Raw genomic sequence first — 576,716 nt, forward strand, 5'->3', positions numbered from 1 at the left:
CCTGAACTACATGACATACATGAAGTTCACTTAGATAATCAGAGCGCTTAATCTCTGCTCTTCTAATCAGCCTGTCAGTACATTTGGGCACAATGTTGTAGAGGTCCTGATTGTCCCCAGAATGTTTCCAATTTTGTGGGCAGAACCTCTATGCAGCACATGGAGAGGAATGATGGAGAGGCAGAACCTCTATGCAGCACATGGGGAGGAATGATGTAGAATCATGTTCTGATTCCAGGCTGCTTTGGCTGTGCAGTCTTAACTGGTTTTAGGTTACAAGGGCATGTAGTGATTGGACAAGGGGTGATGGCTTTGAACTGAAAGACGGTAGATTTAGATTGGACGTAAGGAAGAAATTCTTCACTATGAAGGTGGTGAGGCACTGGAACAGCCTGCCCAAGGAAGTTGTGGATGCCTCATCCCCAGAAGTGTTCAAGGCCAGGCCGGATGGGGCTTTGAGCAACCTGGTCTAGTGGAAGACGTCCCTGCCCATGGCAGGGGGTTGGAACTAGAGGATCTTTATGGTCCCTTCCAACCCAAACCATTCTGTGATTCTATGATAACTCAGCAACTACAAGGCCACATTTTCTGCACCACTAGATGTGACCTGCATAGCCAGCTAGAGTTAAATTGGTTCGAATTGGCATTTGTGCTGCCCTTGTCCAAGGCTGCTGTGAGGAAAAGGAAGAACAGCAGGTATAGCAGGAGAGGTGTTTCATTCTGCTTGTCAGTCTCCTTGAATTAGGCTGGTTTTCTTTCTTTTGTGTTTTTTTTTTTTTTCTTAGTACTTAGAAAAAGGAGCAGAAAGGCACAAAGATAGTTTAATTTCATTCTCCAGTATTTATCATGCCATGCTTCTGTTGCACATGCAAAAGAAGTGACTACAGTGTAGTGTATTGATTTCCAATATTGCTTTAATCTAGTTAACAAGGGCAGTCCTAGCACTTGGCCATAGCAGCATGGAGCTTCATTCATTTAAATTGTGGAGGACATATATTCTGTATCTACCCTTATTTCCCAGTTTGAAGCATGGGGAAAATTTTTCTATGCTAGATTTCAACTTTCAGCATATTACAATATCATTTTATCTTTATCCTTATTTCTTTTTTAGAGAAGCAGCAGGGAAAACATGCTTGTCTGCCAGAGAATTTTAACTCTGAGGTACTGCTGCAGGTCACACTAAAAAACCACTCTGGCTTCCCAGGGAGTCTGCGTTTGGCTCAGAGCAATTGTCCTGCTGTCCTCTGCAGGAAATGTTCCAGAGCAATCGTCTAACATAGCAAGTGTGTTGCGGACCTTATTCATCCTTGCCTTGTATTTTGCTGGCACTTTCATCTATGTAAAATGATGTAAAATGTGCCACGTGTTGAAAATCCTGATCTGAAAACCCTCTGCACCAATGAAAGTTTAATTTTTCCCAAATGATTTCACAATGTAAGACCCAACTCAGAGGCAAAACAAACCTCATGCAAAACAGGAATGGAAAGAAACCAGGAAGTCTATTTAAGTATGTTCCTATTTGCATTATCACGTAACTATCTATGGTCAGATAAGATGTCTGAATAACAGACCATTCAACATTTTTTTTTCCCATTCTACATTCTTGCATGAATATTTTTATCTTTTCAGCATTTATGTGAAAACTGGAAACCTCAACACTTCAAGTGTTGTAAGACACTACAGGTTTGTCAAATATTGTTTCTGTCTCCAGTTATATTTCTAAAAACCTGCCCAGATCTGTCCTAATTCCATTGCTACTTTTTCATCTGTTTTCAGGAAGGAAGGGAGTCAGGATATAATACAAATGAACAGTTCTGGGTAGGTGATAAAATGGTCATTATGTGAGCTCTCTCCTTTCAAAACCACTCAACTGAACATGCAGGTAGCATTTCCTTTGTACATATAATCAGACTATACTCAGGCTTATGCTCAGTAAGAGCACATTGGGGAATAAGATGCTTTTGTCAAACTACAGTGGAATTTGTTCTTCTAATTATTTCAGTAATTCTTGAAAAATTCAGTATTTTTATTTCAAAAGATACTGACTTCACACCATTACTTGTCAGTCACCTACACTTTAGCCCTGAAAAGTTTTGTTTGGACGTATGTTACCTGCGAAACAGAGTATTTATCTTGTTCACCTGTATCAATCATCAGCATCTTGTAACATAGTATTACTTAATGATCATACCTTGGATTTAGACTGAATGTCATTGTTTCATACATCTCTGAAAAGAAGTTCTACTCCTGGAATCTTTACTCAGGGGTTTGGGGACAACAGCTTTTTGAAAATGAAACTGTGGGGTGTTGAGGACCTACACGCTGGTCAGAAATATGGGGCAGTGAAAAGTAATAGGCAGTTTTGGTTCAAAATCCTTCATTAGAAAATGATCAAGAGCATGCTAGAAGTATAATATAATGGCATTGTAATTTAATAGCCTTGCAGGTTATATTTGTAACATTTATATTGCTAATAACTGCAAAGGGGCATAGTTATTTTTTGTTGACATGTTCATGATACAACCTTTTTGTGACAGTGGCCTTTTGCGGTATGAGGATTGCCAGATCAGGCCTTTGTTTCAGGTGAATGCAACCTGAAGTGTAAGTCTTGAGAAGCTGGTAAGTGCTTATTTGAATTCTTAACACCCAAGGTGATTGTAAATGCACTTTAATGCCTAACACAGATAGTAACAACCACCCCCATAGTTTCAGAACTGCTCTTAATTTCCATTTGTTATTTCATTCCACATAGATAAATTGTAGAAGGACCAGAAAAGTGATTCTTAGCCATCTGACTGGTTTCTGCAGAGCCCAAGCAGCTGGAGCGCTATTACTACATAACTCATCTGCAGGGCCCATTACCATTAGTCACACTAATGTCCTATCGCACCATTAGCTTAAGCAAACTCTTGGTCAACATCAATTTAATTTTTCTGTCATGAATAATTGTTTCTGTGAAGGACAGGTGGCTGGCTCTCCTTGACACAAGTCTGAGGGGGATGCTCCATCTCCATTTAAGCTTCTAGTAAAAGGATTAAAGATGTTTTGCGTATTCTGGTCTGTGGTAGGGACAGGTTGTACAAAAGCGGGGCAAAATTAGTATATTAAATAAAAGCTTGAAAATTCCAAGTAATCAATATTAAGTTATTGTGGGCTAAACTGTGGACAGTCCTTTCACAGGTCCATCATATGTAGAGATTGTCTCTGCTACGGCTGTTGCATGACCCCTGAAAGCTCAAAAATTACTTATTCATTCTTGCCTCAAAGAAAGAAGCTGTAGAAGAGATGCAGAGGACAAAGTGCTGCAAAGCACTGATTGACAGGCCATGCAGCAAAGGTTGGATGGCATTTTGGTGAGCAAAGCAAAGACTGCTTCCTATAGAGTAGTGCAGATGCGTCAGGTACACTGTCCTGCAATGAATACTGGAGCAGGACAGCTCTGGCTGAATCCTCACCCAGATCAAGAATTGGCATCTACATCTAAGTGGATTTTTTTAACGTAGCTTGTTCCAGGCTGCAGAACCCAAGTGTTAACCAGCAAGCCAGATGGGTAGTTTCTCGTCTGTCCTGGGGGAATGTAATTGTTGGGTGATATCATTGTTTCAACCGCATTAAAAGAAACAGCATTGGGCTCATCCAGCAGGGATAGACTAAAATCATATTACTAATGAACTATGATATTAACCCTGATGTACTGGAGCACCCAGCAACAAGGACCCATATATGAAATGCAACAGTTGGAAGTCCTTTGAGGTTTTCCTCTTGAAGTGTTGTTCAATTATCTGTGGGACAGTGACAGGCAGTGTAACTCCATGTGTTTGAGAAAGCCAGAAATTAAAGAATGCTAATATTCTTGCCCATTTCCATTTAAGCTGATCCTTCTAGTCTTGGGGCTTCACAGAGTTGCTAGAAAAGGATTTTTCTAAGATTGAGGAAGAAAGAAGTGGTGCTATCAGAGGAATATTTCACAAACGCAAAATTCCACCCTTTGGAGGGAAAATACGTTGGATCGTGGATGATGACAGTGTCCCAGGATCATAAGTAGGAGGTAAGAACACATCATAGCAGTGCTAAAGTAACTTAAAACTATGAGATCAATGAGATCTTTTTATTGAGAAACACATGAAGAAAATACTTCAGCCTCTGCTAGACTGAGTTCATGAATAAAGGTTTCAATGTGTATCATCGTGTATACTAAGCGGTGTAAATGGTTACTACCAGTGTATGTATGCTTTCTAAGTAACTTCTTCCCTCATGTCACTGACATCGTATTTCTTTGACTGAACCCTCCCTTTGGGAATCCCCTTATTTTCACCGAGAAGAAGTGCTCTTAAGAGAAATATTCTGTGTTAAAATACTATCCTATCTATTGCGAAATAGATTTTGAAGTGAAATTTGAGCTGTTTCTTTGTTTGGGCTCTAGGTTTGCGTCCAAGCATTCAAAAACTGCATCAGCTGTGCTTTCTGTTAGAAGACACCTACAAAAATAGCTAAGAGAGAGGAAACTGTCAAGTCAGCATTCATTTACCTTTCACAATCTTCATAATAAACTTATAGAGAAAATACAAACCCTTTTACGATCTTATTTTTCTTCTCTGTGTTTTCATGAGTAGTCATAGTAGTCTTTCAAATTCATGAGGGTAACAGATGACTGATTCCTCCGTGATGCAGCAGAATAAATCTGTTGTAACCATAATTAAAGAAAAAATGTGTTCCACACTGCCCATGCAGTAGGCATTAAATGTGTTACACAGAGGAAGCAGACACCTTATTGATTACCAGCAGTTCTCTAATAATTGAGATAATTAATTTCTCCTGAGCATCTTGCATACAGATGTAACTTTAAACCTGGTAAAAATATTTTTAGAGTTCATAAGAAATTGTTAGCTTCTATTGTTAACATTTTCAAAGTGCTTTTTGGCTATGGTCTTTTTCAAAGTCGCTTCCAATTAAAATAGCCTTGAAAAAATCCATTTCCACAACTGAATATGTGTATCTCTCTTACAGCTAAATAAAAGGTTTTGCCTGGAATCACAGCCTCCTGAAGTGAGACCCATTGGGAACAACCAGTAAAAAAAAAATCCTCTTTATGTTTGTGCTTTACAGGTTTCCTGACCTGTTTAACACTGAAGTGATGAGGACACTGAAGGAGGCAAAAGTTCTCATGCCCACACCTTGACATAGCGATGGAAAGCTCTGTCAGTATTGAGGGATCAGCATTATTTGTGAGGATACACAGCATTCCTCCCAGCACTTGATGTTCTCTCCAGCCCTTGGATAATAAGACTCCTGGGTCATGCTACCAGCGTGGCTTGCCTGACCCATGCAGTTCCTGCAGCAGGAAAGCACGATTTCATGCCAAGGTATGTTGAAAAGCCATAGATTCTGGTGGACTCCTCACAGGCTGAGAGCAGTAGATGGTGGGGACATTTTTCATCCTGATTTTGATTTGCTCTTCTTAGCTGTAGCAAGCCAGATCCATGAGGAGGATCTGTGTGTTATGTGACATAGGAGGGATCCTGGCAAGAAGCGGACCATGACCACACGTGGTACCTGTTTGTCTTAGTGCAAAAGTTATGAGCTCGATGCAATTCTAGGACATGAGATTTTCTTTTGCTCTCACCATATTTAATATTGTCACCATAAAATATTGGGCAGATAGATTTTATCTCCACAGGCTCTGGGACATTTTAATAACAGCCTTGAATTCTGTGTTTCCTTGAACTTATTCTTCCAGGCTTTTTTGCATCATGAACATAGCCAGCTGTCAGGAAATAATGACCCGAGAAAGAGGCAGCTAAAAACAAAATATCCACTTTCATATATATATATATATATATATATATATATATATGTATTTAGTATATGTAACCTCGAAATTTGACAGTATATTTTGCTTCTTTCCCTATATATAATACTTGTAGCATTTTGCTGCATTCTAACTATATTTGTTCATGAAATGAAATGTTTAGATCAATATAACCACAGCAATGAGCTTGTGTAAAGGTACCTTTATCAATAGAGCTTTTATTAATGGGATTAAGTTTGCTGCTGCAAGAGCTTTCTACACAGTTGCTCAGCAATTGAGCCGCTACGTTTTAAGTACACAGGAACTTGTCATTGCAGTCATTTCTGTGGGAAAGTTTATTCTATAAAAGTGAAAATTTTGGGAAATTTCTTACTTTGGAAGGAAGTTTTGGTTCTGTAAGAGAACTGACATCACATCAGTGATTCCCCTGTGGTTTTAATGCTTTACTAACTCATTGACAGTGCTCCCAATACCTTCAGCATGGGTACTCAGAGGCATTTCCAGGAGATGACAGTCGATGTCACTGTGCCTGCTCAAAACAGAAATCCTCTCTGCGGAAAATGTTAGAAGTTTGCTCCTTAGAATAAATGTTCGCAGTTTGCTAAGTCAAGAAATCCAGCTGTAAGACAACTTCCAGAAGCCTGACTTCCAGATTAGCCTTCAGTTTTCAAAAACTTGGCACACAACTTACACTGCCCTTTGTATTTCATCAGCTTTTACCAAAACTTGGTCATAAGACACCAGCAGTGATGAAGTCCACTTTCAGATAGTGTTATATTCTCAGTTTTAACATCAGTAAAGCTGTGGAACCTAAAGCAGAGAGAGTAGGCTAAAAGAGAGTAGGTTACAGTTACCTGTCAGCATAATTATGGTAACAAATCATATTTATAGTATATACAGGCCTAAAAGTGCCAGACCTTGATTAATAATCAATTGTAATTAATGTTTGGAATGAATGGCTTTCCTGAATTGCTGACTTGAAAAATGATCCCGAGGCATTTTCCCACACCTTTCTTGAAGTGCTGCTAACTTGATTTTGAAGAGAATTGAACAGTTTGGACACCATCTCATAATCCTTGTTTTATCTTTACAACCTTTTTTAATTTGTTTCATGAGGACCTAAACAAATGCAGTAATAGCTGAAGTCAGTGTGTTAACCTCTGAAGTCTGCTTCACTGTAGTGCCCTTTCAAATCAGCAGGAATGGGTTTGCATCCCACAACGACACCTGAAATACTCCATAAAACTGGACTGTCTTATGGTATGTGCTGTATAAGCAGAGTCCTGAGAACTAGATACACTGAGGTGACCAGAGAAATAATAAGGTCACAGTTGGGTTTGAGTAGAGAGGTTGGCCAGTATATATTTTAATTGATTTATTTATAGAAACAAAATCCCTGCCCCCTCCCCCTCGAATTTTATGCATTTTAGATGTTAGCTCATATTTAAAATGCTTTGTTGTAAATTTTGTTATTTGAATTTTCAGTACGGTTAACTTAGTTGTTAACTGTTCTTCGGACCGACTCTCACACCTTGGTCTGTTGCATTTGATGGGTCTGTAACATTCGTTGCTGACACTAGGTGTCACACTAAGAATGTTTCTGTTTCTGGAAAGGAACAAAAACCTTTGCCAGTGAAGGAGAGTACCCTCTTCCCAGGCTTTCCTTCCCTCAGCCCGAATGCTGGAAGTCAGTAGGAGTTTTTGCATTGATTTTTGTGCAGTTGAGTTTGTGCTCTTCATGCTCACCTTGATTCACTCCTTGTAGAATTGCAGGATATGGACACAAACTGCCAGTTTGGCAGCTACTTGGATTCAGACCTTTTGGAGAGGGTCCAGAGGAGGCCACAGAAATGATCAGAGGGCTGGAACACCTCTGCTGTGAGGACAGGCTGAGAGAGTTGGGGCTGTTCAGCCTGGAGAAGGCTCCAAGGAGACCTTATTGCAGCCTTTTTGTACTTAAAAGGGGCCTATGAGAAAGATGGGGACAGACTTTTTAGCAGGGCCTGTTATTACAGGACAAGGGGTAACTGTTTTAAAATAAAAGAGGGGAGATTCAGGCCAGACACGAGGAAGAAATGTTTTACAGTGAGGGTGGCAAAATGCTGGCCCAGGTTGCCCAGAGAGGTGGTAGATGCCCCATGCCTGGAGACATTCAAGGCCAGGCTGGATGGGGCTCTGAGCGACCTGGTCTAGTTGAAGATGTCCCTGCTCATTGCAGGGAGGTTGGACTAGATGAGCTTTGAAGGTCCCTTCCAACCCAAACTATTCTATGATTCTGTGAACTGGTTCTTGGACTTTGGCCGGAGAGCACACATTATTCCATACCTCATGCTGAGCCCTTAACCCGCCTGTGAACCTACAGTTGCTGTCTCTTTCCTTTGCAATGAGTTCCATGGGGACACATCTTTGGCACATACGTGCATAAGAGGGCAGTGAGAGAGGTGGAAGAACTAGCCCAGTGGTAGCAGAAAGGATTATTGTGCAACAATTGTACAAAGTTTGGAAAATCAAAGCTTCCAACTATTTTGCCAGGAGCTTCTCTGTATGTAGCTATTTATATAAGGTCTAATCTAAAGCTTGTTGAAGTACAGAAGCCTGTGCATTGATGGTGGTGTACTTTGGATTAGGCACTTAGCACAGATGTGAAGAGATGGGTCTGTGCCTGAAGTGTTTGCAATTATGAACGCAGGATGTAGATGGAAAGATGGATGCAACAGAGAGCTTTAAAACTCTGTATTTTTCATTTGAGGTTTTCTCATTTGAGTGAGCAATTTGTTCACCAAGTGTCTTGTGCCAGCTTGTACTGATAAGTGCAAGAACTTTGTTTTGGAAGGTTCTGAAAGCTTTTAGAGATAAAGCCTTTATTTGTTCTTCCAGCCTGATGTTCTGAGAAAAGGGTTTAAATCCTAAACACTTGCAATTCTCCAGCAACATGCGATATACTCAAGTTGAAAGCACTGTAAAACTTGTTTACAAGGACTTACAGAGTGAAAAATTGTTTCATTTAAAATTCTGCAGAGGAAGTAGGATCTGACAGCTCTAGAGCCTGATTTTTTTCCTGTCTCACAGCAGGGATAATGGACCGGTGTCGACATTCCTGTCACCTCAGAAAACCCTTACACCAGCTGTACACATGTGAGCCAGGTAGCACAAGAGGGATACAAGGCAATGGACAATACTATTTCCATTCCATTCAACTGCTTCTTCCTGAGCTTTGTGGCTTAAACATCGCAAAGGAAGGTCTGCTCTTGTTTTTATCCCATCACTGTCTGTCTCGATGGTAAGAACAATGGTGAGACAGACAGAGATATATCCCATGTTCCTCCTCCTGAGGTAAGACAGGTAGCAAAGACAGGGAGACGGATCTCATACGTCTATTAATATCGTGGGGCCCTGCTACCAATTTCTTTATCTTGTACCACTCTGATACATGGAAAACCTGAAAGAGCTGTTGATGTTAAAAAATGCTCCAAGGCAGGTTAAAGACATCTGAAATTCCTGATGCTTGTCTTGCCCTCCTGTCAGTTGACATGAATTTGGTCTGTGAATTCTGTTTATAGTAGCACAGATTAGATAAACAGATTCTGTGGAGCAAAGCCTTCCTGTTAACAAGTACAACATGGTGGCACATCTCATGTTCTGGGATCAAGCCTCACTGTTATGCCTATTGGACCAAACTTTGGTTGTATGTATAATAAAAAGATAAAGTTGTGGAGAAAGAGTCAGGCTAGTGTTCTGGACCCTGGCTCTGCCTGCATGTATTAGTTATTCTGCCACTTGCTGACACTGAATTAGTCTTAGAAGATTGGTTTGCAGTGCTCTGCATCCTAAACATTGAAATATAATGCTTAAGAGTGAGAATCTCACAAATATTAAAGCAATAAGAAAACTTTCACTGTCCAGTTTTGTCCTTCTCCATGTAAGACATATGAATCTATACAACAGGCTTCTTTGCATGCTTGCAGTTAATGTGGATATCATAAATTGCTGCATGTTCAACATTCTGCTTCAGATTATGTAGGAGAAATGCAGGAATCTGCATAAAATGTAACTGGAGCCTGAAGTGAGGGAGAGGATGGTCCAAGGAGAGCCAGAGGGCAGCCTTAGTACTGATACTTCTGCTGTTACTGGCTGTTGGTGTCACCACACAGGCTGCTCGGTGCCTTTGGGTTGGGGATGGAGGTTGCTTTTTTTTTTCCCCCAGTGCAGACCCATCAACCATGAGATGGGAAACAGGAAACGTGTTTTTTCTCCTCAGCAGATCACACCACCCTTGGCAGGTGAGGACAGCAATTCTGCAGGACATCTGTGTGTTTGAGACCATGGTTCAGCTGGAGGAAATTGTGATGGAGTTGCCAGGGCAGGATATGAGCTGGGATATCTGATGCCTGCTTCTTCTCCTGCCTTATGCTATTTTCTAGTCTGAATGAAGAACTGAAAATAAAAAATATACACAATTGTATTGTTCATCTGTTTCCATTTCAGCTCTGTAGTTTCAATAACTGTACAGGCCATAATGTGCTTTAGGAGATGTCAGATGTGTTCTCATCTCTCCTATACCTGTTGTGCACTTACTGGGACTTTACTGACCATCACAGTTATTCATACCAAATTTCAAATCTTCTGAAATCCACTCAAGCCCTGTTGTGATGGAGTGGGAGATCATTATTACACACCTGATCATCTGCCTTTGGAAAAAGAAGAGTCTCATTAAAGGAAACAATGTTTTGTGTATGTCCAAGAACTTGCTTCCTGATTCAGTCTGTTTCTTTCATGTGTGTGAGCACTGTCTACCCCTGGGCAGCTGCACCAAATTCATCACAGATCGGTTTCTTCTTGATGATTTTGTTTCCTTCTAGTAGCCATCTAGGGGCAAATGCTTCTCAAACCACTGAGTCTGAACAAAAAGTCTACAACATTTGGAGCAATTTGGATTCAAAATGTTTGGCTTGGATCCATTTCTGTATTTCACTCTAGAGCCCTTCTTCATTAGTAGTGCATTAGCTGTAATATTTTCCTTGTGCCACTTCTGGTACCTACTCTCTCCTGGACAAAAGCCCTAAGAAAATGTTTGATACTTGTTGCATCATTACCAGTGCTGAATGGAAACCCAAGCTAAGCTGGTCAGCTTCTTTCTGCTGATCCATTCTGACAGCATTTAGACTGTTTTCCGAGGTGTTAAATTCTCCTTATGTTAGAAAGGCAGCAAAATTAGATGTTATCTAAGGAGTAGTGCCTGGGAGCTGCTCTGAGTTCTGAAAACAACGTTTACCAACAATTTAAATCAGCGGTGCAGCAGGCGATGAAGGCTAAACATGGTCTGCTCTCATGTGGTTCTCAGCAGAGCTGACTCTCAACTTGGTTTCTCTGTGCGTTTCTTCATCTATCGGCACCGTTGTTCCAGTGTCAGTTATGTTTTTGGTGGCTGACATTGCAGGTCCTTAGGACTGGTTTCGCTTTGCTCATTTTGGAACTCAACATTCGCATTGTGAAACCATTCAAACTCATGAATTAAAGTGTCTCTGCAGAACACTCAGGAGCAATGCAAATGTGCTCCATGGCTCTTATATAGGAGATTGAGTCAATCAGGCTTCTGTCTTTTATCACACTTCCAGACTATTTCTATTATATGAACAGAATAATCCGATAATAAATACAATCCTATCATGTCTGTTTCCCTGGGTGGCTGCACAGGACAGACCTATAAATATTACCTCACATAATACTGTATTATTTCACTACAGGCTGATCTGCACGCAGATTCCAGGAAGGGGAGGACTCCAAAAGGGCATCTGTATGTACAGGAGGCTGGATACTGTTGTGGCACCATAACTTACAGCTTTATAATGGAAATGAAAGCTAGAGAAAGGAGAGGTAAAAGAACCTTCTCAGAACACATTAAATTTTAATTCACCACTAACTATGAAACCAACTGTTGTCTCCCTAAGAAAACATGTGGGTGAGATTCCCCTCAGTGCAGAGCACAGCAAGCAGTATGTGAAAGACAGACCAGGCACAGAATTCCAAATACAAGAAAATTTGATAGTTAGCAGGTTTGCAATCCTGGATTAAAATTAAACATTCAAATTAATTTGGGGCTCAATTTTCTAATTAGAACACAAGGGCAAAAAGCAGGGCAAATTTTCCATATGTAAACATCCTTTCCCAAATATTGATTAATTCTATCTGCAGATACCTTACAATGCCTTGAGTTTAAAAGAACAGCAAAAATTATATCTTGCAGGTTGCTATTTAATCCTCCCTAGATGGTTTTTGTTTGTTTGTTGTTGCTTTGTTGGTTTTTTGTTTGTTTGTTTGTTTGCTTTTCCTATATAGCTCTGTTTCTTACTATAATTATTCTCTTTTAGCAGAATCCTCTTTCTGCTGCTTACGTATCAGTAATTTCCCCACCTAATATTTCATTCTGTTCTCTGCCCCCCAGAGAACCATTTTTGCTTCTCATTTAGCTGTAGAGTTAATGCTTCAGTTTGATCAACCAGTTTTGTGGTCCCTGACCTACTGCCTGTAATACTGCAAGGAGCATCTTAGAAATGTATTTCTGTTTTCATCACCTGAGAAATGTTTAGAACTATGTATGCTCTGTCTTTAGAAACACTTTGATTTGTGGGTACATGAATATTTTCCCTTCTGGCTTGAAACGTTTCCAGGCTGCCAATTTTTAAAGTACTCAACAAACCAGCTGGAAGAAACAGATGATGTTTTTTGCCATTACCTTTCTTCTGTGATTTGACAGAGTTGCCATCAATGAAAAGGACGTGTAGAAACAGGAGAATAGATTGCATCCATTTTAGAGACTCAGGATTGTGGCTTAAGAAGACATCAACTGTAATCTGCATTTGTTTTTTTTTACTATTTCTCCTCCCCTACTTGAGTGTGCCTAGAAGAGTGTTCCCATTTTGACGTCTTTCACAATCTTTTTTAATTAGGTACATAAGTGTCCATAAAAACCTTGTAGAAAACCCAAAGCACAGAGCAGCACTTTAATGTAACCCCACTGCTGGATGACAAGCTGCCAGCTCCTGCCCCCACTCATCTCCTCTGACTGATCATTTTGGCACTGTCTTACTTGAACATGAGACTTATTGACTTAAAAGATAACATTTTGCTCTTTGGAGTGAAATTTTCTCTGATTATAATTTTTCCACAGATGCTTCCATTAACTTAGCTTAGGATGCTTAGGATGAATGCTGATCATGTCTCTCTGTACCTATTACTTATTGGTTGGCATAATGTTGTTTCTTTGCTGGCACTGTGTGTCTTGTGTAGCTGTTCTGTTGCTTTGACCTTGAAATCTGGCATTTCAGAGGCTTCCAGATGCCACTTCTACACATACTCAGTAGGAATCTGTGGATGCCTCACTACATTTTTGTGTCCAGTTCTGCTGTGGCAAGGCTTCTGCACACCAATCCTATTGCACAGGTAACAGGAACACAGGCATTTCAAAGAAAGACACAACTTTCTATTATGTGTTGTTGTAGTTGTATTCTGACGATATTTCTGAAAGAAAAGAGGAGAAAAATTTTGAAAGTGGCACCTGCTCTGCCCTATAAGCACACCTACTTTGCTGTCTCGAGGCCGCCTTTTCTGATCTTTCTACACACTGATGTATCTGGAAAGCCAGAAGAAAAACAGAGGACAACCTGATCTTCACAGAACCCTCTGCTCTGCCCTGTTGGGCTCTCTGGATGACCCTCCTTTGGGAGTACCCAGAACCTCCCTGGAATGGAGCATGGCAAAGCCAGCACCAGTGCATCTCTTCTTCCACGATATGGGTTGGAGCACATAACTTCCCTCAGTTTTAGGTTGACTGAACAGCCACACAGAAACAGTGTGCCAGGCAGGAGAATTTTTCTCTGTCCCACAGAACAATTCCACCTGCAACTCTTGCTGAAGAGCTGGTTTCATCTCCTTCATAGGCCAGCACTGAACCAATGCTTCTCCAGACCCTTGGCTTTCTAAAGCAATATAAGCACCTTTCTCTACCTGATCCTGTATCTACATCTTTGTTCTCATCTACGCTTTAAAAGTCATTCAGAGATACTCCACACCTGAGCTGGAGCTCACATGTATGAGTTTAGTTACTGGCAGACATGAAGATTGAAATGCTGTTTACTTGGCTAATCGGTAGAACATAAATGCATATTCTTATAATTGTTGAAATGATCTGCAGCTGGAGGGACCATCTCTAGACTCAGTAGGGTAGTTTACTCACAGTGTCTTTGCAATTGCCTGCTAACGGATTGGCACACTGCGGTTTTCTTCTTTTCAGCTGCTTAATTACGTATAGTTCTGTGTCTAGTACAGGGGCAATGGCTGTTGTCACAGGTGAAGCAAAACTGAATGCACATCCAGCTCTTCAGCAGTTGTCTGAGTACGTGTGTTACACGCAATGCACCAGTGTCAGCCTTACTTGTTTTTACTTTGAATGATTCCAGATGCTTAAGTTTCCAATGGAAGTAGTTCTTCCCACTTACATATAATTTTGCACTAACACAGAAGTGTGTTAAAAGCAACTTCAAAACTAAAATTGCCTTATTGAAATTACATTAGTTTCAATTTGGATTTCAACAATTAGGTTGCTGTGCTATCAGTTTATATGCATGGGTGAATACAATAAATTTGTATATGGCTCAAGCTAAAGGTAAATGAAGTTTGTATTTTCTTTTGCATCTTCCAGCTTATGGATCTGATGAACATTGCATTCATTGGTTTTCCATTAGTAACTGATAATCTATTTGTTGTGGATGTGATCTCCCAACCTCCAAAATGGATCATGGGGATTTTCACACTCAGAAGTATCTTTGTGTTTCATGTATTTGTTTTCCTCAAACTACTCAAATCTTTTTGAGACCATGGAAACTTTCGGTATCCTTGATGTCCTACAACAAGAATTTCAGCTACATGTAATGTCCAAAAGTCTCTCCCCTTGGGTTGGGGTGGGGTGTTTGCACCTTCTCAATACCTCTTACGATTTTATAGAACCCTGTCATAGTCCCCTCAGTTATCTTCTTTCCAGTTTGAGGAATCCAGGTTGACTTAATTGTCCTTGCCTGACAGCCGTTGCCTACTTTTCATCATCACTGCTGCCAATGATGCCACTTTTCCAGTTCCATGATGCTCTCTTTGGGTTTGGGATTACTGCCTACCATATTAGCGTGTCACTACATCTTTTTGTTTTCTTTCCTATTTCTTTCCAAAACATTGGTCATTTTTGCTTGTTTCTGTTTTTAACACTGTGGGGCACTGAGCTGACATTTTTATAGAACTATTTACTATATCTCTGAGATTCCGTTTCTGAGTGGTTATAGCTAGGTGAGAGCTTCTCATTCACTTTATAAAGTCAGAATTGTTCATTTTTTCCCTGGCATTACTTCACATTTCTCTTTATTGAATTTCATTATGCATTTTATTCCATAGTATTGTGAAGTCCTTCTGCAACTCCTCTTAACCTTCATTGTCACTTCTGTGAATGATTTAAACTTTGTCACTTTGATATTCATGATCATTTATGAATATGCCAAATCATATAAAGCTTGAGGATACGTCTTCTATGGGGACTGCATTGGTAACTCCTCTTTTGTGAAAATTAACCATTTGCTGTTCCCTTTAGTCAGTCAGCTATATGAAGACTTTTCCTCTTATCCCAAGGCAGCTCTTCAAGGGGATATTTATGAATGGCTTCTGGAGATCTAAGTAGTTACATCCACAAGATTCACATACCTCTGCTTAACAATGTCCTTGACTCCTTCATAGAACTGGCGGGGATACGTGAAACATTATTTCCTCTCATGAAAGTCGTATCAGCTCTTCCCAAATCTGTCATAGAATTGACTCCCAACCATGTGCAGCGAACCAGGTCCTGAGTACCAAAGGACTCCAAAGACAATGTGCTGAAAACAGTGTAATGATGATGTCATGATACTATATACACAATGTAATGTTTTAAAACTTAACAGAAGGGAAGAAATCTTAAAATTAATTTTTTAGCATGTTTTAAAATTTTTAGAAACCCTAACATGTGGTGATTACTAAATATTATTTAAGAGTCGGATGCAAGTTGCAAAGAAACGAGGCTGTCATATCTACAGACAGGCACCTCAGTATGGAGCGGGGCCAGAGGAATGCCGCCTGGGGCATCTAATCACCAGTGTAAGACTAGTGTAATAAAAATTAGGCAAAAAGATGCAACGTCCTGTAGTTAGCTACATTTCTTGCCAGTGCCTGTCTCCTTTGATACTTCTTCCCCTGGCATTTCTATTGTTGCCTATGGATGTTAAACACTTAACTTATAAGCCATAATAGCAGCATTCAGAAATCCAACTGAAAGGTCTACAAAGTCTTTCTGTGCTATTGCATCTCCTTGAGCAGCCTTTATGGACTTTTCCTACATGTTTGGGCTAGGAGCAATCTGCTCTGTGCTTCTGCGGTACTTGGCATAATGGGGTCGTGGTCTCTGAGCAGAGTTCCCAGGTACTACTGAAAGTTTCTTGGGGTTTATCCAGATGCCCACTAATTCTATTCACCATTACAGCATTTTGCATAGTACGGTGTTTTATTCCTCTGATGTTCCCTGGATACCTCCTGGAAGCGTATCACGTTTGCTGACACTGAGGCAATTTTAAGCGAGAGGTTACACCCTGCAATGCTTATTTCAATTGTTTCATAAGTAAGCTCCTTTAGCACCAGTCCCGGAGTTTTGTTGCTATCCATTATGTTGCTTTCACCCAAAACTTTGTCTACTCACGCTTCCACTTGAGACAATACTCCGGTGCTCTTATATTTTACCTCAGGTGCAAACACACTGGGAGAGGGATTTACTTTTACTCTGTGTGTGTGTACAGCATCTGGCATAGTAGTGTACTGATTTGTGGCTGACATTGTTAGGTACTGTTGTAGGCTAAATAATTATATGAAAAATTTATTGTAGCAGGAACTATGGCAGGGAGCATTCACAACAGCTTGTATAATTTCTCCTTCTTGTGATAACTACAAAAAACAGTAAGTTTGCAAGCTCACCTACAGGTTAAGGATAGTAAGTGAGAGTACTCCATGCCCTCTCATCACAGCTGTTTTGCCACTGGCTATAACATTCCCTCTCTCCCATTTCACTTCACTCATCTTTCAATTCACCTTGAAAGGCACCAAGGATTATGTATGGCAAATTCTACTAGCTCTCTAAATTGGCAGTGGTGATACAAATAAACTAGCACCGTTACAGCTCACTGCTGCTACCAGCAACAGAAATCCACGTTCTGGTTTCCTGAAGTCTTCTACATTCCCACAACACTACTGCACACCTAAGTATAGCCTAATTTGATTTTTCTTCTCTGCACCTGCTTATTCTCTTGATAGGTGGCAGGGGACAGGAGTGAAAAATGATCCTCCTTACTATTTGAGAACAGAGTCCCACATCAACAGAATTTTTTGCTAGTGAAATACTAGTACATTTACCTAAATGGGAAGAATTTTCCCATCAGTTGCCAGTTTCAGAGCCAATATGTACTGAAATTCTACCATCAAACATGGAACAATAACTATCATGCAGTTACTGCAGCTTGTCATGATTTTCATTGCTCTCATAATCTATAGAAGGATTTTGTTACCTGCCCAAGAGAAAACGGTGAGTCATTACTCAAGATGCTGCATGTGCAAAAGCGAAAGGAAATTGAATAAGTAAATAACTGGCTTTTAAGGAAGCTGTTGAAAACAGGAGAATGAAGAATTGAGAATGTTGTACAGAAAATCGTTTTCCTGAAACTAAAAATGGTTCGCATGGGGAGAAGATAAGAAACTAACTATACAAATATTAAATTTGTTAATCTGCTAATAAACTACATAAACATGATTTTTCAGGGATCATACAAAAGTTTTGTATTTTTAAGTCATGTGAGTTAGATCACTGCATTAACTTAAATATAGACTTGTTTTCCTATTTCATGTTGAGGAACTGCTTATTTTTATCAGGAAATATTTTTTAATTCTCAGTTGCTCCCTCATACTGACTGAGTTTCTGTCAGAATGTGGCTTGGCAAATTTGAACAGCTGTGAGTGTAAGAATTCCCCCTTGTTTGGCCATACAGGTCTTGACAACTTTTAATTAAATGTGTTTGTGTATCAGCTCTCATAATGGACCTCTGATACATGATTGGGGCCCCTTGGTACTACCATAATAAACTCCAGAATATTTGAGAGTGTTTAGTTTTCAGGAGATACAATAACAATCGCTAGAGCACACCATGGCGTGTCCCCTGCCGTGCCCATGCTCAGCATACTCAGGCTTCAGAGTATGTATGTTAGGAGGTAAATATGGAAATATGCAAAAAAAGGTAATGTGAATTCATTTAATCATTAAAACCAGAAACATATTATTAGAAATTATAGGCTGGGTGCAATTTACAGCCCTTCCTTGCTGCTGCTTGTCTGTTTTGTGTTACCATTCAGTATATTATTATGCTACCACATGATGTTTCTGATGATGTCTTTTTTTTATTTGTCTTTAGAAAAGAAGCAGAGATGTGGAGTAGCTATAGACGTCATGTATTTCCCTTTGAAATCAGATTATCTAGATGGGGTTTTCTGGAATATCCTCCTTTCTTATAAGACACTCTGCTGTATTGAGATGTAATTTTAAGAGACATGTATCACCTATTAGGTTTGGATTTTTTTCGTTTCAAAACGCACTCCCAGAAAACACTTGTACCTGTGTTACAACTGTAATTTAGCCATTGTCTGTTTTTTGCTAGACAGTGTTCAGGTCTAAAGCTTGCTGTAATTTGTCATGCTCGCATCAAAAGACATTAATAATCCAGTTGAGTCATTGCAATTCCTTCCCCAGACCCTTCACTCTTCTCTGTGTGCCTTCTGTTGTATATTTCTTTGGTTTAAAGTCAGTCTCCTCTTTCTCGTTGCAGCATTATCTTTTGCCTCTTTCACATATACTTCTTTCTTTTGTCAAACCTATTTCTTCTATGAATTATTCCTGCCTTGCTCTTCTCGACTGTCATCTTTCTTCATCCATCTGCACCAGATCCAGTCTGTGTATCCTGCAAGGATGTTTGCATCTTAGATTTTGAGCCATTTAGGGATAGAAAGATCTCAGTGTAAAGTTAGTTAAGCTTCCACAGTTAAGGTTCCTCTCACAAAAGCAATTCTACATAAATGAGTAATAATGCTTTATTATTTACTATCTAGTAAATCCACAAATGCAGCACAGAGGTAAACTTGATGGCCAATAGATCTCTTCTATCTCTAACTTTTATTAATGAGCCCTAAAAAATGCATTGCTCATTAAGTCTTAATGCTTAATCATGCTAATGTCACTAAATAGAAAATGTATATGCTCCATTTGGATTATTACAGAATACAAGAGAAAGGCTAAACAATTTCTACATTTAATTCACTCTTTTCTCTAGCACAATAAAGTAAATTAAAAATCAATGATTGATTGTCTTTGGGAACATTATCATCAGGCTGAATACATAAACAATGCACCAAATGAAAAGCTATTTAATCACACATTCCTGTGTGTGTCTTAGTCAGTATATCATGAGCCAATAAATGCCATTTATTCAAAAAAGGAAAAGAAATGTATTCATTCAGTTTGACCATCTCTCCCACTTCAGAGGCACTTGATTTTCTTTGGCGATTCTTTATTTAAGAAAATGTATTAAAATATTTTAAAATGTTTAAAAATGTCTGGGATTGTGTATGAGTTTTAGCAGTATCTTAATTAGGCTTAGTGCCATGCAGGGCATCTGTCTTCATACAGTGACACAGAGAGAGTCCCGGGGAGTTTGAAATGCTCTTCCTCAGTGACCAGGAGCTGCAACTGGTTAGTCCTTCCTGTGGGTGCTTGGGCCTGTTCCTTGTTCTTTTTGGTCGCAACAGGAATTCCTTTTGACTGCTACTTTAAAATGGTATTTGTATTTTTTTAATGCTATATGTTAGTGCCTTTACATTAGCTATGTCAAGGCTCTCTGGTAATGTGTCTTATGCTGTTCTTCAATAAACTGTCCTCAGCTTGCATAGTTTTCCATGCCTGTGCAAGGCTGCTGGTGATGCAGAACAGAGGTGTGAGGGGGAATTACTGAAGTGAAATGCTATTCCATGGGTGATTTTTAGGAAATTTAATATATTGATTTTTGCATGTGCATTTCATATAGTAATTCAAATAAAAATTACTTCTGCATTACAAAAATGCACAGAAAAGACATGATTTATTGTCCTGAAATAAACTGACTTGAAAACGGAGAAATTAATTTCACAGAGGTAAACATGGTTGTGTGGATTTTAACTTGTTGCTTTAGGAAAAGCACTTTTAATTAAGCAGGCATTGACTGGTATGCAGGTCAGAGGTTCAAGCTTTTCTCCTCAGCCAACTAGCACTGAATCTGCAAAAAAGTTTGATAGCAGGATGCAGCCATCAAGGTTCGATTTATTTCTTTCATATCTTGGAAAGAAAGGTAATCGTATGTCAACCCTGAATAGTATGGGAAAGAGCTTCAATGGAGTTTGCAAAGCTGGTAACATCTGATCATTCATCTTTATTGTCCCTCCCAAGACAAAGAGGATGTGGAGTCTCTGAAATTTAGGTTTTGTGCTTTTTTTGTGCATTTGGAATTTCAGTGGTTATTAACTGACCAAATACCTCCTTCCCCCTTTAATCCCATTGCCTCTTGTCTGGGTGAGGAAGTGACAGGAGTCTTCTCTGGTTAAAACTCATTAGGCCATATTGTTATTCTCCACTAGAGACACCTTTTTTTTTTTTTTTTTTATGATGCCTCTAGAAAACTGTCCTCTGGATAACAGGTAAGCTAGCTAAGTTTACAGATATTGGTGCATTTGTAAAATAGAAAAAGTTTTGAGGCAAGAAACTTTTCTAGACATGTGTGATCACTATTTAGCACACTGGGTCTTGAAACTGGGAGCTTTGTAATACACAAGCATGATGCAAATAAAAAATAACAACTTGTTCCCCGGACATCTCTTAAGTGAGACACCGACCGCATGGTCAGGTTGTATATCCAGCAGAGGGTTTGCTCCATTGTGGCTGCAGCTGCAGTTTGGTTTCCAGAAAGAACCTGGTTTTTTTGTAGGTTTGTTGGTTTTTTTTTTCTCCCCCCAGATTTTACAGTCGACCACTTTATGTAGTATCCAATTTACTTCTGGTCGTTCTTTTCTCCCCATGCTTCTTAGTTGACTATAGCCCCCTACCGAGACCACAAATCCAGTGTACTGTCTGTTACCAAAGAGTTCTCTAAGAGTTAGTTATTAGTTTGTATAGTAAGCTGTTGTACCATCAGGTCAGTCAGGTGAAAAGCTTTGGTGGTTAGAAGGTGCAGAGACCAAATTCCTGACATCTCCTGAAGTGTGTATGGTTGAGAATATCCCCCCTCCCGCCTTGCATAAATATGGACCATGTCAGAAGAAGGGGAACTGACTGGTGGGTGTCCTGGCACACAGTGACTTGAAAGGACAAGAAACTAGATGTCTTTCAGTACCAAGTGATCCTAGGAAAAAAAAAAATCAGAAAGATAATGGGGAAGAGGGAATACGGACACTATGAAATCAAAGCTAAATAAAGTTTACATTCGATGACGCGTTTGGGCCTCTATGTAGTGAACTGCTTCTGCTTTTTTTAGTTGCTTATACCTTTTTTGGCTGTATAGAGGACATGCTCTGATATGATTTCTGAGGCTGATCTCGACCTGCAGCTGTCATTAGTGAAGCTGGAGGGCCTGTCTGATTCTTTTCAGTTGGAATATATAGTGGCAAATGAATATACTGTGAAATAGGTCATGTGTAAGGAAAGAAAGGGTAGAAAAGGGAATGGAGTCAGCCATTTGGGCTAGTCAAAGTTTAGCTAATAGCTAGTGTTTCAACCATGTTTTGACTGTCAAATCTTTGAGATGTGCTGGTTTTGTAGAAATTCAATATCCTATATTGCAGCTTCTGTTGCAGAATCTCAAAACATTTTCCACTGTGAAGTTACACGCACACTTGTCATGGTTTTCTTCCCAGTCAGCAACTAGGACCACAGTAGCTGCTCACTCACCCTCCCTCCTCCCCAAGAGGAATGGGGAAAGAATTGAAAGGGAAGGGAGAAACTTGTGGGTTGAGATAAGAACAGTTTGATAAGACAGCAAAAATACTACTACTAATAATATAATTCTACTACTAATAATAACAAAATATATATATAATAAGTGGTACTGAACACAATTGCTCTCACAAACCGGTGACCAGTACCCAGCCCATTTTGTGTTGAACAGCCAGTCCCAGTAAAGAGAACACACTAGTCCTGATCAGACGATCCCAGTAGGAGAGCAAAAAGGCAAAAAAGCCAACTGTGAAACAGCAGAATAGCAAAAGGCTAAACTGATGAGCTGGAAAAACCAAACAGAACTCTTGAGCTGGAAAAGATGGCTCCAGCTGTATACGGAGCATGACACTATTGGTAGGAAATATTTCACTGACCAGCCTGGAAGTCAATCTAGGTGCTGTCCTGTTATTCTCCCTCCCATCTGCTATGTGCACTTGCAGCTGGAGAGTTGAAAAAGTCCTTGGTCTCCTTGGCAACACCAAAATATCAGAGAGTTCTCACATTCTTTTCATACTAACTCCAAAACACTAGCTACCAAAAACATTAACTCTATCCCAGAGAAAAAGCATGTTATCACATTATTCTCACACTAAATCCAAAACAAAAGACTGCACTAACTACTAAAAGAAAATATTCTAACTGCATGAAGAAAATTAACTCTGTTTTAGCTAAACCAGCACATCACTGTTATCCTCAACAGTCCCGTTGTGTAGTGTGCTTCATTTCTTGGCACTTCCTGGAAACTAATGCAAAGTGGATTTTTCAGCTTCATCCGAGAAGTGAGCTCTGAGAAGGTTGAGGCCTTAGAGGCCACAGCTCAAGTAGGGTCCCCTTGTGCCACTGCAACTGTTAAAATTCAATGCAAGTGTGAGCAGGCTAAAATGTTCTCATCTGCTCTGCAGTCAAATCTGACTTCAGCTTTCCCAGGCGAGCGGTGGGAAGGCAGCAGAGAAGCGGTTGAGAATTGCTCCTCCTTTCCTCTTAGCTGTTCATCACGCAGCTGACAATACATTTCCGAGCATGCTGCCTCCTGGTCCTGCGCATATAAAGTTGGGTTCCTGGGATTTCAAACTTCCATAATTATGCACTTAAAATGTATTGTTTCCAGATGGTAATGCAACCAGTTATTTCAAACAATGAAAAATCCAGTGATTTAATTGTTTGTGACAGATGAGTAGGAAAGCTGAAGGACTAGAAACATGTAAAAAGAATGCTATATAAAGCCATTTGTAAATTTGAAATATAAAGGATTTTGGTAGAAATGTGGGTCTATAGCCTTAAAATAGACTTCCTTGCAAATACAGATCTGAGGAAATCAAGAGGTAGAAGTTTGGAATAAGTTCAAACACTTCTCATGTACACAGATATGATTAAAAGTTGTACAAACAAAGGAAACTGCACATTTTTCTTCCTGAGTGCAGAATTTTGTTCTAAGGCTGGAACAGAGGATGAGCAGAACTTTTTCATTTCATTGTTCCCTGCAGCATGTTGATTACAGCAAGAGCACTTTCTGTGTATTTCATGAACCCGGAATCACCATCAGTATGAATAAACTCATACAGAACACATCTCTTCAGCAGTTCTTGTCAGTAAATTCTTTTGGCCAAATGTGGCAGTTCAATAATATGATTGTACAAGTGTGAAAATGTGGCTCAACTCTAGGAATTGCTCACATGCTGCGTCCTTATGATCTACAGGTGACAGTGTTTAGCTGCCTCCAAGAAATATCATCTTAATATCATGCAATGGTAATCAAGACAGCCAGGTCACCTTCCATTATGAAATCTCACTTTTCCCTCGTGCTGGTCACCTGCAGAAGCACAGGGAACAGTTCACCAGCCTCAGGCCTTCTCCCTGTTTTCCCCTCTTCTGAAGCCGCAGTGGTGTGAGCAGGCTGCAGGCCACTGCACCGTCCAGGGAGTCCCTTGGCAAGCCCTCTTGCAGCCCTGTGACTGTCCCCTCATGTCACCCCGGCAGCGTTCCTCTCATCAATGCGGTGGCCTTTCTGCCAGGGCACTGGCTCAGCTGAACTGCCTCTCGTCCCATCACTGACCACACAAGGAACCATCAATTGTGCAATTCCCGTGATCTTGGCCAAAAAGGCAACTGTCACATAATGGGGGTGACTTTCTGATCATGTGAAAGATGCTTTATCTTCCTGAAACATATAGGTAATTATGTGCTATAAATGCCTCCCTAACAAGCTATGTGGCTTGTCCTGCCCAGAGAGCCCTAGGAAGTAACTTCCTATGCATTTTGTCAGATAGGTGTCAAATACTTTGCACATTCCAAGTCACAAAAGATTTCTCATTCCCATCCAATAAATGTTTTAATGCTATAATTTAGCAAGCGTTCCTGTATCCATAAACAATAAAGAGAATAATTTTCTTTTACTGAAAAGTTTTTACTTTTCTTAGTTTCTTTGTTAGCGGGCCTATTTGTGAAACAAGAGCAGTCGCGCCACCGAACAGTGCACAGCTCGCTCAGAGCAGAAGCAGCCTGGAGCTGTATGCATATGTTCCCATTTTGTTCTTACGGCAGTTTTAAATGAGATACACAGACTCAGGATTGCACCAACAAATAAGGGCCCCTGGGACGGTCAAGAGAGTCACAGAGCGGGGATGATGCGACTACATTCTCTTTCCTGGCAAAGAAATTACCAGCTGCCAGGAGAGCACTGGCACAAGACATGCTGTGCTGGTTCTCTGCATTAATTGGCTACCCCAGCTTTAGAGCTGCTTTGTGACAGCAAACCAGCTGCAGCACAAATCTGGATTTGGTCTGCACATCTCCTCACAAAAGCTGCGCTACTGATTGCACCAATATTGGCTTTTAAACTGTCTGTTTACTACTCAAGACCTCATTACCAGTGAACGCTCCAGCCACTATAACAGTGCATTTTTCGATTGCCTTGTCCAAGCCTGCCACTCGGTGTAGCTTTGTCTGCTTGGGTTCTGTTGACATGAGCAGAAATAACCCAGCACAGCCGGGGTGAGATGCTTTAACATGGCAGCTCTGCAAGCAGTAGAGCATTTCTGCCAAAAGGAACAGCCCTGCCCTTGCCCTGTTCCCAAGCTCTTGTTCTTGTCCCTGTGTTGCTCCCTGCCTGCTGCCAGTATAAGTATCTGCCTTGCCAAGCAATGAACTAAATGGAAGAATGCGTCCACTTCAAAGTTAAAGAAAAAGTAGTAATGATTAATTTTAATCCAGATTAATTCAAACTGTTTTGCTGTTCAGCAACGACAATGCCTTTGTCAGCCTAAAGAAAGGGGCAACTGGAAGGGCAGCAGTCTGTATTTAGAGGCAGATGAAGGGCAAAGCTGCTATTCTTGGCTTACACTTTTCACACAAATGTGGTATAAAAGTGATCCTGTTCCCAAATGCCCTAAAAATGACACTTCTGTTCTGATCACTCCTCATCTCTCAACCCTCGCTTGAGGTCTTATTAAAAGCATTCATTAAGGTGTTTTTCTTGGCCCTTGTCATCTGAATTTTGACCTGGAATACAAAGCTCTATTCCTCCTGGTTTGATCACATCGACATTTAACAACTGAAACATGTTAATTGACAACACATAACACAGAAAACATACTTTGCATGAGTCTGTCTTTTCAGAGGAATAAACATAGTGTAAGCTCCTTTTACACATGAACAGAACATTTGTTGCATGTGCAGTAATACTGGTAAGTGCCTACTTAACCAAAAAGGAAGGACCACTCCTCTTTTTTTTGGCTCCCAGAGATGCACTTAGTCAAAAAGAGCATGCTGTTGCTGGAACCAAGAAGAATGTGGATGTGCAGACATGGAAAAAAATCTGCATCTTTCTACCACCCAGATTTGAGGTACTTTGCTTCAAATCCTATTCCAAAAGAAAGACTTAATAAGCATAGTCCCTCAGCCAGAGGAAGGTAACTTGTTGAATGAAAAGATGGCATGCTCCTCTCTTACCACTTTATTAATACTTCTTATTTCTGCCAGTAAAGAGCTGATCAAACCTGGTAGCATGCTTACATAACAGAAAACATTTCATCTTAAATTATAGTTTTATTTCAGATTTCAATATTTACTGTAACGTTTGAACCACAAGAGTTCCCTCACAGCCAAAAAACAGTGGAGCTGCATGTGCTGAGTCCCTGTGTGTCCGCAGCCTGGCTCATATTAGCTTTCTGTTCCTTGGTGCTAACAAAACTCCTCGCAGGCATGGAAAAATGAACCACAGGTAGGTCAAATTCATATCCAGCGGTTCACTGCAGCTTCATTATGATATTGTTAAGTTTCATGTTCTTGCTGAAAAGATGACATTTCCTGTTGAATAGTGACATTTCAAAATATAAAGCTAACATATTACCTTTCTTCTGAAATATTTGATTCAGTGAACAAGTGACAGACACATACTTCTGGTTTCATTTGTTTTTGCAGAAACGTTATACAAATTGTCATTTGCTCTCAAGTTTTAACCCCTTTTTTCCTTTACATAGGCAAGTGGATGAAAAGGCAGAAGTATGAGCTGGTTTTAGTTTTTAGTTTTCAGTTTTTTATGTTCACCATTAAAGCATTCTTTGAGACATTAATTAAGAGCCAAACAGGCACTAGTTAGTGGAACACAGTCTCTGCCTTGAAGTTTTATATGACTGCATCAAGACATATCAGAAAAGTTGCTTAAGGATAAAGAGTAGACTCTGATGCTAGACATGCAAATGCACACATGGCCCTCATTTCAGATTATCCGTTTTGAAATGTTAAATGAAAATCCACCACAAAAGGCAATCTCGGACAAAAGCACTTAAACATTTTAGCATCTATAGCAATCACTGCATCTGTATACAGCTTTGTTAACTATGGTAATAAAAATGAACTGGGACGCCAGTTAACAGTCACAGCACTGTAAATTTGTTGTGGTGCATTAGAGAATCTGGCCCGATGTGTGTCACAGTTGTTTAATTCATCTAAGGTTGGCAGGGTTTCTTTTTCACTTAAATGTATTCACACCCATGCAAGCTGTCAAATTGGAATTACACTTAAGGGCTTAGGCCGAGCTGCAGCTGCAGCAGCAATGGGGGCAGGGAGGTTGGGGTTGCACCCTCCCTCTCCTGCTGCCCCCCTTAGCTGTTGGCCTGGTCCTCTCCTCCCTGAGTGCTGACTGAAGGTCTGCTTGACCCGGCTTTTGTCCAGACTTCACATTTCATATAATCATAAATGACTTAGGGGTACCATTTTCATTTAGCAGTGGGTAAAAATCAGGTACTGAAGAGAATATCTTTGCAGCTTTAAATGACCAAGATATCATCTATCATCACAGCCCTATTCTGTCTGCTGCTAGAGCAAACTCCCTTCATTAGAGCTGGGAAAAGTATTTGCAGTAAAGCATTTATTCAGAGAATTTAGCCTTTTATTTTCTGCTTTTTTCCTATTGAAATTTATCTGCAAACAGTCGAATTTTTATGTGCTGGCCTATTATTCAGAGTTATTCAGTGAATTCTTTAGGCAGCTGTATTAGAGTTTATGCACTGCTCCTCAATTGCTCACTCTGGCCATTTTTCTCAAGTGTGAGCCAGTCATAATTCACTGTTTGTTCAGAGGGACATTGAAATAAGTTTCCTAATGTGTCTGTCATTTTCTGCCAAGCATCCTGGAGGGCTGCCTAACTTGGGGCAGGATCTGTTGCTTAGAGGCATCTGTGCTGTCCAGAGCCTTTGTAACTGGTGACACAATGGCTTTCTGTCTCTGACGCAGCTTCTTCCCTTCACTCCTCATAACGTCTTTGTGTTAGAATTTTAGATGGCTTTCTATAATTCAAAGGGTCTTCCTGGTATCCTATAGGTTCCTGGTATTGCAAGTGTCTACATGTCATCCACTTCCCTTCATTAATTTGTCAACTCCATATCAAAATTAATTGGCTTAATTTGTTTCTCCTAATAACCTTGGGAAAGCTCTTCTAGAATCTCATTCCTTTGTTGGCTGGAGTCCTCCTAATTCCCAGCATAAAGTCATCATCAAAATACTGCCTGCTACATTCATCTTTGAATCCTGGGACTGAGGGTTTGGTGTTTTTTTTGCTTTAAGAGCCCTTTTAAAGCAAGTACAGAGCTTGACGCGGTAGTGAAAATTGCCAACAACATATTTAACTTTAGCATAGCACTATAACTTTCAGGAATGTCAAATGAATGCAAAACTACATGGCAACATTATCTGTATTAAAATAAGTAACTAGTACCAAACCTCTCAGATAGTGTTGGTCATCCAAGCAGAAAATTCCTCAGCACTACCTGCTTGATCAGTATATAGTAGGCATGATCATGTTTAACAGACAGTGTGTGTGCTATCAGATTCTGGAACTGATTGAGCTTTCCTTCAACTGATGTATTACTGTTATCCTTACATGATTAACAGCTCTACTTTGTTATGGAGAAGACTCGATTTATTGTTCTTTATGCAAACTAAACTACCTATGTAATCACTTGGCTCCTGGAGTTGGTCTTACACAACTAACAAGTACTGGCAAACATGATAAAATCATCATACTTGGTGACATGCTTTGCCAGTACATATGGACATTGAACGGTGTGCTTACCTACTGGCAATTCAAAGTCTACAAAGGAATTAGTAGGTTACAGAATATCTGCCATGTGTAGGAAATTGATAGAGAAAACAAAGGAGTGTATTTACCTCACAATGCGTGCATCGCTATCATGCAAACTCATAAACTCTGAATTGCCTGCCAAGAATTGTTAAAATCTCTAAAAAATAACAACATAGGCTAGTGTCAGATAAACAGTGAGTCTGAAGAAGAGGTTTGCTTTGAAGGTTAGGGAGCTACTTACGTTGCAGACTTTAGGTTATTACAAGCATCACATTTCAGCATGATTTAGAGAACCAAGGTTAGAAGCCTAAGTTTCCCACATTAGAAGCGGTAGAAATCTTGATGGGAAAAGGTCTCTTTAGTTGTTTAATAGACTAGAGTGGAGAGGGCTTCCCACCTCCCTCCTTTCCCCCAGCTCCTACAGAAGGATCTTTTCAATGTTACCAAGGTTTACTCGCCCCACAGGTAATTCAGTAAGTAAAACAAAGGAGACCCTGCCTGTAAATTCCATGCAAGTACATATATGACAGTGAAATACTGTCATTTTATTATTAATTCAGATATTCGGAGGCTAAATTATGTTCCAGTGAACTCAGCTATGGAAATTGAAAACTGGAAATGTATTTATTTCAGATTGACACATAATTATATACTTCTAGTTTGCCCTGTCTATTTTAAATTATTTTATGCAAATCTCATTTTCAAGGATTATGTATAGAGTAAAATTATATGAGCCCTCAAATAGCTAATATAATATAATTGTGGAATTATTGTGTGTGTGCATAGTATGCACATAAGATCCAGATGTTAATTAGTAAATCAGGTTGATTTAGCAAGCAGAAATTTGTTCTGATGAAAAACTGAGAGACAATTACTTCCTAGAAAGTTATTGTTTGTACTATGAGCTCACTGAAAGGAAAAAAATTAACATGGCAAAAAATACCTTTATAAAAAACCACCAACTAAGTCATATAAGTAGGAATTTGTTGCTCCCAGAATCTAATCTGATGGCTTTGCATGAAAAGACATGAGATGTTTACCATGTGTATGGGCTGTGTAATGGCAAGGCAGCTTCATGTAGTCAAATCTTCCACTTGCATACATCACTGCATTTCACCTGACAGTGAGGGAGTTAGGGCAGTTTGCATCAGATGCAGATCTCGTTCCCTAACCCTTCTTTTGAAGGATGCAGCTGGCTCCAGAGGGTTAAAAATTCAGTCAGACAGTGTACAGTTTCCCTGAACCAAAATTCCCCCAGTGCATCTCTTTGGCTGGATGCTGTTCACAGGCTTTATCCAAATGGCAACATTGCACTCTCTGGAAAAAGAAAACTCGAGTTCAAATATTTCAGCTTTGTAGACGTAACAAAAGAAGGTTTTTTAAACTGCAAATATAATAACTGTAATTTAAGTAAATTTTGTTATTTGGCCTCAAGTGGCCAAGTCAGTTTTGTCTTTCTTATAAAAAGCTGACATTTAATTCCTGAAAATAGCTGGAAAATGAGTGTGAATTACTCAGAGAAAAATATTGCCTCTACTAAAACCAACAACAGAAACTTTAAAACAATTGTGTGGAGCAACCTGTCATCTCTGCCTACAAGCCCTATTCAGGCCTTAGCAATGTGTTCATTGCTTCCCAAACTCCCGTTGATTTCAGTGAGAGTTCTGAACGTATCCAGAACAGGAGGTGCTGCCTACATTTCCTGCTGTGCCAAAACCTGTGCCGTGATGTGCGATGGTTTATCACCGATCCCCAGATTCAAAAATCTCATTCACCAGGTCACAGAAGCTGAGCAGAGCATGAGTGTAACATGTAACGAGAATATTGCAGAGCATCCTGGCATCTAAACCCCTTTGGTTGTGAATAACACAGCTGGTACCTGTGCCATATTTTAAAAACCTAACAGGAGAGCCTCAACAAGCAAAGGAAAACAATCCATTTTATACTCCACTTCAGATTATATAAGTTCAGCTTTGCATTTTGAAGGACTTTTCTATCTAAACATGTACATGGTGAGAGAGCTGAAACTTCTTTAAACAATTATGAATGGATCTTTGAAAATATTTGTCATCATACATCTGCAGCTGGACACCTGATAAACTGTTCATGGTTTCAGTGGGAAGAAAATGCATATTCTCCTTTGCCTTTATTCTCATCAGGGAAATGTCAGTAAAAACATTCTCAGTGTATCTGAATCCACCTAAAGAAACGCTTTACCAAAAAGTATCTTTTATTACCAAGAAATACTCTGAGGACAGAAAAAGCTTGGTTTCTTGTGTAAACACTCTTTATCCGTCTTTCAACGGATGTTTACAACAAGCTTTGTTGTAAACTCCGTTCTTGTAGACTCCACTGTACCTCCACTCAGGGTTTTCCATATCAAAATTGAGGATTGTAGCAATGTTTATTTACACTGAATGGTTCAAAACGAACCACTTACTGACCTGCAAACAGGAAGAAAGCCTTATTATTTGTCAGTTTTTTGTTTCTGTGGTTAGTGTGAGGGACAGTTGTAAAGATCTTGTGCTTTATTCTAGTCCGGCTGTTCCTGGCTATAGGGACATGGTAGCATGCATTATACCACAAAAAAAAAAAAAAAAAAAAGAGGTAAACACAGAAAAAAACAAACCAGAAGCTGAGCTAGAGTCTACTGCTCACAAACCAGAATGATTTATAGGAAGTCAGTCTGTATGCTTCAAGCACTCATGTTTTCAAGGCTGTTTTAGTATCACCAGGGCCCCAAGGGCACCACCAGCCCTGCCTGTCCCTGCCCACCTCCCCAGGGGTCCCCCCACCCTGCCCACAGCCCAGGACCCCAGTTCAGTGCCCCAAGGGGCAGCACTGGTCTCCAGCTCCCCACAGCCCTGCCTAGCCATGAGCCTGACCCATGGACTCATGTCTTGTCTTGGCGTTGACCCATCCCCGTCCCCATGGACCTGCCTGGCCATGAAGGGGCTGTGCCTGACCCTGGTTCCCCACATTGGGCCTGATGATTTAAAACACTATTTTAAAAATAAAAAACATAATTCACAGTGAACATATATTTCCATTCCATAAAGTACTTGCATTTTAATGAAGAATACAGTTTCCTAGCAGCAGGTGTTAACACTGAAATGAAAAATTAGATCATTATATTGTGTATCTGCCTTCAGAAGGATAAACTGAAAATAAGATTTACCAAAAGCATTGATAATATCTTGAAACCCTCATTTGTCTTTAAAGGCATATTAAATTTCATGGGGTTTCTAGTTTGCTTGAAGTATTTCAAGACTGCTTGGGGAATACACAGTGGAATGTTTTTCTAAGCTATTACAACTGTAAGTCTGCCTAAAGTGTGACCTGTTGATAGCTATATGGAGGTGTATTTTGATCCCTGTATCCTCTCTCATTCTGGGAAAGCTCAGAAAGTAATTACACAGCTTCTGATTCCCAGCCTTTCTGCATTAAATGCCAAAATTAAAGGTGAAAGCTGAGGACGTTGAAATCTGTTCTTAACCTCCGATTCTGCAGACCTTGGATGTACTTGCCTAATCTCTGCACACTATCTAGGGCTACTCTCTGTGTTTAAAATAAAGTAAATACACAAATCTTTCCAGGATTAGGGTTATCCTCTGACACTCTTTTTCATTTTTATCAATAATTTCCTCTGAATAATATTCATGATCAAAGATGGCAAAGTCAGACTATGAAGGGAGTGTTTCTGCTGTCATCTGTGATTATTACTGTAGTTCAATGTGCACAGGTAACAAAATGCACCACCTTAAGCCCAGGTCAGTGACCAGATAAGTTTGATGCAGGTTGAGGAAAACTCCCACACAGGCAGACAAGTAAATGGCTTACTAGGTGAATGGTATACACTATTAAAAGAACTACAAGAACAGACAAATATTATGAATTTCATTTCGTCCTCTTGATATGAGATCTTTTACTGATGGTTTTAGTTCTTAAAAACTAAAATTTTCATATCTTCGATTCTGAAGAATATAACCTACCAAGGAATAAACCTATAGGAAACTGAAGTCTCCACTACACTACATAGTTGTAATATCTCTTATAGATACTTGTGATGCTGTTTTTCTACAAATGTGAACACCCTCCATTTCCTTCTTTGTGAGATTAATAGTGAGATTAAAAGCACAAGCTTTGATGGCCTACAGTTATGGCTTTAGTATAAAGAATCATGTCAGGGTATGGCCACATCTACATGAACATATCATAAAGCTTTTGAGTACATGCTTTCTTTTCAAGTGCACTAAATTTCATCCATACAGCACATGTTGTTAGACATTAAGGTCGTCCACAGGGCTTTTTGGTGCTTACACCATTTTTTTACCTACTTAGCATGAACAGAGCTATATTAAGGCTGTCTTCATGATGAATTTCTATGGTTATTTGACTACCGGCTTCTCTACCCAATTCATGGGTAGAGAAATCTTATACAATACAGTCCATCCTTTTTGCTTTGGACATTAAATTATTCTTATATTGTATTGTCTGATATGTTCTAGAAATCTTATGCCTTCTCATAATTGTACTTCATTTTTAACATCCTCCTGACCCAGGTTCTCTCTCCTGTGTCTGTCCTATGCCCAGCGCTTTCAGCTGTAGGGCAATGGCACTCTAATAGCTTAGTTCCTTGTGTTCCAGTGGAAGTCATGTTCTACAGCATTTTCTTTTTAATTAACATTTTTTCCTGCTTCCCTGACCAGATAACATGTTTTTTTTGTTTGTGGAACCTTAAACTCAGGAATAAATCTGCTTTAGACCACTGTCCTTTTCATTTTGCGATCAGTTTTGGCTAGCTAGAGGACAGAAATAATTGCAAAATACTTCAGGAACATGAGAAACCAAAAATCAAAACGTTAGAGATTCCTAGAGCTCTACAAAACTTCTCCCAGTGAATATGAGAATTTCCATCATTTATAAGCATAGACAAGGATGCAAGTGGTTCGGAATTTTTTTTTTTTTCTTTTTAGAAGTCACTTCTGAGACTTTTATATGCTCTGAAAGTTATCAGCTCTGGAATTCAAGTTCAGTAATACACAGGTTAGAAATTGTGAAGATGGGTGAGTTAAATTGTCTATACAGAAACAACTGTTGGCTTTCTCTCTCTTGTTTTGTTTTGTTTGTTATGTCTTCTTTTGAGGAATTTTCTGCTTCTTATAGTCTGGAAGACAGCTTGAACACTTCTTGTCTCTGAAACAGCAATACCTGCTTGGCTCTGCAGGCTGCTAAAACAATAGCTTGGACAGGTGAAAAGTGCCTTGTGTAGCTTATCCAGGTCTTCAGACAGTTCTGAATTAACAAAGAACATGGGTTAATGTCAGCTCCTATCCCAGTACCGGAAGGTATCTACTTTCTTGCAAGAGGGAAAGGTAAGGATTTAGCTGCTTCTCAGAAGAGCACTACCCCTGGGGAGAGAAAGAGAGGGAAGAGTTATGGACCTCATCCCACTGATGTAAAAGCAGGGGCTGAATACAGTGAGTACAAGTAAAATCTCTTCAGCACTAGATCTTGTCATTTCGTTTATCTAGTTCCTTTCCCACCCTGCAATTCTTATTATTAAACTCTGTAGTACTGAGTTTAACTAAAAAGATCTTGTAGTTTATTAAATACTTCAGTGAAGTCCAGAGAGGTGATGCCTGCTCTAAGCCTTCCATATAGAAAACCAATTATCCATAAAATTTACCAGTTCAGGCTGGCACAATGGGTTTTTGGCAACTATCACCTTTTCAATTCACTTCGTATCTTCAAGTATTCATCCTTCAAAATAAATATGTTCTCAGAACATGTAACTTTAGTAAAGTTTAGCGCCAGGTAGAATTTTATCTTCAAAGCCATACACAGAAATATAAATCTCAGGCTGTTTTATTAGGGTTTTGTATATTGTGCAACATGGGTTATATTTTGCATGCCTCACAGCCATACGTAGCCAAATACATATCCTGGATGAGCAGAATCTGGTTCTTACTTGTCTTTCTTTTGTTCCTTCGGTTTGGTATACAAAACTATCTTAATGTTTTCCTACTTAAAGGGAAGTGGCAGAAAAGCGCCATAATACTGTTTTGTGGTAGTTTTGTAATTATTTGACCATTGTCACTACTATTTAATATATGAAAATTGTATGTAGTTTGGGGATACAATATGGTGTATTTCATAGAAACATTGATCAGATACCTTGCTAAAATGCCTCACAGAAGATTTTTTTTTTCCTCAGGGCAGGCTTCAGTGTTCTTTGGCAGAACTCTGTGTATCATGGAACAGCAGCTGGTAGCAGGCGGCAGGAAAGCACTGTCTGGTGAGCAGAACATGGCACTTCTGCCTTGATGCCTGTAAAAAATAATCTGATTTATCCATACTTTGTTGGAGAGGGAAAAAAAAGGTAGTTGGTGCTTCATCCATGTGTAAAACCATTTTTAAGAAACAGTGTGCACATTTGTATCTGCTTTTCCTTCCTAAAACATTACTTTCTACGACCAAAGTGAACGTATGGATGCAGGGACCGAACTGATCCTGTTTCTCTGAGCTGCCCATGGAGAGGCTCAAGCAGGGCAGTGGTTATTCATCCTCCCCCTTGCACGCAGGAGTTCTTCTTTGCAACTCCTGGAGTCCATTTACCTTTGCCAAGAGGGATTCTTGCCGGGGCCCAGCCCCTCTCTCCGGAGGCCCTTCCCAGTTCACACCGGCGAGGGACAGCAGGACCCGGCGGGAGGGGAACCCTCTCCCCCAGCACCGCCCGTCAGCGGCCCAGGAGGGGATTAAACAACCCGAGCGCCAGCCTCGGACCCCCCGGCCACTCACCGCCCCCGGTGAAGCCCGCTCGCCCTGCCCGCGGAGGCGCCGCGCAGGGGGGCGGGAAGGACACGGGCTCCCCAAGGCGGCCACCCAGCCGCTGCCTCCGGCACTCCTTGGGGAGCAGGGGCCCGGCAGCCTCCCGCGCCGCCTCCTGCCCACCCTGCGCCCCAGCCACAGCGCTGGCCGCGAACAATGGCCCACCGGCCGCCCCCGGGCTTCCCCGGCCGCCGCACGGGCGAGCTGCTCCGGGGCCAACGCTGCTCCGGGACCGGTCCCGTCCCGCCCCGCCGCTCGGCGGCCGTCGCTCCCCCGCCCCTCCCCGCCCAAGTCGCTTGAACTTTCCCCGGGCGCTCGCAACAAGCTGCCAGCGCCCGGCTGCCTCGGCCGCCGCTGCCCGCACGGCCCCGCGCCGCTCCCGGTTAGTCCCCCTCAAGCAGCGCCTGCCCTCGGAGCCTCCAAAATCTCCGCAAACGACCCCTCCGTGCCCCTTCCCCCGGCACGGCGCCCTGAGGAGAGCCCGCCGCCCCCGCTCCTCTCCCCCTCACACCTCCCACAGCCCCCGGCTCGCCCGCCCTCACCAGCACGCCCACCCGCGGCACCCCCCACTCCACCCGCCAGCCCCCCGCCTCCCGCACGCGTTGCCTCTGCCCACCCCCGCCCCGCACACGCCCACTCGCGTCCCCTGCCCCTTCCCCAGAGCCAGACCCGCGCTGTGCCGGGCAGAGCCCCCCGCTGCCGCCGGCTCCTCTCCGCGGGGCCGCGCTCCTTCCCGCCGCCGAGGAGAAACCCCCTCAACAAAGGAGGGGGAGCAGCAGAAGGCGGGACACACGCACACACACACGCACGCACGGGCGCTCCGTCCGCATGCGGTGAGACCCCCGCTTCGCCTCCGGGGCCGCGGCAGCGCGGGAGGGAAGCGGCGGAGGAGCGGCGGCTCTCCGGCGGTGCTGCGCGGGCAGCCGCCACCACCATGGGCTGCTGCACGGGGCGCTGCACGCTGATCTTCCTCTGCTCGCTGCAGCTGGTGAGTGCCCGCCCGAGCGCCCCGGGGCACGCTTCGGCTTCGCGAGGGGTGGGAAGGGACGGGCGCTCTCCCCCCGCGCCCCGGCCGCGGAGCTGTCCCCGCCGTGCGCGAGTGCGGGCGGCCGGCCGCGCTCCCGCCGCCCCGCCGGCCCGTCCGCTCCTCGCCCCCGACCCCCGGCCCGTAAGTTTTGCGGTGGGAGGCGAGGAGGACGCGGCGTGGGCGAGAGCGGCCCCGTGGCCGGGGAGGGGGGAAGCGGCGGATCGGGGCGGGGGCCGCGGCGCCTCAGCCCGGGCGGCTGTCAGCGCTCCCGGCCTGAGGGAGAGACACTCCCCCGCCCCGGCATCGCTCGGAGGCGTCCTCGCTCCCCGCTGGTGCCAGGCAGGGGCTTCCCTCGGCTGCTGCGAGCGGACGCTGAGGAGAAGAAAGGGGAGGACGCCGCCCCCGCCCGGCCGGCAGCCGCTGCCCTGGGGCGGTTCGGGGCCGGGCGCTGCTGGGCGCTGCCGCCGCGGGCCGCCCGCGTCAGCGCGGTGGGGAGGCGTGCGGGAAGGGAACCGTCATCGCCGCCTCTCGCCTTTTTCTGTTCTTCTTAACCTTTGCAAAAGCGGCACCTGCCGTCCCTCTGCTGTGACTTTTCCTGAGGTTCCTTTCCTCCGATTAAATATTCCTCAGCGTGCGACTGAACCCACAGAAGGGTGCATCTTCTCTTTGTTTGCTGAAGTTGGCGTGTTTGTTTCAGAGAAAAGAGTTGTCGAGACAAAACACTGCCAAACAATAATAATCCTTCCTCTCTGGCTCATTAGCTGGATGATAAAATAGTGCTCTTCCTTTAACAGTAGTCCCAGGAGTCCCAAGAGTGTTTTAAAAGATTTTTCTCTTTTCTAGCGACTCAGAGTCATCATTTTGCCACATGATCTTTCTTAAGATGAGTGCTGTTCTTTCCGTGTGTGTCTGTAAAGAAGCGAAGTCGGATGCATTCACTGTTGTGTTTTTATTTTTTTTTTCCTGATCCTTTGCTAATCTTTCTAGTTTTCTGTTTCAGCACTTTGAAATAGCTTCTGTTTCAGGGGTAATACACTTAAATGCAATAAGTACACTTACTGCATTTGAAGAGCCTCATTCATTTTCAAGGCTTTATGCCAGATTCGCAGCCTGTGTAAACTGGTGTATCATCTCCATTGTTCCCTGTGTGAGTCTGGACTTTATTCAGATGTGCTTTAGTGTGATGGAGCTAAGTGTGGTATAAGTATTTCAGTAGCACAACCTTGCCAAAAAGCAGAGAAGACGTGGGATTGGTACTTTTAGTGTGAGGAAAGCTTTGTTTAGACATTTCTGGCCTTTTTTTGCCTTGTTTTGCATCAGTTTTGCAGATACTGTTCTATTGACTGCAGCAGAATCACTCCTGATTTACTTCAGTGCATGTGGGAGGGAAAACAAACCATTTTTCTTCAAATATATCTCTCTGCCAGTTTGAAGGTTATAATAACTCTATTTACTATTCTGTAGAATTACTTGGAGGCTATAAAAGTTGAAGTGAAGTGTGAATAGCCACCATAATCTACAGAGTCTATAAAGTCTTTCAGAGAAAGATTCGTGTTTTATAAAAGACCTATCAAATGATATAACAACTTTCAAAAATGACTTTAATGTGTAGTATTTTTACTGTACCTACCTGTTTTATGATAAAGTTTTACTGTCATATCCATGTCTTTTGGGCACTGATAAATGTCTGTATGGAAAAAATGCTTTCATTTTCATTTAATTTCATTTAAAAATAAAAGTCATGTTTTAGATCTGAGAAGTGATCTAGTAGGCATGAACTTAAAGTTCAGGTACTCTCCATGATCTCAGTGGTAGTTGTGTTCAGTTTATGGCTGGAAAAGTTGTTGCCACAGGTGTTTTTAGATCTTTTCCTAACATTTCAGAGTGCATGAGTATAAGGCATGCACAGCAAAACTGCATCCCTGGACATTACTGTCATCAAGTAAGGTTTATTTTACCTCGCATCCGTTTATGGAGGGTGAAAGAGGTATTAGTGACTGTGGACAAGATTTAGATTAAATGTTACAAACCCCAAAGCACTTGTAGTGCAACTTTGTAGCATTTCAGAAGTGCAGATGATTTATAAGACATGAGGAAAAAACTTTAGAAAAGGAGACAAATGGGCGTGAATTTTATAAAAGGAAGTTGTTCACCTTGGTCATATTCTGGTCATGTCAGAAAAGGGTCTGGGAACAGTTCAGACTTAACCTTTAGATATCACCCGAGAAAGAGATACCTTATAAAACACAGTTGGCAACACCTTTTATAGCATATATGTACTGTGTGGATTCTCTTTGATATAAGATGATGTGAAGTAAAAAAGCAACATTTCTGGAAACATGTACATACCAAAGATTTGGTTCTTGTTCTAAAGAAAGATGCAGTATTTAGTGGCCTCAAAGTGCCATTTATTGATTCCTTAAAACTGTCGTCTTCTCCAACTTTTTCCTAGGCTGCATGTTTATATGTTGCTGGGATGAAGAATTACAAGGTGAAGAGAACAACAGTTATTACATGACAGTTGATAAAATACCCTTTCTCTAATGGTAATACATTAAGTGTGTTAGATTCGAGAAGATTTGTTTGTAATTTTCATTGCTGTTTGACAGTTGGAGGATTTTGACATAAAAATGATAATACCAGTTTTCCATTATGTTTTGATCGATGAAAGTGTGTATTTCTGACAGCTTTTACATTTTATAAGAAACACAGTTTAATGTTGGATTCAGTAGTGCCAAGGACAGTCTGTAGTTAGTGTTCTATCGTTTAGTGAAAACCTCATGCTTTAGCGTGAATTCGTATCATGATGTGTAATACAGAACCCTGAAAAAAATCGCTGAGGCGGGAGGCTAGGTGGCACCAGTTCAGGAAAAGCTGTTAGCAGCGTGGTTTCCTTGTACCTCTACAGGTGGATTCTGCTTCTGAAAGCCAAGGGAATTTTGCATAAGGAGAACTGTATTGTCCCCCCCGCCCCGCAAAGAGCAAAACAGCTCTTCCTGACTGAAGCATTGTCATATGCCATTTCCGAAGCTGTCAAGCTAAGAACTCAGAAGTACATGTGTATCTTTTTCTGCATAAATCTGTCCTTAAGACTATTAGGAACTATGTATACCTGAGGAAAGTGTATCACAAAGATATATGAATCCTTTAGATTATAGCCATAAGTCTTACAGGTGCCACTAAAATTCTCGTCTTGTACTAGAACATTAAAGCAGCTGCCAGAGATGGTGTCTGTGCTACTGTAGCCGCCATGCCATAATGTATTGCAACAAGAAAATGTTTGGAAAATAAAACAAATTAAAAAAAAATTAAATTCTGAAAGGGGTAAATTGACATTGAATTGTGGAGAGATTTAGCTGTGTGAATCCAATTGATATTAATATGTGTCACACAGTGAAAACCTTTGTGCTGCTTTGAAAATGTGTTTCTGAGGAACTACCATTGCGGGATAATTTTGTTTCAAGGTTTACAGTAAGTGGAAGTTTTTGGTACCTAGAAGTATATGGGTATACACACACATAGAACTCTAAATAACAGAGATTGTGAATGAAATTTTCAAAGCGAAGAAGGAAAGATTAATGGAAATCACATGGCTAAGTCCTCTTCATTGCTTTGACAATCTCATTTCATGTGTTTATCCTCTGACTTCCCTGCACTGTGACACTGTGTAGGTCTTGATTCAGAAATGTATAGCTAGTGGAAAATAGGCTGTTCTCTATTTAACCTGTTACTTTCCAAATAATTTAAGTATCAGCAGACCACGCTGGGAAATAGTTTTAGTGGAACACAGCTTCTGTGTTTTAATGCTCTGACTAGTGATTGTTTGAGTATAGTTGGTCATTTTAAAAAACTAATTCTTCTCTTAGCATTTAAAAGATTTCTGTTTGTGATTGCCATTAACATGAATTACACTGATTACACTGATGTATGTAAATCCTTATACTTGGAGATGAGACTATATCCATTATGCTGAATGATGGCATTTCACCATTTATTACTGTACATACTGGAGTTTCAGCAGTTATGTGGGGAAGTGATATATGCTGTGCATAGATTTTCATCGCATTTTAAAATGCTTTATAAAGCTGGAAACTCTAGCTTAGTATTTTGGCACTCTGTGGTTTTATGTTAGAACTGACAGACAACAGTCATTCAGTTAACAGCTCAGGGTTTCAAGGGATTTGATAAATTTGAGAAAGTAAAATCCTTGAACTGGTAAATTGCTGCATCTTTTTATGTTCGTAAAAGAATCACTGGCCCATTGATCTGGAGATGAAGCATCTGTCCACTGATAAAACAGGAGGAAGTATGAGGGGCTGCCTACTGTACTAACAGGGTGGAGGAGATTTGGGATTTTAGCTCCAAACAAGTGCTGGTTGCAGGATGTTTCTCCTTCTGCTGATGTGGGAACAGTGTTTTTCTCCAAAAACTCAAATGACATTCCCCAAGACATGTAACTGCTGCTGGTGGCCGTCTCTAAGAATCTGATATGTTTGTTGCACAGGTGTATAATTGCATTTAACATTAAGATTGGAAGTAGTACACTGTATCAGATAGATCTACTTGAGTTAAATCTTTGCGATCCAAAAAATATATGAGACTATATCATTTTTAGGATCTCTATCGTCAGGGATAAAAGAGTAACAACTATTAATAGCAACAAGTGGTTTTCACTTTATGCTTTTGGTTTATTTTACAAAATTGTTGAGTGGAACCTGTTAGTAGAACACACATTCACAGTGCATCAGCGCCACAGTGTTTCACCATTCTGTGCACCAGAAGTTCAGCCTCAGGAGTGAAATCGCCTCCCACCAAAGTTGCACATAATACTTCTTTCAGTTTGGTGATCGAAAGTTGGATATTCAGAACTTGAGGAACCCTGAACTTGCAGAGCTCTCTGAAATTTCTGAACTGGATGAATTTCTTAAAGAAGCCGTGAAGCTCATGCTTGATGCTAGGTTCTGTTCACCACAGCAGCCTGTTTTTCTACAATTCCTTGCTGCCCCATGACTGACAGTCAGTTGTCATCTGAAACTATAATGAGAATTTTTACAGTGATGAAGTGGAAGAATTAAGAGTTCAACTATAGTAATGGCAATTACTGAAAATTGGGAGTCATATAGCTATCATTCTGTTCATAAGATCAGGAAGTTTTGCAAATAATTATTTAAAGGATATTGGAATATGTTGCTGATCTACTTCTGTTTCAGGGTCCGCTACATTCTGCCAGGACACAATTCTTGGGACCAGGAAACACAGATTGCGTTTTTGGAAATCATTGAAATTCAGACGGATAGCATTGTTGGATCCAAATGGGATTTGGGTTGGACTTGCACCTTGAACATGGAACGGGTTTGTGCTTAGAGATGAAGTGAGATCAACTGCACTGGCAGTTGATTAAGTGGTGTTTAAATTTTACTGATTTTGTGAGATTTGGATCTGAAATAGAAACTTGTAAGACTAGGTATTCTTAGGTCATGTCTTCCAATATGTATATGTCTTACATCTATCTTAGAGGTATAAAGTGGATCCTTTTAGTTTTGGGGTCAGTCTGGTATGTTGTCAAATAAGTAACAAAATAATGATTTTATTTTTCAGGTAAATGCATTGCATTTTGGCTCCTCTATCATGTCCAAATTACTTTGCACATAAATAAATGAATTCAATTGATTAGATGAACAAAGACAGAATCATTTGCCCTGGTATTGCACAGGAAAAGTGAGTGAAGGTTTTGTACTTCACTTAAATAGGACTGGAATCAATTTGTACCTTCAGTACAGATATTGGTAAGATGGTCTCTTTTGGGCTGTGCACAGTGAAAAGAGGAGAGGCAATGGGCCTTGGATACAACAACGGGGAAATTCTGATTAAATATTGGGAAAAAAAAAGTTCACAGTGAGAGCAGTCATACATTGGTTCATGTTTTCCGGAGAAGCTGTGGAAACTTCATCCTTGATTAAATTCAAAACCCAGCTGAACACAGCTCTGAAAAACCTGATCTGACTGAAGTGCATCTGATGTTGAATTTGGCCCTGCTATGAGTAAAGGTTTCACCAGATGAGCTCCAGAGATTCCTTTCAACTTAGTTTATCCCATGATTATGTGATCTTACTAGAGCATAAGGAATAAGACCCTAGTTATTTATTAAAGGATGTCCTGGTTTCAGCTGGGATAGAGTTATTTTTCTTCCCAGTAGCTGGTATATTGTGGTGTTTTGGATTTAGCAGAAGAATGTTGATAAAACACTCATGTTTTTGTTGTTGCCAAGCAATGTTTATACCAAGTCAAGGTAATTTGGGTTGTTTTGAAATAATTAGTTTCTTAATTTGTTGTGGGCATAATACTGTGGAAGTAGGCTTGAAATGGCAAAAACAGTCCAAGTATTCAGTTGTATTGCTTGGTATCAAACTTCAGTGTTAAATTAAAGGAGAAGTACCTGTGATGGCCTTATCACTTATTATTTCACAAATAATAATTCTGTGATACAATATAGTATGTCAGATATTTTGGACTAATTAGTATTGAAGCAAAATATATTTTATTCATTCAGTTCTGTAATTAATTGCTAAGCAAGACTGCAGTCATTTTGGGTCAAAGAGCCTGTTATTTCTATGTGTACAGGAAAATTAACTGCACATTCTTGGTTCTAGATGAGTAACGTAAAGGAGCAGAAATAAGTGACTGTGTGATTCAAGAGACTGATATGACGACACAGAGTTTTTCACCTCAAGGTCACATTTTGAAATGTACTGCAAGTTAGATGAGGGCAAATGTCATTATGGTTTATATGAAAATTTAGTGATCTTGATATAGCATCAATATAAATATATCATCTCCATATTAGTCCTAATTTCCACCTTTTATGTTGTACTAGGAGGGTCAAGGTTGGTGGCCACGCTGTTGTGAAGACCAAAGCGATCTTTTCGCCCATGTTTTCTTCAGGTCTTCTTTTCAGTGGTGCGAGCAGGACAGCGTAATGAAGTTTGTGCTGCCGTTGCTCATGCTGGACGGGTATCTTTGCTGGGGATGTCCGTGTAGGGAGGCGTTTGTTAGCTTTGTGAGTGACATTAAATCACAATGAAAAATAATGCTCATTGTGTTGATTTTGTGTAAATTTAATCTTTTTAATTGCTTGGAAAGAAGAAAATTTCCTACTTCTTTTTATTTAGTGCTTTTTGCCTTGAAAACAGAATGCGGGCAATAACAAATGGAAAACGTCTCACTTTGAATCTTGAAGCAGCTCAGATTTGTCTAAGATGAAACAGTTTTCTCCTCATCTCTCCCGAGCAGTTGGTGCGTACCTTCCCGTAGGGCAGGCCAGCAGGTTTCGGATCATACGCTGCTGCACTTGGCAAGACCCATGATTCCTCGACAGAGCCGTGTCAGCAGCACATGAGAGGTTTTAGTATGTCACAGGCTTTTTTTTTCTTTTTTTTTTTGTCCTCATGTGTGGCCAGTGAAAACTTTGTAATCTCGCCATGGATCTGTGCCTTTGCTAGGTCTGTAAAAGACAGTGATAAGATGGATTTAATCACTGTTCTCTGAGCACAGGAACATACAGAGTGCTTAACACTCTGGTAATAAAAAGGTAGTAGAAGATTTTATTTTAGTCTTTTCACTTTTTACTATACTTCCTTATCATCCTGTCTTCTTCAAACACAGCCATACCTCGCATGTAATCTCAGCTCAAATGGATTTTTTAATGCTGTGGTGATTTGGGACTTGTTCTTACGAGTTGCTGAATGCCCTCCAGCTCTCATTAAAGTTGCTGAAAGTCATTCTTTTACCTATAGGTGCTTTATAATGACAGGTTCAAGCAAAAGAAGCAGTGAACCCCTTCCACCTAATGCATGCAGCATTATAGTAACAGGAAAAAGAAAAGTTTTGTACTTAATTCAACAACCAGTTTCTTCCAGGCAAATATCCCTTACAGAAATTAACATCATGAGGTAGTAAAATTGAAAATTTTATGAAATGGAAAAGTAAGATAATTGTAAGACAATTATTTATGTTGAGAGTGACTCTCTTGAGTAATCACAAATTTTTTCATAGATCTCTCCAAAAAAAGTTGAGAGAAAAGGTTTTGCTATTTCATCAGTACAGAAGTTTTGGCTGAGAGTATGTGTAAATATATATAAAGAGCATATGTTTGACAACGAGCCAAATGGAACTCCCCCAAGGAGGGTTTTGACACATACCAAAGAAGCTACAGATAAAGCAAAGCAAGAAGAATAATTAGGAGATGAACCATGAGCAGAAAGATCCTGAAATGCTTTTATAGTGAGGGAGATTATGTGGGAGCATGGATGAGATGTGTAGAAAGGTGCTTTTAGATGAGCACAAGGAAAATGGGACATGGAAGCCTTCTTCGGCAGACAGAAGAAGGTTAGCTCTGTGTGTGGGAGGAATTCCTGTCCAAGGTTTCACTGAAAACAAGACCTTAAGAAAAAAAACCCAAAACTCTATCTTTTCTAACATGCTGCTACTGCTAAGCCGGTTTCTCACTATTCTATTGTAAAGTTACTGTGTTAGCGTCAGATATTTTGAATAAAAAGAGCCAAGGAAGCAAAAACGTACTATGATGATATTTTCTGGGAAGATTGGAATGAATGGCAGTCTTTCTCATCCAACTTTAGCTTTTGTCTTTGGTGGAGCCTTGAACACACTGTGCTGTTCTGGGAATGCTGCAGCTTCACTGTCCTGTCGGCTGTTCCAGAACCTCATGTGAGCAAAGTGCTTCTGGAGCTTCTGAGCATGCAGCTGAAGCTCAGCACAAGCCACAGTGGAAAGGAGTAGACATGTCTTGGAGAAGACAGGCATCAGTCACTTAAGGGTATTATAAAAGTAAGTGTACTCAAAATGCTGCAACTGACCATCTGTGTACAGGGAAGGGACAATTTTGAGTCAGGAAGGTTTTGTTTTCTTTCTGCTGATAGGTGTAAGCACTGCTTAATTTGCACTGAAAGAGCTGTGAGTTCATGGCATATTACCTTTGTTAACCCAGTTATTCAATTTTTAGTAAATGGAATTGGCTAAGAAATTACAGCAGTTTTACTGAAATAGGAAGAAGAATCCTAATCTCTTGGGAAGCAAACTTTCCTTGTTACATGTACCTTTTTGTCCGAATGACAAAAGCATATCTGACAGTGAATCCCACCTATCTAGGCAGAAGAGTAATTTCCAAGGCAGTCCATTCACACTCAATTCTTTTCCTCTAAAAACAAAGCAGTAAATTATGCTGGTGTTTAAGGTGTAATCTCTGTGGCTTTAAAGAACATAAGCTATCAGAAGCACACTAGTCTGACTGTGCTAAGTGTTGAGCACCTCCTCTACTGGAGTGAGTAACCTCATCTCCCACTGAGAACAGCAGGATTTAGGGACACTCGTGTCCTTCCTTTCAGGCATCACCACCTGGAGGGATGGAGCTGGCACCGAGGCAGCTGTGCCACTGACTGGTAAGTGCTGGCACTATTAGGGGCTGCCATTAGATGAAGTCATTGAACCATTAGGAAGCCTGCAAAAAATGAGTACCCTCTCCTAATCTGAAAAGTGTTGTGGTTGAGAATATACTCATCGGACATCCTCAAGGGAAGATTTCTTTCACACATACTGACTCGGTCAGCGTTACCAGCCAGCATTTCACTGGCATGAGACTTGGCTTTGTAACATTTCACGGATCTCTACATCCATGCTGAGTAGTGCTGGTCATCTATTATTAATATGCTCACATTTTTTTGCTAGGCTAAAAGTATCTTATTATCCATTTTCTTATTGAATCTTCCATTACTTCAAGATGCTTTCAAGGTCTGTTCTGCTCTCATTTTATTAGTTGGGAACAAAGGCTTTTCAAATGTCTGAAGTTAATATATGCTGATTTGTGGATAAGCAAGAAAATACCTCAGATTTTGAGGCCATTTTATTATATAATGATGTGTGAGCCTCATATGCAGTTTTTATAAAATATTTCATTTGTGCTATTTCAGTGCATATCTATACATAATTACAGTTTTGCATTAGAAATACCGGCTGTTTGGCAAGGTGAGACTTTGTCCTGTTGTCATAACCAGTTACTCTTTGGCACATGTACAGAATTCAAACAACTCTTAAGTTAGAGAAGTAATGTAGCGTTTGCTTACACAGATTGATGGAGACAGTCGCATGTTCATGCTGCTTTGAGATGGCCAGAGGCAAGCCAGTTTGCATCTGGGAACCATGGAGTTCGCGTGGTGCTGCACCTTGGTTAATGAGCCTGCGGAGAATATTGTAGCTCAGGCAGTTCTGTGCTTGTGCATCCTTTAGAATCATAGAATGTCCTGAGTTGGAAGGGACCCACAAGGATCATCAAGTCAAACTCCTGTCCCTGCATAGGACAATCCCACAGTTCACACCATGTGTCTGAGGACATTGTCCAGTCTCTTCTTGAACACTGTCAGGCTTGGGGCTGTGACACCTCCCTGGGGAGCCTGTTCCAGTGCTCCACCACCCTCTGGGTGAAGAACCTTTTCCTGATGCCCAAACTAAACCTCCCCTGGCACATCTTCCTGCCATTCCCTTGGGTTCTGTCATCGGTCGCCAAAGAGATCAGAATCTGCCCTTCCTCCTCCCCTTGTGAGGAAGCCGTAGACCATGATGAGGTCTCCCCTCAGTCTCCTCTTCTCCAGGCTGAACAAACCAAGTGACTTTAGCTGCTCCTCATACGGCTTCCTTTCCAAACCCTTCACCAACTCATAGCCCTCTTCTGGACACTCTCCAGTAGCTTAATATCCTTTTTATCCTGTGGCGCCCAGAACTGCACCCAGTGCTCCAGGTGAGGCCGCACCAGTGCAGAGTAGAGCAGGAATCCACAAGGCCTCTGGACAGAAGCTGCTCTGTAATCTGGACAGGCTGGAGTGTAGGCAGAGCAGTCAAACCCGCTCTGGAAAAGACACACACCTCAGGTTAATACTCTTCAATATATACTTATTCTCTAAACAGATGTTATCTGAGTTTCTCAGCTCCTGACATTGAGGTATTTCATGTTAATTGTGATTGAGGAATCACTACCAGAGAGCCAAAGGTGTTGAGATGATGTTGTCACTGAACAACCTTAAAAAAAGTCTGGACTTCAGTGATTTCTGTCTGCTCTAGATCACCCATGAGGATGATTAAACCAACCAAATCAGAGACTGGAAAGTTAATGATTATCATACAGAAGAGGGAAGAAAAAAAAAGAATAAGAGGGAAAAAAAAAGAGTGAGAAAGAAATTCTAAGTGTAGTAGAACTGAAAGGTTATACCAAATATGTTTCTTTGAACTCTAAAACTCTACACAGGAGTTATTGGTGGAATAAACTTTCCCCTTATTATTTAGCTGATGTGGGCCTATTTTTAAGGGTACCACTTTTGCTCTGTTAATTTCTAGTTTCATTCTTAGCTTACCATTCATAAGCATAACAGAGACATTGAATTTTAACAATAACCCTTCCTGCTTAGTTGATCTATTTTTTCTGTCTTCTTTGCAAGTTATTTTTAATCTTTTGGGAACTCTGAACTGTTTCCCACAGCCATGCTCAAGAGTGAATTTGTAGCCTTTTACTGTCATTGCTGCTAGTAGACCTTGCTTGAGGCCGTAGGCAAGTTGGGACAAAGCCAGGCAAAAAGCCAGGCTCATGACTCCCAGGCTCATGTCTTAAGCACAAGATCACCATTCGTCTTGTATAAGCTTTTCTTGTTTGTGGTTTCAAATTCTCAGAAAAGTTGGCCCTGAGATTGAAGCATTCATGCTTTTTGGTAGCACAATGATAGATTTTTCCTTGGGAAAGTTGGGTCACGTCACGCTTGTCCGCTGATGAGCAGCAAGGTGTGTGGTGATACAACTGAGATCATTATCACTTGCTTTTTTTATTATTAGATCATTCAAAACTTACTTTCTGTGACTCTCTAGCCTCTGTAAATCCATTAACATCAATGGAGTTATGGTAATTTATACTGGCTGAGTATCAGTTTTAAGAGATGACTGCTGAATACTTGATAGTAAGTGTCCTTCACATATTTGAAATAATTGTTCTGACAATTAATGTATATTTAAAAATATTTTTTGCCTCCGGATTTTAATAAATTCCTTAATAGGATTTGAGTTTATAATGGTGTCACTGGTTTGAAATACGTATATTTCAGTAGTTTCTCATATAGCTATCTCTGTTAGGGAGTTTGTCACTCTGCCCACTCTGCCTCCTTCATCCTTGCCCTACTTTGGAGAGTGTAAATATCCTTAATGCAGCAGGACCCTCACAGTTTTTAGCAGAAGATTGCTGTTACAAGGAGGAGTCGGAATAGTCCTGTAACTTCTGACCTTTCCAGAAAGTGTTTTTATGTCTCTGGAGAAGCACAGAGAGATGATGGTAAGAGAGTTGAAGGTGTGACCAGCAGAAACAAATACATTCACCATCACTTTCCTTTGTGCGTGTGTGAGAAGCCACCATGGTTAATGATTCTGCTTGTTCAGATGACCATCGCACACCTTTCAAAGCAAGACCTGTCTATGGTACTTTGCTTTAATTATACATAAGATCAAGAGGCATGAATGGACCAGAGTAAGTCAGTCACTCAGTATGTTTTAATATATTTGTCTTTATATAGCATTAAGTATTTATGTACTATTGGGACTGAGTTGTGTTTGAATATGTTTAGGAAAGATTAAGGACAAGCTGCAACACTGGTTTTGTCAAGAGTACAAGTCTGTAATTGTGGATGCTTTGGCCTTTCTGTTGTAATTTTTGTCTTTATTACACATTTTTTAGTATGGGAGAAAAGAAGAAACTATGCAATTTGTGACAGTTTCAGCTTTATAAACATAACCTATTGCTGGCATCCATGGAGACATGATTTAGCTATTTATCAGTTCTTTCTGTCATTTCCACCTATTCGGTGAGAATACCCAACAGTCCTTTCAGGACATGTCAAAGAGGTTTCAGAGACCTCAGTTTGTAACAGTCTCCTTTGATTCATTTCCAGAATTTGTATTCTGTGAGTCCAGATTCTGGTGCAAACCCATGAATTCATAATGGAAACCTATGAGGGGTGGAAGGGAGAAACTGCCATTTCCTCATGTTTCAATGTTTTGCTTTGAATACTAGTACTGAAATAAAAACAACTAAAGCTGTGACCTAAAACTTATTGGAAATCAGTGGAACAGATCTCACTGATTTCAGGTTTTGTTGTCAGCCCTGCGCATAGTTTTCTGCAATATATTTTTCATTTTCTTTTTTTCAGACACTTAAGGCCACTTAATCAGAAATGTTGTGAGAAGCAAAATTTAGGCTACCCTAACTGTGATTTATTGAAAATCTCAACCATAACATTGCATTAACAGAACTCTTTGCATTTAGCACTCTTACTTGAAAAGATAGAAACTTACTTGTGTCAGGAGAGTCACATTATTTGTGTGTTCTTCACAATTCAGGAGAAGGGAAGAGCTGTCAACCAAGCCTGCAGCTCAGGGCTGGAACCAATGCATCCCACAGCATCATGCTAAAGTATTGGTAGAAAGTGAGAAACCATAATAAATGGACACTTTTTCTAAAAATATAATACAAGATTTTTGAAATACACATCATTTCAGCTCTTATCTCAAGGAGTGGTAAGAACTGCAGCAATGGGAATATCAAGAACAAAGGCAAAACCTGAACAGCTTTAATGGTGTTTTCAGATACAGATGCACTTCTCCACTTAAGCAGGTGAAGAAAGCTTTGGCTTGATTATCCTGCTTTTTCTCACTGAATTTCCTGGAAAAAGGATTATGATTCTGGTTTGGACAGTGCACATTTCTCCCTCTCCTGCCTCATTCAGGAATTATTTTTGCTTGCAAACTATAGATATTTTATGGTTAAACACTGTTCCATCTTTACAAATGATGCATTTATTGGGGATTGGGGATTCTGTTACAGGAATGTTTGATCAATAATATATTGTTTATACAGTTAATTCTGTCTTGAGGCAGATGATCCCTTGTGGCCGCTTCTGACTCTGATTTCAGAAATGTCGGAAAGGAAATGTGCACAAGATAAAGAAAAACTCAAAAGGACTTGCAACATTATATTGCATATAAAGATCACGTAATAAAGACCCTGGAACATGCAGATATTGTTGTGGTATACATTGCTGAGGGTTTGTCTAAATTGCAGGCTGCAGTCTTAGCCATATTGGCACAGCTTCATTATAAGGGCTTTTGGCGTAGATGGGACATATGCCAACAGGATTTTTTTGTTGTGGGCTGTTGCACCGCCTCTTTATATATATAAGCTTAGCTAAGATGCCTCTTATCTGCTGAAGCAACCACGTCTGCATCAAGGGCTTTGCCATCCTAGAGCAGTTAGTTGTGGTGTTCAGGTTTTCATGTGAGCTAATAGAAGTACAGACCCGTTGTGGCACAACTTTGTGATGTAAACTGGATAGTACCTGCCTATGCAAAAGTGAGCAACGCATTCAGCTGCCATCAGTTCTAACATTAACGTGAAAGCTGTCTGTGCTACTCCTATTCCACGCAAAGTTATGAGGCAACACTTTTTCCTTTTAAAATAGAGAATTAAATGGTGTTTTGAAGAGTGAGAATCTCACCAACAGCAAGCAGAAAATTGTGCACACCATTTGAACACTGATAATCAGAAAGGTCTTTTGTTAATTACAAATTAGGTCAAATATGTTTGGTTTATGTATGTATTATGTTGCTTTAAAAAGTAATTATCAAGGATTCTAATCATGGCAGAAAATAAACAGCCAAAGGGTGCGAGGGCAAAGGGATGAGTAAAGAATACAGGTCTGCTTTTGCATAGGAGGGTCTTGTTTCCGTTGTATCATCTGATCTCTGATACACATTGATTCCAGGGACTCTCCTTGTTGCTCAGATTCTAAATAAGTGAGTCAGCTAGGGCCAACTTGTCTGCTTCTTTTAGTCTGGAGAGCTCACAGTTTCTCATAAACTTGATGAAAGGCCCATTTCTGCTGAATGTCTGCTGGTGACTTAGAAACCTATTTTCTCAGTCTTGGATTTTATGGTAGTTTTCTTCCGTATACAAGTTGTTCTGTTGCTATTTACTGAATGTACAAGGATGTCCATGACTTAGACTACCCAAAGCCATTTACTAAGTGGATATTTTTCATATTGAATCGTATTTCTTATTAAATCATTCTGGTCAGCATGAGTTTATGAAAGGCAGGTCCTGCTTGACTAACCTGATCTTCTATGACAAAGTGACCTGATTAGTGGATGAAGGAAAGGCAGTGGATGTTGTCTACCTAGACTTTAGTAAAGCCTTTGACACCATTTCCCACAGCGTTCTTCTGGAGAAGCTGGCAGTTCATGGCTTGAACGGGTGTACTTTTCACTGGGTAAACAACTGGCTGGATGGCCAGGCCCAAAGAGTTGTGATGAATGGAGTTAACTCCAGTTGATGGCTGGTCACGAGTGGTGTTCCCTGGGCTCAGTATTTAAGCCAGTTCTGTTTAATCTCTTTGTCAATGATATGGATGAGGGGATTGAGTGCACCCTTAGTAAGTTTGCAGATGACACCAAGTTGGGTGGGAGTCTTGATCTGCTGGAGGGTAGGAAAGTCATACAGAAGGATCTGGACTGTCCGGGTCATTGGGCTGAGGACAATTGCATGAGGTTCAACAAGGCCAAGTGCCGGGTCCTGCACTTGGGTCACAACAACCCCAGGCAGCGCTACAGGCTCAAGGAAGAGTGGCTGGAAAGCTGCCTGGTGGAAAAGGACTTGGGGCTGTTGATTGATAGCCGTCTGAACATGAACCAGCAGTGTGCCCAGGTGGTCAAAAAGGCCAACAGCATCCTGGCTTGTATCAGGAATAGTGTGGCCAGCAGGACCAGGGCAGTGATCGTCCCCCTGTACTTGGCACTGGTGAGGCCCCACCTCAAATCCTGTGTTCAGTTTTGGGCCCCTCACTACAGGAAAGACATTGAGGTGCTGGAGAGAGTGCAGAGAAGGACAATGAAGCTGGTGAGGGGCCTGGAGCACAAGCCTGATGAGGAGCAGCTGAGAGACCTGGGGCTGTTTAGCCTGGAGAAAAGGAGGCTGAGGGGAGACCTCCTCACTCTCTACAACTACCTGAAAGGAGGTTGTAGCATGGAGGGTGTTGGTCTCTTCTCCCAAGTCCAAGTGATAGGACCAGAGGAAATGGCCTCAAGTTGTGCCAGGGGAGGTTTAGATTGGATATTAGGAAAAACTTCTTCACAGAAATGGTTATCAAGCACTGAAACAGTGGCTATGAGACTGTAGAGTTTAAAATCCTGCAAGAAGTGAGTAAGACTTGAAGAATTATAATCATAGATATTAGTACAGCAAATTTTGACTTGCTCATGCATGGAAGGATCACGTGGAAATGTGCTGAGGACCAAATGGAGGCCAGGAGAATTGGTTTATCCTCAAACACAATGAGTGGGGGGAACAGGCTGTTTGGAGACACAGTGGTATCTCCATCCTTGCAGATATTCAGAACTGAATATTACTAAGAGGTTTTAAAGGAAAGAAGTCCTTTAGTAGCTCTGCCTCAGCAGTCCACTGCTAATTTGATATATAAGGAAGTTGGAAGAGATTTAAAAGAACAATGAAGTGATTAATACAGAGATTGCTGGTGGAAAAGCCCACATATTTGGAGAAAAAAAAATTACTCGAGTGGCAATTTAGACTTTAATTAATCTTCAGTGTCATGCATTTATTTTCTTTGTTCTCACCTTAGGCTGCTAAATAAATATTTTTGAAACCTCACAATGAATAATGAATGTCTTCTTGTGGTGGCTTTGCAAATGTCTTCTAAGTAAATCCCCACAGAAGTAAATTCTAAAGTAGTTTTCAGGAGAGATCTTCTCTTTGGTTTGAATTTAGCCAGGAACATTGCTAATAAGATGGCATTGTGATATGGGGTCAAACATGATAAGACTTACAGAACTGCTGGAAGTTCCTAGTGGAAAATCTTGGCACTACTGGACTTAGCGTTTTTGTAGGTGTGATTTTTTGGGGTTGTTGTTTTTTGTTTTTGTTTTTGTTTTTTTTTTCCGTAACTCCTTATCCTTTTTGAGAAATTGAGTCACACTGTTTATTTAGTTTGAAAACCATGTGGTACCTGCAGCATGGTGATCTGCAGGGGCTACAGGTTGGTTTGTTTGTTTTTGGCTCATTGAGCATAGCATTTTGATACTGCCTCCTACTGGTTCGGGTTCTTTGAAGGCTCACAGTGCACTGGAGTTTCAAAATATGTTTGTAGTAGGGGCTTATTTTCAATTATCATCATCATTTCTTCATTTTCAGGATGAACTCTGTTCTTTACAAATAAAAAAGACCAGCATCTTGTTAATGACTTTAATGTCAGCATGTCACCCAGCATTCACTCCCTGGGGACCTACAAAACAAATGATGATGCCCTTTCAAGGACCATTACAAGCACCAGGTTAAATATACTTGGAACTACAAGTTCTTTGGGATCAAAGGTTCATACATGATCCTGTTGCTTTACTGGCTGGTGGAAAAACAACCATAAAGAGAAGTGGCCAAAGGAATAAATGAGTACGTGTGCTCTTTTTTATCATCACAGTAATTTAGATCATTCTGTTCAGTTGGTGGAGTTCAAAAAGCCTGGTTTCAGATAACTGACAATTTACTACTTAAATCTTAATCTCTTAGTTTGTACAACATCTGGCTCCATGGGGCTGGAACACTGAGGTACATCCATAATAAAATTCATAATATTTTCTACCTGTGTAAATTAGAGTCTATGAACTATATAAATGGATGAGGTATGCAATATAATGGTATGTTCTGTATAAGCAAAGGTAAGGTGCAAAGATCAAACTTTATACATTAACTTGTGGAGTGTCTCCATCAATACACTGGTTTAAGAAGAAACTATGCTAGTGGTCACTTATTTCTGGCAGTCAGTAAAATGTGTTCCCTGTGGGAGAGCTTCCAGGTTAATGACAGCTCATTGTTTAGGCAGATGTTTTAACAGCTAGAAGAGCAGCAAGATTTTTGGTAACTACTGATAACAGATCTGTCAATGTTTTTCTTTTAAATCTTTAAATCTCTTGATGCTATTGCCATACAGAGTGAAATATTATGGATTCCTCTATGATGGTATTGTTTTACTTAAAAAAATTAGAACTAGTAAAGAAAAAAGAAAATAAAAGTATCTCATTTAATGGGCAAAAATACCTTCAGTAAGAAATTTCTGGCACAGAACATTCCTTTTATTCAGAAGTTTTATTGTGGTGCCTCTTAAATAGTTGACACATTTTGATGTACCTTCAGTCTTCTCTGTGGATGTCTGGATGACTTCTGCTTTGTGTAAATTGATGTACTTTCCTCTGTTGTCATATGATATGAACCTCTAGTCTTAATGCATCACGAGAGATACAGTACAGGTGAAGAGCACCTAGAAAACAAAGCTGCAGAAAAATTCCTGAGAAGCATTAAAAAGCACTGTCAAATTCAGTTTGTTTGAATTTTACAGAGTATTTTAAACTCAAAAGTCAAATTTACACCTATTGTGAAAATTGCAATTTATTGAAAAGTGCATCTGTAGTCTTAACAGTTATTACAGATAAACTTCAGCCCTCCCTGTAAAAAATATGAGCACATACATTAATGGAACAGGAAAAAACAAGTATTTTAGAAGAATGTCACTAAAGGTAAATAAGTTACTCTGTGTGTGTGTGTGTTCGCATGAAAGCACAGTTTTTGGTTGCTTCCTGCTGCCTACCTCCCCATGTGCTTTGACTCTCGGGAAGAAATTGCTCCTTGAGGAATTGTTCAGTCAATCTGGAAAAGCAACAGCGAGAGGAACTGGGGAGTCTGAGCACGTGGAAAGCCCACCTGTTTTGTTTCTGATAGAATTTTAACAGTTAATGGATTTTCATTGAATAGTTTCATTACTGTTGAATCAATATTTTTGGATAAAAAGTCTACCACTGTAAGACTTTTTTGGTCAGTTCACGTGCAATGTTTAGACTGCATTACTGCAACTTTCTCCAATAATTCCTTAACAATCAGCACATACTTAAGCACAAGCCTGTGAGCAGCATCTCTGATAATAATGAATGCAAAGTTCAAAGGTGAATTTCAGCTGTCACTGGACAGGCTGCTATTTATTCTGGGTAGGTTCAGCATTTGAAATAAATGTATAGGGAAAATTTTCTCGTACTGAAAAACAAACAATATTTGTTATTTTCTGTAGATTGACAAGCACAAAATTCAATAGATTCACATAGCTGAAGTTAAATGGATGCATGAGTGTATCTAAGATTGGGCTTTAAACTATGAATAGTTGTGCCTTCCCAATTTTATCGGGGCTTTTTTTTGGGTATAAAACTGTATTTTCCCTGAAAGGGATTGATAAGCAAATTGTGGATGTGACATAAAGGCTAAATAGTGAAACCGCTTCATACTCAGTGTATCAGTCTTATCATAAATTGTCTGGAGACTCTAGTGTCTGCAGGAAAATTACAGTAGGCACCAAAAAAGCTGGCAACTGCATTTTCAAATTTATAGATGGAAATAAAAAATAAGTAATTGTTGGAATTTTATATTGTGTGATATATACTTGCCTAGTCTTCTTTTTCTTTCTGCAGAGGGATTAATTTATAAGTGTATGAAAAAAGACAGTTTTTGTGCATTTGAGCTCATAAACAATTTTTCATACACCTCTTATTTCTTAACGTTTTCTTTAAGACTTGCAAATATTTATTTTTAAGAGGTTTCATAGATTATTCTCTACTATATGTGGCTCATTCGTTATGTCTGCTATTAAATATACGTGGAAGGTCAAACTCTCAGGCTGCAGCAATAGCAAGGGGATGCGTTTCACTCAGTGTTGGATGGAGTTTCTTTTTGATGTGAATGTGATTTACTAGGTTTCGTATATCCCATAAAATTACTCATGACAGCTCCATACTAAACCAGATAGCTTTTCTTCCTTCCATAAACCTCTGGCTTGGCAGTTCTCTCCACTGTGTTTCACTAAATACAAAATTTGTGCTAACTCTTCCCCAATAGATGTTCAGAAAATATACTTTAAGTGTGGCAGAAACCCGTGAAAATATTTTCAGGGATCAGTTGGCTCCAGGTGATGTTCATACTGACAGAGACGGAGATGATTTATCTGAAGTTTTGTTCCTTCTGGGGGCAGGACCGTAGTTATTTCAGCACAGGTGAAATGTCTGTACTTACTTGTAAGGTGCTGGTTTGAGATACGTGATGACAGTGGCTTCCCCCTTCTCCCCTTAAAATCCTCTTACTCTTTTCTGCAAATATACACTTCCAAATACACATATGCATATATGTGTATGTACTTATTTACTTTTCTGGCTCATGCCATTACTTGCTGTCATGTAGGTATTAGCTGGCATGTTCAGAATTTCCTCTTCATTTGTTCTTGTTAGTTAGTAGTACTGCTGAACTGTTTGGGAAGATGTGGGCAATATAAAAAGTTAATGTATCCCCTGAAAATGTCAGTTTTTGACAGTCAGGTGTATTTTGAAAGTTTATTAATATTTGTGTCTGGATCAAGCTCATAGGCTCAGATCCAGAAGCAGTTTACAGTAATGCTTATTGTCTTCAGGAACACTAATAATGCTAATTGGATAGCTCAGGGCAGTCAGGGTCACACTTAACAGTGAATGTTTCAATTAACAGGTAAATGCTGGAGCTTTTGCTTGGGTTTTGGGTTGGGTATTTTGCGGGTTTTGGTTTGGTTTTAGTACTGTGTGTCCTCTGAAACTCAGGCACTGAGATTCTGTGCAATGACTATCAAGTTCAGAGTGGCAACTCCTTTTATAAAACAAACAAACAAAAATAGCAGACAGAAAAAACCTCCAAAACACCACAACCCCGCCTCTGCAATCGTTTTTTTTTTAATTATTTATTTTATTTTTTATTTTTTATTTTTTTTCAATTTTCTCATGATTACTGCCACATTCCCTTGCTTTCTGTCCTCAGACATACCTACATTTTTCTGTGGTGATGGATCTGCAAGATTTAAAATCTTTGGAAAGTAAGACAAATGCTCTGAACTAGTAAAAATTGCAACACTGTTACTCGATGACATGCTTTACTGACTCACTGTAGTTTTCACATGCCAAGTGTTGGTGAGATACACTTCATTAAGGGGGTTAAATTTTAACCTCCTTACTCTGAAGTGGTATTTGAAGATTTGAGTGCACTAGATATTCATTAAACCACGATGAATATCACCCCTTGTTTTTCTGCACAGATTCCTGCATGGAAGAGTCTCTTCACAATTGATCTCATCCTGTTGTACTAATGGAAAACTGGGCACCTCTCTGGAGCTGATCTCTTCCCTAAAACCTAGTAAGATAGACAGATTTGGATATGGGGATGCAAGGTGAAGATAGGGCAAATACATCCTTCACATTGGTCTACTGGAAAAGTTTTGGAAATTCAATATATTAATGGATTGTAGACTAGTAGGCCAGGCTTGAGGCCATGGAACAGGTATGAGTATTGCTGGACTCACAGGTTGCTGAAGTTAGAAATGTTTTGGGGTGAACATCCAATCAGTGACTAAAACCCCAGAAATACTGATTCTTGGTCAAGAGGATGTCCAAAATGTGGAAAAGAAGATGGGTAAGAGGAATGTCTCTATGGATGAGAACTGTTATTTTTTATGCTAGTGCATGTTTCCATGCCCTGTATCTTCTGTAGTTCTCCAATTACAGTTTTTTATTGCTTCTTAGCAGCTTAGTATTGCTTAAACAGAAAGCAGCTGATGATGCGTGAGAGAAAATTGTATCCACTAGGGGTTTTTTTTTCCCTCTTCACTTTAACACACTGCATATGGATATCTTCAGTGTCCCATTTTATGTATTTTTACTATCAGTGTAGAGAAGTGGAACAAATGTGAGCAAGAATGGATTTCATCTGCTATTCCACTGCCATTATCCTGTTAGTACTTTATTACTCACTGAAAGCCTATCTTGAAGTAATGGCATGGTACTGCTTAAGAGCAAAGTTGTGATTAATGGCAAGGTTTTGATCTTTTTTTCTGTTGTAATGGGAGGATGCTAACTTAAAGCAGAAGTTATGTCATTTACCTTACTGGGAGTTTAATGTAAGTAGCATGGAAGATGCCTCCTGTTTGCAGTAGAGCTGATGACATTACTCATTAGGTGTATTTTCTTCCAGTGGATGGAGGGAAATTCTGCATGTAGGGATCTCAGGTTCTACATATCTATGCAGTATTCCAGATAAGTGATTAAACAATTTATGTAGATGTATTTCAGGCTTTTAGCTGTTTGGAAACCATTCACTGTGGTTGTTCAAGGTATCAGAGCTACACGATCAGTTGCCTAAATCACACAAGATTATCTCTGTTTCCCAGATGGATGATCAAACCTTACTGGGCATGCATCGGTGACAAAGCAACATGGTAAGGACATTGTCCTTTCCTTTTCCTGTCAATCACTATTTGACCTTTCCAGTTTCCTGACACATGCCCCATGGCTGGGGCAGCATTGACAGAAGCCCTTTGGGAGGTTCTTCTTGCACCTGCTGAAGCAGTTGCTTTGCACTGAGGCATTCACTGTGCTGGAGAGATACGAAGAATTGTATGAGAGCACATTATCCCGTCACTAGTGAATGAGGCTGTTAATACTGTAAAGGGTTCTGGATGTGTTTTCAGGCTGTTTATACATTTCAGTAACTGCCCAAAAGATAGCAATCAACATGGGGAAGAGCCTGAATTCCAAATAGTCTGATAAGTTCTAAATATGGATTTATATTCTTTTTTGTCACCAGCAAACTGAATGAAACAGATACCCCTGCATCCCTGTCCTCTTCTAATCCTTCTTTTTTTCTCCATTCATACAAACAGTCACTGTCAGACTAGATGACAACCCAGCATTTAGAGTCATGACTTTGAGTTTTTCCATGCTGAAGAAGAAGGAATTGAGCTTGTCTCCCATATCCCAGGCAAGGGCACTCACTAATCTGGAGGGGAAGCAGGGAACCCCCCAGGATGCTTTTAAAAAAGCTGGTGATGGATGCTGCTCTGAAAAAGTGACTGAAAAGTGTTAAAGCTACAGCGTGAACATCCAACACTGAAGTATCCAAATCAGGATATTTAGTTTCTGGGTTCGCATTGATTTAGGCATGAACTAGATGTCAAACACTTCCTCCTTCTTTAAGAAAACTTGGCATAAAGCAGAAAACTATATTTTAAAGTGCTGAGGGAGATCTAAGGAAGAGGCTGTGGCTGGCACTGAGGTTGGGAATAGCTAATGGCTATGCAGAGTTTATCAGGTTCAGAGTTAGGCATCGAAATCCCCACAGCACTTTCAGTCTGTGATCTTAGAATTGCTGATCCAATTGGTTTCATATTCTTAAGATGTCTCCTTTGAAGGCAGCAGATCTTTAGGACATCATAGGATCACAGGTCCTATATCAGGATTAACACTTAGTTTGTGAAATTAGTTTATTGAAATCAGTTTTGACATTGAGTATTTCCACAGTGCTCACGGAGAAAAACCTTTGTCAACAGAAATGTTGCAGAAGCAATGAAAAATGGTGCAAGCCTGGCTGAAAGGAAATGTAGTTCAGAATCTGGGGGAAGAACTGTGGTGGTTTTGCTTTTCTGTCTGTCCAAACAGATTGTGGATGCTCTCCAGTACTTTGAACTTCTGCCTCTGATATCTTTTTGCTTTTTCCCCATGCTTCTCTTGTCAGTTCTGGAGCGCTCTTTCATAACATCCTTGCATTGTGCCATCAAAAACTCACCTTAAGAAAAGCCAAGATAAGCCATGACTTACTTCCTACCCACCAGGACATATATATGCCTGGTGTGAGAAGCTGGGGAATTCTCTTTCGCTTCTTTTCTTAGCCATGCTTGTACAATGCACCCACTGCTTTCTTCTTGATCTTTGAAATACCATGTAAACTGCTTTACTGAAGTCCCTGATATACTTATTGATGCAATTACTTAGATGCTTCATATACAAAAGCAAATTCCATATCAAGGTTGCTTGTGTACCAGGGTGGTTGCAGAGAGCAAGACCAACATTTCTTTGCTCATTTCCAGCTGTGTTTCCTATAATAAGCTTAAAAAAATTATGAGTTGGATAAAATAAGACCTAAAAATGAAAGCAGAATTAAATAGTCCAAGAGCTGCAGCACAAAACTGGACTATCTTTTTCATCATTCATGGCACCTCTGTGGTCCACACATGTCATCAAGTGAGAATGTACATCTGGGTTAGGCGTAAGAAATTTTCTTCTTTGCTACATGATTTAGCATGTTTACATGTGGATATCTGTATATTTTAGATAATTCAAGAAAGACTGAAGGAAATTAAGAAATATTTCTTTCATGCTTTTTAAATAACTAGTGTATGGACTTGAGCTATCCCAGTGTGTATTATTGTCTGCTTAATTCCTGTGGTTTATCTGAAGTATACTACTGATGTTTTCCAAGACAAAGGTTTATTGATTATTATGGTGCTCTCAGGGAATCATTACTGTCTTTCTAGCACAGGTGCCTGTAACCTTTTGAGAACTGGCTTCTATTTAGATGAATTGTCATCTGTTTGATCTCTGAAGGGCCTCGAGAGGATTAGAGGTAACATGAATGTTGCGCTTTTTTGATAAATAGCTTTTCATTGAGCTGAACTGCATGTTGCTGTGCTTTTAATTATTCAAGGTACACTTAAAAATGCAAAAGCAAAAAGAGAATAAGGAAATCTGAAGAAGCTATTAATGACCCCAAAGCAAAACCAGAACCAGGGCACATAAAGAAGTAGAAACTGTCTCCTGTTTAATAGTTCTAACAAAGGCATCACAGTTAAACAAGACCTGTAAATTGTAACTTTTTTTTTTTTCCTCAGAGAGATATAGGAAGTCAGCAAGACAAGAATCTGAAAACTTGTTATTGGCTGTGGAAACCTGCTCTAGCAGAGTATGCTCAAACAATTTATTTGCCCAATGACATGGATTACAGAAGTGATGCTATTTAGATTTTAGGATGCATTTTAAATCTTTGCAGCAGTTTATAAAGATTAATAAATTAATTCTTGCAGCCTGAGTCAGGTATATGTATTTCTAAGCATAGATAGGCTATGCATACATTTGGTCAAATTCATAGAGTAGTTTAATCCAAAAAAAAAAAAAAATTCAAAATTCAAAAATTGAAACAGGGCATGTAGCACTTAATAAATAAAAAATGTTACATTTTCAGTGACTTAAAGACTGTACATCAGTGTTGGTGGCCCATGAAGACTTCAACATAATGATAAATGATACAGAAGGGATCATTTTGAAAAGACTGTGTATGAAAGCTCCATCTCTGGCCAAGTGAACTTCTCTAGGCAAGTTTTTGTAGGTGCATTTAGAATGCTATTTATTAAGCTGTAGTACATGAGATGTTATTAATTGATGTCCTCCGTGAATGATGTCTAAAGCCACTTAATCCAGTCCCATGTTTCCAAATTGTCTTTGCTTTAGTAACAAAGTTAAAAATGACCAAAGAGGAAACTGGTTTTTTTTTCATTTACCAAAAAACTGGGGAAAATTTGTTTTTATATTGATCTGCAATAATAATGCATGTGTGTATGTATTGGAACTGTCAGCAAGGCAAAGAAAGATTTCCACCCATTTGTCATCACAACTCCTTTCTGAGATATAAATAGAATAATTTCTGCTTTAGAGATAGAGAAAGGGGTGAAAGGAGAAGTACATTTATTAAAGATGAAGTTTGTATTATAAATTTGAATTTATAAAAGTGTGATTAAGACCAGTTTCTTGTTAATTTCAATGAGATCATACATTACTCAAAGCTTTAGTATTATTTATCTCTACATTATATAAAAGTAACGAAGTCAAATAATAGCAGGTGCTTTTTGGTTTTCTGAGGATAAAACACTTTAGAATTATTTGTAAGCATAGTGGATATATAGATCTCAATATTAAACCCAGGAAATATCTAACAAGTTCTTCTGCAATAAAGGCAATACTGTCTCTTGTTTTAAAGTCCACCACTATCACAAGTTAAGTTCCTTCTTGAAGTCTATAGTAAAGAGCTCTTTACTGTAACTACCTTAAAAACATGGAAGATAAGAATATTAACACATTTGCAGCTTTGGGGAACAGAGTAAGAGCTTTGTTTTCCATCTCTGTCTTTTGTTCTCTGGATTTGAAATGCATAGAGAGTAAATATATACAGTATTTTAAGAATAAACCCTGTCACAAAATCTGTTTATCTCCTTTGGATACAACCATTAGGTTAGTATGAGCCCAACTGATTTTCTTAGTTTGCCAAAAGTTTACTTCTTCCTGTTACACGCATACACTGTTTGGAATATGTAAGAAGCCTGTAAATAAAAGAGTTTCGCTTTTCCCATTTTCATTTTTGCAGTTTTGAAACTATTAAATAAGTTCCTTGCATTTTTTTCTAGCTTTGTAGAAAGCTAATAGGCATTTAATGTCCTGAACATTATCTATGAATAGAAATTACATCTTAAATTTACAGTAAATAACATATGGCAAGTTTTAAAATACATTAAGAAAATTAGTGTTTTTTGTTGGAAGAATGTGTTCTATACATAGGATGTCCATTTAACCTTTAGAAAAGACAGTACTTTATTTTTCCGAAGTGTAAAGAAACTATATTTTTATTCCATATTGCAAACCCTAGTTGAAATAAATCAGAATTTGGACATAAAAGATATACAGAGCAATTATATGTTGTTTTAAGTATATGGAATATGTATTTATATATAAACACTCCAAGTAATTTTAAATTAATTCAGTTAAACAGGGACAGAGGCAAAACTGACATTACTGAATGCACAGGATTTGTATTACATGGAAGATATTTTTCAGGGTTATAAGCAGACTGTTTGTTTTTTGCAATACTTTAAAAGCAAACATTTAAACCAGGAACAATATAATGTCCTTGGGGTTCCCTTTGATTCAGCTGCCATTTTCTGACATTAAAACATAGTACAGACAATTATCTTCTGAAAAGATGCTCATGGAGAAGTCTGGGTTGGACTGTAGCCCAAAACAAAACTTACTGTTTTGTTCTCTTACCAAGTCTCTTGATAATCAAGAGAATTTTGATCTTGGTCCTATTTTTAGAGTGTCCAAATAACACAGTGTTATGAACAAAAGCATCCCACTTCGGAGGATCGTTACAGGGGAAGGCTCATAAGAATGAGCAAGATCTGATCTCAGTTTGAGTCACCTGTTGGGTGCTCAACACTTCTGAAAAAAGACAGTTTACAGGTAGCTGAGGATCTGCAAACCTACATCCAGTCATGCATTCGTAAAGACTGTCACTGCAATACAGCATCTAAATAATGAAACTAGGAGTCAACCATAAAACGTCAAGGAGGCTGAAGCATAATGTCTACATGCAATCGGATCAAATGAAGATTGCTTAGGTGACCACAAAACTCACGTTTCCTAATGTTTCAGGGCAGTATTCAACAGCTAAAATTGAATGTATTTGAGCATTACATTTTAAACTCTTTTAAGTAGATTAAATTTATTTTTATTTGGCTTTTAAGAAAAATATAAAAGCAAGTTTAATATTATCTATATTTTAATTATTGTAAATACTTAATTCAACAAGTAAGTTGGAGAATAATCTGCTCAATATGTAACCGAATGGGGAAACTACACATTGGTACTGATAATATGTGGTCACATTAATTTAAAATCTTGGTTCTACAGATAAAGTGGAAATTCTCATTTCAGGTGACCACTCGGTAGTAAAACCTGATCTCTCAAATATTTGTAGAAAATGTGCACAAGAAGGTTGGAGCATCATGTAAAGAATTGATGTATAAAACTGAGAAAACATTTTCAGGATATTTCTTATTCTTATTACTTCCTTTGCTGTGAATTCCCCTAAATTCAAAGTTACCCTCCCTTAATTTACATGAAACCAAATTAAGTATAGCCCTGGTTAATATTTCAAAATATATTATTGAATTTCAGTGGGTTAAGCAATAAATAATTAATCTTTAACATTTACATACATTATATTTTCAAAATATGTTCAAAGTATATTTTGTATTTAATATTTTATAAAATACTCTTGTATATGAATCTTAATGTAACCTAAGGTTGTTTTTTTTTTGCAGTTTACAAGAAAAGGCATTTAATGTCTAAGTATAATTAAGCACAAACTCTTTGGAGCTTTGAAGATGAGAACCTGGCTTGTTTCCTAAGTGATCTAGGAGGGCAATTATCTTAAACAAGCAAAAATATTGGCAATTGCTGCAGTAAGTGGCTGTTGGGAAGCCCTGTAGAAGCGCTGTCGCCTTCTTTGGGACATTTTACATTCCTTTGTTTAGACCTAGTAGAGAACTGTTAGACAAAAAAAACCCCACACATTTCCATTCTTAGCAGCTGTCTCTCTTAACTGACGGGGTATTTCTGTCAAGCGGAGGTTTTTAGCGTGATGGGGCGACGCGGCTGAGGAGCTGTCAAACACTCTGACAGCGAATGGGCTCGTGATGGATGAGCCGTGTGCCTCGTACCGCGGCGCGACAGACCCAGATGGCACCAACTGGGGTGCCCTGCCACCATCAAACGTGTCGGTGTCCCGGGGAGAGTGACTGGGAAGCTGTCGATGTACAGTGCTCTTCAAGGCATTCATTCAGATCTGGAATCCTAATTTCTCGCATAATTGTCCTTTCCAATATACTTCAACACAAATGAACTTTATTTTATCACTAGTCCTCACAGGTAAGTTGCCTTGACCTCAGAACTTTGTTTTGTCTCTAGACAGATAGCGGTATTTCTCTGAACTTGGTTACTGCTGGCAATTCTTAATATCCCAGTCATATTGCTGTCTTTCTTCTGATATGCCTACATATTTTATTCAGGAGAGCTGTTTGGTGCAGCTAATTTGTGGTACATCAACTGTGGCTTCTTTTATTGTAATGTTACTCAGAAGAACAATAACCTTGCAGCATTTTACAGGAACCCAATATCATGTGCTGAAGTGATTTAATTGCAAAGCTCATGTTTTTTCATATGATTTTGTCTTTGTTTGTATTTAAATATGTATAAATGGTACAGTGGTTTATAAGTGATATATGTTTCAAATCAAATAACAAAACCACATCATCTTGTGTATGGGATGCTCTTCTGTGAAGATGAATGCATCGTAACTACTCTGGGCTAGATGTTAGCGTGTCATATATCTAGAAAATCTTGTTTTCCATTGTGGTTTTTTGTTGTTATTTTCTGTATGGCATCCTCAGTAAAGTGTCTCTCAGTGAAGACTTTCAGTCTCTTAACTTGGTTTCATCCTCTCCTATCACCTGTCTCCTTCCTGCATGGAAAGGGAAGCAGCTTCATTTCTAAGCAGACCCTTCATGGACCTTTTTATTCTCAGAAAAAAAAAGTATTGGTTTTGCTTTCAAAGTTGGACTCTCCAGGTACAATTGTCCATAAATTTCCACTGCTGAAACAGAGGGGAGTTTCCCTTCAGGGCAGCAGTTATTTTATTATTCATGGCTCCATGCTGGCCCCTTCCAAGAAGATCCTGTTCCCGGTTGCCAGCTACCTGGATATGATGTGAAGGTTTACCTTTATGTGAAGCCACAATGGTCAATTTTTTTTTTTTGTCCCCACAAGTTATACATAGAAAAATGTCTCCATGGGTTTTGAAATGTGTCAGCTAAACTTATCTAACCAATGTCCAAAGGAAGAGCATCCATGAACACTCACATGCCAGAGCTGACCACCCTGTGAAGGGATCTAAGTGAACTCTTTACTTTCTTGGGAGGAGAAACTCACATCATCTGTGTAAAATCCTGTGTTCTAGCTCAGTGGAAAAAAGTTTTTCAATGCTACCCGTGAGACCTTATCTTCTGATGGTACAAAGGGATAAGTTAGATTTATGCCATGGTCCAGATTTTGTGTCCCTCAAAGAAAACCACTTCTTTGCAGGATGCTAGGACTCTGACTGCGTCTTTATCATGGACATTTTTTCCTTTATCATGTGTTATATTCATACATTTCTACACAATATTTAAATTGATAGGGTTTGTTTGTTTGGTTTTTTCCCTTCATCTGGGATTACTAAAAGATGTTGTGCTTTAGGTGCCCTTTTCATGTAATAGCATTAAAAGCAGTTAGGAGGAAATAGTTACTGTTTGTCTAATCTACAAGATTCAGGATGTAAAAAATTATGTGGCATCTGAGAGACACTTGATAGAGCCAAATGGTAACAAGGATTCCTTCTTTGGGTAGAGGTGCTGCTGAAACTTCTGCCAGTAGGTTGGCAGGAGGGAGAAACTAAGAGTTATTGGCACATTTGTAGACAGCAAGTCATTTAGGCGTCTTAATTCAGGCTTAGGGAAGAATGAATGGAACTCAGTATTGTGAAAGCCTGAGAGATCCGTCATAAATATTATACATGCAAAGCAATATGCACTGGACTGGAGGGAACAATTTGAGATGCTTTGGGTCCAAATTCTTTGCGTCTACACAATCAGATAGTTACTTTCTAGAACTAGTAGTCCCACAGTGCTTAGTAATACTTACTAAGGGTACTAGGACCCTTATAGTTTCTTGCTGAGCTAGCTTCTCTAACGCCTTCTTACGGGAGACACTTCGTCGGCAGGGTTGTTTGGTAGGTCACATTGGAGGCACAGCCCTTCAGGAAGCGTTTTGGAGCCTGGGGTTCTTGCAGAGTACCCCAAGTGTGCAGTTGGCAGCAGCAGCCAGAGGCGAAGGCACGCTGAGCCAGCTACCAGAAACCTAGGAGCTATTGTCAACAAGACTCATCATCTTAACGGTAGGAGCTCAGTTATATGGGTAAGTTACTGCTTTATTAAAACAGACGGGATGGCTGCAGTTCAGCACCATTGGGCTGAATTAGCTGTCAAAATTTAATAGTGAGCTGCTGCACAAAAGAAGCAGAGGGTCACAGGGAAAGCACCAGTGGACAAAGGCTGGAAGTGATGTTTACCCTGGGAGATCTAATCAGTACTCAGGTGGTCAGTAACAGGGATGGCCAGTTTTAATTAGTCCTTGGAGACATGAGAAACATGTGGCAAGCTACTTACTGTTCCTTTTGGATAAACAGACAATAGGAAATGCCCAGCACTATACTTGAGGCTGTAATTAAGGGTTACCATTTTTCATGCTGCTGTTTACTTAGTCATTAATTCGCACAGCCATGTGTTTTGATCATTTACCTAGCTGTTACTGAAGTTTCTGGCTTTCAGTTTAGACAGCAATAAATCAAAACCATGGAAAAAATCAGTCAGTTTACCTTCGTCAGTCAGTTTTGTACTACTGGAAAGTAGTTCAGGGCTGATGACCTGAAGTGCTACATTAGGATTAGTTACACTACATTAGGATTAGTTAAAATTCTGTGTACAAAATGGAGTTTTACAGCCCCACGTTGAGTTGCTTCTTTCCTCCTCTTCATTCTCTTCTCATCAGGAGAATCCCAAGAACTACTTAAAAGAAAAAAGCTAAGATTATAGTAGTGACTTTCTGTTTGATATGTCTCTCCAGGACAAACGAGATTGCTTTTAACTTCATAACCAGCTCCTATCCAAAACAAAGTTTTCCTGTGTAGGTGTGTGTGGTGGGGTTGGTTTGTTTGTTTTTCTGAAAGACGCAGAGACAGTGTACTTGGAACTGAAATCTCATATACTATTTGACATAACCACCGATTCAGTATCATGTCAGCTAAAAGTAGTTTTTCTCACTGTAGGTTGCCTCTTGTTACCTCAGCATGCTCTAGGAAGGGAAAAGCTCATCATTGCTGTCTGAGTTTATTCATGGAAAAATGATAATTGGTGAAATGGGGAATAATCTACTACAGATTTACCGTAGGTTTAATTTTAGAAACCTCTGTATTCCTTCTGCCTGAGGCAATATTTAAACTTCAGTGTTACGATTGTACCTCTAATACTGTATCATTATAATGTATGTAATAACTAAAGCACGGGCTTGTATGGGCTAAATTATATTAATGTTAACAGAAGCACAGCTAGACAAACCACCAGTGTGCTCGGGTATGCTGTCTGAAATCAGTGAAGCAGAAATCCACCACTGTGATTTGTGCAACATGAGATACAGTGTCCTCTCTTTTGATTGCAGCTGATCTTTAGGCATGTCCACTGGGTGCAAAGAAATCCAGACATCTCTTGTTTGTACATTACAAAAAAAGGAGGGATGTGACTCTTTTTAGCGTATCCTGAGGGAAGCGGTACCCTGTGGGTACAGGAAGGAAGGAAGCACAATGCGTTCTCTGTGCCAAAGCTGGTGTGGTTTGTTTTTTGCGTCCTACACATGGAGTAGGTAACACGAAGAGGGATGGCAGCCCTTTGAGGCACAGTTCCTTAGTAAGGCACTCTCCCTGTTTGCTGTTTCCTTGTGACACTGTACTCAAATGCAGTGTGGTACTAAACATATGGATGATGAGGCATTTTCTGGGAAAATATTTCTGGTGAAAAATAGGTTTGCCAGTCCCACCCTCCCCAGCACACCTGTTTGCAGAAAGACTCTGTTTTAGGCAGAATTCCTATACTGGAGGGAAAAAAAAATAAAAAAAAGGAGTTGTGAAAGTGTCCTCTTTTAATACTATGAAAAAATTTCAAATGATCACGTAGCAGAATAGTGTTCGTGAGCCTCAGGCTGAGAAGTCTTGTGCTGTCTGCTGTGGATAAGCCATAGTGTCTCTCTGCTGTGTAGTCTTGAGTGAACACAAGCACACAGACCGTATGTAGAGCATCGCATAAAATATCCCTCCCGGGCTTTTATTTAGTAGTGAGAGTATATAACAAAGGTATATGTAGTAATTCTACATAACTTTTACACTTTCTTGCTCAAGGTCTCCAACTTAAGGCTTTTTCTTAAGGGCTTAGTCTGACAATGGCGTCTTAAAACCTTTGTTTCCATTTTTTCCTTGGGAGAAAGTCCTAAATGGTTCCCTTCCATCCATCTGGCCCGTTGGAGCTTCACTCTTCACTGAGAAGTGTTGCTTTTATCAGCCTGTCAACCTTGTAGTCACCTGCTCTTGCTCTTCTCCATCTCCCAAGCATTGAAGAATATTATACACAGTTTTGGCTCTCTTATGTGCCCAGAAGGCTCCCAAGTTGCTCACAGCAGGAATAACTACTGCAAATGTGCTCTTGATTCCAATATTGCCAAAGAGTGTGTGGAAAAACAGAGGGAGGTAGTAGTTTCTGAAGTATAACCAGTAATTCTAAAAAGCAGAAAAATAACTTGCATGATTTTGCAATGCCTCCACAATTAGGGTATTGCTGGTTTACCTTTATATTCCTATCATATGAAATCTACATAAAAAGGTGTGGCAGAGTCTGTGAGGGCAGGAAAGACGTACATTTTTGCGAGGTTGGAGGCTCAGAGGAAACATGTTTGGGAAAAGTTTATCAAGCACACAGGATGTGCAGAGATGTGGTTCTTTCTGCTCTTTGCTACTTACACTGTGACTGTGTTTGCTGGTTACACTATCACTGTGGCATTTTTCTTTCTAAATTAACAGCAATAAAAATTTTGCACTCCAGCAGTGATATTTCCCTGTAATGTATGTGCCATTGTGGCTTAAATAAGAAAGTAAATTATTTTCCTTCATGACCATGTCAAATCTGCTGGAATTTCTTTGCTGTTGCTTGAAGTTTTTATGCCCTCACAAATGTCCCTATCGCCAAATGCAATAATTAAGAAAATAGACACATTTTCTGATAGAAACTCTGTCTGCTTCTAAAAGTGATGAAAAATACTGTGGAGTACTGGGACACAATTTTTTAAATAAGTTTATTTCCAATTTTAACTTGCATTCTTTTCACAAGGACTAGAAGCTTTTAGAAACTAGAAAAATGACAAAATTTAATTTTAATGAGGTCACAAGGGTCAATTGACAAACTTGAACTGGACCAGCTTCCATTTACAGTTTCTGCTCACCTCGTTATGTATTTATTCCCTTTTCTTGCCTAAGTCTAACATTTTGGAACTCAGCATTGTCCGTGTGGATGCCCGTGTTATTGAAGAGGCTTCGATTGTGCAGCTGATTTCTGTACCACAGTTTCAGATCCAGCCATGCGTCCCACAGTGTGTGCCGGTGGAATGACACAAGAGCACGCGTGGCATGACCACAGCATTTCACTGCCACCTTCTGTGCCTGTCCACTTGCACGGAAGACAGCTGCCTGCAGGGGTTTGAAAGCTTCCAATATTTACCTATGTGTGCCAGCACAAATTGAGGAAACAGATGTAGTAATTTGCTCCATGATAGGAGTTCCCTGTGATTTGCTGGTCCTGGGGTGGTGCCATTCAACAAGGAAGCAGAGATGAGTTGACTCTTTGGGATTTTTTCAAGTTAATGGAGCTTTTCATGTGTACAAGAACAGGGTCAGAGATTATGGCAGCATTTATGGACTCAATTCAGAGGAACAGCATACTCAGCATCTCTCAGGACGGGAACCTATAAAATAAAAGGGTGATGGATATGCCAAGCTGCTTTTGTTCTTCCTGTGTGTTCTGTGTTGTAGCCTAACTTGTCATTGTAGTTTCCATTCTGGTGCTGTGTAATGCTTTACTCTTTGAGAGTACATTGCCATCTGTTAATCTTACGCTGCACTTTGCTTTCTTAAAGAACTGTGAGGATATAAAAAACTTTGAAATCAGATTATTTACAGAAGACCATTACAAAATCTTAGTTACTGTCATGTCTCTGCTTGTGGGTGCTCACCAGGCTGTTGTATTTGGCCTATGACTTTTGAGATGACTGAATCTGAGGACTATTCAGCAACTGTCCTCATGTCTGGACTGTGGGATACTGCACTCCCCTGTGGTGTGGAGCTCTGAGACTGGCTGCCCTGTGGCCAAAGATGAATGATGAGAATTCAGTTCCTCTTTACAGAGGACGCAAATACCCCCTCCAAGCTCTGTGTTAATGGATGTGCTGCATTACTATTTCACCTTGGAAGCATCTTAGGACAGTGTATACTGTATACACTCTATCATGCACACAGCACAAGAAGCCTTGAAAACTGATAGGTGCCTACCCACAAAATCTTTGGAGGTTGTAGCATGGAGGGTCTTGGTTTCTTCTCCCAATCAGCAAGTGATAGGATGAGAGGGAATGGCCTCAAGTTGCACTAGGGAAAGTTCAGACTGGACATTAGGAAACATTTCTTCATGGAAAGGGTTGTCAGGCATTGGAACAGGCTGCCCAGGGAAGTGGTGGAGTCACCATCCCTGGAGGGGCTTAAAAGGCAGGTAGATGAGGCTCTTAAGGACATGCTTTAGTGCTATATTTAGATTATGGTTGGACTCAATGATCTTAAGGGTCTCTTCCAACCAAAATGATTCTATGATTCTATGATTTGGCTTCCTGACAGGCTGCTGAGACTGCTCAGTCTCTTCCACAGACTGTGTTCCCTTCACCAGCACTAGGTTGCAGTAGGAGCCCTTCCATAGCAGTCTCACACTTTCTTCTTCAACCTTTCCCTCCTTCAGTCTTCAGTGAGTTAGAATCACTAGAAAACTAATAGCCCTGGGCTGGTGGTCTTGGTTGTGATACTCAGAACTCGTCGTGCTACGAGGACAGGATCAATCGATTGCTGATGGCTCTTTCAGGGACAGATTAAGGGAAAGACACAGAAAGTAACATCCAGGAAACCCATCCAGCAAGGTTGTAAACTGGAAATCAGGACTTCAAGTAGATTAATTTCTACATAGTCATAGTTTTGATGCATTTTGAGGATGCCACAGGCTAAAGCTTCATAATAAAAGTGAATTAGTATTTGCTGGGAAAATGTATTCAAATACGTTTTTTTCCAGTTGTTGATTTAACATTTCCTTTGAAAGCAGCTGTAGTCTTTGGTGACTAATTATATGACAATTAAAATGAAATGTGTAAAAGTGCTGAATTATCTCTGTCTCAGCACAATAAAGCTGGACATACTTGCTAGCGCGAGTAGATCTTTTTCCTTCTAATTTGCTAAGGTTATCGCAAGAGTCTTGAAATATAGCCTATTTACGCAGGTCTAATTTCCGTCAACTCAACCTCTGCTTCATGTTTTTTTAATATGTTCTATACAAAAAATAAGCTAGGTATTTGGAAGCAACTCACTATATTTCAATATACCCAAGTGAGCCTTTTGCTACAGGGATCGTGCTGTTTAATTGCAGATAAAATTGCTGCAAAACTGTGGCTCTTTTTCAGCATTTGTTCAGCAGGGACAGGTCCCTAACTGAGTAAAACCAAAAGGATGGCTGCAGGTGACTGACCTTTCCTTTTCACGTGTTGCTAATTCTCTCTGGTTGGGATGGGAACTAAACAAATGCAGTGCAGTTTTGCTGTTCTGTATATTCCATATACATGCTAAAGGCAGGTGATTTAAAATCTACACTGTTTTCACTGACTTGCAGCTGTGCTGAGCACTTCATTATTTCCTTTCACATCTTCCCTTTCCCACCTGTTACTTACATAGGTACATGTACATCGTCTCACTAAACTTCTTGAAGCAAGTACTATTAATATGTCATTGCTGGTTGTTTTGGCAATGCCTTCAGTGAGGGAACCCCTGTTTTCTAGGTGCTTCTTCATTAAAATAAATAACTTTATGCCTTAGAATGAGAATAACCTCTACTTACAACAAAGATGAAGAGCAGTGTCTGAAAATAATGTTAATAGCGTAATTTTAATTGTATTCCGATTGGAATATTTGTTAGTTTGAAAAAGATTATAAACTTTATGTCTGGTTTTCAAGACTGAATTCTACTTTGGATTATGTGGATATAATCTGTATATGTACATTATGCTGCTTCAGACTTGGATATTCACAAGGTTGAACAGACGAAAAAGTAATGCAAAACTTACAATATAGGCTGTGGGTTTGGGTGTGTTTTGTTTTGTTTTGGGGGTTTTTTTGGTGTTATCAGAGGGCTACTCTTTCAAAGAATAAGGAAATCATCCTACAATTAAAAAACCCAAAGATTCTGCAAAGGATTTTTTTTTTCATGTAGACCATGGCAATTAGCCTAAGTACTGTGAGTTTATTAGGAGCTAATGAAAGAAGGTGTGGCAGCTTGATTTGCATCTGGAATTGTTGATTCAGAGTGAGGTTACCAGTCTGATGCCTTGAGGAGTGGTTTTGGAGCCAGTTTTAGCATTTGCAGTGATGACCTTGCACAACAAGTAGTGCTTGTGAAATTTGGTGCTGGAGGAAGCCACGAGGCATCGCCAGATCAAAGGTAGAGTGACTGAATGGAGAGAAATGGGTTGAAATTCAAAAGTGCAAAATGCAAGACCATGTATTTCAGGACTGGTATTGGGATTTACTGCCCATAACATAGAGCTACTTTATTGCAAATAACTGAAGAAGAGAAAGGCATTATTTTACCATTTGCGAAAAAAGTGTCCATAAGCTGTTAAGAAAAATGTGCACTAGAAGAGGTTGGATAGGATGACCCATAAAGTCTCTTTCGATGTTCCTGTATCAATTGCTGATGTAACAAATGCACATACTGTTTGAAAACAAAAGCCAATATAGAAACAGTTGTTGAATACCTGATGTCTTTAATTTATTAATGTATATACTTTTACAAGCAGTATTTTGAATAAACTAGCTTGTAGTGCATGATGGAATATTAGCACTTATAATTCATTCTTTATTTCTTCTTGCTTAATTCATTGTTTCAAAATAGAGAATTATCAGGTGATAATATTCAAATGTTTTTTTTTCCCTTCATATACTTGTATGCTAGAAAATGCACATACAACTTTATGGCTGCTTTGGAGAAGACTTTGCAGCTTGTAATTGAGAGACATCAAGCTTCAGTGAAAGTTACACAAAAAAGAATAAAAGCATCCAGCTTTGGAATAATAGATGGAATGTGGTAAGCTACCCTATTGCCTGAAGCTTGTCTATGTTTCTATATTGATTGAAATACTTTAATTCTGCATTCTATCTCAATTATGATTGTGCATCCAGTACTGCAATTCTGAGAAAGAGAATATTCTAATTAAATGATTTTTTTTTGAGGGAAATGTTTACAGATACACATGTTTGTGTGATTACTTGGAACTCTTAACTTATTTTGGAGCTCCAGCAAATGAAACATAAGATAATTTATATAATATAGTGGTGTTCATACAGAGTGTCACAAAATAATTTAGAAGGAAGTGAGTTCTAAACAGAGACAAACCGAGCCATTTAGGGAGACAAGTCTATTGTTCAGTATGTTGCTTTGGAAATGAAGTATTTTTATCATTATCAAAATGTTATTTTGGCATTATACGTTTTAAAGGATGCAGTTGTACATCTGTTTACTTTACATAGTGAACAGCACATTCTGCAGTATCTGTGAAATTATCTATGCAATGGTCATTTTTGTGTTGTCAGCTTTAAGCAATTTGCAGCTCTCTTGAAACTGTCGGTATTTAATGAAGTAGAATCCTCTACTTCTATCTTACTTTATCACAGTTTTTCTTCACACATTCTTGTAATGAAAAAAACAGCACATAAGCATATCCTTTCTGCTGTCTTGTAATGGAATTTGTAATTTGCCTAGGAAACATACACTGTTTTGCTTTTGATATACTTTAAATAGCAATCAAGCATACGTAGAAGATAAACTGTACACCAGTAAATTCTGCCCTTGGTCCAGCCCACTGAATGGCAATTCAAGTTGTATTTCGTTACTCAGAGAAACTAATGCAACTTTAATTTTTTAAGAAGATCCCTTGAATTATGTTCAGTATGTTCTTTGGGCATGTGGGCTATTCATCAGAAAATATTGAGGATCCTTTTGCATGAGCAAGTGCTAAAACTAATGGCAAAAATATCTACTGCATGTATTCATTTTGAAATCTAGAGTACCTCAGCCCTTCAGCAGAAATATAAACAAGTTTACTAAGGTCTACCAATGTCTGTATTGGATGCTGGTGAGAAATTTTCTTTGCAAAATAAGTCATTAGTCAACTTTTGCTTTCTGAACACAAAGTTTTAGATTGTGTGAGTGATATAATAAATCACACTGGATAAGTAACTTTATTGAAGTCAAATTAGAAATTTATAAATACAGAATAGTTTTTAATTGATTCTGAGCTTTACATGCCTTTTGGGAAGTTCAGAACAAAGATTTGTTGTTCAGCTATGTTGCTGTTGAAACACAAAAGGCACTTCAATAGTATTGTGGTGAGTTTATTTATAATTGTGTTGTAAGACAAGAGTTTCTGCTTAGGAAAGTAAATGCCTAAGGATGTATGTATAAGAAATTTCATGAGAATTCTTATTAATTATTAACAGCTCAAGGGTGAAAAATTAGACCTCACCAGTGGGAATATCATAGATATGAAAAGCTGTATCCACTAGAAAAGGAGATGCTTTCTATGTATATTCCTTCAAATAACAAAAAAAACAACAGCTGCTGACAGACTTTCTACAGTGGTATGTGAAATACAGCTTTTTGTCATCTTTGTCAAAAGCTTTTGCCGTTGTGAATGTATTTGACCATGTTATGAGAAAGTACAAAATCATTAGGTACCTTCAGACCTTTTTAAAAACATAGGTTTCCATTCTACTGCTTTCTCAGCTGTTTAAGGCAGTGTAAAAAGGTGCACCATGGTGGAACCTGACTTTTATATGCTGTTTCTGAATGAAAAATTAAGGCAAGTCTGCTCGCTTCATGTGATTTATGTAAAAAGGCTTCTGATACATTGCTGGTCCTAAGTAATGCACAATGAAGTTAAATCCAGTTGGAGGCCGGTCACAAGCAGTGTTCCCCACAGCTAAGTATTGGGGCCATTTCTGTTTAATCTCTTTATCAGTAATCTGGATGAAGGGATCAAGTGCACCCTCAGTAAGTTTGCAGATGACACCAAGTTGGGTGGGAATGTTGATCTGCTGAAGGGTAGGAAGGCCCTACAGAGGGATCTGGACCAGCTGGATCATTGGGCTGAGGCCAATTGCATGAGGTTCAACAAGGCCAAGTGCCGGGTCCTGCACTTGGGTCACAACAACCCCAGGCAGCGCTACAGGCTCGGGGAAAAGTGGCTGGAAGGGTGACCAATGGAAAAGGGTCTGGGGATTGTGAAAGGTCTGGGGCACAAGTCTGATGAGGAGCAGCTGAGGGAACTGGGGCTGTTTAGCCTGGAGAAAAGGAGGCTGAGGGGAAATCTTATTGCTGTCTACAACTACCTGAAAGGAGGTTGTATCATGGAGGGTGCTGGTCTCTTCTATGATGTAACAAGTGATAGGAGGAGAGGAAATGGCCTCAAGTTGTGCCAAGGGAGGTTCAGGTTGGATATTAGGAAAAATTTATTCATGGAAAGGGTTGTAAAGCACTGGAACAGGCTGCTCAGGGAAGTGGTTGAGTCACCGTCCCTGGAGGTGTTTAAAAGATGCATAGATGAGATTCTTAGGGATATGGTTTAGTAGTGGACTTGGCAGAACTAGGTTAACGGTTGGACTTGATGATCTTGAGGGTCTTTTCAACCTAAATGATTCTGTGATTCTATGATTCCAAGTGTGCATATCTGAAGATAAATGTAAATACCTGGCAGAATTCAAAACCAAAGATGAACCTTTGTTTTACAGAGAACCCCCAATATCTAGTGTTAGACTATGAAACTTTGTAAACATTCCCTTTATGCTACATTAGGCTCTTTCTTCTGTAATTCTACCTTATTTTATTGTCAGTTGTTGTCTCTTTGCTCATGCTCTCAGCTGCATTTCTAATGTGACTGTCACATGGGTGGAGTAGCATCCTGTGCCTTACCTGGTATTTACAAGCAGGAGACTTGCTTTATCAGTTGTCAATTGATTTTTCCATTGTTCATTTTCATCCTTCGGCTAGAAGAATGGCAAGGTGGAGCAACATGTTAAAGTGCAGGGATGATGCTTCAAGAGAGGGGTCACGGATCGCTGCAGATCATTAAATGGAGAGTATATTCCAGTCAGACAGAAGATGTTGTGGAAATTGCAATCACAATGCTGAATTATTTTCCATGACTACTGGTAGATGCTGCTTTGCTGCTTTCAGTAATTTTTCTTAAGGAGTTGTCAGAAAAGCTCATAGAAGAAGTAGAGGGGAAGCAGGATTGAAACCTGGTGTCACAGGAGTAGCCATCCTATACCTGGAAGAATTGGGATTCAAGTTAGGCTCTTGGACTAGGCCACTCAGTGAATCTGGTTACATTTTCAAAATAATTACATGCTTCATATGCGAGCTTTTATGGAAGGGGCCACACAGGCAGTGTATATGCCCACCAGTAGAAATGAGAAGCTGAACCTGCTGATGCGCTTACATTGGATAACAGGAGTGAAGCCGTCCATGCATGCTTGCCATTTCCATCTACAGCCACACTCAACTTTCTCTTCCTGTGTTGCAAGGCATGAAGAGAAACACCCAGAAAAAAGTCACAGTGACTGTGTGGATGTCAGAGAGGGGGCACTTCATTTCCCCCTGCCTCAACAAAAGAAAAATCCAGGGAAGCACATTTCCTCAGTTGCCTGTCATTCCGTTCTTTTGTGCCAAATTTGCACGTGGTCCATTTCTTCTGTTTAAAAAGCTGTGGAAGGTCACCCGTATTGCACAAATTTGGTGACCCTGAATAGTAAATTCAGATCACAAATCGTCAAAGCAGTTAATAAAATCACTGCAACAGACCTCCCACTGAATCCTGCCGGGGCTCCTGAGAAAAATAATTAATCTCAAACCTACTTATTTCAACATTGTTCACTCACTGAACAAATGTGTGGAAAAAAAGACTTTCCTGAAATAATTACCTAGTTCACAGATTATGGTTCTGACTGAGAAAAGTACTTAGCCAGAATGGAGATGCCAGGCCACTTTTCTTATTTTCCTAGCGTAGATTCCCCAAAGGGAAGAGTTAAGCACAAAAGCTGATGTTACTGAGAAGATGTATTGTTAGTATTATTTTTATTTTTGTAGTGATATTTAGGAGCTTGTATAAATCAAGTTCTCACTTTGCTAAGCATTTTGTATGCAAATGGTGAAGAGACTAGCTCTTCCTTTGCGGGGTTTACATCATAAATAGTAGGATGATGAGTCCAGCAAATTAATGAGCATCTGAGTTCTCTTTGAAAGAGAAAAAAAAGAAAGAAAAGGGATTAAAATTGCTGTGGTGCTTTGTCTAGATTGTTTTCCTTAATTTTGAAATCTGTAAATTTTTAGTTGCTTTTTCAAATTTTTTGAGAAGCAAAGTTCGGTTGCCTCTTCCAAATTTACAGCAGAATATAAAAAGCATGGCTTGTGAGGAGCTGAAGATATGTGGAAAGGATTTTTCATGGCCTTGGTCATACCTTCACTGAAAATGAAGGCAGCATGATTGGAAAAAGGAATGTAAGCACCAGCCTGTAGCTGGGCAAGTTGTGGGCCAGTTCATGGCCAGGCCTGTCCCTCCCCAGGGAAGGAAGCAGAGTGGCCTCTGCCATGTGGTTGTCTTCCCAGTCTGCACGGGTGGGCATGAGCTGCAAAAACGGTGGGAGACGGGCAGAGCCTTGGCTTTATGGTTGTCACTGTAGCACATAAGAAACCCCTTGCACAACGATTTTCAGAATAGATAACTTAGAGAATCATAGAATAGTTTGAGTTGGAAGGGACCTTCAAAGGTCATCTAGTCCAACCCCCTGCAATAAGCAGGGACATCTTCAACTAGATCAGGTTGCTCAGAGCCCCGTCCAGCCTGGCCTTGAATGTTTCCTGGGATGGGGCATCTACCACCTCTCTGGGCAACCTGGGCCAGTGTTTCACCACCCGCATGGTGAAAAATGTCTTCCTCATGGGTAGCCTGAATCTCCCCTCCTTTAGTTTAAAACCGTTATACCTTCTAACATTGTAACAGGCCCTGCTAAAAAGTCTGTCCCCATCTTTCTCATAGGCCCCTTTTAAGTACTGAAAGGCTACAATAAGGTCTCCGCAGAGCCATCTCTTCTCCAGGCTGAACAACCCCAACTCTCTCAGCCTTTCCTCATAGGAGAGATGTTCCAGCCTTCTGATCATCTTGGTGGCCTCCTCTGGACCCTCTCCAACAGGTCCATGTGTTTCCTGTACTGAGGGCTCCAGAGCTGGACATAGGACTCCAGATGGGGTCTCAGCAGAGCAGAGTCTCCCCTTGTGGGAGATGTAACATCAACACTTTTGCATCATCTATACAAAGAAGGCACTCCTGCCCACTCAGGCGTTCCTCACCAATCTGAGCCTAAGGACTTGGTTCTGGATTACTCTTGTTCACTTCCAGTTTCTTATCATTCTCATCTCTCTTGTTACTGTTTTGTCTTGCAGAAGTAAAGTAGAAATAAATGGACTGGGTTCTCAGCATGTCTGTGTGCCCGTTTGATATCTACCTTTAGTGGAGTATGTGGTTCGCTTTTTCAGTAAGCGCATCTTTCTCCAGTGCTGTGTTTCTGCAGTCAAGAGCTCTGTGACCTGTTCTGATGGAGCCAGCAGGATGTTTTATTTGACTTCCATTAAATTTCTCGAAGGTTTGATTCTACCCTCCTTTAAAGAACGGCAGGTAATTCTTACCGTGCTAGGCAAGTCTGTTAGGAGGCTTAAAATCCCAGACTAGGTGGCGGTGTTGCAGAGCAGGTTTAAAACCATCAAGCAGTGCCTGTTCACCCAGTGTTGCTGCCTGTACCGACTGGCAAAGGAGCTCCAGTGGCTGTGGCTGTGGGTGCGTTGGCCAGTGTTCCTGTGCTGAGTTTGCCTACAGACACCGTGACAGAAGGTAATTCTTCTTTTAACAGGCTTAGCTATTCTGAAAACAAATTGGTCTACACTGCAGAAAACACTTCATTTGGAAATATTTATTTGTAGGCAAGTGAGCTGTGAAAATATAAATCTCTTGATAAACCCTCCCTGCTGTATCAACATCGATGGTACACGAGGCAATTTCTGGCTGTGCTGCGCTCTTTCATGGGAACTAGAAAATCCCAGGGAACATTCAGTTTGTGTTTAAAGCACAGAACTAATGATCTTGTTACAAGTTTACATCTGACACATGAGCTACTTCGTCTGTGTTTGCAAATGTTTTCTTCCTCTTACTAAGTTCTAGCAGTAACTCATTTGAAATTTAACAGGAGGCTTGTGGCAGCATACAGTAAATTAACTATTAATTCAGAGGATCATTTTTTGAATGTTTGCATTTCAAAACAAGTAACTTAATAAAGATTTTTCATATTGGTTCCATCCTCAACACATTAACTGCTGGTTACATCTTTGGATTGTCTATTGATCCATCTATTAAACCAGTTTATTCCATTCTCCTGCTCACCAATTGCACCCATGAGCCTGAATTTATTGGAACAATTAAATGACATTTAATGCACTGTAGCTGGGAAACAGAGCCAGTAGACAAACCTATCATTATACTAATGGAGTTTTTTGGATTACATCTCACTAAGCTCAAGATTATCTTCCACAATGTTCTCAAACTCGGTGGCAGGTGGGATAGTTTAATATCTTCGGAGCTGTGTACACTTCTCGTCTGTTTCCTTAATGAACCTATAGTTTCAGACATTGTTTTTCTTTGTTTCTAAAGAAGCTTGGATGTTTGAAACAGTCATAAACAAAACAAGCAAGCAGCAAAATTTTTCTGGAGTCAAGGTAGTTTTCCTTTCAGAAATCTGAGGAAGCAGCAGTGGATAGTTCCTATTTCTCAATCAGTGTAAAATTAGTTGGAAAAATCCTTCTAGAAACATAAACCAATACTGGTATAAATGAGAGCAACTAAATTTCTGTGGAATTATGCAGTTAAAAAATTGAATTCTGTCTGTGGATCGAAAGTTACGTCATTTTGGAGAGGCAGGAAAAACTCCACCATGGAGGGATCTTCTCATGTCTTTGCTTTGAACCAAGAACAAGTCCTTTAATGTGTAAGCAGAGTAAATAGAAATATTTGATCTCAGATATTCCTGACTTAAACTGCCAATGATTACGTTTGGCTAGGGCTTTGTGTAAGTTTGAAGAAGGTTAAACAAACCCCGGTCCACCAAATCTTTTCCAATTCAGATCATTCCTCTTCTTACGAAATTCAGCTGGCAGACACATTTCACATTTGTGAACTCTGCCTCCTGGAGGGTGCAAGAAAATATTCATGCCTTGGCACCCATTCTCCTGTAAATAAACAAATGCAGAATGACCAACCTCTTTTTGTCCAGTGAGTAAGCAAGAAAAAGCTGCCATTTGGTAGAAAATGAGGAAAACTGGTTCCTCTGCAGTTGGGTAACTGCTTTCATGTTCCATGGGCATGTGAGCAATGAAGCAGTTATGTTTTGGTTTTTAGCTACAGGATGAGATGATGGCCCGCCTTATTGTTGATACCATCAAGAAGAAACCAAATCTTTTGGGGAATATTAGGAATTTTCCTTGCAAATGTAGTGAGTACTGCATTAGTTTAGTTCTTGCTGGTCTGACTGAGGCAGCCACACCATCAGGTTCTCCTGCTGAGGCCTGGCATACTCTGCACTTAGTAAAATCCTTTGCAGAACTGACAACACCCCTCTGGAGTGCGAGCTAGCCACACGATCCTGACTCTCGTCCTTTGGACCAGAGCTTCTCATTCTCTGGCCCCCTGCATTCGTGGACGCTGTTTGAATCCCCCGCCCTGGCACAGGGACAGACCTGTGGCTCCTCACTGCTGCTGGAGCAGGGAGGCTGCTGGACAAAGGAACTCCCAGAACTTTACATTTTCATGATCTGGTTGTACAGAGTTACTCATCTCCCGTTGATGAGCTGGATGAAAGAGGGGTTATCACAACAGCCGCGGCCTGCGTGGTACTGCCTGCTTCCATCCTTTGTCACAGAGCCTGAAAAGAATATATTAGCAGAGTCAAGTTGCCTTGGGTTGTCAGTCAGTCCTACAGCGACGTGTTTGTAGAGACTTGAGGCTGGAGAGTCACCTTGTCCCCATCCCTCCAGCTTTGCTGATGAGGAGTTTGTGTTTTGTTTTGTTTTGTTTTGTTTTGTTTTGTTTTGTTTTGTTTTGTTTTCAGAAGTGTCAGGAGAAGCCATAAGCTGTGTTAGAAAACAGATGGGAGACCTCACTTAGGATTCAGCAGTGAGCTGAATGAGATGACAGAGCTTGATCAGTGCCTTTCTGATAATCAAATAAACATACCCTATGGATCATATGTTATTGTGAAATAAGATACACCTGTCCAAGAGTATTTTGTCTTTCCAAAAAAAGTATCTGTTATTTTTACTTCTGCAATTGTTTCGTTTCTTGTCATGTACTTTTTACTGAAATATCACACCTGCTCTCCCACTAATAATTCCCATGAACGCATTTGACATGCCCTTTAATATCAGAAGTCTTAGCAGGAACTATCTTGGGCCTTTTAAGGAATTTACTCCTATGAGAGGTAGAAATGATCAAAGGAGATTTACAATCATTCTTTGTAAGTATAGAGAAAGCCAGTCTTCGAGTAACCTATCTCAAATTAGCATTGTTGTCAGCTTGGCAGGCATTAATGATGTAATTGCCTTTATTACAATCAGCTATGCTAACTGGAATGTATAAAGCTACTTTCTTCTCCTAAAGGAGACCTAAAGGTCGTCTATGCGGATATGTTTTGTGTTTGCAATCCAGATTCATTCACTGTTACTTTTAGTTGAAATATCAACAAACGAGGTTTTAAGAGCACATATCTTTTATGTGGTCTGTCAAGAGCAGTGTTGCTTAATGTTAAAAGTATTTAGATGCGGTTCTCTCTGCATCATTCTGAGTTTTATGTAAGTAAGAAAATCCCTCTGGAATTTACACAGAATTTCAATGAAGTCCGGTCCTGGAGGTTATCCAAGATCAGAAGATACATCTAGTGAAGTCATTAAATAGCTACCTCAGCCTAGTAAAATGGCAGAACAGATTTTAAAAGAATGAGGATCCTCTCAGTGGCTTTTTGTTTTCCACTTTGAGTTGTTGCAATGTTTGGTCTCTGATATTTTTTCCAACTTTAATTTTTATACTGTTAATGCCACTGGGAACTATTGGTGAGTCAAGAAATTCAGAATGGCTTATAGTTGACATTCAAGGTGACTTTTTAAAAAATGGGTGACAAACTGTCTAGCAGTCACTGTAAATCTGTGTTAGCTGAATTAGAAAATAGTTTTCAATATGAGGAACTTGGCAGGAGTTGACCCGAATTATTTTAGTGCACCTTCGGTGATTAAGAATCAAAAATATATTAATCCAGGAAATGTATGAATTATTTGTTATGAGCAGTGTTATGTAGAGTTTTTCTTTTTAATGAACAGTTCACAGCAGATCAAACACAGTTTATCTATTCTGTTTACTTTCCATAAAAGTAAATATAATAGAAATATAAAAGTATAGACTTCTTATATAAATATAAAAGTATAGACTTCTGCCCTGGATGACAATACATTTCTTTCATTTGCTGTAGGGTACCTGATGTGGTTTCCCTTCCCAGTTTTTAAGACAAATCAGAAGAAATCATCAGTCCTCCATTTCCTTACAGCAATAACTGAAGAACAGACCTGGGGTGTTGGTGATCTTCCCTTGCAGAAGATAGCACTGATCCTACAGTTTGTGAATGTCATCTCAGCTGTGCTGAGGAGACTCAATTTTTACTGACTTCATTATCAACAGTCATTGATTTTTGGTGAAACCTGCTAATGTTTAAGATGCTCAGCACGAGGAGATGCTTGATACCTTTCAGGACTGAGCTATTCCCATAAGCCTAGATTTAAAATGAGTCCTTGGCCATTGGGGAGAATGAGATATATGGCACTTAATGGCTGTTGGGTAGGTGCTATAGTCAGAATTCTTCTCTCACATGAGCACAAAGTATTTATGTTTGTATTTGCATATATAGCGCCATTTGTGAATGGTGAGTATGGTCATTTCTCTTTGTTTTGTGATTAATTGCCTGAGCACCAGGGCTTTTCCCAGGACTTTTCAGGTAACTCTTTTGAATTCCCTGATTGGCACATCTGATAAATTCAGTAATTAAACTGTATGGCGCTATCTGCGCAATCACTTAATTTTATCTGTCCCATTTGCTTATCTGTGTCTCCCCCAAAGCTCTGAGTGTGGATGAGAGAACTGCTGAGCGTTCAATAAGGTGCTGTCTATGTCTCTACCTATGAAGTTCACTACATATCTATCCTTTCGCTGCCACCCTTACTCACCCCAATCACGAACCAGTCCATCGCATTCAAGAAGCAGCAAACGTAATTCACACTCCCAAATGAGACTCTTTCTAGTATAAATGTATCTCCTTCTGCAGCTTACCTTGTTTTCCTTTCTGCCCTCATGCTGAAGTGGTGTTTAGATGTTTTCTTTGAGAAAGCTAGTGATTTTGTCAACTTTTTTGAGCTTTTTATCACCGTCACTTCCAAACATTGATGGGCTAGTCAGTTTAGACTAGACAGGGTTTACTTGAATTACAAATATACGAAAAATCATGTGACTAATTTCTCATCTTTATTCTGCAGTGTTACCCTCCCAAAGCCAAGGGCAGCCTAGAGGATGTTCTAAAATAATAGAAGATCTCTTCATGCAAGCTTCATTAGTTGATTTATTAGAGAAGGATATTCTGTTCCAGTCTTATGGCCAGATGAAATTCACCTAATTTTTCAAAAAAAGGAACTGTCCTATTTTTTATCACTCATTCACATCTGGAAGTGGTCATAGGAATATTTTTTATAATGACTTGCCTGAGGAATAACTACTTAAGAGCAAGGCAGGTTAAATAATTAGGGAGAATAACTGGAAGGTGCAGGGCTGTTGAACATAAATCTTTTATTTATATTTTCTTCTTTAATTTACATTTTTATTTTACATTTATTGAAAAAAATGCTTGAATTTGGAAAAAAATTGTCTGTGAGGCTGATGTAGATACATCCCTTTTTCAGAACTGCTGTCTTGCTTTTGGCAATATTAGCATTTTTTTTATTAACTGCTGTTCTTCAGCTCCAGGCTTACTCATCTGGTTTCACATCTTCTGTATGGTACCTTTTTTGCGGTTCTAGCTTGTGCAGAATCCACGTGCATGACATCATCACATACCAGTTGCAAAATAGCCATTGTTTTAGTTTGTCTTACGCTAGAAAGTCTAGGACTTTCTTCCTATCTTTTGTTCCAGCTGGAGAGAGTTAATGGGATGCCAGAACAGGTAAACAGCTATAACAATAGAATCATAGAACAGGGGTCAGAAGGGCCCTTCAAAGGTCGTCTAGTCCAACCCCCTGCAATGTGCAGGGGCATCTTCAACTAGATCAGGTTGCTCAGAGCCCCGTCCAGCCTGGCCTGGAATGTCTCCAGGGATGGGGCATCTACCACCTCTCTGGGCAACCTGGGCCAGTGTTTTACCACCCGCATTGTGAAAAATTTATTCCTCATGTCCAGGCTGAATCTCCTCTCCTTTAGTTTAAAACCATTACTCCCTGTCCTGTCGTAACAGCTCCTTCTAAAAAGTCTGTTCCCATCTTTCTTATAGGCCCCCTTTAAGTACTGAAAGGCCACAATAAGGTCTCCCCAGAGCCTTCTCTTCTCCAGGCTGAACAACCCCAACTCTCTCAGCCTGTCCTCACAGGAGAGGTGTTCCAGCCCTCTGATCATCTTGGTGGCCTCCTCTGGACCCTCTCCAACAGGTCCATGTCTTTCCTGTACTGAGGGCTCCAGAGGTGGAGGTTACCTTTCCATACTTTTGGCATGGCCCTAGTCTACAAGAAAGGGAAGGAATTTGATGAGAGTTGTGAAAACAGAGGACAGCAGTGGAACTGCCTTCCTGCTGCAGTCCCTGCATGGCACAACCAGTGCTGCCCTGCTACATGCTGAAAGCCACCAGGCTCTGTCACTACTGAGTTGTCTCACTTGTATTAAAGTCCATCAGGAGTAGGGCATTCTATGCTTAGGCCATACTGCTCAACAGCAGTTTAAAAATTATTGTGATGCTGCCTTCTTATATGTAAAGGCATAACAGGAGAGGAGTTATGGCAATCTGATCCAAGTTCTAAAGGCTGAGGGAAGATACACCAAAAACTACCACAATAATAGTAGAAGCTCCATAATATGCAGTTGTGCTAAGGTTTGCTGTCAAAACAGATATTTATTTTGAAAAATCAGAGATTTGTGTGGGTGCAACGGAAGATAAATGCATGAAGCGGCTACAGTAAAACTGTGAGAACGCATGATTTGTAGAATGGCCATTCCCTATTAGTCTAAATGGAAGACTGCAGTGCTTTCAAGTAACTTTCAAGCTTAGACAAACCATACCACATACTCTAATGCTAATATCACTCTGAAATTTCTGAAGTTCATAAAGTGAATTGTTGGAACTAATTAATATGCTGCTTTTTTAATACTCCAAAGACCTGAAGTTAGTAGTTTGATAATTAGACTGTTTCATATTTAGACAAAAATTGGAGATGATTGGAAGTGCTGAGGCACCATGCAGTTCAAGTGTGCATCATTATTTGAGCTATTTAATGCATTTTAATGGTAGCTGATAAGGTGCAAAATGCCCTGTTTTTTTCCATTATACATTAAATCTGTGGGCATAAATAGGTTTACATTTTTCTACTTAGGTTAAAAGAAATGGAAACCTTTCATATATGATGTTACAGTATGTAACTGACTACTGCTGACAGTGGCATCTCCTCGTGACTACGTCTGTTAGGCTTTTCAGGAATGCATTGTCATTTTGTACTTTGTGCTGGGGTGAAAAAGAGGTGATTTTTAATGTTATACCATGTCGAATAGCTTTGCAGAAAGCCCAGTTTCTTAATTTTCATGGGCTTAAGTTGAGCTGCCTTTATCTTCTGCTGCCTGCTTTCTGTTCCATCTTCATCTGCTGCCAAAAGGTATACAGCTCTGCCTGAGGTGTGTGTCAGGAAGAGCTTTGTTACAATCTCCTGACAAATATAAGCTATAGGATGGGCATGCTGTGCAGCAACAATGGCAACGAAGTTACAGAAATTTTAAAATATAGCAAAAAAAATTTCAGAACAATTTGTGTGCTGTCTGTTACAGGCTTGAGTGTTTGAAGTTTTGGACACTCATCCCCTGCAAATCAAACCTTTTCAGTACCTCAAGTAAGGAAAACCCTAGAAATGAAAGTGGTAAGAATAACCTGGAATTTTGGAAAATGTTGAGAAAAGATTTTTCTGCCAACACCTCCAACTACTCCACCTGCCAACTCTTTCTAGTAAATTTTTGTTTGTATTAGCATGTCTCTAGTGCTTAGAACTTGCATATTTTTCTGAAGGGCTACATTGCAAGTCTATGGGAAGGGGGAAAGGATGACAAATTCTCATTTGCTGTGGTGGTGTTTTTGCCATTTTTGAGGAGGAATGAAAACTGATGATAACCTGTTCTGAAAACAGCAGCTGAGGAGAGGGAGACCTCCAGCCCTAGGGATCTCATGATACAGAAGGAAAGAAGGCTTGTTTCCCTTGTCAAATTCTACAATGTTTGGAAGCAGGTCACCTTTGGGTAGCTTTTTAATTTAAGTTGCTACCCAGGAACCTCCACTTGCTAGGGAAATAGGTCATGCATAGACTGTTTTCGAGGAGAACACGTTCCTCCAAGGGTGTTTTTGGTGAATGTCATGAGGAGAAGCTCTTGCAGGCAAGTGGCAAGTATGAGACAAAGGCAATGAAAAAATTCAGGTCTTGGTTTGAGTACCTGTTACACTTGTAGAGCGTACTGAAGATAGAACTTAAGTGCTATTTGGACCTATAGTATAAAACTTGGGTGATTTCTGTATTCAGTGTCAAGTTTCTAGACTGTGCTTTTATCTTCCTACAGGTATGTATTGGTTGGTGTCATGCTTTAAGGATGCTGAGAAGTTTAATGGTTAACTTCCTTAACCAGGTTTATTTAAATGTAAGTGCAGTAAAAAATTCTCACTTGTATCACTGAGAGTTTTGTGCAAGAAACAAGTCGTTCTTCTCTTTCTCTGCACAGGGCAAATGAGATATCTACACATTTAAATCTGCAGCTTTAAAAAAAAAAAATCTCTTTCAGTTTTTTTATCTCTATAGCTTATCTCAGTCCTTCTACAATATTTTTGTGTCCTCAGTGAAGTGTGGAATTCTCTCAAAATCTAATATCATGAAGTGTGTAACTATGTTGGTACAGCAATAAAAGTCAGATCAGGTCATGAAAAGATGTTAGCACTTCTTTCTAAGACAAAGACAGAAAGTTGACCTACGTACTTCATCAGACATTCTGCAGGAGAGTAGCAAGTGACAGAAAGTAATAGTTTCCAAATGGTAGCTCTGGGAATATGAGAGCGACCAACAAGAATGCAAACAGCTGTGAGTTCAATTTATGCTGTTCAGTTTTGAGCCATTAATATGCTTTAGTGTACATGAGTAGGACATACAAGGACGAATATTCTTGTTATTATGGTGTTTATAGGGTAATATTGCATATAAAGGTCCGAGCTAACGTTTTTTTGAAAATGTGTACAAAAAAGTTCCAAGTCTCTGAGTTTTTGCAGGGAACTTTGAATATTCATGACATGGCTGCTTTACTGCTTTTTTGTTCTTAACTTATGGTTTAATGAACTATGATGGAGTCAAACATGGAGTCAGATCCCTACAAGAGCAGAAGAAATGTGTCGGGGACAGAATGCCCCCTGCTTCGGTGCTGTCTGGGTTTTGCAGATGACTTGGGGCCACGGCGGGAGCCACTGCATGGTGCGGGGATGGAGCTCTGACTGACGGGTGCTTCGCCACCTCTCCTGATTCTTTACTACTCACACACACAAAACTAAAGATGATTCCCCTGTCTAAATAGAAAGAAACACGTTCATTGAATCTGTCATCCCTGGTGTATTCAGTCATGTGTTTAATCAGGTTCTTACTTGTATCTTGCTGTTTTTCAGCCCGACTGAAGCAGCAGAAAGCATTCAGGGATGTACATAACAATGTGGAATTGATGCCTGCTGGATTGGTGTCTCGCCTTCATTCTTCTCAGTTTGACAGTTTATTATGTTGCTTTTCTCATTCTCTCCTGCACATATATTCCTTCTATATTTCTCCCTCACCTATACACACCCTTCTTACCTAAAACCAGGTGACAAGCATGAGTTAATGCTTTCTATATATGCTGCATTTTGTTCCCGTTAAGTGAGGGCATTAAAACAAATTAGAACACTACTTAATGTAGTGTAAAATGATTACCATATGAACAGTCAGTTAACAAGATAAAATTTGCAATAATGCCTTAAAGGTGAAATGTGAGAGATTTTAATGAAAAAGAAAAAAAAAAGTCTTTCTTGGTCCTCAAATCATTATCAGAGTATATAGACAAATAACCATGACAAGTACATTTTATTACAGATGCCTTAAAGATCTCTTCCTTTATTACTGCTTTGTCAAGGGCTAATTGGGTGCCCATCCTCACTGCGGCTGATAAAGCTTATTTAGGGAAGGTGGCTTCAGAATGGGAGACTCAAAGAAGTGCACTGTCACTGGGTGCAAAACTTACCTCTCATCTTTGAGCACTAGACATGACCTCCTTTTCCTTATCTTGTGTTAAAGATAAAGACATTTCTGACTCCAGAATGCGACTGAGGGGTCTGAATCCGGAGATGGAGGCAGCGCAGGGGATAAGATGCCAGTTCTCCCAGGAGCCGTGACTGTGACGGGGAGGGACATGCATGCGCCTGCCATTGCTCGCTACGGGGTGTCTGTGAGGTGCCAAAGGTCTGGCAATCCACCCAGCAAGCCTGAAGTCATGCCACCAGCGTTGCCTTCCTTGTTTATGCATTTGTGGTTTCATTTTAAATACAATTCATAGCAAAGTTCCAAAGAAAAATGCTGCCTGGATGCTTGAATTAAATCTAATCTGAACAACCTGGCAGTTTTTATGTAAACAACATATACAAAATACCAAGCATGCCCATGGAATACACTGACATAATTTTAACCCTGTTTTGGATGAGTATAAAGTCTGTTTTCTTACATATCAATGCAGCTTAGTATCTTCTAAAACGTGACCTTAAAATTTCCCATCTTTTATTCTTATTTCTGTATGTGGGCACTGTTGCCTTTGACAGAGGGAGGTGGCAGGTTGCTTGGGTGCATTTACAAAGATGGTCCAAGGTGCAGGCTTAGGCCCTGCGCATGATGTCCTCTCATCCTGGTCATCCCTGGTCGCAGCTGGCGGCCGTGACTGCCAGACCTACGAGAGCATTCGCCAGAATTCCACTTAGGGAAAAGACTAGGAAGGGAATTCATTATTTTCATTTTATCTTGGCCCCTGTAGTATTTAACATGATCTCAGTAGAAACTGCTCCTGAGCCAGCAGTGTTCTTTTTTTCAATAGACTTGACTATTTGTTTTCCCAGAGACTCAGAATTTTTAGTGCTGTTGTGATGTCCTAACCAAAAAATGTGCTGCATACAGAAGCCACGGGATTTCCATGATTCAATTCCTGTTTTTATCTCCACTAGATTTTTCTAAATCACAGTATGTTTCTTAAAATGCATTTGAGGGTCTATAAAAAAAAGAGCTTTGTTCTGTGGTGCTTTGTTCTTGTATATATGGAAAGTCCTTTGTTCAAATATTTGTTCTTTATACTAGCGTGCATGCAAGTTTTTATTCAAACTTCTGTGTTGTTGCTGTTCTAATGCAGGCTTCTGGTGTTCAGCGAAGATTTTGTTCTTTACTGATAAATTCAAGTCCTAAAGACAGCCTGCCTGATTGAGAGTGCATTTAACTTGAAAACAGTAACTTCTTTCCCTTGTACAGCATAATTTTAGCAAATATTTACTTAGTAATGGATGCACAGAGAAGTGGATCAGCCAAAACCTTTGCTAATGTCTTGTCCATTCAGCATTACTGTTTACTGCAAGCACAACTCCAAAATACACTGGAAGTTGTACAGAAAGATAAAGAAACAGTATCTGCTTGAAGAAGCTTAAAATTTAAATAGATCATGTACAAGTGATGCGACACAAAGCCCAACAAATTGAAAGTAAATCAACAGTAAACTTTGTGTCTTATTTGACTTCAAAATGAGAGATGCTTACTGACGCTGCTTCTGTCCAAGCTTCAGTGAAGGGAGGAAGGTAAGGTATAGTGATAGCAAATGTGTGTGTGTGTGTGTGTGTTCAAAGGAGTAACTGTGCAAAGAGTCTGTTACAAAACTGATAGATTTCTTATAATACTAATAATTTCTATAATATCTGGCATGTTGCCTTTCCTTTGCAAGTGAGGTTGCAAATTAAAAATGTATTACCAAGATTGACAAGAGAAGTGCTTCCTGATCATAAGACTTGCAGCCAGTAATGCATGGTTGCTATACCTCTTTGACCTGTACAGGAAATCAACACAATCTACCTGACTAGGAGAAAGGTTTGGACCACAGCGGACTAGCTGTGCATATGTATCTGTTTAATATCTTGTATTTTTTAACGTCTGGCAGCATCAGGCTGCAGAAATGCATCCTTGTAAACCTATTTGCAGACATTACTGTACGTGGTTTGTGGAATGCACTGTTTGATACGGTCTGCTTCTCTTCACAGATGTGTTTGTCTGAAGGATTTGATTGAATGAGTTGTCATATCAGGAAACTCAGTAAGTCAATTTGTTATACTGATATTCCTGTAAAATACATGAGGAGTGAGCCAAGAGCTGCTATCTTCCAAGAGGTTTTTCAACAGTCCTGTCTGATAAATCAGATTGAATTGCATTCAGTAAGTGCTGTAGCTTGAATTTCCTTCCACTCTGACTTTAGCTAAACTATGAAGGCAGGGTTATACAAAATCCCATCACAAACCATATGGCTTGAAGTATGAGAAAGTGGAAAGGAAAAAGACAGAAGAAGAGGAGGATTTGTTTGTATATCTGTGTGGAGTGTATATGGCTGAAGTCTTAAGAAAACTGTTCCTAGAACAGTAGGAATAATTAAATTGTCCCCTGTACAAAATTACCGATGGAGATGGCAGTGCCTATTGAAATATACTGAATTATTGCCAGACACTTGGCAGTTTCATTCTTTTCAACTGTAAAAACTGCAATATCTGAACTGATTACGAGTATGGACTTAATATGTTATTGCAAGTTCAGTATGTACTGTGAGAGACTGGAGTACAGAACAGTACCAAAAGTTGTGGAATTCCTTTATTGTGTCTGATTCAGAATCTGATGGATAAAATCCTGAGCAATGGGTCATTTTAAGGCTCGCCGACCCAAGAGGAAGCCTGTGAGTTTTGGCCCAGAGGCGCGAAGAGAAATAATTTACAAACCATCTGAGGAGTGTGAAACCATTTTCTGTGTCTATGGTTGACCCTTCTGATCCTTACTTGCTCTTTGACATTATTGTCTGAAATAGTTTTGCAAAGAGGATCTAGGCCTGAGTAACCCAGAATCAACTTTTTACATTCCACAGTGCATGGACTTGCTTTAGAACTGAAGTACAGCACAGAAGCGCTTCAGCTTATTCTGTGGTTTATGTACTATAGGTAATCTTGATGATGGGTTTTTTAAGATCAACAAATACTTGAATAAATAACATATTTCTGGCTTCTGTTATTAATCACTTTACGACCTTAGATCTAAAATTACTGTTTATCGTTAGAAGGAATTCTACTCATGACGAATGAAGACTTTGCTGCCTTAGTCATTGTTTAGGTCAGAGTCACTCTCTGCCTGGAAGAATCCACCCTCACTTGGGCCTGATCCAAAAGACCTTAATACAGTTTATATGCAGCTTTTCTTTAATTTTTGTTACTTTGGGTAATAGTTAAATCTGGTTAGGAATTTCACAATATGGATCTTTTGGAATGAGAAGATTGCACTGCTGAAACTATGCTTTTCCAGCAACCACAAACTGCAGTTCCTCTTGCAAGTGACAGACGAATTTGACGGTACACACAGAATTAATCAGGTGCTAAGGTGCTCACTTTGGACGCAGGAGATCCTGTCAGAGCCCTGATTCGAATTAATCAGAACAGAACATTGTACTTTGGTCTTCTCTTATCTTGGGCACGTGAACACAGAACTATTTATTGCCCTTACGGAAGGATGAAGAAGGGGTAGGCAGAATAAATCTTTCCTTTCTTCCCACCCCTTCCCCCCTAATTTAATGGATATTTTTGAAAAGTCTTTTTCCTCACCTTAAATAGATGCAATCTTTGATTGGATTTCAATGGGGTAAGACTTTGCATTTAACTCCATCTTTTCACCAGTTTCCCACACATACGTATCATGCCCTACTGCTCTCTAGAACTAGTATTTATGTTCTTACAGTTTCCTCCTGTTGTGGTCTAAATCCTGCTTATAACTGTATGCCACTGAAGAAGCTGTACGTGTAATTAGTCATAATTGTGTGGGCAAATTTTAGCCCATCAGGCAGGTCTTCCTTTGTTCTGATTTTTGAATGGCTTTCAGAAGAACACTGTTTTCTTAAGTAAGAAAGATACAGTTGAATGTGACTTAACTGTGTTGAAAGTATCTTATCAGAGTGAGACAAAAACAAAGATGTTCTCAGAGGGTGTTGATAAAATGTAGACAGCTAGCTAATGTAAGCTGGCAAAATCCTTTTCCTTTAAATGGAGCTCAGCCAGTTTATGCCAGCTGAACTTCTGGTGTAAACATATTTTCTGTTTATGCAGTTCTCCTGATCGTAAAAGGAATTGGAATAATGAAGCATGAATTTTTGATGCTACATAAGAGGACCTGCACAGTTGTTCTTGGTGCATATATGCTTTCCCTATGCTCCTTACTTCCCAGTGCTGATTGCAGAAATACCATCTTTACGAGGGAAAATACAGTTTTGACCTTCTATATCCATTTAATTTCTTCCCTCTGCAATGGGATTTCCAGCAGGGCTGCCAGGTGTGGGTTAGATTTTCTTTCATTATCAAGAATAAAGCAAACATCGTTACATCAGTTTTAGATCTTCAAACATCTACCAGGTAGAAGATACATTGAGTTTTTATTATCTTCTGTCACTGCACTCTGATGACCCAAAAGCAAAATGGTTTGTTTTGCTATAAAGCCACTCGGCATCTCCTCTTTGCTTTTCAGCTCCGGTGAATGAAATCATGGACCACATTTAAAGCTCGTCTCTACTGACCAGATCATTGTCTCCAGGCAGCTGTTATTTGTAAAACTGCAGTGCGATAAATGGGACCTCAGCGTTAAAGCTGCGGCCTGGGGATGCTGTTTGAGGGGGAGGTCTCCTCATGGCCTGTGCCGCTGCCTGGCCGAGGAGGCTGGCGGGAGCGTGGGGGGTGAATTGCCCTGGTCCCTTGGCCTGGCTACCAAGGTGCCTGAAACAAGGAGGGAGGCTTCCTTAACGATTCTCCCTGAGAAAGGAAGGGCTTCGAAAAATGTTTGTGTGGCAGAATGGTTGCTGGAGAGGCAGGAAAGCAGTGAGGCGTGGGAGTGGGCCCAGAACTGCAAAGTCAAGGTTGTCTCTCCAGTGGATCACTTGAATCACGTCTAAGTCATGGGAGCAGTGGAGCTTTTGATTAAGCCATCCCTGTGGAATTGCTTTCGAGTGAAGTTTAAGGCAGGGGCCTGAGCACAACTAATACCATTTTCAATTTCTTCTGGTAGCTTAGCATCTGAAGGAGATCAGAGAAAAATGTAGCTTCTTGCCCCATGGGTTTTCATTGACATCCCTCACCTACAGAGACACGATATATTGCACTACTCTAGCCTCTGACCCTAGCGTAAACCGTTACTCTTTCCCTTCTCTTTTCTGCTGTATCTTTCTGATTTCTGCTGGGACTAAATAGATGCTGCTTCTAAGGACTGTCAGGTACCCACTGAAATACCATGAATGAAGAGGCTTTGTTGGTGATCATTCCTTTACTTGCAGTGGGCTTTGGAAAGATGCATACTATTTCTCTTGTACTAATTTGTCTTTTCTTCACTGTTTTACATGTGCCTTCTTATGACTTGACTTATCTATCCTTCACTCTTCCTGGTTTCTTTAGTACTTTGCAGATTTTGTTCCTCCTTCTCCTCCCTGTCCTCATCCACAGGCTCCTCTAACGGAGCCCTGTGGTCAAGAAAGAGTTTTAGAAAGAGTAAAGGGAGTTATTTGCCCTTTTTACATTTAGTTTTCTCCTTTTTAACTTATTTCCTCATTTGTGGGTTTAGAATTAATTATTTTTCACTATCATTTTACCTTACTCACTGAACTTATTCATTCGAAAACAGAACTTAGAAAGGCAGAAATATATAGTTTTTGCAAGAGTCAGGTAGTTGCCTGTGTCTTACTTAGCCACATGATAGGTTTGGCTTGGGAAATCCTGACTTGAGGCTGGAGGTATCCTGTCATTAAGAGCAAGTGATAGCAGGATTGGATGCTTCTATTCCTGCATCTCCTCTAGATGTTGTTTACAATGCTACAGAAATGGGGGTCAAAGAGAAACCTTTTATAAAAGAAACATTTGTTTACTTCTGGCTGTCAGGGTTTGAGAAATGAATATATTCCACTTTCTTTCAGCCTTCTTGAACTGGAGCATCCTCTCTTTTCCTTAGTCTGCCCAGCCACTTTGCTTGTTTTAGAGAGACCTTCAAGCTATCTACATATTGAAGATTGTTTCCTTTGTTCTTGACACTGCCTCTGAAATTTTGTTTGCTTCATAGATATCCTCTTATTTTATGTCCTGTTCATTTCTGTTCTGAAATACTAGGAAGGTGTCGAGTTTGTCCTCTCTGCTCCTAGAAGACATTAAGAGGAGATTTTTTTTCCCTTATTGATCTCTTAAATAATGCTTTCCAGTCCATGCAGTTTAGCTGATCAATGGTGTGGCACAACAGCTATAAAATGTGAGTTTGTAAGAAAACCACATGCTAGAAATGGTTCGTCTAGCCTACTTGCCAGATTATTATGTATAACCTCTTCTCAAATAATCCACAAAACACCAACATAGTATTAATGGGAGAAAATCCAATTGACTCTCTTTGTTCTGCATCATTAACAGACTAAGCATGCACAGATATTTATTGAGATCACACAGCAGGTTTTGTAACAAAGCAAAACAGTGATGTCCTCTAAATAGCAATGACAACAGTGCTGCAGAACATATACATCCCCTCATGGTATGCAAGGTGGAATTCAAGTAAGTCACCATGCTCTCATCCTCAGTATCATGAAGGATTTGCTTTCAAAGTATATTTTCAGTGCATTGCTAAGGTATGCATTGTCAATATAGCCCTGTAGGCTTAATCCCTTCTTTAAATTTTGAAAATATAGCTTTCGTTTAACAGTGTATTGATTATCAGCTTTTGAAGAAATGATGCGGTAAGATGAACCCTTTTAAGGCAAATATCACCCCCGAAAATCACCTCTCATACAGTTTTAGGTACCAGGTGAGAGCCTTCCAAAAAACTCAATCAAATTAATTAAGTTGAGCTGTGTAGCACTGCTCTCATTCACTGAACTGACAGCTGAAGTGAAAGGCACACTTGGACCCCACAGCACTGTTACATTATTCTGCACTTCTGGAGGAGTCTTAAGAATCAAAACCAAAGAATATCTCTACTGTCAAAGGAAAAAATGGGCAGAACTTGCTGCTTTCTGAAAGTTCCTAATGTCATTTTGCACTTTGACCCATAAAATGAGGGTTATTGGCAAGTTGTAAAGGTATACAGGCTTAGCTATATTCTGCTGCAGATTTATTGTTTATTATAATAACATTATTGCTGCCCTGATGGAGCTAATAAGCAACATTGTGGGAATTAGGACACTGTTGCGGCAAGAATCTTGCTAAGTGGCTTCTAAAAGATGCTTCCATCAGCTTAAATGCATTGCTGCTGCCTACCCATGGCAGCTTAATTGGTGCAGGCTGCCTTCAGAGCTGGCCTAGCACTGACTACATGGGGAGAAATTTCACCTGCAAATACTACTCCGCTGGTGTGCCTGCTGATACCAAGTTGGAGGTTGAAATGCTTTATCAGTCCCGGCTCTGAATATGGGTTGGAACAGGCAAGGACTGAAGCAGAAGGTACTGGAAGTTCCTAGAAGAATGAGAGTGATGTTGTGGTGGTGTGAGTTTTAGGAGAGGATGTCATTACAGTGATGGGAAGGTCTTTAAACTTCTTAAAACATATGGGAAAAAAATTCCTTTGAGATTGAAAGGAAATAGTTAAGAGTGAAGGATTCAGAACTTCAATAGTTAATGTTTTGTAGAAACAGGGCATCAATCGCAAATGAATTTGCCTAGTTTAAAGCTCTAAAGTGTAGGGGAAAGGGACCTGGGGGTCCTGGTGGACAGCAGGATGACCATGAGCCAGCACTGTGCCCTTGTGACCAAGAAGGCCAATGGCATCCTAGGGTGTATTAGACGGGGGGTGGTTAGTAGGTCGAGAGAGGTTCTCCTTCCCCTCTACTCTGCCCTGGTGAGACCTCATCTGGAATATTGTGTCCAGTTCTGGGCCCCTCAGTTCAAGAAGGACAGGGAACTGCTGGAGAGAGTCCAGCGCAGGGCCACGAAGATGATGAAGGGAGTGGAGCATCTCCCTTATGAGGAAAGGCTGAGGAAGCTGGGTCTCTTTAGCTTGGAGAAGAGGAGACTGAGGGGTGACCTCATCAATGTTCATAAATATATAAAGGGTGGGTGTCACGAGGATGGAGCCAGGCTCTCCTCGGTGACAACCAACAGTAAGACAAGGGGTAATGTGTTCAAGCTGGAACACAAGAGGTTCCACTTAAATATGAGAAGAAACTTCTTCTCAGTCAGGGTGCCAGAACACTGGAACAGGCTGCCCAGGGAGGTTGTGGATTCTCCTTCTCTGGAGACATTCAAAACCCACCTGGACGCCTTCCTGTGTAACCTTATCTAGGTGTTCCTGCTCCGGCAGCGGGATTGGACTAGATGATCTTTCGAGGTCCCTTCCAATCCCTAACATTCTGTGATTCTGTGATTCTGTGATATTTAGATACATAGAGATATTAGAGGTGTATCACTCTGCATGGATATATATAGAGATCATAAAAGTTATAATTTCAAAATTGCTTCATTTCAGGCACCCTAAGCCCAACCTAGACTAGAAAAGCCTTTTCAGCATCCTGCATTGTGTTCCTCTTGATGATGATGGCACCTGTTAACCCCTAGAAATATCTGAGAACCACACAACAATATTCACTATCACAGATTGTGGTTATAGTTCACGTAATAGAATTGTGTCTTTCTCAGAGCCTCTTGATTCTTAACACAAAAATTAGTGACCTCTGAAAAGAACCGTGAAAAGAGAAAGTTGTGAGGTGTAAGTCACTTAAGGTGCAAACAGCCCTGCAGTGCCAGCAAGAAGGAACGAGAGACTGATGCAAAATTACAAGTTAAAGAATTGCTTAGAGTGAACTTTTGAAAGATACACACACATTCTTCACTGTGTTGTGCAAATACCTGAGTACCAATGTATTCAGAATTCATGTGGTATGACTGATCTTTGCCATTACCGAGTCCTAAAAGACAAATAAAGTTTTTCTCTGACATTTGCTTCTGTACTCAGATCTGGCAGAGAATTCATTTTTATAGGCATTTTTCATTTTCTACACTTCCAGAGTGGTTACAACCCAGAACAGAAAAAAAAATGAACTAGAGTAAGTCCAGAATCATGTAACAGTCTCATTTGGGAAGGCACTACATAGTTCTGAGGGAAACCGTTTTGAAGGTGATTATGTGATTTTTGTCACCTTTTATTTTTTTTTAATAAATAAGAACAGAATAGCTCTAGAAGAATCTAATACCCTAAATATTTAAAATTGCTTCATAAAGTACAAAAGCCAAGCAATAGAAACGTACACTGTAAAGTATGGCAAAGGATGGATCGTGAACAGAGGAATCAAAACACAGAGATGGCACAGGGCCTTTTCCTTTGGCCAGCGCAGTTTCTGTGGAGCAGGTGGAGAGAGGCATTTTTACCAAGGCCCATAGTGACAGGACAAAGCACAATGATTTTGAACTGAAAGAGGGTAGATTTAGACTGGACATAGGAAAGAAATTCTTTATGATAAGGGTGGTGAGACACTGGAGCAGGCTGCCCAGAGAAGTTGTGGATGCCCCATCCTTGGCAATATTCAAGGCCGGGCTGGATGGGGCCTTGAGCAACATGGTCTAGTGAAAGATGTCCTTGTCTGTGGCAGGGGGGTTGGACTAGATGACCTTCAAAGGTCCCTTCCAACCGAAACCATTCTGTGATTCTGTGAATACCAGTCCTTGGTTTCAATCAGGGGCACTGAAGGAACAGAGAGGGAGACCTAGCTAGAGAAAAGGACATGGTGCTGGCACAATATCTTGAAAATATTCTCCACAGCACCTCAACGTTGAATGTTAGTAATAATAAAAATATTATGGTATGAATCATAGCCATATAGCAGAAGATCTTAACAAGATTTTCCTCCCCCTTTACCTGAAAAATACTGTGGAATTATTGGACCACTTGCATATGAACTGAGGACTTAATTGTTTTTTTAAGTCAAAAGGAAGAGAACGTTAATGGCAGACTAAAATTAATAGTACTTCTCAAAATTTATTCCAGTTGGACTTGGTTTTGAATAGAACCTAGCAAGCGAACGGTTGCGGTTTTTTTTTTTCTTTTTCTCAAGCATCTTGTCATAATAAAGGCCAGGCTGAAAAAACAAAAGAGATTATGCTCTGCGCACATTCATTGGGCACTCACAAGTTGTTCTGGAACAGGGAGTAGCAGCCCTCTCAATAGACAGATAATTGTTACATTGCTTCTGGAGTCAGTTAAATAATACATAGGTACCTTACTGGCAAACACCTTAAGCCCCATTTGCCAGGAAACCTGTGAAATATCATCAAAAGAAAAGCCTAAAATTCATAGACTTAGTGTAAATGTTGGTTTTGGCACATACAATTTTCACCATGCCCTTCTCCCAGCTGAAGTGGTTGTGTGTTGCAGTCAGTAATTACCTCTCTCCTTTCTCTCTGTCCCACAGGGACAAACAAGCTTTTTATCTGTCTCCTTGCTAGATTTGCTCTGCTTCACAGATGGCAGCCATACTCTTCTTGCAATCAGTTATCTAAATGATTAACATAATTAAGTTGAACTCTGCACAGTTGTTCCCAAATTGTATTTAGCCTGAGGGTTATTTTGGCTTGGAAGTGGAGCTGGTATTTCCAACTCCCATTTTTTTTAGTTTAGGTATAATTGTATCAGCTGTTTTCCTTTGATTTCTTCTTTTTTTTTTTTTTTTAATAGATGAGAACTCTAGATCACTGACATGTAAGAAATTTGTCCAAAACCCTATGTGGAACATTATTTTTGTTAGTGTAGCCATTTCTGTTAGAGGCAGGTGGAACGAACTGAAATGGCTTCATTTATATATGCTTAAACTGTATAGGTAGATGACTCTTTGCACTGATGGAGCAAAGTATCTTAAATTGCAAAATTAACTAGAAGAACAGAGTGTTGCATTTAATCTCATCCTATAACATGGCTGAGAATGAGCAACCTAAAAGGACAATATGGACGAGAAGGGAAAAACTGGGACTTGGAGGAAAAAGTAGTGGCTATTTGAACTTGCTTTCTACTGGTTAGTCACTACGTCCAAATCTGTTGGTCTTTTTTGACATATGAATGATGCTGCTAATTATGCTGGCTGCATGCTCGGTCAGGCTGGGCTTGTCTCCCCAAGTGCTTCTGTTTATTTGGTGTTACTGTGTAGAATTTGCATTCAATTATTTGCAGTAATTTGGGGCACAACTCATCTTCTAGATGATTCTTTATGCCACAGGGTTTGTAGTGGTTTAGCAAAACAAAACTGAATTCTAATGAGAAAGTTAATGTATTGGAAAACGACTCCAAATGGAATAAAATCGCATTTTGCTAACTAATTAAATTTATTTTTCATCCTTTAACATAAAAATATAATCATTTCCAGAACCTGGTATATCTTTGTTTTCAAGGCCTTTGGGGGTTGTATTGGCACTCACTATCTTACTTTCCATTCAAAAGATTGTTTCAAATGCAGACCCGTTTTCTCTGTCTCAAAAATTCCTATACTTCTCTTTCTATTGCCTGGTTTCTTTGTGTTAAGGATTCTTGCTTTCCTTTGCAATCTGTAGTGCTTTTATGATGTAAATATTTTTTCATTACACCATTAGAACATGTAAACTAAGTTAAATCAGTCAGCTGTTGCACATTTCGTTTGAGTTTTCTCTCATTTTTAAGTTCTTACGTTGGTGGGAATCCTGAAGAGTTCAACATATTTGTTGCATTTATTACAGCTTATCATTAGTTTTGCATTCATCTTGCAGGTATTTACTTGGGGTAGTAAGAACACTGGATTGTGGGGGACTACGGTGGGTCCGTGGATTCCCTGATGGAGAGCATGGGAACAGAAATTAGCCTTGAAGATATTAAGGCCTACCCGTGAGAAAGATGGGAGTAAAGGAGTATCCGGAGATATTAAGGTGTACCCGTGAGAGAGAAGGGAGTAGAAGAGTAACATTGATGATAGCAAAATTAGCCAATGAGATATTACCGCTGTAACTTGTAACCAATAGTGAAGAGACACATGAATTGGTAAAACTGTATAAAAATGCACTTGTGGCAATAAATGGCATCTACTACTTTCATCCTGGAAGAACTTGGTCTATGTCATTTGTCCGTCTCAACCGCGACACTAGGTGATCGAGGGAGTCAGAATAGCCTTTAAGAGATGGTTCTATGTCACCTTCTCATCTACGAATGAGTGACTTTTGGCAATGTTTTTGCTGGACCAGAAAGGCAGCTGATAGATCTCGGGAATGTACCTGACTTTTCTTTCTTATATTGTAGAGCAGTCACAAGAAAGGGCCTGAAAAGACTGCAATGCTTTCATCAGCTTAACATGCTGAAATTTGAATGTCTCTTTCGTTATTGGCCTGAAAACTTACCTAGGAGTCCTGTAAACACAGGCTTTCTATACAATGTTCCTTATCCCAGCTTTCTTACCCATATCATGATAAACAAAACCTTTCATTATACTTCATTTTCCAGTAGCTTTCAAATGTATTCAGAAGTTGGAAGATCATTGACAGGTGGTGTTTTTTTAAATAGTAAGCAATTTTAATAAAGGAAAAAAAAAGAGACGTAGTTCAGTGGTGTTTTAAACACAGGCTGATGTCTGGGTTCATGACCTCATCTGTTGTTGAATGCTGGTGACTGGTGTTACAGAGATGTCTGAGTTGAAGAGATCTTTGAATCTTTTACCCAGTCTTTCAGTCCTCCAGTCTTGCTTTTTCCCCTTTTGTGCTCTGGCATGGTGAAGTTAGCGTAAATTACTGTGAGTCACACGCGATGGCAGTTCTGGGCCTCCAGATTTCATGGGACATGTGAGAGGAGATGGGTTCCCAAAGTCTAGGACCTGGCCGAGCTGAAGGCTTTCAGTTCCCATTATGGAAAACCACAGAAGGACTTGGCTCCAGCTGCAGTTCCAAGACCTCAGGATGGTCTGTCCTTGCACAGACTTGTGTCAGGGGGATCTCAGAGAAACCACTGCTCAGCTGTTGGGCTTCAACCTATCGGCTCCATGCAGGAAGACCTAGAAGTCATGAGAACCTCCAGGATAACCATGGTTACCAGTGAAAGCTTATTGATACAGAAATTCCATAAAGCACTTAGGTTTTGGTTAAAGATAATTTTTAATAAAACACGTTTTTATAAGGATATTTCCCACTGGCTCTTGTGTTAGATAGGTGCAATTTTAGTTTTCAATTTAGCAAATAAGGAACAAGTCCAAGGCTTTAATGTACTTTTCAGAGTAAATAGTATACTATGGAAGGTTTAAATGAAAATATGATTGGATTTGGAAGTACTGCAAAACCCTGGCATTTTCCTCTTCTATCATTTGTGTACACTGGCATTGAAAGATTGAGAATGCTGTTCCTTGAGGATATATTTGGTAATCTCAGCTCCATTCAGGGGTATCCAAAATTTAGATTATTCCAAAAGAATAAGGAGAATGAAAAGAGATGTGTGGTATCTTTCACTCTATTCACTTGACTCAACTGTTTTTGAGAAAAACTAATGATATAAATCACCATGGGTATATTCATACATAATTCACCATGTAAAGTAGAAACTCTATTGTATTATATATTAAAACAAGACAGCATCTACAAAGTGCTGAGAACTGACTTTTGTATTAAGAGGTATTCATCCCAAATGAGGTTTTATAACTGACTTTGTAAAAAACCCATTGAAACTTGCTTTGGCTTTGCCTTTGAGTAGCACAAATTTATGAGTGTTTCTTGGAAATGTAGCTTTTTTTGAGCTACTTGCCATGACATTTTAAGGGGTGTCGACTCAAATGAAGTGTTGTGCTCTACAAAACGTCAGTGATTGAATTCTTCCACAACTTTTTTTTCCCTTTCAGCCCTTACAGATCATTTCTGCAATGTTTCTCTGCTTGCTTTTCTAATGTCGGCTGCTGTAGGTATTTGCAATATGGAGTTGGAAGTTGCTGAAATATTCAGGTAACGTTGCTGATGTGCCCTTCTCTCTTGTCTGGCCTGTGTTGTCCCACCAGGGACCCTTCCTGGGGATGCTGGGGATGCTTCACTCCCCACCTTGTTGCTTCGGCTCAGGAACGGGCCAGAGAGGGTTTATTAAGAGCAATCAGCACAAGGCCTTCCCGTACCTTCTTCTGAATTGTCAATCACCTGCACATCCCCAGCCCTTCATGAGGTTCAGCCAGAGCAGTTTTGGTGTGAAAAGCTACAACAAGCCTTCAGGTCGCTCTGCTGTTAAAATTGTTGCTACCGTTGCTATTTCCAATAAGATTATCAAAATGCCTGATGCTTATCTGACCTTTATTCCATTCAATTCTTGAGGTATTCAAGTTTAGAGAGTCTGACAGGGTGAAAAGAAGAGGAGGCTATGTAAGAATTTCACCCCTCTTTCATGAATATGACAGTTAATAAATGTAGCTATGCATGACTTGCTGTTTTAATTAGTGGCCTGTTACAATACATGTAATTAGCCTAGATGGAAAGAGTCCTAACATAGCTATTACCCTGTACAGTGGGCTGAACGTTTATCTGAAATCAGCTTAAGATTTTAGTCTTTTTAATTTTAAAAAATTAATAATGAAATGGAGGACTGGTTAATTAAAGTGGAACAGTGGTGTTAATAGTAGTTTTTCTAATACTCTAACAAGAGGCCTATGCTTTGGTTACATTCCCTGGTATTTAGAAGAGAACCTCCAAACTTTCTTCATTAGCTGTTGTTTTTATTATTTATAGTTTTCTACCAGAAAACAAACCAGGAAAAGATGTTAGCAGATGCAAAATGCCTCTGTTCCTTTCCATAGCTGTAGGTACCACAGACTCAGAGGTGTCTGAAGCTTCAAGCCAACTCTCTTTAACAGGATGAAACACCATCTTTATTGCCATTTAGAGCTTTTTCTAACAGTGGTGAGAATGTGTGAAAGAGCAGTGTCTGATGAGCAGTGCTGTATCAAGGATGATTGCCAACTTATTAGCACCAGCCTGACCACGTCTTCACTGCTAACACGTCTGAGTAGTCACTTGTGTTCAGAAAGTAAAACCAAGGAAGCTCTCATGAGAACAGTGTGGTTTTGTTTTGTGGTTCAGTAGAATCAGGGGGGTTATTTTGTTGACTCCTAATATCCAGTTCTTCCTTTGAGAACAGGGTGACCAAGAGAAGGGTATTTATAATTTTAAAATTGATTTTAGCTGTGCTACCTTACTAAAAGTCCCAGTAAAAATTTAGAATTTGTTCTTCTTAAGCATCCAAATTGTGCTAGACCCTGGATAAGGTATGGCAACAGGCTGTGAATCTTAGTCACTAATTTTTAGTGAACTTTGTGCAGGTGCATTTTTACATCTGACCAGAGACATCAGAGTTAGTTTCTACCTCTGTGTTTCGAACAGAATTAATGTAAAAATATGGGGGGAGGGGGGCAGGGCAGAAGAGCGAAGAGGGTACAGAGCAGAAAAAATTGAGCAGAAATATGTCTGGTAGATGGATTTCAGTAGCAGCAGTTGTGACTGTTGGACCTCTTCAAGGAAGATGGTAGCTGTATGTAGATATGATGCCAAAGATCTCTTGTATTGGAAGAATAAGTCATGAGAGTAATCAAGTCACCAATAATACATGAGCACTCAGCAGCAGTTAGTATCTGTGCAGTAGTCATGTTCTTTTTTATGGCTTTGGCATTTGGAACTGCTGAGTTGCTTTCTAGTCAAACTGGCTTGCTCAACATTTGAGACCCCTTGCAGCTTGTTGGGAAAATGCAGAGATTAAATACTAAGAGTGTAAGACTGTACTCTTTGCTTAACTCCCAGTTGGACCTTTAAAGGTCTCTTCCAACCCCAAGCATTTTATAATGTATAAGTAAAGATATCTATATTTAGACCAGCTGTAGTGTTTGGCACTCTCTGAGAAATGTTTTGAACAGTTAAAGAATGGTCATACACACTTAAATACTGGGAAACAAGGGTGGAAGTGACATGCCCAGGCAGATCATGTCAGTCAGTGGAAGAGCCACAGGTAGAATTGCTGCTCCTGCTTTCTGCCGTGTCTTAGAACACCATTCATAGATTTCAGTAAAAAAAAAAAAAAGAAAAAAAAAGACAAAAGCTACCAAAGAAAAGCCGAATGTGGCTGTCAGTCCTGGTAGAAGTCTGTGGAGGGAGTAGGGAAAGGAGAAAGGGCAATCCCTTACTTAAGCTCCAGGGCTGATAGTGTGAAATAATGTTTATAGGCTGAGATCTGTAGCTTGTTTTAGTTATAATAACATGAGACAGGTATCAATTAGAGAAAATTTCCACAGTATAATTAAGAGATAACACTTTGCTGCATTCATTTTTTTCTTTCTCTTGAAAATTCTCAACTGATTTTAATTAAGCTTGTCTTGGACTCATGACCATAATCAATGGGATTTTTTTCCTCATTTAACAGCTAACGTTGCTCATCAAGGAACTTTTCCCAGGTGTAACATGCTCTAGTTATGAAGCTTCATTCTGTGCTGTTCAACTACTAGTTCCTAGAATGACTTAAAAATGCCTTCAGAATGTAGAGCTAGAGCAAACATAAGTATAATTTTCCTAAATTAGTGCATATTCTCAATTCACTGTGAATGCTTTATCATTCCACAAAAAAATAGATACTTTAAATATTATATGCCCATTGGAAACCACCTGAAAATATAGGGTTTTTTTCGTATACCATCTTCTTAAGAGGAATGTAAAAGGGGTACTTGCTAATCTCTTACTTGTGAATTTGAATAATCATTGCAATTTTTGTCACAGCAATTTGAGCAATCTACTTACTGTTTCTGGAATCGACATAAGTGATTTTAATCTACCACAGTATATACAAATAAGTGCTTTTAATCTACCACAGTATATACAATAATCCTGCCAGAGGAACTATTCTGGATTGTTAGTTAAACCATATTCTGTATGCTTGAATACTGGGGAAAAAATGTTTGCTTTGTAAGGGATTTCTGTGTTCCTGTGAATGTTTTTGCTAAAACTGAGAACCTGATGCCCATTTCCGTACTGTCTTGTTGTCCCTATTGCAGGAAGTCACATTGCCTGCCACCGACTTTCAATAGTTTTCTTCACTTTGTTGCTCGGGGAATTTCAGGCAGTGACCCGTAGGATGGGCTCGTGTTCTTCATGTCTGATTAAATTTATCCAAGAGACAAAGGATGCAGTAGATGCGCAGATAGTCAACAACTTGGTAATGGAGGGCAGCATGCTAATAAAGCCCTTATGCAAGTCTTACTCAGTTCTTTTGAATATGTGGTTATTAATTTCCTTATAGAAATACTCAAGAGCACTTATCTACATAATCAGTGCCTTAACTAATTTATTCTCACAAAACTTTAGTAGGAGTTATTCTTCAAGTAACTCCTTTTTCTCTATTTTTTTTTTCCCCTGGGGTAGATATTTCCTTCCACTGAAAATTTCTTGTTGTTTAAAAAAAAATGGTTCTTGGGAGTCTCTCACCTGAGTACCAAACTTGGAAAGTATAAGAATAAATGGTGACCTTGAAAAATTTAGATGAAGTTGCTTCCAAGAATATCCTTTAATTCAGATACTTTTAAACTTTTGAATATTAATATTTGCTGTAACATTATTTCATAACACATAGTGGTTAGAGATTCCTTATGTTCATGGACTGAGTATTTGAATAATTTTTAATATATATAGTTTAATATCATTGTGAAATCAGGAAGTACAGTTGCTCCCATTTCACAGACTGCAAAGTATCAGACTCTCAACTAATGGATTTCTATTGCTCTGGGATCTGAGCTCCCAGCTCTGCTTGGTGCTCTGCTGAGCCACATCCTAAATTTCATTCAGTCTGCCTTAAGCACCTAGCCAAAGTGCTTCAGCAAAAAAAGCCTAATCCTACCCTTCGGTCATAGGATAATTAGAGACCTCTAGATAGTACAATATATTACATTTAAGGTGTGAAGTGCCTAAATGCAAATTAAATGTGATATAATGTACTTATTGCCATTGATGGCAGAGAGACTATCATCTTCCCTTAGGTCTAGGTAAGCTTAGTACCTGGATTGCCTCAGCAAATAATCCAAAACCAGCAAGGAAGACTGTGAGGAGCGCAAATTGACAGCCAGTCATGGGCTTGAGCTATTAGTATGAGACCTTTGCCCTTGTCTTCTAATACAGCTTTTGTATGGTGTAAATATAAGGAGTTTGTATACCGGTATTGCAAAGCAGATCTGTCTAAATAAACGAGGAAGAAAATAAATCCCTGTGACCCTGATGTACTTCTACAGGCCCCAGAGGCTCTTTGATTAAGTAAAACTGTCACCTACCAGTGTTATCTCTTCACTTTCATTTCGCTCGTTAATCTTGGATACTGCTAACAATCGGACATATTTAATGGATTCCTTAAGTCACTTGTAGCCCTTTATCTGTAGATTGCTGGCTCCTTTCCAGCTGCTGTAAGAGTGATTAAAACATGTTATCATCTCATAGCTGCTCAGTAGCCGAGACAGTCCAAGTACTCTCCTGGTGTATGAATGCCCTCATCAGCTGAGCTCAAAGGAGTCTTCATCATCAGCAGGGCTCAAAGGAGTCTTCATCCAGTTTCTACTGAATTCAGAGTCTGGCTCTGACATATGTGCTAATAAGTTAGTGATGCTGCATCAACTTCCACCCCCATTTCTGTCCTGTATCCACTCTGTGGTTGAGCGGAGCTCTTGGGTCTTCAACGCAACCAGTCAAGGAACTTCTATGGACAGAAGGATGCCTAATAATAATTTTTTTCAAATCAGAAAAGTTTATTACCTTTTAATAATTATGGATATATCTCAAAATGTTAAATTTCACTTTGGTCCTGCAGGTCTGGAGGTTTTGTTCACTGTCCGGGATCCCAAGAGCTGCCTCCTGAAGTTGCCACCAGCATGTGTTCAGTGTGCTGCTGTGAGATCAGAGATTTGAAGCTCCCGAAGGAAGGCTGGGTGTTCATGCATCAGATGGATCTTGGCTCCCAGCTTTTAGCAAAGTTCTGATTGAATCAAAGCTTCACAACAGGGAGGTTGGAGGCACATGGAAGCTGAACCTAAATTGACGTTTTTAGCATTTCCAGATTGCCTACCATGAATTCAAGAGCATGGAAACCTAGGGAGCTTTCAAAGAGGTGTGGTCACCTTACCAAAGAAGAAGGGCTTGATCAGCTAGAGAAGTTAAAATTTCTGATTTGTAGTTTTCCTGATGAGAACCGAGAATCTGGATCCTTTTTCTGGTAGAGGAAAAATTGAAATTTCCCCTTTAAGCTTAACAAGAACGAAATATTCTTTGAAATGTCAGAATTTGCTGTGAGAAGGGAATTTTAACTTTTGAGCAGCTTTACTGTAATTTCCTATTCATCAGCTTCTGAAGTAGTTGTAAAACGGCCAAGGAATGGTCTTTTTTGTCACAGTTTTGATGTTAAAATTCAGTTCGCTTCATTTTACTCTACCTTGGCTCTTTTGTGCAGTAATAGTTTAATTTCTTCTTCGAGTTTTTAAATTTTTCTCTGACTTTCAGCGAAGAGAGTGTATGGGAATATAGCGCAAGATTGGCGAGGAGGTTAGTGAAATGTAAATACGCTCAAAGTGACTTGCACCTGTCTGTAGAAAAAGCACATACATCACACTAATTGTTTTACTGACCTTGTGTGCTTGATGAGTAGAACCTCTGTGTTAGATAACATAGGCCTGTGAGAAACTCTAGGCATCTTATCACTATGTCTGAGATTCCTGGTTTGTTGTGAGCAAGAGCGGGAGGCTGCCTGAAGCCTTGAAATCCAGGCGAGCTCAGCAGGCCCAGTGACCTTCCAGCAGGGCTGAACTTACCAGCGCCTGCATCCCCGCTTGTGTCACCTCTGCCTGGGAGCTCAGGTGCGACTTCGGAGATCCCCCAGTAGAGAGGTAACTAAAATAAAACTTGCTCTTTGCAATGCATTCGTGGCCTCTGGCTCTTCTTGCGACATGCCTGCGTATGTGTACACAGAGAGGATGTGCAGAGGAATCATAGTAGTTCAAGTAGAAGAAAAATGTGTATGAGCTGTCTGAATACAGAAAGCATTAATTAAGAATATGCATTATAAATACACTTTTTTCTTGAAGCACACAAAATTGGTTGGCTGAAACAAATGATTTTTTTTTCTTCGCAGTGCAAGTTATGAAGTGGTGTAGATTTTAGCGCTCATAGTACTGTAGGATTAATTACAGTCTTAAAACCATCAGAGTTTCAGGAAATGGAACCTGATCCTTGAATAGAATGAAAGGCTCCTGAAAAGCGAGAGTGTGATTTGAGTGTGCTGGTAGGAGACTGAAAAAGGGTGGCTTCATCTTCTCTTAAAAAAAGACTATCTCACAGGATTAGGCTCCTTATTCTTATTAAGGATATGCATCTTGAAGAATGAATGTGAATTGAGATATGGTGTGGTCTGAGGCACGTAATATATTCATAGTTCTGTTGAAAGTCATAAAGCTTAGTTTAAAAATAATTTAGATAAAATTTTATTAATAAAGAAAAAGCACACAATTTTTATAACATTTACAGAAACTCTTTGCTATATTAAGTTCAAAAAGTTATTTTGCTTACTGAACCTCTTGATTATGCAAAGAAATCACCAGTGTATTGTATTCATTGAACCATTAAATACAAGTCCAGCAAGTGATTAAAATTAATAGGTCAGCATGAAACTTGGGTGGATGCAGAGGAAAAAGCCCAGGGTGACCAGCTGTCAAAATGTTGCATCTGTTTGTCAAGGTGAATGGTGTGGCCCAATTTTTTTGGGCTTTGGGCTTTATTAGAATCATGTGCACTTGTCATCTTTAAAGATGTGTTAGATTAGAATTAGATGGGAGACGTGTAACTATTCTTTGTAACAATATACTGTGGAATATATTGCTAGTCAACTTCCAAAAAAACCTGATTTCCTATTCAATATTGGTAGTTTCTTGAACTAAAAAGTAAGGTGTAACAGGTAAGTTACGTTTGCATTAAAAACCTACACAGATGTTTGTTGTAGGTTTGCTGTCTTGAAAGCTGTAGCAGAGATTGCAGAGCCAAAGGAAACATACAGAAGAAGCCAAGGAAGCAGCTGGACTGCACTCAGTTGAAATGAAGAAAATGAAATAGTGTGATTGCAGTTCCCAACAGTATCTGAATAGGCTGATGCTTTGACACATGAGAAATATGTAACGTCAGGCAGGAAGATGTGGTGAGTTGCTGCTTGCTTCATTTATATATTTTTTTCTAAGAATGGTGGAGCTCCTGGGTATGAAAAGTTTTTAACCCATCTGCTGCTGAATAAATGACAGGTAGATCTATTAGATTGCACCACATTGCACTACTGAATCCTAGTGGCCACCGCTTTTAGCGAAACACTAATGGAACATCTGCAGCCCAGCAGGGAGCAGGCTGGGCCCACACTGAAACGATTATACTTTGCTGCAGGTTCTAATCCTTATTAGTAAGTATTTTGGAGTTGTAGCTCATTTATTATACCTTTCTCATTTATGACAGTAGGCAGCTTTCCTATTTCTGTTATACCTTGTTGTGGCTAAGCTTTACATACGTGATGTCAGTAATTCTCTGTAGCTCTTCTGCATTCCAGGGACTTCGATTAAACTTTTGATATGAAGAATACATATATTTTGAATTAAAATGAAAGAGCACTGGGTAGATACTGAATATTTTTACATCATGTTCCAAGTCGGCAATCTGAAAGTGGCACTGAATTGTAAAAAGCCTGACATAGTTTAATCCTTTAGTAACAAAAAAAGGTGCACAGCTCCATGTCTGACTTTAACTGAATTCCAATGACAAGGCTGGATTCTTATCATGGTTAAGCAAGTATGAGTCTGAAATAACATTTCTGACAATGTTATTGTGGATTTACACTAGCATAATGGAGAACTGAATATGGATTTTGAACTTAAATCTTTTCACCTCTCACTTAAATTTAAAAGTAATTTACCCAAACCTTTTGCTATACCAGTTCTTAAGTCTGGACAGCTCACGCTAAGTGCATGATCCAGTTGAGTGACAGCAGAAATACTATCTGGAAACTAGGTGAGGATGCCAGGCAAGTTTACAGATGTGGTTAGTACTAACCTCACTCTTGCTGAAGCCTTCTCTGAGCATACCTGCAGTACACCTTGACTCCTTTTGAGTAGCCACAATATTCCTTCCTAGTGCAGTGAGCTGCCTTCCTTTTAAATCATGTGTGCTGCCTAAAATAACTAACCACAGACTATTGGTGTTAACAGTGTAGATGGTGATGCATTGATTATTGGTTTGACCTAATTAACTCCATGATGTTAAACAACAGTCAGTGGTAGAAATAGCTCACAAGTCTGTCTTTATTAAAGAAAGTCATTGGATTCAGATCATGCAAAATGGTATTTTGCTCCTGCTGTGCATTTTCCACTATAATTCTTAGGAATTAATTCAAATTAATCTTTGGACCTGAGATGCCACATAGCAGTGCTGGTAGGAGATGGAGAGACATCTCTTGAGGCACAAGTCCTAAAGTCTTCCCTTTGCCCTAGAGGGATTTTTTAATTGCGGAAATGGTCTCCAAGCACGGAAGAGGAAATACTGTGTGATGCTTTGGGGTGCAGAGCTGTACCTGGCCTTGCCTTTTGCATGGCATGATGTGCATCTTCATGGAGGCCCATCGCAAAACTCTGCAGCCATGCAGGAGAAAGACGATTGAATTCCTTTCAGGAAATTCACCCCTTTTGTTGATCAGAGTATTTAACTTCTGAGGAAATGGGAAGGTCTCAATGTGGCTGTGGAGCTGCCTTAGCTCAGGTAATCCTGACGGGATGATTTTGTAGGCAAAGCAATAAACCTAGCTTTGTTAAAGCACTTGGCGTGGACATTAGTAATGAAGAACGTAGCCCTTTATCAATATTTAATCTTCATTATTCAGTTGCTTCATGCGTGCATATATACATGTATATATGTTTATGTACATACAGTCCTTATGTTAAGAATGCTTATGTTAACGAATGTTAAGGAGCTCAGAAAAGGCTTACCCACAGCTTACCTGCAACCTGTCCAAATGGTTCTGCTGTTTATTTTTGGATATGTTTTTCCTTATCTCCAATTTCTGCTTTCTTCCCCACCTTTGTAAATCCTGTCTTTATAAATCATCTAGGAAGATGCAATACTATCACTTTATCAATTTAGCTCAGCTGAAATCCAACATACTATACATGGGGACAAAAAGCTATTAGAGCTGGTTGTTTCAGGTATGTGTTACCCCCTGAACAGACTTAATGAAGTAAGGGTTCATTAGGAAGAGGTAAGGTAATTAGGAAGAGAATTATCTGTGACATGCAAAGGAAATTTCCAAGCTTCCTTATTTTCTTTTTACAGATTCAAAATTGCTAAAGAAGTAAAACAATTTTCTGATTAGGAACATTATACTTCTCTGAAAAATAATAAACATGTGGATTATATTGCTATACAATCTGTGCTTTATTAAGTGTAAAAATAATACTGTGTAATTGTGTAGTTCATTTTGAATAGAAACCACAAAATTATTTGCAAAAGTGACTGTGTTTTGCAAAACAGAAAATGAAGGACAGAGCGGTTAAGGACCTGAATTTTAGAGGTGTGGAGCATTTAGAGTTCCACTTGAAGTCATGATGAGTTGTAACTGCTCAGCACCTCTGAAACTTGAACTTGTCGAAGTAGTCAGCCAACTCAGAGCAGAATTCAGATCTCTTCACCCTCTTGTCTGTCCTCAATCCCTTAGACAATGTGTATCTTCCAATATATATTTAATTACTAAAATAATAATTACAAATCCTTATGGTGATTGGTTTTAGTTTTCTTTGATGTGGTTTGTGCAGAATTATGGGTAGGTGCCATGTGTCTTGGGAGGTCATGGACGACCTAATGGGGGTGTCACCATGGCAACACTGATGGATACATAATTTCCAAGATATGGGTTTACAAAGGACAGGGAAAAAGAGGACTCTCACGCATTATGCCAGCTGTCAATATCTGTTCAAACACAGGGAATACAGATGGAATGCTTCTTAATAAAGTTATTTTTGTATTGTCTCAGCATAATAACGATGAACTAACAACTATTGATCAGCAGCCGAAAGCTAGAATTAAAGTCAAAGCAGTGGTTATGTAACTCTGCCATATCCTAATTTTGTTTGTATTTGCTATTCTGTCTGTCCTGTGGCTGCTGCAGTGTAGCTGTGCAGCTAAAGAAACTAATATTGGAAAAGTGTTATGTTTGTGATTTTGTTTGTATTTGGATACTGAGCAAGTGTCCAAATATTGAAGTGGCCACTTAGTTCCCACTGTGAAGGTCAACCATGTTTAGAGATGGGCAGGGACTTTTTGACAGTGTCTTGGTCTTCAAAGGCACCGTTTATTGAAGCCCAAATATTTATATGCTTTTATAAACTTTCAGCAAAAATCAAGCCTGAGAACCTTCTGAGCTTTCTAATTTCCAGGAAGATGTGCTGTGCTAGATGCATTGCCTCTGAGTCAGTGATTTCAAGACTTCCAGCCTGCTTCCCGTGAGCTGGGAGGTGGAGATCTGGGAGAGCCTGAGCTCCAGGGAGGGCTCTTGTAGATTCAGCTTTGGATTTGGAGCAGGAAGCTTCAAATTTTCCCCCTCACAGGAGTCTCAGGGCTCCCAGGTTACTGATGATGCAACTCTGGAGCTGGAGGACTTGAGAAGCATCAGGAATCCTGCTTGGGGTCACAGTTCCGAGACAAGCTGGGGTCCTGCTTGTTGGTCCAAGGTGCTGCAAAATCTGGCAGTCTTCCTTGTTATTTAGATACTGTAGTTTGATTAGAGTAAATGGTATTTTTTAATCCTCCCCTGAGGAGTTTCAGAAAGTCTAGTTTCTGTTTTGTGTCAGAATAAATCGTGTCACAGTTCTGCATGCAGATGTCCCATTTTCCTCTAAGCAAGGTTTCTTTGTTCTGCCTTCCGCACTATCTGACTGGGGAGAAAGGGAGAGGGGGAAGAAAACGAGGAGAAAAATAGTTTCATCTTTGTAAGTGGGGAAGTCCCATATCACAGTGAAATGCAGCTCTAAAAAGAAATAAAACAAGGAAATGGGCAAGTAGGGTAGACGTTCCCATCTGCTTGCTTCAGATTTGAAGTTTCCCTGCGCTGAAGAACAAGTTCAAGCCCCCCCATAAAGTGTAAGGAAGAACTGTCACTGCAGAACATGTGCTGACCTTTCCCTTTCCTTAATTTATTTATTCTTCAAGGCTACGCTTGTCAATCTGCAATGCGTAACTTTTGTTACTGTAAATCTAAATGGTGACCATAATGCTTTCTTTGTAGTTCTGCTTCTGCTGCTTTAGATTTCACTCTTTTGTAGTGAGCTCTCTTTATGTCTCCAGAGCCCAGCCAAGAATTGTTTATCTGAGATCCCCTATTATAAAGACGATGTGCTGTTTTAAAGTGCACTGTATTTACAGATACTTGGACCAGTGATTATCTACACATTAAAGTCACAAAAGAGGAAAATTAAGAGATAAACACTGCAGGAGATATATAAATGGATACTTAAAGGCTTTAAAATGGCCCTTCTTGCTTTTGTATTCATATTTCTTAGCACTTTACAACTTACAGCTGGCAAAATAGTCGTGACAGAATGTTTTGCCAAGAGTTAAATCCATCTAACCCTCTGATCAAGCCTCCTAAACTAGTAAACATTAAGTCCTTAGAAAGCATATTTGGCAGGGCAAAGACTTTATTGTTTCTTTTTACTTCTGTGCACAAAGCTGTCACTTCTCTATTTGCCTTTCTATCTGTTGTACGTTCTCTGAAATTTAACTGATGTAAAGCTAATGGTACAGGATTTTTTGAACAGTAAAACCTTGGAGTATCAATATAATCAAATACTTTAATCCTGGATGTAATGTGTGTCCTCCTGTGAACCGGGGTGTGTGTGTGTTGGAGATAATGTCACTGTTACTGTCATCTACTTTGTGGGAAAGCAAACGGTTGGTCTTTGAAATGGCTGATACAGATACTTGCATTCTGAAGAGAACCCCACATGGGTTTGTGTAATCATAAATAGCACAAGAAGGAATTGCAAGGGCTCATCCACTGTGTCTCTTGGGTACGGTACAGGACCAAATAGGCTCCCTGTGTTCTTGACAGATACTTGCCTAGTGTGCTCTGGAAACATCCAAGGGTGGTAATTCTACAATGCTTTCATGCAGTCTGCCTCGTTACCTGGCTGAACTTGCCACTGGAAAGTTGTATTTTCCCCTCAAGTCTTTTCTGCTTGTCCCCTGCTGCTTTTTAAGCCATTACTTCTCTTTCCATTCTCAGACTGCATAGTGAGATTGAAACCTTGCATTTCATTTTACAACTGCCCTTTATATACTGGGAGACTGTTATCCTGCCTGCCCTCAGTCCAAACTGAGTCCTGATTTTTCTCTGTCTTTTGATCAAGTTTTCTAGATCTGATCATTCATGCTGTTTGCTTATTAATACCTTTTGGTAGGTCCACATCTTTCCTGAATTACCAGGAATGCTCTGCAATACTGTAGAGTGGATTTTACCCACGCACAGGTGAGGAGGATATGGTTAACTTTGTGTATGTCACAAATGCTATTCCTTGTTCATACATTGCATGTGGTGTGAAACTGTTGGCAGCAGGAGAAGGGAAAGAGGAGTTCTTAAAGGCCAAATGTCTTTCACCCTTCTTAAACGAACGATCTGTCAGACAGCATTGGGCTAATCACATGAGTAAGACATGGAGGATTCTGACTTCAAGAAATACTATCATTTTATGTCATCTCAACATTTTAAAATACACCGAGGGAGTTTTAATGCATTTTTCTATCTGATTTTAATTTAATATAGTTTCACATCTGGCTAAGTAGAGATAAGTATGCTGGTTATTTCAAAGTTTACAAAGTTGCTAGGTCAGTATTTTGCAGCCAGAGTTTCATAGTAGTCATCATAACACCAGAGCTCTAACAAAGTGGAATATGCAACTGTAATCCATGGAGAATCGTATTAGCATTTCTGCATTGCTAATTCCGACAATGGTAACATACTTCAATTTGATAAGAATTTCATTAATGCAGCATGGGCCTGTGTCCTAGTTTCACATTGCTTTAATATTAATGACAACATGCCTGAGACTAGATCACATTTAAATGTCAGTAGAATTGGTGGGTGGACCAAGATGAGAATAAATTATTCACATACAAACAAGTGCATTAATGATTTTCTGTAAGACTTTTAACTTTTGGGAATGGCACTTGTATACCTGACAAGAAGCACTAAATATGCCTAGCAGGAGAAAACTGCAATATGGCTGAGTTTATTGCCAATCTACAGGAGTAACAGATGTCTATTTAGCTTTCTTATGTAAAGGAATAGTTTAAATATAACCCCAGACTGTAAATATCAGAGATATTTTAAACAAAACAGGCTTTTTTTGTCAATTCAAGGAAAGGTCACCTATAAATATTTCATTAGCCAAATTCATTAATTTCAATTACACATAGATTGAATCTGATCCAATCACTCTTCATCTCAACTACAATTAAAATATAAAATGGACTGAATCCACTCTGGGATAGTCGAAAACAACACTTAATAAAGTGATACTTGAAATGAATTTTACTGTGCTGTTTATATGAAATACATTGAAATTTATAAGAAGAGGTCAGTTTGATTCTTATTCAACCTTACTAGTCTTGTGAAGATATGTTTGGCCTGAATATGAAATTTGGCCCAGTTTTTTTTCCTGGTTCCCTTTGATGTAATGGTACACAGTATGCAAAGAGAAAAGCAAAAGAGAGATACAAAGATTTTCTGTGCTACAAAATATAACAGAGAAGATGAAATACTGAAGGCTTGTGAATGAAAGACATGACAGGCTTCTTTCTTGTTCTCTTCCCACCCTCCTCTAATGGTGTTTTTTGTCTGAATGAATTACTAGTTTCTGCCTGAGTTCCCTTCATCTGAGTGACACACTGCGTGTATAAGATATCAGGAATGTGAAGCAAAAGGTGGAATTAGCCTCTTGAAATTATGCATCTGTGTTCAGGTTTTTTTTCCGTGTTCAGATTTCATGTTTAGGTTTTCTCAGCCTGACTGTCACATGCAGCTGTCACTGAACTGTCGCATACCAATGCCTGGATAAGTGTTTTAATTAACTCTCTGTGCTCAAGAATGTGGAAATTTCATATATTACAGTTTTGAGAGGGCCAGCTGTGGACTAGAGGTGGAGACTGTGCTAGAAGTCATCTGAACTATTTTAAAAAACGAAGAGGTTATTCGTTTTCAAGGATATTAAATGAAATACGTATTTTCTTCATGTATTGCTCAAAACTGTAGCGTACAGTAGGTAGGATTATGAAAAGCATGATGGAAAGTGCACTGCAGTTGGCGGGAGTCTCTCTGTTGTTTTAAGATCAGACCTTTAATAAGAACATTGTTCTGTCACGGAGGAAACTTTGGCCTCAGTCTCTGAAATGCTGGTTATGGTGAAACTGTTGCTCTGGGATCCAGTCCTCAAGTGAATGGAGCTGGTGTGCTGCTGTGTCATAAACTCAGGATCTCCTTGCTCCATGACTATGTTGTGGCACTGATTCCTGAGAGGAATAAGACATAAATAATTACTAATGCCCTGTGTGTGAACAGCATCAGGCTTCCACTTCCAAGGTGACATTAGTGCTGAATTCTGCTTAACGTGCAGATGTACTGTTGAGAGAAGATGCCCCTCGTTTTTCTGTGCCAACACTGGATCTGATGAAGCAAGCACCAGCGGTGGCGTAAAGGGTTCCTGGTCTCTCTGGGAACCATCACGTTACTCCAGACAGCACTAATGGGGACTGGAAATGAAGTGAGTGAGAGGGGCTCACGATGGGCTCTGCACTCAGCCAGTTGGACAGGAACCATCTGGAATTTAGACTTCTCATAGAGTTGTTAGGGAGATCTTCTGTTACTCTTATTTCCACTTTTATGCTGATGTTTCTCTGTTGTTTTTTAAAAAGAAGCTTCCATTGTCTTTTCAGCAATCAGCTTTGATAGAAGTGTTTAAGTTTGCCAGCAACATGGTCTGTAAAGACCTTTTGGGTAGGACTTCTTTTATTCCTGAGCTCTCAGTTGTAAATGTCTTCCTGTACTCAAGGACTCATCTTGCTACATTCAGAAATGTCTGACGAGAATGAAACCAGTTCCAGGGGTCTCTTCTAGCTTAATGTATTTATTAGTTATGCAGACATAACTGTAGCAAGATAGTTGCAAATGTGCATGTTGATTGTGACCATAATTTCTCGTTAGAATGTTGATTTTTCAGTCTTTCTGAATTAGTAAAAGGGCCAGGAGTGATGCAAAGAAGAAAAAGAAAATCATAACAGTCAGTTCAGACACAATAATACCTTAACAACTCTGTACTAGCATTCCATAAATCTCGATTCAGCCAGCAGAGTGTAAAAAGTAAACATGTAGTATGCTACAAAAAGTAAATTAGATTAAATAAAATCAAGTTTAATATTTCAGAATGAGATTAGCACAGGGAAGAAGAGTTTTAAATATGATTATAAGCTAGCTGCTATGGGTTATTTACTTGATTTGGGATGTTAAGAAGAGGAGAATGTGATATTAATCTTTAATATAACTTGTATCTTGGGGAGGGGGTTCAAATAGTTATGGCACTACTGATAGTGCTGAAGAGTAGCAAAAACAGGGCTTTATCCAGTATGGAAGTCTAAAACCATGCTTGGCATAGGTTACAACCTCTGCAATTATTTGTATGAAATACTTACATAAAAGGAAGCTGAGTTGAAAGACTGTCATTAGCCTAATGCTGTAGTAGCTGATATGCTCATAACAATTATTTTACCATGTCTAAAGGTTTTGAGTGTGTATTCTCATCAGTTTATAAAAATCTCTTTTATTTAAATGCTTACTGATATAGTGAAAAGTATTATAAGGTCTTGATTACATGTCAGATCTTGAAGACTGATATCTACATAGTGTGTTTGTCTACAAACATAAACCAACATAATGTTTGCCTTTAGCCTAGAGACATCAACTCTTGAGATAATTAGAACCGTGAACTGTTTCAGTCAGAAGCAGAATTTTAAGACTAATTACTCAAAGCTGAAAGATTATTCAATTGATGACCATGATAAGAAAATTATATTTCCTTCACTGTGTTGATGAGTGTGTTTCTTATGGAATTGAAGACTCCAGCTCCAGAAAAGGAAAAGCTCAGCCCTACCAAAACACAGGTGAATATTTGTTGATAACCTGACTATGATTCATGAACTGACTGAATCTTACTTCAAAGGCCTGGATCAGACCTGAGCTGTCTCAAATTACGGAACTAAGATCTATACAGTTCATCTGCAGTTGTACCTATAGGCTGAGATGCCACATCCAGATCAGTAGATTTCTGAATCTAAGTCATCAAAATCTAATACATTTAGGTTTTAATCTAGGCTACATTTTCAAGTGAACATAGGAAGTTCTAAGCAGCTTATTGATCCTTTGCTAAAATATCAGCATAATAAATAGATATGCCTCCTTCTTCCCCAGCTAAAGGGCCTGATGAAAAGTGTCAAGGTGAGAACAGTGAATCCAAGAATAAACACTGACTGTGAGAAGTTGCTGACACTGTCTGTCTGGGAGATCCACGCCTTTTTAAGATGTTAGTCTTTGTTGTAGAGTGCTTAAGCTTATGCAGTAGAAATACTGGTTAACAGATTAAGTTAGTGATTTCCAAACTACGGTTTCCAGAACAATGTAGAAGAGAGTGCAAAACCAACAAATTTATCTAGTCAGGGCTGCTCGTTTAAATATGTATTGACTTGGGATGGGATGTTCAGCTTGTTCTCGATACTGAATATCACTTTTGCATATAAGAGGCTGTTCTTTTTTCACTGTGGCACAGTCTCCAGCCTGCTGATTAGAGTACTCTTGGGGAAGCAGTCTGTTTAAAGCCCTGTGGGCAGAAAGGGGAGTTGAATGTGCTCCTTATAAATTAAACAGATTTTCCTGTTCTGGATACTGTTTTGAGTCAAATCATGTCCACCAGTATATTTCTGAGAGCAGGACCCAGTGAAGGGTCTCTAGAAGGTGTGGCAAAGCACTATGTGTGTTAAGGAGCTGTATTGTTTTCAGCAGGACTGTGGTGGGTTTATATGTAAGGAAGAACCTTTATGCACAGGTCACTCCAGGCTGTTCAACCCTGACAAAATACTGGGGCACATTTATCCCAGAACAGACATTTAGCCACCTGAGGAATTTTACTAGCAAAAACTTAGATAAGTGGGTGTTCAGAGTGTCTTACACCTGGATTTCAACACCCAAGCTTTGTAAAATAACAGAAAAATTTTGTTTGCCTTATTTATTCATCAGGTTTCTGTTCTTGGTTTTGATCAAGCAGTGTTGGGTGGTGTCCAAAGTAGAAATATGTGTGAGATACAGATCCTAGCGGGCTGAGGAGGTTTCAATCACATTTCAGACGAGTAACCAGTACAGGTCCTATGGTGTTGTTTAGACAGATGAGAGCCCTTCTGGTAATGGTCTTTTGAAGGGGTACAGGAGGCAGACTGAGGAATACCCTTCTTCTGCTTAAGCTGCATAGCTGTGCAGTGAGTAATGTGTCATGGGATCTGAAATGAATCTGTGATGCATGCTTGGGCGGAGGGAAGTTTGGGGTTGTAGTCCCTGAGTAGGTGTGTACTGAGGCTGAAAGCAGGAATAGCCTGGAAAGAGGGATGATGTTTTTGTAGCCTCAGTCAGCAGTTTGGTCCGCACTACAGAATATTGCTGGCCTAAGGAGATGCAAGGTTAGATCATTGTTTGTAGAGTCTTGTGGTTGATATTCCAGGCTGCTGTTCATGAAAAAGCATTTACATTCTAGAGGCAGTAAAAGGCAGCTCCTTATTTGAAGTCCTGGTAAAGCAAGAACATACTTCATTTCCACTGTTCCACTGTTAGTTAAAATGTTTTGTTCTGTGCTTTCTCAATGGGAAAACTAAGCATTTTTCTGTGAGTTCATCTGAGTGGTCAGCACTCTGTGTAACTTTTGCTCATCACCAACACCAGAGCTCTCTTCAGTAGCCAACATGGCTAAAGTTTGTCATATATTTTCTCAGCCTTCTCTTTATGGTCACCCCATGAAGCAAGGGTTCAGCATTATCTTTCAGTCATTTCACTGTCTGTGGTGATTGAAACTTGCTAAAGCTTTTAGTTTTTGTTATGTTCCTTAAAAGGTTCACATTGTATATGTGCCAGACAAGGGGATGTTAAAGCAGTATCCTCTGCTCTAGGAAAAGAAAGTATTAACACCTGTGACTTTTCATAACTATTCAGAGAGTTAGTGCCCAAATTCCCAGTCACATTCCCACTCTAAATGAGTTTTGTCTCTTCAACCTTCTGTTGTGCCACAGCAGAGACTGTCATCAAACACAGTTGCCATCTTGCAGTGCTACAAGTTCTGAAACTTGAAGGGACAAGGGTCTTGTATCTGATTTGAAATTTAATGGAAATCAGTAACAGTCAACAAGAAAAGGGCTTGATTAGCTCATGGTAACGTATTCTGCAGAGGAGATGTGTTGTGGTGATCTTCACTAGTTGGCAATTCCTAAGCACTGAGCGCTGCATGTCCATCTGTGTCCCATTACCATGGCCCAGCCAAGATACGATGAAAGCATGAGCAACAGGAGTCGTGCCAAGAGTCATCCGTGTTACAGTGGCAAATCCTGCATTTCTAAGGAAGATGAAAAACATTGTTTGCTGCTATAGGGGAAGTTAATTTCAGGCAAGAAACCAGGAGTGACTAAATGAAGGGCTAGGTATACAAAAGGGCGACCAAAAGACATGGTATTGTGTCTTCTCTTTCTCATGATCACAGCAGTCTCATTTGGAGCAGTCTGAGCAAGGAAATTTTAGAACTTTTCTTTCTCTGCTTTCAGATCCTTTATCACTTCAGAGATGTTCTTTACTTTTATTCCTCTTGTGAAGAAACTGGTACTAAAATGAAGAGCAATGCTCTCCAAGTTATGTTTCTGAAAGCAGTATCTAAAATACTCCACAGAATTTGAATAAAGCCACTATTGTCTGTGTTAAGGTTGTTACAAAAGAAAAGCAGAAACTCATGGTACTATTATTGGAAGCCTACTTCTGAAATCATGTTAGTAATTTTTAAATAACTATGTGAATAATGCTTAATTTTTCATATAAGATTGAATACCTGAAAATAAATAGATATTTCTGATTTTTATATATATCTGTAAATACATTGGACAGTGTTTGTTGGAGAACATTGTATATTATACTTAATATCATTCTCCACTCTTATCAGTAAGAAAATGAATGCAGGTTCCATGAGATTTAGTGTCTGGTGAGTATTACTTTGGGAAAGGGATTCAGACGTCATGTTCTGAGCTGACTGTGCTAAGTCATTGCAATTTTTTCTATCGTATTTAATAAGTGGAAGAATAAAACCAGGTGGTACCACCTACAGTGAGAGCAGCAGTCCCTTAATTATACTTGTATCAGCCCTGGAATTTGTGTTGGAGTGAGAATAAGGAAAGTAAATTCATAGGAATTTGTATATGATACAAAATAAGCAGCAATATGAAAATCAACAAAATGAAATTCATTTCTTTTACTAGACTGACATTAATTCAGGATAAATATAAACTTCTCTACTGGTGACTAAGGTTGTTATTAGGTGATGGTAAAAACATGTGCTGACCAGTCTGAGAAAATCATCATCAGCAGCAACAGCAGCAGTGATCTCCATGGTGACAGAAAAGCCAACAACAAACTAGCTATTTAAAAGGGAGAATAATGCTTTTTATTGCTTTTAAAAATAAGGTATGTCTCTATGGCAGTTTGAACACTTTTGAATCCCTTATTATTCACCTATGGACAACTAAGCATGTGGGACAACAGTACTCTTACTTCTTTTTTTTCCTCTTCTTTCCTACATCCCCTTCTTCCCCACATTTTTTTTTCAAGACCCTGTCTGGCAGCCTGCTTTGTACACTTGTAGAGCACAATTCACTGTTAGGTTTCAGATCATCAATTAAAAGACTTGCAATGGTTTCTAATTGGGGGAGGAATTTCACTAGAAAAAATATTTTAGCTGTAATCATACATTTGTGGAAAAAATGAGAGATCTTAGCTAGAGCTGTCAAATTTGGGAACCTAGAAAAATCCTACTTAAATCCATCTTGAAGCATGTTAAATATTTGAAAGTATTTATGTTGTGACCTAATACAGCAGACTTTCTGCCTTTCCAAGGGTGTTTTGCCAGAAGCAAGGAAGTGGAAAACCGGTGTGCACAGCTGTTTATCGTGACACCAGTAGTTTCACCTACTGGTATTTGTCCCACTTGATCTTCTCATTCCAGTTCTGGAGAGGATTAGAGACGTTTTTAGTGGACGTTTCTTAGCCTCACCTAGAAAAACCTCTTGGAAACCATTTGCAAACACCTCAAGCACAAGAAAATGATTTGGAGTAGTCAGCATGGTTAGCCAACATATTATCTTTCTACAACTGGGTGACTGGCTTGGTGGACCAGCAGAGAGCAGTTGATATTTACCTCAACTTGAGAAAGGGTTTTGACACTTTCTCCTGTAATATTCTCATAGACAATCTGATGAAATACAGGTTGGAAAAATAAATAATGATCTACTCCTGAAAACTGGTTAAATGTCTGGGCCCAGAGAGTTGTGATTGGTGCCACAAAATCCATTTGGAGGCAAGTCACTAGTGGTGACTGGACTATTGACAGTGGTCAATACTGGGGCCAACGCTCTTTAAAATCTTCATTAATGACCTGGATGCTGGGACATCATGTACCCTCAGGAAGTTCACAGATGATGGAAAACTGGGAGGAGTGGCTGATACAGGACAGGGAATGTCCTGCCATTCAGAGGGACCTGGACAGGCTGGAGAGACGGGCAGAGAAGAATCTGATGAAGTTGAACAAGGAAAATACCAAGTCCTGCATCTGGGGAGGAGTAACCCTTGGCACTAATATATGCTGGGGGCTGTCTGAGAAGCAGCTTTGCGAAGAAAGTCCTGGTGGACAATAAGCTGACCAGGAGGCTGCAATGCACCCTTGTGGCAAAAAAGGACAACAGTTTTCTGGGCTGCATGAGGAAGATAATTGCCAGAAGGCTGAGAGAGATGATTCTTCCCCTCTATACAGAACTGGTGAGTCCACATCTCAACTGCTGAATCCAGCTCTGGGCTCCTCAGTAAAAGAGAGATGTGGATTTACTGGAGCATGTCCTGGCTTTAGTAGGATGATGAAGGGACTGGAGCTTCTGCTATAAGAGGAAAGGCTGACAGACCTGGGACTGTTCAACCTGGAGAAGAGAAGGGTTAGGAGGGATCTCATCAATGTGAAGAAATGCGTGATGTGAAGGAACGAAGATGCGGGAGCAAACCCTTTCTCATTAGATCACACTGACAGGATAATATGTAATGGACACAGATTTAAAAAATAGGAAATTTCATTTGAACTCAAGCAAAAAACTTTTTTTTTATTGTGAAGGTGGTCAAATTCTAGCACAGATTGTGCAGAGAAGTTGTGGAGTCCTCATCTATGGAGACAGGGGTTTTCTATTGCTTTTGTTTCAACCTTCCCTTACTCTGCATACATAAAATACATTTTGATGGAGCATTTAAATCTGTATGAAGTACTTTCAACTCTTGTCACTAGTGAACTGCCCCGAACTTATCTGATAGCATTTGCAGTGCACAAAGTAATACTGGGGTTATTATTTCACTGCAAAGTGCATGACTGGACCTCATGGTGCTAATAGGACTGCTTAATGACACAGCTTCATCCTGTTCCCACATATTTGCACAAATTGCATTTGAAGTAGAGCATCACTTCTGGTTGGTGGATTCATAGCCTCTGCCATATGACAGCAGTGCAATCCTGGAAATCAGATGATAAAGGATAGGCCTGGCTCTAAATAGAGGCAAAATAGGCACAGTGCTTATGGTGTAAAAAAAGCTGACAGACCACTTTATCTAATCAGGATCCCTGAAAAGTCAGATTGTCAGCTAGCGCTACCATTGCTTTCAAGTGATGGATGAATGAGAAGTTCTGCTGAAGTAGGGAGAGACATCCTCACAGAGGTTGCTTCAGTTATCATTTATATTCCTGCCTGTACTTCTCTTCTCTTTTCCCTACAACCATTTACCTAAAAGGAGCAGCCCTGTCCTTGCCCAGGTCGTGAAGGATCTTCTTTCATGGCAAAGCTCATGTTTTGTATCTTAAAAGCCTTGAGCTTGCTCTTGGTAAAAAGAAAGTAGCACTCTCTTGTATCCCAATCTTACTGTCTATGACAGTGTCACTATTTGTCATGTTAAAAGCAAGGACAAATCATTCTAGCTTCAAAATAATTTTATCTTTCTTACTCTAACCTTGTTGGAAATATCAGTTAGATTATGAAGACCAGATTTAGAGATGCTGGCCTCAAATACTTTAAGCAGAAATCATTACGAATGTGGTTTTCACAACTTTAGTTACTATCTCTTCTCCTAGGCATAAAAGAGCATCGAAGCAGGAATTTATATGTATGCAGAGACATACTGCAGCATAACTAGCACAACCAATTTCTAACACAAGTTCATACTCACGTATTTTCATTCATGTTTTTACAGAAGCTCAATTCATTTCCTGATTTTTTCCCCTACAGGTTTCTGTTCCCCCAGATCCACTATTGTAGCAAAAGTCTTTTATCTGTGCATTACTTATCCTAGGATCATTATTACCTCAAATTTTGGGTATTGCTGTAGCTAAGATTATCTCTCCACAGCTAGTAATGAATGACTTAGATGTTTCTTCCTGTTAACTTGTATGCTGGTATGGGAATATTCTCACTATGTAAGAGTTACGTGCTGTGATCTGAACACTGCCCTGCCAGTCAGTCGGGTAAATGCTTTGTTTATTAGTTGAGTTAAGCACTGGTGAAATCATTAGCATGTTCTCTTGATGATCTAGCCAGGAGATGGCTCTACCCAACCATGCCCAAGGGATATTTTTGTTTCTAGATTGAGGTAGGGGTCAACTAAAGAGAAGAATATGAAAATTTTATATTGCAATTAATTATCACATTCATGAATCATGGGTAGTCTTCAGGAAAGTGTGAATACAAAAAGAAATTCCTAGGAGAAAATGGGATATGCTTATAAATCCGTTTGGAGATGGTCCTCACACACTGAAAGTGATTGATGAGATCAGGATCACAGCTGAGAATTGAATCCAGCTGTGCAAGCATCCCAGCAGCTTTTTAATTGGATGGAACAGAAAGGAGGGAGGTAAACTGAAAAATAAACAGCTTTAAAAAGTACATTTTTACATCTCTATAAAACAGAAAACATCCATACATTTCTGTTTCAGATCTGACTGTAGTTAAATTTGTTAATAAACTGTTTATAAGATAATTTTCTTATTTATTTTTATTTGTTCTCATTTTAAAAAGGTGATTTAAGGTGGCAGGTTATGCAGTAGTGTTGCATGAAGACTGCAATATCCTGCAATAGTATCCGGCAATATGCAGGAGATTATTCTGCTCTCTAGTAACTTGTGTTGTACAAGCTCAGAAATACTGAGAAGTAGTAGTGTTCTCTCTGAAGTTGTGTGGACTGTTCCAGCATCTGCTAAAACAGATTTCTTTCTTAGGAGACAGAAGGACAAGCATTAGCCAGAGAAGAGCTGTGAAGAATGCAGGAAAATGCCTCAACCCTTGGGATCTCCTGCATATCACTGTTAAGGTGATGTGTTACTAATATGCTGTGCATATCCTCCAGTTTATCATCAGCAAAATTCATGAGTCCTATCTAGGCGAATGCTAGACTATCCTATCGACTTAGCTGCGCAGGCATCAGCTATGGGAAGATCAAGGAAACTGGTCAAACAAAAGCACTGCAAGTGCCTGTGGCTTAATCATAAGAATAATGTGAGTAATATTTGTCAAAGGACAAAAAAGGACCTGGAGAAGTACTTAGCTGGAGTGCTCACATAAAATGAAGTGCATATGCAAACATTCATATTATCAGGATTATTCTTAGGAACAGAGTTGTCAAAGAGAGCAGCAACAGAAACAAGTGCAAGAAGAATGGTCAACGTCTCTCTTGCCACAAGTCTCTGAGTTTGAAGGCATTGGCAAAACAGCTTGAACCAACTTAATTCCTTTTTGTGGAATAGCTGTGTCCTTCAGATACAATGTCAACCTCTCTCTCAAAGAATGGATAATAAAGGCAATTTAATTTTTCTATTTTGAGTAAGCAGTGCTAGTTTCTGATGTGCCTACAGTCTGTTTCACATTTTAAATATATCCAAAGTTAAAATGCCATGGATGCGTCTATAGGCTAATATATTTATTTGGTCAGTTTTCCACTTTAAGGACAAACAAAGAATGTAGAGAAGTAAAACAGAATGGCAAAACCACCATGACTTTGGTACAAAATGACTGATTTTCTCAGAACAGTATCATAGTTAAATAAACATTTTAATAACATTGGTTTTTTTCCTGTCATCACTTTATTATTTTTGATGTACCAGGCATATTAAGAGCAAATGTCTGTACAAAATCCGGTTAACACAAGTGTTCTCACCGTGATGCACACACTGTAGTGGAGTTTACATTTGCTACCATGCAAGTGGCAAGAATCCAACAGCTGACTGTGCAAGTACACATTCTTCTTTCAGGTACATTGAAGATTTTGGAAGGTATCTGATGTCTGTCTGTGTTCATCCTCTCTGTAGTCTTGTATTTGAAACCATTGTTTGTTATATTGATTCATTTTTCTCTGTTTTTCATCAGCTATAATATTTTATGTTGTCAGGTAACTTGACATTAGAATCTCATTTTCTGCTAACTGTTATTGGTGATTACTGTGAAGATTGACAGTGACAGTTGCTTAGAGCACAATTTATCTCATTTTTAGAGATTTTAAAATATATTTGAAACAACTTTAATAAAAAAAGAATTAACTTTTTCTGCAAAATATAACCTTTCCAATTACACTTGACAAGTAATTTGATTAGATAATACAAGAAACTCCAATATGTTGTGTAGCTGTAGTAATGAATAGAAGGAGATCAATTAAATACTCAATAAAGTACAAATAGCTTTCTTAATGACAAACACCATGTGATGATAGATTTAATTCAACTCTTTGACTGTATCTTGGCTTGACAGGCAATTCATCAAAACTGGCACTTGCAATATAACACTGTTTGGAGGGAAAATGTATTCATTCTTGAAAGACCACAAACATTGTTCTCACGATAAATCAGAGGTACAGTAGGTTCAGAAGCCCATCGAAAAGCGAGCATTTATTGTCTGTACAGGATATATCAGGAACTTACACATTCACAAAGAGTGTACTTTGCCTCTCTGAGAACAAAGTCCAGCTGAGAACTTTCATCTACTTTGTCTTTTCTTCCCAGAAGACGTTTCTCTGTGAGTCTCTACTCAAGCTGGCAGGACTTGAAGAAGAATTTTCAAAGCATATGTCTGACCAAGATTACTTTCCTATATCTCTACAAATATTTTAATGAACTGTTTCTGTGTCAAAAGAGGATGATGCTATGCCTTTTAATTTGATGACCCAGAAAACTCTGTGATGTTGACGTGACCCAAGGGCTTGTGCATTAAAATTAATCTATGACAGACACTGCATATTAACATGATACGTGATGCCTTGTCATACTAGCTTTAGACTTTATATTTTTCATGCTGTCTCTGATCCTTTCTGGAGGGCAGAGTGCGTGGCTGGAAATAGCACCCTTAAAGGAAATGCAGGTCTGCAGCAGGTTTGTTGCAAACCTACACAAAATTGCTTTTATTTCTGTAAAAGCATATACTTACTGTTACTGGAATTACAGAATGGCTAAATGTAAACATGGATGAGTGTCAGCTCCAGACGATTGACCTGTTCCTGAAGTTTAAAGTGTTTAATGACACACAGATAACCAGAATTCTGGTTGCTTCCAAGTTATACTTTTAGAAGCATTTATTGCATTGTTCCAAAATGAGACTTTCAAGTATCATCCACTTAAACTGGCCTTCAACTCAATTGACAATTGCTGGGTTTAGTTTCCAGCCTCTGCCCGCCTCAACATCTGCATTTAGGATTAGGTGCCTTTCCACTTCTGTACTGTAGATTTACAAGATAGATGAGGTAAACAAAGGTGAACAGAATCTACACATTCCTCGTAGGAGCAACACAGAATTTTACTTCTTATCTGACAGCCTGTGCTAACTTAATGTGCATGAGCCAGTTTCTTTTTCTTTTTTTTTTTTTTCTCCTTATGCTGGAAGTTCTCTCATCCGGTAGTAAACCAGTTTAGCTCACGGAGAAGGTGTAAAATTAACACTGTGTAGTCAAAAAACCTTTAGTTTGATGCCATCTTACTGGACTAAATGGACTCACAATATGTCAGACCAGCAACTGCTCGTACACAAGAAAAGGACTTGGTGTGATGTAGATATTTGCACATTTACCTCCTAAAGCTACTCCTGCATGATCACCCCATCTTCATAGTCATGATGATTGTGGCATTAGTTGTGAGCCAGCAGCTGGGTGAGTATTGGCTCGGTTATTCAAGTGGCAGGAAGATTTATGGTGATATCTTTACATGAAGAAGGTTGAAACGGTAGTGGAGAACATCTTGGTACTGACCCTTTGGGACTGCAAATGTTATAAAACTATGTGCTGGCTGTCTATTGTATTGATTTGCTCTGCACAGACAAGTAGTGAGACTGGCATGCTGTGTGACCAAGGGTGATGAGTTATTGTTGCACCAGGTCCCATGTGCAGGGGCCAAGTTCCCTGATGCTGTAAAGACAACATGGATGCTGGTCTCTGAGCTTTCCTAATGCCTTAGGCTTTGGGAACTCAAGGTGTAGTAGGATTTATGGTGGCTGTGTGAAAAGACAAAGCAGGTGGCATACAGTTGGGCTATCGTGTGGTATGTTGTTCCTTATGACATTAGAGTTTAGCCGTTACATATATTGGCATAATGAAAGTCAACCCCTATATTGCTTGTTATTTCTGTTGTTATTAAAAGACATGTAACAAAGCCACTATGTTAACTAATAATAGCAAGTTAGAGATTTTATTTTGGGAGTCTTAGCTTTATTTATTTCATCAGCAATTGCCTTTTATACTCTAAAAAAAAAATCTTATGAAAGAATTTAAGGATTTTTTTTTTTTTTACCATCACAGAGGATGTCTGAAGGAGTGGTTTTAAGGTGAAAATTCATAATGGCCCCAGTTTTGGTAAAGTCAAAATACAGCTGAGTCACTGAATTTTTACTCAATTGTCACATATAAAGTCCTGACAAATGCTGGTTTGGGATATGTAGAATATTTTAAAAAAATTGTGGTGTCTTAACTGTGTGTTATTTGTGTGTAGAAAGGACTGGTCACTCAGAATGATAGAAAGAGCATTCTAATTACTTAGATTACATAGGTCTTCTGATTTGAAGCATAAGCTGTATTGTAACATCATCGGCCTTCACAACAAGAAATTCTTAGTGAACACAGTTACAGTGTGGATTACTACTGAGAAACCAGAGTGTGCAGTACAAACTGGCAACATGATTTAGTAACAGAAAACAAAAATGGTCAGAGAACCCATGGGCTGGGCGTGGGGGTGAAGGATGGAGTGGTTGCAGCTCCTCTTGTGCCCATAGCCCAGGATCCATATGTGCAGCTGAGGTGGGTGAGATAAAGTCTTCATCACTCCCACCTTGGATGTAAATTTGGTCTGCAGCTGGATGGATGCACACTGGGAGAGCGATATGTGGCCATCTCATCATCAGATGTTGTTTCTTAGTGTTCTGTGAACTTGTGAGAGATGTGGCTCAGGTGCCTTATAGGTGCCTTTTGATTATTATCTTTGTGCAGTAATGATTCATATTCTCTTATGTGGCACTATCGCTTGTTTCCTTTTTATGCAAGTGAAATATATTTTCATAATTTAACCTTTCATGTCATTGTTTCCATGATCCATTAACATTGTGAACTGTAAATCCATAATACATAAAGATGACATTGTTTTTTAAATGAGAAAAACAGCTTGTTTTTGGAATGGAGTAGCTAATAACTTAGAGAATTAAGTGAACAAATCAGGCACTGGAAAGCTGAGATGTCAACATCAAACAATTTAATGAACAGAACAATCATTCTAGGAACAACAGAAAAGCAGATAAGAGTGAAGTTTTTCTTTGCCCTGAGGGAAGCACTGTGAAACAAAATACAGGATTGCCTGTTATCATTAGTGAGTCAAAAAAAACCCCACCTTACCAGTTATGGGAAATAAAATTTGGTTTGCTTTTTTTATTAAATTTCCCGAGGCCAGAAAAATATATAATGTATATTAAAGTTAGTACTCAGTGGATTTTTTTGTGCACGGTCTTCATTTACTTCTGTTAAAATAGTGAGACTGTAACACTGAGCTTTGATCAGTAGATTCTACTTCTGTTTGCTATATCTCCACAGTTGTACATCAGAAGAAACTTCGAGGATGAAAGGCTCTAGTACTGGGTAAATCAGTTAGATGGATTGATGGATTTTATGTTGAAATCTCTGAGAATCTTCAGAATCACTTGCAGTTGTGATTTAATGTAAAAGAATGTATAAAGATGAGATTTTACAAAATTTCGCTAGTGCCCAGATCTCAGACTTAAATCACACTTTCTTGCATCCAAACTAAGGGAACAGTTTATACAAACCTCTACAAAATAAGATGTATTCATTCATGTATTGGTATCTTGCACTTTTGTCTTCCTCATTATTAACAGGTAAGCTCATTTACCTGATGTCAAGCAAGCTACAGCAGGTATCTCAGTAGTTGACCATGTCTAAACATCATAATTAAATCAGCATTAAACAGCCAAGCAGGCTCCTGAAAGTGCTCCTCTGGCTATGTTTCAACAATCATAATTCAGGAGAGTGGTTGTGTTTGATCTAATTTACTTTTATTAATTATTATACAAGTAGTACATGAAGAAATGCTGAGTTCTTGCCTCAAGGCCTGATCTGTTCTTATTCAAATTAATGGAAAGGCTACCACTGGTTTTGATTAAATTTATTTTGAATTTTAAGACACTTTTTCTGGGATTATTGGAATGAGGAGATGGTAAAATGGAGAGCTGGCGGTCTTCTCAGGTTTCTTAAGAGGTGAGAGGATGGGAGTGCCAAGAGCAAACAAATGGTGTGGGTGAGACACAGTTCTTCAGTGCCAAGTTGGGTGAGGCCTGTCATTTTTAGCAGTAAGTTTCCTGACACTGATCACAGGGCTAATATTGTTTTCCTTCTTGAGTTCTGAAACGTGCCCAGACTGATATTAGATAACTTCATCTTCTGTCTTCGTACAAGATAACAACAATATTCATTCTATGCCTGCACATAATTAGTTGCAAGAAAAGCACATTAAATTCACTAGAATAAGTCTCGTGATTCTCCTGGTTTTTAAGTTTTCCCTTCTTTTGTCTGTAGTTATTACCTGGGGCTGTAAACTCTTTGGTGCTGAGATCCTCTCTTGCTTTATGCCTGTAAGTGCTACCATTCCCGTAGATGGAAATGAAGCCTGACTTTCATCTGCACCTGTGGGTGTTGCAATAAGAGCATGCTTTCTCAAATCCTACCTTTACCCAGCAAGAGCTGCAGATGGTAAGTATATCCAGCACATTATCCATTAATATTTTTATAAATAGAAACAGAGAAATCCATTCAATGAGTTTCCGAATCTCACACTCAGTCAATGTTCATAAATTTTTGAATGGATGAGAGTAATTTGAATTTATTAAAATATTAATGAACATTGGCTAAATTAACATGAAAGGATGGGGAACCTTTCATAAATGAAGAGGCACTAATTTATATGTGAATTATAATTTGCATGTCCAGTAATGTGTCCCTGCTGGAACACGTAAGAAGTACAGTTACTCATCATGTCAGGAGACACAATACTATTGCTTTAATGAGTAATACAAAAGCACAAATAGAAAACATGAAGAACTTAGTGAGGAGTAAGATGTAAATGTAATAGTATGATATAAACATCTGTAATATTTTCACGTAAAAGGTATGCTGAACTATTTAGGAAATAATTTGTGAATATATATATCCTTTAGAAACAGGAAAAAAAACCAACAGCTGAATTTAGTGAATAAATTTTATCTTTTACTAAACTTCTTTACTATTCAAAAATTTGAAAAATATTGAAGAAAAAAAAAGTAATGGAGCATTACCAGGATTATGGGGTTAAGTGGATCAAATGAGGGAAAAGTTTAGTGAGATATGATTGTTAAAAACTCACACTTTTAGAAGTTACTGTCTTCATACTAAAAATTAGGACTAGTGACAAACTGCTACACAGAATGTTGCTCAATACCATCTGACATGTTTACGGTAGTCCTGATTCTCCAATTGTTATTCTTCTGTTGCAGTGAAAGACTCAAATGATATCGTTGCCTCCAGATTTTATACTTGCTTCTGAATACTGTAAACAAAAAAATTATTTTTCACTTTTCATTGACATTTATGTTCCTCTGCTCATATAAATGCAAAGTCCTTTTGCCAACTTTATATGTTCTTTAGTAGAATCTTGCCGTGCCCCTGTTGTATCTTCCTGATTGAATACTTTGTTAGATTTCTAGGCTGTAGAAAAACAGCAAGCAGGCTGGGAAACTCCTTTTCTGAAAGGTGTGTGAGATCTTAAGCATTTGCAACTCCGAGCTTTTCTTCTTTTGGGAAAACTTATTTATGCTTTTATTGATTGATTGGAGCATTTTTGTGTACCTCCTTTACTGGTCACAAACAAGACTCAGAAGATTAATAAATTAAAATTTTACATTTCGTGACTTTTTTTAGCTGATTAAAAGTACTTAATATTCTTCAAGTAACTATTAAAATAATAACAAAACCAACCAGCCTCCTACCTGCCCCCCAAACCAGGCAGAGCAAAGCTGAGCTTTATACTTTTCTGCCCCTGGAAGAAAATCTAAAAACCTAAAGTGCAGTAACCTCATCTTCATTTCACTTCGTACTGATATGGGTGGGAGATGACACTGCTGAACACTTCTGATGATTAGGCCAACGTTGTTAGTACCAACACTGGAGTTGAAGAGACACTTTTAATATGTTAACTATTGTCTGAGAAATCAAGCTGCTTTTTTGCCCCCTTTTTTTTGTTTGTTTGTTTTGGTTTAGTGTTTCTTCTACCTTGCATGCTCTCAAAGAAACGAGCAGTGTAGCTGCAAAAGCACTTACTGGAGATACGGGGCTCAAATCCTGTTCAGGAGCAAGTTTGAAGTATGTTCTTCAGTTTCTGCCACACAGAGTTCTCTATTTTTGTAGCAATAATTAAAGATGGACTAAAGCAAGAAACCAGGACAGGGATCTCCAACATCCCATAGACAGTAGGACCTCGCTTTCTCACTGTCTTTAGCTGGCACATTGTCATTTTACTCATGTGAGACAGGCAACATGGTCTAGTGGGCACCACATATAACAGGCATGTGAGTACATCAGGCTCACATTCCCACCCCAGTGAATGGTTCATTAGTTATACAAGGTGAAACATGTCATCCCACCCACAATAGCCGATAACTTGATGGTAAACACATGACCTTGGGCCTTCAAAACTGGTTGAACAGTTTGTAGCCTGTGCTAGGCAAATTTTCATGTTCAGCGGAAGTAATTTTAATGTTGATCATAATGGCTCCATGGGGTAATTTGTCTCTAACCTAAAGTACTACTGTGGACAAGGCTGGAAAAAAACTCTTAAGAAAACTGAGTTCATGTTTTTCTAAAGACTTTAATTTTCATGAGATTGATTCTTTCTGGAAAAATGTCTTCCTGAAAATATTTTGGAAAGCAAGCACTGGATACTTATGGATGTGAAGCCTGCAGGAACTGTAATGGACCTGTGAAGTAGGCTGAGTCTTATACTAGCCTCCCCAGGCAAAGGAGAGAGAGTTATCTCTCCAGTGGAGTTTGTGGATAACTTAATAATAATAGGTGGATTTTTGACTGAGGAGCACTCTGCAAAGGTTTAGCAGGCAGTGAAATGTGACCCCAGCCAGTGACACAAACTATAATTGCTTCTCATTCACCTTGCACTGCCCTGCAGGTTTTTGGAGACCTCCAGCTGTACTCCCCACATTACAGGTGCATTGTCATCTCCTTGGAGCAGTGATTACCTTTTTACAATACTTATGCAGTATTTTATGCCAAAGGGCTAAGCAAGCCCCAATGGTGGCATTTACATGCATCTGCAAAATAAATAATTTAGCCCCAACAGTAAGAAGTATTTTCTGCTGGGATTTTTAGCTGGTGATACAAGAAACCTGGTTACAGAAATGCTGCGGCGGCTGCTCTGTTGTGCCTCCGCCCACGCATCTCTCCAGGGTGTTAGGAGTCTCATCTCAGATGTGCAGGGTGACTCAGTGAATTGCTGATATTAGTACAATGGGGCAGGAAGAAAACAAGAGAAGTAAAAAGGGGGTTTCTCTGTTCCCAAGGCATTGCCTTTACAATGCATCTCTCTCCTCATCACTTCTCTCCTTTTTCTTCCATTAGATACTCTTTCCCTCATGTGGCTTAGCTTAGCTGACCTTTTTTCTCTCCTATTTCATGGGGATATGGCATCTATTAAAACTGAAAAGGAGGCACAGAAATATCTGAACTCCTTCTGTTTTGATATCTTGTTTCTGGTCATGGGATTTTTAGAAGTGAATAGAGTCTTCTTTTTCCGTACAAAAGGTACAGTAATTTCCTACTTTCAAGTGTGTCTCCCGTTGTAGATTCAGGATAGCTTACTATTTTGAGTGGTTTCTGATTTACACTTTGCAATTTTCTTTCCCTGCTTCCTTCTTTATGTTTTGCTTTAAGTTTTTCTTCAAACCCTAACTCTATTTTGTTATTTCTTCAGGTTCCACTGTCACGTAAAATTAATAAGAATATTCATCCCTCTGTACCTTAGTTACTGTTGAGGCTTTCAGGTGGGTTTGGTGAAGAAGTCAACACAGTCTGTGTTTGTTTAACATATCTGTAACTGAATAAAATGATCAAAAAAGACGAGCCTACACTTTACAGATATTATCTTCAGTAAACATGCTCATGACTAAAACCCAACTCTGCTCTAAAATTGACTTTGATCAAGGCAGTGACCAAATTCTCTACTGATTTGCTATGGCATCCTTCCCTCAAAACTGCATCTCAAAACAGGCACAGGATTTCACACTGCTCTGATGCTAGGAGGGACAGCTTGTAAGGCTGCATGCAACTGTATTGTGCAAATTTTCACCTAAATGTTAGCTTCAGAATTTTAATTAAAACCCTTTTAACGTTCTCTAAGGTTGCTCCTTCTTTTCCAGACTAGCTAAACGTGACTGCTGTCCTCCTAACAGCTGGCTTCAAGGTGCTTTGTTCATAGCAAATTGTTATGATAAGTCAAATACATTATTTGATATTTGACCTCAAATTTTCCATGTTGTCAGTCTTTGCCATGCGTTACTCACAGTGTTTGTATCACAGAAGCGTTTTTCAGTATTCAGTCAGCACAATAGACAAAGATAAAAAGTGATGTAGTACAGACCTGTATCAAATGATAATCTATTTCTGCAATGATTTGGTATTTTATTTTACTAGCCATATGCAAAGTCAGATACTGTGGTGACAGTACAGTCAAGATATCTAACCCTGTACTATTCTGGGAAACCCATCTACAAGAAGGGCCAGAAGGAGGATCCAGGAAATTACAGGCCTGTCAGTCTGACCTCAGTGCCAGGGGAGGCCATGGAACAGTTCATCCTGAGTGACATCACGTGGCACATACAAGACAACCACGTCATCAGGCCCAGTGAACATGGGTTCTTGAAAGGCAGATCCTGCTTGATCAGCCTGATGTCCCTCCATGGCAAGGTGACCTGCTTAGTGGATGAGGGAAGGGCTCTGGATGTTGTCTACCTAGACTTTAGTAAAGCCTTTGACACTGTTTCCCACAGCATTCTCCTGGAGAAGCTGACTGCTGATGGCTTGGACAGGTGTACTCTTCACTGAGTGAAAAACTGTCTGGATGGCCGGGCTGAAACAGTTGTGGTGAATGGAATCAAATCCAGTAGGTGGCCGGTTGTGAGTGATGTTCCCCAGGGCTCAGTATTTGGGCCAGTTCTGTTTAATCTCTTTATCAATGATATGGATGAGGGGATCAAGTGCACCGTCAGTAAGTTTGCAGATGACACCAAATTGGTGGGAGTGTTGATCTGCTCGAGAGTAGGAAGTCTCTACAGAGGGATCTGGACTGGCTGGATCATTGGGCTGAGGACAATTGTATGAGGTTCAACAAGGCCAAGTGCCGGGTCCTGCACTTGGGTCACAACAACACCAGGCAGCGCTACAGGCTCAAGGAAGAGTGGCTGGAAAGCTGCCTGGTGGAAAAGGACCTGGGGGTGTTGGATGACAGCCGGCTGAACATGAGCCAGCAGTGTGCCCAGGTGGCCAAGAAGGCCAACAGCATCCTGGCTTGTATGAGGAATAGTGTGGCCAGCAGAACTAGGGAAGTGATCGTCCCCCTGTACTCAGTGCTGGTGAGGCCCCACCTCAAATCCTGTGTTCAGTTTTGGGCCCCTCACTACAGGAAAGACATTGAGGTGCTGGAGAGAGTTCAGAGAAGGGCAATGAGGCTGGTGAGGGGCCTGGAGCACAAGCCTGATGAGGAGCAGCTGAGGGAACTGGGGCTGTTCAGCCTGGAGAAAAGGAGGCTGAGGGGAGACATTGCTGTCTACAACTACCTGAAAGGAGGTTGTAGCATGGAGGGGGTTGGTCTTTTCTTCCACATAGCAGGTGATAGGAAAAATTTCTTTATGGCAAGGGTTGTCAGGCATTGAAACAGGCTGGCCAGGGAAGTTCTTAGGGACATGGTTTAGTGCCAGTGTTAGGTTAATGGCTGGACTTGATGATCTTGAGGGAATCTTCCAGCCTAAGTGATTCTATGATTCTATGATTTTATTACAGGTTTATTTTTGTTCTATCATTATGAATGACAGATGTAAATTGGATGCAGTCTGATGTTTTGATTCTTCTTTTTACATTAAAAGGAAAATTAATTTTTTAATATAATTTGCACCATGAGTAATAAAGTGACAGTGGAAGCAGAGACTAAAGAACTGCCATATCAAAGAAAATCTTATTTAGTCAGGTTATGATCTAATTTTGCATCTAATCAATAATGACAAAAATGCCTGAGGACAGGCCAAAAGTTAGAGTAAAAAAGGGATTTCTTATACACAAAAATCTCTTTTAACAAGGAGGCAGTTGGAATAATGCCAAATCATGTATTCATATGATCAAAATCCATGTTTTGCATTTGTTCAAGGTATGATGTATGTGTTCAAAATCAAAACAGATGTATTTTAACTCTGTAAGGATTTTGGTATAAGTGGTTAAACATGAACAAGGCTGTTGGTGCTACAGATTGTGCCACACTGGGCTGGAGGTCACGGGTACATTCTGCCTGTGATGACGTCACAGAATGGGTATCTATAGAAGTAATGAGGAGATGCACAGATAGAGCATAACAGATAGTTTTCTGGCTTCATGATCCATTCAGTGTGTCGAGTGAGTAGGGAAGGTAGAGGGGAAAATGATGAATTCCATGTGTCTGTCCCCTTGGCCATCCAAGCCTCCTGTAGCAAGTGGTGCTCTCTCTCCCTGGCCCTGCTCTCTTCTGCCTTTTTCCCTTCACTGTCATGAGAATGATGTTTGCAAGTGTCTGGCCAAAAGCAGAGGAGAGGAAGGCGACCCGTGCAGTAACCTGGGCTTTGTCCAGGCACAGGACCAGCCTCCTGCTGCCCCAGCTGTGCCCCAGCTGCCCTGCACCTGCTTGGCCACAGCAGAGACTTGGTATCTGCTCTGTAGTGCCTAGCACCCGCCTTGGCTTTTCACTGTGTAAAGTCTTTGAGACTGGCGTTGTCTTCTGATAAGTCTATATGTGGATTCTCTGTATGAGCTTATGGATATTGTACAGTACACTGTGACCGCAGCAATAGCCTCTGGATGCTGACTCAAGGAGCTGATTATTGTGATGACTGACTCTTTCTTAAATGTCACTGCACGTGTTTGCTCTGTACAAGCAGACAAATGAAATCCCTGACCTGAGCTATCAAATTCTAAATGGAGACGCAGAAAGGCAGCATGTACTGCAAAGATTGAGGAAGTGTTTGTCTCGGAATTTAATATATGCTGTCTGTTTGCTTCTTTGGGGCACCATGGAAAAATTAGTCTTCAGGAAAGACTGGGATATAAAGAGACCAGTAAATCAGGATGACATGTAAGGTAGAATGAACAAGAGGAACTGACAAAGAAGGAGAAAAACTTGTTGAGACTTATTTCATTGGCAGAGTTTATTAGTGAAGGAGAGGTAGAGGATGAAATATGATGGGCTCTGATATTTATCCTGTAATTTAGTGTGTGTATGTGCACTAGTGTGTTTTCTTCTTCCCCACATTATGCATAATTCAGATATTCCATTCCATGCTGATAAGGATTCAGATTTATAACAGTTTTAATTTCTAATCTATTTCTGGTGTCTACTATGTCTATATATTATATCCATATATTATGCCTATTATGAAAAGCCCATTCTCTTGAGCTTGCATATATGCTGTTCATGGTGTGTATGCAGAAAATCTGTTGATATGATTAGGAAATCGAGTTTCCAGCTCCTGACTAAAAACATCTGGAACATTCTCACACTTAATGCTTTAAAGATCAGCGCTGAGACTGATTGCAGCAAATGACCTTGAAAGCTTTAAATGACCTAGTAAGTGTTTACTGCAACACCATCAGGTAATGGGTGGAAATTGGCTGAATGGCCTTTTTCAGCATTTGCTAGTATAATTAGCTCTATTTAACACTGGGAGCAAGAGTAAAACAATATTCTACTACTGATATTCAGATCATCAAACATTACTGTACAATTTTGATCCCTCTTCTCTCTGCAGTCCTAACCTTTGGAGCCACAGGGTCCCGTTGTTCTTATTTATTTGGGCAGTAGGGAGTCTCTCCTATGGCTTTATTGAAGGCACTATCTAAATGGCATGATGTACATAAACTTAAGAGGGAATCCTGGGAGTGCAGTGGGACCTAGGGAGGTTAATGGAAGACCTTTGGATGGCTGGACAATTTTTTAAGTACATGCGTTGCAGCCCTTTCTGAAAGACTACCTTCAAATATTAATAGAAAAATAAATTTTTTCTTGATCTCATGGGATAATGATGACAATTTGTTCTGTAGTTGGTTTAAAAGGATAAGAAAACAGACTTTTTAACATAACCATTGTAAATTAAATGATGTATGTATGAAGTTCAAAAACTCAAATATATCATTACTCTGACAGACTCAGGAATTCTAATGGCATTCAATACAACTATATGCAATTTAAGGAATTTAAAATATTGAATGTAAAACTACAAAGACATAAAGGAATAATTTGTATAAGCTGTCAGTCAGAGTAGAAATACATATTCTACAATTTTTTCCATTTGTCATAACTGAAGGAAAGGAGAAGAGACATCAAAGCAAACTTGTGGAAATGTGCTTTATGTTAAGGGCAGGACAAATGAGTTACGACTCACGTGGTTGGTAATGCACAAGCAAATCTTTCAACTCAAAGTACTTCGTTTAAATCCCAGTCCAGGTTGCTGTAGGTGCTGTCACCTGAAGAGTGCTGGAAACTTTTTAATCTTGATGATAAAAACCAGCATGAGGTACTTAAAAGAGGAAGATAAGCAAGTGGGTAGATGTAGAGACTTGGTTGCTTTCTGATGTCCTGCAGTAAGTGAAAATTCTTTGAGTATCACAGTGCTTCCTCTCATACATATTCTGTTTGTCCAGCCTTTTTTATGTCTAGATTTCTAGATCATAATCTTTATCATAGTCTCTGTGAGACCAGGGGTCATGCATAAATGTGAATTATTAGTGCCATGAGGGAGAGCGTATATCCAGTACTTACTGCAGGTCATTTAGAGCCAAACATTTTGTTATACAGACTTGCTTCTTTTTCTTACACAGGCATGTTTAAAGGAGATTGTCACGAGTAAAAATCATGTTTCTTTTCTGCCATCTATGGTTTGAATTCATGGGCTTGAAGGTTCCCAAAAACTTCAGCTGAATGTAGGCAAACCAAAGCTCTGTTCATTTAATTCACAATTAAAACTTTGCAAAGAATGTTTCTGTCCTTATAAACTGCTGTTTTAGTGAACTTGCTGTATTCTGATTTCTTTCCATGTTAGACTGGAAACACTAACAAATGGTGAAAGCATAAAATATTTACAGCATATAAGGCACTACAAACATCAAAATGATCTATTCCACACGTGTGGCATTACGCTGAGCATTTTAGAGCAGCATTTGCAGCTTGTTAGCTGTACCCAGGGTTCAGTTTTGTTATATTTCACTGAAGTCCATCACGGAAGTACATTAAACTTTGAAATATACTTTACAATCCCAATCTTCCTTTCTCACTTGCTTTTGGGTCATGCATGTTGGATTCCAGAAGAGAGAATAAGAGATTTACTGCATTGCCTAATGAGTGACTGAAAATGATTGAACTGGAAGTAAACCTTGGAAAAGCTCTAAATCCCTCCACTCATTTGGCTCTTGCTGTTTCTGTATCTTGCTGAGCCATTTGCATGAGCTGAAATATTTTTATTTAACTGAAGAGGAGAGTAAGTCAACCTAAGGTTATAAAACTTCCATTTGGGCCTGAAGGAAACTCATTAATGTCCACAGCATGTGGTCCTCTTGTGTTAGGACTGCCACCTGTCATCGGCTTAGCCTGAAACCTTTGACTAAAAGAAACATGTGGGAGGATACGTATATAAATTGCCGCATAAAAAGAGTATCGCTGTCCCTAGGGAAGGAGTGGAGAATATTTGAATCAAAATGTCTTTTAAGCTTCCTCCACCCACTGTCCAGTTAAAACATATTTAGAATTTTGTAGCTTTTTATTTTTCTTTTCTGTGGTCTTTTCCTGTGCTATATCTATGGGCTAAGTTGCCTGGAGTTCAGAAAGCAGAAAAAAGTAGTAGCTTAGTGTATGAGAACCTAATAATGAAAAATGAAGAAGATTTAAACAGGACTGTAATAAGCCCCACCAACTCAGGGAAGTCCCCTATTAATAAATCAGAAGAGCAAGGGATTCAGTAAATGAATCAAAATATGTGTCCTGTGTCATTACTAATAATACTCTGCTTGAAGGGCGGCTTTTTGTAAGAGAAAGTATTGTTAATAAAGAAGGCTTTTTGTGGCCATTGGGATTTTTTTTCTTAATAACAGTGGTGCCAGTTTGCACTGGATTTCCTAGGTAATTTTCTACATTTCTAATGAAGTAATATATCGAAGCTACTGTAGGGATGTGTGCACTCATGTTTTGTTACTGTTTTTTTTTTTTTTCCAATTACCCTCTTGGATGCAAAAGGTCAAAGGATAAGTATTTGAATTGGCAGAATCTCCTGTGGGCCCACAGTGGAAGTTCTAGCTTGTTTCTTACCAGAAATGGGTCCAGGGCGGTTCTTAGCAGAACTGTAGGTGCCAGATCGTCCATCTGGAGGTGCAGCACATGAAGAGGATGTTGTGACTGTCTCACGTAGGATGTTGCATGGTTAAGGCTTTTTCCACCCGTTTCACAGAGGGTTCAACTACTAGGTCAGGCTCCCAGCTGGTGTAAATCCATATTGCTCCAGTCATACTGTGGAGGTAGAATGACAAGTGCCAGCTGAGGTTTTTACATCCTTAATATCCATACGAATGTCAGCAGAGGGCTGACAGACCTACAGGCTCCAGCTGTCGTGTCCGGTCTGTTATTATCGAGAGCTTGGTGGTACTACAGGGGTTCTCATAGATGTCTCAGAGCTTCAGCCTCAGCATTTCTCCACTGTACTGCAAGGTATTTTGCCTCCTTTCAGCCTCATGAAGAAACTTCCTCTTTCACTGTTACACGTGCAACCTGATATGTCCTCATGTTCATTTAGCATAGGTCCTAACTAGGCATATCAGAAACTTCACAGAAGCGTTGGTGTAATAGTGGGTTGCTGACCTGCCAAAATTGAGGATGGACTGCATGTTCTGGCTACACTGAGTGATACCTCTCTCAGCAGACTTTCCTACCAACAGTAGTAGAATTTGATGTGAAATTAAATTAAGATAGAAAGTCTTTTATTTCTTGTTAAAATTATTATTTAGTCCTATATGGTGGTGGGCAAGGATGGCTGTTCCCAGCATCTTGACCCTTTCTAAAGTTAAAGACCACACTGTCTCCTGATTTTGTTGCTACCTGAGGAGATACAGACTCATCAAACATGATAATGGAAAGGAAGGCAACCACAGCCAGTCCTTCTGTTTCTTAAAAAGCGTGTTCTCAGAATTTCTAGTTAAGTGTTTCGTTTTGTTTTGGGTTTTTTTGAAAAAGGTTCAATTTGGATTAAAAACAAATTCTGAACAAACATAAATGTTTTGTGAAAAAGCAGTCCTACGTTTTAGCCAGATTTGTTCTTAGTAGAGACTTCTCTTTCATGATAAAATCACTTGAATCTCATATTTTTTATACATTGCAGGTAAAAGCCAAACTCTCAGTTGAGTTAATTGACTTCAGTGATATTCCAGAAGGTACAAATCAAAGCATATTGTGTCATTCATCCACTCTACCGAATACTGCAGTTTAAGCAGAAAAGGAGGAGAAAGCAGCTTTTTTCTTCTGCATTATTTTTATTGAGATTGTGAACTGGATGTTAATTTCTGGCACAGAAACATCTGAATATTTAAAGAGAAGAAAAGGATGCTTAGGCACTTCTCAGATGAAGCTTTTTTTGCTTTTATTTTCCTGTCCTGTTTAATTGCATTTCTTCTTGCAAGGAAATTTTCCTTTGAGCTTCTTTCATATGGCATAGAAGAAGAATGAGCATGACAGTTTATTAACGTTACAACATTTCTTGGCCTGATTTTCAAATATGAAGAGGAGACATTTTTTGATCATGTAATTTAACTGCCATTATCTTTATATTTATCTGAGTATGTGGTACAATATGCCTAGTTATGTGCCTTCATATTTCAACATCATATAATTAACAGCCCCCTATGTGCTAATTATTTAGGAAGAGATTCTTCCCTGTTAGTGGCATTGAGTTGTATGTTACTGGAAAGTATCCCCATGCAGGGAAATAGAAACACAATCATCTTATGCCAATAGCTTGTTAGGAAGATTTATTTGCTAGCATATCATGACTTATAGTTATTCCTCCTGAAAGAAATAACTAAAGAAAATTTACTATTACTGCATTTAGCTCTGGGGCCCCCAACATAAGAAGGACGTGAATCTGTTGGAGCATGTCCCGAGGATGGCTACGAAAATGATCAGAGGGCTGGAACACCTCTCTTGTGAGGACAGGCTGAGAGAGTTGGGGTTGTTCAGCCTAGAGAAGAGTGGGCTCTGGGGAGACATTGCGGCCTTTCAGTACCTAAAGAGACCTACAAGAAAGCTGAAGAAAGGCTTTTTACAAGGACATGTAGTGATAAGACAAGGGACAATGAATTTAAACTGAAAGAGGGTTGATTTATGTTAGATAAAAGGAAGAAATTCTTCACCATGAGGGTGGTGAGGCACTGGAATAGGTTGCCCAGAGAAGCTGTGGATGCCCCATCCCTGCAAGTGTTCAAGGCCAGGCTGGATGGGACTTTGAGCAACCTGGTCTAGTGGAAAGTGTACCCGCCCATGGCAAGGGGGTTGGAACTGGAGGATCTTTACGGTCCCTTCCAACCCAAACCATTCTATGATTCTATTCATTGAAATAGTCTGGATCCTGCAACACTCAGGACAATTTGGTTATGTCCCTAAACTTAAAACATCTATCGAATAGTCTTATTCAGATTCATACTTCATAGATCCATTTTTTGCTGAAGATGAAACCTATATATATCCAAAGGCAAAGTGCAAGACCCTCATTTGGCTAAGTTAAGTACTTACATAGGTGTGTTCTTTTTCATAAAAGTCACGTTCTCTTTCTCGCTAACAAGTCTTTGTTCCTCATTCTAGCTGTAATTAATAATACAATAGTTGCAGGAAGAATTTATCACCGATTCTGCTTTTAACCAAGGAATCGTAGTTTATTTACTTAAGGCAAAGAAATATTTAAAAACTAGTGAATTACCTTACATTTCAAATTGCTTTGTCTCAATATTAGCATCAAATTTGCTCTTTGCTACATACCATGTACTAGTATCTTGTTATTTCTGTACATTAGAGAAATGTCCAGACACCACCCAAGCAAGTGCAGTATTTTCACTATTGATCATATAGTGATTTTCTGTCCCCTTTGTTTGGGTTGTATCTCTATGAGAGCTTCAGAAATAAACAGCATCTATTTAAATCCATTTATGGCAAGTGCAGTTCTAACAAGGTTTAGATAATTGCCTATGTGTCTGTGCACTTTAATTTGTCTGTTACAATTAATCTTTACTTTTCTGTCCATTAAATGTTGCCAGTATAAATTCACATTTTCATCTTTTCGGTTCATTGGTGCTATTTTTAGATGTCATTCACTGAATTTAGTTTTCAGGCAGGAAAAAGGAAAAACAGAAAAATGAGGGTACTAATGTCAAGGATTTGCTGGATATAGTGTCTGTACGGTGTGCCAGTGTGCAGAGATGTGGATGTCCTGCTGTACACATGGATGTTTCTGTTCTTGTTTCTGATAGTGTCTCTTCGTATGATTTTTCATCAGCTATGATCACCTTGTAGAATTGGACAAAAGCACATTTCGCAAAGCGCCTCGATCTGAGAAAACTGGTGCCATAGATATATTATTGATTTGATTTTCCTTTTCTGTATTTTTGTCTTGTCTAAATGTTCTTTAAGAGTTTGATACAGATTCACGCTTACTCTGTGAATCACTTTTCCTCTGTCCAACCCTTAGTGAATCATGGGTTTCTTGGAAAATTGCATCAATCATCAATATTAGGTTGACAGCATGAAGGTCAGCATCTCTATTGATTAGAAGGAAGGCAAGTGTTGATGCAAGAGCTTTATCACATTTTATATCTTGCTATTATGACTAATTTCAACTTTTTTAAAGGAAATCTGAACATATTAATAGTGATGTTACATTTTATTACCTAAAAAAGTTTCTTGAAAAATGCTTGAAAATGCTCCAAAAATGTATATTAGGGAATATCTTCGTGTGCACGTGTGGACAAGTATCTTTGCAATTTCCCTCTTGCATAATTGCCTGCTGAAAAGGAATGCTCTGATACAACAAATCAAAACTTCCCTTCTTCACATTACTGACTTGCAAAATATGAAAAGATCCTCTAAATACCTTATTTTCAGGTTTGGGGGTGTTTTTTATTTCTTTTCTTGTTAATAATTTTTTTTATTTCATCAGATGCTCACCAAGACTGTTAGCGCAATCATGTTGTTGCCTACTGAATTCAGAGAAACAGGTCTTTGTATAGTCTTTGTGGGCAAGCAGGATCATGTTAAACACACCAGACCCCCCATTAATGTCTCCTCAAAATTCAATCATTTTACATGAGCTCTGGAATTTGGCTAGCATCCAAAGGTAAAAATAAGAAGCTATGAATACTCTTTGCTATATTCTTTGTTATTTTTCTTCAAAACAGCTAATTGATATTTTGATTTTCTTTTGCTAAACAATGCACTGTAAATAATAAATTGGACAAAATTAATCTCTGACGTAATTCCATTAGAATAGCTTGACTATAGGAAGTAATATAAGAGGCGCATTTGACTGATAAAATCTACATACTCTCACAAGGACCTGATGTTTTTCAAGCTGTGTAATTGGAAACCAAACAATTACTACAACAGGTCAACAACTGCTTATTCCATGAAGCGCACATCCTATTATTAGATAAATTATAGGTGGTTTTCCGTGCCACTGCACAGTGCTTTGTGAGGTTAAGCAAGGTTATGGAATATGATAATCTGGAAAAGCTTGTGATGCCTTCATTATCTCTACAGTTGTATTTTCATCATGAATTTTAGCACTGTGGATTTAAATTTCGGGCTTTTTCCATGCTAGTTCTATTTTCAAAGTGTTTGAGAGAATCTCTTCTTGCAAGGTTGGCTGCCATTGAAGAAAAATATATATGGCTGTCTTAGTGAAAGAAGAATTTTACAAGATACTGCTTTTCTATCTTCTAAATGTACATTTTCAGTCCATCATAGATTAGTAATCTTATCCTACTCCAAAGTGTATGAAAAGAGGAAATAATAGAGACTTCTCCTCAGCCTAAAGATTCTTCTTCTTTCGATCTGTACCCTCAAAAATTGGACAAGTTCACTCATGATGAAACTCAGTATGTGTTAGTAGACAGCCACCAGAGATGAATGTATCCATATGTATTAATTCTGAGGGCATTTCCTCAGGATGCACAAGTCTTTCCCTTACACTTTTGGACACATATTCTTGAAAAATCAGGAGGGAATAATGATGAACTCAAATAGGAAGAATCAGGAAATAAATGGCAAGAAAAAAGAGGTGGGTTGGAGTGGCTCATAATATTTATCATATTTTTACACACACACAAAAAAGAACAGGCATGTAAGAAACAAAAGGAAGGATAATGACTTAACTGACTTCTATGTGCCACTATTCAACTGTCATTTCTGGCCTCTTGTTTCTGACTGGGGAATATAAAGCAGCAAATTGAACTCGAGGTTTGAAACTAGAGGAAGAAGATCTGTCTAGAATGCAGTCCAGATTATAAGAAAGGCAGCAGTCCAAGAAAATACCATATCAGCTCTTACTTTCTTTTAAAAAATATAAAAAATCTCCTTTACTTTTAATGTCTTGTCCCAGCGAAGTCTGAATTTTGTGCTGAAGAAAAAAGCATAGCGTGATTTTCAGTGAGCAGGATGAACTGTACTCGGGAAGGTCTTAAGTTGAAATGCAGCTAACTGCGATGCACAAAGATCTCAAACTGTGTATTTTGGTCATGCAGGAAGTAAACAGCACTTTTTTTTTTTTTTTCTTTTAACATTAAAAGCTGTAGCCTAGAGATCAAAGGATGGCTAATAAATAAATAGCTGTAAGAAAAATGCTATCAATGTGAAAGGAAAAGTGTTTACTAAAAAACCAGTTACTTTGTAACAGCATGTGATGATTTTATTAATAAGTTGCATGTACTGTTTTGTGATAGTCCAAACCAGAGAAATATTTTTCAACTCCCTCAATAGATACATAAACATATTCCTGTCACATGATTCCTAGTGCAACCTACAGAATATTTCCAAGTTTATTCTTGCTGAATCACTTCTTTGCTTGAGAAACTAAATTTAACTGATAGAAAGCTGATGATCTTATTTCCTAGGGACACATACCAGCCAAACTGGTGAACAGGAGATTTATGGTAAATGAGTATTTCCCAGAAAGATAAGAAACTACTTTGTATATTGATCGTGTTGCAAGGACTTGTGATCAAGGACAGTTGAGCTAAAATTCATCTGACTCTAATAATTTGTATTTTATATATATATATATATAATAATGAAAAGTAAAGATAATTGGTTTAGCACTGCTAAAACATGTTGTGTTTAAACACTCAACATAGAATTTAAGTAATATTTGATACATTACATAGGAACAAGAGTGTAATATATTTGCCCAACTAGAGCATGCTGTTACCAAGCCCATCTGTTCCTGGCAAGAGCTGGTAGATAAGAATCCTCAAATAACTTAATATACAGATGAATTTACATTTGCCTTTCCTAACCCATAACCATTTTTAAGTGAGCAGCTAGGAAAACAAAAAATTGCTAGACTCTTTCATTTAGAAGAAATTGCAATGGTCCCAGATACTTGTGTGATGAAAATTTTTACATGTATAAAAATATGTAAGTTCTGTTTCTCGGAACCACAGAAGGCATACGTTTTTACTGGAGTTAGACTGACCCCCTAGATCTAACATCCCCAATACCTGTTGCCTGAGGTTCTTGGTATGAAAACTGATCATTGTTTTCGGCTTTGTGAGCTCCTCAGTGGGCCACTCTACCAAATACTGAGTGAGGAAGTAACACGGACAAAGACTTTCTTAGGACTTTTTGCTCTGTAACTGTTTTCATTTGCCACTTGTACTGTTTTGACTGCAGATGTGAGGTGGAGAGGAGAGGCCCAACACTCACCAGGTTATGCAGAGCCTACTACTACTGTCTTCCCAAGAGTCCTTGACATCTAGAGAGGGTTTGGGGTTGCACAGCAAGTGTTGATGGAAGCCCCTAGATCTGGCTGGTCCTCTCTTCCTTCTTCTGTTGGTTCCTCCTACATCTGCCTGGCTACTAGCTGCCACTTGAGATCATGAGGTGCTCCTGCCATGTCTCCAGAGCCTCCTGCTCTCTTGCTCTGCAATCTAAAGCCACTTCATCAAGAACTATTGTCAGGCCTGTTAAGGACTCTGGATTATCCTGCCCGTGAACATCTCTTGAATCAACTACTCCCTCCTTTCTTAACACTGCCTCAGACTGATACTACGGCATGTTTTCTAGGATGGCATCCTAGACATACAGTGCCTCCTGCCTGAGGCAGTGTAGGGCTGAGGTACCAGAGGCTGGTGGTAAAAATTGGAAGCAAGGCTTTTGTGGCTCACCTCTGTGGAGGAAAGAAAAGCAAGTCTGTCAGTCCAGGACTGTCTGCAAGGTTACAAAGCAAGTCTACTGCATGCAGCCATCCACCCTACAGCCCTCTCTGGTTGTCTAAGGCACAATTTTCTGTGTAGTACTGAGATTTACCCATTCTTTCTCTAATTTTTGAGGGGGACTACTGAAGGTGAGCTCTGAGCAGGATAACCTACCTTAAAATTGATGTTACCTTTATGCTGTGACCAGCAATGTGCCCTGAGAGTCTGTCTTCTGTTATCTGCCAGCCTTGGCAGCTGGAAAAGGCAGGACAGCTAGAGGTGCTCTCAGATGCTCAAATGGGAGGAAGGCCTGAGATAGTTAAGAAAAGTAGGAAAGAGTTTCCATGATTATGTCATGCTTTGTTTTATGAGAACATGTTACTGCTTCAAATGTCCCCAAAGATGGTGAATGATGCTTTTAAGCTCTGTGATGGCATTCTACCAGTGTTTAATATGAACTTTTTCCACACTAAGACACTTTCCATACAGCTTGGAGAATGAGCTGATGTGTTGCCAAGACGGTAAAAAGCACTGTGGCTTCTTCGGTAGTCAGCTACTTGAAATTCTGCCTGATTTGCAATCTTACCTACCTCTTCATCTTGCCTTGGCTTATGGTGCCAGGGACTTCACAGTGACGTGTTAGCAAACAGGATGGAGCTTCCTTTTCTGTTTCTCTCCCTTCCTGGGGGCCTGAAGGTTTCTGGAGTACAAGTACATCTCTTCTGCAGACCAGACTGAGGCCAGCTGGCTTTCATGTTTGCCAAAATATAAAGTAGGGGTACGAGAAGAGTGTTACTGGTCCCAAGCTCTACCTCAGCTGCCAAAGGCCTTCCATGCCAAACAGACAGATCTGCCTCCCAGCCTGTACAATTTCAGTTGGTGGAATTGTTAGATGTGACCTGCAGCCTGCAATCCTGTGGAAACTGCAGGCCTTTTGGTCTTTGTGGGCCTCTTTGCATGTGCCACACACAGGAAAGCACAAGAAGTGCATCAGGGAGTTGCAGATTGACAGTTTCAGAGCCTTTTACCAGTACATTGGCGTCACTATTCACTGGAAGACCTTGTCACAGTGGAGCCCACTTCTTAGTTTGGATTCTTGTGATTCTCTACAGTGCATCTGCCAGTTGGTTTCATCCTAAAAGAATCCAGTCCACACACATCAGAACTCTTCTAAGATCAGAACAAATACATAATAAGTGGGAATGATCAGAAGGTTCAAATAATTTCACTACTGCTCTGAAATAAAGAATATTAATATAGGTGTACCTGTAGATGATGCAACTTTTTTCCATGGAAATGTGATTGTACTTAAGATTTTTGTTAAGACTTAGTCACGTAAGTCTTCTTTAATCAAGTCTAGCCATGCTTATATGTCCCTTCTCTGGATCAGTGGTGGAGAACTATTATTTTTTTTTGAGTCCATCCGATATTTGATCCAACTGCTTTTGCTGCTGCAAGATATTTGACTCAAAGGAAGGGCAATACTGGGAGCACAAAAACTAGGGGCAAGAATGGTGGACTGCCCTGGATAAGGAATAATATGAGTCCATAACCTGAGAGTGGCAGAAAGGGTAGAATGTCAAGCAAAATCCAATTCCCATAGAGCCAGTATTTCTGGGCAATGTGGTTTTTAGCTAACAACTGTATTCTGCTTTGCAAATTTATTGGGAAACTTACTCATTCTTATATTTTTTATTGTTCTAAGAAGAGAAAGGGAGAATACTTTTCCATTAGCCAAGTGTACCTCTTCTTTTTTGTATTTTAAAAGACACGGTGAAAGCCTACTTAAACTAAACAAGAAAAAATGTGGATGTAGAATAACATTGTTGATTACCAAATAGAAGTCTAAATAATTTAGTTATTACTTTTATAAAATGTACTTCCAACAGCAAGAGCAGGATTCACTTCTGAGCTGTGCCAACAGTGCCTGAAATTCTGATCAGTTCATTGCCATGGTCATTGTATCACAGGATTGACAACACTTTCCTACCTGTATTCCACTGTGCCAGGTGAATCTTGCATTGAGTATTCCACATTTTGGATACAAAGACCTTTATATTTTACTTAATCAGAGAATCGATTCAAATCTTGTTCTTTACACATAGCTGATTACCTCAACAGATTGTAAGGTATTAAATGTGTGAAATAGTCTATAAGACAGCTCCAGCCAATTAATCCTAATTTCACAACTCCAAAACAGAGTTGTGAAAGTACCTGCAAACAATTTGGTAGTGACCTTTCTGATATGTGTACCTTACCTGTCAATACCATTTATTACTACTGCTATTTAATCTCTCTTTTATTCAAATTAAATACCTTCCAGTCATTCATAAACTGAATTATGTTGCTGCTTCTTGCAATTGTCACACTAGTTAATTAGCTTTTGGCATGCCTGAGTGTCTGAAGAAATTGGGAAAATGATTTGTAATTGTTCACTGAAGTACAAAGAGGCACTTAAAATAAATAAAGCCACATAAATGCAGAGAATAGATGTGTATTTCAACCTAATTTAAGTGCAAGTTTTTATTTTATCAGCAGAAATTAGAAAAACTCATTCATTTATATGCAAGCTATGTGTTTACCACCTCTGCCTGTACCTGAGTTTAGCAAGATTATAAAGCATAAAGAAAATGGTAAAAAAGAAAAAAATGGCATTTTATAGAAGCAAACTGCCAAATAAAATTTTAAAGAGTTCCTCCTGTCCAACCTCTGACATTAAATTGATTCTTATTGCTAGTTTACATTGTAATTTGATAAACTGGAGATATCTGAGTATTATAAGAGCTAGTACCTTGAGATCGGTGAAACCCTAAGCTCCCAGTTCTGGCTCATAGGACCTCTTAAGGTAACTTTAGGAGTGTTCAGTAGCACAAAGCACCATTAAAGCCAACACAAGTAACCAGAAGATAATTTCCCTGTAGCCTTCCTTCTGGTAGCCATGGGACTTGCAAAATACAAAGGTAGCAGACAGCACTTTTTCTTTCCTCAGTCTTGTTCCTCATAGCTATGAGTGCAAACGGAAGAACCAACAAGCTTTCAGTGAATCCCCCTGAGTGATGTTGTCGTACGTCTTGCACACAGGATGACAAGGCTTTCATTACTACTAAACAGTGTCGTGTTTGCAATGTCCAACATACAGCCAAAGTTAATTTAGTCAAAGCAAGAGGATTACATTGATACAGACATGGGTCAGTTCAGCGAGATCATTTTCCTTTACAGGAAAACCCAAAGCACCTCAGTTTGGAAAGATGGTTTACTCCAGCTGTTTCTGAGACAGCTCATTTTGCCTTCCATGTGCAGGATGCACAGTGTGCGTGGGGGAAAGTGTGGTGGATATACACCGAGAAACAGAGCCTGGGAAGGAGGAGCTTCAGAATTCTTGTTGCCTGGTAGCTTGTTTAGCAAATGTTCGGTCTCCCAAGGAGTCACGTATCTACAAATGAGGATGCCAAGTGCCTTGTTAATGCAGAATTTAATGTACTGCAACAGTGATGTCAGATAATTAGCTTGACAGACTCATAGATTTTCCAATAAAACTGGTCTTATAAACATTTTTAAAAATTATTATTATTATTTAGATCAGGTTTTAAAATTATGATTATTTAGACCAGGTATTGTAGCCTTTTGATGAAATCGAAATAAATCCAGAAATAAAGACTCAGGAGTCTGTAGGCATGCTTGTGATTTTGGTTACCTTGTCTAAGAATTATCACTGGTTCACTTCCCCTCACTGCTTCCCTGCTCACTGTAATTCAGACTTCTTTGAGAAAAAAAGTGGTACATTAACACTCATAATTTGATCAAGAAAGGCAATGCAGTGTGGAAAATATATTTTCACAAACATTAGCCATTTCAAATAACTTAGCAGTATTTACAGTTAAAATTTTTCAGGTAACAAACTGTTGTCTTTCCTGACACTAATTTCAGTCACTCCTACTTGATTTATGACTCTTTTCTGAACAAAATTACTGTGTAATATAGAGCAAGCATACTTCTTATTCATTCTCTATCTATGCTTCAAAGCATAAAGCAGTCTAATCAAAATGTTTGTTGTAGTTGTTGAGGATGCATGGTGCTATAGCTAGACTCAAGTGGTGTAGTCAAGATGTTAGCTGGAAAGCTGTGGCCTCTGGAGAGGGAACTTGTGCCGGAGTGGTGTCTGCTGCCTGTTCTTCTGGGATACATCTGAGGACCAAGCTCTTCTTGGTCACATCACAGAGGCCAGTTAAAACCATTAAAACAAATGAACAAACAAACGAACAAAACCACCACCACCCCCCAAGCAAACAACCACCACAAAATCATTTAGGTTGGAAAAGACCCTTAAGATCATGGAGTCCAACCATTACCCTAACACGGCCAAGTCCACCACTAAACCATATCCCTAAGTACCACATCTACATGTTTTTAAATGTCTCCAGGGATGATGACTCAACCGCTTCCCTGGGCAGCCTGTTCCAATGCTCGATAACCTTTTCAGTGAAGATTTTTTCCTAAAAAAATTAACATAAACTGATTATTCATCCTGTAATTGAGTAGAGATACAATAAACAACCATAAGTGATGTTTATCGCCTGTTATCTCATTAGCAGTTTGACTTCATCAATATGGCATAGGAAGAAAGCTTTGCAATAGAAGAGTGAGTTGCTTTCCTAGAGACGCATTTGTACTGCCTGTGTGGAGACAAGGCTGCTCGGCTATAGGTGCAGCATAGGCGTGGGTGCAGGTCAGCTGTAGCTGCTGTGCCTTAGCAAGCAGTTGTGTGACAGTGAGCTGGGGAGCTCAAACCAGTTAGTGTTGTTAGTTCTGCATAAAATAACTGTCGATTAACTAGTTTTAACTGGGTATTTAGATAAACAAAATATTTGCCAGCTTTTCAGCCAGGTAGATTTAAGATAGAAATGGAGTGTGGCAAGGAACTGTGGAAATAAATGTGGGCAAATCACCGTGTGGCCAGTGAAAACAGAGAGGTTTCTTCAAAGCCCCTCTTGAAGCTGCTGGGAGGAGGGAGGGCGGCATGGTAAAATGTTCCCTTCATAGATCTGGCTAAAAGAAAAATAAACAGCAGATGCTTTTATTTGAATTATATCTCCCAAGACAGCTTAAGCTCTGTTTTTCTTCCCAGTATTACCTCTGGTGTGAAGCAGGTTTTGAAAGCGCCTTCGTGGTGAGCTGCAGAGTCGTGTGGGAAGGTGGGCAACTGCCCCGCGGAGATCAGGAGCCTCCTCCCATGGCCAGGCTTTCTCTGCAGGCGATGGAGACCTTGCCTTGCTGGATACAGCAGAAAGTCTCTCTCAAACTTAGTCCTCTCCTTGCTTTTTGTTCTCATCTTTCTTTTCCCTATCTTTCTGCAAGATTGCACGTTACGTACATTTTTTCCCTGTTGCAGTCTAACGGTGTCACAGACGGTTAAAGATGGATTGCCACGCCGATACAGAGGAATATGAGAGACAAGGGAGAACACTCTGACAGAAGAATGAAACGACATGTGGTTCTGCTACCAGTGCAGAGACAGCTTTGATTGAAGCGAAGCACAGGCAAGTTATAAGAGCAGTCACAGGGAACGATTACAGATCTCCAAGGGCAGAAAGAAAAGGCAGACTAGGAAATGTTTATGCAGATGGCAGTAGTGGCTAGGACACTGAGCACAGGGGATTATGTTCAGCACTCCTGTGAGTCAAAATTGTGTTCCCTGGAGGACTTCAGTGGGAACAATTTCAGAAAGAATTTTCATGGACTGCATGAAAGCTGTAAAAGGTTTCGGATACGAATAAGTTACATGGTGATGTTATTGCTCCATTAATTAATTAATTAATAAAGGTTCAACAAGGCCAAGTGCGAGGTCCTGCACCTGGGCCGGGGCAACCCCCAGTATCAATACAGGCTGGGGGATGAAGGATTGAGAGCAGCCCTGCCGAGAAGGACTTGGGGGTGCTGGTGGATGAAAGGCTGGACATGAGCTGGCAATGTGCCCTTGCAGCCCAGAAAGCCAATCGTATCTTGGGCTGCATCAAGCACGACCAGCAAGTCAAGGGAGGTGATTCTGTCCCCCTACTCCACTCTGGTGGGACCCCACCTGGCATCCTGTGTCCAGCTGTGGAGCCCTCATTACAGGAAAGACATGGGCCTGTTGGAGAGGATCCAGAGGAGGCCACAAAAGTTATCAGAGTGCTGGAGCATCTTTCCTATAAAGACAAGCTGAGAGAGTTGGGGTTGTTCAGCCTGGAGAAGAGAAAGCTCTGGGGAGACCTTATTGCAGCCTTTCAGTACTTAAAAGGGGCCTATGAGAAAGATTGGGACAGACTTTTTAGCAGAGTCTGTTGCAATGGGACAAGGGGTAATGGTTTTAAACTGAAAGAGGGGAGATTTATGCTAGATATAAGGAAGAATTTTTTTGTGATGAGGGTGGCGAAACACTGGCACAGGTTGCCCAGAGAAGTGGTAGATGTGCATCCCTGGAACCACTCAAGGTCAGGTTGAATGGGGCTTTGAGCAACTGATCTAGCTGAAGATGTCCCTGCTTATTGTAGGGAAGTTGGACCTTTTAAGGTCTGTTTCAACCCAAACTATTCTATTATTCTGTAATAGACATAGAAGTTTGTTAGCAAGGGTGATAAGCAAGGCAAAAACCAAAACAAACAGCTTTTCTGCTGGGTACCAGTGGAGTAGTATCATGGTATAACCATGGCAGCTGCTTTTGCTAGATACAGCTGCTTCATTAGGCTGCCCCTTATGAAAATCCTTAGATATTTCAGTGCCTTTGGCAGGCTAGGGGAACATGAAGTCCAAAGTTTACTCCTTTAGGTAAGCCCACAGCTCCTCTGAACACTGATGTAACTCCATCTGTACAATTTACTTCTGTTCAGAGTCTGCTCCATTTACTACAATATATCTGGTGAGCAATTTCTGAAGTGGTTAATGTTGCAAGGGACAGTAGTTACTGACAACAGCAAGTCCATAAAGAAAAGAAAGAAAGAAATGTTAAAAGGTCTAAAGCACCAGTGTGTTCAGAAAGAACGTTTGTGGAAGAAATAAAGATGGATGGGAAATCAGGCTTGCTGAATCTTCTGCATATGTTTTCAATAATCCAGAATGAACTGTTATATTTGGCAGAAAGCCACGGAAATCAGAGGGTATAATCTTATAACTAGGAAATTAGGAACTATAAAATGTTTTAAGTACACAAGAGGGAATAAACATATGTAATAAATTACTGTTCAAACAAGGAAAACTAGCAAGACAGCTCCTAGGCAAAGGGTGAGAACGAGGAGGAAAATGGAAGCTAACTGAATTTTTGTATATCCTGAAGAATTTTCTGAACCACACTCTCTTGGGTATTTAGAAAGCTTTTGAAAGCACGAAAACATCTGTCAATGGCTTGGATAGCTTTAAAAAATACCTCCATTTGAATAATTTCTAACCTACTTACCTGATCTCTTGCACTGCAGTCCCTATTGGGCCAATGCAAAGGATTTTAAGAGTTTACAGAGACGCATAGATACAATGTATATTTATCACCTCACCATATTTAACTGAGTTAACTTCAGTGTTGGTTATCTTTTATGGCAGAGGATGCTGTGACCAAGTAAGGTCTTATTTCTTATGCAGGTGTGGATACTAAGTAGGCACTTCCAAAAAATTTATTTGAAATGCATACTTTGGTCTGATGGATAATAAAAGTTGAGGGAATTTTGTGTGATGCCGATATTTTGGGGCTTCATGTTTCAGGTCCTTTGTAAGGGTTGGTGGCAGACCTCAAAAGAAAAGCTGAGATATGGCAAGATTTCAGTACATTTGTACTCTTTACATGCTTTCTGTTAGGCATCTGATTAAATGCTTGCCTAAATCGGGGCTAGAGCATCCATGTATGTTGGACATCCTTGTATGTAATACATGTTTATAGCTTAAATAGATAATATTACTAGATACAATTATTTTTTAAGTAGAGGCTAAGTTCTGTAAAAGCATATGATAACCATTATCATAAATAGAAATACCTATTTTGGTGATAAACAAGTTGCACTTTTAAAATATTGTCCAACAGTGGGACTTTCAGACATGTCTTGGTTATGAAATTAATAATTATGCTGCTGTTAAGCTGTCTTAATGTTGCACCTTGGAAACCTGTCCTCTGGTTTTGATGCCAGCCTCTGTATTACACCCAACAGCTTCAACTAAGCGTTTTGTAGTGTTTAATTAAGTACTTCAAATTATGTATGCAATAGGAGTGTGGAATGAAGACAATAAATCAGTCAAAGATGATTTGTGTCCTCCAGAAGAGAACTTTACTGTGGAGGCTTTAACAGGGCAGAGTGAGTAGCTGAAGAATGACTTACTGTCTAGAAAAGCAGACTCCGTTTTTTTTGACTAATGGCCCATAGTCTGCTTTCATAATTTCTGACCAGCTTGGTCACAGTCATGTGTAATCCAGAAATATATGTGAATGATGGTGTTGGTACAGACTGCAAACTCACAAAGAACTATTTACTCTGGTGGTGTGAGCTGGGATAAGTTTGGTCTTTTCTATTTCATGTTAGTAATTCAGGCTACAAGCTCAAGATCTGATTTTATTTAAATTGAAAATGAAATTGAAAGTGCATTAAAGACCTGAGTTTGGAGCAAAAGATGATTGTAGAACTTTACTGGGGTGCTTACTTTTATAATAATAACAATAACAACAGTAACATAGCATGGAATCATATCTATTCTTTGATTTATCTAAATGTATGCATCATTAGAGTATCAAAAACTGCCTACACAACTAATAGTGCCTACTATTTTAACAATTATATATAATATGATATATAACATTTCTTTAAAGCTGGGAAAATATAACCTAACTTTTTTTTTCCAATACTTGATTTTTTTTCTGCATAGATTTCTGTAACATTTCATACAACAATTTATACTCTGTATAACATTTTTTATTTTTCAGATTTTTTATTAGGCTAAAAAGAAAATCTATCAAAGTACCCACTTTAACAGAGCAGTGTATTTTGCATTTGCACATGCATCTTTTTGCTATACAACTTCTATACAGACTTCAAAATGCGTGCTATGTGACCACTCTGATCAATTACAAAATAACTCAATCAGTGCATAATAACTGGGAAGTATTAGCCCATATCTGTTTTGATCTATTTAGATCATAAAAAATGGCATGAACACTGGCTATGATACACATTTAAAATAATGGAATTCTCCTGGCATATGTGTCTTATACAAGACAGGTTAAGCTTCTCTAATAATGTAATCACTAAATTATTTGCTCCATCCTGCTCATGGCACAATGTTTCTGATGGAATCTTCTGTTGCATAAAATATGCCCCTTCTTTCTTTATGTTTTATGGCAGTTAGCTTAGATCTCTTGGGAGAAATAAAAATTGATATTTATTTATATTCTGACTTCTAAACAGGCAGAAAGAAGCTGCCTAAACCAGATATGCTCTCTTTGATGGATTGAAATGTAAGTAGAAGTACAGAAAATGCTGCTTTATCTTAGCTCAGTTTGGTGGCTTGTACTGTTGTACTTCAGCAGCAACAACAGGGAAATGAGGTGTCAGAATCCTACTTGAAAGGTTTATACATAAAAAATGATTTTAAAAACTTGGGACTTCTCCAAAGAGACAAAGAATATCCTACAGGTACAATTGAAAGTCAGGCAAGAGAAGAAGTTGATTAAAAAACTGCAGAAAATGAAGGATGAAATAGTGAAATTTTGCTCTAAAAGAGGGGAGGCAGAACATACTTACTGGTTAATAATATTCTACCTAAAGCTCAGACCTCCCCATACAGTCAGAAATATAATCACTACTGTGCGTCAGAAGAGATTCAGCAAAAGGTGGTCAAAGAAGCACGAATGCAAAGCAGAGGCATCACATAGCACCAAGAGAGGAAATCGCAATAGATGTTCCTAGTCCCAAGGCATGAACACTGTCTTGAAACTTTTGATTGATTGCATTCTGTGGTGTTCATCACAGCTTGGCCTCAGAAGCAGCCAGAGAAACGTGTCTATTCTGAGTGATTTCATGAATTACAGCTGAAAAAGAGAGAAATAGAAGACTTAATAGGGCAGTCGGCAGAACAAAATGTAATATCCCTCACTGCAGTTTTAAACCGGTGCGTAGTCCAAGAAATATTTCTTAACTACCGTACAGTGATAAAATTAAGCAGTAGTTCAAGCAGAAAATACCGGCTCATCTTGATTGCAGGAAGCAGTCACAGAGCGATGGATCAGCCTAATCAGCACCTACAGCCCCTGGACATTTATTTAACCCTTACCCCTAGGGAAAAAAACTTAGAGATCACAGACCTGCAGCAGCAGTACGTGCTATTCTGTTCACAATGTCTGTATCCTGTAGTAACCTGGCAGCTGCTCCCCTAGTTCTCCAAACCACCCTCTCCCTGGCTTCCCTCTTTATTCCTCCCCATCTCTGGCAGTCAACACAGCTGCTCACGCTGTGCACATCTGGCGTGGAGCATCATCCCCTCCCATCAGCAGGCTGGCACAGCTGTTGCTCCTAAATGAGAGCTGGCCGGGCAACTGCTCCTAATGATTCCCCTGACAGCTCTTTTCCACTTACTGCTCCAGCTTTCCTGTTCACCACCAGCTTGATTTCCCTTCCCCAGACACCCTGTCTCAGTCCCACACTCTGCATCTGCTGCTCCCAGCAGCGTGCACACTAAAGCTGTGCTAATGCTCGTTTCCTACACCCCCAGCTCAACAGGTGCTGCTATGAGCATCCTTGAATTTAAAATAGCAAACCAATGACTGGAAGATTAGTTCTCTTGCTGTGTTTGGATTCAGATCATATGTCTGCAGGTTAATACTAGAAATAGGACAAAGCAATGCTAAGGTTCTGAGTTACAAAATAAATCTTTGGAAATCACGGTCTTCAGCTGACTGTTGGGCAGCCGCTATGTCTTATCCTATGAAAAAGAAGATCATTCTAGTAGTCGTGCCCTGGTGTTGTGGTGGGGTTTTTCCCATACTTACAGTCAATTTTCTTATAGTTCACTTATGTAGTAATGACCTTGGGCAGCAAAACTGTGAAACACAGAATCAACCACCTTGCCACTTGCTCAGACTTAATTTTGATGCAGACTTTGTTTTGGAAATTCATCTTTATTTACTGTCTTACCACAGAGCATGGCTAGTCAGGAATTTTATGATAATTGCTTCCCCTTTCGGTAGGAACGGCGTTCCTTTCTGTTTTCCATTTTGAGAGGAAGCGTGTTGTATTCCAGAGTTAAGCTTTTTTTTCTCAAAACCAGAGAAACCCAAGACCCCAGAAATACCTGAGGCTTGGAAGATTCAACCAGGATATGGGGATGCCCATGTTCAATGCTAAATTCCGAGTCAGACTGGGGAAGTGAACATCAGTATCTCATATTCTGTAAGAAGTCTATCACTCCAGACTAAAAATTTAGGCCTCCCTTTTAATCTTTTTGTTCACTTTAAAGTGTTAAAGAAATAATTATTGTGCCAGACCAATAATGTGATCAATTTCATCCATGTTAGGATAATTCCATCTCATGCAGGACAGCAAGATCTAATTCTTGAATATTAATCCAGTCAAATCAAAATAGGTCGTCAGCTCCCATATGCCAGGCTAACTCCCTGGTTGCTAGATGACCACTAGCCCAGCATTTGCCATTCCTCTTTTATTCCAAAATGCTGGGATAAACACAGGTTCGGAAGGATGCATAGAAGTAGATCTAAGGAACTTTTTTGAAATCTCTAAAGAAAAAAATTTGGAAAAGTATTTCCCTCCTAACACCACTGCATATGTTCCTTCTGCTTGTGCTTTTTGAGTATGTATTCAAAGCCTTGAATAGTCAATAACTTTTCTTATGCATTGGTGGACTGAAATTATTGCAAATAATTTCTATATTCAGATTATAACAGATGGTAGCTTCAAAGCCTTTTAAAGCCTCCTGAGGCAGTGCAGTAAGAACTCCAGCACTGCTGCCAGGGTTAGTCCCTGGTTTAGAAGCCATTACAGAGGATAAAGTAGGGGCATGGGCATTCTGACTAAATAGAAAGAACAGGGAGTACTCTGTGGAAAAATACAGAGAGCGGGAGGACCAGGATTATTTTCTTCAAGGCAGCCTTTGCTGATGCCATCAAACGTAACTCAAATGAGCAGACCTAATTCTAACATCTCCTGCTTTTCAGTTCCACTGACTTCTCGTCATTTTTGTGAAATTAGTTTCTTAGCAGGGATTGTTTCAATTTTATTTCCCTCATTCCCACCAGTCTAATGATTCTTTACCATCTTAATAAATACAATAAATGTGCAGAGAATAATGTCATTTCTGAAAATTCTTAATATATTTCACAATTAAGAAGGCATTGATTCAAGGTCTTTTTCAAATAGAAAAAGCCCCAGTCATTTCCCTAGTCACATTTACTGCCCTATGAGAAGTGCATATTCTAGTAAGGAAGTTTCTTTGATTTTTTCACATATTGGTTCATTTGCCTGATACCAGAACCTGGCTGAAATACTCCTCTGCAAATAGCAAAGGGATATTTGTATCAGGGTTTTATTCCAACTTTTGAATTCCAACCCAACAGAAATAGAGAAAAAACATAAATGCAAGTGATTGTGGTTTTAAGTAAGTGAAATTTAAATCTAGTACTATCACATTTTCGAAGCAGTAATTATTGGGTCAAAAATTTGTGATGTACTCTTTGTTCCATAGTTCCTCCTCTATTTCATTATAATCTAAAAACATGCATTCAACCAAGCATTGCCCCTTTGACAACAAAGAGCATGTTTACCCAGTCAAGTGCAGACAGTCACGGCATGGTCAACCAGTGAAACATCAACTATATGTAGTGTTAAATTCATGTAGACACACCAGCATGTGATTTTGTATTGCTCTGTAAGACCCACCTTTCAGGTCTTTCAGGACTTGGTGCTCGGGTAACTCAAGTCGAAGCATGAATGGAGGTGTCTGCATGTCACTGTGAACACACATTTGAATTGCTTTGCTGAAATTGCAACAAGTGATAGTCCCAGGGAAGCCAATCTGCGTGAACTTGTGTGCGTGAAAATAAAGATTTTCATAGGTGTGGTATTCGAGCCTAAAGTTTCAGATTCCTTTTTTTTAGAATCTAATTCATTCTTTCTGGAATGCAGAACCTCTGATTAAGTTTGTATTAGACACTTTTCTTTCTCATTGAAAGCAAACTTTGTGGGTACATCTATATTAGGATTAACATTAGTGCTTCTGGAGGGAATATCCTGATTGTCTCCTCTTGACTGCACATTGCTTTTTGTCATGGAGCACTCTCTCAGTACATGAACTAGGTTTCCTTCAAATGAAAATATGTCAGGAACATTCATACCAAGAGAAGTTCAAAGTGAGCCCTGCCATATGCTATAGACCAGGTGTTTTCTCAGTAGACCTGCTTCTACTACACATTTTTGCTGTATTGCTTCTATCACACGCAAGCTTATGTGTGCTAGTAATGAGTTTGAATGGAGAAGGTGATAATTTCTTTTTCTAAGTATTCCTCTTTACCAAGAAAAGAAATAGTTTATTTCCAATCTCAGCCACTGTTGCTACATGTGATTTTTAAACCATTTAATTTATTCAAGCAGCTTTGCTTGTTGTTTTGTTTGTGTCCTTGACAGCTGCAGCATATGTTTATTCTTGGAAATATTGCATGGGCTGGAAACTTATCAGATGCCTACAGGGCTGCCTTTACCTTATCTAAAAATGTCATCATTTGTACCCTTTAATATGGTGGTTCATTGTATGCATGAGCTATAATCACAGCAGGCTAAATCCTCTTTTGTAAAATTATATAAAATATAATTCTTTCAAATTCTATACCTTTGTAGAGTCATGGGCTAATTCAGAGCACTTGTTCTCCAAGGTGTGGTGTGCTGACAGCATTCTCCATGAAGGACCATCTTTCCCTCTCACTTGCTAGGGCTATTACCACAGAAGAGGTTAACAGTTTAATTAATCTCTCATTATTTCTTGCCACGGTTGAGGCATCTTGAGAGGATGGATAGCATCAAGAAGACAGATAACTGATGATTTATGTGATGAGAAAGACCAACATTTACTAATGTGGGGCATCAGTCACAGCAACAGACTATTTCATTCTGTGAACAGTTAAGATAAAACCCAGCCATCTGGAATACTCTTGGCCAATCTCCTGTAAACCCATTAGGAAGACAAGGCCAGTGCTGGTGATTTTGCTCCCTCCCTTTCCATATGTTTTAGGTTACTGGTCTTCAGTGGGTTAGAATACATTGTATACGTCTGCACTTCACTTGTTTTGTGATCGTGTAAAGTAAGTAGGTAACAAGATGTTATTCTGCAATGGTTAGTAGGGATTAAATTTGTTATTTACCAAGACTTCTAGAGATTTAAATTCATGACTCATTACACATGAAAAACTGGAGCTTTCTTGCCAAAAGCTAACAAGAATAACTGCTTGATCTGAATGTGAGTGAGTCTCACAAGATTTTTAAGTTCTGAAGAATTGTCTCATGAAAGATGTAAAAAATATATTCTCTAAATAGGAAAGCATTATTTTAGGTAGCAAATTAGTACGGTTTTGAGAACACAATGTCCGTTCTTGAATATATTTGCAAAGAAACTGGTTGATTAAATAAAGCAAGTTTTATTTTCACACATCAGAATTTGTCGTGGCTTCTGCTTATATGTGTACTGGATTACTAGATCTTTTTTGTTAGTGCTGCTCTCAGGTTTTAGTGATATGCCCAAGGCTGTGTCTTTGGGAGCAGGGTCTTTCTGAGTGCCTAAGACAGATCTAGACATTCCTGCTATTAACCTGGCAGTATTACTGTTGGGTGGTTAGGAAATTGTTGTGGTCACCATGTAATGTGTCTAGAGTTAAGATACAGTGTGGTAAAATGATATACAGAAAGTAATGGAAGGACACAGTCTCAAGAGCTCAGAAAAAAAAAAAGAAAGGTTTTTTGAGTTAAGGTTTAACATGTCATCAATAGGATTAATACTTTTTTCCTCTTGGTGGATACCTCTGGTTTCTGGATTCCTTCTGCTTCCCTTTCTATTTCCTGTTATGTCATTTCTGGTTTATAACGCTCTCCTTTTAAAATCCCATCATTGTTTTTTTTCTTTGATTTCCTGCTGATTTCATCTGTGGAGAGAGTGAGAAAAAAAGAAAGGTATATCTTGACTCTTTCAACTTGCTATACCCTATCCCAGCAATGCTTGTCCCTAAGGTTTTGGATCTTTTCGCATAGGTATAATTTCAGAAAAAAAAAATGGCATACAAAATCTGAATTCATGTGTACATACGCAAAGGTCCCTTAACAGATGTGAAAACTTCTTTCAGCTGCATGGTTTATTCTGCAGTACACCATGTGGTACTGCTTACTGTTAAAACAGATGTGCTATCAACATAGTTTAGTGCTCCAGTGATTTATTATCTGGGGCTCTCCCACAGAAACTCGCTTTCTATCAAAGTGTTGTATTAGACCAGAAGTGTTCAAAATCCTCCTCTAAAATGCCTGTTACGTTCAGTGACAAAACTGCTTAAATGAGGAAGCAGATAACTTGTCAAGATATCATTGATAAGCTTAATTGTTGTAGCTTGTATGTATCTAAATGAGTAGACTCCCAGGAAGTTCCGAGAAATGCTCAACCCCTGTTAGAGAGCTGCTAGAGCACAGTGTTTTTATGATTTGAGTACTTGTTGTGTGACAGTGAGCTCTCTTATGTCCCACTAAAATGTGAGTTGAATAAATTTGCCACTTAGGTTATTCAAGGGTCCTGTAAAATAGCTCAGACCTTCTGGCTAAGTGGTTTTGTCCTCTTTACACCTCATATTCAAACCTTCCTCTGCCTGCCTATGAAAAGATGTTGATTCTCTGGATGCTGTAAATAAACGTTCTGTTCCATAAACTTTGACATTAATATATTTCCCTCTCTTTACCTGGCTAGGCTTTTGTTCTTATAGTGCAGTATGCTGGTACTTTTGTGATGCAGTTGCCTGCTGACCATACAAGAGAAAACGAACATTTTGTTTTCTTTGAGTCTGTCCTTCCTGACTGTCACAGCAAAGTAGCAGTTTTGCAGTGTTATTCTTGGATTCAGTCTTTTTGAGTGAATCCAGCCTCTGCTTTGAAGGTTAATAGAGCAAATCCCATTGTGCTGTTCTAGGACTGAAAAAGCAAAAGTTTCCTGTGTCAGGAGTTATTGTTTTGTGATGTGTTTGTAAGTGCCTCCTGCAAGGCAAAGGCCTTTGATGGGAGTGTCTTTGTTTTTACAATAAGTGATAATGTCAGAGATGTAGTCTTGAAAAGCTGTTTGTGTGTCTTTCAACTGATGATATGTGGTGTGAATGTGGTTCACTTGCCCCTTATGTGTGTGAGAAGCTCTTTTATATGGTAGCTTTTTTATTCTTATTATTAATGAAGTTCACCATTTCCTAGTTCACCACTAGGATAAATCACCATGAAACCTCCACTTTGGGATCAGTGTTTGTTGAATCCCCATACATGAGGAATGTGCTGTGAAAGCAAATAATTCCTTCACTGCTTATTCTCCCATTGAGTGAGCCTAAGGCCACTTTACCTCTCAGTGCATGGATTCGGTGGGTAATGGGAAAAATTGTGTCTGCCCTCCCAATGTTTTACTATTACCATATTTTACTTCTTTTGTTCACTCCTTTCTTGGGTTCTTGTAGGCTTTCCTGGGAGAGCCACTCAGATTGTGTTATTACTTTTTCCTATTGTCCTTTTCAGTGCTTTTTTATCTTTCTGTATTTGCTTAACTAGAAACAAACACAAAGGCAGGCTCCTCAAAAAAAGATGTGTGTAGTAGCCATTCTGCCTCCTGCTTGACTTGAACTATTGTTTATTTTGCTTGTTTTTCTGAGCTCTTGGGCAACTCTGAATGTGTACTGATATGTAAGACTCGTAGATTGAGCCTGTGTAATTTAACTCAGGCATAACAAGGAATGTCCAATGCCAAAAACCCCAGTGAGCTCTGCTAGCATTTGGTATTAACTTTTTGCAGGGAGATGTATACAGGGAGGTGAAAGCTTCATCTCCACTCTACTCCAGAATTGGAAGTGGCCTTGCTATGTTGCTCAAAGAAAATGAACAAAAGAAATGCATTGCACTTTATTGCCTTCCCTGAAACGTCTCTGAAATTCGTGGGGTAAAAGAGCCAGGTGGTATGAGATGACTGGTCAATGCCTATCCCTAATTTAGAGAAGAATGCATGAGATCTCAAGTCCCAGATGTATCTTAAGAGCTTGGATCTAAGTTTCACCGAGGAGTTTGCATTCACTTATGCAAAGATGACACACCGCATTGCTACACTGATAAGTAAATCCTGGACCAACCGGAATCAGTTGGAGCTCCCTGGTTTCCAAGCGTTATGTTCACAGTATACAAACTTACACAGCTAAGCTGTGGACAAAGACATTCCCTTTGGCTATGTTGATAAATATTTATTTGGTCGTACTAGGCATAATTGGTCTCTGGTAGAGTTAGTCAAAGTGCTTTCTCTTCTACTAGACAGGTATGTAGCACTCCATTTCCTTTTCCACTTTCCTTATGCTGATACAGGCTTTTGTTTGGTTTTTTTTTTTGGGGGGGGGGGGATGCACTGAATCCTGTTCCTCTTTTTATGTATATTAATATAATCAGCTTCAGCTGAGTTTTCTATTTTTTACCAATTCCATGAAGTTACATGAAGTCACTTGTTCCACTGAAGTTACATTCTCCCTCAAGGGGAAACAACAAAGCTGAAATTGCCTTTATTCTGATTTCTATGAGTGAGGACTTCTGGAAGAGATCCCAGGGACAGGACTGTGACTTCTTTGTCCTTCCTGGTGCTAAAGTGCTGCTGCTTTTCCCACAGATGGCCCAAATATCTCAGCAGATAAAAAGCCTTTTCTTGGTGAGATCTGTGAGACAGTAGGCATCTGACTTGAGGCAGCCCATTGCAAGTGCTGGCAAGGGAGCAACAAGCCTGTAGAAAAGCCACATGCACAAAAAGGGAAAGGTAGAAGAGAGAGAAAGTGCATTGACATTTGGAGATGTACTGGCTGGTGACTGTTGGCGATTGTTACTGCCAGGGATATTTTTTGGTTGTTTTTAAATGGTGCAAGCATTGCAAGAAAGGTTCTTCTAATATTTAAAGCAATTTTTCATGATTTTGGGGGACTGGTCTTGTTAACAGTATGAGTATGAATTGGCATTACAGAGAAGTAGGTGCTTTTTTGTCTTCTGTGGGTGATTTTTTGTAGATACAGATTATGAACAAAGTTGGGCTGGTTATATTAAAATTTTAGAAAACTCACAGCAGGATCAGGGATGCTTTGACCTCTATTCTCTCTATAAAACAACTTTACTTTTTTCATTCAGTTTCTTACAAAGAGCCTGCTCTGCTCTCACCTTCCTGCCCTTGCCATCATTAGGAACTTCTCAGAGGGTGCTCCCATGATGAACAGTGATTTTTCCTTCTTTCTCCAAGTGGAACTGCTCGTTCTGAAAACAAACTTTGTTTGGAGTCTTCCATTGGTCTTGAAATAAAGACCTGTCCTCCTTTAAACCTGTCCTCCTTTAAACTGGCCCTTACACATCTCTATTCTGGCCAGTAAGAACGAACCTGCTCCTTTGCCGGATTTACTAAGAATATAGGTAATATTGACTTCCACACAACATTTTGACTCCATACTTATGAATCTCTTAGGTAGGATTCAGTCACCTTCTCCCAAACCACCTTGTCTGGCACTAACTGTCTAAATAGCAGAGAAAATGTGGAAGAAAGTCTGCACTAACCAGGACCACTCCCACCTGATTTTTTCTTTAAAAATCAGGCTCGACAGCATGTGGGAAAGGTAAGGGCAAAGGGCTGAAGAGGAGAGGGGAGTAATAAGAGGAAGACAGGAAGGAGGAGGCACAGGAAAATGTATTCAAGGAAAGAGGAACATATTAAGGGTTTCATTTTCAGAAGGGAGGACAGTGATTTCTGACCAAAATATATACTTCAAGTCAGACACATTTGGCGACCACACACTTAGGGCCATCCTCATACCGGTTTCATTTTACTATTACATCTACCCTCATGAAGCTTGGACATTTTAAACTATTGTTTAAAGGTGTCAGACCTTGGCTTTCCGTTGTGGCCAATGGAGGGAGGTAGTCACAACACCTTAGATTAGGCAACCCCTAAAAGAATTTGTATGTGTATGTCTTTTGATCAGCTAATTATATACCTCAGTGGTTGGTTGTGTTTGCAATTGCACTTTTCCTATACCATATGCTGCTATGGCACCCAATGACACTTTCACCACAAAAGGTGTACTCTTAAAAAAATTACTCCGGTATTCACAATTGTTAGCTGTCTCACTGCTGGTAAACTTAGCAGTTATTCAGGGACTGTTGTGGGAGTACTATTAGGCCATTTCTTCCTCCAGACATATCTCTGTCCTACACCACCACATCATGAAGCTGGTGCTTTACTGAGTTTATATGTACACTCCAATGTATCAAGGACATACATCACTCTTCAGAAGTTGTATGTCCTTAACAAAGGCATATTTTCACCTTTCATTCCAATTTTGGAATCACACAACCTGGGGCAGATGAATTACTATGTGCATTTTTACCCCAGAATAGACTGTTTAAATAGCATGTATACGTAATATATATTACAGCTGTTTCTTGAACTGCCTATCTCAGTATTTCTATTCCACTAACAGCAGAGCTGTTACTTGTCCTAGGTGCTGCCTAGGACAGCTGCTGTGCTGTTGTGTAACACTTTGTGGAATAAGCATATGATAGAATTTTGTCTTTTGAGGATTTTATAGAAAACATCAAACAGACTAAACAGTACAATTTTATGGTGAAGTCCTGAATGTGGCTGTTAGTAACAGTTCTGTCAGCTGTAAGTAAAGGGCCTTCCATTTACTAGTAAATATGCATTTAATAAACAAAAAAAAAATTGCAAATGGTGTTTAGAATATGCTAAATGACTCTAAACAAAAGCTATTAGTAAGTCAAATGTTGTGCCTTCTATTCCAATTTGTTGCTGTTGCCACATTCTCTTTTATTTTAATATGCATATTTCAGTATGCTACTATTCATATCAACACATTATCCTCTAATCATCTTTCAGAGATAAATATTCAGTAACTATTTGGATTATAATATACAGTATGCATCACTTAGTGGGTTTATAGCCGAATATAATACAGGTATCTTAGTATCTTTTCAGATTCTCCAACTTCCTTTCAGTAAAATTCTGAGCATGTTGAAAGTGGAATTTTAGTCCTCTCATTGACCTATGCTGTTGACTATCTTCTAGTGCAGTAGAAGCCAATAGAGATATTGAAAGCAGCAAATGAAATATATGTATCTTCTCAATGCTTTGCACATGGTAAGAGTCACTTTTCCCTATTACCAAAGTTAAATACGGATCTTGAAATCCCCTTATTAGTGCATCATGATGAACTTTCACTGTTTTATATCCAATCACTGCTTAATTGATACTAATTTAAAAGGTTAACTGTTAGGTTTTTTTTTTTCTCAACACCTTTTAGCCTATGGGAGGGAGAAAGGTTTTACTTCCACAAGGATACCATAATGTTGTCTATACATTAGATAACTGAGGCATTTACTAATATAATACGTAAAACCTGAAATATATCCATCTCAATTCAAAGAGGCCCAGAGAGTGGAATCCATCTCTCAAGGGGCCTGAGTCGGTCAATGCTTTAGCTCACAAACCCATCTGCGATCTTGTTCTGGGCATCCTTCCCTCTGCTCCCGTGTTCGGTGCTGGGTGTCTCAGTTCAGGGATGGACGTATTTTGTGTACAATCAGGAAATAAACTGAACTTTGTAGCCACAGCCTCCTGCAAGGTCAGCCAGCTGAGCCACCTGGCCTTTCTCCACAGACCTGCTGAGACACAAGTGGGGGAGTTTTCCCTTTTCTCCAGGCATCACAAGCAGTTTTATGGTCTCTGGAAGGAGGAGCTGGGTTTTCTGCAGGTTTGACTTTCCAGCTAATTGACTTTGGTGTAGGCTTTGATGTAATCTCTTCCTGGTGTTTTACCAAATGGCACTCCTTGTTGTAGCCTTTTTCTGCCTAAGAAGATGTCTCTTTCAACTTGCCGTTTTCTTGAAATAAGAAAAGAAGTGCTGTCTTTGAGAACTCTGCTGCTGTGTCGTGTTTCATGTTTCAACATTCAGTTTAAATAGGCCACATAAGAAAAGGGGGAGCAGGGATAGGGGACAGACACAGAAATTGCTCATGCGTAGGGCAGTTACACAATCCTCATTTCCTTAGTAAATCATGCTAAAAATTAGATACCGAAGCATAAAGTGTAGGATTTATTTATTTATTTATTCTTACAAGAGTTTCTGTCCATGGTGTCTTCTAGTCTAGATGCAGAGTTCATTTTTAAAGACTTAAAAATACTTTCAGTTTTATTTGGAATAGCTTTTGTTTAGAGGGGATTTGGCACTGGTTGACCAATGTGCATAGGTATACATTGGTTTTATCTGTGTTCTTGAAGTAGACTTGAATGTGACATGTACCTTTGTTTGCATGCAAGAGAGACATTCTTGGCAAGACGAAGGAGGTCGTGTGAATAGCAGGAATGGCTGCTGGTCTGCTCCATCAGAATGATTTCTAATAATTTTCTGCCTGTGTGTGTGCACAATGTTTATGCCAGTAGAATAGTAATAGTAATTCTTAACACAGAGTACCTTATTCAAGTGTTTAAGCTAGTTTCAGAAATAATTTTCTTGTCAGACTCATCTCTGTAAACCTCTCTGATATGTCTGTACTGCTATATGTTGATTTATATAATGATGTTGAAAATAACCCAAATGGAGAGGCCTTAGCAATAAGATGCACTTAAAATGCTAAAGGAGAGCTTAAGTGCCATGAGGGTGCTCCTACAATTTGTCTGCATGGAAATGCATTTCAGCTACAATTGAAATAGTAATAAGGATCTCGCTCTGCTGCAGCTTCTTAGGCACATACTTGGGATATATGCCTACTCTGTATCTGGTCCCATCTGATTACACTGACATTTTGACACCTGCAATTTTTCAGCATGTATCTTTGAAAAGCAAAACCATTTTTTTAAGACTGTTCTATCATGACTGTGAAAAATGCTTGTTTCACAGGACACATACAATATATGGTGATGACTCTTTCATCAGGTTAGCATTTCTTTCTAATCATGCCATAAAAGAAAATGTGTCAATGCCATAAAAATGAAAGGAGCAGAGGAAGAAAAAGCAAGCACACTTTTTTAGTCAGTCAGAATTATGGATTTTACAATATTCTTTGATATTTTTTTCTTGTGATGTTAAGGATTCATTCTCTATTTTCCAATTGCTATTAAAAAGTTGAATATAAGTAGAAATTGATTTAGATAGAGTATCTGTCTCCTTCAGCCTGAAAAAACCCAGTCTATTAGCTTTGTATTTTGAATGGAATGATTTAACACGTTTTCTTGTAGCTTGTCAGTAGAATTAGTCAAGGTATAGTTTCACAGCAGACTTTAGCTAAAATGTTAGTTAGCAGCATTTATACTAATTCTTTGTTGCATATACGTGGAAGATGCGGTTTGTATTAAACTGTAAACTGTAAGTGTCGCAGGAAAAGATAGTTCATTACAGTTGCAAAAGTCTTTAAAAAACACACAGCATAAAGGCAGTGATTTCTTGTATAAAATTATTATTTAAAAGAGGAAAAAACTGTTTAACAGCACTGTCTAGAAACCTTTGCTAAGAATATTTCCATTGATCAATGAGTTATAGTTATACAGATACACAGCAGAAGATAATCGTAGTAGAATGAAATTAATTCATCTGAAGAATGTTAACACAAAGCTTAAAGGTCCCTTCAGGACTTACTCAAGCCTTATTTTGAAGGGTTAAATTGGAATTTAATGATGAAGAAACTGCTCCCTCTGGCTCTTTTCAGAGGAATGGATTTCAACTCCCTCAAGAATATCTCAGAACCACCATGGCTGATTATTTCATCTGAGGAAGGGCACAGACCACAAATGAAGGATGATCAAATAGTCTCTAAATATGATAAGTAAGTGATATATTGAATGAGACTCCAACAAGTGAATCCACAAAAACTGTATGAGTTGAAAATAGCTGAAACCAAATGTTATATATTGATTAAGCATGATTTAGAACACAAAGGCAGAAACTTCTGATTATATTCTAAAATCTAGTCCCAGGCAGAATAAATGACTTAAGTTGTTAAATCTGGGACAAGTTCCTTAGCTTCACTCATTGACATCATTGAGCCTTTACAAGTCATTAGTGAGAGAGACGGCCTTGGGTCCTAATCTTATAATTGTAGGTGAGAAATCTCATCTAAAACAAGGAATCTCATCTAAAACAAGGCTTTTCTAGTATGCTGTTCAGTGAGCAAGAACTCAAGTTTCATAATTGCCTGTAGAAATTTATAGCTAGTGTGCTAAGGCACTTGAGGGATGCTTGAATGCATCCCCAGGCATTAAATCATTATGGACCACCTCTGTAACACCAATTCTTTATTTTTATGATCATCATCAGGCTTTTCTGCTATCCAGCTCTAGGGAGCAGTGTCATGACGAGCGTTCAGAATTTTTGTATAGGTGTGTCTATGCTCATACCTCACTTCTCAGAGTTTACAAGAAAAATTTAACTTTGCTGTCTAGCCAAGGTTCATGATCTAGCACACAGCAAATGTAATTTTTTTTAAGATCATAGAGTACTGCTGCTCTTCAGATTCCTTCAGTATGTAACTATTGCCCAATGGCTTTCATGGGAGACAACCCAATCAATCATTTACTTGTATAACAGACAGTGCTCTCACATGAATTATTTGCTTTGCAGGGGTTTTGTTGGTCTTAGATTGAAACAAACATTTTGAACTTCCCCCTGGCTTGAAACAGTTATTTATTCTTTGCAATGTAGATGTTTTAGGACATTATTCAGATAGAATTTCATTGACGTGGGGCTTAATGTTCAAGACAGCCTACAAGATAACAACCCTCAGAAACTGGAGGGAGAGTGAATTTGGTTTGAATCCTAATGAGCTGCAATGGTGAGTCTCTCAGCAGAGCCTGTGCTGAGGAGTTTCCACTGTCAAAACAATTTCCAACTAATGCCCATAGAATTTAAAGCAGATCGGACATGCTGATAATAAAACAAATGCAGAATGAACAAAACCAGCTGTTTTTAACTTAGGTATGGTTCATCCAATATTCATTGTGAGCCTCAGAAGAGGGAAAGGACGATTTTCTGACAGACTAGGAGCCTGTGCAGGCAGTCTAATTTCACTCAGTAGGTTAAACTTAAGGAAGCAGCCTTAGTAATGAAGTTTTATATGTTTCAAAGAATGAGACTGAGGTCATTTCTCAGATGGTCTCCTGACAGGAGGAAATAATTACAAAAATACACTTGATCTCAGAACAAATGAGGAAAATAGTTTGAGGTATGAGGAACAAGAAAAAGAATGTTGAAGAAAGATGATTTCTGAGTCTTCCTTCCCGCTCTAACCCTTTTGTCTTCCACGTACTTTCTTTTAGAGCTTCTAATGTCCTAAATCAAACTTAATTAAAAGAGCAGACTATTTTAGAAGTGTTTTTAGTGGTGATTGCTCTCAAAGCACAAAATATATAAGATCCTATTTATTTATATTTTTTGTGGAAAAACAGAAACATATGAGCAAATCCTCAGTCATAGTGTGTTATCATAATACAACTGATTTAACAGAGCTGTGATATTTATACCAGGCAAGGATGTGTCTCCTGGGATTTTATTCTTCTCTCATTTACATTGTTTTAAGCATGCCTAACTACTTAGCATTTCAAGGGCTTACTACTGATTTGCCACAGCGCTAGACTAAAATCAGAGTGACCTTTTCCTTGCTAGAGTAGAAGGGTGTTTGTTTCCTAATACTACTTCTGAATAACCATAGAATGGGGAAGACTCTTCAGCTTCTCTAAGATTAGAAATACGGACTGTCTTTAAAGTAAGACATGACCAGTGTGTGACATTTTGGTGGGAGACAAAGAAGCCTGATTGATACCTCTGTGTTCACTTTGTACGCCTTGTAAGGCTGACCCTACATGCATCCCAGTCCACCTGTTCTCATTTATTTTACCTTGATTCCAATTTTGCTTATAACTCTTTCTGTCTAAAATTGTGGTTTGCTAAACAGTACACTTACCTTACAGTATGTATTCTTCAATAATTTAGATGAAGTACATTCTTGTCTTTTCTAGCTCTAGGTTAATTTACGTGCCGTTATGTTTGTGCAAAGTCTGGACATTTCACTTTTCATATCATTGGGCTACAGAAGCAGGCCTGCTTTTTAGTCAGAGAAAATAGTCTGGTTATGGTTATATTTTGCTGCTCTTTTATGAACATTTGAAAATAAGAAAGTGAGAATTTAAAGGACAATACCACAGGATAGATTAAAAAAAAAAAATCTCATCTAAATAGTTTTCAAAGGAAAAGGTACATTAGGTATATAAAAGAAGTCTTCATGTGAGCTTCATGGCCCCTCTTTGCTAAAATCTTCAGCTATTGATCTATTTATATAAAGATAGATATCTCTGTGCATACACACCTTCCTACCTTCAGTTTTTCACATATCACACACATTTTAAAGAGCAATATTGACACATTCCAACTACAGATTTCGGTTGAGCCACCTATTCTACAGCAGATGTCATTAAAGTTTAGGTTTTCAAAGGCTGATTGGAAATTTTCTGATGTTGTGAAAACAAAACCAAAAAAGAGTCATAGAGTGTGTCAGTGTGGAGAGATCCTCGCTTAACTCCAAGTGATTTCCCTTAACAACAGGAAATAGCTGCTGCCCACTTACATCTGTGCCCATCTGGTCACCCAGACTCTTTTCTGGTGTTTCAGTGTGTTAGTTGGGGAGGAATCTGGGATCCAGAAGAGCTTCCATCCTGGAAAGAACAGGGGAATATTTTAGTGTTCTGAAATGAGAAAAAAAAGCAACCTGGAAGTTGTTCTTCAGAAATGCAATTTGACTTCCTGGTTTGATCCACATCCATCCCCATGTATGGAAAATGAAGACTTGGTCCATTCCTTCCCTTCCTAATTTCCCAGAACTTTCAGACATGCACATCTCCTTTTATCTCCCACCGACACTCCAGAAACAGCACTGCTTCTTCAGCTGATGTTTTAGTTGAAAGGAGAGGACACTCTGTTTTCACCAACAAAGCTGCAGAATGTCTCTGAAAGCAGCTAAGGAGACAAGCAGACAGGAAAGCTCATTTGGTTTCAGCCCTGACCGCTCATGCATGTCAGTATTACCTTGGATAAATTGTATTTTTTAAGCACAAGCTTGAGCAAACAATGGTATGTAAATTGCATCAACTTACAAATAGCTCTGGGAGGCATTGTGCCTCCTACCACAATTCAGAATAATTGCTTACCGGCTTCCTCTTGCTCTTGGGGGATAATAATCAGCTGCTTACCTCTGTCTGCAGTAAAACTACTAAACACCAGCACAGAAAACCTAACATAAATGTGCACTTGCTCATTTGCTTTGTTTAGCAGTTAAAGCTTTCATATCACTCACTTCTCATTTGATGCACGGCATGCAAGTCCTTGCTTGCTTTCTGTGTATTTGGACTCTTTATCTCCCACAGCCATACAAAGATTTATTTTTTATCTCCTTCCACACATATGAAGTTTAAGCAAAACTACAGCCGATAATTGTCTGATTTTTTTTTTTTACCCCCCATTTGTGGAATGGAGATAGTAAAGCTTATTCACACTTCTAAAATACTTAAGAAGCACCGATTCTAAATTATAGATAGTATATAGAATGCATTTACATTGTGTTTGTTGTAATGCCATAATGGTGTCAAGCATGCTCTCCCATATATGAGAATCATTCTCTACATGAATAACACTCAGTGATTTTTCCATGTGAAAGGGGTAGAACCCCATAGTGGGCTATGGGAAGATAAAATGCTAAGAACTTGATGTAGTTAATAGCTTATGTCACTTCATACCACAAAATTGGATATATTACCTCTGAATCACTACAGGAAGATCTAAACCCCATTGTAATTTCACACAGAAACGTACTTACTGGATTAGTACCTTGTTTTGAAATTTCCGGTGCCAGTAAAGAGGCATTTTCTTTTTGGAGATGTATATCCCCATTTGCCCCAATTTTGAGTTATTGCTTGACTGAAAGAGTAATTCAGTGACAATACTGGCAAAATAGGGATTACTATAATAATTTCTTGAAAGTACATTACTCAATAGGAGTCATTTAAGAACAAGGTCAGAAGATAAAACGCAATCGGCTTTCAACTTGTGGTGTTCTTTTGGATTTACCTCCCAAAGTTCTGGTTAATCCCTGCAACCCAAGGTAATTGCACCAGTGTAAAATCCTCTTCTAACATATGGCATTTCCATGGCTTGCCAAAATAGGCCTTGAGGATTTTTCAAGTTGTTTTGCTTTCCTTTTACAGGCTTTCAACATAACAGCGGTGATATTTATACTCTTTTATTCTAAAGAGCATTTTCTCCATTCTGTAGGAAGCTGACTGCCCCACGCTTGCTCCCAACACATCTTGACATTTTGCAAATGAACACAGGTCCCCAGAGGACACACCATGTGCTTGATGGAACAACTGTTCCAGTTAGCAATATATACAGTCAAATTAAAACGTATTAATTGCACATCAGGATTAACGTAGACCTAAAGTTCTCTGAAATCAGAGCCCACAAAATACCAGCCCTTTACCCTGTCGCCTCCACCATCTCTGGTGCCATTGTAGGAAACAGATGAAGAAGCCCAAACTCATTTCTTCAACCAGCAACAGCTTTGTAATTCTACAAGTTTAAAAAACAGAGTTAGCTGTAATTGAGAGTGGTGTGCTGAGCACTATGCCACCAATATAGAAAGTTAATAACGTAAAAATTATTGATCAAACTGTTCTATTGTGGGAATTATGGACACGCCAAAGTTAGCATGAGCAACTATGGAGGGGACAAAAGAGTTTTCAACAAGCCACAACACCTTGGTAGTGGCAACTGCTACAAAATGTGTATTTCACTCTCCAAATGGATCCTGGGCAGTGACTAGTTTCCCTTTTCTTTGACATCTTCATCATCTCATCATCACTCCATATACTTATATCAACACGTGAGAAATACTGCCAAGAACAGTTTTGGCTTACTCTTGTGGGATGGGGACTGGACTTAACTAATTTTGCTTGATATTGCCATCTCACCATGGGTTTGTTTTGAGGTCTGATCGTGTCCGGGCACTTCTTCCAAATTTTTCTGACAAAACTTTCTTATTTGCTTCATAGGACATTGTGAAAGAGAGGTTTCATCTGTTTGTCTTAAACCATAATTACTCAATTTGAAATCCAGTGGACTCAGATCTGAAGTTAGTGGCTGTACAGTTGGTTATTAGTAGTGCCTGCTGGAATACATTTCCTTATTGGTGGTGGAGTTCGTATTTTTCAACAAAAGCAAGTATTCCACTACCTTAAATACATTCTGTCTTAACCTTTGAATAAATTGAGTTTTGCTGTCTCCTGATGGAAAATTAGCTGGGATCAGATGCAGATCTTTCAATAGGCTTGGTCTCTGGATTAGGTGTTTTACTTCGGTTTCATCACTAGCTCTGATTTCTCTTACACTGACAGGACCAACTTATCTACAATGGTATTTTTACAGATACTAGACCAAATTCATGGTCCCATAACTTTTTGATAATTCATTTCAGGTGAAGAATAATACCTCTGAAATGCATGCCTTTGATTGTATTGTGTTTCTTTCAACTCATCTGTTGTCCTGTTTCTAAACTGTGAGCCTCTGGATTCAGATACTTGCTTAGTAAATATTGTCTGACATCTTACTACATTTCCACAGAAATAGCAGCAAATAAGTGGAGTAGTAAAATTTAAAAATATGGCTCTGAAACCTATAGGCGTACATCTCATAGTGTTAAATATGATTTTTTTAAAGCAGCTATTTATTACTCACTGTTTGCCCTTTTCTACATACATGTACTCATACTCAGTAGAGATTTTGTAGTAGTTGTAGTTCCCCTAGGGCTATATCATGAGGTCACAGTAAAATATAGGACAAGAATTATTGGTAGCATAAAGCAGTTCGTATCAACTGAAAGCCTGGTTCACAACTGATTATTGATTGGTATCCTGATGTGGCCATTCCATTAATAAGGAAATAAAGTAAAATGCCTAAAAAGGAAAGAGGAAGCAACAGCTATTATATATGTAAGGGGAGCTTTTTCCCCAATACATCTTCTCTACATTTTGCTTAGCTCAAGAGATGAAGCAGGATGATAATGAGGAAAGATCAAAGCATGGTAGCTTGGTAATGTTCTACTAGGTTGCTCTTGGGGCTATTTTGTAAAATCATAGAGCAAAATAGTTTTTAAGAATTCTGCGAGTCTTTGTCATTTCTGTTAAAAGGTCTAGAGAACTAGATTTATTATATGCTACAAGAACAAGACCCTGTACCTAAAAATGACAGAAAATTTCAATTTCACTTTTATTTTTTTTTAATAAGTGTACAATATATAAAAAAAGTGTAGCTATACAGTGGTCACATTATACTGGGATTTGGCTAAACCACAAAATGTACATCTTGGGCCTTGGGAAAGAATTCGTCTTCTCTTTCCTTTCCCTTAAAACTTAAGAAACTAATATTAGTTACAAGGAACAACCCACTTCGCTTAGCTTTAGGTTAACACAGAAAATATTAAATCTCATGTAACCAATGTTAGCATTTAAATGTACATACTAGAAAGGAAAATGAAAGTACATGAGGACAAGATTGATATATGTTCCAGGACGTAGCGATATATGTCTGAAGGTAGAGCTGTCAGAAAATTGTTGAAATCATCAAAAGACCACAGAAGTAAAAACTGTGGAAATGGAAATAGGGCATGGAAATAAGTATTGATGTGTTTGGAGTACAAAGGATGTTAACAATGATGTGGGTCTCTTGAGCAGTGACAAAATAGTCAAATTGCTTAAAAAGGTAGAAATGACAGAAGTGATCACTCTGTATTTCTTCTCCATCTTTGGGAAAAAAAATCCAAATAAGTAAATGATAAAGGTGTTCGATCCTGTGATAATTTGAGAGGATGTCTAGCAGTAAATGTTGAAATGATACACATTTTGAAAAGAGCATGTTCCTCTATTTTGCATTTAGAGGTTTTGAAAGAATTAAGCGAGGAGTCCTCTGAGGATTTACTCTTAGTTTTCACCATATTTTGGAACACTAAAGATGTTCCAGAAAAGAGCTAATGTTATGTAATAATTTAGAAGGGGGCATACGTAAATTATTTACTACTATAATCAGTGCTTAATAATGTGCTTAACTGGACACTTTATGAAATGTCTATCAAGAAATTAAAATGTTATGAAAACTATATGGCATACCTTATACTAAAACTAAAAATACATCAACTCTAGTTCTCAAAATATATCCATTTCCTCAGGGATTTCTGCCCAAAACCACTATGTTTAAAGGCTATACTCCTAGTGGTTGTATAGGTGCTTCGGGTCCTATGCTGCCAAACATTTCAATAATGACTAACAGAAAACACGAAATCATAATTTCTAGGATTTGCAGGGATGCAAAAGTAGCAAAATGGTAAACAAATAGTGCCATTCTAGTGTTCTTGTCTCCAAAAAACCCTCAAATTATTTAGAATCCTATAGACTATGAGGATTGTTCTGTTATTTGGGGGTGTTTTTTTAAAAACAGCCTGAATCTGAGCTGATACTTTTTCATGTCTACTTAGAAAACAAAACCGTTGTTGCAGTAGCTTTTGAAATGAGTTATCATGTATCTTGGGAAAAGAACTCTAACTTATTATGTCTGGAATGCTTTTGTCCAAGATGGACTTCATCTTGTAACATGAGGCTAATTGAAGTGCTTTTGGTCAATCAAAGAAAACATCTTTGGGGGAAAGTTTATGTGGTCCTTCTAAGTAATTGCCATGTATCATTGTGTCTGAAGAAACAGATCTTCCCATTTAAGTAAATATTTCCCCACATTCAAGTAGATAGTTAAGGTCTTAGAAAATATTCTGTTAACAATTATTTTTGTTTCCCAAGTAGTCAACATTGCACTGTAGTTTAATCACTGAAAAAGGATAGTTTCCTTTGGAAGAAAGTATATAAATCTTGTTGTTTTCAAAATATTATTTATTTCAAATACAAGAGTTTAATTCTTAGTCAGACGAAATTGGACTTTACCAAATTTGAGCCAATAACCAATTTTACAACGTTTCTGAAAGTAGTTAGAGGTGAAATGGAACCAAACGCACAAAAAGAAAATACACTGAAGAAATAAAATTATCAGATATCTAGAGAGTTGTATTTGATGTAATAATTCAGTCTTTGCAATAACCATGTCGTACAGGGCCAAAACCCCTCCCTGGCAGAGCTTTCTTCAGGTGTAGGAAATTGCATGTAGTTGCACATAGCCGTGGATAGAAAGGGCTGCCAAACAGCTGGTCCCCACCCCCTGCCCAGACCTGCTCTATGGATTTGGAGTCTTTGGGACACCAGCTGCACTAGGTTAGTTCATCCCACTGCTTGGTTTGGAGACAAGAAGCCACCAGCCAATTCTCCCTCAGGAATAAGGACCTCACAACCGATTACTTGATTCGGTGCTGGTGTGGGGACAGTGTGGATTAGTCTGGGTGATCCTGCAGGCACTGGTGCTACTGGGAGGATGTCAGACAACCCTGCCCTCCTCACACGGGCGCATGCTCTGCTGAATCTAGAAGTTTTCCTGGGGGAAGAGCTTTTGGGTTAAATTCCTTTCCTAATATTACAGTATTACGATTTTCTTATTCATACCATTTGCAGGGTTTCCATTGCTCAGAAAAGGGAACAATTTTGAATCTAGATGGACTGTATGTGTGATTGGGCCAGACTTTCAGAATGACTTCTATACAATTGCTTATGTATCTGAAGAGTTAAAGACACTGAATGAATTACATATATATTTATATGAATTTTTTGTAGATATATGTTATGAACTAGTTCCCTGCATATTTGGATACTTGCATGGGCATACATGACTTCCCTTTGTGTCTGATGCCGGCCTTCTCAAACAGACCGTGCACAGATTTATGGGGAGAAGTGCAGGAGCCTGTTGTGTCGTCTTTGTTTTAACCACAAGACTATTCCTTAATCCAAAAATGGTTTGGATGCTTTGGGATCTATCATAAGGGAACCATTAGAAATAGAAGTCAAAGAACTGTATTCTGCTTTCAGCTCTGCCAAAAACTTGATTGAATGACTTCAGTGAAACATTTTCTGACAAATAATATATTCCTATTTCACTGGCTTCTACTCTCTGTAAGACCTCTTACAAACTTTGAATGGGGAACTGAAAATGCTAAGTTCTGATACCAAGGGAAGATGGAAATGAATAGTGAAGGTGGCTAAAAGTGTAATACAACAACATAATCTAGTTACAGAAAATTTTCAAACAGTAAAAAAATCATGCTCATCATTTATTGTTCCCAGCAGATATACTCAGCATTTTTCATTGACTTTTGATTGAAATATTTGCCTTGTGGTGTAATCCTCTGTTTTTGTAATAAGAATAAGTTTTCAGTAAAAGGAAATCGGAAGAGCTTTATTTCTAGAGGGATGCTTAAAATAAGACAGGAACATGGTATATGAAAAGAAGATAGAGAGGTGATGTTTCCTTGTGTGTTCCTGAAGCCATCTAGCATCTCTAGGCTTTCAATACAAAGTGACAGCTTTAATTTACAGTTGAGCTTGGAGAGATTTTTATAGCTCTGAATTGAATTCTTTTATGTGGTAATACAAAGAGCTTATCAGAACAAGCACATTTTTAAAACCACAAGGCACTTTAGGGTATATACTTTGAATTCAGAAGTAGGATCTTGAATTTACGTTTAGAGAAAATATAGAATAAGTTGGATCATTAGAGAGTGAAAACTGAGATAAGATTAAAGTTATACCTGAGGACAAACATATCTTCTATATTATCCCTGTCCTATTATTCTTACCTGTTCTTCACTTTAAGAAATTAATTTGGCTTGGCTGTGTATAAAAACAGAAAGAAGACATGTTTCTTACCTGGTTAAACAGGTGTTCATTGCAGAATAGGCAATATAGCAAATAGACATCTTAATCTATATTATGTATATTATGTTAGAATTAAAAACCAGGAAGCCTAGTAAAAGGGCCTACAAGTGCCAATGGAAATAAAATACAGGATACATCCATGCAAGCAAATGGAGAAGGGAAAGAAGCCCAGCAGGTTCCTCTGGGCTCTCTGTGGTACAAAGGCAGAACTGCCCTGATGTGAGGTTTTCTTGTCTTCCAAGAGTCTGAGGTAAGCATGAAAGAAAAGCTGAAAGCAGTCTGGCAGCTCCTCAGAGCTGTGTTTTTACAACATGAAAAAGAGCTTATATATATATTTACTATCTGCCAGTGGTGGGGGAAAGATGGAGGTGGGGTATGTGGGGTACGAGAGCATGTGGAAGTGCTTGAAAGTGGAAAGTCTCCTGGGGACACTCTTGGGCATGGTATTTTTAAGAGAGGGTCTGGAAGTCAGACACCATGAGCAAGTAATCCATGAGGAAGTTGAATTACATCTGAGAAAGTGAATCTGGATTTTGTCCTTATTCTATTAGTGTAGGGACAGTTACCTATTTTATGGATAAATATTTTGCGTGCTTCCAGGTCTTCATCTGAGTACAAAGGGTTTTTCAACTGGAGCAACAGTTTTCTCATTTTTGTAGAAAAATATATTACAATAAAGGAAATATGATGAGTTTACGGTAGAGAATGAAGGTAGTGATGACAACCTCTCACTGAATTTTGTAAATACTAATAAGACAGAGATAAAGGTTGGTATTTGATTCATCTCACTGAGCTGGGATGGCCTTGACACTAGCAATAGATTGCAATAAATTACCCCCAGGAATTCAAGAACATTCAAGAACATAAGAATGGACATACTGGATCAGTGCAAATACTTAGGTTGTCCACTTTCTTATCTGTAAGAGCACTCAGATTTTTAGGGAAAGAGTGTGAGAAACATACAGGGACTTTAAGGGGATTTTGACAATCAGAGACTTGGTGAAAAGGCAGTGTTAATACATTGCCCATTTACAGTAAAAAAGGATTATTGTTTAACTAATTTTACCAAAGAATTACAGTAAGAAATACTTTATCCCTTCCTAGCACACTGCTTCTTGTTCCCCTCATTCCTCTTGTAGGAAATAAGTGACAGAGGGGTGGCGGAGTGCAAAAGGCCCCAAAACCAATATAAACTTCATCTTTCCTGGGTCCTACGGTTTGCTTTGGTTTTTCAGTGAAAGTAGAGGCAAGTCATTAAAATTCATCATTGCTATTTGTCTCCAAAGTAGTCCTAGAGCAGAGCTGAGAGACACCAACCCATAATTAAGGGCAGGAATAAAAGGTCTGTAAGGTATACATTTAATGGTGAAAGTGTCCATGTTGCAGCATATTTCTGAATAAATAGTCTGTTTGTCAACTTTTTGAGCTTTCAGTAGCAAAACCTAAACTTATATGATTTATTTGCCATGCATTTTTGGAATCCAAACTTGTCAGCAAACATAAAGCCACCTACAGCCCAAGGTGTACATAATTCACCTCAAACTCTGGGAATCTATTAGAAATACCTAGTACACCAGATGGTGGGATATACCCCAGGTGACATAGAAATGCAAAAATCATTGTTATTAAGAGGTTATAGAAGAGTGTGTTGGAGGCACACAGGAGATACAGTGGTCCCAAAGAAGTTAGAGGAAGAGCTGTGGATTTAGTGAGCAGTGTGTCCCAGAGACATGTGAGTGTGCAAAGAAGGCAATGTAAGAGACATGACAGCTCAGGTAGAAGCAGGAATAAAGGTGTTTGCAGCCTCTTCAACACTGAAGTTACAAAGGAAATGAGACAACAGAGATATAAGCTGGGGTATGACCTGTTGGAGAGCAGTGTAGGGGAAAGGGACCTGGGGGTCCTGGTGGACAGCAGGATGACCATGAGCCAGCACTGTGCCCTTGTGGCCAAGAAGGCCAAGGGCATCCTGGGGTGTATTAGAAGGGGGGTGGTTAGTAGGTTGAGAGAGGTTCTCCTCCCCTTCTACTCTGCCCTGGTGAGACCACATCTGGAATATCGTGTCCAGTTCTGGGCCCCTCAGTTCAAGAAGGACAGGGAACTGCTGGAGAGAGTCCAGCGCAGGGCAACAAAGATGATGAAGGGAGTGGAGCATCTCCCTTATGAGGAAAGGCTGAGGGAGCTGGGGCTCTTTAGCTTGGAGGAGACTGAGGGGTGACCTCATTAATGTTTATAAATATGTAAAGGGTGAGTGTCACGAGGATGGAGCCAGGCTCTTCTCGGTGACAACCAATGGTAAGACAAGGGGCAATGGGTACAAACTGGAACACAGGAGGTTCCACTTAAATATGAGAAGAAACTTCTTCACAGTGAGGGTGACAGAACACTGGAACAGGCTGCCCAGGGAGGTTGTGGATTCTCCTTCTCTGGAGACATTCAAAACCCACCTGGACGCCTTCCTGTGTAACCTCATCTGGGTGTTCCTGCTCTGGTGGGGGGATTGGACTGGATGATCTTCCGAGGTCCCTTCCAATCCCTAACATTCTGTGATACTTTGATATGTGGGACATGCCTCACATGGAGAAATACAGTAGTATTTCATTGTGTCAGCTTCCTCCATATTACTCCCATCTGCTGAATCACTGGATTAAGGAGGCTTCTCTTCTGACAGTGGATTTTTAGGAGCTCCAGCAAGATAATGAATGTTTATCATTTCCTGCCACAGCATCAGATAAGGCAGGCTCGCCTTGTCTTTATGCCTATTCCAGTGATGATAAGAACAGAGATTAGAGCACACCTTCCCTGGGGTCTGAAAACTCCCTGTCACTGACTGATTGCTTAGCCCTGCTGAAAACAGGTGTCTCTTGCCAGGGAGATGAAGCTGCAATAAATAAGCCTACAGTGACTGAAACCTATAGGATATATAAATGTGAACACCTAGTGTGTCTACTGATATTCACCGCAATATCCAGCATTATATTTTCTCCCCACAGTCCTCTCTTTCTGAACTTGCACTGTAAATTTAAATGAGGCAGAAGGTCTGCAGCATTTTTTTTCATAGGTTTAAAGTCTTCCCTTCAAATTTTGTACTAATCCAGCTATTTTTCGTAGATAAAATGTAAGAAAGGAAGGCAAGTAACATACTTACCCTTTCAGTCCTTTGAAAGATTCTTTTCGCTAACTTTCAAGAACAACTTTCACAGCAGTAAGACCTTCAGACAAACAGTATACTAAAGGTGAAACATACCTACTTGATAGTCATAACTCATCACATTTTCTCATTGTTGGTAAGATTTGTGCTCAAATAAGAGTTTGGCATTTTCTGATTAATTTACTTTTTTTTTTCTTTTTATTTTTTTTCCCTGAATCATGAAATCCAGTCATAATACTGAAGACCACAACCCTTCTTCTACTAGGAAACAGTTTATTGTGCCACAGTGACAAAAATCTGCCATTATATAAGAGGTATAACTTCTTGAAAGTCTTGAAGTACATAGAATTTATTAGTCCAATTTGGCAGAGATCTACTCTTCAGTATACACTCATTGGGCAGTTGAGGATATTTTATTTTCTAGCACTGCAAACTACAAGCAATTTGTGTCTTTTGCAGAAAACTAGGCAAAGCAAACGTTCTAAGGCTTGCTTAATGCCCTGGTCATAGAGGAGACAAGTGGCATCGCAGTGTTTCAACTGCATGTACTGTCATTAGTAAGAACTTTGACAGTTGCATAATAAATATATCTAGATGACATCATGCAAAAGTCACATTGTGGCCTTTAGTCCAAATAGTTCTGTTATAGTGAATGCTAGAGATTTCTGGCAGCAACTGCTTCTCACAAGTGTAATTTTTTTCAACTATGAACCCAAGAATACTCTCTTCCTGTACCTGCTTGAGATATATTTGCTTCTCAATCCTTATCTTATGTTTAATTTGTTGATCAATTGATTGGTCATTCTTCCACTTTTCTTCACTGCAGGTATCTCTAATCAGATTCTGATTCATCCAACATTCATTTTGCTTAAGTTAACATCATGATTTTTACAGAGGAAATTGCATAGTGCTGTGATGCTCCAGTCATGTTATAAAGATCTTCCTTTATCTCGTAGAGCCAAGTGTGAGTTTTGGAAATTCTGCCCTTTGGTACACTTCATTTACATGGTACTGTAGCTCATACATTCCTGAACAACCCCATTAACTTTATTTGGATTACTGCTGAGAGTGCAGGTTTCAGGTTCTGATGCTAGCATGACTGCTCTCAGTTTTTTCAGGGTCTTTGCTCTAAATTTGTCTTAGCTTCTTGTTTGTTACAGTCTCTTTTTGTCCCCCTTATGAAAAAATAAAGTGCTCAAATTTATAAATTTGCTCCTGATTTAGTCCTATCAGGTCTGCCACAGCAATAAAAATAGCATGTTTGGAAGAGGGAAACATGCTTTGGAGTTTCCTATATTTACGCCAAGTTACCCCTTTTCCACAGATCCTGTCATAGCACATCTGCTGAATTCACCAGAAATCATATACTGAAAGGCACTGACGAAGGAAACACTTTTACTATGAAGGTGACCGAGCACTGGCATAGGTCACCCAGAGAGGTTATGGAGTCTCCGACCTTGGAGATATTCAAAATCTGTCTGGATATTGGCCTGGGCAACCAGCTCTGGGTGGCCCTGCTTGAGCCAGGAGGTTGGAACAGGTGCTTTCCGGAGGTGCTTTCCCACCTCAACCATTCTGTGAAAAGTTTTTACCCTACTAACATTCAGGTGGGATCTGTGCATGAACTTATTCAGTGAAACCATCCAATCTCTTTGTGTTTCCTGTGGGGCAGTTTGTACAGTTTCAGATGACAGCCAGGAGGTATTTGCACAGCATCTGTTATGCTAAGGATCACATTGGATTGTGAGGTCTCTTTTACACAACATGCTAGCTCTGGTATTTTTGTTGTCTATAAACAGCCTGTGCAATGCAAGTGATCTAGATGATACAGTATTGTGCTCCTGGTCAGAAAAGAGTAGCACAAAAGTGTTATATTTTAAGTGTAATTAAGGCTGTTTCATTCTTCCTTCTGTAGTGTAGGAACATTGCATGTATAACATTAACACAATCACCTCCTTCCGGGATTACACTGACAAATGTTTGGGGAATTTTGCAAACCTTTGGGATCAGTACCATGAAATCCAAAGGAGAAATCTCGTACCATGGGAATCTATTTTATTGCATGACTTCAGACATCTCTCTCTTCCCATTTGCCTTTGTAGTCTTGCTGAGCATCTCTAGATAATTAGGGATAGTTACCTTTAACCTTTGAATAGCACTGGTGTATTTCATGACATTGTGGTAGCCCTTCTGCTTTCCTCAACTTTTTTGTTCTGTTCCAAGACTCGTGAGAGACAATTGACAAGTTTGGGTATGTCTGTTTGCTGGTTGAGCTTAGGAATGGACAAAAGAGTTGCTAGAGAAGGTTTGACTGATGGGATAAATAGAGAGAACACTGCTGAGATAAATGAAGAGCTCCACTGAATGCCACTAGCTATCTTCTTTTTGTGGTGTATATGAAAATACCAGCAGTGGAACTAGTGGAGAGCAGCAGGAGTTGTGAAGGTAAAGGGAGATAATCGCTGCATCTGTTGTTTGCAGGGACAAAGCTAGATGAACTTTTTAGGAGCAGCGCAGAGCGACTACTAAATCAGTGTTGTTTGTCAATGTGAGGTCATTCAAGGAGAAAAAGCAGAAGCTGGAAGATTAAATGGAAATGACAAGACAAATGGAAGTAAGTCACTGAGAGATGAATTAAGATCTGTTAAAATCAGACTAGTAATATTGAGATTAAACAATTTGAACGCTTACTTTATGAAAGAGTTCCAAATATATCACATATGAAGAACCATTGCACTTCTTTATGTAGACCTTTGTATTTCAAAATAGCCCAGAAAGGCATCACCCCTGCTTCTAAATGCTTACTTTTCATTCAGATCATAATTCATCCCTCTCTCTCTTTTGTACTATGGATTACCAGTTAGTGCCAAGCAAAAGTTGAGATATATTTATTTGATACCAAACGAAAATAGATATTTCCAAAGGAAAAGGCATAAATGAGAGTTCATCTGCACAGCTAGGAGAATTCTGGCCAAGCATGTTCAGGAAAGATTAATTCAAGGTGAAGCAGGTGCAGTGTATTGTTGTTCAAAAGATGTTTTAGACTGGCATTCCAGAAAGGGCAGCCGGATGAAGCCAATTTATATGCAACCTAAACAATTCTCACAAGGAGTAACAGAGTGGAGTTGCTTTTGATATCAAAGAATTGGCTTAAGTGACCCAAAAGACATCTTTTAGTGCTCTGTAGCTCTATCATAATGAACCTTGCAGCATTTTCCAGAGTCACCCATCAGTGGCTTTGCAAAGAGTCCTGCACTCAGCACAAAATACCATCCTTGTGGCAGGGCACTTTCATGTTTAGGACCTCGGTCTGCACAGCGTTCCCTGCTTCTTTTGACAACTCTCTAGTAAACTGCACATGAGTGCTTTGAGAATTTCATTCTCCATTCAATGTGAGTATGCTACAAAATCACATAAATCTATGGGAATTTGGAGTTTTATTTCTACAAAAGAAAGGTTAGGGTTAGGTTTAGGGTTAGATCTTACAACACATGTACAAGAGGAGGATTTAAAGCAGAATATTGCTATTTTGTGACCCACTTCTACCTATTCTTGTTCTTCCTTGTTTGAGAATAAACTCAGACCTTCCATTATTTTTAATCAGAAAGTTCTTATATGTCTAAATGAGCCATAAATGCCCTTTTAGCCTGCCTATCTGTATGCCATATACATGTCACTCCTTATTTTGGGGAATCGAGGTCTGTTCATATATGACTATGAGTTCTTCCCTGCCCTATGAATGTGTTGAAATGGCACACTGAGTACACATTTACAGCTAGATTGCCTTGAACCCTGCTTTTTACATTCACTTTAAGTGCTCTGTACCATTCTTATTTCTAAAGCAGCAAAGTAATAGGATTAACATGTCAGCCACTGACACTAATTTGGGCATTAACACAGTACCTTTCTCTTCCCAGTTCTGCAATAAATCTATAATTCATTTTTCAATTAATTTAGTACTCGCTTTCCTCTGTCTCTTTCTCTTTTCACAGAAGCATCAAAAGCTTTGAGAGACAGTGCAGAAAGCTTTGCAACCTATAGCCCCCTATTGGAAGTTATTCATACAATCAACTTTGTTGATGAATTACTTTAGATAATATGAGGTCAAAATAATTGTCATGCTGCTATTCAGTCCTATCCTTTTCTTCCTCTTAGTGGAAGAGGTTAGAAAAAGGAAAGAAACAGTTACCCTACTTTTTGTTGATAGCAGCTGGCAAGAGGATGCTCATGGGATGCTGTATATGTGTCCAGGCTGCATGATAAGACATTTGATATTTAAGTGTGGTACTTGAAAGGGAAAAAAAAAGATTTAGTGCAAAGATCATTCCACACAGAACTATTGGTGGCTCACATCCAGACAGTTACCTGGATCAGTAGGAGCTAGGAGATGCAGGCTGGTATATGCCAGTCCACATCCTGCATGATGTTTTGGGAGTTTGCAGGATTTCAGCATACAGCAGGCAGAACTGCTGGAAGCATTAGATATTCATGATTATACAAAAGAATGAACAAAGAGCAGCTTTGTATTTATTATTTTTTCAACAATGGATTTGGACATGTGCTTTGGATGTTACTGCTTTTGGTTCAGTTGGTTCAGTTACTTTGGTTTACCTTCCCAACAACAGTGTAAATTGACTTGCTCAATTATAATGTCATGAACAGTCTCACTTGACTTGCCTGAAAAGGGTGAGGTGGGCTGCTTGCGGGGTTGAGACAGAGCTCTGAAGGGAGAAAAAAAAAGACAAAAGTAAATAAGACTATTTAAGAGACTCAGGTCAGTTTGATACTCACTAAATATATTTTCCTCTCATCAAAGAAAAAAAAAAGCAACAGCTTTTTCAGCATGTGGAACTGACAAAGGCATCCTCTGTCCTCATCACAACCCTACTTCTTGGCCAAAAAACTCATGAGGTGTAAGGAGATTGTTGCCATGCCGTAAACGGGGAAGGACTTCTATCTGGTTTGTGTGGCAACATGAAATATTCCAGTATCAGAGAGTTTTCTTGTCAAACCCATACACAGCGAAGAAGTCAAAGGGTCCACGACTATTGCTAGTACGCTTGAACTTGGCATTTGATAGCAAATGAATGAACTGCAATGCAGGCATTGATTTAGACACATTGCCAGACTTCTGAGCCTGTGTTCTTGTGCATCTGGCGAATCTAAGCAGATGCAGTCTCTCTCTCTTCTGTTTTTGCACAGCTGGGACTCAAGCGAGGCACTAGAGAGAAGTTTTCTGGGGAAAGGAAAAGTTATTCAGGCAGATATCTGCATCCCACCCTGCTGTGAAAAGAAGCTCTATGCTGTGGCTCAAATTAGGGGTAACAGGCAACACATGATTTTTATTACTTTGCTGCCTTGGCTTAGTACTTTGTTTTGCCTGAACAGAGTTGCTGATTTAAGATATGCTGCCTCTTTGGAACCACTAACTAAACTCCAACAGAAGATACACCATCCTGTGGGAAACCTTATGCTTCACAAGATCTGGCATGAGTCAATTTGTGCTGTTCCGTGTTTTATGCCAAAGCTCATATCAAACAATTTAACTCAGTTAAACTTGGACCTGGAACTAACTGTCCAACTTGTCCAGCTCCTTCTGAACTCTGAACATGTGTCTTCCTTAGTCATGGACGGAGAGCTCCATCTTTAATTTTTGTCTTCTTTTGGAGCCTACATTAAAACCCTGGGGTTCATAAGGCAATAAAGAGTCCTTGATGTATTTCATAAGGGTAGGGGGTTGTTCTTTGGCCAGAAGTAACATGCCATTCATCTACTAGAGTCTCTAAATACCATTTTGCCTATTTACCTTACAGGGATTTAAATTCATCTCATGCCTTGCAGTTTGGGTGCCCATCTCAGCCCCTTTCCCTTTACATGCCCACAATCTGGCTGTTGGTGCTGGGCATGGGTTGGGCACAGCTCCTGCAGCACGTGTTCCCAGATTTTTCTTTTTCTCTCTTTTTTTTCTATTTTTTTTGGCTGGATGCCCTAATCATCAGAATCTAGGGCGGATCTGGGACTGTGGGCATCACTGTTATCAAGTGCCATCATTACCAGTTACCTCCTTGCCTTGCCTACTATGCCTTGGGAATTTAAAGTAGTAGTAAACATGTTCATTTCTCACTATTGTTAGTTACTCAGTAAGTGCTTTAATCCACGATTTTTAAGCAGTGATTGAAGAAGCCTGCAAAGGTACACAGATTTACTGGATGTTTTCAAATGTGCAAATAAATGAAAAAAACCCACCTTACAGTTATGAGAAGTTAGGATTTGAAGATATGAAGGGATATAATGGTGTGGCAAATAAAAGCTTTCTTTTGGATTAAAGCCACCTCATACGTAACTTGATATAATTATAAAGACAAATTTTAATTTGCTTTTCCCTTTTCTCTAGTAACCTTTGACAAGGACATTATCATTCATATAAGATAGAATTCTTTAAAGATCTTTAACCTGTAACCATCTCTTACATTGTCTTTTGCTGGATGTGTACTGGCATTTAAATGAAACAACCAAGGGAGTTTTAAATGCCATTATAAGCACATGCATCCCAGCTGTTTGCAGGATTCTATAGGTCAACCAGTCAAGGGGCTTGACTTCAGTGTTTTGGGAACAGTTACAGCGTCATTGGAGGGTCGAAATTCAATCTTAAATCGCTGTACTGTAACAATTTGGCACTATGGAGTTTTATTACAATAGTTGGCTTCTCTCCTGCCTTGGCTACCCATGGACTATAGCTGCATTTCTATAGTGTCTGTTCAGTACAGATATAGCAGTCAGCCTCAGGTATATCACACTGGCACCCATAGCATTCTGGGAAGTGAGACAATTTGATGCTACCTTTTATATCAGTGCAGTCAGGTGACTCTGCAGAATAAATATGAACAGACTCTTCCATGCTGAAGAGATTCCTAAATAATTTACTGTTGCCTTTCTTGAGCCAGGTCCAGCAGCCTTGCTGCAGTCACAGTGCATTTTGATTTCTGCAGGAGTTTTGTCTGAGTCAAAACTAGAGGCTTATGCTCAGTTTGGTGAAAGTGCACAACATCCTCGTATCAAACCCATCAGTTATAAGCCTCCTGCACATCAGGGGTGTAGCTGCAAATCTTTTCTAGTACACGCAATTAGGAAAACATTTTTCCTTTAAGAGTTACCTTTGTTTTGTGCCTGTCTGATAGTTTAAATAGTGATATTAAAAATATATATATTTGTTAAGATGTGAAGAAAATCAGCTAAGGAAGAGAACCCTTTCAGCATCTTATAATTACATGTATAGATTTCTAAGATATGGCATTTAGTAACTTTCCTTCTTATGCTATGGACCAAATCCTCAGATAAGATCAAGTTCTTTGCCAGTTGTTTAGTGGTGGCTGGCTCTGAGACTTTCAAAAGTAATTGAACATACACTGCTCACTACTTACCTGTCGTCTTCTTTCAGCAATTTTCAAAGTACTGCTCGTAAAGTATTGAGGGGTGACACATTTCTAGCTCTAAATATTTTCCATGTAAGTTGACTAGTCAGTAAGAATAACATTAACTGTTGAAAGGCAACATAGACTCTTATAAAGAAGGACTATGGGTTTGGTTTTGGGTTTTTATTGGGTTTTGGTTTGGTTTGGGTATTTTGTACCTGCCTTTCTTTTCCTTGTTTCTATGCTTTGGCCTTCACTAACCTTGGCTTCTACTCTTTTATTGAGCTCTTTCAGCATATATATTTCTTTTGCATTATATTTTATCCAGTGTTACAGCTACCCAAGTGACAGCCAATTACCCATCTGTCTGACCAACACTGCAAAAGCACTTTTGATATTAGATCAGTGGGTTTTTTTTTTCTTCTTTAACAGTTACTTGTCAGAAAGCTAGCAGTTTCTCCTTTGCTCCATGAAACTGAACTTACTTTAAACATTAGTGATATACTCAGAACCTTCCTAGAAATTCAATAACCTTTATGCCACATAATCTTATAAATGTGTTTAGTGAGCTATTATAAGGGATTACTCTCTTAAAATCACCCAAAAGCTAGTATTTCACCCAAAGAAGTGAATTCAGGTCATTAAAAATCTAATGGGAATCTCCTTTGCGGTCAGATTGCTTTAACTGCCACTGAGGGCATAAAGAAGTGATTTAAGTCAAATTATAACATTCATTGTGACACAGACTACATCAGCTTTGATCATGAAGCTTCTATTGAAAGGTAGTAAGTCACAGGTAAGGAGGCTGTAACCTTTAGCTAAGGGACAGAAACTTCTTAAATTGTCTTCTTCGATCAAGAGCAATCATCTGACACCACCCTTCCACTTCAAATTTAAATGTTCTTCCCTCTGTTACAAACCAGGCATTTCTCTCATGTTAAATCTTATGTTCCTTCTTACCGAAGTCAAGCCTGTCAGTAAAATTCTGAAGTTACAGTAAGAGCATAAAATGTGTATAAAAGTGTTTTATGCTTTACCAATCAGTCTTTGATTTTTTCATTATTATTATTATTATTTTTAATGACCTTCTTGCTTCAGCTGTTAGATTTTAGCATTTGCTAGATCAATATTTTGATCTCCAATTCTGGGGTTTTGTCCAGACTTTTGTGCAGTAGCTCTTTGATGTCTTTTTTTCCCCTTAAATTGGAAAGGACCTATTCTCCAAAAAAAAAAGTAAAATAACAATTTGAACATTGTGTGTTTGCCCCAAGGTTGTACAAAAATGTTTTCTCAGTGGAACATCTGTCAAGAGAAAGAAAATACACTCTTAAGAGCGCTGGAATGTGAACACGAGGTTTAAGTCAAATGTGGCTAGTGCTAAATATGATCTTGATCCAAGGTCGTCTCTATTCCAGCTGAGTACCAGGCTACAAGGTGGTGTAAGCGGCTCCTACTGCTCCTCTCCATTCCTGCCTTAGCATTGCCCTCTTCTTTGTGCTGGTGTATGGCTTTTTGGAGGTGGTCTGGGCAAAAAAGAAGGAGGAAAGGAAAAAGGGAAGGAGGGAGAGAGGAAGAGAGGGATGGGATTAAATGGGATGGGATGGGAGAGAAAGATGAGGGCACTGTTGGGCTCAACAAAGGTGTCCTGGGGCTTCAGAACAGAGGGTACTTATAGCTCCAAGTGGAGTTCCCTGGAGGAGGCTTGGGAACCAGTTCAGTTTTTAACACGTGCATTCATCAATCTGGAATGAACTGTCTGTAATTCAGTGCAGCATGTTGGATGTGGAAACTATTGGTAACGGTAAAAGGAATAACAGTCCTCAGAGATTTCTCATGTCCAGGAAACTTTCTCTTTCTGAAGCTGCAGGTAAAATTTATGGGAATATGATGAAGCAGAGAGTTTTGGAGAAGACATCCTTATCCTTCGGAACGGTAGTTAGTATGGATGATGAGCCGTACCCTGGCACTTCTCCTGTGATAATTATTAGCAGCATCAGCCAACTCTGAGTCTTACATGCATAATTCAAATATATCAGATAATTCCCAACTTGAACTTAGAATGTGAATGCTATGGACTGTAATTTCTGGATTCACCATTTTCTGTATATTATTTACATTTTTGAAAGCTGGGGAAACAGTGTCCATTTGGGAAGTCATAATAATTTGTATCTTTTTTTCCTAGTTGTTGTTTTTATTTCAAAAAAGTTTCAAAATTATATAGTTATGCAGTTATTAGGTATTTAATTTTATGACTGCTGTTAGATTTCCTGAATACAAGTTGGTTAGATATAGAATGGATACTTTTCTGGTTATTGTAATTTCTAGAGATTGTCTTATGTGACAAATTGAAGCAGCTTTTTAATATCAAATACAGACTAGATTATACTTTCCCAGTTTTGTAAACTCAGTAATTCATAGGGTATCGAATTTGCATATATTTCTACATATCATTAACCTTATATTTTTATATCAAGCAAGTTTATATTCTTATGTTTATATCAAGTCACTTTTAGGTCTTTTCTTGTCTAAAATGATCTGTTATATATGAAACCTCTTTTTCTTGATCCAGTGACTCTTTCTGTTATGGCTGTAGACCTATTTATTCATCTCAAACTAACATGTCATTTATAAAAGCTTTTCCATTAAAATATAAAACTGACTGTTATCCATGAGGTTTCTGACAGAAGAGAAAATTGAGTTTTTACACTCATTTTGAAAAGTTGACTTTGTAACTCTGCTGTGGTGTCTCATCACTCAGACAGCTTCTGATATGTCTTTTGAAGTATAATAGGACAAGAGCATTTAGAGGAGGGGTTTACTCCATAGGGGGCATTTGTTGAAGTCTGCTCTCAAAAATGTTTTTTTGATTTCTCTATTGACTAAGGACATCTCAGTAATCTCTTTCTGTAGATCCTGTGCATCCTATTGCTGCCTCACCCTTTATTTTGATATTTATTCCTTCACCATAACTAGTGTATGGGGCATTGAGGCTACAGCTGTCCTAATTTTTCAGGGTGTTCCAAATGTGCTGCACATCTGGTTGATCCATTTAGGTGGAGAAGCTAAAAATTAAAACAGATGAGCTCAGCTGGGCTTTTTACTGCTCTTAACACAAAAGAGCTTGGGCATGGCCAGAAGAGAAAGTTCAGCCCGTGTGACTTTAATGCAGCCCAGTCTTGCAGTTAAGAACGAGACAAATGTGGCACATCTTCATTAAGTGATGTGATACAATCCCATTGGAGCATTTTACTGCTTGTGCTAGTGTCCCAAGTTGTGCACTTTACATTACAAGCTTGTCAGTGCTAATGATGACTAAATAACAAAGTACTCCCTTGGCAGCAGTAATAAGAAATATTATGCCTCCTTTATCCAAGTGCTGTTATGATAAGAATATGTTGTTTCCTATAAAATTTGATAGATTTTCATAAGTTCTCGGGATTTTTTTTTCACACAACTGGACACAGATTTCACTAAAAACAGATCCCCAATTTTTAATAATTTCCCAAAACTGAAAACTTCCTGTTTTATTACAAGGAAGGTTTGGGTTTTCTTTCCACTTTTATGTTAATTGTTAAATAACAGTATCAAACAACAGTTTATGATGGACAGTCCCAGACTTTGTTATCTTAGTTATCACGAGTAGTGGAGGTGCCAGGCTCTCCCGAAATGTGCTTGTTAGGAAAGTGATATGACAGTAAATCCACAGAGGACCTCAGTCCCATTGAGCACACCCCATTTCTCCAGCTTTGAGATCCTCTGCCCTACTAAGTTGACATCTGTCTTCTAGCAATGGGAGAAGTTGAGGCAGCTAATTTTGGCAACATCTGTCTTGCCTTCAGGGTTCAGGGTTTTTTTGGCTGTTTTCTGAAGAACCTGAAATTCTCTTGGGAAATTTTTTTGCTGAGGAAAATGGCATCTTTATCATAAAATGTTTTTGGTGAAAGATTTCAAAGCACTCACATACACTTAACTCCAAATGAAACTATCTTTGTCACAGTGTCTGCTCCTTTCTGACTGCACCACATGACACAGTCTAGTGGCCACTTCTGGCTACTGAGATTTTGGATCTGTGCAAAAAAAGATAGTACCGGTTCTGCATGTCTGTGTAAAAGCAGCCTGTAATTGTGTACAGCTATCTATTTCCCTCCCTTTATTCTGATGATTTCTGTGCAGTGAATTACCTGAATCACGGGCTGGGTTAGGGACAGTTTTTATTCATTTGTACAGAGCTAAAAAGTCTGTCATCTTCACCTCTGCTTGGGGACTCTTGGGTGAAATACTAGACATAGGAACAGCAGCACTTACATGCTTTCTTTATTTAGTGCATATTGCTCATGGTATCAAGAAAATAGAACTTAATATGTTTCCTCTGCCATTATCATAAATTATTAGTTTTTTAACTTCTATCTGTGCTGTCTACGAGAAGGTTTTATAATGTAAAAGAGAGTAGCAATTTCAGTAGGATAGACATGCCTCCTACCTCTTTCTTTTCTTTAGATTTTTTTCCCGAACTAATGTATTCTATGGGCTTTAGGGAGGAGAAAAATTACTCTGTGTTGGCGACAACAGCAAAATTAATGAGTCTTAGCTGCACAGGAAAGTCCCACTGCAGAGCCTGATGGCGAAAGCACTTGTTAGGGGGGAAGGAATGGTACTGTATGTTTGGCATCCTGCTCACAGGACTCCTTTGGCATTTTACTTTCTGTCACTGTATATAAAAATAAAGAGCGAGCCCTGCAGGCAAAGAACGCAAGCAACTCTCCCAGTTGTGGATAAGTGCCACAAGCAGTAGGCTGTAGACTCTTGTGCTCTCTTTTTGACTCACTAAGTACAAATTTTTAATTTTTGGCCAGTGACACAGCTGCAAGGATAAGCTCTCCTCTTTGGTATCCTAATGGATAGGAGGTGAGAGGAGAGGAATAGACACCTCGGTAAGCACCAGGAGAGGAAATTGAACCTTATTTCTCTGTGATGGGTGCCTTACCATTATAGCCGATAAAAAGACTAATTATTTTTATATATCTACCTAGTGTGCATATACACATTCGTACAACCATCTTTGGGAAGATGCTTGTGGCCACTGTGGAGTTCTGTGGGATCCCAGTCCTGCCAGATGTTCTCTGAGCTTGCTAGGCAGATAGCAAGGAGCTGCACATGAAGGTAGAATTCGTATCTGATCCAGTTTAGGCATGAGCGGAGTCTCAGGCCTGTTGGCATGGGTCTGCTGGCAAAGTAAGGTGGCTCTGTTCATTGGCATCTCAGTCCCATCTTTTGGGCGTTTAAGGTGCTGGTATACATGGCTCTGAAACACTGCTCCTAAGGACCAATTTAAGAAGGGACACATACTAAAGAGCTTCATTCAAATCTATGCTGCAGGCTTTTGTCTTTCAGACATGGGTTGCAGGCTTTTGTCTTTCAAGACTACATAAAATGTCTACAAGAGTAAGGCAGCCGTCTCTTACAACGAACAATCTGTGTGAATGAATTTCTTCAATACTCTGACCAAGCCCTATGCTCTCTACAATAGCAAATTCACATGTGCCTGGGGAAGAAGCCAGACAGTAGCATGTCATTGTGGGTGCTAGCGAGCTGTTAGAGTCCTCCACCAAGTTAACCGGGCTCACTGTGACCAGCAGTCTTCCCAGACAGTTCATCCATGCCCAGGGACCATTTTGAATAGGTAGGTATGTAATTTGTGCACAGCTGCCCTGTTTCAGAGCCAAGGACATTTTACTGGAGGAAATTCTAAGCCAGCTGCCTTCAGTGCTGGGAGTGTTATAGGACGCACTCAATTTATTGATGCAGGTGAAGACATAGGCTATGTGAGAGTTTCAATGAATGTCAGGGCAGAGTTGGCTGATGAGGAGATTCTAGTCTGATTTGGAATCTCCATCGTCTGCTCACTTGGTAATGTTGGGGCTCCAGCAAGAAGACACGTTGTCTCTGAAAAATGGTGATCTGTGGATTATTTAGGTGCCTTGCTGGTCCTGGAAGATCTCCACTCATAGTGGTGGGAATGAAATGGGCTCTGGCTCTGGTCATGGATGTCATAAATGTATTCCTAGGTGATGCATGACAGGCGTCTTGGTACGTTGTTACTAATACCATAAACGGTGAGTTCTGCTTGTGCCAAGGAGTTTTTCAAACTGTCTACCACATCATACATGGGATTTGGGGCACCCTTGTACTGTACCGTGTGGCATGTCCTGTGGTTTAGGGAAGCTACAGGCAGGGGTATTCCCAAGTGTGAGGTCACCTGAATTGCACATTAGAGAGTGGCTGAAAAAGCAAGTGATTCTGAGATGTCCCTAGTGAAGTCTCAACTAAGCCATTATTATGATGCTCATGAGTCTACTACAAGGTGAAGACATTACAAGAATAACGTCAGGGTCACTGTTGTTGTGTACCAGTTAGGACACCCACATACTTCCACGAAGGTGACAATCACACCACTGGGCACTGAAATTCCATCTGAATGTAAATATATGTATGAATGTAAATCTATAACATAAATATATAATTATTTTGATTCGGTCATTAACTTCTGTAGTTCTTTTCCATGTTGAGGGAAGAAATCTAATTATTGATCCAGATGGTGTAGGACAATGAGTTGAAAGAAGAGAATGCAGTGTGAAGAAAGCAAGGTAGATAGCTAATGCTACCGGAGCCAAAAGCTTCACTCATGTGGGAGTGGTGTTCCCTCTGAAATTCTCTCTTGCCTACAGCATGAAAGAATATAGTTTCTGTTAAGATAGGAACATTTTACATGTCCAAGAGAATAATATTTTAACATTGTCAACTGTGTGATAATTTTTCATTTATATGTACTGGGCCAGATGTTTGGTTGATAAAAGTCAATGTAACTTCACTGATTGCAGAGGAGCTGCACCAAGTTGATAATTCAACCTTTGTTCATTTAGTTATTTAAATTTATCATATTTATTGACCTCAGCACAGAGAATGTCGTTTTCATGACTAGTATAAGGGATTATTTTTGTCCAGAAAAGATGGATTCTGCTCTCAGTGACACCTAGCCCTATCTTTTAGGTGAGGGTTGAACCTGGCCATTATGTGTAAAATGAAATATTTTATGTGAAATACGACATATGATAATACTTTGGTTGGTATTCATAGGACCATGCTTACTCCATCTGTCTCGGTTATAAATATTTTATGTGCATATTTCAGTAAATTTTAGGGTTTTTAACAATGTAGTAAAATCAAGTAGATGTGTAATAAATTCTGGCAAGCACAGAAACTCGGTTGTTTCTCAGTAGGGTTCTGTTTAGCTGCTCAAAAAAGTCTTGCTACAGTTGGAGAAATGTTGAACTAAGTTTAAACTTTAACAAATGTGCTGCTGAGAAAGCTGATTTTAGTATCTTTAGAAGAGTAGACTGGATTGTAAAAAATGAGTAGCGAATGGGTTTGCAGAAGAATTTTAATTTGGCTTTTTAAAAAATTTTTTGCCTAACATTCAGAAACATAGAATCACCTAAGAACCACATGCTGCTGCAAAGATGAAGGTTGATGTCTCTTAGCTTCCTTCATTTCCACACCTGACTAAATCCACCTCCAACAGTGGGAAGGAGGCCGTTAGGCTGCCACCATGTCTTGCTGATTTGCACTTGCCCAAAGTAACGAGCAGCTTTTGGCAGAGTGCAGATAACTCATTTAGCTTTTGGTTTTGAATGAGCTTACTCTGAGGTCTTCCAACTTTTTCTACAGCCTTTCACTGCCTGAGCCTACCTCTGTGCCTCAGGTAGCGAGGAGGTCCCAGCAGTCTTCCTTAATTCCCACATTAGGGGACTCCTGGGAATGTAGCCAATAACCACATCTAGGTCTCCTCTGAGTCTTGTCTGCCCATTTTGGCCCAAATTTCTCTGTTTTAGGAATAGATTAAGGAACTTGCAGACAAGTCTAGTTGAGACTAAATCTAAGAAAACCAAGACATGGGCAAGGGAGTGAGCATGGTGATACTTCAGTAACAATAACAAGGTTCTCATGGCTTTGCCCAGTCTAGGTGAGCTTCTGTTGACGACAGATTTTGTATTTAAATAAATATTGTCAAGTCTTAGAGTTTCCAGCATACAATAATAAAATAAAACTTGTCTCCATTTGGTTTGTGGTGGTATTTTTGTATTTAATGAGGGCTTTACAAATATTTTCTTAAATTGAAGTTTTTTCCAAGTGCTTTTTCATTATAGAAGATCCGTATGTTGACTAGTAGCTATCTTCAGACACCAGTGTACTAACAGTGCTGACAAGAGTTACACACAGGAACCATAGTCTCAGAATTTTGCCATACTTTTCTCTGGTGAAGCCTGGTGCAAATAAAAAAAAATGTCAAGTGTTCTGTCTCACCCATAATTAAAAAGTGGATGTTCTGTTTATGTGTTTTCTTACAGCTGGCAGCATTAGAGAGACAGATCTTTGACTTCCTTGGTTTCCAGTGGGCTCCTATCCTTGGCAATTTCCTACAAATAATAGTTGTCATTTTGGGTTTGTTTGGAACCATCCAGTTTAGGCCTCGATATATAGTCGTGGTAAGTTCTGTTTATTATCTATAATTTTTTTGCATTTGGTTTTAAAACCTGTCAAATTACATAGCAGAATTTTCTTGATTTCAAAACACCAGATGGTATTTTTGTAGAAACTTTAGAGGTCTCCATGTCTTTTTGCAAATTTAGGACTGCTGAGTGGCATTTCTGAGATTTTGGAAGCTATAATGAATGGGTAACCTAGAGACAGTGCTGCCAAAATTATGACTGTGATACAAGTTCTTAGCAAGATTCTTTAAAGAATGAAATACCTAGATGGGTCATGGGAACATCTACAATAACACTATGCATAAATGAAGGAAAGAAATACAAAATCTTGTTCTCTTTGCAATAGACAAGCAGAATCAATAGTCATTTAAAAAAAATTGTAATGGTCAAGTTATACTTATCTATATCTTCCTCTTAAACAGGGAGAAGCAAGGATTCTAGAAATTCCTTTGGTCCTATGACCCATGGGTTCCAAAGAAATCTCCTTCTCACATCTAACTTTGCCAAGACCTTTATTTATGGCCTTGACTCTAAATTGTTGTAAATTATCTCTGATGCTTGTAACTTGAAGCCTCATGGATTTTTTTTTCACCTGTTCTCAACATAATCAGGAATTAAAAAACTGTGAAGGAAACTGCCAACAAAAAATATCCCTTTTCCTCACCCACAGCCTCTCCTGAATGGATGAATATTATGTCTTTACCTGTCGGTGTCTGTATCTGGAACATTTGAGTCGTGTTGTCAGTAATGGATTTTAAGAGGCTAAAGTTATTTTTTTTTTCCTCATAAAATAGTGAAATAAATGTCTGCTGGGGAAAACTCATTAAATAAATTCTTTAAAACCTTCATCTTTTATAGTCAAGCCTGGAATAATGTAATTCTTTGTCATGTCTTAAAAGAAAAAAAGTGAACAAAAAGCACACCCACGGTTCTTTATACTCACCTAAGCTTCACAAGCAGACTATCAGTAATTGAAAATGGATTGATGTAAATAGTAGCACTTTTATCTGTTAACTGTGGTTGGAGAACTGGGCAGCAGTGTGTAAACATCCATATCTTGATGACTCACCTTTCTGCTTCATGTTCTCCATTTTATACATAAGACATCCGGAGCAAGTGAGGGTAAGCATCTGTAAAATGATGTAGGAAATTTGTGTCTGAAGTACAACACCACAAAATCTCTTGCCTCTCAGGTTCAGTACTGCTGTTCAGTGGTGGAAGCTCTGCTTTAGTTTTCAAATGGAACACAACAGATGTTGACTGTTGCTATATCTTTTCCAATGTAAATGAACATTTTAGACTATATTAAAGCTGGTTTAAGGTAAAGTTAGAAAACTCATAATTACAGAAAGAAACACCTCAACAAGACACTTTATGCTCAGATTTAACTGAACTCACATTTTTTGCTTGCCTTAACTTATTCCATTAAATAATGTGATATATAGGCAATGTGTACACCTGAAAAGCCAGGAGGCAGTTTCTTAAAAAAAAAAAAAAAACAAAACACATGTGGGCGCAAATGGTCCCCATAATATTCTGTCATACTCTGGTAGGGATCTTGACTTAAGTTGACCAGCTCTAGGGTCCTTGGTTTGACCTGAAAAGAATGTCTTTAATCTGTCTTCTATGTGATGAACGCTGTGCCTGAAGGTTTCCCTGACAAGAGAATTTACACAAAAGCTTTCACTTTGGCATCCTATGCTGCATGTGTCACGTTCTCTCCCCTCAAAATTTAACATACATCAGGAATGGGAAAGTAAGTGAATAAACGTGTTACATGTAGGGCCATAACTTGAAGCCCATCTATACTGCAGTCAAATATGAGACTTGTTCTGCAGGCACAAGTGAGCGGGTTTTTCTTGCAGGTACCTAGAACTGAGGACTGTGAGAGGACAGAGAGGACTGTGCTGGAAGCTGGAGAAACACAAAAGCAGTTGGATGCTTCTAACTCTTCCACTGTAATTGAACCCAGGCTAGCTAGTTTATCACTAGCATTTAATGACTACATAACTGCAGTTTCTTTGACAGCAGCATCAGCACGGACATTGTAAATTAAAAGTCTGAATAAAGAAATGAGTTTTGCATCATAGTTTGAGTGATACAAAATTTAGTCTGAGAACTTTCTATCAAAAAAATCGTCCTTCAGATACAGGACTATCAGGATGGTGATTCTGAAATAAATCTGGAATTTTGCTTGTTCACAGATAAAATTCTGAGTCCTCAGAGCTTATGAAACACACAGCGAGAAAGGGCGCAACAGCACTAACTCCAAGTGTCCTAATTATTTTAAATCCAATAATTATTTCTAATAGTTTTGTATTAATTAGTAATTTAGATCTGTTTTTGCAAACCATTTGTCCTGTAACTAAGCGGATGTGCTATTTTCAGTACTTGAATATTTTGTGGCTGAATTAAATCAGTTCAAAGTTCCCAGAAGACATAAAGTGTAGAACTGATTACTAATTTTCCCATGTTAGCTCATTTGAAACTTATCCAAACATTTGCAAAGAAGAAAAACCAGCTAAATTTCAGTTCTAGCGACATTGTAACAGACCCATCACATATCTCCAGAGTTCTGCTGTGATCTATTTTCCTGTGCATGCTTTTCCTTTCTTAATAGAACTTGCTATTACCAGCAAGATTTTCAGGCTGTTAAAATTGATTAAAGATGATGACAAGATACTTGTTAAAGCTGGATTTTTTTTCCCCCCTCTCCTACTTCTGATATGGGACTTCAAAAGACTTCTGAACGATGAGTCATATAGCTAAGATTGCACCAACTTGAACATAAATGTATTCATGAACAGTGAGAGATGAAAATAATACACTTAAATAGGGGGAATATAAAGTGGAAATCTGTTTTGCTTGCCTTAACTTATTCCATTAAATAATATGATATATAGGCAATTTGTACACCTGAAAAGCCAGGAGGCAGTTTCTTAAAAAAAAAAAAAAAAAAACCAAAACAGAAGAAAGGCTACACAGGACACTTCACACACTATTCAAGCAAATGCTATACAAACACTCTTGCAGTTTCAAACCCATGTGAAATATTTAGGCATCTAAAATTACTCCTTTAATATCCTTCCTGGTAGGTCCTGAGTTGTTACTGTTCCATGTTGTTGTTTTATGCCACTTTCCTTGTCATCTTTCACCAACATGATTAAGTAGGGCTCTGTAAGTATTGATGCCTCTGAGGCACAGCTATGTGTTACAGGAGGACAAACTGACGACTCAGTAGTTGCTGCCTTTCCCTCGAAGTATCCCTGAGCCAACATTCATTTGCCCTAATGCCAAGACACTGTCAGAGGACGTGCTGCACTTTGGATTAAATATACACTTCAGATAGTTTATTCATTAAAGCTAAAATTATCCCAGAATCTTTGTAATATTCTGACTTAGAAATTTCCATTTTCTCTCTTACCTTTCAGTTTAAGAAGCCATCTTTTGCATTTTTCTTAAGACTTTCTTTTTCGTGACGATGTATCTGTGATTTGACTCTAGAAGTGGTTGGATTTCACAGTATATGAAAGGTATCTCTGTATCAGTTTCAATATGATCTGTAGAGTCAGAAGAAGTATAGAAATATCACTATTATAGAGAGGCTGGTGATGAGACAGGAGATCTGAAAGGAACCAACTGGGTTGGACAATAATTTAATAGACATTTAACCTGTAAAGTTTAGGGAGTACCCTCTTCACATAACTTAAAAGATTTAAAATGCTTTCTCACATGGCATAGTATACAATCCTTAGTGCAAAAGACCAAAAGCAAGAAAGAATACATGGGGAGAAATCAGCAAAGATTATCGCCAGTGTCCTGGGTTCTTCCAGCAGAAGGCATTTGTTAGGCAAAAACATCCAGATGATTTTTAAGCAGTGCATCATATGGGCTATAAAATAATATAAAACAAAACAAACAAAAAATCCCAGACAAACAAACAAACAACAACAACACAAACAAACAAAAAAACCCTCTTCTTATTGGTTCAACCTGTGTGGAAAATGCCTTCTTCAGGCCAGATATGGCAAGGGTTGTGATGCTGAGCATGAGACCAGCTGAGCTGGGGAGCATTGAATGTGGCTGGTGAAAGAACCAGGCAGAAGGCTTCGTGGGGGGGTTAAAAGTGAGCAGACACAGCAGGACCGTCAGGGTGGTGTTCAGGACACAGGGCAAGAGAAGTTGAGTGGCAGGTCAGGTGAGGTGCCTTGGGAGGGAAATGAGCCCTGAGGTCCACTGTGAACCTGAAGCTTCAAACTCTAACCACTCCTCCCTTGACAGCAATTGTCTGCCAATGTGTATGACACCTTCCCCTGCCTGTCGTCCCTTCACGCAAAGGACAATGACCAGGGACTGCAGGCAATTTCTCTGCTAGCTCAAAGGAGAGTTCTTCCTACTGGATCTGAAAGTTAAGCCTCAAGTGGCAACCCACGCAGGTGTTAATGTGATGCCACATAATGGAATATTGTACTTTTTTTTTTTTTTTTAAAAAACCTTGAAGGCATATATATATATATAAAAAAATTTACACACATAATGTTCAGAAAGTAATACAAGTTTTTCAGGAAGAAGCACTCAAGTATTAAAAAAGCTGTTATTAAAGCCCTCCTGTGCTATCTTAATGTGATCCTTTTATATATTTGCAGTTTTGAGCCACAAGGATGCATATCATTTTTTTTCTAGGGGCACTTCAGTTGCAATAGAAAGGACAGATACTTGGGGTTTTTCTGGTGATAGTGGTAGTAGGTATAGAATAGAAACTTGATATACAGAAAATAGAAGACATGGGAAGAATGGGGCATGTGACAGCAAGAACAAAATGATTGCTTTTGTTGTGAAGGCTGCACTGGGTAGCTGAGTTTTCTCTCTGCTCTCAACAACCCAAACTTTTTTTTGACACAAAGCGAGTCACTTAAAGCAAGCTTCTCACGTGCTTTGTTTTCCCCTTGCATTCTGCATTCTTGTCTTGAGACCTTGTGGTCTTATCTGGACAAGTGCTGAATGCTTAGCCCTAGGGAGCTGAACACTGAGCTTATAAAGCACTGAGTAACTCACATGTTCTGAAAAATGAAGTCCTAAGCATCTCAAGTTGGATGCCTATGATATATGAATACTTCTGAATGTAATCTCTGCATGTATCAGAACATCATTTGCATTCTGAGCGCTGTATCATTCCCTTATAACATAAAATAAATTAGTTAATGTTTGTGCAGCTCTCAGACAGTACAGTGATGAGCATCTTAGAAAATCTCATGAGGAAATTAATATTCTGTCCTCTGAACAGGGTCTGAGTGACAAAAAGAAATAAAATATTGAGCTAGATGTTTGTAGAATGTATTAAGGAAGGCAGGTTCTTTGAAAATAAAAATATACCTATGATGATTTAATTAATGTTTGCATTGTATTGCACATCCAAAAGAGAAAAATTAAGATGACATATATAACCAGAATCCTGACATTTCCCAATTTTGCTTACTTACTTTTCTTGTCTTTTAAAACTTTTAATGTAGCCTTCCTTAAGTGCCTATGATGCTATACAGGGAACAAGTCTACTACTTGTATAACCAAAAAGATGTGTTTTCAAATGTGGGGAAGAACTTTGTTACTTTTAAAAATTATGTAGCACTCATTACTGAATATAAATTTATTAGCAATTTAGTATTATTATTCATAAAGCAAATGGAGCTTACATTTCTATTCCTGCAGTTCAGTGAGAATGTAGAAAGAATGTCTCCATACACAGCAGCTGGGTTTCAAGGTGCACACCTGCTTTCATAGAATCATTCAGGTTGGAAAAGACCTTTAATATCATTGAGTCCAACTGTAAACTTAACACTGCCAAGTCTGCCAGAATTTTCATCTCTACTTCCCTTTCCCTAATCCTCGTGGTGTATATGGATGTGAACAGGTTCTGACTGTGTAAAACAGCGTAGCTTGGCCTGGGAAAGGATGTTGAGAGTTTTTGCCTACCTGGTTCAGAATTGTCATTGGTCCTCATGGGACAGGATGAGGCCATTAACAGATTTAGCTTGGCCTGGCAGATCAAGTAGGTTTCCTGTTGTGATGAGAGATTTCATTTATGAACAGATAAAAAAAATTCTGTCTTAAAAAGGAGAAACCTCCCGAATATTCTGAAATCTGCTTTATATGAGCAGCTGGTCTTGTATTAAGTGTTCATTAATTTTGAACACTCTGCACCTGATGTTCTGAGGACATATGCTGGAAAATCAGGAGCTTATGATGAGTTACTACAAAGTCAGCAAATGTGGTAAAATGGGATATCCTCTTTTAAGTTAGTCTTATTAATAGCACAGACATTATGCTGCTCATAGACCATCGCAGCTTTGTCTATTTTATAAGAAATCTGCCTTCAGTTGCCCTTCTCTACAAGCCAGAGGAAACAGCTCAGAAGTATTACTCTCAGTTTGCTTATTAATGTTCTACTTCTTTAAGCCATAGCGATCTCCAAACAGCCCAAGTACCTCATAAGAAATTAAATTAAAGCAGCTAACCTGTTTGCTATACAGAAGTGACTATATGCATGTGGAGATAATCCAAGTGGGGAAAAATTTAATCCTCTTCACCAGAACCTTTCATTATACATCACAGGGAGGAGAAAGAAGAAGGGAACGTAACCCAGAACTGCCCAAAAAACCCAAGCTGACAGCACCTGTGTGATGGAAATGAGATCCAGCATGCTAAGCTTTACTTCAGTATATTGAAGCAAAACAAAAGCATATTAACCTCACCTGGTCCTGGTTAATTAGACTTGCAGAGGCACTTAGCAGCAGATCTCTACTGTAAAGCTTGTAAATGCGGAAATGTGTCTTTCAGGAGGGTGCAGGTCCAGTGTGGTTGAGCGTGTGCTCAGCCTGTCTCAAAGAAATGCTGCTGAGTTACTGGGCAGTTTACAGCTATATATAGGTAAACAGTGCAGCCATAAGGAAGTCATGCCAGTCAATTATGCTGACAATTAAAATGCAAAAGGTGGTTTAAGGGAGACAAATTAGTCTCCCATTCATGCTGTGGGTGGAGTATGAGTTCAGACTTGCTCTAGGGCACTGGAGAAGCCAGAAGAGAGATGGATGTGTTCACCTGTTAAGGGTGCACTGTAGGATCAGTTTCATGGCCACAGAGGCTGGAGAAATAGTGAGCTATTTTAAATTGAATTAAAATACCTTTTAGTGAAAGACTCTTAAGAGATCAGATTTACCCTTTACTTGTTTGTTTCTTTGAAAAACCTCGAATTATCAGATCAATAATTTCAGCCTGGAGAGGAGAAGGCTGAGAGGTGATCTTATCAATGCTTCTAAATATCTTGAGAGTGGGTGTCAAGAGGATGGGACCAGACTCTTTTCAGTGATGCCCAACGATAGGATGAGAGGCAATGGGCACAGACTGAAGCATAGGTGGTTCAATCTAAACATGAGAAGAAGCTTCTTTACTTTGAGGGTGCCAGAGCCCTGGAACAGGCTGCCCAGAGAGGTCGCAGAGTCTCCTTTTCTGGAGACATTCAAAACCCACCTGGACACATTCCTGTGTGATCTGCTCTGGTGAACCTGCTTTAGCAGGTGGGATGGACTAGATGATCTCCAGAGGTCACTTCCAACCCAGCCATTCTGTGATTCTACAGTAGATCTTCTGTTTTATTTGATGGTGTTTTGTGTCTTTCTTCATAACATTTAAGTATTATTTTAATAATATTTGCTAATTTAAATTATTGTGTTATTCTGGAATCTCTGTTAACAGAGCTAAATCATGATTGCCTCAAAACCAGTGTTTAAGTCAGCATTTTGGACTTACTTGGTATCAGTAGGATGTGTAAAACTGTAAAGAATAAATCTGTTTTATTAGCATGTATTTAGAGCAGCAACAGATATCGGATTTGTAATTTCCTACGGTTCTTATGGGACTTCTGCAGGGAGAACTCCTTTTCTGAACTCTGCACTTGGCTGTTCCCAGAAGAACAATGCTTATTGATATCGGGTTTTTTATTATTGAGCTGCTCAGTATAAAGTCCTTTCATCTTCACATTTTATTTTTCTGTCTTTTTGCTTTCATCTGGCTTTGTGTTTAGTACACGGTGTGGACTGCCCTGTGGGTCACCTGGAATGTTTTCATTATCTGCTTCTATTTGGAAGTAGGCGGACTTTCTAAGGTAGGTCACTTATCCTTTTTTCAGGTTTTCGGGAGGGGGTTTTAACAGCAGGACTCTCAGATTTTAGAAGGCTGGAACCATAGAGGAAAAATGTGGTGGGCTGAACATAAAATTTGGTCTTGGGAGTTCCCTTCCAATGAGAACACCAGTGTTTGAGGTTGTCTCTGAAAGTAAATAGTCATTGGCTTGAAGTATATAAATGCAATGAATTTGAATTACAGTTGCCTTCTGAAGTACCATCTTGGGGAAAAAATAAAAATGTTATTCAGTGGAAAGTTTGGGGTCCATTTTTGATTGTTGAAAATCAGACAATGTCATTTTGGTTGAATTTTCAAGTATGAATGAAACATGTATCTGAATTTCCGAGACTACTTTGAAAGCAGCTAAAGAAAATTACAAAGAAAGTTAATGTAATAACTTGTTGAGCAGATTGGTCTCACAGTGAGAATGTTAATTCTTATAAAAATGAATAAATGGGAAAGGATGACTTTTTTCACATCTGAATAAAACTTTACATGATGCACAGTGCTCTAGGCCACTTCATTCTTTATTCAAACCTCTGATTAGAGCAGAAATGTTTGCTGGAAGTATTGAATTGTATTCATACAAGGTGGCACTTTCGTTAGCATAGGTTATATTTAGCTTTGTATCTACAGTGAGTTCCATACAACATCTGCAGGTTTTTATCCTCCTACTGGACATAGTTGATATTGATCTTTGTTTACCACATTCGTACTTAAATGATTCCAGGCACAGTATGCCCATAGCTCAAGCAGATCCCAATATTAATAGAATAAATGTCCCCATTATTGCTTATAGGCTTAGTGATATGAAATACATCACTGTTAATTCATGTAATGCTTTCAGAAACTCCATCCAGTTCAGATGGGAACATTTGTGAGGTATGTGTTTTTTTGGTTTCAGCATTAAAACTCCTAGCCTTTGGCTGAAAACAAACAGAAAATGGGTGGAACCAATTTAATACGAAATAAAGTTTAATTTACTCAGTAAAAATTCCATTAAAATTAAAGCTTTCAGTGATAGATTCCTTTGGTGATAAAATTTCACACTGAAAAGCTACAACAGTTTAGTTCTTCTCCAAATATGATGTAGTTCACCAGAAGTCATAGGCTTGATGAGGAAATTAGTGCACTTCATAGACAATCAAAATAAATTATTGTATTGCTTATGTTCTGACTTAAAACTCTATTAGATGAATAAAAGAGCAACACATGGAAGTGATGAATGCCCAAAGTAATTGTTCATTTTCATTATACATAGAGCTTGTATTTTTTCAATCAGTTGGGTGATAACTGGTTTTATAGTGACTATTATATTTTTATAGAAAACTAGTGTTTTCATCTAAGTGCCTAAGAAATGAAGTGAAATTTTCCGTCTGATCCCTGAGTTTCTGAAAATTTGAGTTGCCTTTACATTGATTGCATTGTGTAAGGGAATAGCATTGTGTCAGGTGATTGTAAACTAGCAGCTATGAATTTAAATCGAATATCTTCCAGTTTCACCAGCGTGCTTCACTTAACATATATAAAAAACCACAAAGCAGAGAAATAGTAACAAATATTACTCAAGAGTTGAGAAAAATCCCTTTTATTATTATGTACTTCAGTTGATCTCAGAATTTCGATGAAATTTTTATCTTTTGGTTTGTAATTATATTTGAAAAATAGTTCCTCAACAAGGTGACAGACACAAATTTATCTTCATTGAAGTTAACTGCTCTTGCACAGATTACATCAAAGGCACCAGTATCAGGACTAAGCTAGTAATGACAGAATCAAGAATTTTGTTCAGTAAACCATGGAATTTGGGGTCCATCCAATGCTATTTCTGAAAGTTATGCTAGAGATGGTGTGGTCTTCAAGAGACTGAGATCTTTTTGCACCATTTGCATAAAATCCTGGGTATTTACAAATTGATGGGTATTTGAGCTGTTGTAATTGGGACCCACATTTTACCAACATGCTAGCTTAAAAATTTCATCACTGTGTCCCATGAAAATGTTCCTGTGTTGTCAGGTATGATAGAAATGTGCTATTTGCAAAGTACATTAGTGTGGCTGGCAAATCAAATGCCATCAAAGGCTTTTCAAGGATGATTATTTTCTCAGCATTGTAATCTTGGCAGGGAATAGTCACCTTTTTTCTTGCTATTGTTCTATTTTTTCATTAAAAACGGGTTTTGTTTCTGGAATGAATGCAGCTTGATTATGATTTTTAACTTCTGTTGACATCCTATCAGGGAAAATTATGGTGCTGTTTGGCAGCTGACTGATTTCTGTTGTTTGTTTTTAAGCACTATCATGTTTATACTTATTCTGACTAGAATTAGTTAAGTGTTGCTCGGAGTCCTGTGAATTTATTAGGTCTTCAGTCATAAATACTATCAGAAAATATAACTCGGTGCAATAATAAATGGTAATTTTAATTCAGTATCTTCACATGGAGTATGCATACAATGCGAACAGACTACAAATTTGCTAACAGAAACTGCCCACAGCTGAAATTTTGCTCAGATCTTGTTCTGCAGCAGAAAGGAAGATCTCCTTTGAATATTGACTGTTCGAATTCTGACAAGAAGTTCCACTGCAGCTAATGAAAAATAAGAATGAGAATAGATTTTGGCCTGTTCCTTGCTGTGAGAGTTTGAAACATTCCTCCTTCAACGATAATGCATAATGTTCAACTTTCCTGGTAAACTGATTATTACTTTTTTTTTTTTAAAAAAAGTACGGTTTGAGAAGAAGTTTAAAGCTTATGAATCTAGTACAACAAGATCTCGAAACTTTTCTTCATGAAAACTTCTGCCACCTACCCTCCCAGTGTCAAATAAAATGTATATGACTTGATCCTTTTCATTCTTTCAGAAAAGTATGATATTTCTTCACAAGAGTGTAATGGAAAACCTGTATAGTTTTAGTTGAAAATACATTGCATGTTTCAAAATAATTTGCCATACCTGAATTCCCACCAAAGTTTGTTTTGTAAAATCTGGTAAACCTGAGGGGAAGAAGCTGGTGGGAAAGGGGAAGCTGGGAACAGAAAGTCTGTATATAAAGCTGTAGGCTTGTTGTCAAGGAATTCACTTGATCCCTCTTCCAATTACTGTAATGTTATTTTATATGAAGAGGGAAAGCTTCACAGAAGAGCTTCCTGTGAAGGCATCCCCCAGTAACTACAGTATGGTAATAAGGGCAATCTCCTGGGAAAAGGATGATATGGACTCAAGTCTTCCTGGGTGTGAAAGGGAAGTGAACCTGGCACTCCCACAGCTGTGTGTTGTAAGTAGAAAGCTAATGAGCAAAGGTTTCCTCTTTAACTACCTTATAAAAACCAGATAAGTCAACCTCCTTTCTCACTTATGTTACAGATATACAAATAAGATTCGAATGCTTTTAAGGGCTAAGAAAAAATGTATTTGATCAGAAATAAAATAAATATAACCATATAAATCTTCTTTTTCTTTGTGCTAACTTAGGGGTTTTAAAAATCTTTTCATTTCTGATTTTAGCAGTTCAAAAACTGCCCATATATAATATAACATGACCTTTTAATCCTCCGTTGCAGATGACAGATTGCTACATCCATAGATGAGTTCATTAGTTGTTTGGATCTCATTCTATGTCTGGAAATGAAAATGCGTTCAAATTGCCACATTCGAGAGTATAGACAATTTATACATATAAACTCAAACACAAATCTCAAGGCAATAAGGGTCAAAAAAATTCTCTAAAGCACATTTCAAAATAAAGTTTGTCTCTTACCTGATAGAATACCAGAAGCTGTTATTTTAGAGTTTGATGTGGTGTTCCTAAGTATGGACAAAAGAACTTTTAACTTGCATAAGCCAGACCTCCAACCCCAGCAATACATTCTTTAATGTACTTTTTATTTCACAAATGAGACCATATTTATTTAGTGTGCCATGTTAGTATTACTGTCATTTGTATCCCTCCAGTATTTCAGATCCAGTATGAAAATAGCTGTGTTTATTTGCATTTGTCACTTGCTATTCCTACTGACACTCTTGATAAACCATTTTTCTGCTTTTTGGTTTATTGTGATTTAGTGGCATTTGTTTGCATGTGTTAATGTCTTTATTCAGCAAATGTATAGCAGCATTCCAGTACTGCATACACCTTCCCTGTTGTTTGATACACCTTACCTATGTATCTGGGCATCATTGATGAGCTCTGTGCTATGATGTTTCTGCTTGTTCTGCATAGTTTTTCTGTGGCATGCTTCTTGAGCATGAACTTTGCCTCCTTCTGGGTTACTTTAATTCTCAAGGTGGAGCTCTCTGTCGACTGATTATTTTATTGCTTTTGGCCAAGGATTTGCATGACAGACACTCATATATTCAATAGGAAAGTACTTCTACAATAGATTGTGTTTATTATCTGGTCCTTAGTTTTATTAATAATTTGCTGAATATGTGGCAAAGAAGATTTGGCTGGCAGTCAGGAGAAGCTTTTTAATAATAAGGGCATTGAATAGGATCTAAAGCTGTTACAAAGCCACATCACCAAAAATTTTGAAAAATGAAGTAAAGGAATATGGATGTGGGGTGATCTAGGTAACTCTTCTGCCCTGCTATTTTACTTTATAGAAACAAGGGTCTGTCAAGACAAAAATCCAAGTTAGTGTCCTTAGATGGCTTAGGGTAGGAGTGTTAAAAATGAAAAAGTGAGTACAAGTTGAAGGCTGAAAACCTCATCTTTAATCAAGTCAGAGTCATATTAACTTTAGCAGGAGTGGCATTCCAGCCCTAAAGCTTGGGATATCTCTGGCTTTTTCCCCAATGGGGTTTGTAGGGACACAGAAACTGGGGGACCCCAGTGGAGGCTTGGAGATGGCTGATGGAAGCTCTTGAGTGGGTGCAGGTGGGGTTTTGGTGTTCAGCTGTGTGACACCAAGTGGGAGGCGACGCTGTCATTGCTGTTCACTCCTGTTACAGATTAGGCATCTGTTACCAATAAGACTCATGTGCTTTCTGTTCTGTTGATGGATTTTTAATTGAACACAAATCATTGCCTTTCACAGCAACACATCCTTCACTGAGGACAATGTGAGAGTGGTAATAAGAGATTTCTTCACTGCTGGGCCTGCTGCATACATTCATGTCTGACTCAGCTTAGGATTTCTTCCCACACACCTCTGATTCATATCAGTTCTTTTTGGTCAGCATCTCTCTTGGGCCTTGGGAGACTACATACCCATGGCCTCTTTATTCTCCCCATTATTATATGTCCATTTGCTTCAGCTGATGCTATCAGCTGCAGCTAGCTGTGATATGCACAATAACAGATCATGCTAAAGCAGTGGATGGAGCTATAGGCATTCTGCAATTTCTAGACATTACAGATGACTGGTTTTATAGCAGTAGTTAAATATCATCTCTTTGTGTGTGCTAATAAAATTCAACTTGCAGAAAGTAAACCTGATGAAAAGATAGTATTTTTTTTTCAAGGTTTGGACCCTCTCACCTCCTACTTCCTCAACTTTATTACGCCAAAAGGGTTTAAAGAATTGTTGTTTTAAAACTAATGCTCCAGAATCTTCTCTGGCATGAAAAATGGAGGAAAGCTAATTTAATGGTATTTAAGTAAAAAAAATTAAACTAATATAAAGGCAAAGAGAAACTGAGCCAGTATAAGTTTTAATGCTTGTGTCATATAATCCATTTATTTCCCTTGGCCTTCATTTTTTCTTTGAAACAGCTCTCAGAAGTAATAGGTTTGGATTTTTTTAAAACAAACAAACAAACAAAACCTCAAGTTGCCTCATTTTTGTTATTCTTGTGCCCTTTCCTAGAGTAGAGGTTCCACTGAAATGTTTGCTAAAATATGATCTTCTAATATGACCTTCCTTATGCAAGTTGCTCCTCCCATCCTGCTGCTCTCTCACTATAAAGAGAAATAATCTCCAGCTTCGATTGTATTTGACACTTTTCCATAATATTCTGTTGAAACAGCAACCTTTTGAATTTTTAATTACTTTGGCAATAAACCTGGAATCCAATTTACTGTGAAGTTATGCAGTGTAATATTGAAGAGAAACAACGTTTCAGCGCTCCAAAATAATAGTTACGGCCTTTGCTGGTGTGAGGTACTGTTAATTGTATATTCAGTGTGTTGGTGGTGTGCCTCTCCATGGTACTTGCAAACAGCATTTTTTTATGTTCCGTTAGGTTTATATCAGTACGTGCAGAAGCAGAAACTGCATGTGGTAGTTTCTGTTTAGAATACAAGTATTGTTTCCATGAAAAGTTAGAAAACAATTAGCCATGAACTGCGAATTCATAATGGTGAAGCTATGGAAAAATGCATTATCTTTTTATTTGCAATTTACATTTCTCAGCCGAAAAAGGGAATAACTACACATTTGTGCTTGTGATTTGAAAATAAAACTAAAGGAATGCTACCTGCAGAGTGCTTAAGAAGACGCCGTGATACATGCTCTCTTAAAAAAAAAAAGCAAAAACAAAGGAAAAAAGGCAAATTGAAGAGCAGAAAATATTAATCTGTTAGTATTCTAATATTGAAATCAGTATACATTCCTCCAAAATGTTCAACAATGAACCAGCCTCAAAAGCTTCTATTTTAGCTGAAAAGACTTGGTGGTTGTTTTTTGATATCCCAGATTTCATGTAACCAAAGTAATTTTTTAGTTCAATCTGTTCGCTCTACTGTGTAAAGCTGTAGCATCATGAAAGTTTGAATGAAAAATATACTTACTCTTGGGAGGAGAATTAACATGCAGCTAGCTTGGTGGCACAATTTGAGCATAAGGTCATTCTGGAAAAAAAATTATGTGGAACAAATGGGACACAAATAAATGCCACTGAAACTGCAGAATGTGTCATTCTGATGTTAATTAGTTTGTTTAGGTGATACGATCACATTGCTGAACAACTTAATCAGGAGTACATTCCAGATGGTGCAAAAACTGAATTTCATATCCTTTCAGGTGATATTTGCAGTGGTTCATAATATTATATACAATTGTCACCATTAAAATATGTTTTTCAAACGAATTTGATGTCCTTTTATAACTCTTAGCCAAATTCTAAGGTTGACATTTGGAGTGTAGGCCACAATCATCTTCGTTGGTTTAAAAAATGAGATGGTATATCTGTGGCTTTTTTTCTCTTAATAAATCATTGAATAATAAGAGAAATATTAAATAAATTCTTTGTGATTCTGAAAAGTATTTTTCAGAATCATGAAGAACCTCTCACATTATATGATAGTTCAGTTGTGATTAATCAGCTTCTTAAATACATTTATTTATTATTTGTATATGTTTTTTCCTGCTCAGATATAGTCAATGCTTACTTCTTGTGAAAGGATTTAAACACTGAAAATCATGTTTCAGTCTATAATTACTCGTTAGATCAAGAGTTTGGATTTTGGTATCACAACTCTCCAGCACATGCTGTGACTTTTGTACTATTAAGAATCTTTTTGCCACTTAGTTTTTCCACTGTTCTGCCTCCCCACAGTTCACCCATGGGAGGCTGGTGAATGGGTGTTGCTGTATAGCTGCCACAGAAAAGGGTCAGGGCACAAGGGTGGAGAAATTAAATCGATTCGCTTGTTTGTGGAATCAGGAAGGGAAACTCCAAGTCATGGTCTTGTTGTAAGCAAGTATGGCAAATCCATCTGCAGATAAGGGTAAACCTGGGTTTGATTGCTCAGGGTATTATTTTATCTATTTATTGACAGTTTGATCTATTTTGTATTGATTGTTGTGTTTTTATTTTAGAAAAAGGGAAGACTGTTGATGAGATTTTTTTTTTTTTTTTTTTTTGTTCTTAATGTGATGTCCATCTGGCAAAAATGCAGTGGAAGATATTTTGATTATTTCTTGAATCATATTCTTGTTTGTACATTGGATCAACCATATATGCTGCCTGTCCGGCAACTTCTACCCGCTGACATGGCTGACTGCTGTGCACAGATTTGGATCCTTATGTGAGTCAGTATACTTACTTCAGTGCTAGCACAGGCTCTATTTATTGCCTGGTAAGGTCAAATCTTTTTTTTTTTTTTTTCTAAAAATTTCCGTATGCCCTTTTTCTATTGCTGTGTATCCTTTGGAATTTTGGTTCCTACACTGTCCAAGGAAAGAATTCTTCCTGTTTATGGGAAAGCTTGTCATTTCACCTGTCTTCTAGTAAATATTTACATTCAATTGATGTCCAGTTTAACTGTTTTGAATGGAGTTTTGCACCGATTCCTAAGTTTTTGTAGTGGTGGTGTTGTGTTTTTGTTTTCTTCCCCCCCCGCCCTGCCCTGCAATGTTAAGACAATGCTTGCTTGGAAGAAAATGTAATTTTATATACATTTTTTGTAATATTTTACATGCAAGACAGTCCTAGACCTTGATGAAACTACAGAGGATTTAGTGTTATCGATAGCAAAATCTGAAAAAGTTCTTCCCGGAAATTATGATACTGAATTGCATCAGAGTTATGCCAAGTGCTTCTTGTGGGATTTGATAATAGTGCGACTTCAGGCTATTATGTAGATAGACTTGTTAACATGGGCCTATTTTTGACCTGGAAAAGAAATACAAGAAGGAGGCGACTGCTCATCATCTCTAGATGTCATCCAGGTGACTGCACTTGCATCCTTTGGGACTTATGATCTCTGGCTAATGTAGGGGAAAGGCAAGGGAGGATTCCAGTTTGTTTTACTTTTCATAGATCTGCATTTGACAGCCAAGGTGATTTTACTATTAATATTTACATAGAGCCTGTGTATCCAGTCAGAGATTTCATGGTTCCTTAGGATTTTCTAGTATCTCAGCATTCGATGTACGTGGCCTTAAACTTTCTGAATTAACATCTGCCTTAAATGATTTTGCTCCAGGAGGTGCAGGCATTTTGCCCTTTTAAGTCTGGTGGTCCTACCAGAACATGATTTTCATCAGATTTTTCAAAATAGCATCTAGAAGAAAAAATTGCCATTCAGCTCCTATTAAATGGTTCTTTCTTGGTGCACAATAAAGGGGCTATAGAGTAGTATCCCTGCCTTACTCCCACTATTCATTTCTTCAGAAAACAAACAAAAAAATCTAGTTAGTTCAATAGCATACCTTGGATAAGCCTCAAATGTATTCCTAACAAGTCTGTTTTGCCCATCTTTTCTTCTGTAGAATGCTTAAAGTTTATGTTGTGTTAATCTGTCTTAATTAGAAGGCAGCTTTTGATCCCGTAGGTCATAGGAAGTAGTCTCCTAATAGTTGTGGTTCGAATCATGGAGCAAGTTTATCTCCTAGATTTGGTTTCTGTGTAATTATTTAACCTTTGTAAGGTGAATGGGTTTTGAGAACTCCTTTTCAATGCACAAGGGAATAGGAGGGATTGTTCCTTGTCTAGATTATTATACTTTCTGGTTTAGAATCACTTTCCTGGTGTTTCTTTTCCTTTTTCAGCTGTCCTTCAGGGAAATTCTTTGTTCATATTGTTGATGTGAGTGAGTTTGTTATTCATGAGTATCAGCACTCTTTTGAGCAGACTTCTTCAGTTTGGATTAATAGGGAAAGAGTGAGAGAATCCTGTTGGGGATTTGGCTGCCCTCCTGCCCTTTGCTTTGCTGGGAGGTTTATTGTCGGAGCGGCTTTACTATACCAGGAATAATGCAGGGTCTTATTGACCCCATCAGTCAAATGGCGAAGGCAGAAATGTTGGAAGAGCAATGGCGACAGTGCCTGCCTGAGACTGTCTTCCAAGGGCAAATGCTGTTTATGAATCATTTCACTGTGTTATAGCAGCATTGCATTCTGTATGCTTAGATTCTCTTTCCACTTATATCTTTAGATGTCATCTTGGAGGACCTTTTCCAGTGTAGAGGGAGAATATATATCTGTTTAGAACTGCTGTTTTGTGTTACTGTTATGGATCTTACTTCTGTGTGCCTAGAAGCTGCACTTTTTTTCTTCTCTGGTTTGATCTGGGAGTTTTGGCTGAACATTTTCTTTGTTTATCTCAAAGTTGTTTGAAGGTTTAGTCACTTTTTACGCTGAGAGTTTCAACTCTCTCAGCTGCCTGCTGAAGCCTCTCTCTAGTTCTTCCGCAAGGGGAATAGGTGTTATTCCTAAAACCCAGGATACTTCTTTGCAGCAAATATAACACAATTGATTATGTTTATTTTCTGTGAATTATGGATGATATTTTTATGTTTCAGATTTGTTTTCACTCAGTTCAGTAGTTTTCCTTGGTTTGATCAGAAGCAACCAAAGTACAGACCAGCTTTCTCATGGCCAGTGTTGCCAGGGCCGGCAATTTTCCTTGTGAGCCATCTCACCTTGACTAAATCAATGTTTCTGTCTATTTACCTGTAACTGAGGCATTCACAAGTGTTTCTTAATTTTCTACTTCAAAGGTGGGCTACTGGATAAAAGGCCACATTCAGTGAGGGGGGGAAAACTACGTACATGACCAGCTGTGAAGAAAATGTGACTTCTGTTAGATCTTCATCTCAAATATACTTGTACGTTGTTTAACTTCAGAGTTGTTCATGCTGGTTTGAGGCGATTCTCATATTCTTTATATGCTTCTACCCTGAGTTGCAACTATGGTTTTCTTCAAGGTATCTTCTGCCCTTATGTCTTATTTTTCACGAGCTAGCTATTTTTAGTATTAAATGTTGTAGGCGTGTAGACATTGTGTGTACCTATCAAACTTTAGCACAGTCAGAGAAAATATTTTGGGAAGGCCAGTGATATAAATTTCTTAATAGTCACTTTTTAATTTATATTGTTGATACGTTTATCTATTTTAGGTTTCCTTTATATATATTTCACTATTATGAATTAATTGACTGATGTATAGTTAAAAACATAGTTTTTATTCTGGTTTTAAAAATGCAATTTCCTATTAAAAATTTAAATCATCTTTTGGTATCATTTTCCTTGAAAACTTCTCACTTTGATACAATATGCTAATATTTGTGAAAATATCTACATCTTAAAATGTGCTTGGAACACAAATTTATCTAGTTTTAATACATAAAATAGCCAAATGGTTTAAGCAAGTTGTTAGAGAGTTTTGAAATGTTCCTATATGTTAGCAATGCCATCCATATCCTAGGATTTCTTCATTCCTAAATGTCTAAGTAAGATCACTTTTTACATCTGTAACAAGGAAGCTTGCTTAAACATTCCAGGATCATATTAACTTTTATCCAAACAATTTATTCTCTAGGATACAGTTTCCAATTCTGTTACATGACTTGTATTTCCTGCTTCCAGGCTATATCACTGTGCCTGTGCCTATAATTTAACGGATTTTGTTTCACTGATCCCAGCTTACCAAGGAGTCCAGATGGCCCTGAACAGCTGCCTGCCTTTTCATTATTTACCCTCCTCCCTCTCTTTGTGTCATCCGCAAATACATCCACTACAAGCAGTGATTTTATATTTACTTCTAGAGCACTAATGAAAACGTTGAATAATATCAGACCTTACATCAATCCCAAAGGAGTCCTGCTAGAAACACTCTTATTCAGCAATTATTTTCCATTGATAACTATGTTAATTAGCCAGTTTTCAATCTGTTTAATTTTCAGTCCATTAAAAATGCACTGTCATTCTGATTTTTTTCAATAAAAATATTTTGTGAATGCCTTATAGAGATCTATTATTTTCTTGCAGCTGCTTCTATCAACTCAACTTTTAACGTCTTGAAATAATGAAATCAAGTTTGTTAACAGGTCCTAATGTCTTATGAAATCTTACTCATGGCATCAATTACACTGCTTCTGCTGATTCTCAAGCATCTGGTTTTTAGTCATCATTCCCTATGTTTCTTTGGGACGGATGCTAGACTAACTGTCCTTGAACCATTGCATGCACCTGTTTTGAACCTTATATAAGCTTTAAAATTCTTTAGTTTCATGATGTTCACAAGATTTATTGAAAAATAATGTCTTTGTATCCATGGATCTCAATGCTTTTTAGCAGCTGCACGTTGTCCAGCCCTAAAGACTGAATATAGTTCATAAATTGGTAGATAATTTACTGACAGTTTAGAAAGTGCTTCTTCCTCTCTCATTCTTTTCTTTACTAAATAGAAAACAGAAACATTTATTAAAGATGTCTGCCTTTTCAGCCTCTTTAAAAAGTTCAGAGTCTTCATCTATTAGTAGGTCCAGATCATCTCTATAATTTCTTTTGTTCCTAATAAACTTGATGAACACTTTCTTACTGCCTTTAACCTTGCTAGCATGGATTCTACCTGACATATTTTTCTTCCTCATTTAATCTTCTCCACTATTTATCCTCTAATTTATATTGACTGAAATTTCTTCTCCATTTTCTTAGTGGTTTCTTGAGGAACAGGCTGACACAATCAGTGTACATGTGTGTTTGTTTGCCTGACGCTGACAACTTTTGTACTCATTGACTGCAGAAATTTTCACAAAAGATGAGTCTTTCATAATTGAATTCTTGTGTATGTGTGCCATTACAAATGAGGGAAAACAGGCAGCTGGAAGAGGGGACAGAAGATACTGTCTGGTCCCTCCACAGAGAGAAAAGTTGCTGCAACTGCTCATTAGAAACTTTTTAATTACTCTCTTCAGTTTACAGTAAATCAGAAGAAAGGTGGAGAAGGGAAAGAGACCCTTTTGTATTCCTTTCCAGTTTCTCTGTTTCACCCAAAGCACTCTAGCTCTGGAACTGGAGAGTACTCCTTAACTAATTAACAACTGAAACTCCATGTGCCAGTCACCTAAAGCCTCTGCAGCCCTTCTCCCCAACTTGCTCAGTAATGTGAACTTGAACTTTCTCTTATTCCCTCAGGACAGTATAGTAAAAGTGTATTTTCCCTTGCTGAGAAGTCTTCCCTCCATTCTTAGTAAGCACAACCTCTACATCTGCTTCAGAAAGGTGATGAGAACAGCACGCACCCAAAGGGGTGCTATAACCTAAAGCCCAGGGGTAGTGCGTGCCAATCACAGTGATTATTGTCCTATAACATTGTGTATTCACACTACTGAGATTTCTGTATGGTTTTCTTCTGCAGCTTCAGTTCAGCAAGACACATGATTACCTTAAAATGCATGAGTAGTCTCATTAAACTCAATAAAATTACTCACATACTTACTATGCGTCTAAGTAGTTTGCAGAATCAACATTAAAATAAGAAGCAATCCATAGACCTCTCCACTTCTCATATATTGAAGTTGGGGAAAGGGACAAGGCTCTAATATTAAAAGAACTAAAAAAACCCGTAAGTATTCATCAGGTACAAAAAACTTGTCTTATGCAATAAAGTTGAAATGTCAAGGTTGATAAATTTGACTTATTAAACAAATGTTGTTGTATGGGTCTATCTATATTATTCTATGTTTTAATGTTATGCATATTACAATATTGCCTAATAGTATCTCTTAACAGCATTTTCAAGTCATCTAGGTTGCATTTACTTGTATTGATCTTGTATATATTACTGTGTCACCTCTTTTGTAGTGCTTGTAGTTTGTAAATTCTTCCAATACATGAAGTGCAAGAAATTCAAAGAATCGGAGTCAGAAAAAGTGAGAAAAGGACATGTAGATGTATGTAATTCTTGCTTTTTTTTTTTAAGCAATCATCTGCTTTCGCTCACTATTCCAGTGCATCTCAGAAATATTCAGTGTTTTTAAAAATTTAAAGATATAGTCCTTATAAAGAAGAATTTAAAAAATGCTGAGAATTAAAGCCATTCTTAGAATCCAAAAATAATTCAGAGCCAAAGAAAGCTTTAGGTTTGTGTGAAAAAGACTGCACTATATGTTGCTTTTTGTTATCTGCAACTCACCCAGCAAAGAATAATTAATTACAACCTGTCCTGCTACATCACATCACCACGACTGTGAAGAGTGTAACAAATAATCTTTCTGACGTAGTTTGTCTTTTAATTTAGTACTTGCATTTTGAGTCCTTGTATTAGCATGGAAATCTAAATGTGTTCCTGTATTTAAGTGTTTTGCCAATAATAAAAGAAGTTGGTGCATCAAATAAGTATGATTAAATAGTTCATGGCATTGTGTTCTGTCTTTCTAACAGAATTATCACTCCCTTTTACTTGTAATTCCACTTGCCGTAGTAAATTACTTTGCCAGTCCACTGAGTGGCTGTTTAATTCATGTGGTACTGTAGATGAGCTTATGAATTACACTAAAATAAACAGAAGATATTACATAATAACTACGCATTGTACTGAAAATAAAATACAACATTTCAATGTCTGCAGATTTTTCTGCTGCTGCTGTATAGGCTGATTGTAAATACCATTTCTAGGAGGAAAAAAAAGGATTTGATTTGGTGAGATGTTAGTATTTCCAAGTTCTTGGCTTTCTGCTGAGATGGCATAAATTGACATAGCTACAGGAAAAAGCGTTGAAACCCTGATCCTACTGTTTACATAAAAGTTTGACCTTGTTGACTCAGATATTTCTTTAAAGAAGACGACACGTGTGCAAAATCACCTTAAAGGAGAAACAGGGATTAGCTTCCTTTTCTGAGGAGGAAGAAACCCTGGAGGGCAGGGATGTAAAGCTAACTTGACACTGACAATGCATTTTTAGGGGTGCAGCCATGGGTTTCGCATAGGTCTCTCGTGGGCTGGGATGGAGCCTCTCCTTTGAAGACTGTGTTGGTGGCAATGCTGGGAAGGAAACTGTCTCTGTGAGTCTTGCTGATTCTCCAGAGGGAGGACAGGGTGTCATCTCTGTACTCAGGACTTCCCCTGTACTGCCTTCCCGTAAATACAGTATAACTCTTCCCATCTGTGGAGGAAGGATGCTGCAGTCTTACCTCATTCATCTACCAGGGTAGAAGAAATGTCCTTTCCGTAAAGCACTGTTCACCGACTCTTACTGTTGCTTCTCACCCTGAGCTGTGTAGCTTTCCTCTACGGATTTCTTTTGTCTCTTACTTTCCAGACAGCCATCGCATAGATATTTGACTCATGGAACACAACCCTGACTTCACTGTGGTTTTAAAAAGGACATGGGTGCTGTAGTGTTTAGCCCTGAGGTACCTGAAGTACTATACAAAGACAGCCTAAAACATTGTTTATATTTTTGGTGTCTTTGAAAAAATTGGCCACTTATGCTTGATGAGTGCGTCCTAAAACGTATTATAGATCTTTAGTACTGGGATAGACTTTCAGTCTTAATATTTGAGAAGTAAAATGTCAAGTATAAGATTTATATTTATCTAGTCAAAAGACAGACCACAGGTTCCTGAAATCAATGACTCTCAAAATTGCCCAAACATTGAATGATATGCATGAATAATTTAAGACTGTTTTGTTAAATGTGCAAAACTGAAGTTATCCTTGCAGTGAGGCTCATTGTAAATCGCCAGCGATTTACTGTTTCTGAAAACCACAGGCAGCAATTTACAGACAAGATTAGACCTGTTACTATACACATGTGACATTTTCTTGATTTAAACTGTCATTCTGAAAAGCTGTTAACTGACAGCCGGAGTCTGGAATGAGGTTATAAAGTTTACTGAAGGACTCCTTACCACTGAGCTGGAGCTATATTTCTGCTTGGATAGAGAAGAGCACGTAGACCTCCTACTGCAACTGAAGTATGTATGCATGCAAATTAGTGCTTTCAAGGGAAATTATACATGATCTTTTTAGACATTCATGTACCGCAGTGGTGTATGGTGCTGTGCTGACATTTTACATCTCATAAACACAGTAATATATTTCCGAAATATCTTCTTTCTTCTGAGGTGTGTCAGAAATTCTGACTGTAAGTGCTACAGATGGCTGGCAGTATAGCAATAGACATTAGCTTCGTCATTTTGCCTGCTCTCTCTAACTGATGTTTATGAAAGTAGTTCCTGAAGATGATTTTTTGGATTCCAGAATATCACATTGGGCCAGAGGGGGAAATAGTCATCTTGATTTTTTTTCTTTTTTTTCCTTTTAATTATCAGCTAAACTGGAAGTCTTCCTACCAACTCAGTTTTCATTATATTTCCATGGCATGTAGACGTGCAGCACTTGACTTAAGGAATGTATTTCATCACTGTCTTAATTACCTTCTCTTTGACATCATGGGAGCAGTTTCAATATAAGTTACAACTTCTTTGTCTTTCTCTAGTGACCTTCGGAAATGAGCATGCACTCAGACATGCACTAACTTAGATACCCTGGTGTTCTCCAGAACTTATTTTTTACATGAAATAACTCCTGCTCAAGTTCTCTGTCTTTTAAATAGTTGGAAAGTACTTTCTGGTAGTCAGGCATTCAAAACCTGTCCAGTATTGCAGGCTGTTGGTCTGGGTACATCACTGGAATATGGAAGTCGTTACCATGATTTACCCAGAAACTGCCAAAATAGTAAGAGGGAACTTTAAATTCTTTCACTAAAAGCCCATCTTGTAAGATATGCTCTACAGGTACGATAAATCTTTCCCAAATTTTTCGCTGCATTTTTCAAGCTAAACATTCCTTATTTGTTACAAGGAAATGCAGTGTTTCTTATCAGGGATATAACATCCCCAGATTTTTCATGAACACTTTTTTTTAATAAAAACTTAAAAAGACTCTGCTTTCAATAACTTTCTGAGGAAGGAGAAAGCCAAGCAGCCTAAAATTACGTTGACCTGGAATATTGTGGACGTGGTGTCCAAGTGAGTAAGACCAGAAGTTAACACTATTGACAGGAAACTCTTTCCTTTGCCATTACCCTGTTGATACACTGGACACTTCTTCCCTAACAGATGGGAATGTCTCATAGTGCTGCTCACTGGGAAAAGTGCTTGACCACTACGATTCAAAGACAGGAAACCATTACAGTAGAAAGTAATCATAAACACTGAAGAACATTTGAAAATACAACTGTGAGGAGGTGCACTTGAAAGCTCAATATTTTCAGAAGAATCTCTTGGGAAGAGGCTGACATGGTATCATGTATAAAAAAAAGACAAAGGAAAAGATGCAGACCACTGGCATCTGAATTACATGTAATAATGTATTGGAGGAAAAGATGCAGAGACAATCCAGTTCAGCTCTACAAGCCAGGGATACCTGGTGAGTACTTGTGTTACAGGCAGGTGGTAACAGGAGGTGATGGAAATGTGTGGCAAACCTTACAGAGATTAGAGTAAGAAAAGAATGAACCTGTTTGTAAACCAGACAAGCTACAGTTGTCACAGGCAGGTGACAGTTTTGTCTTCAGAGAACTAGGTGATCCACCAGACATTGTCACTCCTGTCACTGCAGCCAAACTGGTGAAAGGCTTCAGCCAGTATGCATCTCAAGTAACACATCTTAAGCTGCTGAGACTGGAGTTCAGTTTATTTATATGGAATGAGTGGATATTTTTGCTGTATTATAACAATTAATTCAGTGTTTTGTATGCAGCCTGTTGGTTTTAGTACCCATGTGTATTACTAGTCACAGATAGTTTAGGTGCTAGTCTGAGATTCCTGTGCCTTCTTCAGTCATGCCAGGTGGAGTTGTCTTTGCAAAATTCTGCTTTCAGGAAGCATTTGGTAAGGGGGGCACAGGGAAACCAAGTGAAGATCCAGGCAAAAGCAGCAAGCATTGAGGAAGAAATCAATTCTCTTTCCTCTTAGGCTTGAACAGTTTTGTAGGAAGAACACACTAAACCAAAAAGTTTGTAACACAGACACTAGTAGATGTTGCAATAATTCGTTACAAATAGGTCCTTCAGAATATTCATTAAAAAATAGGAGGGGAAAAATAGAATGAACTGAATTATCCTTCAGTAAATAAAAATCTGGCTGCAGAGGGGACCTGGATTATTCATCGTACTGGACTAGAAAGGGCGTTGGAAGAAATATCAGTTAACATCGGGGGATCTAATTGTCCCCAGATGATATTTTAGTCACTTTCCCACTAGCAAAAAGTCCCTAATCTCTGATTTATTGAAAAGATAAAACCTTACAGCAAAATGTTTTGCTGTGACATTTTACTTATGCATCTTTGATTTATAGTTCAGTCCCTGTGCCCAAAACATATACATGCATATGCACAGAAAGGCTCCTTTTCCAACTTGCTTTATTAAAAGCTCCCTTTTTAGTCTCTGCAGTCCATGCAGTTCTGTTTCCTTGGGTGGAACATTATTCAAGTCTGCGTGCATGGACCTTATGGCACTGTGAAGTGGTAGAGGCCACAACACTAGTGGTGCTGCTGCTGTGAGATCTCTTGCCTCACATGGAAGTACATGAATTCACCTCTCTGTGTGCTAATATAAGTTATGCAGACTCCCAGGGAATTCAGCAATGCTGCTTTGTAGTTAAGCAAGGCAAGAATAAACTGATGTCTCAGAATATTTGTTTTTCTTTTGTTTCAAATCAGCCTACCCCAAATTAGTATCTGCTTTCATCTTTGGTTTATCTGAATGCCAACCCTCACCCAGTTTTTCTCAAAAAATGAAAGCTATGGCAGTTCTTTAGTAAATTACTGGTTTTCTTTCCCCTTTCAACTTCCATGGACATGGACAAGAACAGGAAGTGCTAGAACTTCATTGCAGGAATTAAAAAGCAAAGTGGTCAGTGAATACAGATTAGTATTAGTCCATTAGTCTGGTATTACCTGAGTTATTTCATAAGTCCGATCAATATTGCACAGGCTAGTTCTAAGTGGCCTGTGGAATCTTTCCTCCTCTTTTGATTTTTCAGAAGTGTGAAAGGTGGCTTTAAGCCAGACCTCAAGTGTGGACGATATGTGCTGCATGTTATTCACAAGGTCATAAGATCTGACCTGATAACAGAAGCATTACTTTGAATTATGTGGAAGAAACACAGTTCTTTCTCTTATATTATGTTCTTTAAAAAAAGAACAAACAACAACCTTCTTGGATGAGAAGTGACTGAACGCAAATTTGTAGCTCTTTTGAACTGTTATAAACAAGCTCTATTTCCAGTGATGAATCTAAACAAAGTAGGCTGCCAAAGTAGTTTTTGTAAACACATTTTAGAAATAGTATTATATACTTTGTTCTCACGTATGAACTCATTTACTTTATCTCTCTCTGATATCCTACAAATGCTGGTACCTCCAAATAATCATCCCTGGGCGGTTTGCTGTTGGTCTCCCTCTGATCTTCTGCTATGACTTATATTGTTCTTGGCCAGCTGTCATCTAAGAAAGAAAAGGTCTTTAAATAGATACTTGTAAGTACCAAATAACCCTACAAAAGAACAATAAGCAAGAAACAATCTTATATTGCTGCCATACATATTGTCTCAAGTATAAATATTTGATTGTCTCAAGTCTAAATACTTGATTTAAAAACCAGGCTGATTAAAAACTGTTTATTTAGATGACTTAGTTTTTAAAAGCTGATTGTAGCATTGTAGCTAAACATATCCTAACAATACAGATGATTCTTTTATTTCTTAATTTATACATGCACTGCATCTGGTTTTGATCTGAGGAAGGTGCAGTCAAATTTAGCCTGAATTTAGCATGTTTTTAAAATTACTTGGAACTCCTAGCTCCAAAATGCTCTGTAATCCTGCAAAGAAACCTTGTTTCTCTTAGTTTCATTACCATTTTCAATGAAAACATGTCAAAACAGTGTAAAGAAAACAATAATAAATCATGAGAGTGAATGTTTCATAATTAGTGACTTGTTTGAATATCCCTGGATTATTGGATGCAATTAAGAAACCAAGTAACATCTCATGGTATTCTTTATCAATGGAATATCTAAGTCACAGTTTAAAATGTTTGGGGATACGTAATTTATAACTTGTAGTTACTGCCGGTTTCTGGCTCTTTGGTTTGTTTTATCTTCGTTTTTCAGTAAATGCAAGGAGGATCTTATTTTGTCTGCTTCCACAAAAAGAGCAGTAATGGAACAAGCGACTTTATGGAAAACAGCTTTGTAAAAAACACTTTCTGCTATCTCTGGATTTCTGTTTGAGTATGTCTGGCAACATCTTCCCTTAAAGTCTCAGTGCTCTCAGCCCTGTCATTTTATCACCAATTTTTGTATTGGAAAACTTAAGCTGCTTTGACATCTACCTATCAAAAATTTTTGAGAGGTCTGAGTTGTCTATGGTCAATTCACTAGAAAAAATACTTTTTGATGAACAAAGAAGGTAAAGAATTGCTGAAAAGATGAAAAAGCATATTCTTAAACTCAGTAGTTTGTGATTACAAGATCTTTAAGAAGACAACCAAGTCAGTTTGCAATAGATGTATGGAAAATATTGTAATGAACTAGTTAAGTAATTTTGTCATGTGTTGCCTTCGAGCATATTGTGTGCACTCATGGGCTCTGCTACGAAAACGGGAGAGCATATTGTGAGTGAAAAGCAGGATGTGGTAGTCTTGTAGACTCCACATGAACGTGGACAAAGGATATTGTTGTTTGAATTTAGAGTGGTTTTCTCTTGATTAAAACTTCTATTGCTCTTTCTATCCCATCAGCAGTCTTTGTACGCAATATAGAAGCATGTTTCCACAGAGAGGGAGAACACTATAAATTCACTAGAATAATTTTTTTTGCAAGTGTCTCATAGTACTTCTATGTGAATCTAATTCAATAGCAAATTTCAACAAATAGTATTAGCATTTTCTACATAAATATCAAGCCTCACATTACATTCTGCAGAGGAAAGATGAAGAAAATGTATGAGATGCATAAGCAAAATTCCTGATTAAAGTATGTTTCAGCTGGGACAGGTTTGTAAAGGGTTAAGTCACCATGACCTCAAGCTTGCAAGATACTGTTATCCAGAGACCATCCTAAGTCATAATGTCATTCCTAACCGTTAACTATCCCAAATCATGTCTTGGTGTTTTTTCTCCAGAGCCAGTGTTTTGTGGGCAGGTGATTCATTAATTGTGTTTTGTACAGTAGTGATAAATTAGTGTTTTGAGGGGTTGCGTTTATATAAAAAACTTGTAATGCTTACTTTTAGAATAGAATGGAATGGAATATTTCAGTTGGAAGGGACCTACCATGACCATCTAGTCCAACTTCCTGACCACTTCAGGGCTAACCAGAAGTTAAAGCATGTTATTATGGATGTTATCCAAATGCCTCTTAAACACTGACAGGCTTGGGGCATCGATCACCTGTCTAGGAAGCCTTTTCCAGTGTCTGACCACCTTCTTGGTAAAGAAATGCTTCCTGATGTCAAGTCTGCACATCCCCTGACACAGTTTTGAACTATTCCCATTAGTAAAAAGCAAACAAACCAAAATGTAAAGAAACAAGATAAACTAAACCAAACAAGAACCAACCAACCAAAGAAAAGAGCCCTGATAGTTTGTTCCATAATCAAATTTTCTTGTATCAAGATGTACCCTCACTTCACAAAAACTTCTACATGTATGAAACATAGAGGGAAAGTTTCTTTGAAATTTGAACTTTCTTATGTTATTGTATCAAAACAAGCCTTTGTGAATATGACTGACAGAGAGTAAGAAGCTGCTAGTTTACTCGTAATCTTTGTTCAAAAAAGTATATTGGTTCTATAAATGGTTTTGTTAGTCTTATTAAGGCAGATGTTTCTGTTGCTGTTGTGGAAATTTTAATTCTCGTTTCTGTTGATTGAAAGTTCAAGAATGTTAAATTAGTTTTAAAAGAAAGCTTGAGATTTTCTTATTTTGTTCAAACCAGTTTGCTCATCCAGACTACCTTTTAGGTTGATGTTATTGGAAGAACCTGTGCATTGTCTTTCTGGATTAGGCTTCTTACAATAAGCGCCATGTGGCAGATCTCCATCTGCATGGGTGGCTGAGCGTACAAGCAGGTCTTGGAGATCCCTGGTTTGGAGAGCGCTCCTTTTGTACTGTTGAAAGACAGATAAAGAAAACGGCTGTGTCTTGTTTCTTCGTTGGCGATTCTCTGAAAGTACTCAAACTCCCTCGTCTTGATGGAGGGAAATATCTGCACTTTCAGTATTCCAGATCCTGGTATGTAATATGTCGTTATTTTCTTTAATAAAAGCTTAAGGAATCTTTACTTTCCTGATACACCCATCTCCATTTGAATTATGGCTTTTACGCTAACTGCCATTCAAGCCAGCTGCACATCTTTTATTACAGGAAGCAGCGTAAATATAACATGTAAAGGCTTTTCTGGGCTGTATTGAGCAGCAGCCCCACTACTGCTGCAGCTGGAAGAGGGTGAAAAATATAATTTTAATTTTCCCCATTCCCCTCAGAACTCATAAAGCTTGACCATTTCCTAGCCATCAAGCTACTGACACACCCATTCATACAGAAAGTATGGATATATCAAGCAGTGGTCCTAGAAAGGCTGACATTTATATACTTTTTTTAGTTCAATGATTAAAGTAATGGAAGTTGCCAGTTAGTCATTTGAGAACCACAAGATGCTTCTACCTGAAAGGTCAGGTAAATGCAGGAGCTGGTGCAGAAAGCTGTGAGGATGGGCATTAATTCCAGCTGGTTTCCTGGTATCGATTACACAGATTGCGAGTGCTCGTTTGTAGGCCAGAAGGCCGATAGGTTTCTTTCCAGGCCATTTGTCTCCTTTTGTTTCTTAATTAGTACCACAGATTTGAAAATTTGTGGTAATGAAATTGGCCTGTTAATTAGGCTAGTCTTTAGCAGTAAGGTTTTGATATCTTAGTTTTTTTCTAGCGCAGTTAACGTCACTCTTGTTAAAATTTATGCTTGTTTTTCTTTTACCGAGTTGCCTATAATTGAAATAGTTATACTGATGGGGGAAATAAACACATTTTCTGCTTAGTAACCATTTTAATGTTGGATTTCAGAGAAAAATAATGATTTTAAAATATTGATTTTTTTTTTCCTCTGGATGTCTTTAGCCTGCTGCTTTTTACAATTAATATCTTAAATGGAAAAAAATGGGTGATTTTTTTCCTTTATGTACAGTATCTGGCAGTATTTTGCATGATGTAAAATATTGTATCGTGATATTTTGATGCAACTTTCCTTGGCAGTTTTCTCTGATGACTGTACAGACTTCTTCCAGAACAACAGATGTTTTATTTCTTTTTAAGAGTAAAAAAAAAAAAATATATATGTATATATATAGGGCTGAAAAATGAGAAGAGGGATAAGGATCCCAATGAAATATATACTCAGATGTCTTAGTGAGTGGTTTATGAGGAAGATGTTCTGTTTCGTGTAAATTAATTTCTGTTTTGATGTTCACCTTCAATTCGAAGACAACACTTTTTTTTTTTTTTTTAATTTCTAATAGGAGTTAAGATTAATAATATTCATTTGCTCAGTGTTGTTCTGGGTTGAATTGTGAAGAACTTATCATTAGAAATCAGTGATGAAATCCATGAAATCCCATCTGTGTTTACATCTCATTCTATATCCTGTATGCAGCTCTCGTGGTACACAGATTCAGTCACATAACCTTTCATTACCTCCATATATTTGCATCATTTATGTCACTCAAATGAGTATTGCTTTATTTTAGCACATCTTTATCAGAGTGAATTATATTTACATCAAATAGATGATAAAGAAGTGTAAGTCAGAAAACAGGAGTGGAATGATTAGAAGGGTGATTATTCTGTAGTGTTCAGGTCAAAAAATGATTTCACATCATGAAATATTACTGCACATTTTGGATCTCTGCTAGGACATGCATGTAGGCAGGTGCAGAAGGCATAATTGTTCACATGCACACACAAAAAAGCATCTTTATAACGAACACTTACGTTGTCCCAGTTTTTTTCCTTTGTGTGTTATTGTGATCTTGCTTTAGGAAATGCCTAAGATACTATGTTATTTTAAGGTAACCGGAAGGGGTAGAAAATATTGTTGGAACCCAAACATCTTCTAAATAAACTAGTCAGAATAAAGGAATCTATTAGAAAATGCTTTTGTGAAATCTATGAATAATCTTTCACGGTCTATGGCCTTATGTATACTCAAAGATAAATATTACATGTATCAACTCAAGTGATAAAATAAGCTTCTGATTCTTTCCTTGAACAGCAAAAGAATAGGTTGCTGTACTTTGCTCACATTTTTTGAAAAACATTGTAATTAGGAAGAAAACCTGAGATTTAAATTGGTTTAAAACTGCTATAGCACAAATTGCACACCAGTTTTAACTGTGATTTCTACCTCTCTGATGTACATTATACATTACTTTTTCTGTACATTTAAACCAAACAGTAGAAGTCAGAAAACTTTAACATCTCCTACTTGGCTGCTGAAGTAACTTTGCTAATTGAAAATTTCATTTCAGTGACATTGCTGTTGCCATTTTTAATATGTCTTGACAGATTTCACAGTTTCTGTCTCTGCCTCCCTATTTTTTCCTCAGGGTTTTCTGGTTTTTTTTTCCCCTTTTGAAACACACTAATATAACAAGGTTATTGGATAAATCTGGCAAATCAATTAGTCATGTCCCACATGATGAGAAACACATCCAGTTGGCATTTCCCAGGCCAGCCAAGTGAAGCAAATATCTCAAAGCAGGGGGGAAAACAAAACAAAACAAAACAAAAACAAACAAACAAGCAAACAAAAAAACCCAACACCACACATCCAGGAACCAATAGTGTCCAATAGTGCATCCTGTTAAAGATAGTTCAATTTTCTTAGCTAACAGGTAAAAGATGACTGGATTAAGTAAAGTAGATATGAAAGACACTTCTTTATTCACCATATGCAATCTTTTGAACAGCCAACAGTCCTGTCATATAATTTCTTCCATAAACTAATCAATTTATTACATATCCTATGATTATATGATCCAGTGTTGTTTTATTTTGCTGTGTTACAAAATACATCAAATTTATGGTCCGTGTACAACATAATCATTTGCAGTGGCAAATTCTGGATTTGTTGGATAACATGATAGACTTCTCTTGACACTAAGTATTATCTGTGATCTTAAGAAAACCCCTTACCTATCTTCTCTTGTTTTCTTTTCTCTTCACTTCAGCATTGTAACTGCCTTTCTTGTACGAAGATGCTCACCCAAGATCTCTGCTTTATAAATTTGGGATACCATCCCACCTAGCACAGGAGAAGAGTGAGGGTGGTTTTGAAGTGTCTCTCTCAGAGAATTTCTCTTTCCAGTGACAAACTGACAGAACAGTGCAGCTGAATCCTTTTTCAGATAAGCAATTGGTCACGACCATCTGAAAAGTGCCTGAAGTAGTTGTGGGTCTTTTTGTTCTTAAATTTAACTGCACTGAGGGTCTGTAGATAGATCTGATAAGGTTATAGCTGAGCCAGAGTGATTATATTGTTTTATAGGGCTGTTACATTGTTGTAAAGGAAAACACGCTTTACTGTATTCAGAGATAACTAAAAAATACAAGAAAAATGAGCTTGCTACAGTACTTTCACTATTGAGTTAGAACTGTTAATTACAAGCCATATCTTTGCATGAAATGCACAAAGTACATAACATTTCTTCTTTCCCCTGATTCTTAGCCTTCTCTCACAATAGAAATATGGAAACTTATAGCTCATCATTTTTGAGATGAGGAATGAAAAAACAAGAGGAATTTGTAAGTTAAGACATGGCATAAGTGATCTGATGTGTGTTGAGGAAATATTAAAAATACTGTTCTCTATCCTAGCGTCACTGACAATGTGCTTCCTACAAGACTTTCCAGCTTTGCTTGTGGGCATAGGAAATTAAAAACATAAAAATAAAACTTAGACTTTCAGAGGAAGCAAAGAATGATGGTGCCTATTGCTCATTCTATGTCAGTTCTGTCGCCTGTGGTCAGGTATGACTGGGACCACTGTTTTGAGATACGGCTCAAAGTGATATTGTTTCATCTAGTACATTCTAGGTTACAGCTCTATCTCTGACCTCTTTGAGGAAAGGTTCAGTTTGGAATATAAGAATAGTTTTTCCTACTGTATCATAATTTTTTTCAACACTTATGCTACAAAATGACTGTTTCACATTTAATCAAGATAATATTTATAGCAGTTCAGTGCTTCAGTATGGGTAGCTCACGTAGTATTATAAAAAAAATCCAGTATTTGTTATGATGGGTGCAGCTTTGTAGGCTCATGAGAAGAAACTCTGCAGACAGACAGTAAGAATACTTTCAAATATCCTTTAAAATTTTCAAGACAAGTAAATGGAAAAATAAATTTACCAATGAAATAAGACCTTTACTTGAAATCTGACAGTTTTGACCTGGAAGTGCTGCTGCAGCATCTCATGGGAGTTACAGTCCAGCTTTGTGTCTCTAATTTTCTTTTCTGATCTAGAGATCTGAGCTGACCACCATTTCTCATGTTGAACCATGTTCTCCGTTCTTGCTGAACCACTGTGATGCTGTGATCTGTACTCAGCTGAAGGGAACAGGAGGAAGAAACAAATTACAATTGCTGTTAACATTGAGATGATATTTCAGAATACTTTTTTTTTTTCTCCACTCCAAATTATTAGCATAAAACTGATGGTTGAGGGAGAGAGGGGTGTCATTTTATCTCTGCATATCGAACCTAAGATGTCACTAAATAACAGATATTTTTCACTCTCTAAGAGTGAACAGAGCATCCCTAGGAAAATAATTTTTGCAGAGCAGTTTGAACAATATTTTTGAACAATTCTATAGTTTGATCCCAGTTTTAAGGTTTCTCACTTTCGACCTCTTTTTTTTTTTTAAAAATCCAAACAGCTAGATAAAGTTGAAATAGTAAACAATCTATTTATTTCAGTTCTGCTGACAGCATCCCTATCCATATGGGACAGCTTATACAGGTAGGACTGGGTACAGAGAATCATTATTTGCTGGAACAGAGCCCAGCCATTAGGAAGTAGTTTTTAACACTGGCTGAGAACTCATGAACTGCATTTTAAAAATGTCCATTTTCAAATGCAGTAACTGGCACCATTCCCAATGCTGGCATTAAAAAAAAAAAATGTTTAAAATGTATGCACAACATGTCATCCATATAGATGCACGTACTTTCACTATACTAACATAGCATTCATGTGTTAAAACTCTTTGTTAAATGGGGTGAGGAGTTTGATGCAAGAATAAAATGTGGTAAAGACTGTAGGCGCATTTTCTGATATGTAGCGCTGCTTTACATGGAGCAGAGCAGTTCTTGTGCACTGCTCTGATCAGATGAGGTCTGAGGTGCATTAAGTAGGTATGGTGTATGCATTGTATACTCTTATGTCAGCTGAATAAGCTTGGTTTAGCAGTAAGAAGAGAATATTTTGTGCTCTGGATGGACACATGGCAGGTACTTGTAGCGAATTCTGAGTCTTCATAGTTTTTTTCCAACAGAAGATTCATCTGCTGAAAAGCATCAAGCAGCAAGAGTGACCCCAACTCCCCCAAAGTTTCCTCCACTAATACAAAATATTCTATGCTTTTACACCACACAAATGCTATAGGTAAACCTTCAAAGGGAGCTGGCCTTCTCCTAGGAGCAGATACATACCCAGGTTTCTGAAGAAAAGTGTTGCTGCTGCAGTGGTCTGCTTGCTTTAGTGTGCTTTGAAAAGGATATATTGGATGTCAAGCACCCTAGACATTGAGCAGGCATTTAGTGGGCTGCCAACAGAGGATTATGCTGTGGCATACCTGCACTATCTGTCAGAGGAAGACGCTGTTATGTATTACTCAGTCAGTAAGATCTGTCTCCAAGGGAGCCGAGGATGAGAGAACTATCTTTTACCTCTCATGAACGGGAGAGAGGAGAAGATTGTAGGAGATCCCATCTCTCATTTGTGTTATAGATTGAGCGCTACCAAAGGCCATGCAGGATGCTTTCTCAAGATTGGTTCAACAACTGCTTCCTTCTTTGCTGGCTCTTTTATATTGTTACAGCACTAAATAAATAGATAAGGATTCCACTTGCATTTAGTGCCTCATTTGTAAGAGGGGAGCAAGCCAAAAAAGAAGGTGGAAAGATTTTCTGCATTATTCCTGGATGGATAATATAAGTAACAAATTAAAACCACAGAAAACAGACACTGTAAGAGAAGACAGAAAACTCTTTAAGCTAGTGAAACATAGCTTTGCCTTTTGAATGAACAGATGTGACTAGACCTCTTCTGCATCCTTATGAAGACAAAATAAACTTTCATACAGCTCCTGGAAAAGTCTCTTTCCCTTCCATTTAATATGAGTTCCACCAAATATTGAAGTCATGATGTTATTATGTTTTTAAAAGAGGGAGGCTGCAACAACACTATCCTGTGTGGGTCATTTGTCTTAAGGAGCTAGGAGTCAGAAGCTATATGTTTCCTTAAGCTCTAGGTAGGAAGAACTCAGAAATGCCTATACTCGTACAGTGAAACCTGTAGCAAACCTAGTGCAGGACAGAAATGTCAATAGTATTTAATTAGAAATCTAACCGGCTCGGAGGGAATGTTTATTCTACCTCAATTTGAAAGGCAGTGAGGAGTATTCATGGTAAGGTGCTCACCACTACTAAACAAGCACACTGGCAAGGGGAAGCTAACGCCAAGTGTTTGTGTAGCAGAAATATAGGTGTAGAGAAGCCAGTCAGCGTCTCCTGATGCGTTGTGAACTAATAACCCTGCAGTCCCAGAGCTCACCTCCTCAAACTCCCTTTGCTCTGTGGTCGAGCTCAGGGCAGTGAGTATGGCCGGTATACAGTCTATGTGTACACAAGTGAGCATATACACAGTCTTCCTGCCCCCACCCCGGGAGTGGTTCCCACAGCAGTGCAGTTGAGGACACCTTGGCCTTTCCCACCTCCCGTAGTGCTGTGAGACCCTCCGACTGAACACCGGCCATTCACGCTTGCTAAGGCCTGCCCTCTTTCCTCATGAGGGCTATATCATGTTTTCTGCCTCAAAAGCTGGGATGCCAAAGCTTCTTTAATAGCATAGCATACTGCCCACCTTCTTGAATAGCGGGCCTGATTTTAATAATGCAGTACCAAGTCTGAAGAACATTCACAAAATGAATGAGAAAGAAGGATGGCTGAGGTGTAGGGAAGGGATGGATGGGGACAACGGACAGTTCAGAGGGGTAGCAGCAGCTGTAATTCTTATGGTCACTATTGGTCTCATTTCATGGACTCTTTTGTACTTGGAGCACAAAACCTGGTTATGGAAGTGAATGGAAGGGTCAGATGTCCAGGTCTCCTGCCACACTTGATGTTGAAACAGATATACTACATGGCTGTTTTCTTTCCTCTGGTATATTTCAAACAACCTTCAAACTGGGGAATAATCCCTGTGCTGTAAAAGAGTCAAAATTAATAATAAATACTACCAGAGGAAGAGGGAATTAAGGGAGAACAGAAGAAATTTCACCTTAGTCTAGAAAACCTCTTAATCTCACAATAACACATTTTTCTAACACACCTGTGGGGGTTTTTTTAACTTTGCTATAAGCAAAGGGAAATTATCTGGGAAATTATCTACAAGGCTGAGTCCATCCTGGAAAATAATTTATAGTGGCATAGGATTCATATTTTAGTGCCAGTAGCTAGTATTTTGTATCAGCTTCCAAAACAAAAGAAGAAAGGTATTTCGCCAAAGGAACCTTTTCTTTCTAGCTGAGTATCTGAGGATTTTCGATAGTATTAAGAACACCGTTAGAAAGTTGCAGCATTAAGTGTTATTACACTAATACAAGTTTTAAATCCAGGTTTGTCTTATGAGTTTACTTACCCTGGAAAATCTGTGAAGGACACTAAGATTTTGATTTATACTAACTACTGTTTCTTAGTACCCACTGTGGAAATCCTGGGCCCATAAAATGTATGAATTAGTTCAGTTCACTTAATGCATGCTGATATCCACAGTAGGAGTTAAACAGAGCTAGATATTGTTCAATAGTCTAGTTGGTTTTGGAGCAACTTCCTAGAAAAGGCATGTCTTCCAAGAAGTCCTTCAGCTTCTGCTTAATAGGTGCATTAGCTTGCTCAGGAAACATTTGTGTGTGTTAAACAATTTTGTCTTGCAATTGAGTTAAGTAGCACAAAATCTCAGCTCAGTTTTCCTGAACATCAGTTTCTCATTGAGCTGCTTAGTGCAAATCAACACAGAAGTAAATGTGCTATTAGGCATTAGTGGATTACTGATGAATTTTTGTTATTGTGATTGGGCATTTTCCACTTAATTTCATAGCTGCAAAGATGTATTAATGGCGATGAGCACAGCCTGTATTTTACAACACTGAGCTTATTCAGCAGCTCTTGTTAAAGAAATCTGACTTCCTGGGGATGGAATTTATCTTTATGTTATAGAAATTGGACCCATTATGAGCATTAAAATTGTAGTTCCTACAGAATTATTTCTGTCAGTGTCTTCTTGCTTTCTGGAATCTTTGCTACTGCAAGTCAAAAATCAAACACTGTGGCCACCTAAGTCTGTGTAAAGAATTTTTACCTTTATTCTGGGGAAGTGAGGGTTGAAGAAGAGGAACTGGCATAGTTGAAAGTGCTCCGAAAGTTGTTCTTCCTATTCTCCCTCCTATCTAACCATTTCTTTTTTTATCTTAGACATGGAAGGCATCTGTCAAACATAATATGCACTCCAATGTTGGAGGTTAAGATTTCCTGTCAAATGGTCTATAGTGAGTCCCAGTTTGAACTTGTTGAGGTAGAAGACTGTGAGAATCTTTTAAAGTTTTGACAGACTTTTTCAAGACCAAACAGTATAAAGCCCTGAGCAACCTGGTCTGATTTCATTGCTGACCCTGCTACGAGCAGGAGGTTGGCATAGAGACCCCCTAAGGTTCCTTCCAACCTAAAGTATCCTGTGATTCTGTAACTAATCTGATGTCATAGTTTCTTGCAGTCTGGTTAATAAACTTTGTAAGTTATACTTCTGTGGGTATTCATGTTGTCCTTGTCTCTTCAGTAATTTGGAGTAAAAGAACAGTATGAATTACCACATTTAGGAGGATGCCTTCTGTAAATGCATTTGGTACCAGCTGGACTTCCTGGTGCCTCTGTTGTGCAGATTTTTCTTTATCATGGAGGAACGGGTCCATCTGTGATTTTTAGCTTTATCTTGCTAGGCTCCAAATGGTCACGGGAGACAGAAAAAGAAAAAAAGCTAGCTGAGGCCTGCAAAATTTCTCGTAACAGCAATCTGAAATTATAGGAGAATCATCTCCCAGTGGTATAGGAACATCTATGTGAAGCCTTTTCTCATTTCTTTTGATTAAAGCTTCAAATCAGTTTCTTGGTTTGTGAGTTGTTTTGTCTCTCAGCAATTGAGCGAAATGTGTTCTTCAGTCTCTCATTAGGCCAGTGCTCACAAAATTGTAAGAGCCCAGCTGCTACACTATCAGCTGTGGCTGAGCAGGCGGAAATGATACAGGATGATGTGCAGTAGTGTCTACTGCCTGAAGCCACCAGCTATTATCAAAAGCTCTTCTTGGGCCCAACTACTGCAGTGTTTGTACTAAGAAAAAAAAGATTGGTGTAAGTGTGATATCAGACCTTCTTGCTTCTCACAACCCAGCATGCCAATTTAGTAAGGCCACCTTCACAGCTGGTTGGCAAGAATTGCTTGTGAGTCAGACGATGGCAGGCTCCTTGTGTCTTCCCCTTGAAACAGCATGAAGCAATTGGTCATAACTGTCAATCTTAACAACTACAGTTTGTTCTTTAAAAAAAAAAAAGCGCCTCAGTAAGGACATTCACCCCACAACCATATCATATTATTGGCTTTGTCTGTGGCCATCAAGGGACGCAGTGGTGACTGAGCTCGTCTGACCTGCTGGTGTTGCTCTTCTGCTTCCTTCTGGTATCACCACACAGTGACCTACGTGCATCTCCTTTGCCACTGACCAGCACCAGAAAAATTTGCAAGCCTGTGCTTGTACCATCAGTCAAAGAATTACTGCTTTGCTGTGTTTTTCACCTGGCTGTATGAGCTTTGTGGTCCACACTGCAGCTCTGGGGATGGTTCTGGGTGTGGGCTGTACCTATCCTTTGTTTTACCCCTTGCAGGAGTTGTGACTGCTCTTTCACATCTCAGCCAGTACCTGACGGACAGGCTACTGCTGGGAAACATCTGTGTCTGTGGCAACCCCATCTTTCCACCTCACCTGCAACTCCTTTGCTGTTGATGGATAATCCATTAGTGACATCCAGGTAGATTAATAGTCTATCTTACCCCTTTAGTTGCTGGCACAGCACAGGGCAGTTTCTAATACAAACATTGTAGTAGTCATTAGTCACATGTTGCTCATTTTCTGGTTTACTGATTGGAAGCAGAGTGGCAGAAATTTGGAGTGCTCACAGAGGAGGTTTGGTCATTATATGTTCTGCACATACAAAGTGTATATTTTTGCTGATATTTTCGAAAGCAGGAAATATGCCAGATACCGCAAACAGCATTGGTCTTAATCTTTCAGAGCTGCTTTTGCTTCTGTAAAATGGGGATGGTAATAACTTTTCATCTTTCCAGGAGTTTGTGGAGGCAAATGTAAAGTGTCCCACCCCACACAACATCCAGCACAAGTAAGCAGATTGTTTGCAGTAAAGATTTAGGATTATGCACTAAATAACAGGTAGGAAAGTACGAATAATTAAGCAAATATTAATTATAAAGAACGTAAATTCTAAAGGGTAAGAGAAGCACATGTTCACAGAACTAAAGACTGCAATGCACTGCAAATGCACAAAGGGGCCAAGTAAAGACTGCAGAAGCCATTCTAATTCTTGCACTTAATAACTTTATTCCTTGATTTTGCAAAATTCACGTGCTTTCTTTGGACTTCCATGGAGGAGTATGCTAAAATGACTAACTTTGTAAATTAGGTTGCTCATTGGTGAAAATCAGAAAGATCTTATATCTTTAAAAATAGCACTACTAAATAATACACTTAGAAATTTTGGGGCTTATGAAGCATTAATGAGATTTGTAGGAGTGTTTGTTATTTTAAAAAAATCACAGCAATCTATTGTTGCTAATAACTCGCTTGGCACCGCATGTGTTTAAGATTAATTGGAATGTCTGTATTCAGTAATGAGGTCCCATGTAGTTTACACCGACTGACAACATCTTCCTTTATCTGGAAAATTACCACGCTGGAAAATTTGTAAACAGGGCAGTAGCTCTTGGCAATCCAATTTTGAAAGTTTTACTTGATACAGTAGCTACTGAGTTACAAGAAAAAGATGAAACAGTTCCAGCAGTTAATAATGACAATTAAAATATCCACAGGAATTCTGTCATGAAGGTATAACTTACACACCCAGAAATGGATTTTTGACTCCTACATAGTCAGACTTAGCATTCAGACAGAGACCCGATTTCTCAGTATGATACAACATCATGAATTAAAACTGCAGCATTTCTCAGAGATTTATTTTTATCACTATTTTGCTACTGTAAATTTAGTCACCTGAGGATGGATGCTGGAAGAGCAATCCTTTCATCTTGATCTTGAAAAGCTGTGAATAAATAATAGTAGGTGTTGATGACAGAGGATTACATTAGTGTGCTACAAGAATTTTTCTGAAATGCTTTGTTTGTGTATACATGTATGTGCATTTAAATATTTCTTTAGCAGCTAGCCTATTTCTGTAATTCCTTTAAAAATGGGAACTTTGTGTCATTCTTTCTTAGATGCATTTATCAGGTGGGGCTGATAAAGAATCACATATTACAGACGTATTTGTCAAAGAGTAGGAAATGACTGCTGGTGGTAGAAATAATTGTTATTTCAACTGGAGACCTGGTTTTCCCAGCCACAGGCACATTTCTGGTGCTGGAGACAAACCAAACCAAAACACCAAAACAAAAACCACAAACAAAAACAAACAAAAAACCACCACAACAAAACACACACACACACAAAACAACCACTCTCAAAAATAAACACTCAAACCCCATAACCTTGGTTACTCCTGCATCGCAAAGTTGGAGCCACACTTAGTATCCCTATCAAAAGAATAATTGTTTTCTGTAAGCTACCGATCTTCTCATAGGATTCCTCAGGTAACAAGTGGGTCTTTTTGCAGAAGCTATAGGGTGCAAATTTTCAGGTAGGTAGGTAGTCAGTGAGTATAAATTCAATTGGAGTGGTCCAATCAGTCAGAATTGTCTTGAGCATTTCTTAGACAAGCCCTTGAAGAAAAACAGCAAATTCGTAACATTAATGGCCAACCGATAAAGTAATTTGTTATGTGCATCTTTTCAGTTTTTCAGTCTTGATCTTATAGTTTCTCACAGGCTCATCTCTGCTCAGCTGGTGAATAGACGAACTGTTATTGTGGAAGTTACAGGATAATTAGCAGGCATACCATGAGTTGTACTTGCTTGTAGCCTAGTGTATCTGGGTGTTATTGTTGATGCTTGAATTAATTTCTAATTGCATTTTAAATGGGAAAAGCATGGATATTTACACTAGTGTCTAATGAGACTGGGTTAGTCTCAGAGCACTATTCTATAGATTTTTTTTTTTTTTTGAAGGGAATGGGTAAGAGAACAGGTCCTGACTGTTCTGGTGATTAGTTACACATCTTCGTAGCATTTCAGAACTAAACCATACAAAAGGCAATGTGTGTTGGTATGCATTAATTCTGAGTGGTTCTGCCCAAAGGAGATAACAGCATGCATGCTACTTTTCAGCTGGTCAACACTGCAGCATGAGTCTCGACTGTGGCTGAAATTGCGGTTCTTATTTCTGGGGCACCTCTGGGAGAATTTGCACTTCGGGCATTGATAGAAGAAGCAGTCATTGCTCACCCCAGAGGGGGCAAAAAAGAGCAAAACTCCTCATATGCATGTTCATAACCCTGCATATCTGGGCAAGGGCCAGGGAAAGTCTCTCTCTTGATTAACAGTGCTATCTATGATATGCCAGATGTTTATTTTCTCCTTGGTAGCAGCACTCTGACCATGTTAGAGTGGCTCAGAAAGAGTGAAAAAAGAGGGGCTGCGTGACTTTGTGCACAGTGGCAAAGCATGGGCAGGTGCTTTTCCTTGCTGGCAGCTCCCATTGCAGGCAGCCAGAGGAACCAGGGAGAGGGATGGTGTCCAACTAGGTCAGTCTTGTCACCCATTTTGTCACTGTGTAATCTTGGAGGCTGGATGCAGCCACCAGAGCTGTAGAAGATCAGGACCTATCTACATCCATGCTTCAATCTTGCATGTAGGTTTTTAAAGCCATTTTTAAAATTACAGTAGCACAAATGGAGACAATAGCTGGATGAAAATGCTACAATCCTTTGCATTTCAACTAATGAACTAAGTCCAAAGCTGGGACTACATCCTACCTTATATTTCTTGCAGGTTTTTGTGATGGCTGTTGAATGCTCCTCAGGGTTGGTGCAAAACCTGACAACTGTTGCTGAAAATGAGCTATTGAAATTCAGCCATCAGAACAGAAATGAGAAACTCCAAAACTTCTTGACAGAAAGATGCATGTCCAGTGGTTCCACATAGCACAGCCACACAGAGAAACTACTCAGGAGTTATCTGACAAAATTATTCAGACAAATCCCTAACCAGAACCCTTATTGCAGCTTGGTCCTTGAACTGAGGTCCCCAGTACCATGGATGACTGAGGTGAGAATGGTGTAGAGGGAGCAATGTAGGTGCAGATCTGTGCTCCCCTTGGCATGCCTTTTGCATCCTCAGTGCCCCTGGAGCTGTAGACTTTGTGGCTCTTGGAACCCTAACCTAAAGTGGAGTCTGGCAATAATGCTGTCATTTTTAAAGGCTAATTGTATATTTAGTTGTTTTTTGGTGGTGGTTTTTTTTTGCTTATCTTTCAAAAGAGTTGAGTCCAGCACTGTCTCACAATTATTGATAAGGTTGAGGACTGTTAACACCGACAATCAGAAGTAACTAATCAAGGCCACAAAAATAATGAGATTTAAAATAAAAAGTGAATATTATTAATTTACCTTCAGATGTCTCATCTCTCTAGGGTATTTTCATAATGTCATCTGTAATAACAAAGGCTAAGCTCTTGCATTTTGAACAAGGTAGAGTTCTTACACATTCTTATGCTGCAAAAGTAGCCTAGATTATTAATATAATAAATATATTAATATATACATCATATATATGTAAATAATAACATAAATGTTGTAACTACTAATGAAGTTGTGGTAAATAGTTACAGAGGGAATTAAAATAAGTAGATGTATTGAAGAGAAAATAGAGAGGAGATTCAAGAAGAGCATATGTTATGACTGCTGGATCACCAAGTGGGTGGGAAGCAAGTCAGACAATGTCTCACTTTTCCTTGGCGGTACAGTTCTGTCAGCATGAAGCATTGACAGATATATCAGGGAAATAACGGTTGGCCATCATACACTTTTACCCCACAGATAGCTCAAAGGCTCAAATGATCTGTAATGCAGCGCTGAAATTAAAGGTATGCAAACACTCCTGTTGTCCTCGATGTCTGGATGAAGCCGTTCAGGTCCAGAAGCCTTCACTGTAAATGCCAGAGTCTATTAGGAGAGCTGCCTGCCAGGCTGTTCCAGTTCAGGTGTTCCTAGATAAGTAATGCCAACAGGTCTGTTGAAGCTGCAATAAGGGAAATTTCTCGTTTGTAGTAATGAAATAAAGGGATCATTAATGTAGGTGTGCATGCTTCTAGTGACAAGCGTTAGGAGGCCATTGGCGAGTTGCACTCCTTAATCCTTAGATTTTAGAACTGCTTGTCAAGGCCTTGATTTGAGTATTACCTCAAAGAAATGACCAGTTTTTAACTCAGATGAAAATCAAACCAAAAGAAACAAAATCTCTAAGGGGATCTAATAATATGGCACACCTTTTGTCCTTCAACCTCTGAGATGTATAAAGATTGCCTTCTAGTGACTTCCTAGAAGTAGTAGGATTTGAAACAAATGTACTTTTTTACACTAGAAATGTCTGATTTTCAGGTCCAAAACTGTGTCAATGATTCATGTTTTATTAATCCTTAACTCTAATTGCTTCTTCCCAGTCTCCAATCTCTTGATTATAATTTTTTTTTATTTGCATCTTTATTTGCAGATGAACTGGTACATTGTGGTTTTGTGCATTCAAAATTATCAAAGCTAGAGAATTGAGGTTTTGAGTTAATTTTGCAAAGACGTGAAAACTATGACTGGTTTAGGCTCTTGAAGGAACATGATCTTAATCTCTTATTAGCTTCTTTAAGAATTTTCACCTGAAAATTTTCCTTCTGTAGGCTGACAGCTTCATTAGTACCTGTCACCCAAATAAATCAATCTGAGCCAGGTCACTCCAAAATAAAGAGATTAGCTGTTTATTTTTCTGAAGTACTTATTTTCTTTCCCAATTTTGTCTTTCCTACAATTAACACCTCTTTTTATGCATGGTGATTTTTAAAGCCCAAAAAACTGTTATTTAAAGAAGGTGCAGATTTGAGCATTTTATGTGAAATGATGATGCCTCACCTGTTGTTGCCTCCTTGGAGCTTCCCAGTGTATAGAAGATAATTTGAACCATGTGGAGCTTGGTAGCTGAAGGCATTAGAAAAGAAAGTAATGTTGCTCTTTCGGGCATTTCTTTTGAGAGCTTCTTAAAAATGAGAAAATGAGTGAAAGATGTGTTCATTACCATTATGATCTTAAAGGAAAAAAAATTACTGTCTTTGTAGGCCATAAAGGTAGATAAAGCAATGTTTGTTTGATATGCAGTACTTTGTAGTGATATGTAGTTGTTCAGATGCTTGTATTCTTTCTGCTACTTTACATATCTTTAGCCTTGCAGGAGTATTCTCTGATAAATCCAAAAAGGATGTGAATAAATGGCTATCTGCTGTACGTAGATATTCCAGTATAACCGTATCTCTTTTTGACCAACACAGAACAGCAGATACCATAGCAGATACCATAGCTTATGAGATACATTGAATACCTTAATAATGTGAACATTTTTAGTGCAAGAAAGGGATGCTTTATTGCTGTTCAAACATCTTGTGGAAATGAAGAAGATTCTTCTTGCTAGATTTTGACTTAAAACTAAAAAAAGAAACATAGCAAGCATCCTCAAATGACATTTGCGCTTAAAGCAATTATCCAAGAAAGGACTCATTGTCTGCTTTGCCTCTTCCAACATTTGAAATAAAATAGGTAGCCTGGCAGCAATTCTGCCTTGATATGCTTCTAAAACAGATTTCACATCATCTGTAGGTCTTCTGCTGGTACAGAATAAGGTGGTATTAATATACGTTGTCTGACCACTTTGTCTTTTAGTGGTACTGGTGGCTGTAAAATGCATCAATTCATCTGATGTAGGCTGGGTGCTCTCTCGGCGAGGCAACTGGTTGCATAAATGAAAGCTGCAGCTTGTGCATATCTTTGTGACTGTGTTCAGTCACTCCTTCCTACATAATTCACTTGGGGTTTTGGATTCCACCACTTTGCTTTTCTCAGTTTGTTATGGTATTTGCACCTTCATTCTCTGGAAACAAATACGGGGCCTCTGAAGTGAGACATTGCTACTGCTTTGGGGATCTCTTGTTTCAGGAAATATTTATCTTTTAGTTTTTTGTGGGTCTTGTTTTGGTTTTTGTTTGTTTTTGTTTTTGTTTTTTTTAACACGAGTTGAAAATCAAGTGGGAAAGGCTTTTTGTAAAATGGCTTGAAGATTATCTATCTGTAAATTTGCTATGGATAAATAGCAGTCTTTGTGAACTAACAGTGCACAAGCATCTATATTTAAGCTTCAGGACTAAGAGGGAATTTCATCCCTTGGGCCCTGCCAAACAATGAGGCAAGTGTATTTGTGTCTCTTTTCTAAAATATCGAATGCAATATCTCCACTTTTGGAGACAGGATACTGGGACTGGCCAGTAAGGAACCAGACCTAGTAAATCAGATCTTTTGTACCTAATGGGGCTGACGATCGCAGTGGCTCAGACAAGTGATCCATCTGCCAGAGTTTAATAAATTACTCTACGTGCTCTAAACTGCAGTAACGGACAGCGTGGCTTTTCTTATCTCACAGGTTAGGTAAGTTGTATCAGTTCAAGTCAACTTCATCCCTACTTTCAGTGGGAAACTAAAAAGGAAAAAGCAGCTGGTCTGCTTGTAATAACAAGAATCAAAATCCTTGTAGAGAAAGTTGCCAGACTTGCTTGTGGTTGTCTTTGGTTTTGATTTTTGCATTGGTGAATGTTACTGAAGAGTGTACCACACACCTTCAGCAGATTCTCACAGCTGGATTACACTTGTACTGTAATTTGTTCTTTCTAGCTGAAATAAAGTATCGTGCCTATTATTATATTTTATACATTAATGTGAATTTCTTCAAGAAAATCTAGTTTTAATTCTTCTGTTTCTTAAGGAGTTAATTCAATGAATATTAGTGTCCATTTAAAAAACAAACAAACAACAACAACAAAAACCAGATTTAACAGAAAACATAAATTCCTATGCTGTTTTCATCCCCCCTTCATTAGTCTTATAGTGTGTTTTATATGGATCTCTAGCATATCTATGTAAATTTCTACCATATACATCCATTTTGAGATTCTGATGAGAAATTAAGAAGAAGAGAGGAAAAAAAAAATCCAGATATTTAAGGTCTTGAGTCTTCGCAGCCAAAACTCACTGCCTAATACCTGGTTGACTCTGACTGCCGTGTTAATATCAACATCAAGTTTGATATGCTGTAGGCTAGATCATAAGAGCAGACATTTTATTATTTCTCACAATATAGACCATATTTCAGCCAAACACTTAAATGCATTCCTGACTTCTGAGTTGCTCACTGTTAAATCCAGCATATTCTAGAATGCCTTGATGAATGATGACCTCAGCAATGAAATGTGCTGAATACACGGCAAGAAAATAAGATGACAAAGTATTTCGCCTGAGAAGCATATGCGCTAAAGTAGTGGTCACTAACTTTGCTGGCCAGTAAGGAGTAACACCAGTAATGTACTGCAGCAAGCATCATATATTGTTCTCCCTGTGGGATTGAGTTTTCTTTGGTTTAACCTCTTTGCTCATGAAGGACATCAAAGGGTTTCCTGGGCAACATCCTTGTGCAGTCCTCAAGCTGAGGACCTACTGCCAAAAGGCGTATGTGTACTATGAAGATTATACTTGCCACTGACGCCATGAGTAAATACTTCCACTGTAGATCAGGCCAAATGTCGTTCACTTAGGCATCCTCAAAAAAATGATTGTAACACTGCTTGTCCCTGTCTATCTTTGCAAGTGCTTTCCGATCTTTGCCGGTTGAGCCATACCTATTGCTGAGACATGTTGGCAGCAGTCATTTTCTTTTTCAAGATCAACTCTTATTCCTCCTGGCATTTACAGTTTTATATATGAAAGCAAAACCAGTGTAGCCTCGAGGTCATTGAATTTTATCAAGTATAGTGTTTCATTCCTTCTGCTCTGGCAGAAGTGGCAATTATCGCATGCTGTTTTTCCACCACAGTAAGAGGCCTCAGAGTCATGAAGTACAGCTGAGCACAGCCAGTTTACATTAAAGCTAGGTTTGAGCAATTAAAAATTGCCCAGTCTTTCCTCCCTAGTTGAAACATGCTGTAGGAGTGTTGCTGAAGTGTATTAAACCAATGTATTAAAGTAACTCTAAGTATCGCAATTCTAGAATAGTTTTACCGTCTGCAGACACCAAGTAATTTTTATGTAAACAACCTATTAAAACACAAGCTATTCAGAACCACAGAGATGGGTGCACTAGCTACATTCCCTAACAAGATCAGTAATAATTTTGAAGTAATTTTAAAGCCCAAAAGCAAGGTATAAAACTTATGTTATTTGTTTGTTGCCAATTTTTGGTGTTGTCTAAGAAGCATCTAGGATTCTAGGAATCTTTTTATCTGTAATAAGTAATTGTAGTATCGAAATGTAATGGTTAAAGTAAAAGTAGTGGTAAGTGACAGGAACTGAGGTATAGAGTATTCTGTAAGAAAGCCAGAAGTCCATAAATGATGTAACAAACAAGAAAACAATGGCAACTGGTAAAACCTTTAAAGACAAAAAGGAGACAGTGAGTTTAACTTGTGTTTGCATTCTCAAACCTGGCTTCATCTTTCAGATATACGCTATAGACCTCTATGCACAATGTTTGGCATGTAACAGCCAGTGAAGTATTTACATTTTCAGCAAATACTCCTGTTTCCTGCAATGCTCCAACATTTTTTTTACATAATTACCATAGCATCTGGTTTATACACATAATAGCACTGTATTTTGGTTCCTGTGTACATATGTGTATGTATGTGTATATTGATAGATATCCATATCTATCTATATATAAAAACATATGTACATTTACCTATATAGAGGTGTATAAGAATACATTATAATTTCTGTGAACAAAAGAAGAAGAAAAAAAGGCAATTATCTACCCTAACTCATGTACCTCACATTTTATAGAGAAGGTGTTTTGCAGGCCCGGTTGACAGAAGCTCAGCTACAGAAGCTGCAGTGATGACAGCTACAGAAGAACAGATCAGGCAGGAACTACAGATGGCCATGCAAAGCATTTAAGACATGTGGCACTCATGTTTCTGTTCATGTTTTTCTAGGCTGCATAAAGCATGACTTTATATATATAATTTTTTGTAACACTTTGTGGAAGAAAGAGTCTCAGTCTTGCTAGTGGTAACAGCAATGATATGAACAAATGTTTAAAATTGTTTATCCAAGTAATATTTTTTCCAGTGTTCCTCTATTTATTCTTAATTTTAATCTGCTGCAGAACTGAGGATCAGAGAATCTAAATCAGTTGAAAAATACCATAGTCAGATATTATGCAGTAGAAAATAAAATTGCAGTGTAACAAGTGTGTCTGAATGGAGAGCAATGACATTTCTCCTTAATTAATCTATCCTAGTGCCCAGGCAAATAGCACAGCGAGCAAATCTCGCAACTGTGTAAACAAACAGTGACACTAATAAAAAAACAACTTGGCTCCAGGAAAAACATCATAAAAGCAGATGTTTTAAGAACAATAATAAACAGAATACATCAGCATAATAAATGTTGATGAAAAATTTTAAATACATCATTCTTATAATTCCTTTCTCAGAATAAATCACTTTAAGCAGCTTCTAATGTAAGAGCTAATAATATAAATATAATTAAAATACATAAATTCAATATATTTGCTACTGGAGATAAACAGTCAGTCTCTGAAGACCTGACTTTCAAGAACATTAGCTTGTCTTATATTTTTCATCAGCACAGGGGAGACTTGGGAAGTGAATGGATATTTTAGTAAAGTTGTGTTGCTGTAGTGAGACAGTGAAAGGGCACTCAGCTCTGTGTCAGGTCCAGCACAGAGCAGGAGTTCACTGAGCGGTGGCTCCAGTTGGAAGAGCTTTGCTGTGGAGGCAGAGTACTCTCTGCTATGGGGTGCAGGGCAGTGTGCTGGTGACCACAACCCCGCAGGGTTCCTGCACCACCCAGCTCTGCTCCACTACAGCATAGAATCATAGAATGTCCTGAGTTGGAAGGGACCCACAAGGATCATCAGAGTCCAGCTCCTCTCCTTGCATATGACAACCCCACGGTTCACACCGTGTGTCTGAGGGTGTTGTCCAGTCTCTTCCTGAACACTGTCAGGCTTGGGGCCATGACACCTCCCGGGGGAGCCTGTTCCAGTGCTCCACCACCCTCTGGGTGAAGAATCACAGAATCACAGAATCACAGAATGTCAGGGATTGGAAGGGACCTCGAAAGATCATCTAGTCCAATCCCCCTGCCAGAGCAGGAACACTTAGGTGAGGTTACACAGGAAGGCGTCCAGGCGGGTTTTGAATGTCTCCAGAGAAGAAGACTCCACAACCTCCCTGGGCAGCCTGTTCCAGTGTTCCGTCACCCTCACTGTGAAGTAGTTTCTTCTCAAATTTAAGTGGAACCTCTTGTGTTCCAGCTTGAACCCATTACCCCTTGTCTTACTCTTGGTTGTCACCGAGAAGAGCCTGGCTCCATCCTCGTGACACCCACCCTTTATGTATTTATGAACATTAATGAGGTCGCCCCTCAGTCTCCTCTTCTCCAAGCTAAAGAGACCCAGCTCCCTCAGCCTTTCCTCATAAGGGAGATGCTCCACTCCCTTAATCATCTTTGTGGCCCTGCGCTGGACTCTCTCCAGCAGTTCCCTGTCCTTCTTGAACTGAGGGGCCCAGAACTGGACACAATATTCCAGATGAGGTCTCACCAGGGCAGAGTAGAGGGGAAGGAGAACCTCTCTGGACCTACTAACCACCCCCCTTCTAATACACCCCAGGATGCCATTGGCCTTCTTGGCCACAAGGGCACAGTGCTGGCTCATGGTCATCCTGCTGTCCACCAGGACCCCCAGGTACCTTTCTCCTACACTGCTCTCTAATAGGTCATTCCCCAACCTGTACTGGAACCTGGGGTTGTTCCTGCCCAGATGCAAGACTCTACATTTTCCCTTGTTATATTTCATTAATTTTTTCCCTGCCCAACTCTCTAGCCTGTCCAGATCTCGCTGGATGGCAGCACAGCCTTCTGGCGTGTCAGCCACTCCTCCCAGCTTGGTGTCATCAGCAAACTTGTTGATAGTATACTCAATTCCCTCATCCAAGTCATTGATGAATATATTGAATAATACTGGTCCCAGTACCAACCCTTGAGGGACTCCACTAGATAAAGGCCTCCAACCAGACTCCACCCCATTGACCATGACTCACTGGCTTCTCTCCTTCAGCCAGTTTGCGGTCCACCTCACTACCTGATCGTCCAGTCCACACTTCTTCAGTTTAGCTGTGAGGATACTGTGGGAGATGGTGTCAAATGCTTTGCTGAAGTCAAGGTAGACCACATCCACCGCTCTGCCATCATCAATCCACCTTGTTATGTCTTCATAAAAGGCTATGAGGTTGGTCAAACACGACTTCCCCTTGGTGAAGCCATGCTGACTGCCCCCGATGACCCTCTTATCCTGGATATGTCTTAAGATGGCACCAAGGATAAGGTGTTCCATCACTTTCCCAGGGATGGAGGTGAGGCTGACCGGTCTATAGTTGCTCGGGTCCTCCTTCTTGCCCTTTTTGAAGACTGGAGTGACATTTGCTTTCCTCCAGTCCTCAGGTACCTCTCCCGTTTCGCAAGACTTGGCAAAGATGATGGAGAGTGGTCCAGCAATGACTTCAGCCAGCTCCCTCAGCACCCGCGGGTGCATCCCATCTGGACCCATGGATTAATGGATGTCCAGATTGCTTAACTGGTCCCTAACCCAGTCCTCATCAACTAAGGCAAACTCCTCCATTGCCCTGCCTTCCTCTGGGGCCTCAGGGGTACGGGGCTCCTCAGGACAGCCTCCGGCAGAGTAGACAGAGACAAATAAGGCATTCTGTAATTCTGCCTTCTCTCTATCTTCTGTCACCAGGGCACCCACCCCATTCATCAGTGGGCCTACATTGCCTCTGGTGTTAGTTTTATCTGCCATGTATTTGAAGAAGCTCTTCCTGTTGTCCTTGACCCCTCTCGCCAGGTTTAACTCTAAGGAGGCCTTAGCTTTCCTAGTTGCCTCCCTACATCCTTTAACAACAGCCTTATATTCTTCCCAAGTGGCCAGCCCCTCCTTCCATGATTTGTAAACTCTCCTCTTCCACTTGAGTTTGCCCAGCAGTTCCCTGTTTAACCACGCAGGTCTCCTGGCTCCCCTCCTTGACTTCCTACGTGTCGGGATGCACTGATCTTGAGCTTGGTAGAAGCAGTCCCTGAATGTTAACCGACTATCTTGGGCCCCTTTACCTTCAAGCAGGCTTGCCCACGGGATTTCCCCCAGCAATTGTTTGAATAGGCCAAAGTTGGCCCTGCTGAAGTCCGGGGTTGCAATTCTGCTTGCTACCTTTTCCTAATGTCCAACCTAAACCTGCCCTGGCACATCTTCCTGCCATTCCCTTGGGTTCTATCATTGGTCGCTAAAGACAAGAGTTCAGCGCCTACCCTCGGCAGATGGAGTTCAAATGTCTGCTCCCATGAGGTTTTTCTTGGTGCTTCAAGTTGAGACTTCTGGAAAGGAAAGTCAGGGGCCTGATTACCAGCTGGTGCAGTAGGTTCCAGGGGCCTCTCGCTCGGGTGGATTTCTTAGGCGTTGATGGTTGCTGAAAGGCATCAGAGAAAGGATGTGCAGATGCTGTTGAACAGGCAGAGTTGCACTCATTGCTTGTTTTAACACAAAATGTCCTTATGTTTGGGGGTTTTTACATTGAAAGTGCTGTGGCTGGTCCCTGCCATCCTCTGCTAGGTTATGGTTAGCAAATCCGCTGCCGAGTCAGTGCAGTAACCTCAATGCTGCTAGGGTGCTGAGGGCACCAGTGTAGTACTGGTGTACTCATTGACTTGACAGAATAGATACTGGAAGTCTCAGGATGCTTTGGAAGAGAGGACTTCCAGATGTGGGCACCACATCAGCCAGGTACACCCCATTTGTCTGAGGGTTGCTCTTCCAGCTTAGGCTCTGCCGGTGCTCCAGCAAAGCACTGCTGCATTTGGGTGCCATGGAAAACCTAAAGAACTTGCACACAGACCTGAGACTCCCAGCATATACTTTAGCAAGACAGGGGAGATGGAGGCAGTGACCACAGCAAAAGTGTATGAAAAAGAAAAATATGTCTTTTCTGTGGTGTTTTATGTGTTCTCACTTGCTTCAGTTTTGTTTTCTTTTTTTTTTTTTAATGGAGTGACTGGCATCCTGCCACCTTCTCTCTCCCACTCTCCAAGTACCAGATATTGTCAATGAAGAAAGCAAGCAATCCTTTTGGATAGTCACCAATGTTTGTAATCACTCGGTGCTAGCATTTTAATGACTGGCAGGTTTGCAGTATATATAGATTTAAATATTGGGTGATGAATGTGTGTCCGCAGCATGTTGGTGATTATTTCTCTGTGTGTTTGTTTATTCATCACTTATGAAAGAGTGTTTGAAAATAAAGATTTCTGTGGCTCGGCTACACAAATAGAATTGGATATGCAAGACCTTTCTTTTAAATCAAAAATCTTTGCTCTCCATGGAAAGAAAAGGCCTCCATTAGAAGAGCCTCATCTCAGTCTCTTCTCATTGTCTTAACTGAGCCTTTGAACTGAAGTCAGAAAAAGCTCACAGCAAATACAGTATCCAATCAGATGTATATTTTAAAATTAATCTACATTTTAATACCTTCCATGATTTCCCACCAGCACCTGCAAAATAAAAAAAAAAAAAAAAAAAAAAGACAAGGAAAATGTTTGCAAAGAAAGGGAATACATTTGCAAGTTTAATTTCCCTGGGGAGAAGCAGGCTTTTCAGAGCAACTTTGATATGCTTTTTTCTCATTTGTGTAACCTGTAGTTTAATTTTTTTTACATTTTTGCATTCACATTTTCATGATAAAAGAGGTTCCACTTTTCTTTTAGAGATTGTTCCAGAATGCCAAAATTATTCGTAGAAGTAAACCAGTAATAAAATTAAAATTTAAAAATTGACTCCCTTTACAGTAATTGGTATATACAATCCACTCTGATTTCCAGTGCTTTTACTGATACGAGCAGACAGCTACGATTTTCAGAATGTTGCATGAAATGTTGTTGCATTGCTGTTTTTATGGTGATTCTGTAAATTGAGTGTGCATTTTAAATGAAGTGAATCATCCCAGAGAAGGAGATTTTGATCTTCAACACTGAAGATATTTGCAACAAATTTTCTCCAGCACAAGCAGATGGTTGGGCTGTTCAGCATCCCTTCTAAAAAGCTGCTTTCATGCCACCCACCCTGCAGCTGATGTGCTTGTGAAGCTGTGAGTGAAAGAACATAGAAAAATCTTTGGAGAACAGCAGAAAATTTCTCTCATATCTTATTTGTTAGAGCTGGAGGCCTATGGTTTATTCCCTGCTCAGGCATGTTTTATGAAAGGATTTTCTAATTTGCTCTTGACCACTGACAAAGCAGAAGGAGCAATACCTAGTAACATGAATACACATATGAGATGAGATGTTTGCATATCACACAGGATCTGCTTTTTCCTTTCCTGTGGTATATCTGCCATGCAGACATAGGAGGATCTTTGTCTGAGGACCTCAGTGTTAATGTATTGTCTTCTCATGTGATGGCTGCCCCTCGTGCTGGGTTTCTCAGCCTCGTCAGGTGCAGCAAGTGGTCAGGCAAAATAGCAAACTGCAGAGCAAAATCCCAGTTTATATTATACCTCAGCAAACAAGAGCAAAAAGGGCCAAAGAATGAAGAGGAGATAGGTTCAAAGTAACCTGAAATATCCAGCAGAGGAACTTACATGTTTACCATCTGATGGTAGTTCTGTAATGCTTTTCTTTTTTCCAATCAAGCCCAACTATCACATGTGCAAGGATTTTTGTTTCTGTTCTCCATTTAATTGTGTTGCATGAAATCTCCACAAGTTCTGGTTTTGGACATTCAAGAGTACTGTCTGCTTGAAATTCAAAAGCAACCACTTAAGTGGAGATCCCAGCCCTAGTGAGGGATGCTATGAAGGAATCATGTTCTTCAAAGAACATTTTTGTCTCAGGAAATCTCTTGCTTGATGTTTTGCTAAAAAGAAGTAGCACTTCAGGAGCTTTCTCTGCTCATTAGGAAAACGAAGAGAAAGGTAGTTCATTTTATATAGAGGAAGTCTTAAGTGTTTTTAATTTTAGAAATCAGCCTGTGTTATTTTAGATAACCGTGCAATACCCTGTTTCCCTGAAAATAAGACAAGGTCTTATATTAATTTTTGCTCTAAAACTTATTACTTTTTTGGCATATATAGGTGCCTGGACACTATTTAAATTCACTTTTTAAAATGAACTGTAACTAGGGCTTATTTTTGGAGTAGGGCTTGTATTTTGGGCATCCTCAAAAATCCTGAAAAATCACGTTAGGGCTTATTTTGGGGGTAGGTCTTATTTTTGGCGAAACAGGGTAGCAGATGAGCCTTTTGGCTCTTGCAGAAAAAGGTTTGATGCAGACAAAATGCTCCTTGTAGGGATTCAGCCTGAGTGATATGAAGCAATTAAAGGTTGTTCCCAAACACCCTTACCCTTGTCCTCTTCAAAAGAGGACAAATATACTTGGTGTTTGCTAACATCAAAGCAAGCTCTTGGAGCTTAGCATGAATACACACCTTACTGCTTTGTGACACCAGGTCATGCCTGTGGATCAAGCCCTAGACATGATTCAGAGACTGAAAGTCTAAATTACACTCCTGGTTCCCGGGTTAGCTTGAGGGTAAAAGAGAAAATTTATATCATACGAGAATTGCAACATTGCTCAAAGGGAGGGTTTTTCACGGCCTCTGGTAACGCTGGCCCCACATGTTCTTCCTCCTCAAGGTCAGGGTCAGAGCTACAGGTGATGGCCCTGATTGCATCAAATGCTACTGTTGTGCTACTTCGAAAGCAGATGCATTTTATTCTCCGGCTCTTTTTTTTAGGGGAGTGATGGTGTTGTTCAGGCGGATTTTTTTTTCTCCTGATGCCTGTCAAGCCATTAAGGATGATGATTTAGTGTTATTTTTCAGTCCCTCCTTTTGTGCTACTATGCAGAACAACAGCAGTTCACCTTGGGTGAAGAACCTTGCTTCTTTGTTAATGGTTTGTACTTCTACAGCATTGATCACAAAAGCCTTTTCCACTGTAAATTTCACACAAATCCTACAGATACACAAGGTATGTGCAAAAAATTTAAATGTTTAAAATGTATGAAATTTTTAAAGAGCCTAGTATATCCCTGAAAGAAGTAGGTTCTTGCAATATTTTTCACACTTAAAGCTCTTTTCCTATTTTATTAATGGCTTTATCCTATCTGAAAGATAGACTGAAGGTTTCTCGTTTGTTCAGAAAATTGAGCAATAAAATTTTTATTGCTCACACATTTCTTTGCTTTCTGTTTGCTGGATAGTTTTTCCATTATGTACTTACTAGTTATAAATAGTAGAATTTCAGGATTTTCTGCATAATTGTGTTATCCCACATTTTAAATTTAGAATTTACTGCATGAATAACAGCTACAAAGTAGATTGACCAGCATATGGGAAAAGGTAATCCTAAATAGAAACCTTAGCACATAATTTTAAATTATCATTTTTCTTGCTGTATTTTTTTTTAGACTCATTGATACATGCATTTATGCCCACGAAACCAAAACCAAGGCTTAAAAACAGGATCACAAGAAACATTTCATCTTCTAAGAAACAATCTGATATTCTGGTGTGATCTTCAGTGATTGTAAATTATTGTCCTACCTAAAGCTTTTCTCTTTATTCTTTACTGTAATAAACACAATAAGTATATATCTTGCACAGCTTTTCAAATTTTTGTTATCCACAATTGTTTACCTGCCAGATGCAATGGAAATCAGATCAGCTGCAGTCATTCCTGACTTTTTTTTTACTTTTCCACTTTGTATTTTGAAAGGATTGTTTATCTTAATAGACATGAAGGTTCATTTATTTTCGTAAATCCAAATCTAATCTAATTTCATTTAGTATAACTAATAATCAGAAAATGACTTGTAACTTTTCCTGTATCAGCCAATATGTCATGACTTTTTGATCACCTACACCCTTCTTAAGCAAGATCTCCCTTTTTTAAAAATAAAATACTTTTCCATCAGATAGGAAAACTGTGTACTATTGATAACATAAATTACCAAAGCAAGAAGGGTACCATATTTATATGAATAATAAAACTATCCAGTGCCAGAGCACATTAACAAAAATGCTGTTGCAGGGCTTAAAAGTGTGATGCTTCAATTCATAAAACTGAAATGAGACTAGGATTAAATTTTCATAGGTTGTAGTTTATTTTCTAATAAGGGTCCTGTTGCAATTTCACACACCTTCCCTTGGGGTTCAGTTGCTAACCAGTCTTACAGGGAAAAAATGCTCTAGGACAGTTCTTTTTTTTTCCATGATGCTGTGTTGGTAAGGAAGAAAAGCAAAGTAGTCCCCACTCTGAACCAGCAAAGGTTGGCAGTTCCCAGTGAATTATGCCTCTGGTTGTGAAGACAAGGTAAATTAAGAAAAATGTAGTTTTCGGTAGAAGTCCAAGCCCAGATGGGGTGGGAGCATAACACAAGCAAACTAAAAGTAGCAAGTACTGTAGTAACATCTTCAATAATAAATATTTCTGCTTGGGATATTTATTTATTTATTTAACAAAGAAACTCATCCCACTTCCCATGAAAACATTCAAACTAAGTACAGTTTTTCTGTTACAGTTAATTTTGAGAAAGAACTTCTATTTGGCTCTAATAAATGTGCTAAAACATTAGAAGCAAAGTACATTACTTGGCTATAAAAGAACTGAAAGTTAACTAGTGAGATTAAGGAACTGTTGGCATGATGCAGCCATTCCCTGCCAATTGCGTGCACAAGAACTTGCTCGAGAATGAGGTTTTCCTTCATTTTGTTCACTTAACAGGTGGATGATTGGGTTAATTTGACTTAATGATGCATTACAGCACAGATTTTTTCCCTTGCAGTCATTAACAGCTTCCCTATATGACGGGGTTGTTGTGGGGTGGTCTGCTGGACAAAATGAGGAACAGTGCCCTCCCAAAGCCATCACATGCAACTGACTCGATGCTTAGTGCTTTCTGACCAAGATTTAACAGTACGTTTAATCACATGGAGGCAGAATCTTTCTGGCTGGATAGATGAATTTTTTTTTTATGGTTAGATGTGTTTCAGCAAAAGCCTATGTGCTTTTACTGAGTCATTACACTGTGTGCAAAAACTCGTTGTCTGTCCATAGGGTGTGATTGGGAAATGTCAGTTCAAGGCAGCAAGGGTCTAATGCATAAGTTAACATTTGGCTAAGGCTTTTTAAATGACTGAAAATACCAGTTATGTGACAATGTGGAAATGTGTTAATGATTATTGGTTCCAAGGTGTTGGTCATTCTCATCTTACCTGGGAAAGCAATTGATTAGTCCCACTAAAACTGAATTTATTACGTTTGAGCCCTTTGTCTGCTGTTCACAATTTTTGTAAAGAAAAATCATATTTTTTTAAAGCTATTTATGATGATCATTTTCAAACCTGATTTTTTAACTACTTAATTTGAATTATTTCTGGAAAGTTCCAGTTAAATGGTTCAGACACAAATACAGATAAGTAAATAAGTTGTAAAATAATTTATTCCAATCATATGTTCTCTTAGGTAAAAAGCCATTAGGGAAAATCATGGCTGTTTTGCTAATCTTCCAAGAGGTTTTTTTTTTGGTAAAAAGATCATGAAATTTTAATCACTACGGAGAACACTCAGGTACTTGCCAGGAAGAGAACTCTGTTCAGGGAGTGTTAATCATTTCATAAAGAAATTATTTTTCTCAAGTGCATTTCTAATATCAAGGGTTGACTGAATCATACTGGTGATGTTGGAACACGGGCTGGGGAATGAGAGGGAGAAGAGGGAGGAGAAGACAGAACTGCATGATCTGTCCTGCACAAGGTACACCCAAAGGGCCTCTAAATGTCTCTAGTCCTTCTCATCCTTCCATCAGTTCTGTCTTTGCTATGACTACTGCTTCTCAGCTTTGAAAGCAAAACTTTCCTTGTAAAGCCTGCTTTGCATATCTCTGAAAGAGTATCTGAGCTGATCTTGTGAAAACAAGATCATTTTGTTGTGTTACTTCTCTCCACGTTTTTTCCAGACCACTGTGGCAAAGTGTTTCTGCATATGCTTAATTTTTCTGAGTAAATAGTCCTGGAAATGGACTCATGGTCTTTAGGTATTGTACATGAACAAGCCTAAGGATTGTCCATTATAAAATGAACAATTCAGCATTGCCTTTCCAAAACTCTCAAGTGGATCTAACTGAACTTTAAACTGTAATAAATATTCACTGAACAGAGCAAATAAGTAAGCAGGTAGTTCTCAATTTTGCATGTGTCTGTGTCAAGATCCAGTTATAAGCCTTCTGAAGAGGCTGTCTGGAAGAAAAAGAGGTGAAAACTGAATAACTGATGGGATTAAGCTGAGCAATCTGCATACTTAAAGGCTTCAAGCTTGTTCCACCTGTTTGGAGAAAATAGTACCCATGCATCAGGTTATTCAAGAAACAAAAGGAAAAAAAAGTGCAAACTATTTATTTTTACCTATATTTAGTGAAATAATAGAATCATAGAATGGTTTGCGTTGGAAGGGACCTTAAAGATCCCCTAGTTCCAACCCCCTTGCCATGGGCAGGGACACCTTCCACTAGACCAGGTTGCTCAAAGCCCCATCCAACCTGACCTTGAATGTCTCCAGGGACGGGGCATCCACAACTTCTCTGGGCAGCCTGTTCCAGTGCCTCACTGCCCTCATGGTGAAGAATTTCTTCCTTATATCTAATATAAATCTACCCTCTTTCAGTTTAAAGCCATTGCCCATTGTCTTATCATTACATGCCCTTGTAAAAAGTCTCTCTCTAGCATTCACGTAGGCCCCCTTTCGGTACTGAAAGGCTGCTATAAGGTCTCCCCGGAACCTTCTCTTCTCCAGGCTGAACAACCCCAACTTTCTCAACCTGTCTTCATAGGAGAGGTTCTCCCTCCTTCTGATCATCTTCGTGGCCCTCGTCTGGACTTGCTTGAACAGGTCCATGTCCCTCTTATGTTTGGAGACCCAGAGCTGAACGCAATACTCCAGGTGGATACTTTAATATCATTTGTTATTTGTTTGTGTATATATATGCTTGCACACCAAATCCATCCATCGTTGAATTAATCAGTAGAATCTTTTGTTAAAAAACAGCCAGTGATTTCTGATAGCGGTGAAATACAGGGAGATTGTACTGGGTAGCTTTCTATACTTAAACTGGACCAAGATATGATGTTGACTCTCTGGGCATTTTCATAGATCTTGAACTCTCTGTTGTTCCCAGCAGCGGTTAGCTAGTCAGCTTTAAATGAGCAAACTCAAGAGCAGAAAATAGTGCTATAATGGCAGCATAATGCAGAAACTGAGTGAATCCTGCTGCAGTTATCTTTCCTCAAGTACCATCCACCACGGGTCAAAGTGCTGCAGTTGCTACCTTTAATTTTAGTGCAAGATAGATTCCGCAGACGTTAGCCTTCCACTTTGTTCACTTGTTTTACTCATTTGTGAGCTGTGTTAATCTGCTAATGAAACCAGATGATACGTTTGACATAGTTTGAGCCCCATGTTCAGATTGATCATGATGTTGCTTCATTTTAATCAACAGCTGTATTACAGTAAGTGTTGACATGTATGTTTGCTTGCTTAGGCTTTAAATAAAATCACTTAAAAGCATGCAGAGCTAGTTTATTCAGTTAACTGTCAGTATAGCATATGAACTCAAAGGCCATAGATGACCTCAGATTGTAACTTTGTAAGTTGCTTTCCTATTCTTCTAAATAAATCTCCAGGTCCTTCACAGGGGCTATGTAACCTGTTTGTATAAAACTTCTAAATGTTTTCTGTGGAATGGATCTTTAACAAGGCAAAGTAAATATGTTCCACCCTGCTGTTTCTGAGGAGTCTATTATTAATAGACTTAATAAAGGAGTATATTCTCTAGTTGTCTTTGGTACTAATTTAAATAACATTTTTAACTTCCCTTTAAGTGAGGAAACTGTAGGAAAAATGATTTGGGGTTGGCTTGACTTGTTTGTTGTTTTTTTTTTTTTTTCCTTGTTTATCTTCTGAACAACAAAAAAATATCATGCATGCAACATTCTGCATCCAGCTGTCCAGATCTGCCTGCTTGTATTCATTTAGTTTGCTGTCAGTCCTGCTTAACTGTTTTTCTTTATTGTAATCTCAGTTCAGATGAGAAAGTCTTAGTATGCTCTCCACTGTTCACCCTAATATCTCTAATATAGAAGTAAATATTGCAAGCATAGCAAATAAAGCAGAGTGAGAAAGATTTGCAAGAAGTGCTAAAGTGTCCAAAGAGTTTCTATTATGCTTTCACTGCCTTCTTTCATTTAACTGCTTCAAGCCACCATTATTTTGCATCCATTTGGATGGTACAGTTGTGTAGAAGGAGTTGTGCTATGATGGATGGATCTGTCTTCGATCCTGCTGAGCTCGGCGTTTCACTATTGGGCCAGTGCATTATGTTTACTAACAGCTGTGGGAAGTCAGAACTGCCTTCCCCTCCCCTTTTTGAGCTAATAAAGCAGAGTATAGGGGAAAAACCTATATAGATTTAGAAGTAATATAAGAGGTGCTTTTCATTCCTGTACAGGCTAAGCATGTCAGACAGATGATTTCACAAAGGTTCTGTCCTCAGAGTTTTTCACTCAGAAGTGTATAGTGCCCTTCTAACCTAAACACAAATCGAAGATAAATCCATGACAGTATCGCATATTTATTGGATGGAACTTAGAGACCTGGTCTTAAGGTTCTGAATACTTTAATGGAATGAGAACAGTAGTGTCATGAAAGGACAAAACAATAATATAATACTTTCTGGTTTATGGATCCTCTCCTAGTTCTTCCTTCTAAATCATATCACACTGACATTTCAAATTAAAATACTAGGTGCTTTACCATTAGATAACTTGTCTTGGTCTCTCCTTGTTTCTGCATTCAGGGGAAGTTGTAGTTGCATATTCCATAAGTCTTCTAAGTGATACTTTTTAACTTTATTTGAAATGTCATGAGCCTTTCTTGCATAATGAAAAACATGGAGATTTTTGTATATTTGCTTCTGGACCCCATCGCTTTCAGTATATCCAGAATGACTTTAAAATTTTTGTATTAAAATACATAAATTATTAAAATCATTATGTTTTACATATAATTAAATAATTAGAAATAAAAAATAATAATCTGCTTCCTTTCACTGATTTGCTAATATTTGCAACCTGGGATGTGTATAATTTACAGATCTTCAAAGCTGTGTTAGGTAGCAATAGGCTCATTTTAATCATGGTGAGAGTTAAGGCTAATTTCGTATAATTGGGCTTTTTGAATAAGGCAGCAAGGGAGTGATCTGATTTTCAGAGGCACTGAGCACCCACAGCTTGAATGTATTCCAGGGAGCTTCTAGTCTCCTCTAGATCCTAGATTTTGGCTTTTGATTTTATTTCTGATCCTAACTAATGTTGATAGAAGGGTGACACAAAACCAGCTGGTGGCAGTGATGGGGGTGGATTCCTGCTGGGGCCTTTTCTCCCACTGCCCCTGACACCAACATTTTCCTCTCCTCCCTCTCCCTTTTGCCCTGACCAGTGCATAAACCTTTTAGCCTTCATTTTGCTCGGCCTAAAGATGCCAGTCTTCTGGTCTCCTTTCACTCCATACTTCCAGGATCCCCTGGGCAGCCCTGTAAGTCTCCTCTGCATCTGCTCCAGCTTCTGAGCAGGGGTGGTCTGAACTGAAAACAGGTGACCTGACCCTGTGAGGATCCCACCAGTGCTTTGTGTCACAGCCTCCCTGTTTCTTTGGGAGTTACTTCTCGGGATGACGGCTGCCTTTTCCTTTTTGCACGGGCCTGACCTCTTCTTGTTTCCAAATGATTATTTTATAGCATGTGTATTTTGTCATTTCCTAGGTGAAAAACTTTTGGGCTATTGGATTTCATCTGTTAGTAAAAATACAGTTGCTTCATGCCATTTATTATTGTGATTCTCTTTTTCTTCTCATACCTTCTACTCCTAGTGTGTCCCAGAGAATAAATTTTTACTAGGCCATACACACTTTTTGTGCCAGAACCTACATAAACATCTGCCATTTTTTGAGTTATCCATATGATCATACAAATGTGTTCTTCATGTGTAAAATTGCCTCGAGGTGAATGCATGTGCATCTGTGGTTGATGACAGACTAAAACCAGAGCTTTAAACCACTTCGGCATTAAATAACATGCAGCCAACACAGCCAAGACTAGAAGAAACAGTATGAGCACTAGTCCTCAAAACACACAATAAAGATATCATTTTGTCTGAAATTGTAGTTTATTACTTTTGAAACTCTTAGTTTAAGAGAGATTCATATTTCCCTTAGATCAAATTCATCTCTGTTTTCTGAATAAAAAACAAGAATTGGGTCTCTGAAACAATTGCTCTGTGGTATCCACGAGTTACGCTGTGGTGCTGCTAATTCCTCGCAGAGCACAATGCAGTTGCAAGCTCCATTTTTTTAATTGATTCTTTCTGTTAGTCTGCACTGATGTCTACAATAGAGCTACAGAATTTCCAATATAATTTCTAGCAGAATTAAATAATAATAATAATTATTATTATTATTATTACTACATTTGGGTTTTTTCTCTTGTGACTTCTGAAAATTCAGTGTTGCCAGAAGAAACTGAAATAATTGTGGGTTTCAGCTACCGGTAATGATTTGTTTTCTTTTATTATTTTTCTGTGAGGTTTAAAGCAGCAATCTGTGTCCAAACAAGTCCCACTGTTCATGCCTTTATTCTGAGTGCCTTTGGTTTCCATATGCTTCAAACTGTTCTATGATGTGCCCTTCTGCCATCTTTGGTTCTCTGAAAGCAATGTGGTTCTTCTCTACAGAGTTATGGAAAAGAAAAATTCAAATATTACAATGAAAAAGCCCGAGTAGTTTAATTTGTAAATGATCATCAACTCGGCCTCCACATTTAAGCCTTCGGGTCTTCATGAACTACTATTTACACTACAAAAGGCCCCCATGTAGATGTTGAGAAGTATATGCAGATGAAATGGGTTCCTTCCTACCCAATTTTCACATGCAAATGGTATTTCCACATGCAGATTATTTCCTTTTTTCTTAACATAGACTTCACCCCAAATTGCAGCAGTATTGGAAGCATGAAAATGAAACAGCAAGTGAAGAAGCCCGTTACCAGAAGCTGGTTATATCTTCAGTCTGTCTTAATCTTTGACAATGTGTTCTCTACACAGTGCTTTGTTCTCTTTTTTTTTTTTTTTTTAATTTTCTTAAGAATCAGAAGTTTCTCAGTTTTTCTGAAGGATCTGCAAGACTTTCTACAGAAAGTATTAATTGCTTTACTTCTATTTCACTCCTCTTTCTTGCCCAATTAGCATGTAAATCCTTTGAAGGTTTGAAAACTACTACAGTCTCCCCACCTGGGTAAATACATGGAGTGAGGGAAACACACTTTTTCTAGAACTGAGATTCTACTTAGAATTTACATTAAACAATAAATTTTATTATACATTTCTAGCACGAGTTTTCTGCTCTTTTCTATCACCCCCTTGTTTTCTATTCCTCATATCATAGATTCCTTTAAATAATTATTTTCCACACTTTTCCATCTACAGTATATTATTCTCTATTTTTTTAAAGAACAGACTGATACTTTACTCCAGTCTCCTTCCTCTTCAAGGAGGAATTTCTTATTCTCATGTTTTTTACTCAGCATCCTTTTCCTTCCCTTGCTTTTGATCCTCCCCTAGGAAATTTTCTGTTTCTTCTTGGCTGAGATACTTATCCCTCTCCCCTTAAGTCTTTGTACTTTTTTTCTTCCTATCTGTTTTTTACTACTACTCTGGCAGACAGAGGACGTAAAGGAAACTGTTGGAAATTGTCACCAAGCTCCAGAAGGTGACAATGGAACAATGTCTCTTTCCTTGAATTTGATGTGGCTCCTCATGTTTTGGAGAGGCTCTGCCCTGGGTGTAGGTAGGGAGATGAGGGATAAGGGCTGCCCTCCACCTCTGGCAAGTGAGAGATGTACTCTGTCAGTCTGAACCAGGGATGTCACTCACTGGAGAGCAGCTCTGAGGCACACAACTAGTAGGAGTTGCGTTTCTGTTTTGGTTTTTTACAACTGTGGATAGTGTGGAGTGGGATGCAGAGTAATGATTTAATACTGAATGTATTTAGGTTTATTTTATTACGCGGTGGGTCTTACTGTGAAAGGTCTTCAGTGAGAACCACCTGCAGCTACAAGAGAGACTGGGGGAGCTGAGTGGTAATTTCACTGCCACGGCATCAAGACTGGAAAAAGTTGGCAGCCTCTTTGGTTATTCCCAAACAGTAAATCCTCTTCTGGCTTTGTCAGCAATCTTTGCATTAGTCACATACAGAAAAAAAAAAAAAACCAACAAACAAAACAAAAACAAAAACAAAAACCACAAAAAACCCAAAACAAAACAAAAAACCCGCTCAACGAAGTGAAACCTTCTGTACTGCGTGCAGCCAGCTCTGGAAACCGCGAAGGGCTTCTCTGTGAGAACTGCTGTTGCTGCAGATCCTCCTTGACCCAGGTCTGAACACACAAGGAGCAGCCTGGCAACACATCTCTGTTCTGCAGCTGACTTGCAACTGGCCACGAATTTCCAAAAAAAAAGATTCTCTAGCAGAAAACATTCCAACCAAATAAAGAAGTTTCAGGAGCATATGGATTTCATCTGACATCTTAGTAAGATTCTTCTCAAAACTTTTCATTTTGGTTAGGTCAGGAAGTCTCACTTTCATTTTAGTGCTTCAGGCTTTGTGTCACTTTTACATGACACAGTTTTATTCTTAATTTATATAAATTAAGGGAAATAAATTATTAAAGCCAATCCAGGTTGTTTTGAGGTTTCTAAATTTCTAAATAGAGAATATTAAGTATGTCATTCTATTTCTTGAACTTTAGTTATTGTTTTTTTCTACTTGGACAAGAGGAAATTTTGAGGTACTAATTTTTTACTGAAACAAAATACAAACTTTATTTTTGATTGATGGACTTGGTTATGCTTCTTTAGCACAGCTGGTGCTAGGGAAAAAAAAAAGAGTTTTGACATCTTGGTGAACCTGAACTGGAGTGGGACAAGAGATTTTCCTAATGGGTTTTACAGGGGAATAGGAGTTTTTGGACTCCACTAACACACAAAGAGGTAACTGTGTGTCAGGAAGCACAGAGCTCTGGGGAGGTGCAGTGTTTGCCACTTTCTGCTCTGTCCTCCCCAACCTGCCTCTTCTCCATCTTTCTTTTTGTCCTCTCTGCCCCACTTGTCAGTCCTACTCTACCATGCAGGAGCCTTATCCTCTGTCTGATTTGTATTTCCCTGACCTCTCTGTCTTTTCCTGCTTCCTTCAGTGGTGTATTTCTATCAAGACTTGCAGTCCTAATCTCCCTCTTAGGATTTTTCGTTCCCTTTTCACCCTCTCCCCCTTATATAGTATCCTTCTCAGCTACTCCCAGCTCTCCAGCTGCACATAAATCCATTTCCTATGCTGCTATTTGAAACATCTAGTTTGGCATCTTACCCGAACTTTATTGCTGATAACAAACTCTCTCTTCCAGATCATCAGTGAACACATGAAATATTATAAAGACAGATTACATTACACAGACTTGGCAAGAAAGGTACTTTCTGAGGGTTTTACATTTTGTTACATGCTTCTCAGCTTTTGAAGATCTGGAAAAAATAAAATTAAATACAATTTTACAATGTCACAGCAGTAAGTCAAAGAAGGTAGCACTAAATCTTAAATTTGGATCAATCTGACTAACAATTTCACTTCCGTCTTGTTTCGAAAACTAGTAAGAAGTGTCCGTTATTTAAACATTTTCTGAGCATGGGCAAATAAAGGTTTGCACAAAAGACCACAGAAGATTCTGCAGTACAGTGGGCTAATGAAGAGACAGAACAAAGGAGTAAGAAATTAATGTATTCACAAATGAATTTTAAGTACCTTTTTGCTAATGGTTCATCTCAGTAACGTAATTTTACAAAGAGGTGAGCATGCATCAGAGGACGCAGAAAACTGATTCTGTGTTTGGAAGGACACCTGGTTGTGAAGGTCGGTGTAGCTCCAAGGGGGGTGTTTTTCATCAGTGTGAGCTTGGGGAGAAAAGGAGGGGTTTTTTATAATTAGGCCTGCTTTCCTAGGTCTAATTTTATCCATAGTGTTCTCTCTTCCTTGTTCACCTCTCTCTGTCTTTGTATCTCTTTTATCTTTTTTTGCCTTTCTACTTTTTTCTGTTCTTCTTTGCTACTGCTACCATCTTATATTTGCTAGTGCCCTTTCCTTCAGCTCTGGCCCTGTTTCTGTCCTGTCCCATAGCCTTCCACTAGCTCCATCTTCCTAGGCCCCAGTATTATTCCTCATTTATTTATCTCCAGTTCTAATGTGATTCATCTAGTATACAAAGTCAGAACAAAAGTGAGGAGAACAGAGGTAGAGATTACTGTTCTCCTCCTTCACCATTAACTTTTCCCCTTACTCCTCAGTTTGCTACCTAGCTGTTCTTTTAAAACGGTTTTAGCTTTCTCAATTTGAGCTACTAAAAATGTGACTTGCATACCCAGCATTAAACATTAGTGATGTCTGTCTGTTATTACATATCTTATGATGCCCACAGAGAAGACCCTATGGTTTGTAGGAAGGCCAGGGAGATAAACCTTTGTAATACTGCCAAACTAGTTGATTCGGTTCCTGTGAAAGGGAGCTAGAATGGCTTCATGCTGTTCCCAAAGGAAAACAGTGCCGAGATCCACAGCTGTCTGAATGAGGTAGAGAAACAACTTCAGATCTGGGCTACTCCATCAGCAAACCTGAGTGACTACAAGGGGAAAGTGAAAATAGTCTCCTCCTCTGTTGCCGCAAGCAAAGGGTGGTATTTCAGGAAGAGTCAGAGCCGTTGGGACAAGTATGTGACCATGACATTTGGCAGGTATAAATATACATAAATGTTAAAAGGCTCAGATGCCCCAGATCTTTCCCAGCTGAGGTTTACTCTATCAGCCTGCCAGGACCTCAGCTGGAAGATCGTGCTATATACAATAAAGTAAAATATATTGCTCATGGCTTTATAATTCTTGGCCCCCAAATGGAGTCCTACACACTGGGACTGGGACCTCAGCTCTGTTTCGGAGTTGGGAGACATGACAGGAACACAGCTTTGGTCCTTCCTTTGCTGGTACAAACCCCAGTTTTCCCCCAAGAACTGTGAGAAAAGAAAAATTAACAAACTAAAAAAAAAAAAAAGAAAACTGCTCAAGAGGAACAGAGCATTATATGGCATTGTAGAATCCCTAATTTTGATTTGAGAAATCCTCCAGGAAAGTACAAGATAAAGGAATCTGGATAAAAGGCAATTTCTTGAAGTATGTCTGTACATTCAATCACATCAGTGCCATGATGAACTCAAAATAACTTAGTTATATTTTTGCATTTTTTGGTCTTTTGTACTGCAGGTCTTGTATTTTCTACAAAGTTCTGTGAAATGTTGAGCTCTTTGGCCTTACATCTAACATCACCACTGAGGTGGGGTCCTAATTATGCAGCCTCACTACCTGTCAACTTTTATTTTTCTATACAATAATGTAACGTCTTCCTAATTATACTGTAAAAACTAATGACACAGTATCCTCAGTAGTACATAATTATCCTTTTTTTCCCCTGTATTCTAATAGTCACCATTTTCATGAGAACTAAAAACTGCAGGTTGCATGATAATTAGTCATTAAATAACTGGATTATTTCAAATGTGGCTGACAAATGTTCTGCAGAAATAGTTAATTGCTTAGGATATATATAAAGCATATATAATAAAATTCTTAAAGTTATTTTCATGTTTATGCGTGCATTGAAAAAAAATGATAAGAAAAATTCTTCCAAATGCTCTAAATTAAAACCACAATTTCTCTGAAATTTAGTTCAGCAGTTACTTATTGCAATAGCCATTTAGACAGTTAATTTACATAAATGTCATCTTTGCCAGTGTTGATTATATAAAGATGCTTCTGGTAGCTTCAAAATATACCTGCTTATTTGAAGATGACATTCTCCATCATTTTGTATTTGTGGATTTAAGAACATAAATCTGCTGGCAGAGCTTTACTGTAGTGTACACATGCAGTCCTTTGTCATCCAAGAGGAGATGACACACAATTATTTGTATGGAGATAAAAGACATATCAGCTGTTGTTTGATGTCAGAGTTGCTTTTCCTTTATTTGAAAGTTCCTGCTGGTGCAACTGAAGTTTTTGTTAAAAACGGTTATTTTACGTTTCAGTTAGCTAAAAATCATCCTTCTGTTTGCATCCACAAGGCAAGAGACACTGTTGTTTCTGGATTTTGTACAAAATTAAGTGTGATGTCAGGCAGCACAGGGCAAGTTTTCCAGAGTTTTTAAAAAATGTAGCTAGAAGGTCAAATTATTACCCTTAATATAATCACAGAAAAGCTCCAGTCCATCTTCCTCAGGTAGAAATTCCTGGTGCGTTTTTGCTTCAATACAGTCAGTCAAGAAAGAGGTAACATATTAGAGCACAACGTATTATTTTCCTATTTTGCCCGTGAACTTATTGAAGGATTTAGTTTTCATAGGGGTGCTGTGTTGATTCTTGCCTCTTTGTCAAGCACAACATGGTGAACTTGGACACTGCTGCCAGGAAAAGCCAGTGAATTAAAGAGTGTGGTACACCAGACTGGAGTGTATGATATGTCTGTTAATATGAACCAGCAATTCTTTTGGGTTTTTTGTTTTATTTGAAAAAATAATTTGTAAAATTGTTAGGATTTTGATCTTTTAAAATAAATCCTCAGAGGAAGCCACTGTATTTATTTCTGCCTTTGTCCTGAGCCTGGACTTGGTTGTGGTAGAATAACCAAATATGCTATTTCTCTGTCCATATGTCACTCAATCTCAGCAATTTCATAGCTATTGCATTTCAATTTCATACCCATGAGCTGGATTCAACAGACTAAACATAACCCTACATCATATCTTTCTCTTCAGGTATGCATGAGAACTTTTTTTCTGAACTGTTCTTGAAACTTTAATCTTTAAAATAATAATTATATTCTCTTATTGTAATTAATTCCTCTTAACATTTACTCTCCCTTGGCAACCATTTCCACGAGGATAAATATTGGTGGTAGCTTTTTTATCTTAGGAAAACCTAATTTCATACCACAAGACAGCAAACATTCTACCACATTCATGTGTATATCTTTCCCTATGCAGATAAGGCTGGATGCTGTTCAGAGAAACAGTGAACTTTGTTTTATCTGGTTTCACTGATATTGCTGACTATTTCTAAATACACTAGAGCTGATGTTTGACTCTTGGACAATTTAACTTTGCTAACCCAATTTGCTTTCAAGATACATCGGGTGAAAAGAATTAGATCTCATTAGAAAAATGATTACGTTCCTTATTCATTCTGCAAATTCAACTTCAGAAATTTTGAGCTATAAATGATGAAAAGTTAGTGAATAAATGTAGTGAATTATTGAATAATTTGTTTTCATGCTATTTTTAAAGGAATGTTTGAGATTTTTTTTTCTATCATGTATTTGTCTTCTGTGGCAAATACTTTGAAGGGAAATTTCTCTTTGGACTTGAAGTCAACTGTCATTGATATTCCTTAACATTAATCACTGCCCTCTGTTGACTGAGAGAAGTGCTGACTCCTAGACATAGTGCATTGTTTGGGTTTTGGACTTCCATATTTAACACAATTCTGTAATTGGCACTAAGTGCAGAATTCAGCCACTCTACTTGCAATACTAACCGCAGCTATTAAAATAAACACACTCACAAAATATTGACTGGTGGAGATTTCCTCTTTTTTCACTCTTATGGAGATGGTGTGATTTCTGTGCCTGGAAGCAGAACACAAAGGAAATTTAGGAAGTGACTTCATTCAAGCATTAAAACTGCTTTTCTGGAGAAAATTGGAAAGCAATATCTTTGCAGATTTGGTTTAAAGCCTACATGCATTACATCTGCAAAATTTTATACAGAAGGGAAGGTTAGGGATAAATCTAGCTCATTATAATGCAAGGAGCAGAAAGGATTATGCACCCCTGAGGAAAGGATCTTTTCATTTTGATAAATGCAGCGTAAGTTATTTGTTACAAAATGCCAAGTCATTCTAGTAGTACACTGATTTTTGTGCTCCTGTGTACTTTAAAAACACAGATTACTTTCACGTTTTGTAGTTTGGAAGGAATAAAATAATTATGTAATGGTTATTTCAAAGATACTGATAAATTGTGAGTACATGAAAAAATTTTTTCCCTAAATGCATTACAAATATAAATGTTAATAAGTTATGAAGCAAGTATTCAGCCCTTCCAGAAAGTCTGATACACCAGAAGAAGTAAAGCACATAGGTAAGGCAACAGAGATCAGGTTAGGCAAAAGAAGAATGGCAGTCTGACGGAGCAGTGTGACAGCAACAGGAGTTTTAGTGTTGGAACAGCTTTAAACAGCAAACCAGAGATTTTGGACGATCCACGCAGAGGGACAATAATGCCACAATTCCACATATTTTAGGGCCTACAAACCTTATTTGCCATTTCTGTGAAAAGGGGGGTTATAAAGCTTCTCTTATACAGAAGGCTTGAAGAACATGACATTTCCATGGTTTTTTTCAGCATTTTACTCTCCTGGGAATTAATTGCCCCCATCTTCAGTGATCGCTGTTCAGAGCGATGTGACTGGAGGGCTTGCAGCCTTTTTGGGCTGCCCTTCACCATACTCCCAAACATCCCTTGGCTTTCTTCTTAAGACGCCATTACACTCTTGTAAAAGTGTCCAAATCCAGTTTATGCACTTGAACGTATTGCCCTGCTTTGGAATACCTGGTACTCAAAGCACTTAAGCTTGTCACTGGTGCAGCATTTGGGGAGATCTGTGGCCTGGGGGAGGCCTCGTTTTTTGAGAGCTTGTTGGTGTTTACACCTCTGAGCATACTTGTAGATGGTTTTGATATCTTCCCTGTACTAGTTGTCTGGCAAAATTACAGATAATTAATCCTGTTAACCTTTCCTTATCTATTAGCCTTTTCAGTTCCTTAATCATTTTATTTCTTTTCTACTTTATCCTCTATTTGTCGACACCTTTCAAAATCCAAAGAGCTCAGAACAGCATTATTTATAGCTGGAAATTGGATTAGCGTTTCACTACTAAAATAAAAAGATAGACATGGCCATCTGGAACAAACTGTTTATTAAAGGAAAATCTTATTATTCATAATTGCTAATATAATTTATTAGTATGATTGCTATATTTAATGAAAATCAAGCTGTCGCCGGACTCTTAAATTACTATATTTCGACTTTTCAGTGTGCTATTTAGAAATATGAGGTACTCACCTTATTATACACCATCTTCCAGGCCTTGAAAGCAACTTATACATATAAATGGATTTAGCTTCATCAGTACCTCTAAATGATAAAAAAAAAAAAAGCCATTTATTAAGTAAATGCATGTCGTGCAGATCCTGTCTGCTGGATATGAAGTCTTGATTTACATTTCAAAACACTTTAGAGGATTAATCATCTCAAACTAGTCTAGATTGGTTACATAGGCTCTGTCCATCCTCAGCAGAAAGAGGGAGAGACATCCTTCAGAGGCCTCTCACACTACTTTTAAAGACCCATTTGTAGGAGCAACTGCCCTTTAGAGGTACATCTCTCTTTCCAGGAGGGACAGACAATTGGGTTAAATGAGGTACTTGACTTTTAGACACTTTAGACCTACTGAAGATTGGTGAGATTGATCTCTTCTCCTGAGAGTCTGATCATTAGTTTCCTTTTGATACCCTGTAAAAGAACAGTGTGTGCCATTGAAATACTTTAGATAAACGGTGAATAGACTGCAGGGCTTTATGAATTAAATCCATCTAATGAGTGGAAAGAATTGGTAAAATTAAACATAAGCTTTAACTAATTAACTGATAAAGAGAGACAAAATTCTCTTTTTATCTCTCTTGCCTTTAAGATGCCTAAGATTATTTCTTTGTCACTCTCCTTGCTATTAATTGACTCAGAAATTGTTATCCTCCATAAAAATCTTCCTCTATTTTCTTATGTAAAGAAAAATATGATTATCAAGGGAAAATAATGGAAGCCCGCATCAGTTCATCCTTCCATTTAAATAGTAATTTGAATCTTTTAAAACAGCAATGCATTTGATATATAGTAATTGAAAAGTCAAAGTCTCAATCAGAGTGGGACTGTTAAAGAGTAACACAAGATATTACTTGCCTGTTGTGAACTAAATTTGGTACCCTGGGGAGACCTTCTAATTGGAGAAGGCTAAGTTATTGTACTAGCTGATCACTTTTCTGACAAGTCATATTAGGAACAGTGTACACCTGACTCCCAGGTCACTGATTCGAGTAGCTCTTTCTGTTCTACTGTTTCATTTTCTATACAGTCTACTGAACTAAGTGAAATAGCTTTAACAAACAGTTACTCTTTTTCTTGAGTCCACTATAATAATCCAATATTCAGCATTTAACAAATAATCTTTTAGTCCCCTTGTCTATATAAGCAGCAGCTAGTTTTCCTTCAGCTGAGTTAAAGGATGTTGATTTTTTTTTTCCTTTCTTAATCTTTGAACTAATGGTAGCTTTTATTTTCCTTGGTTTTTGTCTTTGTTTTTGCTTTTTCTTGTAAATAGAATAGGGTTTATGTGCCTTTATGGACACATAGATATTCAAGCATCTTCTGTAGGATTTTAAGGAAATTATAGTGAAACCTATGAAAAATATGATGTAACAGCTGACTTATGGGCCAGGCAAGGCACAGAACCAGCATATGAGAAAGATCTCAAAGTTGTAAAAAAAAAATATGTCCAATAGTGTATGTGCATGCTGGAGCCTTACCAGGGACAAAAGGTACATGAATGAAGAGACTGATTGCCCTTAGGCTCTCTTGAATAACCTTTTCAGCACACCTGAGCCCATGATTGTCTCGAGAAGTCCCCTGATCCTTGGGGAACATGCACACAGGTGCCTTAATGGGACTGCAGAATAAATGAAATTTCATTGCCAATACAGAACTTATTTTCTTCATAGGATGAGTAGCCATGAAACAAAAATGGGGCCTTACAGGGCCCATTACAGGGGTTTTTTTAGAAACATTTTTAAGAGAGATTATTTTGGGGAGAGTCAAGTGAAGAGAAAGGACTGGAAAGGCTGTCTTGTGGGGTTATCCCCCCTCTAACCATACAAAGAAAATAGAGGATACTCCCACATTATGTGTTACACAAAAATAAATACTCCTTTCCTTATGAAATAAACAAGCACCTTCTTAAATCTTCTGTGGGTTGTAAAAGAAAATGCAAGTTTCTCAAACCATTTTGTAATTTTTTTCTTTCTTGCAAGGGTTTTCTTGATTTCCCTCTCCTCAAAAGGAGAAGACAGTTGTTTTTAGAGGGAAGACTGGACTGGGAGAGTGATGGAAGCCCTGGCTGAGTTTTGCACTTGTTTCAAACATATATTTTAAGAATATGGAGAAATATTAGCCAGTCTGTCTGTATAGCATGTAGCATTTTACTGTTGGGCATCCTAGAAAAAAACCCACTAGAATATTTGCTATCTCTTTGTTTTCTCAGAAATGAACGTGCTCCTTCATATATGCTGTGATGTCCTCTTTACTGACTGGCAATGCTGTGAATAAACACAATGACTTTCATGAAGTCATGGAATGGTTTATTTCAACTTTTTTTTTAACATGATATGGCTATAAATCCTGAGCAATAGGAATGGAAATATTGTAAAAATTAAATTCTGTGGGAGGTAAAAAATTACATATGGGAAATTGAATCTGATATTTGTACTACAGAAAAAATGTCCAAAGAGTTAATGCCTGGGAGTGTACTTTTTGTGTCTTGACCATAACAAGCACTTACGTACTACAAGTATAGAAACACAGGAGGCAAGCTAAAAATATCACAATGAGAAAACAAAAGAATGTGTCTTAACTGTGCTGAAGATCTGTCTGTCGTACAGATTTGTTTCTCCACCTTTTCTGCTCAGTGTCACAACTGGCATATTGGGGAACTAGAAGGTAGCCTACCTGTGGCTTTTATAAAGTATATTGTTCTTGTTCGTAAAAACTAGCTGCATTTTTTTAAAGGATAAGTAGCAGGCACAGTATTTCAAATGAAGAGAAGGAAAGCAGCCTACACACTGTGAGTAAATGTAGCTGTTCTCACTGCACCTCCAGTGAGACTCGCTTTCTGAAGTGCAGGCTATTGTGCCAATGCAGATGTGGAATCTGGGACATTTTCCAGAGAAATCATTAAAAAATTAGGTTTTCCACATTAGTTGCTGTGTTTACCTATTTTTCTTTCTCAGACTGTCACTAGCAACACTGAAGACTACCCTGGATGATGGACTGAGAGCATAAACCACTCACAGAGGAACACTGAGGCAAACATGTTTTCTAGTACACTTAAACCCTTCCTTAGCAATCTGTACCCATTTTCAGATAATAAAAGAGATGTTTCACTGCTATTGCACCATCTGACTATGGGCAAACTAGCCACATTCTGGAAAACTGAAAGTTGAAGCTTTTCCTGTGACATCTGAGAAATGATGCAGTGGGAGTAATTATGTGATTGATGCTGGTACTGAAGATGCTGGCACCTGCCTGGCTGGTACTGCTAATCTATTTTACATTATCTTATGCTTCAGTAAAAAGAAAACAAAACAAAACAAACCATGCCTAAACTGAGGAGGAAGATGTTAATGATGACATTGCCTCCAGCATTTTGTTTGTGACAACGTCCTACTGATAATCCTTGTCAATACAGATGGCGTCTGTCAGTTGCCACTTTTAGATATTTCTGAAGAACTGGAGGGATGAACAGACAGGGGTGGGACAGATGCCACTCTTCATTGTACTTCTTTGGAAAGGGCTTTAAAGAAAGTCCAAATAATCCTACTTTAAGTATGTGGTTGAGAATTTCCTTCAAGGTTAGACACCCTTGTATTGTAAACCTACCTCACCTGTTTGCAACGCTAAGGGTTTTTAAAAAACACTTGAGAAGAGTGTTACGTACAGGAGATTCCATTAATAGGGAATATTTTAGCTGGTGGAATAGGGAGTTACAAAAAGACTGCTCTGAATTAGCCTGACACCAAGATTTGGCAGAAGCGTAAGGTTGCTTTGGAGCTATTTTCCCCTTATTTGACAGCCAGCATGCAGGTAAAAACTTAACCTAAGCAGTTCGTAATAAGCAGGGCTGCACTGACCTTGGACTAAGTAATCCACATTCTGAATGAAGCATGATTGCACCTTTGATATTTTATGCAGTTTACAAAATCAAATACTGAAATAGAAATATGTGATGTTTGCAATTCTATAATTTCAATTAGTTTAACCTGTAAAAATTGGTGAAAATACTTCTCTAAATCCACCCTAATATCCTGAAGGCAAAAAAATATGAAAAGAGACTTCTCTGAACATGACAGGGATTAAAGATTAATAAGATAATTCTAGTATAACTCTATCTTTCCAATCAAACACCTGGAATTATTAACAGCAACAGACAATGCTGTAAAATATGATGGCAGTAGTTACTTGACTGTAAGTCTAATGTGCAACAGTAAACCTCAGTCACAGGAGATTTTTTAAATTTTTATAGTTACTCTATGGCTCTAAATGACAATGGCATTAATGCCTAGAATGTTGCTGTTGCAGAAACTCTACCCATGTGATGCTGCCAGTATTCATAACTGTTGATGTTTCTTATTCTCTTACTATTGGCTTTTCTGAGCTAAAATCCAATGTCTAGTTTCTCTTCTTCCCTGACCATCACATTCCCAAGGGCAAACTCTTCACCAAGCTGAACGTTCTTATGTGCATTCCTTTCAGCGCAGGTGCATCAATGCATTTCGTTGCCCATTTTCTCTAAGCTGGAAGGGAAGGAAATATTCTAGAAAGGCAATTTTTTTTCTCCCACTGTAGCATAGCATTAGTTTTGAATTATGTTTTCCCTTGCTATGTAACACGGAAGGGCTCGTAGCTATTCATAACTTTTTAAAAGAGACAAGTGTTGCAGGTGAGTATGCATATATTATAAAAGGAGGTACTGTTCCATACTGCCACAGCCTTATGTCATTTTCTGGAGCAGTAATTCCCATGACTTTATATTTTATTTGAGTATTGTACCATGTTAGAAAATAAATTCTCTGATTTATTTACAGAAAAACATTCTTAAAGTACTGTGCATTGTCGTAGATAATGTGTTTATTTACTCTTGTTTACTTCTTAAAAATGCACAGAAAAAGTACCTAGTCTCTCGCAAAATTTAAAGGACCAAAGGTAACTGTGATGGGAATAGCAATCCAGCACGGTGGCTGAGTCGGTGATGAGTAGGGTCTGGAAGACAAGGACAAGTTTAAACATAGGATTTGGAAAATTAAGCAGAGACAGAAGCAAAAGTAATGCAGCTGGACTGAAACTTTAGCTCCAGTGCAACTGACAGAGAAACATATGTTGATTTCAGTAAACCAGCATTTCACCAGATGTGATTCACGTAATTTTTGAAGCTGACAGGATAAGACTAAAAGACATACCTGATTTATTATACACCTGTGAGTACTGGCTATTCAAGACCAATAGGTCCAACATTTCTCACTAGGAACGTACTGCAGATGCTTAGCTGACCTGAGACACACAGCAATTCGGACAGTCTGCACAATATATATTTGATGTCCAGTTGCTCGGCACATGAGCTGCGGTCAGTTGTTTAGGATTTCCAGAAACTTGATACATCACTATCAGAATTTAGTAGATTACCACCCATAGCAGTGCTTCATCCATGCAGATTGATGAAGCTGTTAGTTACAGATCGAACAGGCTTTCTCATTTCCTTAAAAGTCTCTGGAAGGATCATAAGCAGAAAAAATTTTTAGTGGACTTTGAGTCACACCAGCAGTATGGGCCAGTTGTAATTTTGTTAGGGCCCTTTATATGATATTTGCGGGGTAATTTACTCCCTGATAGGCCATTTTACACTTTATAGGAAGCAAAGGCTTGGGCTAAACAGCAATGCTACTACATGAGTTAGGGGTGAAATTTTAGTTTTAATTAAATTATTGAAATGGTATAGTCACAACCATGGTCATTATTATGCTTTATATTACGAAGCTTCCTTATACCATTATGGTTTATTCTCCATACTGTAGTACTGTAGAAAGACTGTTAAGATGCCTTTATAACATTATAATTGTTTCTATGGTGGTGGAAATCATGCCAATTTAATTATATCAATTTAGCTGAAATAGTACCACTCTGTGACCAGGCTTTGGCTGTGGCAATCTGTGTGATTTAATTCTGTATGATTTACTCATGCTGTGTTAATAGGGATTTTTTGTTTTGGGTTGTTTTTTTTGCTTTTCATTCATGAGTTAGCACAATCTACATGATTAAATATCTTGGAGATTAAAGGCTGTCCAAAGAATTGTCTGTGACAGCACTTAATGTCAGCAGGAGCAAACCTTCTTTGTTTAGAGCAGTTTTCTCTTTTTTGCTTTAGTGAGAGGACTCCAAAGAATTTATTCTTCAGACATGATCTATGTATAAAGTTTGTCAGGTTTTTATGTTTTTTATTTCAGGGAAGACAAATTGTTTACTTTCTTAGAAATTTGGTGTTTTGTAAAAGGCTGTCTTTTGTTTCTCACTTTTTCTTGGCCTTTCTGAGATATATACCTTGTAATTCAAAAAGCTGTGGGAGGGATTGTACTTGAATTGAGTCTAAATCATATAGTGGAGGTGGTCTCCTCACTTCTAAGAAAGTGCACCTTCCACTGAAGTGATCAGTTAAGCTAATCATAGCTATTGAAACATCCTTTCCCTGACAAGTCCATTTGTGTAACCTTGTTACAATAATCACAATAACTTTTTTATTCTATCACAGCATCATTGACTTTGCCTAAACAAATAAGACTAACACAATTTTTGAAGAACAAAGATATTTTCCTCAAATCATAGCAAAGTTTTAAAGCAGCAATATACTCACATAGGAAGAAAAAAGAGTTATACATCCACAAATCCTAATGCTAGCATTAGGAGTTGCCTTCATTTGTACCAATATTTAATTCCTCTCATTATATAGTATCACCAGCATGTGCTCCATTCTAGAAGTACATTCCAAGAAAGCTCATTTTGGGATGTAAGGGGGTATCATTCCATGACAGAACCTTGCAGTTCAGTTGTTTTGTTTCTGCCAGAGAATTTGCTGCAAAGTGAATGAAAATTGTGGACTTTACAGATCTGAACTGCAGCCCATAGATTTTACCTCTCTAAACTACAGCGTAGTAAAGTTAGCACGATTTTAGAAGACTTGTGCTTTCTCAACTATACCAGTAAAAATAATTAAAACTTTTTTTTTTTTTTTTCTGAATTTAATAAAGTATAATAAGTTAATTGTAAAGTTTTTGGAATCTTTAAAAAACCTGGGAGCTTTTATCAATACATTTTTTTAAAAAAGAAACTATAACTAGACCACTAACTTCAGGTTAGAGAGTTCAGTAAAATCATGTGATGGGGCATTTTAAAGGTGACATCTCAAACATTCAATTTTTTGGTTTCAAATTTTGGACCCATGTGAGATAATGACCTTATAAAATCATGTTAAATAATTGTAATATTTCTGTATTTCCACAAGAAACGGACCAGTAGCAGAATGATACAGTAACACATTCAAGATGATATTTAAAGCTGTGAAATTAGATCAGATCTTTCCCCAGAAATCTTCCTTTTCACGAGTTTCTAACTAGGCCATATTCTTTGTTCAGAGATAAACCTTGAGACATACGTTCTTTTTATTACTGTTTTTTACTACTCTTATTTGGAAGTGCATTTTCAGCTGAAAAATTTCTCCTTCCCAATGCATTTAACATGAAACTGAATATGAAGATTGAGGAGGTTTTGTTTGGTTGTTTTTTTCCATTAGGATATTTAAGTTTTCCATGTTCAGGTCGTTAAGTCTTTACTCTGTAATATTTGTTTTTCTTGTTGTCAAGAGAAGATTTCAGAAAGAACAACTTCACAAATTCAGATGTCTGCAGGTGTTTCCTTTGTTTTCTAACTTGCAAAACTAAGGTCTCTGTTCCCACTATGTTCTGCATGCTATGTGAACACCTACCTGATTACAATATATAACTCAATGCCTTCCTTGTGTTTGCATGAGTGTTTGTATTTTTTAAAAAAAAATCAAGTTGGCAAAATCTATTTTAATACCCAACAGGAAAGCAAAGTTCAGTGTGGGGCAGTGAAGGTGTGTCTGTATTCTAGGTGTGCGTGTTGGTGTGCCTTTATAGCTACGCACCTGTAGCTATCCTGTCACCTCAGGTCCTTCTCTTTTAGACCGAAGTGGCTGAAAGGGATCTAATTCAAAGCTGTTTGAAGTTCCTGAGGGTCTGTCCTACCAGTGGCCACTTAGCCATATCACTACTATGGAACTTAGATATAAAACCACAAAAGTGTAGATGTAAAGACTTGCAACATGGTAGATGTGAAGACAGGAGAGTTATCCAGAAGTATCAAGAGGGAGCAGCATTTGGTGAGACTTTTACCATCATGTTTCCTGATCCCTAGCCCTGCTAGACAACATCCAAACACCTGGTGCTGCAGGGCGGGTTTCTGTTCTTCCCCATAGCTGCTGACACCTGAGCTGGAGCTGCTTTGATGCCCACAGCCATGCAGCAATTAGAGCTGACCTGTCCCCTCTCATCCAGCCAGCCCTCAGCTCTCCTTTATGAAGCAAAACTGTTGTTCAGCCTCTGGCTCTGAGAAGAGGCAATTACTGAGACAGCAGCAGTGGAGGGGTCTGCGAGGGTCAGGGAGCAATAAGAGGCAGGAAACTGTATCCCATCCTACTTAATATCTCTACATCTCAAAATTTCCCAGCTTTATCCAGTCTCCTGTCTTCCCCAAAACATTCTTACTGCTGAATTTGTCTATATCTTTTCTATTTGGCACACAGACGTTAGCTATCAGCAAGGAATAAGCCAAATGTAAACAACATCTCATCTCTTCAGGCTCTTCTTCCTCTCCCAGGGACTGAAAGGGAAATTTGCCTTTAAAAACTTATTCCTAAAAGAGCAGCGGTTGCAACTGAAGGTAACATTAACATCCACTACAGTCACCTGTGGACTGTTTTCACAGGCTTAACTAGAGTTTTACAGCAAAATATGCCATGTGTTTGTTCAAGGAAACCTTCCTTGACAAAGAACTGGCTGGATGGCCGGGCCCAGAGAGTTGTGGTGAACAGAACCAAATCCAGTGTGCAGCCAGCCACGAGTGGTGTTCCTCAGGGCTCAGTATTGAGGCCAGTTCTGTTTAATCTCTTTATCAATGATCTGGATGAAGGGATTGAGTGCACCCTTAGGAAGTTTGCAGATGACACCAAATTGGGTGGGAGTCTTAATCTGCTGGAGGGTAGGAAGGCCATACAGAGGGATCTGGACCAGCTGGATCGATGGGCTGAGGCCAATTGTATAAGGTTTTTCAAGGCCAAGTGCTGGGTCCACGCTTGGGTCACAACAACCCCAGGCAGCGCTACAGGCTCAAGGAAGAGTGGCTGGAAAGCTGCCTGGCAGACAAGGATCTGGGGGTATTGATTGACAGCTGGCTGATTATGAGCCAGCAGTGTGCCCAGGTGGCCAAAAAGGCCAACAGCATCCTGGCTTGTATCAGGAATAGTGTGGCCGGCAGGACTAGAGAAGGGATCATCCCCTGTACTTGGAGCTGGTGAGGCCACACCATGAATACTGTGTTCAGTTTTGTGCCCTTCATCATGAGAAAGACATTGAGGTGCTGGAGAGAGTTCAGAGAAGGGCAATGAAGCCAGTGAGGGGTCTGGAGCACAAGTCTGATGAGGAGCAGCTGAGGGAACTGGGGCTGTTTAGCCTGGAGAAAAGGAGGCTGAGGGGAGACCTTATCACTGTCTACAACTACCTGAAAGGAGGTTGTAGCATGGAGGGTGTTGGTCTCTTCTCCCAAGTAACAAGTGATAGGACAAGAGCAAATGGCCTCAAGTTGCACCAGGGGATGTTCAGATTGGATATTAGGAAAAAATTCTTCATGGAATGGATTGTCAGGCATTGGAACAGGCTGCCCAGTGAAGTGGTGGAGTCACCATCCCTGAAGGTGTTAAAAAGGCATTTAGACAAGGTTCTTAGGGACATGGTTTAGTGCTAGAGTTAGGTTAATGGTTGGACTTGATGATACTGAGGGTCTCTTTCAACTGAAATGATTCTATTCTATGATTCCTCTATGCATCAGTGTGCTACACTCTGTATAAGACATACTACACTGAAAAAAATTCTGTATTATTGCCAAGGTGTATATAATTGGGCTAGTAAGAATTTACTCATATGTTCTTATTTCTCATCCTTTTCCTCTCATGTCTTTCTCATTGCTTTTCTTGTTGGCCTTAATCCAGCAAATATGTGTAGATCCCTAATGTCAATGGGATGCTTGTTGAAATTAAGTAATGCACATGTGTGCTTGTCAAATTAACTCTGTAGCTTTGTAGACTTCTCAGACTTTCAGCTACCTTCTGGAGTCACACTGTCATCTTCGTATCACTGCTCTTAAAACCAGTTTTAAAAATAGAAGCACTTACAAAGTTAAAATCTAGTTCTAGTAGTGATTACTATTATTTATTGTAAAGATTAATGATCTCCAAAGCGTATAGGATTTTGTAGACAGCAGCTTGCAGAAAAAGCCCTTATATTGGCAATATTTTGATTCTTTTTTCCCTCAGGCAAACTGAAAATCATTTTTCTGTTTGACGAAACTCTTCACATAGTAATCTTGATTTTGTATATTCAATAAGTGTGTAAACTGATGTTAATATTACTTGTCCTGCTACAGTTGTGTCTTGCTGTCATTCACAACTCTATCAGCCTATCTAAAAATTTATTATTGTTCCTCCCTTTGTCTGTTAATATTATTTCAAATTTGACAGTGAAATGAAACTATCCTTTCAAAAATCAATATACTCTTATATCTTTGCAGTGGTCTCATTTTGTTCTTATTTATTAGAGCAGGATATATTAAAAATTGTGTGATGAAGGATTACAGACAAGTCTGTAGTATTAAAGAGTGAATGGATCATTAGGCTTCTCAGTGGCTTTATTCATGTCTTAAAGTGACCAGTTTTATATAACATCTGTTAACAGGACCATTAAATATTCCACCTACACTTGAAGTTCTTAACAGAGCCTTTTATATAGTTCCCTCTTGAATTAAAAGTACATTTCTGGGAAACATATTCGACCATGTTGATTAAGGGAACTTTTGTGAGAAATGTCTTCAGAATGAAAAAAATATAAGTAAACTTAGGACCTCACTGATTTCCTTTGGCATGACAAACATGAAATTACTCAAAAGTTACTGGACACCATCAGATCTTTCTGTATAATCTCATCAAAAGAACTTCAAAAGTTTAGACCTCCTGTAGATGTAGAATGTCAGAGAAAAAGGAGTCCTTGTTTCTGAAATATTCTTCTGAAAATTGCTCAAGAGGACAAATAAAACTCTCTTTGTGTGAATGTCTGTGAGAGTGATTGAGGTTCGGAGGTGGATTAAGCTGCAAATTAATTTAATCTGATTAAGGCCAGGGTACAATGCATTGCTGAAGGAGATTGTTAATGCTGCATTCTTTGACCAAGGTTGTCAGTTCTCAGAAACCACTGTTAGGTCATTAATTTGCACGTGTAAATATAAATATATATCTACTTATTTCATATATTTATGTAAATATAAAAATATATACATACTGTGTAGACATAAATAAAATACATAACATGCATATATTTATGTATTTACATAAATTCATAAAATGTTTTAAGGAACCTAAAATTTGGACTAATGAATACAGCAGATTCTCTTTTCCATAGTTGTTAGTGCTTTGTTTCCGCAGCTAGGAAAGGAGGATTTCAGATTTCATCATCCAACCTTAAAGTTTCTATAGGGACTGTCTTTTCTTTTTTTAAAAATATGTCAAATTCATTTTGGAGACTTTCATTGCTCCAGCAGAAAGCAAGCACGGTCTGTGATTAAAGGATTGCTCTGCTAAAGCCAAGGTCATTGGCAAATAGTACCACGAAACCTGAGAGACTGGCAAAAATAAGATGACCTGATAAAATATAGAATCAAAAAATATAGAATCAAGAGTGTCATGAGGAAGCACATGTTTCTAGGAGCATCTTGTGCTTCACTGGAATTAAAATAATAAGAAAACAGATCCCTAGCAGTTCAATACACTTCTGCTACTTGTTGTGTCGTGTTATTTTGTATTCTGAGTTTTCAGGAGGGCTTCGGTAGCGCAGATACTCACTTCTTGGCAATCTCTTAGCGGCTGTTCTGGGTTTGCATGACAAGGTTTTGGTAGTGGGAAGGTTAGAGGGGTGGCTTCTGTGAAAAGCCTCTAGAAGCTTCCCCCAAGTCCAATAGAGCCAGTGCCAGCTGGTTCCAATAGGGACCTGTTGCTGGCCAAGGCTGAGCCCATCAGCGACCATGGTAGTGCCTCTGGTATCACATATTTAAGAAGGAGAAAAAGTTGCTGTGCAACAGCAATTGCAGCCAGAGGGAGAAGTGATAATATGTGAGAACAACTACTCTGCAGACACCAAGGTGGGTGAAGAAGAAGGGGGAGGAGCTGGTCCAGGCACTGGAGCAAAGATTCCCCTGCAGCCCATGGTGCAGACCATGGTGAGCCCAGCTGTGCCCCTGCAGCCCATGGACATCCATGGTGGAGCAGATATCCACCTGCAGCCCATGGAGGACCCTATGCCGGAGCAGGTGGATGCCTGAAGGAGGTTGTGACCCCATGGACAGCCTGCGCTGGATCAGGCTCCTGGCAGGACCTGTGGACCACAGAGAGAGGAGTCCAGGCTGGAGCAGGTTTGCTGGCAGGACTTGTGACCCCGTGGGGGATCCAGGCTGGAGCAGTCTGTTCCTGAAGGACTGCACTACATGGAAGGGACCCACGCTGAAGCAGTTCATAAAAAACTGCAGCCCGTGGGAAGGACACACATTGGAGAAGTTCATGGAGGACTTTCTCCTGTGGGAGAGATGCCACACTGGAGCAGGGGAATAGTGTGAGGAGTCCCCTCCCTCTGAGGAGGAAGGGGCAGCAGATAAAACACGTGATGAACTGACCACAACCCCGATTCCTGGTCCCTCCACACCACTTGAGGGGAGGAGCTAGAGAAATTAGGAGTAAAGTTAAGCCCAGGAAGAAGGGTGGGGTGAGGGGAAGATGCTTTAAGATTTAGGGGTTTTTTAATTTTCCCCAGGTTAAATCTGTTTTGCCCATGGCAGTAACTACTGAGTGATCCTTATCTTGACCCACGAGCCTTTAGTTATATTTTCTCTCCCCTGTCCAGCTGAGGAGGGGAGTGATAGAGTGGCTTTGATGGGCACCTAGTGTCCAGCCAGAGCCAACCCACCACTGTGGCAGACAGGTTTATTCAATGGGCTGTATAGGAGTTCACTCAAAAGATGCAGTGAATTAGCACAGCTTTCTGGTTGCCTTTTACACACATTAAGATTAAAAAAAAAAAAAAAAAACACAAAAAACACCACGCCACACATAAAAAACCCACCAGGATCTCTTGACAGAAGTTCCAAGAAATCATGCAGTTTGATTCAGGTATCAATAAAATTGAGTACTTCTTATGACCTCTGAGTTTTAAGCTTTTAGGGTGCACTAAAGTAATTGCCTTTGATCACAGTTAAATAACAGTTGGTCCTTTCCTATACCCTGAAGGATCCATGATCATGTGAGATGGGGGACTGTGGCACATGGTGCCCTGGATAGCCGTGATCCAGACTAGTGTTGCAGACGCTTCCCATCTAGATTCCAGGACCTCAGCTTTAAGAAAAGCAGCAAATAATGCAAGTTACAGCACAGGCTGGAAATGCCTAGCAGTAAGGCTCATGATTTTTGAAGCTTTTTCTCTTCAGCTTTCTTGTAACAAGCCAAACTTCTTATTGTAATGTGATGTCCCTGGGAATGGAGGCTTTAGCAAAAGTGCTGAACATAACCAGACTTGCCATAAAACAACAAGAGTTGGCAATATGGTGAACAATTGCATTGCTTCAAGCAAGCAAAACAGAGAACACAATAGCAGTCGCTTAAACAGGCCTATTAATCTTTAAAAGTGTTCCTAGATGCAGGTAGGAACATTCTGGTTAGTCTCAGAAGAGGGAGTTATTTTTCTTCTCAGAAATTTCAACATTCAAGTGAGTTTTCAAAAGCCTTCTTATGGTGCTTTTTAATGTAATTGGAATCTGGTACAGGCTCTTAAATTTAGGACACGCTTTCTCATGCATTTATCTCTAGTGTAACATTTATCTCCTTATATAGCAAGACTTGTTATGGTATCTCATAGATGGGACAGAGACATAGATCACAGAACCCACCAGAATTAAGGAAATTGTTAAAATTAAACGTACTATTATTGCAACATTGTGTTCTTAATCATGTCTTCATCCCCATGCTTTGTCTTGTTCACAACCACTGTGTACAAAATACGGTTATTTGGATAATAAGGAAGTTGAATCCTGTTTTGGCTAGAGGCTACACTGCATCTGTTCCTCATACTGGATTATGTGGGCTTTTGGCACAAACTGTGTCTCCTATTTGCATACATTTTCTAGTAATGTTAGAACTATAATAAAAGCCCAAGAAAGGGTTGGTTTTGCAGAGTTTGTCACATTAGGGTGTCCAAGGTACAAAAGACAGGGAACTACAGAAGAACAAAGAGTTTTGCATGATCAAGCCAGGCCAGACCTGTCCATTTTAAGTGGAGAAATACAGTCCCCATCAACACTGCAAGAGTATTCTCGATAGGTATATGCTTCCTTAACTAGTGTTTTTGTCCAATGCTAGGATGCTGTATACAGTGGTGAGGCACTCAGACACATGAGTCTGGTTCTTTCTGCTTTGCATAGGAATAAATAAAACATCATAAAATAGTGTGGCAAGAGCTTTCTATAGCTGTTTGAGGCAGTTTATCTCTGAGGGAAGGTATGCTTGTGTCAAATTTTAATTTTGTAATATTTCAAGTGTACATGTAACTCCTTAGGGATCTCAGCAATCCCACTTAAAAACAATGAGAAAAGAAAAAGGTTAAAATGTTCTTGCTGAAACTCAAAATTGCTTTACATTATAACTCATTTTTCAAATGTTCATAGTTTTATGAACCTTTTGGAGAGATTTTTTTTTTATGGCCCATCATTGTTTGTTTTTTGTTGTCGTTGTTTGGTTTTTTTTGTATACCAAAACTTTCTTTAACCTTTCCTGCTTCTCTGCCCTGAGAAGTTTTCCTACAACATTTGTGCTGGTGGCTAAATATAGCCTGTCAATGATGTTTCTAGTTCTTCACTATTACAGTTATGTTTCAGTCTTGTCTTGATTCTTCATTTCAGTCAAAATCAGATATGGCTCCAGTGAGAGACTCACCAATCTGCACAAACCCTTCACTTCACACAAACCCTTATCCTGTTAATATTCCCAGTCTTCAAAACTTGAAGCAGTCCTCGCAATTTTCCATCACTCCAAACCTGTGTTGTCTCATACCTCTGGATCATCAGGGAGAATAGGTGAGAGCAATTCTAAAACTAGGTGCTCAGCTTAATCACATGCCAAGGACGCCATCAGAGCACAACAGCTTTTGTGGGCAGTCATTACTTCTTTGTGTTCACGTTGAATTTCCATGCCCATGTTGAACTTCCTATGACAGGTTCATATTGATCCAATCATCCTGTCTCATGCCAATTTTCCCTTTGGGCTTGGAGCTTATTTCTGCCATACTGTGTTACCTCTCTGGACTGTTTCTGAGACAGAGAGAGTGCCACAAATGGGAGGTGTAGCATGGAAAATTCATAAGCCATGGAGCTGAGATTTGAGCATGGATCTGAATATTGCCAAAGATCAAAGTTCATCTTTAGGGGCAACAAGTTTCAGAAAACGGTTCCTTGCTGGTTCTTCTGACTTCTTCTTCCGACTAATACTAACAGTGCACGAAGAAGACAGCAGTATGCTTTTCTTGTTGACTTCTTGCCTTCTGGCTTTCTAAAGACATTCCACTTTGCTAGTAAGTTCGTTAAATCTAATTTTAAAATTGCCTGTTTCACAATGCAGGAAATAGATCTCTGAGGATGTGGCAAATAAAGCAACGCAGAAGAACTATTTTTATCATATAGGTAGATCATCTGCCTGTTTTTCAAATAAATTTCAAAAACTTCTTTTGTTCACTTTAAAAAAATAAAATAAAATCTGACAGCACTGTCTATAGCCCAGGGAGTAAAAGTAGTAAAAGAAGACGACAGTACTGCCTAGCTCGTTCATGTTGGAGGGGGGTGTGAACAGGTGGGGGCATAGCCAAATGGTTAACAAGTGTTGTACTGTGGATTGATTGAGAAAAAAAATAGATTAAATCAGTGTAACTTCTAACCGTAGTTATGCTTGATATGGAAATCCCTTCCTGTAGTCATGGTCTAATATCATAGTTGCAGGATTTGCTCAACCTGTGAATCTCCAGTCTCATTGAGTGGGAGCCATGAACCTCTAACCACATCACCCAGAAATTACTTTACCTTTTTTAACCATTCCCAGCCCATGATGCTTGGGTTAGCTCATAGTCTATTATCTGAATAGATTGATACTGTGAATTTTCTCTTTTATTTGCTAGGTCTAGTCTATCAGCCAGTTCAGACAACTGAGTCAAACCATAAGCTTCAATTTAAGCATGCTTTTCATGTAATCTCTTCACCAGAGTGCTCAGGATGAGGATGAGATATTGACTGTACTATATTTTCAGCAGCCATCTCAACCTAGAGAGCTTGCCTGGAAGCAGCATGCTTCATTGTTCCATCCCATTAGCAGGAATGTCAGAATTATTGAATGGGCTACCTTCAGTCTCTAGCTCATGGGACAGGTAAAAGCCACCTGTGTAACACTGAAGCAAGAGTTTAAATTAAAAAAAAAAAGTCAATAGTCAGTATTCAAAAATGATAACCCAAATCAAGACAGTGAGCAAGTGACAAAAGTTTCCTTTTTGCCAATGGACTTCTTCAGTATTATCTGCCCAGGCCTGCAAAACCAATTTGTTCAGTGGTAGTGAGAGGAGATGGAGCATAACTGGTTATGCACAGAGCAAGCCAGGATCAGAACCTGCGGTTTCAGGAAATAACTGGGTAGAAAACTAAGGTTATGCTGCCAATGGAGGTCTTTGGCTAATAGCCGATGCTCATGCTTCAAAAGACTTCTACAATTAGCAGGTTTCGTTAATGCTGGAACACATAATTTGTATCTAATGAGGATTAATGTCTCCTTGAAATTAGATACCAAGGAATGTGCATGTCCCTTCTCCATGCCAACACCACTGCATCTTAACTACAAGCTTAATTTGGTGTAGAGAATTACAAGGAAATGTACTGGTTTTTTCCTAGCATTATGTGTATTATCTTTTATTACCTGGTGACCAGGTGTTTGAAAATCTTTTATCCTCACTGGTAAAAACAGAAACTGGGTAGCAAGTCAAAACAGGAGCATCCTCCTTACTCTTAGGAAATGGAATATAACTATTTCTTGCCTTGGCCTAATTCATGTTCATTTATAATAAGCATTATAGTATCAATAAAATAAAAAGTGTTAGGAAGGGCAAGGTACCACACAAGCAACAATAAAGTCAAGATCTCCAACATTATGTTTTGCCAGGCCTTTGTGCTCTTGCACCTTTCTGTGAAATGTCAAGTGTTGGCCACTGTCTTGCGGAGGAAAAAGTGCTTCTCCTCCATCCCACTCAACATACTAATGTCTTTTTTACAGTTTTCCTCAGAGTGTATTTTTCAGATACTAACAAGTAATGAAAGAAATATAAAATAGCATGTCATAAAGCAGAAACATACAATTAAAAAAAATATTTCTGTGTTGCATAATCATTGTGTCACAGCAAATTTGTTTGTTATGCAAGGCAATCTTGGGTTGTGTTACGGTTCGTTGGGGTTTTGTTTGTTTGTTGTTGGGGGGGTGTTTGCTTTTGGGTTTCTTTTGGTGGAGTTTTAATGTATTTTTTTCTTTACCTCTGGTGATTTTAGTTAGTCTTAATTTCTCATTAATTTCTTGTGCTGTTGTTATAGGCTCTGTACATAAAGTACAGACAAATAAATGAAAGTAACATCATCCTTATTATTACTCTTTAGTTTTAAAATAAACCATGTTAAGATATTATCTGTTAAAATTTATCTAAGTTCACCACCTAAAAATAGAATCATAAAATCATAAAATGGTTTGAGTCAGAAGGGACATTCAACGATCATCTAGACCAACCTCCCTGCCATGGGCAGGGACATCTTTCACTAGATCAGGTTGCTCAAAGCCCTGCCCAATAGAAAATGTCCACTTGAAACCAAATCTGGAATTTAAGCAGATATAATGAAATTAAACATTATCTCCAAGCACTTAGAAACAGTATTACTGAGAATTAAAGGGATTACATCTCACCTAAAAGGAAGTACCTGCCATTGCAATGATTTCCAATAATGATCAAAATTAATCCTTGGGCTGACAGCCAACACAAATCCTGTACATAGTTTAAAAGCTTAAAAAGCCGTAGGCAGTTAGGTGGGACCCTGCATCAGTACAAGGGTGATTATTGGTCTGATCCCATGCTCAGAAGTAAACTTCTTACCACAGAATAGAGTATTGCTTTAGTGCTGACTGAAAAAGGCAGGAGCAGGATGTAGGATTTCCCTTCCCTGTGTCACTTCCCTAAGTCCCCCGTAATTTTCCTGGAAGTCCTGTTATCTGTGTTCTGCCCACTTTTCATTTATGGCATCTGTCTGAGAGGTTACCAGCTGAGGAAGCACAGTTCGCCCAATAATGTGTGGAATTAAAGTCAAGATATATGCCATAAGTCTGAAGCTCAGAAGACAGCAGTTTTCCATCCATGACTGAAATTTCAATTGTTAAATGAATCCCAGCTGGACTCGTCAGACTACGTGATGTTTTTTCTACAGAGCTTGAAATTGAGTCTTTTGCTATGAAGCAGCAGCATTTTTCTATAAGAAATAAGCAGTTTACTTTACATCACCTGCTGAAGATTAAACATTTTATACCCATTTGCTTAATGGTTGCTTGTGACACTGGAAGATAGTACATGACCTATTGAAAACTTTAAGCATCTGCTTGTACTCTCTGAAAGAATTCTTAACTTTCCTTAAATATACAACTGAGAATAAGCTGCTTGGGCAGCAGCTTTTCAACCATGTGCAGGGTTTCCAAATTCTGAATTCACAAATATTCTCAGAAGTTTACTGATATTTAAAACCTGCACACCAGACCAAGAGTCTTTTGCTTTCTATATTTCTGTAAATGACGATAAAGATTCAGGTTAATTTTTTAATGCCTGTCACATTTGACTCACGTTATGGATTAAGAATCCCCAAGAAGTTAGAGAGGAGTGTGCATTAGCAAAAAAAAGGAGGGGGGATTGATTTTTGTCAGGCTTTCTTTTATTGATTGGCAGCTTAACATTTATCAGCTCAAACGGCTTATGGCTGCCATTTTGTGAAGTGGTATTTTAGAGGTCAAGCTAATGCACCAGCTGGTTTTGGTTGCATTTCTAAAGCTGATCTTTGCTGGACAATCATTATCCACTTTTACCTGCTTTGAGGACTCAGGGCGTACTACACACATTCAAAAGTAGTGCTGAAAAGCTCTTCTCCCAGACTTTGTCCATAACTCCTGAAAAATAATTTATGTTTTGAAAAGCATCAAGTGTTCTGATGACATCTCTTTTGTTTTTAATCAAAGAATTATAACTATAATGTTTCTGTTTCCTTTTCTCACTGCCTCACCAGCAACATCGAAATATGAACATGACCATCTAGTTAAGCATCTCTAAATAAGGCCATCAAGTCGAGCAATTTTTTTCATCACCCCAAGAACCAAACATAACAGTATTCCAGGAATGAAAGATTTTATATCTAAGAGGTGTTTGTACTGACCACATGCCAAATTCTTACATTTCAAATGTGTTGGCAACATTTATCAAGCTGTTTCCCTATGCAAATTTACCATTTTTCTGTTCAATTGGCTCTTAACTCGCCAAGCACAAATACTGAAGCCGTACATAAGAATCAAAACTTAAAGACAAAAAAAAAAAAAAGAGGAGGGAGAAAAAAACCTCAAGAGTGAAGACAGTTGTGACGCCAATGCCACACATCACAATTTATTCCCACATTGGTGATAACAAAGCTTTACTTCACGATATTTGATACACACTAACCCACATGGCAAATTCATATTCCTACTCAACAAAGAGTTACAGAAATAGATGAGAGTGAATATCTGTGTGCTGCTTGAAAAATGGCATTTCTTACAGTTGGCGTTTGTTAAAAGCACTTGGTAACATTGTGCAATCTCTGGCATTGTTGTACGGAGAAAGCCTCGGCTGTTTCCTGTGCCTATATATTTATAGTTATATTTTCATCAAACTGAATTGTCTGTCAGCTTCTGCTTTCACCAGTCATTTTCATATTGCAGCTGAAAAGTTTCTAAACCAGTATCAAGGAATGACATGCAATGCCAAAAGACAAATGCCTCATTAACTGTCAATGATGCTCCAACAAGTCTGTATTTTAACGGTGAAGAAGTTACGGAGAGCAAAACAGCAGATCGCACAGGCAGATTTCTGATTGCTAACTAGCAGTAACAGACACTGACAGGATTTAGTTCAGCCATTAATTTTCATATGTGGCTAGAATAAAGACATTTAACAGATGAAAACAACAAGAGGACTTCTGCAACTGGAATCTGCACCAAATGTCCCCCTGGTCAAGGTGAAAGTAATCAGCCACAAACAGACTGACAGGACAGGTTTTCAGAGTGGGGCACAAAGCGCAAATCAGTGTCATGGCAGTGCTCACACGCTGGCACATATGGAAACTGGGATATTTTGTGGGCACCTGGCTGGCAATTTTGCACGCATTTTTTACAACTACCTTCAAGTTAGGAATGGGAAATGTGGAAACCTAAATCTGAATTAATTATTTAAAGTATCAGTATAACTCAACTCTCATTTATCTCCAGCGAGGAAGGGGTTTTTTGCATTTAAGTGGCATCCATTCAACTTCAGTGTATTTTACTTGAGCATGACCTAAAGACCTAAATCTTTTGTGAATTCTGATGAATTTTCCTGTTCATACTTCATAGATAAGCTGTTAGAAAATCTGTAGTACATTAGTATGTTTACCACTTCTACTGCTCCAAGTGGAAGTGGGATGATGTTTACTACAATGCACAGAGATTATACAAACTGTGTGGGTTACAATGTAGCCAGTACCCATTGGGGTAGATTTAAGGCCTGATCAGACAAGCTGTAGTTGCGGCTGAAGATTATGTGAGTGAAGTTATTGCTTGTATTTTAGACTCAGATCAGTTTACAGAACCAGGTTTCTTCACTGAACTGAGAAGGTAGTAACGTGGATGGGGTGCAGAGGGGAGAAAAGAGATCAGGGTGCGTGGCTGGAGATAACTTTTCATTTGAATCTTGGACAGCTGGAACAGTATGCCCAGCTGTGCTCCTACTTAAAACAATAGCTATAATTTATAGTCAATATTTTAAATAAATATGGTACAAGTTTGTTTTAGATTGTCCCCAGTACCATGGGGTAAAACTATCTCTCTTGCCTGCTAAAAAAAAAATAATAATTCTTAAGTGACATTCTAATCAAGTAATAACAAAATTGGTTTTCAGGCTGTAAGTCCATGGAGACATAGGAATGCACTGTGTTTTGCATGGTACCTGGTATGATGGTTCTTCTGCCAGACAGAAGATCCTATGCACAATTACAAAATAAGCAATAAATGTTTGTAATTTCCTCTCTCCCCTTTAACAGCCTGCTTTCGTCTTATAAATTGCTAGGATGATGGGGAAGGCAAGTTATTTATTTTGTTTTCTTTATAATAATTGAAAACATCTTTTCTTTCCTTTGCTTTACCATAAATAACACAAAGCTAGAGGTTTTCACACTTTTTCCCTCCCTCTCTCCTAGGAAACCGATCTCATGACCTTTAACATCTCAATGCACCGTTCTTGGTGGCGGGAACATGGTCCCGGCTGCATACGAAGGGTGGTGCGTCCTTCTGCCCCTGGCATCCTAGACGATTACTCCTACGTCTCCGTGACAGGCTGCATAATTGACTTCCAGTACCTAGAGGTCATTCACAGCGCTATCCAAATACTCCTCTCTGTAAGTTCCCACTTCCTCTTGTACTGGGATCCTGACAGTCCTTTGGCACGCAGCCTGCTGCTGTTGGGTGTCTCTGTCCTCAAAGCGGGATGTAGTAGTTGATGAGTAGCAGCACGGATTTTTAATTGTATTTTGAATTAGAGAATTATATTTGCACCATTAAAATGTGGACTGCTCTTCTCTCTACTTATACCCTATAAAGCTCTGTACAGTAGTCCCCATTCTGGCCTTTCCTAGGACAGCTGAAAATAAACTCAAGTTCTCAGCTCTCATTCACTGAGACATGTACAGCAAAGGAAAGCAGACTTGTCCAAAATTAATTTTCCTAAACCTTTCTGAAGTTCACAATCAATGATAGTATTTATTCAGCCCTGAATGTAAATATGTTTTATGTAATACATGGCTAAGTTTCTTCCTAAATTGAGATATGGATATAACACTTGAAAAAGGGCAGAGAAGTATTAGGAATTAAATTACTGGTTTATATTTAACCATGGTATTTGTTCTTTCCTGGGACTCTGCATTATCAGAATACTCTGCCTTTGTGATCCACATTTTGTAGTTGCCACACCATTCAACATCTTCAAGTACAAGAAGTCTTTATAAAAAGTGCAGTGCAGGAAGCACTGGGGCTGGATGAGTCTTGGCCGCAGTCTTTCCTCAGTCTGATGGCTGCTTCTGCATGTGATTAAATGGTTGTTTGGCACGAGCAGCATGTGGTCTCCTAGAAGTGGTAGCTCTTTCCCTGTATAGCTGTGTATCGTATGTAGCAGCCTGCTACATGGAAAATGCAGCATGGAAAAGAATGTAGAATGGAAAAGTATAAAAAAGATATAATAATTATAAAGCATTAGATGTCACAGACCTTCCCTTTCTTGTGGAGTGACTGATTGTCTGGAACAATCATAAATAAATTCTGGATACAATTCATTGCAAGTTCAAAATGTTCCAGGAACTTAGAAGGCTTGATTGTGAATTAAATATTTGCCAGTTTCAGATGCTGCTTCTGATTGATATACACAATGTTAAAATTGAAATCTCATATGCGAAGTAAGGTTTTCCTCCAGTATCATCTTGCTATCCCATCTGTGACACGTTGTGGTTAGCATACCATGAGTCTGTACTTCAGTTTCCATTCTGAATTCTAGTTTAGGCTTGTTTAATTTACTGACATACAGGACAGAAGTCACCACCTGGATTATCAGACTTGTTGCAGTTTCCTCCCATTTTCTGAGTACTGGTGACCTAAGGAAGTTCCCATTCATTTTGGATGCAGAACTGCTTTCCTAATTGGGGTACCAGTTTCAATTGTTAGTTAGAAGGTCATTTAGGTTGTCTTTTTACAGTACTGAAGAATTGTAGACCAGAAGATCCTTCTTTTTTCTTTTCCTAGTAGCTAGTCCTAAAAGTAGCCTATTTCTTTTTGGACCTTACAACATACTTAACTTTCATAACATTTTTATGTATCAGTAGTAGCATAACAAACCATTTTACAGTGTAACAAAAACTTTATTGGCATAACAAATCATTTTATCCTGCTAATCCTTGTCCAAACGACTGGGAAGGTGAGCACTTCCATTTGGTAGGGAGTTAGAGCCTCTGCAGGAAGAAATCCCTCCAGGGCTAAATATTGGATATCTGTTGAAAAATATAACTCACTAGCAGCAGTTCTACATTTTCGAAAGGTGGCTTTTTATTGATTTTTTTTTTTTTTAACTCCTATAAAAAGTTTTATTTGCACAGAATGCTGAAGCTGTGACTACCTTAGACCCTACTTCAGGGAACAGGCTTGGCAGTCATTTATTTAATTCTAACACAGTAAGGCTCTTTTTGCATTTGCTTTATAGTTGTTTCTTAAAGAGTATGTTTTATTGACGAAACAGTAGCTTTGTATCTCATCCTGATTCTGGGTGGCTATTGAAGTGATTTGGAGTTGAAGGGGTTAAGCACTTTTTTAAATTGGGGAAAAATCAAGAGAAATATGAGAGAATGGGATGCAATTGATAATAAAGAAGAAATATATTTAATTTGTGTGTTTAAAATCTGCATTTATTTGATGTGGGGGGCACAGTACATATTATTTTGATGACTAAGTCCTTCTGCACAACACCTTTAATTTTAAAATTCTGGGCAGATCATCTTTATGGAAACCTGAATTTTCAGGGAACAAATTAATATTACAGTCAAAATGGTGACACCTTAGCAACTTTGAGAAAGACCCTTCATACAGTCTTTGTTGTTATTTGAAAATAGTAATGCACACTGAGAACGTTAAATGCTAGGTAGACACTGGCTTCAATAGCCTGAGCCTTAAAAACTTCTTGAGGTGATTGTGAAGAGTTTTGTATTGGACCCTGAGACTAATTTCACAGTAAGTCCACAGCTACATTGTGAAGCAGGGGCCTCCAAGCGAGGGTTCACTGAGGTAGCTCTGGAGTTAGCAGCCATATAACTTCATCAGTGCCAAAAAAAAAGCAAAACTAATTCATTTTGGCAGAGCAATAGCAATAGTCTGACACAACTAGACTGCTTCTGGGGACGGGAGCTATTACCTTCTCACAACACTGCATTGCACAAGGTGAGGTTAACTTTCCACCCGGTCTCATCACTGTATGGAAGAGCTGTACCTAAAACCTAGATCTCTGAAGGAAGGGGGACAAAAAGAAAGAAAAAAACCAAAACCTAAAAACACACGAAACCTTTAAGCTGTTCGGCATGTTGGAGAAAGCAGTAGTTTACTTAGCAGAAGTCCACCTGTTGCCTCGCATAAATGTCAATTATTGTAACCTCTAGGTGACTGCTGGACCTATAGAGGAGGAACACTCACAAAAAAAAAAACAACACTCCTGAAGAGTTACCTCATTTTCACTACACAACAAAGCCAGGCAAAGTTGTAATATAGGGAGATTAAGAGTACTGAATCTTTTCCATAGTGGAGTGAAAAGCAGTGAACGTGTCTGCCTAACGTAAAGTTAGGCACTAATCCATGGGGAATGGCTTATCAGTAACACTACCAGGCAAAAAACATAGCCAAAAAAAAATATTACTTTCTACACAATATTGTATAAAATGAAGTTGTAATGTCACAAGTACGAGAAAAAGCACTCCTGGCAGCCAAATTGGCAGCTGGACACTGTGGTCACTGTGAGTCTGAAAGATTCTCCTGCAAGATGGACAGGCTACATCTACACACATAAATTAAGGGTGCCAAGGAAACTGGGTACTGAGGCCAACTGGCTCAGAACAGTTCACATCTCTGCTAATGGTCTCAGCCTCTGAAACAGGCTGGTGCTTTCAAGCCACCCACTGGGAATAATCCCTGGGATTGTTCTCCTGGCCAAAACTGTGCCTGGGAACTGTGTGGGGAGAGTGCTGGCTGGAGCAGGCCAAACTGACACCCATGCAGCGGCATGGGCAATGGCATGCCGTTCCAGGGATGCTCCCAGGCGTGCGGGAGTTCCCTCCTATTGATGCAGTCGTAGCAGGAAAACATCCAGCAATAATTTGTTCCTCCAAGTGGAACAAGGCAGGAGGTGGAAGGAATGGCCTATTTATCGAGAAGGGTATAGAAGTCAGTGATTTATGTCAACGTTTTATTTTTTAAATCTTTGCCAGAGAAACTTATCCCCTACCTTTTTGACATGGTAGAGAAAGGTATGTTTTCACATGACATCTAGTGGTTACAGTGACATTTATGACAGTACACAATGTCAGGCAAGCAATATGGATTAATTTCATGAGTTATTATTCTTATTAATATCCCCTTTTAAGGTTAGCCAATTCCACCAATGATTGAACTAGGGATGGTTGTGGTTTTACATTTATGGGCATTCCGTCGTGTTAATCTCTTCTACCATCCTAATGCGGGAATGTGTCAGCACCTCCAGCCCTGCATTAAGCAACATACATCTGTCTTGTATCTATTGTTCTGCCACTTTCTCCCCAGATGGAGAATGGGCTGTGAAGCTGAGGCTTTGTCTGAATAAGCATTGAGTTTCTGTGCCATTTTTGAATGTTTTTTCACTCTTGGACATGTGCCTTCTTGATGTGCAGACAGAAAAGAAAGCTGCAAACACCTTGAACTGCAAGGCTGGAGATGTTCTTTATTGTGGCAATTTATTTCATTTATAGTTGGCCTCATTCTGGCCCCCAAGAAAGATCTGTCTTTTGTGCAAATGGTGGAGTGAAGATACTACAGAAATGTGGGTCTGCTGACCATAGTTTTAATCTGAAACTCTTTCTCTGGTTCTCTAGAGACCAATGGGGCCAGAATCATTAGAAGAGTTTGAAGAGAAAGTTTTTTCTTCCTTTAGTATTAGTTACCTTGGTCTGTAGCATGCATTCACTCTGGTGCAGGAACACATCTGGTATGGGTACAGCAGTGTGACGTTGTGGAGGCAGCTTTCATCGTTGTATAGTAGTTAAAGGTGGACAACTTCATATACGGGTATATCTAACTACGAGTCTTCATTCAAGAGATGGCAAAACCACACGTAAATGGTCACTGTCTTCCAGGATTTGAGTTAGAAAACAAAAGCATATAATACACAACCGCTAAAGTACATGTCCCAAGAAGATGTCTTCCCAGTGCACCTCTCAATTCCTGAATCTATAAATACTGTATACTTTCCATGTATGCCACGTGCAGATTACTTTTGAATATCTCCAAGGAGATTCCACAACCTCTCTGGGCAGCTTATGCGAGGGCTCAGTCACCCTCACAGTAGAAAAGTGTTTCCCGATGTTCAGAGGGAACATCCTATGTTTTAATTCGTGCCCATTGCCTCTGGTCCTGGCACTGGGTACCAACAGGAAAGAGCCTGGCTCCGTTCTCCTCGCACCTTTCCTTCAGGTACCAGTAAAATCCCCCCTGAGCTGCTCTTCTCCAGGCTGAATGGTCCCAGCTCTCAGCCTTTCCCCATGTGAGAGATGCTTCAGTCCCTTCGTCATCTTTGTGGCCCTTCTCTGGAGCATCTCCAGTATGCCCATGTCTTTCTTTCTTGTACTGGGGAGCCCAGAACTGAACACAGCATTCCAGGCATGGCCTCATCAGTGCTGAGTAGAGGGCGAGGATCCTCTCCCTTGACCTGGTGGCAGTACTTTGTCTAATGCAGCTCAGGACCATCCACCTTTGCAGCAAGGGCACATTGCTGATGCATGTTCAACTCGGTGTCCATGAGGACACTCAAGTCCTGCTCTGCAGCTTTCTAGCTGGGTGGCCCCAGCCAGTACTGGTGCCTGGGGTTCTTCTTCCCCAGGTGCAAGACTTTGCTTTTCCCCTTGTTTGAACTTCATGAGGTACGTTACACTAAAAAAAAAAAAAAAGGATATTTCTAGCACTTACCTCATTTTCTGTAAAAATAGTACTTGCCTGTCCAAAAGATTCATAATTATTGATTGATATGACTCAATGCTGAACACTTTTAAAAATATGATCATAAAGTTCTTAGACCTGTCATCCTTACGTTTGCAGGTTCTCCTGTTTTAATTAACCAGGTAGGATGATTTCAAATATTTTGAATTTTCATTACTATTATGACAATTCATAATAATGCAATCATGCCTGTCATAAAGATCACTAGTTCCTCTTAATTTTGAGGAATTAATTCCTCTTACATTTTCCTCACAGTTCTCTGATGTCTTAAATGGGTGTTCTCTCCCTGGAACATACAGCATCTCGTCCATAAGGAAATGATAAACAATGCAATCTGATTACATTATTTCTGGATTTCTGTCACTGGTCAGCACCTCATACTGACCCCATGCAATTGCCTCACTTTGTGAATTGTTTCTGCCCTGTTGTCTTCAAAGAATCTACCAAAGGTTGATTATTTAATACAAAAATGAATTGTGACATTTAGTAGACTTAAATGCTTTTTTTACATCAGAGAAAAGTAGAATTTAATTAACAACCATATTTAGCACAACAGACATTAAAATGGAGGTTATGAGTCCTGTGTAAATAATTAATGAGGGGAAACGTTGTGGCTATTGAGCTATAAAGAGACTTAGATTGGGGACAGTACCAGCATGACTTAATGAAGTTCAGATCATTGACCAAGCTTTTACTACTGAGCCATAAGTTTTAATTCTTTTTGGGTTAATTTGGGTAGTTCTTCCTCTATCCCTGATGTTAAAATTGCCTTCTCTCTGCCTTTTGAAAAACTCCAGGAGTTTCTCCAAAAGAGGTTGCAGAGCTGCTTTTGTTCCTCCCTTTGAGCAGCCAGAGCTGCAGTTTGCTTCGTATTCATTTAAATGTAACAAAAGGGCTAATGATATCAATATATAATGTGGTTCCTCTGGGGTACTGCAGCAGCCCTTTTTTTCCTATTAGTTATGGCCCTGTTATTTTCATAATTGGGCAGAAAAGGATGCTAGGAAGCACATCACATATGTTGTTCTCTAAAGAAAATCCCTGCGGGACTGACACCAGTGCTCAGCCAGGTTCCTTACTCTCTTTCCATTTCCTCGAGTGATGTGTGATTGATTAAGAAAGCTGGTCAACATCAGCATGTGCTAGAAAAACATGAGGTAATTTAGTGTTAAGGGCTAGAGGAATGGTAAATGAGCAAAATTTAGTTGTCCTGGAGGTATTACATATTTTCTTGAATTTTTGCTTGCAACTTTTTCGCCTTTTTTGTTTAGGAATCAGTTAACATTTCTTTTTTTTCCGTGATAAATAATTGCACGAGTGGCATGGAAGATTAACTTTACATTGTCTGCAGAGCTGAAGTTCAACATTACTCCAAAGAGAGTATGAAAGATCATCATCATCCTCACAGCCAGGAACACTTGTCTCTTAGCCACATGAATAGTGAGTTAAGGTGGGCTGTTGGCTTCTCAAAGCTTGATTAGTAAGTTTAGAATGATCACCAGATTGTTAAAGTTCGGAAGAACATTTTAAGCCTGAGCGATGTTACGGACGAGCTGCCAGTCTCTGGCACAGACTGCAGAGAAGGCAGCTTGTGCAAATGGCTTTTGAAGTTACCCCCAGTTCTTTGTAGTAGTTGCCTTATTGTGTTTTTACAGCAATCTACTCTTTGTGCAGTTCCACCAACGTTTACAGTATTAGATCAGGGATGCATACAGTCCTTTGCCAATATCAAGCCTTCAGTGTTAAAAAAATATAACCAAGAGAAACAAAATTAGTGAGAGATTGTGTCTGTGCCTACATTCTAGAAATGACCTTGTCCTTTCTCATTAGATTTAGTTAGACCACATTATGCATGGTAGTGCATAGGTAGTAAAATACACAAGTGTATTTCTCTAATTACTAGTCTGGGTCAATAAAGCCACTACATGAGACAGAATCAAGAAAAATCTGTGGTTTTTTACATCTCAGTTGTCCTTTCCAGGGGCATCTGCTTTTTCAAGCAGCTCATTTAAAAGGAACTGAAACCACTGATATTATAGTTATTTGCATGGTCATTTATTCACTAACTGCTGTGATATGGATTTGTGAAAAAGAGACAACTTCTGCAGCAGAGCTGGCTAAAGGTGAGGGGACAGGGGACAGGAATTTAAGCACTCGCTATATAGTAGTGCCTTTACCTTGTCAACTAGTCAATACGAGAACTAGATTGTTCTAGACATTTTGCAGTACTTGATACAGATTTGTTTCCCATTTTACATGAAAAGTACTATGGCATTTTTTCAGTATTGTACAAAAATTTCAATGAAATTGCATGCAGGTATGAAATACTTACATGAAAAATATCCAGAGTAAAAATAAAAGTTGATTGCTTATTTTAATTTTTCTGGAGTTCATGAATATTTCAATAAAAATGATGCAGAAGCACTGGAGTTAAATGGAAGATTTGGAAAACATCACGTTTTTCCCCTTCAACTTTTGCCCAAAATTACCTCCCCCGTGGGAGGAGCAATGTAATAGACTATACGTCTGCAACTTAGTTGCTGTAATTCTCAGATACTTTCATTCAGACCCATTTCCAGTATTTTCAAGTTAACCTGAATTGACACTGAACAGGGAACTGCAGCAGCCCAGTACATGATACTTGGTGGTTGCTGATTCAGATACTAGGTGGCACCTCTGCAAATAAGCAGGAAAAATGATGGAAGAGGTTAAAACATGTTAAAATGCCTCTGCAAACTTGTATGCCTAAATGCTATTTTGAGAGCTGAGCAGAATTCTGAATTTATGTTACACTAGGAAATTGGAAATTATAAGAGAAAGTGGGAAGTGGAGCAAAGATTAGCAATTTAAACTTTTTTTAGAGAACAAGGAAATCCAACATTTTTCATTTAGAAAAACAGAAGCAATATTTCCTTTGTACATTAGGGATATTTTATTGACTATATTGTCTGAATCTGTTTTGATGGGCTGCTGGGACACCAAAGATCCTGGAAATTCCTGTTTAAGCAAGAGCACGGTGCTCCCAAGGATATTCGTCTTCATCCCTCTTGGGACACTCCCGAGGTTTCAACAACCTCTGTGTCAATCAGCACATCATAGTTTCCTTAGAAGGTGGAGTCAAATTCGTACGTTTCTGCCACGCTGCAACTCAGCGCAAAAAGTGCTTCTCCATCTCCAGCAGTGTGCTGTGTCAGGTCTGCTCTGGTTGCAAACTTGATAAACCCACCAAGGAAATGAACTTCTCTAGGCTGAGTGTTCACATGGGGATTGACAGCTCTGCCTGAATGGGCCTGACTTTCTTTGTTTTGTTTTGTTTTTATTTCCAGAAAATGCAATTCTAATTGATTTTTACATGAAGACGTGCTTTTAAATAATGAAAATGTATTTCACTAAGTGGGTCTGATTCCTTAGCCTGCGTCTGCACATTTAGTGTAAAGGATGCTGGCAAAACAGAGGCAAGCCTCATGCTACAGTCTCACTGATCCTAAAGTCGATAGATCTGTGCTCACTTATGCTCATCAGGCTGATTCCTTCTGCATTTCATAGTTGATAGCCATGTGATGAGACTTTCTTATATGGGGGAAAATATTCAGTGATTAAACCCCATCTCTGTGTGAGCTTCCACTGACAGGACATTTTTCTTTTAATCATGTACTGAATTCACAGCCTAGCTCTTCCATTAAAATTTCTTGCCTGAATGTGACCTGACTGCAGAAAGAATTCTTCTTTCTCTTGACTGCGGTCCCCAATGATTTGCAATGCTCTCTGTTTTGTCCTAGGGAAATAGAAGAAGCCAGAGTGAGGATTTCACTAAACAAGCAATGAAACAGCTCATACTCCTCAAGCTTTGAGGGAACTATTTGGTTTTCAGCAAGGAACAAAGCCCATGAGTATATATGCCCCTCTCAGAACAATTCACACAAAGACAGACAAGGTTTTCTGGCAAAATATTTTTTGATTTAGGAAGACTGCAATCCAGAGTAAGTTTTAAAAGGTGCGTGTTCTGTAAATGCTGCCTTCACAGCTTTTATAGCTAATGTTTCTGGCCCAAATTCTGTAGTGCATTTGCATATCTTTCGACTGTTCTTTGTTCACCATCTAGTATTGTGGAAGCTGCTGAAAAACTTATTTTAAGTATTTCCTTTATATTTCTGCAAAGCTGAGCAGGGACTTCCACGAGCAGATGCAAGTTCCAGGACGGGATGTGCTTCCCAGCACCCACATAGGTGGCAGGTTTGGAAATGGGGCACGGTGGACCCGTTACAGGGCTGTTCCAGCCTTGACTACAAATACTCAATGAGCTCCTATCGGCTCTGCCGTGGAAGGTGCTGGACATGGAAACAGAGAAGGCGGCTGCCACAAAATTCTTCAGTCACAGATCAGGGATGTGTGTAGCTGTGTGGGGGAGGAGGAAAGGGGGAGTTATAGCCCATTCACGTAGGTAGCAGAGAGCAGAGTTTGGGTGACACTGCGATATAACAGAAGAGACTAATAAAAAGTTTATACATGAGTACAGTCAAGAAAGATGCATGTTGATCAGTACCTAAGAAGTGATGTTTTACAATATCAGAGTAGTAATTTATGTAGAGTTGCATGATGAATTTGCCTTTTGTTCAGTTTGAATTTGTTTCTTCGGTAGTCGTTAGTCTTGCCTGAGGGAGTAAGCACTTTTAATACACTTTTATAGAATGAAAGAAATGAGTCTCATATCATGGAAAGAAAACCAACAACCACAGGTGAGAAGGACGGTGGTTGTGGTTGTGGCTAGGAATGAGTATATGTAACGATTTTTGTGTACTCCAAAGGTTCAGAATAGAGAGAGATTGAGTGAAATGGATGCTTGAGGCATTTCTTTGCTGTAGTTTGATTACAGTTCGAACAGGTAAGATTGCTAGCGGTCTTGAAAGGGAGACTGATGTGAATTACTTTCAGGCTTGTAAGTTTTCGTCTGATCTCAGTAACTATTCTGAGAGAACAAAGTCTTCTTAAAGTAGAAGCCTGAAAAGCAAATTTCATTTCTTCTCACCCTTGTATAATATGTAGAATACTTCAGTTGAAAAAATTGCTTACATGGAATGACAAAAATGATGAATAATGCTGTTACTCCATAATTCTGGTGTTCATCTGAATCAAAATGATAATTGAATAAACCAGGTGTTGTGAAAGCCATCTGTGAGATCTGTCTCTGTATCTTTAATACAGGTAGAGAATTTTCAATAAATCATTCCTAGTGATGTGGAACTTTTCTAGCTTAACTTCCCATTACCTTCTAAGTAAATTCCTGCTACATAGATTAATTGATAATCATTGTGAATGACAGTTGAAAGTGGTAGATAATTAAACAGCCTCTGAAAAGAACATGATCGTTTCTATTTTTGTGATTAATTTATTTTTATCTTGTTTAATAACTGATAATGCACCTGATATATTCGCACACGTGCATCTATACAGATTCAAATAACTAGCTAAAATAGAAAACTCAACATAGAAAACCAAAACTTCATTCTGGTCCCTTATACCCGGTAGCTTGATTGTTTGTTCAAGTAATACATCAATTTCCAGAAAGAGTTTTCAAGAGTGAAATCCTGCATGGTGGGTAATCGAAATACCCTCCCCATCACCTGTAGGCTTTTCTTACCTGGGTATCAGCCAAATTCACCAGACATTTGAAACTTCCTCTGTATTTTAGAAGGCAGTGAGTTTAGTGTCCATGTGGGCAGAAAACAAACCATCAAAGTGATTCTTGACTAAAACCAAGATATAAAAGAAAAAGAAATATTTCTGTGGTCAATTTGTTATTTTTGGAGAGTGCTGGAAGCCAAAGTTTAATTCATTTGCAGACACACACCCTAGCCTCATTTAAACCCATTTCAGCCTTCAGTAATGAGAATCTCCTTATCTGTGCCATCATGTTGTTCACTGGTAATGTGGACCATATCTGCCTCATGCTACCAAGCTTTAACAATTGATACAATATAATCATTTATCAATATCCAATCTGGGACAGGCCCTTCCAACTGGAAAGCTGAATATATATAATTATCAAATTTAGTAACTGTCTTGAGAAATTTTCCTATTACAAGATTTGCTTTGGCCTTAACTTTTTTATTTTCTTGTGCAAATCCTACATAAATGATGTAAAGATGGGACCTTAATCAGGCTTGTACCAGAGAGTTTGTCTGCTTTTTCAAACCATAGAAATTTTTCTAATGCAAGCTAGAATACTAATATAAAATTCTATTGATAAAGTATAATGTGTCATTATCTTAATATTATCATATGATATTAATTAATAATAGTAATAATATAACTCTCCCTAGCAATCTTACCTAACTACAATAGGAGTCAAGTAATTAGACTCCAAGGAAAAAGCACAAAAGTCTTCAGGATATTTTTAGTCTGCTTATTTTTCCACAGTCAGCTGAAATGGAGTATGAAATAAAAAGAGCAGTTCACGATTCCTCTGCAATGCTCTGCTTTCTCTATTAGTTGTGCTTATTAGTGGCATGTCCTCATGTTTCCTACACACTCATTGTGCATGGCACAATTTCAATAGCCCTGTCTAGACCAATGAACCCAACAGGGCCACAAAATGAGTTTGAGCATCATCCTCTGTTACCCGTCATGTGTGAAAGTTAGCATCACGCTTTTGGTGGCCATGTTGCCACCAACAGGCAGAGAAACTCACCCTGTTTGAGCTGTGCAGGAGGAGAGATGGGGAGGACATAGGTGCTGAGGTGTGAGCCATGCCAGCCGCACCATGGATTGTGCCTTGGCCCATTTTATTTACTCCTGCCATGTAGCCCATGGAAGCAAGAGTGCTGTGGAGTTTCTTTGTTTGGGTTTTCCATGATTCACTGTCACAAGTGGGACATTTCCATGATGTTTGTTCCTGATGCAGTTACAAAAATTGTTCAGGGTTTGGCACTATTTTGGTCTTTTTTTTTTTTTTTTTTTTAATTCCTGTTCCCCTGTTTTCCACACTGCCTGTCCAGTTTTTATTGGTAGAGATGCTGTGTTGGCCAATTATGAGATTACACACAGCCCCACATTAATGAGAAGTCATACTTCACCTCTAGGAATTCCTGAGGAAATATACTCAATTTCACCAGAACATGACCGCTTAGTACCATGTCAGTTTATTATTTCATACAAACACTCTTCAGGTCCTACACCAAACATGGTGTGATGTCCAATTTACTTTTGTAATGGAGTGGCTGAAAGAGTCAGGTGTTTACTTTTGGTTTGAAGCCTTTCAGAAATTCATCTTACTTTACTGATTTGTGGATTTTTTCCCCAGACAATGGAGATGGGACACCATGGGAGGTCTGCAGACAAAAAGCATAAAAAATGTTGAAATCTCGCAGGCACTTGTTTTTTCATGAAGTTATATTGGCAGATTGTCATACCTCCAGGCTAAGAATATTTTATAGCCACTGGTGTTTTCTCCTTTGGTCTGTTAGTTTCAGTCTAGAGGTGCTGCTTGAAAATAGCTGAATAGGGATTTTTCTTTTTCATAGGGGAGTCATTCATTTTTATTAAAATATTGTAAACTAACACTACTAAAACACACCACCATTTTCAGCAGAAATAATTCTGGTAAAATAAATGTAAATATACAGTTGTAAAGCTGACTCAAGTGAAAAATAAGCCCCTGGGTGCTCATTGATAAAGAATTTATATAGGAAACAATGAATAAGGAGAAGATTGCCTAGACCTTGCAGTTTCCAGGACTTTCACAAATTTCCTAGCAGCATTATTGAACCTAGGGCACTCATTACAATAAATAGCATGTTTCTAGACACTCATTTCTTTGTAAGTTTTTACAGATGGGGTGGAAGTTGTATTCCCTCTGGTGAGAAGGAATGAATCCACATATTTGCTATATAGGATGCCTGATTTCATGAAAGACCAAAGAAATATCACCATGATATATTTATTTCTATCAGCCACTGCATATCAAGTCATGTGAGGGAATAATGTCATCTAGAAAAAGGCTTTATTCACTTAAAGCTCTCCTAACTTGCATTTATTTTTGTGTTTGAAATGCTTTGAACAGAGCTGACATTGAAAAGCACTTGATCTATAAACCCTTCCAAGCCAACTGCTTTACTTTCATATTAATATTCTCGACCTCTTTTCGGGGAAGTGCGGGGGAGAGAAGTCTTTCAGCAGTAGATGTCAACATGGGGACTGTGTCTTTTGGGGTCTCCTTTAGAGCCCGAACAGAGATTCAAAGACTTCAAAGAGGGAATGGAGAGAGCTGGCAGATGAAGAGGCACCAGACTTGTCTGCTGCCTGTCACCTAGGAAAGTTTTACCAATGAACGAAGGACTTTTACAGTTGCAGCCATTTCTCTCCTCCTTTGAGCCAGCCACCCCAGGCACCACACTGTCCCATGGAGCCTGCAGCCGGGTGACAAGGAAACTGGGCCAGAGTCCCTGCTCTCAGCCCCGTATTTCAGGCCCAGGGACCAGAAGAGGGACAAATGTCCTATGACTAGGGGTCTGACCTTGCTTTTGTCGACACCTGCATTGCAGGCTGAGTGACAAGGACTGTCGTGTGCATCAGAAACAATTACATTCCTCTTGCTGCCCCTGCTTCAACACCAACACCTGCTCCACAGATTAAGAGCCCCCTGATCTGCAGAGGAAGAGGTTTTGAGCATGGTGGAGATTGATTACTTCCATCCAGTGAGAAATTGAAGCACTTCATCATGTTAAATACGGCAAATACACAGAGTAAATAGAAATATCCTCAAATGAGTTAGGAACTTTGTAACTTACGCTGCTGCAGACGAGCTGGACTTTTGACAAAGGTTGTACAGAAGTTCTTCAGAGAATTAAGAATGAGCTTTGATTCTGCTTTTACTTGAGCAAAATTAAAAATGCAAACACAGCAAGTGGGATGTGGGATTATCTGTACGGCTTTGAAGTGGCAGTTGGAGTACATCCATTCTTATGATCCAACGTATTCAAAACAATAAAGATAAAAGTAATGCTTTACATGGAACATCATCTGTGCCTTTAGCATATGCAAAGACTTTGCCTTGAAAAGTTTCGCACATTTCCTTGGTGAATTAAACCTTTTTTTTTTTTTTTTTGGTCAGAATTCCTTTCATTTGAGGAAACAGAGGCTCTTGAGACTATAAATGCATCTGCAGAGTACATACTCACTTTCCCACTTCTTTCATCTCTTATTTTTCAGTTTCTAATTTGTCGCTGAAATCAGCATTTCCGTCTCTGGCCCAGATTATTATTTTCTGATAAAAGAACTTTCAACAGCGAATAAACTGAATAGTGAGGAGCAACCGGAATAAATACAAAAAGACAAGACACATTTAGGGCTGAGTCTGACTGTTTACACCTGTCAGAAATAGCAGATCTTGCCCGTTGCCCCAGTCATGAATATGTTAAATTGAAATTCACATCCTACACCTGAGACATGTTCATTTTGAACATAAAATAGAGTAATAAAAAGCCAATGCAGTATTCCTTTCTTGAGTCTGTAGAGTTAAGTTGGTTTTGTGGGTTTGCTCTACTCGGTGGTAGAATTCCCTATCAGGACCAAAAATATAGGATGCACATGTATGATATATTGATTTGTTTTACAGAATACATTTATGTGAATATAAACTATACAGTATATTGGTTTGTCCTTGAAGAATACAGGCACTTATAATCTGTAAGATGCCAGATCTATATTGCCAAGCTCAAATTCTAGGTCCTTCAAGGAGCTCAAGTAGAAATTTTAAAAAGAAAAACATGTTTTGTAATTGTGTTCTGTCAGAGAGACTATATAAATACAGGAGCTGGGCTGGTTCACATCAGAATGCATTTGGTTATTCACTGCACAATGGACTGAATAATCCTATAAATATTTATGAGTAAACCACAGAGGGATTTACTCTTTCTTCCAGCATGTAGAGATTTTATAATGTGTACCATGTTAGTTCAAAGTAAAACCTAACGTTTTGGTTACTACTTAATACATCTAACAGCATGGCTCTGCATCACATATGCATATTCTCTAGACAGTTACTCACAGACAATATTTTGGAGCATAATTCAGGAGGAACTGGTCTATGACCACCTCATTCTCAAAGCCAATACACGTAGCATATGTTGGAGCTGGAGAAGATGTAAGGGCTCTGTGAATTAGTAGTTTTTAAATGAGTAGTTCAGACTGAGCAATAATCCTAGCGGAAGGGAATGGAGACAAATAAAAAAAAAACCCAGGAGAATCAAATTAGACCTTATTGGTTGGATTTTTACAGGTACAATGGCTTTAAGAATGCCAACTGCCAGCTCCGGGAGCCTTATGGTCTGCAGAGCTGCCCTGTTCCTGAAATGGGTAATTCATTTGGAATACAGGAACAAGTCTATGCTCAGTTCAAATTTAATATTAAAATCTTTCACCTGAGAGCAATTTCCATGCTTCCCTCATGTACCTCTTCTGTGATTTTCCTTTAGTCATAAAATAGACAGCAAGAAATTTGCTCCCCTCCCACTTTTCTCTTACCTGTCAACTTTAGGACTTTTTTTTTTCATCTGTCAGTTGTTCTAAACTGAGAGCTAAGTCACTTATGTTCCTGTTTTGACATTTCTCTCTGCTGCTGATCAGTCATGCCATATATATTCCACTCTGAAGAGTGGGCATAGGCAAATGTCTTTGACTTCAGGTTTCTGCTGAACCCCAAATCGGGTTCTATTGAAATCAGAATCTCTAATTCTGAGGAAAAGAGATGCCAGGGATGGACTTGTGCAAGCAAATGGAAGATGAGGGTTTCCAGAGCCCATGGGAACAGGATAATGTTTGATCAATAACCTTGTCACAGTTCTTGCAATATTGTCCTTAGTGCTGATAATGTGCATTTATATTATATTAGCGTTTCATTTTCTGATGAGAGTTGGCTTTTACAGCACATCTCTCAGCCATGCCAGCTTGCTTTGCTGTGGTTCACATCAGAGAGAGGTCTCCAAGTACATGAGTTGGATTCCCTCTGCACGTAACTGAACTGGAAGATGAGCTCCTGGAAAACACATCAGGCATGAGAGGCCCAAACGGGCATTCAGCTAATGGGATCAGGCCAGAGCCAGACCAAAAGTTGAAGCCAAATAAAACAGAAGAACCTGGTATGTGTGTAGTGTGGGTATGAGGGTCTCAGGTCCGGCTGTTTGACTATACAGTTCTGTGCCTACTGGTCTATATTACTTGCTAGTGTAGCCCTAGTCATCTTTGTCACTAAGGTTGCCTAGCTTTATAAAATATTTTCCACTAGCATGTAATTCTACCAAATTTGAGACATTCTGCCTGAAACTTTCCCTAGTGCGATAATGCCTGAAGCTAGCCTAGCTCAACTATCCAAACTTTCCTGAGAATGAGACTGAGATAAAACGTTCCACCCTGCCAATTAATAAAAACGAGGGGGTCCTTGTTGTAGAACAGGAGTTTGAAGTCTGCAGGGAGGAAGAGATGAAGGAGAGTCCTCTAACATTCAATATTTTTGCTCTCTGACTACAAAGAAATCTGGTGGAGTTCTGTTTCAGTAACTTCTCTTAAACATGTCATATTCCTTCTCTGATGATTCTGTTAATGCAGAGCAGGCTCAAGCCCTCAGAGCTGCCTTGCACTGTCCCCACAGGTGAGCTGCAGAGGCCCAGCAAACCTTTCACTTAGAGCAGCTCCTCCAGGAGTGACCAAAGGGCATTGCCTCTTGATCTCATGCTATTGCTGATGACATGGGAGGAGGCAAGGTAAGCAAGGACCAATAGAGAACACAGAAAAGTGAAAAACACATGAAGAGGCTAAGTGATAAAAGTAGAGGGGAAATTCTCTGCTTCTAACATTATGTGCTCTTCAGAGAAGACACGTAAGCTGACTCTAAGTACTTTCACATCCTGTATGAAAGCACAGATGCTCTATTTCTTGTACACATTTTGATCCATCCTTCACAGTTAGCATTAAGCACCTTTCCATATCAGTACCTGAACTATCGTGCATACCTAATCCAGCCTGACAGTTCTGGGTTAAGTGTTAGCTACAATTAGTGTGTCTGAACTCAAGTGAAAGAGCATTACTAATTAAGTACCACTTCTGAAATACCACAATTCTCTTAACTTTATTCCTCTACACACTTATGTAGACAGTAATTGACACTGGACTATTTCATACCTGCTCATATTAGGACTAATTGCTGTTTACTTTCTCTCAAAAAAAGGATACAGAGGCTCAGAAGAATTCCTAGTTGCTGCTCAGGTGACATGTACTTTAAAATCTAGGGCAAATTACACTATATTTATCACTCTTTTTTCCCTTTGTCATATCTTTGGTAACTTTTCTCTCATTTGTCTGATTCTGAGAAAAATGCTGAAGACCTTCAGAAGGTGCTGAGCACCTCCCAGATCAAGTTCTTTGATGTAAATGTGTTGGCTGAGTGATTCTGTTTGTTCTTGTCCACACAGGTAAGCACAATGCTGGTGGTCAGCAAGCAGAAACACCATTGTCTGCCAATGAGTAAAATAAGGCAGCCCTGGAAGAAGAGAGCTCTGTATAGCAGTGGTCAGGCTCCTTGTATACACCACAGCACACAATACCGTGGTTTTCTTTCCCTGCTCTTTCCTCTTTCCTTTCCTGTGGTGAGCAATTTCTTGAACGCTGTGCTTAGTCTTTATGCAGTGATATGTATCTGAAAATAAGTAATCTGTTTAAGAGAGAGTGAATCACCACTTCCACCAGTTTGTTTGCCTGACATTGGGCTGCTGTCATACAGGCACAAGACATGGTCAGTGCTATTCAGAGATTTTCCAGAGTTCCTTCAGGATAACTGAGCGGCAAAAAAGCTGATTTAGACACTGTGACCAATTTATTTTAGAAGTTACAATCCTGAATAAGCAGGGGCACATTGCATCCAACTGTCATTTACTAATTGGCACTTTGAGTTTCTCAGAACATGTGTTCATTCAAGTTTTAGTAGTGTCTTGTCTGTGAATTATGATTTACAATAAGCCAATGTGATACACATGAGACAAAGCAGACAGAACACTGATGCCTGTCACACAGGCATGTACTACTGCTTTTTAAGTACCAGGCAAAGATTTAAATGAGCAAGGGGCCTTCAAAGAAAGCATCAATCTCAGTAACCAGTAAAAAACCTACTTTCATTAACACAGTTTCAACTGAGCAGACATGCTCAAAGCAATGCTGAAGATTTTGAGACTGGACAAGTACAAAGCATCAAAGGAATGCATAGGCACTGTAGAAATTCCTCACAGCTTTTCCTTAAGGAGCATATCAGAAAGAAAGAGGACAACAGTACTCAGCTAGAGAAGAAAATTATCTGGCTCTTTCCCAGCATTAGTATCTGTGATTGTGCAATCATGGCCTGGGCCTGTTAAATTGGAGACAATACTTAGTGAGGCCAACTACTAGCAGCAGATAATTACAAATAAATTTTTTCCCACATTCATTCATGAATCTTACACGAATAGCCTGTGATTTTTGTGATTTATTACAGCAAGTTATTCAGGAAATCTTCCACACAAATTTATAGGCAGTCAGTTGCCTGCACAATTTTTTTATTTTACTAATTATAAATAATCATCAGCTGGAAATGGGTCATTCAGCCATGTGTTTTAAGCCCTGTTCTCTAGTTATACGAATATGACTGTAATAGAGAAGTGGACTCCTGAGATCAAGTGCTAGAACCCTTGATTGTCTCAGGGAGTAAAAAGCAATATTTCTTGTGGGGATGGGGATGTGTCTGAATTTCCAATTTCTTGTGGGTGAAGTAGGATTGATTTTCATTGGCATCTTTTTTCTTTCAAAAGTAATTTCTTTGCCTGGTTACAGCATGTCATCTTCATGAGCATCATCACACTTCCTTTGTAAACTGCTGGTTTACCTTTCTTATTAACAAGAATGCTTCTTCCCCCAGAAAAAGTGATGTGCAATGACCATGACTTCTCATGGGTGTCCCAAAGTACCTGGCTTGCCAACCTGCCCGTGTCTGCCACTAGTGCTCTGAGACCACCCCAGCCCAGTGTCACCTCCCTGATGAAATGGGGGTGTGCGGCTGGATGTCGCCCCTTGCTGCTCTAGCTTGTGGGGTGTGCGGATATTTCTGGGTAGTCTCACAGTATGATTGCTGGTACCAGTCCTCTCTGGAGCGAGGATAAGTGCCGGTCCCTCTGAGTGGTTAACAGCCACTTAGCACAGCGGACTAGCAGGTCTGCAAGCAGAATAAAGAAGCTGGGATGGAAAGCAGCAACATAGTAAAGCAGAGGATCATGTGGCAGGTTAGAGGAGTGTTAGCAAAATGATAGGGCCTCTGGGAGACTTCCTGCTGTCTAAAACTTTTGTAAGGAGCTATCACACATCTCTTGGAGGCCCAAAGATGAGACAAGACTATATTCAATCAGCACAGTATGATATTAATGTGATTGTAAGAAAGGCTTAAAGTGTTAATTTGTGAGCAGAATGGCATTACCATGATTCTAGTTGTCCTTCTGTCCTCCTGAGCAAGCAATCTCTTTTCTCTCACCCTCCTACTACCAACTGCTCAAAATGGGTAAGTATTAAAAAATATACAAATATCTAGATGTCCCCCTCCCTAAGCATGTGTCACTGCCAGTGCTTAAGTGCTTTTCTTCTCAACCCCAACGTAGGATTTATTGGTTTGGCCCTTCCTTTTCTCCGTGCATAGAGTGAGGACAATTCATGGGGTGACAAGAATAACACTCAAGGGTAAAAAAGAGCATTTACGGCAACAGACAGAAAAGACAAAGTAGCAAAGGAGGGCATTGTCTTGTGGTTGTATTTAAGGACTCTACTTTGAGCTGATTTGAAATATTAAAAGACAAGTTATCCACCATGTATTGGTTTTCGGGTGTGAAAATGAAAATTGTCAGTGCCCTATATTGTCTCTGCATCCAGCACAGAGCTCACACTGCCAGACACTACCAGACAACTCTCCTCATCCTGCTGCCAACATTTCTTTCAACCCTCCTCTTCTGTACTAGCTCTGGAGTTAACAGCAGTAACCACTACTGCCCAGTTTTCTTATTGCCTTTCTGCAAAGAGCTCTTCAGTGCCTTTTTTGAAAGACACATCCAAAGGAACAACTTTGCACAAGGAATTATTTGCTCTGCTTTGAACCTTTCCACAGCTGATATCAATCCCCCCATCAGTAGTTCATGGAGACACGTAGGCAGCTACTAGCATCTGTCTTATTTAATCTGCAACCCATAAGGAATTCCTCAGTTCTTTCCTCCTGTTATCATACACCACACACACACATTGGCTTTTAGCTTGCTAACACACATTATGCATTTCACAGAAAGACATATGTGTGAAACGGTTGCTCAAGCTCCCAGGTCTCAGGAAAGCCTTAGGAATATATATTTATGCAATATCTATGAAAAATCAATTATTGGACATTGACTTATTATCTCTATTTTTCCTATGAGAAAGTAGTCTACATGGTAAATTTACTGCAGACATAGCTGCTGGGGATAACAGGTAAGCAAACAACTGACCTGGACATGTGGCCATGGAAACAAAAAACTGCCCCGTTTATCCTTTTTCTAGTCTGCAAAACTTATTAATATGGCTCAGCGTTATGTATGTTTGTTAAAAAAATCTAGTGCATGTAATATTTCCTTATTAAGACATCACTGAATATCTGAAAATAGTTCCATGGTGTTTCAAGTGATCATCAGGTCTCACTTTCTGCACAGAGACAAGATGAAGGAATCTTTCCCATTTTTTATAGATGTTCATACAACCTGTTCTACAGAGTCTGACCATGTCAGTATTTCCAGTCTTCCTAGTTAACAGTTCTCATAACTAGAAGATTTTCCAACCTAAATTTTCTTTGCTAAAAATGAAGAACATTTCCCACCTCCCGCTCCCATTTTTTTACTCAGTGAACAAGGAAAAAAAAATTGATGACATTTCTCTGTAGATTTTTTTTCACATATTTGAAAACTATTATCATACTTCCTGCTGATTACCATAGTCTTTTCTTCTCCCGCTTAGCTGTACTAATTCTTCCAGTTGCGACTTTATGTCACCCTTGCCAAGCCTGTGATCATTGTCATTGTGCTCTGGATTATCTCCAATATTTCCTCAAGTGTGGTACCCAACGGAGAACATGGTAGCTAAGGTGGACTTTAACTGCTGATGTCATCCTACCTCATACTTGCGCTAAATTCTCAAAGTGTATAGTTTAAAAATTTCACCCACTATATGGGGAGTTGAGCCTCATTTGTATCTTAGACAAAATGACTTTCTTTCTTCGCGGGTTGCTTCTGCTGTCATGGCATGACCGCAGAGCTGCCCTGAGTCTGACCCTCTTCTGTCTTGCCAGTCCAAACTGTGTCTCTGTGCCGGCATTTGTGAGGCCCTTCCCCAGGCACCTGCAAATGTTGTACGAAACTTGGGCAACAGAAGTCAGACCAACGATTTCAGCTGGTAAGAACAAACAAGGTTCCAGGTACATGCCTCCTTCTTTGTGTCTGAACACTGACCTGATAAAATATATTATCTTGCCTCATGTATATTGTTTTGCTACTGAGGGAATCACTAAAACTCACTTTCTCCATTCAGAGACTCCTTAATATGAAGGGAGCATTGTGTCGCAATCCTAGAAAATGCCATTTTCTCATATTCTACATAGCAGCCAGAGGCAAAATAATTTTTCAATTACTTTTGCTGTAAATGAAATATGCAGAAGGTATAGATTCTCTCTTAAGGAGGTCAGCGTGGGAATAGGAACAGTTGCAAGCCAGTAAGAGATATATCAGTACTACTACGTTAGTCGCCTGTCAGTAAATATTTGTATGAAATGTGTTATGCACCAGTCTAATGTAGCCTGAAATGAAACTGTGGATGAGAAGCAGGCATATTCCTCCTGCATGTTGGCCTTGGTTTGCTTGCTACCCCCCGCGATTGCCCTGTGCGGCCACGTTTTGCTGGCGGAGCACTGCCTGACTTTGGAGGGAGCTCATCAAAATCAGTGAAGTAACCACGAAACAAAACCACACAACAAACATATCACCCTGGATTCAGAGAGGTGACACGGCCTCGCCTGGGGGTGTCTCTTGGGGGATTTTCTTCCCTGTCAAGGCTCTGCCAGTGTTATCACTCCCCCAGCACTGGGATGTGCAGCCACTACTGTGTTATTAACTGGTTTAGTCCTACAACCTCTTTCTGTTCAGTGTTGACATACACTTGTCACACAGTGTGTCACTGTGCTCACTTTTGGTCACACGTTAGTCTCTTCTCTGGCTCGCTGCTAAGTTACAGGTAGTTGCAAGAGCGGTAGAAATTAAAAGAAAAGCCAAGTAATAGTAGAGTTAATAGCGAACAAAGATGGGATGTGAGTCAGAGGCATCAAACTCACAGATGTGTTTCATGGAAGCTATCAGTCTGATTTGGAGTAATTGATGTTCCTTTTGATCCCAAGTGCTTGAGAGAAACATCAAATGAAGTAAAAGGCTCAGAACAGCTCCCAGGCTGCCTGGAAACTTGCAACAATCTCAAAAAGCACCAACAGAGAGAGTTGTGAGCAAGTTAAGGAAATAAAGTCTAGCTGGCTATTTCTGATATGAGAGTCAAACATACTGTCAGGGCTGCAGCACCATTGATCAGTGGAGCTCAAAGCTGTGCTGATCTTATTTTCTGGATGACCAGTTGTCTTCCTAGAGGGGCTCTTTGAGCCAAGGAGCACTCGCCTTTCCTCGGTTAACCACAGTCCTATGTCCTAAGTCCTCTTGATGAAGCTATTACTGAAAGGAAGATGAAAGCATGGGCACAGCTGGCAGAGCCTTTAATACTGTTTGTTAGGATGAGGCTTTACAACTGCACAGAGTGTAAGGTAGCAGGCAATTAAAATCAGTTTCATTCAAAAAACACGAATGAGCTACTCAGCCTCTGCTTTTGCAATCAAGCTTGCTCACCATTCTGACGCTGCACTAATGAGTGCTTCACAGGTTCGAGCATAGACCACCTTGTATAATTTAATAGGCATCATAAAAAAGTCTAATTGAGCATCCGCATGCTTCAAATAAACCTCTGGGACCAGTGTCTGAGGAAGATCTGCAGGTTAAAATGGGGCTGGGAAAGTATCCCAGTTTGAACTAATCTCATTACATTGGTGCTATCCAATAGTGGGATTCACATGCATTCAGGCACTTTTCTTACATTTGTGATTTTTTCTGCCTTATTACTGCATTGTAAAATGTTTTTACAAGCAGAAAAAAATGGGAGGATTATTGCAGCTTGCTGACCTGTATCTTAGCTTTGCTGTGTTCAAAATACTCATCGGACTATACAGTCTGCACATGGATTACAAGTTGATATATATCTTCAGGAAAGAAGGAGCAATGTAAATAAATAAGATTTTCATAAGACACTAATTGTGTTGCACCTTTGCGTTCATACATATTGTCCTCCTTGGAAAAGCAGACTTCTGCGAGAATGTTTTTGCATGTATTGTAAACTGCCACCCTTTGTCAGGCTTTGTTTCACTGCTTAATCCAGCTGGTTCCATGGACCAACTGTGGTCTGCTCCCAAAATACCTGAAGAAAAAATTCATATTAACCTGAATGGTTTTGTTAGCTTAATTTTGGGTGATATCTTTTCCACAGATCTGTTTGTAGAATTGCTTTCAGGGTAAAAAATGATATATGCTGAAAATACATTTCCCTATTTTAAATAAATTAGCGGAAATTTTTAGTGTGCATAATTCTGTTTGAATAATCACCAGATGTATTTGAAAAGATTTATTTTCTTCGGTTTAAATCAAGGTACACTGTGTAGCAGCAGCAGCAAGCAGCATCTGCTGCTAAATTTGCAAATCTTTGAAACTTGTGATGCGCATGCTTAAAAAGTAAAATTTTTCTTTGTTTTTGTCAGTTCGATAAAAAGACCCATTAATTTCACCTGACAACAACAACAAAAAAAAGCAAATGAAATTCTGAGGCCCAGACTCTGACCTTAATCTCAAGAGATGCCTGACAGTGCATTCACGACAGGTTTGAACTGCATCCCAGTTCAGCTGTGCACCCTCCCTGTTATCCCACTGCTTGCACCAGGCTTCGCCTGCCTGCTTGGCATCTCCTCCCACCAGTCTTCCCCAACCCTTGACCCGCTGTCACATTTATTACTACGCTCACTTTCCATTCTAGCCACTGTTTCTAAAGGGTAGCCACCATTCCCTGCTCGATTCAGCTCCCTTCAGAAGTTAAAGAACTATTAGCATGGGGTTGTAAAGGGAGAAAACAGGCAAGCACTGAAGGTTTTTCATTACAAAAATCTCCAAGAGCAACTCGGTGGCTGCACAGATGAGTCCTGGAAATGTCTTCTGGAGAAATTTGAGGTTACTGCCTAAAAGGCACTGCCAAAGGAATTGTCTGTGGGAACTTTTTGGGAAGAGATGCACTAAAACACCACTGAAACACAGGGAGAAAGATACCCCTAAGTGCTGAGCACCTCTGCATTCTCAAAAACACTGCCCACAATTCCATAAAACATCTTTTTCTGCAAGATCAGTCACGTATTTCCCACAAGAGTTCTTTTTCCCAGTTGAACATTTTTGTTGGAATCAGAGCAATCGAAAGTATCAAATCCAAAATGTGATGGCCTTGAAAATCTACCAGAATGGGATTTAGCAAAACCTTTGAAGTGACCCTTGCTTCAGGCTTTTTTATGGGTAGGTCTGTGATCAACTAATTAGTTTGCCTAAAAAGTCATTACCACTAACAAAAGCTCAAGAAGGGGTCTAGGATGAAATGAAATCTCTGCTTTTTTCATCACTAATCCACTCTTTATTTCTTCAGGATATTGAGCGGTATGTTTTCTTATATTTATCCAAGACAGATATTTATGTGATACCTGCATTTCAGAGCACACACAATTTTTTGCCATTAAAATTAAATTCTGTATATGACAGATCTTTATCAGGCATTTTTTTTGCCAGCATTTCTAACTGGCCAACTTTGCCTAGTTGACATTTTCTTTAATACGAAAAAGAAACAGCAAGAACTAGGGCACTGTCTGCAAATACCTCCTGTGTTACCTTAATGAAGCCAAGGCACTGTTCTTCAGTCAAACAGCTGGTTAAAACTGTCTAAACATTTTGTTCTGGGCACAGCTATAAATTGTAGCAAATCTCTCAGCTTTAGCAAAGAAAGATGTTTGGGGAAACCAGAGAACTCACTGGCTCACTGTCCTTGAGAATGAGTGATCAGAGGAAATTTGAACTATCAGGAAATGCTAGGCAACCCTAATTTCTCTGCACAACCCTACTGCACAACCCTAATTTCTCTGCCTGACCTCACTGATTTTTGGATGGAAAACAGTGAATCTGAGCGATTTGTTGCCCTGTGTCTTGCCCTGAGTGGTGAGGTAGAGCCTGGGTTGGCTCTGCCCTCCTGCCCTCTTTCTGTCATTGCTCTGTTTTCCTACAAACAAAGGTAAAAATTAACAATCTATTTAAATCACAGATGCAAAAATAACAGTTCCTCTGCTCAACATCCATACAAGATCAAAGAAGTCTGCTTCAAAACATATAATCTAGTTCTAAATAATGGTTATAGTATTTCCCACTGTTTAACATACGGGGGAAAGTCTGATTCTCATTCTGTCTCAGTATCACAAATATTTTCTGATTCTTTCATCTTTCTAATCTTTGAAGTTTATTTACTTAAGTATATAATATATGCATATATAAAATATTCTGCTATACCTCTCCAAATTAACACTCTAGAGCCAGGGAACATTGCTAAAGCTGTAAGAAGAGCAAAGCATGACTCTTTGCTCAGAGGATGCTGAAGTGCAGAAAGCCTAAAGAAATACTTTTTACTCACTATTGTTATGTCTTTGAGCAAAATCTCATTTTTCCTCTTCAGTTTTGTACCTCCTTAGATATATTTTCTTTTGTTTCAGCACTTCACCTTAGCAAGGCATAATGGCCAACAAGTGAAAATGAAAATTCAAGAAAAGGACCCTAAAGTGGGTTAATCTGCCAAATTAAAATGTGTTAATATGTTTGGTTTTCCTTATTAAGTAGCTTTATTTGAAAGGCCTAAAGCAGAAATTCTTGATGTTATGAAAAACAAGTACATTTTAAGTAAGTCATACATAAAAATATAGAACTATAAATTCAGGCATCCGGTGTTATATTCTCATTTCTAGAGTCTTGGAGGGTTTTTTTCATTCTTTTTGTCTTTCTGCATGTGAGAACTCCATTTCTCACATGCATATATTATTTATTTTTCTCAAAAATTCTGTCTGTTTGCTGGCCTCTTCTCATACAGAGATGGAAGGTTCTAGATGTGGCTTTATCAATGCTGCATTGATAGGGGCTATCGGTGTCCTAGCCTGCACTCTTTATGCATATCTGGCTCAAAATCATACTGTCTTCCTTCATTTCCCAGCACACATCCAGTTTCCTACCTGGTATCTCCCTTTGGTTTCTCACAGCATTATTGCTTTTCAGGTATTTCCATTAGAAAAGTTATGGTTTAGATTATTATTTTCAGAATGTGCTGACCTGGTTTTTTACCACTTGAATCTCAAGCTCCTCTTCCTGTCCACGTTGCCACCTTCTTCGTCACTATCCTCTTTCCTCTGTTTGTAGCCTTTCCTAGTTTAACATGACGTGCATATTTGGGAGACTCTATCTGGTTTTCTACACCACCAACCACTTACCATGTGAATTAACCTGATCTCGCCTCTGAATAAAACTTAAACTACTGCACTGACTGAACTGGGTGGTTGCTACTTGGGGGAGTTCTCTGAGCCTTACTCCAACTTACTGCCTGTATTTGGACCAAGAGAGTAAAACTAAAATTATGACTGCACTTCAGATTAATACTTTTTTTTCCGTTTTTTTACAAAGAGGTCTAGGGTTTGGTGCTTGAGTAATTTAATTTCTGAGCGTGTAAAAATATTCTTTTTCTTTAACCTTCTAATGCTGTTTAGAAGGGTGAAGCAAGGTAATTTACTTACGGTGAAACTAATTTATGGAATTGTGTCACACATGGATTCATTCTGCTGCTAGCTGGGAAATGCAAATAAAATAATTAGCTAACGCACATATACATTTATTTTGATAATTAGTATGTTTATTACGTGCATTCACCTTGGAGTATGTATTTTAATTCACAGTATCAGACATATTTTGAATAGAAGTTTTTAGCTTAGACAATATATATTAATGATATTGTGGTGCATGAAGAGCTATAAATAATCCTATAGGCAGTTGTAACATGCTGTTCAAATATTAATAAAATCATATCAATTTAATTCCTAACCTTACTCAATCTTAAATGGCATAATGCTAACAGTCTCACAAGGATAAAGCCTGCACAGCTACTGCCAACAGAATAAATGAAGAGGAGCACATTCCATTTGTTTAACTGCATAACTGAAAACTCCCTCTAGACCAGAGAGAATAAAGGTCTAATTTTCTGCCACTAAAAGACAATTTCTCTTCACAGAGAGCTGAAGGGCCTACTAGTGTCTATTCATCACTGCTGTAAGACTTTGTTAATATCTATTTTCCGAGAAGTCCCAGCTAACAGTAAAAGGCTTAAACCGTGTTAGAAAGGCTACCAGAAACATTGTTTAAGGAATTAACATGCATTTTTAATGAGCATGGCCTTGCTTCACTCTCTTGTCCGTCATGTGAAAGAGAACTTGTTTCAGCCTTATCAGAGCATGCTTTGCCCTTCCAGATACACTCCTTCCAGTTTTGTTGCCATAAATATTATAGTTGTAAGTTCCTTTTTGAAAGCAAAGAAGTCCAAGAAGGCTAAAAAAGAGGATGATTTTTTGTTCTGATAAAACATAAAGGAAAAATAAAACCATCACCTTATCATGGTTTTAGATAGTGGAGGAAAACAGAGGAATTTAGAACAGTTATAAGGGGGAAAGTAAGAAGATTAGTTTGTGTGCAAGAATGCTGATAGGAACATAAAAGGAAAGAAAGGGAAACTAATCAAAACCAACTTTAATATTTTATATCAAAGTAACTGAAATAATATGATAGTTGAAAAAAAAAGGAGGGAATATGAAAGAAGCTTCTGCAGAAAAGGCACTGTGATTTTACTTTTGGAAGGATCAACATTCCTGAAAACAGAGAGAAAGAGACATAAAATCACCAGAGCAGGGAGTCACACCATGGATGCGGAGATGTGTTTGAGAGCTGTGACTGTAGACAGTATACATGAGACTATAGGAGCTGCTAAGGATGAATAATGAAATTAAGAGGTTTAGGGACAAAGAGAGACCGTGAGAACATCAGGAGAAGCAGCAAGGAGGTAGCAGAATGCGTAACAGTGAGACACTGAAGCTGGCACAAAGAAGCAGCTGATGTCATGATCGCAGGGTCTGAGACACAAGGAATGATGGAGACTGGAGCAGAAAACGTGGCAAAACCACATTTTTTTTAGAGGAAATATAATAGATGGCCTTACGAGAAGTCAAGGGACTAATGTGGGACAAAAGAACATGTGTCCTCTCTCTGTCTTCGAAACTCACCAGAGGGATTCGTCATATCACTAAACTATAGAGAAAAGTAGTAGGATTGCAGCAGCAGGATATGCAAGGTCTGTTTGACAAGGATGGGGCCAAAAAGTGCTGTGAAGCAGTAGCCTGTGATGTTCGGAGTTCCCACTAAGGAGGGGAAATGCAATATTCATTTTATTGTAGCCAGCAGTGTCTATGCTGTTTCTCTTGACAGCTTCTCTTTGTCTTGAAGTTTAGTTGAGCAACAAGCCAGATGCTTCTTGGCTCCCCACAATGTATGTGGGAAGAGTCGCCACTGCTTTTATCTTTTCTGCCCTGAGAAATCTGTGTTCAGGGATGCTTTTGAATTTAAGGGCTATTTTCAGAGAAAGGAGGTTTCTTGGCTCTGAAGAACAATGTTTTCTCTTCTCTTGCTTTAGTAATAGCACTCTGGCAACTGCCTTTCAGACATTTAGACAGAAAGTTTAAGCCAGAGCTCCTTCACGAGTTAGGTAGTTCAGGTCTGCAGAGAAAGAAACAAAGATGCATTTTTGGTATCAGTTGGAATACATGTTAGGCATGTGCAAACTCATCTTTATTGAAATAAGTCTGATGACTCTGAAAACAATGGAAGGTATGAGATGGGATTGAAGAGCTGGAGACTCAGTCCTAGAAATCTTAGCTTATGTAAATTATCTTTAAATATGTTCGTAGACTTATCAGCTTGAATTATGTGGCTCTAGTTACCAGTGAAATGCTCATGGGAGGAAAAACCAAAATGAGGGTTAGAAAAACAAAGCTTAAAATTGTATCTGGGCAACTGAATTTACCGGTATATACAGGGATATTAGACCAGCCTGTAGTCCTGAAGCTGATTCATGATGGGTGCTGTTATTTTGATCCTTTATAAAATGTTTGCATTTTTCTTGTGGATTTTAAAATGGAAAGCCCACAACGAATGAGTTCCTTAGGATTATCAAAAGACATACCGAATGCAAAACTACTGAATACAGAGTTATAATATTCTCATTATAAATGGTCAATTAGACTTCAGCAATATTTTGCTTAGCCAGGCTTAATGGTAATGGCAATCTATATCCACTGATGTAAATTATTAGCATCTTCTAAAAGCTCCTGATAAAAATTGACAAGCTAGACTCTTGCTAAAAGCATAAGATATGGATTCCAGATGTGGGCACAGGACAGCTGCAAAATGAGTTAAAACATCATAAATATGGAATGAGGATGCAGAAGAATGGAAATTATTTTGTGTTTTTCAGTAAGTATTTTTGAATCCCTTTCCTTTCTCCTGTTACTTGATAGTGGCTGTGAAAAATCTGGTCCATTTTTATTACATGCACATTTAAAGGACACGATTTTAAAAAATCAGTCTGTATTTCTGTCTATGTGGTATTATGCAGATGCTTAGTTGGAGATATGTTTTTCTCCTACATAAAAAGTGATATGTTCAGAATTAAAACTGGATTGATTTTCTTTTCACCATGGGTTTTGTTTGTTTAGCTCAAATGTGGTCGATCAATATAAATGTATTTTAGCACAACAAAAGCAAAAAGCAGAGACATGGAGAACCACGTAAATGCGCACATTAAGAGGGTTAGGAGCTGACAGCAAAATCCTCTAAACTTAGTTGTGTATGGGTGTTATTTTTAGTCCACTCTAAGTAAATTATTCTGTTCGTGCTAGGTAGTAACTCTAAAAGAAATCCATTTGTAAATGAAACTTGAAGAAAAACAAATCTGGAACTCATGCCTGAAAATTGCAAAGCCATTATCATATTGAGAGCCATGACTATGAGAGATGGTCCAGCAGTCACAGCTGAAGAAATAAGGAGACAGGAGCTGTTTAAACAAGAATTAAATGACACCGTGAGGGAATGAAGGATGGTGAAGTCCACGGCTGGCAAACGAAACAAGCATTGCAAGTATTAATTGTTTCTGCTCAGCCCTCCTCCTTTCATATATCAAGATAATTACACTCTAAGTTGTCTGATTAGAAAAATGAGAGAATGGTTAGAGTTCAGAGTTTGAACGAACACTTGAAAACACTCAGTGGGCTGTCTAGCAGCCCATACTTTCTGCTTCCCATAATAATAAATGTACCATGCTATGCCTCTTATTGATTTCAGGAAACTTTGTATCAGCTTTCCAGTGTAAGAGGGCACTACAGCCTCACTGTTATATGTGTTAGACACCTGCAAAGTAATCATGGGAAATTACAGGGTGAGGTGGTGATGACTCATAACACTTCAGTAATGCTCACTGAAAACAGTTCTTTCAGTGCTCCTGTACTCTCAGTCAGGCCAGGTCTTTCTGGACCTCTCCCAGAACTAAAAAGATTAAGTGTAGTATGTTCCTACTAGCACCATTGTTAAGGGTTTCATTTCCAAGCAAGCTATGATTTAATTATTAATAAGAATTACAAGTCAGGAATGCCAATTTTGTGTGGCATAGTTCACTCATTCAAACTGAGCGCTCATTGGCAGCAACTACTTGTGAATGCAATCAGCAAGACTTAACGAAATCCTAGGCAGACGTTTTTCCTGTAAATCAATGATTAAAAATACTGGGCTGGATTTATTCAAAAGGAGAATGGGTATTGTGCAAGGTTTTCATGGTTTTTTGAAACTGTATGGCAGAAATGAATCTTTTTATATGATATTCAGGCACAATGGCTAATGGCCAAATTTTTATCTTTCCAGAAAACAGATGCATATGAGGATACAGAACAGTTCAAATCAATTTAAGTATCAAAAATGGTATTTTATTTTTACAACAAAATCCTTATAGATGCTCTTTGTCCTATTTTTCTCATATACTGTTCTCACTATCTCCTTTTTTAGGTAACTATGAGGAGAATATGACTTTCTTGTTATGCAAATGTCAGCCTCTTGTTAAATTCTGGTGTCCGTCTCTTCTCTCATGAAAAATACATAGCTCTATGACTCTTTATTCACTCATTTATTTATGGTGTAGGGAGGCTCGTACTCCCCAGGCCATAACAGCTCACTCTTTGATTCTCCAATGGGCATATTTCTGGAGCACCAGATTCAAATTTTTTGGATGTTGTTGGTTTGGTTTGGGTTGGGTTTTTTTTTGTTGTTTTGTTTTGGTTTTTAAGTAATGAACCTCAAGGAGAGAGGTTAAAGAAAAGCAAAGAGACAGGCTACTTGCCTTCTCTTTCATTTCCTCTTTCCATTTTTCTTTGGCCAGCTTTCAGCACTAAATGTCTATCCAGCGACTCCTCATATTTTCTTCACGACCATCGGATACCCAAAAATAGAATATGCTGTGCACTTACTCTCTGTCTTTTATTACACTTGGGCTTCTGACATATATTTCTAAATGTTTGTAAAATATATTGCTACTAATGGTCACTGACCTGCATTTCTCATACAGATTATGGAAAATAAAACTGAATGAAGCCTTAGTGGAATGTGAACTATAATAGTTTGTTATGTTTTTTTTTTTTTCTTTTTCAGTAAAGAATTTGAAGTGAAAGGTGCAGATCCATGTGGCATTTTCACAGCCATGAATATCTTGTCCCACTGACTGCAGTGGAGTATTTCAATCTCAAAACATTTTCCTGGCCAGTTTTCATTTCTATTCTGTATACTTCCAAGATTTTTGCTTGGCTGTATGAAGAAGTGCTAGCATTCAATTAAAAGATACTGCATGTCTATCAGAAGCGACTGGGTATCACCTCTGGCTATCAGGGTATCAGAGACAGCTATCTCTGGGGTTTTTGGGGACTGATCCAGGTTCCTGGCTTTCTAAACCACTGCAAGCAACTCTGTGAGACAGTTAATGAACGTAACAATTATCCTTTACTGTGTCTTACAGGAGTATATGGGAAACCAATCCCTACTCTAAAGTGTCACTCCACATTAATATGAGTTATTTTATTGTGTGCCAGGCAATAGATTTTATGCCCTTAGCAAATACAGTGCCTTTGGTGCTGAGAAAACAGCACATAGTACTGCATCTTGGAAGAAAAAAGCTATGCCAAAAGGAGAGTATGGGCTTAATTCTCATTTCACACTTACTTTATGTTGCTGTATTTCTACTGCTGTTAGCTGAGCAGCCTTTGATTTATGCTAGTATGGGCAAGATTAAAACCAAGTCCTCAATATCAAATGTTGGCTTTATGTATCTTTTTATTTGTACAGAAATGAAAACCCATACAATTAAATTGCTTAGATACAAAACTTGTTGTTTTGGCCAAATTAGAGGTGTATAGAATTAGCACCCCAGTGTAATTTATTTTCTTTGTAGGCAGATATTAGTTTCCATTTTTAAAACCATGTTTGCTTTATTTTCTCTAAAATTGAAATACAGATAACATATTTTTTATGTATACATTAAATTGATATGTCAATCAAAAAATGAAAGATGAAGATGACTTATTTCGTGGTCTACCTGATTAACACTATCATCTGGTATATGTTAGTGAATTCTGAATTTATGAATAACTCCTGTCTCCATCCATACAATGTATTTTATTATTTTTATCTTGGGCAAAAATGTAATAGATATATTTTCTAGCTCTAAGACTGTTCATACATTTACAACTTTGTGAAGGATAAATCTGATTTTTTATGGAACTTGGGCAATTTTGAGCTTTCTTACATTTGCTATTAACAACAGAAAAATATGTAAATGAGTGAAGGAATAAAGTAGAGTCAATTTACAAAGACGAGATATAAAGAAGCTGATATAAAAGGTCTTTTATCTAGTATAATGCAGCGCTTGTGGAACAAATTGAGCCTTTTAGTCACCATATGGCACTTTTAGAGCTCCATTATTGTCCCTATATCCTAGACCTCTGCTCTAACCAACCAAATTTCTTCTCATATTCTGCCTTATTTACTTCATTATGTGCCATTCACATTTTCCATTTGACCACTGATTCTGATTGGAAGGAAGAAAATGATTCATCTCATAAGAACAAATGAGGATGTTAGCAGAGACAAGAGCAGTAAAACTAAGCAGTGTCTCCTGCTTTTTTTTATTATTATTGACAAAAAAAAAATCCGAACTGCTTTTATCCACTAGATAAAACTAGAAGCAAAGTCTTCTGCCTTGCAGAGAGGTACAGTATACATTCTAAGCATATACCACCTGAGATAACAGAGTATAGGTCTAAATATAAATCTACTGGATTAAGAGTAGTCACGATAGGTATCATGATATAAGTACATTATAAAAAGTATAACTGGAGAGTTGAAGAAGCTGAAGGACAAATAATGCCTGATCTGGCGAACTCTGAAATAAATGTAACTGTTTCCTTCTACTTGAAAATAGATTTTCAATCAAATCTATAAAGACATGACTTATGAAAGCATTTTCATTATCTGAATATCAGTTGGAAACTGAACACATTCATTTATTTCCAGGGAAAATTTTACATTCATTAAAGTCATGGTGAAAGAGCATCAGAGGAAAATGTGATTTTGATCCATATTTTAATAAATAAAAAGAGAGAGAGAAAGAGAGAAGAGAGGTAAATCTGAAGGCTGGAGACTATTTGAGATGGTAGGTCATTTATTTGAAAGAAAAGCTCTGTTGAATTAAAGAGAGTTAGAGATAATGTAGCCTTTACAGAAGGACTTCCGGAGGTTCTGTGTCCCTTTTGCAAGTTATCAATTCAAAGTAAAGGTACTTAGTTTTCTATATCTCGTAGGCTAACTTGTCAACAGAGTAATAATAAATATGAAAAGAAGTGGGAGAGAAAATTATTCTATTCCATGAGTAAATATGTTATGGATTTGACAAAAAAAAAAGGAAAAGAGTCAAGCATCAAAACCCGTCCAAAACTTCAATTCAGTGAATGTTTCCCTTGCAGAAACAGCATGATAGGGTCATGAAAAACAAAAACGTACACACATGCAGCAGTTCCCTGTCTCTTTACGGGTGTAAATACTTGTTCTGGCATGCTTTAAAGTTTTTCTTTGCCGTTTATTATTTTAAAGCTTTTTTTCTTCACCTTTTTTGAAAGCTTGGATGTTTCTTCCACCAGTCTTAGAGCCTGCATGCAAAAACAGTGCCAGCAGGATAGCTGAGAGAAGAGCAGATCATGCCACAGGCAAACAGGAGACACCAAGGAGGGAATCCACCTCTCTGGTGATGGAAGTGCCTGGGTAACTTCAGCTTCTGTTGCCAAAGACACTGGGTGCTGAAAAGCAAAATATTTTGCTTTTTTCTAGATAAATGAAAACAACCAAAGTCTTTAAATCACTTCACTTGCTCCCTTGTCAGATAAGACATACAGAAGCAGTTAACAAGGAAGGGGGAGGAAGCCAGTTCCTAAGATGGGAAATTATTTTTGGACATCACTGTTGTTAGCAAAACGAGAAGCAGGAATCTGAGAGAAGTTAAGAGAGTAGGTGAAATCCTGGCCCTGGTGCAATGAATCACAAAATTCCCACCGGTTTAAATAGAAAGGGACTTTTTTTCCTTTGTATATAGGTTTTGCCACATATAGAAAATACATTCTCCAATGCCATTGAAAAATCAAAAATGCTGAGAGTTTAAATGATAACTGTAGTCTAGATTGAGTTATAACAGCAACTAATGAAAAGGAAATAGCACATCAGTCTCTGATAAATGTCCAGGTACCATTTCCTTACAACAGCAATAGTAAGCATAATAATAATGAAAGGGAGAGAAGCTCCTCACTCAGTATATCTGTCTGCTGCCAGGAGTGTGGCAATCACTACCAAATACCATATTCTTCTCATTTTCAAGTTGATGTGACCATCTCACAGAGTTTCTTACGTTATTCCCATGCCTCAAAGTGCTCTCTTTCCCTTTTGTGTGTGTTCCTTGGCTGTCTGTGCCCCTGTCGTGGCCAACTTCACTGAGGCCACACAAAGCCTGAAGGCGAGGTCTGGCACCAACTGTAAAAGCTTTTCAGCAGAACAGGCAATGACTATAACAAGGACTTTGGACTCTATGAAATACACATAAATCCTCTTAAATGTATAAATAATTATTTACTCAATTTGCCTTCCATGTCTAAGTATTTGAAGGCATCTGCCAAAAGCTCTGGACAAAGATGAGTTTCCAGTCTAAATCGATTTTGAAATACAACAATGTAAAATAATTTGGGAAAGTTCCCTAGGACCCCTCAGACTGTTTGACCTGCTGTATACCCAAACGTGAAGCTTGAAGACTTTGTTCTGGATTTCCATGGCTAAGTTTGCATGTGAAATACCATGTTGTTTAGTTCTATTGAGGTGAAGCTTGGGGACTGAAAATATGAAAACGGGCTTTATTAAGGGAAAATAGCTCCCGTCTTTAAAGACTGAGACTAATTTCTCCACATAAACACAGTATTTAATGGTATTCTGAAAACCCAGTTGCTAATTCTGTAAACACCATGTGAGATAATCCTTAGGAAAAAAAACCATAATGAACAGGAAGAGAGTGTTAAAAACCAAAGTGACTGGGTTCATTGGAAGCCTGGGAATTTTGAAGGCATAGATTTGCCTAGCTTTGAGTTTTGCACCTTCAGCAATATTCAGCCATTTGCAAGGGCTGTGCAAAACCTGTTATTTTTACATTCTTTGCTATATTGTGAAGCTTCCTCAGATCATCTTTCATTGAGTGAGGAGGGTGGAAACCAGGGAAATAATAGAACGACACAGGGCATGAAAGGCAGGAGAATTCCTGCTGCATGGTTGCCTAACTACTCAATGAAAAAGCAGTTTGGGGGGGCTTTTTCTCTTACTCTGAATTATGAACAGGAGTTTCTAAATGCAGAGGCAGTCAACAGTGCATCTGCACATTAGCATTTGTGTAGTAATTTGCTCTACAAATGCAGTATTGATTTCTTAGAACATAGTGTACACCTTCAGGAATTGTCCCTAAGTGAAGGGATCTTTGGCTTTTTGCTTTTCAATCCCTTGCAAAAGGTTCTACAGTTCTAAATGAGCTCCCTGGCTATAGAATTTATTACAGTGTAGTTCTGCTCTTCTCTTACCCTTTAATTTGACCTTTCTAGAGGTAGTCTAATAATTTTCTGTCCTAAAAAGTTAATTAAGAATTGAACATTTCCACCTGTTAATGCAGTAAAGTGTGGTTGTTCTTTTGCTAGAGCATACTAATACTGTCACTAATTGAGACAATAATTGTCACGACATGGGATCCCTCATTTTGCTCTGAATGAGTTTTACCTATGGGAGAAATAGACTATGACCTGACATGGGAGATGTAAACTCCACTAACGAGAGAACATGTTGTCAATCACCCTGTAAGGACGGGTTTCAGACTGGCTTTCAGACTTGCTTTTCAGGACAGTATGAGCCTCAGCAGAGTTGCATTTCTAGGGAGTAGCTGAGAGAGAGAGAGAGAGATGTTTTCAAAGCCTTGAGTGATGGGATGCCACATCCCTAAGAAAGAGGTGCATCCTTTCACTTGCTTTTACTGATGCAATAGGTGAAACATAGAGGGCACAGTAGACGCAGCGGGATGATTTAGCAGATATGAAGAGAAGCCTGATTTCTTTCATGTCAGATCAGCTTCTTATTCACTATGTCACAATACCTCTCAGGAACACTACTTGAAGTATGTTTATTGGTCAAGATATTAGATTGTCTTTTGCTTCACTTTGGAAAAAAAATCAGTGTGAAGTACTATCAGAAGTATTTTGTAGGCAAGAAATAGGGATAAGGATAGGTTCAAGACCCAGTTTGCTTCTGAAAGTTCTGCCTGTGCCGCTTATGTTAACACGAGACTTTGGGTGCTGACTATCATGCGACATGGGACCAGGATTTAGGCTTCTTTTCTTCTGCCAGGCTGTAGTTAAACTCCAGTGTCTAACTTTATTTTGTATAATCTAAGATCTCATATCTCTTTGGACCTCACCCACAAAACATGTCTGTGAATTATCATTATTTGCCTTGATATCTTTTAACAGACTGTGTACCTTTAAAAACAGTGGTTCACTGATGGAAACCTGTAATATGATAGGTCTTGGTCCTTATTCTTGTTCTGTGTGACACTAGGTGGAAAAATAGTTTAATAGTCATGCTTCCATAACTATTAAATGAAATAATTTGTATGTAGCTATGTACCTCATGTGAGGACTGATTTCCAATATTTGTACTTATAGAAGAAAGCACCATTTTTTCATTTCTGTGAAAGGAAGAGAGTAAAAAACATCTACTCTGAACTCATTCTAGGTTGAATAGCTTCTGTCCATAGCAAAACACATAGAGTAATTTGTCATAGTCTGTCAGTAGTGAAACATTAGAGATAATGATTAGTGGGATCTTTTTCTACAGGTAAGTCTTCCACAAGATTTTAAAATAAATATTTGCTAATGCTTTATATATGTTCCTTTCTTTTCAAGATTTGAAGTCTCAGCCAGATTTCTTCAGCAAGGTAGGGAAAATAAAAAGCACAGCTTCCCATGTTAGAAGTGCATTATTCCTGGCTACAGTTTCTTTGTTTTAACATGCTGTTACCTTCTGCCTGAATTCAGTGCACTCAAGCATCCTCTTGATGTTCAAAACTGCTACTGCCTCCTATTCAGATATCTTAATCAATCTCTTCGTGATTGTTCCTAAGGTTTTATTTTTTTCAGAGGATCCAGGCTGTTCAAAGCCCATCCGTGTGTTAAAAGTCTGATTAAACTTTCAGTATAGCTGACGGGTCTAGCTGTGGGGATTCCAGATTAACCATCTGGAATCATTTGATCTTAAACAGTATTAAAATAATGTTTTAATAGACCCATGTTTGAATGCTACCATGTTTATAATCCAATAAATGCTATCTCAGTATCAGCTTTTATTCACTGAGGAAATGACTTCTCTCTCAGCTGCCTCAGCTGCAATACCTGCTAAGGTTTTTTTTAGAGTTTTTGCAAATTTATCTTATCGGGCTTAGTTATCCACTCTATAAGATAGTGTGCCATATTTTTATTGAGCACTTGCTTAAAATACACTATAAAAGTAACAGTTCAAACAGGTATTGTAGGGCCTTGTAAACCCTCTCTTGAGTTCTTATAGGAATAGAAAAGTTTTTTCTGTACCATACCAAAACAATTTCTACAGTCACCTGCTCTTCTGTTAACAAATCAGTCCCTAGGGCAGCCCATTTGGACTAGGCCGAAATCAGCTGTCCTCACCTAAGGAACCCAGCAGTCTCAGATGTGCCTTTCCTAAGGGCTGTCGACCTGATCTACTGCTAGAGCAAGATGCCTTGTTAAAGTAGAGAAATTGCTTTTTGTAAGGGCTTTTCTTTGAATTTAGCTGAGCTTTGACTTCAGGATGCTTTAGGTCGGGGTGTCAAACTCATTTTCATCGGGGGCCCCACCAACCTCATGGTTGCCTTCAATGGGCTGAATGTAATTTTAGGACTGTATAAATACCGTATACAGTATACAGTAAATACATTCGGCCCTTTGAAGGCAACCACGAAGCTGACAGGGCCCCTGATGACAATGAGTTTGACACCCCCGCGTTAGGTATATAAATCCTAACACCGGAGTTCCCTCTTGATCTTGACTTGCTGCTCTGACTACAGGTTAGCTTCATGAGAGCTGAGGACAGAAACCAGCAAAGCACTGTGACAGAGGATGTCCTTGAGCTCTGCACTGGAGACACTAACCGTGACATCCAAAGCATGCAATCTATATGCAATATAAATAAATAACTTTCCAGTAGATCGTCCTTTGAAGGGTGGCAATGGCATTAGAAAGCACAGTTAGTCTGAAATCCTTGCTAAACTGCAGATTATACAGAGCTATTTCCATAGCCCTTTGTGGAATCAGCTGGCCTCCTGCAAGCAAGCAACGGGAAAAGATAAGGAAGGATTTTTCTCTCGTTTAGCCTGTCCTTTTTCCCACACAACCTCTAGTTCACTTTTAGTGTCTCTTCTTCTTTCCCCTTACCTCTCCTCTCTGTCAATTTGCATCATGCACTACACCAACCAGAACTCTTTATCAATGAATCTGACTCTGTAAAGCACTTTATCTGGACAAACAATACATTGTACTGATAAGATTATATTGAAAATATGGGAAATGCATGGTAGAATTTTCTGACAGTAACTTGGTACCTTAAATGATGTTCACAGACATTAAATCTTTCTTTGAAGTAATTGTCTTCCAAAAGTAGGAATTCTGCTATAGTAGGGATTAGTTTTTATATACCATTATTTAATAGTTGTTTTTCTGATCATCTCATCTAGGAAAGTTTCAGATGAAGTAAGCATTTTTAGAAAGTATTTGGGAGATATATAATGCTACAACTAACAGTAAAAGAAACTAGAAATGCCAGTCAAAATACCTCGTTTCCCAGGGTTCTGTACAGACAAATGATCAGATTATTCCAGCCTGGATTATTCAGCTTCTGTAATGCAGGCAGAACACAACATATGTACAAAGCAGATAGGATAGGCATATAGTGAAAAGAGAAAATAAAGAAATGAACAAAATGCAGTAAGGAAATAATATTTACTACAGTTTACTGCAAAAATTACAGCTTCCTTTTCTGACAAAAAGATATAATGATAGTTATTTTGCCAGTGTAGCCTCTTGATCTATCTTAGAAACCTGAGATGGATACAGCTTTCAGGATTTGTTGTGTTGAAATGTTGCAATTATGAAATATTTTCATTCTGCATAATACTACCACATTTTCAGTATAATAATCACTCATGTTTATATACTGCATTTTAGTCAACTAAGTCTTAATAAAGCTATACAAACCTTATTGATAAAAGTTTCCACAGTAAGAACCACCATTCTGTAGCATTTGGCAGAATTCTGCAGCTGAGAAAGGGATGTTTTAGCAAGAAACTGTCCAACCTACATTTTAATTGTCACTTCCCCACTTGCTGTAGCTCTCATTGCTATTATTCAGCAACTTCTCTGCTCTCTAAAAGGCAGTTGTGCTATATCTTAACATATCCTAAGGAGTGGCAGCTGGAAACCTGGCAAAGTGCTCTGTGATTCCTAGCATTATATTAGATGCGTATTTGTAGGCATCTATCCACCTTCTGGATAGGTATGGGCATCTGGACATCTGGCTGGCAATACCTCAAAGGTGCTTCCTAGAAAGAATTACAGAGTTATTCTCATGTACAGCCCAGGGTCCAGCAGTAACTTACTATTTCATGGTAATGACTGGTGGGAAGGTAACTTCCCATCTTGACTGGTGTCTCTTCACCATCAGAGAATAATACCCCACACACACCTTGTTTCTCTTTTCAGCTTTGGATAGATTTTCTGTGTGTCATGTTTCTTTCACAGTAATTGAATCTTGCCCACATAGTAGCCAGTACACAACCTGAAGTGATCAGACTCTGCTTTGCATCTCATCTGCTCTTGTTATAGCTGTCAGACAAAGTTATGCCCTGTCTAGATTCATAACGACTTTAATTATGTTTTTCATATATTGGCCTGAAAAAAAGACAGTTCAACTGTCTTAAGATTTTCCCTTACAATGGGGACTCAACAAGAAGTATGAATCATTATTGACACACTCAAAATAATCTGTCATGCTGGTTTAAAATACTGATGAGAAAACCCTTGAGTCTTTTGATATTAGTAGTTGTTTCATGTTGTAATTGAATTTGAAAAGCTCTGTTAAGATTTTTATCCTCTGACAGTAACTTATTATTTCTAATAAAATAGTTTGATAAGTGGTTTAGATGGCAGCAGTCTGAAGAAGCTCTTTGCACTTAGTCTTTCTGTGAACAATGTGAGCTAACAAGGCACTGTAAATGCATTCTCCCAGATCCTGAAGTTTTAAGGGAGTGCGTAATCATAAGATTCCCACAGAGGTCGTGTTTTCTAGAGGTCTGATCACCCTTGCAATTCTCATCTGGACGACTTCTAATTGGTTCTCATCTTTGCTGAAGGGAAATCTCCAACATATACACAGTCTGTCAACTGATGCCTTATTGGTGCTGTGTGCTAGGGCACTCCTGATTCACCTGGAAATTCGGTTTTACGTCTCAGTATGCTGTCTAATTTTTTTTTCACAACACTTTGATATTATCAAGCCATACTCAGAGTGTGATTCCTTATTCTGTGGAACTGCTATGTAGCCTATTGTTCACCCTGTTCTGTCTTGGAGTACTTCATTATTCCTACGTAACTACAGTAATTTGCACTTGGCCTTACTGAGTCGCATCCTATTTTTTTCCAGACTTTTTGTCAGATTGTTAAGATTACTTTAGTTCTAATCTTGTCCCCTATGGAGCTTGTGACTTCTGCCAGCTTTCTTCCATCTGGAAGTGTAAAAGGCATAATATCTCTTCAGATAACCAAGCAACTAATGAAACTAGTGGCTAGTGCTGGATCCAGGTGGAATTCTGTGGAGCCTCATTGGCTACCATCTCTTAATCTGATAGAGAAGAATTAGTAGCTATTTCTGAGTGCAATTTTCAAGCCAGATGTTCAGTCTACATAACAGTACTTTGATCAAAGCAATATTTTCATGGTTTGCTTATAAGAACGTCAAGGACTGTCAAAATGCTTATTAAAATCAAGCTATGTCATACTCGTTGCTCCTTTCCTGACCACAAAGCCCATTATTATCTCTCCTAAAAATGAACAGACTTGATTTAGCATAATTCAGTTTCTGATAAATTCATACTGAGTCTTACTTATCACCTTGTCTTTTTACTAGTATGTTTACTTACCCACTAATAATTTGATTCCTTGTTTCAATAAGTTTACAGTAAATGAAATTAGAGATATAATTCTGTGTATCCTCTTTCCCTTCTCTTTTCCTGTCTTTGTGTAAAGAGCGAGGGACAATCTTTCGGTTTCTGTTCTTTAGCCTCTCCTGTTTTAATCAAATTCTCACAAATGTGTTCTAACATGCTTGAGATTGCTTTAGCCAGACTCCTGCATGCTTTGAGGTGAATTCACCAGGGCTAGTTCATCTGAATTTCTTCAGATTTCTAATTTATGCGAATCATCAATAACATATCCTTCCTTATTCTCACCTGAGTCCTTCATTAGCATCAGTGGTGTTACTTCACTGACCACAGTTAATCTTTCTACTGAAGAAGGGAATAAAGAGCAAAGACATCGGATTTTTCAGCCATCTCAAGGCCATGGTTCTGTATTCCTTCCCTTGAAGGCAATACCATTCAACATAACCAGACTTCACCCCCAGCTGCTCAAAGCCATGCCTCAAGTTGGCTGAAGGAGATGTTTGCTCAGCTGTGGTGGGCTCCCCAGTTGAAGGCTAACCTGCCCATGCTGGAAAATAATTAATGCTGCCACATGCACCTATAGCCTCAGGGTCACATCACCAAGGACTGTGACAGCTTGTTGTTTGAGTTTGCTCTTTATTAGTAATGTGCCACTGAATACTTTTTATTATGCTTTTTTCTCTTAGTTTTATCATGTGTCCTGACCTGAGTTCCTCCCTATACACTTCTGTTTCTATTTTATATTTGTCTCTAATGATCTGTATGCAGGTCATCTGAGAGATTGTTTCTGAGCCAAATCCAACACTTCCTATGCTTCTGCTTGGAAAAGTTTGTAAGTGTTCAGTGGGTGTTCTTCCAGTCAGTCCGACTGTTTCCTCGAATTTGTCTTTCTGATGGACCTGTTTGCCCCTAGAAGACACATTCCATCTTGGGTCGCTGCAACCTGGTTCCTGGGTGTTTACTCTCCTCATTCCACTGTTCTCCTCCTAGATTACTTATCTCTAGTGGTTCAGGGTTTCTGTAGTACAAGCTGTCTTCCCATTCAATATTGTCTCTTATAAATGTTATCGGCTTTATTCATTATAACATAAAAAGGAAATCTAATCTCTTTCACAGGACTTTGTGCATGAAAATGAATAAAATCATACAGATTTTAAAGTTTTCTTAGTATCAGTTCTTACCTCTAAAGGAATATAAGGAATACTTAATTTTTTTCTTCACAGTGATACAAATTTTTAGAGAAACCATATAGAAGACAAAATGACTGTTCTTAAAACAAATAACAATATCTAAGAATATTATAAGTTTACAAAAAATATTAACAATTATTAGGTTTACATTAAAGTTTTTTAAATAAAGTCATCGGACATGTGTGTTTTAATTTTTTCACCAGTAAAGATGCACAAGCTATTTTTTCTGTCTTAAAGGAACTATATGAAAATTATTTCTTTGTTTAGATGAGTTCGGGGAATTGTATTATACTCTTTAATTCACAGTTTGTTCATTCTGAAATATCCTTGTCACTCTGGACATGGAATCAAGTGCCTTGTAAATATCTTTTTTAACTGTGCTTGCGTTCATGATCCATGTTGCAATCTGAGAAGACAACTTATTCTATAAACTTCTTATGGATTTTGTTAAAACATTTAGCAAGCAAATCAGGGACTAAACAAGCACATTATTATGATAATGTATTTCAATTCAGCTGATGGAGAGGATGGAATATATGATCAAATCAAGACTACGATTAAGACTTAGTCAATGAACCAGTGAGTTCAGTTTCTCACATCATCCAGCTGATATGCTACCAGATAATCAGATTGAATGCACTGGAAATAATTATTTGTCTTTTTTTTTTGTGTCCATTTTCCTTCTTGCTTAAGACCTTATCAGTCATCAACAGAATTTAGCATTAAGCATGCAAAAAATGTAAGGCACCACAGGTCACAGTTTAGGTGCGACTTATGTATTGATGCATTGACTATTGCACTTTGGATACTGGGTATTTCCCAGAACAAACAGAAATGTCCCTTGGCTCTGTCACAGTAAAGATATTTTACCATTTCTCTCTTAAAAGTCATTCTTTCCAAATGTTATTGGTTTATTGCTCTGTTCATTTTTCATGTAGTAATATAGAATCTTTCCCCAACTTAAAATAAATAAAGGTCAGGTTCAGCATAACACAGATTTTTGTTGATAATTATTTTACAATATTTAATTTACATATAATTCAGAGATTAAAAGTCTTTGTTGTTTGATGCTGAGAATATTTGGAAGTGTCATTTTGTAAGCACACACATTTTCCCATGTACACATGTAAAGAATGAACCATATCCCTAAGAAAATACAGAGAAAAATTAAGGAAGAATTAGTTCTAGTGAAGCTTGAGTCACACAGTTGTGAATATCTCTAAACAAGCGATAGGGGTCTACCTGATGAATATGAGATCTTTAGGTTTTAGGAGACTTACTGAACTCCCTTAACTAAATCCTCACGTCACGCTTTTTTTTCTGGAGAGCCTAAATGAAGAAAGAGGAGCATTGAATTTTGTAGGTCAGCCTATAAGAAAAGAAGATGTATAACGAAAGAACAATTTTCTTCTAAGTACTCTTCACTGGGGAACAGTTTTCTCAGACCATTTTTCAAGACCAACTGGTTGGTATTCTGCATTATGAATACAGTTCAGTCCTCTCCCACTGGACAGACTTTTAGGCCTTTAGTCACAGAGGAAAATTGCTTCTGTGCACAGCTTTTCATTTCGTCTGCTAAATTGACCATGGATGAACTCATTCTCCTAAAATCTGAAAAATGCAATGACCTCATAGGTATGGTTGGTACTTGGAAGACTGATGTAAGTTTTTGAGATAAGGTCGTGAATATGAGTCCCATATGAGTCAGCTAAATAGTATTTTAGAAATGTAACAAGTAATGTAACACATCCTTCCTTTCATTTAAGAGGGCTTTCTTTTCTCTACAGTTGTTTCAGTTCTTAAGTATTAATTATTTTTTACCAGCAAAGACTGGCTGGGTAGTGTGACTTTTTTTATTTTTTAAAGACTTCAGAACAAAATCCTTAAAGTATTTTGACATTTTGTTATGGCAAATTTACTCATAATTAAACCATTAAAGTTTTCATGACCCAATTCCAATCATAGCCCATATTTCTCCCAATGAATAAAGTTGCAAGGGAATCTTGAAAGAAGAACTGCTGAATAATCCTAGAAATCTAGCATCGTAGCTGAGCATCATTCATACCTATCTTAACATTTTATGTGGAATTATCTAACATTGTGTCTTCCCTTTCATCCGGAATAGGTAGCATACCAAACTGAATAATTTTCTATAAATTCCAAAACCTGAATGCAATCAAACTTTAATTAATGCATTTCAATTCAATAAATAATGGCTTAAAATAATAGTATATATATTAAGCGTTGAGTTAACATTTTAATATCTTTCCCATTGTGAAAGTTAAACTTACATACTTCTAATTTTCCAGCTATGTGATTTACAGCTGAATTTAGCAAATGTAAATAGTAAGAAATTGACATGTTTAATGAAGTAAACATGAGTTCTTAACATCTCCTGGCAATGTTGCCTAGGACTTCCTGGGGCAAATCTGTTGTAGCTGAAATCTTCTTTTTCATAGCCTTCGATGAACATTATTTCCCTGAATGTGCCTAATCAGCTTTTGACCCATGTATCGGTCTCACCACTCCAGCATGTTCTGGACATTTATTTCCATGGTTTCATTCTGGTTTGTGTGAAAATGTCCTTCCTCCAGTGTGTGAAGAAAGGTAATGCCTTAGTCTGTGATCTGAGAAACTGGTTTGATTTTCCACTGTTCTTATATAATGAAAACTGGGATTAATTATTTTGTGTTCGTCTTTTCAAAGCCATTCATTATTTTATTTTTTTCTGTAATTCTGTCATCAATTGTCTCCTTTCCAAGATTTGTTTAATCTCTCCTTATTCTAAAGCCACCTTTTCTTATTATCTTTGATACCTTTCTCTGTATTTGTTCTGATTCAGCTACTTCCCTCCTGAGATGAGGAAAGAGAATTGTGCGTAGCACTGAGGATGCAGGACACAAGGGATTTGTTCAGTGGCATAACGATGTATTCTACTTTCTATTGCCCTTCTACTGTCTGATTGTCTTTTCTGACTGCCACTGAGCTCTGAGCTAATGTTTGTAATGAACTATTTGCAAGTTTTCCAAGAAGCAGTAACAATTTTAGAGCCTATTACTGTATGTATGTATTTACGGTTGGTTTTCCTTATGTACATTACTTTGCATTTATTGACATTGAATTTCAGCTCTAATTTTATCACCCAGTCACTCAATGTCATGACATCCATCTACAATATTTCACAGTGGACTTTCATTTTGCATTGTCACCAACGCTGATTGAATTCCTTGTCCTATTTCCCAACCATTCATGAATACTTGAACTGCATAGGGCTAAGCATGATTCTTTATAGGGCACTACAGATAACTTTCCCCACTGTGAACACTGGTCTACTCATATGCCATTTCTATATCCTCATACTTTGGAGGTGCTGGTTGACAGCAGCTCAATAGAAGTCAGCAGTGTGTGCCCTGGCAGCCAAGATGGCAAACCACATCCTGTAGGGCATCATACACATCAGAACCAGCTGATCAAAAGAGGCGATTATGCTGCTGTGTTCAGCATTGGTGCAGCCTTGCCTCAAGTACTGTGTCCAGTCCTGGACCCTACAATTTAAAAAGGATGTGAAGGTCCTTGAATGCATCCAGAGGAGGATAACAAAGCTGGTGAAAGGGCTGGAAGGAATGTCCTATAAGGAGCAGCTGAGGGCTTTGGGCTTGTCTTATTTGGAGAAAAGGAGGCTGAGGGGTGGCCTTATGGCTCTCTACAGCTTCCTGAGGAGGGGATGTGGAGAGGGAGGTGCTGAGCTCTTCCCCCTGGTATCCCATGATAGGACGGATGGGAATGGTTCAAAGCTGCTCTGGGGAGGGTTAGACTGGACATTAGAAAGCATTTCTTTACTGAGAGGGCAGTCAAACACTGGCACAGGCTTTCTAGAGAGGTGGTCGATGCCCTGAGCCTGTCAGTGTTTAAGAGGTATTAGGACAGTGCCCGTAACAACATGCTGTAACTTTTGGTCAGCCCTTTTCACAGGCAGTTGGACTAGATAATCATTGTAGGTCCCTTCCAACTGAAATAGTCTACTCCTATTGTATTGTATTGTATTGTATTGTATTGTATTGTATTCTATTCTATTCTATTCTATTCTATTCTATTCTATTCTATTCTGTGAGATTAAGAGATTAATCTTTTTTATTCCATGACAGCATGTAATTTTTGAGAAGCTGTCATTAGGGATCCAATCCACAAATTTTTGGAGGATCAACTGCCCTGTATGAATTGGATCCCTTACCCCCTGAAGGGCTTTAGGATGGGGCAAGGCTTTCCCTTTCTATCTTCTTTCATTCTTCTCCATTCTGTCATGTTTGTCACTGTGTCTTCATATTGAATAAGAACACTTTGTGTCTATGTGCTTATTACAGGAGCCAGACTGCCTCCCCTTTATTTTCTTCCAGATGAAAATCGGCTTTTGTAAAAGTTAACATTTCAAAGAACTGTGGGAGTTGTCAATAAAATAGACCTACCCAAGTTTCCTTTAAATGAGCTAACTCAACTGCTCACAATATAAGAGAATTGTAACAGCAGGGGAAAGGGTGCCATGAAGTTTAATCTGCCAGGTATTTATTCAGCTAGTCTGTGCAGCACTACATGGTTTAGTAGGCTTAAATTTATTTGTACCTGCAAGAAAGCAAAGGAAGAGGGTTTGAGCAAACAACCAGTCCAATGGAAGCAGAGGAACCCTAGAAACATACTCCAGATGTCCAAAGCTGCGTGTTTTGGTGATGCCTTCAGCCTCCCCCATGGATACTAAGGTTTCTTCCAAGGAGTAAGGATGTACTCCTGAGGACCTGGTGTCCTCCATGTACAAGGGGGAGATTTCTTGACAAAGATCTGTCCGAGCTCTGGATACAAGGAGAAGTAGGCTAGCATTTTCTCTGCCTGACTTCCCCTCCTTCAGGCTGTGTAATTCAGAATGTGCATTTATGTCAGAACAAGACGCAAATAAGCACCCTCATGTATTTCCGAGATTTCTTTAAATCTGAGCTTGTTTTCTGGAAAGAAATGCTATGTGCTGTAGCCAAAAGCTCAGTCTAAGTGAGCCGAAGTCAAGGACTCCAAAGACACGATTCCAGTTAATACCTATCTCTGGTGAAGACGTATTCTCGGTACAGTAAATTCTTCTTTGGTTCCTTTTGCAATTGCTTTTACCAGGTGCAGATTCTCTTGCTGCATTTGCATTTCTTTGTAGCGGTAACCTCAAAGTAAGAGTTAGTGCCAAATCTGCCTCCTGTTTGCTAAAACGTCCTGATAGTTGGCTCTGGGGCAATATATTTGCTGCCAGTCATACAACCCATGCTCACCAGCCATGTAGGGATGGTTTATGCTGGTTTTGTACTGATGGTGGGAGACAAAGTCCTTCCTAGAATGGCTTCAGTGTTACTTGTGTATTTGCACAGTGCCTGATTACAGGCTGAGCTTAGGCTCCTTAGAAAAGAAATATTGATTTTGGGTGAACCCTCGACTTCCAGCTGCAGAATCAGACTCATGTGAAGGTAAATAGAACAGTGCAATACAGTGGCAAGTGAAAGCTCTTAGTAAGAAACAGGAGTAAATAGGATACGAAGCCACAACATACGGGGGCTATATACTGCAAGCAAATAAACTATGCCTGGGACAGGTGGTATAAGAGATCACATTAGTCAGATATGACTGGAGAAGCATCTTCTGAAATTCATTAGGCACTGATAGAAAGTGAAGCTTCATTGCAATGCTTGATAGCTTTTCTGCCCAGTGGGAATCCAACACAAAAGCCTTTTAGCACACAGTTTAACTGGGAATACCTGAGCAAACTGATAACATTGCTGCTTTTATGATAGTCTTGTTTCTCACATATCACAGCAGGCTACTCCAGAAAGCATTGTAAGTGGGGGGATGTGTGCATCTCTGTGTGTTTGTGTGTGTGTGTACGTAGCTCCATCTGCACATTCAGGTAGCAGCTTGAAGGAATTAAACAATATTATCCATAGTAAGAACTACTACAGTGGGAAGGATATCCATAAAAGAAAACCAACTATCAAACAAGGGTTATTGTGGAGTTCTTTGTGTTGCACAGTTTTAGACATCACAGCTGAGTGAAGAGGCTGCTATCTTACCTGCCAAACACATAAATCCAGCCATGTTTCTGATTATAGTATTGTTTCTCCCAAAGAACAAACCCAGCTCAACTGTGGCTCAAAATTGAGTCATTTGTTCTGTGGTTTAAATATGGCAGATTCACACACAAGTGAAAGCACACATGTAATAGATCATCTGCTAAATATCCTGTTAGATGGAAAGTGATTAGCAAAAACAAAGTGATGCTCAAGGAGTTTCTTATCTTCATGTCTTCTATTTCTGATATATTATCTTTCATCACTGTAGCATTTCAATGAATACACAGAAATAAGACAAAACAATATCAGTGTGGGGGACACAGAAGTGATTTGCTTTGCTTTTCTTTTTCAGAATGAAAAGCCATCATTTGTTTGCCTATTCTCTCTTTTCTTACCTTCTTAAAGGTGGAGGTAAACTTTTTTTGCCAAGAATAGACAGGCTTACCATCTATGGTCCTCTAAGGAAGAAAAGATTTTAAGAATTTCCAGTATATATTTACACATCCGAAAAAAAAATCAAAATTATTATTTGTTTGTGATTTTCCTCATCTGTATTGAAAAAATATTAATAGAAAAGGAAAATTGAACTGTGCATTGTCCAAAAATAATTTGGAATTGATATCCACAGAGAGAAATACTGCATGCTGCTCTTCCAGCTCCTTCTGCAGACTAGCTTCTAAGAAAAGTTTTCAAAGAATCTCTGCTCATCCATGCTGCCTTGTAAGCATTTCTACACTCTTGTGAATTTTAACCAGCTCTTGGTTATTATTCAAGCCTTTTTTTTCCCTGTGATTTAATCAGTGCTGGGTCTAAGCTGATGCATGTTTTTCAGGCTTTGCAGCTTACTTCTGTGGTGCATTTCTGTGTCTACTACTCCTGAAAATCCTCTCTGGTGGTTCTACTAGGGGGGCTAATATGAGCAGCTTGGTGTGGTTAGAGATTAAATCTTACTTTGCAATTCATTAGATCATATAACATTTCCTATCATGAGTTAATATGACAGCTTTAGGTTTTATCTGTGGGTTGCTTTTTGTTGTTCTATTTTTCCCCAAGGTATGCTCTGCCATAATTGTTGTTAGTGAAAGCTATTTTTTTTCACACTATTTTCAAGCCATGTTTATGGGTTAACAGAAGCTAGAATAATAATGTGTTCAGTCTTAGCTATTATTACCTAGGTAGTTAAGAAGTGTCTAAAAAGGATGTTAGACAATAGTGAGGATCAGACTGTAGTAATTCTATTCTTACACTCACTGTCACCCCACTGGAATCTTGAACCAGTTTTTATTTCTGTGCCACAGTGTGTCTGTCTTTAACTGGGTACTGCATCATGGTGATGTAATAGTTTCATGGATGTGTTATTTACATGGTGCATGAAGAGAAAGAAATGATTCAGTAGAAAATAAGTAATTCTTATAGATTGCAATGCATTGTTGGAATTAAAATGTATTCTCTGTGTCTATTGCCACAAATAAGTAGAAATAATACTCTCGTTACGTGCCTTCTGATTAAATATGAATGGAAAAAATATCTTTCAGCATTCTATAAACAAAGGACATCTTTCATAATTGCAGTATAAGCAGTGGTAGAATTTTAAAGGCAGTATTAGCATAAGAAATGGCCAAGATTTGCAATATGCTGCTATTCTGAAAGGAGTTTATTTTGGTACCTCCTATGGGCATAATTGTTCTCCCTGGGATTCAGAAACCTTCCCAAGTACCTTGTCAGATGCCAAAGATTTACATTGGCTCTAGTCACTGGCATTCACCTTTCTTTCTTTCTTTCTTTCTTTCTTTCTTTCTTTCTTTCTTTCTTTCTTTCTTTCTTTCTTTCTTTCTTTCTTTTTCTTTCTTTCTCTCTTTCTCTCTTTCTCTCTTTCTCTCTTTCTCTCTTTCTCTCTTTCTCTCTTTCTCTTTCTTTTTCTTTCTCTCTTTCTCTCTTTCTCTCTTTCTCTCTCTTTCTCTCTCTTTCTCTCTTTCTTTCTCTCTTTCTCTCTTTCTCTTTCTTTCTCTTTCTTTCTTTCTCTTTCTCTCTTTCTCTCTTTCTCTCTTTCTTCTTTCTTTCTCTTTCTGTCTTTCTCTTTCTTTCTTTCTTTCTCTTTCTTTCTCTTTCTTTCTTTCTTTCTCGCTTTCTCACTTTCTCTCTCTCTTTCTCTCTCTCTTTCTCTCTCTCTTTCTCTTTCTTTCTTTCTCTCTTTCTTTCTCTCTTTCTTTCTCTCTTTCTTTCTCTCTTTCCCTTCCTTCCTTCCTTCCTTCCTCTCTTTCTCTCTTTCTCTCTTTCTCTCTTTCTTTCTCTCTTTCTTTCTTTCTCCCTTTCTTTCTCCCTTTCTTTCTTTCTCCCCTTCTTTCTTTCTCTCTTTCTTTCTTCTGATTTCGTTACCAGCTTCCAAAGTGATACATGCAACTTAGTGGAGGTGAAGTCATTGCCTGAAGGATACCTTGAAGAAACACTTTGGGTTACAAAACACAATCAAACCTGAAATTATCTGCCTTATCAAAAGATGTGAAATGTTCTGTCACCTGCAAGTAATTCTGAAATTATTCTTAACACATTAAGGTAACAAGTTAAGCTAAAAGTGAATTAAAATAGTTATTTACAAAATATAAAAATAAATAAGACAGTCAGGTTTACAGGAATGAAGGCTGTCTTTCTGTCTGCTTATTGTAAAGTTAGATGTAAAGGGTTTTCTCATTCCCTGTTATTCAACAGACAAGCGAATTACTCAGTAGCCTAAATATGAGAGCTTTAACCCTGTTCTTTGGAGAACTTGTATTTTCTTTGCACACCAGAGGAAAACTGGATCTAGAGAAAGTCTTATGTATTTATCCAGCCCTTTTCTGTTGATTTGTTAGAATCTCTTCAGATGTGGATCTCCCTTCTCTCCTTCTTCCATCTTACCACTTTATCCCCTTCCCTTTCCATTCTTTTATTCTTTAACTTTCAAGGTTTAAGGTTGGCTCTATTTTACACTAATGATTTTCACTACATTCATTTAAATCATTTACAAGCAATTAATATGTTGCAAGATAAAAGACTGTAATCTAGCCAGTCATGTTTAAACACTGTGTTCAGTGGTTTTACATATTGAGAATTTCATTTTATTCAAAATATAAAGCTTAGATGTCTATCACATGATAGACAACAAAATAAATAGGATTAATGCTTGAGGCTTATTTCTTTCTCTTACGTGGGTGAAGGACAAAGGTTCTCAAATCCCTTCTGTGAACATAACTGATCTGGAGCATGAGTACCTAGTCTGTGAGGGATGCTCTGACAATGTTATCATTGGGCTACCAGAGTATCTAGATGAAATTCTGTGACCTACAGAATTATACAGGAGTCTGGATTACACAGTTTGTTTCAAATCCTCCAACTTTCTCTTCTCTGAACATGTGGTATTTTTTCTGAAGGTCCTGCAAAAAAAACAAAGGAGAGAGAATAGGCCATAACTAAACTAAAGACTTGTAAGACGAAGAGAGGGAAAGAGAACACGCAATGTTCTCACTTTTTTTCCTCAACCCTAACCAAGCTGGTGTAAACCTTGGCTGTGTAACATGCTGTTTCTCCCTCTTAACTGGTAAAGTCCTTTTGGGCATGAAGTCAATAAGGGTGGTTATATGTTTATGCTGTTGGAGGAATACATTCCCAGACCAAGTGCAGGTTGCAATGGTTCTCATCTTGGCCTGGGAAAATTCGATTGTCAAATACAATTTTTAATTTGAAGACAAAGGGACACTGTGGAAACCAGGATTTGAGAAGAGCAGACACAGGGCACAACTTCAAAAAGCACAGTAGCTAACAGGTATAGTCTTTTCCAGCACGCTGCTCTCCTTTCTCAGTGCTAGGTAAATGGTATTCAAGAGGAATTATCTCCTGCAGTATTAGCCAACAGCAACCTCTATGTATTAATATTTTGAGAGTAGACATTTATTTTATTATCTCTGCTCACTTGTTTCTGCCAGATCAACCTAACACAAAAGTACCTGTAAGCTCCTCTCACCCATTTTTAGAGTCCTTAACACATTTTAAGGCCTATCAGAGTTGCGGCCTCTGGGACCTCTTCACTACAGCTGTAAATGGTAAAGCACAACCAGACTGGCTCTAGGTGTGCTACTGAAATTGGTAGACAATGCCCCTAAAGCCTGAATTTTATTCAAGTCAAATCCAGTAGATTTTAGGAAGATGTGGGAAAGAAAAAAAAAAAGGGTAGACAACGTAATGTACTTCAGAAGTTGCTGCTACCATATCCTGCTATGTTTTCTGACATTTCTTCAGTTGTTTGTCTTCTTTTATGTTTTTAGATTTCTAAGTACTTTAAGGTTGGGACTTCTACTGCTACCACTATAAAATATCATGCATTTCATCATTTAGTTCTAGAAAATGAGAACATACCTTTGAGAAAATCTCTCCTGTAATTCAAAAATTTCATTCACTTTTGAAATGGTGTATAATTATATAGATATACAATGCATATATACATTTATACAATAATGTATATAATCGAGAAGTTATAGTGCATAATTATATACAGTAATATAATTGGATAACTATATACGATAGTATATAGTATATAATCATGCAATTATAGTGATTGGTTATTGTTATACTACAACTACATACTACTGTTACTCTGGATCCTGTTTCCTTTTCTTCAGATTGCATTTTTGGCTATCTGTTGTCATTTTCTTGAAATACATGGAGTTATAATTTTATCATGCATTATAATCTTAGTCGTATTTCTGTTTTGCTGACTCATGTATACACACAGTTCCTGGATAATATCCTATATCTTTTATGTATCTGCCATTCTGATTTACTTTAGTGCTTTACTAGTCTTTACAGGAAGAAAAGGGCTTTACAGTCCTTTTTTCAGAGTGCTAAAAAATTTAGTGGCAAGTACGTTGCTAAGATCAATTACTCATTTTCTGCTCTTTCCTCAGAATTCGTAAGCTCTCTTTGAAATACTAGTCAAGAGATAGCAATAGTCAGTATGTTTGGTAATGGAATGCTTTTTTACCTTCTTACTGCAGTAAATTCACTCTTCCAATGCAGTTTCCATTTTATAAGTTAAACATAAAGACACTTTGTAAAGGTTTGTATCCTACACCATTTTATACGTAAACATTTGATTTAAAAAGTGTCTTCTGCTTTCGTACTGCTGTAATCATTGTGGGAAATTTAGCAATAGTGAAATATCTTCTAGAAAATAGGAACACTGTTTGCCAAGTAACACATCTAAAGTACCACATAAATAGATGGGAAATATTGTGTTTCAGCTGCCATCAGCAAAAAAGAGGTCAAGAAAAAATTATATTCAGTGAGATGACAATCTATGTGGATTTGGTGTGTACAAGGAAGGACATGAAGCACAGATCTCTTATCTTTTTGATTGGAGGAATCGTCCAAATCTAGTTTACCTCTAATGTCACATACATCCTCGGGAGCTAGGACTACTGAACATTTATTAGTTTATTTGGATGGTCCTATGTTGTTGTAATGCGATCTCTATAAAACTCTGTGTGGCAGCTTAACAGTGATAGGTGTCGTATCGTACACCTGATCTTGAAGATTAACCTGATAGCCTAGGGCACTGCTTCATGTAATCTTAAATACCTGGTATACACTTACATATCCCCTTGAACCAGTGGAACTGCCGTATGTGAAGCAGATAGATAGGAAAGTAATCACATACTGTGGGAGTGGATTTAAAGGCCACAGCTGTTGATGACAAAGCCAAGCAGAAAGCTTCAAATCAAAATTAGCTAAATCATCAATTTTAATAAAAAATATTTCAGTCTACAGAAAATAGCCTTGATTTAAATAATCATTTCTAAGTTTATTTTGCATTTGTCCTAGTTTTCCTAAGGAAAGGTTAATCCACATTAACAGGTAACTATTAAAATACATTAATTTGCAAGTAAATATACATTTTACACTCAGTTTGATTCTTTTTAATAGCATGTATTACAGGCGTATTCGTTTATTAAAGCAATTATATGGCACAGCATATATTTGCTCAGATGATTAGGTTTTTAATTTCTTACATGTTTTCATAGTTTCTTACAGTTTAATGATGGACAATTATATAATCTAATTTCACTTCTATTAAACTAGTCATTTATATTTCATGCAGATGTCCATAGCTTAAGCCTACAGATTTTAGTTAGCCTAAAGCATATAGGTCCTCTGGAGACTATACTGCCCAGGAGTCAGATAGAGACTACTACTTCATTTCTACCAAAAGCTATTAGCAAAAAATAAATTATCCAAAAGCATTGATAATAGCACCATATAAATGTACCCATGTTCCACTAATAAGAAATCCCTTCGTGCACTCCACATTGAAGTCTCTGCCAGCTTAGCCCAGGTGACAATTGTTTCCCACACCTTGAACCTGCTCATCACTATAATTTGTAGAATGTGAGCAACATTTATCAGCTAGTCGTTGAAAAAATAAGGTTTTTGGTATGAAAATACTGACGGTTCTGAAAATACTAGGTGGCCGCATCCAAAGAGTTATGGCTCAATGTCCAAATGGAAACCAGTAACACGTGGTGTCCCTCAGAGGTCCATACTGGGACCAGTACTGTTTAATATCTTCATTAGTGACATAGCAGGATTGAATGCACCCTCAGCAAGTTTGCTAATGACACCAAGCTGAGTGTGGCAGTTGATACGCTGGAAGGAAGAGATGCCACCCGGAGGGACCTTGGCAGGCTCAAGGAATGGGCCTATGCAAGCCTCATGAAGTTCAACAAGGCCAAGTGCAACGTCCTGCACCTGGGTCTGGGCAACCCCCAGTATTAATACAGGCTCTGGGATATCAGAGCAACACTGCTGAGAAGGACTTGGGGATCCTGATGGATGAAAAACTAAACATGACACGGTAGTGTGCACTTGCAGCCCAGAAAGCCAACCATACCCTTGACTGCATCACAAGAAGTGTGGCCAGCAGGTTGAGGGAGGTGATTCTGCCCCTTTACTCCACTGTCATGAGACCCCCACCTGGAGTACTGTGTCCAACTCTAGGGTTCCCAGCACAACAAAAATATGGATCTGTTTGAGCGGGTCCAGGGGAGGGCCATGAGAATTATCAGAGGGCTGAGATAATTGGTGTTATTTAGTGCCAGGGAGACATTATTGTGGCCTTTCAATAAACAAAGGGGGCTTATAAGAAAGGTGGATAGAAGCTTTTTACCATGGTCTGTAGCGAGAGGACAAGGGGCAATGGTTTTACAGTGAAAGAGGGTAGATTTAGACTGGACCCGAATAAGAAATATTTTACTATGAGATAGGTGAGATACTGGAACAGGTTGTCCAGAGCAGTTGTGGAATGCCTCATCCCTGCAAGTGTTAAAAGTTAGGTTGGTGGGGGCTTTGAGCAACCTGATGAAGATGTTCCTGCCCACAACAGAGGGGTTTTACTAGGTGATCTGTACAGGTCCCTTCCATCGGAACAATTCTGTGATTCCATGAAATATCTGAGTATTTGATGTATTGTTTATTCTCTCCAGAGCAAGATGTGTACCCTAACAACTGTGTAGCTGGATGAAAGCAAGGGACAACAGCCTCTTCCCACAGTTTCCTGCTTGATTTTCTGCAGACTAGCACTGGCAAGTGTCCTCTGAGACAGTTTACTAGAGAGTTACTGAGAGTTACTGAGACAGTTTACGAGACAGGCAAGACAGGCAGTCCCCTGTACAGTGCAGAGATCCCAGAAGGTTTCCATGCCTTGAAACTCAACATTGTCAAGACAAGCCCACCTTGGCATTTACATTGCTCTCTGGATCAAGACAGAGGTTCCTATTTATACTTCCGTTAGTGACCTTTGATGCTTTAGATATCCTGTTCCAACCACTCCATTGGTCCCTTTGCATGATTACTGAAACCCAAGATGAGCAAGTTAAGTGTCTTCCTTCTCATTTGCATCACATTTTCTTTAGTTATCAGGGAACACACATTTAAGTCTATCACTTGGTACCAGACCAATAGCCAGTGTTTCCAATATCAAGAAACTGGGCAGTACGCATCAGTCAGCTCACTGCAAATTGGCAATTAAAGTGATGGCTAGATGGGTTCACATGAGCATAACGTTATTAATTAAACAGCAGCTGGGTTAATCAAGATAGCAAAAGTAATTTGTTGGAATAAATATTTTATCAGTGTGTTCATCAATAAAGCAAAAGAAGCGGTTTTAATTAATTAATTTATAAAAATATTCACAGTGTGATGACTGTAACTCTGTTTAAGGATCCAGAAAGAGGTCTCGTCTTTAGAAGGGTATATTCCCACTTTATCACTTCATGTTAATTGTACTGTAGATATCAATTACCCAACCATAATCACTAGTGTGTTAGTTACAAGCCAAACATTGCTGTCCCACTCTGAACAGCAACACCTGACAATTGATGCTCTTTTTCCTCTTCGTTGCTTTATTCTTTCAGAAATGTGAATTCTGCCATTTAATTACAGAAAGATATTCTTGGAATATGGTGGGTTATGATACCTCTTGGCGTCATTAGAGACCTGATCTTTCTTTTCGTCCTGAGTAGACCATGAAATTGAGAGAAGTTTAATTGGGGTTTTTTATTATTTTTCCTGGTATTAATAACTGAACAGGTGGGGGCAAATGATATATTTTAAACAAGTATATGCCATAAACACAACAGGTGATAGTGATTTCTATCTGACTGGGGAATATTTATCTACTGATGCTGAGAAATATAAAGAAATATTAAGAAGCGGGGAGAGGCTGCTGATTTTGCAATAAAGTCATAGATCAGACAATGTGTGTTTCAAACACTGAAGAGAGTGGGAAAATATTTACTTTGAGAAGAAGGTCTACTGAGAGAGCAAGGTGTAGCTGCTTGGACTGTTAAAACAATCAGGTTTGCCATGCCCCATACTTTCTTGGAGGGAAGACCTCTTAGAGCATTTTTTCTTATTGCTTTCTTCTTTATGTTTGGTGGTTGATTACATATTAGAGTTCAAGTCTCTCTGTGTGCTTTATCCACCTGTCCGACAGCTTAGACATGTGTAAGAAATTTGCTGGAAGCCCTCACAGGTAGATGTTTCACATAATATGCATGGATATGGGGTACACATGTACATATAAAGAAGGAATCACGTTTATAAAAGTGAAGTTAATTTAATACAGAATACTAATAATAAGGGCCAAAAAAGAAAGACATACACAATTGGAAAATGGTAAATAATTCTAAATATTTGTTCTTCCTTTACAAACATTTCACCCAAAATCTGTTCTACAGTCCATTTTTATCATGCTCATTATTCATTCAGCAGTTTTACTCTTCAAAATATTTCAGTCATGTTTAGGGAAAAGACACAAACCCAAGTGACTTACACACACAAATTGCACAACACAAATGGTGAACAGGAAATACGGTAGATAAGCAGGTGACATTCCCTTATGAAAAATCGCCTGGTTTTGGAGCACAAGTCTGATGAGGAGTGTTTGAACGAACTGGGGCTATTCAACCTGGAGAACAGGAGGCTGACGGGAGACTTTATCACTGTCTACAACTACCTGAAAGGAGGTTGTAGCATGGAGGGTGTTGGTCTCTTCTCCCAAGTAGCAAGTGATAGGACAAGAGGAAATGGCCTCAAGTTGTGCCAGGGGAGGTTCAGCATGGATATTAGAAAAAAATTCTTCACAGAAAAGGTTGTCGGGCATTGGGACAGGCTGCCCAGTGAAGTGGTGGAGTCACCATCCCTGGAGGTGTTTAAAAGGCATTTAGACAAGGTTCTTAGGGACATGGTTTAGTGCTAGAGTTAGTTTAGATTATGGTTGGACTCAGTGATCTTGAGGGTCTCCTCCAACTGAAATGATTCTATGATTCTGGTATTTGTGTGATACTAATGCAATATTTTTTTTAATCGTAATGTTCAGGTGGCACAAGCAATATACCTCAAGTAAGATTGGGTTTTTTGATTCCTTGGAAGCCTTTATATCATATTGTTTCAGTAGTCATGGCTGAAAGATGCACTAAACTGAAGTTTAGGGAAAAATGTGGTTAACCTGTCAAGGAGTCTGTAAGCCAGCCCTGGTCCTGGAGGTGCAGGGCAGCAGAACCACAAGATCTCATTTTCACTAGTATTGGGAGACTGGACCCCTCTTATCTGCCCAGGCAGTGTTCAGCAGGTACATGTGGGCTCATACAGAGTCAGCCAGCCCCACCATGGCTCTGGGTCCCATCGAAGTGAGGCCCCATGACACCAAGCACAGCGGGCCTTGGTAGCTCAGGCACAGCTTGGTCTGAACCATCTCCCGCCAGCGCCTCTGCCAGAGCAGGTTTGCATTTTTCTGGCTCGGAGCACCCATACAATGAAATAGTGTCTGCCTGATAGAAGCTGTGACAATACTGCCCCAGTAAATCGGGCCCCAAAAAAGCCAAGGAAGCTGCCAATGCTGCAGTCTGCTCAGGGTGAGAGGAAAGTTGGATTAAATTCGCTTTCCTGAAACACCAGCGAGGTGAATGCCCTGGAGAGGAAGCTCCAGCAGGACAGTGCAGCAGCGCCAAGACTGCTCTCATTCACAAGTGACTCCACTTTAGTGCAATGTAGCTAATTCTCCATGGGGAAGATTAATCCCTTGGAGGAGGATTAAGCTACAGTGAACTAAGGCCACTTCATTTCTGAATGGGAAAGGCCACACAGGGATTTAATGTACTTTATCTTACGTGCATTGATTTCACAGCTTTAGTTAATTCATCTTAGCTTCCCTGAATTCCCTTGTGTGGACAAGCTTTTTGTCTGTGGAGAAGCTCTTGGAGCTGCTTGTAAAGCTCATCATGCAGCCCAACCAGAAAGCAGGTTGGAATCATTTCTGTGCCTCTGAAGGAGCTTATACCTGTCTAGATAGTATTAAATTACCTCTTTCTCAGATAGTTGATCCATGACACCCTTAAAGAACAATTTTAATTAGATTTTTTTGAATGCACCAAAGAAAAAGGAGTTTTCTTAAAACTAATCTCTGGGTTATTTTAGAAATCTCTCATGAACAGTATTTTACAGGCTTTCAGATAGCACAAATTGTGTACAGCTGCACAAACAGTATTTTCTCAAGCATAGACATGTCTGAGCAGTGAAGTTTAACAGGTTTCCTTGCCCAGTGGGATTTTATTTTTTTTTCTGGTGTTCGTAAGAAAACATTTGTCTATATGGGAAGCAAATGAGATGAATTTCCATTCCTTGATCCTAAAGATCTTAATCACTTACTCTGAGTGGCACAAGTGACACAGATCTGGGTTGAGAAGGATGTTTTTGTGGGAGCTGCTGTTAAAATAATGACATGATTTTGCTGATGCTGTCCTTTGAGGAAATGACTCTGCGCATTTCTTGCATAGTTAATGTGTTTTACTGATAGGCCTTTCTGATAAGATGTTTTGTAATGCTGGTGAATCATACCCCAGCTTTACTGTTTAGCTACATCATGACATTTCACATATCAAATTAAACTTTTGCCAAACATTTCTTCACTGGGGCACCTTAAGCAACACAAAAAGACATCTGTTGTGGATTCAATATAGACGTTACTACAACTTAATTCTGCAGTAGTCAATAAATATTTTGGTTTTTTAATACGTAATTAGGTGCTTAGGAGGCCCACATTCATGTGGACAAAAATCATGTGAGAGCAGAGGTACCCAAGAAACAAAGGAATGTAAGTAACAGCTGACCATCAAGGTCCAAGTGTTTTCCACCAGTACTACTCAATAGTAGTCTTCATCAATACTGATCACAGAATCACAGAATCACAGAATGTTAGGGATTGGAAGGGACCTCGAAAGATCATCTAGTCCAATCCCCCTGCCAGAGCAGGAACACCTAGGTGAGGTTACACAGGAAGGCGTCCAGGTGGGTTTTGAATGTCTCCAGAGAAGGAGAATCCACAACCTCCCTGGGCAGCCTGTTCCAGTGTTCTGTCACCCTCACTGAGAAGAAGTTTCTTCTCAAATTAAAGTGGAACCTCTTGTGTTCCAGCTTGAAACCATTACTCCTTGTCTTACTGTTGGTTGTCACCGAGAAGAGCCTGGCTCCATCCTCGTGACACCCACCCTTTATATATTTATAAACATTGATGAGGTCACCCCTCAGTCTCCTCTTCTCCAAGCTAAAGAGACCCAGCTCCCTCAGCCTTTCCTCATAAGGGAGATGCTCCACTCGTCTCAGTGATGCTAGCAAAATATTTTAAAATATAATAAAACTTGAACAAAAGAGAGAACATCTCTTTAATTGGGCTGTTTGTGATCACTTGCACTGAAATTTACATATGAATTCAGGAAATGAAAGCAAATCTTTTCTGAATACAGATGCAATACCTGTATTTATATATAACAGCATTGTACTAAAAGCTTAATGAGTGTTCAATATAATCTAATGATTGCTTTTCCTCCTCTTTCATGCAGCTGATTGGATTTGTGTATGCCTGTTACGTGATCAGTATTTTCATGGAGGAAGAAGACAGCTGTAAGTACTGATACACACCTCTCCATCTCTGGAGCCATAGTACCTGGGGTGAGACTTAGTCTTGCGTTAGCTACCAAGGTGAAGAACAATATTTGAAAAATAGCAGAATCTGGCATTCATGGACACCAATTTTGCTCAGACACATACTTATTTAGGTACTACAACCTTATTCAGGTATCAGAATTGTACTTAATAAACTTCTTCACAGGGATTTGTGAACTGCTAGCATAAGCAGGTCATACTGTTGAAAAGCCTGTGATCCGTGTTGCATATATATATATATATATATATAAAAAGTATATATATATATAAAATTTTTATATACGTACATTTGAATTTTATTAAAGCTCCTGAAAATATTTAATCTTTTCTTTACAAATGACAGTTTTATCAGCAGTAAGGTTAATGCAGATGACAGTTTAAGCAATTTACAGTGTACAGTATCACTCTGGGTAATAATTAGATAGACCCGTTCAACACTTAAGAAGTATCTAGGTCATACATCTGAAATGCTGACCCCATGTTCCTAACCTTCCTTTATCAAGAAAACTCTTATATACATACCCATATTGTTGAAAAAGTTTGAAAACTTCAAACTTTTTTTCAAATTTCACCTTTCAAAAATATTTATCAAAAGTCATTAAATGGGCATTAGAAAAATCTGAATATGTTGAACATTTTGGTAGAATGGTCTGTGAAAAGAGACTGTGAGAATTGCCCAACAAGCTCACCATACCCACCTGACTAGCAAAGGGATTGGTAAAAGCAGTAGTAAGACTGGAATGATAATGGATGAGCAAAGAGAAGCAAATATAAAAACAAGTCTATTTAAAAAAAGGAAGAATGCGTGATCATGTCAGTTACTTCCTCTCATATATGAGTAATTAAGTAGTAAAATATCTGCCTCTAGGAAAACAAAAAAAAAAGAGGAACAAATGCATTTTATGACTATAGGATAAATAATATACAACCAAATATTTATTCATAAACTTTTATTCATAAATCTTAACGTAGTTGTTTTGTTTCCTCACAGAATAGCACTAGTGGATTAAATTAATATAGTAGAAAAAAATTAATTCAGTTTATAGGAAAGCATTTGATGATGTGGAAAACCTTATTGAAAACATAACTCAAGTAATTCATGACTGTAATAGAAAAACGGACTTTTTGATTGAAAACATTGTGAAGGACCATAAACAAAATACTTTTCCATTTCTACAAACTGTATGACATTCAGTTCTCCATCATAATGCAACAGACATTAATGTCAAATCTATTTTAGCACTTTCATTTAGGTTTCTAATAGGAAGAAAACATATCGAAGCAATTGCTGGACAAAACTGAGTCATAAGCATGTTGTGCACATATCGTCCTGTGAAAAGGCACAAGGCGCTTGGATAAAGACTGGTGCTGTAAAGGAGAAATATGAGCACTTGGTGAAGCAACCAGAAATGTAGGTCTTGAGGAGGAGGAAAAGCCCAGACAGCGCTCCCTTGGAAAGCTGGGGGTTGCCATTTAGTCAGGAACTGGTAACACAGGGTGACAGCAGAGGATAGTACAGCAGAAGATGGACATATAATTTGAGGTGTGTGAACGGAGTCTTTGGTGAATGAAATCCAGAGACAACTGTCCTTTTCATATGTCTGTGGTGCACCATGATGGTAGGTAGGGCTACATATGGATATCTGGAAGCTTCATTTAAGACAATTACTAACAAAATTCCTGGAACAGGAATCATTAAATGATTGGGAAGGAGGGCAGACTGATAAGGAAGACACGAGCTACAGTGCCTGTAAAAGAGTAATAGTGTGTGTATATGCACACCCACATGCAAACACAGATGTATCTACAGACTCTTCACTTTTTACATAAATATGCTATATTATTGTCGGTTTTGTTTAGTCCTATATACTGTGCTTCACACATCCATGTTTTATGCATGCATGAAAGAAAGACAAAACTCCCACCAAAGAATACAACATGTTCTCGGAAAATGCAGTCACTTGCTAAAGGGTATATGTGGATTATATTCAGGGCCTCATGAGAGGATTGTTTTCAAGTTAATGGCCTTGTTCATTCAGAAAATGTCTCTACTTCAGAAGAGTCAGGGCAGGGTCTGTCTTTGACATCAGTGGCCCAGCCACTTTCCTCTGACTGTGAATCCTCCATACTGTCTTTTGAGAGTTTTGTGATGTGTGCTATGAATGAAAATTTAAATCACTGAGAATGGAGAACAGCTGACATATTTTAACCAGTAAAACACATCAAGTGCCAAGGTGATCCAGTATGTAAAAGCAACCCAGTACTCATTCTCCACAAGTGAATGGGGTGTCTACATTTAATTTCTGTTTGTCTTCCAGAACTACCGATGGCGACTTGATGTTTTGTTATGTACAAGTGAAAATCATCTTACTTATCTTGGAAAGTATGGTGTAGTTGTGCTTTATGTCCTACGTTAGGAATGGGCAAGTTTCCCATCCTTAGTTGTACCTTTACTTATAATCTTCTTGATTCTGGTGTGAATAGGTCTTTTTAGTCAGCAGAGGATGGCCTCAGGCAGAGGGCAAGAGAGGAGCGTTGGCAGTGGAGTGAAGAAGCGGAATAGATTCAGCTAGCAGATTTTACCACCAGTGGAGGGAAATGATTTCTGCTTTATCAGTTCTTTTTTATTCTTATTTTAAGATACTGAATCCAATCAAAAGCGACTAAATAGTGCTTTAATATCTCGCTTTGTGCTAATTTGTGCCTTAATGCCCATTTGTGTTTTAGCGTCCTCTATGCCTATAGATAAATAAAATGAAGACAAGTGTTAACTCATTTATAGCAATCCCACAGTTACATTTCAAATGGGGAAATGTCTGTGTAAGGCACAGTGGGAAAATAGTTCGGTAAAGTAACTACCTGAGAAGAACAGGACTTATTCTGGAAAAAAATCACATTGTTAACTTGCAACACAATGAACAAAAATTTATTTAAGAAAGAAGTACAGTGGTGCTTCAAAACAGTCAGATTAAAAGTAGACAGTGATTACATTAGGATAAAAGTCCAAGAAACTACAACGACACAGCAATTTTAATATGATGCAGCAGATTCTTCTATTATGTAGATGCAACTATTCTATCATATTTTTGCAGTAGTTTGCACAGAACAAAACCTTGGCCATCTGAGAGTCAAAGCCTCTCTAATTAAATACACTCCGCAATATTCAGTGCATCAAGTTAACCCCTGTTCTTGGTCTGAAACCCGTCAGGCAGACTTAAAAATTAATAATATCTGCCTGTTTAGCCTCTGTGCAGTGCTTAAATGGATTTTGAGCCTGACATTTCAGCTGATGGACACCTTTCTGAACAGTAATAATGCTTGAGGAAACATTTATTTCCAGCTATTGCTCCCCTTACCTACGTTTCAGACTGTAGTTAACTTTTACTTAGAAGGAAGATGATAACAGGTCAAAAGAAATGAAGAAGACGACATGTAAAAGGCACACTGCTGTAATGGGGTTAATACCTTCCATCATTCATCCTAATGAAAAAGTCTATTTATATCTCTTCCCTTCATTTTTTCATTTCTTTCTTTGCAGATCTATCAATCTATATAAGCCCTTTTGAAGGAACAGAATATGTGAAATCTGTAATCACAAAAGCCTTTCTCTATCCTGTTTGTGAATCATTTTCTCCTAAAAATGAACGGAGAAGCTTGTCGCTACCTTGTCAGAGGTAGTGAATGGTTTTAATAAAGCAGAGTCTAGAGACTAGGCAAAATACATTGTTAAAATCATTATTGAGTTTCTAAATAGTTTCTGGACTTTGTTTAAGAAACAGTTGATAGCAGCATTGCTGCTACATACTAGTTTGTAAACATGACATTGACACATGTCAGAAGTGATAATGCTGTATTGAATGTGAATTTGTGGAGTGGTAGTTAAATTGCATACAAATTGCATAAGGGAAAAAAGTGAAATCAGAGGGGAAGATTTGCCACAAACCTACAGTTGTGATTTCAGCATTTGTTATAAAAACAAGGCTGAAACACCAAAAGGTCAGTCAAAGGAAGCTCAAGTCTCTTTTGTGGATGAGCAAAAATAAAGGGCTTCTGTTTACCATGAAGAAAAGCTTTATCCCTTATATTAAACCACAAGAACAAAATTAATAAACAAATATTATTTTTTGGGTCTCTTCCCTATGCCAGTTTTATTCAGAGCTCAGCTGTACTTTCAGAACTGAGAGGAACATGGATCTGTTTTAAAAAAGGAAGAATTTCTCCATACTGTGGTATCAATAGGAACCTCCATATGCCATCATTAGACAGATATTAAGTAAAGCAAGATACATTATTACCACCATTGAAAAACTACTGCATTGCCTTACCTGACATATGGCATTGTGTTTATACAAACCATTGAGCATCTGTTGGCAGTAATCAAATGAGAGAGAAATAATTCTTTCTTCACATTTAATTTAATATTTGTAGTTACACAGTAAATCCAGCAGTGATAAATTTCTTATTAATATGCTATTTTTTGCAAAATGAATGAAGGACTAGTAATAGGTACTATTAGCAACATACCCATGTATGTATGTGTGGTTACATTTTTATATAAATATACAGGTTTCCTTAACTAAGCAGTTTTGGGGAACCCACTACTAATACCTTTACATCAGCTGCGATTTCCCATGTGGCTGAGTCCATTTACCTTCTATAAAACAGAATTTTTATCATAAAATTGTTAGTACAAAAGACAACCAAGAAGGAGGATCCTGCACTACAATTCTGTTGGGCATTACAAGAATCAGAGATCTCCAGACCATCACTATCCTGTATTACCTCACTGAAAATGAGGATTTAAGAAACTTTTCAAACAGAAGCCAGCAGCACAGATCATCACTGGGCTTTAGTGCTCACTGCTTTTACCTTTATACCATAATGACTTGAGATATTGAAACAAAATGTGTAGTTACTGACCGATGGATGAATATGCTTTACACAGACTTTTAAAATTATAATGAGTTTTACTGCCTGGCACTGGAACAGCACTATGGCTGCCAGGTGGACAACATTCTCCCAGCTTTGACATTTTGTAAAATGGCAGTGACTATCAGTATTTTTGGAAGGCTTGAAAAGCAATTTGCATCTTTTTGTTCATCTGGACAAGCAACCCAAAACCCCAGAATTTTGATATACCAGTTTTAGTAAAACAACAGAGTATTTCTGGCAGACATAGGCTATATATATTTCCAAGCACAGAACTGTAGTGGGTCCATAACCAAAATGTATTCTGTAAGTGTTCATTCAACTGAACAGTTTTCTAAAAATAAATGAATGTGGACTCCTGCAGGGATGAAGAGTCTAACACAACTGTCCTCAAATGTGGTCTGTGACATCTGGAAAGCCAGGGAGCCCAGATAACACCATAAAATCTCTGGCTGGTGATAGGTGTTTCCTACTGCTCCTTGCACTGAGGTGCTGGCCACGTTTCAGGTGGCTGGTGCCAGGGGTGACTCGGTCCCTGCTAGCAGCAGTTCTTATTGCCTTACCGATACCCACCATGAACCAAAGGAGAGGTTGAAGTGCATCCAGAAATAGCACCAGGAGTATCCAGGAGGCTCCCCAGGTTCAGCTGTGGCCCAGCCCAGTCCCACCAGATGTTTAATGGAGACAAATGTCAAGATCCTGTTTCTGTAGACTTTAGAGGTCTGTCCAGACAGAGTTTGTTAATTAGATGCAGACTCAACTGTTTACTGTCCTACTTATACCTGACTCCACCTTCTCCCCTACTGGAGATATAAAGGATAAAGCTGTTATTCTAACATTGTACAGTCTTACAGTTCCATTGGTGTCCTCCTATTTATCATTAACCTTAATGTGTGAATTAACTGAAAATGCATGCTCACTCCTATACTAAACTAACGCAATGAATTCTGAAGTATTTAATGAAGGAAGAAACACATCAGGAACATTAGATGATTAAAACTACCACTACATACTATTATATTTTATTTTTTCCTTTTTTTCTTTTTTTTTTCTTTTTTTACATGAAGTTATAGACTGCCTACTTGTTCTCATTCCTATGGAAATGTGTGCATAAATATAATGCACACAACCTGGGGTAAAACCTCTAAAGTGGTGTAAAATAAAAGCAGTCAAACAATATAAATACTAAATACTAGAAGAAATCTTGATCCCGGTTAATTCAGTGGCAAAAAAATTCCAGTGGAGGCCTGACTCTACCTCCATTTTTTCTGCTTAGAAACTATAGATTCATAATGTCACAGAAAAGCAACTCAAAAAAAATATACCCGTGCCACCCTCTGCTTTTACATTCCCCTAGCAAAATGTACAAAATAGTCTCCATTTTCAGTTGTAATCTCTATGGAGTGTTACAGAACACCTTGTTCTAGCTGAGAGATTGTCTTTAAATAATAGATAGTGCACAACATATGAAAAGGGAAGTCTTGGCTGTGGAATATTTCCAGCAGCAGAAGTTATCTGCCTGAAAGTACCATACATTTAATGGGCACTGCAATATGTCAGGTTTTTCCAGATATAATACAGACAAACTGTGAGAAAATGGAATGGCATCATCTAAATAACATATGTAAACTAATTCCAGTTTTCATTGATAGAGCATATATATTCACCAGGTGTGAATATACCACTTTTAGTCTATCTTCAGTAAAGAATTAATTTCTTATTGTAGAGTTGCCTCTAAGTTCCTCTTTCTGCACTGAGTTTAATTCTGACTTTAAACTCCGACTAACTTGCCTGGTAATAGGTATAAAGATAATAGTCAAGATGCTATTTTCTTATAAGCCAGGAGCTCGTTTATTTTTCATTAAGGAAAAGGGTAAATCGCTTGAATTATAAAAGTCATCCAGTGCCTTCCCACAGTTCTTCCCATAAGCACAAGACAGAATTTTTTTCCTGAAGTTCAGTAGGAAAGAACCACCTTAATCACCTTAGTGCAAAGAATGACTGCTGGGTATTCCCCAGAAAATTAGTGGGTGAGAGCAATAGTGATGAACACATGATACAGCTTTGAAATGTTCCTTGGTGGGTGAGAAAAACCCGAGTACCCAGAGCCAGCTACCTGGTGCTACTGAGAGCTGAGGAGATGATACATAGTCCCCTCTGTTTCATACATGAAAGTGATACTTGATCATTTCAATCAAGTTGAAGTTATCCACTCATTCTCTTTTCTACAAACTTGAAGGAGAGTTTAGGAGTGTAAAATTTCATATTTTTTTAAGATCTCATTTATACCAATGGATTGTATGAGCTTTCAGATACCAGAAGGTACAGAGCTGCAATCACTAGCTTCCGTCCATGATTTTGGATTCTGACTGTTGAAATACGCACATCCATATAATTGTTTAAATGGTACTTCAGGAATACAGGTGAAGCATTTAGAAATATCTGTATGGAAAGCAAATCATTCTTTATGTATTATTTGCAGAAATCACTAACACATTTCTCTGAACGGAGAAATGTGTCAGGCAGTATTATGTCATATATTGGCCACTTTCTACCTGTTTTGATAAATATGTACATACATATGTATATATGTGTGTAGATGGATATGGATATGTATATGCGTATGGATGGATATTTATTTGTATATATACATATTTCGTTTCAAGCACAGGTATATACAGACTACCCTTAGCTTTGATTTTATTTCCAGACTAATAACTAGAAAGGAGAGGTTTTAAAGGCTAGGTCACCACTACCTCATAAATTTCTGTTTTGCAATATAATTCATGTTAAACATTTCTGCCATTGATTCTGAATATTCTATATGCTGTATCCCACATATATATACACAAATATATATACATACAAGGCAATTAACTTCAAATAGAAGTATAACTATAATAATATAATTTTGCTTAAACTAGAGATCATACCTTCCTTTAAGAATACTGTAATTTATAATATTCTTATTAAAATGGAAAGATTCTTCTGATTAGAGGGATATATTGTTTATTGAGTTTCTTGATGTTTCTTAGGTCCATGCATTGCTTTCCTATTCCCAAATACTCAGTATGCCTTTCTTTTTAACTAGCTGATTTGATTCAAGCATCTACTTAGCTAATTTAATATTGATTTTGTTCTAGTCTCCACCTTCCACCTCTTTGGCCTTTCTGTTTAAATTAAATCTTATTTTAAATGGATGCTATCCCAACCCACAGTTGCCAGCACCTTCACCTTTTCACTTAAATTGCATCTATTGTTACATCAATCTTACTGCAGCATCCAGCATCCCTCTCCTGAGCTTTCCACTTGACAAAACATTCAGGCCTAAGTGGTGCCCGTTCCTGTCCCTACATTTCGCCCAGCCTCTCCATTAAAATGAAATCTCTTTACAAATCCATTTTCCACTTCCAGTACTTATTACTTCTTCGTTTCTAAATGGCAACAACTTTGTGTCTGTTTTAATTTGCGGGGCTTGAAAATAAACTTTTCAGACTCGCACTCTTCTGTGTAAATGCCATCTCCCCTGAGTCTTAACTTTCGTGCAGGTGGGTTATCCTAGTTTCTGGTCCTCAGCTTAAGTAATATGCATTTCATTGTTATTGTTGCTTGAGTGATAATTTCCCAGTTAGCACATCAAGCTTAAGAGCTCTGTCTGATAATAAATGCTGCTTTTGGCATGGGAAGCATAAGCCTGGAGCGAGTGGCGCACCTGTGTGAAGATGAGATGTACTGAGCCAAGGAGGGTACTGGATTAATCAGGCTCCACAGTGGACAATAAATGATTGTGGTTATATGGTGGTAAAGAATCTGGGGATTCAGTAAACTGAACAGTTACAATTGAGACAAATATTCCCATGGTTTCCCATTATACATATCTCAATGTGTTGGACACACTTAATGGACTTGTTGAGGTGGCCAGAGTTCTCAATGACTTTTCCTTTATGCCCATGTCTGGCCTGAGAAAGTGATGGTGAGGTTTCATTTTAGAAGAAAGAAATGTCCTCCCTTTTTCCTTACAGACAATAGCCTCGAAAATGAGCACAGATCCATGCAGACCAGCTGAGCTGTGAGTCTGCCACTGAAATTTCCTGAAGATGAAGTTTATTCACAATTCCTTTCTAACAATACTAAGCTTTGAAATACTGCACTAAAAAAACCCCAAAGCTGCTCATTTCTTGTTTTAAGGGAGTATCCATGACAAAAATCATACAATATGGGTCCCATCATATGTAATGGATCTCAGTATATGTAATTATATATTACAGCCTTAGAGGCTGTTCAAACAACTACTTTCATATGTTCTAGATATACTATTTCAATAGCCCTAATGATTTCAGGATATGAGAGAAGCAAGAATTATAGCAAGAGGTTACCTTATTAAATCAGGTGATATAGCTGACACAGTTTTTCAGCTGGGCCAGTTGTTCAAATAGAATATATTGCCTGTTCCCAGAAAGCCTATTTTTCAAAAAGGCTACATTATATTTATTGTATTTGTTCTGTGTTGTTTACGTGCTTTATTAGCTCTATGTCATAACAACTCTTTCTCTTACTAGTGCTCTGTGATCTGGGTCATATCTGGACCCACTTTAAACTTCATTTGTTGTTTCTTTGCCTTGAATCAGTATATCTGCAGTTGATTTTCTTAGCAGATATTTAATCTCAGTACATCTGTGTTTTTCTCAATATATAGTAATAATGCTATGTGACTTTCACCATTTAATGATGATTCTTTTTCCTTGGCATTGATTTCTACTGATTTTCTTTTCCTCCTTAATCATGACAATGTGTTATTTCTGAGGACTGAAATTCGAGAGTTACAAGGTTCTCATGAAAGGGTATTTTTTACTTCATCTTTCTTCAGGGAGAGGATTTTTTATGGATGAGGTCAGTATTGCATTATCGTTCTTTATCATTAGCAGATTGATTCACTGGTGGATTCAAAGTGAGTATTAATCCTGTTACGGACTCTCTTCCTCTTTTGCACATTTGTCTTTCTCCTAATATGAAATGATACCAACTCTCTAACAATGAGAAAACCATTTTCATAGCCATCATGTTTGCTGACAGGCGTGATATTTCTTTTTTCACTCCATCATATGTGAGAAGACCACTGGCCATTTTAAGTTCCAGTTTTATAATGCTCTATATTCTTAGCTTTATTTTCAAAGCCAAGAATGCAGTCATATTATATTTTGGGGTTTTGAGGAGCTAATTTGAGTTGGTGACAGAGATGGTAATGTCAAAAGAAATGTTAAGAGATCAGCGAGATGACTTGAAGGAGAAGATAGAGCAAGAGAAATGCAGTAACAATACGAGGTGCAATAGGCTTCCCCATTTGCAGAGAAACACAGAGACAAATGAGTACTCATGTGATGTGATTAAGTAGTAGACATAGCAGATATATCCACAATGGCTCTGAAATAGTGGATGATCAGATATTCTGGCGCAGACTGAGGGTACCGTAGAAGGACTTGACAGTGCATTTACTGGGGCTAGAGATGTTGGCATGACACTGATCAGCAGAAGGGTTATTTTGCTGGCTTCTCCATCTTGAAAACCTAAAAGCAAGAACAAACAGAAGATTAGAGCTTGCTGGTTTGTGCTCATCCACAGAGATAAAAGATTGAAAGGAGCAGCTTGAGAATCTGGAGATCACAGAAGGAGTTTATCCACTTCTGTTTCTGATCTGTAGACTTGAATTCAGAGAAGGCACAGGAGGACCACAGGCTTACCTGCTGGGAGGGAGAAGGTGGGATTTTCTGCTGGCATGAGGAGAAGAAGGCTCCAGCAGCACTGGAGGCAGCATTGTCTGCTTAGGAGGGGGAAAAAAAAGGTAGTTCGTAGTTTAAAGAGGCTAAAACTCTGGAAGATGTGAGCCAGACTACCACTAGGTGAGGTGCAGCTGTGAGCAGGAGCTGCAGAGGAGGGAGGGCACACAATGCCCCACGCTGTGGAGCAGATGTCGTGTGGTGAAGCAGGATTTCTGCACAGAATGTCACTGATGGTCATGGGGGTAAAGTCAGGATGATAAATGAGAAGGAGCATGAGGAAATGGAAATTGCCTCATCCAAAATGGAAAACAACATTACACAGTGTTACTGTGTTTGATACAATAAAGTGGAAAATATCACCAGGTCAGTATTCTGGAAAAGCTGATACGTGACCTCTCAGGCTATTGAAGGACACATTTTAGCGTGTGTATCAAGTTCAGGATGTCAAGGTAAAGATGATAGTTCTGTATTTGGATCTTAGGAAAGTCAACTGCTCATAGAGGAAGGAAGGGTCAGGGAAGAGGGAGACTCTCCGGACTGACAGCAAAAGACATTCACAGGCAGAGATGTTAAGCAGATTTGAAAGGAAAAGTTTGAAAGAGGGCTACAAAGCAAACATGGGCTGAATGTGACAGAGCTTTAGTCAGCCAGATCTTTGAAGTGGATGAGCACGCTCCGCTTTATAGAAACTCCCAAATAAAACCACACCATGAAACTCAAAAAAAGGTAGAATTATTTGGATTATAGACTAGCACACTTCTTAAATGGAAAACTAAAAAGTTACTGAATCATACAGAATACAAATGAGAGATTTATAACATTTCCTCATTGTCCGTGTCTATGTGGCTGGAAAACCATCTTCTCATTTGAGTCTCAGCCAAGTCTCTGGCTTCCTGAATTGCAGCAGACTCTGCTTAGCCTCACGAGTCCTTAGCAGGATTTTCTCTCTATCCATCATCTCTAAGACGACCTGCTTTGCTGCTCCCCACTGCAGCCTCTGCTTGAGGAGCAGGTTGCCATCTCCTTTCTCTCTGGCTTGGGTCCTGTGCTGTGCCACGAACACAGGCATGCTCTCCTGAACATCCTTGGCTCACTCCTGTTTACTCTTCATAAGACAAGTAAGGATGCAAACAAGCAAATATGTCACAGAGAATGACAGCAGCAATGTTCAGTTTTCCATTCCTAGGAAAGTGAGAACAAAAATCCAGTATCACTCAATGATAAAAAGAATGCCTCTAGTCCTGTAAACTACTTTTTGAAATAGAGTTAATATTTTTTTTGTGAATGGATGATGTGAACTTTCTTCTATTCGTAGAAATCCTTTCCTCCAAATGCCATGAGTGTTCTGAAAGGCAAGGCTTTATGTCATGTAGTTGATCTTGTAAACACTTTGCTTTGGAAGTTAATCTTAAATTATTCAATAGAGTTTAGCATGGTCTGCATTAGAGCATTAATTTCACATATGAAAGCATCTGTGATTTGTAGTTAAGTTTAGAAACAGCAGTTGTGATATTCTTGGATATATAATAACCAGGCAGATATAAATACTTAAGTGTTGTACCAAAAATAAATAATTGGATCATACTGACAAATAACTGAAGCAAAAAGAAATTGTTGTGTACACAAAGAACAACAGGTCAGAAATAGAGCCCTGTGGGACTCAACTGATTAAAAAAACAAAGCAACCAAATGAAACCGAAACAAAAACCTCGAAGGAACAAGACGCCTAACTTGTGACTTGGCAATGAACTGTAATTGGAATAGATCAATTACAATGGTTCCTAACATCTGCACTAAACATTTTTAAGAGAATTCTGTAGTTTATTGCATCAAACTAAGCAGAAATATAAAGGCACACTAATACATAACATACATCCCTAAATCAGAATACCAAAAAAGATCAAAGCATAACTTCAAAAAGCAGATTCAGAGTTCTGTCCAACTTGGACACATTTATCATGAAGATCATGTGTTTAGAGGTGGGACGGACACTGTAGCAGCCTTCTGTACAACAGTCTTTATTCTTGACTACTTGAGCAGCCATTTTAGTGGATTGACTGGGTATGTGTTGTGAAAACTCAATGGCATTGTTTTGCTCTTGGTATTTTGTGAATGTAATTGGTAGATGTAGTTTCTGGGCATTTAATGCCTTTTATGCATGGATTATTTTTCCTTTGCTAGCTTTATTTGTACATAAGCAGTGTAGTAACTTTAATGGTAAGAAAAAGAGGGAATCCCAGAGCATTCTGTACCAAAGGGGATAAGATCAGAAAGGTTGCCAGAGAGGAGGAAATCAGTAAATAGTGAACAAGAACACAAGTGAGATAAGATTTTTTATATTTCTATTTTTCTTATTGTATAAACATTATGTAGGAAGTTGTAATTGGAATTTACTTTGGTCATGTGCAGAAAGAAGGCTACCCTTCATTGTACTTGAAATCTTATTCTAGAACTAGCAACAGCACCTTTCAATATAAACATCAGAAAAACAAAAGCTTTCTTTGTTTAAGTGTTTTTGAATACAACTTCCAGATGTTTTTTTCCATAAATAAATAACAAGTCATTTAATTATTAGTCATTAGACAGTATTTTAGTCAGAAAGACAAAAATTAAGAAAAAAATGTTAGTATTGTCATTAAAATGTTAGTATTTTCATTAAAATGAGGAACAGAAAAACAGTAACCTGTATAGGAAGAAAATGTATTATCAGAAATATTTTGTTTGAACAGTATTGCTGATGAGTAACATTAAGTCATAGCCAACTATGCTGATATATATGGTATGTTTGATGTCCAGGCTGACTTGTTTTGACTAAAACGTTAGGCTCAGATAAGTATTTAGAGAGAGTAAGAGAAAATATTTTAAAGCAAATTGGAAAACTATTCCTCATCAACTCAAGTTTTGCATATGGGTTTGCAGATAGCACAATGTCATGAAAAATTGATGTTTGCTGGAGCCTAAAGGAAAGAAATTCTACAATTTGCAGGTTAAAGTATAGTCTTTTCTGAAACTAAATTAGTAATAGTAAAGTATTTTCCCTATAGACCTTATGTGTGATGACTGTACTTTTCTAGAGACTTTTTCTATGTAGTAGCCAAGAGTCCTTAACGACCTGAAAGTGATTGAGAAATATAATACTTACTCTAAGAAAAAAAAACATAATCGAGCAGCCTGTCATTTAACTTCAGTAACAGGATGGTATGGGTGTAAATAGCTTTCAAAGGCATGGCACAGAGAACATTTTGGAAATATATTGTCATATTTGGAATGACTCAGGGATCTGGGATAAGAAGGTTTGGGCCACTTTCACTTTTTAACAACTTCGATCTTCCTCATACTTTTTCATTTTACTGAGCAGTCATATTCTTGGCAAATAAAAAATCTTTGAAAATCCAATATTAAAATCTTGGATGTCACAACACTGATACAATAAGGAGAGAGTTCAATAACAAAGATCTAGGTAAAATTTCTGTACTAGTGCCCTTTTTAAGGGAACCTGTGTTAGGAAGCCTCTTTCAGCACAGTCCTGCAAAGAAGTGTGGTACTCATGTGTTTTAAAATGACAGTCTCAACAGGTGAAGATTAAGAAGAAAATCTGGTACAAAATTTTAATAATTACTGTGGAGCCCTGAAGTATTCCCCTTCTAGCTTCCAGTAATAAAATTTATGTAAAAGATTGTCCCTTAGTAATTTTCTATCACTTCATCCCGTTTATATCTTCACTACCATCTTCTAGTACTTTATAGAGACACAGCAGTAATCACAGTGCCACAGGATTACTCATGTCTCTTCTTCTCCCTTTCTTAATAGTCTTGCAGACATTTTCTTTCCTTTAGGTCTCTATGAGCTTCTCTATGAGAAGCTATTCCTGAGATCCTGCAAAGGAATGTGTCATTCTTCTGCTACATGACTTGAGGCTCCAGTGCTCAAGCTTAGTGTGAAGAGGGGCAAACGGCTCGTACTGGCTCCAGGCAGATAACTGGGTCAGTCTGGCTGGTTCACTGAAGGGTGTAAGGACAGTGTGTCTCTTGAGAATGGAAACCAACTGAAAAATAGAGACCCGAAGAGAAGAGAAGAGAAGAGAAGAGAAGAGAAGAGAAGAGAAGAGAAGAGAAGAGAAGAGAAGAGAAGAGAAGGGAAAGGGAAGGAAAGGGAAGGGAAAGGGAAGGGAAAGGGAAGGGAAAAGGAAGGGAAAGGGAAGGGAAGGGGAAAGGGAAAGGGAAAGGGAAAGGAAAGGAAAGGAAAGGAAAGGAAAGGAAAGGAAAGGAAAGGAAAGGAAAGGAAAGGAAAGGAAAGGAAAGGAAAGGAAAGGAAAGGAAAGGAAAGGAAAGGAAAGGAAAGGAAAGGAAAGGAAAGGAAAGGAAAGGAAAGGAAAGGAAAGGAAAACCACCAAAAAAACCCCACCCCCTGCTTATTTGGAAAGTCTATCTAAGCTACAAGTACAAACATTGGAAAGTCCAAACTTTGGACTTCGAGCATCTGTCACTGACTTACCATCAGTCCCCCATTTTTGCTTCCTCTTGCTTGTTGCCTTTGGCTCCTTTTCTTCCTACTTCTTCCTTGCATGACCTGGTTACACTCTCCCCAGTTACCTTTTCTTAAAGAATGTAATTGCATTATATTGCCATTAAAAAGAATCTCAGCACAAGGAAAATAATCAATGCAAAGTAGCATTTGGAACTCCATAGGTTAAGCAAATCTTGTGTACATAAAAAACACATGCTCAAGCAGCTGCTAGCCTGCCCCTTTTTTGGAAAGGGGACAGCTGGAGGTGCCAGCCATTCAAGCCATCAGTTTTGGGGCTTACTGTCATTTATAAAAAGGAGAGGCAAGCATCAATAGGATCTAAGGTATTACAGGCCAAGAGGCTGCAGGATTTACTAAGAATTGTACTCTCTGCGTATTGCTCCTCTGTTCATACCCTGCACTTCCAGACATGCTTCGAATTTGCCAACTTTGAAAGGAGAAATTAGTAATATACCAATGGGCTGACAAGCTCTGGCAGCTGTTTGCACAGGGCCTGCCAGCAGGTCAGTGGGATATTGCCAGCAAAGCTGAATTCCAGATGAGAGGGTGGGAAACGAGAAAGGATTTTTTTTCAGAGCTCTGATTCTTCTGCTCTCACTTCAAAGGAAAACAAATTTTAACTGGCATATGGGCAGATGTGCTAGATTAATAATAGTGAGGCAAACCTAAACGTCATCTGTCTAAGAAAGAATAACCCTCAAAATTACTGATGACAGTGGATATACTTTTTGCAGCCAGCAGCGGATTGCACTTTTCTCACTCAGGCAGTTTATGACAACTGTTCCTCTGATATGGCTGGTGAGTGAATGAACATCATTTTAATGGACTACCCGTGGTGGACAGCCAGCATAGATTTGCACTTCCAAGCCCAGCAGGTAGTGAACTCTAAAGGAACATTTCACACTGGCCATTAAGCATCCAGCATGACCATAAAACAGAGGTGACACAAGGAGAGAGTAATTCCCTGGGAATATGGATCATGTTTTGCAGCCAGCTGCAGATAAAATAACTAGCTTCTGCTGTAACCTGCTATTATCTGTGGGGTGCTAAAAAATCCTCTCCCCAGGATTTTAAGTTTCTCTCTGCATGACTATAGTTAATGACTAGACTCTGTGGGGTGTTCCTTGTTTAGTGACTGAGTATCCCTCCTGCTAACAAGTTGGGGTTTTTTGTTTTGTTTTGTTTTATTTAATCCATAGAATTATAGAACTGTATAGAAAATTATATTTTTTGTTGAACTTTCTTCTAGGCATATGCAACTTTCTGAAGTTATTTATTGCAGTCCTATGAATCTGTGGTAGAAATTATCCATAACCCATTAACCAGACCAGAAACAAAAAAAATCAATTATTTGTTATCAAACTAATGTTTTCCCCTGGGGAAACCTATACAAATGTTGTTGCTGTTTACTTTTGGCCAATTAAACAGAGGGATGGACTGAAAAGTTCAGTCAATGTAAAGTTTTAAACTATTTGATCAAAGTCGGATATCTTATATATCTGTTTGAACAGAAACGTGCATAGTAATGCATTTGTATCAAATGGAAATAAAAATTCAAATTCCTGTATTTAATGGCCATTTGTGATCTTAGTCCTGGAAGTCTACTAGATACAAGTGGTGAAAATATCAGGTAAAATCAGACTGAATTTTTAAAACTAAAAGTACTTTATAATTCAAATAACTGAAGATGAATCTTCATATTAAAGAGCTATCAGCCATAAAAGAGAGTGCATAATGAAAAATGGCACATTCCATTGTCTTGTGTGATAGAGCAGCTTCTTGCCTTAAGAATTAACTTTGCATGAATTTTAAGTCAGACTTCAACTTTAATATGATATAACACATCTTGGATTGCAAAAGAGAAAGCCTCAGCTAAAGAGGTTTGAGGAGCCCTTCTCAAACCTTGTTGGATGGTGCTATTAAATGTATTTTCTTTGTCAGACAAAAGCATGTCTTTGTTGTCAATCATTAACATATATTGACTTCATTTCTGTCTCCAAAAGATTTGTTGGTAGAAGGACAAGGACTAGTTACTTTAAATTCTCTCCCTGCTTACAGTTGCAGATGATGCTTGTGGTTGCTGAGAGGAATGATGTATGGTTCTGAAGTGGTGAATTATCTCAAAAACATACTTTCTAACTCCTACTATCACAGGACCACAGTTAAAAAAAAAAAAGAGTCCTTCAGAGAGCAGGGAAAACTAAAGTATATAACCACAAAATGTAATTATATCACTATGGACACAATTTATTCCAAAAAAAAGAATCAGTAACTGTGTCTTACATTAGACATCTAGATATTTGAAAAATCAGCTTTTACAAAAATATATCTGCAAATATATCTCTTTGTAAGGGTTTAGTCCCGCTAGTGCTTAAGACAATTTTGATGTATGTTAGTTAGTGACAGCAATCTGAAGGAGAGCTGCAGCATGGAAGAAATACAGTATGAAGAGGAGGTGCAGTTAGGCCAGGGCTGGCACTTGGGCTAGACCAGCTCTTCAGCATCATGTCCTGCTCAGACAGTTTTAAGAAAAATGTGTTGCAGCTAAGGTGATGCTGTGTGATTAAAGTACATCAAGTTCAGTTTTCAGCCAAGCTACTCCTTTCCTGAACTCAAAAGGAGAAGGAACTGAAATCAACAGGACCATTTCCATAGATTTCAGCGGGTATTTCATCAGTCCTTCAACCTCTAAGTCTCATTTCCCCATCACCTCATCCTGGATGAGCAATCTTCTTTCTTTGTTTATTTAGGGCGTGCATTGCTTGGGAAGAGGCTGTTTCTTATTAGGTGCTCACACAGTGGCTAATACAATGAGGATCTAAATTCTGTTTATGACTTTTAATATATGTCTATATATAAAGAAATTAAGACAGTTGCTTTCCATGTGACCAAAGAATCCTAATGTGCTGTGAATCTGTCAGCTCTGTCTGCATGGGTATGCAAAAAGCCCATCTAAATCAACAGAAAAATAACTTTTTCCATGAACTTGCTTTTAGATTTCTAGGATGTCTTGGACATGTATCTTCCTGAAGCTGCTGAAAACCTTACTAAAAATAACAAGATACAAGACTCAGACTAAAATTTTTTATTTTAAAAGTATTACGACCATAGAAGGAACTAAAAACTTCTCAAGAACAGATATCTCCACATTATTTCTGATGCAGAAATCTTGAGAGAAAGTGAAAGGATTCTGAAAAGGTTTCCTGTCCCCACAAGTTCATCTGGAGAAGATGCTGTTGCTTTTTCAAATTCAGTTTTCACCTCCTTATTCTCAACTCAGTGAATGCACCTTTAGTTTTCCTTGTTGTTGTGTTACATTCCTGCAAATCCATTGACTTGTAAAAGTTTAGGTAAAATTAGGTTCACACGCTAAACTGTTTCCACTGCCTAAATTTCTAAAGACTTCAAAAGGAGTGAAATTGAATGATGAAATATATGCTGAGATTGCCCTATAAAGAAGCAGCCACATCACTCCACGATGGTTTCTATTCATGTACTCTGCAGATCCATGAATGCTCCTTTTGCACACACAGGGCTCAATGGAACCCAAGGAAGAGACTTCTGTGAGCAGCTGCCACAGCACTTTTACCTACTTGTTTATTTCTAGTATGCAAGCTTGTGCATGCGCTTACTATTTTTTTTAACACAATTTGTCCATATTTCTTTTTCAGTTGGCATATTTTCGTTTCCATTTGTTCATTTCTGGAACTGTTGTATTTTCAGTTGATTTCATAGGCGGACTTGACACATACTCCTACCGACAACCCCCCAAGGAACATGTTGAGTTAAAGCCTGTAAAGCCTGTAGGTAAGGTTCTGGTCCTATGGACCACATTAATCCTTCTAACTGGACTCAAAGCTAACCTCCTGAAATAATTCTGGCATCGGATTGCTAATAATTTCATTATATTTTAATTAGAACGTAACTAAAAATTAATCCACATAAAACATGTGAGTGAGGACACTTTGTCATTGATGACATATCTGCTAAAGCAAGGATTAGTAGATATCACCATGTCTGCCATGTCGTGCCTCGGCTTAACACAAGGAGAGGCTGGTGGTGAAGCATGAAACTGCTTCCCTGCTGACTTTTTAGCAAGAAAAGAGCTGGTTTATGGCTGCTGCTGCTGCATAAACCTTAATGAGATTAACCCACTTATGGAAAGGCAGCTTTTACATTTCTCTAGCTACTGAAAGAAAAATGTTCACTGAAAAACTGCTAGTCAGCTTAAAATCTGTCTTTCTGTAGAGTTTCACTGGAAGTTCATTGTCTCTTTGTCATCACTTATTTGCTCCCACCCTGAAAATTACCTGTTTTTATGGACTCTTCCTACTCTGCTACCCTACAAATAAATTTGGATACATATCTATTCATTTTATTCAGAATGAAATAAGATATGGGGAGACATTACTAGCACACATTTTTGGCAGAAGCTCAAATAGCTTCAAACAGATGATATTTCAAAGTATTAGTGGTAAAACAGAAGGTGTTCATTTGGAAATTCTTCTTAGACACTTGTAAGTTGTTGCCCTGATGCTTTTGGTCTTTAAAGTTACCTTCGGGCCTTCCATGCATCTTAAATGTGACATGAAACCTTTGTGCAGCTAACTGGCTGAAACTGATTTAATGACTTACTGTATTTTACTTACCAGTTAACAGAATTAAAATGGGTTTGAAGGTTTTGCCTGGTGTATACATGTGTTCTTGTGCTGGAAGCTTTAATTTAAAGTGGACAATTGCTAACCAAATGTTTTGAGTGGCCACTTGACAGTTGAACTTTGCTTGTGACTTTATTAATTTTTGCATGTTTTGTAAATTTATTTTCTTCATGCTGCAGCTTTCAGTTTGTAGAAATAAATGCAGACAGATTTTCAGTCAAATTTAGTGAGCAAATATTGAAGGATTATGAATGCCTGTATAGTGATGTATGTTAGAACAGGAAGAAATACCACATTAAGACAACAAAATGAAACAGTGAACCGTCTGACATGGCATTAAGTAGACTTTTTACATTGGAATCTGCGTTTTCAGTAATATTTCATTAAATACCAATTTTGCTGTATTTTCTGTCAAAAGATGACAGCAAAATGGGGTTTTGACCATTCTGAATAAGCTGCTAGAGGCTGAAAAAGTGAAATTGGTATTCAGGAGGAAGGAAGCCACAGCTACAGTATTTACATCTCTTCATAAAGGATTTTAATCTCTAAACCTGCATTGAGGGTAGTATTAGGTGAACAAATGTTTAGTATTTTCTCAATAAACTTACTATAACTAAAAGAGAGGGGAAAAAGACATTTTCACAAGACTTACATATGTGTTCTTGCGTAATCTGTTAATTTGTTTTACAGTAGAAAAGTCACGGAATCTGAGAATTTGTTCTTTGATAGGATATTTTAGTGAAGTAGCTGAAAGGATTTTGGGGTTGTTGGTGAGCTTGTAAAACTGGAAAATAGATGGCATCTTCCTGTTTCCATGTATAGGTATTGTACAGCTGGGAGGACCCTCTCTGGCCTCTTTATGGCTGCTAGAAGTATGAAACTGGAAGACTGTTGTTTTTTCTTCTTTATTGATATTTTGGTTTCATGCACTGAAAGAAGCGGAGAGGATCTTTACCTAAGCAGGGAGGAAAAATACTTTCAGTGATCAAAGACTAAATTAAAAGCCAAATTGCTGGAAACAATTTGAATAGTCAATGGATTGTGCCAGAAACTTGGAGACGCTTATCTCTCTGCAGCACATCAGCCATGACTTCCTTTGATAAGTTAATTGCTATCTGTATCATTTATATGTAGCCTGAGAACTCGTAGTATCCCTAGGAAATGTGACTTCTGGTATCCAGACTGTGAAAAACTCCATTTCTGTTCTCTTAGAATTGAACATGAATAATGCTTGTTAACTACATTCAAAGCCTTAATAAAGGTTACAGATAGTTTGCCATCCTTACCACTTTAGTGTGATGCTTTTTATAGAAGAAAGCTTGGCTTTATTTCCCTTTTTCTCACTCTTTTTATTTCCCTTATTTCATTCATAAATTAACTAAACATAGCCCATTGAAAATACAAGGCTCTGTGGTCACCCAAACTATGTAGAAGATAGTCTGGTTTTGCCAAGTACTCACATTCAAGATGTGCTGTCATAATTATTAATGATTAGCAAGTCTAAGATTAGTTTTCCTTTTTACCCCTGAGAAGAGGTTAAATTTGAACTTATTCCCTTTGGGAACATTTTTAATGCATATATGAATGATCATAGCTTGTCTGTTTGCTCTTCATTCTGCCTGTAACCTTATTAGGCTACTGGACAAAGAGAAACAGGATCTTTGCCCTGAACCATGCAGTTTCGATTACGATGTGTGTAAGGCAGGAGACAACAAAGGGAGTGGGAAAACAAATTGTCCTGTTCTCTTCGGGACTAAAGCACATGAACTATAAAGAAGATTGTTGTAAGAGGAAACAGTCTCAAGTTGAACCAGGGAAGTTTTGAATTGGATATTAGGAAATATTTCTTCACCAAAAGGGTTATCAAGCATTGGAAGAGGCTGCCCAGGGAAGTAGTTGAGTCATCATCCCTGAATGTATTTAAAAGATGTGTAGTTGTGGCAATTAGGGACATGGCTTAGTAGTGGATTTGGCAGTGTTAGGTTTATGGTTGGACTTGATGATCTTATGGGTCTTTTCCAACCTAAATTATCCTATGATTCTATGATAGTATAAGAAAAAAAGAAAATAAGAAGTTGCATTTTGGCCTACATTAGAGGTTTTTATCATTATCATTAATATTATTAATGGTTTGCAAAAGTAAAAGTTTACATGTGCACCATTCCAGCTTGGACGAATAGGTCTGACCCATTGGTACTAGTGTCCCCAGCATTTCTAGGGACATTGCAAGGTCTGTTTGTGGGACTGATGCAGTGTCTGAAAAACTCTCCCAGTGGAGAGGCCACTGCTCTGTGATGGGTCTGTGTGATCCCAGCCTGTTTGCATCTTCTCCTGAGACTCTAACCACCTCTCTGTAAGATGGACATAGATTTTCCAAGATGACACAAGTGAACATGGTTTACAGGAATTCATGTGAGAATGCATAGATTCAACAAATGTGTGACTGTGGTGAGGACTATCAATAGTGTGAGTCCAGCTCAATTGCATGTGTTTGTACTCACGTCATGTCAGAATTCTATAACCTGGTGAATATATATCTTACACTGTTAAAACAGATCATGCTAAAAAGAATCTATTATTATGTGAGCTTCAGACATGTTTCACTATCCGTGGCATATTTCCCCAAATGTTTTTTGCCTTTGTGGTGTGCATGATACAAAGCTACCACTTCATTCTTGACCATATATGTGGGTCTTACAGGTGAGGAAATTAGTGACCAGAGGTGTTTTATCCAATCTGTCAGCTGGTGTGAATTTGTTTTATCCAATCTGTCAGCTGGTGTGAATTTACATCTCACAAATTAGAAGATAAACAGAATGAGTTTTAATTTGTAAGTAATTCATATATTCTGCTTCTTAGGTCGAAGTAAGTAATGAACATGGACTCAAGACTTCTGCTGCTATAGCTGAAGAACCAGATTTTAGAAGAAAAGACCAACCTTGTGACTTATCATCCTGGAAGAAACCCACCATCCATTTCTGATGGCATGTGGATTGTTCTTCCCACAAGCTCAGTGTCATTATCAACATTGTTATTTCGTAGATCCTTGTAGATGATCTTGAATTTTTGAATAATTTACTTATATGGACACTTGTAAATTGTAAATTTTTTCTGGTTTTATTTCAATATTTTTTACAACATTTAGTGTTAAGGCATGAAAACAAAACAACCTGTGAAAACTAGGAGAAAGCTGTGTCTTTCTCAAAAAAGTCAGTATTTTTTGACTGATAGAATCATACTGTCCCTGGTCAAGATTGTGTCAGTAAACAGTAATTCTGACTCTAAAATATGCAGTAGGAGTCAAACCCTAGCAGTGTACATGAGATCATTTTTATGCTGTGTTTAGAATTCATGATGTCCACTCTTTGCATTGGTTGAACTGCTGTATGCAGTAGGAATTGATTCATGACTCTTCTTACCCAGATGCTCCAGCACTAATGTATTCATGTAATTATTGCAATTCATATATGGCTCCTTCTCCCTCCTTAACCTCTTTTGCCCTGACCCCACCACCAGTAGCTGTCTCTGATTTGAAGAGAAGTAGGACAACTACTCTATGACTGTCCATCTCTAGGAATCCTGACATCCAGGGCTCTCTAGATGTCTGTAATTTGCACATTTTTAAACTCTCTTCCTCCCTTCTCCCAGGAAGAAGCCAAGCATGAATGTACAGTATGAGGCACCAACTGAAGCCTTAGAAGCCTCTGGGGACTAATTTTGCTCTTAATTTTAAAGTAAACAAACAAACCTGAAAATGTGTGTAAAAATTTGTAAAGTTATTTGTATATACTTCTAGACGAAGAACATGTATGCAACTCTGTGGTATTTTGTTTTCTATTCTGTCTCCACTAGCATAAAGTGATACACAAAGCTATTTTCTCTGGGGAACTGGCGATTTTTTTAACAGAACACTTTGTTTCTTTCTTTTTAATTACTATGTAAAGTGCTGTGCACAGCTGTATTGCCCAGAGAGTTACGTCTCTCCACAGAGCCTATGTGCCTCAGCAACAGAAACTTCATCAGGGTTTGGGGGGTATTTCTAGTTTTGTGCTTTCTCATTTTATGATTTCTTTGGTGGGACTGTCAGGAAGGATGTTCTGTCTGACATGTGTATCTCTACCTCTCCACCATAAGCTGAACAGAGGTCCACAACAGTCTCCAGCTGGTAATTAATTTCTGGTCCAACAACATCTAGATCCTTCTCTTGAATCATGTATTTTCAAGTCTGAGCAGATGAGAGCTAGAAGAAGACTTGTCTTCATTCTTTCCCTTCTAAAGTCTGTTTGTGTTATTTATTGATACGAACCTAATGGGGTTGCTAATAATATGTAAAAATACAATGGAGGTAGAGGCTATCATTTTTAGGTGATAAGGTTCTTATGGTGTATCCACCTGTTTCCAGATAGTTCAATCAAAGGCGTCACTGCCTTTGGAGAAAACAAAACCTGAACATAGGTTAACCTTCCCTGAAACTGAGTATGAAGTAAGCGTTAAGATGAAGTCAATAGAAATGACAACTGAATAAAACCCTTTTTTAGTACTCCTAGGAATGGATATACTTCAAATGGTATGTCTTTGTGTGTGAAGTCAGACTGTGCCAAAAAGAGAGATGATTTTTATGAAGATGCATATATTGTCCTCATGTATTTGTGTGTTCCTTCATACACTCTTTTCCCCTGTATTCTAGAATACTGCGAAGTACCAGGTTTGTCCCATCTTGAAGACATCATCTTAGCACTGAAAAACAGGTATTTTGTTACAAAACTAATATCAATATCATTTTTGAGGCATCACAAAGATACAGTATGAATTGCTATATAGCTGTAATATTTTAATAAGGTTAAAACATTTTTATGTAATTCTTTAATATTTTACTTCTTCTTAGCACAACAGATGCCTTAAACAGTGATGATGTCTACCTAGCCACTGCCTGCAGCCTTTTCTTCGTGATGGCTCCAGAATTTGGGAGATGGGGTTGTCTGAGCACTGTTCCGCATCCAACAGTTTCCAGGAGATGCCTTGGTTCAACTTTCTCCAGTACGGAGAAAACCCAGGACATGGGCATCTAGCACAATCATTCCTGTAATCAACACGATTCCCATTTTGACTTTACATTTCAACATCATTTCCTGGCATTAATTGTTATGGGCTGGCAGATTAAAGGCCTCCAGTTGAACCCAGCGCTGAGGACCAGGAAAGGGAAGCAGCGTTACACCCCTGCCAGTTGCACAGATTCACAATCTGGTTTGGCAGAGCTTTGGAATTTGTTTAATTTTCTACCAAGACAGACATGTCTGCTGGACTGTGTTTTACAAATTTGTCTGAATATGCCTAAACCCTGCCTTTCTGTGGGTCCCTCAGGCTTTCAGCTTGCTAATGAAGAGCTGTATACATGCCACAAAAAATTCTGCAAAGACAGAACCTGACTTCTCTTCCATCTGAAATACTGACCACTTTTTAGCTGGGGAACACAAACCAGTGTATCCCAAATACGCTTAAAATCTCAGAATCGTTACCAATACAGTGAGTCTGCCATCAGTCTCACTTAATGAACAGAATGATCCTGATTGAGAGGAATTTGTCTTCATTAGAACAAGCCAAAATGTATGCTACAATGCTGAGGGAAACTGTCGTTCTTTTCTAAATTGAGACACAAAAAAATAGTACCAATCAATCTGTACATGTTGGGGGAAGAAGTCTAGAGAATACTAGATGGATTTGAATGTTAATTGCTGTGTCCTCCAATATAGTAGAACATATTGGCTAGCATTTTTGTAGGAAGCCTTGAGCAATAATTCCTTTATTTTTGCAACACATACTTTCAGTAAGGGATTAGATGAGTCTCAGATCAGCCAGCTACATAGGAAATAATTGTTGGCTTTGTAAATAAACTTAGATAGTTTTCTTATGCTTAACTGTAACATGCAATTTCAGGAAATTACTAGGTTTGTGCTGCAAAACAGAATTTGCTGACAATCCTAAAATCTCAGAGTAGATTATCAGATGGTATAAAAAGTTCTGGTAGCATTAAGTCTTACTGTAATAACTTAGAACAGCTGAAGGTCTGTCCTTCAGACTTTTAGACTTTTTTCATTTCCCCAAGTTTCTGCTTAATTCAAGTTTTACAGAGAATCAGATTTGCAATAGTGCTTTGACTGAGCCAGGTACCACCAGTTTTCTAAAAGAGCAGCTGATGTCTCCAGGACATCCTGAAAACAGGAACTGTGTTGAGAAAGATGTATGAACAGATTTTTGCCTGATACAGTGGCATAGAGTGATTATATATTACAAATTCTGGTGTTGCTGGAGGCATTATTTTTTGGGCTGATGTCTCTGGGTCTTTCCTGTCCATAGAGATTTTTGACACAAAAAATTGAAATAAGTTAGTTTTTTGAAGTTCAGTTGTGATCTGAAAGAACTCTCTGAAATGAAACAGTTCATAGCCTGGATTTGCTGAAGGGGTTTTCTTATTTCTAGGATATGACTTTAACTACTATGACTAATTTTCAGAGGAGGTCTACTAGTTAAAACCATGAGAATTATGCCTGGTTTTATGTAACACCTTTTTTCTTTTGGTACTGTAGAAGAGGGTATTAAGAAGATATTGTTTACCATATACTAATAAGGATACTGGAGTTCGAAGCTAGGGCTATGGGAACTGGTTAACATGTGACAAGACTAACTTTTCATCTTTAAAACCTGAGAACACATAACCGGACCACTCAAAAGCTGTAGTCCTCTCCCTAAAATGGCAGATTTTTGCCCAAACAACTGGTGGCTTGTGTCTTTCAAGCTCAGGAGCTGCAACACTGTTGTCACATCCAAGTGCCACATTATCAAGTGCAGCTTTTTTTCAACACCAACCACAATGTTCTCTGCACCCGGCTGCCTGTCTGTCTTTCATGTGGGGATTATCTGGTTGAAAAAGCCAACCCAGCAATCTATCAAGTTCTTTTAACAGACTTTGACGGTAGCAAACAAAAACTGACATCCTAAACTAATTGGCCTGCCTCCTTCCAGTATCAGCCTCATCTAGTTTAATTACAACAAATTACAACCTGGGAGCTCTGTTATATACTGAAGAAGTTTCTTTTCAAGTTGGGAAAAAGTTCCTTCCATGTAAAGGTCCAACGTCAGCAGGATGTTTTTTTCAAATTAATTCAGCTCGTACCCACTATGCTGAGCATTTTGACAGAAATCTGTTCTTTGGTGCCTGACATAGTGATGGGACCATATCATTGCCTGCCAGAACAGCGCTTTTACGGCAGGGTTGGTGGGTTGGACCCTGAGGTCATGGCAGGGGTTTGATGGGTTAGGGCTGCATAAGGTGGAGGGTGCCCTCATCAATGCAGCCTTAAAGAAGTGGTCTAGCTCTCCTCTCTGTCCAGGGAGCTGACTATCCCTGCAACCATAACTGGGGATCAGCCTAAAAGATTCATTACTTTGCAGAGGGTTCACAAGCAAACTAATATATGCTTTAAGGACAATCAGAGAATCCAGATCTGTGAAAATGGACACATAAAGAAGATATTTCATATCAAGATTACTGCTGCAGAGCTTGCCCCTTAGAGCTGTGTCTGCATTGCATGCTGGTGAGTGCTCACAGCATGTCAGAGCAGCCCTGATCACCCAGGAGTACCGGTAGCACTTTACTGTAAGTGGGCGCTAGGCTGTTTGGGACCTTCAACAATTACTTAGCAGCTAAGGACACAGATCTAGCCTGTACTGCTTGCTGGTAACCATTTGTAATACTTGCATATAAGATGCTCTGTTTTCCCCAGGTTGATAGGCACCTGCTGATAAAAGATGGTTTCTTGCCATAAGTTTTACTTCCTTCATAGTTTGAATGTTCCTCTTTGATTTTAAACAAATTAAATATGTGGATTTAATTCCTTCCTCCACATGTGGACCTACTGGTCAGTCACACAGCCTGGACATGACAGCTTTGTGGAATAGCTGCTTTTACATGGTCTGTTGCCCCTCAAAACCAGCAACAGACACTGAAGATAGTCTCACTAAAGAGCAACCATGTATAAATACCACTAGGAAGGCAAAAAATGTTCTTGTTTTGCTTATTCCCCTAGAACCCCAAATCACTTCTTTAATTTTTCTGTCCCAGTTTCCTATTTATTTCACACTAGCCATACATAACCGTGCTTTCAAAACAGTGCCAAGCAGACTCACTGAAGCTGAACTATAAGTTGGCTGAATGCAACTCCAAGAGTAATTGAATTTCTCTTTTTTCCATAACATTGTGTACCTGCCAAATTAGCAAAGCATCATATACAAGGAAGGTTTACAGCATTTCCAAGCGCATGACAAATTTGGAATGAGAACTGTGCTACACATGAGCAAACAAGTCGGCTCTCCGCATTGGTCCATGCTATTCAATAAAATGTCACTAGGGTGAACTTATTTATCCTGCTTCATTTTTGTACGCAGAACCCGACTGGCAAGCAGGTAGAGAGTCCCAAGTGTTGGGGCAAATGCAAGCCAAAAACTTGTTTAAACAGCATTGTTCTGATATTAATAATCCACACTGCAATATGTTTTTCTTAGCAAATAAAGCTGCTTGGCTTATAGGTTGCAGTCAGCAATAAACAGTAACTTTCTGTGTCATTCTTACAGATATGTATTCACAGTCATGTTTTGGTTTCTAAAGGCCCTGTAATTCAAGTAAATCTGTTTGCCCTGAAGTTTAGTTGAGGGGCGGTATGTACACCGCAGTAGGGAGTGTCCCTTGGAGTGTTTGGAGACCAAGATAATACCTATGGAGACCGTTGCCTGGCCATGGGAGCACCCCCAGGACCTGTCCTGGTGCCAGCACTGGTTGGCAGCTCTGGAGCAAACCCAGAGGAGCCCAGAGCTCCAAAAGGAGCGAGATGGCCTAGCTGCCTCATCTCTGGGCTCTGCCACCTGCAGCTGGGAAACAGCCCTGGGAAACAGCCCCAGGGACCTCCCTGCTTTGCTCAGGAGCTGCATTCAACTGCATTTAAACCCAGGCCCCGGCCCTTGCTGCTCACCTGAGCTGTGCTGTGGCCATGCCTGTGCCTGGCCGGGGACCTCCCTGACCCCAGCTGGCCCATGCCACTTCTCAGCTCCACCTTGGACCTGCGTTGTCACTGCCACCTTTGCTGGTGATCTCTGGATGGTGGCAGCTCTTCTCATTGGGCACAGGGTGACAGGGCCCCATCAGTACAGGCAGGGTCCTGCTGGCCTGGCCATCACCTGTGGCTCTCAGCTCGCCTTCCCTGAGGAGCATCCCCCTTCAGTTGCCCTCAAAAAAGGCTCACATAACACTTTCATTCTGGCCCCATCTCTTTCACCCTTCCACTTGTCTCCGTGGGCTGAGAAGGGGAAGATCAGGATTTTTCCTATATAAATTATCCGTCACCGACAGCTTAAAATAACCTCCCTTTTGCATCCCTTTACTGTAAGGTGCTCCAGCGATCAAAATGAGACAGCTGTAATAGAGACTGCATTTACTAGGGAAGCAAGACCCATGGCATTCGCCCAATTGCTGATTTATGGCTTGCCAGGGAGTTTTCCAAATCTGCGAGAAGTCTTTTCGTGATAGATTTTTTTTAGGATTGCAGAGTCTTTGGCCTTTTTCCCTCAAGCAAGCAAATACAAAAAGCTATGCTCAACAAATGCATTTCTGATGTGCTTTTGATAATGAAATATTAAATTCATGCACTCTGAGAGATGTTTTTATCCAAATTAAGACTCCACCTTGTTAAGGTAAACTGTGCGTTTGGGGAAGTATTAAACTCAAATATGCAGTTAATGAGTGTGAAATATTTATCTGATTTGAAAGCCACTCCTATTAATCTGCCCACTGATTAACTAATCTACCCACTCCTATTAATCTAATAATCTGAAAGGAAAATCAAGCCTGGAGAGGCTAGCCCTGTAGAAGGAAGAGAGATTTGGGATAGATTTGGGGTAAAGAATTAATCAGACTTACAAAAGGCAGAATAGTAAAGCAAAACTGGATGGACAGTGAAAAACAAACAAACAAACAAAAAAAAGGAATTGTGATTTTATTTTTAACAATATCATGTAGTAGTATGCTCAAAATTATTATTTGCTAGAGTGAAAAACACCACAACATACACACACTCAAATAAATATGTATCTTTGTCATTGCTTTTGTAATAGTATAGGGTTTCTAAAAGCTCGACTAGTTTTACCACCTCTCTTTCACCATTGAAATGTAATGTGCCAAAGAATATGATGTACAACAGAATAGTAAAACGAAGGGTTGACTGCTGTTCCGCTGTGCACGTTATGCCACCTCATGGTTAGTGGTAGAATTTGCACTCTTCAGAATGCTGTTTCAAAAAGACGGCATTTATTGGTACTTATTGCAGAAATACCACAAGTCTCGCTGGGATCAGTCATCGCAGAGTGATAAGATCAGATTTGTGAATTATATATAATATACAAGGACAAAGCACTGCAAAACAGACGTACTTCTAACAGTTGACCTTGCTGTTTTACTGCAAACAGATTGCCAACACAACTGGAAGCTCACGCTGTTGTCTGCTCTGGGAAGTATCATCTCTTTGCTTCTCTCGCTTCAGTAACAAGAAATATATTTTACAGTGTATAACTAACATGGAATTTCAGTCCCGGATGTGTATAATATACACTTAATTATCAGAGTTGGATTTTACTGTGACTTGAAAGTCTTAAGGTAAAAAAATTCCAAAACCTCAGGAGAATAAGATTTTCACTTGAGTCAAGAGTCCATAAGATACACTAGCAAAGACTGGTTTACATTTTTACGTTAGAACAAATTATACAATGAAATAGAAATGGAAAGTGGGTGAACAGATGAGACCTGGAGTGTACAGCCAGTTAGGTGCTGTCTTGAGTTTCAGCTATGCTAAAGTCACTTTGCAGAAAATGTTTGTTAAAACGAAAGGATTGGACTAAGATGGCTGATGTATGAGTAGAAATAGATAAATCTCACTTAAGTTTAGGCATTTTAATACGAAATATTTACATTTAGGAGTCCAGTCACCTGACATTATCAAAGGAGGGGGACAAAAGGAGCTCTTGCTCCGAGATGAGGTTTGTGGTAATCACGCTCTTAATTTGGGAATCTCAGTCCCAGCCAGAATTAAGCCGGAGGAATGCACTTTCACATCCTGTGTTTTTACTTTCCTCATCTTCTGATGAAGCACACTCAGCTTCAGACAGTTCAGCATATCGTCAGCTCCTGAGTATCTGAGGAAACCTAGATAAAGCAAAAACATATTTAGAGCAGAACATTTATTAATTAGGCACACACATGCCATCTTGAGAAGTGGAAATGAGGTATCAAAAAATTAGGTCTTTGGGATTTTTTTCTATGACCTGGTTAACTCACAAACCAGATAACCCATCCATGACACATGAGAAATGACCACACATAGTTTAAAACTCCTCTTCTAAAAGATACTCTGAGCATGGGTACATTTGCAAACAAAAGCAATAGAGAAGGTAGCGGCAAAACCATCCCATGAATCATGCAATTCAACTGTAGAGCTATAAAAGCTCCACCTCTTTTAAGGCAAAACCAAGATAAAGACAAAAAGGAGGGAATTATAAGGCATGTAACACAAATCATGGAAAACAGTGCAAAAGATGAGAATTTTGAAAGGTGCATCAAAGAAGAAAACATAAGAAAGGGAATGTTCCATATTTGGAGAGAAGAGGTAATATAGAAAAATATGCCTGTCTTGAAAAGATTAACTCCATGGGCCGTGTGAGGAGCAAACAAAAGAGAACAGAATGATCTATGCAGGAAACCAAGAGAGGGTGGGACTCTTCTGTTACATATAGCTTTCTGATGGCTTCTTTTCAAGGCATGTTATGGGTGTGTGCAGGTTGATGGTGAAGTTGCCTACTTTTTAAAAAAAGAGAAAAGTATTTTTTTAAGTATGAGGATTATATATAAAGGATTGTACCACCTTCTTTACACACAACATTAATGGGTGTTCTTTACAGACGAATTAAAGTATTTAAGTTATTAGGAGCTATACATGAATGCATATTGCTGTAAGGCATGGGGTTTTCTTTTTCATTTTCAGCTGGATAAAATAATTAAGTGTAGCTGTGTTCAGGAACTAGAAATAACATGTTGACATTTACAGGACTGGCGTTTATTTACATCTCTTTTTCCCTCAGTAGAAAAGTGAGAGACGGTAAAAAAAAAAAAAAAAAAAAAAAAAAGAAGAAACAAAACCCCCCATGGAATAGGTTAAAAGACTCAAGCAGAAACATATTATTCTTCATTATAATCAAATGTGCTACTGAACACTTAGAGTAGTTTAAAAACACAGTCAGGAAATCTGACAAAGTCCCCAGACTTTGCTTCCATTTCAGTGCTCAGTGAAAAAGTAACTAAGCAAGAGCATTCCCTGTACCTGCTGCTGTTAACACCACATGAGGTCCTATTGCTCTCACCAAAACTCAGTGCTATGTTGGTTTCCTATTGTTATTTTTGCAAAATCAAACAAAACCCAGAAGAGTTTATTAAATAGTTTTCCAAAGCAGACAAAAAGACACTGCTGAAAACCACACTGTAACAAAGAGTTGTAGTACAAAAATATAGTACAAAGGCTGATATAGTCCAACAGAATTTAAATTATGGGGATCCTTTGTGCAGGGCTAGTGCATGGCCATTGGTCCTTGATGTGTCGTTTCTTCCCATCCAGAAATTACACCTACTTGGCATCATTTGGGATCATCATCTGAGGACTTGGGATATTTCCCAGATTTCTAGCAATCTCATAATCTTTTGGGAGCTTTGGCTTGTAATGAGTATTAGCTTTGATCTGGCTGTAAACAAACAACCCTTGATCTGTTCAGTATGAATATACAGACTGTTAGTACAGTAAATCTTAGGTCCAGCACCTCTAGGGCACGTGCACCTAGGACACAGCAAGTTTAATGCCATATAGCAAGTGCTTATTTGGGCAACCCTGCAGACAGCTATAGAAAGGTCTCCATCTTTTAAACTGGCCCCAGTGACAGTAATAAGGATTATTACCAATGATCATAGACCAAGCAAGAGCTGAATTAGTGCCCGCTGGAGTGGCAGGCAGTCTATTCCTTCAGCACACTTGGTGAGCTCCAGACACTGCTTGCATTGGATCAAATCTCTGTCCGGTCTGGGAAGAGACCATCATAAACCGGAGTACTTCTTTGTGCTTGTGCCAGGCGCTCTGCATTTGCAGTCCTCTTGGTTTAATAACTGCATTCTGTATACTAAGTGGATAAGGTGCGACCATAATGATTTGGCATTTTATCCACTTCCTCCTTTCACGCTCTGCCACATAGGAGACCAAAAGGACACTAGAAACAAAGAGACTAAAACAAATAAAATAAGATAAAATAAGATAAGGTAAAATAAGATAAGAGAAAATAAGATAAAATAATAAAATAAAATAAAATAAAATAAAATAAAATATAAAATAAAATGAAATACACTGAGCTCGCTTTCCTGTGCTGACTTCTCTTAGTTTGCAATGGGGCTGTGTACTGCGTGCAGTGCACATACTGCGCTGTGCAGCCAGACACTGGAATTCAAAGTGGAGAGACTGCTGTGCAACCAGTAACATACACAGATTTCTGACTTCTCTCTGCTCTTCTGCTTCATTTCTGCAAGGAATGAGGAGGAGGGAGGGTTGTACAAACACAAAGGGAAAATAGGAGTGCATAAAATATACCTGGACCCAGCAAGATACTTAGATAGTCTCCCCAGCCGTTCTTTTGCATCCATCGGCTTCTGTAGCTGCTCATTCACCTCCTCAGCTGTATCTGGCTCACTCTGCTCTACATATCAGCATTGAGTCCTGGCTGCTCCTGCAATGTGAATGGGAAGCACTGGTGCAGCTGTAGGTAAAGAGAAGCCCAAGTCACGTAGGGATTGACCTGAAAATCGTTTACATGCTTCACAAATGAGAAGTTGCATGCTCTGATCTCACTTTTTTCCTGAGAGAGATGAAATCTTCACTGTGTGGCACCAACAACTTCCCTTCCATGCATCTCAGTGGGCTGACTGATGGAGGAGAGAAGCTGAGCAGTGTCCCATGCATGGGTAGAGGGTCAGCTACCACCTTTCCTCAGAGAAAGACATTTCTGTGATGTGATGGGGCCTGGTATAGTGAAATCATGCCTCATTCGTCAGAGTGGTACTTGCCCACCAACACTTTTTCCCTCAGGGGACTTGAAGAAGCCTGCAGAATTGGTGCTACATAACAGGCTCCCTGCAGCAGAGAGTTTGGGGCTATTTCCCCCATGCATGGCTTTCTAGCATTTCACTGGTGGAAGCAGCTTATCAGCACTGAAGGTCAATGGTAGCTACCCACACTGATAGCTACCCACAAATCGTAGCTATCCACACTGCTATTTCATCCCTGTCCTGATCCGTAACCTTGAGATCACCTCTGAAGATTTACATCTTTCAGACTCTGCAGCTGGCAGGCAGGTAGAAGACAGAAAGCCACAGGTAGTTGTTCAAATTAAGAACAAACTAGAGCCAAACGGGAAGTCCAATGGCTGAAGTAACTCACAGTGTTAACCGACTGCAACTGCCATGTCTTGCTTCAGCTTGCATCCAGGACCTAAGGGCTATTTTCTTTCATGGCACTGATGTATTCCTCCTCATTTCCATATGTTTGCTGTATTCCAGCAGCTGTCTCAGCAAATGCCGCCACACTCGTTACTGTACAAACGTATAACAACTTCCAGCAGACAGAAGGCACAGTAGGTAGGAAGGCGAACGGAGGCAGGGAGAGGACAGCAGCTCACCACCAGCTCCACGGCAGGTCTGCATGAAGCTGACCCAGTTTGGGCTTCCTCCCGCATCTCCTTGCAACCCTGCTTCTGCCCAGGGAGAACCGCAGGCTCAACTCGCCCTTGCAAGAGGGGAAGGGACAGCACCAAGAGATGGTTCAGATGACTTTAGGGTGACAGAGGGTATGAAGCAGGTAGCCAAGGTGGCCAGCTGAGATGCTCGCTCAGGCAGGTCGCTCCCTAGGTTGACTGACATCCATGTCAGAAGACATGGCTTCTTCCTCCATCTGAAAGCCCTCATACTCTGTCAGGCACTCCCGTTCACCCTGGCACCGTAGCCCATGACATCCACCACACCATGATTCAGGCTCCAGGCTGCTCTGTGGTCCACAAGCTGAGAAAGGGCCCATCTCCAGGTGGAGATTTCTGCAGTGCACTGAGGAAATAATGAGGTTAAGTGGCCCAAATGTGTTGATAAGGACCCAGCCTGGCTGCTGTCACTTGGCTGCTGTTATTTATCACACCAAAGCAGTGTGAAGCTTAGCTGTGATGATCAAAATGGAGTGATTGCAGACTAAAGAGGCAAGAAGACTGGGCCACAGTCAGAAATGTCTAGAAAGTGTCAGCTTATTTTACTGGAAAATTTCATGAGCAAATTTCCATAGTTAATGGTATAAAATGAAAATGCTTTGCAGATGCATAATATACCAAGGCTCACTGAATCTGAGAACAGCAGATGGCTTATATACATCTGAGGAGTTTTTTAATATTAAACAAATAAATGAAGATTGGAGAGGAGTGTCAGCCATGTATCTTGTTGGATGTTTAATCAGGCAGATGAGACATTCCAAATTTTAATTGCCTCTATTTTTTAATGCTCTAGTCTAATTTCAAATTGCATAAATGAAGCTCTTTAATTTTTCTTTTCTGGTTTGAAGCCTTCTTATCTAGATTATAATCTGTCAATAAGTTCCACAGGACGCAGAGGACAAGACAACTACCAAAAATCCTGCTACTCATGAAAGTATGAGATCGTGTTTCTTTTTAATTACTTCTCATACAATTAATCATCCGTCTGTCTGAATTATATTCTTCTGTATTAATGAGTTAAAAACATGCAATGAATTCATGTTAAGCTTAGCAGAAGATAAGCTGTGCTAAAGGAATAAAAATGATGTGTGGTTGTGATTTAGAGGCTGCAGCAAAGTCCATAATAAAAATGTCAGTTTACCCCTTCATTTACAATATGGGGTCATCTGTCCTGTAACTAAGCACTGAGGACAATCAAGCTCTGTTCTAAAGACAGCTTTTTTTTTTTTTTCCACAGTTTTTTTTTCTTCCCATGGAAAACCCTATCCCTAATGATACTGTATAAACACGTTCCCACTCCTCAACCTGAGGAAAACTTGATCCCAGGAGAGATCTTCATGTCACCCACCACACCAAATAGGCTAAAGTTTGGGAGACAGCAGCAGAAGAGAAAACAAACCCCATTTTTTTGGACGACAAGATATAATTTCTAAATAGAAATCATTTCATCATGCTACATAGGTATTCATTTTATCCCTCATGAAGCACGAAGGAAGACAGAACATTATTTGGCACCTTATGACCTTTCTGAATATCACTTCTAGCCCTTTGTGAACAGCACAAATACATGGCAAGTTTTGTGCACACGTCTGTGTTAACTGGTGTGGCAGGGCTGAGTACAAGCCTCAGGCTTTCTCTGCTTTTAGGAAAATGAAACTCTCCTAAATCATTTAAGCGTGAGTGAGACATGACAGATTGGGTGTGATTTGTGAAACCCTGACTTCTCTAACCGTATCCGCCACGTGACTTGCGTTTTCCCCCCACGCCGTTCTGTGGCCTGACAGCCACAGACAGCCAAGCCACAGAAAGCATAGCTGGATTTAGCACTAAAGCCCTCGTGTGACCGTCACCATCTATGCTGAGCCTTTGCACGAACAGTTGCCAAAAGGGTAGTATATCGTAAAATAACCTGGACTCCACTATCAAAATACTCAAGTGAGGAATCTGGAGAAACAGAAGATGCTTGGCAAGCCCTGCAGTTCAAACAGATGTCATTGACTGGATTGGTATTCCCCACACTGAGGTGATGTGATTCAGCTCCTCTTAAAATACAATTTATATATAAAGATACATTTTCATCTATACCATAACTTTTCCCTACTCACTGCACTAAGGTACAGCTAAAAGCCACAGTATATCCACACTGCAAGTTTCACTTCTGTTTTGTTCAAAGCAGTGAGAAGTTAGTCCAGATTAATTCATTTCATGTGTCGCAGTCCCCCTGGCTGTGGAAAATAAAGAGGAAACCACTGGCTCATTCTGAATAGCTTTCTTAAGGAAGCCTTGTAAATGAAACTAGGGCAGGGCAAGAGTGTTTATAGTTAAAAGGACATGAGAGACATTTGTGTTAAAGTACTGGCTACCTAACCATAGCTCTGCAGCTTCAGAGGGCACAGGCTGCTGCCTGCTGCTCCCTTTCCAGCATCTCTCCCCAGCGCGGCGCGGCAGGCTGGGCTCCAGCATGTTCGCTGGTGCATCAGGGCCAGGGAGATACTGGGCTTCTCCAAGTGGGAGTAATTTTGGAAGACTACAGCAGCTGTTGCTGGAAGTAGTAGTGACTGCTGGCTGGAAGTTACAGCACAGCTGTAACTGCAGCTCCCCGACGAGCTGCAAAGAAGCACAGGCATCAAGAACCCAAGTGGGAAAACTACAGCAATGTGCTCAAACTCATTCTTGGGAGGGATGAGAAACCTGAAGTAACACTTAACATCCTAGGGACGAGAGATGAACCAGCTTCTGTTTCTAGTAAGAGGAAAATGCTTTTTTCAGTTTAGTAGCATAAAGAATAAACAGAACTGTTGTGGGTATAACTCCAGAGACAAAAGTGTACTGGTACTCTTGGTTGAAAGGGTGGACTGAGATGCTTCTTACGTATGTCAATGAAAAATAATCAGTACAAATTCCTCAAATTAAGTCAAAACAAGTAATAAGGTACTTCAGGTTTCTCTCTTTTCCTCAGGAAGTACAAGACACAGATCTGCTTTGAGAGGGTGCAAGTGACCTCCATGAAACTCCATTAGTGCTAGTGGTATAAATGGTAGCAATTAGTTTGGAAGCCTAGAAGGATTCCAAGGACTAACTCCATTCAGGGTGAGAACGGGTCTGGTCAAAATCTTTGTAGTACTTTCATTCTGCCAGGGAGTGTTTGAGAAAATCCCAAAAATTGTCTGTAAGCTATTTATTGTACTCATCTATGACACTGCTCTGTAACACTAACATTAACATTGATATTAATAAAATTTATTAGTAGTATTAATAACTAGTAATCAATATAATATTAATAGAGTAATTAGTCACAATATTATGTGTCTCTGTCTTTTGAAAAAGTAGGCCCTTAGGAATCAGCTTAGTGTGAGAGCTGCTGAGCAAATCCCAGTGAAGTACAGGTATGTAATGTTTAAACTTCCCATCTTGAAGTTCAATCAGAAGGTGGTTACAACTTGTTCATATTGGTGCCTCAAGAAGGTCACAGGGAGAAACTAATTTTCTAATACGTTCCTAGCTAGAAAATTGCTCTCTTAGGCTTTCTGGTTTTACTGATTTACTCTTCAGGAAAACAGTAAGAAAATACACACATATAAAATCAGCTCTCAGACACATATAACTGCAAAACCACAGTGAAATAAATACCTTCCAGTCTAGACCATCAAAGGAAGCTTGGGAGGTACATAGTGCGAGGCTAATGGTACTCAGCCCCATTGCTTTGATGATCAGAAGCAACAATTGCTAGAATTTACTCCCTTCAGCCTTTGGTTTTGTTTGGGGTTTTTTTGTTTGTTTGGTTTTGGTTTTCTTTCCGTTTACAGGAAGCTTGGTTGTGAGAAATGTTTGTTCACTACATTTCTGAGAATCGCAAAGAAGAGAACTTGAGGGTTTTTTGCTCGTTAGGAACAATTGCTTTGTTTGAGAGCTCTTTCAAATAGTGACAGCTATTTTTAGATGGTCTGGACATTTTGGATGAAAGGGTCTTGGGAATTTTTGGTTATATAAGAACTCACAAAGAAAGTTTGCTCTTAAAACATGCTGTTTGCATTATGAAACAGACATAAACATTATGAGGAAGTGGTAAAAGCTGGAAGAGTATCCTGATCAACAGGTGGCCCTGGGCAGGATATCCCTTACTATTTGCCCTATAAATCAACACTGGATTAGGAAGAAGGCCTGCCCTGGGGAAAGACACAAGGCTCGCAAGGGACGGTAATCCATCATCTCACAGTATCTGTCAATCTGTCTTCCATGTAAGTACTCAAACCAAAATAATTTGAATGGATATTTGGAAACCTTATTGGGACTTGGATGCCAGCCAACTCCCATAGCTTTTCTGATACCACCACCAGACAGAAGTGAACTGCAGAGAAGAAAAAAAACATCGGATAAAATAAAATTTTAAAATAATTTAACTACTGTGACCATGAAGTCTTCTTGTGTACACCCTCCCACCTCAAACCTAAACATATCTGAGAATGCACTGGCATGCAGTCTTCAGCTGCCTGATCGCACACACAGCTATTTCTCTGCCCTCAGGAGTCCTGCCCCATAAGGGCAATGCGGGGATAATGCACAACTGGGAAACCATCAGTTATCTTTCTTCTTGGTTGCGCAAACTGTCCCCATACTTACCTCACTGTTCCAATAAAAGAACCACCACGTCCCTAATAGGCCACTAATTTCTATGGAAAGAAATCTGCCCAGAGACACAGCACAGTCTGGCTTTCAATATCTTTTTGCTGAGTGGCATCCACAGCAATGAATAAGGTGGCACCAATGATGAAGCAAAAAAGGTTGAAAGTTAGCCTAAAAATAAGTTAGTCAGCATTGATGTGGGAATAGGGTCATGATCTGCTCGGACATGAATCTCTGCTTTGGATTCACAGTCTTGCTAGGGAATTTTGCATAGCTGGTCAGCCCCGAAGCGGTGGGGTTTTGGGTAGGTTGTTTTGGGTTTTCACCCCCCACAAAGGAGCTTGTGTGTTAAGCTGTTCCTCTTACTCTTTAATTCAGTTCTTAGAGCACTTACTCGGGATGTTTCTTCCTTGTAATTTCTTTCTCACCTGAAGGAATTCAAACGGGTCTTTCCTACCTCCCAGGCAAAGGTTTTCTAAATTCAGATTCTCAGTTCTTCCCATCTAGGCTGTCCCGTTCTGCATGAGCTAGCTTCGTATTTATAGAAAATGGAACCAAGATGGATTCTGTAGCTATAGGGGAGGAACAATCACCTGAAAATAGGGATGACTTTCCAGAGACCTCCGGCTAATGCTCAAACGTTTTAAAATATTCACTGGAAGCAAGATTTAATCCCAGCTGAATTGATTCTACGCACAGGTACTGTTTCCCTCCTGCAATCCTGCCAGTCTGGCCAGTTTTGCAAATGAGATTCCAGTTTTATTCTGTCTCCTCCCTTCTTCTCCCACATCCCAAATATGCTGGACCATAAGTAAATACCATAATACAGCAAATATCCTATTCAACACGTCACTTTAAACTTTTGAGACATCACCACACCGGATAGCAAAATTGCAAAATGCTGGTTCTTGTAGGCCATCTAGTGGTAAAGGCAGAATAGTACAAATAGAAAGCCATTTCAGACTTTACGTTCTGGAAGATGATTAAATACAATCTGCAAGACACGCAGGACTACCTTGCTGATCAGTGGATCTTTTCCCCACACACAAGCAAGCAAGACGATTAGGCTCACAAGCCATAGTCTGAATAAGCTGAAAGTGTGGCCACAGGCTCCTTATCTCTCCAGCATTAATCCCAAAATCTGTGTTAGAAGTTCTGCCTAAGCAATGAAAAAGCATACTATAAATCGCCTAGAGCAGAGAGATCTACAGAAACTTCTGAAAACCAAATTTTTAAACCCTCTATTGGGTGAGAGCCAGCCAATTCTGGGTTCCTCTGGTTTGCTTCTGAGAACTTGATGGACAATATCAGGTATTACAAGCAACAGACAGAAGTTACTGTTTCGCTAGACATTGCAGACAGCAGTTGCTTTGCTTACACCTCTCAGCGCCCCAAGAGCACCCACCGGTTCTGCAACCCCTTCCCACCTTCGCAGGGGTTTGGCCATGTGCTGGTTTGACTGAAAACTAGTTAATTTTCTTCATGCAGTTAGAAACCTTTATTTTCCATAGCTAGCATAGTCATTGTTTAGATTTAGTTTAAGGTCAAGAAGATAACACCCTAGGAGAGAGTTAATGTTTTTAATTGCTCTGGTCTAAGAGTCAAGGCCTCTGAGCGCACTGTTCACATGTGTGAGGCAGGTAGGAAGGGGGCATAGATGGGGCAGCACTTGACTGACATCCAGACTAATCAATAAGAATATTCCATCCCATTAGTGTCATGCTTCGTATTTAAGGAGAGTTGGGATCTTCCAGTTAGGTTTTTCTCAGAGCCAGGACGGAGACCTGCTTGGGGGAGTTCTGTTCAAGACTTTCTTTAGTTCGGCCTTCTGCCATCCTGCCGTTTTGCAGAGGCCTCTGAGCCTTTCTGCCTTTTTATCTCTTCTCCCTCTGGGATTGGCTGTTCAGCCTGGAGAGGAGAAGGCTGAGAGGGGATCTCATCAATGTTTATAAATATCTCAAGGGTGGGTGTCAAGAGGATGGGACTAGACTCCTTTCAGTGGTACCCAAAGACAGGATGGGGGGCAGTGGGCACAGACTGAAGCACAGGAGGTTCCATCTGAATATGAGTAGAAACTTCTTTACTTTGAGGGTGCCAGAGCCCTGGAACAGGCTGCCCAGAGAGGTTGTAGAGCCTCCTTCTCTGGAGACATTCAAAACCCACCTGGACACATTCCTATGCGATCTGCTCTGGGTGAACCTGCTTTAGCAGGCAGGTTGGACTAGATGACCTTCAGAAGTCCCTTCCAACCCCAACAATTCTGTGATTCTGTGACTAGGGTGCTGCTTCCTGGGACTAGCTGCTCAGTGCAGATGGAGTTTGAGAGTAATTGCATTGAGTATATTTCATATTCTATTTCCATTTTATATATATTATTAGCAGTAGTAGTATATTAGTGTTATTTTATTAAACTGTGTTTATCTCAATCCACAAGTTTCTCCATTCCCTTTTGATTCTCTCCCTTATTCAGGGCGCGGTGGCGGGGAGAGCGAGCGAGCAGATATCACAGTTATTTTGCTAGCTCAGGTTAAACCACAACAGGCTGCCCACACACAAGCGAGCTCTGGCACTGCACCTGGGATGAGCCTGCTGTGACAGGGCTGCGTGAGCAAGAGCTGGGGGCAGCCTTGTTGAAAGCTTCTTCCCCTTGGTTCAACAGCCACGTTTAAATGCATTTGAGCTCAGGCCCTGGGCGTTGGTCCCTGCCTGAGCTATGCTGTAGGTATGTCTGTGCTGGGCCAAGGATCTCACTTATCCTGACCCTGACTTGCTGACACAACCATACCAAGTGGACACAGGTTACAGTAGCCTCCTGATTTGTGACTGTCACAGACAGAAATACAAAGGCAAAGACTGTTAGTGCTTTATCCATGGTATCTAAAAGAGAATAAAAATACATATCTGCTTGAATAAAAGTTTATTTCGTGCATCATAGAAACATCCTGGATTCTATCAAACAAGGCTTTCAAGATAAAGGATATAAAGAAACATACAAATTCATAATAAATACACTGTTCTCTCATCATATTACACACAGTACTCCTTTATAGTTACACACTTAGAGACTAGTTACTACCATTGCAGTTAGCAGACATTTCACTTGCAAGATTGATCCCTGTTTTTAAGGCTAAATCCTGCCCTCTTTAGTTCAGCAAATTCTTACAGCTATTGCAAAGAACTCAGCCTGAAAAAGAAGTAGAAGACCGGACTTGGTTTCTAAGTATCTTAGGTGTTACATTCATATGCAACTTTAGAACATAATCCTCTTATTACACTTGGTTCTACTCAGGAGTCAGCTAATATAGTTAATAAAGTCACTTACATTAAAAACCAGTTCCATTTACTGAATTTGGCTGATCTGACAAATGTAGAAATAGTCTGCAATATCACATGTTTAAGCTTGTAATTACCTGGTAGTGTCTTTCTGGCAGTCACAGTTAATGTTTCCTTACAGTTTTTTAACTAATGCATTTCACATTCTCTTACACAGTTGTTTCACAATAAAGAACAAGTAGAGCATCTTTTACTTGAAAAAACCAGAGAAACGTATCAGCTTTATTCAGATATGGTACTTCAGAGTATAAAGTACTACAAAACACAGCTGAGATAGAAACCTGAATTCTTCATAAACTCCAACGCCCTATTGATGTTAACAGAGTTTGGAAGCTGTGCAATAGAGGAGAGTTATATTTGACTGTTTCATCTTAGTCCCTTTTTGGACACCACACAAAACCACTGAACAAAACTTTTACTAAGTGTGCAGCAAAGCAAAGCAAACAAAAAGAAAAAAGGTATCACAGTGTATTGAATGCAACTGCTGCTATCACATTTTGTCAAAGTTAATAGGTTTCTCATATACATTCAACTGCTGTTCGAATTCTAGCTGCATTGAACTATCCAACAAGACATCAAGAAACTACTGCCTTTACTAAGTTAGTGGCAAACTATCTCCTGACTGAAAGTGAGAATTCTATTCAGTAGCTAGAGGAAAAATCAGACTACGTAATGAAAAAATTAGGTTTACATTCTTTTACATAAAAAAACCCCAGACATCTGCATCTCATATTAATATCTGTCTGTTGCCTCCAGTTTCACTGCATCCTCATATTTCTGTAGACCTCACAAGGTATAAACACTCCAAACAAGGTTGAATGTACAAGAGAAACAGTTTCACAAAAGGGATATAACGTGCTTTTTTAGGCTAAAATGTCTCTTTGCTATCACGCCTCCTTACTATTTTGGTCGATTTTTTCAAAAGACAGAATAGTCCCTGTCAAGAACTTGGTTACATACACATATTTACAACAAACCCAAGAGTCTCGTGTGTTAAGTAATTTGAAAAGGATAGGATTTTATCAAGCAACATACCTAAGCCTCTAGTGCTACCATAGTCCACAACATTTTACAAAGACAGCTCTCATATTTTAAAATATATCAATACAGTGGTTTTTCCTTGTACTAAACATGATTTCTTCCAAGTTTATAAGCATAATCAAGACCTCTTCCCTGGAAGAAAAATGCATTTTTCTGTAGCTTACCTTAAAGTGTGATCTAAGACAATTACCATGTTATTGAATATATATTTTTATATTAATGGTCCAACAGTGCAGAAGAAACACAGGATAAATCATTGTAAAGAAAGCAAACTCTTCTGGCTTTCTGTCATGTGCAGTGCACTATGTCTGCTTAATTACACAATGCTGACAAATAACTCCATTTATAAATAGCAACACTGCACCTTTGACATGACACTCAATCAAAAAAATAGGCTTGCTGAAATGAAGAAAATGTTCCTGTATAAACTGGAGTATAATTATAAATCAATTCTTTTGTTTCCTCATCTTCACTGGGGAAATGGTGCAGGCTCTTCCGGGCTGTAAAACACCGTAAAAGTACAGATCACTTTACTGTTATCCTCCCTGAAATCATCTTTCTAGGCAAAGTTATTCTGCGTAGCATAACAGCAAATGGAATTACTGTAACTTATATGTGAAGAACTGTGAAGATACATCTTCAGAAAGCTGGTTACAGCATATTTTATTACTGGAGAGGGAGAAATTTAATAAATTTATTTAAAGCCAAGACTGTACAAAAATATTTATCCATGAGATCCTGGCAGTATCTACCAGAGATACCAATACTCTGCATTTCTTTCAGTGTTACAAGTATCAGCCTACTGGAAGTTGCATTGTTAGCACAGACTGTGCTGGTGAGTACAGTAAAAACTGAAACCTTGTCTGGTTTATCATGTTGGCAACTCTACACAAGTTCAAATTGAGATTTTAGATATGAAAATGATATTTCAGTAGAATGGTTTAGTTATCAAGTGATCACGGAGGAGTATATTTTTGCCAGCTGAAAACAGTTTATGTTTTTCACCCTGTGGTTTATTTTCTAAAACTATCAACTACTCATTGCAACATTATGATATGAAGTACTTGTTAGGAGCAGCTGTACACAGATTGGGGTGGTAATGAAGAGTAACTTGTTATTTGGTATAAGAGATGGGGGGTAGACACATATAGCTGGCTGACCGAAGTTTCCTCTACTAGAACTGGAGGTCAACAGATCCAAAAGCTAGTGACGCATCTGTGTAGTACTATGCACAAGCTCATTATATGTGTATACATATATGAAAGAACTTGCATGTACTGTGTCTCAACAGGACTTACAGAGTTGGCACTTATTTTGCCACATTTACTTAGATAATGGCCTGAGCAAGCTTACTTCTGCCACTAATACAGCATGCAGACAGATAGTAGGGAATGTAGCAAACAAAACTAGAATGTACTGCATTCTAAAATTAAGACTACAAAAGAAAACAGACTCATACCATACTTTCTTCTATTTTCCCCTTTAATTTTGTCCTAGTCTCCCATAAGAATCTTACCAAAATTCTTACAATATCCGAAGCTTATGGATACTGACAAGGAATTTTACGTGATTTTGCTACCTTTTCGCAAACAGGAGCAGGACTAAATTATGCAAAAAAGAGCCTTGAGGTTGTACGAAGCACAACTTTTATTTCTATACTCTCACTGACCAGGTCAGCAGAAGTTGCATTTCTTTAAATCTCAGAATCAAAGAATCACGGCCTGCTTTCTCCAGTTAGGTGACTCTCTTTATTAAGGATCAACTCTAGAGACCAAACTCAATTAGGTTATTTATTATGCTTCTTCATAGTCTCAATCAAGTAAGACAATTTCATAAACAGTCACTTTAAAATATGAAAATGGTGTCTCAGCAGAATGGTTTAGTAAGTATAAATAAAGGAATAAAATAAGTTGGATCCCTTCCAATACTCCAGTATTTATATCTTGCTTATTTATAACAAATAGACCAAAAGTGTCATAAATTTTGAAAATTTTACACATCAGTTATTTCTAGCTTCTTAAGGTATAAACAAATTAGAAGCTCTGTAAAATTTAAAAACTTCTTATGCTCTCTATAGTATATAAATGTCGGGCACTGTATTGCATCCCTTTGATAAACCATCCATATACTGCTCAAGCAGTATTTATAATCTTGATACACGTATTTTGCAAGCAAAACTGAGAATACATTGAATGACTCTAACTCAGTTTGGAACTGAAGAAACCTCTAAAATTATGAATGGAATATTTTTTTTGTTTCATTGTCTTTGTGCAAGGGAGGCTAAAATGTTACAGTGACCATTTGAAATGGTAGATAGTCATAGCACAAACAATGCTTTTGAGTGAGTCTACTGAAAAGAGTTAGTGGAATGCCTAGCCTTTTGATGTCACTTTTACTAAGCCATTCTATTTCTAGTATCCCTTAGTTTTTTATGAGGCTATAAAGTTTGCAGAGTAATCTTCCTGGAAAGCAGTAAGAGGTACTGAAATTTGACAGCCAAAAAGGAGGTCTGTCGTCTTCAAAGATTTTCACTTCAAAAAAACAACATTTAGAGATAATAAATGTCTTACCTTCATTAACGAAGAACTCAGCTACATAATACGCTGCTCTTATAGCTGATGGGGAATGTGGAATGCCTGGTGAATTCTTCCACTCAAAAACATTTTTCTCTGGATGCCACTGGATGCCATAAATTGGATATTTGTATGCTGCAATAAACAAAGCACATAAGAAAAGTCTGTGCTTTAAGAATTATGTGCTTAGTCTTACTGCAAAAGAAACTCAAAGGATAAGCTATAAAAATACTTCACTTATCAACAGTTTCACAACAGTTTAAACAGCAAGTTGAAACTCTGTTAGTCCCAGTAGAACTGAAGGAAACAAAATGGATATTGTAAAAGAAGAGTCTCATTCCATGCGAGAAGATTTTTGTACATCACTTTTTTATTATTCATTTCAGAATGTTTATATATATAGGTATAAACTAAAGAGTAACGTTACAAGTGTATCAGTCTCAAAGCTTCCTATCTACTGCCAGCAACACTCAACATGCAATATTCAAAGGCACAAAGGAAATCCCTGGCAGTTCCATGGGACAGATCCAAGTCTTAGGTTCTCCTTCAAGGCCCAATCAGTCCAGGGGCAGCTGCCATCTGCTCTGTGCCAGACCTGATACCCGCAGGGAGAAGCCGGTCCTTAACTCGATTAACAGAGAATAGCAGCACAGCAGTTGATGACTGCTCTGTGATTAACCGCTTGCAGGCACAGGAGATGTCTGTCATTAGCCTAATCAGTTCTTCTGATCAAACTGCTTTTCTCCTCTTCTGGAGGATGGCCAGTATGCTGTACAGAGGAATCCCATGGGCCAGCAGCTGGGCCTCACTGTAGAGCTGCTAATAGTGCACTGATCAAGATAAAACACTCCCTAAAGAGCTGAATTGTTTCTTAAGCTGAGCAAGCCTGGTGCAAAACAGACACAAGACAAATAATGCAGAAGGCTTTTGGAAGAGACTGATTACTAGTATTGCTGCTAAAGTAAAGAGGGATGTTGCTGTTACCTCAGTACCCTGAATTGTTCTTCCTTAGTGCAAACAGATACAGAGCACCACAGGAACACAAGCATAAGCAGACAGACAGAAAATAAGGTGCAACAGAGGCACATTGCACTGTGCAGGGATTAAACTACTACAGGACAAGTGCTGTACACTTCACACCACAGCACTGAAATATTCCAGTGCTAAAGTGTAACAGCATATCTGGAAGGGGAACAGCAGGTGAGACAAGTCAGTAATTAGGCTCACAGATACGTACTCATAAGATAAAGTATCTCTGCAAAGAGGGCATGTTCCTCACAGCCAGAGCACCAACAGGGCTGATGCTCGCTCTGCTATTCTAACAGCAAGCTTGCAGTACAAATTAACATCAGTACACCTCTAAAGAACTAGTGTGTTACGGTCACAGTTTACAAAGGAAATTCATTTCCCTACCTTCCATGGTAGATATAAACTCCACTTCATCATTGGTGTTAGTGGTCAGAACATTATAGAAATTACGAAGCTTTTCATTCTTTGTGAAATTCTGTGATAAGGAGGGGAAAATTAAAAAAAAAAATGTTATTTGCTCATTTATATCTAGTTTTAACAGAGCAAATGCATTTGTGTTCAGGAAATAAAATGACCAAATACCTTCATGGAGAGGCTCCACATATGGAAGTTTGATGACAATGGCTCAGTAGCAAGTGCATGTAATACATCATCAGGGAAATTCTTGAACAATCTACTGCGTTTTGCAGCTGTTACAAAGAAAAATGAAAAAAGGATATTGTCCATTACCCAAGCTGCTAATAGATGGACTAATACTAGAGACAAATTTAATAAAATACTGGACTAAAGTAAACTTTTTTCTGTAGTATAACCTTATGATTTTAGAATACACGGAAGGGAAATCAGTGAAATAACTACTACAGGTTTCCAATATGCTGTTACCACTGTCCTCCAGTCTTGACATACAGAGGACCCAACTTTGCTACCTAAATTCTCAATAAGCATCATTCTTTACCACTCATTTCAGTGATCTTTCCATTCACAATGATCATAAATGATAGAATTTGTGAATGCTACATGGTCCACAGATGGCTTACTCACAAATTAAGGGATAAAGTATCAACAGAGGCCACATTTTACCAGTGTTACTGAGTGGCATAGCCCCATCTTAAGGGATGTCTTCTGATTTCTATACTGTACCAGTGGGACAGCAATGCTAACATTCATCATTAGGAAAGACGCAATTTGTAAACTTTAAAATCACCTGCTCTCCGAGTTTGATAGGTTTCAGACCTGTGAATTTTGTTCAACTCGGTAACAAAAAGGGACCCAAACCCACATTATTTTTGTATGTCCAAATTATCAAATGACTCAAAGAGTCACTGTGTCTTTTTGCTGATTACTGTTGGTTTCAAACAGCTTTTGCTCACATCTCTGCTTTAGAAGTGATAAAGTTGGCACTGACTTTCTAAAAACAGTCATGGCAACTTAGTAAGAAAGAATTTAACAAGCTAATCATCAGGAACCTCCCAAACATTCACCCCTGCATATTTATCACAAACAAACCACGGCACCTCTCAGAAAAACTCAGACATCAGATACAATGGAATTTTTCACCTGAGGTAAAGTTCAGAGGGAGTGCAAAACCATTTGTCTTGGTTTTAACAAGTAAAATTTCGCCGCTTGTGAGATATGTAAGCTCTTCATGTCCGAGACATGTTCCCCATACTGGGAAATAATCTCCTTTATCGTTAGCCTTCAAAATAAAAAGCAACAAAGCATGTTATGAACACATAGCAAGGGCCCTTTGCAATGTCCATATGCCTGTGCCCACACATCTGTATTAAGAAAGCATAAATCCTCTTGCTAGCATTGCTACGGTCTTAAGTTACATTCTTATATGCTTGTTTAACTAGCAGGTTTGGACCTGTGTTCCAGAAAGATAAATTGGGAGTTTAAGTAACATAAAAAGTGACAATCATTTTCAAAAGAATGAAAATCAGCAGGCAAGTGGAAAAGCAATAGAAGAAAGTAAAAAGGAGAAAAGGAAAGCAAAGAGAGAACACAAATAGCTTCCTATCACTTAACTAAGCACAGTGGAAATTTGCATTTTTGTATGGTTTATTCCTGATAGTAAGCAAATATTATAGACTGGGATGTTTCAGAACTGCCATTTTTGCGAAATCTGAGTAGTCTTTCTTACCTTGTTTCTAAACATTTTAAAGTTACACATACCACCCCCTATCACCATTTTTGAGAAAGCTGAAATTACAGGCTTAGAATAAAAATGTTACCCTACTGCATTACTGATAGTATGGTAATGAAAGCCCATATAAGTGCTTCTCAGAGCAAAACACTGAAGATTTACAGAAAGAAGTCTAATAATACTGCAACATCTTCAGGACCACCCATCATGCATGGCTACACAAAGGACTTGAAACTTCACTGTCTGTCTTTCATGTAAGCGAGGAATAAAACCACTAAAGGCAAAAAATAGACTACACCTGAAGAAAAATTACAACTGAACCATAAACATTTTGTGCCCTCCCCCTGCTTTTTTTTAATAAACATTAGCCTGGAGGCTAAGTGTATATTAAACGACACCCAAGACATCACATTTTAAAACCTAATTTAAAAGATGGAAAACAGTATTTCACTTAGGTTCTTGCCTGGCTAGTAAAACTCTATTGACTTGAATGAGGATTAGCATTTCGCATCCTCTATTCATATTAAAGCAAAGCCAGACCAAGTAATTTCTCTTTGTGAACATTTGAAAACGAAGAGAAAAAGAGCCCTCATATATTTTTAAAAAAAACCATGAAATCCACTCAATTCTGTACCTGCTAATATACTCTTGACTATTGTAGCTTACCTTACATTAGTGAAACTGTCAGTATTTTATAGTGCTATTTAAGTCTCAAAAGATGAAAATCAAAACACACAAACATCACAAATAGCACAGAAAAAAAATTACTTATTACTAAGGGTTACCTATGATGAACTGAAAGTTTTCTGCTTTTCACTCACCTGAAGTACACATACCACCTAATAAACCTGCCTCTCTGAGCATAAAATTATGACATATACAATACAGTTAATCATTGTGAAATGTCAATAGAATTTCATAATAGTACTGCCAAGCACAAGAAACCTTGCCCCAGTACTGAATACCAAGACAGAGGCTGCACTTCACACAGTGAGCAGTTTCAAAGAGACAAACGAGATTCTTACAGAAAAGCGAGACAGCTTTTGCAAGATTTAGGTTTAAGGCAACAGACTAACAATCACTATGAAGAAAGACACACAAAAAAATAACAACAGTGGCGCCATGGGGACTGAAGAGTAGGAAGCTTAAACTACTGAATTGCAGCAGCTCACTGGTCCCATGAAGGCACTACCTGTGCTTTCCTTGCTGGTTGTTGGGAAGTCGGCAGCAAGGGTAGATGAGGAATCCCTCACTGCCAATGAACGCTCCTACCATGGCATCAGTTTAAGCTCTACTTAGAACCACCTCTAGAATTGGGCAAAATTTCTGAAATATGAATTCTGTAATAATTTCAACCAGCATTAGCTGAAAATAAAGTCAGCAAAGAGGAAAAAAAGAAGAACATTTTTATTCAATTTGAGCACAGAAGATCTCACAGGGATTGTATATAAAGCTCAGTGAATATCCATACTTTTCCACAATGCAAATTTGACTTCAAAATGTGTTGACTACTATCTGAAAAAAAACCAACTCTTACACTCTAAGAGAATTAAATCTTCAGTAAGGATTCAGATCCTTCCTGATGTTCTTTGACAGAATGAGCTTTCCCAGAAATTCAGTATTCTCTTAATAAAGCTAATGATCATACAAATATTAAAAAATAATGAATATAAACTTCCAAGTGTCCTTCCCACCTTTTTTCATGTTATATATTAAGCTAGTGTTTCTTTAGAAACCTGCTATATTTACAGTTACCAATGCAAAGAAATGGGTAAAATGGTATAACATGCTAATGCAGGTCCCTCATCTGCACCTCCAAAAATATTTTTAAATCTACCTATAGATAAGTGAGAATAAAGGTGTTTCACTAGCTGTAACATATATGCAAAGGGAGGCTTTAATGTTATATCATTGTAAATTGGTTTATTTGAGAGTTTCTCTAGAACTCCTTCCAAGTCTAAGCTTTAATCGTAAGACTTCAACAAATGATTACATTTATGTATAACTTTGTTCAACGTTCAATGTCAATGGATACTCTCTGCTTTTGGAAGGCATTATGGTTACTTTATTGCAAGTTCCACACAGCCATAAAGCCCCAGGTACAATGAATAAAAGATACTGTTCTCATCTGAGGAACTTGGGAGTTTAAGACCATGACACAACATGTAACAGGAGAGGGTGTCAGAAGTCTGAATAGTAAGCTATTAAACATTTTTTTATGCATAAGCCAGCAACGAGCTACTTACTGTCAGGCTTACAGTTAACACACTGGATTCCAATGCAAAACTATGAAAATATAAGCCTTCCTGTCATTTTGATCTCTGAAAAGTGACAATAACAAGAACAGACTGTTCCTTAGTAATTACCTCTAATGCCTTGTGGTAAAATATCTTAGCAACCCTGGAATATTCTGAAGTCTTAAGATCCACACCACCTCCTGGAAAAAGTACCCTGAAAAGCAACATCCAAGAATCTGATTAGCAACTGTGACCAAACTAAAACTTGGACAATGTACACAGAGAAAGGTCTGATAGTGGTTTTAAGGGTAGGATTCGGGTCTACATTAAGACACCTGCATTTCAAAAACCTATAGACAGGCATCTAAGCTTCTATTATGTACAGCAGGGATCTAGTCAGAAAAGTCAACAGAGACTTGAATAGGTTTTCTAGAGCAGACACCTAAGTGGTCATTGGTTGAACAGCCCTGTAGGCTCTACTGGCTGTACTGACTAGCAACCCATCAATTACGTGACCTTAGACAGCTAGTGCACACGCAGACAGCTAAGTTTAGGTCTTCTAGTCTTTAACCAATCATATCCTAAATCTCAGTGCTCTTATACTGAAGAATGGTTATTATCACAAAGCAGTGACTGAGCCTAGTGCAATATAAGAAGAGAGCAAAGAGAAAATACACAAAACATACAGATTTCAGCTGATATACAAAAGCGTTGTGTGCCATGACTCCATCAAATCCTGTCCTGACTCTTAGCCGGCTCTCCCTAGCACTTTAAAATCCTGTCCTCAATCTCAATTCATTCTCTTCAGCTTCAGGAAAGAACTGTAGCCCTGGCAGAGTGACCTTCTTAGGACAGACAACACGGATCAAAAAGTTCCTATTAAAAAGGAAAAAAAGTACATTTGGCCATAACCTTTGGTCACACGGGATCTAATATAGCCAAAGAAGACTCAGAGACATTTTCAAAGAAACAGTGCACAATCTTTTTCTACCACAAAAAATAATCGGCAATGGAAATTCTCTGTGTGGCTCCCCAAAGCCAAACACCACTAAAGACTCAGTACAGTTTAGCAGAGATTTCACATGTACATGTAATGACATAGAACGTAATCAAGTACTATCAGAGACAGTAACATGAAATAAAGGAAGTCTCTTCTGGCTGTAACTGGAACAGTACTGGCAAAACTGACAGAACTGAATGTGTGAGCGCTCCCTAGCCCCATTGCAGCAGAACCTCAATTAAATTTACTCAAGCCATATAAATCAGTTGCTGATTTTTTACCAAAATGGCTGAAGGCTTTCCTCTACCTTTCTGTGCTCTGGAAATGGCAACATGCATCAGTGAGATACTAACAAGCAGCTAAAACCAACTAACATCTCAAATGATACCAATCATTTGCAGAGTGCATGTGCGTTTAAACCCTTGTGACCAGGTTTATTTTAAGGTTAATGAGGCACAGGACCATGCAAAAGCCACCAAGTATTTAGTGGAAAAGCAGAGCAGTATTCACAAAAATATAAATCAGATCATTCTCCAGTGCCAACATAGAAAAAGAACACAGGTGAAGGTATTTTCAAAACAGGCCAGATTATAGATTTCTACAGATATCTAGTTAGACAAATAAGGCTTACATGGAAGTGCTGGAAAATTCACTTCACCTGTTCCTGTTATTCAAATAAAAAAACTGGCCAATACTAATTAGGAAAAACAATTGTCATTTCTGCTAATGCAAAAAGGAAGTAACCCATTAAGTAGCAATGATAATGGCTTGACATTGTCATATGCACACTGAAATGTAACTACCGCTATTCCAGTATCTCTAACTGGTTAGAGCTGATTGAATTTCAAAGGCTATCTCAGGAGTACATCACTGTATTCATAAAATTCTGTCTCTACTATAGAAGATTTCATTCTTTTAAGATGGTGGCATTTAATAACAAATAATTTCCAACTGCAAAGAACCTGGAGTTAAGCTCTTACAACATGAAAGATCAACGTATCTCTTATTCTAAGTTTCCGCATAATGGAAAGTCCTTCCCTCCAGAGATCTTATTTGTTATTTACACACAGCTATACTGCGGAAGCCATTAACTGATAGTGGAGAGCAATAAGAGGAAATACAGACCATCCTTACCCACCTACACGGCACAAAGCCACTGCCAGTAACTGCAATGACAGAAGGATAAGGGAACGAGATCAACTTGCCTAACATTCTCTTCTACATCAAGGAAGGTGGTGAGGTAGAAAGAATTGAAGAGCTCATTGGTAAAAATCCTTCTGGCAACGAAAGAGAGGCTGGCAGCCACGAGAAAGGGATGAAATTACTCATTTTGACTCCAATATGAGGAGCCACAAGGGAAGAAGTGTCACTGTCTTATACTTGCTTATACCAGAAGACTCTGAAGACCCACACGTTGGTGTACAGGGCATTCTGTGGAGCCGAGGACAATGCTCTCCCTAGACAGCCACAGGTCTAAATCTGCAAATTCTACGTATGTTGATTAACATTCTAGTATATGCATAAGCCTAACAAAAATATTCATGGCTTAAGATCCTCATCTCATGACTACAAGTAACCTAATCACATGCCGTGGGTTCACATATAATCAAGCCTGTGAAGTGTAGCATCAGCTGACTCAACTCTTCTAAAGTGCACTTTTAGCAGACAGCAACTATAAAAGGTTATGACTGTGCTTAGTCCACAATTAAATGTGTTAAATTAGATATCCCACATTTAAAATGTAGGAAAAGCACATGGGTGGACAGTTGTCATAGGTCAGCTGAAAAATTAGAATGTTTGTCAAGCAAAGGCCTAAGCCACAGAATCACAACAGGCAAGATGGGCCATTCAAGTAGCAAGAAAGAAAGCACCCATAGAAAAATGGGTAGAACAGACTGGAAATCAGAAACTTTTATGATAGATGAAATGTGGGGAGTACTGGAAAAGGGAAGAAGGGTAGGAACAGGGATGAAACACCCAGCAAATGCTATTAAATATCAAAACTAAGGCGATGACTCAAATGAGGAAGAAGGAAACATTAACAAAGAGGAAGTCAGCTATTTCACTTGTACAATTGTTAACCACTACAATGCCACTTCAGTCTGTCTGCAGACAAGCACAGAACAATGCCAAGATGGCACTGTTGCAGATTATGTGACGTGCTCCTCAAGGAAGGAAAGGCAGCAGACTGACTTTGGATGAAATGGTGCTCTCTCTGTCTTAGAACATATTTACATGTCTGCAACGCTCAGCACGACCTCTCAAGAGAGAAGAAAGACAGTGTTCTTGGGAACACAGGAGAGCTCAAAATCAAAACTATCACATCTTTCAACAGAAAATCAGTGCTCAAAACTTACCCATTAATAGAGCGGAATAGTTTATCATATTCTTCATCTGAACGATTTAACCTGAAACACCAAGAAAACAGTTACAGAATATATGAAATATTCATATTTAACCACAAAATATCAACATTATTGAATGGAAACATGATACAGAAAATATGTAGAAAGCATGCTTTAAACAGAATAAAATGAAACATTTCAACTGAAACAGCTCAGTCCACAAGGTTGAAAATAGGGCTGTGACAGGTGCAGCTCAGGGGACCCCTTTGCAGATGCTTGTTGAATTTAACATTTACATGAGTGGCATGGTGGTTATTTCCTGCAGACTGGCAACTCCGGTTTCCAATTGACTCCAAGATGGGCCGAGCTGCAAACAGTGGGTCACACCCAATCTCCAGCAAACATAGAGTTGCGAGGTGGGAAGATGAGGAAGACCTCAGCATCCACAAAACACCAGCAAACCAGTATGATGACTACATTCCAGCAGAACTGATACACTGGGTATACTCAAAGTGTCCAGCTTTGCTGCACCTAACATAGTTGCCAGAATTAGAAGCTTCTATTCATCAATGAAGCTTCTAGACAGCAAACATTCTGAAAGCTCCACCAGCTATGAGAGGAACACTGGCTTCTTATTCAGGCACTTACCTGGTGCTCTTATTGGACTGTGCAGATAAATCCTATTGTAATTTTCTGCAGTGGCATTAGTATAGCTTTTAAGTTCTGACAATTACCATTTTAGCATCTGACTTCAGTGCATTTACTATTTTATAGCTGTTATGAAGTATTGTCAGTTGTTACTTACTCTGCTACTTTTTACCCAACAAGGAAAACACAACTACACATGGAGTTAGTGACCCATAGTTTGAGCAGAACTGGACTTTGGTTTCTTCAAGGACTACTGACAGCCTTCCTCCACTACTTGAATTTTAGGACTACAGAATGTGACAAAAGATAGTATGTATATATGTAACTAGGTATCTATGAGTATTTATGGGGCACTATACATTAAGACTGAATATAGGTAACTTCAAAAGCCACGGATGCAAATTATGCAAGATAAAAAAATAAAATTTTTCAAATAAAGGTTATTATCATAAGAGGAACTATGAAAAATTACATGTTCCAGTCTGCTTTTATTCTGATTTCTAAACCACCCTGCAAATTGTGGCATCTTCAAATAGTCGTGGAAGAGCTCTAAACACTCAGAAAAGCTGCATAACTGCTTTCTGTGCCAGTGTTAAACAATTATTACCCCCTTGTAAAGATAAAAAATTCTACCTTATTGGCACAACTCGGGCACCAGCAGATTCCAAAAACTTCACATATGAAGCTGCAATATAAGAACTTCCAAATCTGTGGAACTTCTCAAAGTGACATTCCTGTGACAATATCCCTGAAGGGTCCAAGAAAAAAAAATTACACTATACAAGTAGCAAATGCCATACACAGAAAGAAAAATTGAACTCAAGTTTCCTACACGCCACATTAGTGTTACATTTACTCCCTCAAATAATTACAAACACCGACACAATGGTGCATCAATTACTTTGCCTAGTGACAAGGTGCCAAATAAACACACATTATCGGACTCACAGCCAGCGTCCCTGCTTTAACTATTCAGTACTACAACTTCTCTTAAATAAGTTAGTGTTATTTTAAGATTTTTGAACAACGTATAGCGTAACACTACTTATAAAAGCTTTAACCAAACCTAGGCGTTAGGAAACCTCTCACTCCACACACAAACCGGGTTCCACGCTGGCTGTAGGAGCCGTTCCCTCCCCCTGCACAGCGAGGGCCGCCGTGTTACCCGCCGGTAACCCCCGGGGAGCGGCCGCCGGCGCCTGAGGGGCCGCCACCCCCTCCCCGCGGCTGCCGCCGCCGCTCCGCCCGCCACCGCCACCGCCCCCTACCAACGATGGGTCTCTCGTTGCCCTTCGCCAGGTGGCCGCGCAGCACAGGGGAGGCTGCAGCGGCGCCGGGGAGCAGCAGGAGGAGGAGGAAGGCGGCGGCCGGGAGGGGAGCAAGCCGCACCAGGCCCCCCATGCTCACGTCGCTCGCCGCCTGTCAGGACCAACGGCTCCGCGCAGCCGCCGGCCCGCCCGCCGCCGCGCCGCGGGGCACGCTGGGAAGTGTAGTTCCGGCGGCGGGCGCTGGGCCGCGCTCGGGGCCGTCGCCGTGTCGCGGATCCCGGGTCGGGGTTCCCGGGTCGGGGTTCCCGGATCGGGGTTCCCGGATCGGGGTTCCCCGGGTCGGGGTTCTCCGGGTCGGGGTTCTCCGGGTCGGGGTTCCCCGCCGGCGGCCTGTGCCCGCGGGGAGGAGGTGGTCTCGGCCCTGCTGAGGCCCCGTCTCATTTGCTCGGGAAAAGTAGCGCTTGGATCACTAGAAAGTGACAGACGAGGCTGGTTCGACTAGAAAAGGTTTATTAATATAATTACATTAATACGTAAAAAATTAAAAACGTTCTGCATTGCACTGTGCATAGTGAGTAAACTATATTTTCATCATTCAACAGCAGCTTGCTTTTTTTAGAGGCACTCCTGATTTTCTTAGAGATGAATAATGCACTTGGAGATTTTTACTGTTGTGTTTTGTTGACTCTGCAGCTCAAAGCCAATACCTCTTCCATTCATTATTAAAATGTCCTAATTATCTTCTCTCATTATCAGCAGCAACTGCAATTGTCCCTCAGATAAAGTCCCTACCTTCTTTATAACACGTAAAGATTAAAAAATAATTAAGTCTACGACAAAATAACTGCACTCTCTGCTCTACCTGTTGTCTTATGTGATCAGGTTACCATTTAATAATAGATTCAGAATATTTTTGAAGACATTTAGGACATTATATTTATAGAGCTGGTGTAGTCCAAAAGAAGGTTAAAAAAACAGGTAAATTTAGCCCATGTGAATATGCATATACAATCAAATTAAGTCTGCTACATAAACCAGCAATGATTAGAGATTGGCTTCATAGGAAAAGTTTGAGTTTTCCTGTTCACTGAAACACAGTTCATTCTTTTATGTAGTTTACATTCAAGGATTAAAATCAAAGGAGCATAAAATTAAGACAATAGCTTCAGTTCTTCAGTTCGTAAATGATTTAGAACTTGATTTACACACTTGAGGAATTGCCAGGTGCCTGACTACTTAGTTTATTTTCTTATAAAGAAGAATTAGCACTTCACTGAACTCCTCTATCTAAGGAGCTTTTATATCACAAAATAGTTCAACCTGAGAAAAAGAAAGCTATAAGAAAGATATGAATGTATGAAAATCTATCTGAAAAATGTTTCTTTAAATTTAAGCTCCATATCAAAGATGTTCTGAAAGAATGAAAAATGCACTTGAGGAAATGAAGGAGCTGGAAGAAAAAAAAAGGAAAACAAAACAAAAAAACCCAACAACAACAACTTTAAAAAGTCCTTGTGAGTTTGGAAAGGATTTTGTATCTGGCATTGACCTTAACCACAACAGAAGAAACTGCAACCAGCAAATAATCTATCAGCCTTTCATAGTTGTTCCTCTTGCCATTCTTTATTAGCTTCCAATGGCTTCTGCAACAATGCAGTATAAATCATAATCTAAAATAAGACATTTCTGATTTAATAGGATAGTCTCATTTCTCTCCCCTAAGCATATATTATTATAACATCCCAATGTCCTAAAGATTCCGCAATAACTAAAGTTAGTGTTTCTAGCTACCTGAGAAACAAGGTAATTGTTATGGATTCATTTATGTGAAAATTCATATGGAATGTTTAAATATATAATGCTAATGCAAAGATCCCCTGGGTTATTACAGGAGAGTTAAAAATTGGGTAAACAAACTCTAGCAGTTGGTGTACTAACAGAGCTTTTAACAAAAACCTGAATTAAAAGTAAAACAATGTTTTAGATTATTGAATACTGGGGATTGCAGCATGATACTTCTACATAACGTGATAGCTTTTACACATACAATGTTCACATTTGAATCATGTCCCTTAAAAAAATCCGTTTTCAATAAGACAGATTTTTTTTTTTTCATTACCCCTACAGAAGTAAAGAAGAGGGCTCAACAGAAATTAAAAATAATTTCTCCCAGTGCCCAATAGAAGATATAGACTGGTGAGCTGCCAATTACTTTTCTGATAATAAAGTGAAGATACCCAGCATCTCGTACACTGAGGTCCAAAGTGACCTACAAGCACTCTTACACCACAGAACAAATACTTCTGAAGTTCAGACCTACAAAGGATTATCTACTTCACCCTTCAAAACAAATAGATACTGCAAACATCTAATTGCTTTTGACCTCTGTAGTGGTCTACAGTAGGAATTAAAGGTGATCATAATCTGAGTTGCTTATAGCTTGTCCATAGACAGCAGGTCTCGGAAGAAAGATACCGGTGTTTTCAAGGTTATTTTGACTCTCTTAACAGTTCCTCCTCCTGATTCATACTGTCCCTGGACGAATAGCTACATGGTGGTGTGTTTTCCCTATCTTCCTCTATAAAATTGGGTAATTACTGTGTTAACACAAAAAGGGAATTGCACAAGCAGCACAAAGGTTAGCACAAATGTTTCACTGTTGCTGACTAATTTTCAATTTGATGCAAACTAACAAAGCATCCATTTTCCCTGAGAATCAGTCCAAAAAGCAGCCTCTTTTCACTCTTTGTAAATGAGCCCTGTAGTCTTATTTCCACAGCTAACTAGTCTACCTGGTTCAAGTTTGGTTCTTTTTTGTATCCTATCATCATGACAACCTAAGATACAAGAGCTAAGCATAAGGTTCTGGACTGCGTTATTACGCATGGGTTGTCTCCAAAGACTTAACAGAAGCGGTATTAGTCTCTGATATCCAATGCACTATTCAGCTTTTAGCAGTTAATCAATTACAAACAGTATGGGAAACATACAGAATCCATTAATCTCTTCAGACGTACATACTGATAGACTCCAGTCAGTATAAAAGTGCAGTCAATTAAATACTCAGCACCCTGCAAAGATGCACTTATTACATTTACAGTGATTTCAAGTTTACATGAAAGATTTCATATTAAATTTATTCCCACTTCCAGTGTTCAAGAATTGATATAATACTGTAGTAAGGTTACTCATTGGCAATCAAAGAAATGCTATGAAAATAATCTGCAGATGCCATTATGAAATCAGTCCATTCCTTGGCCAGCTCTTCAATGGCGACTTCCTCCCCCCCATATTCCTGTGGGAGAATGCTGACTGGGAAGTGTTCGGTCAGACTCTGCATGTAGTTACTTCCATGCATATACACCTAAAACAAGAGATGAAAAGCGTTTACTTGGGTATGAATGCTGGACTACTGAGTGAAAACAGGCAGCAAAGAAACTTAGTGCAAGAGCCGAAGCCACCAGTTTAGCTGGACTAAACAAGTGTACTTGTTCATAATGACCTCCTTAAGTGAAGAAGAAAGTACCACCATGTGAGTGTGTTTCCCACGGGTGCTCAAACTCTGACTCTTCCTATTGAAGTATGCGGAAGTGACCCTTAGAGCTTTTTTTCAGATCATACCTGAAACCCTAAGCCAGAGACAAGCTAATCTCCTTCTGCTCCATTCCATGAAGTGGGATATCTCATTTGTTTTCTTTCAGGCCTTTACTGTCTATCTGCCCTATTTTCTGCTTTTTGAGTTCCAGCCTGAGATATTCTGAACTGGACAGGTGACAGGGGCTTATTTGACACATATTAATGTGCAAGAAGAGGGGCCACAGTATCAGGCTGCTGGAACATACTGAGTTTCTTCATCTTTCCAGAGTGAGGGACTGACTGTGCAAGGCTGGCAGAAACAATCCTGCCTCTCTTCCCTAACAAAACACACATGCTAGGAAAAGGGGATTGGCAAATAACAGATAACAGTGACCAAAAAAATCTGGATTTACTGTCCTGGAGAGCAGTAGATACTGCGAATGCACAAGATCCATGTGCTGAAACAAGGAGGCTTCAGAGTGGAAATAATGACAGGCAGTGCTGCCTGCTTTTTACCTTATTCCTGCTGTTAACACTCCACAGTGTTTCTTCTTCTGCCAGCTGAAACCTCCAATATTCTTCCTCTGCTACAAACCCCAGAATTCCTCTAGAATTTTGGCGTGCTTTTGCATCCAAACACAAACAGGGTTTTAAGATTTAAAAATCCAAAACAATCTAAAACAACTAAGAAGCTATTTGTAAAGAAATTTTGAACTTAAGCCTGACCTATTTTGGTGCGTAAATGCCTTTGCAGATCTTTCAGAACTAAAAAGTTGTCTTCTACTCATTCTGCACAATTTGGAGCATAACATCACTGTTCAGTGACAATATCTCACTGTCATTTACAGGCAGAGTGTTGGGAGATCCAGGATCTATTTCTTCCTAGTCCTGCAAACAAATTGCTATGTGACCTCAAGCAAATCATTTAACTTCTCTGTGTCACCGTAGTTTTTATCTTTAGAGTGGTGATAATGGCTACCACTTACGACTCTCTCATTATTGATAACTGAGAATGCTTTACAATTAGTTTCCGGAGCCCAACTGGCACTAACACACAGAAATGATTTATGCTCTTCAGTGCTCAGAAGCACCAGATTCTAATGGAAGTGCTGCAGATTGTCATGTGGGGACTTTATGTCAGAAAGAAATACTTGTGTGCACTCACCCGTTGTTTTATTTTTTCAGTGAGAAAAGGCTTAATTAGAGCGTAGACCGGGTGGAAGAATAAAGGCTCATTAATGAAGTGGATACCTCGAACTTTTAGTGGAAAGGAATCCTGTCAATATACATGAAAAACAGCAAAAGAAAAGGAATGCATTATTAAAAATATTCTATTGTTAAGGACAAATATGTGAAAACTATCTAGTCCATAGGTCAGAGCATTCTTCCTGAACTTGCTAATACCTGCACTTCAGAGTGTTCTTAGTTTACACTGCCCCAAAAATGCTTAGAAAATCACATTGTTCCTCCCATTAGAAGGAAAAAAACTACCAACAAAACAAACAAAAACCCACAACAGTATGAGAAGAGGCTACTGAAAAAAAAACAACAAAAAACCCAAACCAACAAAAAAACAAACACGAAAACCTTCACCAAATTACATATAAATAATGTACACAAAGTTTGTGCTCAGCCTTTCCTCAGAGGTACAACTTTTCACAGCAAAGATTCTTCTGCTGATTTACCAAAAAGCTATCCAGCCATTTGCTTTAATTGGTAATTCACAGTCTGAAGGATAATATGTAAATATATATAAATATAAACCATTGAGGCTACTAACTTTAAGTTAAATAAATTATAAATATAATTTAGAGACCTTATAAATATAGTTTAGAGCCTTGAAATTACTGGTAATTTGCCCAAGCCAGAAGTTCAGATTTACAACAGGATTACTGTCATAATGAAAATAAAAATTATATATGTTATACAGCCTTTATAACATGAAATACTTCTACTTGCATTCATGATTCATTTAGAAGTCCCAGACCTTTTCAAGTTTAAAGAAAATATGGCAGTGCTCAAAGACAGCATTATGCCATGAGGAAAGTATAGCTTCCATTCATATTCCAGCTAATACCACCTCTGCAACTAGTTTTATGCCTCTAAAAATGGTACTTCTCACAGGCAGTTTTCCCCACTAGTACAGTAGCTCTTCTCACATTATTTCATGCACCCTTTTATGAAAAAAACAAAAACAAAACCCAAAACCAAAACAACCAAACAAAAAAACAACCAACCAAAAAAAAAACACAGCCAAACACAAACCCTACACATTTCTTAAGTGCAATTCCTTTTAGATTTTAATGTATGATAAAGACCTTAAAACTATCGGATTATATGTTTACTGCATGTTATTATGTGTTATCATATATTTGAAGTCTACCATCATGTTTTTCACAAAACGATTTATTTTTTCATGGGGTAACAGATTTTTCAAGGTGATATCACTTAATAATGTTACTATGGTTTCCATTCCTTAGTCCATATTTTCTTTCTATTAACTTAAGTTTCTTCATACAGGATTGTAATTTGCAACACACATTTCTTAAGAAAAACTCAAGGTTGAAACTATGCTTCCTTAATTTTTACTTCTGAGCATATTGAACAATACTAAGACAATCTCTGGGTGAAATATATGAACTCAGCTAAAATGACGAAAGGAATATGAAAAAAATATAGTTACACTTATTTCTCATCTTAGAAAAGAACACTGGAAACACATTTTTTTCTGCATTTTTTTCAATAGCTATAATAAAAAATTAGAAGCTTGAAAACCATGCAACGAATCTGAAATAGATCAAGATGGAAACATCACATTCAAATAACTTCCTGGTTTGAGACAATGGATTGAAACCATTAGATTTAATTTCGAATCCTGTTCTACTTCCTTTCTGCTCTATTTCAAGGTTAAAAAATTACTAGCAATTTGTTTACTAGCACAGAAGTAAACTGAAACACTCACGCACATCCTGTTCTGATGAGATATGGCCCAGAATCATGCAAACATCAAGAGTTATCATTCTAGATGTGAAAAGTTGGGAATACCTGATGGTTTCACTGAAGTTTTACAGTAGATACCAAAAATGAAGACCAGCTGAAGTTCTGATGATATTCATTCAATGACTAAGCTTCGACTGAACCTCAGATATAAACCTTACTAAACCAGAGCAAGAGATTATCTCCCTGGCTAATTTCCACATCATAGGCTAAAAGTTTTATTACTACTGATTTTCAACATAACTTCGGAAGGAAAATAGGATTATAGGACTACACTGTAGCCTTCCTGTCAATTCTCTGTCCCCTTTTTTAATTTGGTTCCTTTTATTTTTTTTTTCTCTCATATCGCTTGGTAAAGTTCAACTGAATTTGACAGAAAGGAACAAGTCTTAAAGACAGTAAAGTCCCTAGAAGTTTTGTGAAAAATAGGAGGTGAAGTAGCAGCGAGTTGCACAAAATAATGCTCATATTGGGGGGTAAAACCAAGCAGAACATAAACATTATTCATTCTGTTGGTAGCAGCTGGATGGTTAAGTAGCATCATCCGTATTGGTAACAAGCCAGTACTGTTTTGCTCTTAACTACTCTTAGCACATGCTGCTTCTCACCTTCTCTGAGTCTCAGAAAAAAAAAAAAAGCAAAAAAAAAGCTTTGAATGTTTAGTTAATGTACAAAAGAATGGAAGAGAGGAGATGAAATGGGATAATGAACGCAGATCCTTACAAAATTTGGCTTCATCTGCTCTTACACTCATGAAATTCTTGTGTTGTAACAGATCAGTGGAGTTCTTACAAAACATCAGAGGTTAAAGGACATTTACTGCTACACAAGAACATGCTGTAAGTCAAATAAAGCACAACCTGTGCCTGAGCTGTCTGACTTCTAGAGGATTTAAGATTTTGTTCTTTCAAGCTGCACAGATTTTAAGAAGATCTAGGGAAGGAAAATTTACCATAGCTTAGAACAGATGAAAAATTGGGAGTTATAGCAATGAAGAAGCATAAAGCAGTATGTCATACTTACTGTGAGCACAGCAGCAATTTTCTTGGCCACTGCTGGGCTGATTTGAAATGCATGAGCAAATCGCCACCCTTGCAGATCAAAGATAGCCTTGACTCCATTCCGCTGAGTCTCAATCTCCTTTACAATGAGTTCAGATGTGATAAGACTTACACGAAACACATCGTATGCCGTAAATAAATTGGGATCCCATTGTCCTGAGGAGTAAATAGATTGCACTGCATTACCATGAGCATACCACATACACTCGTACATTTCCTTGTTACTGCTTCTAATGTGCTTCTCAGGAACAACAAGTAACCAGCAATATCAAACAGATTTGCCAGTACAGAAATTATTTTGTGTGCCTGCTCTGCCACTCATCTTTTGAACTATTTTATAGACAGTAACACCTAATGGTAGACAGTTGTATTAATAGATGCCACCTAATGTAGTATGTTCCACCTATGGGCATAGCTTCCAGTACAAGGTTTTGATATGACAGCTTAATTCAAACAATCATGTTAGCAGAAACTGCAGATCATCAATCCAACCAATGAGTATATTTTTTGTCCAGTGCAGGAATTCTGTCAAGATTCAGCAAATTCCATTTGTTTTTCTGAGGCCTGAGCAAAGAATTACATGGGATGAGTTTAACCCTAGATGAAAGCTTCCGAGAACACAGCTTTGCAGAGAGACACATTATTTTCTGCTATACCAGCTGATATTAAAACAATTCTTTAAAAGCTGGCAAAAAATAATTTCTCTGTCCAAAACAAGCACAAAGAAATATGGTAACACATAACCATTTAACTACATCTTTTTCAAAAAGCCTTTTGGGAGTGCATGAAACAAACAAAGGATCTTCAGAGTGTTGTTAGACAGGGCTCTTTGGCTACATCTAAACAGTGAAAACCCAGTGAACTTTTCATGCATGTCTAAACTGGACATTGGTGTGTGGCTAGGTGTACACCTTCTTTTCTGTTCTCTCCTCCCACCAGTGCTGTGTGTGCACCAGTACCAGAGTCTTAGCACATGACTTTGAAAACTTGCATAGAAACAAATAATTATTGGGACATTCAGACCCAAATAACCACATTTCTTGCAAGTTTTAGGGTTTTAACCTTAAGAGGTTTTTTTATGCAGACAAGAACTCTACCGATAAGAAAATACATTATTCATAAAGGATTGTACAGGTTTAGCCAAAACAGTGTTTAAGACAACTGATATAACTGTTACAGCTCAGTAAACTCACTTTTATATTAATGTAAAAGTATTTCTAACAGGAAACATAAATATGTTACCTTACTAGTTAAGATGTTCTGATATTACCCATAAAATACTTTTATTTTGCTGCTCAAATTGTGATAATTAACAACAAAACCACGAACGAACAAACAAAAGAGACAAAACCCCACGAACAAACAAAAGAGGCAAAACCCCACAAACAAACAAACGATGACAAAACAAAACCAAACCATCACTTCCAGAGCTAGGTGTGAAATGAGTCCAAGCAATTTTGTCACTTACCAATTCTGTATATTAGAACTTTGCTTCCATGTGGGTCCCTTGATCTCAGGAGTCCATGATACCCAGCTTGCAAAAGACCAAGAACAGAAGATGGGTTTAAATCTCCACTTATTTCTGGGCATTCTATTCTCCACTTCTGGTAATTCTTCAATAACTGGAAAAAATACGTGTAGACGACAGATAGTCATCAGGCATTTACATGAAAAGAACAGTTAAAAATAGCTACAGCAAGTAATACAGATTTTGGATTAAAATTTCCTAAGTAGCTACAGTTTAGACTTCTAATTTGAGACCTTCAAAGGAGCTACGAGAATGAGAATTTTTCAGTGACTCGTTTCAACAAACTGAAATGTAGGTTTAAATCTCAAAGGTAGCATGCACAAGCTAGCCTTTCAAATTGTTACTGTGTTTCATCAAACAGCAAAACCCAACCGGATCCTCAGCACAGTTTCACAAATTAAATGGGTTCACCACAATGAAAGCACCAACCAGCAGTCTTCTATTTCTGTTAATTTGTATTAACAGAAATTAATTTTTATTTATTTCTCAATTACTCCATATTTCACAACAGAAGCATTTGAGTTAAAAGAACTGTCAGCTCCAACTAATAAAACATAACCTTATATAAATCAGAAATTTCTTTTATCTATGCAAGTATCATTTTCTTCACCATTTTCATAGAAAGAACAGTCAGAAGGAACCTCAGTGGATACTGAATTAATCCCTTGGAACGTCACAGCATTGGTTATGCTGATACCTACAGACTCTTAGAGGGAGACCTGAGACTCACCACCCTGTACCTCATAGCATGCTTATGTTAGATAATTAGTCTTATTTCTTACCCTTCTCTCCGCTTTCAAGTTTCTTGTATTGTTTTACATAAAACATGCACTTTTTCTTCAGCTTAAGGCTTTTCTGCTCAGATGAAAGTCTTGAAATATTTTGAAGGTCTCTCAAATAAATTGTAATGAGGAAATTATTTATAAGGCACTAATGTTTGTCAGAAGAATTTACTACAAATAGAAGATATACTGCTCAGAAATTATCTATATTCTTCATGGAAATAGCACCTATAAATATGTATTTATAGGTACAAACCCAAAAAAGTTCATCTGTCACACTAGAATCCCATTTGATTTGGCAATCAGAAAGTTGATAAAAGCCTCATCCTAAACCATACACCATAGAAAGAAACATTTAGCCATTAGGAGAACTTTACCAGAAGGCTTTTGACTGCATTAAATCAGTTTGTCTAGGCCAACTTAAAACCAAACAAATAAAAAAGGGCAGGCAGGGGGTGGGGAGAGGTCATAGTAGGAAAAAAAAAGTTAATTTGTAGAATAGAAATTCATTACGATTTCAAAAACAGGCCTGATTAGGTACTCTGATTATCTCACTCTGTTAGTACATGACTCTCTGCAAAGGGCACTGTTTGAGCAATCCCAACCACTTTGTGCCAACCAGACAGAACTGTCAAAATATTATGTTCTTTTCCTTGATCTTTCAAATACAGACCCTTAAACAGCAGCAAAACATAAAATCACGCTCAAAACAACTATGCAAATCTTTACTCCTTCTCACTTTTCTTCTAAAATCAGTTATACTACAACTTAATGAACCTGGTTAACAATTACATAAATATTTTAAACAACTCTTTCAAGAACTACCTGCTAAAACAAGATGAGAATAAAAATGATACATTAATTCAATCCTCTAAATAATTCTATCTTGTCAGTATAGTTAGTTTCTCATTTTAGTGAACATTTACATTTTCTAAGTTGGAAAAGGCAAATGTTTAAAATCTGGACCTCAGGAGAAAAGGAATGATGTTCACAGGTTGTGACACACACAAGATCCTTACGGAAGACATAATTTACCTACTGGTGAGTCCATTAAGGAATAAGTATGTGGTTGGAATACTTCTGACACCTTCTGTGACGTGGGCGAGTGGTACATCTTTTGACATAGACATATAACATGGCTAAGCTCCAAACATATTTCACTTGGCCAGAAAGCCAGGAAGTGCTAAAGAGATCTCAGAATTTGAAAACCTAATCTAATTACCTGAAATGATTTAGCACTGAAGTAAAGGTTAGCATCAGATAATCTTCCACAGCATCTACAGCTAGTTTTGGGTCATATTCTGTAAGTTTTCATTTATGTAAACAATCCCTTTCTTAGCAGCCGGACATACTCAGGTCACACACAGACACAAACAGAAATATTATACATAACAATCAGTCTGGATATAGGAGATGAATCAACCTAACATCAGGATAAACAGGCGCACTCATTACCTAGTATAAAAAATGTCTCGTACTTTTAACACAAGGAAAGCATCTCAATATATAATTATCTGTGTTTACAAACTGAATAACCTACTTAGCATTTGCTCAGCATCTGAAAATAGATGCAAGGTAACTCTGTAAATGGGGAAAGCTGGATGAAAAACTCTGGTGTCTGGAGTTAAACATTAATTAAGAGGTTTTTTTCCTGAGGTCTTTTGAGGATAGTTCCAGATTTCTGAACATCGGAGATGATAAAGTTACTGATTAATCCAAAATTCATGTGCTACGAAACAAAGAAAAGTGAATCTAGTATTTTACTTAGAATTAAAAGAACTAGAAAACCACGTGCTTGTCACAGAAACCAATGTATTTGTATGTGTACTTTTTGTTGTTGTTGTTGTTGTTGATAACTATTTTTTCGTATTAACAAGGATGCTAGACAGAATTAGGCCTCTGGGTCAGCAGTTTTACCAATGCACACAATGTTTAGGAAAAAAATGTTTTGGCCATCTCTGAAGAAGAAACCAACAGCTCAGACTTTAGAATACAAAGATATGTATATACATAATCACACACCTTTGGGCACTTCTTTTTTTTTTTTTTAAATTATGTGTATATCGCTACACAAAGAATTTAAACATATGGTATACACAGACACAGAATTTAAAATATTTTTATAGAGACATAGAACTTTCCCAGTTCCACATGCAATATCTCTTTGACAGTTGGAAGAAGACTGGCCCATGTCAGTTTAGAGATTGGGCTTAGCACAAAGGGAAGAATGGCTGACTGATTTTGTTTCCTCAACAGTCAGCCAGAGAGCCTAATAGGGGCTTTTCCATCCTTTTTGGGAAACCCCTCTGTATTAATGGAAGAAAAGCAGCCAAGTAATTGACTTAAACTTGGTATTTATATTTGAACAATGTGAAGATCCCCAGAAATAAAGCCTGTGACTTGGCAGTATGTTTGACACTATGGAAAACAATCCTTCTTGTACCTCAGTTACTCTGAGCAGTGCAACACACTAGGAAGTCTTGATTCTTCCATAAGTCAAATGCAGAGCAAACACAAAGTCTGGCTATATACCTTTGTATCTATCAGAACTCCTAGAAAGATCCCAGATATTTAGACAGTTTTGAGCGCCATAAAACCAATGTTTACAAAAGTCTAAGTGGTATGTTATGAAAACATCTCTTGGCATAGAGTTTCAATGTTGCATTTTTACTGAATGTAAAGATTTTCATTCTTTTCCCCAGAGTATAATAAACAGTTTGCTCAGCTGCCAGACTCTTAATCCATATTTAAGTCTAAGTATAAACCCATACTAAGAAAGATGCTTGACAAGAGCTTGAAGACCTTTGGTTATAAGCATTGACAGAGCTGCAACCTTTGATTATCCCTTAGCTGCTCTACAAGTACTATGCAGTAGGACGCAGAAGCCCAGTGGGCAAAAAGGTACTGTATCAGTCTGGACTCCAAACTGAGATGTAACATTTAACCAGGACAGGAGGGAGCAGACACTATTGAGACTGATGACAGGCGGGCTCTGTCTAGGATGAAGTACTAACATAACCTCTGCATGAGTTCAGACTTGGGTTAGATAAATATTCATCTTATGACCACCACAGATTTTTGCACAATAATTCTCTTGGGCCTTAATATACTGATTGCAAATAAACACATTCCTTTTTCCTTTTTTAATGTTTCTTGTCTTCTTCCCATGCTGTAAGAGAAATAACCTACAAGTCAGTGTAAACTGGTATATGGAAGATTAAGTACAAGTAGCTACAGCGTTTGGAAACCTGAAATTCTAGATAGAAAGATTAAACACAGATGGATTTTGAACAGCAGAATCTCTTAGTTCAGAGAAGTTCCAGACAAGAAATTTAGAAACTTAGCAGCCTGTGGAGACCCAGAAATTCTAATGAGATTCTAAAAAGACTTAATTTTTCTAAAGCAGGTCCCCAGCCCTAGAGGGCTGATTCTCAAGCAGAGTATAGGAAATGTGTTACTTTCTAGACTCCATCTCTTAACCTAGCTTAGATTCCACACTCCTGAATATTAGTCATAGAATCACGGAATATCTGAAAGTTGGAAGGGACCCAGAAGGATCCAACCTAAAACTACACCATACAACTAAGAGCATTGTCCAGATTCTCCTTGAACTCTGACAGGCTTGGTACCATGACCACTTCCCTGGGGAGCCTGTTCCAGTGACCCACCACCCTCTCAGTGAAGAACCTTTTCCCAATGCCCAATCTGAACTTCCTCTGATGCAGCTTCATCCCATTTCCTCGTGTCCTATAGCTGATCACCAGAGAGAGATCAGCACCTCCCCTTCCACTGCCCCCTTTGAGGAAGCTATAGATTGCAATGAGGTCACCCCTCAGCCTTCTGTTCTCCAAGCTGAACAGACCAAGTGACCTCAGCTGCTCCTCATAAGTCTTGCCTCTCAAGACCTTTCACCATCTTGGTCACCCTCCTCTGGATACACTCTAATAGTCTGAAGTCCTTTTTGTTTTGAGGCACCCAAAACTGCACACAGTACTTAAGGTGGGGCTGCACCAGTGCAGCATAGGGTGGGACAATCATCTCCCTTGACTGGTTAGCTGTGATGTGCTTGATGGACCGCAGGACACAGCTGGCCCTTTTGGCTGCCAGGGCACACTGTTGACTCATAACCAACTTGCCATCAACCCAAACCCCCAGATCTCTTTCCACAAGGCTGCTCTCCGGCCTCTCATCCCCCACTTTGTACATATGACCAAGATTATCCCATCCCAGGTGGAAAATTCTGCACCTGCTCTTGCTAAATTTCATACAGTTGGTGATTTCCCAACTCTCTGTCTATCCAGATCTCTCTGTAAGGCCTCTCTGCCCTCAAGGAAGACCACAGCTCCTCCTAGTTTAGTAGCATCGGACAACTTAATTAATGTACATTTGATTCCTGCATCCAGATCATTTATAACAACATTAAAGAGCACTGGCCCTGAAATCAAGCCCTGGGGAACACCACTGGTGACTGGCCACCAGCCTGATGTAACTTCATTTACTCTTTGAGCCCAACTAGTCAGCCAATTGCTCACCCAACATATTATGGACTACCTGGGTGCTGGACAATTTATCCAGAAGGATACTATGAGAGACAGTATCAAAAGCTTTGGTAAAATCCAAAACTACCACACCTGCTGGCTTCCCTTGGTCAACTAGATGGGTGACTTTGTCATAAAAGGAAATTAAGTTGGTTAATCAGGATTTTCCCCTTGTGAACCCATACTGGCTATGACCAAGCACTGAGTTGTCTCTCAAGAGTTTTTCAGTAACTCCCAGAATAACCTTCTCCATAACTTTACAAGGCACTGAGGTGAGACTGACAGGCCTGTAATTAACAGAAACTTCCTTCTTACCCTTCTTGAAAATTGGACATTTGCCAGCTTCCAGTCAACTAGGATCTCTCCAGAGTCCCTCAATAACATCAGCCAGCTCTTGCAGTACCCTGGCATGAACCCCATCAGGCCCCATAGATTTATGTGCATCCAGCTTGAGCAGCAAGTCTCGAACAAGTTCAGGGTCATCTGGGAGTTTCCCATCCCCCCAGTCAGTCTTCCACCACAGGGCTCCGGGGGTCCCAGGGCCCGTCATCAGTGTTGAAGGCAGAGGCGAAGAAGGTATTGTTTTCACTTTGTCTGCATCCTTGATGTCTGGGACAAGGGAAGCTGATCTAGAGATATCCCTTTGTTCCTTGTAGAATAATTCTTACCTACAACATATCTCACAATTAATCACAAGAAAGTGGAGAAATGTATGGGCCAAATTCTGAAGTGCCACTGTCCTGTCTACAGGATTATCAATAACGACCAATTGCAATGTAATTAGGAGTGGATATTAGGAGTGCATATTATCTTCATTAAGCCCTACTTTTTGGAAGCAGGGAATACAAGAAAACAAAATGACTTTTGTTAGGAAAGAAAAACAGGCACAGTCCTACAATTGTTAATGCACATCTGATATAAACAATGTCATGAACTTCAAGCAAAAGTAAGATCCATATCGCAAAGGATTCTGACTACTTACTAGTTCTTCTGCTGAGGAGGACAGGTTTAAAGCTGTGGTATAAATCTCACAACCCAAATGAAAAGAACACAAAATATATTTTAAAAGCTAATGATTATTATGGGGTTAATTCAATTTCTTGCTTGTTTAGCTACTCTGATCCTGCAATATATCCATATGCAAACGATCTTCTCTTATGGTGACTAAACTTGGAAAATCTACAGTAGAGAATTCAAAAACCAAAATGTGAGATCTGTTGGGCAATGCGATGTCATCAACACCAAATTCCACTGAAACACAGCTTCCAGTTGGCACGAGTTAATAAATGCTTTTGCCCTGGGGAGATTTGGAAGTACTTTCTGTTCAGAATGGTTAGTACTTGTCAATCTTTCTGTAAAAAAAGAAACAATAACACTTTGTGCCTTTGGATATTAAAAATATGCACACACTGTCTGTATGGCAAAGATAATTACCATACAAACAGCCAGGAGAGTACCAAAGCTTACTGAAAGGAGTGTTGTAAATGACCAAAATCCAAGAGAAAATAAATTTTTACTCATAGCTTTATGTTAGAGTAATTATAAATCTGTAGCGAAACTAGTATAATTACTAGTAACGAGTAACATGAGCCCGAAAAGGACGTCCTTTAAATGATAACATTTCCTGATCGGAGTTGCAACCGTGCCACACTTACCGCAACCTCTAAGTTACGTGACCGTAGCACACTTACTGTAACCCTCACGTTACCTCATCAAGGCTGCACAAAGCCAGCCACGATACCTCACGTTTATACGGCACCGCGCTGCGTGACCAGCAATTAGTTACACCCCGACACTCCCTGCTTGGCCCCGGCCGACCCGCGCAGCGCGGCTCACCCACCAGCCCCCCGCGCCCCCCGGCTCCGTCCGCCCCCTGCAATAACCCCCCGACAGCTCCCCGGTCCCCCGGCCTGCCCGCCGCCCTAGTGCCGCGGCATCCCCGGGGCCCGAGCCGAGACCCCCGCGGGGTGCGGGGCCGGGTGGGCCCGCTAGCGGGCGGCTGGGACGGCCCCGAGCCACACGGGCCACCCCCGCCTCCTCCGCAGCGGAGGGCGGGAGCCCCCCAGCTCCGCGCCCCCCCGGCCCTCCTTACCCTCCAAGCCAGGTCCAAGTGGAAATCTCGGGCGCGCAGGAACCTCACCAGGAAGGAGTCGGAGAGGGGCTGCGGCCAGCGCTGCCCGGGCTCTGCCTCCGCCCGCTGCCGCAGCTCGGCGATGGCGCTGCGCACCCGCGGAGCGTGGTCGGGCAGGTCGTTGGGGTGCCCCGCGCCCGGCGGGCCCCGCGACATCCCGCTGCCGCCGCCGGCCGGCTCTGAGGCCACGGCCCCGCTCGGCCCCGCTGCCTCCCTGTCCCTGCTCCGCCCCGGAGGGAGAGGGGCGGCCGCACCGCGGGGGGACCCCAGGGCCCGGCCCCGCCGCGCTGGTGCCCGGGCGGGGTCTGGGGCTGCGGCGGGTCGTCCCGGGCTGCAGGAAAGCGCTGCGGGTGGTGGGCTTCCTCTTAGGGGAAAACAACCCATCTATAGAAACTAAATAGCAAAGAAGCTGCAACTTCATTGCAGCTGGGAACTGCTGTGCAGAGGGGAGGTCGGTGTTGGTGGAAAACTGCCTTGGAGCACCGAATCCTTAGCATGAGTGTGCAGTAATAGAAATATATCCACTCTACCTGGAGAAAAGACGATGACGCTGAATTCAACTTTAGTCCAGCTTTCCTGCCCAGCAATGAGTTCAGTTATTGAAGGTGAAGGGTTAATTGCTCTATTAGTATTTTTATTGTAACCATTTCTTTTGATTAGGTTTCCTTTGAGATGTCCGGCCTACATATGCTAAAAGCCTTACTTCATTTAACATACCATTTGAGGCATACTTAGGCCGATTAAAAGGTTGACAAAACTTTGTTCTAGATAATCTTCTCCTTCTCTGGCTTTCTACATGTACATTTAATACTTCCTTACTTTTTGATACACATTTTGGTCATATCTAGCCATGTCTTGGACTGTTACATACTGCTGAAATATCTACAGGTATCCCCTTCATTTTACAAATGTGAAAAAATCTGCCCAACTAAAAGCATGTGGGTGAAGAGTGGGAGGATTGTGAATAATCATGCCAAAAAAAAAAAAAAATTAAAAGCAGGAACTCAAGGGACTGATCAGGAAAGACAAGTTTGCAGGAATGAAGTGTTGCAGTGAAGGATAAAAATTGGGAAAGAGGTGGAGCAGTCAAGAGGTGGACATGTAGAATGGCGGGCAGGAGCAAGGTGTGAGGAAGTATGGACCTGCCCTAGAACAAGAAGAAAAAGCAATCTGGAAATAAAAGAAGAAACAAAACAGAATGTAGATAGGGCAGTAAGAGCAGGTTGTGCTAAACCTTTGGTTTCTGTACAGAGCTGGACAGAGCCTCTATGGGAAAAATGGCATGCAAACGTGAAACCCAACCACAGGTGGCAGGACAAAGGGGTATCACAGCAGGGTCATACATTGCTTTCAAACACCACTTCCTAATTTTTGAGCACTTAGTTTTGCCATCTCAGTATTCTTACAACTTAGGGGGTTGTCTGTAAAAACAAAAAGAGTAAGAAAAAAACAGATACTTTTTATTACACTCTTCAGCTGAGCACTCATAGTTTTTAACTAGCTCATCTACAAAATTGAGATTGCGATTTGGCTGCATATTTGACCCACATTAGTTTACTAATGGTCTCAGAGATTTCCCTCAAGGCTGAGTTACAAAAATATCTGTAAATTTAAAGTTTGTATTAAAAATTCCATGAGTGAGCCTGAATTTGTTACAGTAATGAGAGCTCCTGTCTCTGACAGTGAAGATGTGATATCATCAGAGCTTCACACAGAGGAGCCAACATATCGAATACTTGACTCTTCACCACAGCAATTAAGACCTGTTACAAGATGAGACTTGTAGGTAAAGCTTTTGTTTTGTTTAATTACATGTGGAAAAGTGTTCAAGTGCCTGAAAGCTCTGTCTAAATAAAATATGCCTGTTTGTAAACTTTGCCTTGTTTGTGTCCTTGGACTATGACGATTACTGCTACAACAAAGACCTGAAATTGTGGCAATATCTCATAGATGTTCTATTTTGGTATGTTCTTGTGACAAACAGACTTCCCAGACAGCCAGAATTTTCCCTTCTTCAGCAGAAACTTTAGATCTGTGTGAAAGCAACATCATAACTTTAACAAGTCTTCTGTGGCAGGTGTTCAAGGGTTATGTGGGCAACTGTCTTTGACTGTAAAATCACATACACGTACATTTTATATATGTATATGTATGGACATGGTTTAGTGGTGGTCTTGGCAATGTTAAGGTCTATGGTTGGACTTCATGATCTTAAAGGTCTTTTCCAAGCTAAATGATTCTATGATTCTAAGTTCAGAAAGGTCAGGGAGTAGGAGCCGTGAAAGTTAGTAGTACATCCATAGCAAAGCTTCTGAAGCAAATGGGAAAACAAACCTCAACACTGAAGATTTTTTCTTAAGAAGCATGAGTCCATTCTCCTTTTATTTATTTTTTTACAGGACACTATGAAATAATCATAAAAGGTTTTTGAGTTTCAACCCTATAGTTGTAGTTTTATGTTCTTTCTGTGAATGATATGGATAAATAGAAGCTTGTCTTTCATCCACACACGTTTAGGCTAGCATTACCACAAAAATTTCAATAGGATCAGGATTAAGTGTTTAACTTTCATAGATGCTGAACACTTAATTTCAGTCAGTAAGGACAGCAGATAGTCAGCATCCCTATAAATTAAGGTCTAGTTAATTTGCTTAAACTTGTGCAGAGAAAGCCATCATGCAATGTTTAATTTTCAGATCTTTGATTTTTTACTAAGAAATCACATATATAAAAAGTGTAAGTGCAGAGGGGTGAGTAAGGAAATCAAGACAATAATTGGGCGAGCTGTTTGACGAAGCGCCAAATGGCTTGCTCTCTCCTCTTGCTTTTCTCCTCAAAGCAGCATTCACAGCTAGAACAAAATAATCCTTCTCTCCAAAAAAGAAAAATGGTTGAGTATTTCTTCTTCAAGCTTATCACATATTCCAGGGCAGATAGTCATTTGGAAAGAATTACATTACCATTTATTAACTAGAGAGACAAGAAAATGCATGTCACATGGAAAAAAAAAATTATTTATCACTCCGATATTGATTATGTACAGGTGAAAAAACCCAGTCCTGTACAAGCAAACTCCTACACAAATGCAAGCATCCAGCGAAATCCAGAGCAGGGAGTCAAATGAGTGGGGCCCCCAGTTTGTCATGAGAGTCTGTTCACGTAAAGTACTTTGGAATACCACTGGGGAAGAAAAAAAATCTTTCAAGCTAAGCAAAATTGAATTGAGAACCCACTTCTGTAGTGAAAGCCAATCATTTTGTACAGCAAAAAGAAAAAAAAAGTATAATACATGTCATCCTTCTCTGAATCAGCACTGTAGGAATGCCTCAGCAAGGGACATAGTAGTGCTGAAGATGTCAGTCAGTCAGTGAAAGTTAAACCCCAAGATGTAAGAGGTCCAGTTGTGTCAGTAAACGCTTTCTGCTTTTTGAATTTTTCCATGATCCATCCTTCTTGTTGTCTGTCTGCTCACCACTGCTGATACCATTGCCTGAAACTTTGGTAAACCTTCTCCTATTGTACTAGACCTTCAAGTATATAATACACTGTCTAGCACGGTTGGTTGGTGACTCAGCAACTTAGCAATAGCCTTTAAAAGTCCTGCTCTATAATATAATATAATTTAGCAATCTTAGCAGACAGTTGATGTACGTACACTGGCAGAGAACTTGTCTTGCCTTTTACAGCACAATAGATTATTTGCAAAACCATCTTGGTGTAAAAATAACTGGAGGAAAGTGTTGTGTAAGCACAGCCCAAGTTTCTAGTTAAATTATATCTAGTTTATTCTGCTCTATAAGACCCTGCAATCCTTGGTGTGTGAAGAGATGATAAAAAGCATTCACAATCAGGAACTGGAAGGGTAACTCAAGGACTGAGTGCATGATGGGGGGGAAAGACTTTGATCCTGGTGTCTTGCTGTAGCAAGAGTATGAATCATCTGCACCAAACCAGTTGCAGAAGTGATGGTTTATTTACTGTCAGATTTACAGGCATTGCCTTGAAGTCTGGACATGTTATGGAAGCAATAAGGGCCACCTAGACCCAGCCCTGTCACGTGGCTGGGAGAATATGCATCACACTATTTGTGTTTAAAGAGAGGAAAGACTTGTATACGTTCCTTAACCCTCATCTCTTCCTCTTTTCAAATAAATCTGTGCCCATGCATATGGGAAGGATTTACCCATTGGCTGTGTATTTAATTAAATACTTCAGGCTTTAATTTAACGTTTCACAGTTTTCCATCTATCACTCATTTTTAGTTTAAATTTATCTAACTAATTTCACTGGGTTTTTGCTGAAGAGCTTCTGTAAACTGGTGGTGAGGAGGAGTCAAAAAAAAAAAAAAAGAAAAAAAAAGAAAAAACATCGAACAACAGCTCTTCAACAAAATTCTTGTTATTCCCTGCATCTGTGTGTTTCATAAATTCTGTCTGTAACCGTGTGCTTGGTCTGGCTGGCTGTAGTGTCCCTCCCTGGGACCTCTGCTCACAATTTTTGGCTGCTTTTGCAGCTTGTCAATATTTCCACTGGATAAGCATACAGGTGATACAAGATGATAACTCAGGTCGCTGCGGCTGGCAGCCACTGAAAAGCTGCAAGCAGAATCAACAAGCAGGATCCATAGGGTGAATATGTGCGCATCTGCACGCCTCCTCTTTCTGCCTGTGTGCATTTCAGCATAAGGTTACTGTGTGCCACACAGCTGCAGCAGCAGCGGTCTGTGGGTTATGATTTGCTCTAACAAGTTGCCCTTTCCTTTACCTTCAATGCCAAGAACTCAGAATGTGTTGTTTCAAGGTGTGGTTCTTTCCTGCCTTGTACTGAACTTGATTGCTCTCTGCAGCTACTTGATCATGTTGACTTTTTAGTCCTGTTTACGATATACAGCAGGATACATGGGGGAATAAATACAAGCCCTGGCATAAAAGCAGTATTCAGTGCCCTGACTTAAGAAATATTTGCCTGGGAAGGTGACTCTAAATGGAGTTTGACTAGCCAGGGAGTTACGTGCTGACTCTGCACTCTCAAGATGTGCTCATCTCAGAGCCCTGTGCTGCACTAAAACATGTCAAAAAGAAAGAGAAAAAACAAAAAAACCCAAAAACCAACCAAACAAAAAAACCCAACAACAACAAAAAACAAAACCAACCAACCAACCAAAACAAAAACAAAACAAAGAAACCAATTTCTGTTACTAAAACATAGTCACTGGAGAAGGGGACAGGTTGTTTCATATTAATGCCAACTTGATGGTCACAACATTTGCCAGTACTATAAAAGTTCCAGGTTTGATTCCTTCCTCTGCCTTCAAATAACATGGCTTAAACACTGTACTACGAGAACACTCTGTCCCTTAGCTATAGTACACATCATTCATCAGGATTATTTGCATTTTAGGGCATAATAAGGTGAGCCTGACAAGGCAACATAGCAATCAGAGTAACAAATAGCATATAGGAGCAGGAAATTTGGTTCAGGGTTGTGCTCCAAAAACTGTTTATATATTTTACAAGTAATACACAAAGATATCCAGAAGGAGAGATTGCCAAACAGTTCTCCTGTCTTTGAATAAACATTGCTGTTGTGTTGGAAGCCTGCAGGCAGCATGGAAATCTCAAAGGCACAGAAAAATGTTATTTTTGTCGTTCAAAAAGAAGACATTTGAGGAGAAATAAAACATCTATAGTAGTTATCCACAGCAATTGTTGACAAACTATTACTTTAGAAATATGAAATGTATTAAATATAATTTAATACGTAGAAACTATTGAGATATATGTATTAAATGAGTTTACTTTTGAGTTAAAACGTATTCTATCTATAGACAGAAATGTACCTTTCACAAAGGCTTTCGTCTCTGAAGACATTAGGAAGAAAATAACAATACGAGAACATCAGTACTGTTCACAGTAAACACAGATGGAGATTATAACCAGTGAATCACAGAATCATAGAATCATTTTGGTTGGAAGAGACCCTTAAGATCAAGTCCAACCATAACCTAACCCTAGCACTAAAGCATGTCCCTAAGAAGCTCAACAGTGATTTATAACTAGAGATCCAACATTATAATACAGATTCTGAACAAACAAGTTATTCTAGTTCCAATTAAGTTATTTCTAGAGGAAAGGTTTGAAAAATGAGCATGATCTCTACATATTAGAAGCAGCCTCAAGAAGTTATATAAACATAGAGACTATATCAGCCTATAATATGCACAAATTCCAATTGCCTAAAAGCCACAAGATTTTACATACTGTAAACAAAATATGTGTAGAAAGCATTTTTAGATTTGAAGTGCAAAGTCAAACCACTATATTAAAGTTAATATTCATGTTTTTACAGTGAGCAAAAATATTTCATGTAGAAACTTCTGAAATTCTGCCATTTCATAAAGCTTATGTAAAAGCAATGATAATGCCTGAAAATCTTCAAAAAGTTAAAGTTACAACATCAGATGCCTTAATTCACATGCATTGTCTTAATGGTAAAAATCTAACAAAGCCTTAGATTGGTGCCAAACAGTCAACGTTGAAGGAATGTTCCCACAAGTTTTTACATTGGTGCAGGCAAATAAAAAATATACAGATAATAGATCTCCCTTTTCTTATAGCTAGTTAGAACATATGGTATATCAGAGAGGAAGACCAGTGAAATGTTGCAAAGGCACAGTCAAGGCAAGTCTTAGTTTGATTTGCATTACTTCCACATGTGAGGTGTGTGGCGGAGCCATATGCCATGGTAGACAAGGTGTAGAGACACTCTCAAGACCTGTGAGCAAATTCAGGCTGAGAACTTTGCAAGAAGGATTGCAGAGGACAGTGGGCAGAGTGACTACAAATATAGATGTGATAGCCACGTCTGCTGGGCATTGTGAAAGTAAGACTGGTATGCACCACTATCAGAATTAACTTATCCTACTCAAAAGAAAAGCAGATTCTATCAGTGCATCCAACATCTCACGCTCAGGGTTTTTTTTTTCCCCCAGTAAAGTTACTTTTTAAGAAGATGACTAATTAGTTTTAAATTGTTATTTTTTAAAACTAAGAAAAAGGGCTTTTTAGTATTTTTTTCAAATAACCAATTTAAGCTAGGGATGTAAATAAATCTGTTCAGAGGACAACCATCCATTGACTGTATTCCAAGATTATGAAATTTGCTTTCATTATATACTGTAAAAACCAAAACCGATGAGACCATCCTGTGTCAAAATATTTGAATTTGGATTTAAAATGTCAGATGTATAGTTAGATATTGTTCTTCCAGTGACTAGACAGTCAACATGGGACATTTCAGGAAAAAATGCAAACCAAATTGGTAGATCTCTGTGAAAGCTTTGAGCTTAAATGAGGAATATCTTCTGCAAATAAACAGTTCTGAGTAGTTTTACTGCAAAAGCTAAATGAACAGTTTGATTTTCAAAAGTGGATAAATGGGCACAAAGTACAAAAAGAGAGTAAAGGACTTCCAAAAATTATGATATTTATTGAGCAGCTTATCTTTAAGAACTTATAAAGAAGTTGGGCAGAGACTAAGCAGTGAAAATATTTTGACCTATTTAAATTCTAAGCATTAGAGCATTATTTACCCATCTCCCTGGCAGTAACACCAAAGCTAATAAATAACCACATTGCATCATGTTTCCTTGCTACCTTCAGGGAAATCCTGTTTACTTATACCATTGCCTGCCAAGTGAAACAATATTTGAGTTCTTGAATTACATATAAACTTTAATTCAGGTGGGCAATCACTGGGTATTCAGTGACTCAGCTGAGTTAATAAATGAATTAGGTATTTTTATTCTTGATTGTTTTTTACTGTTTCTTCAGTGAATTCAACTAAAAAGAATTATGATGCTGTCTATATTGCCTATACTAATCACATTCAGAGTCCCTGTAGTGAAACCATTACAGGAAATATACTACAGCCATTTCTATCTTCTGTCAACATTTTCCTTTCTTTTAGTGCATGAAGGTAGCCAGAGGACAGAACTATCCTTAGACTGAAATAGTCCTTCCCTGTGATGCCCTTTCAGCTCTTCAGGCAGGGGAACTTGGCATCATATCAGTGAAACTAAATTAATGGCATGAGCATAGAAGGACTGAGAAGGTAGTTTCATTATGTGGTTAACCCAAAAAGATGTCTGTGGTTCCTAAAATACATGTAAGATGAATAATATTACATATGCATTGATGGTATTACTACTATGGCTGATGTTACTGTATTGCCTTGTTCTCTTGGGTTCTGTGCAGACATAGAACAAGTTGGTCCCTGGCCTCAGGCAGCCTTCATCTACATATAAAAATGAAACAAATAGACAGAGTTAGACAGAGGTTAAGAGAACAGCAAAACCATACCAGTCATAACAATAAACCTCAATTATTGCATGTCTGCAACCTAGGCCTTAAGAAGCCTGGAAATGTCCCAAACAAAAGCTTCAAGTAGGGACTGAAAGCAAAAAAACTCCTTTTGTGGAGCTTTTCCCAACAGTGAGGACAAAAGGGGGCCTGCACCTAATTATAACTCACTGCTAAAGAAAAGCTGGTGCCATAGCTTAGATGGGAACAGTAAAAAGTGCTTTGAGTTGAGGATAAGCATTTCAGGTTTGACGTGACAGAGAAATGAGAGTATAAGGATGCACATACACTCATGTGCATCAAAGCAATCTTTACAGCAGCCTCATGAGTATGTGTGAGCAGCACAAGACTGATTTTGACAAGACAAGAAAAAGGTCTCAATAAAGGAGACAACCATAACATGAATGAGAACTTCAGTTTTCTGATTAGACAAAGAAAATTCTACCCTGGACACGTTACGCAAAGGGAATTACTGAAAAAAAAGAGGTATGAACTAGGGATGAAGATACAGAGGAGCCTGATAGATATTCAGGTATAGCCAAAATGACAGGCAGAGAGATGACATCTGCCACGGCATCAAAGAAGAGGCAGAGAAGGGTTGGGCTGGGGGGATTGTTGGCTAAACATCCATGAGAGGAAGCCAGGCAGACATACTAATATTTCAGTTGCCATTGATAAACGTTTTGGAGGTGTGAAGTGGATGTGTCAGTCCTAAAAGGGTATGACCAATTGCCTAGTAATAAATGGTATTTGATATGTATCTGAGAAGCCAATGTAACCAGAAAACAGAGCACATACCGTATTCTATCTCAGAATAGTTATTGGTCAACTCTATCTTGTTGCAACGGGGTAAGGTATCTCATCTTTGATTTCTAACAGAGTTATTTCCATCTCATATTAGCCTATTTTTAGACTAAGTGGGTAAAAGGTTTTGCTTCCAAACAAAAATAACATGGTCTTAGTGCAGATCCCTGAGATGGCCGGTTACTAATCTTCTATCAGGAGAAACAGCCATTCTCTCCAGCTTTTTGTTTGCCTGTTTGCTTGTTTTCCTTACATATTCAATGTTTAATTCATAGCAAAATCCATGATTATTCATCGTCTTTAATAATCTTCATTCTGAGAGACAGCCTGTTGAAAAACTACAGAAACTATGCTTTTAGGTCATCTTTACCTGCTCTTTCAATAGCTTTTAAAAAGCCAGCAAAGCAAAAGAATTTTCTACCCCTTGACAAAGGCTGTGTTGGTCTGGCTTTCTGTCAAGGTATACTTCTGCAGTTCTCTCCTCAGACTGACTTTTTTTAGAGATATCTAAACTTTATACTTTCTGTCTCACAGATCATCCCAGAAGATGTTTCTAAAACACTGACATGGGTCAGTTGTGTGGAGTTACAACAAGAATTATTTTGGCCTATTTTAAAACAAATAGTAGTTTCAGAACATGGCAGGGGAAAAAATTTCCTTAATTAACCTAAATATTTTTCAAGTTAGCTTGCACTGGAAAATTTACAAATTTACTGAAGAAAATACCACCTGTTACTTTATCATTAAACACCAAAAAAGCAATATTTTCTTGTTTTTGTCCTGAAGCTTAGTTGTTCTTTTAGCTGTTTTTACAATAAATTATGACAAACTAACTAAACCACTTGTTCAATCAAGTGAAAATTTACAAACCTTATGCCACTGAAATAGAAATTAACTCCTTCCTGTTCCTAGCTGAGGTCCTGCCAAGGCGAATACAATCTGTTCGGTGCTTTTTCAGTTCTTGAACCTGAATTCTTCCTCTTCGAATCATGTTATAGGTGATAACAATAAGTGCGATGTTAAAGCTCAGAGATCAGAGTATGTTCCTTCTGCATCTGGATTTGGAAACACCATCCTGAGCCTGGCACAGGGAGCAGCTCCCTCCGTCTTTCTCGGCGCTCTGCTGAGATGCCCACTTGCAGTTCTGGCCCTGCCTCTGCAGCAGATTCACGTAGCTGGTCAGTGGTTCTTCTGGTGATTCTGCCACTGACATCATCTGAGCAAATATTTTATCAGTCTCCTCTTTAGCTATGAAAATGAAACAGAAGTGGTAAAATACGAATTAGGCTGGTAACCCCCCGCCCTATTTAATAAATACACAGACAAAGAATAAAATCAACTAACCTGGCCAACCCAAATGTGACTTCCGGCTTTAAAAAAGGCTTTAATTTTTGGCAGTATACATACCAAAATATGAAGATACTCAGATACAAAACTAAAACTGGTGTTATACTTTAGCAGCAACAACAAACCAAAGGAAGAAAACAGTACATATATAAAACTTGTGTATCCATTTCAGAACTACAATAACAAAGAAAAAGAGGAAGCCATTGAACTATCAACCTATTAATCAGGAGTTGCACTAACATTTTCTAATCTGCATATTTCAGATTACTGACATCAGCGGTATTCCATGATGCACTGCAGATAATTAAGTGTATTTTTTCATGTCCTATAAATCATCTTTGCACACAATGCTGAGTTTATTATTAATTTTTTCCCTATATCTTTCCAGTGACCCAAATCCTACTTTTATTTTTTTTTTTTCTGTGGGATCAATATCCTTAGGCTGATTCTTCATAGACTATGTTTTAAACATGAAAAATATCTGACATGATGTAGGCATACTAAGAGTGAAATATTAGCTTCTCATGTACATCGCCCTAGTTTATATACCTTACTCTGCTTCCCACCCTTTGTGCTTTGGCCATGAGCAAAACAGAATTTTTGTTACACCTAAATGACACAACACATTTGTCTGCAGTGCACTTATCAGTATCTAGGTCTGAATTCTCTGGTTCACATGTGCACACTTCAAAGACTTTTATAATAGACTATCTAGAGTCCCTTCCCCTGGCAATTCACACATGCTTTTCCTTCATACGCTGTCTCAACATCAATTTTGAACATTTTTTCTATGAGTAACAGAAGCCTGGCTTACTCTAAAGTTGTACTGTCTCTTAAACTATTCCACTGTGCTTACTTCCAATTTCCTTCATGCCAACCCTCAACAGTCACTAGTGCAGCACCTCCGACTCCTCCTCAGTCATCAGTATGACCTTCACTTTCCCACCAGGTTCCACCACTTCAGCTCTCCAGCTCCTTCACCCCAAAGCTGAAGCCCTCTTAGACCTGCCCTGGCAATCAGAGCCCTCCCTCTCATGGGTCTCTCACCTTTGCTGGCCGACTTCTTGGGTAAGACTTGCACGGGCTGTGTGAGTGTCAGCACTGCATGGATATGGCCTGGGCAGCTGACTTCAGTCACCTACCCACCAGCATGGGCAGGCAGAAAGGACGGGAACACGCTCATCGTGTTTCCTCCCTCTCCTTCTGCATCTATTCCCCGCTAACCATATGGATTAGAGGAGCTTGTTCTCCTGGGGTCTGCAACGAACAGAAAAATGCCTTTTGAGGGACACTTTCCTCAAAACCACATGCCAAGTGAAGCCTGGATCACCAGAATCTCACCATCATTCCAGAGGGAGAGGTAATCAGAGTGGCCTGAGGCCTGAAGGTGTCACAGCTTCTCCTGGCAGCTGGAGGGGCTCTGAAGCTCCCACCAGAGCACTGGGCAGGTGTTTGACAGAACAAACACCCTGTTTGACAGAGAAGCAATGTCAGGAACAAGTAATTACACCAGAAGCTTTTACTGTCAGATTGAAAGGCAGGGGAACTATCAGGCAACAAACTGGTGCATAGCTGACCACAGAGCAGCGACTCTACTTTTTTTAAAACTCTGAAGAAGCCGCTTTACATTAGGAAGAGTGACTGCACAGCCAATGGCTAAAGAATAACCTGAGAAAACAACCCTTGGTCTCCACCAGGAATTTGGCACAGTGTCTTTAATTCATACCTGCATAACTGGCCATACTGCTTTCCTGCCCCTTCCCCCAGCCATGGGCACCAACATCGCAACAATCTTCCTTCATTTCTGATTGGAAGTTAAATTTCTTTCAGGAGTGATGAAGCAGTAATGCTAAGCTTCATTGTTATTTCATATATTTAAATAACTACTTATCCAAATCACTTTGAGTCTGGACATAAACTTGTTCTTCAAAAGTCAAAAATACTAATGGAAAATGATCTATTTTGAGAGTACCAGAAGTGAAGAAACACTGAAATTTGTAATAGAGAGCAGTTCATCTCCATAATGGTGAACACCTAGTTTTACTTTTGAAACAGGAAACTCAGTTTTGGAAAAGGAGAAACACGAGCACTCAGCAAACTTATTCCTGTTCCCAAGAATATTCCCATTGAAGTTTTGACTACTGAATTGCAGTCTAATATTTCACAGCCACAATAATTTCCAGTTGCCTGTAGATTTCTGAGATGGGCTTGGCAACCCCAAGCAAGTCACAGTGGGGTAGCTTATTTCAAGCACCACCTAGTGGATCTATTTAAAAGACAAAAAAAAAAAGGCAGCAATTAGCAAAACATTTTAGCTTTTGAAGGTAGTAACGGCAGGTGTCAGTCTCCCCTCTTTAAATGTTGCTATTTGATTGCTCATTAATAGCAAGTCACAACAGCTCTGAAAAACGCTAAATTAAGAAAAATGAAAAAATACTAGTCCGTTGATCTGTTCCACGTACAAAATTTGGCTCTTACTGAGCCTCAGCATAGGACATTCTCTTCGCAATTCATTAGGCCCAAAACATTGAGACCTTCTAATTAAGATTAGGGAATAGAGATGCCCATGATCAGGCAACTGAAATTAAAAAAAAAGAATACTGTGAAGTGTCATTAGAAAACAATAAGGGAAAGCACCATCATGCCAGAATCAGCATAATCATTTATGAGATGCAGTTAGAGATGGCTGAAAGATCAGAAAAGTGGCAAAAAGAAATTAGTGAAAGAACTGAAAGCAGAAACCAACACTAAGAAAAAACAATCCTGAGATATCCACCCTGGAGGCACTTTTGAGTACATTAGAATTAATCGTGTTGATCCAGCAGGTGATCAGATATTTGATTCCATGGGTTAATGAAAAGCCTCAAAAAACTGGACAGCTTCTGTGTCTGGAATGAAATATAAGGATGTAGGAAGGATTTGAGATCTCTCTTTGATGAGGTTATTAAAATAAAAATGGTTTCACAATAGCCAATAGGTTTTGGCTTCCATCAGACATTTATTTCAGTCAGATGTACTTGAAATTCATTTATTCAATTAATCTATATTTAGAAAAAATGCTCTTAGTTATAACTCTTATATTTTGTATATTAAAAGTGCTTTACATTCATTTAATGCTAAAACCAGTCTCGATTTAACTTGCTATTTTACAATAGGGCATGACTGAAAATAGATATTTTTTATAAAGAATAGACACCTACAAGTAGTGGTAAAGAACAGACATTTGTCATTAATGAGAAAATGTAGTTACTTTTAGTTGACTGAATGGAAATGACTGACATACTATGTACTAATCAACAAAATTTTGTATTTATTTTGAAATTACCTAAGTTATTTTGGTCTGTATGTAGTACATTACAAGAAGTCTCTGCTTTAAAACAGAAATTAAGCTGCACTCTTCCTACAAATAGCAATGGGCGAATCATATTTTGGTGCCTGTTCATGATATTCTCCTGTAAATATCTGAATATTAAAAAATATAAATAACTTTTATTTTGTGCCTAATTATATAAATAACTTTTTACTGGGGACCCTGAGTGGCTATGCTGACAAAGTAGGTGTGAGGCTTACGTATTTCAAAGAAAACAAAACTTTCTCCTTCTCCAGATTTGTATTAAATATTTTAAAGTGACGCAAATACTAAATATCAAGTGTTCTTATTCATAGGTCTCCTTCTCCCACATACTGTGGTCAAGGACATAGTCAAAGAGTGAAATTAACTAAATTCTCTCAGCCCTTGGTGATTAATTCTTTTTATTATCATACTGATAAAAGGGTGGGTGGCTGGATTTTGTGCCTGCAAAGGTAAATTCTAATGATGGTTTACCAATGCAGAACTAATACATAATATAAATCATAAAGTGCCTTCTGCAGCTTCTTTATTTTTGAGGGTTGAATTCAGCCTGGTGTCAATGGACACAATCCCACTGACACTGTACACTGATGCAAGGGTTGAATTTAACCTCTTGCATCACTCAGGGAGAGTGGATGTATATCTTTCTCCCTGTTTTTTTTTTTTTTGTTGTTGTTGTTGTTGTTGTTCAGTGAGAGACCCTGATGCTCAAAGTACGCAGAGAAAAACAGCAGCCTTTCTGGTCAGTCAGAACCGTGCTTCCAAACACTCAGAAACTCTGGCTTGTATGCCGATCAGGATTTATTAACAATGATTCCAGCGTCCCAGAAGGTAGATGCTTTTCATAGAATCATTTCAGTTGGAAGAGACCCTCAGGATCATCGAGTCCAACCATAACCTAACTCTAGCACTAAACCATGTCCCTAAGAACCTTGTCTAAATGCCTTTTAAACACCTCCAGGGATGTTGACTCCACCACTTCACTGGGCAGCCTGCTCCAATGCCTGACAACCCTTTCTGTGAAGAAATTTTTCCTAATATCCAATCTAAACCTCCCCTGGTGCAACTTGAGGCCATTTGCTCTTGTCCTATCACTTGTTACTTGGGAGAAGAGACCAACCCCCTCCATGCTACAACCTCCTTTCAGGTAGCTGTAGACAGCGATAAGGTCTCCCCTCAGCCTCCTTTTCTCCAGGCTAAACAGCCCCGGTTCCCTCAGCTGCTCCTCATCAGACTTGTGCTCCAGACCCCTCACCAGCTTTGTTGCCCTTCTCTGAACTCTCTCCAGCACCTCAATGTCTTTCCTGTAGTGAGGGGCCCAAAACTGAACACAGGATTCAAGGTGGTGCCTCACCAGTGCCGAGTACAGGGGGATGATCACCTCCCTAGTCCTGCTGGCCACACTATTCCTGATACAAGCCAGGATGCTGTTGGCTTTTTTGGCCACCTGGGCATACTGCTGGCTCATAATCAGCCGGCTGTCAATCAACACGCCCAGATCCCTCTCTGCCAGGCGGCTTTCCAGCCACTCTTCCCAGAGCCTGTAGCGCTGCCTGGGGTTGTTGTGACCCAAGTGCAGGACCCGGCACTTGGCCTTGTTGAACCTCATACAAGGAGATATGTGCAATATGTTATCCAAGGACAAAGAAAGTTACCATAGTTCATTGTAAAAAAAATTTGATTCTAAAAAGGTGATTCTGAATCTTCTGAATATTCTTAAAGAAACAAAGATGACAACATAACTACATAATCATGAATAATGTGATGATATAAAGTGATATATATAAAATTAGCATATACCCTTAGATGATACAGATGCAAAAAATATAATTATTGTAGATATTTTAAAGACAAGTATCTTTCAGGAACACAGTTCTTCAATTACTGCCTTATTTCACCCTCACTTGGTGAGGGTTGGTTTGACTTCCTTGGGAAAAAAAGAAGTGTGGAGAAATAACCCAAAATATAAAAGTATGGCATGAAAAACACTCCTTCTGATAGGAAGCATTCCATACCATTTTAAATTTCAGCAGTTTTATGAAGCACAATAGAGATTTAGGTAGCTGTTGTAGATATTAAACACTCTCATTAAAAATTAATTTTGACAACATCCTATGATTGTATGAATGGTTTAAGAACATTAACAGAGGACTCACCTTGCATAGACATACGCCTATGCACAGCAAGGTCTAGACATAAGTACACGGTTTGGGGAGAGGGATTACTCTAAGTTTCCCAGGATCTGTCAGAGCAAGCTAGCTTGGAGCTAGCACTGGAGATAGCCTTCCAGTTACTCTTCTTCTGGCTAGCAGCTAACATCTCCTACAACATCATGCTATATGACTTTTGAACCTAACCACTAACAAATTGCCATGCAAAAAGTAATACTAATAGTAGGATTTTAGAAAGTATTGTAAGGTTATAAAACTGATTAAAATGTTCCCAGTTTAGAAATCAGATTAATGTAATGGGATGTGGAATGGACGCTGGGAACAGAGCCAAGCCCCTCATTCTATCAAAGAGCAAACTTGTGTGGCTTCTCGAGCAAGAACGGAAAACACAGAATCCTGTAAAAAATATACTAACTTCTCCCATTTCTGAAAATAATTAGTAAAGGTTTTAGGGGCAAAAAGAAAAATAGGACACTTCTGCGACATGACAGGAGCCAGGCAGTAAATGTATTTAACACAATGTAAGAGTCAAAGAGTGCAAGAGTCAAATTGCTGCTGTCACATGCAGAATATGACTTCAGAAAGGTTTACAGGTATTTTCCACCAGGCTGAACAGAAAAATATTAATAAGGTGGTAGAATCATGTATCTTTTCAATAACCTATTTAATCTATTTTTCCAAATAAGTGCCAAAGTAAATTTATGGAATGGGTGACTGTCTCAGCAAATGCACGTCACATCTCTTTAATACAGCGAACTTTGTTTTAACTAGAACGATATTCCTGAAACTGTCACAGGTGAGAATCGCATAATTTGGCTTTGAAATATTTATGGAACAGAGTTCATGACAATTTTTCTTAAACATGAGGAAAATTATAAACTTAATTTAAAATGAAACAATAGCATTCAGTGCATATTCTCAGGAAAGCAGGTTACCATGTAAGGCTTAGCATCTAAAATGCTACCATTGTGCATATTTACCTATAGCTCATCAAAGCCAAACCTTGTAAGCAGCTCTGCTGGAGTACAAATGTCCCTGGCTAAATGCAACTAGAGAACATTTTCTTTCTACAGGTCACCTAAAAATATCTGGACAAACAGTGCAGTGTCTGAGCACAGTCTCTACAACAGTTCCATGCTTTTTCTGGTCTGGCATATGAAATAACCTGAAACAGGGTGGGAACAGGCCATGGGCTGCCATCTACAGTGCACTTCAAGAAGAGGGTTGCTACTTGCAGGAGTTTGTGTCTTTTAAAGCCACATGCCAGGATTTCTGCTTTTTTTAAAATACAAAATTACTGGTTTTCCTAGCTGTTGTATAGTTTGCTAATGAACTGGGAAAAGTATGGTCTTAAAAGTACTACGATGTGGGAAGAAGTACCCCAGCTATATAAACAATGGCCACTGGTAGTCTTCTCTGGCAGAGTGTTTGGTTGTCACCCTGCCCCCGAGCTGTAGTCAGGATGATGGCATTGCCGAGCTTCAAATGTGCAGTTACAATGAGTACTGTTGTACACCAAATGGGAGATTGCTCTATGTGATAAGGAGCAAAGGCAGCAAGAGACATTCATTTTACACAAAATATGAGTGAAATTTAGATTAAAAAAATAGACCAACGGTTAGAGAGGGTTTCAGGGAGAGAATGTAAGAAATAAAGGGGATTTTTTTTTTTTAAGACTGTCTTTCATAAGAACAACTAATGAAAGAAGGTCTGTCAGCAACCAATCATTTTTGTGGACCAAGCCTATATGTGACTATATGCTCCCTTATGTCAAATAGTTAGCACAAACTGTTATCAAACACACTAATACTTTATGTTAGTACACATCTGGAAAAGAGCTTGCCATTGTGGAAAGCTCCTGTCTTACCTCATGCTCCCAGATAGTGGAGCCCACCAAAAATAACACACTGGATAACAATGAAAATAATATCAAAGTATCTAGGAAGTGAAATCATCATTGTTCAAACACCAGAATCTCTTTTTTAAAGACAGCATACACTAACTTAGCTGCTTAACTCTGTCATGATGTTAGCTATTAGCTGTTACATTCTATTTAATTGTCCATCAATTATAATTTTGTTCTAAGATTACTGACAGTCCTTTTCTACGTTTTCCTCCAAACTCTTTCGTAAGTGCGAGCCTTTGTTTCCTCATTCCCAAGAAGTGTAGCAACAACATTAACATACTGTAGAACTTTACCATTCTTTTATGGTCAGTGTATATTCCACAATGCCTGTTGCATATTTTGAAACTCCCTGTGCCATAGATGTTAATGTACTACTCAAAACTATTCAAACCTTGGAAAAGAATGCTTGCTGGAATCTGCATCCTGCCCTGGCCTTCAGCATAGGATTGAATTTTACACAGAGTGCAGAGAATGTATTTATTTAATTACCACTGACTAAATTATATATGACAAAGTATTTATATACACCTGTTTTTAATAGCTCAGAACTATTAAATAGTTGAACTCTGTTTTTCACTCATTTGTAGCTACATCATGAGGACTTTCACCAATGTTGTGATCCTTCACGCCAGATGAAGTTGCGCAGCCCTGTCTCTTGGCTTCGGAGCCAACGACCTGAGGTGCAGCGCCAAGGTGCAGGTGGAGGTGTGCTAATAACTGGGACACTCTGGAAGGCAAGTCCCTCAGCAGTGACCTATATCTGAGATTTGACTTTGTCTCATGAACCATCCAGACTCTCTCAATCCCAGATAATCATATCGATGTCAGTTGGTGAGGATATCTAGAGGCCACCAACACTAGATCATAATCCACTGATTTTTTCTTTCCTTTAGAGGCAGTAGAAACATAAGAACAATAGTATAATGTATTTTCCATTTATTTAACAAGTATTTTCATAATCTTTTTGAGTAGTTGGGCTACACTGACAACCACAAGCACCATGCTATTTGCCGTTTGTCGTCTGGTATTAGTTTGCATGAGTCTTGGGGCCACTTTCTATCTGTAGCCAAGACTTGGCAAAGCACCTGTTTCACAGTCCAGTGACAGCCTCTGAGACGTATGAGAAAATAATGGTTATTTGGACTTGGTCTTTTTTACATTTTCCTGGCTAAGAAAAGAATCCTCACTACATTTTCTGAGCACTTGAGAACTTCAGTCTTAAATCTCAATAATTTTCAAATAAATTACTGTAAAGTTTTCCTAATTTTAAAAATACATCTATTCTTCTGGTTTTGTCCAGTGAAGCTGAGGGGAAAAATGTACCTCAGAAGGATAAACACAGTCATCCTTCTGCCCCCTAAGTTTGCCATTAAGTTGACAAAATCACTATGCTGAAAGCAGTAATGGAAAAATCCAAAAGGTTATATTGAATGGAACAGGGAAGGCTTTGATAAGGACCTGCTGATTTCATGGTTAAACAAAGGGAATTGTCCTCCTCCTCAGCTCTGTTGTAGTCTAGAGTTACATTTCTAGAAAGGCCCCAAGATGTTTTCAGGGCTGTGAGCACACATCTGTCCCATAGGTGTTTCAAATACCCATGAGGAACTGGAGCGCTGAAGAGAGTGTTATTGTTAGTTGGCGCTCCCTGCCAATCAAGTTCAGTTGGAGAACTGCTGGCATAGTGGCTTAGACACAGCTCTGCCTGCACCAACTCTACAAGTCATGCACACAGATGAGGCAAATCTCCAACATGATAATCTGATGGCAAAGGGTGGTGGAATCAAACTATCATAGTTCAGATCAAAAACAACTTTCCTGAACGTAATTGTTAGACCATGGAAAATCAGAGGGGAAAAAAAAGAGGCCCAAGAGCATTTTTAAAAACCAACCGTATATATTTCCAAAGTCTCTAGAGACACATAAGGTGGGACCTTGAACTATACTATTACAGACCTAATTGCTACGGAGCATTTCACCAAGTCCTCAGGGGCTCGCATTATTCTCCATCAAGAAGGTTCATTTGAGCCAAAGACTTTGTAGAGCTTGCAATGCAGACTGGAATCCTGCTGAACTTGCACTCTCTGTAAGGATAATTTTCACTCTCCCACATTCCTAATGGTATAGATAAGGAAGAATAACACAGAATCACTTCCTAGCAGAGACATCAACATTATCAAAAACTGAAAATATTTGCAGCACACTGGATTATTGTCACACAAATCACAGCAAGCATTATAAACTGAGTTGAAAATTCCTACTGCTTCTATTTATTCCACTATTACATTGCATATTCAACTGAATAGATACTATTAAGTCACTAGAGGCCAGCACTTTCTCAAAGGCAATACAGTACTTCTTTAAAAGGAGCAATGTTTTAAACTCCAAACATTCAAAACCAACTGTTAGCCTCACAAAATTAATGGCACTGGGTCAAAAACAATGAGATCTTCAACAGTAAATTTGAGTTCTCCTTTCCTGATGCCCATTTTCAAAGTTCTTGGCCGCTTACTTTCAAGACTTCTTTCCCTAATCACGAGGGGTAAAACAATTTAAAGAACTGGCACTTTAATGTCATTTTATGCTTTCAAAGACAGGGAGTTAAAAAATACACTTCCTAGGTCTCAGGACAAAATCCTGAGAACAGGCAAGGTGCTATGAACCAGATGGTTTAAAGGCTGTTGTTTCACTTGCCTAGATTCCCTAACAGACTTGTGTGACAGATTCTTATTGAGTGTTCTTGATGTCAAATTTAGGTCTCCAAGATCAAAACTGGAATTTTCAATGGCATATTCAACATATAACTTTGTGGCGCTTACCCATGGCTAGTAGTCCCTGTGACCTAAGAAATGTTGAGGTCTGAATTCTCTCCTCAGTGGGAAGAGGCGAGATTTCTCATGGCAGTATTCTCCTCACTACACCACAAAGTATTCTGGAGTTGAAGCTATTTCACTATGGTTAAATAAGGATAGAAGATGCCAGGAAAACAAACAAACCAACCAAACCACCCCTCGACAAACCAAAGGCAGAATCGAACTTCTAGCTTTTTGGTAAGGAGACTATGTAACATGGACATTCTTTCCACCCAAGTTGCCTGGGCTCTGTTTGACTCACTTTTACTTTTCCTCTGTGTAATCAGTCTTCATTTTTTGTATGTAAACTTGAAACAACTTCACCAATAAGTGAGAATCCTCTCATGCTATAGCTGCCTATGGAGTAAGAAAACAGGGAAAAAATGAAAGAAATATGATCTGAAAGACTGAACCTGAGGGTCCCATCTGCTTTGTAAGTGTGGTGCTACAGAAGCTGGGATGCAGTCTTGCTTTGATGGTGTTTTAAAGGAGTTCCATCCAAAGTTAAGTCTGCAGATCTAATAGTAAACTAGTTCATCCAGGTGTCATAAGATGAACTTTATCTTTGCCAGCTGCAGCTAAAATCCATGATATTTTGTCCTGTTTGAAAGAGTGCAGACAGAAATGATCACTTTCTTTTGCGCATAAAAATATTTGATGACTTTCTTCATATCAGCCCTCATTCTTCTTCTAGTCTATTCAAAGCCATTTCTTTAAATCTTTTCGTTTAGAGCCTATTTTCCAGACCTTTCATCATCCTTGTTGCTCCCTCTGGACTCTAGCACACATCTCTTGATGGGTCATTGTCAAAATTACAGACTGCACTACAACAGAATAAATGAGCACCCTGCAAGTCTTACACCAATTTTGGGTAACTTCCAGTATAATGTTCACTTCTTGGTAACAATAAGAAATTATTATCCACTATAGCCTGACTCTTTCATCCAGAACTGCTACTTACCCAATTATTTCCCAGGATCACTTGGTGTAATTGCTGGGAAAAAAAAAAAAAAAAGTCACTAGACACTCATTACTTTGCGAAGAAAAACACTTGCACCCAGTTTCAGATGGAATGCAGACTGAAATTCTTGAGGTGTGCACATTCCCACTGCTCTGACAGGTATGTTTAAATGACAGATAGTATTGAATCTAAGACATTCTCTTCTCAAAACTCTACATAGCATATTAACTACCACGCTGACTCTTCGGATTGAAGTTTGCAAATGCTTATTCTCCCCTGAGACACTGTTGAAGTGGTCTTGGCTTTTATTGACGGCTGCTACAGGAGGCCTCTACCCAGTTGCTGAACTTGTGTTTACACCGATTTAAGGCTTGCACACTTAATTAACGACGGAGCTGAAAGCAGCTACATACACAAAAATGCATTTGACGAACCGTTAACCCTTCTTCCACCAAACCTGTATCAAAGCACAGCCTCCCAACTGCAGGTTAGCGCCGGAGCGAAGCGGACGCGGGCTACACCATAAACGTTACCAGCGGGTAACGCCGCTACCCCGGCTCCCGCCCCGGGCAGCGCCGTGCGGCAACGCCGGCTCCCCCGAAGCCGCCGCGGACCGCCCCGAGCGGGGGCGCCGCGGAGGAAGCAGCAGGGCCACATCCGCCCGCGGCGAGACCCAGCGAGGAGGCGGCAGGCAGGGAAGGCGGCGGGAGGCCTACCCGGGCCAGGCCCACAGCCACCACAAGCGGCACCAGCCGGTAACGGCGGCCGGACGAAAAGCCGCTCCGGCCGCTACCCCTCACGCCGCTGGCGCCAGCTGCCTCCCGCGCATGCGCACTGCACCGCCGAGCTCCCTAGCACAGGCGCAGCGGAGCGCGGGCAACCAGCGTTACTACTCGCCCCGTCCCCGAGCATTCCTCAGCGCTCCCCAGGAGCATGCGCGCTCTGTGCCTGACGGAGGGGGAGAGAGAAACAGGCTCCTTCCGCCCGCGCCCCGCCGCGCGCATGCGCGCTCCCCGCAGGGCGCCGCAGGCCCCACCCCCGCGCCATCGGAGTCGCTGGCGGCGGGCGCGCGCGGGGCGGTTTTCCTCCCCACGTGACATGGAGGCGGGGACGGGAAGGGAAAGGTCAGTGGCGACGCCGGCGGAGGGGGAGCGGAAGGTCAGGGCGCCGCGGAGCGGAAGTGGGAGCCGGAGCCCGTCCGCCATTGTGGGGAAGCGGAGCCCGGAGCAGGGGGGGAAGCGGTGCTGCGTCCGGCCGGCCGGCTCCTTCCAGCGGGAACCCGATCGGCGGCGGCAGCGAGCCCAGGCGGCGGCGACGACAATCAGGCGGCGGGGAGGAGGCGGCGAACGGCGCGGCGGGCGGGCGAGCGGCCCCGGCGTGCGGATTCACTCGAGGCCCAGGCGGAGCGGAGCGAGGGGATCGCGGCTCCCCGTGAAGAATGTCAGCCACCAGCGTCGACCAGGTACCAGCCGCGGAGCGGCCGCCCGTTCCCTGCCCTTTCCTCTTTCCCGGCCCGTCGTTAGCCCCGGCGGGGGGGGCGGCGGCCACCTGCACCTTCCCTTGCCGCCGGGGCGGCGCGTTTCGCGGCCTCCTCCCTCCCTCTCTCCCGCCTTCCGTCCCCGCCGCCATGGGGAGCGGCGATCAATCGGAGCCGGCGGCGCCTGCGATGGCGGGCCCCTTTCCCAGCCCCGGCAGCCCCTATTTATAACCGCTGATCCGCGCCAGGGCCGCTCCGCCTCCCCGCCCGCAGGGCCCGCCGGCGCTCAGCCCCGCGCCTCCCGGCCCGCCGCCCTGCCGGCTGGGCCCCGCCGCCCGGCCCCGCCGCCCGGCCCGGCTCCTTTGTGTGTTCCCTCCCCGGCCGAGCCCCTCCGGCCTGCCGCTCCCTCTCTCCGCTCCCGGAGCGCCTTGGGGCCGGGCTCCCCGCGGCGCCCAGCTCCGGCTCCTCTCCCTGGCGCTGCCCTGGCTTCTCGTAACCGCATCCTTTCTCTTCGTGCCCTTATGTCTGCTCACCCACTTATTGTCCCTTCGGGCCTCTGGTTTCTGTTCTTTCCCCGCAGCCGCTGCTTCTCCTGGCTGTTCTCATCTGTTTCTCCTAAGTGCTGTTCTGCACTTTTTTAGTTGGTTCTCCACAGAGCTTAGAGTTGTTAGTTTTTCTATCTTTGCTAGGCCTCTGCTGGCTTTTCAGTCTGACTGCAAGCTATTCTGTCTTGGTCTCTCCTTCCACCGTGGGCCTTTGCCACTCCCCAAAAGTTTTCACCCTGCAGTCTTCTGCCCACTTGTGTTTTCTCTTTATGTCTTTAATGTTTTGTTTTTTCTGTTTCTGTGCATGCTTTCCAGTTCCCTTTTATGCACTTATTTCTAGCTTGGTGAACTCTTAGCTTTGCATTGCTCTGTCTGGCACGAAGGCTGCTTCTTCCCAACTTTTTTAGTTCTGTGTCTGTGGTTGTTCTTTGCATGCCATTGTGTCTGGAGTAGATCCATCCCAAAAGATGAGTTGGGGTTTTTAAGGTTACAGCGATTTTTCTCTGGTTTTGGGAGAGGGAGGTGACCAACCAGTGCAGCTTTAGATTAAGCAGTCTTGAACAGTCTTACGATAACTCAGACACAGATGCACATAAAAGATGGAGGTGTTGCTCCATGAACTCTCAAACCTCTGAATACCGAGTTTTGCAGGACTAAAAGTTGTTAGAGTGATGGATCCTGGAGACCCGCTCATGCTTATTTGTACATATGTGAGAAGATGAATTAGATTTTCATGGACCAGCATTTGTTTTTCTAACCTATTTTATTTTGCTATAGAGGAATTAAGGATACTGTAACTTGTACTGTTACAGTGATTCTTAGTGCATGACAGATTAACAGTGTTTTGTAATGACTAATCCTAAAAAAAAAAAAAAATCCTCCTTAAGGTATTATTTCCTTGTGTGAAAGCTCCATACAGACTGTATCATTTTCTCAGTGTGAATTGCCTAGAAAAGGAACGTACAACTGCTAGTTGAGCTTACAATATCGCTGTATATTCCTTTGTATATCTAAAAAGCAAGGCATTGTATGTTATTCTCTGATAAGTACCCATCAGTCAACCTAGAAGATGACAGATGATAATGAAGTTCTAGTAGTAGCAGTATTCTTAGGCTACTAACTTTCTTTGTTCTTTTACTCTATGCTTTGTTTATTGCTTGTATTTTGCGGGGGGAGGGGGAGAAGGGCAATCAAAGTTAATTTGTTGTTTAGGTTTTCAACACCATTTAAGCTTCACATGCTGTAGAAGACTCGATTATTTCAATGCTTTCTTTGTGAATTTTTTTCAATTTTTAAATTATTTTGATGGGGGGTTTGTAATATTTTATATGATAGTATTCTATATAGTATCATAATATTTTATAATAGCATGTTTTAATAGTATTTTAAACTGATTTTTAAGTTGAGAAGAATTGGCAAAGAAATTTAATTACCCTGCAGTAAACATCAGAGGATTCTAACTGAACTTGTTTTGCTTTTTTTTCCACTTTCCTATATACAGAGACCTAAAGGACAGGGAAACAAAGGTAAGTTGATTCCTTGAATTTCTGTATAAATCTCTAATATTGATGTTTATTGAGGTTAATGTATCTTCAGACAATTGTGGGAAGAGAATGTAGTTATAGGATGTCTTTTATTTCAGAGCAAGACAACAGGAAATTGTGTGCCAAAATGTTACTTCCCAGAATTTTTACTGTGGCACAGTGGTATATCAATTTAAAATGTTTTATTTCACAAATGAAGATTAATATCAGAGGTTGGACGATAACATAGCTATTTCTTTTTAGCTGACTTTGTAATATGCTTGTTTAATATCTCTAACAGTACACCTTGGGCCTTTCTGTGCGGTGCATAGAATCAGTGTACTAGAATCATCAGGAAGAATCTTTTGAACAGCTTCCTTTGCTTGCAAGACAACCACCATGTGACTAGTTACTCATATCTGTGAACAGAATGCATCACCTTCCTTATTCTCAGAAATTTTTTGGGCTTTTTTCATTTTTATGTCAGTATAGAGTATTTTGTTAGTGCTTGTAGGCCTTCTGCTTTTCTATTTTTTTCATGTTTCTGTCAACATCTTAGTTTTTAAATACCATACTCAGTGGGGTTTCTTTTCTGCCACAGAAACAAGGAACTCACTACCTAATATTCTTCTCTCTAAAATTCTTGGCAAGTCTGTCGTAAACAGCATCTCAGATTATATCTTGCAATTTAGTTCTGGAATTTATCTTTGATATAAAGGCTAATACTCTATTTGGGAATTCTTTTTGTCTAATCATTTGTGTCCACTTAATTCTTAGGTGCACGGCAAGCTGAGCTATAGAATAGTATGTACACAGCTGCTACCTTCACGTGTTAATATGCTTATTATTTCTTTATGCAGATAAAAAACTTTTATTTTTTTTGGAGCTCATGTACTCCTTGCTCCCCACTGTTCATTATGTGAACTAATCTAATTGTTCTCTGTGACCTGTCGTTTAATGTCGTCCGCAGCGTACTTATTCTACTATTCTGTCTATGTGCAGATTATCTGCTTCCTGTTACATATATCTCTTATAAGGTGGCACATCATTCCTGAATCTTGCTGAATTTGGCCTGTTCCTTTTAATTTCTCTGCATTCAGAGGAAAGCGAACTTGTGTTTACCTTCTCAGTTTGGTCATTCTTTAATACTCTTCTCTCATATTCTAATTCTTCCACCCTTTCCACCCCCCCCCCCCCCCCCCCCAAACTGGAGCTTGTAACTGTTTCTTCGTGTCTTTGAAGTAGTTCGTGTTTATACTTTCCATGTTGCCCTTAAATGAAAAGTCCTATTAATTTTAGCAAGTAGTTTGTGGCTTCACATTCTTTGAACTACCATATCTCAGTTTCAGTGAGGTTATTCAGATGCATCTGTTAGAGAATCATACAAGTAGTTTTTAAAGTATACTCCATATATATGAATTGAAGTGGAAGTATTAAGTATTTCTATTTGGGTATTATGTTGCAGCATGTTTAATAGTGAAAATGCAGGAGTCAGCTTTACTTTAACTTATTTATGTTAGCATTTTTTTGTGTGCTATAATTTGTAAATGCTGCAGAATGTTTGAATCAAAACACATGTCTAAATTTGCTGTGTAAGGAAGAGATTTTTGCATTTCTGAACTTGGATTTTTATGGAGTGCATCCTTTTAAATGATAGATACGCACTATTTGTTCTCTTGCTGAGAATATAACCAAAATGAAAACTGTAGTGAAACAAAACAATAATCTCCTCTATTCTGTTAAATTATTTGGTATAACGTCTATTTAAGGGAACTAAATTACGATTTAGCATTGGATTAAAGGGCTGGGAGGTTGAAGATGGTAGCACAGTAGTTGGCTTTAGGTTAGAGAATTTTTCAGGAGGAGGATAAATTAAGTCAATATCAGCAATCCTTACTTGACCATCTGTTAGCAGACTGTAAATTTTTTTCAGGTGTCATGATAGGTCCCAGCTTAAAGGAGCTTGAAGGGAAGATATGATACTGAGTTCACAGACTAACCTGAAGTTGGTTCTGTGCATAAGAATCATAATGTTAAAGAGGATGGTAAAAAGATTACTGTCTACATGTCTGGTAGAGCAAATGAGAGAATGTGAGTGAGCGACGTAAGGGGTGAATGCATGAAAATAGAGTATTTTTTCATATTGAAACAAAAAATATTAGACCTGTAAATTATATTGGGATGTAGCTGATTTGTATTGTCTAGTAAAATGTTTTTGAGGCTTTATTCTATTTGATTATGAATTGGTGCGCTGTGCTGTTTCACTTGACCAGAATTTGAGGGATTGAAGTTCTAGTGTGTAGAACAGTACTATTGATCTGTTGTGTTGGATATTTATGTTGGTATTTCAGAGATCTGAATGAATAAATTGTCCTGTCTTGAAAGTTTTCTTATTCTAATTGTCAGCTACTATACAGTTGGCAGAAAACATTGGAACTGATCTAAATCAAATGATGTCTTATGGTGGTGGGGAAAAATTGTCATTTCCAAAACTCCCTTTTTTTTTTTTTCCCCCCTGTTCTTTTGTTTGTTGTGCCAGTGTATCACACCTGTGGTAGGAAAGTGCTGACTTGTGTTTATACACACACTTGTATATAAATATGAAATTTTTGAATCTGTAGTAGGCGTAAATGTAAGCATTAGCTTTAAAACAAGAATGAAACGTTTACGTTTTTTGTAGTATTTATTCATGTTAATTAAGGCGTAACAGCTTCCTGTAATGAAAATTGTGTTCTTGTGTCTTTGGCCACAATTTGTGCATTTTGGAAGTGGTTATTCAAAGTATAGGAGCAGTTAAAAGAAAGTAAGCTTTAAGTCCCTTAATTCAATGAGTTGTTTGTTGCCAATGTCTAATTACATTGTATGTTTTTACAGTGTTTGCGGAAGTATACAGTATTTTCAGGATTGGATTGATACAGATATTTTTAGTAACTGTAGATTAGTTTCAATTAGTATTCTTCATCACTGCCGTGTTCAGTTGGAACACTTAATGTGAGATTTTTGGGAATGAGGCATGCATCTTAATCTGTTTGCTCATTAAATGTGTGTGGGCTACATTCTTCATTATTAACACATTGTGTAAAGTTAGAATGAAAAACCAAAGAAACATGCTTCTACTGATTCTCTTTCACTGGGGAATGTTTATATTTACTAGGAAAGTTGTTGGTATAGAACTATTTTGTGTCACTGACTTAACAGCTCAATACAGAATAAATAAGAAAGAAAATATATTTACAAGAGTGTTCTGTGTTCGTTGTAATGGCAGACCAAAACTAATTCTGTCTTAAGTGACATTTAGATACCTCTGAAACAATAAACACAGCAGATTCATGTTTAATGAAGATTAGCTGTCAGTATGAAGAGATTAATTTTGATAGCTGCATGTCAAGACTAGAATGTTGTTTATTCCTTTATTTGTGGTTGCATGCTTTTAAGAAACTTCTGTGCCTCCATCTATGTTTTTAATTATAACAGAATTGTATTTGAGAATTGTGCTCTCCACAGTATTTGGTTAAGTCTAAGCAATGGACATGACATTGACAAAAGATTTTGAAGCTCATCCCATGTGTGACTGGGCCAAATCTGAAGAGGAGTATAGTGTTCCAGCTCATTAGTGTGTTACCATTGTGTGTACATTCAGGATGATTAATGACCTTAACTGAAACTCTGTATGGGGCAAAAAAACCCCAACACCTAATGTTAATTTGAATTTGGTATTTAACTTAGAAATACTGTTCTGTCAAGTTTTAAAACCCATTGTGCTCACCTAGGCTGGTCATATTTGGCTGTAGCTAGTATACAAATGCACTGTGCCAATTTGTAATAACTGAAGTGTCAAGTGTTCTGACTTTTAAATCTCCAGGAAGATAATCAAAACACAAGTTGCTTTCTTCCTTCCCAGGTATTTGCTTTGAAAGAGAAAAACCTGTTGGTTTATGTTATGAACTTTCATCTCTTTTTACTACTCTCTGAAGTGAATTTTTTTGAGAATTTTGGTTGTGCCTTGTGATTATATCTCTTCCTTTGTCACTCTTTTCAGCTGAAACTGAAGACAGTTTGTTTTAGAGGTGTTAAAGTCGAATGTGAAAAAAAAGGTTGAAATGACTTGGTCCAGGCACTACTTGGTTTGCAATGTGAATTTTGGGTGGCAAAAGAACCTCTGGAATGAAACAGACAAAATCCCACTCTTAAACACTACCTCCAACAAAGCTGAAGGTTTAGTCACATGGTTGTATATACTTTTCAGAAGCTTTTGCTAAAAGAGGGAAACCATGGAGTCAGTTCTTAACTCAGTGTCTCCAGCTGTCAGAAAATACGATGTTTTGTTGTAACTTCTGCAGTCATGGTTTCTGAGTGCACCTTAGTGCTGATCACTGTAAAACTGTGTGTGGTGTGTGGTTTGTATTTTTTTTCTTCATTGAACCCATTTGATAAATAACGAAAGTGCATTTGGAAAAGCAGTAATATATTTTTGTGAAGTCTTCATCTGCAAGTAGTATAATTGCAAATTGTTGGTGTAAGTCCCTGTTCTGCTTTGTACTGTGGGAAACAATGGAACTTAGTAGAAGTTTGTGCAATTTGACTTTGTTTAAATAGTAGCCTGGGGGAGGGTGGAGAGGCATTTCAAGTAATTTGGGCAGCTGGAAAATCCCAGGTAGGTGTAATGCCTTAGATGAAATGAAAGGTAATAGGAGGCCAAGAAGAGCAGGTAGGAAGAGATTCCAGCATATAGTGGCATATTTGTTGAGAAAGGATTGTAATTACCCTTGGGGACTTTTAGCTCTTGTTTCTGTCTTGCTTTCTATGCTCCAAGATTCAGAGATGCTGCTAATGCAGTACAGTATAATATTTATGTAGGAAATACAGAATTAAATAGGCGAATAGTGGTGCTCTTCATGGTTGTCCTGGGTGGTAACTGGCTTTCCTCCTGGCAGGATAAAACTGTATGTTGCAGCTTTCCCTCAACCTTTTGAATATTTCTCATCTGGTTGGTCTGCACATTTGCACTTGATCTGGTATTTCTGGAAACGCTCGATTTACTGCCTGTGCAAATAAGATGTGCCTATAGTTTTTCCTCTGTCTGTGGAGCTGAGGAAAGAATAGTCAGGAGTAGTCTGCTCTGGTTGCCATCTTTCCAGACATCTCCCGAGATCTGATTGGGATCATCAATAGGATGAGCTATTTTCTTTAAATTTAACAAAGCGGTGTTTAACAATAATGTATTCAGTCTCAACAAAGTACAGGCAGAAGTATTTCAACGTACAGATGATAAAGAAATGTTACCTAGATTAAAAGTGCAACATATCTTTTAGATATGTTACCTAATACAGATTTACTTTTAGTTTCAGTACAAAACGGTTCGATTCATCAAAAGGATGCAGTAAATGATGATGATTTTGAGCCATATCTAAGTAGTCAGACAAATCAGGTAAGTGCACACTGTTTACTATCTTAAGTTAATTTTGGAGTTCAACTGAGTTCCAGACTTAATTAATTTTTGGATGACATTTCTTAGCATTACTTATTTGCCTGGATATCTGTTGAAATATAAAACATGATAAGATATAAAATTATACAATGTCTTAAACAGGTAAAGTCTTAATGATTCTGGAAAAGACACAGTTAAAAAGCATATTCTGATATCTCCTGCTCTTGTGCTTCTGCTCTGACTTCAGAAAGATGCAGTTACAAGAAGCTTGAGGAAAAAAAACCCCAAACAAACAAACAAAAAAACCCACAAACTCCAAAACAAAACACCACACCTTAAATTTACATCATCTATTGGATGCAGTTCAAAACAACAGTTTCATTGGCTCTGAGGAAATGTTAACTGCTTGGACATAATTTCCTTTGAAGTTGGTAGAAGTAGCTCTCAGTTGATGGCATAATAGAGTGAAGCTTAATATTACTACAACTTGATATAACTTCTGCAAGGAAGTTAACGACTTTCAGAGCTGTGAATTGTCTCTGTAGTCAAATGTTAATAGTCGTTTAGTTAAGTTTGTAAGTTGTAGTGGTCTTGAGAGAGGGAGAAAGTACATATTATTAAAAGGCTTAGGGAATTTTGCTTGCCTTCTCATTTTTTTTCAAATAATACAGTGAGGAGCCATCAGCTAGAGGATGATAATGTGCAGTTTTTCCCCAAAACATCATCAGAAATCATATGGGGGTAGTCCTTCAAATGCCTTGGAGCTTTATCTTAAGAAATAAATGCTGTGATTACCCAGGAGTCTTGGGAGTGGAATTTGAATTTAGCTAGCAGACTTTGTTCTACTAGACCACAGATTGTACTTAATGCCTGCTCTCAGTAGTATGGAAATGTTAGCATGGTTTGTGTTCCACCTGAAACAAACAGGCATCCTTTTCACTATGATATCCTGGCAGGTGTCTCCAATTAGAAGTGAGAAACTTGTTAAAAAAGTAAGAATACCAAAACTAAGTCATAGTGGCAGCTATTTTTCTGTATTTATGAAACTACAGTTGTTACGACTTGTTTTTTTAAAGTAGCTTGTTATCTTCTTGATACTGTTGACATGGAGGTATTTTAAGCCTAGCTCAGTAACTGAAAAGAAAGACAATATGTTACAAAAAATGGAGCTCTTCAGTGCTTTGAAAAGGTCTATTGAGGAAAAAATGCCCATATCTAGCAGATACCTTGTTCACCTTTTATGTTGAGAGGAGTGGTGGAAGTTACAAATGCATTCATATAATACTTAAAAATATATAATGTGGGATTTTGCTTGTTTGTTTTTTTTTCTCCTTGAGCATAATTGTCTGCATTGCTGATTTTTGTTTTATTTTCTTGCAGAGTAACAGCTATCCACCAATGTCAGACCCATATATGCCTAGTTATTATGCTCCATCCATTGGATTTCCATACTCTTTAGGTGAAGCAGCATGGTCAACTGCAGGTGACCCTCCAATGCCATACTTGACAACTTATGGACAGATGAGTAATGGTGAACACCATTACATACCCGATGGTGTATTTAGTCAACCTGGGGCATTAGGAAATACCCCTCCATTTCTTGGGCAGCATGGATTTAATTTTTTTCCTGGGAATGCAGACTTCTCTACGTGGGGGACAAGTGGATCTCAGGGACAATCAACGCAAAGCTCTGCTTACAGCAGCAGCTATGGTTATCCACCTAGTTCTCTTGGGAGGGCCATAGCAGATGGACAGGCTGGATTTGGCAGTGATACTCTGAGCAAGGTGCCTGGGATTAGCAGCATTGAGCAAGGCATGACTGGACTGAAAATTGGTGGAGATATGACGGCTGCTGTGACAAAAACCGTAGGTTCAGCTCTGAGCAGTACAGGTATGACAAGCATTGCAGCAAACAGCGTGCCCCCAGTTAGCAGTTCAGCACCTAAACCAACCTCGTGGGCTGCCATTGCAAGGAAGCCTGCTAAACCTCAGCCGAAACTGAAGCCTAAAGGTAATGTGGGCATTGGGGGCCCTGCTGTACCACCACCACCTATAAAACACAACATGAATATTGGAACTTGGGATGACAAAGGGTCAGTGGTAAAAGCACCCCCGGCCCAAACAGTACTGCCTCCTCAGACTATAATCCAGCAGCCTCAGCCATTAATTCAACCACCACCACTGGTGCAAAGCCAACTGCCTCAACAGCAGCCTCAGCCACAGCAACCACAACAGCAACAAGGACCTCAGCAGCAGGCCCAGCCTCACCAGTTGCAGCAGCAACAGCTGCAAAACCGCTGGGTAGCTCCTCGTAATCGGGGTGTGGGCTTCAGCCAGAACAATGGAGCTGCTAGTGAGAACTTTGGTTTAGGTGTTGTATCCGTCAGCTCCTCACCATCTGGTGTGGAGGTGCACCCAGTGCTGGAGAAACTAAAGGCCATAAACAACTACAATCCCAAAGACTTCGATTGGAATCTGAAGAACGGACGTGTGTTTATAATCAAAAGTTATTCAGAGGACGATATTCATCGCTCCATTAAGTACTCTATCTGGTGTAGTACTGAACATGGTAATAAGCGCTTGGATGCTGCGTACCGTTCCCTGAATGGAAAAGGCCCACTCTATTTACTCTTCAGTGTGAATGGCAGTGGACACTTTTGTGGAGTGGCTGAGATGAAGTCTGTTGTGGACTACAATGCATATGCTGGTGTCTGGTCTCAGGATAAGTGGAAGGGGAAGTTTGATGTCAAATGGATCTTTGTCAAAGACGTTCCCAATAACCAACTGCGGCATATTCGCTTGGAAAACAATGACAACAAACCAGTTACCAATTCAAGGGACACTCAAGAGGTACCCTTAGAAAAAGCCAAGCAAGTGCTTAAAATAATTGCTACTTTCAAGCATACCACCTCAATCTTTGATGACTTTGCACATTATGAGAAGCGTCAAGAGGAGGAGGAAGCCATGCGTAGGGTAAGAAATCAATGTCATTGAAGTAGCTCTCCTGTTTTTTCTGGTTTTGGAATACTTGTTCTTCATACAACTGGGATTTCTGTGTGCAAGCGAGCCAAAGTGGTGCTTTTTACTCAAGGTGTCTGTACTTGATATAACTTGCTCTTGATGAAGAGGTTTAAGTTCTTGTAAATTGTTTTGTTAACACAGGCATGTGTTTAACCACAGTACTAACACAGGCCTGCTTAAGCAGAGTTCTGACATGTTTTACCCTTCAGAGTAAACAAAAACTGAATTGAGTGTATTACCTGTAACTAAAATCTTCTAGTTTAGATTTTTGTGGTTCTGTATGTCACAAAAAGGACTTGAAATTACAGGAGAAGCTTACTTTATTTACCATAACATTTCATTTCAAAATCTGCTTTAACATAATGTTAACAGCATGATTCAATTTGTCTTTTGTACAGTTGTGAAACATGGAAGTGATACAGTGACTTGTACAGTGTCAGAATCATTTTTTGGACATTTCTCATAGTGCAATTCCTTAAAAAAAAAAGTGTAGTTCATTTCTGAAAAGTTTAGCTATGAAAAATCTGGAGAGAAACCTCTAGTTTTGGAGATGTTTCAGAAAACCAGACAAAGGAAAAAGGCATTTAATTTAAGCTCTTCTAGAGTATTTGTCTGCTTTTATCTTGTGTATATTCTCTCTACTAAAACACTTGTGTTCACTATTGACTACAATATTTACTTCCAGTATATTTTTCTTTCCAGGCTTGCTAGTAACTGTAAATATGATTTGTCTCATGGTTAGACACATTTCGGCAACTATTGTACCAGTTAGATGATGTACAGGTATTCAGAAATAGGAGTTTGCATCAGTGCAGTTTGGTGGTAGTGCTCCCCATTCATCCTGTCACATCACCCACTGAATAAAAAAACCCACAAAAGTCTAGAATTTATGCTAATTAGGGGCCTGTGGGATGTGAAGTCCTGAATTTGTTCACTTTTTGAAGGTGCGACAGTTCTGGCTGCGTAAGAATTTCACTGCTTCATGGCCTCCGTACTTCTACATTTCTAGTACTGCAATGGTTCCACCCCTCTTGTACATTCCTAATCCTTCTATACACATTACATCTCCTATAGACCAGTGTTGTGCATACCCAAAATCAATTTTGAAGTTTTATAGCACAGTTCTGCAATAAATTGACATGTTGGAAGTGTTTGCATTGTTTGGAGGCAAGATGAATATCTCAGTTGGGCGTGTAATGCCTTTTGATTTTTTTTTTCTAAAGAGAATACTGAATGTGCCCTAAATCAGTATTGTTACTTCTGTGACATCTTGATGATGGGAGGACAGACCACATTCATAACTAATATTCAGTGTAAGAGGAAAACCACCCTTTTCAGGCTTTAGTACAACTTCACTGTGATTTTGGTAGTATTTTAGAAGGACTATGATTATCCTGTTTTTCTGCAGCCTTAAAGTTTCATTATTTTCTTAGTTTTTCATGTTATAAGACACTTCACAAATAAATGGTTTGCTTCAAAAATATCTAGTTTTGTGAAAAAAGTTATCAAAGGAGTCATAATTCAGACATGCCCTAGCAACTCAGGAAGATAATGTGTTTTAATTGTGGTTTTGTTCCCTATATAGTAGATGAAAGCCATGAAATGGAGATGGGGAACACAGATTTTTGGTAGTTTTTCTATGTATGCTAAACTTAAAATTCGAAGTGCTAAATTCAGCATTTAGTAGGTCTCTAACTAGATCACTGTGATTATGCATATTTGTGTAATAAAGTCACATTACTGTTTCCTTTAATGTCTTCAGGGAAACACAATATCCGTATGACTCAAGTAGTAAACTCTACGTTTCTCTGTTAATGGTTACCTTTCCCAATGCTATTAGGAGAAAACATACTTGCATATTAGGCATTGATTCTTCTGCATCATATAAAAAATGACTTGAGCGCTGTATATCTAGTTGCGAGGTTTTCTCTTTGTAGATGGATTTGAGATATGCCTTAAGCAAATGAATACCTACTTAAAATACAGTAAGTCCAAATTAAATGAATGACAGCTCCTGAGAGATCATCTTTACCTTTCTTTTATCGAGTGTTGATTTTAAACCTCTAGGTTTCTTCTTTTATCACACAGTATACAAATAACCTGTTTATAAATTGTAGACATGCAACACTTTTATGATTAAAGAACAGTTTGGGAATTCAACAATTAGTATTATAAACTCTGGTTTATGGTTAATTGAGTAATCCTTTATTTCCTAGTGCTAAGTAGGCTTTTATAGAACTGTCTTTAAATTAGTACACATTCTACTACCTGTAGCACTGTGTAAATTCAGTTCATGCCCATTTGCTGTGGCAATCACTTTGTTTCCAGTGTTTCTGTCATGAAAAATGTGTTCATTGCTGTTAATAAAATATTAAATGCATCAAGCAGTAGTAGTCATGTACATGTTCCTTAAAGTTCAATTAATGTTTTTTGTTGCATAGGTGGTAACAAACTTTCAAACAGCCAGTGATCTAAGCATAGCAAACAGCATATGATTTACAGATTTAATTTGCTTTGTAACTGTTCATCATTCCAGCTAACTTATTTTAAAATAATTGGTTGTAAGAGTTTAATCTTAACAACTCAGGGGGACCAATAATTAACTTCCAATATGACCTGGCAGTATATTTTATTAAAATATGTCAGTACACTTAATAAAAGTGGAATGAATAGTCTGTGATTAACATGAAACTTCAGTCACTTTACCGTTTGGTAAAGATTACTTGCAAATGATTACGAATACTCTCTTTAAGTGTAGATATTAGAACGCTAGTGTCTACCACTGTTTGATATGACACCCGTTTGGGTAAGGTAGCTACAGTTGGGGTTGCAAACAAATTTGTGCAGTAACCACACTTTTACAGTGCAGGTTCCAGTGTCCTAAGTGTACAAGTGCTGTGATCTTTCGCCAAAGGAGCAAAGAAATCAGCATGTTTTTCATGAGTTCTGTCACTAGTAGATTGAAATAATCTGAAATTGCATTAGTCCTTAGTTTGAACTACTGCTTTGTGGTGTAAATGTGCATATTTGTTTGCAGATTATTTAAAAATGTGTTTGCCTTTCAACAGAAATCAGTAGCACAAGTATCTAAAAAAATGGAACAGAAGTCTTAAAATATGCCATTTAAGAGCATATAATTACATTAGGAAAATAAAGGGTATTAAACGGAAAAAAAAATCTGTTTTAGTAGATATGTAACTGGTTCTCAGTAAATACAAGGATCAAAATGAGATGTTTCTCTGATTAAATACGCAGTTACTGGAAGATTACAACTTCCTCACCCTCAGGCCATGGCTTGTTAACCTGCAATTACTTATTGTCCTAGGACTTCTTTTGATGCTTTTTAGTGCAGAATTCTACTTCTGTGGCATATAATGGAAAAAAAAAATAATGGTTCCACATAATGGTAGAATGCTCTATATGGTTTTCTTAGTGAGATAGTTCAGAAAAATAATTTAATTTTATCCATGGGAGAAGATAGAAGAATTCGGTATATATTTGTGTTGATCTAGTTTGCATTTGGAATTTTTACTGTTCAGGAAGCTTTTAAATGGCAGGTAAATAAGCACTTAAAATGTTAGCTTTCTCCTGTTGTACTACAGATCTTGTAATAGGAATGCTGATATAGCTAAAACTTTCTGACTCAAAAAGAGTAATTTCTTTTTTTTTTTTTTTTTTTTTTTTTTTTCCCTTGTTCTGGTACTAATGTAATTTCTGTTTCTCTGATAATTGGTTTACAATCAGGCTGCAGTGTTAAGCAGTGTGACTGCTTTCCATTCCAGGACACTGCTGACTTTATGCCTGATTTGATATTTCTTGAAAATATCTGAAAGGAAGGAGGGAAGTGAGAATACATCCATTAAGAGTGAGTCGAAGACATTTCCTACTCCCCTTGCCTCCCAACCATGAACTATTAGGTTATAATGTCAAAGTCAGACATAGATACATCCACAGTCCTTGTACAAGTCAAGAAAAACATGTAGTTGACCAACATTTTTAATGCAGTTAAATGATAGTTGTACTAGACAGCTTCTTAAAGTTTGCCTATTCAAAACAGTAAATGAAACAGGTTATGTTTTATTTTTTGAGAAACGTGAGCATTTCCTGTATGCTTTTGGTGATGTTTCAAGGGTCATGATTTTGCAGTTTCCTTGAAATTGATGTGTTTATCCACAGTTTCATTTTCATAAATGTAAATAATATTGCAGGTCTCACATCTGTTTTAATAAAACAAAACCAGTATGGTCAGAAAGTAGAAACAGCAGGTACAGTTTTTGCTCCCTTGATAGTTGTGAGATGAGTATGTACCCCTGATCTTGGGAGAAGAAGATTATTTGGAGCGAGAATAATTTTAGACATACTGATTCAGAATTTTCATCCCGTGATGCTGTGTTATTTATCATGTCTTCATTTGCTTTTGCATCTTTAGTCTTTTGGAAACACTTAAAAATGACCTACAAGTTCTTTTCTTATCGATACATGGATTTCAAATGTGCCCATTTTCTGTGTGATTGGTAGAGTTAATTATTTCTGTTCAGAAGTAGGGGTTAGAATTTATTATGGGATGAGGACAGCATGGAGAGGTCTGGATGTTAAAATATGATATTGTATAGAGTGGCTATGCAAGAGTTGAGTAGTGGTGCCTTTTTCCTGTGAAGGGAAAAGGTGGTGCAACAGGTAAAGTGCAGTATTGGACTGCTTAATGAAAGAGATGGAATGTAATTAAATTTGCAGGTGATCTTAGTTTATAGTGACACTTGCATGGATCTTGTAATGTTTTTTCTTTTTGGTTTGAAATTCCTACCTGCAAAATGAAGCCTACAGAGTCCTTTTTACAGTGTGGGTTAAATTCTCTGACTCTGGGACTTGAAAGACCAGTTTCTCCTGTGAAATAGAGACCCCTATTGGAAAAGCTAGGAATATCAACCAAAGGGTTTACCTTAATGCTCAAAAGACCAGTCTATTTTGGAATCTGATTCTTCAGTGTACTTAAATATGAAGGTAGCTGCCTAAGAGAAGACTTCAATCTTGAATTGAGCTGGATCTGTGACAGCTCCAGCTTTTCTAAATGTTGTGTCTTAAAATTGTGTTTTTTAAAGTTGAGGAGTAATTCTAAATCTTCTTCCAGAGCAAAAGCAGAACCTTGAGTACACAGGTATAGCTATTAAAATTCCTGCTACATCTGTTACAAAATTGTCTGAAAAATTCTTCTCTAGTATATTCTGTAGGCTGTGTAGTGGATGTCATTTCCCTTCCAAGGTTACTATAGATTCCTTAGTAGAGCAATTAAATACTGTCTTGCTGTTGTTGCTCATGGGCATTTGAGAAAAATTAAAAATGGTGTCAAAATCATCTTTCCGCTCCTTTTGCTGGGACAGTGATCATCACTCAATGCAGTTTCCATAGATGTAGTTAGAAGCTGTCAGTCTTCAAAAGTCAACATTATACTGCGAGCATTGTTAACAAACAGTAACGAGGACCTAGAAGCTTTTTTTTTTTAAATAAATTTGCTGAAATGGCTGCCTTGTACCTAATTAAAAACTGGTGTTTCAGTGTTTAGCAATGTACAGGACTGAAAGGAAGCACTTGCTGCTTGTAGTTAGAATTGGCTAATCCATCATTGAAAGTATCCACCTGGGAAAACAAGACTGGAAGGGCTTTTCTGGCTCATGGAACTCAAGCTTGGTTTCTGCAGAGCCTTTCCTTGTTGTGTGTTATGATCTGCTAGTTTTCAAGTAGTTAGGTTTCTTTCCCTACCTCTGTCTTCTGAATGTTTGTACCCTATTATTTAGTGTGCTGTGGAATTTCAGATGTGGATTAAGTTCTTATTGCCGTTATCATTACCACAATAAAATAATATGGTCTGTCCATCTTCCACTAACAATGCATCTGTCTGCTGCAATTTAAATTTAGTTACCGTTTTAGAGTAATTTGTTCACATTTCTACTATTGCTAAGTATGTTTCAGAGGCTGAAATAAGTAAAATACCATCAAAACTAATAGGAAGAATAAATAAATTAGGAGTCTGGGTCTTGTAGCTTTTCAGACTTCCTTAATATTCATATGCTTGAAAGCCTTATTTCCTGTCTGGAGTTGAAATGATCTGCAGCAGCAGGGTCTTTGAGTATTAATTCATAAGGCTTACTGGAAGAAGGAACTGCTCTTCAGTTGTAAAACCTCATTTACCTTCCTGTGTTCACTTTGGTTTTTAATTTGTGCCTTGTAGTTTTCATATTGGAATAGGGAATAGAAGAAAATGGTTGTTGGAGGGGAATGGCATCTCCACAGGAAAAATTTCTATGTCCGTGTAAGGCTTCTAGAGATCCTTCCTATCTGATCATTTCCCCCCCATCTTCCCAGAGTTCCCAGAAGTACTTCTCAGAAAAATGTATTTAAATATTTTTATCTGGTTTTGAGGTGCTGTCTTCAGTAGGTTTACCTTCCCTAGTTCTGAATTCAAGAGTGAGAAGTTAAGAAGGACCTTTATTTTATGCAATTTTAAAGTTTCAGTAATGTAGCTGATGGTAACAGCCAATGAGCTCCTTGTCATAAATGGAGTAAACTATTTCTAGCGTTTTTCAGTTTTCTCAGTAATCTGTTTTTCATTGTGGTTCTCAAGCACTGAGGTCAATGTTTGTGCTGTCATAGCTGTAATGGTACACCGGGGTGCAATAAACTGCAGATTATGACTGATGCTATTAGTAAATGAGATTTCATGAACTTTGCTGTGGCTCCTTCTCAGCAGCTCTCCAGCTGTCTGTTCTGTCCCTGCCAGGTGTTTCTGCCCACGCAGCAGAGTTGGCAGCGGAGATGTGTGCCTGTGCCTCGCTTCACAGAATGCAGTCTGACATGTTAGCTTACTTTGCAGATGAGCAGAGTTTTTAAACTGAAGATTAAACTGCAGTTTGCAGTGAAGCAACTATGATGTGCTGCACATTCCCTTCGGAAGCTGGGGTGAGGATGCTACCTCTTGGGACAGGGGCAAAGCAGACAGCTTCAGGCATAAACATTGCATTAAGATGCAAAAGTTTGGCAAAATTCTAGGGGTTTTTTTGCAAGTATAGCTGATTGTGCTGGAGGCAAGTGTGTGTGGGAACTCTCTGCAATTTGCCTGTGCAACTTTGCAATCCTGGATAGCTTTCAAAATGGACACCTTGAAATGCTTGCACTTGCAACTGCTATAAAAAAAACCAAAAGTCCTTCTTTCATGTCTGCCTTCCTTCACATTGAGCTTCAGTTTGTGGGATCTGAGAAGAAAATAGAGCTGAGGGCTGCAGTAGCTTCTTGTTGTTGTTAGGCTATCATTTACATTTTTGCTACTTGAAGTGAGGCTTTTTCAGTTTCCTTGTTTTTGACAAAAAATTCCAGAAGTCAATGTTGCGTGCATCTCAGTAGTTTCTTTCAAATCGGATCAGGAAATGTTTTTGTTGCTTTGAATTTTGAAATTTGATTAGTATAGAGATTTTGTTAAATCTCAGGATAAATTACATTGCAGCTACTTTTCAGCACAGGATCATTCAATTAATGCGCTGAATTCAGAGAACTGAAGTTTGGAAATCATTCAGCCTCACAGTTCAGAACAAGTTGTACTATTAATTCCATAACTTTGCACTAGATCGATGCATGTTTCCAAGGCTCGAGCGTTTTTAGGTTCACCTTCACTTGATTGTGTCAGTTTGTGTAGAAAGTTAACTGCGTGGTCTGGCAGGTACCTTTAACCAGCTGATGCATTCCCACATTGTTGTGATTCAAATGGTACCTAATTTCCATGACCTGCTCTTAAACTCCCCCTAAAGCTGGGGAACTTCACCCCAGCAAGTTCTGAAGTGAAGCTTGCCTCTGGCAGGGAACTTAAATTGACTGGAGAAGCTTTTTATCCAAGAGCATTGCAAGAGATGTGGAAAAGGTTTTGCTCATCTGAATATAAGAAATAAAAGATTTTTTTAATGAAAGGGAAATGTAGTGGAATCCAGTCAGTTACACTGGAAACTTCCTCTGCTCTGATGCAGGAAACCTGCTGGGGGTAAAATCTTCTGCTACTTCGTCTATAATAACTTTTTAGTACAAAACCAACCAAACAAAAGCTGCCCAAAGGAAAAATGGAAAAAAAAGCAACCACAAAACAGAGGAGATGGGTAAAGACAGTGGTAGTGAGTGTGATCTGACTTAAAAGGAAGGGTTTAGTTTACTTCTGAGTGTAATACCACTACCTGTGTGTTGAATAAATCAGTTTTTCTTTGTCCATTTTGCTATATAGGGTGTCAGATGTCACTGGTATTAATATCTAAAGAAAATACTGTGCACTTGCATTGCAAAATGTCAAGTTTGTATGTCTGCTTTAAGTATTTAAATATAGTTGTAGTAATACGTAATTTTGAGACTACAGGAAAGGTGTGCTGGTGTGGTTTTTAAAGCCTTTTCCTCTGTAGAATTCAAAATGGACATGAAATATGTAACACTTCCCTTGTTTAATCCACTGGAAGCAGGTGGTCAGGATATCATTCCCTTTCTACTTTGAATTTTTATGAACTTAAATGCATTTTGAGTTCAGGAGCTACACAAAGCACAAGGTTGATCAGTTTACTGTGCAGCAGTTTGCAGTGCAGAGAGAGGCTTTCTGGACAGCTTGGCTCAGTGGTTACAGATGTAATACTTGCAAATGGGAAGGAACTGATGATTTTATTTGTATGTAGGTAGTATTTAAAATTGCTAACTTTGATATTTTATTATTTAAATCACAGTTTCATAGGCTTCTGCTTAATACTGCAGTAGTGGTTTTCAGCACTTTGTGCAATTCTCTCAGTTGAAGACTGCTGATAATAGGGGAATAATCTGAGGTGTGCACAAGCAGGCTATTTTTGAATGCCTTACATGCACAGTGAGGCATGAGGCCAGGGATCATCTCTTTTCAGCCTAGATGTGCTCTGTTAACATATCAGTTTGAATTAATGACTGTTACTATGAATCTCGCATTTTAAAACCAGTATCTTACTATGCAAATATTAGTTATGTTCTTTGAATTAGGAAAAAATGATTTCTAGCAGAATAGTGCAAGTATTGCTCTTGCTTTAAATAGACTGAAGTTCTGCCCTAGAGAATGACCAGTCTTAGATACAGAGCTGCTGGGACTGTGAGCAAGAACTCTGTGTGAGATTGACTTTTTTAGTGTTCATCTTAAAGCAACTCAGAGGGCTGTGTTGGAGAGGATTACACCAGCAGCTGTACTCTAATAACCAGTATAAATTGTATGTATCTTCTTCTTTCATTATAGTGTCTTTTTGGCAGAATTTATTTGGGTCCATATGCCAATTAGGACTTTTCCTAAATAGTTTCTAGCATAATAAAGTTTCAGTGTGGTATCAGAGTGGTTTTGAAATAATGGTTTAAATGCCTCCTGGTTTATTTTGGTTTTCCCTATTATGTTTATGTTCCATTTATAACATGCTGTGTAATGCATTAATAATAAAAATACTGGAAATGAGTTTTTTGTTCTCTTTCCAATGGAGGAGGGAACATACCTGTCTTCTGTGAAGGTATTTTAAAACATATATATAATGTGCTCAGTCGTACATATTCAGAAAGGGAATGCTATTGGAAGATAAATTCTTAGTTCCTTAGAGTCAAACTACAGTGTTGTCTTACAGTCTAGGAGGTATATAATGAAGGTAATGAGATAGAGCTCATTATCTGTTTTTATTTTTTTCCTAACGGGTAGTCATAATGCCGAAGTGTATGTTTATCTTTGACAAATTAGAGAAAATGGAGGATGTTAAAGCACCGAAAATGTTATTTACTCTGTTAGACTTGTAATATGGAAGAAGGATTTATTAGTCACTGATAGAGAGACAGCGCAGTTAGTATTTTAGCCCTTAACCATGCAAACTTGTTTATCAATGTTTGTATTACACAGACGACATCACACACTTTGTACCTTTACACCAAATGCAACATCTCATGATGCTCTGAGGGCTTTGTAGTGAACATGGGCTTAACTGCAACTCAGGCTTGCGTTCAAGCGGGCCTTTTTCCAGCCATTCCTACCTCACTGCTTTTGCATTTTGTGACTAAAAGTAATTTCTAAAAAAAGTGTGATGGCTTTTTTTTTAAAAAAAATTCTTTTTCTTGCCATTCGAGCCATGTGTTTGTACGTATGGAGGAGGTGGTACTGGGCTAGCTTGTTCTTTACCTTTTGATCTTAAGCGCATTGAAACATTTTATTATAGTGGGCTTTGAATGAGATACCTGGGAATATGATCTTTACTTTTTTGGGGATATAACAGGTGGAGAGTAGATTATTTAAATATTCGTGCAGGGCATTTTTGACAAGTTAAGCAGAAGATTTAGGGTACCTCTCTCTTGCCTTGTTTGTAGGTCACTTGGTCTCCTTTTTCAGCTGGCTTTGTGCAGTACATTTTTTTGGAAGTTATTTTAAAGCAACATTGTAAAACCTTTTATTTTTGATAGCTATTTTTGGAACATATTTGCCTTTTAGTTTTATGCATACTTCTGTGTTTCTTTTTAAGAAGTTGACTTGAATTAGGTATTTCACATTCCTGAAAAAAGTGAAATTTTTTCCTTGAAAGCTTGTTGCCTGATTTAGAGAAAATGCAAGCAATACAACTGCCCTAATGATAGGAAAGCAGATAATGTTGAACTGTATTAATATATGATTTTCCTTTTTTTTTTTCTTTTTTTCAGGAGAGAAATAGAAACAAACAATAACTATACGGAGATGTCCAGCTAGAATTACAACACTAATGATGTAGACTCTGGAAATGCCTAATATGTCTAAGAAGACGTTATTAAAGCTTTTTTCTGCTTAAGGTGACATCTTTGAACACTTTAACACAAAATTGACTCTTCTTGTAATGGTTCTCATCAGTGCATCTGCCCTTATACTCTCTCACCAAACACACTTGAGAACTGTACCTTCGTCAAGCACTTTCTGTCCTGAAGCTTTTACCAGTATCTGCTGTCTTTTGTATTTATGCATCCTAGCTATAAGGCACAGGAGACTGAACGAATGCAAGGATTCATTAACTCTTTGAATTTGTTAAATACTAACATTTAACCATTAGAAGTGGTTCAATGATGTGAGATTCACATTGCTTCAACTTAATTTTTTCTTTGTTGTAGTTTTTTTAATTGTCAGTTTTTAGCTATTCAACAGATTAAAAGCAAATCATGCCATATTTAGTCCTGGAGTAAAACTCAAGTCTAAATGTTCATGTGAAAATTATTGTAGTAATCTTTTAATATGGCAAAGCAACTTTAAGCTGCAGTTTAGCCAAATGAAACGTAACATAAAATTATATTAGAATGACATTTCCCTTGTTTCAAACTGTTTGGTGTAAGAGAATATTAATATGCAGCTTGGTGGACACCACCAGTTAATGCACATTTCTTTATTTTTTTTCTGTAACATGTATACTGAAAAAAATGCATTTGTCTGAGGAACTGTTTGTTTGCTACCACTCAATGAATCTCAGTTTTGAGTAAATGTACCTCAGTCTAAATCAGACTTTTTATGACCTTTATAACTACATTTAAAATAATCTTTAATTCCTATTTCTGGGTGTTTGCAAGCCTGACAGATTGCTATCATGAAAGTGAAAATTTACTCCTCTAGGTGAATCACTAGCTAAATAAACATAATTCTTGTTTAGCAAGCATATACTCTGTTTCTCAAATTTTTTTGTTTCATTGTCCCAATATCCAGGTGTTTTTTCCCTTGTTTGAAAATATTTTGAGAAAAATACTTTGATCTGTGGAGATGACATGTTCATAGTCATGTTAACATGATTTTTGTTAGAACCATGCAGAAAGAATTTCAGAATATATATTAAAATGTGTAATTCTATGTTAGTTTTTAACTTCTAAAAATTATATCTTTTTTTGTTTTCAGTTTATATAGCAACACATTCTATCTGCTGGAAGAGAATATTAAAAAAATGTTAAGTGGGTATATTGACTGTAACAAAAACAAAACAAAACAAAAAAATTACTGAACAGCCTGTACCAAACTCCGGGGATAGCTTTCTCTTTTTAGAACAGCAGTGTAGAAGTCAGATATGTTATACCTTAAAATAGCAATACCACATTTTATTTTAACATGTTTCATGTCTTATGGTCCAACACAGATGTTTATATTGTGTTTTGAGTCCTACAGATTCTGGCAATCAAAGTTCTGGAGCTTAAGTGGCAAAGGTTTGTTTTGAATACAGGCTATTTTGCTATATTTTACTTTTCTCTCTTCCTAAGCCCCTCGCACTCTTCTAACCTTGCAAACACAAGAAGTTCAGTACATGCTCATTATTTAAAATATTGTTTGAGACTGCAGAGTAGCAGCTATGGATCTTAATTTTTACTGCCAGTTTTCGGGGAACTCCAAAGGGAAGCCACTCCTGTATTTTGGAGAAAAGAAGCAATCTCACTTAAATGTGGTTGTGTTACAAGTAGCAAGTGGGATGAGGGAGGGATAAGTAAAGTGTGTATTGCAAGAGGAGACTTACATGAAAGCTTCAAGCCCAAACCCTGTGAAATTTGACTTGAGCCCCAAAATTGCTGCTTCCATGCATTTCTGTTTCTGGCTAACAGGTTTTATAGCTATTTGTTTCCCTCTGTTGGCTGATTTATGGATTACTGCCCATTATTCCAATTGTCATTGATCAGTAGAAGTGGCAAAGGTCAATGTTTTGAGTCCAAAGAATGTAGTCCTTCTGATGATCCTTCATAGAATAGATCAGCATGCTTCTGCTCCGTTAAAAAATATCTTATGAAAATGCACAGAAGTTTCCAGTTAAAAGAAAACTACTGGTAGAGTCAGGCATTCAGGAGTTTATTTGCATGTGCAACCATAGTTTGCTTCCACTGCAGTATTCATATTTTTGCAGACTTTGTTAGTATTTCCTGCTTTACCTCTTGCCTTTTTTTAAATTCTAATAGCATGAGCATTGCTCTTGGATTGAATCAGGTTTAGTATAATATGAGATCATCACTCTGTTGCAGACTTTGAGAGCTTGGAAAATGAGACAGGATTGTGAGAAAAGGAGGTGATCACATGTAGAGAGCTGTAACAGTTCTTATACTGTTCTAGGATTGTTAGCAAACCTACAAATAGAAGAGTTTCATTCCTGATGGTGTTAGTCATGTTGCGACCGATTTGCTGACTGCTGGGAGTTTAGTATGTGAGGCTGAAATTAAAAGGAATTTTATGTGCATATAAAGTGCTGTAAAAATAGTATATAACATTGTAAAATCAGCTATGGAATGCTGTACTAGTTAATGGACATGTGAAACTTTTAGCCTTCAGCTTCCTTATGCACGAGTTCTTTTCCTCCAGAAAGAAAAGGAATGGTGCTTAACATTTCAAATAAATGTAGAAATACATTTTTTTTGGTCTGATTTTTCCATACAGTGAAGTTGACTGCTTGCTAACGGAGGAGTCAGTGGAACCCCTTTTCTGTTCCTGATGCCTCCTCCTTTGTGTCAGCATTTGTTTTCCCGTGATCCATACTGAGCCAGTTCAAGACATTTTCTGCCAATTTAATGGTCTGGGCAGTTCTCTGTGAGGTCAAATGTTTAGAAGGGAGGTGGTGGGAGGTGAAGAAAGGAGACTTGTCCTTTCAAAGGCAGGTACCCACTGCTGAGTAGGCTTAGCTGCACTACACACTTAATGGGTTGGTGAACCAGAGATGCAGCAGAATGGTTAAAACTGGGAAAGGCTCTCCAAGGAAGAAAATCAATTCCGTTTTCAGTGTAAGATTGTGGTAGTGTACAGTGAGATATGATGTTATCGCATACTTTTAGTGATAGCAGGAAGAGGGAAGAAATACTGAGTATATATACTACTTTTTCCACTTTGAAGAGACCTGAGAATTCATACAGAAAAGTTATTGCTGGAAAGTCTTGTCCGACTAACACCAGTGGGGTAAACTGAAGTTGTAGGAGCTTTGCTAATGTTTGAGTGTCTCTTGACTTTGTAACATCAGCATCATTAACATAGGTTTTTTAGTATTTGACTTTGACAAGAAATAATTCCTGTCAGTTGAATGCTCAAGGTGCTGGCTTAACGAAAACATGGGCACTACTTTACTTTGAGGGACTTGGATAGGGGAAAAACTCCTTATCCACAACTAGACAAATTTCATTGCTTCATGTCTTTTTCTGTTCCAGGCTTAATTTATCAAATACTTGCTTCTGTACATCCTCTTGCTCTGTTCATCTTTTTGGATACTCTGGCAGTTTCATAATGCACTGTCTGCAAAATTTAGATGCAAAAGCCCCTTGCCAAAATGATTCTCATCCCAGGTAAATCTGTGGCACCAAACAAAAGATAATGTTGAGCTCTTGGTCAGGTGCTAATAACAAAATATTTAGGAGGAAGCATCTCAAATGTTTTTTGCTATTTAGTCAAAGTTCTATTTTGAAGTTGCTTTCTGTTTCATAGGAGGATTTACACACTTGAAATATGTTCCTTAAGAAAGAAGTTTTAAATAAACTATTTTGTATCTTTTCTAGCTGAAACTGAGTTGAAGCAACAGTGTTTTGGACTGTGTTTTTCAAAGTTATTGGTGGCTCTTTCACCAGAAAGGTATTTATATACTTCAGCTGATTCTAGTGCAGCAAAAATCCAATGTGGACAGTCTTTGAATTTTCTGCAGCACTCATTTTAAAATCAATAATTCTAGGCATTCAAATACATTTCGTATTATTTTCAAAGCCATTTGAACTCATTTTTCCTACCATTTTGCTAAGGAAATACACACAGATTCTTCAGTGTCTTGTTTATTCTTTTGCCAGGTGAAGAGCCATATAATATAGTGATAAATTAAGAGATTAAGAGACCAGCTCTTTTCAGTTGCAGCAAAACCTTTTTTAAAATTTTGTAGGGGTTTTTGTGTACATTAAAGTATAACTCAGATGAGAATTCTTTGGCATGAGAATTGACCATTTGATCTTATTTAATCTGCTTGAAAGTTTCTGTGAAAGTAACCTGTTTGCATCTTTATTCCTTATTTATTTTATTCTCAGCCTGACACATCCACCATAGTTTAGCATGGAAGGGAAAAGAATTTCTCTATGAATCAAAGGAATTTTAAGCAAATGAGTTTAGCCTCATATAAAATTAAAGTATTAGTGTACAGCTGGCATGTTGTCCTCAAAGCATCTGTCCTATACGGTCTGTTCTACTTCATATATTTTAATAAAGTGCATTTTAATATGATGAATATGGATCTTCCAGTTCAGAAAGTTAAATTTGTATCCTCTTGAGGCTTTTGACAGTATTTCTCTTCCCATAATAATCCTGAAGCATTCTTATTAATACTTTCAGTGTCCAGGTATATCTAAGCCAAATATTATTAATAAAACTTGCTGTTTATTAATATAAGGGGATGTATGTATAATGTTTGTTACCTGTTCTTTTCTGACCTTGTCCTTCTTCGCAAGTGGAAATCCAACAAACAGAAGTCAAACACCAGTTGGTTGGCTCCTCCAAACAATTTCCCTATGTGTTTCACAAGAAGCTGTTTTGCCACGTTGGAAGCAGAGTGCAAGTGCTTAGTGGGTCTTCAAGCATCTTCCTCCAGAAGTCTGCATTTGGTCAGATGTTCAAGAGCTGCTGAATTTGTTACTCCTGCCTAAGTAAGCATTCCTTCCCGCTTCCCTGCCGTTTCTAGGAAGACTCCACTGTCCTGTCTTTTGTCTGCTGCTCCCTTTGGATGCTCATGAGGGAAGCCTGGTGTTGGATCCTGTTTTCACAATCTGCAAAAAAGTTTCCTGACTTTATTTTCTCCTCTGGACAGAGGAAAACTTCTGGCTGAATTTAGCTTGTCTCAGTTTGTCTCAGCCTGTTTGCCATGATGTAAATAGAGAAATAATTGCTTTAATAACCAGATGAATTCAGTCTCCCATGTGGTGTATGCCATTTTTTTTAAAGTTAATTCTGCAGCATTTTTGTTCAGAAGATGGAAAGGGACATTATTTCATTAGAATTTTAGAGGGCATACAGTTTTTTTAAATACAAGGGTCCACTCTAAGTGTTCTTCTGAATTTTAGTGGTGGTGGTAACTGATGTGTTAAGTGAGAGTTTATAAGGTGTTTGCACATCCTGTGTGCATTTGCACTTGTCATCTTAATACTGAATTAACTTCCTTTGCCTGTAAAATTAGTTTGTAACATTTGAGAAATTTTACTTTGTTATTTTGAATTTCATCTCCTCAGAGGTACTATTACATTTAATCTGCCTGCACAAGTTTACATGCATCTTGAGAATGAAGTGGTTGTTCATGTAAAATTAAACAAGGTACTCTAGAATGATGACTGTGTTTTAAGTTGAGTTTGTGGGCTTTCAGATGAACAAGCTGTCTTGATTTGTGCCCTCATATGTGAAGCATTACACTTAAATATTGAACTCTGAATTTATGCATCCTTTCTTTCCTGTTCTGCGAACATCTGAAAGAACCTCAGATGTTAAAAAAAAAAAAAAAAAATCCTTGCTTTATGCTTAGTCCAGGAATAAAAATTTCCAAACTAAGCATTTGAGCAAGCTACATGGAGGTTTAGCTTTAGTTTGAGCTAAGCTTATTGCATTTCATCAAAAGGGTAAAATAAAAGGTTGCGGATATTTCATTATCTACTGAAGTTGTGTATCTACTATTAAAAAAAAAAGGCTGAAATTTTATTTTGCAAGCATTAATATGTGCAGCTGCTGTTCAATATTACCCAAGAATCTTAAAAGTACTTGCATCAGTTTGGATTAGCAGCCATGTAAAACAGAGGATGAAACGACTGAGATCTCTTTTTCCAGGAATACAGAATTGTTAAATTGGTTAAAATTCAGATGTTTGTGCTGTGTGATTGGAATACATTGGATGTTAAATCTATCCCTCTTCTGCTAGTTCTCTGGAAAACATTGCTGCTAAATTATTTTTCTTTTTTAAATTGGCTGACACTTTGTTTTCAGTTGCTTAACTGGTTTGCAGCTTAGTTCTCATGAGATGCTTCACTGGGTCTTGTGAGTGTGGTGCTTCATCAGAAAATGTGTAGAACTCTTTAATTTCTTCAAGTTAATGTAACTTAATTGCTATTAACTTGAGCTGTATTCCATTCAACTTCATGTTTTATGATAATGCTTGGTCTTTCAGTTGTATTGATCTTCTTTAATTTCAAGAATACCACTTGCAGAACAATTCAGAGAAGTTTTTAGTTCCTGAGATTTATGCTTATTTTAAATGTTAATAAATAACTATTGTATCTGCTCTTTGGGTTGCTAGTGAGTATTGATGATTTTTTTTGGAAAACTGAAAGTCAAAGGTGGAGACAGGAATACTTGTTCTGGGAAGCAGAAGATGAAATGCTGGAACACCAAGAGAACTAACAGCTGTGTGAGACAAAGGATGTTGGACACCCAGGAGAGTGTTGTGAGGTTGATTCTTCATTCACACTTCAGTGCAGCTTTTCAGGTGCTGGAAGAATCTTTTGAGCAAAGAATTAAAATCAAGTATGTTCACATAGTCCAGTTGAACTCCTAATTTGGTCTCTAATTTTGTCTGCTTGGTTGGTGTTTGTGGAGATGGGGGCGGGCTTTTTTCGTTTGTGTTATATGTGTCTCTTCCACTTTTCTCTTAACATTATGATTTTGCTCTTGACCTTACATCAGTTTACAGTCTTGGAGTTATAATAACGTGTGCCTCAGTACAAGGTTCCCTATTTCACGTTTTCTTTAAGTACGTCATATATTTCCCAAGGCTTTGAAGGTTGGTTGTGTTCAGTGCATATGCCATACCTCTGCCCCTAATTCATCATTGCCGTTTACTAGACTTCCCCAGCTGATTTCATAGTCAGAGATTTTTCTGATCTTGCTTATTTTAAGTTGCTTATCTGAAGAAGTTATTCAGTTACTAGTTTATTTCTGTGAATAATTGTTAGTCTTTGGAGCAGGCCACACCTATAAATTGCAGCATTTTTTATCATACTGATGAAATGACAAGATAATAAAATATGATTAAGTTCGACATTAAGAAAAAATACTGTTTCCCTGTGTTTTGAACACTTTCACTGCTTAACTCTCTTGCAAGTTCTAGTTAGCTTTCTCTATGTCGAATGTGTCTTAAGAGTGTTTGAGACATTTTTAGGTAGAGTGAAAAAGTCTCTGTTTAAACACAGCTTTTCTGCATCGTTACACCATGATAGTTTCTCACTTAGTGTCTTTCTTTAGATCTTGAATCTCATTCAATGAGCCTACCTGCTTTCTCTGCAGCAAAAGAGTCACTTGAAAGGACACTTCGACTTTCTACCTTCTTTTTCTGTTGATGTTTTCCTCCCATTCCATACAATTCAATCATACCTATGGCATGTAAAAGAACAATGAGTTGTTGGTTTATTTGGTTGGAACAAGTGGGAGGGATAATGGGAAATATTTCAATAAAATGACAAATGGATGGAATTGTGTGATATTTCCCACCTGCAGGGAGCAAATACACCAACAAACCCTAAGGTAAAGGAAATGGAGGAAATGCTGTCCAGATGTACTGTTTCACTGTGCATTTGTATGTTGGTTAAGTATGGAGATAAGGTGATGAGGTTGTGTGTGGATTTTTTTTTTTCCCTCCAGTTGGGAGAAATTCAGAGTTGTGGTTTTTGGTTTTGTTTTTTTTTTTTTTAAACTTGGAGGGTACTTTTTAGTCCTTCCCTCTTCCTCCATCCACAGATCCTACACGAAGATCTACAAGCAGTGCAGGAAAAAGCTTGTGTAATGCAGATATTTGAACAAATTGAAGTTTGGGAGCTTAGAGGCAATTGAGAGCCCACAAGGAGTGTGCAAAGAGAAACATCTGTCTGAGGTGCTGCTACTTGGGTGATCCTGGAAAATGATGCAGCTGATGTTTCAAGATGAGTGTGTGAAAAGAGACTTGAGACAGAGCTCACACCTGCATCAGGTCTCTGATCAAAGGAGTTGTTCTTTTTTTTTATTATGCTCCTCAGAAGGTACCCCTGAGGCAGAGACTTACCAGAGACCTCAAATGAGACCATCCCTGCTGCAGAGTATTTGTCTTTCAAATGATGCATGAGCAACAGTGAAGGAAATCACCTGGTGGGTACAGATTAGAGTTAATGATTTAATGAAGCACTGAGATAACAGTGTGATGAGGTATACAGAACAGAATAGCTACTTATTGTGCTGTACTTTTAAGTCGTCCAGTGTGGTAAGATTTATTTAAATAAGCTAGCTAATTTTCCTAGAATGCTGGTATCAAAGTACTGTGGTAGAAAGAGAAATTGTTACTTGTTTGGCAGTAAAAAGGTTATCTTGAATGTGATACTTCAAATGTTTATTTCTGTGAACATCAGTGTCTGCAAATTTCTCCTGTTCATATTTTTAGAGAAACAGATTTTCAACTGGACTGTACAAATGTTATGCTGTAATTCTTACATTTATACCTAGTCAACCACAAGCAAGCATCAACTCATCTATATTTAATTGATAATATCATAATGCTATTATAATAAGTCCCATTTTCTAGAGGAGAGTTGAAGGACATGCGAAAGGTGACAGTCTTGCATTAGAATCTTCACAACTGGATGTCCCTGGACTTGAAAGCTTGTAATTAAGACAGACTGAGGAAATGGGGATAGTTCAGGGAAGAATGTTCTGGCAGCATATATATATATATTTTAGGGGAGTGAGAAAAGGGTTAAGTAGAAATTGGCAGTGATGCGATACATGAAAACTGCGGAGAGAGGAGCTGAAGGTGGAGGAGCATTAGAGACTGAGAAGGGTTTAGTGGGGAGGTACAGGACAAACCGCAGATAGAGGGGATGTAGAAACGAACGCAAAGGGATCTTGAAATAAATCTATTGACAGTAACTGGGAATTTTTCAGTCTTAAGATTGATTGAACTGGGAGAAAAGAACTGTAGCACAGGTGTTTCATCATGCAGGGAGGAGGAAAAAGTTGGAAGTGTGGGTGCTGCTCCCAGGATGGCTGCGGTTCTCTGGTGGTTGCAACTTTCTGCACAAAGGTAAGAGCTTGACCTTGAATCGCTTCTGCCCAAGGATGGAAGTCGAGAGGGAAACATCCCAGTTGGTAAGTAACTTATGCACTAATCTGCCAGCAAAATGTAAAGACAAATGAGTTCTGCAGCTTTTCAAAGACAAGAACAGAAGTGCTGAGTCTTAAGAAAGACTACACCTCTGAAAATGAAATTTTGCAAGTGAGTTTTAAGACGGTTTTAGCTTTCCCCTGTCATCTGGCTCACATCACTATATAATGAAATGCTCACTGTTGGCTGACTTGGATCCAATTTTGTAGTTCTTGCAATCTGTGTGGGACACCGATACAGCAGAAAGTTCTGGGCCCGTGTCCTTTTTAAGCACAAAGCTTCACAGACTTAAGTCTAGCCTAAAGTCTTTGGCCAGTTATGTCACCAAGACTAATACCCAATACAGATATAATTAAAATCTTACTGTAATGTAAACCCCCCAAAAAACATGTAGGAGTCTTCACCAACTGAAGAAATGAACCAAAACGTGGGATGTAAAAAAGTTGCATTAAATTGCACTCAATGTTTTTCCTGATCATTTCTAAATCAAAGTGCTTGAAATGCTTCCGTGTGTCTTAGTATTCATAATGTAGTGCTCAAAAAAGATTCTAGAAATAAATACATGAAATACATAAAACTTTTTTTTTTCCTGAACTGACATCCAGAGAGTATGGAGATACTTCTGTCCTAAGTTTCAACAAGTTCAAGAAGTTTGTTTGCAAAAATACTTTGAAATTTTGGCCCAGTCCTTTTTGCAGGTATTTTACAATCAAAAGCTTCCCACAAATTGTAATCTAAGAAGGGATATGCCAGAATGAAGATGTGGCTGATCTGACATCCTGCCTCTGCCCACAACCAGTTGTGAACATTTCAAGAATGGTGTAAGAGCAAAGAAAGCATAAACTGCCTCTGGCATGCTCTCCTAGCCTCCAGCTAGCTGGGGCTTTCTAAATCAGGGTTCTTTCTGGATCTTTACTTAAATAAATTAGTTCAGTAGCTTTATGATTTATGAGTTATAGAAATAGCTCAATGCAACTTGAACAAATTTGGAAAACCTTTAAAGGAAGGAAAATTCTATAGCAAAACATTTTTCTAAAAAAAATAATGTATCTGCAGTAGAAACATGACTCATTTGACAGCTAAGAACCATTGAGAACTTTCTTAAAAGGACTAAGTTAAGCATGGAGTTTGTCCATTAAAAATATGAAATATGAAAAATTATCAAGATGATAAATGGAATGCTGTTCTGCATGCAAAATTACATTGACTTTGCAAAATTAAATCTATACTGTACATGACAGAAATGTGGTTGGAAAGCTTCAGTTCATAGGTGTGTCAAGAAGGACTATCCACAGACTTTCCACACTTCCCCCCCCACCCCCCTTGGAAAAACACCTCATAGCTCCAGCAATTAGTTACTTTTGGTGAGCATTTGGTCAGAGTTTCCATCTTTAAATGTGCTTGGTATTCCAGAGGAAGCATACTAAAGCAACCTACAGGAGAACTAAATATAGGAGCTAGATGGGGGCAGGTGCTGCACTCCCACTGAATCAAGTGCTGCTGTCCCTGTATGAAGACAAAATGTGCTTGATGTGGGGTGAGTTACTGGCTGGAGTTCGCTCTTACTGATTTCTTCCCTCATGCTCATGTCAGAGCCTGCAGGAATTAACAGAGGAAAACCTGTTCCCAGGTGAAAGTTGGATCCTTTGGTTTTATAGAAGTGTAATTGCTGGAGGAAATACTTTCTGGTATAAAGAAGTGGTGCTTAGGAATCCAGGTTTTCCTTCCAGGAACTTCTGGTTCAAGAACAGGGGTGAGATGCTGTTGGATATTACCTCTTACATTCTATAGATTTTAACCTGAGTATTGAGCCCTCTTTATAGAGGTCAAGTGTACCATAATTTACAGAGAGCTCATATTATTCTAATGCTAATAGAAAGATGTCTTTACCCAAGTTACTTTAATAGTTAGAGTGAGAGCTAGGGTGGAAAAAGTCCTTTTTATACATCGTAGTTGTAGGTTGTTATCTCTGCAAGTGTTCATCTAGTTGTCAACTTTGTTATGCATCTCTGCTGCCCGTGTGCCTGCTTCTACATGGCCTGCTGCAGGCTTCTGACTTAAAACTGGCTTGTGTCTGGTGAGCTTGGAGCAGGATCAATTCAAATGTGCAGGAGTCTCCCTCCTAGTCCACCCCCCCTGCCATGAGCAGGGACATCTTCAACTAGATCAGGTTGCTCAGAGCCCCGTCCAGCCTGACCTTGAATGTCTCCAGGGATGGGGCATCTACCACCTCTCTGGGCAACCTGGGCCAGTGTTTCACCACCCTCACTGTAAAAAAAAAAAAAATTATTTTTCATGTCTACCCTGAATCTTGTCTCTTAATTTAAAACCATTACCCCCATCCTATTGCAACAGGCCCTGCTAAATGTCTATCTGTTCCCATCTTTCTTATAGACTCCTTTTAAGCACTGGAAGGCTGCAATAATGTCTCCCTGGGGCCTTCTCCAGGCTGAACAACCCCAACTCTCTGTCCTCATAGCAGAGGTGTTCCACCCCTCTGACCATCTTGGTGGCCTTCCTCTGGACCCTCTCCAACAGGTCCCTGTCCTTCCTTGTGCTGAGGACCCCAGAAGTGGACACAGTACTGCAGATGGGGTCTCATGAGAGCAGATTAGAGAAGGAGAATCACCTCCCCTGACCTGCTGGTCGTGCTTCTTTTGATGCTTTCTGGTTTTTATACCTCAGACTTCCTGTTGAGCACCAAACATCCTTTAATCTTTATGCCTTGGTTTCATGTTAGTCATGTGGGCACTTCTTGAACTAGCAGAGGTTGGGGAACAAATTAAATAAGCATGAAAATACGGCAAAGATAAATTTCATGAACTTCTTTTTTCTCAGACTTTCTGACACTCGGTTTGATCCCAATTCAGGATAATTATTCCAGCTCTGTAGGCAGAGTTTGGAATAGGTATGAGCGTAGCTCTGGGAGGCTGTGTTCTCTCTTCTGTCTAAAAAAGCACAGAGGATGGGCTTGCTAACTGCTTGTATTAACTAATTCCATTCCTCTTCTACCCCTTTGCATTCCAGCATCACGTATGTTGAAGGAACGAATGTAAGTGGAGGTGGTTTGGTTTGTTGTGTGGGATGTTTGGGGTTTTTTTGCATTGTAATATCAGCAATTCTTATATGATGATTGCTTCCTCCAGCACTGCCAGTCAGGAAAGTAATGCCAGTAAACCAGAAAGTGTGCAGCAGACAGACTAAACTGGAGTAAACAAAAGTGTAACTTCTTAAAAATGAGAGTGTCGAAAGATTTAATCTGAAGGGTAAGTATGTGTGTAGACCACTCTCTTATACCCGCATATTTAGTAGTAATATGAGTTGCCTTATGAGGAATCTTTAACTTTTTTGAAACATTCTAAGTTATCTTTTGCTGCCGATACCTGTATATTATACCTACATCTGTAATAAACTGATGAAGTAATTTGTACTTGCAATCTAGGTAAAGAAGATCAAACTTAAATTCAGTGGATATAGACTTTAATATAATAGCAAAGAACCATGATTTTAACTGAAGGCATTTGGGAGATTTGAAATATGGAACTATCTTAATATTATTCGGACATCTTTCACTTGAAATACTTCAAAAGTTCTTTCAGATTTTTCTTGTTAGATTAGGATGGTCCACCGAAGTCTAACTCTGGGATATTAGAAGTATTATCTAAGTTTGGATGGGTAGAATTTAATGCGTGAGCCTAGCCCAGTAAAACTACAGAGCAAAGCCATTTTATGCTAAGAAGTTGTTAGTAATAAATTAGAGTGCTTGTATAGCTTTAAAAGAGGAATAAATTAGAGTGTTTGTATAGGTTTACAAAGAATAAACTAGATTTGCTTCCTGTAGGTGAATTAGCGTACCATAATGGTAAAAATGTACTGGGAAAAAGTAAAAAGAAAACAAAAGTTGAAATCTAGGGGGTAGTTTTGTTCTGCCAAGGGTATGGGAAGACTGGAAATATGACTGGTTTTAGTATGCTTCCTGGAGAAAGGCGATGGAGAATAATGCAGCTGGGTATAAGCTTTAGGCAAAATTAGAGTTTAGCTGTTAGTGCTGCCTGAGCAGTTTGGGGAGAGAGAGAAACACTCTTCCACCAGTTTAAATACATACCCAATGAAAAGTGGGGTAAGTACAGTATGGAATACCCAGTGATCTCAGTTTCACCATCAGATAAGCGAGATGACCACTGGCTGTTTCAGTGTATGCTTCTAAGTGTGCTTTAGGCAGGGTGCCACAAATGCACCAAGAAGTCTGATGTGGAGACCCAACAGAGAAGAGTTACGGCTGGTCCTGGGCGTGACAGAAGCTGCTTAATTTAGAACCATGAGACCATCAAACGTTGCAGTGTGCGAGCGGTAAATATAGCTCCTGGTTTGGGAGGTATCGTGTTCGGAGTGGAAGGAAGACGGAAGCGGCTGGGGCAAATTCTGTGACTAGTATGGAAATACTCGCTGCAGCCATTCCGTTAACCTCAGGTACCAAATATACTTCAGGGACGCATGAGGGGAATGTGTCGCTTGGCAGTGTGTGCCTCAGCCGGGCGGCCAAGGTGGCAGGAGCCCTTCCCAGCGAGTCCCCCCTTGGCTGCCGCCCTCCCGCCTCCTCTGCCTGGGGACGTGGTTCCCACAGACTGGAAGTACTCAAGTATTTGCTTTCCTCTTAAACTTACACTTCTGTGTTCTGGCCAAGCGCTGGTTTATGACTCTCCCTTTTTGTACGTTGCTGGGAACAAATTACATTCTCTAGAATTCCTTATTCTTTAAGCATGGGAGGGCAGATTTTTGGGTCTGGTTCTGGGTCTTTTGAGGGACCTGTTGGCTTCTATGGCTTGGAGTTAGGTCCCTGAAGGTGTGTTCATCACTAAGCTTCCTACCATTATGCTGAGAGGCAGACAAATCCTTCTAAGCTGTGGGGCAAGACACCTTGGTATTGCTGCTTTGCTACTCACCTGTGCCAGGTAACTTCAATCTGTTCCATCACCTGTCTCCTGGGGCTGGCAAAGGGTGAGGCAAAGTGCTTGCCAGAGCTAATACAGCTCTCCAGCTTGTTTCATTGGTTGTGGAGTATTTTTTGGTTTAAGAGAAACGTATTCTGTCTGTAGAACAACTCCTGTAGCTTTGAAATTATCATTTCCCTTTGATACAGATGGTTCATGCAAAGTCATCTGGCTTCATGAGACACAAATTCTATATCTCTGTATATCTGCAGTTAAATCTAGCTTGACCCCAAAGCTGATGACAAAGATGATTAACTATTCATAAACATTTTTTCCTGATACTATCCATAGCTGCTGTGCAAATGTGAAGGGATGATACTGTTCCAGCCATTATAAGCAGGTATTGAATTGCACTTTGAGGAAGCTACTTTTGGATAAAGGCATCTTTGACTCCTCAGAGCTGGAACACTGTATGATGTGTGAAAATACCAGATATTCACTGACTGGGGCCGGGGGAAAAAAAAAAAAGTAAAAAAACCTTTACGAATATAGTGAAACTTCTAAGACATGACAGCAGAGGGAGCCATTGAGATTTGTTTTCTTTGCTTCTCTTTAAAGGAAAAAAATGCAACCCACCGGACTTCATACTGTAGAATACTTTTCCCCTTCACATTTAATGGAATAGACAGATGAGAATTTGGGGGGAAAAAAAATAATCCACGTTGGTTTGATACCTTTTACACTGATGTCAGTTGTGGTATTGAGATGTGCCATATTTTGATTATATTAGTATTCTGGGCAGCTTTCTAAATAAATTCTGAGAACATAATTGTGGAGCAATCAATAACATTACTTTGTCATGTGCGCACATTCTCTACTAGAGTGGGCAATATTGGTTATTAAAATCTGTGCTATGAACTTGCGTTATTTTTAACATGTATTCTGCCCTCATTTTTGTATCCACCAATATTTCCTTCTACTGTTTTGTATTTACTTCAGTCTATATATTCCCATATGTTTGCACAGTGCCTGGAGCTGTGTGGGCTTTGCGAGAGTGTTAACAGAAGTTTCCAAAAGCAAGCTGTATGTGCACAAAATGTGTTTCCATATTTTCAAAAAAACATATTAACAGACTATGGCAAATGGGTGAGAAGAAAAACGCATTTAAATTCTTATTATTGACTCTCCTTATTACCTGCTAGTAACCACAACAAGAAATGCCAGCTCATAGTGCTACACACTGTCTCTGCAAACATATCGAGGCATGTGCTCCCTGAATCAAGCGGTGCGGCATAAACTGTGGTGTGGGAGGAGAAAGCGGAGGTGGGACGATGAAGTCAGCTGCCTACAGCAGATCAGTCCCAGTAGGGATTTTACTCCAGGCATCTGGGTTCCTGTAAACTAGAGCTAGATGATAACGTTTGCCTGAGAAGCAGGGTTTTGCATGCTTACTGCGTATTGTTTGCATCAATACTCTGCTCTCATGCAATGCCGGTTCTCTAGTTTTGAATAGCAGCAGTGAGTATTAGATATATGTCTATATCTATATAGTAACCTGCATCTCTATGGGGTTGTGATGTTTTGCATTTGCATCTGTGGCAGAGCCCATGTTGGCAGTCAGGGTGCTGGTTATACCAGCTCCTGAACCGCAGCAAACCTCCTCGCTAGCGGGGACAAGATTGACTTGTCTAGTTGCTGCTAATTGAGGTAAAAGGTCTGCAAGGTGGTGGTAATCCGACTTATTTTAAAGAGGTCTGCATCCTCTAAGCTTTGGATGTCATTAACTGTGGAGTAAACTGCTGCTCAAAGAGCATGTCCTTGAGGATAGATTTAGTTCAAAATGTCCTTTAGGAGGTTTTTCAGGAATAGGAAAATATCAAGAGGGATGAAGGCAAACTTCAGGTACTCTTATACTGAAGAGCTAAGTCTTTTCTGGATCACCTGAGAGCGATCTTTACCAAGTGTTAAATGGGTAGTCAAGAGATCGTCGGGTTGTCTGGGTTCAGCTGTGTAGTACTATAATTGGAAGAAGCACAGCAAGGGATTTCTGGACACAGTGGGAATTAAAGGGTTAAAGTAGGCATTAATAGAAGGCGATGGAGGAAGAGACCAAAATGGTTTCCAGTTATAAATGTTAAGCAATATAACCACACAGCACCTGCATCTGGTAGGGCTGGTAGCCACCCAGGCCCAAGAAAAGTGGGTGGTTTAGACTTATCAAAATCTAGAGCTAAGCAGAATTAATATTCTCTTAAAAATTAATTCAGTAACTGCTACAGGTGAAAACTGGAATTTTGCATTGAACAGCAAGGAAGGGGCAATAGGCTTCTGTCCTTTTAAAGACTGCTGCTTCTGAAATCTAATAGCAGTAGTTTATTTGCCTTAACAGATTTTCTACTGCTGTTCATTCAAATGGGTGTGCAGAGGTCTTGGGATGTTAGTTTTTTAGGTTAAAGAAATAATTTTTTTTAACCGTGGTATAAGACCCTGTTTAAATCCAAATTAAAATTTACATTCTGTATAGTAATTATATTTAAAATCCTGTTATACCAGCTAATTCTTTAATTGAGATTATTGATGTTTTACTTAAATGTATAATGCCTGAACTTAGAGTATCATTTAAGAAGTGTGTTTTATTCTTCAGAAGGTCGCAAAGACTTTTTACAAGTCGAGTTGCAGATATTCCTAATCTTCTTGATGTTTTTATTTTGAAAATTTTCTAGTGCTAATAAAATGAGGTTTCCAAAAGGAGAAAAATATTTTTCTTTAATCTTATTTTAATGTATGTTTACAACATGAGAGAGTGCTTTCAACTAAGACAAGCTTCATACATTTTTAAGGTTTGTTTCCACTCTTGGTCCAACTCATTCATTCGAGTAACCCATTTGCTGATGGCTGGCTGGCTGTGTTATCATCTTCCTCTTAGAAGAATTATGCCAATCATTTGTTGGCTATGGCTTGTTATAGTTGATATGAAACAGCTCCTTTCTTGAAAATGCAAAAATCTAATAACCTGAAGTTCTAAGAACTTGCAATTAATTTAAACATGTACGTTAAAAATATTTGAAGTAATCATAAATGAGGAGAAAAGAAGGTTGAGGAATTTTGATGGCTAATTTAAACAATATTTGGGTTAATACACAGATTTCTGGTATACAACATTAGAATTAACCTTTCTTTTTACACCAGTAGTTTTATCAGTAACTTTTTTTTTCTTTTCCCCTGCAAACTAATCATGCTATTTTTAATTCCTAGACAGAGCATCAAATGAAAGCTGGGACACTCTGGCATGTCTGTCCATTGTAATTACTTTCTTAAGACTTTTTTTTGTGTCAAGTTGACCTTGTTAGGTTCCAGCTGTCATGTAGTAATATACATGACAATATAGTACTATACACTACAAGGATGTTCATCTTTCTGTATGTAACTGTCCTTCATTATTGCCTTTCACATGTCTAGATAGTTTTCAGTTATGGCTGCTAAAATTATGAAGTTGATGCTGAAATTCTGTCACTTCTTGCAAATGTAATGTCTGACCTTCATAGCTGTATTCTGCCATTGGGGCCCAGAGATAAACAACTTATCTTGCTGGCATTTTTATTCGTGTGGGCAGATGTACGCTCATGAGATCATCAGGTTGGAAGTCACTCTACAAACTTTGACAACTTAGCTGTTTATTAGCAAAGCATTAAAAAAAAAAAAAAGGTAAAACCAATTAAAGAGCTGAACAAACCAACTTGCAGCTTATATTCAGAGTAGTATTGGTCTTAAGCACCGAAAATGTCAGTCAACTCTGGGACGTGGTCTCTCATGAAACTACATGGTTCCCCATAGTAGATATTAGGCTGGCATGTGCGTTACCTCTCTGAGCTAGATCTTCATGTCCAAAATAGGATGTTGCTCCGATGCCTGGAGACCTGTGTTGGTGCTTCAGAAAGGCAGAGATCTCACCTGGGCCACTGGCATCAAAGTTGCTGATGTCTACTATTAGATTTCTCAGAGGCTTTGAACATGTGATCTTTAATATCCTTCAATTTTAATAACATTAAAGAAGGCTGAATGCTATCTCAATTCCAGATGCATTTGTGTGAAGTTTGGGTCTGTTTACTTCTCCCACAGGCTACTACTAGTTTCAGTATTGAAATATTTGGTTATGGTCAAGTTTGATTTAATTTGATTTGTTCTGTCTTCAAAGAATTCTGAGTTTTTTGAAACTGGATCATTTTGTGATCATTTGTAGATGTAAAAACAATGTTTTTGTCTTGTAAAAAATTAAGTTCTCATCTAAGTTAGAAGATTATCCACTGGCCAAGCACAGCATGAGAATTTTTGCTTTCAGAAACTTTTCTTTCTCTGATTAACTACAGATAATAGGTCTTAAAGCAGTTACCATTGAAGAGTTTATCATGCATCCAACATTACTAATTTCTGTCATATCTGTTGGATAGATGTCTCATGTTATTTGAAAAAGAATGCTAATGATATGCATTCAGGATAGCTGGTTTCTAAATACTTGATCCAGGGACCTTTTACTAGAATAGTAAAGCACTACTTTTTGAAAAGTGGGATGGAAGAGCTGTAGTCGGTTGCATTGCATTGAATATCAGGTGATGTAGTTCAATGAGCAGGGTAGAAGATGAAGCATCATGAGATGCGGTTTCTACATTAGATTTGCCATCACATCATTACTTAACCATTTTAGGCCTTGGATTAACCACTTTCTGAATAAGAATGGCAATGCTTCACAGTTTGGGGAATGAGCTAATCCCTCTGAATGAACATGTTAGGAATAAATAATCAACCAAAAATCTATACTTGCTCTGACACTGATAAGGGAATTGGGAAAAAAAATATACTTAATATAAATAAACATTTGTAGCATTTACTATACTTTCAAAGTAGAGGTGTAGTTTTGTACTTGTTTTACTATTGGGCATAAAACTTAGGGGCACGAGTGGACAACAAATGGCATACATTCCATTATGTCCAAAACAGTCCCGAAAGGTTACAAGAAAAAAACCAAAACAAAACCAAAAAACACCCCAAACAACAACAAAATAAACAAAACCCAAAACACCTGCACAAAGGGGGTGAAAAAAAAGTGTTCCAACATTTTCAAGTTTACAATACTTGGAATATGGGAGATTATTTCTGAGTTCCAAAGCATGTTGTTTACCACACTCAAATTGGGGCTTATGAGAACTTCAGGGGATGCACCACTTAAACTATTTTTCAAAAGAAAGTGTAACATAAAAAAATTAGTCACAAATTATCAAAAAAACAAGACTTTCCCCAAAGCACCATATCTTTAAATAATTAATGGCACTCACATTTGATCTTGACACTTAATTCAAATTCAGGATAGACTCCAGACCCAAACTGAAAGCAAATGCTGGTATTTTTTCTGCCTCATTTGCAAGTTCTCTGTGCAATGCCATATTGCTTGTTTACTTCTCTATGATGCTACATTTATCTAGTTATGTTCCATAACACAGATGCTTTAATATTTGATCATGAAGGCTGGGCTCCTGGGCAAAGAGAAGGCTTGATCTCTTGAGGCTGCCTAGATCATAGGCCCAAAACCTAAGCCACAGATATGCTTTCCTCTGACTTGAATGGGAATTAATACTTCAGATTTAATTTCAGTATCAAATACCCACTCTATGTTAGCCTCATGCTTGCTTTCTCTTTTGTTTTAGTTTGATCTCAAATCTTGTTTCAGACTTCCCTCAAGAGATCATTTGCTGAAGTTGTTCTTTAGCAAACTGTGCCCTCCGTCTCCAGGCTTCCTTCCCTCTTTCCAACCATCACAGTGTCTTCTCCAGCGCTGCTCGTTGGGTCCATCTCCCTTGGTTACTTTCTGACGACCTGTCAGTGTTGATTTCAGCTCTTGGGTTTTTTCTCTCCCATCTTCACTTTGGTGTCTCACTGGAAGTCCTACCTGCTATTCTTTTTCCCTTTCTTTTCCAATTCTTTGCTAGGCCATTACCCATTCTGCTGCTTTCCCTTGTACTATCCATAAGCGACTCTCACACATATCACAAAGATAATTTCTTTCTATTTCTTAGCAGTACGAAGACTGACTTTGACTACATGTTACTTGGAAATCCAGTCTGGTTTTGGTTTTTATTCCTCTGTTTCTTCTCTCTTTTATTTTTTTTTTTTGTTGTTTTTCTTCTTTAATGAATGCTGTCCTAGTTAAATTCTATTTGTCAGAGATTGCTATTGTTTCTGCACTCACAGAATTACTCTCTCTTGTCAAACTACCTTCTCATCACCTGGAAAAAACCTTCATTGTGCCTTTGTGATATAGAATCATGAATGTCCAACCATTTATTCAAATCCCCAAAGGGTCTATATTATAGCCTTTATATTTGTATAAATGCGAACATGTTTTATACATACACATATATAAAAAGTGATACATATATAAAAAGAAGACAAACTCTCTGTTGTATATTCAAACATCCACATCCCATTTTTATCTCTGACTGCAACTTTGCTTTCTTACTTGATTTGGAACTATAAAGAAAGGTATATTTTTGGGTATCATCTTTGCCTCTCTTATATGCTACAACCATTGTTGCAGACTTTTCTTCTATTTCCAAGAGAGATGGTCTTTTCAATCAAATTACACAGGTAAAATTTTTCTAATTTTCTGAGTCAGTTATTATAACATCTATCTGGGCATGGGAATTCTATCTCTTAGTCAGATTTGCAGGACATAGCTGAAAAGATGTGGTGTTTCCCAACCTCCTCCCCGCCCCCCCCGGCCATTTCTTAGACTTTATCACTCCTTTGGCACACCACACACAAGCTTCATTTTGCAGTTCCTTCCCAGCCTACCCACCTTCTTTCTTTCACTGTGAATATGCCAAATTTTTATCTGAAGTAGCCTAAGTTGCCAATTTCTTTATAGCTTTTAATTTCTTATATAAATACCATCATTCTTTTTCATGCCATCGGCTTGTCTGTGTACCTTTCTTCAAAATCATCTTCTTCTCTGTGCCTTTCTAAAGTATTGTTAGGTGATGTGACCATGAAGGCTGATGCTGACCAGCAGCATCTCACTTCCCTGTACTTCCCCTGCCATGAGCTGAGGTTCAGCTGGCTGGAACAAGCCAGGGAGGTGTCACAGCCCCAAACCTGACAGTGTTCAAAAAGAGACTGGACAACACCCTTGGACACATGGTGTGAACTGTGGAGTGGTCATATGCGGGGACAGGAGTTGGACTCAATCCTTGTGGGTCCCTTCCAACTCAGGACATTCTAAGATTCTATGAAGTACAGTCTACTGTCCATGCAAAGACATCTGGATGGCTTGCTGAATTCTGTGATGTGGACCCAAGGCACCTCAAAGAAACTTCTAGCCATTGCTACCAGGACAATTCCCTGGCCAGCTGATGGATGCATTCCACCCATTGTCACTTTACTGTATTTCTTCTTCCGTTACCTAAGAAACTCTGCATGGTGAGACAAAGATGCCTTCCCAACCCTCCTCTCCCCCACCTCTTTTGTGGGTTTCTGTATTGACCTACTGCTAGAAGGAGTTCCTGGTTCATGACCAAGACTCCTAGATCCTGTCAAAGTATGAATAGTGTAGGTTTGTCAATTTATAAATTAAAGATTCACGGTTGTTTTTTGTTTTCTAAGGCACAATCTTGTTCTGTTGAAAAGCCCTGAAAGCTTATTAAATCACGAAATCTACTTTTTCCCAAAAGAGGGTCCCAGAGTTGGCCTTAAATTCTTTGATAATAAAGCTATTAGATATTTATTATATATTTATTCTATGGTAAAATTTAATTATATAATAACAGATTATTTTTCTATCCTATCTAGAAACTAATTTTTTTAATTGAAAAGTTTTAACCAGTTCTAGAGCTGTGAAGGGTGCTCTATTTTTGGTGATGATAACTGGGTTTTTTTTTTCAGAATGGAATGTTTTTCCTTCTTGTCAGTTAATCCCAAAGAAATGCATAGAAAAGCTCGCTGCTGATGTTCCAGTCTGTATTGATCAGTTGACACATACTTTGGCCAGGACAAATAAAGAACTTGCACTATAAGTGTTTGCTGTAAATTATGTAGTGCTTTGGCACTCAACAAGCTATCAGAAAAGTCTGTTGAGGTCTCTGTCAGGTGTTGCTGTGCCTGTCACAAGAGACTCCTCTGCATTTCATGGAAAACCTAAACTGACTAGTGAGACGAAGAAAATGTTGTCGTGTATTGACTTTGCATTGTACTTTGTGTCTTCGTTTCTCTTTTGATGCCATATCTTAACAGTTTTAAAAGTATTAACCAACAGGTCAGTGCTTTTTAAGTGTCACCTGTAGCTTCTGTAATAGTCAATGGGAGTTCTGTCATTGTCTTTAATGAAGGAACATTTAAGACTTGATTTTTCTTGTGGGAAGGGGAATGCTTTTAAAGAGGGAACAGTAATATTTCTCAGTGCTGCTGATGGAAGGCAATGTCCTTTCCAAGCTTGGGGTGTCTCCAGTGGTGTGGTGAGGTTAGGTTATGGTTGGACTTGATAATCTTGAGGGTCTCTCCCAACCTAAATAATTCTATGATTCTATGAAGGCAGGTGCTTTTCTTCAGCCCTGGACCTTGCAAGTGCATTATTTCCAGTCATGCTCCTTTTTCCAGCCTTGTAACTTCATGGTTAAACACTACTATTTTTTTTTTTAAAGTGAAACTTGTGTTTTCTGTTTGCCAGCAGATGGCAGTAGTGTAGGAGCGTTGAACAGCCATCAAAAAAAAAAAGGGTTTTGCTATTAAGTGTTTGCAGGCTCTTGTGTACTCAGTCTGTTCCAGCTGTGAGGGGAGTATGAACATATTTCTCCTTGCTCTGCATAAACTGGATCATCTCATCAGCACTTTCTGATCAATTGATACATTTTTTTAAAGGGTGTTTTTAGCAATCACGTTTTGTAGTGATAATGATACCATCTTGGGTATCAATGAAAATGGATGCTAATATAACAAACAGAAGTACTTTTTACACAGCCTTTCCCTAGTGACTTAGGAGCATTGAGCATCTTGAAGTCTTTTTACTTTTACAAATGGCAAGGTGAACATTTTCCAATTTGTAACTTAGTCTTTTAAAATATCTGTTTGTATTGTAATGCAGAATTTGTGTTGGTAACTTATAATTTCTATGGATGCATCACTCTGCATTTATCAGGAGTGGCTTCATTAGATGGGGGATATAACGAGCTCTTAACCCCTTGTTTGCATGGGTGGATATGGGTCTTGCTTCCATCTCCTGGGATGTGGTCCTGACTCCACAGCTTCCTCCCACTCACGTCAGGGCTGGAGGGGGATGCCTGTTGCCACAACATGTTCTCCTGATGGGTCATGCCTGTCAACATACAGAATCCAGAAAGTATTTCAGCCTCACATTGAACCATCCTACTCAACTGCTCTCTAAACCTGAATATGCCTGTGCTCTAAAAGTTTATTTATTTTTTTAATGTTAACTAAAAATTATACAATTGTATTCAATGCAAGACTAGAATTGTTTTAATTTTGGAAGTGCTGAGCATTCGAGTGCCTTATTTGTGCTTGAGCCTTTTCAGGCTTCAGAAAATTGAGTGTTTCTCTGCTTATGTCCCTGACACAGTAGGCAAGATGCAAGACCGACTAACATAGACTGACAAAATATGGTGCCTCAAAAATTCTGTTGTTGCTTCTGCTCTTCTTTTAGTGCAGCTGAAGTCTGATGTCATCATGATTCTCTTTTATATAACAGCTTATTTCTTGCACCAGCCATTTCTCAAAAGCTCTTGAAGTCACCAGCTCAGCTTCACCACACCTGTGTCAGAAACTTGCTTCCTAGTCAATGAAGGCAAAGAAGCAGGTTGTCTCCATTTGTCACTTGGGTCTTACAAATATAGAAACAGCTCCCAGAGGCTCTTTCATTTTTGTGATGTAAAGAAATCTTAAACTACTAGGCTCTGGCTTACTGCCTCTAGACTTTCAATGTAGGCTTTTTGGTCAGTCGGTTCAACTTGGATGACATCAATCTCTACCACAGCTAGGAGTCTGAGTGAAGAAAACCAATATGTGTGCCTGTTCTTCATAGTCCTAGAGTTAATTTGGAAAAAACCGACAAAACAACAACAACAAACATCAAACAAACAAACCCCAAAAACCAAACAAAAACCCACCAAAAAAAACCCCCAAAAACAAAAAAACAAACAAAAAACAGCCCTCATTTGAGAAGGAATTTGAGAGACAGGCAGTTGTAAAAGTAATTTGCTCAAGTGGGAGGTCTTGCACAGAGTTATCAGGATTGATGAAAACATGACAGTATCTGAGAAATGTAGATCAGCTATTGAATTTAGCACCAGGAGTGCAGGAGGAGGCACAAGAAAAGACAAGACAATCTACAGGAGAGGAGAAAGTAGGGAACACATTTAAATGAGGGAACGAGAAGATCAGCTGAGGGTGAGTGAGGTAAGGGCTTAATTAGTATTATCTTTTTGCAAGAATATCTTAGGAACTGGAAAAATGATTTGCTATATAGGGAGGGAAGCAGTGAGTGATGTTATCAAGGAAGTCAAGTAGGAGGTGGCTGAGATGACTAGTGTTCTTTTTCCCTTCTGTAGAAGATGACATAGGTGATATCTCCCTCCTTCACATGTCAAAAAGGCACCTGGACTCTATCTGCAAGGAAAAGTTGCTTGAAAATGTCATGCCCCATATTGCAAGTGCACGTTTCTCCATAATAAATCCTACCCTACCCCTGTTGTCTGACTGAATTGTAGTTAAGTATGTAAATATAATATATTTTTAAGTGTAATTAAATATGAGACAAAATACTTCTAAGAGAGTCCACATTAGACATGACAAGCCTAATTTTACTGTCTTTTCTTTATCCTCTGGGTTTGCATCTCATGCCAATACAAATTATAGCCTTGCTGTGTGGCCACAAGATTTAAACTGAGGGCAACCCACAGAAGGACTATATTGAATCACTGGTCCTTCTGCTTGCTGGCATCTGAAAATTAAGCAGCTGTGGTTACTTATGCTGTTGTTTTTGAGGTTCTATCCTGTTTAGAGGCAGTGATAAGTACTAGCTGCTACCAAAAAAATGCTTTGGTCTTAAATTAAGAATCTTTCTGGGGGGAAAGTTTTTTCCATTACGTTTTCACACTCATTTTCCTGGGGAGTGAGAGGCACCAAACAATCCTGTTGCCAAGTATCTCTTATCAGCTAAAGCCAAGCATGTAATTGTTCATGTATTGTAAAATTTATGTAGGCTACTGACCTTTCTGAAATGTGCAATAGTTAGGCACTTCAACTTATTTTAATGTTTCACACAGGAGCTGTGTAGAGGAACTCTGACTTCCACTTGGTAGCCTCCAGGTCATTTTCTGCTTCAAAATAATTGAAAATATGTAGAAAAATGAGTTGTCAGAGATGAAGTCAGTTCTTAAAGTAAAAAAAACCCACCATACTCAAATGCAGATCATGATTTGATAGTTGTTTGTACAGCACTGAGCAAACTAGGGTTCTGGGTTTGGGATACAGAATATTATTGCAATACAAATAAAGACTGCTCACACTTTAATGATTTAACATAGTGCTCACGGGGCCAGCGAACTGTATCAGTCAATGCTTTCTGTAAATACTGAAAATTGTTCACGTGTGTTATCAGCATGCTTATGTAGCTCCAATATTGTTTACTTTGTACTATGCCTTTTGATTTTTGATGGTACTGTCATTCTGAGAGAGAATTTAAGTAGCTTATTACAGAGAAGGAGGTATGTTGTACTTAAGGTGAAAATGGGTTCGCTGCATCCAAGGAAAAATAAGAATTTGAGCGTTCCTCTATTTGCCACTAAAACCTATCTGTGAATAAAAAAGGAGGTATAAGTTTGCCCACAGAAGCATATGTATGTGTCTCACAAATATGTAGGTACCGTTACCTCCAATTAACAGGATAATGGGGAAAAAATGTGCTTTCTAATCCTTGTTGGATGAAAACGATATGCAAGGTTCAAATCCAAAGAAGGAGAGGGGTGACAGGTGGTTATTTCACCTTCTGCCTGTGAGGAGCAGCGAGGTCTCACACAGTGAATGGGGTCATGGGGAGGACAGGCAAAAATCTTTACAGCTGGTGGAAGCATTAGCAGCCAGCCTACCAGAAGGACTGTAAAAAGAAATGAGTGACGTTGCAAATGAAGACAGGTATGCTTGCAATGATAGGCAACCGTTTCAGTGAAAAGAAATGCCCTTGCATCAGCAGGGTGGGAGAAACGCTCTCTGCAAACCATGCAGGGACAAGGCAGCGTACAGTGACCATTAGAAAGAGACGCTGATTTCCTTTCAAGGTATTGAGTAAACACACAATGTCTGAAGATACCTGTTGGAATTGTGTGCTTGCGATTGTTACAGCTGCATCAGTCACCTACCCTTTTGCTCGTGATTTGTTAAGGAGAAGGAAGTTAAGCAGACAAGTAATGTTGCTATGTACTTTGTGTCCTGTTGATGGAAACCAGATTTTTATGAATCCAGTGATGCAGTAAACTCTACTAGAATATGCTTTTTATGATTACCAGAAATGCCATAACATTTCAAGGTACTAGCTTCTGAGGATAGATTTATATGACTGAAAAACCTTTGAGGAGAACAGATGTGAACAGTGGAACCAATTGAGAGCATGTATTTCTCACATCTGTCCCTTTAATTTTCTGCATCTTTGTGACTCTGTCTGGAATTGTGGGATGCTATATCTGTCATATGCCAACAGATGGCAACATTATAAGTCCATTTTTAAAGATGGTTAGAAATAACCAACCTCTCAGCTGCTCCAAATTTAGTCAGAAAAAATGAGGAAAATTATTTACGTCTTTCCTTCAATGTAAAATGACTTTTTGTGCCATTTAAAAATAAAAAAACCTACCCCAAATAAACCTCATCAAAACCCCCATAATCACAGGCCCAGTTATTTCTTCCTTCTCTTTTAGTATTTCTTCCAACTTCTCCTGTATTTCTTTCTTTTACATACTTTACATTAAATTTAATATTCAGTGGTGTTTGACCTGGTTTTATTATGTTACCTTTTCACAAGTATGTATGAAACAATGTTCGGTGATGTTTCCTAAGCCTTTTGAGATCTCAGAAGTAATAAAATTTTAATGTAGACAGACGTCTTGGGTGTTTTCTACTGTTTTCCTTGATATGTTTGTATAATATTTTATCAGAAGCAGCAATAGCAACACAGAAGCCACAGGGTGAATTCCCATTGTTTCACATTATACAGAAGTCAGGCGAGATGAGGCACTGACCCTGCTAGCTTAAACTATGATGCTTTATAACAATACTGAATGAAATTCAGACTGAGCCTTTACAATTTATGAATAAAGCAATTTGCTTGGATTGCTGCAGCCAGCTCACTCGTATCACTGGGCTGTGCATGGTACATCAATGGGTTGGGAGGCTCATGGCAGCTTCTCCAGCCTGCTCAGCAATTCAGTGAGTGACTCCAGGGGGTAGCACAGCAGTACTGGGTGGTGAAATGGGGTGGAAAGTGAAGATATCTCAGGAGGGAGACCTAAAAGTATTGTGGTAGAGGTTCAGCCTAATTGGGCAAAATCTTGAGGGGATCACCATCTTGCTTGAAATTGTGTGTCTGCTTCGGAGTTTATTGATTTTTTTTTTCTTGTGTGTGTGTAGTTTTAAAATGTTCATTGTACACCTACAGATCTGCTTTTTAGTGTCAATAACATTCCAATTTAAATATAAAATAAGAATATTTAAACAAAACATGACGTGTATACAGCCTTCACCTGTTTTCTAAAAATACTGTTCCTTGAAATAAAATTTGTGAGCAATTGGTCTTTAGGGACAATCTGCATGAAATTGGAGGTAAGGACGTTCAGAGATGCGGGCAATTCTGAGAGCAGGAATAGGCTGTGGGGGGTTGGAGTAGGAGCACAGCTGGTGGATAGGCAGCCTCCAGCCTAAACTTTACGTATTAGCCTAGGTGAGGTCCCTTCATCTTCAGGTGGGTAGATGCACAGGAGAGGCCTATTGACTAGTGATCACGTTTTTATGAAGGGATCCTGAATATTTAAAGATGAAACATCATTTACAAGTATGGGGTGATTATTGCTGTCATTGTGCCTACTATTATGATGTATGTGTAAGTATCAGCACCTGTTTGGAGTCCTACAGCACAGTATCATTGAGCTGAAGAGTTCAGAGAATGTAATCCAGGCAGGACTCTTAATTTAGTTACAAAGCAGAGACTAATGACACCACTGTAATTTGGCTTTAGGCCAAAACCTGTTGCCTTCATAATTAATTGGCTTGTTAGCTTGCGAAAAAGAATGGGCATAGGTTGTACTAAATGGTGTCAAGTTAATCTTAGAAGCAGGCAACACAGTGTACCTCAAGGGTCTGCTCTTGAACTTTTTCTTCATTGCTAGCAGGCACGTTAGTGGAAAAAGTACTGGATATTTTTGATTGTTAGGGCATCTTTGATAGGCAGCTGCTTTTCTTCCCACTGATTCTTAAATCCAGTTTGCTTCAAATATGAACCACTGACAGAGGTACTACCCAAACTGTGTAGCTGGCTTTGTAAATCTATTGTATTCGATAATTAGCCGTTTCACCCACAAAAGAAGCTCTCTGTGGTGTCCCACACACTACTTCTGGGGTATACAATTCTGCCATGTCCCAGAAATTAAGCTGAAGTGGTACTTTCCTGTTTCCCTCCTCTAGTCCAGGTAATTCCCATTGACGGACCAACTGTGTTACATTGTACTTCCCTCCCAGCAAGCTTGATTACCTTTAGAAAAGGGAAAAATAATACATGGAAGTGGAAAGGGATGATGCCTCACCTGATCTACTTTGCATGTTTGAGGACCAAGAATAGGAGAGCACCCAGGCACCCAAGCTCCCCAACTTCATAAAAATTGTTCTGCAAGTGCCCATTTCTGTGCATTGGTTTATGTTTCTAGAATCCATGGAAAAGTTACTGTGTTTCACCAAAGCACTCTCTACTTCCATTGTGTATTTGATGAGCTGTGCCCTGGATTTTATTTGAAAGTGTCAAATCAGAAGACAGGCTGTGCTGTTACCAAGGCTTAATGCTGCTGTGCCCCATGCAGGATCTATCTGTGGCTATGTAGCATCAACAGGGCAACTTCTGCTTGACAGCCTGAGATCTGTGAGGCTGCAGCATAAGGAAGCAGCCAGTACCTTGAAAAACCCTGAAAAGCTGCAGCTGCTCACACATGTATTGACCTCAACCTTATGGAACCAGTTGTTCAGCTTCAAAAAAAGCCTGCTTCTGAATTATTTCAGATGCAGTGCATGATTGTTTTCATCTATGAAACCCTGTTCAGTGTCGGATTTGGCCTTTTCAGAAAATATCTTGAGCTACTTGCTCTCATATGGGGTTGAACTTGAGTGAGTTTGCAACCTGTGAATTGTATAGGGCCAAAGGACATTGGTTTATCCTGACAGGTGTCAAGTATGAGATCTGTTATCCGTGGTGCCTTTTGAAAGGGCAGAGATGTGCTGGGAGACTATGGGGAAAGGTTGCCTGGGAGGGAGTAAACTAGGGCGAGAGCTGAGCTCTCTGGCATTTAATTTAGAAAATGTAGTGTCTAGTAATTCACTCTGCTCTGCATATTAGAGGGTGCTTTGCTAACATCTTTTGTCTGGTAGTTTTGATGGCTTTCTGGGACTAAATACTGTGTGAACTGGAAGACAGAGGGATGTAACCATGTGTCTGCTGCTGTAACACAGTACTTGCACATGGACTTTGCCATGGAGGAGCTACTGGTAAATCCATGATGAAGCTGCACCTGAATGTCTGAGTTATACCAACGAGACCTTCAGGGTCTGTATCTGGAACAGCCCAAGTCGATTAGCTGACCTTTGATCGAGGCCCTTTTTCTCACTAGCTTTCACAGCTGCTACTTCCTAGCCCTTCACCCTTGACAGAAGGAAGGTGTCTTATCTCATAAAGGTGTCCTGGTAAAATATATAAATAATACTGAAGTGCACCAATAGTCACATGAGAAGACCCGTAAGCCATGATAGCAATGTCACCTCAACTTGCAGGATACAGACCGTAGATTTATGCAAGTATTTAATAGTGGCTTGCCAAAAGAATTGGTGCTCTTTTCAAAAGGAATCTTTCTTTGTGTCTTTTGATATTTAAAGAGCTGTAATTACAATGGCAAAGCTTTGAATTCTTTTTTTTTTTTTTTCTGTCCTCTTTTACACATTAATTTATGGACCAATCCAACATTACAGACAAGCTAATGAAAGAAACACACACTCCCTTTATAATTTTTTCTTCTTTTTACAGTTTCACTTATGTGGATGAAGGCAAAGTAGTTAATGCTATAAATAAGTTTAATGATGTATCTCCTCTCAATTGCTGGATGTTGATGCTGCAGTCCTGCATAATAGAAAAAGAAAAGAATTGAATTTAAATCTTTGTCTCTCTCTTTCTCTCTTATGCTCTGAAAGGTTCTTCCAGCTACTAAATACAAGTATTGCTCTCTTAGTTTTATTCTATATATTTAAAGCTCTCAACGTGATTCCCTCATCACCTCGCTTCCACTCCCATTTTTATATTTTTAGCTTTGTGAAAAGATCAATATTACATAAGCCAATTTTCTTCAGCAAAATCAGCAAAATTTGGCAACCTCCTATGAAATGATGTCTTTTCAGCTGGTCAGGGTTGGTGGTGAACAGCAGCAGGTATAAAAAGGGAGGAAATTCCCACTGTGAGATTTTTACTGCTGCCTCATGCAGCATCCACATGTTGTCAGCTGTATCGTGGGGAAACATGGGACTTGCAGTCTTCAGGACTGAGAGTGATGTTCAGCCCTGAACAGCAAAGATTGTTCTACACCAGGTCAAGGAGCTTAATAACAATCTGGTTGTAACTTAAATTGTGGAATATCTGGGTTGTCTTTTGGAGTTTGTTACAGTGCAATTCCCTGCTTACAGGACCATACAGCTTCCATATTTTTTATTTGGGTAGTCTGGAGCATAGACAGAACAAACCTAAATTTGCCTTGAAACAAGGTAAGTCAGGCTTCTACAGTTCCTAACAGCTAATCTGGAAAGCTATAAAAAAACTTCCATAAACTTAAGTTAGCAAGACTAACTGTAATGCTGTTGATGGGACTGTGTGGCAGTTGCAGACACCCTGATAAGGTCCAGGGCTTGCAATACAGGAATTGCTGGCTTTTCCACACCTTTTGTGTCCCACCCCGGGGCACGGTGACTCCAGTCACGTAAACCCCCCGTGGTTGGGGGAGCAGGAGGGGTGAAACCCTCACTCAATAGACAGAGTCCTCAGCCAGCGAGACACCCCGGGCCTCAAGAAGCTTCTGGACCATGCTTGTAATGACCACAGCTCAGATCCGACCAGGCTATAAAATGAGGCCTCCACTGAAGACCTCCTTGAGTAATATTATCCCTGCCTGGTATATTGAACCTGCAGTTTAATTGTTGCCAGAGTGCTGTCTGATTTTGGATTATGCATCTCCATCCTGCTCCCCCCACTTTGTGTTGGTTTCTGTCATTTTGTTTTGGCCTGTCAATTTGGTTTTGGTTACAAATGAAAGTTCATTTAAACTTATTATTTGCTTGGAGTCATTTTGTAGTGGCTCTGTGACAGGGACATATTGTGCTCTCTGCACAGGGAAAGAAGTGCCTCAATCAGAAAGCCTATAAGGCTAACAAAGCAGATGATCTCCTCATCCTCCTAACAGGTTTGGGAACAACCTGCTTCTGACAGCCATAGCTATCTTGAGAAGTGGGAGGTAGTTTCCACATAAGGGACATCTGTAGAATGAAAGGTCTAATTGTGCCCCTTTATCTAAGGAGGCAACAATAATGTAAAATGTATTCCAGGATATCTTTGAAAGCAACAAGCTCTTTTCACAAAGGATTGTAAAAGATACAGATTGCCCAGGGACTCATCTCTCTGTCTGTAATGCTAATGCAGTGGTGTGACAATCTCTTGTCTTGAAGGGTTCAGGAAGAGTATGAGCTTTGGGATTGTGGTTGCGAGATGCTATGGGACCAGTGTTTTGCATCATGGTAAGCACAACTTAATACAGTCCTTCAGCATTGTATCAAGGATCTGGGCCTGACAGAAATTATCTGTGTTGCTTTAGACGGGGGTTACATCCGGTTGCCTTGAGATGCAAGGAGATCGTTTGTGCTAATCTCAGAAGAGAGACTGAAAAACCCCAGGGTGCTTTGATTAAATAAGATTTTCTTCCAGAAAACTGAATAAAATGTTTAAAAAGCACCACTGAGTGAAATTTCATACTGTGCCCCTTGGAGAAGTCCAGGTGTGTCTGGTGGACTATTCCATGTTGTTATCCCTGCTCCCTCTTTCCCTAGTCCCATTGCTAATTAATTCTTCTTTTGTAGTGTAGGATAGCTTCTATAGCAAGGGTGAAGGGTGCCTCTGCACCTGTTGACAGGGAGGGTGGTGGTCTGTATTTAACACCTAAACCTGAGAAATGAATACAACTAAACATCATTGAGCTGTGAACAGGATATTTAAAGACTGAGCTGTTCCACAAAAGATAAGATGTCTTCTTTCCTGTCTTTTCACACTATAGTGCTTTAGAAATAGAGGTCTCCTCTGTAAGGAAAGAAGGCAGATGCCTGGTCTCAGAAGTGGATCCTGGACTGTTGGTCTTGGGTGAAGCATGGTACCAAAGACCAAGCAATGGGTGGAGCTAATTAAGACTTATCAGAATGCCCTTCTGGGTCCTTGTGTATGTATATAAAGATATTCAATTCAGAGTTCAAGAAAAGTCAGCTAAATCCTGCTTGCCTTTTGTGAGTTTACCTTGAAAGGATGAGGCATGAAACAGAAAAATGAGAAACCTGCCAAAAAGCTGCTTGAATCTTGAACCAATGCCAGAAGAAATCCCAGAGTTCTTGACTTTCTTTGCATTTTGTTCAGAGCCAGGATACTAAATGTCCTTGGCCAAAAACATCCAACTGTGTTGCTTGAGTCCTTCTAACACTGATGAAACTCTAACAGAAAAGAGTTAGAAAGACTTCAAGAAGGGCAAGAAGGAAGACCCAGGAAGCTACAGGCCATACAGCCTCACCTTGATCCCTGGGAAGAGGTGATGGAACAGCTAATCCTGGAAACCATTTCCAGGCACATTACAGATGAGAAAATCATCAGGAGTGGTCAGCATGGCTGACTTCCAACTTGATAAACTTTTATGATGAAGTGACTGGCCTGGTAGATGAAGGGAGGGCAGTTGTTATGTTCTACCTGGATTTCGCTAAGGTCTTTGACACTGTCTCCTGTACGATCCTCATAGAGAAGCTGTTGATGTATTGTCTCGGTGAGCAGACAGTGAAGTGGACTGAAAACTCACTGAATAGCTGCACCCAGAGGGTGATGGTCAGCAGTGCAAAGTCTAGTTGGATGCCAGTGGCTAGTGATGTGTCCCAGGAATCAGTACTGGGTCCAGTCCTGTTCATTAACAGTCTGGATGATGAGGCAGAGTGCACCTTCAGCAAGTTTGCTGATGACACCAAACTGATTGATATGCCAGAGGGTCATGCTGCCATCCAGATGGAAAAATGGGCCGACAGGAGCCTTGTGGAGTTCAGCAAGGGGAAGTACAAAGTCCTGCACGTGTGGAAGAACAACCCCAGGCACCACTAGCACCTGGGGCCACTCATCTGGAAAGCAGCTTGGCAGAGCAAGACCTGAGTGTCCCGGTGGACACCAGGTTTAAAACGAGTCAGCAACGTGCCCTTGCTGCAAAGAAGGTAAATGGTCTTGGGCTGCATTAAACAAAGTACTACCAGGAGGTGATTCAGCCCCTCTGCTCAGCACTGGAGTGCTGGGTCCAGGTCTGGGCTTCTTAGTACAAGAGAGACATGGATGTACTGGAGACAGATCAACAAAGGGCCACAAGGATAATGAAGGGACTGGAGCATCTCTTACATGGGGAGAGGCTGAGAGAGCTGTTACTGTTCAGCCTGGAGAAGAGCTGGCCAAGGGGGATCTCACCTGAAAGGAAGGTGCAAAGAGGACAGAGGCAAGTTCTTTTCAGTGGTGCCCGGTGACAGGACCAGAAGTGATGTGCACATGCTGAAACACAGGAGGTTCCCTCTGAACATCAGGAAACACTTTTTCACTGTGAGAGTGACTGAGCACTGGCACAGGTTGCCCAAGGATGTTGTGGAGTCTTCCCTGGAGATATTCAAAAGCCATGTAGACAGTCCTGGGCAACTGGCTCATGGTGGCCCTACCTGAGTAGGGGGTTGGACCAGGTGCCCTCCAGAGGTCCCTTCTGATTTCAACCATGCTTTGATTCTGTGAAAACTTGAATGATCTCCTGAAATAAAACTTTATTGAAAAAAGTCTCCTCTGTTTTGGGAAAAAGAGCATGTATTTAAATTGTTCTCATGAGATATGATTTTCCTTATAGTATTTTTCCAGATATTTTATGGTCTTATGTTGATTATTGCAATAGTGATACTTAACTCTTTTTATAAGTCAGAAATGTTTTGAAATGAATGAAAATATTTAAACAACTACTTCTGCTGCAAAGCAACTTATGGTTTATTTGTGTGAGACTTTTCATACAAAATAGAAACTAGGGAAAGTTTTCATTTTATCTGCATAACCATTATGATATATTGCACATTAATTTTTACATGGTAGTGTTCAAACTACTCCTGCTGCAGCCAGGGAACAATGGGAGAGCAGGTAATTAAACACCTGGAGATTTTCATAGATCTTAATGGAAAAGTGTGTAGTCTGGCAGATAATGTGTCTTTTAAGTTGCATAAGTAGAGTATTTGAAGTAATGTTAAAGGAGCACTTTTATTGACATTTTGAACACTTTTTCCATCAATGCCATTTCAGATTAATTATTTTCAATTTTCTTAAGTGCCAAAAACCCCATGTTAATCTGCGTCAGCTCACATGGTAGAAAAGGAAAGCTCTGAAACATGTACAAACCTAGAAAGGTATATTATGATAATAATTAAATATTTAACCTTACCTTTAAATTCATTTAAGATCAAGTATCTGTTAATTTTTCATTAGCAGGTCAGAATTTTTAATCAAAAATGTGAAAATTGATGGCCTATATATATTCCGCTAAACAAAAGTTTCATGAATCATATTCAATAAAAACTTTCTCTAGTTCCATAGTATTTACTTTTTTGAATTTAATCTTTTTTTATGTGATGAAAAATGATGTGAATTTGAGAGAACTTTCTGAAGTGAAATGAGGGTACTTTGGAAATTTTTTGGAGCACCTTTTTTATTTTTTAGGTTTTTTTTAGCAGCTTTAATATTTAGTCTTAAAGTCTGGAATCTTCTACATATAGAAAGGAGCTAAGTGCCACAATTCTATTGAAATTCAATTACATTCAGGAGCCTAGTCAGTCTATAATCACTTAAACATATCAGTCAAAATTAAATTGATCAGTTGCTTTAGCTGGTATGATAATTCAGGAGAATTTACTACCAGTATATGCTATTTCAGGAACTGTCATCAAGTTGAAAAGAATATTCAGTAAATGAAGAAAATCTAGAGGTATGTGCAAATGCTTCCATTTAACCCAGGTCTTTTTCTGTTGTATATCAGAGCTGAATTTGATGAACGTTTTGTCCTGAATAGCATTTGACTTGTGATATTTAAAATCTATTATTAGAATAAACTTTTCTGTGTTTTCTTTCTCTGTGGCAGTGACAAACCAAGTGGTTAGTAAAGCAAAGCTGCTTGGGCTGGGGAGTGGAATAATGCTGTTAAACTTCGTGTATTTATTGGCCAAGCTGAAATGAGCTGGCTGTGCAGTGAAACTTGAAATACCTACCCATATTTAAAACCCCAGCCAAGCCTAAAGCAATGCTTTGAAGACAGAAGTGCATACTGTGAAGCCGCAAGGCTTTCTACTCTCCCTCACTTACTCTTCTGCACTTCGGTGCTTGCGTTGGTAATGTCAGCTAGGAGGTATCACCCGCCCTGCAAAAGGTCTGGTTTTGTTAATGTTGCCAGACTGATGCAAGTGTGGAAGCACTGGAAATTGCAGTGGATGACGAATGATGCAGTGAACTACTCCCAGCCAGCAGTACAGACTAGCTGCCTTTGGATGATGTCCCGAGAACAGGCAGCTCTTGGTTCCTTTGCTGACTCAAGCCAGATGTGAACTATTTCTTTGTCTGTCATGAATGTCCACGTGACAAACTTCCCACCCCTCCTCAACATCCCTCTCTGCACCCACCCAAGTTTTAAGGAAGGCTGAGCTTGGCTGTGGTTTTGCATTCTGGTCTTGTACCTCTACCCTCTCCTTCAATTCTTGCACCACCAGCTTGTGGCTGGCTGTGTGGTAGGTATCACCTTCGTGAGCCTGGAGTGCAAGTGCTCCGGGTTGAGGTTATGCAAAACCTTTGTGCTGCTGCTCAAGCTCTGCAGGGTCTGCAGAGAGGTGGGCAAACTTTCCAGCCACAGGCTTCAGACTGGCACATCACACTAGAAATAAACATAAGGTAGCCTGTGCTTCTTCAAGGGCTTAGAAATGCAAGAGAAGAGATTTGATCAGAACAAAATCCCTTTTCTTTTTGTTAAGAGAAATGCCAGAATTTTGGAAGAGAGTCAACAAAAGTTATTCTAATACTGGCTTTCTTCTCTCTCTTTCAGATGTGATATGCCACTGGAGCCTGAACCTGGCATTGTCTGGGTAGTGACTCACAAACCGGTGTCAGCTTCAACAGGCCCTGGGACCCAGCAGCCTCCCCCACATCTGTAGCTGCTTGCCCTGTGTGGTGGGCACATGGCAGTGCTACCCTCCTGCTATCCTCTGGGCTCCCCTCTCCATTCTGCCAGCGCTCGGCAATGTCTGGACAAGCGAGAACTCATCTCTGCTGCTCAGCTCTCTTTACGTTTCTTCTTGAACGTTGTGCTTTTTTTTTTTTTTTTTTTTTTTTAATGTGTGTGTGTCCCTGTTTCATTGGCAAAGTGCTGAGAAAGAGTTAAATAAATTGGGCAGTGCGTGTGTGGTGTGTGACCGTGGAATTACGAAAAGCCCTGGCTCCTCCAGCTCAGCAGCCGACAAGGGATTCGGGGGGTGTGGGGCTGCAGATGGCAGCGCGTTATTACAGCCGCAGGATTGACGAATGTTTGCTGCGGAAATCTCTTGCCCTTGCCACGGAGACTGACCTTGAAATGCTGCAGAATTCCTGGGGTGGATTTCTGTGTGCTTGTAGCAAAAGCCTGAGCTGGTTGGAGGTGTTTGCTTGCTCTGCCCGGTAGCTGTGGAGAGGGCACTGTGAAAGGTTCTGCTGCAGACTACCTGAGCGCTCCTTGTGTTCCTGAGTTGTCTAAGGGAATGTATTTGATTGCATGAGTCCGTTTTTAGCTGTGGCTGTTCATGTGATATCTTTTCATTGCTATGGTTAAATCTTCTTTTATGCCTCTCAGTTTCTGTTCCTTAACCTGAAAATGCAGGACGTCTGCCATGGTGGGTGAAGAGAGAGAGCAAGTGAGGGTACTTGTTCCTGCCCACCAAAATGATCCCTCATTCCACTGTTTCCCTGCTCATAACCATTTCCATTGAAAACATTAAATTTAGGTTTTATATATCATTAGAAAGACTTAAAACCAAACCAAACCCCCAAGCCCCCAAACAAACAAAACCAAAATCACCCAAACAAACAACAACCAAACAAAAAAACCTGCCAGAACCACCCTTTCCCCCAAAAAAACCCAAACAAAAACCCAATAAAACTAGAAAACACTTATTTTTTGTCCGTTGATAGCGTTCCAAACAAAAAAAACCCCTACATTTATCACTGGCAAAACATTATAACAAAGTCTTAAAAAAACATAAGTCAGTATTTCTTGGTGATTTATGATGCGCTCCTGTACAAACAACCTGAAGCAACTACAGAGGTAAGGCGAGGAGAACACTGTCAGCTCAGAAAAACTAACTGATAAGATTTCATAGAAAATAAGTCTCAGTAAAATGTTGCTCAGGAGAGACAGCATACCTTTAAAGAAGTTACTCTGAGTCCACAAGTGAAAGCTGCCCAGTGTAGGCAAAGGCCAGACGTAGAGTACGAAAGCAAGCGTGGCCAGCTCATGAGTACTTATATGACCTTGAGCAAAAGAAGGACCTGTGCAGAAATGGAAAACAGATCAAGTTGCTAAACGTAAGTATAAAACAATAAGATTTGCCTGTAAGGACAAAGTCCAGAGGGCAAGATCAATAAATCGAAATACATATTACACAGGGTGTAAAGGATAATAAGAAATTTTCTTATGTTGCTAGTAAAAAGACAAGCAAGGAAAAAATTGTCTGCTGCTCAAAGTAGAGGGAAAGTCTCAAGTGTGATGGAGTCTTCAGTTCTGGAGTTCCTTGTTTTAGTTCTCACCAAAAAAAGACTATTAATACAATTAGCAAAAAAGGGTGATAAATCAGAAGCACTTCTCAGACACAAAGAAAGTACAGGTTAGAGAGTATTCAGAAGGCTTAGATCCATCTGATTTGAACATATCTAACATTTATCCAAAGCTCCTTAAAAACCAAGATGATACAATTTGCAAAAAGTGGAAGGCTACCTTTGAAATCTCATGAATAGTAGTTGATGTTTTAGAAGTCTGGGAAAAGACAAATAAGATTTCTGTTTATAAAAAGGAGAAAGAAGGAGCTTGTGAATTAAAAACAAATGTAATTTCAATTCCTGTTAAAACAAACAAACAAACAGAACATTATTAAAATAGCTATTTGAAAGTACCTAGAAATTAATGACATGCAATGTAGTCATCATGGAGGGTTGTTGGGAATAAAGTGCATAAAATCAGTCTAATATCTTTCTATTAAAGAGACAAACATTCTGGGGAGAAAGAAAACAATAGATATGCCAAGTGTTAACATTCAGAACTCCGGCTTCTGATGTTGACTTGCGTGATATTTAGAAGTAAGGTAAAGATTCCTATTCTGGACAAAACTACCATAATGCAGGTGTAAACACTGAAAAATTGTGCTGAGAGTAGTTTGTTTTCAAGTCAGAACATCGTGTTTTGCATCGGTTTGGGAGGTTGTTTTGTTCCTGTCCTCACTTTCAACTTGCTGAATGTTTTGATCTGTTGTGTGGCTAATAGAATGAAAAGTATGTTTATTAAATCCATGGATGACATAGAGGTGGGAAGACCTGGAAATGTCCTGGAGGACAGAAATAGAATTTGAAATGAGCTAGGGGAGATGTAAGATACAATTCAATTCTGAAAATTCTACTTTCAGGCATGTATAATCAGCTGCATAAACACAAGGGGAAGAACAAACTCATCTATAGAAAAGGATCCACGGGATACAGCGGATGCAAATTGCATGAGTCACCAAGCTACCTGGTGTTGCCAAAAAATGTAAATGTGCTAGAATGTATAAATCTTATCTGCTAGAAGTGGTCTTGCAAGATGAACAGTGTGTTTTTAGTTTTGGTGACTGTGTTTCAAAAAGGTGTTGACTGAAAAGGTAGAGCAAGGTTGTCAAACTCATTTTCACTGGGGACTACATCAGCCTCGTGGTTGCCTTCAAAGGGCCGAATGCAATTTCAGGACTGTATAAATGTAACTACTCCTACATTTATATAGTCCTAAAATTACATTTGGCCCTTTGAAGGCAACCATGAGGCTGATGTAGTCCCCGGTGAAAATGAGTTTGACACCCCTGAGGTAGAGTTTAAAGGAGAGTGGGGAAGATGTTCTCCAGAAAATGTCTATACTGATGTCAAGAAAATATGCCCTCCACAGAATAATTTGAGTTGCATTTGCGTCTTAAAAAAACCAAACCAAACCAAAAACCATGCTTCTTGAGAGGGGTAAGGGTTCAAATTGGCTTTTTCTGTATGGGTAAAGCAAGAAATAATGATCTTAAGTTACTGCAAGGGAGACTTCAATTAGGACTCAAGGGCAAAAGATAAGTATAGCCAAGCCTGGGAAGCAGCTTTCTTGAAAGCCCGTAAGAACTTGTCGTGAGAAGTCTGTGAGAGATTGGGAAGCCATCTGTCAGAAGCAGTGCAGGAGCAGTAGGCTAAGGGATGAACCAGATTGAAGCCTGGAGGCCTCTTCTAGGCTTTCCTTTCTAAGTTTTCACACTTGCTATTTGAAGGATGAAGTGTTTAGAGACAAATGAGAATCTTAGGGTCAAATCTTCCATCCCACAATGAATGCTACACCCAGGCTTTTTCCAGGAACTGTCCTTATAGTCATCTCATTTGGTCAGACTCCAAGAAATTGTCTCAGTTTCTTCCTGTTAATGAAAATTAACAGTTTCAATAAACCCCCTTAACCTTGAGTTTTTATTGAGCAGTATATGTTACAATGGGCCTAAACTTAGGCTAATATCAGAGACAAAAACCTTTGAGCGTTGGGTCTTTGGTGCTAAGATTTATAGATTTCTACTTTTTTTCTTCCTATAAAACAGGACTGAAGTTCCTCTCTGTGAGGCAGGTATTGATTGTTGCCTATTATATATATATGGTATAATTTATTATAGCCAGAGTCAATAAATACCAGACGTTCTCCTCTATCATGCTACAGTAAGAGTTTGGGAGAGGGAGGCAATGAACTACACTTTAATCCCGCACCAGACATTTTGGTGATGCTTACGAGGAGGGAAATTTTCACTCGCGTGTCTAACATTTTCTCATGAACGATTTAGATTTGTGATTTTATTAAAACAGTTAAGCATTTACCATTGTTGTTGCTGCGCTATCTTTAAGTAATTTGTTATAGAATGAGCCCATTAACATGACTCTGTTTACAGCCTAACGGTTCAGCTGTAAGATTTTGTAAAGACGTTGTGAGTTAGATGTTTTGTTGCCTTTTAGTTATAAATAATAGATGATTTCTGTGAGAAGTGCATTGCTTCTAATTTAATAGAAAATACTTTGGTAATTGAACTGACTCTTTCAATGTTGTATTGATAGGCTTGAGAAAACCATAGTAGACTGTTCAGATTAAATAAATAAAGGTACACATATCCTGTATGATTATCATTATTATTCTTACTAATTATACCACTACCCTCATGAAATAGTACAAGAAAGACACTTTTTTGCCACAGTCCAATGTGACTCCTTTCTACAGCCTTTTTCATGTCTGGAAGAAATGTCATACAGAACAGCAGCCGCACACCTTAAATTAGAGTCCAGTGAAAGTGGTTATGTGGAGGAGTTCTGAGAGACAGAGGTACTAATTTGTAGAAAGGTAATTAAAGAGAATCTGCATGCTGAATGTCATCTCACATGTTTGGCTTTTGTGGTAGGGCATGTGGCTGGATATCAGAGCCCAGGCTCTTCCTTCTCTTCCATGTTGCTGCTTTTGTGATAGAGGGCTTCTAATTTGGGGTTTTAGATACCTGTAAGAATAGGTATCTCCCCTAGGTAAGATACATCTTTCGTCAGGGGGAAGGATTGTGCCAATTGTTAATTTTAGGGATGATCATGCTAAAAGTCAGTATCCTCCCTTCGATCCATTCCTATGTAAATAGGCTTTTTCCAGCAGACAAAAAAGTTTGTGCTGTTGATCTTAAATGGACCCTGCTTTCACTTTTGCAAATATTTAGTAAGCATTTGGCTTGCACCTTTGCTCTCTCCTGTCATCATCTGCATTTGATCCCCTCAGAGACTGTGAAGGGAAGGTGAGATGAGAATGATTTCTTGTTTCTGATTTCACAAAATGCCAAGCTTGCTGCAGCAGTACTGAGATGGTCACCAGAAATGTCTGCCATAGACAGTGTTCAGAAAATCAAATTATCATTTGTTTCTCAGCATCAGTAGGAAGTATTAATATGTATTTAAATTGTGCGTTTCTTGCCTTCACATTCATCTGCTGCTGTGACACAGGTCTTGCACTTGACTTCTATGGTAAGCAATTTGGAGAAAATAAGAAGAGGCGTATACATCCTGAATGGTTATTGCCTTTCCTCTATTTAAAAGTAAGGCCAGGAAACACTGCAGAGAGATACTTTCTCTCTGATACTCAGTTTTTAAATCATGGTCAGAAAGCAAGTTACTGAGAGGTCAGATATCTCCCACGGCTTCCCTGTAGGTCAGCTCCCGTGTGGTTAATACCTGTCTGTGAGCTGTTAGTGCCTCTTTCACTGAGGGTAAGTTACCTCACATGGTCCATGTGGTAAAAGATGCACATTCTCAGTCAGTGACTGAGAAATAATTGTTAAGGAGTGGATTTACATAGTACTGCTAACTTGTTCATAGTGTAGTATTACTCACAAGGTAGACATTTTTTATCAACAGAGCAACCACTGCATTTTAAAGGCCAGCTGAAGTAAAAAATAAAGTCCACATGCCATAGAAACACTTAGGCTATGTTCATTGTCTTTCCTTTCATTCTATTTGCAGTCCTAATAACGTGTCAGAACCGGAGGTGGTTTTGCTGTATTTCTCTTTCTGTTGGCACCAAAAAGGCAAACATTAATTTCTTTACTGAACCTAGTCCAACATTTCTGACCTTCTCCACTATTTAAGCAGGACAGATACAAAATGCAAGGCTATTATGCTCCTCATATTTAGTGCTTGAACAAGAGCCAGGCTATGTCACTTAATTTCTCTAAGTGGCTCGATCCTTCATGCCACCCACTGCATGTGCTATGTTAATATAGCTGAAGTATCAGAACTTACTTCTTCAAGAGCATCTTTGTTGCCATATACTTAAGTCAGCAATTCAGACAGCTCAAGGTAAAGCATACACAAAGTTTTCTTTCCTAATAACCCATCGGTTACTAAAATCAGGGTTGCCTTAGCTGCATGTGAAGATGGTGAAAAGGCACATACAGTAGCCTCCTGGTTAAAGTACCAGGCACAGGTACCAAGTTTCTGCATGGCTTAAGGGAGAGGTCCCAGGTGGGAAGGAGGTAGGATTTACCCCTTTCTTGCCCAACAGCATTTTCTATTGCCTGTTCAGAGGTTCCTCTGCTCTATGTGCTGACTTTGGTCAATCCCAGTCCTAAAGCTGTGGCCATAGTTTCCAGGCAATGTGATTGTTAACCATGGTGATGCTTACATCCATGTGTGACTATAAATGTTGTACACAGGGGTATACAGCCTCCTTGAAAAATATGATCATTTTTGTTACTGTGTGGTACTAACATCTGTTTTAGAGCGTTAGTTTTAAACCCTGATGTAGTTCTGAAAAAGGAAAAATAATGTCCCCATGGTGCTTTGGATTTTACTCCTGCTGTCACAAACTCTTTATTTTAAAAAAAAGTTATCAAGTAAAAAATATATTTAAAAAAATCAAAATGAAGTGTAACACAATCCTTTCTCTCCTCCATCCTTAGAATCTGAAACAAAAAGGTATTTTAATGAAAGCTGTCAAGGTAGAAAAGCACTGTCATTTGCATTCTTCTGAGAAGATAAGACTTTCTATACTAAAACTGCAGGGATCAGAGAAAATAATTGACTTATTTTCTTTAAGGGTTTTTAGTTGTATGCATCTGTCTTCATTATGTATATAATGTGATTTCATGTTTTATATCCACGTAGGCAGTCTGGCCCTGGTCCTACAAAGTCATATCTTTCATGACTTTCTTGAAACAATAGGCGTTCAGCATTACTGACACAAGGACATTTATTTAGGAGCAGAACATTGCATATCTCCTGAAAATCTTGGTATTGATTCAAAGTGGAAAAGGAATGTGTCTGCATTAAGCAGATTTAGTGGGCTGGCTTTGCATTCTGTGACCATTTTCCTACACAGAAGTTGGCTAGTATATTTTACTCCAGCATTTTAAAGTAGCTAACTTTTTTGCCTTTGGTTAAGGTAACTGAATACTAGAGACTAGGAACTGAAATGTCAGGAAGACTGAAAATAAACATGGTATATCATTCTTTCTTCCCATATAGAATTTAATAATAAAGTATAATTTTATTTACATTTGGATTTTTCCTAATTTTTTTCATTACACTATTACCAGGACATGAATGACAGTACACCTTTTGAAATATCAAATCGAACATCCTAGTAAGACAACTGCTGGATCTAGTAATTTTCCATTTGCCTTTGAACAAACCTTGCTTGCTGCTCTTGTTCTTTTTTTCTTTTCCTTTTCATTTTCCTCAGACTTTTTGATATTTTTAATGGTTATTACTGAAGCTCTTCCATGCTTGATCAAGTCACTGTTATGCCTCTCTTTTGGGGGTCTGATTATTGATGGTCCTTTCTTGCTGGACTTTCAGGTGACTTGACAACAGCTATATAGTGGGACTGTCCCAAGGTGTCACCTTGGGATGTAAATCTCTAGTGACACTTTGGTGACTCAAAGGAGAGAGAGGATTATTCTGGCTGCAGTCCGGCCTGAGGTTCTGCAATTACTGCAGACCTGCCTTAGGTAAAACATACAGATTATGTCACTGCAATGCTTATAACATTTCAACCCTTTCTACAGAAAATGTATTTCTTTTATATTTCTAGTTGTTTTTGATGTGTATTTTTTCCAAATTAACTATTGTTCTTTTAAATATTTTATAAACATTGTTAATATTCTGACTGCATCATAAATTAACAAGACTTGACTCTGTTTTAAGATTGCTTTATTGCCATTAAAGAACTACCATAAACAGACAGATTCTCTTTTATACTGGCATGGTTTATATTTATTAGAAGACAACCCTTTGTGGTAAATCCTCTTCCTGTTAAGCACTGATTAACTTGAATGGAGTAAGTCTTTGTCCATTTATCACTTTTTATATTAATTAGTACCTTGAGGCCTTGTCTGAGATGGCACCATTTGAACAAATTGATCTATAAAGGGATTGCAAGAGGGGGTCTTTGCCCCTGAGAACACCCAGGCTGGAGAGACCAGACCTGTGGTGGGAGAGGCAGCAATGGGGTGACCTGACTTACCCACAGCAGATCACCACTGCCAACAGAGAGAGACCCCCACCTCCTCCTCTTGACCCCAAACTCCACCGTCTTCCCTACTGTTCCAGTGGAGTAGTTTTCCAAACAGCAGGAGGGCTGTGAGTAAGGCACAAGGTGTCCAAACAACTCTGGAGATGTCCAGTGTGCCTACATGTTCGCTTTTGCCAAAACCATGTGTTAACATTACTTCTGCAGAGGATCTCTAAAGGCCTCTGGTGATAGTAAACATTTTTAATATTGTCAACTCTGCTTTACAACTGTTAGATGCTGCCCACAGTCCTGGAACCTCCATCTTTTACCTTATATTTTCCCTGGAAAAATACATTTCCTTGTGCTATTGTTTACCAGGTCTTAGATCCGGGGACTTCAACCACTATTCAGAATTGGAGCAGAGTGAAAGTAATCAATATCTACATAAGAACTGTAGTGTGCTACTTTCGTTACTCTTTGTCATTATTTTCCCTGGTAATGAATACAGATTTTCAAGGGCAAAGAGGTAAAATTAGGCCATGGAACACAGAAGAGAGATTGTGCTGTATGAAAGACAAAAGGAGAAAAAAAAAATCGCAGACCCCAAGGTTTGTGAAAATGGCTCTCAATATATGTGGCAAAAGTAACGAAATCTGTAATAAAATAGAGCTGACAGAAATGTGATTTTCTTTTTCCAGGTGGCCATGTGATTTTCTTTATACAGCTTTGTCATGTATTTTATCTGGTACCACCAGACTTCTTAACACTCTCAGTTCACTTGTGAGACTAAACAGTCCCTTCACTAGACAATGCTGTACTTTTTGCAAGAATCACATCATTCTCATTAATTTTAATGAGCATTTAATGCATCTCAAGTGTGTTATTTTTACATCCTGAAATTTGTGACTGTTGAAGGATTAAAAGAGTGAATTTTTATTACTATCATTTGGCCTGCGTTGCACTGTAGAACTGGCTGTTCTCAACTAAGTGCTGGAGAAGCACTGCGTAAGGTATATCTTTATTCCTTCTGAGTGAAGAATTAAAGATCTGGCACATCTGTGCCCTAACACAGATTCATGGAACATAGAATTTTAAGGCAGTCGCAAGGCTTTTACAGCAGTGTCTTCTTTGTTTTAACTGAACATTAGAAATTCACAGGGAAACAAAGAAACTCAGGTTGTCAGCAGATTATCACTGTCTTGTCAAAGCATCTGGTTCCATTGAAGTTGCCTTTCCGTTATGCAATATTTACCTGTGTTTAGTTATTGTTATTTATTTACATTTCAGGAACATGGGCATCTTTCTCTTATCTCGTATGAAAGAGTTTTACTGATGATGTCAGTCTTTTTCCAGGTAGTTGACCACTTAATGAGAGAAAGCCAGTTCCTTAAAGTGTACAGCTGGACTTGGTACCCGCATATTAGATTATATCAACTTGATTAAATTTTGCTTTTGTATATTTTCATTGGCAGAACTTTCTGTGAACAGAAAAGACCTTTTGAATTTGCCTCTTGCTTGATCAGGACTTGCTGTTCTCCCTTTGCATTCCCCATCTTTCCTATTCTTGATCAAACTTTAGTGGACCCAATTAGGAGTAGTAACAAGCTATCCAAAACTTAAATCCAATCAGCAATGCAGATATTAAAAGTAGGGACTAATACATTGTATGTGTGGGGAATCTTCCCTTGTTGCCATTTACAGCTTAGGTCAGGCTGAGTAATTACTACTGCAGGGTAATTTTATACTGTTTTATTAACACTGACTTATATCTCAGATAGGAGTTTGGAGAGCCAGAAGGATGTCCATTTTCTGTGAAATACTGTCCCATTTAAGGAAATCAAATAGTAATCTGCAGTTTAATTGCAACAACATAAAAGAATAAAGATGGACTAGCATTTGAGCAGGGAATAATTATTGGGTTTGTGGGGTTTTTGGTCTTGTGGCCATGATAATTAAGTTGTCCAGCACTTAGTTTTTGTATGTCTTTGCTTCTCTGGCATTCTTCACTAGCCCATATACTTTTGGGGTTCCAAGTTGGTGAGACAGGTGGAGAAAGTTTCTCTGAGAGTTAATTACCACCGGGGTCCTTCTCTATAAGTGGAGCTGACTATGGATGACCTCTGTAAGAGAAGTCCAATGCTGCAGCTTGTGACCAGATATCCAGCTAATGCATGTGTTGAGTCTTGTATCCAGACAGCTATGCTGCTGGCACAGCAGAGCATGCTAAATGGTTCCAAATCAAGGAAATGTAAGGATTTTTTTTGTACGTGAATTTTCATTTTCCACTAATGACGATGCATCACCGGGATTATGACTATCTCTCTAGGTGGTGATGTTTCCCAGCTACTACACCCTGCACATCTCTGTAGTTGCCAAGGTTCAAGGCTGGGTTTAAATAGCTATTTGGATAAAATTAGTGGTCACAGGTGATTTCAAGGATATGTTTTTTAGGTAATTGAGAAGTATGTATTTGTCCCTCTAAAGTTTTCCTGTGAATGTTCTGATAACCAATACACCCCTGCTTGCAAGGCTGACACTCAGGTGCAAGTGACTACAGGAAAAGAGAATTCTCTGTGTACTGGAAGCAGCAGTCACAGGCAAAGACTATAAACAATCAACTGGCTGAATTGCTGTTGCAGAAAATATTTGTTGAATAGTTTAAATTAGTGAGCAGTCTTGTGAGAATCAAGGTTGCTCAGCATTTGAGCAATGGCTATATTAATTCAGCCTGGGCCAAGCGGCTACCTCCAGCGTAATTTTTCATCTGTATGAAACTTGATGTCTCCCCGACCCTAACTGTGTTGTGGTTTGTGGGGCTGAAGGAAGGTTGGAAGGCTCACATGAGCTTTGATAGTTAAGAGAAAGAAGAACATCAACTCCATGGCACAGCGAGGAGCTCTAGGGTCTGTGCTGTGGCTGAAGAAAACAGGGGGTTGTGCTTTGCAAAGGCCTGACCTGTGTTTACTAGGGCAGGACTGCTGCCGGGAGCGGGGTTCACATGTGCCCCCAGCAGTGGGCCCAGCCGTGATGCTGATGGTGTGAGTGCAGGGCCAGAGGGTGGAAGGGTCTGTCGGGGAGAGGGGGACTTGCCATACCATCTCTTCCCAGCATGGATTAGCAAAAATTAGCTGCGAATTCTGGAATGAAAACTGTATTGTGAATATAAACTGGGGTTACAATCACAAGACTGCGGTCTTCCTAGCCTAATATTCTGTCTCTAGCAGTGGGTGAGAGCAGATGCTTAGGGAAGCATGTAGGAACACAAAGAGTAATCCTCCCTGCGAAACTTGCTCAGCAGTCAGCAATTTAGAGATTAGGCAGTTCGGCACTCTACTTGGCAAAAGAATAAATATCTAGGAAGATCCCATGTTCTGGACTTCTATATAGTCTTTGTGGAAATGGAGTGATTAATTTTGTTCAATCAGAGGTCAGTTTAGGCAAAACAACAGGAGTTTGTCATTTTCAGGAGTGAGAAGACTTGACTGGATAATAAACAACTCACTGCTCTTTAATATTTGCAATACAGCAATGTGTAGGTACTTCAAGGGAAAGGGGGCTGGTATTTTGGGCTGTATGTACACAGCTAATAGAGAAATCTATTCCCATTTCTGGTGTGACGTAGTTTAACATTCGCAGTGCGTATGTATCAGCAACTGATCAGTCTTCAGTCAATCGCAACAGAAGATGCAGAAAATCAGAGGATGATCATTCAAATAAGTACCCATCATAAAACTGCCTTCTCTAGTGAAATGGCAGGAGAAAGATGAAGGGGAGAGATGCTTCTATCATTTGTGACAGTCATAGCCGTTTGTGATTGCTTTAATGCTGTGCGCTATAGCTTCAAAAGTACAGAGAAAGCTTGGTGCAAAGCACGCTTGCAGCCGTTGTTCTGTAAGGTGCAATTTATATAGGATGTTACAGAAGCCCCGTGGATATGTAGTTTCTGCCCTTTTGTTCTGTTTGCCTGCACAAGTGTGGAAAGTTAAGTATTTTTCAGGCTTAGGGAGAAATGGTTGTATTGCAGTCAAATGAGAGTTAAATCCTGGCTTTATTGAAGTCAGTGGTTAAATCCAGCATGTAGGAGGTTGTTTTTTAAAAACAGAACAGAAATCCAATTTGAGATTTCTTATTACTAACCTTGTGCAAATATAATTCTTCTATACGAATTATCTTTATATCATGTCAAAAGCGAGAGAGTATTGGAATAGTTTTCCCCCAGAGCTCTGTCAGAGGTTTTCATCAGATGAATTTTATCGTTGTCACTGATATATTTTTCATCCAGGATTTTTCTGCGCTGGAGTCTGATAATTAAGCTGACTGGTTTGGTGACTATTTCCGTGAGGAACTAATCTAAGAGAACTGTTATTCTTCTCACTTGCAACTGCAGTATGTTTTGAACTTGTAATGGAAATGGTGGTGCATTGAACTAATACCACTGCAGAGGGCTAGGAGGGGGAAGCTGGACCAAGACATTAACTTTTTTCCAGGTTATTTGGGGTTCAGATTCATAAGAAAATTGGAGCAGTGCTTTGGGGCTTGAGATGCAGGATAGCATATTGGAAACGATCTCGTAACATCCTGCCTTGCTGAGCTTGGATGATGTTAAAGCAAAATGGACTAGAAGGGGAAAAGAGAGTTATTTCTCTGCCCGAGATAGGACTTAGCAAATGTTTGCCAGCTTTGACTTCTGGAGGAAAGATACTGCCATCCCAACTGACCTTCTAATGACATTGTGCAGTTTGGGAAGAAAAAGAATAGTGAACATTATTAGGAAATAACACTGCTGTGCTCAAACAAAATAAGAGATGATTTCAATATGAAGGTTCTGTGAAGTTTCTCCCCCTTCTGAGTTTTCTGCCCTTATCCCTACTTAGTGATTTTGTTTTTCAATATTTTGAGCTCCTTTATGACTCTGTTTTTTTCACCCAGGCATCTTATTTCTACATAGCTGAGTATTAAGGACCACTAATTATCAGAAGCAGGCAGTACCATAAAACAATAGGAAAATTAATTGTAAGAGCACATGAAGTAATTCAGTTAAGCATAATAGCCTTAGGGTGGGTGAACACTAAAGTGTTAGTGGACGTGCAGTGATTCATCTGCCTACTTTTAACAGCTACCATTCAAATTGAATTTAAATACTGTAAACAAAAGTCTTTGCGTGGTGTGCTTGGAACGGTAATACAGCTGCAAAGTTCCAGAGGAAAATGCTGCATTGCAGCTCTCCTTCTGGTTCACAGCAAATCTCTGCTGGCATGTAACATGCAGAGGAGGAGCTTCAACACAAGCAGGCTGTTTTCAGCTTCATTATGCAGATCACCCGTCTCTATCATCCACATTATAAAAACATCTTTAACTTCCTTGGGGATGGAGGAGAAAGAGAGCAAGGGAAGAGTGGGGGAAAAAGGAAAAAAAAAAAAAAAAAAGAGGTCAGACAGCTTACACACTGATTTCCCCTGGTATTACTGTTCCAGTGTCTCTCAAAGTGCAGTGTTTTTGCCTTTGTACAGATCTAACAGATTTTGACATCCACGTTGTTTAGTTTCAACTACCGCTTATCACTGGGATTTAGTATTAGACTTTGTGGTGGTGTTTTGGGTGAGTCTGAAAGGAGCATTCTGTAATGCTTTAGCTGACAGACAGCCTTTACATTACTTAACCAGCATTCATGGCTGGTTGCTGACACTAGGGAAAGTGAAGACCTTCCAAATAACCTTGAAACAAAGCTGACCAGCAGCCTCTCACAAGCTTTTAAGTATGGGGGAAGGAACGGGGGTAGGAAAGGAGGAGAGTTTGGGAGTCCGATATTTACAGCATTCATGTTTGGTAGTTTGCTTTCCAAAGAAACATCCCTGGTTGTCTGTAGTTTCTTACAATTCTTTAAGAAAGGAAGGAAAAGCAAATGCTGCAGATAGCGCCAGACTGAGAGGAGGGCAATCCTTGAATGGTCCCAGAGAACAGATTTGTGTAAATGAGATGATTTAGTGCTGTGTCATAGCAGGTGAAAAATGGGATTTAGGGGAGGGTTCTGCGACCCTCTCAACGGGACTAGGCAAAATGTCAGGGAGGACAACATCAGGAACCTGCAGGACTAGAAGTAATATAGGAACTCCCAAGGCCCCATCCTACCCAACAGAGACTAAGCAGATTATCCATTCCAGCAGGAGCAGATTGAAAATGAAAACAGGAGCACTACAATAAGACTTTTTGCCATTGACACACTGTAGGTTAATAGGGAATATTCTGTTGCTGTCCAGAAAGCTCAGCTACATGGCGGCCCTCCTCCCTGGATTTCAGCAAAGCAGGGACTGCTAGATGGAAATTTTTTTGAGAAAAAGGGAATTGGGAATGGAAAGCTTTTTTAAAAAAGACCCAACACAACAAACCCACAAACCAAATAACAATTCAAAACAAAATACTAAGGTAGTAATATGTTATCACTGTTCCCCAGATATATTTTTCAACCTTGCCAAATGTCTTTCCTTCCTCCAAAAACACTTCTCACTTTCAAATAGAATTAGGAAGCCAACATGTCCTGGAAAAGGTGGTTTTCTTGCAAAAAGGAAAAAAAAATCGTCAGAAAATGGTTTCTAAAGGTAAGGGAAGGAGTTTGCATGCAGAGCTTTTGTTCTTGTCTGTTTTGCAACCCAGGCCTTTTGCGGGTCCATGTGAGTTCAACTCTTGCATTTGAAGCCTAATGCTGAATCCATTACAGGGCTCTGGTGAGCCTGCAATGGATTCTAGTCATTCCTAGGAGGATGCTCATGGCTCAGTTAACAAGGTTGAAGTTGCCTGGCCCCAGGCTACATCTCCTATTTTGGGGGGGCGGAATAGTACAAAGGTTGAAAACACTTTTTTTTCCTTTGCCTGTCTCTTAACTTTTCATCAGGGATGCATCATTTTTGCTACACTATTAAAATATTTACAGAATTGTTGGGAAACAAAAGAACCATTCAGACAAAATATTAATAATCTTCCCCCATAGATTCTGCATCCAAACAGTTTCTAACAGTGCATTAATTAATTAAAGTACCTTTCCTCTTGTTTTTTAAAGTATCTGTCATTGCTGGAGTGCATCTACTCTTGAAATGGTAGCTCTGAAAAAAAAAGAGTACAATTATACAATATGAGTATTGTTTTAAAATTAAAAATAGAGAAAGAAGCTGCACTTCAGCACTCTTGAGGATCAGTCTGAGTGCTATAATTTGGATACCCAGACTAGACATTGCCTCTTCCCATCTAAGATAAATTAATATCTCAGATCCGTCCAGCTTTTTGCGTTTACAGTGTAGAAACAGTGTTTCTCATGCTTGATCATGAACACCAGTCCTTGTTTAGATGAAAACAAAGCCGATTCATAGAATCACAGTATGATTTAGGTTGGAAGGGACATTAAAGATCATCTAGTTCCACTCCCCTGCTATGGGCAGGGACACCTTCCACTAGACCAGGTTGCTCAAAGCCCCATCCAACTTGGCCTTGAATACTTCCAAGGATGGGGCACCCACAGCTTCTCTAGGCAAGCTGTTCCAGTGCCTCACTACCCTCATGGTGAAGAATTTCTTCCTTATATCTAATCTGAATCTACCTCCTTTCAGTTTAAAGACTATACCTCTTGTCCAGTCGCTACATGCCCTTGTAAAAAGTCCCTCTCCAGCTTTCTTGTAGGCCCTCTTTAGGTACTCGGTGGAACTGGATAAGAATTGCAAAAAATATTTGTCCGTTGAATACTTTCATGTGGAAAATCTAGTTTGGCAAGCACACTGTGTTTGGTAATTGAATGCGGGAAGCAGCAAATATGGCTAATGGCTTACTAGTGTTCAGGGAAGCTGCGTGGAAAAAAAGATGTGCATTGTTCCCAGAGGTGATGAACGACTTTTGCTTGAGTGATTTGCTCACTGCAAACGTAAGTGCAGGTCAGCTGAAACTATTCATAAGTTTGTGATAAGCTTGTTGAATTTGTTCGACAAGAAAAAAAAAAAGGACAGAAAATAAATAAATAAATAAATAATTTTGGAAAAGTTTTTCACCTCTTTCAATAGTTTTCTGTTTCCCAAGAAAAACTTCACCATTCTGGCGCCATCCAAAACAACTGATTTTTCTATTTGAAATTTAGCTAGGAAGACAAATTATCAGCTTTTTCACATTGCTTTAACTTATCCTCATCTGGTAGCACCTGATCTTTGCCAGGAGAGAAGACCGAGAAGATTGTAAATTCTGCAGTCTGCATTTTGTAGCAGAAGGCACTTGTTACTTCAGACTTGATTGTTTTCACACTCAAAAACATTGGATTCCTGAATTGTCAAAGGTAAGAACAAAGTAATTCTCTTTAATTTTCATGGGAATTTTAGGTATACTAAGGTTTTAAAAGAGATCCCTTTAAGATACCTTTAACTCTTCTCTGTTGAGAAAAGTTACATCTTGCCAAGCAAATATCTCTTCATTATTTTTCAGATAGACAGATAAATCCAGTTCATGATGATTAGTTTCCTAATGTTTTGCAAAGACTCTCTGTATTGTCTGCCACCGAAGGTGCAGTAGGCAGGACAGAAGAGTGGCACAACTGGGAATAACATCAGAGCTTGGAACAGAACTGATCTCCAAGATATGCTTGACACCTTGAAGCATTATTTTCTGAGGAAGTGTGGGTCTCAAAATGCCACAGCTTAAAGGTGTGGAAATGACAGAAGCAGAACTTAGAAGAGAAGAAATAGATATGATGACTAGACTGAATGCTTTTGTATCTGCTATAGAAAAAATACCAAGATCTCCTTGCCTGGTAAGTAGATGTGATGGGCAAATAATGCCAGTTCGATATGTTTTTTAGAAGATCTAGATTTGGGAAATCTTAATTCTAAATCTGATCTGGTGAAAAAACTCTCAGCTGGCTGTTCTCAGTTACTAAGGAAAGGTTAAGAAAATGAGGTACTGTATCTTCCAGTGAATCAACAATTTGCCTTAGAATGGTTTTTCATGTTCACATTTGTATTTAAATATATCAAAACTGCATTTTCCTACTTCCTACAGTCTATTCCATATTGCAGTTTTTGTCTTCGGTTCTCTAATTACTGCCAGTGCTGGAGTCTTTGATCAAGTGAACAGTTGTTATAGGTCTTGAACCCACAGCTTGGCTCCTTCTGGGCACAGACACCACTTGAAAACAATCTGAGTTGAAGGAAGAGTTTCAAGTGTACTCAACCTTCACCAGAAGCTGCTCATGTGGAAGTCAATAGTGAAATTCCCAGGAAAAGTTGGAGTCTGTGAGACCAACCCAAAATAAGCGCTCTTTAAAAATCTGCCTTCCTGAAGACTGATTCCCTAATTATAAACCTTGAAAGGAGGAGCACAGGGGAGATCTGAGGAATACATAGCTAGAACCAATACACAACACTCCCTTCTCTAGCAAGCTATGCCCAGAAACACACAACTGAAAGGTCAAGTGCTTTAGAAGTCCATTGGTTATAGACTTTCGAGACAGAAAATGAATTTTACTTAGTAGAAACATATTCATGGAGCGGTGGCTGGCACAAGATTTACCAACCCTGAGTATTACCATAACTAAGTCAAGTTTTCACTTATTGCTTAATGTTAATTACTGCTGAGTACTCAGCAAAAGGAAAGAAATGCCAACTTATCACACTTCTGTAGCGGAAAGGCGTTCACAATGGTGAGACTGACCAGTCTGCAAGCTGACAGTGCAAACTCCCAAAATACATAACACAGTTGCAAAACACTGAAGACATATTTTAAAAGTAACAACTTGAATAAAAAGTAACACTTGAATAAAGTGGTAGTGTGCTGGTTTTTTTGAAAGTAACATCTCAGATAAATTTATTAGGGATAGAGCTTTGCTTCAATATTAAGTAAATAAAAATAAGTGTCTGAAACATTGGCTAAAGGACTGAGAATAATATACTTGTATTTTCATTAGCTTAGCTAGCTCTGTGCTGGTCACTGTGGAATATGAAATATTGGAAATCAATAGAGTAGCTGTATATGAATAGTACGCTTTAAGAGTAATTACTAATACCTAACTGCTCTGCATGTCTACATTCACTTCAGCAAATAATGCTGTTTTTAATGTTGATAAATGTGTAGTATGAACCAGCTGGCTTAATTAAAACTATTGGGATGGAAAACCTTAATGCCGTGTGATGTATTATTCAGCCTTATGGCAGGTTTCATGAAAGTTTGTGCCTGGTCATTGTAAAGCCCTGAAACCCGTGCCACCACTCGAGGCAAGGCAAGGGATATGTCAGCATCTCAAGGACCCACACAACCCACCATGAGACCAAAACATCCCACAGCCATAGAGGAAAGCAGAGACTGCAGGGAGCTGTGGGGATCAGGCCAGGGTGGGGGCTTCTGTCCCCAAATATCTGGGGAGGTGGCAGGCCACCCCTCCACCTGCTCCGTCCTTCCCTGGGCCAACATGTGCTCTAGGTCATTTAGGAAGGATGCTACGTGGAGAAGTTGTGTCGCTGCTATCCCCGAGCATGATGTAAGTTGAAGAATGAAAAATTCAATTTGTCCTGCTCTGCTGAAGAGCTTTGGGCCAGTCCTGATTTGCCCTTGTCCTCGTGTCTGTTCCCTGTTGTCACAGCATGAGGGTGCTTCACAAGAACTAATACATTTTCCCTTCCAGGGAGATATTTTTAGGGAGCTGAGGCACATCAGGATGTACTGAAATGGAGCACAGTGGAATGTCACTGATTTCAAAGTTATACACACTCAAGCAGATTCAGAATCACTGTTAGAAGTCATCGCCTTGACCTAAAGCACTCACAAAAATGGTGACAGAGCCAGGAACCAAACCTTGAGCTCCCTAAATATATAGAGATATGGGAAAAACCACACTGCTGAATGAGCCGTTGTCAACAGACGTATGGCCAATATTCATGCTGTGGTTTTTTTGAGTATGACAGTTTTGGTTGGGGAAAAATAATGTTATCTAGCTGATTTTAGTGTTACATTTTCAAAATGAAATATTTCAATGTTTCCCTGAAATGTCTTTCCAGTTTTTCATGTGAAAATGTATTTCAGGTCAGTTTTTACAAACCTATGTATCACAAAGTCAGTGAGCTATTTTCTTTATGCATTATATGAAATATATTGAACTTAATAATGGACAGCATTTTGGACATCTTATACATGGGAAAAAATCAAGGAAAATCAAGGAAAGCTCGACCAATTGTTGTCTTTCTTTTCCGTTGATGAAGTGACGTTTTCCAGATTTTTAAATTATTCCTTACTTAGAGTGTTTCAGATTAACGTAAGCCTTTATTAAATTTTGCAGCTCAATCATTTGCTTTGGCATTAGATGAGACACAGTTCCTGTAAATTTTGGTATGATATATTTTTGTAGCTGATCTATGTAGTCTTTCATTGTGCCAGAATGTAACGTACAATAAAATGGACTTCTACCAGGTTCCCTCAGGGTACTGTTTTAGAAGCTTTATGTCAACTAGCTCTCAATATCAATGTAAATTAAAAAAAAAATACGTAAATAAAAAAGGATGAGAAAGTAGTAGCTGTAGCTATGCTGAAGGAAAATTGTTCACTTACATTAGCTTAAAACATTATTTAAAAGAATTCCCACGACAGTGGAAGAAAGAGGAAGTATGTGGGATTTAGGAACAGGGGAATGCTGGCAAAATGAGGTATCACAGACCTGGATGGTATCCAAAGGCTTTTGTACTCAAGTCCTACAGTGGATGCCTGTGCTGATCTTGCTCTGAGTAGGCTCCAAACCAAATAATGATCCAGTTGGACAGATTAAACTCTCCTTCTGGCATTATCCTTTCGACAGGGACTCAAGGTGTGGTACCATTTCTGCAAATGGGTCCTCAACATCCAATTTCCCAAAGCCAAGGTGCTGATTTCCTTCCACGGGAAGACAGTACCAGAGATCTACAGTATTGACCAAAAATTTCTGCCATAATTTGCATCACTATTTTTAAAGCACTTTGGAATTAAGCAATGATTTTCACAGTAAACCAAAATCACCGCTCTCCTTATCCTGGTCTCCCCTTACAAACGGACATATGTTACAATGTCAGCTCGTTGTTCCAGTCACATTCAAACTTTACCAGAGGATCAATTATTAATATTTGGTTTCTACTCAGGAAAACAAGGAGATTTGGCTTATAGGCAGCTTTTGTCCAAAGCTGCTCGGATTTGAATAGCTGCTCATCAGCATTTGCAAAAGCTTATTCATTGCTAACTGTCTGCTAAGAAAGTATTCTCTGGACACGTTCATTTTGTTTCAGCTCTGCCTGAAGGCTATAAAACTTTAAAATGGTTTTCAGAAAACAATGTGAAGGTTGTACTTAGATATGACATATACAGCTATACTAAATAGTCAGAGCTGACACAAAATAGCCAGTGGATCCATCTTTGCAGAGCCTTTTTGGCAACTGCTTTGTCCTGGATCTCTGCAGAGGTGACCAGCTCAAACCCCATGTATTATTTCTTAGGAACTTGAGAAAAAAATTAATGCTTTTGCCAGAGATTTCCAAAGAAGAACATGAAGCATCAGGATTTACTGCACTGCAAAACAAGGGGTTGCACATCTCCTTCCTTTCTGAACAATCACTGCGGTCTTTAAACAAAAGATTACAGTAAAATGCGGTATTTCATGGCGTTATTCCCCACAGCCACAAGAGGGGGTTTGAAGAACATGATCTACTTTGCTCTCTCAGCCTAAGCCTTTCCTTCAGCTCATGATATGTTAGTTGTATCGTGAAACTAGTCATTTCCTGAAATGACTGAAATTTTCAGTCATTTTGCAAAATGACTCCTTCGCTCACTCATTTGGTAAAATGACTAAAAGTTTCATGCTTTCTACGAAATGACTGACGTGCTGGATATTCTGCTAGACTATTTGACTGTTTGTAACAGGCATATTGTGAAAAGGGGGGTTATTGGATAAGAATCCTTTGCTTGTTCTGCACCGACTGCTGGAGATGGCTCTGGGTTTTAAAAGTAGCTTCAAAAAGAACTTTACAAAAGGTATAAGAAGTGCCCAAAGTGCATGATACCTGGGAAAGAATATTGTGAAACTATTGCTGAGATCAAAAAGGCAAGTCAAGATACCAAATCAAAGTCATGACTTGAATACTACCTGCTTGCAGAATAAGTTTTAAAAGTTTTTCTCCTTTCTGCTCTCATCATCGTTTGTCTCTTCTTTGGTTATGGAATTGCCAGTTAGTTCTTTTATATTTCCTCCACAGCTCATAGGTGTGAAATTCTATGGTGTGGTGACAATGAAAAACTAATCAAGAAACATTGGACTAAAGAAGTGTCTCCCATACACCATGCGAGCATTGAAAACCGGTCCGATATTATCGGAAAAGCACATGTTGCTACACATTCATGTACAAAAACTTTTATCATCTAAATTTGCAACCATCACAAGATAGGCTGCTGAGCTCTTCAAATCCTTCTGGTTTGGGTGCCAGAAGAAGAGAAAGTGGTCCTTGACTAATGGTGTTGGTGTGAAACTGAATGGAAGAAATGAATACTCGTCATGAGGACAAGCTGGCCTTATTGGCACGCAAACTTGGTTTAAAGGCAATTTCGAGGGGATAATGATGTCCCAAGACCACTTCACCAAATTTTTTGTTCTCTGAGCCTTTACCTCAGAGGAGGCACCAGAAGTGGCTTTTCAGCTTTTCAATATTTTTCTCCTACTTAGCACCTGTGTTGTGTTGCCGAGTGCAAAGGAACTGAATTTGCTGAAGTCATCCAAGAACCGAAGCTTCTGTGGTGTCCGCATAGCTTGGTGCATGGAAAAGCAAGATATCCACAAAGCCACGGGTCTCCCAAAGGGGATATTAAGCAAATGCTCTTAGCATGGATGGCAGACAATAATTCCTGAGACTGGACTGTGGGAATTCATTTCATCCAGTTCTCAAAAGCACCACCCATCAATCTGGAATGAACTGCACAGCACATGCAGCTTGGTTCGGTACCAATCCGAAATGTGCGGTTAGCTAAAGCTTTCTACCATCAGGGATCATCAACCACCTCTGCAGTCAACACAATCTGCTTTCAGTGTTCGGTGCTCTTTCTAATGACTCTGCTGCATCAACACATCCAGAAGACACACTGACCCCACAACTGGCACAGCGGTGGGCAGCCGGACTGGAACTATGTGAAACCCAAGGTTAGACTTGTTCCTATATCTCAAGCCCTGTCAGAAAGGACTCATTCAGACCCATCAAATTCTCCACCCACCCATATCCTTGAGGTGACTGGCCCTTCACTTTTAGGGCACCATACCGACCACCCCCTGCCAAATCCTGACCCATGTGCTGCCCTCTGCCCCAGTTGGCACAGCCTCCCTGGGCAGCGTGGGCTTTGCAGGCAGAGCTCCCGGTAGAGCACAGTCTTCAGATGGATGAAAACACTGAAAAGCAAAACAGATATAATACTGATGTCATAATTCAGTTCTGGCAGGTGGTGTATATGACTGGAAGATTTCAAAAATAAATGTAGAAGTCCATATGGCTTTAGAGGTAAATAAATTATAAAAATAATCTCATGTGTTGTCTTTTAAAGTTAATTCAAGTAACAAGGTATCAGGCATTTTGCATGGTGCCTTCCTACTAGTTTCACTAACTTCATTAAAGGTGTGAAACTTTCTCTTGTTTCACAGAATGACTGAATGAAACAGCCATTTTGTGAAATGGCTGAAAATTTTAATCATTTCCTGAAATGACTGGTTTCAAAATACAGCTGTAACGTATACAACTCCAGAGTCATCCATTACATTTTCGGTAAGATACAGTTCCCAGGAAGGTACATGGAATAGAAATATTACCCATAGCTTCATTTCATGCCATGCTGAGAGAGAAGAGAAAAGGAAAAGAGGCATGTGTTTTAAACCCATTAAGACATTTTGTGCTGTACCAAGCGAAAATTGTTCTCTAATGATACAATACAACATATCCTAAATTGGATTATAATATACAGCCTCCTTTGCAGTATATAGTTAACTATAAGTTGCCTTTCTGGAAGGCACTGCATGATTTCACTGCAGTGATACAGTTTAGAATAAAATAAATCATCCAAGTTGGAGAGAGTTTCTTCATGCAATCCTATGTCTTCTGAAATAATAGCTTTGATGCATATTTTTGCTGTGTACTCCATCATAGAAGTGTAAATAACAGTTCTTTCACCTCTGTCTTTTCCCCCCAGACTCCCACCTTGTTGTTTTCTTGAAGCATCTTATGGGTCAGATGTGAACCTCATAGCTGCAGCCTGTTCAACCTTTTCATTAAACATCCCCATTCCGTGCCATTTACTTTCCTTCTGCACATTTTGTTTAGTTCCTTTGCTTTTGTACTAAATGACAATTCCGTAATTAAGAATACTGGCAGCTCACAGCCCCATTTTTTCTGTTTTTCTTGCTTCTTTTTAGAAAACTTAATTGCTGCCTTTTTAACTTCCAGGTTAGAGCAGCAGGGCACAGGAGTGCAGTTCATCAAAGCCATTGTATTGATGCTGATGCATAAGTTGCCTGGCATGGGATACCACAGAGTAACAAAGGTTCATTATTTCATTTGTATTTGACACATGACCTTGAAAAATGTAAATGTTATATCTATGGCAATTTGAGAGCTCGCCCTGTCGTTTTATATGCATGGCCCCCTTTCTCCTCCTCTTTTTCTTTTTACTGAAAATTTTCTATCCCCAAGGAAAAAAAGAAACAGATACAAGTTATGTGAATTTAATTACAACTGAAATATGATCCCCTAAAATCTTATGTTATAAAAATCCTATAATCCAAGAGAATAGGTCTGAGGGAAAAGCACTCAAGTTCCGTTAGGGAAAAAAAAAACCCAAACAAACAAAACCCCAAAAACAACATCACAGTGAACTAGGATTTTCAAAAATAAGGATTTTGAACACCTTAATTCTTGGCTGTCCACCTGGAGACCTTCTCAAAAAGCCTGATTCAGAATTATTGAGGATTCCCTTCAGTCTGTACACAGATCCCTTGCAGGTGTCTGTTTGCAAAGCACTGAATTTTTCGTACCCCAAATAGTTAGTCCCTTCTGAAATTTTTGGCTTTAGGCAAACGCTTCAAAAACAACTCGCCTGTCTCCATCAGTATTTGCTGAGCAGATATGTGTTCAGAAGGGTGCTAGTGGGAAGTGAACATGGTATATGGCTTTGCATGGGTATTTTTTATTAAAATGTTTGGTGGCCTTTTAAAGCTCTTTAGGAGTCATTCTAGGAGAAAACAGTTATAGCGGTAACAGCTACCAGGCAATAGGAGCAGTAAACAGATTGTGAGCCACCCATTAGATGCAGGATGCTTCCATGAACCATTTGCAGATTAATGTTTATTGACAAGTAAATCTGCAAAGCTTTGAGTCTTTCAGTGAGTTATTTTCAAACAAAAGAAGCAGCTAAATATGCCCAACTATTTGGAAAAAATTGAACACTGTTAGTTGCTTAGTCGAGCATAAATTTCAAGTGTGAGAATGTATGACTGGCTTGCAGTGGTTTCATTCTGAATTCCCTGTCTTACTGAAGATCTGTCGGGAAAGTATGTTTTTTGCAAAGTGCATCTGAAAGATAAGTAAGTCAACTTACCCACAAAATTGTGGGAAGGAGAGTTGTAGCTGAAAAAATCAGTTTGTGTATTCAACATGATAACTCATAAAATATCTTTAAATGCCATAAAATACAAAATATTTTCAGAAAAGCATAGAGCATGCGAACCCAGAATTGTTTCCTTTTCCAGCCAGAAGACTGAGCAACAAGGGATAGAAAAGGTAAAGAATAATTGACAGATTGTTTTGACTGAGGCCTATCCATGTTGTAAAGTGGGCACGGGAAGACAAAAGCAGCAGCACTTTATTCCTCACTCCTTGTGGTACATAAACTCTGCCATGAAGGAGCTGTAGCCCTGGATGTGTACCTTACTGATTTCCTGTCACCGCACTCCCCTGTCACCTGCAAATCTTCTTTTCCAGGCTGAATCGGACCTGATGTCACACCAGCTACCGCACATATTCCTGGGCCTTTCTCTTCTTTGCAGGTATTTAGCACCTTAGCACCCTAACTGTTGCTTCTGCAGTAGGTCCATCCTTGGAAAATACTATGATTCATTTCAACAGACAGCCATAAAGGACATGATGAAGAGAACATGCCAGATTACAGACAAATTTGAAAGGATGATAGCCAACAGTAAAGTAATTATTGTTGACTGAGTCCAAGCAATCTAGACATTTTACGTATGACCTTGTCGTAAGGAACTAAATGGAACAGGGCTAAGGAAGTGTGTGTGTGATTGATTGATTTAATCCTGCTGAACTCTTAATTTTAGAATGGAGACTGAGAGGTTAGTGAGGAATCTGTTAATTTCATTAGCCAGGCACTTAGAACACTGAATAAAGCCAGTTTATTTACTGCTTACATCTAAAACATTTTTATCTTCAGATACCTGGATGTTTTTCCTTGCCATAGTAACGCATTTTTCATTAGGACTTGCTATTTCATGCTGGTCATTACTTCTCTGCCTAAGGTTAGGCTGCAGTGCAGTTTACATGTACAGCCCATATACTGGTTTCATCTGAATTTCACCTTGTAACATTTTCACTGGGTGGTGAGGAAGTTCGCAAACTAAGGCTGTTTGTGTCTGAATAGGGCCTTCAGCTGATGTCATTTGTCATTGTTTGGTTTTTTTTATCGTGTGTGCGTTCAAAAGCCCTAAACATTTGCAATAGCGTGGAATTAAATGTATAATACTTGCACTTATTACTTATAACACAGGAATGACCAGACGTCATATGTTGCATTTTGTTGTTGTGCTGTAGAAACATCTACATAAGCATGGGAAATATCCTGAAGACATTGTTACTAGATCCAGTCAGAAAATGGTGTTTTGCTCTCTGGAAAATTCTGTTTCATCAGGGTGAAAAAAGAGTTTGGTCAGCAGGTTTTCACTTGTGTAGTAAGAGCTAACATCTTATGGAGAAAATAGGATTTTTCACACACAAAAATAGTCAGAACTTCACAATTTGACTGTTCTAATAAAATTTTGATTCAGTGGTTCTCAGATTTGTGTGAGTTCTTTACAAACTGTGATCTCCCTATAAAAGAATATGCATGTCTTTTCATGTCTTTTTTTCTCTGTCTTTTTTTTCTCTGTCTTTTTTTTTTTCTTTTAGGTATTCCTTGATTTTCTGTTTCCGATTGCCATTCTTTCACTCTGAATCTACCTCCTACAAGCATTATTACAGCAACTGGCTCCATATCAGTGACTCACAGATTTATGTCTGTTCTCCATGCCTCAGTTATCCCTGTCTTGCTAGTGTCTTCCCAAAGTTATCGCTCCTGCTTACCCTTACACAGGTACCTTCCTTCCTACTCTTATCGCTGTGGAAAATACCAAAGTCCTTCTTGTTTCATAGGCCTGGTTTTGAGCTGGGTCTGTCTACAGATCCATCTAGTCCAACCTTATAACTGCATGGTAAAGATCCCTTCTGCAGAATGTCTTCAACCCGCAACCTTTCTTGTCCATCACAAATGGGCACAGATGGTACTTTTGCCCAGACCCTTGTGTAGTAACTACTGCAAAATCTTTTATTTCAGTACTGGCATCTGTCAGCTTGGTCCTTCCATGTCCTTTTAGAGTCCTGCTGCAAAGGTAGTTTTCTTGTCACACCAGTTTACCCTTCCTGCCCCTCTCTCTCCACCCTCCATGGATGGTCTGTTTTTTGCATTATATATTAGCTTTTTCTTTCACATTCACACTCATGCACTGCCAGCATCATTTAGGAAGAGTGAGGCCTAAAACATCAGTGAAGGCATGTCTGGGAAACACCTATGCTTTTGATCTTTAGATTCTTTTAAGCCTTTTTCCATGATTTCCTGATATTGATAACTAAAATCCACCTCCGTCCTCTCCACGGTGCATCCATCATCCATACAGTTCATGTTTGTGTACCATTTTGGTTTTGACTGTGTTGTCCCTTACCCTGGAGGGAACTCTGACATCTGGAAACCTTCCTCTTCCACTTAACTCACTCTGAGCTATGAGGCATAACACCCAACTACTTCCCACCATGAGTGGTGCCACCAAGACCATCCCCTACCACACCATGCTGCCTCCACTCACCTGCCTTGTCAGCAGCCTGCCCACAGCCTCTGTTCTTGCAGGTAGGCTGGGAGGCCTTCAAGGAGAGACATTTTGCCCTACGTTCCCCAACCCCCATGGAGATCTTTTCTGTGGTTTGGAGTCCTAGATGCTGCTGTAAAACAAGTCATGCTGAGTGCCAAAGAGCTGCCTTCACTCTGCTGGCATGTTAAGGATGGATAGTCACCCTTGACAAAGGGCAAAGTATATTAATTTCTGCTTGCCTGGCTCTGCTTGGCTAGCTAGTAGTGCCTCTGTGTCTGGAGTTCTCCCGTGGAAGATTATTAATTTTAGTTATTCACACAGGAAGGCAACACAAACCCTGAGAAACTTGTGCAGACTCAAAAGGAGACCAAAGAAGAATACCTCAAGGCCCTTTTCAATAGGAGGAACCCACACACATACCTTTGCAGATAAGCAATGTTTTCTGAAAATTCAGCTAATAGAAAAAAAGGCATCCCTGGATCAAAATGAAGACCACACTGTTTCTGGAACATAGCGCTTTGCCATGGTTAAACATGTCAAGTAAAGTCAGATGGTAAGCTGGTTTCTATGGGGCATACGGAGACAGCGCATGACATATTCATTCTCACCCAACAACAGCCCTGAGCTGAAATGTGCTACAAAACAAGCGCCTGGGGCAGTGTGCCTGCCCAAGGACCCTACAGGTTCAGAGGGAAGACTTCGGTTGTCTTTCTTGGGAGATTTTGTGCTCTTCTATCAGAGAGTAGAGTGGAGCAGGTATGTGAATATGAGGTTATTGATTGTGCTTGTCTGGACTGAGGGAACGAAGCCCTGAAACTCCCCCGTATGTCCTGTAGAAAGGAACATGTAGGTGCTGGAGGGCTCCATGTGGAGCACAGCGCTTTTATGCTGCCTCCATGGCACAAACAATGACTGTACATTTTAAATGCCTTTCAGGCATTTACATTTTCAGGGCCTTTGATTATTATTTATTAAATATACACGCAAGGCAAAGTAAAGAACAGCGCAGAAAGCTAAAAAGCTGGGGAGGGCTGTTGTCTGCTAAGAGTGTTTTCATAAAAACTACACCCATTTTTGCTTATAGACTGAAATAATCCTCATAGCCTTAGTGTTATGGATAGTTTTAGGCTCAGGTCATAGAGCATGCATAAAACCCTGGGGCCTGATTCTGCCTATGTGGTCCTGTCGTGGTTTGATTGCGGGGTGACAATAAAACCGTGGCAGATGTATTGTTAACCTCCTCTCCCCCCACTTTCCCATTCAGCCCCTCCCTCTCCCCCCTTCCCACTAAGGACAGGTGGTTGGTAGGGAAAGAAGGACAGAGAGAAGAGAGTTGGAAAAATTAAAAATGTTTTACTAATGCTACTAATAAAAATAGAGAAAATAATACAAAATATACAAAACCAATCTTGAAAGTCCCGGCAGCTGCTCCGGCAGATGTAGGGCCGGCACACGAAGTCCTGGACTGGACTCTGCAGCCAACCGGAGCTGGATTCAGTCTGTCACTGGGCTTCAGTTCGCACGGACAACTCGCGAGGTCCTCTCCCGATGTCGGCCATAAGGAAAAGGGATGAGATCCTCGTGATCCCCCACTTTTATATGAAGTATGACATGAATGGGATGGAATACTTTAGTTGGTCGATTTTTCAGTTCACCTCCCGCTTGCACATCTCACGGGATGCATCATTATCAACGACCTTGCATTCCATTGCTATGTCTACCAAAACATGTACCTAACTTCCAGGAAAACTGCAGTTAGTAAGAAGACTTTAGCTGACAGGGAAATTCACTAAAAGAGAAACTTGTTTTTAACAAAACCAGGACAGGTCATCAGTACCAAGGTTCATAATCTTGCCCCATAGGTACAGCTGATATTTAAACAAGCATGATTGTCAAGAAAAAAAACCCTCTTCCCCTTCCCTCCCACCCCCAAACCCACCATGGTGCTAGGTTAGGCTACAGCTATACAAAGACCTGTACCAGCACAGCAAAGGACTGGAATCCTCTGGTAGTAATGGGGGCAGCAGTGACTAGCTGGAGACAGAAACTGGAAATGTCTTACAGCAGATCTGTCACAACAGAGAAGGCTTCTAGACTATCTGGTTTCTAGATTCACAGTCTCTTCACCTTCAGCTGTTTGTTCCTCCCTCTCGGTCCCTTGTTGGGTGCCGAGAGGACTGTGCACCGTCAGCTGCCTGCTCGCTTTGAACTCTGGTGGCAGTTCCCTCCTGCAGAAGCTCTGTGCAAAATTACTTGCCTCCTGAGAATCTACTTGCTATAAATTACATTACAGCCTCAGAGTAATCTAAATTGTTTAGAGATGCCAATGTAGTTCTGGGTTTTAAAGCCATGGCGGCAGTTCAAGAGATGAATAATTTCTTTTCTCCTTGGAGTATGCATTCAGCTCTGTGCCTTTTAGCATGTATATATAGTCCTAAGCCGACTAGGTCCAGCCTGACTTCTTGATGACCAGACTAGTTTAACTCCCATATTATTTTCATGCAAGTTGTGCATTTAGGATAAGATGCAGAACTCTCCACAATGGGATGCTCCAGCACTGTCAGCACCTCACTGTGCATCTTGATTCTCATTTATGCAATCTGGAGTGATAACACCAGATACCCTACTGCATAAAACACCTGTTGATATATATCCGGTGCTTAGACCTCTTCCACTTTAGTGTAAATACCTTGAGCATGACCTGACTGCACCCAAACATGGGCTGGAATAGACTGGAAACTACACAGATTATGAAAGTCAGCACTCATAAATCCTCTGAGGGACCTGCTCTAAGCTCAGACTGTGGGTGCATCCTTAGAGCACGAGACAAGAATTAAGCTCACTTAACAGTTTTGAATTCTGTCACATCACTTCTTCGTGGAAAAGACACAATGTATCTGTTTCATTACATGAGCTGAATTTTTAATTTGTAACCTACACTTTCTTCTGCTTTTCTTGAATTGTAGAGGCATATAATGCAGTGATTTCAAATGACAGATCTAATACATGTACAGTTTGTTGGAATAATATCTATTTATTTCTTTATTTAGGCAGCTTAGACTAACTTAAATTAGTGTTTACTTCTTTTCTCCTCTGTTGACAGGTAGGAGGATGACAAGAGCTTGTGTTCAGGCTATTCATACTAGAACACTTTTGTATCTGTCATGTTTTTCTTCTCTCTCTCTCCTGGCAAAACAGGTAACATGAAAAAGTGCCAGTGATCCATTATTTGTTTTTTAATAGCAAATCCAGTCAAGTGCTTGTAGATGGAGATTTTACATGAATGACTGTCCAGTCAAGCAGTAATTTGTCATAGACCTGAAATGATGCAGAGCTGTCTTGGATGCTGTGGTCAGTTTTTGATGTGGGGAGCTCTCAGTCACACATTCATGGTGATCCAGCACATCGTTTCATGTCATTTTGCATACATTTACAATTCTAAAAATTATTTTGGTAGTAGCGTTCATGTTCTTGCTTTCCTCTACTACTATGTTTATAGAAATTATTTATGGTGGTAATATTTAAGATGTATTCTCCTGGCTCCTGTTGGCCTTGCAAAAACCAGCAAGAGTCTCATGGCAAATCTTCAGACTCCTGCTTAAAGAAACTCTGTGTAACTGGAGTCACCCTCTGTCTATATTCCTTGTCTCTTTCCAGTCTATGAAAAAATAACATTTGAAAGCTAGTGCAGCTCTCTGTGATTCATAAACTTGCTGAAATGTTTAGTACATCTTCAAGTATCCTAAGTCATGCCATAAAAAAGAAAATCTCAGGCTACTGCCCTGGCATGCGATGTATCTGCTTATCCCGCCTGTTCCTTATGCTGGAACTTTTCTGGGTGAAGCTGGCTGTGGCAGTTCTCCATTGAGGCAAAATATCAGGCAGAGTCCCCCTGCCCTCCTCCCTCCTGAATTTGATAACAGTTTCTTTTTTTCCCTCTTTTGTTTGTCTGTTTAGGTGATAATCATAGGAAACCATGTGATAGCCTATGACACCACAGCTGTTTGCAATTCCACTTTTCCTATTTATGCAAGTCCCCTGAGACTCTGGTGAGGGAGTATTTTGCAGCCAAGAATTTCCCTGTGTGCATTTGGTTTGCAAACCACTTTTTAGTTTTGTGTGTCTTTTCAGAAACTCCTTATTCTTGGAGAGGTGGAGACAAGTGTGAGAAAATTACATTTTGAGGAGTAATTTATAATTATTTTTTACTAATGTTCCACGAAAAACACAGAAGTCTTCACATGCTTGGAGTAAAGCCAAAAGTCTCAATTTCTGTTTGAACATAAGTGACATGCTCTCTCATTAGCACCTATGGTGTCTAAGGTGTTGGTCTTCAGCTGCTTTACCTCACTGCTAAAAGATATTTGCATATCACAAACTTGAATCAAATTTAATTTCTCAGATTGGTTTCTTCTAGGAAAAGAGTAATTGAAGAGAAGAAAAACAACTAACGTGAGGGAGAAAGTGTTACAAGAAGTGAAATGTAAATTCTGGGTAACTTTGGAAGAAAAATGCTGACCCAGTCCATGTTCTGGATATAAACTGCTCCTGTGGTTCTATTCTATTCTATTCTATTCTATTCTATTCTATTCTATTCTATTCTATTCTATTCTATTCTATTCTATTCATTTGTGAGTTTGGTTTTGTTTCATTTTGCTGGCGTGTGTGTTTGTTTGTTTGTTTGGAATCTTTTCTGTTTAGGTTAAAAAATAATTCCTAGAGCTTAGAATCACAAAATGCCTTTTCCTCCCAAATCCCTCAAAAGTGCAATAAGCGCAGCCCCTCAGTTCGCAGTGGCTATTTTCTGGACCTAACTATTTTTGTAGCACAGGTATAGAGATGTAGCTGAGCCTGTCAAATGACTCTAGCTGGCTGAAAAAAAAAAGTAGTCTATAGTCTTCATTTATTATTATTATTATTGTTTATTATTATTATTATTATTATTATACTACAAAGGGTAGTAATTCTAGTGTAATCTACTCTTACCCATATATGCATTTTGCCCAAGGAATGGAGATATACAACCATTTTAAATATTCTATAGGAAATATGGGCCTCAGACAGTTACCATGCATAAAAGCATCAGCTAAATACCTGCAACAGGTGTATAGCTCTTCTCTGGCATTGTGGGTTCTACTGCTGAAGAGCAGAAACAGAGAACATTAGGAGTTATCTACCCTTGGATAAAGAAAATAACTCAATTTACTTGTAGGGAATGAAATTAGGATGACAGTTCAGGAGCTGAAAGCTGTCTTCTATGAGGAAGATGAATTAGTATCTTGTAGTACTTTTGTAGGAGGAGAATCAGTTAAATTAATTAGACAAAATATCTGATAACTAGACTGGGAGGGCAGTACTTGACAGAGTTTTCTGTCCAAATTCTAATGCCTTATGCTTCCTAAAACATTGATTTTTTGTCCATTAAAAAAATGGTGAAAGAATTCAAGGTTAAAAATAGGATACCTTTTTTAGACATGTGAGTAGTAAAATTAATTTTCTGACTGGGCCTCTGCTGTGACCTGGGTGAGAGTTTGTATTTATTTTTTGCTTGGGGAAGGAAATGGATTTGAGTATACAACCATATGTCAATTGTGCTCGTATACAATAATAAACGCAAGGCAATATTTGTGGGAGAAGTAAGATCTTTTATTAGACTAAGTCATATAGTTGGAAATAGCAGGCAAGCTTTCAGGTTTATAATCCTTTTTCAGGTCTGAAATAGAAGTAATTATCTTCAAAGATAAACACAGGTGAAGAATAGTTATTCTGAGTTTAATTAGATTGTTAATCAGTTGGACCATCTTAGATGAATGAGTGGCTGGAACTAGAGTTCTTCATGTGAAATTTCTGATCACTATTTCTCATTAGATTATGAAATCTAAAATAGGAAAAAGTGTGATGAATTTCAGTATTGTTGTTAGGAAAGATATGCCTGACTTATCTCACCTGTTTGTTTCTCTACTTTGATCAAGATTAGGGGACCTTGGCCATCTAATTGAATTCCTTCTGGAGGCCAGGCAAACAGACCGCAAATATTGAACACGAAAACATACGTTAGCATAAATGAGATATTGAGCTATCAATGTATGAATAGAATTACACCAGTGATGCCAAGAAAAGCAATGGCTGGGTGTTAACCTTCCAATAGCTAAGAGGAAGAAGAAGAGAAAATAGTGGTGAAGGCTCTGAGGCTATCAGAAATTTGGGATTCTCACTAGTAGAAAGTGTCAGTCTTGAGGCTTGCATGGTTTGTGAAAGACTGAAGAGAGGCTGGTCTTTACTAAGTCATTGTTTTATGAATTTAATTTAATGTAATATTTAAGGTATGTCTTCTCACAGCAGTTGTGTGAGGTCAGTTTTGTCCCCAGTTTATGGACAAAGAAATACGGACCAAGATAATTCTCCTCTGAGGCAAAACACCCCACTTTGTGATGTCTAAAAATGCAGAAATAGCAAAATACCTGTCCTTATCCTTTCATGTTTCAATATACAACTTCCTACACATGGTGAATAAATGCCGAGCTTCTCTTTCCATCATTACTACTCCTGGAAGTCTTCCTGCAGCTCCGAGGAGGAAACAGCTTTGCTGTGCCTTCTGAAATCCATGCTGGATTTTTCAGGGATGCTAAAGCATGTTCTCACCCCGCAGTAAGTGCTCTCTGCTCTTTTTTGCCCACAGCCTCTGGAATCTCAGTATCACTTAGGAAAGGGAATATGGCTGCCTTCTCCTTCTGCTACCTCAGCATGTGTGATCTGTACTGAAGAAGTTATGCTAGTATTCCAATGGCTTACTTTTAATGTAGCTAACATAACAAGTCATTATTATGGTTACTAAATAGGCAAAGTCTTGTAAATTCAAAATTTACAGAGTTCTTAAGAAGGTAAGTGACTTCCAAGAGGAAGGAAAGACACTTGCTTTAGCACCACTGTTCACATATTCTGTACTTGAAAACCTCTTTTCCATCTTTTAAGACAGATACTTAATTCAACACTTCTGCAGTGTGAAGATTTAATTTTAGGAGACAACAAGCAGGTAGTTTATTTTGTAGCTTCTTGTTATCAAAGGTTTATAAATAACTGGAGATATATAAATCCTGTATTCTCAGGTTTCAGAAAACAACTCCAACAAAACCAAACTCCATCATGTTTTCTGTCCAGATCTGTGACCTTGATAGCCTATAAGAGTGGCTGTCCCTTAAATCTGAGGAAGGGAAATGGTTATATCTTAGAAGCTGCAATTTTACATTAGACATTTTGTTATCATCCAGTGAGTATTCGTGGCTCTAGTATGTCTTCCCTTTGTTTTATGATCATGTGTACTTGCAATCCACAAAGCAAGTAAACATTTGAAGGTGTCTTTAGAACAACTCCATTTGTCTGAATAGAATGTCTGACAAGAAATATGCTTGTGTATGCGGCAGCAAGCAGACTTAATCTTACCTCTCTCTGGCAAGATAACCTAAACTCAGTTAACTGAAGATGACCATAAAGTGCTAATAAACCCTTATGCTAACTGAGTTTGTTATCATATATATAAATTATAGGAGAAGTGTGACCCATTCTTGGAAGCAGATCCTGTTTGCCAAATATCTGATCAGATCAATATCTATTGTGATTTTGCAAAGCACATCACTACAATTAGTAAAAATAAAATTTAAACAATGTGCTAAATAGTGGACAAGCATCTGTAAATATGATTTTAAAGATTTAAAAATAAAACCAATATTGTAATTGAGATTAATTCTTTGAACAGAGGAGTCACAGAAGGTCATTCATAGCTTTTGATAAAATTGAGGAGTTTTATGGTGATTTCATTGGACCAATGATTTTACAAGCAGGCTCTGTACATCACAAAAAGGAAAAAAAACTCTGCAAGGAACTTGTTTTGATTTGAGACATTTTCGGAGGGCTATTTTAATTTAATTAATGAAAAATCATAGGTTAATTGCCTTCTGCTTTAATGTGAGGGTATTATGCATGCAGGCATATTTTATTTATATCTTGACTGTTTGATGTACACAATCAATTCAAAAAGGGATAATGAAGAAGTGTTCCACCCTGTGTAGAATAGTAATTAGGGACTGTACTGCAGGGTTTTTTTATTAATTGTGCAGTTCTGTAAACATGTTTGACATAATGTTGAGAAAAGCATTTGTAAAATTTTGCTGTTCTCTTTTCTTCTTGCTTTTTCCCATCTTCTTCCCCCGTCCTTTCTCCCATTTAGTCAAAATACATGGTATGGCACTAACCCTCATTGCCTCAGCAGCTCTCTGACTTCATATGACAGATGTATAACAGCCAGCAAGACATCGAGAAAAAGCTGCCCCTTGAACAGCCTCTGTTATGAGAAGTACCTATGTTGATAATAGAAAAGTTCAGGTCTGTGGGCTTTAGAAAATTCTATGTGAGGTGCTGAGCTATAATAAGGTGGTGTATCTTATAAGAGCAACCACGATGTATTGGGCAAAATGGTCACTGTGGCAACAGGAGTACAAGTTCTGAGCTAAGAGCATGCTGAGTAAAAGCCACAAGGGTGAAAGAGATCATGTAAATGGAAAGTCTTTGTTTCTGTTTTATCAGCTTCCAGTGAAGTCAGCAATAGCAGAAGATGATACTACATTGTAAACAGGAGCCTCTTCTGATGTATGATATTTCCTTAATCCAATTACTGACTTCTTTTAGAAATAGAAGAAGATTCCTACATTTCATTTGGGCAGTTGTGCCATTGTGTCTCATTTTCTGTTCTTTTCTTCTCCTTCTCTTCTCATCTTGATGGTATGTCATTTTGAATGCTCAGCAATGCCTCATTTTCTAGATAATTCAAAATTAGCATGTCACAGAAGAAACATTTCTATGTGTATAAGGTCCTTTTTATAACAGATCAGCACCTCACATAGAGAAAAGTCATCTTCAAGAGCCTCCTTTTGAAATGCATCCTTAATTATTTTACCCTGGGTCATTTCATGGTATGGGCACAAGATTTTGCTGCCTTCAGCTGAGACATAGGTGGTAATCATGCACTCTAACAACCTCCTGTGTTCTGCAGGAGTCAAAGATTGTCTTTTTTGAGTTTCTTGCTTCAGAATTAATTTGGAAGTGGTATCCAGGGATTAAACTCTGTCTATCTGCTCCCCAGACTACTCCTGGAGAAATTTTCGACTATAAAAGGGTTCAAAGTAACCCTACTAATTTGCTTTCTTGGGTGAAATTCCTCAGTTCTTGCTGTGCTGAAACTCACACTAACAGTCATTATTCATGTAATCTGTAAAGACTGCCTAATACTGTCTCTGCACATGGTGGGAACAACTCCAAGTGGTAGAAATAACTCCTTAGGACGACACTGGCAGTAGACATGATGATGCAAGGAAATTGGACTGAGCATGTGCAACCAAATATAAATCATCTATGTCTAGAATATTACAAATCTGAGATCACTTTTAAGTTACATAACAGCCAATATTTGGTCCACATGAAGCTACGCATGCATATGCTCACCCTTACCTTGGTAGCTGGGAATTATGAGACCAGGAAATAATGCCTGGTCTCAGCAGCTCCTCAGCTGCCTTTTTCTGAAAGCATGCAGTAGAAGTATTACTTCAAATATCAAAACTGTAGTATAGCTGGATCCATGGAGAACCGATGAATCCTAGAAAAAATAGTCTTGACTTGGAGACTTCTCTGCCTCCCTGACATCCTCATTGTTTGAAGGCTGAATTCATTGACATCACCTTTGGGAAATGTTACCATGAAACAGAGGTCTTCGATGGTTTTGTGGTAACTGTGTTGTGTAATAACATGACGGCAAAGAGATGCCCATGATTCTGATCTTAGTTATATTTACACACACTCAGGTAGATACAGTCTCCTCTTATCTGGTAGGAGACGGAACATAAGTAATCTTGGGTTGTATCACCTGCACTACTCAATAGACCCTCTCCAGTGGGAGCAGGCAGTCAAAGTATCTTATACATAGAGGACATGGATGCTGAGATCAGAGGTGACTTGCAAACTGCTGCTCTTTCTCCCAACAGAAAAAATATGCATTGTTTGCTTCTTTCATTTTGTTTCAACATAGTATAATCAATTCTACATACATGATTAGCTTCTTTTAAATACTCAGATCCCAGAGGAAGATCTTCTAGTTTCATTTGGCTTTTCTTGGAATAATCTTCATCTTCACAATAAGATAATAAAGTCTTGTTAATTCATACTTACTAGGCTATTGTATTTGAAAGATTTCAGATGTCATAAATAAAGGCTTATCTTGGATTTCTAGCTTACCTTTATAAGGAAATATCTAAAGCTTTTTACAAACAGAGCCAAAGCTTGAAAAATCATTTGGAATAGTGTCATTCAAGGGCAAGACCACTTAATAAACATTAATAGTGAGAAAGCGTTGTGATCTATCAATGCTAAATTACCAACAATAATTATTTGAGAGGGAGGTTTAGATGGAGCTTGGTCACCTGCTGTTTTCCAAATATAGTTCAATGATATCTCCTAGAGAAGGCAATAAACCATGGCTGTGCAACTGAATCAACACAATCAGAAAGACTTCATGAAGACTAGTGCTCATGCCTTCCTTCAGATGAAAAGAACCAAAAGTTCATCTCAATACATAGATAATAAAGTAACTGAACATAATTTCTCTACTTATAGCTCTGTAATTAGAACTATGGGTTTCCTTAAAACTGCTATCAGATAAATTAAAGGAGGCTGCATAGCCAATGAACAATCATTTCAATAATCTACATTTGAGTTTCTTGAATTCCTGACTGTATATGTTTTACAACATGATCCTTATAACTGATCCCTGTTGACCTACATTCTCATGATGTGCATATGAATTTCTAAGCCATCTCCTCCTAGGCCTAAGAATTTCCTTTAATAGCTTAAGCAAGACCCTAAAATTTTAATTATCCATTTTGCCATCAGTAAAATTTTCAAAGTTCAAGTGAGGTCCATTAGATGACATGAAGATAGATCACTGTTCAACATGAAAAGACTATCTCCGAAGGACCTGAGTTATTACCTACTTCAATATAAAATCATCTAATCTAAAATTGTACCAAACTATTTCTCTACCAAATACAATAACTTTTGGCTGAAATATGGCATCTATTTTTGGAGGATTTGCTGTCTTGGTTTAAATGAATGACAGAGAAACCAATACAAACCTAGGTGACTTTAAAAATGATCTTAGATCTTATTCCAACACTACATTTATTCAGCATAGGCAACCAAACTCAAGCTCTTGCTATATTTTCATCTCCTTAGCTAAATAAGTTTACTAACATGTGAAATTTACACCCCCTTTGAGTAACTACTTGATCATATTTCCTCCTGAATAGTACACTAAACTGAGTATCTTTATCTTCTCACAGTAATTAGGTTTTCTAGTTACTGAAATAATTCTTGGAGCTTTCTCTTTTTACATTCTCACATTTGATAAATTTTGAGGCCATTACTGGTTAGAAGATTTTGCTAGTTATCTCACTGTGGTGTAAACAGCTCTCACTTTCTATCTGGTGTTCCCTTGATCACTTAATCAAGAATCATATTTACTTCCTTTGCTGCCATGGGGCACTGTGTTGATTGTCCTGACCCCAAAGTCCTTTTCTTAGCTGCTTTTGTCTCTCATGAATATAATCTATAAACCAGGTTCTTAGATTCGGTTTTATTAAAATGCATATTACTAAAATAAACCAGTTTTCTCTTTGAAACTGATCTGTTCCTTTTAACTACTCCATAGATTTTTATATCACTGGCAAAATCTACCTCCAAGATTTTCCCCTTGACTATTGAATATAGCACTGGACAAAGAAAATATTACTGCCTGGAAATATCCCCAGAAGATTACCCTTACCCATTTAGGATTTGTAGGTTTACCACTTTTTAATTAATTTAATGTGTTCTAGATGGAGCAGGTAAAAATTTCAGAAAATAAAGTATTTAACCGAGACTCAGAAGGAGAACTACCATTAATAATTTCATCAGAATGAAGCAAGACTGAGTCAGAAGCTTTTTAGAAGCTTTAGAAGTATATCTATCCATAGAGCTATCATCTTGGGCAGCCAAATTTGTAATATCATCAAGAAAAGATACCAAATTTGTCTGACAGCACCTTTTTCCACTGTAGATATGCATACATCAACTAATTTTCACACAAAATTTATCAATCGAATGCTTTTGCTGTTTATGCATCATTACTGAAAATATTATCATACTGACGTAGTATTATGTTCTATCTAGTATTATAATACAAACCTATACAACTGCGTGATAGACTCAAACTCCAATAACATGAAGGGTGATTGATTTTGGTAATTAGTGCAAAATAGAGGGAAAAATTGTTAAGGATGGCAGGCAGATGCAGATATGCATGGGAACAGATTATGTTGGAAATAATTTTGTCTGATAAATAGAATAAGAAAGGAGAGCACAGAGCTGGAGTTAAAAAATAAAGAAAAATAAAATTACTCCTAAGTGGGTTTGTTGTTATTGCTGTGGAAGAAAAGAGGTAACAGGAACAACTCCAGGAAAACTTTAAAACGCTGCTTTCTGGGGACAGTTTAGCAAGGGGAGAGCTGAAAAAGTCTCTGAGGTCTCTGGGCTCTGTTTAGAGGGCCATGGATTGATGGGGTTGTGAACTCCTCTGAGGGGTAGGTGTTGTGAGCTGTCCCAGCTCTGGTAATTAGATAGGTTCGGCAGTCTTTATGATTGGCTTACGTTTACTGATTAATGTTCCACTTGTGCACAGATGTGATTTAGCTTTCTGCTGAATAAACACAACATGGGGATGGAAAGGTGATAACTGCCATACTCAGCAAAAAAAGAAGGAGCCTATAAATATGCCAGTGGGTCAATAGAAGTGATTTCATTCTGCCTTCACAAGACTGCTGATGAAGTCTGACAGGGAGCTCTACTTCATTAATGCATCACAATGGTGAAGAAAGCCTGAAGGGCAAAAAGAGCCACCTGCAGCAGATTGGAGCCTGGGCTGCAGCTGTCAGAGAACAGCCAGGGAGAAATGAAAAGGGCTGCAACAAGGAAATAAATAGGATATCATAGGCGGATAGGGTGTGTTTTTGCTCCTGCCTGAAATGGCTGATAGGGGAGGTGCAGTGCTCAGGGCACCGATTGCGGATGAAGCTGTACTGCCGATCAGAAAAAATCTGGGAGGAAGGCCTGGTGGTATGAAAGTTGTTTAGGTTAACGCACTTAACAGAAAGTGCTAAGTCTAAGGATGGGTAAATGCAGATGAGTTTAATGATTCATTAAAAAAAGGAGTGTCTACTGAAGAAAAATTGCTTACAGCACGATAAGAAAAAAAATACACTTGGGAGGAAGCACTGGGAGACATAACAGATAGTCAGTATATAGTTAAGTGCTGTTACATTTGCTCTGTTTCTAAAGGTCTTTCCATAAACATCTGCTAATTGCTGCTGTCTCTACTGGCTTCCCAGCCTCCTGAAACTAAAGTCCCTGTCCAGTTTGAAAGGGGTATGTTGCTGAATAACCAAACTAGTGCAGAGAATGAATAAAGGAAGTAAAGAGAAGGATGTGACACCCATATACTGAAAATAAGCTCCGTGAAAGCCAGCCATGGAGCTGGTTGAAACTGCGCGGCCGTGATTTGTCCTAGTGCACAACAAAGTAGAGAGCAGAAAACAGCCCCCATGGTCACCCGGAGCCATTGGGCTTCTGCAGCCTAGAGCTGTAGGTCAGCATCCACAGGGAAGCTGATGAGAAGGATCCTGGTTTTTTTTGTGGAGCCCTGGGTGGGAAACATATAAACGAACAGATAAGGACAGAAGTTCAGTCAGGACCTAGGCAGAAGCACCTGATCCATATCTCTGAACCTGTGGTCTGACTCACTTGTATCCACTCTTATGTTTTCACGTGGGCACAGAGTCTGATCCCTGCATAACCCCAGAGAAGCCCTGAAACAGTCCAGCTCTTCTGAGATCAGGATTAAGTGCACATTGGCTCTGCTTCCTTACCCATCTCCTGCGCCTTGCAGCTGGATCCTGTCTCTAACCTCTGGCCTTAGCTGGATGACAAGAGAGTCATTTGTGCACTGCTTGTTAGTTGCTTGCCTTGTTTTATTGAATTTTTTATTTATTTCCCGATTGTGTTCCCATCCTGTATGCACAGTGGCAGGAAGGAGATACAGACAGATTGCTTACTGATCCTTTTGAATGCTTTCAGAAAATCCCAGGTTTTCTCATTCTCCTTTTACCCTGCTGGGCTGTCTTTCTCCATCACTATGGTTTCTGTACTGATAATTGTTACTTACAGGCAGAAATAAATGACTTACTTTCACTAACTGAAAAGATCTGAACTTTTAGCAATGCATTTCAAAACTATTTCTTCCATCTCCAACACTTGTAACCAGACTGAGGCAAAAGCTGAATCTATCACCTGTGGTACTTCCAGTTTTCTGCAGAAAAATGCCACTGTTGTTATACTAGATTTTAAATGACATGGTCTGCCACAAAGCTGACTTCCTGAGGTGAAAGAGAAAATCCTTAATATAAAGATATTACACTAGAGAGGAGGCCATTGAATATATTTTTGTACAAGCCACAGCTTGGGAGATTAAAATTAGAGGCACTTAGCAAAATGCTTATAATCTACAGAGGGCAGAGATCAGTATTATATAGTCCTGAATCCTCCCCAGCTGACTGTTCCTCTCTCGGCTATTCAGTGACTAATGATATATTCAGATGACACAGCTTGAGCTGCAAACACTTATGAGGGTGGTGAAGTCAAGAAAAGCAACTTAGAGAAACTAAAAACAGACTGAGAGCAGTCACCAGGCATGAGGATCTTCCATTTCCTTTGTGAGAGGGAGGAATTAACTCTCTTTACAGGAGTTGTACGCCCTGCTGTGCTGTTGGGTTGGGACTTTGTCATGGAGAGGGCTGAAATCTCCACCGGAGCATGGACTGTTTGTCATCACCTGTAAAGGAGGCTAATGGGCTACTCAAGATCACTGTGGAAGGAGATTTTCAGTGGTCTCAGACCCACCAGAGCAATTCACAGTGACTCCAGCATTGTCGCCACCTTTCCTTAAGGCCCCCAGGCTCAGGAGAGGGACTGAGTCTGTCCTTTGAGGAGTTCTTATCGCTGACCTCTCTTTCCTTTGGGATCTCACCAGGGCACTCTGGTCCAGGCATGTGACAGCACCAACAGCTGTGGAAGGTATATGACAATGAGAACCAGTGATATGAAGAGTGCCCATCCTTCTGTATGATAGGGTCGTGATGTGGCAAACCACCATTATGGGTTCTCTAGGTTCCTCCTCATCAGTCAGCAGATGAGTGCTCAAAGGAAAGTGTTTTCCCTTAGAGGCCCTTTTGAGGAACGTCTCTCTCAAAGGAGTGTCCTGGGACTGGTGTGAGGATAGCAATCCTTGGCAGGGTGAATGAGCATGGTTAAGATTCATATTGACATTAATGGACATCAACATCTGGCTGGCAGCTTCGGTCATCTTTAGCAGTCTTCAAAATAAATAATTTGGACCACACAACAACTAGATCAAAAAGCAGTAAACTCAGTTAAGTTACAGAAGCCATCAATGGTCAAGTAATGTTGTAAGTCTGACGTCTGACTTTAGCATGTGCTCTATGAGAGCTACTGTCATGGAGCTGCAATCCATCAGTCACTGTGGTCCCAGCTTATACCCAGAAACCATAACTCAAATGCTGGATCCCACAAGCTACCAAAGCAACCAGGCTTTCCAGCCAGGCAAATGCCTTGTGTGCAGCACAGGCAGCAGCAATACTGTTACTGTGCCTCTGAGGATGAGGTATTACTCAAGCTCATAGCTTTGTGAGAGCATTACGTGTGCCCGTGCTTACAGAGCTGGGTATCGCTGACCTTGAGATGCTGCATCTTCTCAGGTCCCCCTCCCACCAAAGCAAGAGAATTCTACAGCCTTGCCTGGAGTAGGCATAAGACACAATTGTTGCATCTGGAAATTGATGTCTTAAAACACAAACTGTACCCACTGACAAAAATTGGCCCCTTATGAGATGAGAAAAACCCCAAGACACTGTTCTGGAGACTCAGTGCAGTGTATCTGCATTCCCAGGTGGGATTTGAGCTCATGGCTCCCAGGAGAACCAAGTCAATACTCTAAAGTAGGCGCATTAGAGCTAAGTGCCATGTTGGCTGCTGCTGCAAAGCCTCGTATAAATATTACACCTCACTCTGCAAGGCACAAAATGTTTGGTTTCGAAGTCTATTAATATATAATGAGGATATGGTATAATTAATATAGTTTTGATTTTCCTATAAATCCACATTACTAATAAGAATGCAAAGTAATTACTCAAAAAACCCTTTTCAACAAATGGCAGTTTTCACTGATTAAAAATGGAGTTTGTGTTTTAAGTGTTATTTATGGGTTTGCTGAAATGAATAATTATTAGGTTATTGAGCTACAAGATAATTAAGAAAAGTGTTTTTACTTAAACACACACATCAGAAGCTACATTAGGGAATTTAGATGCATGCAATGTCCTTTGAAAATTTTTAATACCTTCTAGAAATCCTGTATCCACTTGCAAACTGGCAAATGAAAATGTTTTTATTTCAATAAAAAACCCTGAACATTCCAGATGATTATTCTGTGTGTTCAGGTCATGAAGTGGATACCTTCGTGTCATAAATTCTTTTGTAATCTGGAACAGCATTGCAAAAGTCTTTTCAGTCACTCACTAAAGAATTCGAAGTTGATGTATCTATAGAAAATGAGGATAAATTTCTTGGCCAAATTTTGCATATGAATATTGATGCTAATCCACTCTGTGTTAACTTAGAACTGTCTTGAAATTTTTAATTTTAGCCTTCACAAGTGTATATGTAAATGGGTACATGACAAAGCTACATGTAATTTGGATGCATTCTTCATATTGCTGTATTTGTAGAGTACTCAATTCAGTTGCTCGTACCTGTTTTTTTTTTTTTAATTGCATAATTTAAGATACTTTAGTCCTAAATCTGAAGCAGAAATTCTTCTCTAAGACTCTATCTCGCACAAGATTTTTCAAAATTCAGAGCAGCAGGAGAAGCTGTCCTAGAGTGATCAAGCACTACTTTTGACCATTAAGCCCTCAAAGCGCATTTTGTGACTAGTGTGGGAAAAGACAGGAACATTGGAATAATATACATTTAGGCTATGTGTCACTTATTACTTTACCCCAGTTCGTGATAGTTTTGAGTCCAGAGCTGTGTGCGTTAAGAGGTATTTTGGTTTTGTGTCTCACACATCATCAGCTATACAGTATCCAAAACTTACAGAACCTTCTCTGTAGGGCAATTCAATCACGTCGTTTAGACGAGATTTTCCACCATAAAAATCTGGTAGATGATAAAAATTTCCTTATGTGTTCCTGGAAAATTTGGACTCCTTCAATGGCATACCTCAATTGGAGAGGATTAGTAGAGTGCCACGGAAACAATTTGTTTTTCTGGTATATTTCAATGGGAGGGAAAAGCGTCCCAGTGCAGAACACTGGAAGTGCATGAAGTCTTAGTGAAACATCTCTTAACAGTAGTGCTTATCTTTCTGTCTCTCTCTTATGTTGACCTGTGACATTTAAAGTCCAGCTATCAGGCTTACAGGTAAGGTAGTTTCTCATTCTATTCCCATAACCCTGGGCTTAGTGACTGCTTGGTGGTGGTGGTGCAGGCAGGCTGGTGACTATGGTTAGTCTCTTGAATCTCCCTCTTTACTTGATATTGAGGCAATGAAGCATCTTCCTCTGAACAGAGTTAATAAATGTGTCAGTGAGAAGTTGAAGACATCTCAAGTGAAACTGTTATTTATTTATCTCTTATCTCAGAATGTAGTCAATATGACATGATCACGTTTTCCTCATTAAGTGTTTCCTCATTTACAGTGTATTGGTTTCCTATCCAATCTTGGAGCCAACCAGTATCAAATACCAAATGATCTTGAAGTTTACAATTAGGTAGAGTGAAAATGCTGGAAATGGGAAGACCCTCAATAATTTCATGGCATCAGAAAATTAAATTTCTGCGATAACAAATTACGATATAATGAGGTCACATTAGAGGAACAAGAGGCCCAGATGCCTCAATGATTTAATCTGTCTCTTCCTGTAGGCCTGCACCTAATTTTAATGAATATTTTGATAGATAACATATTTGGTTCAAAATAGGTCTTTAAAGACAGTTGTGAGAGTATTATATTTTAAAGATGCTGTGATAGAAATTCATTTCATTAACTGCCTGATAAGAAAAAATTACTCTACAAATGTACTGGTATCAGCCATACTATTATGACCCATCTGCTCTTATTGAGTAAAGTTACAGTAATGTATCTTTATTGGTCTGTTCCTTGAATGCTGTAGAGGCTCATTTTCCTTGTCTAATGAAAAGCCAAGTGACACTAATGAAACAGGTACTGTATATGCCTCAACTTCAGGAGAGGAAACAGAACATCAAGCAAAAATGTCTGTAAAGTGAGTAGTCAAGTGTAAACATATATGTGAGCCCATAAAAGAGAAAAATAACTGCCAAACCAAGAATGTTGTTGTTTTGGTTTTGTTTTGTTTTGTTTTGTTTTTTAATCAAATATTGGTTTTGTTCTAATGGCAAAGACCATAAGAACCTCTGAAACAGAGATTTGTTGCCCTTTTGAGGTGAGTTACACTTCAGCTGGAGAAAAACTGATCTTATTCACAGTTTATTTATTCATATCACAGCTCTGAAACCTTTCCATAAGTACTCTAAGTCATCTGAGGACCAAACATGACGAGATCCATTCTGAGTGGTCTCAGGTGGGATGTGGTAGCACCCCTCATTCTTGTCTGATCTCTTCAGTCCTGGTGTATTGAGGTAGTGCCCATCACTCTGGTATTCAGCTTGTTGCTGTGTAATTATCGTGCCATTTCCAAAATCCACAATTTTTCTCATGGCGCAGTTTAGCTACATACTTCCAAACGCACTCGATTTTAAAACAAATGGTAATGATGCAGGAGTTTTGCAGACACACCAAGTCCAGGTAGTTGCATACAAAAGCTGAAGTTTGCATCCCTTCTGAAGGCATGTACTTCAGACTTGTGTCTGCTGAGGCATCTGCTGAATCTCTGTTTCTATGCTTATGAACATTTCATTCCTTGCAAGAAAATTCAGAAGTGGCCAAGGGATCTCAAAAAGGAAGACTTCTTTTTAAGAATAAATTTTGGTGCACTCTGTTGAAGACCTTGCAAATAAAAACTGAGACTTGACCTGATCTCAGGGAGGAGCAAGTAAAGCAGAGTAACTGGATGTTGTAGTACCTGGACACCTTGTCTTCTCTGGAGCATGTTGTTCTAAACTATGGAATGGTTGTACTTAGACATTCAAGCTCTTGTGTCATGACCAGCATTTATTCAGCCTATAGGATATGGAAGACCAGATAAGGGTACCATGAAGAAAGAAGATTATAGTCTCCTAAAAAACTGTGGGTGCCCAGGGTAATTTTTCTGTAGCTGACATTTGAGAATCTAAAAGAATTTCTCCTCTGAATGTCCCCTTAACCTGGACAATCTGGAAAATATATTTACAGCAAAAGAATTTTAGAATTTTCTGAATTCTTTAGAACTTTTTCTCTATCTAGATTCATATGGCTTAGAATGAATTCCTTATTCGCCTAATGACAATTGATATAGCTGGCTCCTAGCTGTCCATGTCGAAACTTCAGAAATTTTCAGATACATACATACATCTAAACAAACCAGAGAACTTTACCTGAAAAGGCCAGTGAAGCTCAACAGCTAGGAACTACCAGAGTTAAAATACCTTACAGTCTTGTATCTGCAAACTGTGTACATGCATTATGATAAAGTCTTTAATCCACATGATCCACAACAATTTTTCTTCATCCTCCTCTGGCAAGTGATCCCATATGCCATTTAACACTAAATGTCCAAAAGCTATACTGACCACAAATGTATTCATTTTTCATGTTTTTTCTCTGATTCTGATCTCTGTGTCTTCCATGTAGATATTAATGAATTTATTTATCCAACACACTAGCAATGTAACAGGATGGTGTCTTAGTTTTACAAATTAGGAACAGAGGCTGAAAGGCACTGAGGCACTGAGACTAAAGCCAAAATTTCCCTATATCAACTCATTTTTGGAGGCTAATTTTCAAGACTCGAGTCTAGCTTTTCTGGGCATTCTGCTGCCTTTTTTATGTTCACAGAACAGTTCACAGCAAACTTTTGCAATTATGAGAGTTCAGTACTCCAACTGTTTCAGATTGGGCACTCAGAAAATGAAACAGGAGCGATCACAGAGAAAGAGTTTGCACAAATGCTATGATCAGTATCACACAGAAGCTCTATGATCTAGACAGAGAAAAAGTTCAGAGCTCAAGACAATAGTTAAGGGGCTTAATCAGGAAGACAGATTCTCTTCTGGAAATTTTCATTCTGTTTCACCTCTTCTGTTCCTTTCTCAGCAACCAGAGGGACATGGGAGTCCTTCACATAACTGTCCACTTCATTTTGATTCATCCTTATGACATAGCCTATTCAGTAAATTGCATGAGGCGGGAGCACTGCAGATGAACATGATATACCATGTTTATCATATAAAGTTGTACAATTAAATATACTCTGATAATGTATATGTGGCTGTGCAGGTTGTAGGCTACCCATAGACATGTTTTGAGGCATTTAATATTTTTGAGTTCTTCACCTTGTAAACCTAGCATCTGAATAGTGAGGTGGATTATTTTTTAAATAACACCGTTCCAGGTTTTAAAACAAATCCTCTTCTGCAATAACATCAAGCCTATTATTCCTTTTCCTCTCTCAGAATCAGCAGGAGTTTTAGATAGCAAACCACATTGAGCTATCAGCATCATGCAGTAGCCCTAGACCATGAATTTAAATGTTTCTTCCTCTTCCCCCATTCTCATCTGTATGGGGTAGACCTCTTAGTCTGACTCAGTGCCCACTAGCAAGCTCCAAAATGTGCCAGCTGGCAGAATTAGATGCAAAATATAGTTGAAATAAAGGAAGACACTAGGTGGAACATCCTTAAGGAGCTGATTTTAAAAGTTGCTTCTGACAAGAAAGTTGCACCCACTTTGATCCTTTCATCACCTTGAACAGACACAAGATTCTGCAATTTGTTGTGGCAGCAGAAGTATGGCAGCTTATGTCAAAGACTGCAAGCCTAGTTCTGTCATTATTAGTTTACAAAAGCTAATAAAAAATTCAATATGTGAACACTAATAGCAAGACTGAAAACAAGTTTATGATCACACTCTTGTCTCCCTTTACTGCCAGTGCCTCAAATAATTTTCCTATTCATTAAGATGGAGGACACAGCTAAGGACATGCTTATAGTGTGCTGGGAATTGCTGCTCAGCATGTGAGATTCTTGGACCCCCAAACCGAAGGAAATAACAGAAGTAACTTTTTTAAATTTGATATCCTGATATTTTCATACCTCTTTGATATGGATTCCAGTGTATACATACATTATGTGTCAGATAATCTTCTCATCAACATTGTTTCTGATAGCAATTCTTCCTTCATATTTCATTGTATTCCATATTAAAAACTTAGTTTGCTTTGAACATATAGTCTTTGATGCTCGTGAGACTTGTCGTTCATGTATTGATGCTGTAAAATGAAGTTGACAGAAGAATTATGCACACGAGTGTGCTGTTTATTTGCCCTGATAGCATGTTCTTGTTTAGTTAGTGAATTTGCCTTATCAGTTAGCTGTCTGGTACCCATTCTTCAATTCTTGCCTTTGAGTTGTCTTGAAGGAAGAATCTTTCTGCCTATACACCCTCTCGATGACATATAATCTGTTCTGGAGCTCCCAACACTCGTGGTCTCTGTCCCCTCTGCTTTCTGCTTCCTTGTTCAAGTACACAGAAGAGATGCATCTGATCTGTTCAACAGCTTGTCTGCATTTTGGTGCATGTATGACTTCATCTCCAAACTTCTGCACAGACTGTGAGTACATCCCACTACCTCAAACCTCAGGCAGAACATATTTTCATGTTTAAATACAGCCTGGAACTGTACTTTTTGAGGTAGAAGAGCCATCCTTTAATTTGATCTCTGAGCATTAGCTTTTTAACTGTATTGTTCAGAAGAGGAAGAGACAGCAACAGTATGAACAGCCAAAATAATAAGTATCAGTCCAGTAATATGTGACAGCTCCTCTCTGTGATCTCTCACTGCATTATGGGAATAGAACCACACATGTATCCCATGTGCATATTGTATATTAACTGAGGAGATACTTTTTGAACAAAAACATCATTCCCAGTGTGTGTTTGCAGCTCATTATTTCTAGGAATGAAGCCACATACCCTGTTAGAGCTGCATCTGCTACAAAATGCAACAGCTTGTCAGCTTTCTGGTTGCTGTATGTACATCAGTCTGGTGCTTTTCTCTTTGTGCTGGACTCAGATGCTCAGCCTTGTCAATTCCTCTGCAGGACTAACCAGAGCTGCATGGGAATTTTCTCTCCCTGCCCCTCCAGCTGGGACTTTTGTGGAAATTATATTGGACCGGAGAAGAAAACCAAGATCCCCTAAAAAAACTTCCTGATTTAGAAGGAGAACGAGATCACCAGTGCACAAGGCAGAATTTTTAGCACAGCCAGGGGTCTGTGAAAAGCCATTGACGTTGTGTGTACCCAGAACTGGGATCTTGGGATAGCTCCTAGGTCTGTTAGTTTAGGTGTGACTACAGTACAGCTCCAGCTCCAGTGACAATTCCTCTCAGAAGACAAAAAGTGATTACTGACCTTCTCACTAATGAATCACAGAATCACACTGTCAGTGAGGCTAGAAGGTACCTCTGGAGACTTTCTGGTTCATCCCTCCTACTCAAAGCAAGGTCTGCTAGACCAGGTTGTTTAGGACATCATCAAGTTGGGTTTTGAATATCTCCAGGGACGAAGACTCTACAATGTGTCTGGGCAATCTGTGCTATGGTTTCACCACTCTTAAAAAAAAAAAAAGAAGGATTTTGTTTTTTTCTTTTTAATCTGTGTTTGTTGCTTCTTATTTTTTTCACTGCGTACCACTGACAGGAGCCTGGCTTCATCTTCTTTTCTCCTCTCACCAGACATTTACGCATTGCTAGGATCTCCCTGCTGAGCCTTCCCTTCTTCAGGTTCTCCTTGTACGTCAGATGCTGCAGTCCTTTATTCATTTTTTGGCCTTTCTTTAGAGTCTTTTAGTATGTCCATGTCTCTTTTGTACTGGGGAGTCCAGAGCTGGACCCAGCACACCAGATGTATCTCGTCAGTGCTGAGCAGAAGGGAAAGATCACTTCCTTCAACCTGCTGGCAACCCTCTGTCTATTGCAACCAAAAGCATTGTTGACTGCCTTTGGTTGTGGGTGCCTTGTAGGCTTATGGTCAGCTTGTTCTCCATCAGGATCCTGAGGCGTTTCTTTGGACACCTACTTTGCAGACCATTGGCCCTCAGTGTGTTCTGATACCCGGAGTTGTTCTTGCAGTATCCTGAAGTCCACCATTCCATGCTTACTGCAACCAGGGCTGTCCCTGACCTTTATATCACCAACCAGTTCTTCACAGTTCATAAGTATGAGGTCCAGCAGAGCACACCCCATCACTGGCTTCTTGATCACCTGTGACAAGAAGTTATCATCAATGTACTCCAGAAACCTCCTGGATTGCTTATGCCCTGCTGTGTTGTCCCTCTAGCAGATCCTGAGTTGGTTAGTCTCCCATGAGGACCAAGGCCTGCAAATGTGAAGCTTCTTCCACTTTTCTGAAGAAAGCCCTGTGTAGTACTTCTTCATGGTTCTGTAGCAAACAGCCACAAGAACATTGCCCATGTTGTTTTGCCCACTACTCCAGATCCATAAGCTCTCATGTGGCTCATCACCCATCCCAAGGCAGAGTTTCGTGCATCCTCATTCCTCTGTCATGTGCAGGAGAACTCCACTCCTCACCTCACCATCCTCTTGTGTCCTTCCCAAAGAGCCTGTATCCAATCACTGCATTGTTTCAGTCATTTGATCTGTCCCACCACATCTCCATGATCCCAATGAGATTTATACAGCCATGTATAGTCCTGCACCTGCAATTCTCTCTCTTTGCTCCCTATGCTGCATGTGTTAATGTACAGGCATTTCAGAGAGGCACTCAGTCATGCTGATTTCCCAAAAAGGCACAAAAGCTTCCTTCAAATTGCTCTCCTGTAGATACTTCCTTACCTGTGTGCACATACTTGGGGTGGACCTGCTTCTGCCTTGTTTTGATGATTAGAAGTCTCTCTTTTCCACATCACTCTGTATACTTTGATTACCAAACCAGTCCACTTCTTCCAGGGGAGGTCGTCATCACAACCCCCATGACTCCCAGTTTAAAGCTCTCCTCACGAGGTTGGCCAGCCTGTTGGCAAAGAGGCTATACTTGGTCAGGTGGATCCTATCTTTTCCTGGCAGTTCTCAATCTTCAAAGAAGATCCCAAGGTCCTAAAAGCCAAATCCCTATATTTCAACACCAGCTACGCAAACATTTGTTGACATGCAAAACTGATGAATCTGTCCAGTCTTCCCTGAGCACTTCACCAGTGGGACCAAGGAGATAGCAATGGACCCACATATCCTTGACCCTTGCCCCAGTGGCACATAATCACTCTTGACATGATCCAGACCTTCCTTGGCTGTGACATAGGTGCCCATGTGGAAAAGTAGTGGGGCTTCTAGCAAGAAGGACAGATGAGCCTCAGTAGTGCCTCCACAGTGCCCCAGAACCCAGCCTCCAGTAAGCGGCAAAACTCCCTGGGCAGCAGATCAGGCCAGCAAAGGGGTCTCTGTGCCCCACTGCTGCTCCTGGCACTTCCCCCTGTTCTGCTGTGTGGTGCTGTGCACCACCAGCTCTGGCCATACCACGGAGGTAGGGTTGGGGCTTTGTCTCCATGAGGACTCTCATAAGATCCAGGACACCTCTTTCCCCATCTCTGATGCCACACAAACCCCCACCAGTGCCCACCACCTGTGGGCAGGTAACCTATCCCCCTGGTCTCAGCCTCTGCAAGAGATCCAGGCATCCTGGCAGCCCAGCTTGGAGAGCTGTGTCTTACCCTCAGGAGCAACAACTGAGCCCAGAAGACTGGAGTTCATGTTTTCATACATTTTTACACTGTTACAGACCCCAGTCATCTCACCGATACACACACACCCTGGAGGATGTCTTTTAAAGCCATAAAGCCCTTTCTTCTACAGACAGGTAAGGAGGAAACATGCATGGTTTTTTGTTCCTTATTTGTAAGTACCAGAGGAGCTCAAACAATTTGGAATATGCAATTTATCTAAAAAGGCAAATTTGTTTTATCGTTAGAGAATTACTCTATCAGCTAGCTTCAACTCCTAGTATGCAAAACTGCAGATAATGCTGCAGATCACTGGTGTTTTCTGACAGATGTGTGGTTTTATTCAGTTCTGTTTATTGAAATGCTTAACTGTTCTTATTAGCCTAATAGAAATACAACATGGAAAGAAACTTTTCAAAATATTTCCACAAAGCAGGCTGTTATAGAAAACTGTCAGAAAATGGGTCGGTATTTTACTGATTTTGCAGGAAGGTAAGCAAAAGTATTTGTTTTGAAGGGGACAGAATACAGCAGGATCAGAGACGGGATCTGATTCTCCTTTACAAGCCTCCTTCCAGATTTCTAAGTCTCTCACAAAGCAGATGTCATTTTGAAGATTCAAAATAGAAAACCACTAAAAATTAACATTCTTCAAGAATACTGCTATGCTTTATTGCCATTTGCCAGTAGAAATCATGTGCCTTGACTACTAATTACGTATTATTTTAGGAAGGCAGAAGACTTAACAAGGCAGCTATGAAGCAAACTCCCGAACAGCACCATGGGATAACCTCATTGGTTCCAGTGGCTGGTGCTTTTCTGTGATCTCTTCATATGACTGCAACTGTTATTTAACCCTCAGAAGCTCAAATGACACAGGAAAACCTTAGGAATAAGGCTCAGTTCAACAAAATTATATATTTAGTCTTACTGGTAAAACTACCAGTACAGGCATTAGGAGCACTGAGATCCTCAGTTTCTGAATCTCTGATTTTACAGGATGAAGGCAAAGAAACCCAGTCTGCTTGTTAAAGAAGATGCCTCTGGTCGGGGTTTTGGCCAGTGTCCACTGAAAAGTATTTTCCTTGACGTCATAAAGCTTTGATAGGAGCCTTCACTGGAAAGTGCAGGAGAACAACTGGATGGCTTCCCACAAGTTGCCCTAGAATGATGGCGCTCTGGAGTCCTTTTTTTTTTTTTGTTAAAAAAGCAATGGCTTTGTGTAATTGCTCTGAAAAAAAGTGGCATGGTAGCCAAATTTCACCAAGGACCATACTAGTCCTTAGACAGTAAAGATTGAATTAACATCTCTGTGCCTACAAGTAAGCAAAGAACTGACTATCCTTTCCAGTTTTAGGCTATTTTCTATAAACTGTTAAATAAACAAGAAGCATAGATTCTTTAAAAATCATGGGTATGTTCCTCTCAAAGTTGATACTTCTCTGATTATATCTCTATGTTGGTTGGAATTGCAAAGGTGATATGTATCCTTCCAGCTGCGAAATCAATTCACCAGAAAGTGGTGTGGCCTCTTGAGGCTGGATGATATTTAAGGTGAGTTCGAGGAGCTGTGTTTTCCTGCCTATAGTGCCAGCTGAGTTGTGTTGCAGAGCTGCCTCTTTGTCTCCTGCACTCCTCTAGACAACAAAGGTGAGGAAAACTCAGACCTTTGAGAACGGGGAAGTTGGCTGCTATTTCAATACTGCCATTTTTAAGCAATACCCAACATACCTGCAGCACAGGTGCCATTTTACAGAAGATGCCATTTAGTACTAGACTTCCCCCCATCCATCAAAAACCCACAGACATTCTGAGAGTTCAATTGCTACTAAAAATTCTCTTGGTAAGGAGAAACAGCAATTATTACAGCTCTAGATCTCATCAGTGAAATAGGTTTTGCTGAATTTCTTTCAATACATATCAAGTATGCATGCAGGGAAGAGATGTGCAGATTTCTGGTGGAGTAGATTTTCTTTAACCTTATATCTCAATCGCAGCCCTGCCAATCTTATCTAACTCCCCCCACTTGTCATACCGCATGCAACTGGAATAAAGACTGATCATTCCCAGGAGCTGTTGCCCACAGCACACTGTTAAGGCTAAACAGCTCTCATCTTAATTTGGTTTTCAAAGGCTTTATATTTCTCAAAGTCAGCACTGTGCAAGAGTGAGATACATCACCAGGTGAACTTAATACTGTGTTCATTAAGACTTTGTGTTGAATCCTGCTATAACACCTAGTATATATGGACTGGGTGGTACAGTTTTTAGATTCTTATTCTTAATTTTGGTCTTTTCTCTTTGCAAAAGAAAATGTGCAGGCTGAAAAGATGTGCATGTAGAATTGTTCCAGCCCAGAGGAGTGACAAGTGAAACATGAGTACATGTTCTCAGGCCACCAATAGGTGTACTGTAATGCTTGATGTGGATTTTTTATTTGGTTTAGTGAAGAAGCAAACCAATAGTATGTTGAAACTTTTATCATTATGTTTACTGCATTGAAGCATGTCAGAAAGATGAATAATGTTTGTTTCAAAGGAAACATTCCTAAAGACGGTATGGTGGCACAAATTATTAAAGCTGGCCTTTTTGATTTTGTAAATCGTATCAAATATATCCCAAAACATGTTTAACTATGAGTGGCAGAAAAACTTCATATGATTCTGCTTTGCTGGCTGACCCAACACAGACTCTTGTTAAAAAATTATAAGCCTTGGAGTCAATTCCCTGGAGGGTCCCCAAAGCATTTCCTGGATAATAATGATGCAATAGTTTCCTATCCTATTGATGGTTGTCCCAGAGCACCTCAGAACAAATGCTCCCATTCCCTGAAAGCTGCTCAAGTACCAGGATGCTGCTATAAATGGTTGAAATGTGATGCAGTTTCCCCTCCAACTTCCTCCAGCTCAGCCTAATGGGGATTAAGAGCCATTAAAAGCTCTTTGCAGCATATGCAGTTGCTATTGATCAGTTGTTTTAGCCAATGATCTGATTACAACCGTCTTCTCTTTCCAGTGCTTTACTAGCAGAAAGGAACATACAAACATACAATAAAAAGTAAGGAATGAAGGTACCAGACCTTTCTGTATGTACTATGAATTTGTTCAGTTGCTAAAATGAAAGACTTCTGCTGTCTTTTTCCATGAGTAAAAGTTTCTACCTGAAATCCAAGAAGCCAGTTTGGAGCAAAAAGAGATGTAACAGTGAAGGTCAGGGAGTTTGCCTTGCTAGAACATGGCACAGTGCATTTCACATTTTTTGCTGAATGTTAGCAAACAAGATGAGTTTGGGAAATGCTTTCCCCCTTTTCATTGCTGTGAAGTTTAGGAAACCTTCTGAGAGGTGGGAGTGCCAGTTCCTGTCCCCTTGGATTGGCAAAGTGGTTGAACTCTGCTTTTGCCTGTGCTGAGTCAGCAATCTAACCCCTGGGCTTTTCACAAAGGCAGGTGTTAAGTTCTTCTACCACTTCTTAAAATAACCCAGAGGTAACTCTTCACCATACTGAGCCCAATTGTGTGCAAATTAGGGAACTTGGAAAACAGGTACTAGATTGAGCCCCAGGGAAGGATAGTCCAGGCAGTACTATGTCAACTTTCTGATTCTTCCAGGTCTGTGGACTGTGGAGGCTGCAGAGGATACACAGAGGCAGACCTGAAACAGTCATTGTCAAAGTCAAATGTACAGACCTCCCATGAGGGAAGGTGAAACCAAGCAGAGCCTTCCTGGAGAGCAATTATTCAGTGTCAGCACTCAGTTTCACCCAAATTCTGTTTTTGGTGCCTATGTTCTTACAATATCTTGAACATTTATCCTCCAAATGACTTCTCTGGCAAGGTGAAGAAGGAAAAAAAGGCAATGAATTGAGAAGATTGCTATAAGAAGCCTGAGGCAAAAGAAATTCCCCAAAACTCTGATGGTCCTTTGTGGTCCCAGCATTTATTTTGTAGTATTAGATGGCTCTTGAGGAAGATATCAGGCTTCATTTGCCTGACTGTGACAGCCTTTTATGAAATGGTGGCAGAGCAGTGGTGGCACATTGGCTCTCCTGTTCAAAGCAACAGAACTGCTGATAACTCATTATTTCGAAGTGTGAGTAGGTATTAGGTTTAGGAGAATAGATTTTGCAGCTCACACCTATGATCCAAGATGTACAGGGTTAGTTTGCTGTTTGTGACTAGACAGGAAACAAAACAGAGACATTGACTCCTTCCTCAGGATGTAAATAATTTTGGACAGTACTTCACCAGCAAAGCCACAAATTTGCTCAGCTAGCAGGATGTGTTACTACTTAGATCGGCCTTAGGAATTCCTCAGGTAATGGTCCAGAGTGGGAAGATGTGTAAATACCATCAATAAAGCACCAGTACTTTACTTACGAAAATGCAGTATGGGTGGGCGTCAGGCCAGAAAAGAGATTTCTGCATGACAGTGAAAGGAAATGTTAGCAACTGAACAAGATTGAATGAAAGAAGTGGGAGAGAGATGTCCTCCCTTTTGACCACTGCAGCAATTTCATCTTGATTCCTAGAAAGGGCAGGATGTGTTTCGTATTTCTCATTTCATGATGAAGGAGACCCACACCAGAGCAGCCTGGCACTCCACAAAGGACCGCCGAGTCCTCCATGTGCAGAGGACAACGACCTGCTTCAGAAATGTAAGCATGAGCAGAAAATTATGCTTGCCTGCCTTTGGAAGTGTCGGCATTTATTGGCAGCTGAATGACTTCCTATATCACTTTGTTATTCTTAGAAAAGACAAAAACTCAGAGCACAAATAAGCTATCTAGTTGAGTGGTACCCTGGAGGAGGAGGCTATGGCCCTGTTCTGAGCCCTGATGATTTGAACACATTTGTTTCCTGTATGTATGATGTAGAAATTCACAGAACATTTTGTTGAGCCTTTATCCAATCCTTGAGTGTTTTTCTTTTTGTGATACAGTTTCCAGCTGAATGCTTCAGTTAAAATAGAGACCACTGGTTTTGATAACTCTAAGATCACAATGCTTTAAACCCCCGACTTCAGCAGACGGCACGAGAGAGCATGCTTCTTATGAAATGTCCTCAGAGTTCAGTAGATCAAGTTATTGATTCTCTTCCTAGAGCAGGAGAATTTCACGTAGGCTTGTGCTGTTGCAGGTGTTCTTGCAGTACACAGAACTCCCAAAACAAAGAGCAGAGAGCATCAGTGTCCTTGGTGGCTGCTACCTAGCCAGAGGTACAGCTCCTCAAGAGAAGTAATTTGTTACTCTTGATTTCAGCATAGCAATCAGCTGATAATTGTCAGCAGCCTCTGCCGACTGAGACATAAGTGGCATGAAAAGTTTCCTCCAGCTGATGCACAGTGAGAAGGATGGAGCTGTCCTGAGAATCAGAAGTGTCGGAGCAGACATGACCATTCTGAGAGAAACCGTGAAGAGCTGCTACAAACACCTCACCTGCAGGTGTTTGGAAAGGGAGCACACAGTTGTACACCTCTGTGTGGGAGAGGAAACAAGTCACTGCAGGATAACAAGTGGACACATGATGACACAGGGAAAGTGAAGGGGGTGATGTGATGAATTCCACTAGGGCTTTCAGCATAGCTTGTGGGAACCAGGACAGTTGCAGTGACACAAAATATAAAAGAAGCCTCCAGGACAAATGTCCACCACTAGCATAAAGAATTAATGAAGTGTAGGTCACAGCTCCTCCTCAGTCAACTACGGGGTCTCCTACCTGCTTTTCCATCTTCATAGCCTTGAATTGAGGCACTTCAGCAGCATCTGGATATTTGTTATTTGCATCCCTGAATCTTATATATAGGACCATGATGAGCAAGCAATTCTGCCATACTGACTTGCCTTACTTTGTGTAATTAGGTCATGTGCAGGGCTGTCTTCCCTCCAGCAGCATAGATTGAGAAACTGGGTGCAGTGCAAATGCTGCCAGCAGTTACTTGCTATAAAAAGCTAATAGTCCTTTGTGGGCCATGAGAGGGATGACAGAAATACAGCTTAAATTCTGGACTGTTTACTCTACCCTTTGATGAAATGGTGCCCTGACACTGGGACAGTGAGATCAGTTTCTCCACGTTGCAGTCATTGTTCACAGCAGTGGTAGGTCAGAATTTTCCATGTCAGTCAGTCATCTTACCCCTGACTTTGAAAATCCACAATGCTTCCAACTCTTTTGATAACGAAAATTCTATGATTTTAATGACAGAGTTATTTTACTAATCTTTCAATAGTGCCTGGCAGGATCTCTGTGCTGCTTTACTGTCTTAGGATCCCTGATTCCGAATGGATGCCATTTTTCATGATTTTATACAGAAATAAGGTCTAAGTTGAAGCTGTCCACCATTTCCTCAGAGATGCAGTTTCTAGCTCAGGTGGCTACCTGCTCTCATGATTTCATTGGAACTCAGTTATTCAGAATATGGTTATTTCTGCTGAAGATGATTAAAGAGGTATATTTTTTCATACATCACATTTCCACATGTTACAAGCCTGCCATTCCTGTCTTAACTTTATGCAAGCTAATTTCCAGTTCTGGAGTCTCTTGAGCTATCAACAAATTTATGTTGTTAAGACTTCTGACTCCTAGAAAGTGGAAATACAAATACTTGAGTTTACCCTATATGAAGCATCTGGGGCAGTTATGTCTCATCTAATGCTTAATGGCCCAGTCACTTGGTAGACCCAGTCATAATTCATCAGGCATCTGATTTAATGTAGTTTAGTCTGACTTATGTGATAGTGTTTGAGGCTAATTTAAAGGCAGAACATTACACTTGCACAACTTGCCAATATATGCTAAACATGTAGAATGAACTCTCTCCTTCTGATTAAAATATATGAGCCATTTTATATGTTTCCATATTCCAAAGAATACAGATTACTTTTTCTGGGATAGCAGAAATTTCTGTTTACATTGATAATCGCTTCTTTTCACTTCTTTTGACCTTTTTTCTTTATTTGAAAACAGCCAGACCAGGCTATACTGTAAATCGTTCATTCATATCTATTTCATATGCAGTGATCCATACAATAGATGCATGGGTCCAAGGCTGGGCATGTAAAAGTGACTTGAGCAGGTGATAAAAAAAATTCTCTGTTCTTGAGCACATGAAAAATAGAACAGAACTACATTCCACTAGTACTACTTGTTTGTTTTCCAGTTAGAGTTCAGTATTAGATATTATTTCCCTGACTCTTTATCAAGTTGATTGTAGCTTTTAGAAAATGTCAGTACAGTACAGTACAGTGTTACCATTTATACAATGATGATTTTATTTAATACTACAACACAGAAAGAATCTTACCCATTATACATATATCTTGAAAAGTCATACAAAATAGAGTCACTGAAAAAATATTGGAGCAAACCAGCAAATAATCTCAGCTTCAGAAAAACAAAATTAAGAGCAATTGTGGCAATTAATGGTATGAACATTTAATTTCTTAGTATAATATTAAATGAAAATGTAACAGATTTATATAACCTCACACAGACAGTGGAACCATAAATAGTTGAAAGCATGCATTTGTAGGGAAGTAGGTCTTATAGGTAAATGTGATATCCTGTTCATAGAAGCTTAAAGATTAGACACGTTGAGGGAACTCATTGTATATTGACATGGAGTGATCGGATCTGGTCCTTTAGTAAAGTCTGAATTTTGCACTTAAAACAGGAAATAAACTTTGTTTTGTTTAAAAATTATTAGATATTCTTCCTTTCTTAGTACAGAGTACTACTTCTGAGAATTCCTGAGTATATTCATTAATTAGAGTTAAAGAACCCTTTTAAAATTCCCTTTAAGGAAAGACATATCAAATCTTTTCTGTTGTCCTGAGGGATCTTGATAACACAGACTCTTCAAATTCTCCACAGAATTAAAAGTCACTGGAATATTACGCATATGGTATATTTGAAGATTTCCTTAGGAGTAATGATCTTTCTATATTCATAAATCATTTTCTCCTACTGTAAGGTTCACACATAAAATATTCAGAAAAACTAGCAAGAAATTATTGTCTTTCCAACCACTGCTTTCTCCCATTGTTCACAGGCATATGGCTGGAGTCTGAACTAAGCAGAGGTGAGCATCTCCACCAGTCTTAGAGAGCCTAACAAATCCTAACCAGGGGTAATTTGGCTTCTTTCTCATTGTATGTGCTAGAGAAAAGCAGTCATACTTGTTAAGGCTGCCATCAGTGGGTTCTAAAACACATCATTTTATAACCATTATTAGAGACCATACCAGTCTATTAAGATTCAGGTGATGAAGATATACTTCCGTATTACTCTGTCTTGAGCTAAAGCCAAGAATTTTTGAGATGAAGAACTGAAAAAACAAGAGGGAGTAGATGGAGCTGGGTAAGAGCTGGGGGCAGGGAAGGGGAGAGATGGAAAGACAGAGAACTGTATACAATCCATATATTGATGTTACTGCAGCACAAATGCTTCAGTCATCCTTAGTAGTTTGACATGCACATTTACTGGGGAAATTAATGAATAGAGTCCTGTGCTGAGAAGAAAGTTCTCTTTGGGAGGAGCAGTAGTGGGTTAGCCTTATCCCATGATAAAGAGATGGGGCAAGTGATCCATGCATTTCCATTAGTCATTGAATACCAGTAGCTGTAGCTGTACATCAGACTGGGTAAAGGAGGAAAATGCTTCGCTGGCATTTTTGTCATTTCAAAGCAGAACTCAGTTTCACATGTGTTTTTGCTCCCATTCAGTAGCTCTTTGAGAACAGCTGTAAAACAATGGTTTGATCATGCAGCTGTTAATGGAAAATGAATTCTAGATGGCTAAATAACAAAAGGTGCTTGATTCAATGGCAACGAGACTTATTTAACTGTAAACCAGACTCCTCTGTGTGTGGCTTGGGATGAAGACATTCTCCAGTGAGAGAACAAAAAAGATAGCATGTGACATTGGCATTCAGCTCTGCAAAGGA

The 576,716-nt window shown here is 39.0% G+C and overlaps 4 protein-coding genes and 1 long non-coding RNA gene across 5 annotated transcripts; 2 read left to right on the plus strand and 3 right to left on the minus strand.

The window, feature by feature from the left end:
- The first annotated feature begins 36,161 nt into the window (after positions 1 to 36,161).
- On the plus strand, positions 36,162 to 383,047 carry NKAIN3 (sodium/potassium transporting ATPase interacting 3). Its single transcript, XM_065629251.1, has 7 exons — positions 36,162 to 36,331; positions 202,698 to 202,835; positions 210,916 to 210,996; positions 297,619 to 297,816; positions 360,107 to 360,167; positions 379,166 to 379,249; positions 382,960 to 383,047. Exons 1-7 carry the CDS (start codon positions 36,278 to 36,280, stop codon positions 382,971 to 382,973), a joined length of 630 nt encoding a protein of 209 aa, XP_065485323.1. The 5' UTR covers positions 36,162 to 36,277; the 3' UTR covers positions 382,974 to 383,047.
- A 19,458-nt stretch (positions 383,048 to 402,505) lies between these two features.
- GGH (gamma-glutamyl hydrolase) lies at positions 402,506 to 417,373 on the minus strand. Its single transcript, XM_065629006.1, has 9 exons — positions 417,224 to 417,373; positions 416,589 to 416,703; positions 415,320 to 415,370; positions 412,092 to 412,176; positions 409,137 to 409,275; positions 408,162 to 408,268; positions 407,964 to 408,054; positions 406,548 to 406,685; positions 402,506 to 404,477 (listed from the first exon to the last, which is right to left on the minus strand). The coding sequence occupies exons 1-9, from the start codon at positions 417,354 to 417,356 to the stop codon at positions 404,356 to 404,358; spliced, it is 981 nt and encodes a 326-aa protein (XP_065485078.1). The 5' UTR covers positions 417,357 to 417,373; the 3' UTR covers positions 402,506 to 404,355.
- Positions 417,374 to 417,780: 407 nt separating this feature from the next.
- Positions 417,781 to 433,992, minus strand: TTPA (alpha tocopherol transfer protein). Its single transcript, XM_065628440.1, has 5 exons — positions 433,798 to 433,992; positions 426,326 to 426,479; positions 424,820 to 425,013; positions 421,965 to 422,075; positions 417,781 to 420,587 (listed from the first exon to the last, which is right to left on the minus strand). Exons 1-5 carry the CDS (start codon positions 433,990 to 433,992, stop codon positions 420,408 to 420,410), a joined length of 834 nt encoding a protein of 277 aa, XP_065484512.1. The 3' UTR covers positions 417,781 to 420,407.
- Positions 433,993 to 440,209: 6,217 nt separating this feature from the next.
- On the minus strand, positions 440,210 to 456,514 carry LOC135986154 (uncharacterized). The gene is made up of 6 exons (XR_010605851.1): positions 456,303 to 456,514; positions 455,587 to 455,619; positions 454,888 to 454,982; positions 453,730 to 453,888; positions 443,871 to 444,248; positions 440,210 to 442,131 (listed from the first exon to the last, which is right to left on the minus strand). It is a non-coding gene; the product is annotated as an uncharacterized LOC135986154 (long non-coding RNA).
- Positions 456,515 to 456,709: 195 nt separating this feature from the next.
- Positions 456,710 to 479,252, plus strand: YTHDF3 (YTH N6-methyladenosine RNA binding protein F3). Its single transcript, XM_065627525.1, has 5 exons — positions 456,710 to 457,048; positions 459,110 to 459,134; positions 464,474 to 464,559; positions 465,940 to 467,532; positions 478,279 to 479,252. Exons 1-5 carry the CDS (start codon positions 457,025 to 457,027, stop codon positions 478,300 to 478,302), a joined length of 1,752 nt encoding a protein of 583 aa, XP_065483597.1. The 5' UTR covers positions 456,710 to 457,024; the 3' UTR covers positions 478,303 to 479,252.
- Positions 479,253 to 576,716: the final 97,464 nt, after the last annotated feature.

This window comes from Caloenas nicobarica, chromosome 2, assembly GCF_036013445.1.
Source record: "Caloenas nicobarica isolate bCalNic1 chromosome 2, bCalNic1.hap1, whole genome shotgun sequence".
In the NCBI taxonomy this organism is placed as follows: domain Eukaryota; kingdom Metazoa; phylum Chordata; class Aves; order Columbiformes; family Columbidae; genus Caloenas; species Caloenas nicobarica.

What these genes read in the sequence shown, in the direction of transcription:
- NKAIN3 (XM_065629251.1), top strand. Translation starts at nt 36,278, where the DNA reads ATGGGCTGCTGCACGGGGCGCTGCACGCTGATCTTCCTCTGCTCGCTG. An exon ending in GGCCTCGATATATAGTCGTG is followed by an intron (nt 202,836 to 210,915) that starts GTAAGTTCTGTT and finishes CTTTGTGTTTAG; the next exon opens with TACACGGTGTGGACTGCCCT. An exon ending in CATGGAGGAAGAAGACAGCT is followed by an intron (nt 360,168 to 379,165) that starts GTAAGTACTGAT and finishes TTGTATTTTCAG; the next exon opens with TTGATTTCATAGGCGGACTT.
- GGH (XM_065629006.1), bottom strand. Translation starts at nt 417,356, where the DNA reads ATGGGGGGCCTGGTGCGGCTTGCTCCCCTCCCGGCCGCCGCCTTCCTC. An exon ending in CAACGAGAGACCCATCGTTG is followed by an intron (nt 416,704 to 417,223) that starts GTAGGGGGCGGT and finishes TGGACCCTTCAG; the next exon opens with GGATATTGTCACAGGAATGT. An exon ending in TGTGGAGCCTCTCCATGAAG is followed by an intron (nt 408,055 to 408,161) that starts GTATTTGGTCAT and finishes TCCTTATCACAG; the next exon opens with AATTTCACAAAGAATGAAAA.
- TTPA (XM_065628440.1), bottom strand. Translation starts at nt 433,992, where the DNA reads ATGTCGCGGGGCCCGCCGGGCGCGGGGCACCCCAACGACCTGCCCGAC. An exon ending in AGTTCTAATATACAGAATTG is followed by an intron (nt 425,014 to 426,325) that starts GTAAGTGACAAA and finishes TTTACTCCTCAG; the next exon opens with GACAATGGGATCCCAATTTA. An exon ending in AAATTGCTGCTGTGCTCACA is followed by an intron (nt 422,076 to 424,819) that starts GTAAGTATGACA and finishes GTATATTGACAG; the next exon opens with GATTCCTTTCCACTAAAAGT.
- YTHDF3 (XM_065627525.1), top strand. Translation starts at nt 457,025, where the DNA reads ATGTCAGCCACCAGCGTCGACCAG. An exon ending in CAGCCACCAGCGTCGACCAG is followed by an intron (nt 457,049 to 459,109) that starts GTACCAGCCGCG and finishes TCCTATATACAG; the next exon opens with AGACCTAAAGGACAGGGAAA. An exon ending in AGGAGGAAGCCATGCGTAGG is followed by an intron (nt 467,533 to 478,278) that starts GTAAGAAATCAA and finishes TCTTTTTTTCAG; the next exon opens with GAGAGAAATAGAAACAAACA.